The sequence below is a fragment of the Lampetra fluviatilis genome, chromosome 29 (genome assembly GCF_964198595.1).
Source record: "Lampetra fluviatilis chromosome 29, kcLamFluv1.1, whole genome shotgun sequence".
Classification (NCBI taxonomy): domain Eukaryota; kingdom Metazoa; phylum Chordata; class Hyperoartia; order Petromyzontiformes; family Petromyzontidae; genus Lampetra; species Lampetra fluviatilis.
In genome coordinates this window covers 2397064-2972811 of record NC_136303.1, presented here as the reverse complement: position 1 = coordinate 2972811, position 575748 = coordinate 2397064, and the positions used below count along the sequence as shown (strand labels likewise).

The 575748-nt window shown below is 46.1% G+C and overlaps 3 protein-coding genes, 1 long non-coding RNA gene and 1 pseudogene across 4 annotated transcripts; 3 read left to right on the top strand and 2 right to left on the bottom strand.

Moving 5' to 3' along the window:
* Nucleotides 1–11611: 11611 nt before the first annotated feature.
* On the bottom strand, nt 11612–16552 carry LOC144943049 (small ribosomal subunit protein eS25-like). Its single transcript, XM_078870216.1, has 4 exons — nt 16479–16552; nt 14955–15053; nt 13277–13457; nt 11612–12229 (listed from the first exon to the last, which is right to left on the bottom strand). Exons 1-4 carry the CDS (start codon nt 16479–16481, stop codon nt 12090–12092), a joined length of 423 nt encoding a protein of 140 aa, XP_078726342.1. The 5' UTR covers nt 16482–16552; the 3' UTR covers nt 11612–12089.
* Nucleotides 16553–51037: 34485 nt separating this feature from the next.
* On the top strand, nt 51038–67601 carry LOC144943048 (NF-kappa-B inhibitor zeta-like). Its single transcript, XM_078870215.1, has 13 exons — nt 51038–51140; nt 53326–53503; nt 56526–56620; nt 57706–57742; nt 58593–58672; nt 59326–59912; nt 60940–61045; nt 61850–61996; nt 62567–62630; nt 63462–63646; nt 64629–64742; nt 65592–65777; nt 66206–67601. Exons 2-13 carry the CDS (start codon nt 53350–53352, stop codon nt 66284–66286), a joined length of 1836 nt encoding a protein of 611 aa, XP_078726341.1. The 5' UTR covers nt 51038–51140; nt 53326–53349; the 3' UTR covers nt 66287–67601.
* A 123328-nt stretch (nt 67602–190929) lies between these two features.
* On the top strand, nt 190930–193969 carry LOC144943047 (uncharacterized). The gene is made up of 3 exons (XR_013639442.1): nt 190930–191050; nt 192103–192243; nt 193914–193969. It is a non-coding gene; the product is annotated as an uncharacterized LOC144943047 (long non-coding RNA).
* Nucleotides 193970–199653: 5684 nt separating this feature from the next.
* Nucleotides 199654–236256, top strand: LOC144942885 (uncharacterized; annotated as a pseudogene).
* Nucleotides 236257–243749: 7493 nt separating this feature from the next.
* On the bottom strand, nt 243750–452974 carry NCAM1 (neural cell adhesion molecule 1). Its single transcript, XM_078869992.1, is given in 22 exon segments — nt 243750–248295; nt 249131–249603; nt 249605–250046; nt 255356–255475; nt 256198–256426; nt 267701–267881; nt 277756–277880; nt 289589–289606; nt 293545–293664; nt 295906–296082; nt 297014–297110; nt 297440–297627; nt 298179–298329; nt 305440–305469; nt 305900–306048; nt 309643–309803; nt 314208–314325; nt 315547–315684; nt 316300–316443; nt 322793–322999; nt 326975–327052; nt 452536–452974. Coding segments are annotated over 22 exon segments (3543 nt in total). The 5' UTR covers nt 452591–452974; the 3' UTR covers nt 243750–248153.
* Nucleotides 452975–575748: the final 122774 nt, after the last annotated feature.

The following is a 575748-nucleotide window of genomic DNA, read 5'->3' as shown; positions in this document are numbered from 1 at the left end:
CGGTTAGCGCGCTGCGCTACGAACCTGGCCACCCAGGTTCGATTCCCACTCAAGGCCAACACCAGTTGCGCTTATTTGACCAGGTTCTGGGCCTCCCCTAGGTGGACTCAGCCTCAAATGAGTGCGATGTGTAAACATTGCTGGACACCCAACCCCCTCGTGTGCCGTTCCGGCCTTCATAGGTGCTCGCTATAACAGCACTTGCCCCCGACAGTCTGTAAAGGCTATACGTGCGACCTTTGTGTGTAGTATGTGGAAAATAGTGGGGGAGCGGTGGTGCAGTGGTTACCGCACTGTGTGCTACCAACGCTCTCGCTCACGGCCAACATCGGCGATGAAATATATCTGAACCGATCGCGAACCTGCGCTTGATCGACTGAGTACCTGGTGCGGTGTGTCAACAACCAAAGCAATCATCACTGGGGAGACAAAGGCGGCCGTACGTGGTGCTGGCCACCCAATCCTTCGTGTGTGCCCTCGCGGCCTTCATAGGTGCTGCTCGCTAACAGGACGTGTGCCCCCTTATACAGTGCGTTGAAGGCGATGTGTCGGATAGCAGATCGAATTTCTTGCGAGTGTGAGAGCCGCAACCATATGCTGGACGTTCTGTACCAGCACTGACGACAGCTGTTCCCACACCGGTGAGTCAAATGATAATGCCCATCGCTGGCTTTATTTTGGTGATTTTCGAAAAGTTTTTTGGTTTGGCCATGTTTGTTTGTTGTAGTACAGAGTTAGACTGATGGCCTTAATCTAAGTTGTATTGTGGTTGTTGTTGTTGTTCGACTTGCATCCCACTGGGATTTTTGCACACAGCGTTGGTGTGTAACGGTGCTTTTTCTGCAATATTTTGATGTCTTTTCTTGGATTTTCTGTTTGCACTCAGTCACATAGTCACTTTAAGATGTTTTTTGTTCATGTTTTTTTTTGTTGCAGTTGCACCCGATTCAAGAGCCGAATGGCTCACAGGGCTATACCTAATAAATGAACTTGAACTTGAACTGCTGAGCCGATTTGGAATTTGAACAAGACTTCTGTGCAGAATGTTGGCAAAGTTGCTGACGTGAGCGTGCAAAGGACGCTGGGTTTTCCTATTTAAATGTTATCAAAGGGTTTTCTTCTCTACTCCATGCAGTGCCGGATTAAGCTAGTGCCGGGCCTGTAGCGATATGTTATAAAGGGGCCCTGAATAAAAAAAAACGTAAATATTAAAACACAATTTTTTACTCGCATAGTAAAATAATTGTATTTGTTCATTTGCTATACAGCCAGATAATACGACAAATCGCTAACCTTAAACACCCGATAATTTATAAAAGTTTAAGGGGGTATAGTACTATAGTAATCGAGCAAGTGCAGAATCACTAAACAGGAATTGATAGCTTGAAAGCATTTAGCGCGTGGCCCTTGAAAGTACGGGGCCCGTAGCATATGTAGCTACTTTTGCTACTAGGAGAATCAGGCACTGACTCCATGTAATATCATCATCAACAACAAAGAACAACCAACTCCTGTTCCACATCCAGCGCATTGTCAACCCCACCACGCATGCAATCGCGTATTACGTAAGCGCTTAGAATTACTACTGATAGTGCTTCCGCGGATTTCCGCGGAGCGAGTGTAAACAATGACGCAATCGTTTCACGTCCGATTTGCAAGTGGCTACCAAGGGGGGTTGTTAACGCGTTGCTTCGGAGTGTGCAGGTAGGAACTTGGTTGGACAGCGCATTGGTGCAAGACAGACAGACAAATCATCCCTGGTGGGCAGTGTGGAACCTGTTGTTCCTACCTGTATTACCTACCACTACACATTATTAAGCTACCGGAATAAAACGTGGGCTTGTCTTTTCGTAGCGTTCGTTGCGTTTTAAACCCCCCCTCTACGAAATATTAATCGCGCGTTGTAAATCATGATCATAATATGATTGCCAATTATTTCGCGCAAGAGAGCCTCGCCAAAGTCTCTCTTAACTCGTTGTCACAGGTACCCGGGTTGCTGACACATTTGGGATGATTTGGCCACATCACACGAGTGAGTCGATGGCGTCGTATGGCAGTAACCTGAACCCGGAGCAAAACCCAGCACCGAGGTGGGTTTTTTTTAACCAGGTAAGGGCCCCAGTGTAGGTTAAGCTCATGAAATCTGAAAACCAACATTTTTTGATTATGAGTCTCTTGTCAGGTTGTGTTTGGTAGTTTTAACGCTATATCTAATTCTTAGGTATAGCTGTGTTACAGCGACGCGTTCACTGCATGTTGAAATTTTGAGAGCTAAAGCACAGTCTCGTGGCCGAAAGAATTCGCGTACAGTATTCCATGCTTCAACTGGATTCTACAGGTTGACACCGATAATTGTTGAAACATCATGCAAGAATCAGAATCAGATAAATCGGGTTTTTTTGGTGGCTTCTTTGGGCAGAATGTGACGCTCAAAAAGATAAAAATTAACCCGTAAAAACAAAGTTTTTCATGATAAATCCTTTATATGCGTGTTCAATGGGCCACAACCCAGCCCACATTGGTCTTTGAAACGTGCGGCTAGAGTCCTCTCGTCCTCTGGCTTGAGATGGCTGCCACCTATGGGTCAGATGATTGTCTGCCACCATTAAGCTATTGGTAATTAAATATAAAAAAAAAATCCTAAAAGGTGTAAAATTTTGGAAATTTATTTTCACGAAAATACATTGTCACGCAGAACGAGTCTGTGTGCAAAATGTCAGCTCGATTGGATCACGGGAAGTGGGTTAAAAAACGACCGAAAGATTTGCACGGTCGTAAGCAAGCAAGCAAGTGAACTTAATATAAAGGATTTAAAAAGCAGGCTCATCCAGAACGTTGCCAGTACATTTTCGCAACTCTAATAAACAATTAAACGTCGCATTTATATTCTCCCTTGTATATGAAGACAAATGTTCGCTCGGCGTGATTCCTATAATCTGGGAAGTGTATGTCTCCGTGTGTCCACTCAACCTCCAATGAGTACCTGGCGCGGTGTGTAAACATCGCCACTAGGGAGACAAAAGCGGTCGGGCGTGGTGCTGACCACCCACCCCCTCGTGTGCCGTTCAGGTCTTAATAGGTGCTCGCTAACAGCACTTGCCCCTACATCTTGCTAAGGCTATACGGGGCATCTTCGTCTCTGACCGTACGTGTGCCCCCTTACTGTCATCCGGGGCACATGCATCGTTGTGCGTCTTGTTATCCGGATAATTCGATGCACGTTTCCACGGATTTCTAGAAATATCGCTGACGACACAGCCTAGGGGTGTTGCGCTCTTGAGGATGACCCAGCAATTTCGGCTCCGCACCTGCTGCTTGAAGCAGCAGTGGGTGGAGAAGTGGGTGGAGAAGTGGGAAAAACATCGCGGTGGGGGGTGGGGGGGAGACTGCTCCCGTTCATTGGCGCTCCTCTCGCGCAAGAAGAAGACGAAGGGGGCGGTTGGAAGGTGTGACCAGGGCGTGTGTGGAAGGTGTGTGTCTGTGTGTGTGTGTGGGGGAGGTGTGTGTCTGTGTGTGTGGGAGGTGTGTGTCTGTGTGTGTGTGGGAGGTGTGACCAGGGTGTGTGTCTGTGTGTAAGGTGTGACCAGGGTGTGTGTGTGTGTAAGGTGTGACCAGGGTGTGTGTGTGTGGAAGGTGTGACCAGGGTGTGTGTCTGTGTGTGTGTGTGGAAAGTGTGACCAGGTGTGTGTGTGTGTGTGTGTGTGGAAGGTGTGACCAGGGTGTGTGTGTGTGTGGAAGGTGTGACCAGGGTGTGTGTCTGTGTGTGTGTGGGAGGTGTGACCGGGGTGTGTGTCTGTGTGTGTGTGTGTGGGAGGTGTGACCAGGGTGTGTGTCTGTGTGTGTGTGGAAGGTGTGACCAGGGTGTGTGTCTGTGTGTGTGTGGGAGGTGTGACCGGGGTGTGTGTCTGTGTGTGTGTGTGGGAGGTGTGACCAGGGTGTGTGTGTGTGTGGGAGGTGTGACCAGGGTGTGTGTCTGTGTGTGTGTGGAAGGTGTGACCAGGGTGTGTGTCTGTGTGTGTGGGAGGTGTGACCAGGGTGTGTGTGTGTGTGTGCCGCTTATAGTATTAAGTGGACAGCCCGCGGTGTCACGGCCTAGTCCAGTGCCGAATGAAGCTAGTGCAGGGCCTGTAGCATATGTCATAAAGGGGCCCTAAATAAAAAAAACATGTAAATATTAAAACACACATTTTTTTACTTGCATAGTAAAGTGATTTTATTTGTTCACTTGCTATACAGGCAGATAATACAACAAATCGATGACCGTAAACACCCAGTCGTTCATAACACGTTCCTTCGGAGTGGGCAGGTAGGAACTTGGTTGGACAGCGCATTCGTGCACGACAGACAGACAAATAATCCCTGGTGGGGAGTGTGGAACCTGTTGTTCCTACCTGTATGTATACAAGAGAACTTGACTTGAGGTAGCCAGGCAGACAGCCAGGTAGCCAGCTCCCTTAACTATCGGCCCCTCCCCCTTGCTTAAGCACCTCCCCTTACCCCCCCCCCCCCTCCCTTAGGCCCCTCCCCTGGCCACCCCCCCATATCCTCAGGCCCCTCCCCTGACCACCCCCTATATCCTTAGGCCCCTCCCCTGACCCCCCCCCTCCCTTAGGCCCCTCCTCTGATCCCCCCCCTCAGGCCCCTCTCCTGACGCCCCCCTTCCTTAGGCCCCTCCCCTGACCCTCCTCTGACCCTCCTCACTTAGGCACCTCCCCTCTCCGTACCCGGCCGTAGGTCTCCACCAATCAAAGAGCTGTTTGTAAGGTCTCCACCAATCAAAGAGCTGTGTGTATTATATATTTATTTATGCACGACAGACAGACAGTCAGACAGACAGACAGCTAAATAATCCCTGGTGGGCAGTGTGGAACATTGTTCCTCCCTGTAAAAGTTAAAGGCGGTATAGTACTATAGTAATAGAGCAAGTGCAGAATCACTGAACCGGAATTGATAGCTTGAAAGCATTTAGCGCGGGGCCCATGAAAGTGTGGGGCCCGTAGCTACTACAGATGTGGTAGCATCTACTACACATGTGGTATAGCATCTACTGCATATGTAGTAGCATCTACTACATATGTAGTAGATGCTACTACATGTAGCTACTTGTGCTACTAGGAGAATCCGGCACTGGCGTAGTGATTACATAACTATCAGCTTGGGAGGGGGGGGGGGCAATCGATCAGGTGGGGCCCCCGATATTTTGATTTGTCTCGCAAGGTCGCAACTATTGTCCTGTATCTCACGACTCCTCTTGCCCAGTCACGCCGTTCGCCATTTTCATGACATTTTTTATTTCAACCGCGTTTTAAAAAAGGGGCCGTCCATAAATGACGTCACGCACCTAGGGGGCAGGGGGTGTCAGACATTTGTGACGATGTGTGACGAGTGGGTGGGGGGGTGAGAAATGTGACGTCACATCAAAATGCGCTGGGCCTGGCCCTGAGTGAGCAAAAGCGTTCCTGTCACTCGATACAAATGAAGGAATGGTAAACCCACAAGAAAACACGAGCACAGCGAACAGTTTCTGTCAAAGGTAGTTCATAACTCGCCATTACTGCCGCAGGTCGCTGGTTCTTTCCACTCAACACACGAATCGGGGCGACCGCCCTGGACCCCGCGCTTTAGGGGGGGGTGGGGTGGGGTTGTCTCGCTTTCGACGTCACGCTGTCAGATGTAATACTCCTCCCCTGTTTCGTTTGAAGGCGTCTGTGAGACCCACACTGGGTTTTCCACAGGCTCCGTAATCCCCCCTATGGACGGCCCTGCTCAATTGCATGCAGTGACTGATTCACAGACAGGTAGTAAGAGTACTGCATGTCCAAATGCACACTGAAAAGTTATATTTGAACCGTCATCTGAGCCGGGCAATCGAATTCCTTATACACGTGCTAGACGAGACCGCTAGTGTACCCTTGCTCCTGGACTGCAGCTTCGCAGTGCTAATTCTATCTTTGGCACGAGATTGCTTTTAAGGGCTACCGCATTTCTGGGAGGCTCGATTGGCACACATCGTGAGCTGGGAGCTCCCCAACCGCTAACCTTTACACACCACGCCCACTCCGCCACTGGCCCCGCCCACTCCGCCACTGGCCCCGCCCGCTCCGCCACTGGCCCCGCCCACTCAGCGAGCGGATTCGCTCTCTTGATATTGACTCTGCCCACGATTCAGGTAGCCCCTCCCACAACTTACTTAGCCCCGCCTGTTCCTTGGGTAGCTCCACCCACTGCTCTGATCATGAATCGAGCACGTGTCCCATGGGACACGGGTTTAAAATGGGAGAGGTGGGGCTGGGTGGAGAGGGGAGGGTGGGGAGGGGCTGGGTGGGGTGGGGCTGGGTGGGGAGGGGCTGGTCATCCCGTGGTGCCCTTATAAAACTCAACGTTTAACCTACTCACGCCGGCTTCTGCCCGCCCTCAGAGTCGGCCATATTTACGGAATACACGCCGCCGTTGACCCTGGCCATTCACCGAGCAACCCAACGTTCCTACCAGCTCCCTCCGCAGGAATGTGTTATCCGGAAGGGAAAGCGTTCCAGACGATGGCCGCAGAAGCGCATCCGAAAGCGCGCGAGGCAGTGCCCGTCATTGTTCGATGGCTGTATGTCGATAGTTCAATGTTCATGTGCCAATTCATTGAGGGACTGCTGCTGTGCTGTGTGCTTGGTGTGCTACTGGATTGGTGTTGCTGCGCGCTCAGTATTATTCATGCATTACACTGGGTAACAGACTTTTTCTGGCATGAGGTATTTCAACGATTTTAAGGTAATTTTGGGGTGCCGATTCCAAATCTGGCATCAGTTTTTGTCTATCACGTCAGGTTTTTGAGATATCAAATATTGCATTTTCAATAAAAACTGCGGAAGAAAAATATTAAATAAATGTGGATATCCACATAAAATGATATTATAAACACACTATCTTAAAAATACAGCACCATATTTTAACACTAAATCGGTCACTGACTCGCAACAACTTGCAATCATAAGTGACAGAGTTAATTTCGGGTAAAATCAATGAAAATGCAGTATGCCGATAGCATAAAAATGAGATGTGATAGAGCAAATCTGAGATCAGATTTAGAATCAGCACCCTGAAATTAGTCTAAAACAGCTGCAAAAATCTAGGCCAGAAAAAATGTTTTTGCTGTTGACCAGTGATATTCATATTTAGTGACTTAACCATTTTCTAGATTTTGCACTCCAATCGTTTCGTGTGCATGTCGTGTTGTATTGTTCTCTGTTGTAACCTCGCTGAGCCAACCCATACCAGACCACCGCGAATCCAACGTGACCTCCCATCGCCCACGTTCGGATTCCTCCTCGAAAAGGCAGCTAGGACCTCGATTTAAAGATTCCCGATTCCGAATTTGCCCGAAACCGCTGACGCCGCTCGTGAAAGTGCGTGGCCGCGGTTTTTGCGGCGGGGTCGGCGAGCGGGCGCGGGCGGAGGGGTGAGCCACTGGACATGGAAGACGATTGACACCAGAGGTGGGACAAAGTCATTGTTATGCAAGTCCAAGTCGAGTCGCAAGTCATCAAATTCATGACTCGAGTCCAAGTCACATGACTCGAGTCCACACCTCTGATTGACACTCCCTCGACACGAACCCCGGTCAGGCGCATTCCTCCGGCCGCGTGCGCACGGTGTGTCCCGGCGTGAACTCGCGACACCAAACCCCCTACCCTCCTCCATCTCTCTCTCGCTCGCTGCAATTGCCTGCAGCTAGCCGACGGGAGCTTTCGATGTAGACGCGCCGACAAGAATGCCTCCTCGTAATAAAGGTTGTTGGGTTAGATCGCGTTAAGTATGAATGCGTTGTAACCCTCCAGCAACCGACACAGCCAATTAGGGGATTTGTCACGTGAACAAAACGCCAATTAGTTACTACTTCAGCCCACCGGTGTGTTGGAGAGTAAATCCACAACATTTACAATTTGAATAGAACGACGTTTCGCTGGCAACTACATCCAGCATCATTGGCTGTGTCGGGTGGTGGAGGGTTACGGCGCATTCATACTTACGCGATCTAACCCAAAAACCTTTCTTACTAATAAAATTTGGTCGCGAAAGCCGACGCGTTAAACTGAATGCCTCCTGTAGAATTTTTTCTCGCCACGTGAATATAAACGTTTTTTATCTCATCGGACACAGAGCCTGCTGTCTGCTGTTGTAACTCGCTTACCCGCCCTCCATACTGGGCATCTGTGAATTGGAGCTGCGTTTCTCGTCGGATTCCTCTTGCAGTGTACATAAAGATCCTGATTCTGAGAGTTGGTTGTTTTAGCAGCATTCGCTTAGCATGCAGGCACCAATCTAAAACGGGTGTCGATGTTCAGTGTCTCTTCAGCCAAGGTTGCTTCAACCAATAGTCGTGAACTGTGAAAAAGAGCTTTATAGCTCATCGGATTCCACCAGTGTAAATAAATATTTATATTCAGATTCTGAACTGTCAGACAGTCTGTAGGCAAAACACCCTCTCGGTTAAGGTCCGCAACGCAAGTCAATCATGAGCGTCGTTCAATGGCTATATGTAACAAACAAAAAAGTAAATTTTGCCTCATTAAAAAAATTGTGTTACATCGGCCACATCTGCGAGCGCATGGCGAGCATGTTGTCAATTACACGTCCAGGTTTAGGTTTGCGAGCTATGTGATGATAGCTTCACAAACAACGTGACACGTGCTGCCCAGTCCGCCGGAGAGCGGGTTGTGAATGCAGATGTACGGTCCATTGTTTGCTTGATCCACTGGTTGATTGATCAACTGCTTGATTCATTATTTGGTTGATCCATTGTTTAATTGATCCATAGTTTGCTTGATCTACTGTTTGTTTAATCCATCGTTTGATCAATTGCTTGGTTGATCCATTGTTTGTTTGATCCACTGTTGCTTAATTCATTGTTTGATCGATCCATTGTTTGATTGGGGTGGCCACTGTGGGTCTCCCACTCGTGTAGGAGGCATAGGCAGCGACTGGCCGCTGTTGTTGTTGTGTATCGATTTGTTTACTCAGTTCCCCTCTTGAACAAGTGACAGCAGGCAGCGAACGCTCATGTGTTGGTTCTAAAGTGAACGAAGCAATTCACCTGTTGTGCTCCTGCCGTTACGTACGTCACGCCGCTGTGTTTGTCTGCAGCAGCGCCCCGGCCGTGGCTGCAATTGGATGAACTCCATGCAGCGCTCATTGCGGCTGAAGGTCATTTTCAATGCGAAACAATCATGACATGACGATCGATTGCTCTTGTTCGTCAGTGGGATGAGTTGGTTATTCGGACATACACGCTTAGGAAGCATTTAGCCTCATACTGCTTGCTACTTGGCAATGTTGAGCGCCCCCGCTCATCAAAAAAAAACAGTCCCCACCCCCCTCCCCAGATGAGGCCTTGAAAATTGCAAGTTCATAGAACAAACATGACCCGAGTAAAAAAAGTATCACGCCGGCACACACACAGACAGGGTCACATTCACAGCAAACACAAAAAGTTACGCAAAAAAAAAAATCACGCTGCTGGGAACCACTCACTTGGTGCCCCCATTGGGAGGGGGGAAGGGGGGGTGTGGCGGGGGGGGAGCCACCGTGACCATTGAACTCGCAACGCGCACGCCTCTGTGATCGCTCAACGGGGTGGGCCAGGGGCTCGGGCGACGGGCGGCTCAGCAGCCGCTCGTGGCTTCTTGTCAAGGACTGCTTCGTGACGACAATCATTCGAGGACCGACGTCTCCGTATTCCCTACGTGCATCGTCACAGACGAACCACACAAACACCATGCTGACCTCGGCAAGCAGCATGCAGCGGCTTCTGACCGGCCATCGGACAAAGTCGGTCGCCGCACCGAGCGCTTCCAGATGCGCTTCTGCGGCCGTGTGACACGGATCACACGAATGCGCTGTCCAACCAAGTTCCTACCTGCCCACTCCGAAGGAACGTTTTATTTTACCGGATAAAGATCCACCGAGCTACTTGGGGAAAACATTTGTTAAGAAGTCTATTTTATTAAGTAGAACGCGTTGTCTAGATTTATTTAAAGCTGCGCATTTTGATGTGACACCACTTTTCACAACCCCCCCCCCTCCTTGTCACACATCGTCACAAATGTCTGACCCCCCCCAGGTGCAAAACGTAATTTATGGACGGCCCCTTGGTTCGTTTTCAGAAGCGACCTGGCCACAAACGATAGCTCAAGCGAAGTGGCTTCTCGCGTGGCGATGTACAGCAGCAGCAGCAGCCGAATACTTCTGAACGCGTGTTGTTGACTTTGAACGTATGGGGGGGGGGGGGGAAGACCCGGGCGATGATGGGGGAAGCAAGTACGCACGCAGTTGCTAGACCCAACGCAGACCTAGCTTTGTAGATTTACGTTAACCCCCGTTTAAGAAGATTTTTCGACCGTCAAAAAAAGAGGTCAACGTAATTTTACATTTTCTTCATGTCTGCGGCTCTGTCTTTTTTTTAGCACGCGCGTTCGTGTCAAAGGCAAATTAACTGCTGTGTGTTGCCAGACCACAATCTGCATGATCCGCTCTGCAAACACGATCCGAGACGGGGGTTTATGCAAAAAAAAAACGCCTCAAATACCTCGGCGGCAATAGAAGAGATATACAGGAGGTAGTGGGTTCGATCCCAACGCTGACGCCTGCGTGGATTTTGTTCTGGGTCCTCCGGGTTTTTTCCCCCCCCGCCACATTTCGCAACACGCATTTCGAGTATTTGGCTTCAATAAATGTCCGCTTAAGCCACTTCGTTGAGCCATCATTTGTGGCCAGGTCACTTATTTAAAAAGAGTTGTGTAGCCCAGTGGGCCTTACCTGGTAAATAAAAAGTTTGGTTTTTAAGTTTAACTGCGAGCAGACTTCTCCATGCAGCGTTATATGTCGAGACCACTCTGCACGATCAGTGTGGGTTTGTTGGAGACAATCAGCAGCGTGTATTAAATGCGAGGTTACAGATGCTTTTTTTGCGGAATTACCGATTGGAAACCCAACAGTGGACAGCAAGTGTCACCGGGTCTGTGGGGGCCTTGGTAATAAGAGTTAAGTTTATAAAAGCACCCTTACAACAATCTTTGTCAGGGCGATGGCACAGCAGTTTAATAACCTGTCCAGAGTTTGCTTGTCCTGAACCAATTGGCTGCTGAAATGATTCTCCCACAAGATCGTGCGTGGGAGCCCGATAAATGTGGTAAAATTAAAAAAGCCTTTCTTTCTCGACATTGTAAACGGACAGACACGAAATGAGACTTGGTTATTGTAATTTTTTAAAATTTCCTCTGCAACGCCGCTCATGATTATTTTGTGCATGGGAGTGGGTACCGTGGCTAGTCTAGGGGCACGTAACGAACCGTTTCCGCAGGAGATTCGCTGCGTCATCGCGACCGAAGGCGGCCAAGGATTAGCTTTACAATGTATTTCTTACATACATTTTTCATTTCGTTTCTATCATTTAGAGTTCTATTTGTTCACTATTTTTGAACAATCTCGCACTCAATTTCATGCAAGTATTCTACAGCAAGAATACATTTTATTTAATCGACACATTGATACATCTTTCTGGGGCAGGAAATCTCAAGAGGAAAACTGAACTACATGCGAAATGCATCGGCTTGGGCGAGTGGTTAATCGCTACACAACTGACAACAAATTGAGACAATAAAGGCCTCGGGGTGAGACAAATTTCCTAGGACACGTTCCTGGAAAACCCATAACAGGTGTAAAAGCCTGCTAGGTCGTAGGGAAAGGAATCCAGAATTTTATTTTTTTGTGGGTCGGTCCAACATTGAGATTACACATGACTAACTACTATAGCAGGGTCAGGTCTGGTTATAGGTAGGGTTCTGGATCGCCAGCGTATCTGGTTGGCTACATTGGTTAGGGCATGTCGAGTTCGCCAGTGTGGTTTGAGATTAGGGCGGGCAAGCTAGCACGGTTAGGAATGGGGCTGGGGGGGCGGGGCGTATCGAAGCAGGTCATAAGGGATGACTGTGGCTTGCAAGGAAGATCTTTGGGATATGGGGGGGGGGGGGCAACTTTGTGATCGAGTATGGAGAGGTCAGGGGGGGTGGGGGTGAGAGTGTTCCCATAGTGAGTCGATGTCACTTGCGCTGCTGCTGCTGTGACGGCTGCTGCTGCTGCTGCTTGCCCCCCGCGTCGCCACCGTCTGTTCCGTCGTCCGTGTGCGCCATGCGCGTGTACACGTGCTGGCCTCGCTCCCGCACCACCTTGCGGATCATACCTGGGGAGGAACCGCACGCGTTGGCAACATGACCCGCGCCCGTCAACCCCACGCATCACCCCCCCCCTCGACTCGCACCCGTCGATTATAGAGGCACGTGGTGCAAAGTTTCTAAGCGGTAGAGAGCATACTCTGAGTTTTTTCGGTAAAGTCACGTAGGTAAAAAAATGAAATTAAAATTAAGAAAAAATAAAATAATAAAAATCACGACGTTTTGGAGGCAACACAAGTCTCCGTCATCAGGTGGGACCGTCACAGCCAGATTTGCTGTAAGAGTATGAATCCTTGCAGTCACGAAAGCTTCAAATCTAGAATGGTAGAGAGCAGCTTACAATCTGACGCTCGTGAGTTCAAATCGTGGTTGTGGGGGTCGGACTCGGCCCATCAACCCTTCTCCCCCTCTCTGGAGGGCGATAAAATAACTACCACTTTGAGGGGACAGTCAACACTGGTTGTGCCATGTGTGGGGTAGACTCACTCCACCGCACCACAGGCATGCGTTCAACCTGACGTGCTACAATCAATTAGTCACATGTTGTACGCGATTGGTTCACAGGACCTATGGAGTAGTCTCCAATGGCAGTATGTACCACGGTGCTAAAAAACAACGGCCTCAAATCAAAGGAGCGCTTCCCAAATTCATTCCATTCCAACGCACCGCAAGGCTAGCAACCCCCATGCAGATCTATGACACACAAGAACGCACCTAGCCCCCCCCATACGCGGCGGCGGTGGCAGCAGTAACAACAGCCGACAACGCAGCAGCAGACGCAGCAGCAGCAACAGCCGACGCAGCAGCAGCAGCAGCAACAGCCGACGCAGCAGCCGACGCAGCAGCAACAGCCGACGCAGCAGCCGACGCAGCAGCAGCAACAGCCGACGCAGCAGCAGCAACAGCCGACGCAGCAGCAGCAACAGCCGACGCAGCAGCAGCAACAGCCGACGCAGCAGCAGCAACAGCCGACGCAGCAGCAGCAACAGCCGACGCAGCAGCAACAACAACCGACGCAGCAGCAACAACAACCGACGCAGCAGCAGACTCATCACCTTTGTCGCACAGGAGCTGCAGGGCTTCGCGCGCCAGCGACACACGCAGGTGCAGGCGCTCCGACACCACGGAGGGCGTGATGAGCCTGTAGTTCGGCACCTCCTTCTGGAGCTTGTCGAACGTGGCCGTGTCGAACAACACCATGTTTCGCAGCTTCTCGCGCGACACTTGCTTGGACCACTGCAGCAGAGTGCGTGGGCATGAGACCGCAATTGGAGTGGGGGGGGGGGTATGGGAGCAGTACACAGTCCAAGTTGTTTATCCCCCCCCCCTCCCCCCCATCATCCAATTCCAGCCAGTGTAATATCCCATCAATCCACGGTCGCAGCCTTCCAAGAGACGTTGCAGGCCTGTACCTTTACCACCCACGAAGTTGGAAGGCCTCCTAGAACATTTTTCCCAGCATGCAGAATTCGTTTTTTCGAGGGGGCAAACCCCGTATCCGTTTTCACCGTTCCTAACGTCAGCAGCAACTTGTAGATATTGCTCAACAAATGATGCCGACAATGATTGGCCAGATAGGTCGTATGGGTGATTGATCGACACGACGAAGAATTATTTTGTTGTCGTTGTTGATGGAGCAGACATTTGTCTGTACCTGCATTTTCAGCTGTCATTAAGAGTCCATATCGGTCAAACCATTATCAGTGCCCTACCTTGTTAGACCAATTCAGATATTAGTGGTCACCCAGTTCCCGTTCTACAAATCTCGACGTTCAGCCTAGAAAGTCCCATCACAGAGGAGAATCACAAAAAGACCAAACAAATGTGCCCGCATTGAAACGGCTGTACGCCGTATGGACCTGAAAACTAAATTTACCTGTACAAGTACACGGGGTAAAACCGTAAGGGTTCACAGGTATGCGAGTCTGTGAAGGCGGGGAGCATACAAGTGCAGTGCAACAAAATAGATTCCGCTGCGATGCCCATTACCCACGCCATACCTGTACCAATAAAAAACCTCCCACAGGCCGACGAGAATCTGAAGTTACCACTTGGTCACGTTACCATTACTCTGCGCGTCAAACGCGCCCTCAAAACCCACTTTACAGCTGCAGCAGCACGCAGCAGTCGCGTCCCCACGACCACTGGGGGACGCGAGACGGCTCCATGGGCCGATCGGGGCCTCTCCAGAGTTTCAAGTTCATTTATTTAAGTTTCAAGTTCATTTATTAGATATAGCCCTGTGAGCCATTCGGCTCTTGAATCGGGTGCAACCGCAACAAACAAAAACAAGAACATGAACAAAAAACATCTTAAAGTGAATATGTGACTAAGTGCAAACAGAAAACTCAAGAAAATACAGCAAACTATTGCAGAAAAAAACACCGTACACCAACGCTGTGTGCAAAAATCCCAGTGGGATGCAAGTCAAACAACAACAACAACCACAAGACAACTTAGATTAAGGCCATCAGTCCAACTCTGTACTACAAACACACATGGATAAACCAATACACTTTTCGAAATCACCAAAATAAAGCCATGAAAGCAATGAAACAATGATCATAGGAACCGTGACGGAATTTTCACAATAAATGGCATAAACAACATGTACTACCAAAACTTTGCAGCCATAGCTGGCTGCATGAGTCACTCCACAACAGCAGGAGGCGGGCCCCACGGCTCGCAAGCGCCTTTAGCGGTCAGAGCGTGCACCGCACTCCAATCTCGCACCTTTTTCTTGGCTTTTCCACCGGTTGTACCGGATTTTGGCTTCTTCTCTTTAACGGCAACCTTGCCCGCCGTGCCCTGCTTCTTTGTGTCTTTTGGAGGCTGCGAATGGATTCAGAGTTGGCCACAGGACACACCGCAAGGCAAAGCATGCGTTTACATCGAAACGGACCGAGATAGGGAGCAGCATCTCCGGGTACAGCGGGTGGCCAAACTGGCGTCTCCAGAGCCGCATGCGGCTCTATGGAAAGTGCACAACGCAGAACACACACACGGTCACAGTAGGAACGAATACCGATTGTTTTCCCGTGCCTTGCCGAAAACGGTCATTCTATTTACACACACACTTAGCCCTTTGCAGAACTCACGGGTACTTTTTTGGCTCTCGATCCGTTACAGGTTGGCCACCCATGATCTAGGAGGACATTCGTGGCCAGGACCAAGGTTCGCACAACCGCTGGCGATAAAAACACGTGGAGTTACTCACAGGCAGCCGAGTCGATTTTTAAAAGAGACACGGACCCAGCCCCTGGCCCGGCTTGCGGGTCTCTCAGACGGCAACGCATTATCATACGACACCGAAAACGTGGTGCGAACAGGTCTTGCAAGGTACCGGAGTGGATCCTTTCAACAAAACTATGCCCTACGTTAATAAAGAGACTCGGCATTCAACAGAGGAGGAATGGCAAAAACGACATTGACGAACGCGTGACTCTCTCTCGTCGTGGCGAGCAGCACATCACGACGTCTAGCTGCCGAACACGCATTGCTACTTCCGTTATACGAGCAGAGAATAGTAAATCCATCTGTAGCGCACCCCCCCCCCCCATTTACGTACACCGTGGACTCGATTTCTCAACGGGGAACAATAAACACAAATGCAAGTTGTGTTGTTGCGCATTCCTCGATTTAACTCCACAATCTCATGATGAGAAATGCGATTCAAAACTCAAACGGCGCTTTCGAAACAAACTCATCGTCGCCAGCATTCAGATCCACGATCAGCCCACTGTGGGATGACGATCTCCAGAAAGCCGCTGCCACCTCCCGCGACCTCGCGAGGTCAACGATCAACGTGGCCACACGCAGCAATACAACGCGAGATGGTCCAAGTCAGATTTACACCTACACGCGTTTTGCCTCGTTCCCCACTCATTAGTGCCATTAATTGTCTTGCTGTGGATTTCACACCCGATGATGATTGCTTGGGTTGCAGTCGAAACGTCGTGAGAATTTTTATTTTTTATATTTATATTATTTTATTATTTCCCTTCTACGCGACTTTACCGAAAGAACCAAGAATATGAATCCCTGCAGTCAGGAAAGCTTTAAATCAAAATATAACGCATCCAGGATGTTACGATCTTCCTAAAGCAGGAAATGACCGCTGGTGCGAAACGATTTGTACGTGTCCACGTTGGCACTCGCACGCACTGCAACGAGTCATTAGTGGCACCAACATCACGGGCTATTTGAACGTGCCAGGCAGTCGCGACGATAAGACTCGACAACACAACTGTATCGTACCATCACTGCAGAGAGAGGCGCTCAATGGGAGACCATGCAGCAGCCCAGCGGAGAGAATCGAGACGCATTCAGTGATGGGGGGGGGAAGCGAGCGATTTCCAGCTGCCATATATACACACACACGTGTAGGAGGTGTGTAACGACGCGTCGGCTCTTTGATTAACATAGATTAATTTGCCTAATAAGACATTCTAATCGAAGTGTTTTTTTGATAACCCCCCCCCCCCCAGTGATTGCAAATAAAATTAACAACGCTGCTGCAACGAGTCAGGAAAATAAACAAACATGGTAGAAAGAGTAAACAAAACTACGTGTTTTTTAAATTTATAAATCGAAGCCTTTAATAGTATTGTTATCCAGAATCGTGACAAATAAATTGAATCGTCGGTTGGATGATGAGGGTGGGGGGGTGTTAATCTGACACCCCGAAAAATCCATTAGACACCCACTTCATTGCCTGTCACGCAACCACATCAGCCCCCCAACCTCCGCGTGATGATTCGTTTCACCTGAAAACAATGTAAGGACACGCGATGTGCATTCCAATCGTTGCCGAGAGCACGTGCAAGCGATTAAGAATATTAATCGACGCGTGATTGCGTGTAAGTGGGGAGCGGTGGTGGAGCGGTTAGCGCTACGCTGCGCTACGAACCCGGGGTGACCCGAGTTCGATTCCCGCTCACGGCCAATAGCAGTGAAAGCGATTACACTGGTCAACAAAAAAAAAAACATTTTTTTCTGCCCTGGACTTTTGCAGCTGTTTTAGACTAATTTCAGGGTGCTGATTCCAAATCTGATCTCGGATTTGCTCTATCACATCTCATTTTATGCTATCGGCATACCCCTTTTTCATTGATTTTACCCAAATTAACTCTGTCACTTATGATTGCAAGTTGTTGCGCGTCAGTGACTGCTTTAGTGTTAAAATATGGTGCTGTATTATTAGGATAGTGTGTTTATAATATCATTTTATGTAGATATCCACATTTATTTAATATCTTTTGCAGTTTTTATTGAAAATGCAATATTTGATATCTCAAAAACCTGATGTGATAGTCAAAAAACTGATGTCAGATTTGGAATCAGCACCCCAAATTTACCTTAAAACCATTGGAATACCTTATGCCAGAAAAAGTGTGTTGACCAGTGTTATCTGAAGAATGTTGATACTGCTGCTGATACTGCTGCTGTTATGGAGTGACTCATGCAGCCAGCTATGGCTGCAAAGTTTGGTCGTACTTGTTATGTAGATCGTTTATTGTTACATTTGAATCACATATCCTATGTTCACTGTTACATTGTTTTTATAGCTTTATTTTTGTGATTTTGAAAACATTTTGGTTTAGCCATGTTTGTTTGTTGTAGTACAGAGTTAGCCTGATAATCTTAATCTAAATTGTCTTATGGTTCAATCTTAAATTTAGAACTTTCGTGACTGCAGGAATTATTATTTGGTTCTTTCGGTTAAGTCACGTCTAAAGATAAAATAATAAATTAAATTAAATAATAGAATGCAATCGAAACGTCGTATTCTATTATTTAATTTAATTTATTATTTTATCTTTAGACGTGACTTAACCGAAAGAACCAAATAATAATGTCTTATGCTTGTTATTGTTTGACTTTTCATCCCACTGGGATGTTTGCACACAACGTTGAAATGCGGTGTTTTTTTCTGGAAGACTTTGCTGTTTTTTCCTGGATCTTTTTGTTTGTGGCGGTTGCACCCGAGTCAAGAGCCGCATGGCTCACAGGGTTATACCTAATAAATGAAACTGAAATCTGAGCCGGTCCTGTACCTCCCGAAGGTCGACTCAGCCTGCAATGAGTACCTGGTGCGGTGTGTAAACATCGCCACTGGGGAGACAAAGGCGGCCGGGCGTGATGCTGACCACCCACCACCTCGTGTGCCGCGGCGTCCTTCATAAACGCTTGCTAACAGCACTTGCCCCAACAGTCTGTTAAGGCTCTACGGGTGATCTTTGTCTTTGATTGCATGCAATAGCTCGGCGGTTGGGGCGATGCACGCCTGTAATGAGCTAAGCATTGTGGGAGGCGAGGGTTGGCGGATCACTCATTGATGGTGCGCTCCCTACCCGTGGGAGTGCAGGAGGAGGAGAAGGGGGGGTGTCCATGCCTTGTCTCACCAGGAGAAGGCGATGCATCAAACCGCGTTCCACACGTGAACAATGAGAATAGGTATTCTTGGTTGGTTCGGTAAAGTCACGTAGAAGGGAAATAATAAAATAATAAAAATAAAACATAATAAAATTCTCACGACGTTTCGATTGCAACACAAGCAATCATCATCAAAAATTGTAAACCGAGGTCTTTTCACGTGTTTATGGTTGCTTTACATGATAGCGTGTCACCTGTTCTGTTCATGTAAACACTTTAAAATCAGCAAAAGGGTTATATAAATAACATATTATGAAACAAAAGGCATTTTTTAAAAAATGTATATATAAGTGCATAGTTTAGTCCTTATTCAGTGTCTACTCGGCGTTTATTGGCTTGTCTCTTGTATTCATTAAATGAAGCATCTCTTGTCACTGTCCAGCAATAGTCTGCAAGCATTGATGAGCTCCATTTGCCCTGAGAGCGTTTCTCCATTGTCGCAATGTCCTGGTGACATCGCTCGCCATGCTCGTCGGTGAAAAAAAAAATGTAGATGAGAATGCAAATTTTTTTTTATCTTTAGTGATACGTTGCAATTATTGTTCCGCCTGTTTTTGGGGATGGAGTTTCCCCCCCCCCACTCGCACGCCAGGAGGGGTTGGGGGTTCCTCCTCATGCTCCGGGTTTACACTTCACACGAGGAGCCACTTTATCGAGCTGATCATTTGTGTCGCTTCGGACAAAAAAAGAAGCCGATAACTCAGCGGGCTTTATCTGCACTCCTTTCGTATTTTTTATTTAGCATTTGTAACTTTCTGACCCGCTCCAACTGGACACCTGTGAAAAAAAATAGCTTCATAGCTCTAGATTTGAAGCTTTCGTGACTGCAAGGATTCATACTCTTAATTTTTTTCGGTAAAGTCACGTAGGTGAAAATGAAATTAAAATTAATAAAAGTAATAATAGAAAAAATGAATCACGACGTTTCGGAGGCAACACAAGTCTCCGTCATCAGGTGAGACCGTCACAGCCAGATTTGCTGTATCAAGTGTGTTGCCTCCGAAACGTCGTGATCTTTTAATTATTTTATTTCTATTATTACTTTTATTAATTTTAATTTCATTTTTACCTACGTGACTTTACCGAAAAAAACCTAACAGTATAGCTCCATAGCTCACCAGATTCCTCCAGTTCATCAGTCCGTGGACCTTCTGGACCAATATTTCACCGCCGCGAAACAAACCCCGAAACGAAACAGGTCACGGGACTCAGCGATTCACATCGTTGTTGAAAAGTCATCGTCATCCACTGCTGGATGAAGGCTGCCCCCCCCCATCCCCGTCGCACTTTCACGACCTCGCCACGCCACAGTCCACTTCACTCGGCCACGTGAACTGCACTTGTCCGCTCCACGTCTCCTGCGCTGGGAGCCGCGCGCAGTCTCTCTCCTGTCCGTGTCGTTCTTTGCTCGGCAGGGGGCAGGCGTGCATCGCCGAGACGAACGTTAATAAACGTGCACGACATTTGTATTCGTTGTGCGGAGCCACAGGCGTATACTCGTATTCTTAGGTTTTTTTCGGTAAAGTCAGGTAGGTAAAAAAATTAAATTAATAACAATAAAATAAAAATCACGACGTTTCGGAGGCAACACAAGCTTCCGTCTTCAGGTTTTTAATTTTAAATTTTTACCTACGTGACTTTACCGAAAAAACCTAAGAATATGAATCCTTGCAGTCACGAAAGCTTCAAATCTAGAACGTATACTCTTAGTTTTTTCGGTTAAAGTGACGTAGGTTAAATATTCTAACAGATAGGTGAAATTCCTCCCCATAGTGGGTATTAATTCTAGATTTGAAGCTTTCGTGACTGCAAAGATTCATACTTATAGTTTTTTCGGTAAAGTCACGTATGCCTATGAAGAGCACGTGGGCTTCTGAAATTTTGCTGCAATCGATATTATTCACAGCGGCGCGAATGATGAGTTTGAGTCACGGATGAAATTATCTGCGTTACATGACGCAAACAAAAGACATCAACATTTTCTTTAGATGTGAGACAAATATAATTTTGCTTCTAATATATTATATGCAAGTGCTCTATATTAATGTACGTGCACATATTCATATATTTCATTAATCCGGGGCATACCAATAATATCTGTGTCGTCGTGACACTCTAGTCGGGTGGTGGAAGGTTTGACGAGAATATTTTCGACGGAAAAACTCCCACGCAGTCCAACCCAACCCACAGCTCTGGATCGAGCATGGAGAGATGCGTTCTCGAGGTGTCACGAGCGAGGCAAAGGCGGGTTAGAGAACCAATTAAAGACGTCGCATTGACTGTTGTTTAGAAAACTACTTTGTACTTGGGCAGGATGTGTCGCTCCCAAGAATTATGGTCGAGACTAAAGTTCATTTTTTTTTTACCAGGTAAGGGCCCCCACTGAGCTATTTAGCTGTTTTTGAGAAGCCACCTGGCCATAAATGATAGCTCAACGAAGTGGCTTATCGTCGTGGAAATGCATCGCAGCCAAATCATCTAAACGCGCGATGTTGATTATAAATGTGGAAGGTAACAACCGGAGGACCCGGAGAAAAAACCAACACGACCGCGGTCAGAACATGCAAACTCCAAATACACAGCAGCAGGCATCGTCGGGGTAGGGATCGAACCCACGACCTCCTCTGTATACCAGGCGAGGTAGTTAACATCTCCTAGCCACCGTGATGATGAGAGAGACACGCAAACTCCAAATATACAGCAGGCATCGTCGGGGTAGGGATCGAACCCACGACCTCCTCTGTAGACCAGGCGAGGTAGTTAACATCTCCTAGCCACCCTGGCGCATCCAAACGAATGCCCAAGCCCGAGAGGAGAGTCGCACACGGAGATGGAGCGATGAAATCGGCTCACGCGGAGCAGCTACATCGATTGCCACATCACGAGGCCGTAGGAGACGGCTACGAATATCTGGAGGCCTTCATCCAGCAGCGGATACATCTTGACTGTCGACGACGATGATGATGATGATAATTGTTGTTTTACCGCGATTAGAATTTCTCACAATGAGATTGTTGGATTAAATGGAAGGTTCGGCGAAAAGAGAACTTGCGTTTCCCTCTGTCGCGTCCCGTTATGAACTCGAGCCAACGCTTTGTACGAATGTACGTTGAACTTCTTTCGCACCGTACGTAGCCAACCGTGCTAATCGGAGGTTGCGGGGGTATCTAAGGACAGCAAACTCGATACAGACAGCAGCTTTGTGGAAATGGTTTGCATTGCAGACGGATTTACGATTATATCCTCATAGTCCACGTGGTGGCAGCAACATTCTCAGGTGCAAAACTTCGATGTCTGCTGCTGCTCGCCACGACCAGAGGGCATCCGGAGAGCGAGAGTTCGTGTCGTTTTGCTGTTCCTCCTCCTAGTCCGTTGAAGGAGCGCAGACTCCAGCGGGTTATCCATATATAGAGGTGTTTTGGGTTAGATCGCGTAAATATGTAAATGTGTCGTTAAACCCGCCACCACCCGACACAGCCAATTAGTAAGGTTTGTCACGTAAACAGAACGTGGCCAATTCGTTACTAGTACAGCACACCGGTGTGTGGGAGAGTAAATCCACAACGTTTACAATTCCAGTGGTTTACTATGCAGTGCTGTCCATAGTTTCTGGATTTACTTTCGCGAATATGTATGGATGCATGTTGAACTTCTTTCGCACCGTACGTAGCCAACGACGCTAATCGGAGGTTGCGGGGTCGGGGAGAAGGGCAACAGGCGACACGCAAAAGAGCAGTTTAAAAGAAATGATCGCACCACTGTGAAAGATATCTGAAGCCTGCTATTGGGTGTTATAAAAAAACAACAACAACATGTACACGCACCTCGGAAGTCAAACTTGCTCTTCCCTTTTCTGATCACCCCCCTCAGTTTCAAGTATCAGAAAATGTCTGCTATGTCTTACTGTCAGTGCCGTATTCTCCAAGTAGTAAAAGTAGCCACTTATGCACTATGAGATCTCTTTTACCAGTGGCAAAATATAATAGTAGGTTTTTACCCTTTTAACTGGTACAAAACTGACACCTTTATCAGAGTTGCTTCTTTTTGTTTGCTTTTTTGACTACTTGTATTGTGGTCATTGCAAACATGATGGCTTGAATAAAGGTGTCAGTTTTGTACCAGTTAAAAGGGTAAAAACCTACTATTATAGCCACACATGCTTCGGGTCCGCACTTTCAAAGGGCCCGCACTTTCAAGGAGCCCGCGCTAAATGCTTTGAAGCTATGAATTCCGGTTCAGTGATTCTGCACTTGCTCTATTACTATAGTACTATACTGCCTTCAACTTTTATGAACAACCGGGTTGTTTAAGGTGAGCGATTTGTCGTATTATCTGGCTGTATAGCAAATGAAAAAATACAATTACTTTACTATGCAAGTTACAAATGTGTGTTTTAATATTTACGTGTTTTTTATTTTATTTAGGGCCCCTTTATAACATATCGCTACAGGCCCCGCACTAGCTTAATCTGGCACTGACTACGTGTGTTCTGACCCGGTAACGGACATCTCCCGCAGGTCGACTCAGCTATTAATGAATCCGAATGTTTATTTAGACTGCAGGCGGAATCCGATGAGCTATGAAGCTCTTTTTGGTTGCTCAAAGATACCCAGTAGAGGCGGGTCATAACGCAACAACAACAATCAGTTACAAAAAAAACACAACAGGAGTGCAAACTATAGCAAAGGTAAACAAATCACTTGAAACAATCCTAAAAATTAAACTACGTGCGTGCTGAGAGCGTCAACTCACGACACCAGAGAATTAAGGGGTGCGCTTGAATCCCCGATTGGGACCCAGGATGTTAGCAATGCTACTGGCTCAGTTGATCTCGAGAAACGTTAAGGGCACATTATTGGACTCTTTGACGTAAAACTTTCGTTACTGCAGGAATTCATATTCTACGGTTCTTTCGGTAAAGTCACAAAAAAATTATAAAAATGAAAATAAAGTGAATAAAATAAAATAATAAAATATCACGACGTTTAGATCGCAACACAAGCAATCGTCATCAGGAGATCACCAGATAATTGTATTGTTATAAATTGTTCTACCTACGTGACTTTACCGAATGAACCATAGAATATAATATTGGACTCCTTGACATCACAGTTGGTGTAGCGCTCAAAACTCCGGACAGATGGATTCAAGAATCCACGTGTCGTCACCGTCAATCGGCTGGCATCAACCGCGCACAAGCTCGGGGGCTATTGGGGGCGTGCATCACAAATCTCGACGTGATCCAGCAACTCCTGCCTTTGAAAGTTGTGGATCTCAGGCGCGTGCCAACCACACCCAGAAGACAATCATAGCGAGCTACATCACAAGAGACCGACTTATGGTTTTCGGGTGTTTTTTTAATATACAGTAAAGCAAATAACCAGTGGGACGATGACCTTTTATACCGAGGCTGGTAAGATATCAAAGCAGATAATTTGGTGGTTTACGGTAAACCCCCACACGCCCCAAAAGATCCTGAGTTCAATTCTAGGGCACGGAATGGATGATCGAGACGGATAATGGAGTGGGGGCTGACAGACGAGATTCGGATGGATTGCTACACCCGTGACACCGCGAATTGTCGACGGTTTGGGAGGGATTCATCTAACAGTGGATAGAGAGTGGGTGATAATGGGAGTTTTATGACATTTGCAGTCAAATAGTTTCCCCTCCCCCCGCCCCATGACGCTGATGTTACAACCACATGCGATCACGTAACATAACAATTTAAATCCATTTATACGTGTGTGTGTGTGTGAAAATATGTTTTAACACCTTAAACTATTTCTTTCATACTCAATGTGTACAACAACAACAACACAAAAGTGTAGACATGTCGGAGAGGGGTGGACAACGAGGCCATTCAAGAGCCCTGATATGAATCCGACAACTTTGACAGATTTCCTGCCCACGGCTAACATCAGCAGCGAGTGATGGATATCAGTGTCCGGGACACCACCTTTGCTCGTAATAGGCTACTCATATGTAAATTCTATAATATATATTTTTTTACTAACACAAAAAAAAAATCCCTTTTTTTTATTCTCAAAAGCCCCCATCCCCCTCTCTCACCACACTATAAAAGTGTGACCTCAAATAATTTTCTCACGTGCATACATATCTCTTGCCCGTTGAAATCTAACACTGTTGATGAACGAATGAACGCGGGGAGTTTGTGAGTTTTGTTGTTCAATCTTGTAGAGCTGCAGCCCGCTCGCAAACGACTGCGCAACTGAACTGGTTTGACCAGTTTTGAACGAGTTACGAGGCCAAGGCGCACGGCTGGAAGCAGTGAGAGGCTTGCCCGGAGACTTTAGCGCTCGTTCTGTCTTGCCAAGGCCCCTCCTGCAAGAGGTCGCAACCGGGTACCCGATACCCGTACCCGGCCGGGTAAATTCTATAATTCAACAAAAAACACAAACTACCCGGCCGGGTACGGGTAGACCGTGAGTCACTGGTGAGTCACCGTTTGTCACTCATTTCCCAACTTCTTGTCTCTTCTCACAATTCAAGTTCCTAGAATCAACCCACCCGCGCCTGCAACATGGCTTCATCCCAGAGGTCGCAATCAGGTACCCGATACCCGTATCCTAGCCGTACCCGGCCAGGTACGGGTACGGCCGGGTACGGGTACCCGTTTGCGACCCTGGTGCGGCCGGGTACGGGTAAGGAATCAAAACCCGTTTGCGACCTCTGCCTCCTGCCGATCCTCGTTCCCGATAACAGAGCTTCTTTGGCTGATGAACGCATTCCGAAATACAGTCTCCGTCCGCCCACACCTTCGTTTAACTAATTCATGCGCAAGTAAATAAAGGTTTGTGCGATGCCTCTTCTTGATGTGCCTTTTGATCGTCATGAACATTATCATCGGCCAGGGTCATTCCACTGCTGGATGAAGACCACCCGAGGCCGTTGCCGACCCTGAGACGTTAAATAATCTACACCAGGCAGTGGAACTCGAGCTGATTTAATCGCTCCATCTCCCCGGAGGATTTCCTCTCTCGATAAGCGATCGCAGTATAAATAATATAATATAACTGCATGGTGATGTGCGTACAGTAGGCATGTCTCTTGACATTTCTCCTTTGTACAATTAATTAACTGATAATTGCATCTCCTACGCCACTCTCGTAAGTGGTTGTGTAACTTGCGTCGCATTTGTGTCCACGTAGATCCCCTATAACAGCTTCTGTCGATTGTCTGTGGCAAGCGCTGTTAGCGAGTAGGACCCCTACGGAGGCTGGCACGGCACAAGGTGGGGGGTGCGTGACCAGCAATCACTCCCGGCCGCCTTTGTCTCCCTAAGAGGCGATGTTTACACACCGCACCAGATACTCTATTGAGGCTGAGTCGTACCTCGCGAAGGCACCTAGGGACCGGCGCAGATAACACTGGTCAACAAAAAAAAAACTTTTTTTTCTGGCCTGGACTTTTGCAGCTGTTTTAGACTAATTTCAGGGTGCTGATTACAAATCTGATCTCATATTTGCTCTATCACATCTCATTTTATGCTATCGGCATACCCCATTTTCATCGATTTTACCCGAAATTAACTCTGTCACTTATGATTGCAAGTTGTTGCGAGTCAGTGACTGCTTTAGTGTTTAAATATGGTGCTGTATTTTTTGGATAGTGTGTTTATAATATCATTTTATGTAGATATCCACATTTATTTAACATTTTTCTTCCGCAGTTTTTATTGAAAATGCAATATTTGATATCTCAAAAACCTGATGTGATGGACAAAAACTGATGCCAGATTTGGAATCAGCACCCCAAAATTACCTTACAACCGTTGGAATACCTTATGCCAGAAAAAGTGTGTTGACCAGTGTATAATCGTCGGTGGCCGTGACCGAGAATGGAACTCGGGGGCGACGGGTTCGTAGCGCAGCGCCCTCCAACCGCCGCTCCCCATTAGGCAGGCAGGCACGCAGGCCGTCAGCACCAGGTGAGAATTTCACAATGACGACGACGAGTAGCGAGGTATCGCTCTCTCGATCGCTCTGCTGTGGCTTCCTGTGGTCATGCAGGGAACCTGACCAGAGTTTCCGCCGAACCTTCCAAATTATCACGGTTGGCCACGTACGGTGCGAAAGAGGTTCAACGTGTGTCCGTACATAGGGCTCACACAAAGACCCATCGGCTCACACAGGGACCCATAGACTCGCACAGAGACCCATAGTTTGTTGCACTTTGCCCACACCTGCGATTCGCACGGTTGGCTACGTACGGTGCGAAAGAAGTTCAACTTGCGTACGTGGTGTCGCGGGAAGAAAAAATGCGGCGCTTGCTGTCTTGTCAACAAGAGCAGCAACCCATTTCAGAGGAAGATCACTTCATGTAAATCCCATTATATACATTGACCGGTTCTAGTTTTGCTACACACGACATATATAAGTGACGCGTTAAATAATGACGCTGTGCGTAGTGTATTTTCACAATTAATTATGAGAAACGAAGGTCGCTCTTGATCTCTCCAATCCCTTTTTTGAACATTGGAGCAGAATCTCGGATTGGGACTAAAAGACAAAGATCCCCCGTATAGCCTCGGGCTCTCCTGGTCACAAAAGCAAAGTTTGTGGGGAATAATAGCCATCTTCTGTACTTTTGAAGCATAAGCGATTACGAAATAACATTTACTAACCAGGAAGCTATTGGAACGTCCTTGCCAGGATGCCACGCACAGTGGATTCATGTTTAAACGATATCAATAATCGCAGCGTGCAATTATCCCTGCCAACCACACCTGTGCTTCGACGTGTGAGTGAAGGATAGAAGTTGGCATCGCAAACCATGCGTGCCTACGCGTGCCCTGGCCTGGAACAGATGTATGACACGCTTGCGAAACTTACGCACATTCTAAACTAAAAGTTTTTTTTTTCCAGGTAAAGCCCGCTGAGCTATACAGCGTGATAGCTCAACGAAGTGGCTTATCATGCGGAAAATTATAGCAGCCAAATAATCTAAACCCACGTTCATTCTAACTGTGGAGGGAAAAAAAACCTGAGGACATGGAAACATCCATGCGACCACCGCGTGGAGAGAGAGACACGCAAACTCCAAATATACAGCAGGCGTCAGGGTCGAGTCCTAACCCACGACCACCTGCATATCTGGGCGAGGAAGATAGCAATCTTGCCACAAACAAGCAGGCTCCGTGTTGCTGGTAGACCGAACTAGACACGTGACTGGTAGCCACAGCCGTAGTGAGAGATGAGATGTCTCGGATGCTGTGCGCTGAGCATTTTAAATGTTATCCGGGGTCGGAGATCCAGACGGAAGTGTATTTACGCGCTGTTCGCAACCTCTTACCCAGGATAAACTACCAGGTGGTAGACAAGTTAGATGGCTGACCATCTAACTCGAACCATAACCCAACCCGAACCCACTGACACCAGCACTGCCATAGTTGCAGGCCGCAGTGGCGAGATGTTAACTACCTCGCCTGGTATACAGGATAGTCGTGGGTTCGATCCCGACCCTGAACGCCTGGATAGTTGGACTTTCCATGTCTCTCCCTGTGGTCGCGTGGATTTTTCTCCGCGTCCTCCGGGTTTCCCCTCCACCTTTAAAGTATTTGGCTGCTATACATTTGGACATGATGAGCCACTTCATTGGGCGATCATCTGCTATCGTCGGGCAAGATGATGATTTGCTCTGTATGTGGACGTTTGTCCAGGGGAATGAGCGCCATGGGTAGCATCTGTTACGTAACAATTGGCACAATTTGATCATAATTGGGAATTTTAAAAAATGTATATAAAAAACAAAAAACTTTGCTATAGATGCCTGAGATAGGCACATGGCTCGACACGTCATTCTTGGTGGGGGTGTGCACAGTATGTGTGTTGAACTTCTTTCGCACCAGAGTGGGGAAACACTGCCAGTAGACCCAATATCCATTGTTGTTTTTTTCCATTAAAAAAATCCTGGCCAATAACACCCGCGCGCAATCAGCGTGACGAGGGCACAGATCTTGTGAATTACGTCCCAGACTCATTTTCTCACCATCCACTTCAAAGCTCACGAGATGGGCCTTCGTCTGTAACACGAACCAAAGCAACAACTCCCCAGCAGAATAAACAATGGGCGGGTGGGTTTGGCTGGTGGATGGGAAAACGTATTCCGTGGACTGCTTGAAAGAAATAGCAAACAAAAGAAACGGGTGAATTAAAGCGTCCGAAAATAACTAGCTCGATAGCGCGCAGCTTGGGAAATTTTGCAGGAACTAATGGTGGCAAGGATAAAACTCCCACCTGCAGGGTGGGGATTACATTCAGCAGGCGCCCTGGGTGAGTGGGGTTTGGGGGGGGGGGTCTTTGTTATTCTAACCGGGGCAGACCCCATCAAAGGGTTAGGGTCAGGCTTAGCGTGAGAGTGGACGGGGTAAGGGGAGTGGAGAGTGGGCGGGGGGGTCGTTGCTACGTCTCACAAACGCTAAGTGGCATCGCCGTGCTGACGTAGGGCAGTGGAAAAATTGAGACACACAGAGAGATGGACAGACACACGGAGACAGAGAGACACGGGGAGAGATGGACAGACACACGGAGACAGAGAGACACGGAGAGAGATGGACAGACACACGGAGACAGAGAGACACGGGGAGAGATGGACAGACACACGGAGACAGAGAGACACGGGGAGAGATGGACAGACACACGGAGACAGAGAGACGCGGAGAGAGATGGACAGACACACGGAGACAGGAAGACATGGAGAGAGATGGACAGAGAAGTAGATCTCAAGCTGCGGTGGCGAGATGTTAACTCCCTCGCCTCGTATACAGGAGGTCATGGGTTCGCTCCAAACCCTGACGACTGTATATTTGGAGTTTGCCTGTTTCTCTCCCCGTATTCGTGTGGAATTGTCTCTGGGGTCCTCCGGGTTTTCCCCTCCACATTTAGCAACACGCCTTTAGAGTATTTGGTGTAAATTTCCACGTGATAAGCCACTTCGTTGAGCTATCATTTGTGGCCAGGTCACTTCTGAAAAAGAGCTACACGACTCAGTGGGGCTTTAGTTGCTAAATATATAAAAGACGAATACTAGAGACATACACAGACGTACGGGGACATGACGAGAGATGGATATAGACGCCCAGACAGACACGCACACAGAAATAGACACAGAGAAACATCGATAGAGATATACACACGTAGACATGAAGACACAGGGAGGCAAGACACATACACAGCCATGGAGACAGACACAGGTAGACGCTCAGGGAGGGGGGGGGGAAGAGGCAAATCTTGATGCAATAAAAGCCAACGAGAGAGGACACAGACACAGATGGACAGAATTGGAGACGTGGAGAGACACGACATGAGACGAGACACAAGACGTGACGGCAGACACACAAGAGCAAATCACGGACACGCGGTAACATAGACAAGACACACACACAGGTACAGTGGCGTGTGCTCACGTAGAGGCGCTGGGTTGTTGACTTTATTTAGGGGTGGGGAACGTCCAGCCCGCGGGTCGTATAAGGCCCGCGAAATAATTTCCTCTGAACTTGCCAAGGCAACCGCAGGCGGGACTCGAAATTTAATAAATCTAGGAGCAAACCTGGAAAAGCAGTTGCGAGTAGCGACATCATCAATACCAGCTAACATCACACACGCCTCGCCAAAGAGAAGTAGTTTCAGCCCATCGCATTAGGGGTGAGTTATTTAAATGTTTGACCAAATATAACAGGCTAACTTTTTAAGTTGAAAATTGTGTATGGCCCCGCGAATGATGTTATACATATCCAAATGGCCCTTGGCAGAAAAAAATGTTCCCCACCTCTGACTGTACCGCAACGTTGGATCAGCGTTCGCGCACACACAGCCCTGGCGCACACACGCACGTGGTCACCGCCTTCTCGGGGTCGTGAAGACGCAGCCTCGAAAACCTTTGCCCGATGTCAATAAAGCCATGGTCGAGTAGCACCCAGTGCAGGATTATCGTAGTAACAAAATAAGCTACATATGTAGGTAGCTACGGGCCCCGCACTTTCAAGGGCACCGCGCTAAATGCTTTCAGGCTATCAATTCCGGTTCAGCGATTCTGTACTAGCTCTATTACGATAGTACTATACCGCCTTCAACTTTTATGAACGACTGGGTATTTAAGGTTATCGATTTGTCGTATTATCTAGCTGTATAGCAAATGAAAAAATACAATTACTCTACTATGCAAGTAAAACACATTTTGTTTTAATATTTCAGTTTTTTTTATTTAGAGCCCCTTTATAAAGGTAGGACCCATATGAAGGCCGGCACCACGCCCGGCCGAGTCGACCTAGGGGGGGCCCGCGAACCGTTTGAGATCATCATCACTGTCGGTGGTGCAGGCCCTGAGCTGGTTTGGTCACTGGTTAGTCTGGTCGCACACTGGAATACTCATGTCGCTTATGACAAGATGCACCCCCAGCTCTTCTGTTACATTGAAAACGAGTTTGGAACACGTTGCTGGGAAACGGAAAATTAGAGAGAGCTTTCACTTTTATGTAAGAATGAAATGGCAAGTTGAATGTGTGTTGTGATGTTTATATATACAGCATATCCTCTCGGATTTAAAGAATTTATGGCGAAATAATCACTTTAATAGGAGCATAACATTGAACAGTTAGAAATGTGAAATGAACCGTGGTCAGTCTCCTGAATTCGTTAACCGCACCTCTTTAGTATCGCTATCTCTTATTAGATGTCGTATTAAATGTCTTATTAGATTTCTTATTAGATGGCGTATTAGAGGTCTTATTAGAGGTCTTATTAGAGGTCTTATTAGATGTCTTATTAAATGTCTTATTAGAGGTCTTATTAGATCTCTTCTTAGAGGTCTTATTAGATGTCTTATTAGATCTCTTATTGGAGGTCTTATTAGAGGTCTTATTAAATGTCTTATTAGATCTCGCATTAGATGTCTTATTAGATGTCTTATTAGATGTCTTAAAATATGTCTTGTGAACGTCTTCTTCCACCGCTTCTATGCAGCGGGAGTGGGGGCCGCCCCACGAACTGCGATGTCAACGAGTCCAACAACGTGCCCTTTAGAGTTTGCAGAGGCAACCAGCCCACCCACCTCAATAAACACCCTGGGTTCAAATCCGGGTTTAAGTCGCACCCGTGCGTTCTCGTTTGTGCCACGTCGCCTTTGGACCGCACGGGCTCGCGCGCGAGACGACACTGGGAGGCTACGGGAGGGGGACTTTGAACAGCAAAGAGACCCCCAAACAATGGACAAGGGATGCGGGGGGGGGGGTCTGCCGACAATATACGTGGGGCTTTGTTGTTACCCCCAGGCTGTCTCGATAAGCATCGTCCCCACGGTGTAATGCTTTGGACACTGGACTGACAATCCGGCAGTTTAAACAATCACCTCCCTACCCCCCACCCCATCCACCCAGAAGTATACAGTAGGCACACCACAGTTAGTCCTACGAGTTAGTCCAACTGACTGCGGTGTCGCGTGTGATGGAGCAAATTGTGGGCACTCCCACCTCTTCCAAGACGTCTGGGGAGCGTGGCAAAGTCGGTTCAAATTTGTTTAATTTTTTGGCAAACAGGCGTGAGAGTCCACCGAGACTCCACGTTTATATTTCACGAGAAGGAAAGCTGAGGATTAGAGAGGCCAATCTTGACTTAAACCCCATTAGGCGAGTGGCTTTCAACACAACTTGGCACGGTGATCAAACATTCAGGGGGCCTCGTTGGCAGAGCAGGGGCGTTCGTGGGTGTCTCCACAACATTTTGGACGACAAAAAAAACCTTGGAATTTTCGAGTCCGTGTTTTTCTCCCTTCGACCAAGTGATGGAGATGCTGATGCTACTGATGATGATGATGCTGATGATGCTGATGATGCTGCTGCTGATGATGATGCTGCTGATGCTGCTGATGCTGATGATGCTGCTGCTGATGATGCTGACGGAATCTTTAAATATACCGCAGCAGGGCACCAACAGTGGACTCAGCACTGAGTCAGCGGAAAATAGTTGTGCAGATGTGTCGAAGTGCAGGGTTGAGCTTTGCGGATCCTGTCTGTAAACTACCCAGCAACAATAAAAAAGATGTATTTCACCAGGTAAGGTCCACTGAGCTATGTAGCTCTTCTTCAGAAGCGACGTGGCCACAAACGAAAGCTAAAAGAAGCGGCTTATCAATACGTGTGGAAATTTATCGCAGCCAAATACTCTAATCGCGTGACGTTTATTCTAAGTGCGGAGGGAAAACCCGTAGTACCCGCAGACAAATCCACGTAGACAAATCCACGCAGACAAATCCACGCAGACAAATCCACGCAGACAAATCCACGCAGACAAATCCACGCAGACAAATCCACGCAGACAAATCCACGCAGACAAATCCACGCAGACAAATCCACGCAGACAAATCCACGCAGACAAATCCACGTAGACAAATCCACGCAGACAAATCCACGCAGACAAATCCACGTAGACAAATCCACGCAGACAAATCCACGCAGACAAATCCACGCAGACAAATCCACGCAGACAAATCCACGCAGACAAATCCACGTAGACAAATCCACGTAGACAAATCCACGTAGACAAATCCACGCAGACAAATCCACGCAGACAAATCCACGCAGACAAATCCACGTAGACAAATCCACGCAGACAAATCCACGCAGACAAATCCACGCAGACAAATCCACGTAGACAAATCCACGCAGACAAATCCACATAGACAAATCCACGCAGACAAATCCACGCAGACAAATCCACGTAGACAAATCCACGCAGACAAATCCACGCAGACAAATCCACGCAGACAAATCCACGCAGACAAATCCACGCAGACAAATCCACGCAGACAAATCCACGTAGACAAATCCACGCAGACAAATCCACGCAGACAAATCCACGCAGACAAATCCACGCAGACAAATCCACGCAGACAAATCCACGCAGACAAATCCATGTAGACAAATCCACGCAGACAAATCCACGCAGACAAATCCACGTAGACAAATCCACGCAGACAAATCCACGTAGACAAATCCACGCAGACAAATCCACGTAGACAAATCCACGTAGACAAATCCACGCAGACAAATCCACGTAGACAAATCCACGCAGACAAATCCACGCAGACAAATCCACGCAGACAAATCCACGCAGACAAATCCACGCAGACAAATCCACGCAGACAAATCCACGTAGACAAATCCACGCAGACAAATCCACGCAGACAAATCCACGTAGACAAATCCACGCGACCACGTGGAGAGAGACACCGCAAACTCCAAATATACAGCAGCAGCAGGCGTCAGGGTCGCGATCGAACCCACGACCTCCTGCACACCAGGCGAGGTAGTCAACATCTCCTAGCCACCGTGATGATGATGAGAGAGAGAGACACGCAAACTCCAAATATACAGCAGCAGCAGGCGTCAGGGTCGGGATCGAACCCACGTCCTCCTGCACACCAGACGAGGAAGATCGCATATCATCAGATCAACACGATCCATTGTCATTTATATGACGACATTAACCCCTCTCTGGTCTTCGCACCTGATATGCCCACAGTAATGACATCACCTTAAACCCCCCTCCCCGCTATTTAAGACCGAAACAGGAGGACTGCTTTACTATTCCGGCTATGGCCTGATGAAGCTGGTTGTCATTACCAGCGAAGCGTCGTACTCGAATTGCAAATGTTGTGGGTTTAGTCTCCAAACACACCGGGTGTGTCTCAGGGGCCGTCCATAAATGACGTCACGCGATTTTGGACGATTTTTGACCCCCCCCCCCTCGTCACACGGCGTCACAAAAAGTCAGACCCCCCCTCAAATATGACGTCACAAAGCTCTGCCCCCCCCCCAAACCATATTTCCATTTTGAAAATAAAACATGCTTCAAATCGCTTTAAACTATTGTCATTGTAGTGAGTATTTAATGTGGCGCTGCACTCTGATGTTGTAGGAGAAAACATTTATTAAAACGTTCATTTAATTAAGTACAGCGTGTTGTCTATATTTATTTAAAGTTGCGCATTTTGCTGTGACGTCACAATTCTTAACCCCCCCCCCCGCCTCGTCACACATCGTCACAATTGTCTGACCCCCCCCTTCCCTAGGTGCGTGACGTCATTTATGGACGTAACTAATAGTTGTGTTTACGTGACAAACCTTACTCGCTGCGGATGTGTGTCGGGTGGTGGCGGGTTTAACGACACAGTGATATCGACGCGATCTAACCTCTCCCAGAATTTTTTATTTATTTATTAGAGATCCCCCCCCCCCTCCTCCCGCCATACCAGGAACCAGTGAGCGGTCAGAGAGCTCAGGCTTCCACGGTGCTGGAGCACCTCTGGGAGGACAGGCGTCGCGACGTTTCAAAAAACGAAACTGACCACATTCCGCAAGAACGCCAACTTCACGATACCACAGAGTACGCATTGCAATTTGAATAGCGAGCTGGTGATATGCAGGGCAATGCTCCCCACTTCTGAGTAGAGGGGGACATGGTGTTGTTTTGCAAGTCGGTGAATCTCTCTGCCGTGAAAACAACATATGGACTATTTCCCGGAACGTCGGACCATTGTATATTCACCGTGATTGTCATCCCACACAGAGATGTGTCGTTTTCTATTGGCTCACCTGGTCTACTGTGGAAATTCCACGTTCCTGTGACCGGGAAATAAAGGCTGATCCATAGGACAACATGACGAAATTGTGAGTCAAAGCTGGCCAGGATGTGAGCTCATCTTCGTCCGTGTGGCTCAGCAGACAATTCATCCCGTTTCTATATCTGTTAATCCACGTGAAATAATAATAACACAAAGTATTTACACACCCCATCCGCTGGTTACCTCTCAGTCAGCACACGTCTACAACAACTGGCGGATTCCCTGGCACAGCCTCCCATCCAGGTAGTAACCAGGCTCAAGTAGTAACCATCGTCATAGTCTGCTGAACGTCTGAGATCAGGCACAGTGATTTGATCATCATCATCAGTATTTGAAAGGCGCTACGAGAAAAAGCAAATCAACGCCCGGTGGCTCAGTGGATGGTGGTGAAAAGTATCAAAGTGTACAAAGAGAAAACCCCTCTTCTTGGTTCTTTCGGTAAAGTCACGTAGAAGGGAAGTAATAAAATAATAAAAATAAAACATAATAAAACAATTCTCACGACGTTTCGGCCACAACGCAAGCAGCCATCCTCAGGCGAAGAATGAAACACCCCAAGCTTGGAGCGTATATTTAAGCTGGGTTAGAGGGGGGGGAGGTGGGAAGAAGAGCGCCTAAACAAAATAATTTGCATATCAAGAGGAATTCAGCATATGGAAAATGCGTAGGAGGTGGGCGGGGGGGGTTCCAAATCAATACTATGCCCGTGCATTATGCAGGATTAGCAGCATCAAAGGGGGGGGGGAAGGGGGGGAGCATTAACAAAGGAAAGGAATGTTAATAGTATGTAGCTGTAGTTACTAAACAACCACGTAAAAAACTACAGTATAAACTGCATGACAAACTAAAGTATAAACTACATAGCATCATCAGTAAACTTACTATACTCTACAATAAGCTGAGTTACTAACAGTAAGTAATACATGAAAAATTCTACGTTGTAAAAAATTATATAATATGCTTCCATCTAAACTTTATTCTCTTACATCACACGCGTCTATACCGTACTATATACTTCCATAGGCAAAACCAACATTAAATTACATACTGTATTGCTATAAACCACCCTATACCTTATACATTTTTAATAAAACACTATGTATTATTCTACCCACCCTAATGTGTATCAAAATGGTTTATTACGTCCTTCCAGTGATTGCTAAGCCAGAATCCATCTTCTCGGTTAAAATTGTCTCTGTGTTTGTAAATGTGGATCGCCTCATGTACGAATCTCTCATGATAGCCAGATGGCTTGCAGAGAACCTCTGTCTTGGAGAAGTCAATGTCATGTGAGCCCACTGAGTTGTAACAGTGATCTGCCACGGCTGAGGTGTTTGTCCTACAGTGTTTCAGGTCAGCTTTATGTTCACGGATGCGGTCCGAGACATGTCGTTTGGTTTCCCCAATGTAACTGCTACCACAGAGGCAACTTAGTTTGTAGACACCAGGGTACTGTATGTCTGGAACCACATCTTTTACAGACGGTACCAGATCACGGATTTTATGTACTGTGTTGAATCGGACCTGGATCTTGTGTTTAATCAGGATTTTGGAGATCTTTTTTGTGACCCCAGCAATGTAGGGTAAGGTGATGGTCTTGAAAGGCTCCTCAACAGGATCTTTCTTGGTGGTTGGAGTGATGGCTTTGCGGATTGTGTAGTCGGAGTAACCATTAGCCTTAAGAGCTTGGCGTACGTGTTTGAGTTCACTGGAAATGTGTTCATGGTCGGAGATGCATTGGGCTCTATGATATAGAGTCTTGATGAGAGAATTCTTCTGGGATGGATGGTGGTGGGAATCCGGTTTTAGATAAGCATCCGTGTGGGTGGCTTTCCTGTAGACAGAGTGGCTCATTGAACCATCAGGTCTCCTTTTGATTAGGACATCCAAAAAGGGTAGCTTGCCATCATTTTCGACTTCCATGGTGAATCTGATGGCTGGGTGTATGGAATTGATATGGTCGAGAAATTGGTCTAGAGCAGGCCGGCCATGTGGCCAGATGACAAAAGTGTCGTCTACGTACCTCTTCCATAAGGTCGGGCGTAGAGTCGCAGTCTGGATGGCGTCCGTCTCAAATTTCTCCATGAAGATGTTGGCTACAACCGGAGATAAGGGGGAGCCCATTGGGGTGCCCTCAATTTGCTTGTAGAAGGTTCCATTCCAGGTGAAGTATGTATTGGTTAAGCAGTGTCTCACCAGGGGGGGTACCCCAGCATTCAGTCCTTGATGAACCAAGTCTTCAATGATTGCGATGGTGTCAGGCACAGGCACCTTGGTGAACAAGGAAACCACATCAAAACTGACAAGCAGGTCGTCTGGGGACAGGGCAATCCCCTTGATTGTTGATACCAGGTCAGTAGAGTTTAGTACTGCAGAGGTGGTTTTTCCAGTGAAAGGCCGTAGGATTTCGGACAAAAAACGAGCCAGTTTGTAAGTCGGGGAGTTGATAGTAGAGACAATGGGACGAAGAGGTGTATCTTCTTTATGTATCTTTGGCAAGCCGTACAATCTTGGTGGCCTGGCTGCAGAAGGTTTCAACGAGAACTGTTTGGTCTGATCAATTAATGCGGTTGAAGCAGAAATGATGTTGTTGGTTTTGGAGACGAGGCTGTTGGTGGGGTCTCTTTTTATTTTTGTATAGCTGCCATCGGTGAGTAGTTCTTGAATTTTGTTGTTGTATTCTATTTTGTCCATGATGACAGTGGCATTGCCTTTGTCGGCTGAGAGGATGACAATGTCATCCCTCTTTTTTAATTGAGCTAATTCAAAACGCTCATCTTTGCTGATGTTGCTAGCTGGCATCTTAGCGTTTTTGAGGGTTACAGAGATTTCCGATCTTGCTACGTCTGCAGCGATGTGACTCAAGCCCTTGAGAGCTACATCTACTCGAGCAATTATATCATTAACTGGTATGTGTCTAGGTGTGACTGCAAAGTTTAGTCCTTTAGCTAAAACGGATTTCAAACCTTCAGAAATAGGACTGTTACTGCGATTAATTACGACTTTGTTAACATCTAGCTTTTCAATGTGTGGGTCCGGTTTCTTGTTTGAGAGGCGGTTGAATTTGGAAATCAAGTTGTCCTTACATTTAGTCGACATAGCGGCAGCTGAAGAGGCAGTCATTTTTTCCACATGTTCCCAATCCGATGTGGACATTGTTGCACTCAAGGATAAGTGTGATTTGTAGAGTGTCTTGTCTAACTGATCTAGTTCGGTGCGCGTAAGTCTGATTTTCTCTGAGATAAGAGCTAAGCTAGTTCTAGACAGAATTCGTTTCGCATTAGAAGAAGTTACAGCAGCAGATGTTAGTGTAAATGCGTTCGGTATTACCTTAGAGTCGCGGCATCTCTTCAGAAAGGTGAGAGACTCGATTAGCTGAGCCTTCTTGTCCCGGAGCTTGTTGAAGGATCTCAAAGTTATGTGGAAACCCTCCCCGTAGAGGCGGTTAAATTTCGATTTAAAGCTTTCGTGACTGCAGGGATTCATCTTCTTGGTTCTTTCGGTAAAGTCACGTAGAAGGGAAGTAATAAAATAATAAAAATAAAACATAATAAAACAATTCTCACGACGTTTCGGCCACAACGCAAGCAGCCATCCTCAGGCGAAGAATGAAACACCCCAAGCTTGGAGCGTATATTTAAGCTGGGTTAGAGGGGGGGGAGGTGGGAAGAAGAGCGCCTAAACAAAATAATTTGCATATCAAGAGGAATTCAGCATATGGAAAATGCGTAGGAGGTGGGCGGGGGGGGGTTCCAAATCAATACTATGCCCGTGCATTATGCAGGATTAGCAGCATCAAAGGGGGGGGGGGGGAAGGGGGGGAGCATTAACAAAGGAAAGGAATGTTAATAGTATGTAGCTGTAGTTACTAAACAACCACGTAAAAAACTACAGTATAAACTGCATGACAAACTAAAGTATAAACTACATAGCATCATCAGTAAACTTACTATACTCTACAATAAGCTGAGTTACTAACAGTAAGTAATACATGAAAAATTCTACGTTGTAAAAAATTATATAATATGCTTCCATCTAAACTTTATTCTCTTACATCACACGCGTCTATACCGTACTATATACTTCCATAGGCAAAACCAACATTAAATTACATACTGTATTGCTATAAACCACCCTATACCTTATACATTTTTAATAAAACACTATGTATTATTCTACCCACCCTAATGTGTATCAAAATGGTTTATTACGTCCTTCCAGTGATTGCTAAGCCAGAATCCATCTTCTCGGTTAAAATTGTCTCTGTGTTTGTAAATGTGGATCGCCTCATGTACGAATCTCTCATGATAGCCAGATGGCTTGCAGAGAACCTCTGTCTTGGAGAAGTCAATGTCATGTGAGCCCACTGAGTTGTAACAGTGATCTGCCACGGCTGAGGTGTGATCCTTCAACAAGCTCCGGGACAAGAAGGCTCAGCTAATCGAGTCTCTCACCTTTCTGAAGAGATGCCGCGACTCTAAGGTAATACCGAACGCATTTACACTAACATCTGCTGCTGTAACTTCTTCTAATGCGAAACGAATTCTGTCTAGAACTAGCTTAGCTCTTATCTCAGAGAAAATCAGACTTACGCGCACCGAACTAGATCAGTTAGACAAGACACTCTACAAATCACACTTATCCTTGAGTGCAACAATGTCCACATCGGATTGGGAACATGTGGAAAAAATGACTGCCTCTTCAGCTGCCGCTATGTCGACTAAATGTAAGGACAACTTGATTTCCAAATTCAACCGCCTCTCAAACAAGAAACCGGACCCACACATTGAAAAGCTAGATGTTAACAAAGTCGTAATTAATCGCAGTAACAGTCCTATTTCTGAAGGTTTGAAATCCGTTTTAGCTAAAGGACTAAACTTTGCAGTCACACCTAGACACATACCAGTTAATGATATAATTGCTCGAGTAGATGTAGCTCTCAAGGGCTTGAGTCACATCGCTGCAGACGTAGCAAGATCGGAAATCTCTGTAACCCTCAAAAACGCTAAGATGCCAGCTAGCAACATCAGCAAAGATGAGCGTTTTGAATTAGCTCAATTAAAAAAGAGGGATGACATTGTCATCCTCTCAGCCGACAAAGGCAATGCCACTGTCATCATGGACAAAATAGAATACAACAACAAAATTCAAGAACTACTCACCGATGGCAGCTATACAAAAATAAAAAGAGACCCCACCAACAGCCTCGTCTCCAAAACCAACAACATCATTTCTGCTTCAACCGCATTAATTGATCAGACCAAACAGTTCTCGTTGAAACCTTCTGCAGCCAGGCCACCAAGATTGTACGGCTTGCCAAAGATACATAAAGAAGATACACCTCTTCGTCCCATTGTCTCTACTATCAACTCCCCGACTTACAAACTGGCTCGTTTTTTGTCCGAAATCCTACGGCCTTTCACTGGAAAAACCACCTCTGCAGTACTAAACTCTACTGACCTGGTATCAACAATCAAGGGGATTGCCCTGTCCCCAGACGACCTGCTTGTCAGTTTTGATGTGGTTTCCTTGTTCACCAAGGTGCCTGTGCCTGACACCATCGCAATCATTGAAGACTTGGTTCATCAAGGACTGAATGCTGGGGTACCCCCCCTGGTGAGACACTGCTTAACCAATACATACTTCACCTGGAATGGAACCTTCTACAAGCAAATTGAGGGCACCCCAATGGGCTCCCCCTTATCTCCGGTTGTAGCCAACATCTTCATGGAGAAATTTGAGACGGACGCCATCCAGACTGCGACTCTACGCCCGACCTTATGGAAGAGGTACGTAGACGACACTTTTGTCATCTGGCCACATGGCCGGCCTGCTCTAGACCAATTTCTCGACCATATCAATTCCATACACCCAGCCATCAGATTCACCATGGAAGTCGAAAATGATGGCAAGCTACCCTTTTTGGATGTCCTAATCAAAAGGAGACCTGATGGTTCAATGAGCCACTCTGTCTACAGGAAAGCCACCCACACGGATGCTTATCTAAAACCGGATTCCCACCACCATCCATCCCAGAAGAATTCTCTCATCAAGACTCTATATCATAGAGCCCAATGCATCTCCGACCATGAACACATTTCCAGTGAACTCAAACACGTACGCCAAGCTCTTAAGGCTAATGGTTACTCCGACTACACAATCCGCAAAGCCATCACTCCAACCACCAAGAAAGATCCTGTTGAGGAGCCTTTCAAGACCATCACCTTACCCTACATTGCTGGGGTCACAAAAAAGATCTCCAAAATCCTGATTAAACACAAGATCCAGGTCCGATTCAACACAGTACATAAAATCCGTGATCTGGTACCGTCTGTAAAAGATGTGGTTCCAGACATACAGTACCCTGGTGTCTACAAACTAAGTTGCCTCTGTGGTAGCAGTTACATTGGGGAAACCAAACGACATGTCTCGGACCGCATCCGTGAACATAAAGCTGACCTGAAACACTGTAGGACAAACACCTCAGCCGTGGCAGATCACTGTTACAACTCAGTGGGCTCACATGACATTGACTTCTCCAAGACAGAGGTTCTCTGCAAGCCATCTGGCTATCATGAGAGAGTCGTACATGAGGCGATCCACATTTACAAACACAGATACAATTTTAACCGAGAAGATGGATTCTGGCTTAGCAATCACTGGAAGGACGTAATAAACCATTTTGATACACATTAGGGTGGGTAGAATAATACATAGTGTTTTATTAAAAATGTATAAGGTATAGGGTGGTTTATAGCAATACAGTATGTAATTTAATGTTGGTTTTGCCTATGGAAGTATATAGTACGGTATAGACGCGTGTGATGTAAGAGAATAAAGTTTAGATGGAAGCATATTATATAATTTTTTACAACGTAGAATTTTTCATGTATTACTTACTGTTAGTAACTCAGCTTATTGTAGAGTATAGTAAGTTTACTGATGATGCTATGTAGTTTATACTTTAGTTTGTCATGCAGTTTATACTGTAGTTTTTTACGTGGTTGTTTAGTAACTACAGCTACATACTATTAACATTCCTTTCCTTTGTTAATGCTCCCCCCCTTCCCCCCCCCCCTTTGATGCTGCTAATCCTGCATAATGCACGGGCATAGTATTGATTTGGAACCCCCCCCGCCCACCTCCTACGCATTTTCCATATGCTGAATTCCTCTTGATATGCAAATTATTTTGTTTAGGCGCTCTTCTTCCCACCTCCCCCCCCTCTAACCCAGCTTAAATATACGCTCCAAGCTTGGGGTGTTTCATTCTTCGCCTGAGGATGGCTGCTTGCGTTGTGGCCGAAACGTCGTGAGAATTGTTTTATTATGTTTTATTTTTATTATTTTATTACTTCCCTTCTACGTGACTTTACCGAAAGAACCAAGAAGATGAATCCCTGCAGTCACGAAAGCTTTAAAGAGAAAACCCGCAAAGATTGCCTATTTTACCACAAGTATGTGTGCTTAATGCAGACTTGATGTCCTGCTCTAGGTGTCTGTTGGGTGTTTGAACATCTTAACTGCACCCGTGTTTATTGCCAGAAAAAAGGCCAAGCCGATCACCTCCTTTCGTCATTTTGATCCTGGCTATGCAAAAAAAAGGAGTCCCATAGATGGGAAACGCAATGAGTTGTCCGGAAAAGGATCGTGCCCGGACGCGCACGCGGTGTTAAAAAAAAATGGTCGATTTCACTTTGCCGGAGCGCCTCGCTTCAACCTCGTCGCGAGTGTCACGTTACGGAACGTGACACTTTCGATGCTCTGCCCACGCCGTGCTTAGGCAATGCAAAAACGACATCTTGTTTCCTAACCTGCAGGTCCCTCCAACCCCATCTAGCTAAGCCGTACGGTAGACTGTTGGGACGAGTACGTGTCAGCGAACACCTATTAAGGAGGTGGTGTGGCCCATACTACACAATGTCTACTCCAAATCAGACGTTCATCAAAGTTTTCCCCCGTATAGCCTTAACAGACTGTTGGGGCAAGTTCCGTTTGCCAACACCTGTGAAGGCCAACACTGCACACGAGGGAGTGGGTGGCCAGCACCACGCCCGGCCGCCTTTGTGACCTCCCCAGGAGGTAATGGCTACACACCGCACCAGGTATACTCATTTGAGGCTGAGTCGACCTACGGGAGACGCACTTCGGATAATCGTCACTTAGTGTTGGCCGTGGGCATAAATAGAACTCGGCTCGCCGAGTTTGTGTGCAAAATGCACAAACGCACTATTCACTCTTGTCGCTCTGAACGTATTCTTTTTGACTAATACAGGGAGTGCGTCAAAAAAATGTGAACACTTCCGAGAATTTTCAACAACACCGCGAGAAATGTGCCTTCTGGTTCTGGAGACCACCTGGAGAAGATTCCAGGCACGCGTTGACAACGATGGCGAACAAGTGGGAGACTATTTGACTTTATTGAAGCTATTAACATCACATTTGTTTTCATGTTATCCGTCCTTTTCCCAATTAAAAACGAAAGTCGCATATAAGTGTTACCATACTTTTGAAGCACGTTGTAATGCGTCCACTGTACCATCTATCACGATATAGCCACGTGCGTGCGTGGGCATAGTACGCGTGAGATGAAATGATAGGTGACGATTTTGAATGGCACATCCGGTAGGTGACGAAACACATCGCTGCAACATCTCCGCGCTCCCACAACTACTGAACGTAGACAGATTAAACACGACAGTGGCTTAACAGTGCTTGGCAGTCTGCACGCCACGGCCGCGCTAATAGATGGATTAAAACACCGGGGACAAAATATCGGAAGCATTTTGATGGGTGACCACCATCACCGGGGCTTGCCAGGTGTGCCGTGGGCGTTGGGCTTACAGGTGTGCGCCAGGATATGGCAACGCTGTCGCTCTCCTCGTGTGCGTGGTGGGGGTGCCTTTCCGGTTGTTCAGTTTCATGTCACACTAAACTACGAACTAAAACTAAACAAAGTTTTTTTTTATTTTAACCAGGTAAGGCCCACTGAGCTGGCTTATGCACGTGGACATTTATAGCAGAAACATATTCATTAACGCGTGGTGTTGATTCTAAATGTGGAGGGAAAAATAAAACCGGAGAAAAATCTACGCGACCACCACGGGGAGAGAGACTTGCAAACTCACAATATACAGCAGGTGTCAGGGTCGGGATCAGACCAACGACCTCCTGTATACCAGGCGAGGTAGTTAACATCTCATAGCCACCGTGATGATGACGAGAGAAAGACACCACAAACTCACAATATAGAGCAGGTATCAGGGTCGGGATCGGACCCACGACCTCATGTATGACAGGCGAGGTAGTTAACATCTCCTAGCCACCGTGATGATGACGAGAGAGAGACACCGCAAACTCCAAATATAAAGCTGGCACCAGGGTCTGGATCGAACCCACGACCTCCTGTATACCAAGCGAGGTAGTTAACATCTCCTAGCCACCGTGATGATGACGAGAGAGAGAGACACCGCAAACTCCAAATATAAAGCTGGTGCCAGGGTCTGGATCGAACCCACGACCTCCTGTATACCAGGCGAGGTAGTTAACATCTCCTAGCCACCGTGATGATGACGAGAGAGAGACACCGCAAACTCCAAATATAAAGCTGGTGCCAGGGTCTGGATCGAACCCACGACCTCCTGTATACCAGGCGAGGTAGTTAACATCTCCTACCCACTGTGATGATGACGAGAGAGAGAGACACCACAAACTCCAAATATAAAGCTGGTGCCAGGGTCTGGATCGAACCCACGACCTCCTGTATACCAGGCGAGGTAGTTAACATCTCCTAGCCACCGTGATGATGACGAGAGAGAGACACGCAAACTCAAAATATAAAGCTGGTGCCAGGGTCTGGATCGAACCCACGACCTCCTGTATACCAAGCGAGGTAGTTAACATCTCCTAGCCACCGTGATGATGACGAGAGAGAGAGACACCGCAAACTCCAAATATAAAGCTGGCACCAGGGTCTGGATCGAACCCACGACCTCCTGTATACCAAGCGAGGTAGTTAACATCTCCTAGCCACCGTGATGATGACGAGAGAGAGAGACACCGCAAACTCCAAATATAAAGCTGGTGCCAGGGTCTGGATCGAACCCACGACCTCCTGTATACCAGGCGAGGTAGTTAACATCTCCTAGCCACCGTGATGATGACGAGAGAGAGACACCGCAAACTCCAAATATAAAGCTGGTGCCAGGGTCTGGATCGAACCCACGACCTCCTGTATACCAGGCGAGGTAGTTAACATCTCCTAGCCACTGTGATGATGACGAGAGAGAGAGACACCGCAAACTCCAAATATAAAGCTGGTGCCAGGGTCTGGATCGAACCCACGACCTCCTGTATACCAGGCGAGGTAGTTAACATCTCCTAGCCACCGTGATGATGACGAGAGAGAGACACGCAAACTCAAAATATAAAGCTGGTGCCAGGGTCTGGATCGAACCCACGACCTCCTGTATACCAAGCGAGGTAGTTAACATCTCCTAGCCACCGTGATGATGACGAGAGAGAGAGACACCGCAAACTCCAAATATAAAGCTGGCACCAGGGTCTGGATCGAACCCACGACCTCCTGTATACCAAGCGAGGTAGTTAACATCTCCTAGCCACCGTGATGATGACGAGAGAGAGAGACACCGCAAACTCCAAATATAAAGCTGGTGCCAGGGTCTGGATCGAACCCACGACCTCCTGTATACCAGGCGAGGTAGTTAACATCTCCTAGCCACCGTGATGATGACGAGAGAGAGACACCGCAAACTCCAAATATAAAGCTGGTGCCAGGGTCTGGATCGAACCCACGACCTCCTGTATACCAGGCGAGGTAGTTAACATCTCCTAGCCACTGTGATGATGACGAGAGAGAGAGACACCGCAAACTCCAAATATAAAGCTGGTGCCAGGGTCTGGATCGAACCCACGACCTCCTGTATACCAGGCGAGGTAGTTAACATCTCCTAGCCACCGTGATGATGACGAGAGAGAGACACGCAAACTCAAAATATAAAGCTGGTGCCAGGGTCTGGATCGAACCCACGACCTCCTGTATACCAAGCGAGGTAGTTAACATCTCCTAGCCACCGTGATGATGACGAGATAGAGAGACACCGCAAACTCCAAATATAAAGCTGGCACCAGGGTCTGGATCGAACCCACGACCTCCTGTATACCAAGCGAGGTAGTTAACATCTCCTAGCCACCGTGATGATGACGAGAGAGAGAGACACCGCAAACTCCAAATATAAAGCTGGTGCCAGGGTCTGGATCGAACCCACGACCTCCTGTATACCAGGCGAGGTAGTTAACATCTCCTAGCCACCGTGATGATGACGAGAGAGAGACACCGCAAACTCCAAATATAAAGCTGGTGCCAGGGTCTGGATCGAACCCACGACCTCCTGTATACCAGGCGAGGTAGTTAACATCTCCTAGCCACTGTGATGATGACGAGAGAGAGATACACCGCAAACTCCAAATATAAAGCTGGTGCCAGGGTCTGGATCGAACCCACGACCTCCTGTATACCAGGCGAGGTAGTTAACATCTCCTAGCCACCGTGATGATGACGAGAGAGAGACACGCAAACTCAAAATATAAAGCTGGTGCCAGGGTCTGGATCGAACCCACGACCTCCTGTATACCAAGCGAGGTAGTTAACATCTCCTAGCCACCGTGATGATGACGAGAGAGAGAGACACCGCAAACTCCAAATATAAAGCTGGCACCAGGGTCTGGATCGAACCCACGACCTCCTGTATACCAAGCGAGGTAGTTAACATCTCCTAGCCACCGTGATGATGACGAGAGAGAGAGACACCGCAAACTCCAAATATAAAGCTGGTGCCAGGGTCTGGATCGAACCCACGACCTCCTGTATACCAGGCGAGGTAGTTAACATCTCCTAGCCACCGTGATGATGACGAGAGAGAGACACCGCAAACTCCAAATATAAAGCTGGTGCCAGGGTCTGGATCGAACCCACGACCTCCTGTATACCAGGCGAGGTAGTTAACATCTCCTAGCCACTGTGATGATGACGAGAGAGAGAGACACCGCAAACTCCAAATATAAAGCTGGTGCCAGGGTCTGGATCGAACCCACGACCTCCTGTATACCAGGCGAGGTAGTTAACATCTCCTAGCCACCGTGATGATGACGAGAGAGAGACACGCAAACTCAAAATATAAAGCTGGTGCCAGGGTCTGGATCGAACCCACGACCTCCTGCATACCAGGCGAAGAAGTTAACATCTCGCCACGGCGGCGTCCCTAGACCATAGACTTCACCATGCTGGTCAGCCTGGGTTGCGGGGAAGGAATAGAAGTTCAGTACAAGAATGTATTTTGCTGTACCGCCCTCTGCTGCTTACAGCGTAGCGCCGCAGCCTATGATACATTCTTTGGGTCTTTCGGTAAAGTCACAAAGTTCCGTGACTTTACCGAAAGACCCAAAGAATATGAATTCTTGCAGTCACGAAAGCTTTAAGCCACCTATAATACCTGTTATGCACGATGGTTCATAGCGCATTCAACACGCTGGCCACGTGTGTGGGTCGGTGAAAGGGAGCGGGGGGGGGGTAGCGTTTGGTGACGGTGGGGGCAGGCACGGTTCAGACCTCACTCACCCGACTAATGTTAGCCGTGGCAGGGGAAACGAATGTGGGTGGTGGTCCAGTTTTACTCCGCTGCGCAATGACCACTGTAGTTACCACGCTGCACGCAAGCCGGCCCCAATGACGAACGTAATCGCGTTTTTATTGCATCGATCATGCCCGTAGACCACTGCTCATGGTTATTATTATTTATATTTTCCATAACAACGGCCAAGCACGCAACGAGTCTTGCCCGTAACGATTGGGCGGTTTTTTTTGTTGTTGTCGTCAAATATTGTTTTCCTCGGAATCTATCAAAGGGGTGGCAACTATCGTCAACGTTCAGCTCCTCCATCCAACCCCCTTGGAGTCAGGGATCATTTAATCGAATACCGATGGGATGCGTCAAATAATGCGGTAACATTTTTTGTTTGCACGCGGCGAGGAGACAAGTCAAGGTGTTTGTTTGTTTGGCCCACGGGCGTCGGCAAACAGAATAACAAGCAGAGACTTTTTTTTATCGAATTCGGTACTACAACAACAACAAAGCACACCTCAATAAGTGCGGGATTATCCGATTAACAAAAGAAGCTACATATGTAGTAGCTACGGGCCCCGCACTTTCAAGGGCACCGCGCTAAATGCTTTCAAGTTATAAATTCCGTTTCAGTGATTCTGCACTTGCTCTATTACTATAGTACTATACTGCCTTCAACTTTTATGAACGACCGGATGTTTAAGGTTATCGATTTGTCGTCTTATCTGGCTGTATAGCAAATGAAAAAATACAATTACTTTACTATGCAAGTAAAAAATTAGTGTTTTAATATTTACGTGTAAAAAAAAAAATTACGGCCCCTTTATAACATATGCTACTGGCCCCTAACTAGCTTGATCCGGCACACACCTCAATACTTCAAGAGGCGCAATGCCACTACGGTGGTTGACACGAGACGGTGGTGGGTCCTTAATAAAATAGCGTGTACATGAAGCAGTGGTTCCTTGAAGAGCCACACGCGGCTCTGGAGCCAAAGGCATTAGGACCCCCGGTTTAACCAGATGCGAACTTAAGCGACGAGGATTATTTACTTTGCAAGGGGTGATCTGTAGAGCCATAACACGAGAAGGAGGGAGGGGTATTTTTTATTGTATTGTCCGGTCATATATTTCGTTCTGTTCTCCGCGTGGACGCCAATGATTATGTTCGTGTGAAGTATTATAGAGTTGTGAGTCATACTGCATGAGGATCCATAACTGCCAGACAAGCGTCGTCGCCTGTAAACACATAGCAGGTCGGCATCATTAGTTGAAGCAAGCCGGACACTGCTGATGAGACATCAAATGTCCAAACCGGGTCAGAGATTGCTGGTGTTAAAGCAATACTGCTGGGTAATAAACTATCGGAAGCGAGGCCGTGTGGCTGATGAGATGTGTAAAACACAACCTATTTTTTCGATGTGGAGAGAGAGAAATGAGGAGGTGTATCGTCTCCGTATTCATTTGTGACCCATCATGATTATTGATTTTTTTTGCGACGATTTCGCTATGCGTTCACTTTTAGAATGTTCCCTCTGATTACACTGGTCAACAACAACAAAAAACATTTTTTTCTGGCCTGGACTTTTGCAACTAATTTCAGGGTGCTGATACCAAATCTGATCTCAGATTTGCTCTATCACATCTCATTTTATGCTATCGGCATACCCCATTTTCATTGATTTTACCCGAAATTAACTGTCACTTATGATTGCAAGTTGTTGCGAGTCAGTGACTGCTTTAGTGTTAAAATATGGTGCTGTATTTTTAGGATAGTGTGTTTATAATATCATTTTATGTAGATATCCACATTTATTTAATATTTTTCTTCTGCAGTTTTTATTGAAAATGAAATATTTGATATCTCAAAAACCTGATGTGATGGACAAAAACTGATGCCAGATTTGGAATCAGCACCCCAAAATTACCTTAAACCCTATGAGACCTCCTTTACCAGTGGCAAAATATAGTACTGTAATAGGTTTTTACCCTTTCAACTGCCTTGTGTAAAGGTGTCAGTTTTTGTACCAGTTGAAAGGGTAAAAACCTATTACTACCTTAAACCCGTTGGAATACCTTATGCCAGAAAAAGTGTGTTGACCAGTGTTATTAATGATCATCGCCACTGGGAAGGACGCGACAACTCCCTCGTCTGGTACGCAGGCGGTCGTGGGTTCGATCCCGGACCCTTCAGATGATGCCTGTTGCATATTTGGAGTCCGCGTGTTTTCTGTCCCTCTCCCCGTGATGGTCGCGTGGATTGTTCTCCGGGTGCTTCCGGTTTTGCCTTCCTTCACATGACAAAAAAAAAACTTTAAACAATTAACGTTTTAAGATTATTTTGGCTGCTCCTCTAAATTCTCACGTACGATGACTGTCATAGCCCAATGCGGACGAGCTTCCATTGCACGTGATGAGGTCGCCTTTGAAAAAAAGAGAGAGCTAAACAGCTCAGTGGAGACGAGATTCGAAGCTTTCGTGACTGCAGGAATTACTCTTTGTTTTTTTTCTTCTCGGTTCTTTCGGTAAAGCAAATCCGTTTGGACATAATAATATTTTATTATGTTATATTTTTATTATTTTATTACTTCCCTTCTACGTGACTTTACCGTAAGAACCAAGAAGATGAATCCCTGCAGTCACGAAAGCTTTAAATCGAAATTATACTCTTTGGTTCTTTCGGTAAAGTCACGTATAGAAAATAAATTTAAAATTAAAAGCTCAGTGGACTTGACACGGTTGAAGTAAAGTACATCGTTTTGTTGTTGTTGTTTTCTTGTTCATGTTTTTATTTTTGTTTGTTGCGGTTGCACCCGATTCAAGAGCCGAATGGCTCACAGGGCTGTACCTAATAAATTAAACTGAACATACCACAGCCATCATCATTTATCAATCATCATCATCAGCAGCAGCAGCAACAGCCCGTCACTCCAAAGAACCGCCCCGCACCGGAGTAGACACCGCCCACACAACTTAAAGTGCACTCGCACGCACACGGCACGCCACAGTCGGCTGACTCTCACGCGCGCTCGCACGCAGCGACGAGAGGAGACGGAAGGGCCGCGGGGGGCGGAGAGAGAGAGAGAGACACTTGCGGAGTTGAGCGAAGGAGTCTTTGTGGGCGGGTGGAGGGTTTTGTGTGTGCGTCGGTCAGAGAGACGGTGGCCGCAACTGCCGTTGACATTTTTCTCATCGGAATATCTGGTGAGTATACAACAACACGGTGTGTGTGGTGTGTGTGTACTCGATTAGAAATGAGATGGTAAAGTGTGGAGCAGCACATCTGGCTGTGACGGTCCCACCTGATGACGGAGACTTGTGTTGCCTCCGAAACGTCGTGATTTTTATTCTCATTTTATTTTTATACATTTTTTATTTCATGTTTTACCTACGTGACTTTACCGAAAGAACTAAGAGTATAAAGTGTGGAGTTTTAGTTATTTTTTTACGCGTCAAAACGGATTTGCTCAGTTTGGGGTATGTAACGTGCCGAATGTCGCCTCTACGTTTTGTTTTTACAAGGATTACAATGCAAACATTTAAAATCACATGACGCTCTTTAAAGATTGTATGCTGTATATCATATAGTCTTAGAACATATTGTATGCAAACATTGGAGTCATTTCTAAGGGTTCGTATTAAATAAAAACTGGATTTGCTGTGACGGTGTTTGCAATATAGCGGTGAGGGTCTGTATTGTATAACGTGTGGTATATTACACTCCATATCCATTACTTCAGGGTGACAACTCTTTTGCACATGTATATTCCTGTATGCAGTGCTTTACTCGGGTACATGGATAACTATTATTTTGCAAATAATGTTGATGAAGGGGGGGGGGGGGGGGTGCAGGGGGAGCGGTGGGCGAAGTGGTTCGCGCATTGCCCGACGAGCCTGAGCCACCTAAGTTTGACTCCAGGCGACGGCTAACATTAGTGGCGCGTACTCCTCCGAGCTGGTTCGGCCGGGGTCCTTCCCACTCGCAACCCGCGATTGCCAAACAACCAGTGCCGGATTTTCCTAGTCGCAAAAGTAGCTACGAATGTAGTAGCTGCATGTGTAGTAGCTACTACATATGTAGTAGTATGTAGTAGCTACTACATAGCGACGGTCCCCGCACTTTCAAGGGCCCCATGCTAAATGGTTTCAAGCTATCAATTGCGGTTCAGTGATTCTGCACTTCCTCTATCTCTATAGTACTATACCGCCTTCAACTTTTACGAGCGACCGGGTGTTTAAGGTTAGCGATTTGTCGTATTATATGGCTGTATCCCAAATGAAAAAATACAATTACTTTACGATGCACGTAAAAAAATGTGTTTTAATATTTACGTGTTTTTTAATGGGATATGCTACAGACCCGCACTATCTTAATCCGGCACTGCATACAACCGCTATGGCGTGGCCATTATCGAACATTAGATTGAGAATAAACCGTAATCGAATTCGCTGCATTATAATTCGTATGGATTTGTTTACTATTGCCATGACACGCTTTAACTGAACAGTCCACCCGCTCGCTCTCTCTCTCTCTCTGCCCGGTAGGTTCGATCTTTTTCTCGAGGGTAAATAATACGCCGATAATACACCTTCACATATCTGCCCCTCCACGTAAAACCTAAAAAAAAATCCCACCAACTTTATTTCAAACATCCCCATCAGTCACAAGGCCCTTTGTGGGAGTGCCATCATTTCAGCGGGTATTGCTTCAACACGAGCGTCTCATGAGCAGAGAGGCTAGGCTCACTCGAACCCACGCTGGCGAACGGCGCGATGATTATTGGCAATTGGGGGGGGGGGACCCCCGTGTCTCTCTCTCGACTTTCATCTCCGTAGATGTTTAGGCTCGCATTGCCGCTGCTGCCTTTTGCTGCTCTGGAACCGTTTGTTGGCCCGTGCTGATTGTTACCGCGGTGGCTAGGAGATGTGAACTACCTCGCCTGGTATACAGGAGGTCGTGGGTCCGATCCCGACCCTGACGCGCTGTTGTTTAATTTGGAGTTTGCATGTTCTCACTCTCCCCCCTCCACATTTAGAATCAAACGTGCGTTTAGAGTGCCTGGTTGCTGCTGCTGCTGCTGATGTTGCTGCTATAACATTTCCACGCGAGACGCAACTTCGCTGAGCGATCATTTTGTGATCGCCAGATCGCTTCTGAACCTTTTGTTACCTATACAGCTGAGTGGGCCTTTAGCTGGTAATTCTAGATTTGAAGCTTTCGTGACTGCAAGGATTCATACTCTCAGTTTTTTTTTCGGTAAAGTCACGAAGGTAAAAAATAAAACAAAAATTATTCTATTATTAAAAATTGTATTGTTTACTTTAGCTGGTAAATTTAAAAAATATTCGACCCCTCCCCTCCCCCCCACGATATATATATCTACCGTAGAGTCTCCACGAACGAGGAGGGAAGATGCGCGACACACCGAGGAGTCCGGACGACTGCCACAGCCGTGACAGCGGCATGGGGCTGTCTCCTCGCGCCGGGACCCCCGCCTCGCCCTGCTACGGCCACGGTGGAGGACCCAGCTCCCCTCCCGAGAGCTCGTGCTCTGCTCGGCAGACCGGTGCGTTACAACACCCCCCCCCCACAATCCCCCCCCCCCCCCCTGGGGACCAGACAAAGATCCCCCCCCCCCTCCCCCCGTGTAGCCTTAACAGACTGTTGGGGCAAGTGCTGTTAGCGAGCAGCACCTACGAATTCTAGATTTGAAGCTTTCGTGACTGCAAGGATTCATACTCTTAGTTCTTTTGGTGAAGTCACGTAGGTAATAAATGAAATTAAAATAGTTTTATTTTTATTAATTTGAATCTCATTTTTTGACTACGTGACTTTACCGAAAGAACTAAGAGTAAGCACCTACGAAGGCCGGAACGGTACACGTGACCAGCGCCACGATGTTTACGCACCGCACTTGCACATATTGACCACTAAATATAGATTTTCTTGGTTTAGTAATAGGTTTTTACCATTTAAACTGGTACAAGTTGAAAGGGTAAAAACCTATTACTATATTTTGCACCCTGGTAAAGGAGGTCTCATGGTGTAAATTTTCTTGGTTCTTTCGGTCACGTAGAAGGGAATATTGTTTAATATATATTTTTATTATTTTTATTTTCCTTCTACGTGACTTTACCGAAAGAACAAAGAATATGAATCCCTGCAGTCACGAAAGCTTTAAATCACTAAATATATATTTTAAACGTGCCGTGAATACGAGCCGTCGGGCATAATGTTGCCGTGATATTGACGAACGCGTTTCGTTTTCTTGTTGTTAACGTGTTGCTTGTCGCACCAGTGCCAATGCAGCAACAGCACCACCGAATCATTTCTATATGACGAAACATTTACACAAAAAAGTAGATTTGAATGAGCGAAGCACTCTTTTTAGCCTTTATGCAAACACCACGCTGACGACGGCTCGGTGCCGACTCGCCACTTGAGTCTTGCGACAACACGGACACATTAAACATTCGGTAAGCGGTGAGAAGCAAACGTAGCCTCCAAGGGCAAATCTCAACGAGGTAGGCGAAGCGTGCGCGTTCGATGCGATTGGCTTTCATTTCGTAACGCAACGAGCAGAATAGGAAATTAACCCGTTGAAAAAATCGGCGACTCCCAGGAAAATTAACTTCTGTGTTTTTTTTTGTGCGCGTGCGTTAATTCGGCACTCGTAAGCGGGGCTTTCTGTGGTCAGTGAGTTTTCCTTGGCCTGCCCCGCTTCTCCAAAACATCGAGAGAATGGGGAGTTCACATTACGGACCCATCGACCCACGTCACTCGGATACCCACAATATATTTTTTTGTACATTTGCACAATCGTCAATTTTATAATGGGGCGCAGTGACCTCCGTTTGGATAATCGTACATCTGCTTCCTCGCTCGCGGTTAGCGCACGACTCCCAAAATAATGTAAAAAAAAATACGTGTTCCATAACTGGGATTCTATACAATGGGGGGAGGAGAGGGGGGGGGGTGATTCAGAGGGACGCAAGGGAAATGCGCACTATCATTGAGGACGTTTGTCGAGTTGCGTGAGGAAGGGACATTCTGGACGATGAGCCCTGCGTGAACAATTGCCATCGATGAGGTCGCACAAGTTGACACCAGCCGCCAGGAATCCCATTGATTTGTCTCGTCTGAGAAACATTTTGTCTTCAAAATCACCTATGCACGGTAAGTGGCATTTTTTTTAACGAGAGAAACTTTTCAGGCCAGTGCCCTTCAAGGTATGCAGTTAAAAAAAGAAACATCTTGTTTGCACTGATACGATATTTTAAATGTAGCCTCTCCACTGCGTCACAACTTATTTCTGCGTGCTCATTTTTAAAAGATTCGGCAAACGTTTTTGCTTATTGTGATATTTCTTTTAAAACATGTTACCTAATTTCTTTTGTAACTTTCATTATTTTAACGTTTTATATTTACAGTGTCTAAAGTGTTACATCTGCCATATTGTGCAGTATGAATCGGTCATGTTTGCTTTGTAAATGACATGTTACATTTAAGGAATCGACGGCATTTTACTCCCTTGGAAATGAGATGCAACTGAGGAGAGTGAATTTATATTTGAGAAACAATAATCCCATCCGCGATTCAATGGAACTTTCCAAACACCCTAAGGCCGGACCCTCATTATGATCGCTCTTATTTTAGGCATTCTGAGATAGGTGAAAGACGCAATTAAAATCATTATTATTTTAGAGAGGCAGAGTATACGAGCTGTACAAACAATGGGGAGTGGGGGGGGACTTGTGGGTCTTCCACGGTGGCTAGGAGATGTTAACTCCCTCGTCTGGTGCACAGGAGGTCGTGGGTTCCATCCCGACCCTGACGCCTGATGTATATTCCCAGTTTGCGTGTCTCTCTTTCTGTGGTTGTGTAGATTTTTTTTCTCCGGGCCCTCCGGTTTTTTCTCTCCACACTTATAAAACACGCGTTTAAAAAGCATTCGGCTGCTATAAATTACCACGTTATGATAAGCCACTTTCGTTGAGCAATAATCTTTGGCCGGGTCGCTTCTGAAAAACAACCACATAGCTGGGTGGCCCTAACTGATAAAATAAAATAAAAATCTCTTGACTCAGTGGGAGAAAGGCAGCTTGCTGTCTCTGCACGCCGAGTCTCCTACTTCACCCCTTGCCTATTGCCGATGGTTGTCGCTTTGCCGGTTTGCACGTTGTCACCTAACGCTTCGGTGGTTGTTAGCCGATGGTGGCGCAGCGGGTCCCGATTGCTTGCAGTGGCGTTTAGTGCCGCGCGGCACTACGAACCCGGCAGCCAGCCCGAATTCGATTCCCGCTCACGGCCGCCAAACGCCGGTGACGATTCATCTGAACCGGTCCTGGGCCTCCCTGCCACAGGCCGACTCAGCCTCAAACAGAGTGTCTGGTGTGGGGGTATAAACAATCCGTGGTGCCGACCACCCCTCCCCATCGTTGCACCGTGCCGGCCTTCACAGGTGCTCGCTACAGCCATTTGCCCCCAACAGCCTGTGAAAGCTCCAGCCGGGGGTGGATCTTTTTCTTTGGTTGTTGTTGTTGATGTTCAGGTCGTTGATGTTATTGTTGTTGTTACCGCCGCTGCAGGTGGTGAGAGCTCACGAGTCTACCAAGGCGTGCGCGTGCGCTGCACGGTCCGCACCCTGCTGGAGCGACAGAGGAACGGCCAAGTGACGGGCCAGGTGCGTCAAGCATCGCTCTTCCCACCCCCCCCCTCTCTCTATGTCTCGCTCGCTCTCGCTCTCTTATCGGAGGGAAACACTCTGCCCGCAGAGGGCCGCAGCCACAGCAGTGCGCCATATAAATAGGCCGAGCGTACGGAACGGAATGCACGCACGTGTTGGTGGTGGTGCGGCGTAGGCCGCCCCCCGTTTGCGCCGAATGCGGCGCTGAGCGGGTTTTTTTTCTTCTGCTTTCCCGGAAAAGTTGGCCGGGTTTACAAACAGCTGTGGAATTAGAATTGATAAAAAAAAGGGCGCACGCGCGTGATCGCCCACGCGCACGCACGCGCTTCGCAAAACGAGTATACCAGTTTATTTTATTGCAGTTGGAAATGTCTCGCACTTCCTGGCTAACCAGGGGGGAACTGTGTTCCGAACCGGTTTTAGCCGGTTCAGGTATCATTCACCACTGACCAGCTGTGTTGCAGTACGGTCGGGATAATTATTGTTGTTAAAGTGGCAGTGCCTGGGTGGACGTACGAACTGTTTCTAAAAACAAACCGGCTCGTTAAAGTAGTTTGTCACACTCAGCGGTGCTTTTGCATTTTACCGTGCGATCGATCTCACTGGTGCAGAAACGAGAAAACGAATGCATTTCAGAAGATCGCTAAAATAATAATAATTTACTTTGCATGCAACATGACATGAAGAAAGAAGGCATATTGCCATGGAAAGTTGGACTGATATGTTTGACACACATATATTCCAAGTTTCTCAAGTTTTGTATTGGAAAGCCAAGACTTACTTAGCATGCTCAATGTGACGAGAATACGTTTATTTGGGAACAGTACATAAAAAGTGCACTGTGAGAATGAAATACAATAATAATCGCCAGGAGACTTTTATTTTGGAGTTGCAATCGCTAACCAGTTTGGCTGGGTCAAAGATATGGGACACTATGCTGGGTAGGGATACGGTGAACGTTGGCTGCACAGTTGCCACACACACGGAACTCATTTTTTTTATCTGTTAAAAACAATGGAATACATTGTAAAATGTACGACCGTTGTCAATTTCATTTGTTGTTGTTGTTGTTGTTTTTGCAGACCCAGGTGCAAGGAAGCCTGAGCAATTGCATGGAAGGTACTGCCCGCACACTGGCCACTGGCTCACGCTGAAGTCGCACGCGGCACACACTTCGCTTGGCGACTGAACGGACACCGACCACCACCAGTTAGCCACGTCAATCGGAAATTCCTTTCGAGGGCAGGGCGTAGTTCAGATGTTTTTTTGTAGCTACGTTTTAGTTCTGGCTGTGTTCCATAGGACTTTGTATTGGTGAATGAATACAAAAAATAAGGCAAATTTGAAGCGCGTATTTCCAATGGCGCGGTGTGAAAATAATTACCACCCATCATTAGTATTATTCCTATTGTTGACGTTTGCTTACCCAGGAAAGCCTCACCGAGTCTGAAGACTTGCTTTCAGCACGGTCCTGCCAAGTTTGTTTTTGTTTCTTGCAGCAGTGGGCTGCGACGCTGCGACTTGCCATCCCAATGTCAGTAATTTGCAGGCGAACATCCAGCATCGGGATGCTTTGGCCAATACCGATGGTGTAGCGTGTGTGTTTAACGCAGAGCAGGGGGAGAGCACACAAACTCCACGCAGAAAGGCGCCCAGTCGGGAAGCGAACCTAGGTCCTTTTTGCTGTGAGGCACACGAGATTTACTGCTGCGCCACCCTGCCGCCATATTGCCGTTAATCCGTTAATTGTCATAAGTGGACGCTGCTTTAGTCACTGAAATATATATACGTAATGCAATGAAGTTTTGGCCAACGCTTTATCAGCAGTCGTACGTTTTTTCTTTCCTATCGGTGAATCAATCAGTCCAAACCCTGGTCTGCGTTGTTCGCGACTAATGTTCATTGCCTCTGTCTCCTCCCCGGCTCCCCACCACCTCTGCCCCCGCCCCCCCCCCCCCACGATGTGCAGACCAAAGATACATCCCCAACAAGCGCCGGAGTAGTGGCAACACGCCCGTGCCCTCCAAGCGAGTGTGTCCATCCCAGCCGGTGAGAACCCTTTGGCGGAGAGGCAGCGGGCAACTACACGCACCACACACTCTCCCGTTCCTGTCGCCACTTTAACAACGAACCCTGGGAATAATAGTTGGAACTCCAACTACCCCCAAGGACTGTGCCCAGTGGCGAGATGTTAACTACCTCGCCTGGTATACAGAAGGTCGCGGGTTTCGATCCAGACCCTGGCAACCAGGCTTATATTTGGAGTTTGCGTGTCTCTCTCTCGTCATCGTCACGGTGGCTAGGAGATGTTTACTACCTCGCCTGGTATGCAGGAGGTCGTGGGTCCGATCCCGACCCTGACGCCTGCTGCTGTATATTTGGAGTTTGCATGTTCTTCCCGTGGTCGTGTGGATTTTTCTCCGTGTCCTCCGGTTTTTCCCTCCACATTTAGAATCAACATCGCACGCTAAGAGTATGTGGCTGCTATCAATTTCCACGTAATGAGGAACTTCGTTGGGCAATCATTTGTGGTCAGGTTGCTGCTGAATAAAGAGCTACATAGCTCAGTGGGCCTAACCTGGGACAATATATAACGCGGCGTTACGACGTATCAGCGATTCAAAGTTACCTCTTGGTAGATCGCCCTGCATGCATTAAACGTGGCACACGTGTGTAACTCGCGGTGTCTTTCGCCCTCGCAGCCCAAACAAGAGTCGGACTCCGCCTTCGAGATGTCGGAGATGTTCCAGGAAAACTCCTCCGAGTACCAAAGCGACGACCTGCAGGAAATCCTCGATAACATCCTCGAGATAGAGGAGCGGGACATGTTCAAATCCTCTTCTCCCCAGCCGGAGATGGGGACGATCACCCACGACCCGATCAACACACCGGAGCTCTTCCTGCATTTGGAGGATTGCTGGCCGGACAAGAAGTTCACGCCGGCAGAGCCGAAGCCGCAAGAGTGGCCTTGTGCCGAGCTCGACATGGGGAAGGTTCCCAAGGCGGACAACAAATGGGTGTACATCTCCGATCGCCAGCCTCAGCAACAGCAGCAGCAGGCCGCCCCCTCCCCCCTGGGCGGCAGGCCGAGCGAGCAGCCGCGGCACCAACCTCCTGCTCTTCCTGCTCCTGCTGCTCCTCCCGCTCCTCATCTGGCACCCAACGTGAGCAGCACTTGCTCCCAGGGCGGCGGCTCGTCGTTCCTGGACAGGCAGATCCAGCAGATGGAGCAGAAGCTGGCGCACGTGACGACGCAGCAGCTGTGCCAGAAGGACGTGGACGGCGACACGTAAGGGCACGACGACGAGACACGGGTCGCTCGCACTTGCACGGCGGGGGTGTCGGTGCGGCCAAAGTGGAGCTTTACCGCAGAAATCAGAAGGTTTATTTATGCTGGAGGAATCCGATGAACCGTCAAGCTTCTTTTCCATGCCGAGAAGCGGCGTTAATTGCATCAGCTGTTTAGTCTCAGGCTAGTTGAGAGTGACAGTAGCCTGCGAAAAATGCAATCGAGTATTGGTCTGCGGATTGCATTTCGTCGTGAAACTTTGTAGATGCCGACTAAATTCAGAGCCACTTGGAAGGAAGTGACATCTTGTTGCGGACTTTTCCGTGGACTCTTTTGGCAGTGGGCTGGTAACTCGAGATAATACTGGTCGCCACCCCCGTCTTATTTAAAAAATTGCATGGCTTAAAGCCATTAGTGATACGATTTTTTCTCTCTCTCTCTCTTGCTTACACATTCACGTTTAAATGGCATGAAAATCCCGGCAGCGACTGTCATAAATGACGAAATTATACCTTGTCGGCGTCACGGTGGCAAACTCTCACATATGCCCTCTTAACATGAACTTGATACGTGAAAAAAAATCCCAGCTATCCTGGCCCAATACTAATACGAATAAAACTGAGCGGTAAAGAGTTGGCCTAATTGACTCAAATTGTGCATAGTCATCCTGCTCAAACGTGCACCGTCTTCATTTGTTTGCGTGCGTGTTGTTGTGTCCACGTATGTGTTTGGCTACGTGTTGGTATGCGCGCGCGTGTGTGCGTGCTGGCATGTGCGTGTGTGCGCGTGTGCTGGTGTGTGTGTGCTGGTATGTGCGTGTGTGCGCGTGTGCTGGTGTGTGTGTGTGTGTGCTGGTATGTGCGTGTGTGCGCGTGTGCTGGTGCGTGTGTGCGTGCTGGTATGTGCGTGTGTGCGCGTGTGCTGGTGCGTGTGTGCGTGCTGGCATGTGCGTGTGTGCGCGTGTGCTGGTGTGTGTATGTGTGCTGGTATGTGCGTGCGTGTGCGTGCGTGCGTGACCCCACTCTAGGTTGCTGCACATTGCGGTGGTTCACGGTCAGCGGGCGCTGGCGTTCGTGCTGGCACGGAAAATGGCGAGTCACGGGTACCTGGACGAACGGGAACACAATGGCCTGGTGAGATGCGCGAGTGGCCCGGAGGTTGGAGGTGGTGGCGGGGGTGGGGGGGTCGGCAAGGGGGTGGGTTCGCACCCTGCCTCGGGTGACTTCGACGATAAAATCGGTCACGCGGCGTCGGTGTTTGTCCCCGCGTCCGGGGTCATGAATTCGACTTCCTCGACGCCGCTCGGCGTTGCGCAACTCACCGGTCGGCCCGCCCACAAGATGCAGAAATGTAAATAGCGAAGGCGCCACCTCAACTGTTGAGGAAATGCAAATGAGTGCTCAAGGAAGTCTGTAAAGGCGACGCGTAGTTACGCAACGTGTCTCTGTCCCTGTGCAATAGCGCGCGTGTGTCTCTTTTGTCTCCCGCGTGTTTTCTTCTTTGAAGGTGTAACCCGCTTCCTCAGTAACCCCCAACTCAACACGCACGTCACACAAACTTGAAATGATAACAAAAAAAAACCCCAAAGGATGTCTGCAGTGAAAAATGAATGCTATCGTAACTTTCATAAAGATGATAAAAAAAAAAGAACCATGGAAACCACCCCGACGCTCGTTAGCGGGTGCCAGGTGACGGGTAGCAAACGGACGGCTTGGTGACACCTTCACGCGACAGTGGATTGACCACGGCTGACGATGAGGATTGTGAAAGTGCCAAATTTCGCCACGCGCAAAGTGTTTTCGGGTTCGTTGCAAAGAATAAAAACTACGCTAAAGGCGTTCACCAAAATCGTTTGAAAAAAAAATCACGATGCAATTTGTGTACCTTGAAAAACAGGGCGTGTGTTTTTTTTAACTCATTTTTTTTTTTTTACCCAGTCGGCATTGCACCTGGCGACCGTGACCAATCAGCCTCTGATCGTGGGTGACCTCATGAGGCTGGGCGCTGAGAACGGCACCACCGACCGTTGGGGCCGGTCCCTGATCCACGTCTGTGCCGAGGGTGGGTTCCTGCAGGTGCTGGAGGTGAGAAATCCTCAAACCAGTTTTTTAAAACCGATATGTAATTTGACTGGGTAAGGCCCCAGTGAGCTTCATAGCTTTCTTTCAGAAGCGACCTGCACACAAGTGATATCTCAACGAAGTGGCTCATCACAATTTACATCAATCAAATACTCTAAACGCGTGTTGATTTATAAATGTGGAGGGTAAAACCAGAGGACCCGGAGAAAAATCCACGCGACCATGGGGAGAACATGCAAACTTCAAACATAAAGACGTCAGGGTTTGGGATTGAACCCAGCGACCTCCTGCATAACGGTCGAGGCATTAAATATCTCGCTACCGTGGCGTCCTATCCTCAATCGGTATCACTTAATTTTTTTGGGATTATACTTGGTTACCCCGGAAAGCCTCACAGAGTTCTAAGACTGCTTATTCGGAGCGATGTTGCCGAGTGTGTTGTGCGAACACCGCGCGTTAAGCGCGGACCTACCGTGCAAGTTGTTTTTGGTTCCGATGCTATGTGAGAGAACGTCGGGGTGCGGGAGCAGGTGGTATAACGCGTTCGTGATGTTTCCGCCTCGGTGGATGCAGGTTCTGAAGAAGTGGTGCAAGCAGAGGGGAAAGGTCTTGGAGGTTGACGTTACGAATTTCGAAGGTAGGTTTCGTGTTCTCCACGCGGAGCCCTTTGAATACCTCACCACAGATTGCGAGTGTCTCGAGTCCAAACACAATCGCGATCTCTAGAGCTTTGTGTTAAACCACTGTTGATATCTTACAGATTTAAACGTATATATTTCTATCACTCTTTTGTTCCCTTTAATTAATCCCAATGGTTTTAAACATTTCAAAAACTTACTTGGCAGGTTTAATTACATTTTCTTGTAGTGACATCGCAGGCTTCAGTCATATTCACACATTCGCACGTCTGCACATGGCACGGTATACATTTGACGGTGTTTTTTTTAACGAAAGCCGACTGATGAATTGACAACGATTGGAGAGAGAGAGAGAGAGACGACGATGAGTTGACGATTGATGCAAATTGATGCACGAATTGAAGTGCGGTGCACTGGGACAATATTGGCAGCTCGCACGAGAGAGCCGTGTTATCCGGACAGTAGGCAAGGGCAGGAGGCCAATGAGAGAAGTCACAACGACAGAGGCCATCAAATCAGTCAGCAAGTGTGCCGATTAAGGCACGGAAGGTTCTCGAGTAATCAACGAAACTCTTCGCTTTTTAAGTTTTTCATTCCTGGGCCCTTGTCAATTACGAATGAACCCTGACGAATGAACCCTGACGAATGAACCCCAATGAATGAACCCGAAGGAATGAGCCCGAACGAATGAACCCTGACGAACCGACGTTGCTGCTGCCACCGTTGTTGCTGCGGCCGCCGATGATCAGGCGCCGTTGCGTTTTGCCTGCCATGGACGAGCGTGGAACTCTCTAACGGAGGACGCCTCTCCCCCTGCCCGCCCCCCTCAGGCCTCACGCCGCTGCACTGCGCGGTGATGGCGCACGGCCAGACGGCGCGGGAGCTGCAGGCGATGCTCGAACGCCCCCAGAATGCCTGTGGGGCGGCGGAGCTGGTGCGGCTGCAGCAGCGCAAGCAGCACCTCCTGGGAACCGTCGCCATGCTGCTGGGCATGGGGGCCTCGCTCCACGCTCAGGTGAGAGCCGTTTTTTTTTTATTAAAACCAAACTTTATTTTTTATTTTACCCACGCCTTCGATTAGTGCGTTTGGCTATGTATGGTGTATAAGAAGTCCAACATACGTACCATACACGTTCAAAATACATGTATTACCAGGTAAGACCTACTGAGAAAAATAGTTATATTCAGAAGTGACCTGAACACAAGCGATAGCCCAACAAAGCGGCTTATCATGTGGACATTTCTAGCAGCCAAATACTCTAAAATGTGTGATGTTAATTCGAAATGTGGATGTAAAAACCGGTGGACCTGGAGAAAAATCGATGCGACCATGGGGAGAGAGACACGCAAATTCCAAATATATAGGCATCAGGGTCGGGATCGAACGCACGACCTCCTGCATACCAGGCGAGGTAGTTAACATCTCGCCACCGCGGCACCATCCTGACCCGAGCTTCGATAAAATGAGTCGCGTTTCGTGGGGAGGTCAAGAGTGGGGGCTGCTCTATGGATAGCGTCTCATCAGCAGAGCCAGGCTTGCTTACACCAATGCTGGCGGCCTGCCACACGTCCGTGGGCAAGGACACTCTCTGTTGGATACGGCTCCTGGATCGACGCGAAGACACACTTAAGCGTTTGTGCTTTCGCTGAGTTGTCCCCACCTGAAGAAGGATGCTTGTGTTGCGCCCGAAACGTCGTGATTTTATTTATTTTAATTTTGTACCTCCGTGACTTTCCCGAAAAAACCAAAGAGCATATAATCCTTGCAGTCACGAAAACTTCAAATCTAGAATCGACGCAAAGCTACTTAAAAACAATGCATAATAATCATCAGCATCATTGCGGAGAATATAAGTAACAACAAAAATATTTGCTTGCATTCTCAGCTTTGTCTGTTTCACACGAATGCGCTTTGTTAAAAGGGGTGTGCAAAATGACAGCGATAAACTAATCCCGGGGATTGCTGCTGCTGCTGCTGCTGTTGTTGTTCGATGCAGGATGGAAAGAGTGGCAGGTCAGTGATTCACTTCGCTGTGCAGGACTCCAACCTCGAGCTGCTCGACTTCCTGCTCCGTCTCCCGACGTGCAGTCCACAGCTGATCAACATGAAGGTAAGATCTTCTTGGTTCTTTCGGTAAAGTCACGTAGAAGGAAAATAATAGAATAATAAAAATAAAACATAATAAAATAATTCTCACGACGCAAGCAGCCGTCTTCAGGTGGAGAACAGGTCTGTCGAGAAGGCAGAGTCTGAATGGCACGCCCCAGGCTTGGAGCGACTATTTATGCTGGGATGGAGGGGCGAAGAGCGCCTTGACAAAATAATTTGCATATCAAGAGGAATTTAGCATATTTATGGGAAATGCAGATATGCGATTAGTACTACTTGTGAAATGCGTAGGAGGTTTGGCAAGGGGTTTAAAGTCATTATGCCCGTGCATTATGCAGGATTAGCAGTAAGATCGTCGACACGACGACAGCAATAATCCGATGAGCTGCGAAGCTCTACAAGTCACTCCTTAGGAGGGGGTGGGTGGGGGCGTGAAGGGAGTGGTGGGGGGGCACTGCCGTGGGGAGCGGTGGTGCAGCGGTCGGCGCGCTGCGCTACGAACCCGGCGGCCCGAGTTCGGTTCCCGCTCACGGCCAACACCGGTGACGATTATCTGAACCGGTCGTGGGCCTCCCCAAGGTCGACCCAGCCTCAAATGAGTACCTGGAGCGGTGTGTAAACATCGCCACTGGGGAGACAAAGGCGGCAGGGCGTGGTGCTGGCCACCCACCCCCTCGTGTGCCGTGCCGGCCTTCATAGGCGCTACTCGCTAACAGCACTTGCCCCAACAGTCTGTTAAGGCTACACAGGGGATCTTTGTTCTATCGGCGGCGGCGGTGGTGGTGGTGGGTGGCACTGGCGTTGCTATTGTCATCACTTCACGTGGGGTTTGCCTGTGGACCGTTCGTAGGCTTACAACGGGAACACGGCGCTGCACGTGGCGGCCGGGATGGGCAACGGCGATGCCTGCGGTGGCGGCGAGCAGGAGAACGTGATCCTGTTGCTGATGCACTACGGCGCCGACCCGAGCGTGCGCAACCTGGAGAACGAGCAGCCGCTCCACCTGGTGTACCAGGGCAGCGCGGGCGCCGAATTGGTGAGCCCGACGACAGGCGCTGTCGTCATCGTGGTGAATGTCGTCATCCGATCAGCCGCGATCGGCCCAGTTGTCAGATAGATCGGTCGCCACCGTGATTGTGATGCTCACGGTCATCGTCGTTCGTGTCGTCGTCACATTCCTCGTCGCCGATGACCTGTCACCATCACTCGCGCCATGACCTTGATCACAATCGTCATCGATGCACATTTTTGTAAGTAACTTCACTGTCGTCAGTCGGGTTTGACTCACGATCTTAATCGTAACGTTGATTGATAATCATCGTACCGTAACGGCGCGCTCGTCAACACGTCCAGAATGAAAAACGTGAAACGCAACGCCGCCGTTGAACGCGCGTGTTTATCTTACGCCGCTTAACCCAGTGCCTCCCTTCCCCCCGCTGTTGTTTTTGTTGTTGTTCTCCGCAGGTGAAACAGATCCTAAGAGGGAGGGCTGGGGTGTCTCCACGAGCATGGGCCCCTGCTCAGGCCATCCTAGGCAGGCAGTGACTTTGGTTCGCATGGCGTCGCCCTGGTCAGAAAATCACTGTCATGTGACAGTCGGGTTTCCTTCAATGTTTTCAATTTAGCGACTTAAGGTGTCTGGGTTTGGCTCCTAGGCCGTCGAGCACGAAGGCTCGCAAACGCACCGTCTCTTAGGGCCTTCCAACGTCCGCGAACGTGAAATGCCAAAGCAAATAAACGCGACGTCTCCATTTTCTCCGAGATCCTAAAAAGCAAACGGCGATTAATTGGCATTTTCCAGCCAAATTTTTTGTTCGTCGGTTAAAAAAGCCGAGCATCGGCCACCACTAGCAACTCCTGACGGCAATTTATCTGCGTATTTATTTCCGCTAAAACAAACGGCGTGCACCGTAGATGCAAATTGGTCACGAGCAGTCAGCGGCTTATCACTGCTGCAAAAAATTGTCAACAATATGCCCTCTTTTAAACACCAATTTGGTTTTGGTTGTTGTCGCGTTATTTGTTTTTTGGCCGGGTGGAGGGTGGGGGTGTGGCAACCACTCCTAAAATGCCCCCCCCCCAACCCTACCCCAGTCCACGTTCGAGACTTGGAAGGTGCGATTTTGTCTGCGTGTGCGGGACGGTGCTTGCGAGCTGTCGTGGCCTGTGCCACAAGGAACTTTTCCCAGGGACTGTTGCGAAGTATTCATGGTTTCTATGAAACTCCACGTGTTGGTCGCGTTACGTGGCCACCTGTATAGTTATACGATGAGGCGCTCCCCCTTATATAACCACTTTCGTTTCTCTTACTGTCATTTTTACGCGTGATTTTTGTTGTCGTTGTTGCTAAAGCGTAGATCATGTCGGAGAAAGTTTCACTCATCTGGTAGGCGTGGGCATTGACTGCCCCTCGAGAGAGAGAGGCATTTAATGCTTTGTAGCGCAGAGCTTCATCGTTCTCCAAGCCTCCGCTCATTCATGACCAAGTGCGCAGGCGGGGACAGAATAAATCTCAATAGAGACCCGGTTAGAGGGGTTATTATGGTTAGTGCTCAGCAATTACGAATTATATTTTTCATGAAATGTTTTTATAACGTACAATCAGTTAGAAACCATTGACGTAATGGCTATTACATAGCTTAAAACGCCGCTATAATTAACCTCTATTCCACAGCACAGTCATTATTATAGTCCACGTTTGGCTGCCTATTGTAATAGCGATGAGAGGATTATGAGTGAGTTTGGTCAATGAGACAGACAATTTGTGTGGCTTATTTATTTTAATTATTTTGTTCTTACAGATGAGTTAAACTTGGCTCTGCAACAAAGTCAATACGTTTAGCATACATAATATTTAATATTTTCTAACCGTCGTGTTACATATACATATTTAAAACTATTTTTTCACCTTTGATTATAATTTATGACGCAACATTTGTGTGTTTTTATACATCCTGATTATTGTTTATGTTTACGAAGATTTTCAACGTCTATATAATTAAGGTTATGATTCTTTAACAATGATAAGAATAGGTAAGAAATTTAACATTTTGCTCTTTACTTTGAAGGTAGCATGTTTAAAGTTTAAGTAGGATTCTGATTTAGTTGCATCCGCAGTTGTTTCAAAGTCCACTGATATTATAATAAAACAAATTGTTATTCGTGTTTGACAAACCATGATCCTAGCACTGCTGGATAAAGGTCTCTCTCCGTACTCTCGGTCACTGGTGGTCGTTTGACCATACTTCACCACGCCGGTCGGTGCAGATTGCTGGAGGGCCGGGGGTTGGGGCCCCAGAATTGGTTCAGATACCATACACCACAGGATGTTATCCATGAGCGGGAATCTAACTTGGGTTGCCGGGTTCATGGGGCAGTGCGGGAAACCGTTTCACTGCGTCACCGCTAAATCCAAAATTATGTCATTCGAATAAATGTGTAACAGTGTGCTATCCCAGCGTACGAGTATTTTATGGGGTTTACTGTGTCGGGTACATAAATATATATATACGTGTAATGCGCGCGTAGTAGCCTGGTTTTCACGGTCGCGTGAATCATTTTAACGTCTTCAAATTAATAGCTGAAGGGGGATTTCTTTCGAGGGAATTTTGTACGTCTCCGATAGCGTAACACACGTTCTATAAATCGTGAAGGCAAAACTGTTCATCTCTATTCGAGAGAGAGAGAGATATATATTAATATAAATGTTCTGTATACGGGTAGTAATCATAATGTTTTTAAATTACTCTATCGTTATCGCTTCCTGTGTAGTCGTAAATGTGAAACGCATGCGTACGCGTCGCGTGGACGATGTAACTACGGTAACTATGAACTCAACTTTAATTTTACCAGCTAAAGCCCTCTGAGCTATGTAGCTCTTTTTCAGGAGTAAAGCTGGCCACAAATGACAGCTCAACGAAGTGGCTTATCGCGTGGAAATGTATCGCCGCCAAATAATAAAAAAACGCGTGCTTATAACTGTGGAGGGGAAAAACGGAGTCCCACACGACCACGGGGAGAACATGAAAACACCAATTATACAACAGACGTCAGGATCGGGATCGAACACACGACCTCCTGCATACAAGGCGAGGGAGATAACATCTTGTGGCCACCGCGGCGCCCCATATGTTGACAAGATGGGCACGTGGTTTCCGCTGAATCTCCGTCGTTCGATCGCCGCTACCATGCGACTCTCCCGGGCGTCGTTTTTTGTTGAGCTTCAACAATAAAAGCATCAGTTTTCACTTTCGGTCGGTCGTCGCGTTTGTGCGATGGATTATCTGACGACGTGTGACGATTCGGTGACGAGTCGACGGGTATAGTTTTCATTTCGATTGTGTTATCCTTCATGCATGCAAAAAAAAACTAATAAAAGACTTCACGTCGCTAAAGGCAACCCCGTGAGTTTCCGGCGTGAGCTTATTGTCCCCCATCGAGAGGGCTCGCGACGCGTGCCGACGTTGCGTGGATCGGTTTTTTACCCTTCTATCCGGCAACAAAACTGACACCTTTTTTACAAGGAGTCATGTTTGCATAGACCACAAAACCTGCAGTCATAATGCAAACAAAAAACATAACTCTGATCATGTGCACTGTCCTTGAAGTTGATTGGTCCACACCCGAGACAGCTTTCCTTAGAGCCTAGTCTCACATGGGTTGGACCAGATGATGCCAAAAGGCGTCATCTGGTCAGAGTTATGTGTTTTGTTTGCATTATGACTGCAGGTATTGTGGTCTATGCAAAACATGACTCCTTGTAAAAAAAAGGTGTCAGTTTTGCTGCCAGATAGAAGGGTAAAAAACCAATTTTCATATTTTTTACTGGCAAATTAGGTTCCAATGGTGTTGCGTGGATCCTTCACGTTTCCAAGTTTCAAGTTTCATTTATTAGGTATAGCCCTGTGAGCCATTCGGCTCTTGAATCGGGTGCAACCGCAACAAACAAAAAAACAAAAACATGAACAAGAAAACATCTTTAAGTGACTACGTGCAAACAGAAAATCCAAGAAAAGACAGCTAAATATTGCAGAAAAAGCACCGTACACCAACACTGCGTGCAAAAATCCCAGTGGGATGCAAGTCAAACAACAACAACAACCACAAGACAACTTAGATTAAGGCCATCAGTCTAACTCTGTACTACAACAAACAAACATGGCCAAACCGAAAAACTTTTCAAAAATCACCAAAATAAAGCCATAAAAGCAATGAAACAGTGATCATAGGAACTGTGACCAAATTTTCACAATAAACGACGTGAACAACATGTACTACCAAACTCTGCAGCCACGTAAGACAACGGGGCAGGCTTCCACGAGTTACGCTGGGCCAAGGCGGCTGCCCACGTCGAAACGAACTTCAGAAAGGAATCCACTGGAATTTTTCTTCTTGGTTCTTTCGGTAAAGTCACGTAGAATGGAAATAATAAAATAATAAAAATAAAACATAATAAAATAATTCTCACGATGTTTCGGCCACAACGCAAGCAGCCGTCCTCAGGTGAAGAACAGGTCTGTCGAGAAGACAGAGTCTTCTTCTCGAACAGGTCTGTCTTCCCGACAGACCTGTTCTTCACCCGAGGACGGCTGCTTGCGTTGTGGCCAAAACGTCGTGAGAATTATTTTATTATGTTTTATTAAGACATTCAGACGCTGTCTTTCCGACAGACCTGTTCTCCACCTGAGGACGGCTGCTTGCGTTGTGGCCGAAACGTCGTGAGAATTATTTTATTATGTTTTATTTTTATTATTTTATTATTTCCCTTCTACGTTACTTTACCGAAAGAACCAAGAAGATGAATCGCTGCAGTCACGAAAGCTTTAAATCGAAATTCCACTGGAATTTGTTCGGGCGATGCGGCTAAAGGGATGGGTGCTGACGGGCGTTGCGTGAGGTTTCCATTAAACTAAACTCTTCTTTTTTATTTCACCAGGTGAGGCCCACCGAGCGAGGTAGCTCTTTTTCAGAAGCGACTTGGCCACAAATGATAGCTCAACGAAGGTGGCTTATGTGAACACATCTAGCAGCCAAATGCTCTGAGCCGCATGTTCCTAGATGTGGACGGAAAATTTCGGAGGGCCTAGATAAAAATCCACACGACCACGGGGAGAGAAACACGCAAACTCCACATATACATTCGGCGTCAGGGTCGGGATCGGGATCGAACCCATGCCCTCCTGTATACGAGGCGAGGGAGTTCACATCTCGCCATCGTGGCTTATAAACGTAAGCGGTGCAATCGAAGAGGACGTGACCGTTACGAGCACAGATTCAACAGTTCCACAGACTCACGAAATGGCTCGCGTGACATTCACGTTGTTTTAACATTTCATAAATAATGCAATCATCGGGTTAATTAATGGAAATATTTGTATGAGTTAATAGCCTTCCAATTAAGATCTACGCGTTTTGTACTTCGTGAAATCTCAGGAGTAAAATTTATTTTGCGTAGCCCGGTGAGAACTCAAGGAAGCAGGGCATCGTCTGATGTGTCCCCGTAATTACAAAACTAATAGCCTACAAAATTAGGTGCAACCGTGGTTAGAAGAGAAATCAGTTTACCAAAAATCAACAACTGCATTACGTGACGGAAAATAATTCGAAAAGAGTGCACGAACAAAAGCGAACACGAACCTGTGTTGCCAGTAACAAACGTTGACTCGGACTATCGCTTTGGCAGAAGTTTGCCTCTGTCTGAGAGGATGTCTGATTTTCGACTGTACGTGCTGATTTCCTGAAATTATGATCAATTCCGCGTGATGCGGTGGTCACATTTGATTGAGATTTGTGCCGTTGTGTTCACGTGTGTTGCCCTTCCTCCGCACCTCCGATTAGCGCGGTTGGCTACGTACGGTGCGAAAGAAGTTCAACACGCGTACATTCATTCTTATTCACCTCGCCTGGTATACGGGGAGGTCGTGGGTTCGATCCCGATCCTGACGACTTTTGTATATCTGCATCATTCTCTCCCAATAGTCGCGTGGATTTTTCTCCGGATCCTCCGGTTTTTCCCTCCACACTTAGAGTCAACGTGCGTTTTGAGTGTTCGGCTGCTATGCATTTCCACGTCGCAATAAGCCACTTCGTTGAGCTATCATTTGTGGCCAGGTCACTTCTGAAAAAGAGCTAATAGCTCAGTGGACCTTATCTAGTTTAATAACAACGACAAAATCCCGGAGGTTGCTGGGTTTGTGTGGGAGGAAGAGAGAGAAAACTGTAATTTCCGTGTCCTCAGCACTGTGCATTTAACTTAATGTTGCAGTCACAACTAAGGTTCGATGCTAATATAATATTAATGTACAACTCATCTCATCGCGACCGCATCTCACCACACCGTGCAAGCCGAATGACGTACTCAATGTATGGAGGAGACTTACGTAGCCGACTTAAAAAAAAATCTGAAAATTTATAATCGTAGTTTGCACTTATTTTGCGCCTTTCACAATCCCTCTTGGTGCTTTAAGTAGAAAGAGGCTAAACTTGAACTCGAGCTTAGGAAGAGACAGCAGTGGTGACAGACGGAGAGAGAGCAGCAGTGGTGAAGGCGTGCCGACCTCCCATTGTTCGTGTTGTGTAACCCGACGAGCAGTGGCAGATGAAGCTAGTGCGGGCCTGTAGCATATGATGTTATAAAGGGGCCCTAAATAAAAAAAAATACACGTAAATATTAAAACACAACATTTTTTACTCGCACAGTAAAGCAATTGTATTTTTTTCATTTCCAATACAACCATATCATACGACAAATCGCGAACCTTAAACACCCAGTCGTTCAAAAAAGTTGAAGGCAGTATAGTACTATAGTACGCTCCAAGCTTGGTGGTGTTTCATTCTTCACCTGAGGACGGCTGCTTGCGTTGTGGCCGAAACGTCGTGAGAATTCTTTTAGTATGTTTATTTTTATTATTTTATTATTTCCCTTCTACGTGACTTTACCGAAAGAACCAAGAAGATGAGTACTATAGTAATAGAGCAAGTGCATAATCACTGCACCGGAATTGATAGCTTGAAAGCATTTAGCGCGGGGGCTCTTGAAAGTGGTATGGGTGTGTGTGTGAGAAATTTGCTCCATACGTAGCTACTACATACGTAGCTACTACATACGTAGCTACTACAGACGTCGCTACTTTGCTGCTAGAAGAATCCGGCACTGGCGACGAGAACTCCAGAGACCTGGACAAGAGTCTAATTCACAAGAGTGACTCGAGCCGACAACACGGCACCCCCCCGACCTCCCATGGCCGGCGTGGGGAAGCCTTCGTCCACAAGCGGATTCGCAAAGCGCTTCGCGTGATTACAATTGCAATGGACAAAGATTGCCCCGCGTAGCCTCAACAGACTGTTGGGTCAAGTGCAGTTCTCGAGTAGCGCACATGAAGGGCCGCACGGCACACGAGGCGGTTTGTGGCCAGCACCGCGCACCGCCGCCTTTGTATCCCCAGTGGCGATGTTTACGACACACCGCACCAGGTACTCATTCGAGGCTGAGTCGACCTAGGGGAAGCCCAGGAGCGGTTCAGATAATGGTCACCGGGTGTTGGCCGTGAGCGTGAGTCGAACTCGGGTCGCCGGGTTCGTAGCGAGATAGCTGCTACACTACCTCCCAAAACACACACACACACCCATATCACTGTATGTAAAAACGCTATGAAGAATGAATCACGGTTTGTGATGAACAAACTTGCATTGAGCATTTAAGGAACAGTTTTCGTGGGAAAGCAGGTTCAATGCGGCTCTGCCGCAAACATTCGTGTTTAAATGGCAGCGATCCCATTCTCGGTCACTCAAACTTGTGCTGACGTCCCCTTTGAAGTCGCATATCTGTACTTAAAATCTTGGACGAGGCATCTTGTTAACCGCATTTATTGGCACTATTTTTCAAACGCCACAAAGAGGCAATATTGGTGACTTCAAACCAGTCGTGTCCGACTGAGTTATAGGTCCCCCTGTAAATGTTTAACGGACTGTGGCTGCACCAGGCCGTGGGATATTAAAACGTCGTTTTATGGTGCGCTGTTTGACCAAGGGTGAGTTCTGGTGATGAGCGGCGAGAGGTGAGCGGTGGCTTACCAAGGCCTGGTTCAGGTGTCATTCGCTGTTAGTTGAGTGCAAGTTCATTTGAGTTTTTTCAGTAACACCTTGTTTTCGTCGGGGATGCGTTCCTGAACGGAGCGATGACGAATATCGAAACGTCAATCAAAGCGGTTTACAGGGCAGCAGCAGCAGTAGTAGTGGGTGGTGGTGGTGGTGAGTAATGCGCAGTTGAATTTTCTAATGTAGCAAATTTGGAACCCGGACGCCGTTACACACTGAGCCGCTGAGATGTTAACGCCCTTGCCTGGTTTCCAGGGGGTCGTGGGTTCCATCCTGACCCTGACGCCTGCTGTATAGTTGTTGTTGTTGTTCTTTGCATGATTCTCTCCCCGTGGTCGCGTGGATTCTTCTGCGGATTCTCCGTTTTTTTCTCCCTCCACGTTAAGAATCAACGCGCGTTTAGAGCATTTGGCTGCTATAAATGTCCACGTGATAATAATAAGAAGAATAAGCCACTTTCGTTGAGCTATCATTTGTGTGGCCAGGTCGCTTTCCGAAATAGTACGATACAGCTTAGTTAAGGCCTTACCTGGTAAACCGAATAAATCTATTGCCTCAATGTTGTTCTCTGTCTGTCTGTAGCAGCCCCTCCCCTCCGCCCACCGCCACCACCACCCGACTCAGGGTCTCACCAAGCCTCGGTCCTTCGAGACAGCTCCTGCCCGCACGGGCCAATTTGGGCAATGATTCAATGATCTCTGGCGCGCTTGTGGCACGGTTTCGGGAATCAAACTTTCTGTAACTGGCTCTTACACACGGTCGCGGTCACGCTGACTCAACGGTGCCCTTTCACGCGTCGGTTTAAACATTATTTTGTTGATCACTTTGAAATTTCGCCCCGATTTTTTTGTCCCGATCGTGCTATTGGCGTCACGTGGCCATGAGGGACCCATTCGAATCTCCCGCAGAGAGCGGCGCGCGTCACGCTGCGTTAGGGGACGTCCCACGGAAGCAGATGTCACAGAGCTACCGCCGAGTTTCGCTTGAAAGAGACCTCCTCTGGTCCACGGAGTTTGGGGGTGGGGCACACTCTCCCGCCCGTTTTGCCAACAAGATAATTGTTATTTTCACGACAATCGAACCGATATTCTGACGATCTTAGATTTTGAATTTCTGCCAAAATTAAGTGTAATCAACACTTTAATGAGAGTTTTTTTTTATATTTCGGTGCAGTCATTTGGCGTTATCTCCCTAAAACTCGAGGGACCCAGTCGTGCGAGCTCAGCACTCTGACTCTATGCTGATATCCCTGTCATGTTTAACAGTTGAAGACACAACGTTTGCACGGGTGTCACTGGTGGGTTTTTTTCCGCCAGATCAGTGGCACAGTTGGTTAGCGGTAATGAACTCTGAACTCAGCGACCGGAGGTTCATCGTGAACATGAGTGGCGAGTGATATGCGAATCATTTCTGGGGTTCCCTCTTGGCAAACCCTACCACTGCCCGAAGTATGTTCGAACAATCCCAATGGGGGTGGGGGGGGGCCTTCATCCAGAAGTGTACTGACAGAAGCCTCAACATTTGTATTGCTTGTTAATTCGGGTTGATGACAATAATGACGTTTGTCGACGAGGCCCCCAAAGGGTCACGTTGGTTCCTCGCTGACTGAGCACGTGAACGCATCGCTGTAGCAGACAGCTGTCTATAATTTTTTTAAGTAGGGGGAATTCATGGACGGAGACGTGGGTGCACTAAACCATTAAACAAACAGCGTTTCGTTGAGTGCCTGTGATAATCGTCGTGCTCGCAAACACGTGTCACCGTTTTTTGTTGTTGCAAGTTTGCAAGCTTGACACGATTCTCAACACGCGGTGTCATCACGACCACCGTCAGCCATGACCTATCCTTCTCCTGCTGGACGACAACGAAACCCTTTCAAGCCATCGCCATCTCCCTTGGACGGTCCCCGCGGTGCGCGCGATCCAACTATCTCGTGCGCAAGGGGCTGATTTCATCGCTCCATCTCTGCGGTGGACGTTCTCCGGACGTCCGCTCCATCTTCCCCTGCTATCGCCCATCATTACCCATCGTTCCCGCACCTCCGATTTCGCGCAAACTCCGATTAGCACGGTTAGCTACGTACGGCGCGAGCGAAGTTCAATATACCTTAATATCGACTTGCCCTGTGCAAGCCCCACTTGACCTTTCTTAACGCTTCGTACGTCCATCACTTGCTGCACATGCTCCCACCCATGACGTTTCTCTGTCCGTCTCTCAGTGTAATTCCACGCACGTGCCTCTCTCTCCCTGCTGAATTGCGCAATCATCAGATTTTGTAACATGGGACCTTTCTGTCTGGTCCTTTAACATCTTAACACCTGTTTCAGTGCCAGAAAGGGTAAAACCTATTGTCATATCGGGATCTCGTGTTCATTTTTTCTGTCAGTATCCATGTTTCTAATCCGTACGTCATCGCGAGCGTCGTTCCGGTTGACACGCTTGCGCCGCTGCGGTGTGACCGCACACATTCAGTGGGTCTTAGTCACAGCTTAATGCCCCTGACATGTGTTCACACGAATGCAATTTATCTTTCAAGGTGTGATTCAGAACTGGAGCCGCACCTATCGGTGGACGTGGATTATCAAATAATTGCCTTTCATAAGCACGTCACTGCGGTTTTGTTGGAATGCCCGTAACGCCTAAAGCTCCAGCCAAGGGAATGCAGCGGTGAACTCTGAGACACAAACACCGACACGGACAGAGGTGGCATGACCCACCGACCCGGTTCTGCATGGTGTTCCGTGCGGCAGCCTGGGAGCCACTTTCAGTGACGTCGGGCGCTCCAATGTGCCTCGGGGTCGGACCCGAAAAACGCGCGTTTGGATTGTTCGGATTGTTATTTGGCCGCTATGAATTCCCACGTGATAGTAAGCCAACAGCGAGCTTGGAAGGAGCCGAAAACCCAGCGGGGAGATGTCTGCGGCACAGCGGTGACCCTGGCCTCTACAACGATGCGACCGGTCGAGATTCCGTCTCCGTTTCTTTCCGCTCCCCACCACACCCAGCCATGTGTCCCCATTAACAATCCGATTTAAACTTGAATAATACTTTCGTAATGTTTTCCCGAAAAATATTTTGGGGGGTAAGGTGATGTTATTTTTTTTTTATTTTTTACAAATTGACAGGACATTGATTGATTTGATTGATAAAGCCCAGACCGGGTTGAGAGCATACCTTGCACTATCACATGCACCTGAGATGTCTTAGGGTGGTTTTGGGTCTGAATAGAGCACGTGTAAGGGCCCTCGTCGTGCGCCGTCACGCCGGCGATGCGCACGCTGTACTCGCTGGGCGTGTGCGACGCCAGCGACACGCGGCGGTCCAGCGTCCAGCGGTCCCCGCCCGCGTACAGGATGCTCGAGCGGTTAAGCCAGGCGACGCGAGTCACCCGCCCGTCGATCTGACACCTGCGGGGCAGGGAGGGGGAGATGCGGTGGGGCGGCGGGAGAGTGGACAGAGATTGTGTGAGCTCGAGGCCGGAGCAATGTTACGCCACGTGGGGTGGTCACTCGCACGGCGATGTGACACCTGCGGTAGAGCCAAGGGTAGCAATGTGAGTTCAAGGCTGGAGGAATGTCACGTGGGGTGGTCACTCGCACGGAGATCTGACACCGGCGGTAGAGCCAAGGGTAGCAATGTGAGTTCAAGGCTGGAGGAATGTCACGTGGGGTGGTCACACGCCCATCGATCTGACACCTGCGGGGCAGGGAGGGGGAGATGCGGTGGGGCGGCGGGAGAGTGGACAGAGATTGTGTGAGCTCGAGGCCGGAGCAATGTTACGCCACGTGGGGTGGGCACTCGCACGGAGATCTGACACCGGCGGTAGAGCCAAGGGTAGGAATGTGAGTTCAAGGCTGGAGGAAGGCCACGTGGGGTGGTCAGATCTGCCCAGTCGATCTGACACCGGCCGTAGAGCCAAGGGTAGGAATGTGAGCTCAAGGCTGGAGGAATGTCACTTGGGGGTGGTCAGATCTGCCCAGTCGATCTGACACCGGCCGTAGAGCCAAGGGTAGCAATGTGAGTTCAAGGCTGGAGGAATGTCACGTGGGGTGGTCAGATCTGCCCAGTCGATCTGACACCTCGACTAATACTCAACTTTTTTTTTTTTATCTTTGACCAGGTAAAGCCCACTGAGCTATGTAGCTCTTTTCAAAAGCGACCGGGCCACAAATGAGAGATCAACGAAGTGGATTTTTATCACGTGGAAATTTCTAACAGCAGCCAAATACTCTAAACGCGTGATGTTGATTCTAAATGTGGAGGGGAAAAACTCAGGACCCGGAGAGAAAAAAATCCACGCGACTACGGGGAGATAGATATGGAAACTCCAAATATACAGCAGGCGTCAGGGTCGGGATCGAATCCACGACCTCCCTCTCTTCAAACACAGAGTTAATAATTATTAGAGGAGACTGAGACGAAGTTAAGATATATATTTATTAAGCAAGACCAAAGTCAAACGTCTTACATTGCTGTTGTTGAACAGACGCTATTAATGTTTAACGGACGCCCTATATTGGTTTGTTGCACACAACAGCGATGTAGTAATACAAGACAGACATTCACGTTTAAACAATGCCGATGAGTTTATGCTCTCCCAGAAGAATGTCTTCTTTTCCTTCTTGCCGTATGTCTGCTGATGTAAACGCAGAGCAACAACTTACAAGTTCACATTCAGGTGGGCAAGCCCAGATAGCCCAGTCAGGAGCAAGCGGAGTGTTTCATCGCTGCGATGTCTCCGTCGTGTTTATGGATCGGGGCGTTGCGTCGTTACACGCTGTACGATTTTTTGCACACAGCGTTGGTGTGCGGTGTTTTTTCTGCAATATTTTGCAGTTTTTTCTTGGATTTTCTGTTTGCACTCAGTCACATATTCACTTTAAGATGTTTTTTGTTCGTGTTTTTGTTTGTTGCGGTTGCACCCGATTCAAGAATCGAATGGCTCACAGGGCTATACCTAATACATGAACTTGCACTTGAACGCTCTGTTCTGGATGACCACAATCGCACACCGCTGTAGAGTTTTTAAGTTTCCATTTGTGCATCGGGTATGGCTGATGGGACATTGTTCATATGGAGGGGGACAGATGTGTGAAGGCAGTGCTTAAGTATGATAAACATGACTGGCGTTCAGTTCCTCAGTGGGAAGTTCACATCATAATGTCGTGTTTCCCAGCCGTGTGGTGTTAAAGCGATGCGAAAGATTATTACTATTGCTCTGTTGGGAGTTGTCCATCGCTTGTTACTCACGGAAGTGGTAACTAATACACAATGTGACGTGCGGGAATCAGGTCATCATTTACGACCGGGCAACCGTGGCAACAGAGCTCAAAGGTCAGCTTTGAGGGCCTGGCATTTCACTCTCGCAACCTACCAAAGCCAAAGGTCCCCCGTGTAGCCTTTACAGACCGTTGGGACAAGTGCTGTTCGCGAACACCTATGAAGGCCGGCACAGCACACGAGGGGGTGGGTGGCCAGCACCACGCCCAGGATGCCTTTGTCTCTCACGTAGCGATGTTTACACACCGCACCGGTTACTCGTTTGAGGCTGACTAGACCTAAAGGAGGCCCAGGACCGTTTTAGATAATTATCACTGGTGTTGACCGTGAGCGGGAATCGAACTCGCCGGGTATTAGTGATGAAAACAAAACACGTAGTTAGAAATAAAATAAGTAATATTTTGAAAAGCACGCTTTAATGAAATGTACCGTACTCGTAATGGCAGAACTCCACGACTCCAGGAAGTGGCCCGAAACTTGCCATAACGTAAGGGGCTGTGGTCAGTTACAGCCAACGTCAGTTGAGCGTGGAAAATTAGACCCAAGCCGAAACATAACATATAAAAAAGAATGTTTAAAGATATATAATTTGCATTTTTTTATGATAGAATATGGTATTGTCATCAGTATGACATAAGTATATCAAGTTTGCAGTCGATACCACTTTGGGAAGTGGGTTAAAATTGAGTTACAAGATTTGAGGATTCAACAACAGACAAAGTGAGTTAATAAAAACCGTGTGAACAATTATAAAATAGAACAAATCACGACGTTTCGATCGCAACACAAGCGGTCGTCATCAGGCAAAGGGGATCTGCCTCTAAAGGCAAACTGTTTATAAGGGTTTGGAGATGGGCGTCGCCCAAGTGTAGAACAACAACGAAACACATTCCTGCGGAGGGAGCTGGTAGGAACGTTGGGTTGCTCGGTCAATGGCCAGGGTCAACGGCGGCGTGGTGTATTCCGCAAATATGCCTGACTGTGAGGGCGGGCACAAGCCGGTGTGAGTAGGTTTAACGTTGAGTTTTATAAGGGCACCACGGGGTGACCAGCCATTCCCCACCCAGCCACACCCCTCCCACCTTCCACCCAGCCCCACCCTCCCCACCCAGCCCCTCCCCACCCAGCCCTTTTCCACCCTCCTCTCCCCACCGAGCCCCACCCTCCCCATCCAGCCCCTCCCTGCACGACGGACACAATAATCCCCTGTGGGCTGATGTAACCAGGAGGTTCCTACCGGTATTAACCAATCACCAATCAGTTCACCAGCACAAGGTCACGTCAAGGTTTTGGTAGATTATTTATAGCCGGCTGCTGCAATTAAAACCTTCAGTTGTTCTGTAATGATTGCTGAAATACCCACTCAGTTACATATTCATTAAATCGTGTTGGTTAGTTCAAGTTCTGCCTTTCTTAAAAAAAATTTTGTTTTTCTGTCAGTTGAGTACATTCTAGATTTGAAGCTTTCGTGACTGCAAGGATTCATACTCTTAGGTTTGTTTTCGGTAAAGTCACGTAGTACATATCGCATAATTGGGGTGTATTGATGAAACGACCCATTCGCGTTGGCTCTAAAGCTAACGATAGGCACGTCGAACCACGTGAGTAAGAATTGATGCTTGTCAAATCGTACGTGACGATGTGCGTATACCCTTTGGTTCTTTCGGTAAAGTCACGTAGATAGAAAAAATAATAGATCACCACGTTTCGATCGTCATCAGGTGATGACGATTGCTTGCCCTGTGATCGAAACGTCGTGATCTATTATTTTTTCTACCTACGTGACTTTACCGAAAGAACCAAAGAGTATGGATTCCTGCAGTCACGAACGCTTCAAATCAAGATGTGTGTATGTTGAACTTCTTTCGCACCGTGCTATACGATGTGTGTAATGGGGTCCACGTGTCCCATGCAGTCACGAAACTCGGAGCAAAACCAAATGCGAGTTCTTCAATCCAATTGTGACCCTGAATCCCAACAGCGTATTGAATTGCTCCTCGGTTTATCTTTAATACATCATCATTAATCCACTGCTGGATGAAGGCCTCCCCAAGTCGCCACCACCTCCCACGATCTTGAGATGCAATAATCCATCCAGCATCTGCACACGGGCTCATTACATCATTCCATCTGCTCCGTGGACGTGTTCTCAGACGCGCTCCGTTCTTTGGCCGCCACTCGGTTATGATCCTTGACCTTCGTTGTTACCTCCTCGCCTGGTATGCAGATAATTAAATGGGCTGGGGACCACAAGACATCTGGACAACCCTGTAGAATCAACCCGGAGGTTGGCTAGGAGATGTTAACTACCTCGCCTGGTGTGCAGGAGGTCGCTGGTTCGATCCCGACCCTGACGCCTACTGCTGTATATTTGGAGTTTGCGTGTCTCTCTCCCCATGATCGCGTGGATTTTTCTCCGGGTCCTCCAGTTTTTCCCTTCACATTTAGAATCGACATCACGCGTTTAGAGTATTTGGCTGCTGCTATAGATGTCCACGTCATCAGTCACTTTGTTGAGCTATCATTTGTGACAGCCAAGTCGCTTCTGAAAAAGATCTGCATAGCTCAGTGGACCTTAGCTGGTAAAATAAAAACAGATCAGATAGATTCTAGCGACGTGTCCGACATGGACCCACTGCCTTTTGCAATACCGTAGCTTGTATGATGTCTTTAACCTCTACAGGTAAATAAAATCATCATAGTCATCATTATTCTCTGCCCACAATTGTTTTCCATATGATACTTAATAGTAGGCACAAAAGGTCTTGAGAATGTGGGGACAGAACCACCCATTGCAGTTGAATTTCATTATCACGAAGCGCATATTTTATTTTTTATAAATATGCAAATATGCTACAGCGATTATTTCATTTTTCCGGTAATAGCTCTGGCTGAAGCAGAATTAAAAAAATCAAAATCCAGCAAACACTTGCCGATTGCCCATTAGCGATAACGAAGCAAGGTTCGTCACTTTATCAAATGGCGCACGAGGCTAATGCACGTGATTACTAAATGCCACATTAAGTAAACATAACCGATATTGAAGTCAATGTTCGATTTCCTCGAAAATCAATTTTAAAAGAAATGTATCAACGATCTTAACTAGGGGTTTCAGAAATAAATAAATAAACAATGTGAATGGGCGTTACAGCAGCCCCAATGTGATTTATTTAACCACTCGCCACTGTAAAAGGTACACAAAAACACACAAAGGTTGCTCTTTGCCCGGCTTAAATGATCATAAATCCCTTGAGTGAAAAGCAGGTTCATTGCAAATCACTTGTCTTGTTATTTAAATGTCACCGAGGGGTGAGGAAAACTTGTGGCTTTAAGATTTTCCTCGGAAATGTTCTTGAAAAAAAAAGATCTTCGTTGGCCCGACTGACCTTCTTACAAACAAACAAAAATGAGTCGGCCTGTAACGAGCGTCTCTTTCCTACACTGGGAAGGTGACCTGACCGGACAGTTCAAAGGTCAGAGTCGTGAGCTGGCACCGCTGAGGTCCCTAGGGTTCAACTCCAACGTCCACCGCCTGTGACTAAACCCGGGGTGGTTGCTCTGAAAATGTCAGGCAGAAGAAGAACGGGCAGCTTCGCCGTACTTAGAAGGCGACAGTGGAAAGCACAGCCAGCCATGTCTACTGCGAGCATGATGCGAGCGCGAGGAATTGTGCTGGGCAGCCCTCCCATTTGTACGCCGTGGGGTCAAATCCGGCATCGTCCGAGAGCAACTGAAACTTCAACACGGCACGGCGTTTGTGTCGCGGGGGGTGCACCGGTAAGTGTAAAGTAGTAATACTATTAACAATTTATAACGCATGCAATGTTGCGTACCAAAGAGGCAATGCTGAGCCGTGGAGTTGGGAAAGCCGTCTCTTGTTGTGACCAATCAAAACAATTAGGATCTTATTATCATCAGAGCATGGGTTTCGTTTGCATGTTCACCACCAGTGCGTGTGGTTAACGGAGACAGGACTCCTTGAAAAAAAGATTCCCTTTTGGTGTTTTAACATCTTATTGCAAGAAAAGGGTAAAAGCTTTTGTTATATTTTGATACCGTACAAGAAAGCTCCCACACTGAGCTCAGTGTCGGATCGCGTCGCGCGGTTCTGGTGAGACTCGGCGGTTAAATGTCGAGCTGAAGGGATTTGCGCCTTTTAGATGGGGTTTGTTTGAACGAAGAAAATAAATTGGCCGTTACGGATGTGAATAGTGGGGACGGCGTTGCGGATGAGGACGTTATAGACGTCGAGAAGCAACGGTCTTGGGAGTTCCAAAAGACAAAGATCACCCGTGTAGCCTTAACACACTGCCGGGGCAAGTGCTGTTAGCAAGCACCTATGAAGGCCAGCACGGCACAAGAGGGGGTGGGTGGACAGCACCACGCCTAGCAACCTTTGTCCCCCTCGTGACAATGTTCCCACACTGTAGCATGTACTACTTTGAGGCTGAGTTGACTTAGGGGAGGCCCAGGACCGGTTCAGATAATCGTCACCGGTGTTGGCCGTGAGCGGGAATCGATCTCGGGTCGCCGGGTTCGCAGCTCAGCGCGCTAACCACTGCGCCACCGCTCCCCACAACGAACTCACAACCAACGCACAGCAAACACTACATACAAGTACAGTCGTGCCGACTGAAGGTTAATATAAAACATCATATAAATCTTGTGGGTTTACTCTCCAACACACAACCGGTGTGCTGAAGTAGCAACGAATTGGCAAGTTCTGTTTATGTGACAAACCTTACAAATTGGCCGCGTCGGGTGGTTCCGAGTTTAACGACGCATTTATACTTTTCGCGTTTCAACCCCAACCACCCCCACCTGCCTTTAATATGCAGGTCAATAATAATAACCGCAGATCACACAGCCCCAGAGGGAGTAAACCAGCACGCGCGCACGCACACACACGCACGCACACACACACACACGCATACACACTCACACACGCACACACACACACACAAGCACACACACGCGCACACGCACACACGCACGCTCGTACACACACACACGCACGCTCGCACACACACACACACGCACGCTCGCACACACACACACACGCACGCTTGCACACACACACACACGCACGCACGCACGCACACACACACGCACGCACGCGCACACACACACGCACACACACGCACATGCACACACACGCACATGCACGCACACACGCACGCACACGCACGCACACACGCGCACTCACACACGCACATGCACGAACACACACGCGCACACACGCACGCATACACACACGCACGCACACATACGCACACATACACACACGCACGCACACACGCACACGCACGCACACGCACGCACACACACGCATACACACACGCACGCACACACACGCGCACATATACACACCCACACACGCGCGCGCGCCCCAGCTGTGTGGCTCACAACCAAGGTGCTTGCGGGGGTTTGAATCGGTCCACGCCACGAATCGCGAGATGAAAGGGGGTTGTGAGGTAAGACGGAAAAATACAAACTGCGAGACTTTAACCCTGAAGGTCTCCCGCGGTGAGAACAGGCCCAGGTGGATGGCCAAAGAGAGAGAAAACAACTTTAAACTATTTTTTTGATAATAGGTGTTTTACCCTTCTATCTGGCAACAAAACTGACACCTTTTTTTTACAAGGAGTCATGTTTGCATAGACCACAATACCTGCAGCCATAATGCAAACAAAAAACATAACTCTGATAATGTATGCACTGTCCTTGAAGTTGATTGGTCCACACCCGAGACAGCTTTCCTTAGAGCCTAGTCTCACATGGTGTTGGACCAGATGACGCCAAAAGGCGCACAACTCAAAGGCAATGCACCATCAGAGTATGAGAGCTCGGGGTAAGCATTTACACCATTGGAACCTCATTTGCCAGATTTTGACTCCTTGTAAAAAAAAAAAGGTGTCAGTTTTGTTGCCAGATAGAAGGGTAAAAATCCAATTGTCATATTTTTTACTGGCAAATGAGGTTCCAATGGTGTAAATATTTGTTTTTGTATTTTGTCCAGTTAAGGTCCCACTGGAGCTAAGCAGCTATTTTTTGTGTTTTCAGAAGCGACCTGGACATCCCAAACGAAGTGGTCTTATCGTGTGGACATGTAGGGCAGGTAGCCAAACGCTCTAAACGCGTGGCGATGTTCATTCTAAACGTGGATGGAAAAACCGGAGGACCCGAAGAAAAATCCGCGCGATCACGGGGAGAGAGAGAGAGAGAGACACCGCAAACTCCAAATATACAGCAGCAGCAGGCGCCAGGGTGGGGATAGAACCCACGACCTCCTGCACACCGGGCGAGGGAGTTAACATCTCCTAGCCAAGGGGGGTCCAGATGTCTTGTGACCCCCACCCCATTTAACTATCTAAAACGTAATGTTTTTTCAAGGTAAAGTTTGTTTAAAAGATAAATTTACATGCAAATGATTTTTTTGAGTAAATGTATTTGGAGTCACAAGACGACCCTTTGCGTACACATATGCAGACACGTTTACACTGCTATCAGCTGATAGCTAGTTGAAATGCCCATCGTTAACAAAATGACGGAAAGGGCATGTAGGAAATTGCCTCCGCCTAATTAAAATGTAGTTAACATACAATGGTGGCACGATTTTTCTAAAAGTGCCGTCAAGTTAAAATGAAAACCTTTCTGTTAGTTTGACAAGCACACATTTGTATACGCATTGTGCATTTGCCAGTCACTAAAACAACGTAAACACACAGTACAATTATACACACAAGGATAATTATTTATACCGATAGATTAGCCTACAATGTTTCCCTCTCTTCACAACCCATTCTTTTCCCACACCCCTTCTGGGGGTGCATCATTTCAGCAGAATTAATGCAATAATATCACACGAGCAAACTCTGGACCATGACTCGGCAAACATTGCCTTATCAGCCGAGAGCCAGGCTCGCTTGAATCAGTGCCTGCGCACTGCCTTCATGCGATAAACAGGGACCCTCTATTTACGATCTGCGGCCCGAACTTCGATGCCGATTATGTTGTGTTCACAAGGTGCAGGCGAGTTGACACAAAGCGCATGCAACCATCATCGACTGTTGCCCGTTGTTGGAAAGAGCGTTCTAGTAGAAGGGAAATAATAAAAATAAAACATAATTAAATACAATTCTCACGACGTTTCCAGGTGGTGGTGTTCATTCAGACGCTGTCTTTCCGACAGCCCTGTTCTTCACCTGAAGATGGCTGTTTGCGTTGTGGCCGAAACGTCATGAGAATTGTATTTTATTATGTTTAATTTTTATTATTTTATTATTTCCCTTCTACGTAACTTTACCGTCAGAACCAAGAAGATGAATCCATGCAGTCACGAAAGCTTTACATCGAAATTTAACGTCCTGGTAGTTTTTTTTTATGTTGCCACAAGAGCACACAATGGAACCAACCGGCTTTAATTATAACCACGGGGTAAGCGGGGATGCAGTCAGAATCGGTGCCATTAAGTGGCCACGGTCTGCTGTCCTATAAGTCGATGTTTGCCCAGCTCTGATCCACCTCAACCCTCTCAATTAACAAGCCAAGAACGCAACACAATTTTGTGGCGATGTTATGGGGGTGGGGTGGAGGACAGATTTAAGATCTGCCAACATTCCACGCTGTTTATCTTGGGTGAAAAGAATTCCTCCGAAGCGTGGAGAGTTAAATAAGCGGAGAGAATGTGGGTGGATTAAAGTTTAAAGTGCATGCCTGGAGGACTTTGTTTTAATTGCTCGGCATCGCGTGGCGAATGAAGCTCACCTGCAAACTTGACAAACCAGAATGTTGACAAACCAAGCCGGCGTGTCAGCCCCCTCCCACAAGGCAAAGAGCCCCCGTATAGTATTAACAGACAGCTGGGGCAAGTGTCGTGAGAGGCAGCCACCAATATAATGGCCGGAAATGCACCGCGCGCAGGTGAGTTGGCCAGCGCATCCACGCCCGTCCGCCTTTGTCTCCCGACACACGCTGCACCAGGTAACTCATTCGAGGCTGAGTCGACCTAGAGGAGGCCCAGGACCGGTTCAGACGATCGTCACTGGCTGTTGGCCGTGAGCGGGAATCGAACTCGGGTCGCCGGGTTCGATTCTACCGCTCACCCAACAAAGATAAAGGCCCGCCGTATAGCCTCAAACGGACTTTTGGGGGCGAGTGCTGTGAGGGAGTAAGCTACACTCGAGGGTCGGCATGGCACACGAGGGGGGGAGGGGAGGGGGGTGGCGTGAGCAGCGACCACGCCCGACCGCCTTTGTCTCCCCAGTGGGCGATGTTTATTACACAACCGTGCCCAGGTTCTCAGTGGATGCCGAGTTGACCCACGCTCCCCTGAACACGCCTCATCATCATCACACACGCGCACACACCCTTTCCGCCGACTGCCCTTCTATGGTTTGCAAACTGATTTGCATATATCCGGCAAGCGTTGAACGCTCAGCCATTCGCCACGCGAGCCAGCAAAGGGCCACGTGCTCGGGCTGGGAAATTCCCAGCCGAGCAAACAGACTGGGGTCTGGCCAAGCCCAGAGCTAAAAAAAGAAAAGCCACACATACCGGGCCACACCTGAGAAAAATATTGCTTTAACTTAATGATTGTCAGAAAATAACAAGAAACCTATCATGGCTGGTGATGTTAATAATTATATAATCTCACCCCTCCCCCCACCAAAAAAAAACTTAAGTGTATCATTAAAGTAACAGGGGGGAAAATAAAATTATGTTATGAGCTCGGTGGGCCGAGTTTTATTCTGGGCTGTGGTCATCATGAGCGAAGTGTGATTTAACCATGGATAACGTCGGTGAAGTGTGATTTAAACTGGTTCCTACCTCGTGCTCTACCCCTCCCTTCACAAACCGTGATGAAGTATGGTCAAACAACCCCCCCCCCCATAGCAGAATCAGAATATTTATTTATTTGGCGTTTCCTTTTAATTGGCATGTTTATTACAATTTATTTGCCGGCGTTAAGAACAAGGATTGTCCAATGAGAGCCCTGGCAGCTAGCAGTGCACCATTGTGTGTCGGAATGAATCCGGAAAAGATGTCAGACAACTGTGTATGATGTCCCTTCGCATACACTTTTTAGAATTCTGACAGAGAGTGCGGAATGTCCACACGCTTTGCCTCAAGTGACCTCCTTTTGTATGTACGTAGTATGTTGAACTTCTTTCGCACCGTATGCAGCTAACCGTGCTAATCGGAGGACAGAAAACTAAACACAAAAAGCAGTTTTTAAGAAATACATTTTCAATTTAGTATAGTGGTGTAGTGTATCGTAGTGAAGTGTATCGTTGTGTATAATGTAGTGTGTATAATGTAGCGTATTGTAGTGTATAGTGTAGTGCATAGTATTGACGTGCATCGTTGTGGAAAGTGTAGGTTGTAGCATAGTGTAGTGTGTATAATGTAGTGTATAGTGTATTGTAGTGTATAGTGTAGGTTGTAGCATAGTGTAGCGTGTATAATGTAGTGTATAGTGTATTGTAGTGTATAGTGTAGTGTATCGTAGTGAAGTGTATTGTTGTGTATAGTGTAGTGTGTATAATGTAGTGTATTGTAGTGTATAGTGTAGTGTATAGTAGTGAAATGTATTGTTGTGTATAGTGTAGATTATAGCATAGTGTAGTGTGTATAATGTAGTGTATAATGTATTGTAGTGTATAGTGTAGTGTATAGTAGTGACGTGTATCGTTGTGTATAGTGTAGGTTGTAGCATAGTTTAGTGTGTATAATGTAGTGTATAGTGTATTGTAGTGTATAGTGTAGTGTATCGTAGTGAAGTGCATCGTTGTGTATAGGGTAGTGTGTATAATGTAGTGTATATTGTAGTGTATAGTGTAGTGTATAGTGTAGTGTATAGTGTAGTGTATTTTGAACTTCTGTCGCACCACACGTATAGACAACCGTGATAATCGGAGGTTCGGGGGTTGGACAATAATAAACTAAACACAAAAAGCAGTTCTCGAGATGGTTGAGAGCAAGACCTCTGGCCAGGCAAGACGAACGCCGACAGAGTAATCCTCCAATCGGAATGTTCAAGTGCGTCTCTCGCTCTTTAATGTTATTCTCCTGCGCCTCTGAATGCCCTTTTTTATAGGTCAATTGGTTGGTGGGCGTTTCCTACATGTTACGATGACTGCATTCGTCACCCCCCGTGGCTGTCGATCATGCAGAGCAACAACTTTGTAACGTTGAATTGAGGCGGTTGAGACAACTCACTGCGACAGAGTTAGCGAGGTGTGTGTCCCACGCGAAACCTCCGTGGCATTTGTTCATCAGCCATTCAGTCGTTATATGCGAATGTTATCCTGAACTATGCATGCCGTGTGAACCCATACGCTTTACCCCGTATTCTTGTACAAGGAAATAGCATTTTCAGGTCCATACGAGCGTGCAGCCGTTTCAATACGGGCAACATTTTGTTTGTCTGTTTGTTTTTGTCTTTCTCCCTTGTGGTGGGACTTTGTTGAACGTACGTTGACATTTCTAAGGACACGGGGGTGACAAATGAGGTCTGAATTGGTCTGTGATAAGGTAGGGCGCTGATAATGATGGATTGACAGGTATGACTATGCCTTTATGTGCAGTACGTTGAACTTATTTCGCACCGTACGTATCCCACCGTGATAATGGGAGGTGCGAAATTAGAAGTGGAGTATACCGAATGAAGTTGAAAATAGAATGTCCTCACTGCTGTGATGTTCTTTTTTACGCAGTTCATTCCTCACCACGTTGACACAATCGAATCTCAACGGTTGAGATTCCGGTTTAATGACGGCTGAACGAAATCCAGACACAAACACTGCCCTCGGTGGGCAGTGTGGACTCAACAATTTTGCACGGTATCAGCGCCGTGTATTATTTATTGTACGGTTTGATCAGTCAAAACAAACCAAATGGTAATAACACGTAACATTATGATCATAAAGAAGAAGGGCTTTACGCTGCCCTGCAATAACACAGCAGGTGTCAAGGTGTTTAAACACCAAATAGGCGAGACTATTGGCGAGGTATCGAGTCCACATTGACCACGAATCATCGTGGTAAAACATGCAAACAGACGCGTTTGGTGAACGTACGTATCGCCCTTGAAACTGATTGACCCAATACCAGAGACAGTCTCCTTTGTGGCTTTGTCTCGCCGGTGATGGCAAATATATTCAGCAGCTAAATGCCTCCGTCGCACTCTGCCTCGTCTGCTGGACTGGAGAGGGCTTTGGGAGAGTGTTTCTGGAGTTGTTTAAATTTATTTTCATACTCCGCCGTTGAAGGAACGCAGACGATACTGGTTCACTACGTGAACCCATGCGGTCCACTGATCATCTGTAAAAAAAATAGCTTGATAGCTCATCGGATTACACCAGTTAAAGTACATATTCTGATTCTGGCACCACGGTACGGGTAGCATGACCACAATCGCACGGGGCAACTGACACCGTGCCAATATTTGCTAACAGATTTCATTTCTGATTGCTCAGTAAAACAAAAACCACTCCTGAGGTGACTTCAGCAAATGGTACTGGAGGACATTGATCCAACATTTTAAGAGGCCATTGGACTAAGATGTTTTAGCTTGACACGTCGATTTTAAAATGTTCTATTTTTGTATGCAGATAAACGGATTGTTTGTATCTTGTTTATGGATCTCCACTGCTGGATGAAGGCCTCCCAAAGCTTTGTCGATCATGGGGGTTGTTTGACCATACTTCACCACACTGGTCAGAATGTGTCAGAAGAGATTGGGCCCAGGATCGGCTCGTATCTCACTCACCACCAGCCAGGAATTGAACTCAGCGGGCCGGATTCATTGCGCAATGCACTCAAACCATTGCACCACAGCTACGCCACGTGCATTATTTAACAATTTCTGGAAATGTTTTTTTCTCACAAACCAAGACATTGTATTTACGTAGTCATGCAATCACTGCGTAGGGGTGGATATAGCCCCCCCCCCTCATGATTCGATGAATGGTCGCTATTCAGATTAATGTTGCTCAATGTAGCCGCCCCTATCGTGCAGGGTCTCCCAAACTTCCGTCAACACGAGCCACCAAGACGCCACACGTCTTTCCGTCTTCACCAATTTACTCTCAATTCAGAAGGCAAACTAAGTGTGTTCTGCGCTGCACGCGCTCTGCAAAAGATGAAACGCTGCCTGCGTTTTGTGGAGCAGATTCACATCGAGACTGAGGTCTCGGTGGCGCGCGCGCGCGCGCGCGTGCACCACGTGCGAGCACCACGTGTTCCGCGTGAAGCAGTCACGGGCGCGTGCGCACCACGTGCGAGCACCACGTGTTCCGCGTGAAGCAGTCACGGGCGCGTGCGCACCACGTGTGAACACCACGTGTTCCGCGTGAAGCAGTCACGGGCGCGTGCGCACCACGTGTGAGCATCACGTGTTCCGCGTGATGCAGTCACGGGCGCGTGCGCACCACGTGTGAACACCACGTGTTCCGCGTGAAGCAGTCACGGGCGCGTGCGCACCACGTGTGAGCATCACGTGTTCCGCGTGATGCAGTCACGGGCGCGTGCGCACCACGTGTGAGCACCACGTGTTCCGCGTGATGCAGTCACGGGCGCGTGCGCATCACGTGTGAACACCACGTGTTCCGCGTGAAGCAGTCACGGGCGCGTGCGCACCACGTGTGAACACCACGTGTTCCGCGTGAAGCAGTCACGGGCGCGTGCGCACCACGTGTGAGCACCACGTGTTCCGCGTGATGCAGTCACGAACACAAACACACGAGAGAGTCAAACAGGTCACACAGGAATAGTGACATCCTTCATTCATTCATTTCTGACAGTTGAACGCTTAGAGAACCAATTAAATGCGTTCCCGTTCTAACAAGGCATGTCCTGTGGCGTGGCGTGTCTCTGAAGTGTCAGTTTGGTATTCTAGATGGTGACGTGCATGGCTTGAACTACTTTAACATAGTTGTGGTCATATCAATAGTCTGATTCAGAATATGTATTTATAGTGGAGGAATCCGATGAGCTATAAAGTTATTTTTCAAAGAGGTTCAGTCGGGGCGGGTCAGGAAGTTACCACAACAAACAATACAAAAACACGAAAGGAGTGCAAAGTATGGTACAGGTAAGCAAATCACGAGAAAAACTAAACTATTTTATGTTACCAGGTGAAGCCCACTGAGATTTTAGCTTATTTTTCAGAAGCCACCTGGCCACAAATAGCTCAACGAAGTGGCTTATCGTCTGGAGATTTACAGCAGCCAAATAATCTAAAGAATCTAAATCAATCAGATCGTTCGCTTGAGGGGCACAATACATGATACTATCGTAAGCAGTGTCGTTTTGGTTCCGATATTGTTTGTGATTCACAGCGAAAATAAATAAAGGCTGAAAGAAACACAAAGTTACTTGATGGGGTGAAAACAAACTGATCCCTAGCCAAACATCGTTGACAGACGTATAACAGACGTAGTTGGTATTCAAGTTAATGTTCTGGAAAGTAGACTTAAGTTTGCTGGTGATCGAGCGTTGACCCTGCAACAACAACCTTTTGATAAAAATAAATGATCCGTCATTATAGATGTATGTATTATATATTTTGTAATAATAATTGCTTTTAGATATTTATACCCCCCTTGTCCGTGGTGGTGCCCTATCACCCTGCACTTGAGTGACGTGTGGTGCACGTCCTGGTGGTGTTTTGCTCTTCATAGCAGAGGTCGCAAATGGGTTTTGATTCCTTACCCTTACCCGTACCCGGCCGCACCAGGGTCGCAAATGGGTACCCGTACCCGGCCGGGTACGGGTAGCCGTTCCCTACCCGTACCCTACCCTACCCGAAATGAGTGACAAACGGCTACTCACCAGTGAATCACGGCCTACCCGTACTCGTACCCGGCCGCACCAAGGTACCCGGCCGGGTACGGGTAGCCGGGTATCGGGTAGGGTACGGGTATCGGGTACCCGGTTGCGACCTCTGCTTCAAAGCTTGCACATCACCACAATTGCAATGCACACGGTGGTCCAAATGTGTTGTACCCCCCTCCCCACCAATTAATTGACCCCAAACATTTTTGTTCCTTTCCATATTTTATTTTCTGTTTTAAAATAAACCTTACTGAAAACAAGATTACGTTTTAAAGAATTAAATGGGAGGTGGGGTCACAAGACATCTGGACCACGTTGTCGAACCATCATGGAGGTTCGCCAGATGTTAACTACCTCGCCTGATATACGGGAGGTTGTGGGTTCGATCCCGACTCTGATGCCTGTATATATGGTCAACCCTGTACTGTAACCGCTGCCGTTGTCGGGCTGTTATCTGCGAGTCTCTACGTAACTCGATGGGTCTCTCTGTAAATTTGTGAGTCTCTTTGTAACTCTATGGATCTCTGTGAGTGTCTATGGTACTCTATGAGTTTCTATGTAACTCGATGGGTCTCTCTGTAAATTTGTGAGTCTCTTTGTAACTCTATGGATCTCTGTGAGTGTCTATGGTACTCTATGGGTCTCTATGTAACTCGATGGGTCTCTCTGTAAATCTGTGAGTCTCTTTGTAACTCTATGGATCTCTGTGAGTGTCTATGGTACTCTATGGGTCTCTATGTAACTCGATGGGTCTCTCTGTAAATCTGTGAGTCTATTTGTAACTCTATGGATCTCTGTGAGTGTCTATGGTACTCTATGGGTCTCTATGTAACTCGATGGGTCTCTCTGTAAATCTGAGTCTCTTTGTAACTCTACGGATCTCTATGAGTGTCTATGTTACTCTATGGGTCTCTACGTAACTCGATGGGTCTCTCTGTAAATTTGTGAGTCTCTATGTAACTCTATGGATCTCTGTGAGTGTCTACGTTATGGGGCCGTCCATAAATGACGTCACGCGATTTTGTACGGTTTTTTACCCCCCCCTCGTCACACGGCGTCACAAAAGTCAGACCCCCCCCCCTCAAATATGACGTCACAAAGCTCTGCCCCCTCCCCCCCCTAAAATAAATCATGCTTCAAATCGCTTTAAACTATTGTCATTGTAGTGCGTATTTAATGTGTCGCTGCACTGTGATGTTGTAGGAAAAAACGTTTATTAAAAAGTCTACTTAATTAAGTAGAACGTGTTGTCTATATTTATTTAAAGTTGCGCATTTTGATGTGACGTCACATGTCTCAACCCCCCCCTCGTCACACATCGTCACAAATGTCTGACCCCCCCGCTCCCACTAGGTGCGTGACGTCCTTTATGGACGGCCCCTATTCTATGCGTCTGTATATAACTATGGATCTCTCTGAGTCTCTACGTAACTCTATGGATCTCTATGAGTAACGTGTTACTCTATGAGTCTCTATGTAACTCTGGATCTCTATGAGTCTCTATGTAACTCTGAATCTCTATGAGTCTCTACATAACTCTATGGATCTCTATGAGTAACGTGTTACTCTATGAGTCTGTATGCAACTCTATGGATCTCTACGAGTCTCCGTGTAGCTGCAATTCCCCTGTAGATGTCGCAGCTGCCGACGGTCTCGGGCTGTGGGCGTCCCGGCAAACAGAGAACAGAGCAGCGGGGCTCAGCGGGGCTTCCTTTAGCGGCTAAACATCACGCCCGAGTCTGAAATGGTTAACTAAAGAACAACAAACATCGACCTTTGGATTGTGATCTTGAGTGTACAATGGATGTTTTAATAATAAAACAACACACACCTAATGCTCATGCTATTCCTTTGACTCGACGGTCACCTCGCTGATCTCGGCGAGGAAAAACCATCAATCGCGCAAACTACGATCATGATCGCAGCAGCAGCAGTAACAGCAGCAACAACAGCAGCAGCAGCAACAGCAGCAGCAGCAACAGCAACAGCAGCAGCAGCAGCAACAGCAACAGCAACAACAGCAGCAGCAGCAGCAGCAACAGCAGCAGCAGCAGCAACAGCAGCAGCAGCAACAGCAGCTTTGGGCTCAGCCATCGAACAAAGGCGGTGGTCACCGCATCGCGCGCTCTCAGATGGCCGTCTGGATGCCACTGGGAGCTATGCACTTAAAAATCATCGAGGTTGAACATTCATTTATTTAGAACTCCTTTGCATGTTCAGTTTGTTGTCCTTCCCCCCGAACCTCCGATTAGCACGGTTGGCTGCGTACGGTGCGAAAGAAGTTCAACATACGTACGCGAGGTTGCTTATGTAGCCCTGCATGAGCGATAACCACTGAGTCACCGCTCCACACGCAAAGTCAGTCACACAGGGCAGCGATAAGAATGGTACCTGATATCTTACATTACCTAACATCTTATCACATTCCCTTCTGGCAAGGTGCACTCTCACAGAGGCAATTGTGATCTATCGGTGTTTTAATGAGGCACCTGGCGTGGCAGGTTTCTGCAGTGTCGGTATGGGTACATGTTGTGTCGCAGTCCACGCGTGGGTTTGCGTTACACGGCCGTGCACCAAGGCCGTAGCCGTGGAGTCAACATGGGGGGGGGGGGGGGGGGTTGGAATCTTCCAGAGGGTCTAGGGGTCCCCCCCCCCCAGAAAAAAAAATCTAAATTTGAAAATAATTTCCTGCCTAAAATATAAAAAACTTCACTAACACACATGATGGACTTTTTATTAGTATTTTACAAGAATGTCTAATAGTGTATTGTATTACATTGCTCAGTTTTTTTTACCTTTTCTTGTTTCATTGTATGTAATGGCAGAGATTAGGGATTAATAAAGTACAACCATAACCACAATCATATAAACATAAATCTATTTTATAGCAATATATTGGGGGGAGGGACATTTTGAGCATATTTGAATATTGAGGGGGGGTGTCCCCCTAATAATTACAGCCTCGCTTTGCACGCTGTTGGCTGTACCAGTGTACCTAAAACAATCGTGCGTTTGAAATGAACCGTACACGCAAGAAAATAAATCAAATCTCAACACACTCCGTTCATAACACCGTGGCCTTAGAAGGAAAACTATGTAGTGGGTGACATTTCAGCCCGTGGCTCTTCTTCAGAGCTCATACATCAAATAGAGAATAGATGCAGCATCTCAGTGCAGCATTATAATTCACTGCCCTTTGTCAATACAGTACTGAAGGGCTTCCCATGTCGTCAGTGGTGGGGGTTGTTTGGCCATACTTCACCACGCTGGTCAGAGCAGCTAGGGAAGCGGGGGGGGGGTGATGTTAGCCAGGTTGTTGGGTTCAGAGTGTCACTTTGACTTCGCTCCACCAGATTAAATTATCTGCAGTCGTTTAAAAATGATGTGAATAATAATTTATTTTATCAGAATATGTTCAGATGTATCATCAATTTCACTAAGACCCCCGGAGTGACACAGTGGCACGATCACGTCAATAACGAGTTTAGTTATTTTTTTACGGGTTCTTAAAATGCCCAAAACCATGGATTTGGAATCTGATACTGGAACACAATGGCTAACTCCTCTCATGTAAATCAAAAAATAAATACGCAGACAATAGATCTGCTTATTTACACAACTCATCGTCTCTATGATCTTCTCGGAGTACATTTCAGCAGCGAGTGATTCATAAACAAGCAACCTCTGGACTGGTTTTGACGCACCGTGTCCTATCAGCAGTGTCTCTGGCTGATGAACCGCCACGAATCTTCTTTCTCTCCTTGAGACGACATGGAGTCGTATTGTTTAAATCATGTCAGGTGTGCACAGATTTGGCTTTCGGCACTTGTCAGAAGCAGGAATTTGACCAACCCCATGAAAAGCGATTTGAGTGATGACAATGTTTATCGGCAGATCGCAAATAACTCATTTTGTGTTTGCAGCTTTTACATCTTACATAAGCCATAAAGTTATCCTATAACTGGCTTGGACGCATAAAGTCTCCTTTTACATTTGACAATGCCTGCATTCATTCACGGCCCAATTTAAAGGGGGGTAGGGTGTTCCAAAAAAGAATGATAAACCATTCCTAAGGCAAACTATTTCACAAAATAACAATGGTCGATTCCGCCAATAAGGCGAGACCGGTTAGACAGCATTGCAGGCCAAATGCATCGTGCCACTTAGCCCGGCGATAACATCGCAATGAACAGCTGTCACTAGCATGATTTGCAGTTCTGTAGGTAAGCTATCCACTTACTTCAGACTGAATGGAGCCACGTTAAAAATAGTAACAGGGCAGCCTAAAGATTTCCAGAGATCAGATGTAACTTGCAATTTTTAAAAATGTTCGACCATAATATAAAGAAAATCGTTTCGTTAATGCTTTGCCATTTTTCTCCCTGCACGAATTGAGCGTTAAGTTAACACACGTTTGCAGTGAGAGATTGTTGTAGGTATGATTGCTTGACGACAGCATTTAGCTATGCGGAGGGATCTGTTTTTTTCTAACCTGAGCGCAGAATTCGTGTGAGAATTGAACTCCCATCAGGTCGTGTGGTCGATGAGATCGATGTGCTTATGTTTTGTGTGTGGTGAGACAAACATGGGAAGGAGGCGTAATGACGACTCAATGATCTTGATTTCTGTGGCGACTCTTTGCCATATGTGTGTAAACGTAGGCGTACTTTATTTTTATTTACTTTATCCCACGTTTAATACATTTTCTGAAAAAGAAAGAAAACTACGCTCGAAAATCCATAATAGATCGTGTAAATATATAAATGTGTCGTTAAACCCGCCACCACCCGACACAGCCAACTAGTAAGGGGTGTCACGTAAACAAAACATGCCAATTTGTTACTAGTTCAGCACACCGGTGTGTTGGAGAGTAAACTCACCACATTTACAATTCGAGTACGACGTTTCGCCAGTAACTACAACTAGCAGCATCAGGCGACAGCCATAGTTGTTGCGAATAGCCTACGTGTCAAAATGTTGACATGAACGCGCTTGACGTGTGTAAATAATAATAATGATGACTTAATGTTTATTGAGTTATTGAGCCATGCCGACCAGGGTTAAGCAAAGACAAAGTCACACTTGCCACCCAGGCAAGCTGAGAGCACAGACTTCGATATTTCGATATAACAATAACAAACATATTGATGTAAATAAGCGTGAGGGTATGGGTCTCTGTGCGAGTCTGTGGGTCTCTGTGTGAGTTTGTGGATCTCCGTGTGCGTGTGTGGGTTTCTGTGTGAGTCTGGATCTCTGTGTGCAGATCCATAGAGCATTTTTTTTTCACTGGAAAGGAAAAAAAACAAGAACCTTGATGTAGAAGTATAGCGTTTAATTTTCATATATATTTTGTAGATGTAATACATCAAGAGCCAAGACTGCACGTTGCTCGTGTATGTGTGCGTGTTTACCATGTACCGCACTGCACTTCAAACCCGGGGGACCCGAGTTCGTTTCCAGCTCATGGCAAATAGCAGTAACGATTATTTGAATTAGTCCTGGGCCTCCCCTAGGTCGACTCAGCCTCAAATGAGTAGCTGGTGCGGTGTGTAAACATCGCCACTGGGGAGGCAAAGGCGGCCGAGCGTGGTGCTGGCCACCCACCCCCTCGTGTGCCGCGCCGGCCTTCATAGGTGCTCGCTAACAGCACTTGCCCCAACAGTCTACTCAGGCTATACTGGGGATCTTTGCCATTGTTTCCCGCACCTCCGATTAGCACGGTTGGCTACGTACGTACGGACTAACAAAAACAAATCCAACATACACACGCAGGACACATACACACGCGTGTATTGTTTGCGTAAGTATGTAGGGGAGAGGAGGGGGTCCGTTGACGCAGTGGTTAAAGTGCGCTTACACCATCAACCTGGCTAGATTGCCGGCAATGGCACGCACATCAGTCGCCGAGAGATATCCTGCACCGGTCAATGGGCCCCTCCAAAGTGAACTCGTCTATAAAGTGATTTGCTGGCGCGCCAGCTTTGGGGAAGACAAAGGCGGCCCGGCTGTGGCGACCACACACGCTTGTCCCTTGCCCCGTCGGTCTGTTAAAGGCGATCCCCGTGGGGGACACTTGGTTCTTTCTGTATACAAATGCACATACAAGCGTTGGTCACATGACACTGTTCGCGAAGCATTTATTTTTTGCACGTTTTTTTGGAATAGTTACTGATTAGCAATAGAAACATAGAAGTTGAAATATACTCTTTGGTTTTTTCGGTCACGTAGGTAAAAAATAAAATTTAAATAAATAAAATCACGACGTTTCGGAGGCAACACAAGCTTCCATCTTTAGGTGGCACCGTCACAGCAAAATTACTGTATCACTTGAAAAATTACTGTATCACTTGAAAAATTACTGTATCACTTGATCACTTGTACCACTTGATACAGTAATTTTGCTGTGACCGTGCCACCTGAAGATAGAAGCTTGTGTTGCCTCCGAAACGTCGTGATTTAATTTATTTTAATTTTGTTTTTCCTCTACGTGACTTCACCAAAAAAACCAGAGTATGGACCCTTGCAGTCACGAAAACTTCAAATCTAGAATTAAGTTTAAATATGCAAACCATCGAATAATGACGATGGTCACTGCCATCGCGCGCTTTCTGATGCGCTGCTGCGGCCGTCTGGAACGATCTTCCTTCCGGTACAGCATTAGGAAGCCACTTGAGCGACGCACTTTTACATCAACATTGAAAAAGTCATTTCTTTAGAACCGCTTTGTGCGTTTGTTGTCCTTCCCCCGTACATCCGCACTAGCACGGTTGGCTATGTACCTTGCGAAATAAGTTAAACATACACAGGTGTACACAAAACGTCATGGAAACGCGAAACTTGCAATACGCATCATTGAACATTCACCAACGGGGTGGTGGGGAGGTGTCGGGTGTGGCGGGGTGATGATCCTCCGCTGCCGAAGGCGACGCAGTTGTTCGATGTTCCCATCGATCATATCGTTACTCAAGACAGAACTCTTCAACAGGGCCCACGACGTACGCCTATTGCGCACTCGCTCTCGATGACCTAGGTGATAAGAGTCGGCCGTTTATAAGTGTGCTAACTTACTTACTCATACTCTATGGTTCTTTCGGTAAAGTACGGATTCCTGCAGTCACGAAAGCTTCAAATCAAGATAACTTCTTTGTAGGGTTGAACATTTGTTGAAAGTGTGCTCACTGTTAACCATGCATTGCCCTTATGTAAGCCCCCCATTTAAACAACAACCGCTCAATCAGGCTGCCTGATTGAGAGCATGACGAATCTCAGAAAGTTTATTCATAAGAGACGACAATACTAATACTGGTAGGAACCTCCTGGTTATTACACCAGCCCACAGGGGATTATTGTGTCCGTCCGTCGTGCATCCAAAAATGGGAGGGGTGGGGCTGGGTGGAGAGGGGAGGGTGGGGAGGGGCTGGATGGAGAGGGGAGGGTGGGGAGGGGTAGAGTGGGGAGGGGAGGGTGGGGAGGGGCTGGGTGGGGCTGGGTGGGAGGTCGGAGGGGTGGGGCTGGGTGGGGGGTGGGAGGGGTGGGGCTGGGTGGGGAGGGGCTGGTCACCCCATAGTGCCCTTATACAACTCAACGTTTAACCTACTCACGCCGGCTTGTGCCCGCCCTCACAGTCGGCCATATTTGCGGAATACACCACGCCGCCGTTGACCCTGGCCATTGACCGAGCAACCCAACGTTCCTACCAGCTCCCTCCGCAGGAATATGTTGTCTACTGGTATCACTTACGCCGCAGCAGAGTTCTATATCCCAAGCTCTGCGGTCCTCCGTTCATAAAAAAAAAAACTTAATCGTACTTTCTTCAATAATAGTGTGGCCTGAAAATGATTTATAATAGGCGACGTTTCGTGCAACTGCTCTTCTTCATAGCACAGGGGACATTATTCATGTGCTCTGAGGAAGGGCCATTTCTAGAAACGTTGTTTATTTTCTGTTTTTCTATTTTGAGGCCACAGTGTTATTTACGAATGTATTGAGTTGTTTGTTAATTGTGCTTGTGCACCATTACCCAATGCAGGAGCATCACCAAATACACCTACAAACAACCCTAAACCTTTTATTTGACCAAGTAAGGCCCACTGACCTACGGAGCGACCTGGCCACAAATTATTGCTCAACGATGTGGCTTATCATCACGTGGACATTTATAGCAACCAAATACCAGAGGTGTGGACTCGAGTCATGCGACTTGGACTCGAGTCAGACTCGAGTCACGATTTTGATGACTTCAGACTCGACTTGGACTTGCCTCATCTTTGACTCGACTTGACTCGGGACTCGAGAGCAAAGACTTGAGACTTACTTGTGACTTGCATAACAATGACTTTGTCCCACCTCTGCCAAATACACTAATGCAAGTTTCTAAATGTGGAGGGAAAACAAACAAAGGACCCCGGAGAAAAATCCACACGACCGCGAGGAGTGAGACACACAAACTCCAAATAAACAGGCGTTGGGTCACGGTGGCCAAATAAATGTGGTCCTCTATATGGTACATGAAGGTGCTTTCGGGCAATGAATGGGTGTTGATGGTTTGCTGCCACAGAAATGTGAACGCCACAGTGATGCCTGCAAGTGTGCAAGCTGCACATCATTGAAAGCCTTCCCAAGGCCTGTCATCAACGCCAGCAAGTCATGAGGCCTACCCAATGGCATGACATGAATTTGAAAAATGAGAACAGCCGATGTTATGTCTGTCATCTGTAAAAAAAAAATCGTTTGCACCGTTTGTCCAAGCAACGATTCCACAATATGCAAGATAAGATAGCCATGCGTGATGTTCTCGGTTGTTTGAGATAGTTTGCACAAATTCAATGGGCGTGTTGACACCACAAAACACTTCTTGAAAATGCGCGCGTGGGTGCGTGCCGTACAAGTGCTGTTAGGTGTTTACACAAATATAGCATGATTGAATAACTGTCCTTGACTTTGAAGACCTTTATCTTCGTATGTAGCTATGCACATATATTTGTTTGGGAACTGGTTGGCTTTAGCCCATGACGCTATAAACCTGGCCCCTTGGGTTCTACTTCCGACCACGGCTATGATCAGTTCATAGTGAATGTTTATTTGTTTATTTTCCTGGTCCTCCGCTCGGTCGACTTAGCCTTAAAATAATAACCTTTTGCAGTGTGTAAACATCAGCATTCACAGAGACAAAGACAGTTGAGTCTGGGCTCGCGGCAACACCCGCTTAACAATAAGGGCATCACGAACAACATTATGTCCCGACAGTCTATTAAGCTGAAGAGATATTTATTTCGTGAATAAGAAAACCAAAACCACCAGAGTTCGATTCCAGCTCACGGCCAACATCAGTGACGAGTATCTGTATATGTTGAACTTGTCTCGCACCAGACTGGTCCTGGGCCTCCCCATGCTGCTGCTGCTGAAGCTCGCATCAGAATTGCATGTTGTGCAGAAAAAAAAAGTGCGTCTGCGTCCGTGTCTGATACAAGAGCGAAGAGCGTTAGCGTAGCGGCGCTACGAACCCGGCGAACCGAGTTCGATTCTCGCTCACGGCCAACGCCAGTCGCGAATATTTGAACGGCTCATGGGCTTCCTCTTAGGTCGACTCAGCCTCAATCGAGTACCTGGTGCGCTGTTTAAGCATCGCCACTGGGGAGACAAAGGCGGCCGGGCGTGGAGCTGTTCCCCTCGTGTGCCGTGCCGGCCTTCACAGGTTCCACTCGTGAATAGCACTCGCCCGAACGGTCTATTCAAGCAGTACGGGAGGTCTTTGCCGTCTTTGTCTTTGCTTATGATTACGGCGAGATCCTGGGAAGAAGAGCACGTAGATTAGGATAGTATCGCATTGATTCTTCGGATGAATCGGTCGGGACGTGGTCGGTTCGCTGGGAGCGATGGTGACTGGCGGTTGAGACGAATGGCTGCGATGGGCAGTAGCACAAGGAGGGATACCACTACGCTACTGAATACTCTCGTTGCGGATACGGAGAGTGCGCCTGTGTTGTTGCCCTGGAGATCGATGATCGATGTTCGGTCATGTCTCGCCGAACAGAGTGGGCCGCGTGAGGGTTTGCCTTTGATGTTATTTTATTATATATATATTTTATTATATTTTCATTATATTATTTTATTATGTTTTATTTTTATTATTTTATTACTTCCCTTCTACGTGACTTTACCGAAAGAACCAAGAAGATGAATCCCTGCAGTCACGAAAGCTTTAAATCGAAATTTATGCGTGAAGGGTGTTCGATAGGCAGCTCGGGGGAGGCCTTTATCCAGCAGTGGATGGATCATGGCTGGTGATGGACATCCTTAGTCATGTAGAACGTGCTACAAAGGCCATGTAATGTTTCCTTGTGTTTTGTTTGTACAAAAATAACTCTGATTTCTGCACGCGTGCTCGTAACAATATGTTGCGCATCGACTGCACGTTGTGCGGATTGTTCGCTGCATATTCCACACAAAAAACCCCTTTCGCAGTTGGGGTCCCCGTGGCTACCTAAGCACTCGATTCTAATAGGCAAGGTCTCGGCTAAACTGGGCGTCAACACTGGTGCCAGCGAAAAAAGAGATGAAATTAGGGTTAAGGGTGCACTTGAGGTCGCGGTTAAAATGTTCATGTGCTGTGCTCTGTCCGGCTGTGGCGGCTTTTAGCACGTGGCCTGCACCCCAGCACTGTGGGGGCGAGGGTTGTTGCGGTGGATCACACACAATAGCGACACCACGGTGGCAGGGAGATGTTAACTACCTCGCCTGGTATACAGGAGGTCGTGGGTTCGATCCCGACCTTGACGCCGGCTGTATATTTGGAGTTTGCATTTCTATCTCCTTGTGGTCGCGTGGATTTTTCTCCGGGTCCTCCGGTTTTCCACTCCACGTTTAGAAACAAGTGTTTGGGGTATTTCGATGTAATAAACTTCCACGCGATAAGCCACTTCGTTGGGTTATCATTTGTGGCCAGGTCGCTTCTGAAAAACAGCTATACAGCTCAGTGGGGTCTTACCTGGTCAAATAAAGAGTTTAGTTTTAGTTGTAACGTTGCAAAATACTCGTGCAGTCTCCCGGTTCCAGGTCCCCTGACTCATCAGGAGAAGGCAGTACAGCAAGTATGGACTCATACAGTAGCATCTGCTCCTTGTGTGTGGGATGGGAAAAAAATCTCAAACACGGTTCGTAAATCACACTTGGCTTAAAAGGAAAGTATATAAAATATAATCGGCGACATTTCCCCTCGAATGTTTATAATTTTATTGCGCGTTATGGACGGATGTGTTATATTTTTGTCGTTGTTATTTGTGCTTTTGTAGCACTGCCAACGCAGCAACATCACCAACTAAAATGTTTATGGGATAGAGCGTTGCCCCCTCGCACGCTTGGTTATTTTTTCCGACTGCTCCGGTTTCATCCCACGTGCATAAACCCTCATAATGTGGCTGAAAACATCTTAAAATAGAAACCCAATGTAGGCGGACGATCCTGAAAAATAGTCATTGGACTCGGTGTGATTCCTTGAGCAATTAATTAATAAATTAATCAATATTGCACCACCAATTAGGGCGGTTTTCTACGTACGGTGCGAAAGAAGTTAAATACATGCATGCATATACTCCCCAAGATCACCTGCCCGTCGCACTGACCAGCGTGGTGAAGTATGGTCCAGTGACCCGCACTGCGTGGGCAGAGGCCTTCAGCTTTTTTCTTTGAGCTGAATTGAAGCCTCGTGGCACTGAACTCCGCTTGCCCAAGGTGACCTCACAGGAACTGCCTGTGGCCGGCTGAGACCGGTGGTCATTGCCGAGACGATGCAGATTATCCGAAGAGTCGAGGCATGGGGGAGTCCTCATAAACCCAGGGGTCAACCTCTCAATGCTTCACTATAGTTCCACGGAGGGGCACAGGCGGAACCAGTTTCTTATCTGTGTTGATATTGGGGCTGCTGTTGGCAGATTATATTAACTGTGCTTATCCGTACAGAAAACTAAATAACTCAAGATACCAGCATGGCTATCCACGTGCTTGCTTAAGTTATTTGATTCACGTGTTGGTCTTCCCTGTTTCTCAGTGGAATTCCAAAGCGTGCGATGCTCCTACGTGCATCGTAAAAAAAAAATTCTGTTTGTCAGGTACGAGTTATCCAATAGAGTAAATCGAATCAAGAATATCCGTGTGTGTGTGTATTTGTAGAAAATCTCGGTGCATACTCTCAACTCTGCAGTGTTTTTTTTCCCCCTCAACGTATTAAACGTTTAATAAATATAATCGTGTCTGTTTAACACGTAGGCTTTCGCGACCAATATTGTTCATAATCAACGATTTTTGGGTTTAGATCGCGTTATAAATAACGCGATCTAAACCCAAAAATCGTTGATTATGAATAATCGTGTCTCTTGGTTTTAACGTACTAGTTTGTATACGGAGCACATTTTCACGTGTTGAAGTTGCTGCCGAAATAAAGTTTGAGTAGTTTTATTGTTGCCCGCGTTGCACCTATCGTACAATTTTTTTGTGAAAGCCAGAGAAAGAAAATCAACCGTACACATGTTTTTGGTTCATATCTACTGGTTAATCGAAAATAGCACGGTCATCTGCCAACAGATACCGGACACAAACGCTCCCGCTGTACCTTAGCAGACGCTGAGATAAGGTTCGGAGACGTGGCACGCGGTGTAAGGGTTGTAGGGCACAACAAAGAGGACAACCTTTCAGCGCTGCATGCCCTGGTTGCATCAGATTTTCGTCAGCTTTTTTCTCTTGCTACCATTCACTCTGCTCCCTCATGGTGACCTCACAGGCGCTGCCTGTGGGCCAGGAACGGGCCGGTTGAGACCGGTGGACTTTGCCGAGACGGCGCAGGTTTTCCGCAGAGTCTGGGCAAGAATGAGGCCTCAATGAGCCCACAGGTCAACAACCTCTCAATTCTTCACTACAGTTCTACGGAAGGACACGGCTGTGGAACCCATTTCTTATCTGTGTTGATAGAAAAAAGAATAGCCGTTATTGGTAGATTTTATTCACTGCGCTTATCCGTAAAAAAAACACAAACTGAAGATATTCGCATGGTAAATCTACGGATAAGCAACTCATAGCATGAGTAAATTGCTGCCACTTTAGGGTCATCCCTCATAGCCATATAACAACAAACATATACCGCGAATAAAAGGATGGATGTTTAACTCCACGGAGACCACTTCTGCGTGACTCATATCTACGCATAGACACGGATAATTGGGATTAAATTGGTTCGCCGCCTTTGTAGATGTAGTAGAGGAACACATGGAGCTACGGGATAGAGGCAAGCTAGAGACGTTACGTAGACTGTCAGTAAACTTTGTGGGCTTGGACAGGGAACGTTGCTGGAAGTGCGCGATGACTGTTGGTCGAGACTGGCGATGGAGTGGCAGCCAAAGAAAGTGACATTACGATCAATTATTGCCATCAAAATGGAAACATTATTTGTTGTCATTCCCCCACACCTCCGATCAGCACCGTTGGCTACGTATGGCGCGAAAGAAGTTCAACGTACATACAGACAACTCAGTAGAATGTTTTTTTTTCTTCCTGAAAACATACATTTACACAACCAATATGCAATTTTTGTGTGTGTGTGTTTAGTTTGCTGTCCTTCTCTGCCACCTCCGATCAGCACGGTTGGCTACGTACGGCGCAAAAGAAGTTCACAAATACATACATCATTAACATACTGTATACATATCATACAGTTCCCCTAAATCCAATGTCAACCCTGTTACTGAGAACTCCCGATGTAGAATAATGATCAACCCACCAGTAACGTGACCATATTATCAAGGTACAAGACACTGGAAAACACGTGCAGTCACAGCGTATGACATATAACATACGTACATTACATGTTTATTATACATGTCATATGTTTACGGACATTTTCAGTCTTTTTATGTAAAGCTCAGTTTGGGGTACATAGGATCCTTTCTCAGCTACGTTACATGATCAAAGGAACACACATGGAACACAATCGTTAACACGTGTGATTACTCTAGATTTGAAGTTTTCGTGACTGCAAGGAGCCATCCTCTTTGGTTCTTTCGGTAAAGGCACGTAGGTGAAAAAATAAAATAATTTTTATTTTATTTTAATAAAATTTCTTTTATTTTAATACAATAATTTTTATTTTATTTTTTCACCTACGTGACTTTACCGAAAGAACCGAAGAGAATGGATCCTTGCAGTCACGAAAACTTCAATAATTTTTATTTTATTTTTTCACCTACGTGACTTTACCGAAAGAACCAAAGAGTACGTGTGATTACTTTGATGCCTTTTGTCTTGTGTATAACAAATTATTTTAATTGTTTCTAAATTTATATTTTTAGGCCTTCGTCTGTGAGCCCTTGGACGAGTGTATCATGCTCTAAAGTGAGCCGAATATTTTTTTTTGAGTTAAGAAAAAATCTCATTTAAAACTAAATCGCATCACGAAGCAGACCCTGTTTTGTGCTACAACTCATGCTCCCATTCTTTCTACCACGTGGGAAATAAATACCAAACATAACTATCTTAAACTATGAACGCTTACATTTTTTTATTTTACCAGGTAAGGCCCTTGGAGCTGTATAGCTCTTTTTTGCAAAAGCGACCTGGCTATCACAAGTGACATCTCATCGAATGTGGCTTATCATGTGCACATTTATAGCAGCCAAATGCCCTAAATGCGTGATTTTGATTCTAAATGTGGAGGTAAACACAGGAGGACCCGGAGAATAATCCACACGACCACCAGCGATGACACGCAAACTCCAAATATACAGCGGGCGTCATGGTCGGGATCGAAACCCACGACCTCCTGTACACCAGGCGAGGTAGTTAACATTTCGCCACCGTGGCACCCTAGCTACGTGCACATCAGCATCGCTACCGCATGGCCAACTCTGGTAACGTGTCCACAGTGACAGCGGTTGTCTGGTGGTGGCAGCGTTATGCAAAGTGCTCTAACGGCAGAGAGGAATTATCCGCACGCTTCTCATCACGTCCGAATAATCAGCGATTTTCCACACCGTGAGTCACGAGTGTTGGATAATGATAAGCTCTGAATATGTATTTTTTGTTGTAAAAAAAAAGCCTTCCATGGAACTTCACACTCACGTGTATGATTTTTTTCTTATAGCTGCGTTGTGCACACTATTGTCATCCCATCCACCAGGCAACGAGGCACTGAAATGCAGCCGCACAAGGAAAGTGCTGAATATCTAATGCAGGTGGATACGTGACTTTAAAAAAACACACACACACTTTTATTAGGCATCGGGTGTAGATAACCTGTGATTGGAATTGCCTTGTCATTATGAATCAATGTGGGTGAACTTTTGCCACTGTGTTTGTATATTAACGTTGGTAATTCATTCATTCAACTTCTCTGATTTTCACATGTTTTTTTGTTGTTGGTACTTTCTTCTCGTAATCTTAGTGTGGCTGTTCCGTTGTTTTAAATTATTTCTGAATATTACTTGGTCTCGGTTTGTGAGAGCTTGGATGACTGCATCTTTTTCAACTGAGTTGAATGATTTTTCACTAACCTACAAAGGCTGAGCACAACGCTAATTTAAATGCTACTTATTTATGCTTTCACCAAAGTTCCGAACATTTGGACTGTAGAAACAAATGCGTGACAACGAACGGAGAAAATTCGAGCCATTTCAGATTCTAGATTTGACGTTTTGGTGACTGCAAGGATCTATACTCTTTGTTTTTTCGGTAAAGTCATGGAGGTAAAACATTATAAAAATGAAAACAACTAAATTCAATCACAATATAAATAAAAAAAGTAAAAAAAATTGTATTACCTACGTGACTTTACCGAAAAACTATTTGGTTATTTCGGTAAAGTCACGTATAAAGAGAAACTAATAAATTAAATACTAGCATACGACATTTCGATTGCAACACAAGCAATCATCATCAGGTATAAATGAAACAGAAACACAAATCTAGTATACTTAGAAATGTAATGTAATACAACAGAGAGTCGGATAACATAACAGTCAACACCCTACCTGGTTTACCGAAAAAACCAAAAACCATTTCAGATTGCTGGTGACCAGGTCGTTATTGTGTTCAATGGGAATGAAGTGCGGGAAATGTTACACGAGCTAGAAATGAAGAAGGCTGCGGAGTTTTTGAAGGCTGCTGATGAACGTGAGCAGAACAAAGGTCCCGTGCATCACGTTTGCTAAACAATTGGAAACTAGCCTTTAGCCCGTCCAAGGACGGGTGTTTTGAAGTCGATCTGAAACTTGCAAGCGGAAAGCAGACCGCGACCTGATATCCATTGCATCAATGCGTGTGCAATTTGTAAGGTCGCGGTGACACAGACCAGACCTATTTCATTTAAACGTTATAATCCCTTGTTCATCATGACGTACTTTTTACTTCGATGTCTCAACAGCGTTACGGAGATCGCGTGATGACGTCAGGGTTCTGCCTTTGTAGTGAGGGTTGTAAGTTGACGCAGAGGAGGGGGGAGGAGGCGCCTCGCCCCCCCATGTGGAGTGACGTCAGCCGCTAATTATTATTAATGGAGGGACGGGGGGGTGTCCATTTGGAAGACGTCATCTGGTCATAATTATTAATGAGGGGGGGTGCTACATGTGGAGTGACGTCATTCGCTCATGATTAATAATGAGGGGGGCTGGTCGATGTGGAGTGACGTCACGCGCGGGACACACAGACATTCTTGGCTCAGCATAGTAGTAAATATCAGAGGTGTGGACTCGAGTCATGTGACTTGGACTCGAGTCAGACTCGAGTCATGAATTTGATGACTTGCGACTCGACTTGGACTTGCATAACAATGACTTTGTCCCACCTATGAGATGTGGACTCGAGTCATGTGACTTGGACTCGAGTCAGACTCGAGTCATGAATTTGATGACTTGCGACTCGACTTGAACTTGCATAACAATGACTTTGTCCCACCTCCGACGAATATTTACTAAATATTCGTCGGAGGGACACACAACTTAAACAAAACAACAACAGCAGAGTGTGTGTGTACCTAGGGCAGCTATTGGTGGTGGAGTGGGATCAATGTGATAATAAAGAGGCGGGTGAGAGCGTGTTGGAGTGCTTCTGGAAAGCCAAGCTCAATAATCTACGATAAATATTGCTTTTGAATGGTCACAGCATGATTTAGATGGCAGGGGCGCGCTTCAATGATTGAGGAATGAGTGACAGCGATAGAGGGGGTAACTTAGGGATCACGACAGAATAGGGGAGGGAATGGAAGGAGTTGGAGGGGCGAGGGGAGGGAATAGGAATAGAATGGGGCAACGAAAAAACATATTTCAATGTGACTGAAGAACACAGTTTATAACCAGTGCACCACAACCCGCTGTGTTCGTACGGTTCAGAAAGACGGGCCAAGTGCGCACAATGTGGAACGGATGCTCGGGAAGAGCGCACAGAGGCGTGGAGATTAAGCCTGCTTGGAATTGCAACGAGAGAGGGCGAGAAAAAGAGGAACGCACGGAGAGCAGAACTCACGCGGCGCGGTGGTGGTGCACGCGTGCAGTCCAAGTCAGTCACATATTCAGTCACATAGTCACTTTGAGATGTTTTTTGTTCATGTTTTTGTTTTTTGTTTGTTGCGGTTGCACCCGATTCAAGAGCCGAATGGCTCACAGGGTTATACCTAATAAATTAACTTGAACGTTGTGGAGGCGAGGGTTGGTGGATGTTCTGTTCGTGTTTTTAAAAAGTTTCTTCTTCCAAGTCACGCGGCGTCCTTGCGTTCACAACTCGCGTTCATTCGATCTGTCCATTGTTGTCCGACAACGGCCCGCGATGTGCCATGGCGGAAGGGCCATTGCCCGAAACGTCGCCGAGTAAATAATTGTTTAAGGCAGAGGCGTTGCGTTGATCCGTCATCCTACTGTGCTTAGTGAACACGAATTACGTCTCATCGCTTACAAGCAACGGCCGTTTGTCGTAAATACACATTCGTCGGATACGTTATTAAAAAAAAGTAATTAAGATCATGTACACGAGTGACAAAAGTGGACACTTAATTTCGCCAGACCTGAAATTCACTTCTTCATCAGTCCGTCTTCCCCGTCTCGGTTTGAGGTTACACATTGACGAGCTATCGATCATTGGGCGTGCACAGCAGTAAAGGTTACTTTTAAAATAATGTGTTAGTCTAAAGTTCTTTGATATTCCTTCAAGAAAACTTCGTAAAAGCTCAATATATTTTGTTTTGCTCGGCACATGTACACGTGTGTGTGTGTGTGTTTAGAAAGCGAGAGTTCTCCCTTCGTCTGACTGAATACAAATGCTTAAACAATCCACGTCTAACACAACTGACTACGGTATATTAAACCACATGGGAGCATCAACACAATCCCCCAAAGGGATAGGACAATCCTTTAATTGCTTCTATCTTCACGTCACTGAACATCCACGAGTGACATTCTGGTATTGTGTAACTTCCTTAGTATTGCAGGCTGCGACACAGATGACATATGAACATAGGCAGTCTGGCAAAGTCGACTTGGGTTTGAAATACGTGGGTTGTGAAATCTCTGTAATATGCCAATCGTTTCACAAACGCATGTGTGAACACACATTCCGCTCACTGACATCACAAGTCGGAACAATGTGAACTGCTGATGAAACGTAACAATAATTAGAGCTCTTGAAGAAACAACAAGGCCACTTCGCTGATGAAACACAACGAGGACACTTCACTGATGAATCACAACGAGGATACTTCACTGATGAAACACAACGAGGCCACTTCGCTGATGAAACCCAACGAGGCCACTTCACTGATGAATCACAACGAGGACACTTCACTGATGAAACACAACGAGGCCACTTCACTGATGAAACAACGAGGACACTTCACTGATGAAACAGAACGAGGCCACTTCGCTGATGAAACACACCGAGGCCACTTCACTGATGAATCACAACGAGGACACTTCACCGATGAAACACACCGAGGCCACTTGTTATGAAAACGTTCAGCGGGCCCCACACATTCACGTCAGCAGAGCCACGCTAAGCGCCTGCCTCTGGCCACATCTCCCGGACTGCGCCCGTACAGATGTCAGAAGCTAAGCGAGGTTGAGCCGCAATAATATTGTATCTATGTTGAACTTCTTTCGCACCATACGTAGCCAACCGTGCTAATTGGAGGTGCGCGGGTAAGAACAACAAACTAAACACGAAGAGCGGTGCTTAGCCCCGTGCAGCCCTGTCTACACAGTGTTCTATGTGCCAGCGCAAACAGAGGGAAGTTCATTGTTGTACTGCACTTTATATGCGCGCTCTCTCTCTCTCTCTCTACGCTGTCCACCTTCACCAATCTTCCACTGGTCAGTGGTGGGGTGAAATAGGAGATGTTTGGTCAACCCCATGAATCGGTAATTCCTAATTTGTTTGTTTCAGATTCTATCGTGTCCGTATAATGTCAATCATTATTTAACTACAGTGTAAGCCTCCACCACGTAGCGTCAGAGCCAATCCAATTAAGTTGTCACATGGGAATATAAGCCTACAAATGGGGTCCATTAACTAAAATTGGCATTTTACTTACACGATCGAACCCAAAATAAACTAATTTTGAACGTATAGCATTGGTCGTTAAAGCCCTACGTAACACATTGTCCTGCGGAGGGAGCTGGTAGGAACGTTGGGTTGCTCGGTCAATGGCCAGCGTCAACGGCGGCGTGGTGTATTCCGCAAATATGGCCGACTGTGAGGGCGGGCACAAGCCGGCGTGAGTAGGTTAAACGTTGAGTTTTATAAGGGCACCACGGGGTGACCAACCCCTCCCCTCCCCACCCAGCCCCACCCCTCCCACCCAGCCCCACTCTCCACACCCAGCCCCTCCCCACCCTCCCCTCCTCACCCAGCCCCACCCCTCCCATTTTTGGATGCACGACGGACGGACACAATAATCTCCTGTAGGCTGGTGGAACCAGGTGGTTCCTACCAGTATAAACATTACATCAATTATTCAGTGTTTTCAATATTGGAGAGTAATGCTCGACACTTCTAGATTCCAACCTCGATTCCTGTGCTGCCATTTGTCGCAGGCCACTGCCCAAATCCCAAACCACAAGTTCACTTAGGCGGGTTGACACCGTGACTCAATCTCTGCGTACGATGCATATTTGAGTGGCACTTTGCGGATCGCACACTGAAATAAAAATTGTGCGTCTTCTGTGCCAACGAGTTCCCTCTCTCGCTTCCGTTGTTCAAAGCGTAACCTCCTGTGACCCCCTCCCGGCCTTTCGTATCCAGCACTTCCCTTCCTACAGTTGGAGACCCAAACGCCGTCCCGTCGGTTGAACACATCGAAGGCTTTCGCAACCAATACTTATCCATAATAAAGGGGTTTTAACACGTAGTAGGCTGTCACGACCAATATCATCCCTAATAAAAAAAATTATGGGTTAGTTCGCGTGAATATATAAATGCGTCGTTAAACCCGCCACAGCCAATTGGTTGTGTCGGGTGGTGGCGGGTTTGACGACACATTTATATATTTACGCGATCTAACCCAAAAAACCTCTATTACGGAAAGGGTTTTTTTCTTGTGTTAGATCACCCAAAAAAAACCCCCTACTTCCTTCCCTGGGACCTTGGGCAACTCGAGTTGAAATGGCGGTGACACATTAACGTCCCAGGGCTTTCCCTGATGCATTGCGTCGGCCAACGCGCACGAATGAGTCTGTCGTCAGTGAGATCCACACGGTGGCTTCCACGTGTTCGTTGGCATCATGGTGGCCGCCCGTCAGACACCCTCGCCCAGTCGGAAGAAGCGGTAATTTTGTCGGTATTTTTAAGTTTTGCCGACGATTGAATCAAGCCATCTTGTGAGTGCGCGCCACAGAATCAGAATCAGAATATTTATTGATATCGGAGGAATTCGATGAGCGACAAAGTTATTTTTACAATTTTATTTTAATATTTGTCCTGTAGGAGCGGGTCTTCTGCTTTGATAGATGACCACCATGCAGCGCAGATATTAGGCTACAGGTATTACGCAGGTATTGTCGGCTGTGGGGATACTCAGTGGTTTAACAAAGGGCTGTCCATGTTCGTCGATCCACTGCTAGACATCGCAAATGTCGTGGGTTTACTCTCCAAAACATAACTGGTTAGTGCTGTAGCAGTAACTGATTGGGTTTACTCTCCAACACACAACTGGTTAGTGCTGTAGTAGTAACTGATTGGGTTTACTCTCCAACAAACAACCGGTTAGTGCTGTAGTAGTAACTGATTGGGTTTACTCTCCAACAAACAACCGGTTAGTGCTGTAGTAGTAACTGATTGGGTTTACTCTCCAACAAACAACCGGTTAGTGCTGTAGTAGTAACTGATTGGGTTTACTCTCCAACAAACAACCGGTTAGTGCTGTAGTAGTAACTGATTGGGTTTACTCTCCAACAAACAACCGGTTAGTGCTGTAGTAGTAACTGATTGGGTTTACTCTCCAACACATAACTGGTTAGTGCTGTAGCAGTAACTGATTGGGTTTAGTCTCCGACACACTAATTGGCACCTCTTGTAGAACGTGACAATTCTTACTAATTGATTGTTGAGTGGTGGAGGGTTAACGGCACGTTTATACTTACGCGATATATCCCAAAACAACCTCTATTGTGGACCTAATTCGTATTCTTATCGATTATATCAATTGATACCGCGAAAGATTCCACAGGAGGGTATTTTTGGAATCTCATAATATGTATAATGTATCAAACCGTGGATTGGGATGAATGTTACATAACGCAAGGGCGAAGCATAATTTGCCACCGTAGATGTACGGTTCTTGACATGAAGAGCAGTGAGTGTAACGATGCACACGCTGCACCCACGACATTAGGCGGACTGGGTTCAATACCTGCCTATGATGAACACATCACATCACGCTGGCAACAGGCATCTGAGTCCAGAATCACTTCGGGGGCTTATTTGCATACACACACTGTGTATTACAACTAAATGTTTCGATAGGGAAAAACATTTCAAGCACGATATTAAAAAAAAAACCTAAAACGTCCACCTCAATTCACGCACGCAATTATAACTTATCACACGTAGGAGTAGAATGTCAAACTTGTGATGATTCATGGACGTTCCCCAAACGTTCAAGATGAATGATATTCACCATCTCTCGAAGCGCGGGTTCGGTCCGTGATGATTGCCATTGACAAGAAGGCCACGTGGCAGGGTGATAAAGGGCACAGTGACACAGGGACGTGACTCAAACGGACCGTGCAGTATTCCCGCACGGTCTACAGCAGTGACTATCACGGCTGAATATCGTTACCCCCCCCCCCCCCTTTCATTTTAGATCGAATTTTTTTATTTATTGGAAACTCATTTCTTTAGAACTGCTTTCTGTGCGTTCGTTTGTTGTCCTTCCCCCGCGCCACCGATTAGCACGGTCGGCTGCGTACGGTGCAAAAGAAGTTGAACTTACATACATACAACGTACATACATCATTATACTTGTTTACCCAAGAAAGCGACGGGTGAGATTCATTATTCTCTTTCAGGAGGGGGGTCTTGCAAAGCTTTCGCAACGGGTGGTGATGGTTGTAAAGTAGTTTCCAGTTGAGCAATTTTTCTCGTAAATGTTTTGTTTTATTTTTTAAAATTTTTACAATGTGGCAAATTTGTGACCGCGCCGTCGCCAAAGCGATGTCGTCCTCGTTTCTAGTGACGTCACAGGATCTTTAACGCACCGCCGTGAAGCGGATGGCACGAGGTACAGTTTTTCGGCAGCGTTAATCTGGGCGGCTGCTGGCATTCGAACCGCGTGTGCCGCGTGTACCCGCGTGTACCACGTGTCACGCGTTACCACGTGTCACGCGTTACCACGTGTACCCGCGTGTACCACGTGTTCCACGTGCACCCGCGTGTTCCACGCGTATCGCGTGTACCGCGTGTAACCGCATATTCCACATGTACCCGCGTGTACCACGTGTACCCGCGTGTACCACGTGTTCCACATGTACCCGCGTGTACCCGCGTGTACTGCGTGTAGCAATCGGTGACCGCGCCAGGGCTGGGCCGTGCCACCCACGGCCCCCTCGTGATTGGTCCGCACCAGAGACAGCTTTCTTTTGAGCCTCGTCTCAAACGGTGTTAGACCGGAGAACGCCTGGAGGAATCCGATGAGCTATGAAGTTCTTTTTTCACAGATGTCCAGCAATATGGGAGGGGGGGTGCGGGAACGATGAACATATATAAATAACTACTGGTGTATGCCGGGTCCAGGAATAGAACTCGAGTCATCATGAACCACTGCACCAGGGCTTCCGAGTAAATCAATAGCCGCATTTAAGAAAAAAAACAAGTCGAATAACGTGGCGTGACTTCTTATTTTTTGTCAGACTTTCAATATGATTCATCAGTTTCTTGGTTCTTTCGGTAAAGTCACGTAGAAGGGAAATAATAAAATAATAAAAATAAAACATAATAAATAATTCTCCGACAGACCTGTTCTTCACCTGAGGACGGCTGCTTGCGTTGTGGCCGAAACGTCGTGAGAATTATTTTATAATGTTTTATTTTTATGATTTTATTATTTCCCTTCTACGTAACTTTACCGAAAGAACCAAGAAGATGAATCCCTGCAGTCACGAAAGCGTTAAATCGAAAGATTAATCAGTTGTCATACCAGGCCCTATAGCAGTGCACCGATTGTTTCAGCTCGGTCCTTACTCTCACGATGCACGCTTTGTGTCGTGTGTACGACATTCGATCACAGTAATTTGGTACATTTTCAGTTCGTATATAGCTAATTAGTGAGACGAAATTCGCAGATCCTATTATGCGCCCATTATCCGTGTTTTTTATTCCACGAAAAAATGTGGATAAATAATATTTGAAAAATTTTCAGACAGGATGTCGAATTGCAATGCATTGTGGGGGGTGTGGGGAACCCTCCACACGGATAATAGGGGTTCTAGGGGCACACAAAAAACGGATCTTGAATTATAATTCGTGAGGGGAGATAATGATAACATGACTAACAGTGTTGGCAAAATATCCCAATGTACAAAAGTTACATTAAAAGTGCACAGTTGGGTCATCTTGAGAAGGTTTTGGGAGCCAGTGAGACCTTAAATCTAACAACAAGCCTACATACGAATAACAATCAGAAGCGACTTACGAAGCTGCGTTGCGACACTGTAGCTCAATCCTTGTGGCAAAAATAATAATAATTCTCACGGCCGTGGGAATCAAATCGAGGGGGAAGTGACCACGTTTCGTGGAATTTCACGACTTGGCTTTCCACCCCGAGGGGGTTGAGCAGAAGCCACATATCCGGTCTCGGAGAAATACAGCTGGCAGCTGAGGTGCACTCGTTCTCACAAGAGTCGAGGCCCTCCCTGCCGCTTCCCCCTAGGACAGGGGTTGGCAGCCTGTGGTTTAGGAGCCGCGTGCGGCTCTTTAAGGACTGCATTGCGGTTCTTGAAATGTTGAAGTTTTTTGTTTTTGTTTTACCGAATTCGAACAAAAATGCCACTTCCTGTTATTTTTGTTTTGCCGATCCCTGACCAAGGGAGCCCAGTTTTCCATGGGAGTCTAGTTTACCATGGAAGGGCAGTTCACCATGGAAGTCCAGTTCACAATGTAAGTGCAGTTCACCATGGGAGTCCAGCTTACCATGGGAGCCCAGTTTACCATGGGAGTCCAGTTTACCATGGAAGTCCAGTTTACCATGGGAGTCCAGTTCACCATGGAAGTCCAGCTTACCATGGGAGTCCAGTTTACCATGGGAGTCCAGTTTACCATGGGAGTCCAGTTTACCATCGAAGTCCAGTTTACCATGGGAATCCAGTTCACCATGGGAGTCAAGTTTACCATGGGAGTCCAGTTTACCATGGAAGGCCAGTTTACCATGGAAGGCCAGTTTACCATGGGAGTTCAGTTTACCATGGGAGTCCAGTTTACCATGTGCAGGAGTCGGCGACCTGTGGCTCTGGTGCCTCATGCGGCTCTTTAAGGACTGCTGCTTTCGTGACGTTAATTTAATAATGGACCGCCGTCTCGTGTTCACGTTGCATTGCGGCTCTTCTTGTTATTTTGGTTTGCCGGCCTCTGGCCCGAGGGAGATAAGGGTGTGCTACGGGAAATGTTTTTGGCCCAACTCGATGTGCTTTGTGGCAGTGTACGAGTAGCCACAGGGAGTTTGTGGACTTGACACCGAGCAAATCTCACGAGGCAGAGTGGCGTGCGACGATAAGGAGAAGTCGGATATTGCCATCACGATTTCTGTTAACACGTTTACGCGGTGGTCATTTACATAGCGGTGACCGAATGGAGACCTCACGAGCTCGATAACCAAGAATGAATGATGTGAATGCACTGAAAAAACAACATTATTGAGAATGTTTTACCGATTCATAATCGTAATCATAAAACGTGTTTTTTTTTCAGGAACAATGTTACCAAGCCGTAAAGTCTGTGCTTTTCAGTGGTGCCCTTAACTGGTAGTTTTTGATACGCTTGAAACCAACACAGATACGAATGCACCTAGCAATCACAATATTACATTCATGACAATTATTAGCAGAAATAATAAAAACATTGTTAGTGGGGATTTTTTCAGTTTTCAGGAACATTTTTGTTTTAACCTATTGCATGTATCAGTCTGATATGAACTCTTTAGCCACGTGTAGTGAACAGCCTGTCTCCTGAATAAACGAAACATTATATAGCTGTGGTGGCAATTAGAATACTGCAATAAAAAAAGAAACCCCACCACATTCGGTCACGCCAACCTTGCTAAAACTTGTCTCTCTGTGTTCGCACCGAATAACATAAATAAATCACGTTAACACTGGCTTGTAAATTGAGATCTATATGTGTATGCATGCAATGCCCTTTTTCAAACCACAAAGGCTGCAGAGAGATTAAGTGACTTATAATTGAAAATCGCAACATGTAATGTGGCTCCTGGGAAAGCTGGTACTTTATAAGGCATTTTCAGAGATTAACAGTTTTATATTACGATATGCACAGTTCTGCGTTTTTTTTTTAAATCGTTGAATATCAATTTTCACGTCAACTTTCAATTCGTAAACTTTCTTAAAATGTCTCTTTTTTCCAGGGTAACCTCATTGTTAAGTATGATCCCCAACTTCCCCCCCCCCCTCTCTCTCTCTTTAAAGGAGGGCCAATCGCCCGAAACGTCAGTCCACCTTAAGGCAGCGTTAACAACGAATGTGTTTTTTTTAGATTTAGCTTCTGCACACGCCGCCAATGCAAGCCTTACAGGTTGCCATCGCACCATCGGGGGCACAATGTTACGGAGCGCGCGTTATCCCGCCAATGGAGACAACGTGAACCCGTTCCCTGGGCCTCCACTCACGAACTCGCAACGTCCAGCGTGGTGGTCAAACGGCCCTCGCGATCGAACCGGCGTGGGGTGGAGGGGGGTGTTCATCCCCTAGTGGGATTTATAAAGGGCTGCGTATTGGTTCTAACGCCGTACATTGCGCAATGCGAGCGGTTATTTTGCAATGCGTACCGTTGGCAAAAACGAAATGTTGTGCGAAAATGTCCCAGGTTTAAGTACAATGCAGTACGGTAGTGCAACCGCGGGGAGCAAAGTCGTTGTCGTATTCATATGTCCTGCTACCACCAAGTCGTATGTTTATGCAGTATCAGGCACAGGGTGATGATGATGTGGCCAGCAATGGATAGACCATGGCACGTGTTGATATGGCACGTGGTCTGTAGCCTGAAGGAGTCGTCCACGGTGCACGGCTCCCGCAGGGGCCGACAGGCCAGGAGCGCGGTGTCCCAGGGTGTCGGTGTCCCAGGGTGTCGGTGTCCCAGGGTGTCGGTGTCCCAGGGTGTCTGTGTCACGCGCGGCAGTCATTCGAGTAGCCCCACTTCTGCATGTTGACTCCTGAGCTGCCGGTGGGTGAGTGTGTGAGTGAGTGTGTGGGTGAATGTGTGCGTCGGTGAGTGTGTGCATGGGTGAGTGTGTGGGTGGGTGAGTGTGTGGGTGTGTGCGTGGGTGAGTGTGTGCGTGGGTGAGTGTGTGCGTGGGTGAGTGCGTGGATGAGTGTGTGCGTGGGTGAGTGAGTGCGTCGGTGGGTGAGTGTGTGCGTGGGTGAGGGTGTGCGTGGGTGGGTGAGTTTGTGGGTGAGTGTTTGCGTGGGTGAGTATGTGCGTGGGTGTGTGTGCGTCGGTGGGTGAGTGCGTGGGTGAGTGAGTGTGTGGGAGGGTAAGTGTGTCGGTGGGTGAGTGTGTGCGTGGGTGAGTGTGTGCGTGGGTGAGTGTGTCGGTGGGAGCGGTAGTGTAGCGGTTAGCGTGCTGTGCTATGAACCTTGTAACCCGGGTTCGATTCCCGCTCACGGCCAACAACAGTGACGATTATCTGAACCGGTCCTGCGCTTCCCCTAGGTCGACTCAGCCTCAAATGAGTACCTGATGCCGTGTATAAACATCGCCACTGGGGAGACAAAGGCGGTCGGGCGTGGTGCTGCTCACCCCCTTGTGTACCGTTCCTGCCTTCAAAGGTGCTCGCTAACAGCACTTGCCCCTACAGTCTGTTAAGGCTATACAGGGGATCTTTGTTTGTATGTGTCTGGTTGAGTGAGTGCGTGGGTATGTGGATGAACGAGTGGAAGGGTGAGCGAGCGAGTGTGTGAGTTGATGGGTTGCTAGAGTAAGCCCCACTTCCGCATATCAACTTGTGACCTGCCGACTCGAGTTACAAGGTGATTTAATCTCATCCTGGTCGATCGATATTTTGCGCAATTGACAAGCTGTCCGTCAAGTGGTCAAGGCAAATATATAAATCGTGCCTCAATCCCACCCATCTACGCGTCGTGCATACCAAATCACAAATATAGATTCAGTATTCAGAGTAGCTTGAAGATTCATAGGGGGATTCGTTGAGACGTTAGCAAGGAAGGAATTTACAAACCATCAGTTTTGCCAGGCTTTAGAGGCAAAGGTTGGTCAATCAATTTGGAATTGACATTCCCAAATCCCAGATGGCATTCGAGCCAAGGGGCTGTGAGCCCATCCGTGCTGAGCTGTGTTAGCACCTCGTATTTGTGAAATTTCTCACGATTACGGTGAGCGTATGGGCCACACATCCCAATGCAGGACCCTCCTGCAAAAAAAAGACAAGTGTTGAGACTTAGCGAGGCTTTTCTGGGTAAATACTTTCCATTATCTGCAGCACTACGGGCATCGTAGTCGTGTTTGCACTCTTCTGCACTTGGGATTAAGCACTCGTATTGTCTAATCTAGGATTGAAGCTTTCGTGACTGCAGGAATTACTATACTCATTGGTTCTTTCGGTAAAGACACGTATGTAAAAATAAAATAAAATAATTTTTTTTAAATAAATCACGACGTTTCGAACGCACCACAAGCGTTCGTCCTCAGGTGAAATTGGTGTAAAAAAAACACAGCGAGGGAACACACAGAGGGACATCACACCACACACAGAGCACACAGAGAACGGCAAACTGCACGGAGGCAAATACAGCAAGAAGATAGGCGACGCGAACTCGGCAAAGCTTAGCAATATAATGCGATGCGACCCAGTCGGTTGTTGAGGCATGGATACGATAATCCGCGCATCGTGCACTGCGCTACAAACCCCGCAGCCCCGGGTTGAATTCCCGTCCACGGCGAATACAAGTTGGGGGACTGACACCTGAACCAAGCGTGGAACCTCCCCCTCGGTCGACCCAGCCTTAAATTGAGCACCCTTTCCATCCCTGTCAACCCCTTATAAGTGCCCTACATTATTACAGACCAATTCATACCTCATTGGTCATCCAGTGCCTCTTATAAATCTCAACGTTCATCCTACAAAGTCCCATCACCAGGGCGAAACACAAACAAGTCGATGTGAGAACAATGTTTGCCCGTATTGAAACGGCTGTACCCCGGCCGGGTAAGACCCTATGGGTTGACAGCCATGCGTTTAGGCGTGGCGCCCTGGCACAACATCGAATATCACATTGCGTGAACCTCGTGAATACAGAGGGGTTCCGAGATGATTGCATGGCTAAAACAAATCCCGCGACTATTATTAAAGCGTGTATATTATTTGCACGCTGACATGTTCGTCTCAGCGAGGCTTTCCCTGGGCAAACAAGCAAGCACTGTCCTCGTTATCATAGCGCGCGGCGAATTTCTGTGGCTTCGGCAAAACTGCACGCAGCTTAATAAAAACACGAACGGCCTCAGTGGTAGACGCGAGGCCGTTTTGTGTTACTTCTTTTTTGACACTCAGCATGGACACGCACATCAGGTGGGGACGTGGCGCTGTCACGGTGTGAGATGGCGGACACAGGTGATGGTGGTGGTTGGTGGTGGTGGTGGTTGGTGGTGGTGGTGGGGGTGGTGGGCGATGGTGGTGGGCGGTGGTGGTTGGTGGTGGTGGGCGGTGGTGGTTGGTGGTGGTGGTGGTGGGTGGTGCTGGGTGGTGGTGGTTGGTGGGGGTGGGGGGTGAGTGGTAGTGGTGGTGGGGGTGGGTGGTGAGTGGTAGTGGTGGTGGTGAGTGGTAGTGGTGGTGGTGAGTGGTAGTGGTGGTGGGTGGTGGTGAGTGGTAGTGGTGGTGGGGGTGGGTGGTGAGTGGTAGTGGTGGTGGTGAGTGGTAGTGGTGGTGGTGAGTGGTAGTGATGGTGATGGGTGGTTGGTGGGTGGTGGTGAGTGGTGGTGAGTGGTGGTGGTGAGTGGTGGTGGTGAGTGGTAGTGATGGTGATGGGTGGTTGGTGGGTGGTGGTGAGTGGTGGTGAGTGGTGGTGGTGAGTGGTAGTGGTGGTGGGTGGTGGTAGTGGGGTGGTGGTTGGTGGTGGGGGTGGTAGTGGTGAGTGGTGGGGGTGGGTGTGGGTGGTGGTGGTGGTGAGTGGTAGTGGTGGTGGGTGGTGGTGGGGGTGGTAGTGGTGAGTGGTGGGGGTGGGTGTGGGTGGTGGTGGTGGTGAGTGGTAGTGGTGGTGGGTGGTGGTGGGGGTGGTAGTAGTGGTGAGTGGTGGGGGTGGGTGTGGGTGGTGGTAGTGGTGAGTGGTGGTGGTGAGTGGTAGTGGTGGTGAGTGGTAGTGGTGGTGGGGGTGGGTGGTGAGTGGTAGTGGTGGTGGTGAGTGGTAGTGGTGGTGGTGAGTGGTAGTGATGGTGATGGGTGGCTGGTGGGTGGTGGTGAGTGGTGGTGAGTGGTGGTGGTGAGTGGTGGTGGTGAGTGGTAGTGATGGTGATGGGTGGTTGGTGGGTGGTGGTGAGTGGTGGTGAGTGGTGGTGGTGAGTGGTAGTGGTGGTGGGTGGTGGTAGTGGGGTGGTGGTTAGTGGTGGGGGTGGTAGTGGTGAGTGGTGGGGGTGGGTGTGGGTGGTGGTGGTGAGTGGTAGTGGTGGTGGGTGGTGGTGGGGGTGGTAGTGGTGAGTGGTGGGGGTGGGTGTGGGTGGTGGTGGTGGTGAGTGGTAGTGGTGGTGGGTGGTGGTAGTGGGGGTGGTGGTTGGTGGTGGGGGTGGTAGTGGTGAGTGGTGGGGGTGGGTGTGGGTGGTAGTGGTGGTGGGTGGTGGTGGTGGTGGTGAGTGGTGGTGAGTAGTAGTGGTGGTGATGGGTGGTTGGTGGGTGGTGGTGAGTGGTGGTGGTGGGTGGTGGGTGGGTGGGGGTGGGTGGTGAGTGGTAGTGGTGAGTGGTGGTGGTGGTGGGTGGTGGGTTTGGGTGGTGGTGGGTGGTGGGTGGGTGGGGAGGTGTGTGCAGCTGGAGGAGCGGGGAGAGGGGGAGGAGGAGGAAGAGGAAGAGGGCGAGGTGAGTGTGATGGAGGATTATTTTAGTTGCCATCAACTGTGCGCGCATGTTCAAACTCTCGCCAGGGGGTTTCCAGGAAGGAGCACGTGATCTCCAAGAGCGTGTACACACACACACGCGTGTACGTACACACACACACGCGTGTACACACACACACACGCGTGTACACACACACACACGCATGGCCACATCCCTCTTAACCCCAACTAAGCCCCTTCGCTCGCACCTGACTCCTACAACAACAATTGACCCACGCGATGGCAATGTTGGTGAACACATGTCAACGTAGTATACACAGGGACAATGTACACATACCGGATTTACAATACGATGTTTGTTTTTATTCATCATAAGGTGCCAGTGATTATTGCTGTATTCGCAAAATGGATAGGATGGATACAAACGCATGATGTCCCTTTCGAGAACTCGCTAGAAACGTACGCGCCCTTGGTAGTAAATACGCAGACAGCACGGTGGAGAAGCCTCTTCTATTTTACGACGCTACAAAGCAAAAAAGAAGAAAGGACAGCGAGCCAATCACAGCGAAAGCACGTCCGCTAAAGTGACCGGCGCAAACAATTCCGTTTCAGAAATCATAAACATCACGGAGACTTATTGCTTGTGTTGCAGTCGGAACGTCGTGAGAATTTTATTGTTTTATATTTTTATTGTTTTATTATTTCCCTTCGACGTGACTTTACCGAAATAAGCAAGAATATGAATCCCTGCAGTCACGAAAGCTTTAAATCAAAATCACGGAGACTATTCAAACTCCGACATTACGGGCAGCTTTGAGTTGAGCGCCAATGCAATTCCAGTGACGAAACGCACGGCTGGAGGACAAATGACGAATTATTAATTGTGACGGCCGATTGATTGAAAGCCACGCGTTGATTGGAAAACTCATTCACCCTGTGAGTTGTTCGATTGAAAACGAATTTCTTGATAAACTGATTTTTGTGTTGAGATTGTTTTCCTTCCTCGGCACTTCCGGTAGGCGCGGTTGACTACGTACGGCGCGAAAGAAGTTCAACATACACAACACTATACACTACAATGCACACGATACTACACACTACACTATTATACACACTAAAACGATACACTACAATACACACGGCACTATACACACTACACTATACACTACAATACACACTACACTATAATACACACGACACTATACACTACACTATTACACACACACTACACTATACACTACAATACACACGATACTATACACTACACTGCACACTACACAATACACACTACACTATACACTACAATACACACTACACTATAAACTACGCTGCACACGGCGACACACCACGCTACCATACATCACACCACGATACTACATTGAAAATGCATTTCTTTAGGAACCGCTCGTTTGTATTTAGTTCGCTGTCCTTACGACGCAACTCCCGCACCTCCGATTCGCGCGGTTGGCTACGTACGGTGCGAAAGAAGTTCAACGCACATAGCAGTGTCGTGCAGGGCCGGCAAACAGCGACCGCGTGCCTTTTGTCAACGGCATTCGATGCAGCCGGACAAGTCACTTCCTTGTAGAGTGTTCCCTGTCCCTGCTTATTAGTTCTGCCGGCGTCTTGGATACCTTTATGGTTCGCATTTTCTGCTTTCACAGCGCGCATTCACATCGCAACTGGTGTGTGTGTCTGGGGGGGGGGGGGCGGGGGTCTTTGCTGCGGTGTTTAATTTGCACGCTTGTGCCCCCCCCCCCCTCTTGTCGAGATACAATACCCCATATTTTAACACTAAAGCAGTCACTGACTCGCAACAACTTGCAATCATGAGTGACAGAGTTAATTTCGGGTAAAATCAATGAAAATGTGGTATGCCGATAGCATAAAAATGAGATGTGATGGAGCAAACCTGAGATCAGATTTGGAATCGGCACCCTGAAATGAGTCTAAAACAGCTGCAAAAGTCCAGACCAGAAAAAAAATGTGTTTTTTTGTTGACCAGTGTAATCGGAGGTGCGCCGAACCCAAGGCCGAGAGCTCCCCCTGTTGAAAGTACCGGCTCGTAAATACCTTCTAATAAAACGGTGATTTGTTCTTTAATCGTCAAGACAACCACGTGCAGATGTTTGCGCCAGCCGATGCCGTGTCTCAAGGTCTCAATTTCGAACGCCAATTGGAATTGGCGACGCACAAAACAAGTCCCGTCGAGGTTCTTGCACGGCAACGGGTCAATCCATGTGGGCCGTTTACTCTTGGCCGGGTGAGCAAATCCCACGAATAAATAATCACCGTTTACGCGTGCGTTCACGTGCCCAAGTAACGTCATTGACACGTGAGAGACACGAATCCGCTGCATCGCTGTTACGAACCCGCGGAGGCAAGCGCTCTTATCGGGGACCTATCAAACCTTTGAAGCCTGTTTAACACGTAGGCTTTCGCGACCAATATTCGTATTGAAAGGGTTTTTGTTGCGTTAGATTGTGTAAATGCAAATGTATTGTTAACCCACCACCACCACCCGACACAGCCAATTAGTAAATTTTGTCACGTGAACGAAACGTGCCAATTAGCTATTACTTGAGAATTGCTTCTGGCAATTCTCCTGATGAAGCTGGTTATGGTCACCAGGAGAAACGTCGTGCACAATCGTAAATGTCGTGGGTTCACTCGCCATCACCCCGATGCGCTCAAGTAATTGATAGCGACACCACCACCACCAGTAGGCCCGGGTCGCTTCGAGGTCAAAGCACTAAGCTCGCACCCGTTGCATTCAATTTGGCAAACGTTTCAGCTGTGGGAAATTAAAATTAATTGGTGCGACATGCGACAGACGTTACTCTCGGCTGCAGGGCGAGTGGGAAAGTGCTGCCCCCGCGAATCTGTGGACCAGAGGATCACTTGGAAAGACCTACGAAGTAGATCTGTGATATCTGCTTCCACGGACCATTCTCTCGCGCAAAAGGGTCGCACCGCTCCTGCGAGAGATCTCAGAATGAATGCTGTACTTCATCTCGTGATGTAATGTGAAGAGAAAAAAACACACGCAATTAGGATAAAACTGGGAGGGGGGGGGGGGCAAAACATGCAAACATAGTCCGTCCTCCTATAACGCGGTAGTTGCGTTCTTGTAGAACACCGCGTTATGGAACAATAGCGTTATAACAAATAATTATATAATGTAGGGGTAAAGCACAGTCTGCGTTAACGCGTGAGGTTCGTACGCAGGCCTAGCAAAGACAGAGAGGAGCCTGGGTAGCGTCTAGAAGCAGCATCCAGCAGCATCCCGATGCCCTGTGCGACGACGCCACCCCGAGGAAGCGGCACGACCGCGCGTGCCGACTTAACAATCGCTGTTACATCCAAAATTGCGTCGTGAAAACACGCGGCGTCACAGGGGAGCGCAGACTGCCCATATAACACCACCGAAGCTCGTCAACATTTCGTCACCGGGCGATGTCTCACGAATCACAGGAGACGCAGGCCCCTCACCCCCCCCCCGTGCCGCATCCAAGTTAATTGCCGCTGATGACGCACGGACCCACGTCGTTGTGACGCACGTGTGGTCGTTGGCAAACGCGAATTAGATGAAGCTAACCGCGCAATATTGAGGACGACATCGAGACGGGCCTCGGAGGCACCAATCCTTGGGCAATAAAAGCTCGCGAGCTCACGCAGCGGTGGTGTTTGTGGCGAGGTTTATTGCCGCTGCTGCTGCTGCTACAAAGAGGGTGTTCCACCTCAGAGGAAATTGGGTTCATGAAGGTGTTTTTCTTTTACCTTACTGACACTTTTATCAGTCGTATACGATGTCTCCTCTCGAAGGGCATATATATGTTGTTGGAGTTGCTGAACGGTAACGAATATTACGAGTAGAATTTGAAAAAATAACTTTTTGTTCACCACATTTTAACCGAGGTTTCATTTAAAACACATTATCATTGGGCTCTTCCCTGTTATAAATGCATGGTCTCTTAAATAATCAGTAGCTACTATTAGGTAACAATCCATATGCTTAATTTAAAAAGAAAACTGGTGGTCATGAAACATTTTAAAAGTGCAATTTTCATCATGCCCCCATGCTGTTAAGTGCAGTCTCTGGTCCACATTAGCTCTGTATCTCTGACCTGTGAAGACGCCTGACACATTGCTAATGGTATCTGTGTTTATTCTGACAAATGCGCTGCGTATTCTAAATTACCTGTGTATCACTGCCAACGCAGCATTACTCAACTAATCACTGGCTTGTGGCCCTGAGTATTTTTTCTTCTGGCCATCCTCACTGCCAAATTACCCCTCCCCCCTCTGACTCCGTCTCTGAAACAAACTCCATTCGCACCTTGACCAACGCGTGCTTTAATCTACAACGTTTAATCGGGAGGCATCTTGATCGGCAAGTCACGCCACGTGTAAATGTGCCTTGGGTTGGCGGTCACATTTTCAAGACTCTCTTTTGAAATCTGAATTGCATTGCTTTTTCTCTTTTGAGCGCAACGAACTGATCCACGGTTTCGTGGCGTCAGCTGGCGAGAGAGACGCTCCTGTAAAACGACACTCGTCTCGAAAGCTGTGCAGTCGTCACGCCATCCGTGATGCTGCTGGCATGGTGACGGTGACAACAGCCAGCTTTGTGGAAGCTGCACACAACCCAGGGAACACCGTGCCAACCAATGTAATGTAAATACAGTAACGCACAGCGGTGAAGAAACGCGCAATCAAAGAAGCAGCGTGGGCCGTGTTATAAAGAGGCCCAAAAACTCGTTGGTCGGGTCGCTTCTCTTGCGTGTCAAGACCGGTTTTCTTTGCCGGAACAATCCGTTCGGACCGAGATTATTTTTTTATACCTGCAACCGGATAGTGACCGGAGCCTTCACAGATTTAACAATAGTGACAAGGCGACCAGCTGCATCGTGTTGGCACCGGTTCCAAAGCATATGTTCGCTATTGCCACACATAAAGATAAATACAAAGATCCCCCGTATAGGCTTAACAGACTGTAGGGGCAAGTGCTGCTAGCGAGCACCTGTAGAGGCAGGCACGACACACGAGGGGGTGGGTGGCTAACACCACTCCCGGCCGCCTTTGTCTCCCTAGTGCCGATGTTTACACATCGGCACCAGGTACTCATTTGAGACTGAGTCGACATAGGGGAGGCCCAGGACCGGTTCAAATAATCGTCACTGGTGTTGGCCGTGAGCGGGAATCGAACCTCGGTCGTCAGGTTCGCAGCGCAGCGCGCTAACCGCTACACGGCCGCTCCCTACCACATGTATACACACACACATTTACAGTAAACCCTCTCTATCTACCAGGGTTACGTTCTTGAAAATGATCGTGAATGCAGAAACCTTGTTCCAATGGGAAAATAAAATGGGGCTACTTTCCAGGTACGAGTGAACATAGGAGATGGGAGGGGAGGGGGGAATGGTATATGTTGATTAACAATTACTACGATAAATAAATCATACATGTGGACATATAATCTGTCCCATCTGTACGGGATGAATTGTAGCCCCATTTGTGCGTGGTATTCCCCCGTGTACTCCGCTATGCAGATTGAGTAACAACTAATCGTTCTCATGATGCAGCTCTTTCTCATGTAAAATTCTAGTCAACGCTCAGCATAGGCCTGTATGCAATTGTAACTAAGTGTGTGAGTGATGTAGGTTTTAACGATGTTTTTGAATAATAACGACGTTTTATTATGACACAAATATAGTCGATGCTATGCAATAACTCGTGATCGCTGAAAACCTTTATTTCCATTCGGGCCCCCAAAAATTATGGCCAGGAGATGAACTGGTTTCACTCGCATGGTCAGTGCAAGATTCAACTTTGATTTAACCCTGCTGCTATACACTTAAAAATATACAATCCCCATCTGACGTCTTAACCACCTCGCCTGGTATGCAGGAGGTCGTTGGTTCGAAACCCGACCATGCACATTACAAAACAATCACTTTGCGTGCCAGACGTGAATGCCGACAACACTCACAGCAACTGCAGGAATGTCTCACAAGAGCCCCTTTGTCCAGTCAGCCCCCCCCCCGTATTGGGATATTTGATACGTGCTGTGTGCGAGTGGTGCGTGTGTGGGGGAGGAAACTAGAGCACCTGTATAACACCCCCCCCACACACCGATACAGAGGGGGTGACACTCAATGCATCATTATGAGACCTCCTTTGCCAGTAGCAAGATATAGCAATAGGTTTTTAACCTTTATCTGGCACCAAAACTGACACCTTTATACAAGGGATCATGTTTGAAATAACCACAACACAAGCATTCAAAATGCAAACAAAAAGAAACAACTCCGATAATGATATGCACTGTCCTTGAAATTGATTGGTCCACACCCGAGACGGCTTTTCTTAGAGCCTAGTCTCCACTGGTGTTGGACCAGATGACGCCAAAAGGCGTACAACTCAAGGCATCATCCACACCAGGGGTCGGTAAACCTGCAGCTCCGAAGCAGCATGTGGTGTCTCTTTGGTTGCCCCCTTGCGGGCAGCCGTTTTAAAAAACAAACAAACAAACCCGTAAATCTTAAAACATCATTTAACGTAAAGATGGTTGATTACATATGGGCAGGGAATGTGTTCACTATGGAATGTCTTGGTGGCAATAAAATGTACAGCAGTCAAACTGAATTGTTAAAGATTAGGCAGGGAGGAAAACGACGACATCATCACCGACTTTGAGTTAAAGCTTTCGTGACTGCAGGAATTCATACTCTTTGGGTCTTTCGATAAAGTCAACGAAAGACCCAAATAATATCACCTGCTTTGTTTATTTGAGTCAGAATTGTGTTTGTCATCTGCTGTATACATTTTAACACGAAGGCTTTCGCGACCAATATCATCCATAATACAGGTTTCTTTTGGGTTAGATCGCATACATATATAAATGTGTCGTTATACCCTCCACCACCCGATACAACCAATAGGTGAGGTTTGTCACGTAAACGAATTGGCACGTTCTGTTTACGTGACAACCCTTACTAATCGGCTGTGTTGGGTGGTGGCAGGTTTAACGACACATTTATATATTTACGCAATCTAACCCAAACAACCTGTACTATGCTGTATACATTCTATGTTTGTGTACAAGTAGCTGTTTGTGTGATGCAGCTCTGGAACGATGTTGGTCAAAGACGAAAAGCAACAACAGCAAACGGCTCCTCCTCCTCTTCTTCTTCGACAGATTCCCGATCCCCCTTTTGACCTCCACGTTCAACGCGTGGCCAGGATCCAGAGGCACCAAGGCGTTCGGACGGCAGCGTTGAACACACGCGGTGCTGCGTCGCCACCGCGTGTCCCAACATGTCAACTGCAGTGCTTCCGCAGAGCGTGGCATTAAATATGAATGGCCGTTTTTTTTTAATATAAATGGAAACACATTTTTTCAATAATCACCTTGCTAATATAACAATGGTAATGTTTGTGTGCGGACAAATTATAATTCTGTTCCTTGCTTCTTCCACTAAACTCATGTACGTAGAAAGTGTGTGTAAGTCGATGTGTGTGTGTGTCTGGAATTAAATATGAATGGCGTTGTTTTTATATAAATGTATTTTTTTTTTCAATAATCACCTTGCTAATATTACAATGGTAATGTTTGTGTGCGGACAAATTCTATTTCTGTTCCTTGCTTCGTCCACTAAACTCATGTACATATAAAGTGTGTGTAAGTCGATGTGTGTGTGTGCCTGTCTTTTTCGCCCGGGCAACGCCGGGTACTTACCGCTAGTATTCTATATACCGTGTGCTTAGTATGGTGCCGACAAGGTGCCATTTGTCGCATTTATAGTTGGGGGGGGGGGGGGGGGGAGGATAACATAAAAAGGCTTTCACCAGTCCACAACTGACCAGTGTGGTGAAGTATGGTCACACAATTTCAATGACTAAAGCGGTGTAAAGGATGCCTTCAAAATTGACGAACAATGAAGATGAGTTTCCAAATAATCGAACACGAAAGAGTGATCTTCTTGGTTCTTTCGGTAAAGTCACGTAGAAGGGAAATAATAAAATAATAAAAATAAAACATAATCAAATAATTATCACGACGTTTTGGCCACAACGCAAGCAGCCGTCCACAGGTGAAGAACAGATCTGTCGGAAAGACAGCGTCTTCAGACGTTATTTTATTATTTCCCTTCTACGTGACTTTACCGAAAAAACCAAGAAGATGAATCCCTGCAGTCACGAAAGCTTTAAATTGAAAACGAAAGAGTGATGTTGGCTTAATTTAATAATAATAATAATTTAAAAATAATAATGATGTTGGCGTCATGCGTTATATGCACTTTCAAATAATAGTGATTTCCTGGTTTATCTTTGGAAGCCTCACTGACGTCTCATGGCTCATTTTCAAGAGGGTCCTGCTACAATGAGATGTTTGGCTTCTTATGGAATGAACCTGGAGCACCAAGAATCCGACGCTCAAAGCTCCGTTTTGTTGCCAGAAAAAAGGGTAAAAACCTGTTATCAATAAGAATATTGTTTTTTTTAAATCGCTTAAGTGATTCCTGTCGAGTGATTTCTGGATCTAAAGAGACGATTTGTGGATCGAAAAACCCATTTTCACGTGAAGCCGCTCCTTGACGCTGATTGGCTTCCTTCCACATCACCATCATTTATCATTCATTTGTGTTACCCCGTTACAGAGCGTCCTGATGAAGCCCACTTAATTCTCCTATCATTAAAAATGAAACACGTCCCACATATCGCAGATTAACATAAAATACCAAAGCATTAATGGGAAGCAGCCGTCCACTTTTGGAAGGTGTAATTGGAAAGTCTATATATGACCTCGCATGCAATAGCTGTACTGGATATCTGCATAACCACATGGTAGTCAAGTGGCAAGTGTGTTAAAATTTTAAAACGCAGCAAAATAATAACCACAAAGATTTAATAGCTGGGGTATTTGCAATCTCCAACAATTATTCGTGGTGGAGTGAATAGCATTGCTTCTGACTGCCTTGGTTTGAATCTCAAACTGAATATTTTATTACCAATTAAATTATTAAATCCGTAACTACAGACGTAATTATGACATTCCTTCAACGCTACAAACGTTGAACTGCAATTATCCAGTGATGTTACGTAATTATGTCATTACTCATTTATACAGATCGGTTATGTGATAATTTCTCGGTAGCTGAGTGGGGAAAGTGTGGGGAAATCAAGCTAAGGGGTTCTCGGTTCAAATCCAACATCCTTTATTTTTTACTAAATTATAATCATGAATACAAAGTCAGCTCCAATGATTAAAAAAAAATATTGTTATTTTATTTTTATATATATAAAAAAAAATATTTCCTAATATTAAAATAAAATAACACGAGTATTTTATTTTATATAAAAAACTAACACATCTGAAACAATCATGTTAAGAAAACGACGATGATTTAATAACCAGAACTCTCATCCCACCCACCAAGCCCTCGTGGCGTAGCGGATACCATGGCTGCCACCTGAGCTAGTAACCCGGGTTCGAATTCCTGAGAGTATTTTTTGCGAATTTAATGTTCACTTCAGCCACGTGGGCGCGCACTGCAATCACGACACCGCACGCAGCCCCACGTCCCTGTGTCAGGAACACGGTGGCTCAAAGCGATGAGATGCAACCCTGGAGTTTTGAGATGAGCGGTTCAAATCCCTGGTAAAGACCCGCCCTGGAATACTGCGGGGACACACACACACAATGGAAACTATCTATGTTTGGTCGTGTATGGTCAAATGCGTGCAGGTGATGGATATGAATGAACAGTATCTGTTGTGCATTGGCAGTTGGCTGTGGACCAGCTGTGAAGGGACACCTGAAGGAGAGAGAAGACATTAATTTTGTAGACATTTTTTTAACTCGGGGGCGCTGTACTACCACTAGGGGGCGCTGTTCTATTTAAGATACCGATTGGAAGTGCATTTTTTTTGCAGATAAGCTCATGAAACTAATTTTGATGCCTTAATTAGGAAGGTGGCACTGATTTGCTGGAATTTGGCATCAAACTGCTGCTTTCATTATCCAAACTAGCTTTTTTTACGAGCAAAAACCACTAAAACACGATTTACCTTTTTAAAATACGGTTGCAATTTTACCAAAGCAAATAAATCTAGCTGTTCAAATCGTTGAAACCCATGAAAACAGTTAAGATTGGTGAAGTATGGTCAAATAACGCGGACTGCCAAAATCCCTTGTACAGCAGTGGCTTAACAAAAGGACCGCCTATGTATGAACAAACATCAGTGCAATGGTTCCAACGTCGTGGAACATCACCATTCCATCCACAACCATGACGTTACTGCTACATTTGTTTGCGGCAAAATACTGTCCATTGTTTACACAGGTAGGAACAACAGTTCCTCACTGCCCACCAGGGATTGTGTCGTGCATAGCACCTCCCGGATTGGTTGAAGTGCGTCACGTGCCCGCGAGCTTTCCGTCGTGCACGAATGCGCTGTCCAACCAAGTTCCTACCTGCCCACTCCGAAAGGAACGTGTTCAGGGGTAAAATGGGCGTGTGTAAAATGCAACACGTTACTCTAAATGTGTAATCTCATGAACATTTTCAGCGAGTAAAACCAGTCGAGCAAACATTAAGAGACCAATCTCCAGAGGTGGGACAAAGTCATTGTTATGCAAGTCCAAGTCGAGTCGCAAGTCATCAAATTCATGACTCGAGTCTGACTCGAGTCCAAGTCACATGACTCGAGTCCACATCTCATAGGTGGGACAAAGTCATTGTTATGCAAGTCCAAGTCGAGTCGCAAGTCATCAAATTCATGACTCGAGTCTGACTCGAGTCCAAGTCACATGACTCGAGTCCACACCTCTGCCAATCTCCCCCATCTCTCCCCTCTCACCTCGCTCTAATTCTCTCCCCATGCACTCCCCCCTCTCCCCTCTCACCTCGCTCCAACTCTCTCCCCATGCGCTCCCCCCTCTCCCCTCTCACCTCGCTCCAACTCTCTCCCCGTGTGCTCCCTACTCTCCCCTCTCACCTCGCTCCAACTCTCTCCCCATGCGCTCCCCCCTCTCCCCTCTCACCTCGCTCCAACTCTCTCCCCATGCGCTCCCCCCTCTCCCCTCTCACCTCGCTCCAACTCTCTCCCCATGCGCTCCCCCCTCTCCCCTCTCACCTCGCTCCAACTCTCTCCCCGTGTGCTCCCTACTCTCCCCTCTCACCTCGCTCCAACTCTCTCCCCGTGTGCTCCCTACTCTCCCCTCTCACCTCGCTCCAACTCTCTCCCCATGCGCTCCCCCCTCTCCCCTCTCACCTCGCTCCACTCCTCTCCCAATAATATTCGCTTCAACCACCGGGTCCTGCTCGAGCCGTGGCCCTGGTCCACTTCTTCCTGTTCTGCTGCCGCCTCTGTCTGGAACTTCTACCACTCCATGGCCGTTCCTGTAAAAAACCCATCAAGTCCTTCCCCTCCCATTGTCTTGCCTCTGACTCTCACCTGCTTGTCCTGTATTCCCGTACCCCGCTCCTATTGCGGTCATATCGAGTGCCGAGAAAAAAGAACATTGTGAACCCCAATGATAATTATGGAAATCCCATAGCATTGCTGCAAGCGCGTCTCGCAGCGAGACTATGGTCATAAACATACAAGCCGATCTACAAAATCATGGCTGCAGCAGAAGAAGAAGAAATTCCGCGTTTTACAATGGCCGAGTCAAAGCCCCGGACCTAAACCCGATAGAAATGTTGTGGCAGGACCTTGAAGCGAGCTGTGTCCGTGCAAGGAGTTCTGCAAGGAGAAATGGGAACAACATTCCTCGAATCCGATGCGAGAGACTGACCAACGGGGGTACAGGAAACGCTTCGTCGCAGTTTGTAGCTGCTCAACGGGGTTGTCACCAATTACTGAATCTATAGGTTCGCATACTTTTTGCACACGTGGTCATTGAATGTAGAATCATTTGAAGATGAACACATGTTGAAATAGTGTCATGTGTTCGTGTCATTTGTTTAATCAAATTATATCTATCTAATATTATTGGGACATTTTAGTATTGAAAATGTAAAATATGTGAAAATGCTAAAGGGGATCACAAACTTTGCCTCGGCACCGTTTGCTCCCAGGATAATCACGCCGCACTGCTGTTCATACACCGCGACTTGAGATGCAGTCATCAACACTCGGCGAACGCTCTGGGAATGCGCAATGTGGGCTAGGCTGAGTAATTTCACTTCGAGTGTCGCCCTCTCGCGGTACGAGAGACGCAATCCCCATGAGTATCGAGGATTCGGTTGAATGCCTGAACCTTTTGCAAAGTGCCACGCTCTCGGCATGTGTCTGCCTGCCACAACCCCCCCCTGTATCGCCTGACTCTGGAATAAAACTCCGGCTTCGATCACCTAAGTCACCCTGAGTCCGTTCATTGCTCTCACGAGGTTGTTTTGTTTTACTTGCTACAGACGCCACACTCATCGGTGTTGGAAATCTATCACCAACGCAAGGTGCTGCGTGACTATCAACGGGACGTTAAAGACCATGGAACATTGGCACCGACACATCCAGACGATCCAAAAATATCGAGCGACTCTGATGTGAGATTACCAGCAAAAGCCACGCCGAGTCACTCGCTTTCGGGAGGGACCTGCTACACTGGGTTGTTATTTCAAGACGCCTTTTTTCGGCCAATGAGTGACGATGTTCATTCTACAAGCGGGTGGAATCGGAGAAAACCCGCGCGCGCACGAGGGGACAACACTCCATCCCCGCACCGATGGAAGCAGATGGCGATTGGTCAATTTGCTGCACTGCCTTCGAGCGTGCTTGGTTATCAGTTTCGCCACATTTGTGTGATCCACGAACTCTCGCCCCCACATTGTTGGATTACAGGCCAAGGTGCATCGCCAACCGTAACACCCACAACGAAACAACCCCCATGTCACCATACCTCGAAGGCTTAGCAGGAGTTTTCAGCCCTGGATATTGCTTGGATGTGCCACCGCGATCGAGGCTGCTTGCATGTGATGAGCAGCACAGGCTAACGTAGAAACATCAATCGTGCGCACATTGTAGGTCGATGCTATATACCCAGGAACACCGAGTCTAGATTCAGGTACCCTTGAAGCGTAATGCACTTCCAATGGACACGTAGCGAACATCAATTGCCTTCGAAGACTTGAAGGGGTTACCATCTTGCCTGAATCAATATCAAACCTGCGCGCCGAGCTTCACACCACCCTTACTCTCCCATTCATGTACACCCCGATGAGCACGGTTGGCTACGTACGGTGCAAAAGAAGTTCAACATACAAAGCGCCACACAACGTGGAACCAACACGAGACCTCAGCCTCAGGTCGGTGGCAACTCACCATGGAGACTGCTCCAGGTGCGGGTTCACGACTCCAGGTTCAGGGCCACGGCTCCAGGTTCAGGGTGCCTCGGGTTCAGGCGCAGGACCACGTCTAGGGTTCAGGTGCAGGGTGTATAAGGTTCAGGTGCAGGGTGTCTAGACTATACACGTTTTATTTTACCAAATAATGTCCACTGAGCTTTGTAAGCTCTTTTACAGAAGCCACCTGGCCACCAATGATAGCTTAACGAGGTGGCTTATCATCATCACGTGGAAATTTATAGCAGCCAAATACTCTAAACGCGTGGTGATGTTGATTCTAAATGTGGAGCGAAAAACCTGGAGGACCCGGAGGAAGATCCAAGCTACCACCACAGCAGGCTTCAGGGTCGGGATAAAACCCACGACTTCCTGCACAGCAGGCGAGGAATTCAAGAAGCATGTAACGTCTCATCTTTTACAACTTTGAAAAAAGTGCTGTTTGTTGTCATTGACATGCTGGGCCTTTTAGGCCTGTGCTCAGCAAACTGTAAAACGAAACAACATATCATCAGTTTCGATTTAAAGCTTTCGTGACTGCAGGGATTCATCTTCTTGGTTCTTTCGGTAAAGTCACGCAGAAGGGAAGTAATAAAATAATAAAAATAAAACATAATAAAATAAAATTATTTTATTATGTTTTATTAATATAATTATTTTATTATGTGTTATTTTTATTATTTTATTACTTCCCTTCTACGTGACTTTACCGAAAGAACCAAGAAGAACATATCATCAGGTGCTGCTGCTGCTGACTGTGCTTGCCGTGGTTTTAGAACTCATTCCACTGATGTCCAAGAGGGGGCAGCAGAGCCCAAGGTTTCTGCTATCACTGTCATCTCCAAGTGGACGACCCAACGAAACGCAAAAAGCGGTTCTCGAGAAATGAGTTTTCAATCAAAGTTGAAAGGTTGCACAGCTCCAGTGGCTTCCTAATATCGGAAGGGAAGAGCATTCCAGACGGCCGCAGAAGCGCATCTGAAAGCGCCACGCGATGTGTTGGCCGTCGTCTTTGTTCGGCGGTCAGCCCAACGCTGCTGAGAGGATTACCGGAGTGTGCGTGGTGGTTTATACTCCTTGACGAGATCAGCAAGGGGTCGTGATTAATTCGTGGCAAGAACTTTGTGTGTAACGAGCGCGACCTTACAGCGTATTCGTTCGGCAACTGCAAGTCAACGCAACTGAATGGACACGGTGGAATCTTCCAGTGCCCGTCACGACACGTGCCAGAGAATGTTGTACACAACGCAGTTTGCTAATGTTTTTTTTTGCCAGACGTCCTGCAGAGTAGTGAGTTGCAATAATCATCGAGCATCGTCGACGCTACGCTACACGCCACCGTGTTGGCCACGTCACGACTCATTAGTGGCCGAATGTGTCGCAGAGGCCATGATGTCTTGTGGTTGTTGTTGTTGTTGTTTGACTTGCATCCCACTGGGATTTTTGCACACAGCGTTGGTGTACGGTGTTTTTTCTGCAATATTTTGCTGTCTTTTCTTGGATTTTCTGTTTGCACTTAGTCACATATTCACTTTAAGATGTTTTTTGTTCGTGTTTTTGTTTTTTGTTTGTTGCGGTTGCACCCGATTCAAAAGCCGAATGGCTCACAGGGCTATACCTAATCAATGAACTTGAACTTGAAATGAACATTCCCAGGTTCTGGCTATATTTTGATCAAACGACCTATTCCTGGTCGAGCGTGATGCGAGGCTCTTTAGATACGAGTAGAAAACAGAATCCTGGAGTCTGCAACTACCACACCAGATCCTCCCACAACTGTTTTTTATTTTGCCTGAGCCAGAGTGCCAACCAGCAAGCATTTCGTTCGACGGGAACCACACACGGGCACTGCCGGCGTGCAATCTTCAAGGTTAGCGAGGCTCTCCACGCCTAACTTTGACCTCAATGCAGTCTACAAGTGTGTCTCATCGGCATATTGATGGAACTTGATTCCGTGCGACGATATGGCATCGGCCATCGGAGAGACGTTTGTTTGAAATTCGGAAGGCCCTGAGGACGGTGGTGCGCCAACTCGGCACTGCATCGACGATGACTGTTCCATCACCCAGCTTGGTGAACTGTGATGGACCACGTAGGCTACGACTCAATCCACACCGAACCTTAACTTTAGCTGCCCCAATCAGTACTGTATCTCACGGTCGACGGTAGCACGCCGGTCATTTTTTCTCCTGTAGAGGTCATCGGTGATGTTAAGCGGGGCCGTCTGAGTGCTGTTGCGGCTGTTGTCACGCCGATTGCAACGGGTTGAAACTGCCCGTCCCAGCGATGTGGGGAAGTAACCGCTTCGGACAAACGCGCGAGATGACCTTTGAAATCCTGCTCAGGTTTGAGATTGGCCGATAGTTTTCGGCGTCACTGTGACTCAAGGTAAACTTTTTTATTTATTCAGGAGCGGTGTTAGCGGTGCCATTCCGGGAAAGAGCCCACGGCGGCACGAAATATTTGCCAGGTAGACAATCAGCTGGGCGAGTACGTCCCAAGCAGGATGTGCAGAGAGAGGGAGCAGATTAAACGAAGGTGACCGATTTTATTATTTCCATTCTACGTGACTTTACCGAAAGAACCAAGATGACGTGGGATATTCCTTAACATTTCATCAGCCAGAGACATCGACATTACCGATGCAGAGATGATTTTTTTGTCCATCCCCAACCCAGGAAAGTCGCGGTGGCACCGAGATGAAATGTAACCAGGACCACACCTTGCCCGCATTGTTCGAGAACTCTTGTTCAAACAATTGGCTTAAGAGATCTGAATGGAGATATCCAGAAAGAAAACAATACGACTACCTTCATCACGTTACCGTGTAAACGGACACGCAAGCATATTTTGAAAAATACTGTACTCTTGAAAGTAGATTTATTTTCATCTTGTTGGTGAGATATTGAAAATGAATATATCTAACATAGTTGTGTTTCACTCTGCAATAATAATATCTACGTAGTGATAATTTGATGTTACTTTTGAAGGGGTACTTTTTTACACGTTTTGGCCTATTTCTTTTCGTTCCTGAATGTAATTAACATCAATACTTTATTCAGATGCGATATCTGAAATCACAATTTTAATTTAACCAAGCACACAATCACATCACAGTGCCTCAAAGGGCACCCACACTACATTTCAAAGCTTGAGTAATGATATTCAAAACATGCATAGAACATACATATACAGCATTAACACATTTTCATAGCGGTATTTTAATTGCACCGCGAGAAAGCTATTCTTGAAACAAACTCCCAGTTACTCGATTATGTGTTTTTTTAAATGTTATGCTTGTTAAACCAGGGAAGCCTCGGTGACAGATCACACAGTTGAGATTGCGATCGAAAGTTATCCAAGGGGGGGCCTTGATGTATCTGTTTTTATTGAGGACACCACTGCATGTGTGGGGGTTGGTGTGGGATGGGGGGCTGGTGGCAGAGGGGCCCTGATCGCGTTGGTCCTGGGGAGGCAGAGTTTAGTTCATGGCACGCATATTCTTAGCGACAGGCACTACGCAAGTTTAATTTTTATTAACACGTGCAGAAATTAGGTTTTGAACCCCTGCCTCAGATGATTATTATGTGATTCAAGGGTAAAACGTTTAATTTCTACTCATTAATAATCGATGTACACACACGCATTAATGTATTTTGAACTTCTTTCGCACAGTACGTAGCCAACCGTGCTAATCGGTGGAGCGGCATGTGCAATGGTAGTAATTCGATTTTTTTCCCCTTTAAAAAAATATCTATATTGCGTTCCGGACCATTACCCCTCCGTGAGTAGGGGAGGGAGGCAGTGAACCCAATCGCCCTTCCTTCCCCTTACCCCGCTTAGCGCCTGACCTTAGGCTCGTCGTCCGTGGAATCTCTGTACCCCTATCGCTCGTGCTTTCTAATAGGCTATTGAAAAAAAAAAACCTTGACATAAAAAAAAATATATCTTTGTTTACAAAAAAAAACCGTCTAAGTGTACCGAATATATGACATTTATATATGATTTATGTTTTATTTTGCCAGGTTAGGTCCACTGAGCTATATATATTTTTTTGCAGAAGCCACCTGGTTATCACAAATGAAAGCTCAACGAAGTTGCCTTGTCATTGCGTGGAAATTTAAAGCGGCCAAACACCTCTGTGTGTGTGTGCACCAGCTGTGGAGCGGTAGTCTCGTGGTTAGCGCTACGAACGCAGCCAGCCGAGTTCCATTCCCGCTCACGGCCAACACCAGTGACGATTATTTGAAGCGGTCCTGGGCCTCCCCTAGGTCGACTCAGCCTCAAAAATGAGTACCTGGTGCGGTGTGTAAACGTCACCACTGGGGAGGCAAAGGCGGCCGGGCGTGGTGCTGGCCACCCACCCCCTCGTGTGCCGTGCCAGCCTTCATAGATGCTCGCTAACAGCACTTGTCCCAACCGTCTGTTAAGGCTATACGGGGGATCTTTGTCTTTGACACCAGCTGTATTCTTGGCATATCAAACGCTTACCGTGCCCTCACCCTACAGTCTCCACCTTCCAATGACTGTTGCTGTTCTAACTGGAGGAATTCTGCGGTACATTGTATTGTACATGTTTAATAAACTGCAAGCTTAACCTAAATTGTACCAAAAAAAACTACGCGTTGACATTGTTCACCTTACGCACACCCAGTAAATATACAAAGTTGAGCTAAACTTGAAGTTGGGCCAATTTCGCATGTTAACCTGGGCAGATGTTTACTGGGGACTGTTGTTGCATGTTAAACTTCTTTCGCACCGTGCTAATCGGAGGTGCGTTGTTAATCCCTTCCACGAGCCCACCATGCTCTCCCACAACTTCCAGATTTTGAGGGGCATCCCCCCCCCCCTCTGTCGCTCATGTTCCCAGGATAATAATTCTAAAGCCCAGCATGCAAGCGTTGTCCTTCCACCGTACCTCCGATTAGCACAGTTGGCTACGTAAGGTGCAACATAAGTTCAAGACACGTACAAACAAGTGCATTTTTTAAACGACACTGGACAGTATGCATATTTAAAATATTTGTGTCACTTGTGTGACAACTATTGACCAAAGATACGGGGGGGGGGGGGGGTCCTTGCCACACCTTGTCACGTGATCATCCCGTGACTGCAATGTAGGTTGTGGGAGTGTCACCTGTATACTGTCAGACACGGGCGAGGCCGCGATGTGCTTGTCATTATATTTCAACGCATTCACAAATTAAGAACCTTTCAAAATACCGAATGCTCACATTTTTATGGTTTTCTTTCCGATGGTTGAATATCAGACGGTCATTTAGGGGCATTCGTAGACGCAATGGCGTGCGGGGCGGGGGGGGTACAGCTTATAGTTTAACATGTCTAGGTGTCATGATCATTAAACACATTCCGACACAGACACATAATGCTCCATCTGTGGAATCTAATTTTTTTTCATTGACATTTTTTTCGAGGCTTGATACGATGCTGCGAAAAATATTCGGATTTTCGTTTTTTTTAAGTACAGATTTACCACTCGCAAATGCACAGCTGGGTAGTAACCACAAACGTGAAACGATAACTCTGCCACGAGAACAAAAAACAACATGTTGACGGTGGCACACCCTGCCACGTGACAGCTTCAACACAGTCCGTCACACCGAGGGCTGGAGGTCTGCCTCTGACGTGTCTTGTGCGCACGTGACCAGCGGTGTGCTTCGTTGGTGAATGGACATTTTATTTTTGAGGTTATTTACCAAGGCGCACACCAACCACCAGCACCGCCCTCCTTATTCCTGTATTTGATGATCACCACCACCATCCCCTGGGTATTTGTGAGTATTTTGGGCTCTCATTTTGAGATTTAGCTCACTGACAAGAGGGCACTGGACCATCATTGTTATTAGCATCATTTTCATCATCACTGTTATCATCATTACCATCATTTCCGTCGTCATCATTACTGTTCTAATCATCGCTGACATCATGACTACAAATCATCATGAACCCGAAGAGTGTCCTTCATCAACAGATCACAGAGTGATATCGAGTCGAGATGGAACCAAATCAACAAAATCAACAAAATCGGTTATGTTGTGGGTAGGTCAACTCTTGGGATGGATCTTGCACGCAACTAATCATCCAGATCCAGCGTAATGGAATTCTTACACCAAGACAACGACAAAACCCCCCGTATAGCCTTCATATACTGTCGCAGCAAGTGATGTTAGCGAGCACCTATGAAGGCCGGAACAGTACACGAGGGGGTGGGTGGCCAACATCACCACGCCCGACCGCCTTTGTCTCCCCATTAACGATGTTTGCACACCACGTACTCATTTGAGGCTGAGCCGATCTAGGGGAGACCCAGGATCGGTTTAGACAATCGTCACTGGTGTTGGCCGTGAGCGGGGAATCGAACCCGGGTGGCTGTGTTCATAGCGCAGTGTAGCGCTAACCGCGACACCACCGCTCCTCAGACACAGATGCACTTTAGGGGTGTGGGGGGCTCTATCATGAATCGGGGACAGTTACACACTCAGCGATTCTACTGCGAGCTTCATCAGCAGCAGCATGGACACAAGCCGATAATCACTCATGCTGGCGTCTTTTGTTGCTGTAGTATAATTTCACTCTTAACAATTACAAAAAAACTAGATTTTTGACAGTTTAACACGGAGTAGGCTATCGCTACCAATATCATCCACAATACAGGGTTTTGGTTAGATCGCGTAAATAAATAAATACATGTGCCGTTAAACCTGGCTACCGCCTGATGAAGCTAGTTGTAATTACGAGCGAAACGTTGTACTCAGATTGTAAATGCTGTGCCTTGGCTCTCCAACATACCGGTTAGTGCTGTACTAGTGACGAATTAGCACGTTCTGTTTGCGTGACAACTATTACTAATTGGCTGTGTCGAGTGGTGGCGGGTTGAACGACGCATTTATATATTTACAGCGATCTAACCCAAAACAAAACCTCTACCGTGGGTGGTGAGGGTTGGGTGGGGGTGGTGGGGTGGGGTGGGGGTGATGGGTGGTGATGGGGGTGATGGGTGGTGGTAGGGGTGATGGGTGGTGGTTGGTGCGGGTGATGGGTGGTGGTGGGGTGGGGTGGTTTTGGGGGTAGTGGGGGTGGGGAATGGTGGGATTGTAATTTGAGCAAAATTCCACACGCGCGGCAATTTTCACGAATAAATCCTCGCGCAAATGTACCCGCTGGCGAATGTTCACAGCGGGAACCTTTGGGGAAAATAAGGAGCCACGCGAGCGACATCTTGGCCGCGTGTTTGCTTTTCGGCAGCTGCGCTCGTCGGAGGTGGAAACGGAGGGGGAGCAGGGGAGGAGGGGAGGGGAAGGGGATAAGGGGGTAACCGATCAGACACAAGAGGGGGGGGGGTGCCCCCCCCCCCCCCCGCGACCCACAGACGCGTGGGCGAAGGGCCAAGCGCTCAAAATCACCTCGACAAAAAGCCACGCGACTCGCTCGCTCGCTCTCTTCGCAGAGGAGAGGAGTGGCACTCTTGAGACCCCCCATCCCACCCCCTCTCAAACGCCGCCGCTACTCGGTGGGGTGCATCGAAGCGGGCCCTCTGTCCACCGAGTCGAGAGACGCCCGATTTTGTGGAGAATCCACTGGCAAACCACCAAAAAAGCCCCCATCACTAATAAGCACCCAGCTGAAGCGGAAGAGAAATGTGCCGATTGTTATTCTCATCATCGATGTCACGAGTGTGTGTCTGTGTCTCTGTCTGGGCGTTGGGAGCGGTGGCGTAGCGGTTAGCGCGCTCCGCCGTGAACCCGGTGAACCGAGTTCGATTCGCGTTCACGGCCAATACCAGTTCTGGGCGTCCCCTAAGACGACTCGGTCTCAAATGAGTACCTGGTGCAGTCTTAAAAAAATATCGCCATTGGGGAGACAAAGGCGGCCGTGCGTGGTGCTGGCCACTCACCCCCTCGTGTGCCGTTCCGGCCTTCATTGGTGCTCGCTAACAGCACTTGCCCCAAAAGTATGAAAGGCTATACGGGGCATCTTTGTCTTTGTCCACGGAGCTGCTTCTCGACCACACCACCAATTTCAAAGAAGCGGGAGTCATTTGAAAAGTGTGCGATGCGTATTTTATGCAAACGAGGGATACATTTCAACAAGACACAATTATTAAGTGCGACAATTCCACTTTACCCTCATTTGCAGCAGCGAGGTGCAGTCCCCGTTTTATAATCATACGACAGCGATACATTTGTCGTGTTCTGCTTCGCAACTGCGTTTCACGTGTCTCTAGAACTTACGCCGTGTTATTCTGCTACAATTAATTTTGCGTTAGTATAAGAACACAAACATTGATCTTTTTGCATTGTTGTACATTTAATGAACACCATTCATCAAATCACGGCGAGGTCAATGAATTCGATGAAGTAATTTTTTATGGTTGCACGACTTACCTCGGGTAAATTCAGACGCTACTTGGAGTGACAGCAGAAGGAAGGAGTGGAGTGGTGGCCCAGTGGTTGGCGCACCGCGCTATAAAACCTGGCGAGCTGAGTGAGATGCCCAGCCGTGGGTAACATCAGTGGCACCTTCGGCTCTCCCACTTCATTAGCCCCACTCACTGGACGTGGCACGGTGAAGTGCGGTCAAAAAGTGCGATGGAAATGACCAAAAAATTGGAAAACCTTTGAAAATGCTTAACAACAAAAATACGATAAGCAGACAACACATTCCTGCGGAGGGAGCTGGTAGGAACGTTGGGTTGCCCGGTCAATGGCCAGGGTCAACGGCGGCGTGGTGTATTCCGCAAATATGGCCGACTGTGAGGGCGGGCACAAGCCGGCGTGAGTAGGTTACACGTTGAGTTTTATAAGGGCACCACGGGGTGACCAGCCCCTCCCCACCCAGCCCCACCCCTCCCACCCTGCCCCTCCCCACCCTTTCCACCCATCCCCTCCCCACCCTCCCCATCCAGCCCCTTCCCACCCTCCCCTCCCCACCCAGCCCCTCCCTGCACGACGGACGGACACAATAATCCCCTGTGGGCTGGTGTAACCAGGAGGTTCTTACCAGTATTATGTATCCACCTATCCTTCCCTCCGCGTAAAAAAAAAATACTCTTGTTACAAAAACCATCAGCCACGTTGTCCTCCTGGGAGCATTGTTTGAAGACGAGAAATCTTTGGACTGGTTTCGACACACAGCGGTCTCATCGACAGAGTCAGGCTTGCCTGCCGGCGCACTCCCTATCTCGAGGACCCGCCCTGTCTTACAAGACCGTGGGCAGTTGGCGGCAGTTCGAGGACATCGCAGTTCCACGGGCACCGATGGAGATCCACAGAGTTGCGCAATAGACCAACAGAGTTACAGAGAGGCTCATAGAGATCCGTGGCGTTACGAAGACGCTCATAGACCACAGCTTAAGATCGTCGGCAATTACGGGGCACTGCAGGGTGGGAATGCGCAAACTTAATAGAGCAAAAACACTAGTTATTTGCAGGACACATGCCACAACTTACTGTAAAGAGGACAACAATGAGGAGTGCAAATTGGGGAAAAAAAACTATCAAAATATCATGTCACAGACGTCACTTTAAATGAAACGTATACCCAGCCTCGGACATAATGGAGCTTATATATATAGCATTCGCAATTGTGGCTTGGGTAGGCACACATACAGTATTGTGGCGTGTCTTAAATGGCAAGTGTTAATATTTAGATTAACAAAGCGGACAAACTCGATGAAACATTTTTTTTGTGCTGTAACTGCTTAGAGACAACTCATTCAGACGCTGTCTTCCCGACAGACCTGTTCTTCACCTGAGGACGGCTGCTTGCGTTGTGGCCGAAACGTCGTGAGAATTTTTTTATTATGTTTTATTTTGGTTATTTTATAATTTCCCTTCTACGTGACTTTACCGACAGAACTAAGAAGATGAATCCCTGCAGTCACGAAAGCTTTAAATCGAAATTTGCTTAGAGACAAGTTTAAAACAGCGCATATATATAAAAATGCAGTATCAATTATGAAATTGAGGATATTGTCTCTTAAAATTATGTATTTGTGCTACAATGCAAACAGTACTTTCATTATTTACTTGAGTTTCATTATGATATACAGGGTAAATAAATGATTTATGGTGCTATATCGGGTCCTGGCACGGTTTCAAATCCTGACGAGAAAGTTGATCGCATTAGCTTGATGATTCACCCACCTAATGGTAAAGTATGCATATTCTTTGGGTCTTTCGGTAAGGTCACGTAGATAGGATAAAAAAAAATAACAAAAAAATCTACGACGTTTCGATCGCAACACAAGCAATCGTTATCAGGAACAAGTAAACCCGTCAAAACAAAGTTTTTCACTCTAAATCCTTTATATGCGTGGCGGCTAGAGTCCTCTCGTCCTCTGGCTTGAGATGGCTGCCACCTATGGGTCAGATGATTGTCTGCCAGTATTAAGCAATTGGTAATTAAATATTTAATTTGTTTTCCCTAAACAGTGTAAAATTTTGGAAATTATTTTTCACGAAAATTAATTGTCACACACAACGAGTCTGTGTGGAAAATGTCAGCTCGATTGGATCACGGGAAGTGGGTTAAAAAACGAGCGAAAAATTTGCACGGTCCTAAGCAAGCAAGCGAACTTAATATAAAGGATTTTAAAAAATTAAGCCGTAAAAACAAAGTTTTTCACTTTAAATCATTTATATGCGTGGAGGCTAGAGTCCTCTCGTCCTCTGGCTTGAGATGGCTGCCACCTATGGGTCAGATGATTGTCTGCCACCATTAAGCAATTGGTAATTAAATATTTATTTATTTTTCCCTAAACAGTGTAAAATTTTGGAATTTTTTTTCCACGAAAATTAATTGTCACGCACAACGAGTCTGTGTGCAAAATGTCAGCTCGATTGGATCACGGGAAATGGGTTAAAAAACGACCGAAAGATTTGCACGGTCGTAAGCAAGCAAGTAAGCACGCAAGCACGCAAGCAAGCAAGCAAGCGAACTTAATATAAAGGATTTAAAAAGGAGCTTAGCCTCTAAAGGTAACTGTTTATAAAGTTGATAAAGGTTGCCTTTGGAGGCTAACCCACTTTTCCTAATGACGATCGCTTGTGTTGCGATCGAAACGTCGTAGATTTGTTTGTTATTTTCATTGAACCTATAAACGTGACTTTACCTAAAGACCCAAAGAATAAGATGAGGTTTCATTTTAGAAAACGGCAATGGAGAAATCAGACCATTACATCATTCATAACAATAATGACCCCATCAACCGTTTGTCTATCCACTGCTAGACGAAGGCTTCAATAGATTAGTGGGGGTTGCTGAAAGACAGAGGTGGGGCGGGAGAGGCGTTCACATATCACCCGTGGCCATGCCCAGGGAATCAAACAAGTCGTCCTTGCGTATGAGACCATCCCGGTCCATTGAGTTTCTCATCCGCCTTAGAGGGCAATAGTGGCCTAGCCATGGTGGCCACCACTCCCCGGCGTGTATCGATTGTTCATCGACGCATCAAATCAAAGGCAACGCAACGTTCGACGACGACGACGACACGCGCGAATCCGTGGCGTCGGTGCATTTATCCACGTGGAAATGTCTCCTAACGGCCACGGAACACGCACCAAAAAAAACAAAACAACAACAAAAACCCCGGTGAGGTCGTGGTATCGCGCCGAAAACTTCGCACGGTGTCGCTACGATGAGTTGGCTGGGTCTCTCTCGGCACCGGCAGAATTTGCGCCGGCGGGGTTGGAAGCGATGTTGCTCCAACCGGTTCCACGAGTGCTGAGGCTGCGTTTGCCGAGGGTGCGGACTGTCGTGGTATGTGGACAAAACCGAGACAGCTGAAGTCAATTCGGAGGCATCGTGTGGGTGCACGTAATGGATGTTGACACGCATCGATGTGAATAGCTTTGTATTGGCGATACACGTGTTGTTGGATCGCGCGTGGCAGGAGATATTATCTTCTCTCGTTACCCTATGAAACTAAACTATTGGTTTTTTTTATTACACCAGCTGCAGCAATTATTTTCACAAACGACCCGGGCCATGAAGGATAGCCCAACGAAGTGGCTTATCATGTGGAAATGTATAGCAGCCAAATACTCTCAAAGCGTGTTGATTCTTAGTGTGGAGGAAAAAAAATCCACGCGACCCAGTAGGGGGGGGGAGAGAAAGAGAGACGCACAAACTCCAAATACACAGCAGGCATCGTCAGGGTCGGGATCGGACCTACGACCTCCTGTATACCCGGCGAGGTAGTTAACATCTCCTAGCCAACGTGATGATGATGAGAGAGAGAGACATGCAAACTTCAAATACACAGCAGGCTTCGTCAGGGTCGGGATCGAAACCACGACCTCCTGTATACCCGGCGAGGAAGTTAACATCTCCTAGACAACGTGATGATGATGATGAGAGAGAGAGAGAGACGCGCAAACTCCAAATATACATCAGGCGTCAGGGTCGGGATAGGACCCACGACCTCCTGTATACCAGGCGAGGTAGTAAACATCTCCTCGCCACCGTAAAATCTTGTGTGTAATTAGTTTACGTGCTTCCTGCAACCACGAGATATGATATATGCGCCACGATGTAAACAAAGAGTGGTCTAAAAAGAAACATCGCGAACAAGAATCATGGTAATTTGTGCAACTGTAAGGGGAGTGAATTTGCACTGGCCTACAAGATGGTCTACAGCAGAAGTTACATAACAACGATTCCTCACTACCCACAGCAGTACGCCTGTCCAATTTAACTCATGTACAAATACAGTCCTTGCGCACCACTTCACGTTGCTGATGATTGTTCAACAAATGTCGCCCCTGACACGGACAGTGCCGATGCGAAGTGAAGGAGTGATTGGACCAGCGCGTGCCCAGGAATGAGTGCGGTGGATTCTGGCCTCGCAGGTTAGCCGTCATCCAGCAGTAGAGACATCTGATGATGATAAATTAACTGTGTTGCGCGGATGGGTGGTATGGAATAGTTGGGTTGATGATAGAGTATGGATGAGGCAGATCCATCTCAAGCCAATTTTTTTTGTAATTCACTTCATTTCGGATTGTTTCTGATCACAGAAAACTGAAAACTTAACAAAGTGCTTCTTGAAGCCTGAGAGAAACCGAATAAAAATGTTAAGTAATGCTCACGATCATAGAATATCCATCTTTTCCTGGCACTAAATGGTGATTTGATTCGCAAATGAAGTCCTCATATGCGGCCAACGCGTGTCTCATTTTCATGCTCTCATGATGATGTTACCAATTCTTGTTCTTACTTATGCAGGGTTACATTGTTACAATTATCCATGCTTACGAAGCACACCGAGAAAATTGCCATTGACATTGTTGTCAAATTGCTATCGACTTTCTATTACACTACATGAAGGATGGAATCCTTTGAGGATTGATCAAATGCAATTCAATGGATTTTAATTTGTATGTTTTTGTACGATGATTATTGCTATAACGGAGGCGGGGGCACTGCTATCACCTGACCACCTCCACACAGCCCAGCGAATTGGAGAATTACAGCAAAGCGGAATCTAGATATGATCTACCAACGCTGGATTTTCCAGGTGGTCCGTGGATTACAGGCGGTTAATCGAGTTATAGTTGAATGCTGCGTCGTTGTTTTTCTTCTTCAACCAATCCAAGGAGGAGGAGGCAGCAGCTGAGGGCCGTGCGGATTCCCAAGGGACACCCGCCAGGACTCTCGCACGGACGTCACGTGATGCTCGTTTAATGTTTTTATTTTGATGAACCGTCTATTCGCGAGGAAGGGTGTAAAGCCGCGACTCCGATCGCCACGGTTGGCAACGTACTGTTTACGGGGCAGATTTTCATTCCATATTCACCAATACCGCATTTCGTAGTCGGGGTCTAACAACGCATTTGTTCATCAATTCATAATTATTCTTGTTGATAATATTAAACTGTTGATAATATGTCTAATTGGTTATATTTACAGTATGCGTATAAATATATATCCATTTGTCATTCCAACAGCATTCAGTCCCTCTACCCAACTGATTGAATAAGAGCTCTAATGTGACTACTTTATCTTTCATCACGAGTTTAAGAATTGATATTTATGAATGATTTGATACGCAACAACTTTTGCTGTTGTAATCCCCATTCGCTTTCATAAGTACCGACAGTCAATATTACACGAACAAATCAAGATAAAGGAAGGCGTGTGGACAGACGGCATTGACAAAACAGTTCAAAACTTTAAGAATTTACGTGACGTCTTCTACCGTGTACTTTAACAGCAAAGGTGAAGTGGCATTGTTGAACTCTGCATCACTGTAAAGTTTTTCGGGTCATGATGGATTCGCCAAAGTGCTGCGTTTTACAGTCAATAAAAGCTCCGGCGATAAAGAAACCCCCTTTTTATTTTTGGCGTCAAAAACGAGGCTAGAAGCATTGCAATGATAAAAGGTGATCTATTTCTCGAGAACAAGGCCACTGAGTGTCACAACTTTATTTTTTTTCACGTTGGGATGTTTGGCCAATTCCATGTCCGGGAGTCTATTGCACTTCTCGACGGCGAACCGAAGTACCTGGATAAAGCCCACTCACAGATCCACACAGATGGGTTCACGAACCGACGTGCTGCACTGCTATAGCCTGGCCACCTCCACACAGCCCGGCCGCTTTGAGAGCTGCAACAAAGCGGCATCTATATATGATCCACCAACGCTGGATGTACAGGTGGTTGGTGGATTACAGGTGTTTAAACAGTTGCAGTTGAATGCTACGTTGTTGGGGTTTCCCCCCCCCCAACCAAATCAAGGAGGAGGCAGCAGCAGACGGCTGCGTGGATTCGCAAGTGACACCTCAAAGACGTTCGCACGGAAGGGGCGTTAGTTTGGTGGGTTTTATTTATTTTTTGGGGCGGGTGGCTGTTCACTTCACGGTCAGGGGAAGGAATACGGCCCGAACGAGCAGAGCGGAGATTCGGAGTCAACTGAGACGAGGCTGCGAATGGGGCCGTCCGTAAATGACGTCACGCGATTTTGGATGATTTTTGACACCCCCCCTCCTCGTCACACGGCGTCACAAAAAGTCAGACCCCCCCCCCCCTCAAATTTGGCGTCACAAAGCTCTGCCACCCCCCCCCAAAAAAATGTAAACATGTTTCAAATCGTTTTAAACTATTGCCATTGTAGTGCGTACTTAATGTGGCGCTGCACTCTGATGTTGTAGGAGAAAACATTTATTAAAAAGTCTATTTAATTAAGTAGAACGTGTTGTCTATATTTATTTAAAGTTGCGCATTTTGATGTGACGTCACATTTCTCAAATACTTCCCCCCCCCTCGTCACACATCGTCACAAACGTCTGACCCCCCCCCTCCCCCAGGTGCGTGACGTCATTTATGGACGGTGCCCAATCTGATCGGATCATGCCAACAGATGTAGCCCTCCAATGACATGTGACTGAGGATAGCCCCAGGTCGTGTTTGCTGTTTATTTATATCTACGGGTTATACACACACACACACACAAGGATACCATTGAAACCTTGTAGGATTGAAAGACAGCTGCTGATACGTGAGCACATATTATGAGCTGCGATGCTACGCGAGGAGCGATGCGATCAGCACCACACCTGGTCGCCTTTGTCTCCACACTGCAGATGTTGGCATTGATATATAAGATTAAACAATGTATGCAATGCTGGTGAATATGCGAAACCAGTGGTCGAATTAGGCGAATGTATGCTAATATCGCATACACCAAACAAGTATGCACTTTAAATAAAGTTTACTCGTGTTTTTGAGAGGGGGAAACGGCTACGATCGTGGACTGCAGGACGACTATTTTCATTTTGGGCCTTCTAATTTCCATTTCGACCACTGGTCTATACGCAGCACAAACTTTGTAAGCTTTTAGAACGAATGGTACTCATCACCCGTTGACAAATGAAGGTTTAGCCAAACCACAAACCATTATTTGAATTTACAGGAAGACCTTCCACATGCGAGTCAGTCACTCTAACCACACAGCACACAGCCTGGCTCTTCCTATGTTGAACTTCTTTCGCACCGTACGTAGCCAACCGTGCGGGGGAAGGACAACACAGTAAAAACAACACTCGGTTCGACAGAAATTAGTTTTCCATCGAGATGATTTAACGGTGCATAGCTCCAAGTGGCTTTCTAATACCGGTAGGAAGAGCGTTCCAGACGGTCAGATAAGCGCACCTGAAAGCGTGCGACGCAGTGACAAATCGTAGTTCGATGGCTGGATGGCATAATCTTCAATAGGAGGTGAGAGCCCACCCCTGTGCCGTGCTAGGATAGGCGACTGCACTGCAGTACACGCATACACAAGGTGCTGTAGGCTCCGGGCTTACATGGTGGGCAGCAGTGGTTGAATATTCTCGATTCAAAGCCTGTTCCAGAAAAGGCGAACACGAGAACAACATTTCACACATCGGAGTGAAGGAAATAAAATAGGGTCTTGAAACAAGTCACTGGGTGTCTCAAGGGTCAGAGATCATTGAACCAGCGCCCATGAGATCCAGTGAGTTTCACAAAGAAATAACAACCCAATTACGTTCGGTCTTTCACTTCATTTTGTGAAATTTCAAATCTTTTTTTTTACAATATTTTTGGGTTTGAAGCTTTCGTGACTGCAAGGATTCATATTCTTAGGTTTTTTCGGTAAAGTCACGTAGGTAACAAAATCAAAATTAATAAAAGTAAAATAATTTTTTTTAATTAATTAAAAAAAAATTTACCTACGTCACTTTACCGAAAAAAACCTAAGAATATAATATTTTTGGGTTTGACTGCCAAGCAGTGAGAGCATTTTGCCTGGGGTAGTGGGACTTGTGGTGAGAGAGTGCAGAGCATTCGAGTGCGGATTTTTTTTTAAGTCAACGGGAGGGGATCTCGGGTGCAGTCATGGGAAATGACGACCCATTCTCGACTACGAGAATGGGTCGGTTACTGATAGCATAAACATAGAATTGAAGTGTGACTTTAGTTTAAAAATCAATGCAAATGCCCATTTTAGTGTGTAAGTAAATACAACGGAAAATGGCAGTCATCGGCATGTTTGAGAACTAAAAGTTCGTTTGCAAAACATTCAATAAAAATAACTCGAAAAAACCTGACTTCATACAAGTGACACAATAAATAAGCAGATACATATACTTCCTTCACATATCTGTCCCTCCACGTAAAACATACAATATTTTTTTTACACATCCCATCAGCTGCACGGCCTTCCGGAAGAGCATTATTACAGAAACATTGGTTCAACGCAAACAAACCCCGGACCAGTTTTGACACTCAATGTTCTATGAGCAGAGTAATGCTTGAACCAATGCTTGTGACCTTCCAAATGTTTATAATAAGAAAGGGCCCTCTCTCTTACAGATATGGATCCGAGTTCAAAGCAAAACGAAATAATATAATACACAACACAAAATACATCACACATTATTATTTAAATTATTACTTCGTGTTACGCGCAATTACTTTGTTGAGCGTAGTCTCTCAGTGTAAAGCAAGGAAAATTATAATATCAGAAAATAACGAATACGCATATTTGTAATGAGCGTAGGTTTTATTTTTTGCACGGGGGGCATGGGAAACCAGAAAGTGGGAAGGAAGCAAGAACCGGCACCAACGATAGCCCAAGGCCTGTGGTCCTACATTGGGATGTTTGACCAACTCAATGGGCGAGTGTATTTACATTGCAGGAGCTGGTTTGGATTCGGCAATTTTAGGATTATACCAACCCCGTGGACTTGACGCATCGCATCTGCCAGGCCACTGAGGAGTGGCCTCCAATTTCACAAGAGGCCGTAAAATTGCTTCAGATCTCGAGGCAAAGGTGAGTTGGGGAGAAACGGTGGATGTTGGTTTTTGCTCTCAGTGTGTGCTCATAATACGACGGCTCCTAAAGATCCAAGACCTCGGGGTTAAGCCTTGGTCTTCATATTGACCCAAGGTGGAAAAGAGTCGTGACTGAATCGTTGAACTTTAGAATACGAATGCACTCCTCGAAGTGCCAATGACGTAAGCCAACCTTCATTTTAGTGCTTGGATATATTAGGTTTTGGTTTAAATGCTTTAAGTGGTCAGATGTTACCTGCGTCATTCATATCCGGAGAGGTTTCACCACTTCGATTGCACAAGTAAAAACAAAAGCCTTTAAAGCTTCACAATAAAAAGCTGTAAAATTATCGTCTTATGTTACTTGGATCGTTGTAATATCCATGAATTGTTGTTGCCTATACCCAGCAGGCAACCCAGTGCTATTTGTTTAATGGGCCTCATACGTATGTATGTTGAATTTCTTTCACACTGTACGTAGCCAACCGTGCTAATCGGATATGCGGGGGAGATTAAGAAAGGCTAATTGCCTGAAACGTTACCCGTTGTGTACTTTTTTCCTATTACGACACTGTCATTGACGAATGTGTTGAGTTTTTTTTATTAGGGGGTTCATCTAATCGTCGGCTACTATTTATTCGTAACACCTGTTCGCAGGTTTATCACGTCGGAGGCTTTCGCGACCAATATCATCCATAATCAAGTTTGGTTTAGATCGCGTAAATATAAATGCGTCGTGGAACCCACCACCACTCGACACAGACGATTAGCAAGGTTTGTCACGTAAACAAAACGTGCTAATGAGTTGCTACCAGAGGTGGGACAAAGTCATTGTTATGCAAGTCCAAGTCGAGTCGCAAGTCATCAAATTCATGACTCGAGTCTGACTCGAGTCCAAGTCACATGACTCGAGTCCACATCTCATAGGTGGGACAAAGTCATTGTTATGCAAGTCCAAGTCGAGTCGCAAGTCATCAAATTCATGACTCGAGTCTGACTCGAGTCCAAGTCACATGACTCGAGTCCACACCTCTGGTTGCTACATGTTGTGAGTTTACTCGCCAACAGACCTGCGTGCTCAAGCAGTATCGGAGATTAGCGCAGTTTTGTCACGTGATGTGTGTCATAAGGAGTAGGGATGGCAGTTCTTGTTTCGGGATCAATAACACTGGTCAACAAAACAAAAACATTTTTTTCTGGCCTGGACTTTTGCAGCTGTTTTAGACTAATTTCAGGGTGCTGATTCCAAATCTGATCTCAGATTTGCTTTATCACATCTCATTTTTATGCTATCGGCATACCCCATTTTCATTGATTTTACCCAAAATTAACTCTGTCACTTATGATTGCAAGTTGTTGCGAGTCAGTGACTGCTTTAGTGTTAAAATATGGTGCTGTATTTTTAGGATAGTGTGTTTATAATATCATTTTATGTAGATATCCACATTTATTTAAGATTTTTCTTCTGCAGTTTTTATTCAAAATGCAATATTTGATATCTCAAAAACCTGATGTGATAGACAAAAACTGATGCCAGATTTGGAATCAGCACCCCTAAATTACCTTAACACAGTTAGAATACCTTATGCCAGAAAAAGCGTGTTGACCAGTGTAATTATTGATGATTATAATAATCTGAAAATACATTTATTTCCAATCTGGTAAATGTACTCTTATCGCTACACCTCACACGATCCGCTCAAAATCCGATTATCACAATGATTCTTCATTATCCAAGCGTGATTTGAAGCTTTCGTGACTGCAGGAATCCATACGCTTTGGTTCTTTAGGTAAAGTCACGTGGGTATAAAATAAAATATATCACAACGTTTCAGGCGCAACACAAGCGTCCGCTTTCCCACCTGATGACGGATGCTTGTGATGCATACGTGACTTTACCGAAAGCACAAAATAGTATTATCCAAGCAGTTGTATGATTAAGGGGTCACTCTTGCAAATGAGACGTTATACTGGTCCCGTGAGTTCTCACCTGGTTAAATAAAATACACTTTAAGGGGAGTAAATGACTATTCGTTTCCCCAGGTGTTTGTTTTCTCGAGGAAATTAAAACATTTTCCCATCAGCAAATATTTATTTATTTATATTCCTGGGTTATGGCGAGTGGTAAAGTTTAGGTGCTATAATAAAAACTAAATATTTTGGTTCGGACAAGGTCCCAAGAAAAAATAGCATGAAAAAAGTCTAACTATACGAGAAGCAAACTGCACAGCCGTTTTACAAACAAGTTTGGAAATGTATCTCAGCATTCAAAGTTTAAGTTACAAATGCACGTATTTTTAGTTATATGCTACGAATATTACTTTGTTAACGACAAAATAATGGGGTAGAAATATGTCGAAGGGGAAGCGATATTCCAAAAGTTTGGTTCCTGGAGGGGGAGGGGGATACATTAACATTTTTGTGAGAAAAATAATTATCTTACACGAGTTGTGGTGGCAATTTTTTATCTAAGCATCCACACCTTTGTGCGGATAAAAGTAGTGACGGAAACATGAATCCTATTACCCGAGATGATTCACAGGTAGGTTGGAGTAGTTGCGGTCGTGGTTTGCGCAATGCACTCCACACCCGGCGTCTTGAGTTTGATTCGTTGCCACAGCGGGTGACGTTTGGTATCTGAAATGGTTCTTGACCTTCCCCGTGACCAACCCACCGTGACCAGCAAGGTGAAGTATGGTCAAACAGCCTCCACGACAGACATGGCGTGGGGAGACCAATACCCACATCATCTGTGGAGCCCAGAGGTCACAAACGGGTTTTGATTCCTTACCCGTACCCATACCCGGCCACACAAGGGTCGCAAACGGGTACCCGTACCCGGCTGTACCCATACTCTACCCGTACCCAGCCGGGTACGGGTAGGGTACGGGTATCGGGTACCTGATTGCGACCTCTGGGATGAAGCCATGTTGCAGGCGCGGGTGGGTTGATTATAGGAACTTGAATTGTGAGAAGAGACAAGACGTTGGGAAATGAGTGACAAACAGTTACTCACCAGTGACTCACGTTCTACCCGTACCCGTACCCGGCCGCACCAGGGTCGCAAACGGGTACCCGTACCCGGCCGGGTACGAGTAGCCGGGTATCGGGTAAGGTACGGGTATCGGGTACCCGGTTGCGACCTCTGGCGGAGCCAGGATTGGGTTCCTCAGCCACCTCAAGAGCCACCACTAAAGCTCGTGGACGTCATCCGCGAACCCCGAGGGACTGCCGACCACGGCAACGGGGAGGCCTTCTTCATTCAGCAGTGGGTTGACAAAGGGGCCGTTCAGAATCTCCCAAAAGTGATCTTTCCGAAGTGCTCCGTTCGTAACATGTCACGTGCACCTCTTCGCGGATAAAAGTAGCTCAGAAGTGTGCACGTTCACGCGATAATTATCGATTGCGCCGGAGACTTACCGCGTGAGCAAAATAGGCAATTTGCGAAAATAAGAGGGACATATAGCAAGAACGTACTTTTTGGTTCTTTCGGTAAAGTCACGAAGTTAGAAATAAATTAAAATAAAACAAATCACGACGTTTCGATCGCAATACAAGCGGTCGACCTCAGGCAAAGGAGTCAGCTTCTAAAGGCAAACTGTGTATAAGGGATTGGGAGTAACCCAAGTGTATCAACAACAACACCAGAATGCACGGGCGGTGCACGATTGCCAATGCAGCAACAATGTCAATGAAGCAACAATGCCAAACGCTGGGGATGCGGGGGGAAATTAACTCGGAGAAATAGACTAGTTCCCGGCAAATATGATGGAACAATTCTGGATTTGAAGCTTTCGTGACTGCAAGGATTCATACTCTTAGTTTTTTCGGTAAAGTCACGTAGGTAAAAAATGAAATTAAAATTAATAAAAGTAATAATAGAAATACAATAATAAAAATCACGTCCAACTTCAAACAGAATCTGTTTGAAGTTGGACGTGATTTTTTATTATTTTATTTCTACTATTACTTTTATTAATTTTTATTTCATTTTTTTACCTACGTGACTTTACCGAAAAAACGAAGAGTATGATGGAACAACCATAAACAGCTAAGGTTTAACCTGGTTAAACGTGTTCCTCTCACTCCACAACTACCCCTCCCCCCCCGCACCCCAAACATCAAATTAGAGTTCTTCCATCTGTGCATGAACACAAGTCGAGGCAACCCAACGGTGCATACCCAACTCAGTTATCGCATGTGTATGTGGATCCCAAAAAGTGTTCTTTTCACCCACACAAATTCTCGCCCATTGTCCCCCATGGTCATTGGCAAGGGCCACACGTGGTTGGTTTGAGTGACATCTTCGGAGCAACGTCGTGGGTGGGAATCGTTAGCAGCACGTCAGGGTCGCAGCTGCAGAATGCCAATGGTGCTGCAAATACTTTAATTCGTTTTCCTCGATGGGGCCAAGTGCTGGAGTTTGGTTTTGAGTGACGACACGTCAGATGATGTTTGTTTTTAAAAGTAGTCCACGGTTACAACTTTTGTTTGTTTGTTTGTTTAAAGCGTACTTGTTCTGAGATCGTTAGGTTTCTTGAGTGTATCGAGTTGGCGTCTGTTCGGGCTTAATCCGTAATGAATGCGTGTGCGGAGCTTTGAGTTTTGTCCGCAAATATGTGCACGGACTCGTCTATTTTTGTTTTAAAAAATGTAACTTAATTTTTTTTTACTATTTACATTTTTAAAATTAAAAATTGTATTGTGGTGTTTTGCTCTTATTATTTTGAACGTATTATTTTTATTTTTTATTATTTTCTTTTTAAATAATTGTCTTGTATCTTTCTATCTACGCGACTTTACCGAAAGAACCAAGAATATGGACTCCTCTACTTACGAACATTCGACTTACGAACTTTCAAACCTAACTCGTTCGTAAGTAGAGGAGCCCCTGTATGTTAAACTTTTTTCCGCACCGTACGTAACCAACCGTGCTAATCGGAGGTGTGGGGTTTAAGGGCAACAAGCTCCGTGTAAGGTTGTTTTTTTTCTGGGGCTCCTGTTTCTTCTCACACACGAAACATTAATTCGTGAAGGTGGACAAACGTCCCATTGTGAGAATCCTCACGAAAAAAATATTTGAAGGCTTTTCAGGGTCAATAATTGAAATTTAGGTCAATTTTACTTTCAAGAAAATCTGATTTTTTTTTTGTATCTTGCGTTTTGTGTCGTTAGATTGGGGGATTTCCTCTCATTGCATTTGTCAGTGCTCATGGTTTTGTTGGGTCTCACACCGTTGCTGTTCGTTTTAAGTACCACACAGTATGGGAAAAAATCGTCTGCTTTAAGTCAATATGAAAATATTACTCACTACACTACACGCGTTAGCCTTGCTCCAATTCACACGTTCGAACCGTTGTATTTGAAATGACAGATGTAACCTCGTAATTGCCACGACAAAGAGAATCAGTCTTTCTTTGAAATACCGAATGGCGTATCAGGGCAGCATTAACGCACTGCGTTTGTCGACTTCTTTCAACTCCCGTGACCCAAACAATACGCAATTACACAACGGTGGAATAGTTCGCCTTGTAAATCCATCACGATCTGACACCACCACAAGCACAAATGTCATTGGCATGCATCATTATAACATCCTAAACTTGTCTGACAAGAAACAGCGCCTATGGGCTAGACATTGATGGTGTGAGATAAAAAAAAATAACAACTCATTTACAGTCCATAAGAGTTTTTTTTGGGTTAGATCGCGAAAATATATAAATGTGTCGTTACACCCTCCACCACCCGACACAGCCAATTAGTAAGGTTTAATCTAGATTTGAAGTTTTCGTGGATGCAGGGATCCATACTCTTAGGTTCTTTCGGTAAAGTCACGTAGGTATAAAATAAAGTAAATTAAATCACGACGTTTCGATTGCAACACAATCAATCATTATCAGGTTGGAAAACCACAGCAAGAAAATGTATTTTTTTCACACTTCAGCAAAAAAATTATTGCTGTGGTCTTCCCACCTGCTTGTGTTGCAATCGAAACGTCGTGATTTAATTTATTTTATTTTATACCTACGTGACTTTAACGAAATAACCAAATAGTATGTTAGTAGGGTTTGCCACGTAAACAGAACATGCCAATTTGTTACGAGTGTAGGGAATCTGCGAGCCATCCTCACGCACTCGCACCACGTAGACGTGAAATCTCCGCACTCAGCAGAGCACACACCAATCACACGCAGGGGTAATACGCTAGACGGGGGTCAAGGGTTAAAGGGCACTGACGTCACAAGGACTCGGCGTGCCAGACGAGGATGTGTATTGGGAACGAGGGCGGAGACGGAGGGTATAAAAGGGTTTCTCATTTACTTGATACAGCAAGCGTGGCTGTGACGGTTCCAACTGAAGACGGAAGCTTGTGTTGCCTCCGAAACGTCGTGATTTTTATTTTATTTTTATTTTACTTTTATTAATTTACATTTTTTACCTACGTGACTTTACCGAAAAAACCCAAGAATATGGTATAAAAGGGGCTGCGAGACGCGTGTTCGGGGTTGGTATTAGGAACGAGTGTGGCTGTGGGTTGAATAATAAACAAGTTCCTAAACAGTCTCCGACTCCTCTTCACTAGTACAGCACACCACCGCAACATTTGCAAGTGAAAAAAAAAAGTAAGCCTGGCATTCTAGATTTGAAGCATTCTAGATTTGAACCTTGATACAGCAAATCTAGCTGTGGCGGTCCCACCTGATGACGGATACTTGTGTTGCCTCCGAAACGTCGTGATTTTTATTTTATTCAATTTCTATTATCACTTTTATTAATTTTAATTTTATTTTTTACCTACGTGACTTTACCGACAAACCTAAGAGTATAAGCCTGGCATGCAATTGCATGTAACTGATGAGTGTTATTGAACACTGACCAGATCATTGCCCGCGCAGTAACGAAGAACTACGAACTCTGAAAATCAACGAATGGGAGGGCATTGAAACAATCCACCGCGTGTGCACAGAAGCCGGCTCGCTCACCTGGACACAGACTCATACGTTCTTATTCGTCCAGCCATTCGCAGGAATAAGTCGGCTATCGTTCAGCAACCTCACCCACGCCAGACACACATTCATCATCGTCATCATGAGGCGCGAACCCCTTTAGGCGTAGCGGTCCTCACGAGACTCCTCCAGGAGACCTGACCCTACGCTCGCCTCGCCACGCTGGTCAAAATCAGCCTCCCATCTTCCTCTATCCCTCCCCCCTCTGCCCTTTCGTGATCTCCACGTGTGTCCTCTGTCACGGTCACTCATTCCCTCGGCCCTAGCACCATCCCTTGCCGTCTCAAAACACTCGAGTTTCTTGTTACCGTTTTTCACTCTGCTATGAAGCGCCTTGAGCTAAAGTGCTTGATTATATCATAACATCTCATCCGTGGCCTGCCCTGCTGTCATTTCCAATCCCGTGGTGGGGCCTCGATGGACGCGCGCGGGGAGAACTGCCGAGGGCGTCCGTCCGGACATCATGTCCGAAGAGCCGAAGTCTTCTGGCTCTGACCGTGTCAGACACCGATGGGCACCCCATGTGAAGGGGCACTGTGGTGGCTATGAGATGTCAACTACCTCGCCTGGTATGCAGGAGGCCGTGGGTTCAATCCCGACCCCGAGCCTGCTGCTGTATATTTGCAGTTTGCATCTCTTTCTTTCCCCGTAGTCGTGTGGATTTTTCTCCGGGTCCTCCGGTTTTTCCCCCTCCAAATTGAGAATCAACGTGCGCTTAGATAATCGTCCTGTTATACATTTCCACATAAGCCATTTCGTTATCATTTGTGGCCCGGTCGATTCTGCAAAAAAGAGCTATATAACTCAGTGGGCATTAACCTCGCCATATAAAAAAACATTATTTAGTTTATAGTTCAGTTTAGACCTCGGCATAGACACATGTTTGAAGGATTTCACGTTTCTCAATGGGGACTCAGTTTGATGTTAACTCGCTCAACAGGCTCGCTGAGATCAGGTGTATTTACTATTAATAGCCATGTTTATTCAGACTACAGTTCTGAGCTCATCCTGCATGCACAAATACAAACTGTTGTGACAACTCTGGGCAGCTGGCACGTGGCTGATCAGACTGCATGTAAATATGTGCGTGGATTAGAGTTGTGTTGGCTTTCAGGAACAGATGGCACACCCACTAAGTCATAAACAGCTGATATTGGTCGCGGACTCAACATGCTAACCGAACACGACTTGCATCTTCGACTTCGCAATGGTTTGCAACGCGCACCATGTTGTAGACGCACCCTAAAACAAGATTCTCACGAACAATCCGTTTTGATGTCCGGAGTCCCCGTCACCGCCGCAACTCAGAGACTTTCGTCAATATGTGGATTCGCACGGAGCTTTCCTTGAAGCCACATCCCAGCAGCACACAGCAATTCCCATCAACGGGGGGGGAGGGGGGGTTGGAGTCTGTTCAGTGGATGACGTTAAACCTGGGCTGTCGTCACGTGTCTGGTTATTGTACGTAAAAAAAGTGGATAATTATTGGCAAGGCAAATAAGCCAAAATTGTCGAGTCAAAGGCAAACGCGTTTAAATGACTCCTCGTTCATTGAAATTGGTGGAGTGGTCGAGGAGGAGTGCTCCTGACACACACACACACACGCGTATTAGTTGCTTAGGGTACAGGGTGATCCACTTAACGATCCTCCACTGACTTCTCATGCCCCTCTTGCTGTCGTCTCAACTGGCGAGAGAATGCCGTGAAAGCGACGTGGCGTCTTCTCTTACAGAGGAACAGAGGAGGAGGAGTGGCCGACGGTGACTGCACACCACACCAGGCATCTCATTTAAGGCCGAGTCGAACTAGGGGAAGCTCAGGACCGGTTCGTTTCATCATCGCTGTTATAATTATTGGTCGAATTTCTGGTTAGGCAGGTTCGTCGCGCGGCGCGCTAACCACCGCGCCACCACTCTCTCGATTCCAGGAGGAATGTGGACAACCTCGCCGCAGAGTATTGGCAAATTGCATCGTAAATTCTGTGACACCGATTCGACTACAACCATGCAGAAAGGCGGAACAAAAAAAAACCTCTAAGAACTCATGTAGAATGTCTTGCGTGTGCAAGATACTGTGCTTAACGGCCTTGATTAACGAATAGATGTAATTGTATGATTTTCTCGTGGATTTTCTACTGGTGGGGGCGGGGTGGGTTATCTGTAATTGCCTTCTCACACCATTCGATGTCGGGCACGTGGGGAAAGATGAATGTAAATTTTGTAAGACCTCACAATCTGCCACGGTTGGCTAGTCTCGGAATCTCCTGCACTGCACCCCCCGTGAGGGCAGCGGGCTTACGATAAACAAATGAGAGGATGTTAGATATTATCCTTGAGTTTTATAATTTAAAAAATAAAAAGTGTACAGATGAGGAAAAAAAGAAGATAATAAAGGCTCGCATTTCCCACGTCTATGTTTTTCCCGTGTTGTGTTTTAAATAATTCAACTGCGATTCGCGTCGCCTGCCAAACGATTGTTCGAATGCCCACGAGTGCGTTACCCACAATGCCCCCTCACCCACCGCTCCCCCGTGGCCCGCGGATTGCAAAATACAAACGCAGTGCATTGTTTGTGAGACGGCATGCGTATGATGCGCGCGTTAATTTATGCCATCGTCTGCAACGGATATTGCTTTTAAAACAAACATAATTGCTGCAAACGAATGCCATTGAAAGCAAAAAAAAATTATATATATTTTGGAAATACTAAAGAGGTTTATTGTCGATGACGAGATCTAATTATGCTTGACCGAAATCAATATGCATGAATAACAACACAACATTGGCGTGAATGAGCAGTGATAGGATCATGCTGCCTCGTGGAAAAACCCCAACGACACCACTCCCACCACGCGAACACTTTCTACTGCCTACCAAATCATGCGTCTTCCTGCATAGCAGAGACAATGATCTCCAAGAGATGTTAACGACCTCACCTGGTGAACAGGAGGGCGTGGGTTCGATCCCGACCCTGACGCCTGCCTGCTGTGTATTTTGAGTGTGCGTGTTTCTCTCACATGGTCGTGTGGATTTTTCTCCGGGTTCTCCGGTTTGTCCCTCTACATTTAGAATCACGCCTTTTAGAGTATTTGGCTGCTTTACATTTTCCACCTGATAAGCCGCTTCGTTGAAACAGAGCGATATAGCTTAGTGGTCCCAGTAAAAAAAATAGTTTCGTATTAGTCATAGTTTTACCATCCCGCGATCTGGTTTTAGGTCTTCACTTTGATTGCAGGACTCATGGAGTCTATTAAAATGCGTGCATCATACACACATCCCACCCAGCGCAACCCTTATTGCCGAGTCCAACACTTATCTACCCTTTTCTCCTCTGGACTTCAACATTTCTTATTCTGTGTTACCACAAAGTTCACTCTCAGTCAGCTGTTCTCAAAAGTCAACAACTCTTTTCTTGTCCCGAACTGCTCAGGGTTCAGCTCAGTGATCCATGATGCGTATTAACACCGAACTACACACACACTCTTCGTTGCGCAATAACACGTATCTCTTGTCTCCCGAAGTGGTCTCCATAGTCCAATCATCAATCACCTGGGCCTGCTAAAGCATTGGCACCTGTTGACCTCATTCCTCACAGTCCCCACAGCGTTATGGACAATTTGCGCAAGTTGCACAAAGTCCTCAACCTCCCACTCCTCCCTCGGAGAGGAGTTGCGAACCGATGAAAGGAATCTAACGTTTTCATTTTCTCCTCCCTCTTTCAGGATGGCGTTGGCAAAAAAAAAAACAGCTGCAGGTTTAATGTAGGTTTAATATCGGTGGGTATTCCCACGGCAGCCCCAGTAGATGAGTGGAGTCCGCTTGTTCCACGGGAATATGGACGTTGCACTTCTTTCGCACCGTACATGGAGCCAACCGTGCTGATGATATGCGTGTCGTGTTGGGGGGCAGTCGTCAGTGACGTGCTCCCGGTGGTTTCCACCTCACCGCATTCACAGTTTGGAGAGTCACGTGTGTCGTCTGTGTGTTTGAACACAGTCGAGAGCATTCCACTGTGATGTCCAACTGGAAGTGATGTGCTTTTAGAGAATGGGTGTTTGGGCTGCGGCCGAAAGCCAGTGTTTCCGTAAATAACGGCAAACAATGATCTTGAAGTTTCACAATGCGCGCAGAAAATTTTAACAACACGTCTTGTTTATTTTGCTGCTCTTGGTTATATTTCGTTTTTTTGTAAATGATTCTATTTTTGTTCTCGCCCCATGCTTGACACATACAATTGCCACCAACCTGTTGCATAATGGCAAACTGGCAAAGTTTGCTTACATTGTGAGTCAAATTGACTCATTGCAATTCGAGTGAAACAAGAAGCCGTAGTCCGCAGTGCACCCCCACATCTTATCGGCGACCTCCCCCAGGTTTGACTTGAAAAAGAGCGTCCAGACTCTTGCATGTAAATTAATGTGACCAAATCCTCTGCCGTGTTTTGAAGACAGACCCATACCCAAACGTCTCATTACTTATATATATTACAATTTTAAAGGCTTGACGAATGTGTAAAGTTTTGTTTCGCTTACATTCCCTTTAAAAAAGTGTGAGCTTGGAGGTGTGATACATCATTTGTCAATGACATACGCATCGGCCATCAATCATGTCCCTTCCCCAACAAGAAGATGTAGCCCCGCACTTTCTCGGCGACCTTCCCCCAGGTTTGACTTGAAAACGAGCCTCCCGCGTTTGACTTCTTCCCGCGCGAGAGAAGCCCTCGCTACCGCGTTCGCTCGGTACGATGCCAGCCACAGCCGCACGGCTCGACGGGGTCGACCGCGTGGACCTGCACCAGAGGTCGCAACCGGGTACCCGATACCCGTACCCTACGCGATACCCGGCTACCCGTACCGGGCCGGGTACGGGTACCCGTTTGCGACCCTGGTGCGGCCGGGTACGGGTAGGCCGTGAGTCACTGGTGAGTCACCGTTTGTCACTCATTTCCCAACGTCTTGTCTCTTCTCACAATTCAAGTTCCTAGAATCAACCCACCCGCGCCTGCAACATGGCTTCATCCCAGAGGTCGCAATCGGGTACCCTACCCGATACCCGGCCGGGTACGGGTAGCCGGGTATCGGGTAGGGTACGGGTACGATTGCGACCCTGGTGCGGCCGGGTACGGGTATGGAATCAAAACCCGTTTGCGACCTCTGACCTGCACGCAGATCGTTCAATAGCAGCATCCACATTGGAAACCGGGCTGGAGGTGGCGGGGGGTAATACAACTACAAACTAAACGAAAGTATATATTTTTTTAAACCAGGTAAGGCCCACTGAGCTATATAGCTCTTTTTTCAGAAGCGACCTGGCTGTCAAAAATGATAGTCCCACGAAGTGTAGCAGCCAAGAACTCTAAAACGCGTGCTGTTGATGCTAAACGTGGAGGGAAAACCCGGTGGACCCGGAGAAAAATCCACACGACCACGGGGAGAGAGAGAGAGAGACACCGCAAACTACAAATATACAGCAGCAGGCGTCAAGGTCGGGATGAGACCCACGACCTCCTGTGTACCAGGCGAGGTAGTTAACATCTCCATCTCCTGCTTGTTTACACAATCGGTGTCGCGTGCACACTGCGAATCAATATGGGCAGTTGCGTTGCTCTTCCACTGTACCTTTAAATGTATATATCAAATAGCTGCGTAAATAGAACTGTGAATGGTAGCGTGCGTGTGGTCTCGCGTCTGTGTCGTCAGTGTGTAATCATCGCCACTAGGGAGACAAAGGCGGCCGGGCGTGGTGTTGCCCCCAGCTCGTATACGGTTCCAGCCTTCTTAGGGGCTCGCTAACAACATAACTTTCCCCCATCAGCCTTGTTAAGGCTATACAGGGGGATCGTTGTCGTCACAAGTGTGCCGTGCCAGGCTGCATAGGTGCTCGCTAACAGCACTTGCCCCCAACAGCCTGTTGATGCTACACGGGGCGATCGCTTTCTATGTGGTCACCGTCATCATCACGTGGTGCTTCGCTCGTGGCTTACCTGACTTTGTCGGTGGGGGGGGTATTGACAGATTGACTCATCGATTATCATCGATTCTTTTGTTGGCCCGGTGACTCAGAAGGCGGAGTGCTGAGCCGGCGTCCGCTGGAGATCACGGATTCGAATCGACGCCGGCGCCGGTAAATAAACCCGAGTTCTCAAGGGTATTGAGCAGAGGTCGCAACCGGGTACCCGATACCCGTACCCTACCCGATACCCGGCTACCCCGTACTCGGCCGGGTACGGGTACTCGTTTGCGACCTTGGTTCGGCCGGGTACGGGTACGGGTAGATCGTGAGTCACTGGTGAGTCACCGTTTGTCACTCATTTCCCAACGTCTTGTCTCTTCTCACAATACCCTATCCGTACCCGGTTGGGTACGGGTAGGGTACGGGTACGGCCGGGTACGGGTACGGGCACCCGTTTACGACCCTGGTGCGGCCGGGTACGAGTACGGGTAAGGAATCAAAACCCGTTTGCGACCTCTGGTATTGAGTAGTTGGTCTCGAGCCGGTTACCCATGGCCGCAAGTGAACAAACAAAACAAAAACAACGGGCAAGATATTAAATTTAGTTTTCTGTACTTAGTTTGGCTAAATTACAGCTCTGTGAATGGGAAATAATTGGTTTGATTGCTATGCGATGAACTTTGCGCTCAATGACAGCGGGTGTGAAAAATGGTGACGTTATTGTGTGGAGCAGAGGGTCCTTGACGAGACCTCGAATGCAGCTTGCTGATACCCGCTTCTGTGGGTCGTTATCCAACACGAAGCCTTGTACTACTCGGCAAGGGACATGGATGCATGATTCTCACACGGCGATAACAAACTTTGTAAAGAGACAAAAAAAAAACTCCGTAGATAATTCCAATGACCGTAAAGGCACAGAAGTGTGCGTGCCAGAGTGCCGTTTGAGAATATTGCTTCCCAGCAGACACGGGTGGGGGTCGAAGACGCCTTTTCAAATTCGACTTCAGAGTCTGCGTCTGTGATTAAATAACAGCGCGACACATCAGAACAACAATGTTTTTTTTGCTTACGAAGGCTAAAGCCTTTTTTCTCGTTCTGTTAAAATGTGATGCTCACGTAATAGAGGGTTTTTGGGTTAGAGCGCGAAAATGGGATGCTCACAGTTGTGACCGATTCACGGTTCAAATCGAGCAGCCATCGCGACTATCCGCACATCCGATTAGCGCGGTTGGCTACGTACGGTGCGAAAGAAGTTCAACGTACATACGTACGTACTGTGCGTGTAATAACCATAAAGATTCGTTTTTTGGGGGGTTAGATTGCGTAAATATAAATGTGTCGTTTAACCCGGCACGGCACACGAGTGGGTGGGTGGCCAGAACCACGCCCTGCCAGCCTTTGTCCCCCCAGTGGTGATGATTACACACCGCACCACGTAACTCATTTGATGCTGAGTCGACCTAGGGGTGGCCCAAGACCGGTCCAAATAATCGTCACCGGTGTTGGTGGCCGTGAACGGGAATCGAACTCGTGTCGCCGGTTTGCTGTCGCAGTGAGCTTAACCAGTGCAACACCGCTCCCCGCGCGCGCACACACACACACACAAAGATAAAGATCCCCCACAACGCCTTACAGAAGGTAGGGGCAAGTGCTGTTCGCGAGTAACACCTATGAAGGCCGGCACGCCGCACGAGGGGGTGGGTGGCCAGAACCACGCCCTGTCGCCTTTGTCTCCCCAGTGGCGACGTTTGACATCACCGCACCAGGCACTCATTTGTAGCTGAGTCGACCTAGGGGAGGCCCAGGACCAGTTCAGATAATCGTCACCGGTGTTGGTGGCCGTGGGCAGGAATCGAACTCGGGTAACCGGCTTCCCAGCTCACTGCGCTTAACCACTGCAACACCGCTCCCCCCCGCGCGCGCGCACACACAAAACAGAGACACACAGGCGCACAAACATACACAAAGACCCCCCGTATAGCCTTAACAGGCAGTAGGGGCAAGTGCTGTTTGCGAGCACCTATGAAGGCCGGAACGGTACATGAGGGGGTGGGTGGCCAGCACCACGCCCGACCGCCTTTGTCTCCCCAGTGGCGATGTTTACACACCGCACCAAGTAACTCATTTGAGGCTGAGTCGACCTAGGCGAGGCCAAGCACGGGTTCACATCAATCGTCAACGGTGTTGGCCGTGAGCGGGAATCTAACCCGGGTCGCCGGATTCATAGCGCAGCGTAGCGCTAGCCGCTACACTACCGCTCCCCACACAAAAGACACACACACACCCACCGACCCTAACTCCCCCCCTCCGCTATTTTGCCAAAAGCATCTGGCAACGGTGGGCAGGCGGTCGGTCATGTGACTGGGGTGAGGCTAGGTAGAGGTGTCGGTGGTTGTACAGGTAAAGCAAACATTCTTATGTACCCAGCCAACATCCTACACAATTGCAGGACTCAAGCCAGGGCGTCATATCTCACGGCAGCGCCCCCAAGGAACAATTTCGCAAGCTTCCCCGGTGATAGATATAAGACGTTGGGACTGTTGAGGAACGATCAAGACGAGGGAGGAATAAAAAAAAAACCTTGGAAAGGTTTCAGCGCTGGACGCTGACATCGAGTCTCGAGGCAATAGAGCAGAGAGGCATTGTTGTCTTTGAAGGAGAACGTTGCATTAGAAATCACTTTAGTGAAAGCAATATTTTTTTTAAAAAGTAGCTCGTATATTTAGGTATATTATTTAATCGATGTATAGTTTGACAGCAATGGCATTTGTGACTCGTGTCGCGAAATGCGTGTGTATTTTTGTGACAATCGTTCTTGGAGCAAGTGAAGTTGCGTCAGGTAAGCGACGTTCGTTTTTCTATACAACGACTTTACACGTTTAACAAAAATAAGGACGTGAACTTGTCTGATCTACCTGTTAAGTGTGCTTTGTTAACTGTGCAAACAATTGGTGGACATACTCATGCTACACACTACGACAAGCAGATGTTTATTTGTCGACTGAATGTAGTTGTTTTAGGGCTGTATTTCTCCTAAACGTATTTCAAACATTCTCTGAACAAGGGATACAGCAGAGCTGATTTAAGAATATAGCCGTGCCACAAAAGTAAATTCAAGTGAGCACGATAAAATGTTGATGGGTGATTATGATGACGACAAAGATGACGATTTGTGACGATGATTAACCATTGTTTGTTGCTGATGATGCTGATGATACAAGGTTGAGAAGTGAGTTCAAATGAACACAACCGCCAGCTCTATCAATCCACTTTTGGATGAAAGCATTGGATTGTTTGACTGTACTTCACTCTGGGAGAGGGCCAGTCCAGATATCGGCGATCAGTCACTACTTATATTAATCACCGCCGGGAATCGAACTCGGGTCGCTGGGTTCAAAGCCTGGTGCTCTCAGCGCTTCAACAACGCCTCTCGTCTCTTTAGAGTATAAAAGCACACACGTGTGCTTTTAATTATCCACCGCTCCGTCCCCTTTAGCAGCGACGAGCTCTCGTTATTTAAAATCCGAATTATAGTAACGCGCGCGCATTTAACATCGTTGCTTTTAAATAATAGATTGGATAACATGACAGACATTGATCCGAATGGGTGTATGGTGCGCGTAGAGGTGTCATTGTCTTATCGGGGATTCCCAACCTCTCCCCCACCTCTGTTGAGGGTTCAATATCGATGTGCATGCACATCCGTCGGCTGTCGTTTGTGATGAGCGGGAATACTAAACAACCGGACTGCTGCACTGTGTTCACGAATGCTTTGTTTTTGCAAAGACATTCTGCGAATTGGGCGAGAGGCTGTCAAACACGAGCTGAAAATACTCTACAGTTGTATTTTTCCCCTCGATACGCGGTTGCATTTAGACGCTAAATACATCCAATTTGTGTTTGCTCATTTGATGTCGTTTCACTGACTATTTAATGTAAAAAATAAACATAATTATTTGCTGCTCTCTGAGCATTACGGGTAATTAACTACGAGTAATAAATTGCACTAAATAGTGTGGGTGCATAGACCGCAATACCTGCAGTCATAATACAAACAAAAGAACATAACTCTGATAATGTGCACTGTCCTTCAAGTTGATTGATCCACACCCGAGACAGCTTTCCTTAGAGCCTAGTCTCATATGGGTTGGACCAGATGACGCCAAAAGGCGCACAACTCAAAGACAATGCACCATCAGAGTATGAGAGCTCGAGGCAAGCATCTACACTATGGGAACCTCATTTGCCAGTAAAAAAGATGATAATTGGTTCTTTACCCTTCTATCTGGCAACAAAACTGACACCTTTTTACAAGGAGTCATGTTTGCATAGACCGCAATACCTGCAGTCATAATACAAACAAAAGAACATAACTCTGATAATAAACATGACTCCTTGTAAAAAGGTGTCAGTTTTGTTGCCAGATAGAAGGGTAAAGAACCAATTATCATAGTGTGGGTGATTGTTTTCTTTTGCTATTTTTCCATAAATGTATTTTTAAAACACTGCAATAACAAGGACTATATCAGTGGCACTATCTGACAATAGCCGTGCCATAAAACACATTTAAATAAGCGTGATAAGATGATGATAACTATGATTATGGATGATGATGATAACAGTGATTTATTGCAACATTAATTGATGGTTATGATGCAAAAAATTATAATATATAATTCATAATTTCAAGGGTTACAAACATCCAGCAATGTATGTATATAGACCCGGTGAAGCTATCGAAAGTAAACAAATAACATGAGCAATTTTTACGAACAAAACCCACAACAAATGAACATATAATAATTAGGACAGTATAGTCACAAATGCTCACTGCTGGAAAGATTGCCTCGGAGAACAATATTCAGTATGTGTGTGTGTCGTGCCCAATTATCCACACTATGGGGGCCTTTAAGCTTGGCTAATGCAAACGGTAATTATGTCTTTAAAATTTAAATGATGAGAAAACCCACCAAAACCCACCGTAATAAAATTATAGTGGAAACTGAAAACGCACAAGTGTCAAACACGAGACACAGACATGTTGTGAAAAGTACACGGCTGTTTGTGCATATGCAAATACAACAAGCAGCAGTTCTTCGAATTAGTTTAGTTGCGTTTGCGAAAAAGTGCATTTAATTTTTTTGCATAATGCACAATGGGCCAGGTGATTTTTGTGTCTTGTTTGATACAGATGCTTTCCAGCCTGCACCATGAATCTGCTCTGATGGGTCTCTCTTTTAATTTACGGATTGGATAAACCTCGAGACGTACTGCATGGGAGGTTCGGTATAAGTTACGTAGATGATGAGTACTGTTGATCCACCGGTGATGAAACTGGGTTCTCAAGTGTAGTGAGGGTGATGGTCTCAGGCAAGGCACCAATGAGTTCACAAACAAGTACCACATACATATTGTAGATTTGTTAATTGGGATAAATCCCAGCTCTGATATTAAAATTCCAGTTTTTACTGCCTTTTATCAGGGACTAGCGGGAAGCATTGCCCGGGCCAAAAAAATATTTTAATAATACTCTTAAAAATCTAACAGCTGTGCATACCGACTGTGGTGGTACCTGCTATCACTACAGTAGTGCATGCTGACTCTATAGCAGTATTTATGGACTTTATAGCACAAAGAACTCATCTGACAGAGTGGCGTGGTGAGGCCTAGTCCCGTGCAGAGCCTCCGGCCTCGCTTAGATTGTCCAGCCGGCCGAGGTGGCACCTTGGCAGGCTGGGCTGCTACCCCTGACCCCCTCCTTCCAGCCACGACCTCCCCGGCCGCTCCGCAGTAATATCTACAGCTTAAAGTGGTAGCATCTACCGACTGTATAGTAGTAACTGCACGCATCGGGGTGGGGGGGACATCACACAGTGAAAAATTTACCTGAGCGTTTAGTTTATTTTCATAGCATTTTTAACGCGAAAGAAAAAGTCCCCCTCACTCCCACCGAAGGCGGCCCATCGACTTGGCATGGGCCGCCCCCCGCCACCAAAGGCGTGTGAGGTGGTATGGTCGTGCATGCGTCATAAATAAAGAAATAAAGGGAAAGCACGCAAAAATTGCACTAAATCGGTAATTAAACTAATTTAAAGTTGACGGATGTGAAAAAGGAAAAGCGCTTGCTCACCGCGGGGCTTACGGTATGGTAGCTGGCTATTTTTTCTTCACATAAACCCCACCGTTGGAGAGCCAAAGTGCTTAAACTCACACAAACCCACACACAAACCATTTTTGACTTATATATATAGAGAGAAGATCTCAGACGCAGTTCTGCAATATGGTCTTACGTGGGCCATTCCCGAACACGGGGTGATGTAGTTGCTCTGGTAGAGTTCCGAAATGATCCTTCCTCTCACATGACCCTGATACCAGTGGCACAATTGGAAAATAATTCGGGCAAAGGAATTAAATTATTTCTTTATAACATCCAAAACTCAGCAGCAGCAAGCTGGCTAACTCCCGTGGCTTGTTGGTCTTCCTACCCTGACAACTTGGAGGATTTCCTGGCAAAAGGCTTGACAACTGACGTAGGCTACATATCAAGATAGTTATCTCATAGCATCTGCCCACAAAGATCGCCACATTCTAAGGTTGATAACACATTACTTGTTTTCATCTGCGTAAGCTCCCCATAATCTGAACGCGAGACTACGACTACTACTACTACAGTACTGCACTTTCTAGGCGATGACATTTTGTGGGTTATCCAGTTTTAGTTTTCAGGGAGACTCTCTCATCTGTCTCTGTATATAACATCTCATACTGCCGCTTGTATGTTAGTACGTTCAACTGTTTTCGCACCGTTCGCAGCATGTGTGGGGTGGGTGGACAACAAACTAAACGCAAAAAAATTAACCCGTTTTTTCACTATAAATCCTTTATATGCGTGGCGGCTAGAGTCCTATCGTCCTCTGGCTTGAGATGGCTGCCACCTATGGGTCAGATGATTGCCTGCCACCATTAAGCAATTGGTAATTAAATATAAAAAAAAATCCTAAAAAGTGTAAAGTTATGGAAAAACATTTTCACGAAAATAAATTGTCACGCACCACGAGTCTGTGTGCAAAATGTCAGCTCGATTGGATCACGGGAAGTGGGTTAAAAACGACCGAAAGATTTGCACGGTCGTAAGCGTGCAAGCAAGTGAACTTAATATAAAGGATTTAAGAAAGCAGTCTTGTCCGCTGGCTGGCTGATACCCTCGATGTAAAAACGTCCGATTCCAACCTTCTGAACTCGCACCGTCTCCCCACAGCGGCGAGCATGCGACCCCTGCGCGGCTACCACCTGTGCCGTGGCGAGGTGCTGGTGAACCGCTCGGTCATGGTGAGCTACACGGAGTCTTTCGCCAAGCTGTCCCTGTGCCAAAACGGCTGGCTGGCGCACGTGTGCTACAAGACGGGCTACCGCGTCGCCTACCGGCCCGTCGTCCGCACGCAGCTCGAGAACGACACCGTTTGCTGCGTGGGCTACGAAAGGAGCGGCTCATACTGTGTGCTCCGTGAGTTCCACGGAAACCGCCCCAACCCCACCATCACCAGCCCTGTTGTTGTTGTTAAAACTGCCCAGGTGATGGGTGCCCAGACATGGCTCCTACTGTGTGCTCCCGTGAGTTACACGGCACCTTCACCACCACCAGCCCCAACTTCACCAGCCCCCCATGGGATTGTATTATTGCTGCTGTTGTTGTTAATACTGCCCAGGCAGAGGTCGCAATCGGGTACCCGATACCCGTACCCTACCCGGCTACCCGTACCCGGCTGGGTACGGGTACCCGTTTGCGACCCTGGTGCGGCCGGGTACGGGTACGGGTAGGCCGCGAGTCACTGGTGAGTAACCGTTTGTCACTAATTTCCCAACGTCTTGTCTCTTCTCACAATTCAAGTTCCTAGAATCAACCCACCCGCGCCTGCAACATGGCTTCATCCCAGAGGTCGCAATCGGCTACCCGTACCCGTACCCGATACCCGGCCGGGTACGGGTAGCCGGGTATCGGGTATGGTACGGGTACCCGTTTGCGACCCTGGTGCGGCCGGGTACGGGTACGGGTAAGGAATCAAAACCCGTTTGCGACCTCTGTGCCCAGGTGAGAGGGCCCAGTGTTAGCCCAGCGATACATGCATATTAAAATGCTCGCGTCAACAGTCAACGTGTCTTCCTGTTCATACATACATACGTGCGTGCGTGCATATATTTCTGCGTAATTTGAAACAGGCCACATACATACAAAGGTATTCATTGGTGCCCTCACAGTCAGTGGTGGAAATTTCACATTGTCGTGGCAAGGACACGTTTCTCCAGTTTCTGCCACAGCATGACAACACTGTTGACACGGACACATGTATGTGTGTATTAAATAAAGCACACACGTATTTTGTGTGCATGTGTGTAACCATATATATTTATGTTAAAACCAAGAGCAATAGAGCAGTGCTCAACCCTGGCGGTGCCCCTGACCCGGTGGTGAAAATTCCACGTGAATATGGCAAGGACCAGATCCTCCACAGCACGATAGCACTTGTTGATCTTCTATAAGGAGCTACCAAACAATAGGCTGAGATCGCGTGATGAAACAGCACATCTCCGTGGAAATATTTACACGACTGATCCATACACCCCCTGCAACGCCCCCAACTATTTTGCTCCCATAAATTAATGCCTTTTAATACCTGAATATTTGCCAGCACGTATTGTATCGCAGCCCACCCAATTAAAACTATTTTCGGTGGTGCACTCTCAAAGTGAACACGTAAGATCAAATTTAAATGTGGGGGGGGGGGGAGAGGCTCTGAACGCAGTGAGCCTTTGAACAGCAATGTAACCAGATGCTTGTGTGTCTCCAGAGTTATGATTACCTGACACCTGGCCACATTTATCAAAGCGCATCAGACACACACACCGCACACACCACACACACCGCACACACCACACACACCGCACACACCACACACACCGCACACACCACACACACCGCACACACCACACACACCACACACACCGCACACACCACACACACCGCACACACCGCACACACCGCACACACCACACACACCGCACACACCACACACACCGCACACACCACACACACCACACACACCACACACACCGCACACACCACACACACCGCACACACCACACACACCACACACACCGCGCAATCCTTCCCCTTCCATAGATACAGATAACACCGTACAGCCTCTATCGACTGTTGGGGCAAGTGCTGTCATCCACCACCGATGAAGGCACCTCCGATTGGCACGGCTGGCTACGTGCGGTGGGAAATAAGTAGAGCAAGAATACACATATGAGGCCACTGTGGAGCACAAAGCACGTCCCGCAAGACGCCCAGCCCTCCTTTGTCTCTCCCGTTGGGTGAAGTTTGCACACTGAACCACGTGCTCATTGAAGACCCGAGTCAACCTCGGGGTGGCACAACACCGGTTCAGATATTACTCTCCGTTACGCCACTCACACTACCCACACACCCCACACTCACACTACCCACACACCCCACACTCACACTACCCACACACCCCACACTCACACTACCCACACACCCCACACTCACACTACCCACACACCCCACACTCACACTACCCACACACCCCACACTCACACTACCCACACACCCCACACTCACACTACCCACACACCCCACACTCACACTACCCACACACCCCACACTCACACTACCCACACACCCCACACTCACGCTACCCAAACACCCCACACTCACACTACCCACACACCCCACACTCACACTACCCACACACCCCACACTCACGCTACCCACACATCCCACACTCACACTACCCACACACCCCACACTCACACTACCCACACACCCCACACTCACACTACCCACACACCCCACACTCACACTACCCACACACCCCACACTCACACTACCCACACACCCCACACTCACACTACCCACACACCCCACACTCACACTACCCACACACCCCACACTCACACTACCCACACACCCCACACTCACGCTACCCACACACCCCACACTCACGCTACCCAAACACCCCACACTCACGCTACCCACACACCCCACACTCACACTACCCACACACCCCACACTCACGCTACCCACACACCCCACACTCACGCTACCCACACACCCCACACTCACACTACCCACACACCCCACACTCACACTACCCACACACCCCACACTCACACTACCCACACACCCCACACTCACACTACCCACACACCCCACACTCACGCTACCCACACACCCCACACTCACGCTACCCACACACCCCACACTCACGCTACCCACACGCCCCACACTCACACTACCCACACACCCCACACTCACGCTACCCACACGCCCCACACTCACACTACCCACACACCCCACACTCACACTACCCACACACCCCACACTCACGCTACCCACACACCCCACACTCACACTACCCACACACCCCACACTCACACTACCCACACACCCCACACTCACACTACCCACACACCCCACACTCACACTACCCACACACCCCACACTCACACTACCCACACACCCCACACTCACGCTACCCACACACCCCACACTCACACTACCCACACACCCCACACTCACGCTACCCACACACAGCTACCCACACACATTCCACGTTCAGGTTTAGACAATGCAGAAATGCTTGCTCACAGCCCCACTATCTTCACACGCAAACAAGCAAAACGAACCACGAGCGCCATCGGAGTTGTGTTACGCACCTCGAAGCGGTGCTAATTTTATCGCCCCTTGTAGGGCTGACGTGATGAGACATGTTGTAGATGGGGGGGGGGGGCACGCAACGTGGTGTTAGCGAACTCGTGAACGCAGCCGAGCGAGATCTGGGGGGTGGCGAGCTAGCTCCGGACGTGTTCATTCCCACGCCCCCGGCGAGTGGAACCGGGGACCCCCTAAGGGGGGCGCCTGGGAAAACCGCCCCCCCCCCCAACTGACTGTGGCACGCGTTCCTTCCGCCCCGGCAGCGCTCAACGAGTCGAGCGTGTTCACGTCGAAGGCGGGCGGCTGCCCGGCTTCGCCGCCCGGCGGCTCCACGGCGCCCTGCGCCGGGGACGGGGACTGCGGCAACGCCACCAAGTGCTGCCCCGACGCGGGCGGAGGTGGCGGCCAGCGCACGTGCGCCCCGCCGGTCCCACAAGGTGAGGAGGTCGTTGGTCGTCGTCGGCAGCGGTTGCGGGTGGCCCGTCGAGAGCTGCGGTGATCGTACGCACAAACACACGCACGCGCAAACGCACAAACGCACGCACGCACAAACACACGCACGTACAAACGCACAAACGCACGCACGTACAAACACACGCACGTGCCCAAACGCACAAACGCACGCACGCACGTACAAACACACGCACGTGCCCAAACGCACAAACGCACGCACGTACAAACACACGCACGTACAAACGCACAAACGCACGCACGTACAAACACACGCACGTGCCCAAACGCACTAACACGTACGCACAAACACAAACACACGCGCGCGCAAACGCACAAACGCACGCGCAAACACACACACACAGCACAAACACACGCACACACGCACGTGCCCACACGCACGCACAAACACGCACGCACAAACACGCACGCGCAAACACACGCGCATCTGAGTTTAATTACAGGTATCGCATTGTGAAACGCCGTCGTTGCTCCCATTGTTGTTGTTGCCCGTGTTGCCAGAGCCGTCGTCCTCGACGTGTCGGCTGGCCATGTCGTACGCACATCTCGACATCTCCTTTGTCGCCACTCTTATTCCATCGTTGTCACCATCATTATGATCGTCATTGACCGTACTACGCGGAATGTACATGCATGGTCAATTTCGTGCTCGACATCGTTGTCATCATAATCAGCAGCAGCAGCAGCATCATCATTTCCTGGCACCATCGCCCAGATCCATGTCCAGTCCCTCCCTTGATCGTCATTAATGTCATCGTTATCGTCAACCATGACACGTATGTATAATTAATTGACTCTTATCGTCGTCGTAGTCACGTGACTATCACAACATACATGCGTTCCAGTGCCATTTCTGCGATGATGCCACCGGTAGCTCTCAGCACAAATATGCCCGTCGCGAAGTCCCCCCCCCTCCCCCACGCGTTTGACCTCTAAGTGTCATTGTCCTTCATTCTCAGCTAACACGGGCTACTACGACATCGAGCTTACTACCACGATAGAATACTCGGCAGACCTCCTCGATCCTCACTCGGCCAGCTTCCTGGAAGCCGCTCGTCTCGTCCACTCGATGGTGAGTTCTCGCCACGGGCCATGACAGGCCCCCCTTTCCCGGTGAAACGGCAGCCGCAACGATTGGCCCGTGTACATATGGAAGCTATAGCTTCCATATGTATGTGCGTATGTTGAATTACTTCAGGATGATCGAATTATCCCAACAGTACCTCCCCAAAATCGACACAGGTACGAATTAAACCAAAATTAAACTATTTATTATTTTACCAGGTAAGACCAACTGACCTATACAGACCTTTTTTTCAGAAGCGACCTGGCCACAAACGATAACTTAATGAAGGGGCTTATCACGTGGAAATTTATAGCAGGAAAAAACCGGGGAAAAAATCCACCCGACCATGGAGAGATAGAACATATACAGCAGGCGTCGGGGGTCGGGATCGAACCCATGACCTCCCGCAAGCCAGGCGAGGGAGTTAACATCTTCGCCAACACGGCGCCCCGAATAGTTGCTCTGGAACGCTGCCGAGTCTTCCCCGAGCGAGCGTGGAGGGTGGCCCACGGGGCGTGCGCTGACGGGGTTCGTGCGTGCGGGCTCCACCTGGGCTGGCGCTGGGCGCGTGCGCGGCGAGCAGGTGTCGGGCTTGCTGGAGAGCTGGAACGCGACGGGGATCTACGTGACCGCCTTCGCGCCCTGCACGCTGGGCTTCTGGCGGAGCACCGAGGCCAAGCTGAGGGTCGCCTTCAGCCCACCGAGGACCGACCGCATGGCGCTCGGCATGAAGTTGCAAAAGCTGCCCTTCACGGCCCCCAGAGTGATGTTCGCAAGAGTCACAGGTGCGTGGATTTTTTGCTTTATCTATGCATGTTGAGCTTCTGTCGCACTCTGCGTGGCCAACCGTGCTAATCGGAGGTGCGACAAACTAACTGAAACGCAAAAAGCGTTTTGTAAGAAGTGAGTTTTTAACGTCGACTTAAAAGTGCATGGCGCTCCAGAGGCTTCCCAATGTCGGAAGGAAGAGTGCTGGCGCACGGCAGAAAGTTACGAAGCTCAAATTTGCTCAAGTTGATCCGGTCCCAGGTCAACTTCGACAAAGCCCTCGTAGACTTCAAGATCCTCCGTGGACTTGTCCCCCCTGCCAAACGCTTCCCGCTCATCTCACCGTTCCCCTTCTGTGTGCTCTCCATTCGTTGGGAAAACAATAATAATGAAAATAATTTTGTCAAAAGGCCCCAGTCAAACATTTGTTCAAGATGTTAACTACCTCGCCTGGTATGCAGGAGGCCGTGGGTACGATCTCTGATGCCTGCGTATTTGGAGTTTGCATGTTTTGCCCATGGCCGCGTGGATTTTCTCTCCGGGTCCTCTGGTGTTTTCCCTCCACATTTAGAATAATCACGCGTTTAGAGCAGCGGTCCCCAACCTTTTTGGCACCAGGGACCAGTTTCGCGGAAGACAATTTTTTCACGGACCGGGTGGGGGGGTTCATCATTGGGTCTTTCCCCCTTTTCAAAGAAGCTTTCCAGCGACGTTTGTTTTTTACTCATTGTGGCTACTAGGGGTTAGAGCTTGTGGGCTCACCAACACTGTGACTGAGACAAGTGCGCAGTGCGGGAAAGAGGTGCGGACGGAAGTGGTAAATAAAATAATGGGGGTGGGTTCCACGTGCGGACTCACCGCTCACCTCCTGCTGTGCGGCCCGGTTCCTAACAGGCCACGGACCGGTACCAGTTCATAACAGGCCTGGGGGTTGGGGACCCCTGATTGAGAGTATTTGGCTGCAATTCATTTCCACGTGATAAGCCGCTTCGTTGAGTTATCATTTGTGGCCAGGTCGCTTCTGAAAAAAGAGCTGTATAGCTCTATAAACCCTACCTTGGTAAAATAAGAAATGATTACAAAAAATGTGTCTGGAACTCCCTCCTCCATCAATTGGTAATATAGTAATTACGGCGGGAGACCACTTGACGGGTAGCACACTTTTATTAACACCCACTTAGCCACAATAACACGTGTAGCCAACTACAGCCTACGCTACGCGTTCCACCAGGCTACACACACACGGGCTCTCCAGCCCCGTAGCTTCCAGGGGAACTCACAGACCCACCCCGGCTGGGGTATGGGTCCCGACCACTGAGTCCCACAGCCGGCCCTCACAAGGACGTCCGGCCCCGGGTCCCACGGTCTCGCCTCTGAACCACACAGGGTCCCGGCCCTTACAAGGACAGCGGGGCTAGGGGTCTCAGGGCCCTATCTCTTCCTCCTCCGTCTTCTGTCTTCACTGGTTACCAACTCCCCGAGTGCTGCTGCACATTGCCCTAAATAGTCCTCCGCTCCAGGGGGCGGGGCCTATGCGGACCGCGATGTGGACATCTGCCTGCGGACCGCGATGTAGCCACACCCGACGTGCTCTCACACGATCCCCCCCCATGCCAGCGCGTACCGCCACTACAAATGCATTCAGACCACTCCCCGCCTTGTAGAAGTCCAGACTCAAATTTATTTCGTTTCTCCTTTGCCTATGATTGTATATTCTTCTTTAAAAAGGGCGTGTGTGTGTATATATATAATGTGCTCACGAAAAGCACTTGCCTCAGCAGCCTGTTAAGGCTACACAAGGGATCTTTGTTGCCGTCTTATATGTGCCTCCTTGCTTCAAGAGATGCACAACCCTCTGTTTTTACAAGATGTGATTGCATTTAGATGCACAATTAGTCAACATCGTATCACGCACTGCATTTGTCCTAAACTGAATGTAAATACTACAAAGTTACGGACATTTTATCTTGTTTGAGGCTCGTCGTACGTGGAATTATGTTGTCTTTGCACATTACACCTTGAAGCAATTGCCATTAATGCTGGCCTTCACCAACTTGTTTTCCTCCTTATCAAGAGATTCCTACCGAACACTCGTTAATGCAACCGGCCGTATGCCGTGCGACAAAGCGGTAGGCACCCTTTGAGTCTTAGATTGTTGAGACTCCATGAAGCTTTGCTAAATCAATCCAAAGGAGTTACCGTGATGATCGCAGTCCAGTCAAGACCTCGGTCCAGTCGAGGCACTGCTTTACCCTCGATGCTTTTGCCCAGGATGACGCAAACAGTCATACGTCGTCAGAATGTTCAATTTCAAATCAAAGGTTAACGCAGCATGGCAACAGTCACTGCCGTTGCACATGAAACTTGAATGATTTCGTGCTCATTTCCAGCGGCCAGAGCCTTAATATTAAGAAAACATGATGCTCACATTCGCGATGGAGTCCTGGCCACAGTGGTTAGCGCACCGAGCTATGAATCTGCCCCCCTCCACATCCGAGTTCGATTCCTGGCCATGGCTGACATCAGTGGTGAGCGATATCCGAACTGGGGCCGCCCCCCTTCTCCAAGCCACGCTGACCTGCGTGGTGAAGTATGGTCAAATAGACCCCCCCATAATTGACACGGCATGGGGAGGCAGTCAACCAACAGTGGCTTGACAAAGGGCTGGCGCCTTCAGATATTGTGACAGTGCCTAGTGAGTATAAAATGAAATTTTAATGGTCACAATATGTCTCAAGGTGACCTTAAGAGAGACATCTGTGTATGGCGGAAACTCTGACCTTTTTTTTGCGACACTTTAATGAGTATGTTGTGAAGCCAGGGTGACATTATACAGTCCTGCCAGTGGCAATTACCCATCTTACGGTGCCATTATTGACAAGTAGACACGAATGACACCGGCGTTATGTGTTTGAACTTAACCTGGCCGAGCTAATTAACTTGCAGAGGGCAAACTTGTAAACTTCTTATTCCAAAACCTAGCGCGAGCCCACTGATGCTGAGTATCTCTTTACGCGATTGGACTTACTTGGCAACCACTCGACAACTAAGCCATATTTTTGCAATGTAACCAAAATAAAAGTACTCATTTTTTTTTAACAACCCATTAACTTTGAAATGAGCACCACTGGGGCCAGATGTTAACTACCTCGCCTGTATACGGGAGGCCGTGGGCTCGATCCCGACCCTAATGCCCGTATTTTTAGAGTTTGCATGTCTCTCTCCCCGTGGTCGCGTGAATTTTTCTCCGGGTCCTCCGGTTTTTCTCTCCACATTTAGAATCAACACACGTTTAGAGTATTTGGTTGCTGTACTCTTACACGTGATACGCCACTTCGTTGACCTATCATTTGTGGCTAGGGTCGCTTGTGAAAAAGAGCTACACAGCTCAGTGGGTCTTATCTGCCGAAATAAAACAAAGTTTAGTTTGAGTTCAAATAACGAATTGCTGTCCCATCGTGCTGTGGACGATCGATGGATGCCAATGTGTCGTTTGAAGTGGGTGAACACGAGCGAGGCGTTTCTTGCTGAGTTTGTGCAGTCGGGGGCTTTGTTCCATGCGACTTTGGGGGGGCTGCATTTTGCAGAAGCACGTGGTCACCGTACATTTCCAGTCGAGGTTCCCTGCGCCGGCGGGAATCGCCACGAGCAGGAATCGCCACCGTCGGCAGAGCGTCACATCTCAGACGCTATCGTTTCTGGTGATCGGCGATAGGCGCGCATAGCTCTGACAAATATCGCGGGAGGTACCGCGCAGAGTTGACACTTCTTTAATGACATTTACGTGCGTGCGTGGTGTTTTCTCTCTCTCCATTAGACGTCAATGAATGTAACGCGCCTGAGCTCAATGCCTGCCAGAGCGGGACAAATTGTGTCAACAGAATAGGAACCTACGAGTGCAAAGGTGAGATTGCATCACCGCCGGTTCGGATTATTTTTCTCTCTCCCCTCTCTCCCCTCCATCCTGACATTAAAACACTAACCCACAAAACTCCTGCCACGACGCCGGCGGCGTCGCACGAGCGCCAGTGAACAATTGTCTTCTCTCCGCGCGCCCCTCGGGAATCCAGGCAACCCGGTTGTTGCACCCATCACCTCCGAGCCGCATTCGAGCGGATCGCCACCTTGGAACAGCAGCAGCAGCAGCCCGTCACCTTCAGCGCCCTACCCTCCACCCACAACACCGTGTGGTATGCGCACCGGCACACGCTCTGCACACACCCTCGCATTACTCATAGATGCTACGGGGTGAGGAATGTGCAATTCACAGTGGCAGCCTGCATGTAACATTTGTATATTTACTTTAGCAGTGGCACGTATTTATCGGGTGTGTAGGCGGTGCAACTGCACCGTGGCTCACAGGCCAGGCTGTCATTCCTTGCACGAGGGCCCATGCCAATCAAGTTACGCCACCGTTGTTGTGGATACTTCAGCTAGAAACCGGCCAGGTAGCACGGCCATAGAGCGCGTGGCTTGCTCGGCCCTGCATTCCTTCTGGGTTCATAAAACGAGCACCAATTGGCGAAGAAGTCAACGTATGATAGACACGCTCCTCCGCAGGAATGTGGACTCTTGTCAGATGGCTCAGGATTGTAAGCGGGAGGTGAGCTCCGCCCCACGATTGTTTGAGCCAGAAACCCCCTTTGACTCTCAATTGTTGAACCTTAGCTGAGCATTAATTGGCCTTGACTTAAGGCTTTCGTGACTGCAGGAATTCATTCTAGATTTGAAGCTTTCGTGACTGCAAGGATTCATACTCTTAGTTCTTTCGGTAAAGTCATGAAATTTAAATTAATAAATTGTTTTATTTTTATTAATTTTAATTTAATTTTTTACCTACGTGACTTTACCGAAAGAACTAAGAGTATGCAGGAATTCCTATTGTCCTGATGACGACCGCTTGTGTTGCGATCGAAACGTCGTGATATTGTTATTATTTTTATCATTTTTTTATTTTTTCTATCTACGTGGCTTTACCGAAAGACCCAAAGAATATTAATTGGCCTGATTTTTTTTTCAAGACAAAGCAGCCGAGTGGGAAAGAGGAATGGCTGCCATGGCACGAGCACTTCTGAGGATATTGCTTGTCCCTGTACATGCCTTTGCCCATCCACTGCTGGATGAGGACTTCCCCATGCCACATGGGTCATGGGGATTCTAGGGTCCTATTCTTTCAACTTGGTTTAGTGCTGGTTAGAATACAAGCACGGAACAACGATGGAGTTGTCTGCACTGTGCTGCTCACCGTGTCGCCCCGCAGCCTATAACAACCCGTTGTGCACGATGGTTCCCCGTCCAGGCAATCTCCAGGCTCAAACCTGCTTAGCTTCTGATATTCGATGGGATTCGGGGGCATTGTGGATGACTTGGCGATTTTTACCCCGAGATAATTGAATGCAGGTGCTCTCAACAACGGCCGTCAGGAGATACCCAGAGACAGAAGATGATTTGCGGGCACTAGACGCCTCGTACTTTAAAGCGGCACGCTGTTAAACTTAAAGTTTGGCCTCCCAACTCCTCTCACGACTTCACTTCTGCCGCACTCGTGAAACCCTCTGCGCTGCCAAAGCCATCTCTCACAAGGCGATATTTCTCACAAAGACAGCGAGGGGTTGCCATACTGTTGCCTGTTCTCGACTGTATATAAAAGCTTCGGACAGGTTCAATAAACAGATGTGCAACTCGCATTTCACGAAGTTTTCTTGCGCTGATAAAAAAAAAACAAATTTAGAAGACGGGTAGGGAAAATAACTTACGACGCAGCCTGTCCTTGGATGTTTTGGCATCAATTGATTGTAGCCTGAGATTTAGAGAGCCACAGTTCACAAATAGGGAAATGGAACAGAGGAATCGCAAGGTATAAAAGCTCGCGATAAAGCACAGAGAAAGTTGGACGTTGTAAGTTATGCGAGAGAGGCGTTTGCACCGTGCGTTCCTTCACCGGAACAAACTTCTCCCCCCACGTTACACAGTCACCTTCGCTCACCAGTTTCCGCTCCTCACTCAAAACTCACTTACTTTCCCGAGCTCACCCCATGACCCCTTAATCTCCCGCTCATCACATGGCTTTCACTCATTAACTCCATTCATTCACTCATTCAATTAATTCGTCATCATTTTCTGTCATCAATTTTGCATCATCACAGATTCGCCCCCCCCCCATTGCTTCCTCTCATCTATTTCTTTCACGTCATCTCCACCGTCACATTCATATGTACTGTTCTTAATTGTCTGTAAAGCGGCTCAGTTAAGGCGTTGTATAAACGATGTCAAGATAAGAGGATAATGTACGCGCGTGTTGAATGTGCACTCGAAGCAGGGTCAGCTGAAATCGGCACTCGTCAGGGAAATCTTTGCGAGACGACTGCCTATTATTACACTAGGAGAGGCCCAGCGCTCCACTTTCCCACGTGCAGAGGTTCATCGCGTGGCAGTCAAGCCAAACGTTTAATTCGGAGAGCGGCAATTTGGCAAATTGAGAGGAAACTAAACTTAAAAAGGCGATTTAAAGCTTTCGTGACTGCAGGGATTCATCTTCTTGGTTCTTTCAGTAAAGTCACGTAGAAGGAAAATAATAAAATAATAAAAATAATAAAATAATTATCACGACGTTTCGGCCACAACGCAAGCAGCCGTCTTGCGTTGTGGCCGAAACGTCGTGAGAATTATTTTATTATGTTTTATTTTTATTATTTTATTATTTTCCTTCTACGTGACTTTACCGAAAGAACCAAGAAGATTAATAAGGCGAGTTTATTTGTGCAGTCGTCGGCGAGCAGGTATACCGATGAGGGTCAGGTGCCATGTGGGTGTTGACGTCACACAGGGTGAGCCGTCCACCCGTATCCGTGCGGCGAGTTTCACCCATCGCGCCGTTGCTCTGCCCACACCCGTCTCGGCACACCAGGGCCGGATCCTCTGGCGCCGCCGTACGCCGTCATCACCAGCTTGAACGCCGTGAGCTTCGGACTGAGCTGGGACGCGGGATGGACGCAGCAGCAGCGGCTGCAGCTCCAGCAGAGCTACGAGCTGAGTTTGTCGGCGCCTCAGAGCCAGGGCCTGGAGCCCATCACGCTGTACAGCCAGGAACCGCGCTACAACTTCACGGGGTTGCGGCCGGGCGTCGTCTACTCCGTGGCCATCACTAGCAGAAGCTGTGGCAAGAACAGCAGCGCCCTCGTCCAGAGGGTCAAGACCGGTAGGCTGCTACCTTCTCTTGCTTTGTAGCTACACAATTTCACGAGCAGCATGAACGGGCGGGCATGTGTCTCGCTTTGAACTGCGTAAAAAATATATATATTTATTGCGTTGTTCCTTTTTTAAAAAGAAAAATGTTAATTCGATTAAATTCTGAATGTCTTCCATTGATGAATTAATTTGATCGTTTCCAGATTAAATAACAAAAAAGTAGTACCTTAAGCTATTCAAATTAATTCCACAATTAACGTGCCATTCATTTTACCACTTAATTATATCATTCCATTGTTGTTACATTAATTCATTAATAGTTAATTCACGTAACTAACAAATTAAATCATTCACTGCCATATAACAAAAACATATTAATTTAACTAATGAATGTCGTCATTCACTGGTATATAACAAACAAGGCTACAGTGCTTTTAGGCCTATCTTCATAGCACGTGAAGAATGTGCCATGAAGAAGATGGGCCCATTTCCCTAAACGTCGCCTATGATATACATATATGTGTTTTCCTTGTTACTGAAAAATGTGTTGAGTTGTTTTGTTATTTATTCTTGTGCACCCACTGCCAACGCAGCGGCAGCATCATCAAATCATAATTTGTGAACACTTTCTAATGAATAATTTTCTTTATTTTGAACCGAGTTCTCAGCATCATCAAATTTAGTACTAATATGCACCAAGAATGTCTGTGTGTCCCGCGCGTGACGTCACTCCATGTCGGCCAGCCCCCCTGATTAATAATCATGAAGAGGTGACGTCTTCCAAATGGACACCTCCCCCCCCATGAATAATAATTAAAGGGTGACGTCACTCCACATGGGGGGGCGAGGCGCCTCCTCCCCCCTCCTCGGCGTCAACTCACAACCCTCACTACGAAGGCAGAACCCTCACGTCACGCGATCTCCGTACCGCTATTGAGACATAGAAGTAAAAAGGTCGTCATGATGAACAAGGGATTATAACCTTTAAATGAAATAAGTCTGTGTCACCGCAGCCTTACAAATTGCACACGAATTGATGCAATGAATATATCGCGTCGCGGGCTGCTTTTCGCTTGCAAGTTTCATATTTACTGAAATACACCCGTCCTTGGACGGGCAAAATTTGCTAGTAGATAATATAATTTGTGAACACTTTCTTACGGATCAACAGACTCTCAGGAACTCGTGGGCTCGGTCCGAGTCATCAACCGAAACTTCACAGATGCCATGGCAAACACGAGCAGCGAAGAATTCGCCAACTTCTCAAGAGAACTTATCGCAGAGGTGAAACGCAGATAGATTTTTTATTTGATTTGCCATCAGCCCCACGCACCTCAATTCCTCGCTTCAAATCTCACGGTGCATCATGTTCTGTTGATTTTTTTCAAATTAAACTTAAACATACAATTCAGGTTTGCCAACGCGCGCAACTTACAAAAGCACGTTGCGCATTTTTTATTAAGGATCTAATCTTTTTCTACATACTTCCGAGTCAATTTAAACTGTAAAAAAAGGTACGTGAGCATTGTGCATTAAAGTTAAATTAGTGAGAGAAATCAAGGAAAAGAAGGAATGCGTAATATTTGTATGTTGAGCAAGACAACAGCCGCACCTTAACAACTCTTAGAACCTCCGAGTTCAATCAGTCTACACAACAAAGGCTCATTCCTAACAGCGTGCTTCAGCCTCACCGAACCTCACAATAATAATATCCAGGGCCTACCTTGGCTCCTCCCACCCTCAACCAGTATATATAAAAGGACTGTTTCCTTGGAATTTCTCTTTACTTGATACAGCTATCGTGCTGTGACGGTTCCACCTGAAGACGGAAGCTTGTGTTGCCTCTGAAACGTCGTGATTTTTATTTTGTTTTTATTTTACTTTTATTAATTAAATTTTTTTACCTACGTGACTTTACCGAAACAACCTAAGAATATGAATCCTTGCAGTCACGAAAGCTTCAAATCTAGAAAGACAATGAGACTCAAACGAGGCTTTTCTACATTGACGACAACAACTTGTGACAGGAAAGTCACACAATTAGCTCGGAGCAACCGATTCCTGCTGCGTATTTTTTTTTGTCACGCCCGCTGAGGTGGATGTCTCGCACAGTTCACGAACATTTTTTTTTGAACACCGCACATCAGAGCCGTGCCAGTGCAAGCTCGCCACAGGATGCTCCGAGTTATTTTTCTACTGCGGGATTTTAGCCGTGCCGCCGACATTACACGCAGATGCAACGCATGACGACATACGGGCTGTCATTGTGAAAATAATTGCGTTTAAAAAGTATATCTAAGGGTAATTCATGGATAAACTCTGTGGTTTGACAGATACACAAAACTAAATTCACTACCACCATCCTAGGTAGGATGAAAAAAGTTAGTTCATCCAGCTTCGTCTAAGACCGTGGTATTTAATGAGCATTTCTCATTTATCAACAAGTGTTGCAATTTATCAGTTGGTTAACACGCTATTCCCAAGTAATTAAACGCCACTTTATGGTTATGCTAATGACTACCACATCGTTAAAGTGCCTTAATTGTGCGTCCAAAATTAAACTGCACTGCTACTGTCTGAAAAAGCCACCGAAGCAAAACTGGATTTTATTTGATTTGCATTCACTTTATTTTTTTACTATTCTTTTCTCTCCACGTGACTTTACCGAAAGAATCAAACAATATGGACGAGCACATTTCTCACGCTCAAACCGTGCCCCCCGTCATTTCACCTCAACCCCCGGCGCCTGTGCGTTGCGCGTAGATTCTGGCGGGCCTTCCGCCCAACGTAGCGGCCCTGGTGGCCAACGGCTTGCTGACCATCAAGGTCAAGGAGCTGAACAGGGGCAGCATCGTGGCGGTCATCGACCTGCTGCTGGGCGGCAGCCTCACGGGCCTCACGTTCGACCAGGTGCTGCTCGCTCTGAGACAGGCGCTCGTAAACGGCACGGGGCTGCAGTTCGACTTGGCAGGCTTCAACATCACCGGTGAGCGGCGAGCGTGGCGGGCGGTGCCACAGAGGCGTGCACGTTCCGGGGAAATCACTCGGGCGACCCGGGTCGGTCACGCGAGAGAAAGCAACGTTGGAGTACCACTCGGAGGAACCACAATTCATTATTTAAAACGATGCAACGATAATATGAATTTAACACGTAGGCTTTCGCGACCAATATTATTCATAATATAGGTTTTTTGGTCAGATCGCGTTATTTATAAATGTTTAGATGTCACTTTCCACCGCTCAACAATTGAAACCGCGCGTGACGGGAATTGCAGCAGGGTGCTAATCACTGTGCCACACATTCCACCCTCACACCTGTGGTGGATGTATGTACAAAAACATCCAACCAAACGAAAAAATTGTGCGCCATACTGACTGCTGAGACAAATGCTGTTAACCAAATGCCTACGTATGGTTTGGGCCGACACAAGGAGCAGGTTTGGCTGTGGCCAACTCCTTAGTTTTCACATCGCTTATGCTCACACACTGCATCAGCCACTCATTTGTGGCTGAGTCAACCTCATGGAACGCCTGGTACAAAATTGAATCGCACTAGCCGCCAACATTAGCCATGGCTGGGTAATCAACTCAAGTCGTTGGGTTAGTAGTGCAGTGCGCAGGCAACTGCACTAATACTCTTCACGCATAAAGATCCTCTGTATAGCTTAAACAGAATATTGGGGCAAGTGCTGTTAGCCAGTAGTACCTATGAAGGCCAGCACTGCACACGAGGGGGTGGGTGGCCAGCACCACGCCTGACCGCCTTTAGCTTCTCAGCGGCGATGTTTACACACTGCACCAGGCACTGATTTGAGGCTGAGTCGACCTAAGGGAGGCCCACGACCGGTTGAGATAATTGTCACCGGTGTTGGCCGTGAGTGGCAATCGAACTCGGCTGGCCAGGTTCGCAGCACAGCGCAGCGCGCCGATCGCTACACCACCGCTCCCCACTACACACACATACATGTGTGCGCGTGCACAGTCGTGCATCACCGCTGCAAGTAACGACGGGCACCCGTGCTTGCGTGCCCTCCCCAGACACCAATGAGTGCGCCAACTCAACCCTCAACGACTGCGCGGAGAACGCCACGTGCGCCAACACCCTGGGCTCCTACAACTGCACCTGCAATGCGGGCTTCACAGACCCCGGCTCCATCGTCGCCGGACGCACCTGCCTGGGTGAGTGCCACCGTGGGCACGGACCGCACCAGGCAACGTTTGCTCCCCCCCCACCTCCTCCTCCTCCTCTGCCCTGACATTCATTTCCAAGTCAAAAGTCTGCGCTATGCTACTCATGAGAATTTAGGGACGGAGGAGGCGACTCGGCCGTTTCGCCCGCGACCCACGGTGGGAATTCCACGTTTCTCTGGCACGGGGCGGTGGGAGTTGGTGGGGTTTATCTCCAGAGGATGCCGCTGCTGTTGCATGGCCCAGAGTTGTGCTCATTTTCTTCACCCCCTGGGGGCCATGATGAGCTGAGCCCACTGCCACTTAATTTGGTGAGGAAGGAGCGAAGGAAGTTCGTCCAGCCTCACAGTCACATCCGCCACGTGATGACCGATGGAAGGGCACGCGAAGAGGCTCAATTCGGGGATTTTATACCGCTGAGAAATACAGTATTTTTGACTTGTGATGAACATTTAATTTATTAATGAACGCAGGGCACGTGTGAGAGTGTAGCATGCCGTCGTGTGTGGATGGACATCACCCGAAGACATCTCGGAAGCAGTTGTGCTATATTCGTTCACTATGGACGGTTTGATTCTGACTACAGATGGTCAACAATATCACTCGGATATTAACCAAACAGTGCCATCTGCCGAAAAGAGGACATTAAAGCCAGTGCAAATATTTGAAACGCATAGGTCAACTTGCATGCCGGTGTAAAAGTCGATTCCCGTACGATTAAAACTCGTTCGAAACCGAATAACAGTAACGACGAGAGTACGGGCAACACCTTTCCCTGTAAATAATAAATAACTAAATTTGAGGCTTCCCTTCGAAGGAGACGAAGAACCGCAGCAGAGGGGTGCTGCTGCCAATCACCTGACTCGAGACCGAATTACCCTGAACACAACAAATCTTTAGAATCCTCACAGAGGGAGGGTTGAGATCGGTCAGCAATTGGATTGGAGGTGTCGAAGGCTCCGCCAGAGGGTTTCCTGGGAGATTGCAGCACAGCATTGTGGTTGCAATCCATCTAAATAAAAAACTAACACTATTAAAGTATTTTTTTTATTTTACCAGGTAAGGCCCCACTAGGCTACGTAGCTGTTTATCAGAAGGGACCTGGCCTTCACAAATGATGGCTCTATGAAGCGGAAGTGGCTGATCATCACCAAATACTCGAAACGTGTGACGTCGATTTGAAAAAGTGTTTGGGGGAAAAACCGGAGGACCCAGTAGAAAAATCCAAGCTACTACGGAGAGAGAGAGAGACAACGCAAACTCCAAATATACAGCGTCAGGCGGCAGGGTCGGGGTCGAACCCACGACCTCCTGCATACCAGGCGAGGTAGTTAACATCTCCTAGCCACCATAGCGCCCCTGTGCACAGCTTTGAGTGGCAAGCCCCCCCCCCCCCGTGTGTCTGTGGTGAGTCTCTCCCCCCCCCCCCCCGGTTTTTCTCCCCTCGAAGCCAAACGCTCACCAAGCGGCAATTGGCCCAAAAACATCCCAATGTTGCAGGAATCTCTTGGAATAAAAACACATTATGAGTCTTCATGCTTATTGCGGATTTCCAATACACGGAGTGCATTGTGATAAATGTGATGACAGTAATACTAAGTGAAGAGAATTACGATTCTCAGCCATTGACTTGAAACATCTCGTTCTCCTTGCCCCGTCAGCGAACACAAACACCCAGCCCAGCTCTACTGTGGCACCAGGAGGCAGCACAACCCAGCCCAACGTCACCGCAGCAGCTTCTGGTATCAACTCAACAGTGCCCGGTGCCACAACTCAGCCCAACGTCACCGCAGCAGATTCCCGTATGAACTCAACAGTGCCCGGTGCCACAACCCAGCCCAACAATGTCACCACACCCGTTTCCAGCGTCAACTCAACAGTGCCCGGTGCCACAACCCAGCCCAACAATGTCACCACACCAGCTTCCAGTGTCAACTCAACAGTGCCCAGTGCCACAACCCAGCCCAACAATGTCACCACACCAGTTTCCGGTGTGAACTCAACAGTGCCCGGTGCCACAACCCAGCCCAACAATGTCACCACACCCGTTTCCAGCGTCAACTCAACAGTGCCCGGTGCCACAACCCAGCCCAACAATGTCACCACACCAGCTTCCAGTGTCAACTCAACAGTGCCCGGTGCCACAACCCAGCCCAACAATGTCACCACACCAGTTTCCGGTGTGAACTCAACAGTGCCCGGTGCCACAACCCAGCCCAACAATGTCACCACATCAGTTTCCGGTGTGAACTCAACAGTGCCTGGTGCCACAACCCAGCCCAACAATGTCACCACACCAGTTTCCGGCGTCAACTCAACAGTGCCCGGTGCCACAACCCAGCCCAACAATGTCACCACACCAGCTTCCGGCGTCAACTCAACAGTGCCCGGTGCCACAACCCAGCCCAACAATGTCACCACACCAGCTTCCGGCGTCAACTCAACAGTGCCTGGTGCCACAACCCAGCCCAACAATGTCACCACACCAGCTTCCGGCGTGAACTCAACAGTGCCCGGTGCCACAACCCAGCCCAACAACAACGTCACCACACCAGCTTCTGGTGTGAACTCAACAGTGCCCGGTGCCACAACCCAGCCCAACAATGTCACCACACCAGCTTCCGGCGTCAACTCAACAGTGCCCGGTGCCACAACCCAGCTCAACAACAACGTCACCACACCAGCTTCCGGTGTGAACTCAACAGTGCCCGGTGCCACAACCCAGCCCAACAACAACGTCACCACACCAGCTTCCGGTGTGAACTCAACAGTGCCCAGTGCCACAACCCAGCCCAACAACGCCACCACAGCAGCTGTTGGCAGTAACTCAACAGTGCCCGGTGCCACAACCCAGCCTAACAACAACGCTACCACCACCACTGCCACACAAGCTGCTGGCGGTAACAACACAACAGTGCCCGCTACCACAACCATAGCCAATGCCACCAACACCACCACCACCGCACCAGCTTCTGCCAGCAACGCGTCGTTGACCGCCGTGCCACATCCGCAGTCGACTCTGCCCACGGCGTTTCCGGCGTCGGCGTTAACGGTGACGTGCGACGGCTCGTACCTGTACGTGCGGATGCCGAAGGCAAAGCTCGCCCTGTGGGGGGTGCAGCAGTCGGACGTCTACCTGGGCTTTCGGAGCTGCGGTGCGCAGCAGGGAGCGACGTCCGACTCGCTCGAGTTCAAATCGGCGTGGAGCGACTGCGGGATGAAAGTCAGCAGCGTGAGTGTCGGTGCCATCGCCGTCATCGCCGTCGTCGCCGTCGTCACGATTCGTCGTAATCGTCGAGTTCGTCGCCGCAATCGGCGATGTCATCGTCGTGATTAGAATTTCGTCGTCGCACAAATACACGGCAAAAAAAAATGTTCATCGGTGCATCATCGTCGTCGTCACAGTCCATGTCGCAAATTCTGGGTGTCCAGAGAGGAATCGTTAATTTTTTAAATAATTCATAGGCAATCGTTTACTACACACCCACACACGTGGTAGTTTCCCTTGGGGCACGACGGTGGAGAGATGTCAACTCCCTCGCCTGGTGTGCAGCAGGTCGTGGGTGCAATCCCGACCCTGACGCCCGCTGTATATTTGGAGTTTGCGTGTCCGTCTCCCCGTGGTCACGTGGATTTTTCTCCGGATCCTCCGGTTTTCCCCCTCCACATTTAGAATCACCGTCACGCGTCTAGTAGAGTATTTGGCTGCTAAAATGTCCACGTGAGAAGCCACTTCGTTGAGCTATCATTTGTGACGGCCAGGTCGCTTCTGAAAAAGAGCTACACAGCTCAGGGGGCCTTTACCTGGTAGAATACAAAGTTTAGTTGACTTTTAAACCTCCGCGTGTGTCTGCTACGGTGGTGGCGACGCACAGAGTCGAGATATGATGGTCCCCGTGTGGTTGCCTTTGTCGTGCGATAAAGCATTATTTTTCGTAAAAAAAATGTATTGATCCAACCACGGGTAGGGGGGGGGTGTACAACTTCCACGACAGGTGAGTGAGTGGAGCATAGTGGGATAGACGGCTCGGACAGACAACTTGCAGCTCAGCACACGGCAGATGCCTGCGCAGCGCGAATCACGACCTCCTCTCGATACCAAGATCCAGGATGGTCACGTCTATGCGCCGCTTCTCGGTGGCAGCCCCAACATTCTGGAACGATATCCCTCTGCACATTCGCAGCATCACCTCAATCGCCTCCTTCAAGAGACACTTAAAAACTCACCTCTACAATCACGCTTTCGAGCGACTCTGAGCTTGGCTCCACGCCTCTGAGTTGCGGCCACTACGTCTGCAAATTTGCGCGCGTTACAAATTGAACTATTATTATTATTATTGTATGTAGGACCGTAGCGTTATGTGGTACGTGGTGCGTCAAATCCCTTTTCTTCAGGGAAGGAAGGGGGTGGAAAGAGGGGGGGGGAGAGTCAGTCGCATTTCAAGTTCAGTCAAGTAAACTCAGGTTATCTGGAGTCGCATTCACGAGGGGGCCCCAGATCTGTGTGAACTCCCCTTTCCTATTCGTCAGTTTCAGACTGAAACTACTAGGGGCGAATAGGCACACACAAAGCATGTTAAGGTGGAGTTTTTTTGGACCACACTGCTGCGTTGGCAGTAGTGCACAAGCATCATTCACAGGAAAAAAAAACGAAATCAACACGTTCGTCAGTACCACTGCGGCCTTAAAAAGGACCAAAAGAAAAATAACACAGGCAATCTTTTGGGCAATGTGAGAACTCAAGAGACCAGGAGATGACACACAACAATGTAGAGCAACGAAGCAACGAGAAATCGGTAAACAACCAATTGTGTCGCATGAGATATCAACATTTTAACTTCACCGCTGTCTAATTATATACATGTGCTGCATAAAGTACGACAGATTCATTGACACCCCATATATCTGCACTCAATTACCATTATCATTGTTTATATGCACATTCTTTGCCGTTACTATCAAAGACATCATAATTAATGCCATATTATGGCCATCATCTTACGTCAACATCATCATCTTTGTTTTGTAATTCAAGTAAGTAACCTCGTGGAACATTGGGAAGGGGGGTAGAATGCACAGACACCAAAACAAATCTAACTTCAATTCTGTTTGAAATAATGTCAAATTCTTGAAGTGCAATCATGTTTTACGTAATTGCGTGGCTGTGATTAATGCGACGCGTAATCAAAGTAAAACATTTTTTGTACATATAATTGAGAAGTCGTTGCCATGAACACAAACTTTCATCACCTATTAAGACATTACCCTAACCACAAGCCGGTAATTAGCGAACATTAACACCACGTCATTTGTTTTCTTTGCAACAAAAAAAGAATACACAACTGCTCCTTACAGGCTGATTATAATATAATAACCACGGAACATCTGCGCAAACAAAAACGCATTGCATTCTTTCCTTCCCGAATGACACAAATTGTGCCCGATCGTTTGAAATGTTTCGCGTGTCCTTTGTCGCGAGCGGTGCATAGGACAGGTCACGCGTTGCAAAATAAATTTCAGTAGATTTTTTTTTAAGTACCCTGTGAGCTTAGCAGCTTTTAAGTCGGGTTTCACTAATAAAAAAAAACCACACCGTTTTCCACGACAAACATAACACATCAGAGAAATATACATTAATTATACAACAACAACAACAAAAATTCGTATACGCATTGGGGCAACGAGTGCCGAATAACCGCGAGACAAAAATAATAATGGATTTTTCGCGACGCGGGTCTATATTTGGACCAGAATGCAACGGCGATTAATTCCGCACATTCTCATTTGACAGTTGTTACGGGCGCTCACTCACTGAACGTACGCGTGAACGCACGCACGCACGCGCACGCACACACCGCCTGCATCAACTGCCGTTCAACCATCCACCCCCCTTCGTTTTGTTTTCATTTCGCTAAAATCGTATTCGATTTTCTTCCCAAGTTAGAAAATTGTTTTGAGGACACAGATGCACAGCAGGAGGTAGGAAAACAGTGCAGACTCATGTTTTTGTTGTTGTTGTTGTGGTAAATGAGGAATTAGAACGTTTAAGATGGACTCGATATTTATAGCTTTTCCATTTATCTTTTTAAATTTGAATTAATGCCATTTATTTGCATAAAGGTTGTTAAGATAAAAAAAACTACGGTACAGATACTAATTTGATACTGTATTCCAAAACTGCTCGCAACATGACTGAAAACGTAGATTACCTGAATAGTTTTTTTCAAATAAATGCACTTGGAACACGGCGAATACATTTTAAAGTCAAAATATGCTACACAGTTGGAAATCCATCCAATTACAGGCAGTTCTTCACATAAACCACGTAATTTTACACGGAAGTGACTGCTGAAGAGAAGCGATACGATTGCGATAATGTGGAAAGTTACGCAAATTCTATGAACATATATTGGGGAAATTTCGACTCGAAATAAGTTAAGGTTTTTTTTCCTACTTAACCCTTATACTGTATCCGATGACATATGTGTGCGGTTTAATCGCAATGTCAATTGGGAATCGGGAAAAAAAAAACTAAATTAACTTTATCGGTAATGAGGATCCCACAGAGCCGTGCGGGGAAGGGCGTGTCGCACAGTTTTGCGCCAACTATCCTAGAGAGAGTGGCGGTCGTGTCGCGACAGTTCTCCGCGGCGAGCACAACACATTTAAAAACAACGGCGCTACGCCTCTCCAAAATGAAATTAAAGCCGAAACCGCCCGCGCGTTCCGAGATTCAGCGGCGAACCCTGCGACTTGCAGACGTTTCTGAACGGCAAAGCCTTCGAAACGGACAAGCAGGAGACACCGAGACATTGGCGGCCTTTCCCGCCCCTCCCTCGAGCAGCTTTTGCCGCCTTCTCAGAGCGTCAACTTCTTCCCCCACCCCCCGCAAAAACCCGACAACCATGGCCGCGTGCGTTTTTCCTCCGCAGAACATCACGCACACGCTGCTGATGAACGCGCTGAAGAGCGGCGCCGCCGTGGGGGATCCCTCCCTGCTCTCCATCGCCGTGTTCTGCGCGCTCAGCAACAACGTGAACACCTCCACGGGCTTCCCGGCCTCGGGGTAAGGAGTACCACGTGTGCGCCCCCCCCCCCCCCCCCAAAAAAAAAAACCGCATAACCATCCGCACGTCCGGCGCGGCGCACGATTCACTTTGGTGATCTTCCGTCGCGGCTGAGGGCCTCGGCTGTCACCCCTCCCCCCCCCATCCTTCTCCTTCGTTTCCACGAATGGCCCCCCTTATTTTTCCCTTCGGCTCGATTACCCGCCGCACACAAATGTCAAATGTCTATTATACCCCCTGCGTGAAACGCGTCCCACCCAGATCGTTCTTTTTTTTTGGGTACGAAAACCCCCGCGAAGCCGAGTTCGACTCCCGGTTCCGTCAACGGCGAGCGATGTCTGTGCCAAGTCGCTTCCATTCACCATATCCCGTCCCCACACTGACCACCGTGGTGCAGTGCGGTGAAACGATCCAACCCCCATGACCAACACGGCTTAGAGAGATGCTCATCCAGCAGCGGATTCACTCTACATAAGTATGCTGAACTTCTTTCGCACCATGCATAGCCAACCTTGCTCACCGGAGGTGGAGTAGTTTTGGTATTAGTTATTTTAGTTTAATATTCATCCTCTCTGCTCAAGTGCAGATCCCTGGCTCAAGCTCCCTGCAATCCCATCCCCTCCCACTCCCCCTCTTCACCCCACACAACATCCACTCGGGTTCCTGATCCATGCCCAGGGTAAGGACAGCCAAGCCGGTATCTCCTTGCCTTCCTCGCCAGCGTCTTTTCAATGACAACACGAGGCATAGTTTAACGCCGTACCTAGGGCAAGTGTTTTTTGGTCAAAACGGTTCAACGTCCGGCCAACTTGATTTCGGCCAAGTAGTAAGGCAGTCACAATGCAGCCGGTCGACCAATGCATCCTGCACCTCCGATTCCCCGCAACTCCAGTTAGCACGGTTGGCTACGTACGGTGCGAAAGAAGTTCAACATACATCATCATTATTATCATCATCATCATCATCACGATTCTTGGGCAAATAGCCCATTTAGGTGTCCACTGCACATTTCATCATTTGTCTCCAATTTCTTCTGTCTTGTGGCAATATGCTCAATTAGTGCACATCTATCTGGCGCATGCATATCCTCTTAACGACCACCCCTGTCAACGACTAATCGCTTAACGACGGGCCTCCATAGAGCCCAATGTGTTAGCTTAGCAACCATTACCCTGTTAATGACGGGCTTACGAAGGGCAGGCGACCGCCAATTTCAGCCAATCGGTGAACTCCAAAGTGGTATGACCAGGCCTCGGCCAATCAGCGACATCCATTAGTGAGCGTTAGGGCATTGTTTACATTCAGTGTCTGCTGTGCTTTCAAGTGGAAACATCTACTCGCTTAACGACCAAGTCGCTTAACGACCGGTTTCATGGAACCAATTCCCGTCGTTAAGAGGGGTTCTACAGTACATCTCCAGCAGTGGACCAACGCGTGAATGGATCTCCCACTCCCAAGATACCTGCCTGGGCGATTCTAACGAGAGGCCTTCTTCTCCTGTGTACTCCACCGAATGCATGTCTCACCCCGATGCCTCTTTCCCACATTATCCCCCACAAACCACACAACCCACCCATCCCACAAGGGGCTTCGTCATCAACGACACGGTGTACGGCACGGGCTGGTACTCCGTGTCGCTGCAGATGTGGCAGAACGACAGCTCCGTGTCCACCGCGCCCGTCCTGGGCACCAATGACAAGCTGGTCATCAAAGTGAACATCGCGTCCGCCAACCCGAACATCACGGCCGTGATGCAGACGTGCTGGGCCACGCCGGGGCCCAGCCGGACGGACGCTCAGCAAACGGAACTCATCGCCAGCAAGTGAGAGGGCACCTCTGATTAGCGCGGTTGGCTACGTACGGTGCGGAATAAGTTCAACGTACGTACGTACGTACGACACGCGTACCACCGACCGCAGAGAGCGGAACGAGCAGCGAAGAGCAATGGGGGGCAGCTCTCTCTCTCTCATCATCATCATCACGGTGGCTAGGAGATGTTAACTACCTTGCCTGGTATACAGGAGGTTGTGGGTTTGGTCCCGACTCTGACGCCTGCTGTATATGTGAAGTTTTCATGTTCTCCCCGTGGTCGTGTGGATTTTTCTCTGGGTCCTCAAGTTTTTCCCTCCACATTTAGAATCAACATCACGCGTTCAGAGTATTTGATTGTTATAAATATCCACGTGATAAGCCACTTCGGTGGGCTACCATTCGTGGCCAGGTCACTTCTGAAAAAGAGTTACAAAGCTCAGTGGGCCTTACCTGGTAAAATGTAAATTGTTTAGTTTTTATATAACACCCGGTACGAAATAAGCTCAACGCTGTTTAGCTTCTGTGATCGGATGAGATTTAGGGCAATGATAGGTGGGCGATTGTTGGTGACGTGACATACATTCATTGATAGAGGTTTTTTGGATTAGATCGCGTAAATATATAAATGTGCCGTTAAACCCGCCACCACCCGACACAGCCAATTAGTGAGGTTTGTCACGAAAACAGAACATGTAATTCGTTACTAGTACAGCAACACCGGTGTGTTGGAGAGCAAAGCCACAACAATTACAATCTGAATACAACATTTTGTCAGCAATTACAATTAGCTTCATCAAGCGACAGCCTAATTTGTGGAGAAATACATACCCAAACAACTCAACAATTGCATTAACAAACTTGTCATATTGCGTGTCACTCACCACGTGTGCCGACACAGATTCCGTATCAGATGGCTAGACTGCTGCCGAACCTTTTTGACTCAGCAGCTCCTCCTCTTGCTTCGTATGCCGTGTTCCAGATGCGCAACCACAAACACGGACCTCAAGATCATCGAGAGCGGCACGTCCAGCACAGCTAGCTTCGAACTCACCTTGTACAAATACGTCACCTACGCGATGACCTACATCCACTGCAGCATCGGCATCTGCTTGACGACCGTCCAGAATTGCAAGCCCGTAAGTCACCGTTTTTAACAACGCTTTGCATTTATCATCAACTGGGAGGGGTCTCCTCACCGGGTTCCAGAATGGCTGCAGACACTACGCTGCGATGTTTGCGTATACCTTGAGCTTCTTTCGCACAGTACGTAGCCAACCGCGCGCATCAGAGGTGCGGTGAAGGGCCAACGAACTAGACACAAAAAGCGGTTCTAAAGGAAATGAGTTTGTCAATATAGACGATATTAAAAATGCGTAACTCCAATGGCTTCCTAATATCGGAAGGAAGAGCATTTCAGACGGCGGCAGAGGTGCACCTGAAAGCGTGCGATGCGGTGACCGTCTTCATTCGATGGTTAGTTAAAAGCCGCTGCTGCTGCTGCGAAGATGACCGGAGTTCGCGTGATGGTTTATGCTCCTTGATGAGATTAGCAAGGATTTGTGGTTCATTTGTGGCAAGCACTTTGTGCGTGATGAGTGCAACCTCATAATGTATTCGTTCGCAAACCAGAAGCCACTGCAGCTCAGCGAGCACCGGGCGGATCTTGCGGTACCCCGTCACGACGCGTGCCCAAGAATGTTGTACACGCCGCAGCTCGGATTTTTTGTTTTGTTTTGCCAGACGTCCCGTAGAGTAGCGAGTTGCAATAATCGAGCCTTGTGCATACCACTGGGCCCACATCACCGCCCAGAGGAGATTGGTAAACGTGAAGAGAAGCTCCGCGGAAAGTCGCGTTGACCGCAGTTTCGGTCAAGCACTGCTCTGACGGTGTCACGGAGGGGATGACGATGGCTGTTGTTCAGTGCAGACGGTTCCAACCCTTTCCCAACCCCCACCATACGGCAGGATACAACGGAGGTGAGAAGAGACGGTGTCTTTTTTTCAAGTTGGCCAGAAGTTAAGCATTCCAGTGACGATCCCCGCCCGTTGGCACGAGAGGGAGGCATCGGGGTTCTGTTCAGAATAAGGAAGCGGAGAGCTTGTGGCCTATGGCTCAGTTCAGCAACTCTGCCACTTGGCAGAGCTGGATATTTCTAACGCCGGGAACCACCAGATGACCGTTATTTATTCATTCGTGGAATAAATGCTGTATGTGGCGTTGCTGTGAAATAGTTTTTCTTTTGCATGCAGCTTCAAATGTATTCGTGAGCAGGATTCCACAATCCCTACTGTTTCTCACATGCTTTATTTATTTTCTCTTTATTCATGTGAGCAATGTTCTTCCTAGGGTTGCCAACCGAGATGCCATGGATTATTTTGCTCATTTTCCTCCGGCATAGTTTCCACGGTATGGCTATAAAAATGCGAGGCAAGACGGGATACAGGACAACCTTGGATGCTGTGAGAATGAAGGAAAATACAATTAACATAAATTATGCCCCGAGATTTAGTGTCGAGACTGCTGCTTATGTTCTGCCATTGCTGGGCCACCGATAGCACTCGAATACCGCGGACAAAAAAATATTATCTCTTAAAAATGCTGCATATAACGAAGCGTCGTAAAACAAGTGAGTGAGCGCTACCGGAACGTGCAATTGAATTTACCAAAAAGATGCGACATCGTTACACGCAGCCCGCCCACAGCACGCGCTATTAATAAAAGAGGAAAGTAGATGTCACAATAATGAGGTGGTTTTAACACGGCGAGGTCAAGCTTCCCATATCACTACATCAAATATTATCTCTATCGATTCCACATTCTAAGGGCCATCACCAAAGAAATTGGTGATGGGCCTCTACATGGTGAGAATTGCGGCGAATCACGTTCTGGTTCATGGATCAAACGTGGCTTTTGTCAATATGTCGTTCGTGCGCACAATAACAAAACGTCACGTGCACACACAAACTAACGCGCGCAAACACTGCTGCTCACACGCTTCGCACATTTATTCACTCTCTCATACACCCTCGCACATCCAGGCACACGCTTCAGAGGTCACCAGTTAAAGGGCTCTCAGAGACTGTTGTAGAGCCAAGCACTGCGAGTTGCCTATGAAGGCTGACACGGTGCACAACGGAGAGGCGTGTTCAGCAACGCACCTTGCCACCTTCGTCTCACCCAGGGTTGTTAGTGTACACACTGTACCAGGTACTCGTGCCAGGCTGAGCAGACCAAGAGTACACCCCAGGATAGGTTCAGGTACCACTGGCTAATGACGTTAGCAGTGACCAAGAATTGAATTCAGAGTGCCAGGTTTGCTGTTACACACAGACACAAAAAAACAAAGACAAAGATCCCCCATATAGCCTTAACAAACTGTAGGGGCAAGTTCTGTTAGTGAGCACCTATGAAGGCACGGAATGGTACACGAGGGGGTGGGTGGCTAGCACCACGCACGACCGCCTTTGCTTCCCCAGTGGCAATGTTTACACATCACACCAGGGACTCATTTGAGGCCAAGTTGACCTAAGGGAGGCCCAGGACCGGTTCAGAAAATCGTCACTGGTGTTGGCCGTCAGTCAGCGGGAATCGAACCCGATTCGTCAGGTTCATAGCGCAACACGCTAATCGCTACACTACCGCTCCCCACAGACACACACGCACAGAAAAAGACAAAAGTCCCCCGTATAGACTCGTAGAACGCTTGGGACGTGTGTGACGACTCTGACGACGAAGTATCAAGAGCCAATTTTATTGGGCCGCAGCCACAATAAAGGAACCTAGGCCTCGTGCTTGTCTCCAGCTTGCGACTTCCTCCGAACGTCCCCCACTCATCGTGCTCTCCCCTTTTTTATTCCTCAGCCCCTTTTCTCGAACCTTCTTGTTCTTACACTATGGGAACCTCATTTGCCAGTAAAAATATGATAATTGGTTTTTTACCCTTCTATCTGGCAACAAAACTGACACCTTTTTACAAGGAGTCATGTTTGCATAGACCGCAATACCTGCAGTCATAATGCAAACAAAAGACATAACTCTGATAATGTGTGCACTGTCCTTGAAGTTGATTGGTCCACACCCGAGACAGCTTTCCTTAGAGCCTAGTCTCACATGGGTTGGACCAGATGACGCCAAAAGGCGCACAACTCAAAGACAATGCACCATCAGAGTATTAAGTTGAACACGTAGGCTTTCGCGACCAATATCATCCATAAAAGTCTTTAGGCAATCTCTGTCCTTCCCCTCTCACGGATACTCTCTCAGTTTTCCGATGGATCTCGTTCAAACCTTAGTCCTCCAATCCCTTTTAATGTTTTCCTCCTGACCAATCACTGTGGAGGCCTCTTTCTACCCATCGGAGACCTTTGTTTATATTCAAATAGGTCATTACACAGGCAAATAGCACACACAGCGTTTGTGGCAGGCTGGCTGCAATTTGTATCTATGTATGTTGAACTTCTTTCACTGTGTATGTAGCCAAACGGGCTAATCAAATGTGTGCGGAAGGACAACAAACTAAACACTAAAAGCAGTCCTAAAGAAATGAGTTTTCAATCTAGATTTAAAAGTGCGTAGCTCCAGTGGTTTCCTAATATGGGAAGGAAGAGCGTTCCAGACGGCCGCAGAAGCACATCTGAGAGCGAGCGATGCAGTGACCGTCTTTGTTTAATGGCCAGCGAAAAGCTGCGAGGATGACCAGAGTTTGCGTGCTGGTTTATACTCCGTGACGAGATCAACAAGGTGTTCAAGTTCAAGTTCATTTATTAGGTATAGCCCTGTGAGCCATTCGGCTCTTGAATCGGGTGCAACCGCATTTGTGGCTAGCACGCCTGTAATCAGTGTGACCTTATCATGAATTCACTCAGCAACCGGAATTCGAGGCCACGTGAAGTGTCGAAGGCTCACTGGTAGGAGGTCATGGGACAGTACCACGTGGTATGAGTTACTGAGATGAACGGCAGACACACATACCCATGTGAGCACACACACACACACTGCACAGGATTATTTCTGAAAACCAAGACGCGTTACGCAAACTGGTTATTGTTTAGACAACCCACATAATTGAGACTACACCATGATGGCTGCTTGCGCAATTGGTGCATTGTTTGGTTAGATGCTTTGCAAGCTCCCCTCTAGGGGAAACGAGCAAACAGCAGGCGTTCATGGGTGAAGGTAATGGACTAAAAAAAAAGTCAATCGCGTTACCTGCCAGATCAACACGGTGGGTGCTATATCAGAACAGCTTCGGTTGAAGCCCGACTTACTTTTGATTTAAAGCTTTCGTAACTGCAGGGATTTATATTATTGGTTCTTTCGGTAAAGTCACGTAGAAGGGAAATCATGAAATAATATAAATATAAAACAATAACAATTCTCACGACGTTTCGACTGCAACACAAGCAATCATCATCAGGTGTGAAATCTTGCTGTGGATTTTTATTGTTTGATATTAATATTATTTTATTATTTCCCTTCTACTTGACTTTACCGAAAGAACCAAGAATATGAATCCCGACTTACTTGTCATCTTTCCGCACCTACTTTCTGCCACCTGCCCCCCCACCCACCCAGGTATGCAGTGGAAGTTCCAGGTCGTCGTACATCAGGTCCGAGCGAGAATCATCGCCCAACGACAACATCATCGATATGGGGCCCATTTACTTTAAGGCCGCCACGACCTCCGGTAAGAATTTATCAAGCACACGTTCCGTGCGTGTGTGCTCTCACTTGCGTCAAAGTCAGACGTCGGTCTCGCTAAATCCTGGCGTCTTGAAGATTGAATTGAACAGAGCCCCGTGTTCTGTGACCCAGAAAGTCACGGCGCAGAGTCATATCTGCCTCCACGAGCATCGATTTTTAAGTGGAAATGTTTTAATTTGTTTTGTAGCTGTGAACACGGAAGGTACCCTTTTCAGGAGCTGTCATGGGTATATCTTGTCCCACTTTATCCTTTTATTTTCCCCTCCCCCCCCTGATTAACCCCCGCCCCTAACCCATCTCAGCCCATTCTCTAAAGAAATCAGAATATTTATTCATACTGAAGGAATCCGATGAGCTATTAAGCTCTTTTCACAGATGTCCAGTAGGGGGCTGGTCAGAAAGTTGCAACAACAAAAGATACAAAAACACGATCGGAGTGCAAATTATAGGAAAGGTAAACAAAATAACAAAACAAAATTTATTTTTTATTTAGCGACCGCTCAACACTATTTCCCCACGTATTGTGGCTTAGGCCCCGCATTAAATCGATTTATAAATGAGAGGAAATGCATCTGACGGCACGAGATAGAGCGCCCTCTGATGGTTTGGCAGAAGAGGTTCACCGAGGAGACGATCAGAAAGCTTCTCGTGGCGTCAACATCCTCCCCCTTTGCTTGTCCTGAAGCTCAGAGTGGCCCCATCTGATGTCAGGAGGGAGGGGGCCTTTCTTGAATTTGTAGTTACATTTAATTTGTAACATGCTACTCGTCCAATTAAAAAGGTGTACAAAAAAAAGCAAGCATGTGTACCAAAGGCCGTAATTATAATAGAAATTGGGGGGGACACATCCTCCCAATAATCAAATATGCTCATAATGTCCCCCCCAATATATTGCTATGAAAATATATATTTTTTTAATTGCGATGCTTTGTAAATAAAAATAACAATTTGCTAAACCTTGGCTACAATATCTGGACTCGTCTTCATATAACAATGCATAGATTTATGTTTATATGATTGTGGTTATAGTTGTACTTTATGAATCACTGATATCTGCCATTATATACAATGAAACAAGAAAAGGTAAAAAATAAAAAAAACAGAGCAATGTAATAAAATACACTATTAGACATTAATGTAAAAAATATATGAAAAGGCCATGCCATGTGTTCGTGATATTAAAAAAATATTTTAGGCAGGAAATTAGTTTTCAAAATTTTTTTTTTTTCTGGGGGGGAACCCCAGACTCCTTGAAGATTTGGTCCCCCCCAATGTTGACTCCATGGCTACGGCCTTGATGTGTACTTACTTGTTTGCTGTATTCATTGGGTAGGTAGGGCGGTATCAGGGTGGTCCTCGGATCCTCTTCGCTCGCCAAAATTCGACGTCGGCAAATATTTCGTGAGAGTGTCCGTTCGGCAACTGGTGGAGCAATGCATCTGTTGCAGAATTTCCGGCACGAGTGGATATCACAGAAATTCGTCAGTGCTCCCCTCCCAAGTGACCTTTTTATCTGCACGTTAGAGGGCACTGCACTTTCCCCCCGATGCTTCGCTGCAGTGAAATGCCGCGTAGTAGTCGTAGTAAAAGTTATATTTTTAAGAACTGGAATTCTTCGAAATTAAGTGAAAAAAATCTAAAAAAATGTGTTGTGCGGTCATTGGTGACTGGGCTGAAACCAATACGATATCACGTAACCCGGTTTAACCATGGGTGGCTTAAACCCACGTTTAAACCCAGGGCCTCAGGTTCTGGCTTAGTGCTCCCATCCTGGTGCCACAAGACCATCTCGAGAATTTGGTTAAATTTTACTTCGTACTGCATGGAGCGGTGGCACGGTGGTTAGTGCATTTCTCCGTGATGAGCAACATTTCAGAATCAGAATATGTGTTATGCCGGAGGAATCCGATGAGCTATGAAAGCTCTTTTTCACACACGTCCAGTACTGAGTTGGTACCGAGTCGATACCGGGCACCCCACCTTCAGGGACCTGTGTTGACCGGCGTGGTGAAGTATGGTTAAACAACCCCCATAACTGACACAATGGAGACATTCATCCATTTATTGAAAAAGAGCTGAAAATCACTTTTTTTTTTCACGTGGACAATGCATGTATTACAAACACAGGGCTTCGTTTCTCACTATATATTTCCTGGGTCGCTGGTAGACCGGTAATAACCATGTGAACGGTAGCCACAGCCATAGCGAAAAGTATACTCGATGTGGTGTGCCGGATGTGAAAATATTTTCGTCCAACGAGGCCGATATTACGCCCCGTGAAAAAAAATATGGAAGTGTTCAATTAACCGAGCGATCGTGCCCTTGTCCACCGCCCTTCCCGCGCGGCGACAGAGCCGACGACAGGGACCGAGATCACCCCATGGCGCATCGCCACGATCGTTCTGGGCGTGCTGCTTGGCGCCGCGCTGCTCATTCTGTTGGCCATTGCTGCCTACCGCGCCGGCTCTCGCATGCACACGGCTCGCTACGGCATCGAAGAGCGCAACAATCCGGCCCGCGCCTCCGCCAACGCCATCACCAACAGGAACTACAGGGTGCTGTGACCCCCCCCCCCCCCCGCCTATTGACCCCACCGGCAGTCCGGAGGTCACCGGTGCCGTCGATGACGCCCTGCAGTGCCACCCTGCCGTGCCATCGATGACCCCGGGGACATCGCGTGAACGTCAACAGCGTAAAGCGGGACTTGCCAACAAGCTTCGCTTTCGAGTGTAAAAGAAATGTCAAACGTGGTACCGATGCAATGACAAAGATGACCCCGATTAGCCTTACAGACTGTTGGGGGTGAGCATTGTTGGTGAGCAACTAATAAGGCCCAGGGTCACATGTAGTTTGGAAAACACCATGCCATGCTGCCTTGGGTCTCCCCAGTAGCTGTGCTCCTCCAGAAGCTCGTTCACTTAAGGTCAAGTTAACATAATGGAGGCCCAGGACCTGTTCACATATCAATTTGTCATCAATGCGCATGACTTGGAATTGAACTAGGGTTGCCAGGAAAGTAGCATGGTGTAACTGCACCACCATTCATTTCCCCACGCCACAACGACATTCACACACATCACAGAATAAAAAAAACCCACTGTAAATATATACTGACACACAAAGACAAAGATCCAGACATAGCCATAAAAGACTTTCGTTAGTGAATAGCATGGGGCACACGATGAGGTGGGAGGCCAGCACCACTCCCGGCTACCTTTGTCTCCCTTGTGGCAATGTTTTACACACCACACCAGGTACTCATTTGAGGCCGAGTCGACCTAGGGGAGGCCCAGGACCAGTTCATGTAATCAGCACTGGTGTTGGTCGTGAACGGGAATCAAATTCGGGTCGCCGGGATCGTAGCACAACATGCTGACCACTATACCACTCCTCACCACACTATATCGAAGATCCCCCGTGTAGCCTTAACAGACTGTTGGGGCAAGTGTTGCTAGTCAGCACCTTACACTATATACGTATACACACTAACACACACATACCAAAAATAATGTAGAAAATTAAAAAACACGCATACATGTTAAATAAACTACATTATATTTCGAACCCCCCCCCCACACCTTCCACATCTATGTAAACCAGCAGCATTTTCTTAAATAAGCACTCCTGACTACTGTTGCCATCCTTGGACTCATAAGCAGTTTCGGCTTGTGCACGAATGTGGAAGGCCAATGGACTAAAATGAATTTTATTTTGACGTGGAGAAAAAAATATGGGGAAGGGGATGTATTTATTTAATACTCACAATTTGTATGGGAGACCTCCAGTCCTCTGTTTACTTTGTACACGTTTTAAATGCTTATTGGAATGTCTAGTGGCTCCTTTTTTTATATTTGTAAAAAGAAAATAAGAATATCGGGAGAGGAAAAACGCAATGTCCAAATAACTCAGGGGCCTTCGTTGGCTTTGGGATTGGCAGTGATGGCAAGGTTGATGAAGTAATTCTATAGCTCTGCTGCAATTATTTATTTACAGAACATTCTCAGTCCATCTTAAAACTAAAATAGCATTGAAGTATGTTTCATATCTGCCTCTCAGTGAAATCCCACCACACATTAAACACATTTTTAAAAACATAATTCGAAGCATGTAGCTGTTATACCCCCTCCCCCACACCCCCCCCCCCCCCCGTTTCACTTTTATCTTATTGACACACTCAAGAATATTTAAAGCTTCCGTCCATCTTCCTCGCTGGCTCTCATGGGCGCTGTGCGAGTTACTTGTTTTTTTATGAAGTAACTTCTGGGAAGTAAATGTCCCTCTGCGAAAAAAAAAAAGCCAAAAATGAATGTCTCGACGATTGTGAAATTATTCAGGAAATTGGAAAAGGTCAAAAATCCTTTCCCTGCTATCGACTCCCTGACAGATTCAAGTCGAGACTCTTAGACCTTCCTTTTAAATCCTTTATATTAAGTTCGCTTGCTTGCTTGCTTGCGTGCTTGCTTGCTTTCTTACGACCGTGCAAATCTTTCGGTCGTTTTTTAACCCACTTCCCGTGATCCAATTGAGCTGACATTTTCCACACAGACTCGTTGTGCGTGACAATTAATTTTCGTGAATTTTTTTCCCCAAAATTTTACACTGTTTAGAGAATTTTTTTAAAATATTTAATTACCAATTGCTTAATGCTGGCAGACAATCATCTGACAAATAGATGGCAGCCATCTCAAGCCAGAGGACGAGAGGACTCTAGCCGCCACGCATATAAAGGATTTATTGTGAAAAACTGTTTTTACGGGTTAATTTTTCTCCTCCGCCTTGCCTGGCTGTCTCTTCTCATTTAAAAGAACTATGCACCTTCATTATTTTATTATTTCCCTTCCACGTGACTTTACCGAAAGAACCAAGAATACGAATCCCTGCAGTCACGAAAGCTTTAAATCGAAAGTCATCATCAGCTTTGATCCAACTCCTCCAGGCTGCCGCGACAATTGCCGTGGCTCCGACACGCAAGTTCACCTCGTCGGGTCCATCTCAGTGGTGGTCATCTTCTTGCGCGTTTTCTCCTTTAGCTGCCCACTCCATCATCACGTCGCCACCACCGGCCAAACATCCTCCTGTGCGACATGCCCCTTTTCATGCCCACTTGCTTCTTCCTTACCAGTCAGGACGATGTCTCTGGTTTTTTTTTCTTTCTGAACGATGCGTTGCCGTTTCTGTCTCGCAGTGCCATTCCAAATGTGCACTCCTTCAGGCTTCTTTGAACAATGTTCTTTTTTTTGTGTTCTCGTCCATTTATTACCCAGCATCCGTGTTTTCAATTCAGGTTATATATATATATATACCAATGATTATGTCACACTGTTTTGTGAAGAATCTTGATATGCGGTTGGTTCTAGTTTTATTATAAATACAAAACGGTGTTGTTTTGCATGTACGTTCTTAAATCTTCGTAACGAAAAAAGGAATCAAAATCCTTATTTTACTACAATGTTAAATTCACGTCAAGCGCGGATAAACGAACGTGGTGGTGGATAAAGTAATTGTGGATGCAGAATTTTCAAGAACCAAAAGCATCGGGACCGTATTGTCTGAGTTTACAAATACATTATTAGCATTAGCCTCACACGAAAAAAAAACTCCCGGGGTCACAAAATGGGCCCATCCATTACGGTTGTTTGGGGATTTCCAAATGCAGGTGGCGCTCCGCAGATATAACCAGATCGAAGGAATTAATTGTCGCGCGAGGATTTAAATTAGGGCCCACACCTGGCACTGAGAGCTTGCAAGTCCCACGGCAGATCCATCTGTTCCACCTCCGCGATTCCTCGGCGTCTCTTTATGTTAACGATGAGACATTGCATGCTGGCATTCACTTGTCAGTTAACCTTGCATCAAAGAATATGTAGCAAAATATGACATTTAACTCGAAGTTGGCTCTTCTTTGAAAGAAAGAAAGGGCAAGGATTTCACTTGTGACTTTCAGTGTGCGGCCAATGTGAACTTTTTTAAAATTATTTGCCTGAATTTTTTGTTGCCAGGTACAAGCCAAATTTTCTGCGGAAGCAAAACTGTAAAACACATTCCTGCGGAGGGAGCTGGTAGGAACGTTGGGTTGCTCGGTCAATGGCCAGGGTCAACGGTGGCGTGGTGTATTCCGAAAATATGGCCGACTGTGAGGGCGGGCACAAGCCGGCGTGAGTAGGTTAAACGTTGAGTTTTATAAGGGCACCACGGGGTGACCAGCCCCTCCCCACCCAGCCTCAACCCTCCCACCCCCCACCCCCACCCTCCCCACCCAGCCCTTCCCCACCTTCCCCACCCAGCCCCTCCCCACCCTCCCCACCTAGCCCCACTCTCCCCACCCAGCCCCTCCCCACCCCACCCAGCCCCTCGTTGCACGACGGACACAATAATCCCCTGTGGGCTGGTGTAACCAGGAGGTTCCTACTAGTATAAATTGGTATGTGCACGGAAGATCACGCAGAATGGCTCATTTGAGACATTATGCAGCTCAAGTCGAACCCTTAAAATAGAAAATGTATTACAATAAATAAAGCCAAAAATCTTAGCCGTACTCTAATCATCTCTCTCGTATTCACCGATGAAAATGTTAAGGAGGAAAACAAGCCTTATTGTTAGTGGGGCCATTTCAAATGACCTAGAAAGTTGTACAATGACCTTAAGTACTCATCACAGTGAAAGCAAATGCTAAGCAAATGTAATCACATAAGCATGCTTATGTTTGGAAAACAACTCCGTACGGTCGACAAGATAATTACATTCCCAGAAACATTCATTTGTCATAATGGACTGCCATGTCAACGGAATGGCCAAATTTGCCCAGAATTGTAAACAATCCTACAATTTTGCTCATTTGAACACGAGCTATTAATGATACGAGATGTGTCCATGTAATGGGTTTGAAACAATAGCGATTTATTTGCAGGTTGTGTATAAAACCAAGATGGAATTTTCACTCATTCTGTAATTTAATGAAAATGAGACTTTAATTGGCAAACTAACAAAAGGTCCCCCGTCTATTCAAGTAACTTCTGTCTCGATTTTGGTGAGTGCATCGCCTTAAATGTGTCAAAAATGTGTCAAAGTGTACTATTGCATATGACGGTTGTGTAAACAAAGCCAAACAATAAAATCTGGGTGAAAAAGTGGACAAACCACGAAATGGACTGGCACCTGAATACACGTCTGGCATGCGCGTTTAAGGTGTGAACCCAGTAGCTCCCTCAGGTCCTCCGGCACTGGTCTCTTGGTTGTTCCGAAGGCCAGGACTCAAACACTTCTGGGGAGGGCAGCCTTCAGCTGCTGTGGTCCTCGTCTTTGGAACGGTCTGCACGAGGATCTGAGGGCATTAGAATCGGTGAATGTTTTCAAACGACATCTTAAAACGTAACCTTTATAGATTGGCTTATAATTAGGTTGCCCTGATTGTGTGATTATTATGGTTTTTTTTATTATACTATAAGCTCATTATGTGTGTCATTTTTTTAACGTATCATTCTTTTTGTTGTTTACATTGTGTCAGTCCCTTCATTTAGTCCTGTAAAGCACTTTGCATTGCATTCTTTGCATGAATTGTGCTATATAAGTCAAGTTTGATTTGAAAAGTCACATTCAGGGCCAACTCCATACTTATCCAACACATTAAATCGGGTCTCATATGTACGTACACAACAATATGTTTTGCCTTGGAACAGGTTTTGATGTGAGTTTGTTATACCGGGAATTAAGAAGGCTTGTGTCTTAATGGGCGCAAATTGTTTTCAAATCAAGAGTGAAATTGACGTGTATCATTTAGAGAAAGACTTCATTAAAACTAATGAGGGGAAGTTTCAGCAGCTTAGAGAAAATATGTCATCAATTCCCACGGCGTAACCCCATTGACTTTATGCACTTAAAAAATAAACACAGTGAAACTCCAGGAGTATAAGCTCGTTAGTTCAATTACTATATTGTTGAATTATACTATCATATTAAAAGCATGCTTGTGTGGCAGTAAAGATTGAGATATCATCATCGCTGCAGTTGAGTGTCTTTTTTTGTAAATACGGTTAAAATCCATAAGAGGTTTTTTGGGTTAGATCATGTAAATATATAAATGTGTCGTTAAAACCAGCCACCACCCGACACAGCCAACTAGTAAGGGTTGTCACGTAAACAGAACGTGCCAATTCGTCACTAGTACAGCACACCGGTGTGTTGGAAAGCCAAGCCACAACACTTACAATCTGAGTACGACGTTTCGCCAGTAATTACAACTAGCTTCATCAGGCGACAGCCAGATTCGTGGAGAAGTCCACCTGTTTCGTTCCTTATAAAGGCGTAGATGTGGTGACCACGCTCTTGCGCAAAGTGGGTGGGGATTACCGAGTCAACGTAAACTCTTAGACATTCGTAGATTTGTCAGAGAGCCTTTCCTTAAAAAAGTTACTTTCCATGCTGGATATACAGCGTTTAATTAGCGTTCTCCAACAAAAGTTGAGGTCATCATTTTTTTCTTATTTGACACACACGCTTGCGCAAATGGCAGCAGCTTCCATCACAGTCAGAACGCCGTCGTCGCAAGATCCGTGGATAACCTTGGTTCGTGGACAGACTTTTACCAATGTGTGCGCGCCATTGTCCGTCTCGCATTGACGCAATGGAAGTAGGCGTTAAGGCATTCGTTATTTTCGTCCGTCTGTAAGAGGGAGTTAGGGGTAGGTTAAGTCACAATTACTTGTGGAGACGAACGGTGCTTTAATGAGCACAAATCTTACCGTGCCAGTTGTGTTGCTATTAGGGACGCTTTCCTCGATAGACAACCGGAGAACATTTTAAAAAACGGTTGGTCAAAACTTTGCAAAAAAAATCCCCCAGTTGATTAAATTGGCCTCTTAGCCCATTGAGATGATATTACCACGCCATGGCTGCTGATGATGATGGAGTGACTTGGGTCTACAGCGGTCACGCCTAGAATCCCATGCCTGGGGAGGCACGGGCACCTGGGCAGGGAACCAGATGAGTCGGGCCTGGTCCCATGGGCACTGGGCCTCATCTTGGTTTATGTTCAATTTTTAAAACATAAACGAGAGGTCGTGACACGTTGCTCACCTCTTCTGATGTTATTTAGGGAAATGAGGCCGCGTGCCCCTGGGGCCAGACTTGCCTCGCCTGGTTTCCCTGCCCAGACTACTATGCATCTGTGGGTAAGGGAATCTCGGCATCACCAGGATAAGCCAAAGTCACTCCTCATCAGCCATGATTTATCCACTTCTGGATGGTCAAACTTACATCTTATGCTGGCACATATACTCCCTGCGTTCCTCTTGCCGTGTCTCAATGTTATTTGCAGCATGAAAGTCCAAGCCTGGTAGTAGACCACGGAGCTGCTTTAGAGATTCGATTATGAGACTCCACATGTTTAAATTAAGAAAACCATATAACATGTTTAAATTAAGAAAACCATATAACAATTGAAAACGGTATTCCATCTCATATCTAAAACTCAATGATCCAGAAATTAAAAGACGTCTAGACCACAACAAACCATTCACCCCAGAGTGAGTGTGGCAATTTCTAACCTTAAGTCTGCATCTCAAAGCTCTGATTGTGGGTTTATAGTTGCCCACAAGGTCTGAACTCAACGTATTCATCTCCATATATATAAAAGGCAAAGTTGTGAATATGCGTGTCTGTTCAAAATGTTTAGCGTACTTCCCGACATGCAACAAACTGGAAATTTGCAGATTTGAAGCTTTCGTGACTGCAAGGAATCATCTTCTTAGGTTTTTTCGGTAAAGTCACGTAGAAAGTAAAATAAAATAAAAACAAAAATCACGACGTTTCGGAGGCAACACAAGTCTCCGTCATCAGGTGGGACCGTCACAGCCAGATTAGCTCAACCCAATTAGTCTCTATGGTTAAGGACATGGTACTATCTTCTGATGACATCCTCGTCAGCTTTGATGTAGTATCTTTGTTTACCAAAGTCCCAGTACCGGACACCCTAACAATAATTGAATTCTGATGCACCTGCGCTGGTTAGGCATTGCCTCACCAACACCTATTTTACCTGGAATGGCACCTTCTACAAACAGAATGAGGGTACCCCTATGGGCTCCCCTTTGTCACCAGTTATAGCCAACATATTCATGGAAAAGTTTGAATCAGACGCCATCCAGACATCCACCCTGCGTCCTTCCCTGTGGAAGAGATATGTGGATGACACTTTCGTCATCTGGCCACATGGCCTCCCAGCATTGAACCACTTCTTGGACCACATCAATTCTAGACACCCATCCATCAGATTCACCATGGAAGTGGAGAAAGACGGTAAACTACCATTCTTGGATATTCTGTTTGAGAGGAGTCCTGACGGTTCCTTGGGACATTCTGTCTACAGAAAAGCCACCCACACAGACTCCTACTTGAAACCGGATTCCCACCACCACCCATCTCAAAAGAACTCTCTCATCAAAACGCTATACCACAGAGCACATGGCATTTCTGACAAACACCACCTGACCGGTGAATTAAGACATGTACATCGGGCCCTCAGGATGAACGGATACTCTGACCGTACTATCCGCCAAGCTGTCTCTCCCACCACACAGAAACAGCCACATGAAACTCCGACCAAAACCATCACGTTACCATACATAGCTGGCGTGACCAAAAAGATCTCCAAAATTCTAAACAAACATAAGATCCAAGTCCGATTCAGTACAGTGCATAAAATCCGTGATCTGATTCCATCTGTGAAGGATGTCGTTCCTGACTTACAGTATCCTGGAGTCTACAAATTGAGTTGCATTTGTGGTGATTGCTACATTGGAGAAACGAAACGTCATGTTTCTGATCGTGTCCGCGAGCACAAGTCAGATCTGAAACACGGCAGAACTGATTCTTCTGCCGTGGCCGATCATTGCTACAACTCGGTGGGCTCTCATGAAATTGTCTTTTCCGAGACCAAGGTTCTATGCAAACCTCCCGGCTACCATCAAAGGTTTGTACACGAAGCCATACAAATATACAAACACAGACATAATTTCAACCGTGATGATGGGTACAAACTTAGTAATCATTGGAAAGATGTTATCAACCACGCAAAAAAGACTTAATCACAAATTTTTTGGACCATCTTATCTGACAGGCACTATTTTACTGTACTTTACCGAGTGTTAACATCCCCAGTTATTTTAACAGTACTCTCTTCATTGTTCAGCCAGCATTGGTATAAACATGGGCATTTTCGTTATTTTGTCTATCATGTGTATCAGACCCCCACCTCCCCCTCTCTCTCCATTGTGTTGGCGTGTGCAGTAATTGGCCGCTTGCGCACAAGCGCTTCCACGTCCGTCGCCCACCCTTTTGGCCTCGCCCCCCCCCCGCCCCCCACTCCCTCCCGATACGTTCCATTCATTGGCTACCATAGTCTGATGAGCTCCCCCTAAGTTTGTACCCATCATCATTTTCGTTCTTTTGTCTATCATGTGTATTAGACCTCCCCTCCTCCTCTCTGCCCATTGTGTTGGCGGGTGCAGTGGCTGGCCGCTTGCGCACAATCGCTCCATTGTGTTGGAGTGTGCAGTAATTGGCCGCTTGCGCACAAGCGCTTCCACGTCCATCGCCCACCCTTTTGGCCTCGCCCCCCCTCCCTCCCGATACGTTCCTTTCATTGGCTACCATAGTCTGATGAGCTCCCCCCTCCCTCTCCCTCCCCCCTCAACTCGCTTTTAAGGGATTACATCTTGAATCATTGCCTCACTTGATACAGCTAATCTGGCTGTGACGGTCCCACCTGATGACGGAGACTTGTGTTGCCTCCGAAACGTCGTGATTTTTGTTTTTATTTTATTTTACTTTCTACGTGACTTTACCGAAAAAACCTAAGAAGATGGAAATTTGCATGTGGGCAATTTCCAGACTGTACACCATTTAAAAAGTATTAAAATACACTTTTGCTTTTTTGGGGGGGGGGAGCTCAATAATGCATATATTTTTTGCACGGCAAGTGAGCTGTGACGTCAAATCTGTCATGTGACCCGCGCATGTGGCAGCGTAACGCATTGTAGTGTAGCGGTTAGAGCGCTGGGCTACGAACCTGGTGACCCGAGTTCGATTCCCGCTCAGGGCCACCACCGGTGACGATTATTTGAACCGGTCCTGGGCCTCCCCTAGGTCGACTCAGCCTCAACCAATTAACTGGTATGGTGTGTGAACATCGCCACTGGGGAAGCCGGGGTAGTACAGTTAGGCATTCATGAAATCAACTGTCGTTGTCAGCCACCATTTCTCCAGCACTCGATGAAGGACTCTCAAAGTCATTGTCATCCCGCTGTCCCATGACGCAACCATCCGGCTATCTCCTGCACGTGAGCTGACCTCACTGGGACCCATCTGCTGTGGTGGGCATCCTGGGGGTGAATTCCATCCTTCGGCTGCCATTGTTGTCAAGACTTTTGGCCCACCATCTCTTCCCACGATGCGCCTTTCCCAAGCCCAGTTACATTTCGTTACAGTCAATATGTGAGCGCTAATTTGCTTTCGTTCTCCAATCCATGTGTTCCTCTCACCGTGTTCTCATTTTACTTCCCAGCAGGAGTCTCTTTCCATGCTTCTTTGCTCACTGTTAAGCTTTTGTTCCATTTTCCCCATCATACAATGGACGTGTTTATCAATGGACGCATTTATTAATGTTCATGTTTATTATCCATATACCGCAACAGGCAATGCTCACTTCCTGAAAACCTCTTTAGGCTCGTGGATATAATGCTTGTTAACAATAAATAAACAGTAGGCACACAATTGAGAGGCCACATCTTTTTTGTGATTAACACATTTTAATTGTTATTCAAAAACCCATTGTTTGCAATATGTACATGGCACCTTAAACTATCCTCACATTAAATAACGGCACCTTTTTTCACAGTGTTCTATACTTGACCCATTCTCGCCCGCAATTGCTGTGCAATTAAAAAAGGGGGCATTGCATGTGCAGCCATTCCAGATATTTAAAACAGCACGCATGAGCCTAATTAGCTTGCACAGAGCATACCAAGCGCATGAAGAGCACTTAGCGCGAAACTGCTTCATCTGTCGTTGAACAACCGCGCTCTTTGCTCATTCACGTGCCGGTCTTTCCATTTTAAGGGTGCCTGCCGCGTGCGGGCCGTCATGCAGACACATTTTTGTTAAGTTTCACGACGAAGATTTTAGTTGCCTTACAACCGACATTTTTTTTGTTTTTGCACGATTTATCATCCGAAGACTAAAACAAAAAAGCTAGAGGAAAACATTTGAATGTTTCGATTTGTTTAGAAAAACTAACACTAAACCCCAGTCCACAGCTATGCTTTTTTCAAGAGCCATTTGTCCAGTTTTGTATCCAAACTGTACCTGAAGCAAAGATATCTACAAAGCAAGGCCAACCGGGACGAGAGAGGCGACGTTTATAGTGAAAATGCCAAAGCTCGCGGCTATGAGCCGGCAATTTCCCGAGGATTAAAAAGCAGACTAAATGTCAAACCTTTGAGTACGGCGTCTGTAACACCGGTCTGACAAGAGTGTGGGGAACATCATGAGGCTGCTGCTACTGCTGGGCAAGAAGATACTCGCGAGAGGGTGGTGTTGGATGGCAGCGCAGACACTCTGACACCAGTTGTAGAGAGGTTTCCACGGACGTACTCCGAGACGGAGGTAAGTTAAGGGCTTTCGCCAGGGTTTATTAAAGCTGTTACAATATTACACAGCAGGGTACACAACTCCCAGGGGCTAGGGGTCCTACTCTGAGTCCGGGTCCCTGCCGGCTAGCTCCGGTCTCTCTCTCTCTCGTGTCGGATCGTGGACTCTGCCGACTCCACCGAGCGGAGAGAGAAGCACTTCTACGGCTACCACCGGCTTCTCCCCAGACTCAACTCTTCGATCCCTCTCTCTACCCACTGGTTCCCTCTTCACCCTGCTTACTCTACCCGTTCCCACAGTGACCCCGCTTACGTCACGGGGTATCCCTTAAGTACCCTAGGAGACATGACGTCATCGCACTGAACGGCACACCTGACGTCACGTCTCCATTTTACTCCTCTACATTTGCGTGTGGGACGTGCGTGGCGATCGCATTGCTGGGGAGTCTGTTGTCGCTTCTGGTGCCATCCTGGGCATAGGACCTCCTGGCACAGCTGGCAACAACCACCACGATGATGAGACGCTGGGATGGGCACAGACCGTGGGATCAGCCCGGACGGAGGATCGGGAGGACTGAACTCAGAGGGTTGCCTCTGTGCCCGGAGGTGTCTCCACTTTTATGTAAGCTCGGCGTCACGCAAACTTGCTCTACATTGGGCTTATATAATGAATGTCATGTAAAGTTTCCTCTTCCGCGAACTTATGCGGAAGAGAACGTTTTTGGAAAAAAATTCATGCATTTTTCATGGCTTATGTAACGCTGTGCAACGTGCGTTTGTTTTATGATATAATTAGCGGAACGGAAGGCAGCTTACATAACAATGGCAATTTTTCACATTGCAAACAATTACTTGTGCCCTTTCTTGAAGTATACACATTTTTGTGCTATTAACCCTTTCGTCAATTTGGGGGAGTTTTTTCCATACAGCGAGCCCCGAATCGGGACCCAGCTTTACACTACGGGACTGTTCGTAACGGATCGTCTTTTCGGGAGTGAGCATTGCTCCCCATTACCAACGGACATACAGAGTGCGCAGCCATCCCAGATATTTGAAGGATTTGATCAACCATTTCGGGTCTTAATTGATCGTGTTAACGCTTACGGTGACTTTGAGACCGCATTCCATTTTCTTTACCCCTCTCCTCTTTTCCGAACAAAGATGGACTCGTCCATCTGGCCAACAGCCAAATCGCTGTCCGTGGTGCTGACGTTAAGAAAACCCGCAACTTTTTTCAAATTTTCTTGCTGTGGATTTCACACCTGATGATGATTGCGAGTGTTGCAGTCGAAACGTCGTGAGAATTTGTATTGTGTTATATTTTTATTATTTTATTATTTCCCTTCTACGTGACTTTACCGAAAGAACCAAGAATATATGCAGTGAACGCATAAGCGCTTTCAGCCTCGTTTGGAGAGACTTAATAGCAAATAAAAAAAAAACACGGGCGGTTTTCTTTTTTCAATGGGACCCAGAGGAAAGAGAGATTATGATGTTGTCATTAACTATGGAGGTAAATATACGGAAGAGGGTATAGGTGGGGTTAGGGTGGTCGATGATAAATCAGATTAAATGGGAATTGATCATTGTTTTTTTACTCTTTTATCTGGCGCCAGATAAAAGGGTTAAAACAATTATCATATTTTGCTACTGGCAAAGGAGGTTCCAATGGTGTAAATGCTTAGCCCTGAGCTCTCATACTCTGATGGTGCTTTGTCTTTGAGTTGTGCGCCTTTTGGCGTCATTTAGTCCAACACCATGTGAGACTAGGCTCTAAGAAAAGCTGTCTCGGGTATGGACCAATCAATATCAAGGACAATGCATACATTATCAGAGTTGTGTTTTTTGTTTGCATTCCGACCGCAGGTATTGTGGTCAATGCAAACATGAATTCTTGTAAAAAAAGGTGTAAGTTTTGTTGACAGATAAAATGGTAAAAAAACAATTATCATATTTTGCTACTGGCAAAGAAGGTTCCAATGGTGTAAATGGAAATTATGGACTTACCGAGACACAATGTCACCAGCGCTGCACGCACGCACACACAAATGCTTATATATATGCACACACATTAAAGTACATATGAGAATAACTGTAGAAATAAAAAAATAATTCTACGATACTTTTTTGCGCTTTAAAGTGCAGTTGCTTCAATCGTTTAATGCTATCTACAATAATAAAGCAAATCTGCATCTAAGGCATTAGAGAACTTTAAGCAAGTGGTTGAAATTCCACATTTCTATGGTGGGGAGCAGCTTTTTTTCTTTCTAAATACAGAAACTGATTCGTCCCGCAAAGTGGTGGCCAATTTTACGAATCCTGGGGCAATATTGATTGACGGTGATTGATGATGACAAAGGTGATTGATGGTGGCGGCGGGAGTGGCCCAAGTTAAATCTTTTATTTATGACCAGCTGAGAGTCCGTTTCGGGGCAGACTTGTGCGAAGAAAGGCAAATGCATGATGATAATGAATGATGATGGATAGTGAGGATGATGATGACAAAGATTAAACTGTGGGAAAGAATTACACCCACGGTTTCACAACTTAGGGTCAGCCGTGCAGTCCTCTACTATCTGAGCTGCATCACATTCAACGTTAACGTTACACGTGTACAGGGCCAAACAAATATCTTCGCAAATCTTCATTCAATCCCGATCTTCAACCGCAAAACATTGCTGCCATCTCCATTGTCGACATCGGGGCAAATCGCCAAGGTCATGTGTCTTGACTTTGTTGTATGTAGTAGCAACCGTGCTAATCGGACGTGCAATGGAAGGACAACAAACTAACACAAAAGGAAGTTGGAAAAAAATTAGCTTCAAATCTAAATGCATCGCTCCAGTGGCTTCCTAATATCGGAAGGAAGAACGTTCCAGACGGCCGCAGACGCGCATCTGAAGGCGCGCGATGCGGTAACCGTCGTCTTTGTTCGATGGCCAGCCAAAATCCGCCGCTGCGAGGATGACTGGAATGTCGTGCGATTGTTTACGTCCCTTGACGAGATCAGCAAGGTATTGCGGTTCATTTGCGGCGAGCACTTTGCGGTGAATATCTCGGACAAAGCTGGGAATCCGGCCCCGGCGAAACCGTTTCGCGTTTACCACCAACAGGTGGTAGAATGCCGGCGCTCACGATCGCCCACCTCCTCCTGGCGCCTCCGTCCCTCGGGGAGACGCGAGCGGCCCAGTCGGCGGGCCTGCGTCGCGGGGGTCACTACCGGCCCCCCAACTGCGAGGCTCGACACGGCAACGGCCGTCGTGGTCCCCACTCGGGCTCACGTGACCGCGTGCGCGTGCTGCTGCGACGCCTGCACTGCGTGCTGCAGAGCCAGCAGCTCGAGTAGGCAGACGACGTCGTGCAGCAGGTGGCACCGGGGGAATAAATAAATAAATAAACAGCCCATCCCACCCCCTGCCGCTTGGAGCACCGAGCAGGTGGTGAGATGTTAACTAGCTCGCCTGGTCTGCAGGAGGCCATGGGTTCGATCCAGACCCTGGCGATGCCTGCTGTATATTTGGAGTTTGCGTCTCGCTCTCCCTGTGGTCACATGGATTTTTCTCCGGGTCCTCTGTTTTTTCCCCTACAAATTTTTGAAACATGCTATAAATTTGCACGTGATAACCCACTTAATTTGTGGCCAGGTCGCTTCTGAAAAGGCGCTATATTTCTCAGTGGGCCTTAGCTGTTAAATGTAAAAAAACTTTTCTCGTAATATGTCCGTTTCCACGATTTCGGATGCACATTTTTAAATGCTTTTTTTGAAAGACCTGGATAAACGTGTCGCGTAATCATAAAGTAGATCATGGCTTGTATATGTCGTTTGATGGAGAAGAGTCTTTTGAGATTCAAATAATATGCCCACAGTTGTTGACAAGTGAGAAATACTCATAAAATACCACGTCATCGTCAGGACTCAGACGAACACACTTATGTTTTTAATCCACGCTAGGATAGTGGTGGTGCATTGACTTATGTGTACACCGGACCACTGACTTATTGCATAAACAAGCCATGCTTTAAACAAGGCATGCTTTCTACTTTAAAACAACGCCCTATTTGGACTGTGAGGTCACCTACTTATTAAATACGCCTATCCAGTGACTCTTGAGCAGTGTTGGTGGATTTCATAGAAAGATTAGGCATGTAAGGATACATTCATTCATCCATCCATTAAAATCAATTGATGAGCTCATTATACAAGCATGGGACTGCGCTTGGAAGAATGGCTCGTCTACGATTTTTGTGAAAATTATCTACAAATTATGCCCTATCGTTGCATGAAACTTAAATGGAGTGAACAAACGAGAGAAAATGAGTAATAATACAGGCGAGATGATATAAATAATACGAAGAAACGGTGCTAGAATTGAATTGTGACCCCGAATCACGAGTCTATTGAATCCCTGGGAGAGATCAAATGTAGTATTAGGCTAAGTAGACACATTCTAGTATGAGCTCAGCCGAGTGTACCTCGGAGATCAGTGGCATTCGCGACGGTGGGGAGGTTGACAGTCCCTTTGCGGAAATGATCAAGAAACTGATCTTCACCATGAAGACATGCCAACATTTTCACAAGTGACCGAGGGCCTATAAAAAGTAATGTCACTCTTGATATACGGCATTCCAGCGGCGTAATACTCGCACCAAATATGACCGATGGAAGAAGATTTCCCAGCGGTTACAATTTTTAGTGACGAGTGCATTGCGACCACGAATTGCGACACTGGGGAGGTGAATCTCAACATCAATAGTGGAGTTTGAGCCATTAAGTGTCCGACTCTAACCGGCAATGAGGTGGGTGCTTGTATTGGCTAGTAGAGCGCAAGTAGGTTTTTTTGATGGACTAATTGTATCGTGGCATATTTGTAAAATGCCGGTTTTCTATGGGCACTGACGTTTCCTCGGAAGCGTTCATTACACAAAACAAGTATTCTAGATTTGAAGCTTTCGTGACTGCAAGGATTCATATTCTTAGGTTTTTTCGGTAAAGTCACGTAGGTGAAACATTAAAATTAATAAAAGTAAAATAAAATAAAAAATCACGACGTTTCGGAAGCAACACAAGCTTCCGTCTTCATTTACTTGATACAGCTGTCGGGCTGTGACGGTTCCACCTGAAGACGGAAGCTTGTGTTGCTTCCGAAACGTCGTGATTTTTATTTTATTTTACTTTTATTAATTTTAATGTTTTACCTACGTGACTTTACCGAAAAAACCTAAGAATATGACAAAACAAGTATTGCTTACCTGCGACATTGTCAGTCAAAGCGATTGAGTCTTGTTTGTCGAGACACAATTGAGTAAAGGGTCACTCTAAAATGAAATGAAACGGGGACCGATGGAATATTCTGATGATGAGCCACGTATGAGCTCCGACCTTTGACTCGGGTAAAAAAAAAACATCCCACTGAAGATTTTCACCGTGGAAATACCAAAACTTTTCTTCTCATTTCTCACATTTTTGTTACTTGGACAGATTTGAAATGTTCGAAAAATGAATAAAATCACGGAACGTTTAAAAATTAAACGGTATCTTTTTGGGCAAGTTTAATTGCATTTTCCAGTGCAAGACAAAAAAAACCACCGTCTTCACATACGAAACCAGTGTGGGCCTTTTTTTTCAAAAGGAGCATTGAAATTCAGCGAGGCTCTCCTAGCTAAACGGTGAAATCAGAGAAACCCACAGAGCGTTTTTCTCTTTATACACAAAAAAACAACGTTTTTCATTTTCGCCATCCATGTCCCGATTGTGCCATCAGTATTCGACTCCGAATCGTGCCATTCCGTAACTCATTGAAGCCAGAGCCGCACATCAGAGTAGGTAACGACCCCAATGTGACAATCAGCCTTTGTGCCTGACATCCTTCAATGGTCCAAGTCGATACTTTTTGAATTCTTTTGGAGGTCCATTTAAAGAGCATCAGTCAAGGCAACAGCGTTGGACGACCTCGGTTGGGAGATTGGATTCGGGTCTCCAAATATCTCATGCGTGCCACTTGCTCAGCGGGGGATACGCAAATGACATTACACAGAATTAAAGGCATTGAAGGTCAGTCGTAAATGTAAAAATGTGGCCTAAGTCTAACACTTTAAGATGTAAAAAAAATGTTTCGCGAACACTTTGGGGATAACACAACTGTTAAACAGACACTGTCAATATAATGTGCTTAACAAATTATTAATGAAACATTTTTTATTTACAGAAAGTGCCGAGAAGGCGTGTTTTTTGGGGTCAAAGGAATAGGTCACGTGCATCAAGGCAAAGTTGGTTCTTTTAGTTTGTGCTCTTCTAATGAAATGGAAACATTTTAAAAGGAGATTCCGTCATCACAGCCCCCACTCATCGAAAACCTCTCCACTTAGCCATGACGCATGTACGTACGTATGTTGAACTTCTTTTTGCACCGTACGTAGCCATCGTAGGTGCGATGGTAGAAGCCCATGAACAAATTATTTTACAACATTTTTGTCAATCTGCTGCGAGATGAAGGCCTCCCAGCTTCCTTTTTTACGGGGGTTGTTTGACCACACCTCACCACGCTGGTCAGTGCAGGTTTGGTGGAGAGGTCAGGACCAGTTCAGTGGTCACTCCCCTCTTGTGTTGGCCATGGCCAGGAATCCGACTTGAGTCACTGGGTTAAAAGTCCGGTGTGTCAAACACTGCGTGACTCTCAATTGACGCATACTTGGGCAAAGCTTTTTTATTGGCCCAATTGTGTTGGGCAGATGTGTTTCTCACTTTGTCAAGGTCTTCTTGCGTCCAAATATTCATAAAAAAAGGTTTACCAAGTCTCAAAATTTGTTTCCTAGGAGTGTTGTGCATTGGGATAATTGGACAATTTCCTTTTAAGCAGGATTTTGCTTTGTCTGGGAGGAAACAAGAGCGTACGTTGATCGTCTTTCACACGGTACGTAGCCCACCGTACTAATCGGAGGTGCAGAAAAACACACACACAGAGGGAGTAACACCTTATAAATGCCAACACAGAAGCATTCACAGGCATATTTGGGTACTGCCATATTCTCGCCACTTTACAGCCCAGTGGGTTTTGGGAGCGTGACAAGTTCCCAGTATCCACGAAGCCTGGTCTTAAAAAGCTCTGGATTACAGACTTGTGCCACCTTGCTTGGCTATTCATGAGTGTCTTCAAGGAGATTGTGAAGATCCCGATGTCATTGACATTGTGAGTTTTATTCAAAGTGGTGAACTCGGGAAGGGAATAATTAGTTTTGGTCTCCAGCAGCCGACTCCAATTCCTATCATCCTGTTTCCCACGTTGCTTCTTTCCAAGTCCCACAATTAAATTATGAATATAAAGTCTCATCTCATTTTCATGCGATGGTTCTACAACTACGCACAGCAGAACATATATGCAGCTTGTATTTCCACATACATTCAAGGCTACCTACCGAGGAGTAAAATACAGGCAGATTAAAAAAAACATTGGGTCAAACAGTGGGTAGGGTGGCTGAGAGGTTCAGAGCACTCGGCAAGCACCTGGGTTTGAATCCAGATTTCAGCCACCGCGATTAAACCAGATTCTCAAGTGTACAGGGTTGATGATCTCACCTGGATTATAAAAATACGCACAAATAAACCCAGCATGTTAAAATTATATTTTTCGCTAAATTTGGCTTACTCTTGTTGTGAATGTAATGTTTTGCTTTTGTGCAATTAATTCTCTTTGCATGCCATCTCAAAGGATGTGCCGCTAGTATTTGTAATAAAGACGCCTACTGAAACACTGCGATGACCCTAAGGAGTAGTTCTGTGCCGTCATCTTTCAGGGTTATTTTCCAACACGGGATGATGTACTACGAGTTGCAAGAGCTGCGGATAGAAACTTCTCAGTCTTGAAGCATTATGTCACGAACACAATTAGATCATAATTAAGTCCCCATCCTGCAATGAATGGGCAGGTCCCATCATGCTTTGAACGTAATCACACGTTTCCACAGCCCGGTACAGCCATACAACATTGTGCAACCGCTTACAGGCTCATACGCAGTATAATAAAACAATGCAGATCAGTGTCGTACCGTGGTTCGCATGCATTTATGTTGAACTTCTTTCGCACCCGTACGTAGCCAATCGTGCTAATCGGGAGGTGCGAGGGAAGGACAACAAACTAAACACCCACAAAAAAAACAATTCTCGGGAAATGGAAGGGGCCCATTCAGACCCTTGGGTCCCAGGTGTAGTTGCTGCTACGCACCAACGAACGATCACTCCCCGCCACTGACGCATAATTGCCTGGCCAACGGATCGTGCCGAGGGTATTACGCGGTCTTGTGTGACCAATCGCACAATTTACACCCAACACGTTTTTATTTTTTAAAATGCTGTTGATGATAATGGTGATTATTGCCGTTGTTGTTATGATTAGGTTACACTACGAGAGTTATTTTGGAGGTGTGGCTGCGCTTACGCCAGGGCAGTACATGATAATTAATGGCTTCCCCAGCAATCACTGGGGCCATGGTGTTGACGATGAGATTGCCAAAAGGTGAAGTTCCGATCCTTGCCGTACACGTCTGCGTCTCGTCCGTACATCTTCACCGGTTCGTAACTAAGCTTTGCGTGCTCGGTCCCTTGTGTGCTGTAGTTTTGGTCTCGCATAAAAGGGCGTGAGAGGAAGAACATTTGCCGACAACACAAGGGCTTGAGGGCACACAACACTTCTCCTTAATTCCCATCGTTTCCCCAAAAGAGTCTTAACACCCTCTGTTGTGATTATGATTGTGTTTGGCCAATTCCATTAATGGGTTTAGTTTAAACACGTAGGCGTTTGCCATGTGGGTGGTTTGGCATGTGGGATAACAGCAGAGTGTCGAGTAAAAATAAAGACTCGTGCATTCCAGAGGATAACAATCAAAGCTCCGCAAGAGATAAATTCAATCCATTGCTGCGTTTCTATATCCGAGCCACCCCATAGTCTAAGCCAATAGCGCCTGGATATTCCCTGACGGTCTCCGATCCAAGCACTTACCAGGAGTAAATCTGCTAAGTTTCCAAGCTCTGACAAGATGAAGCACATTCATTGCGATTTGGTCAGAGGACAAATGCTAAAATACTCGCGCTCCACCTTGCATCAGCCGAAGAGTAGATCTAACCGAATTGTATTCATAGAGCGCAGCGGGCATTCGCTCAACGTGCTTGTGCATAGCTCACGGAACGACGACAGAATGGAATTATGCATATTCTTAGGTTTTTTCGGTAAGATCACGTAGGTAAAAATATTAAAATTAATAAAAGTAATAATAAAAATAAAATCACGACGTTTCGGAGGCAACACAAGCTTCCGTCTTCAGGTGGAACCGTCACAGCACGATAGCTGTATCAAGTAAGATACATTCCAAGGAAACAGTCCTTGTATATATACTGGTTGAGGGTGGAAGGAGCCAAGGTAGGCCCTGTGTTGCCACCGAAACGTCGTGATTTTTATTTTATTTTTACTTTACTTTTATTAATTTTAATTTTTTACCTACGTGACTTTACCGAAAAAACCTAAGAATAAGAATCATTGCAGTCACGAAAGCTTCAAATCTGGAATTATGCAGTAAAGTCACGTAGGTAAAAAATTCAAATAAATTAAATCACGACGTTTCGGGCCCAACACAAGCGTCCTTCTTCAGGTGGGGACAACTTAGCAAAAGCAGACTGCTCGGGGTACGCAACGCTACATCCCAGCCCACACCCCGCCCCCCCCCCCCCACATTCACCATGCTCCCCTTCCCCCATCCCCCCGCGACTATATAATTACTCGTCACAGCCACATGAGACACACTTAAGCGGTGTGCTCTCGCTAAATTGTCCCCACCTGAAGTGTTGCGCCGAAACGTTGTGATTTAATTTATTTAAATGTTTTACCCACGTGACTTTACCGAAAAAAACAAACAGTATGAATCCTTGCAGTCACGAAAACTTCAAATCTCGAATGTAATTATGCAGTTGACAGGTGCATGCTAACCGCGGCGCGCTGCGCTACGAGTGACGATTATCCGAACCGGTCCTGGGCCTTCCCTAGGTCGACTCGGCCTCAAATTAGTAACTGGAGCGGTGCGTAAAAGCATCGTCACTAGGGAGACAAAGGCGGACCGGGCGTGGTGCCGGCCACCCACCCTCTCGTGTGTCGTTCTGGCCGTCATAGGGTGCTCGCTAAAAGCACTTGCCCCAACAGTCTGTTCATGCTATACGGGGGATCTTTGTCTTTGAGGAATGAGTGGCAGCTATCGTGGGGCACTTTGAGAACACGAAAGGGAAGCAGTGGAGGGATGTGTGAAGGGAAGAGAATGATAACCAAATAATTATAGATTAAATAGCTAAAGTGCTTGTTGTTTTTTTTAATGCGCTGCGCCACGAGTCCAGATTGGCTAAGTTTGATCTCTCTTTTTTTTTCTCGGGGATAACAGCAATGGGCGGACACAAAGACACCTTTCTTCTTGCGAGGCACATTCGTCACCACTGCACCAACAATGCTGGCCCATGTCAGGTACTAGAGGCGGAGAATTATTTAAAGCAGCTGCGTCTTCCTTTAAAGAATATGAGATTAATTCCTCGATTGGAGGGATTTCATTGTTTTGTTTAAATCGTCACCACTGCACCAAACAGTTGCCCATCGTTTATAATCCGACAGTTCGCTTTTGCCTCTTTGAACGTCTCCAGTGATTTCATCTGGTGCGGAAGCTTTATCTTACGGCGCAGGGCAAGCTCACGTCTCCTTTTGAATGCACCACAGGAGTTAAAATATGTGGATTCACCCGGACAAATGTGTCATGGAGCCCTTCTCGCCCTGTGAGCAACTCATTCGGCGAGTCGAACATCTGTCGTCCAAACATGAATTCAACCCGTTCGCGAACGCGCGTTGGACATTGAACGTGAACGCGTCCCTGTCGAAAACAAGAGCACACGGAATGAATGCAACTCTACCCCGTCGCCTCCGATCAGCCACGGTTGGCTACGTACGGTGCGGCGAAGTTCGACGTTCAACGGCGCACTGCTTATTGTTGTCGACAGCAAAACGCACGCAACAGCAACCACAAACAAACCCAGCAGCGGCATCGCTGCAGGACACGGAGCGAGGGCATATGCATCAATCGCCCGCCCGCTTCGGCGGGACGCGACAGCAGAACGCGCGCGCGGTCCGTCGACAGCGCGCGGAGGACGAGAACCGGGCTCGGTGAGGAGGTCGTTCATCAACAGCGCCTCTCGTCAAAGACAAAGATCGCCCACCACCTCTCCCCCCCAACCCAGCACTCCCACCCTTCTCTCCCTCGCTCCCTCCCATCCTTCCCACTCTTACCTCCCTCCCACCCCTCCCACCCCCTCCCACTCCCTCCCACCACCTCCCACCCCTCCAACCCCCTCCCACCCCCTCCCACCCCCTCCCACCCATCCTTCCCACTCTTCCCTCCCACCCCGTCCCACCCCTCCACCCCTCCCACCCCCTCCCTCCCACCTTCTCCCACCCCTCCCTTCTTTCCCTCCCTCCCCTCCCTTCCACCCCCTCCCCCCCTTCCCTTCCACCCCCTACCCCCACCCCTCCCACCCCTCCCTCCCTCCCATCTCTAACTCCCTCCCACCCCTGCCACCCCTCGCTCCCCCGCCACACGTAGCCTGAACTGACTGTTGGGGCAAGTGCTCTCTCTCTCTCTCGCCTTGACAACGACTCGGAGCAACTCGTTGGAGCACTCGCCACGCTGTGCACTGATGCACGCACCGTCAGCATTTCCTGCATAAGGGGCCGTCCGTAAATGACGTCACGCGATTTTGAACGATTTTTGACCCCCCCCCTCCCCCCCTCGTCACACGGCGTCACAAAAAGTCAGAACCCCTCAAATATGACGTCACAAAGCTCTGCCCCCCCCCCCCCCAAAAAAAAATAAAACATGCTTCAAATCGCTTTAAACTACTGTCATTGTAGTGCGTATTTAATGTGGCGCTGCACTCCGATGTTGTAGGAGAAAACATTTCTTAAAACGTATATTTAATTAAGTAGAACGTGTTGTCTATATTTATTTAAAGTTGCGCATTTTGATGTGACGTCACATTTCTCCCCCCCCCCTCGTCACGCATCGTCACAAATGTCTGACCCCGCCCCCCTAGGTGCGTGACGTCATTTATGGGCGACCCCTAATACTTGTTCCACGTTTCCCGTGTGCTCTTGCTACACGTGTTTGGCTTTTTTGTTGTTGTTGTTGTTGGAACGATGGGGTTCGTTCTCGTCATTTACAGCTCGGACTTATTCTTCCAGACGTTCTCTCTTCACCCTCAGTCGTTCTCTCATTACCTAGCCACAGCAATCCCTTCGTAATGAAGGAGTGGATGGCTTCGTTTGACGTCACAGAAGTTGTGTTTTGCTCGTCCCCCCTCCCCCGAGCTATGACGATGAATTGGATGACGTCGGCAACATTGAATGACGTCGCTGAGCGATAAACAATCGTGAACAATTTCGATGCATTTTTTTTATAAAGAAAAAAAATGCCATTTAATTAGCGAGGAGAGCCTCATGAAACTTTTTTAATGAGTGTTGTTGTTTTGCATGCGAGAGTAGCCTGAGACGACTAGAGATTGTGATAATTAACGGAGTAATTGGCTGAAAGCAATTGTTCTTCTCACAATACATTAATTTAATTAAGCATGTAACAACCGAGTGTTTACTATTTACGCAATTACATTCCAGAACTCTATAACTGACAATGAAACGGTAAAATTCCAGACGATGAAGTACAAATGGAATTGGAACTCCGAATCGTGAGACTGTAATTCAAATAATTCCAGGCGCTACGAATAATTACTCGCCTAGGAGAAAACTCACAAAGACAAAGATCCCCCATGTAGCCTCAACAGACTGTTGGGGCAAGTGCTGTTAGCGAGTAGCACCTATAAATGCCGGCACGGCACACGAGGGGATGGGTAGCCAGAACCACGCCCGGCCGCCTTTGTCTCCCCACTGGCGATGATTACACACCGCAACCAGCTACTCATTTGCGGCCGAGTCGACTTAGGGGAGTCCCAGGTCCGGTTCAGATAATCGGCCACTGATGTTGGCCGTGAGCAGGAATCGAACTCGGGTCACCGGGTTCGTAGCGCAGCGTAGCGCTAACCGCTGCGCCACCGCTCCCCACGGAGAACCCACGCACAGAAGGAGATCGTGATCACACGCAAAGTTCCGCACGGACAGGTTCATGATCTCACTTGCTGTGCAGTGCTGATTTCTCCTCCACAGTGGGATTTAGAGAGATTCACAAATCTAAATTAATCGATAAGGGGTCGTCCATAAATGACGTCACGCGATTTTGGACGATTTTTGACCCCCCCCCCTTCGTCACACGGCGTCACAAAAAGTCAGACCCCCCCTCAAATATGACGTCACAAAGCTCTGCCCCCCCCAAAAAATATATAAAACATGCTTCAAATCGCTTTAAGGTATTGTCATTGTAGTGCGTATTTAATGTGGCGCCGCACTCTGATGTTGGAGAAAACATTTATTAAAAGTAAATTTAATTAAGTAGAACGTGTTGTCTACATTTATTTAAAGTTGCGCATTTTGATGTGACGTCGCGTTTCTCCCCCCCCCCACCATCGTCACACATCGTCACAAATGTCTGACCCCTCCCCCCCAGGTGCGTGACGTCATTTATAAACGGCCCCTAAACCCTTCCTCCACAAGGCACTTGAACACAGCCGTGTACCACCACGGCGACTGCTTCGAGCTTCTCCGATTCTCCAACTCTGGGGTTTCACCACCTGGAAATTCAGTCTCGGCCTGCACGCAAAACACTGCCCCCGAGAACAGGAGTGGCCGAACAGACTCACGTATGACCGCCCCTCCCCCTGCCCCTCCTGACTAAACAATGCGCATGGCTCGGTAATCCTTTGCTGGCAAACTAGACACCACAGTCTTCTTGACCCGTGATGTCACGCCGATGCACTTGTCCAGCTTTCCCGAGCGATTCAGGGGAACAGAACCTGCAGACGACGGCTTGGATCGTGCGTGGTATCGAGTCCGGTCCAAGAAGCGCTTGGCGGTCTACACCTGCATCGCGGTGGACCCCCCCCCCCCCGTCCCCTCATCCCTGCCCATCCCAGCTCCCCTGCCCATCCCAGCTCCCCTGCCCACAATGAAACACCATCTCACTGGGACAAATACAGACAAAACGCTTGGAAGGGGGGGGGGGTTTGCCCCCGTCTCGTCGAATCGCCAATGGCAATCGTGATCACCGAGGATGGACTCTCATCTCGTCACCTGCAGCTCGTAAATTGACCAAAAACATCGCTTCACCAGCTCTCGCCTTCCTAACCCCTCAACTCCCAGACACGATGTCCGCATCATCGCGAGGAGCAGAAACAATGCGGCCGTGTAGGGGCGGGGGGGGGGTGCCACCCTTATATTGTTAGGACCGTACATATTTCAGATTTGTGGCAAAGTTTTTGACTCTTGAAGAGCCACTTATTTTCCAGGATGCGGGACTCTAAAGTCAATGAAAATAAAAACGACGTTCACGCACCAAAGTGTTCGACTTTAAAACGTGGCATCCTTAAATTATGGAGGTGTCTGGATCAAATGTAACACTCAATATCTCGTGATCAACAAGAAAGACTTCCATTCTATCTGTACGCCGAGGGATTCAGCCAGTTAACAACTTCGTTTCTGCAGCAGAAACACGTTGTTTTAAGTTTGATTATCTGGGAGCTTTTTGCTACAAGCATTCTTGCCATTCAACAAATCACATAACCGTAATAATTGTTACCTTTTGTACTCAAAGTTTGAACAAAATGTTGAGTACGGTCTGCGGCCGTCTGGATCCCTCTACCTTCCGATATTAGGAAGCCGCTTGAAAACTAATTTATTTATAACAGATTTTTCCGTTTAGTTTGTTGCCTTTCCCCCACACATCCTATAAGCACGGTTGGTGAAGTACGGTGCTAAAGAAGGTCAACATACATACTACATACGAACACAATATTCGGGCCCTGATCGACATTGAACATTTGATCATAGATTTTGCAGAAATAAAACACATCTTTGTCCATACGAGGTTTTTGGGTTAAACCCGCCGCCACCCGGCACAGACAATTAATAAGGTTTGACACGCAAACAAACCATGCCAATTCGTTACTAGTACAGCACACCGGTGTGTTGGAGAGTAAACCCACAACATTTCTAATTAGAGTACCATGTTTCGCCAATAATTACAACTAGCATCAGGCAACAAATGAAAGCCTATGTGTGAAACTATCTTTGACCGAAGTATTTCAACAATGTTGGACCGAATATAATAGTGCTATTCATAATGTATAACTTTACTCCGAGCTGCTAGCTCTAGTAGATGATGTACAAATATTAAAAATTAAATTCCATCTGTACTCACAGGTTCAGCAGCGGAGATCAAACATTTGAGAGAATGCGTTGAACGAACTTGAGTACACGAGTGAAGATAATTCACCTGAAGCATGCTATGCAGCTCAACAAACCACCGCGTACATCACCATAAATGATATTCTTAAGTCGTGTTTAACAACAAAGTCTTTGGGCGCAACATTGTTGATCACCGGGATACACATAAACTGAACAATCAGGAATAGATTCAACAGGGGAAATATAAAAAAACCTGCTTGTTTGGCTCAACCATAAATTAGCGCACCTCAGCAAACTCGTTGTAAATGTACCCCCCCCCCCCCCAATTTATCGCCAGACGTGGTAGAACAACGAGTTGTTTGTGGCGTGGCACGTGGCTTTGCCAGGGCTCCTCGTGCATTGTGTACGCATAGCAGCTTGGGACTGGACGATTTTGGCCGCGTTCGAGACCAGGAAAGCCAGTCTGGCTGTGGCACTCGTGGTTATCATCTGCGCGCGAACACCCTAGGGGCCTTGGGGCTGTAAGGCGCTTGCTAAAACAATTGCATGTACGGAATTAGCATGCAATCCCACTGCCGAGGGTAAATTAAAGCTTGGAGCCAATTAGGAATCATTTGCATCACGGTGTGATTGTGTGTGTGTGTGTACGTATTGTTTCCAGAGGGGTCCGCTTGCGAAAAGTAAACATAGGCGGTGGTTTACCATTCACAACAGCGCAACGCGATGGTGGAAATTCCACATTTCTAGGGCAGTGGTGGTCGGGAACAAACTGCTGTTGAGTTCCAACAAAGTGCTGCGCATTTTGTTTTACTCCAGGGAGGTATATGAATGGTTGTCACTGGTACAATCGTGACGATTTCCGAATGGGATCGTGAGGTTATACATCCAAAAAAAAATAGTGCAGCATCTTGCAGGCGAGGTTGACGCTCGGGCGACTCGGCCATTCGTATGCAGGATATCACGTACGCCTAGCTGCAGGGCAATTGAGGTGTCTGTCAGGGCCAGTACAGCAAGCAGGTTGTTGACAGACAGTAATGTGTGTGTGGTGTTTAGGGAACGGTTGCTTATCGATGAATGCGCTGTAATTTCCTTCAACGGAACTTCTGAAAACAGGATTTGTCTAAACATGTCAATCAGGACCCTCTTTAATAATAATCCTTTAAACTGAAGAGATGTCAGTAATTAGCTTTTATTATAATTTTTCACAGGCATTCGCGTATGACGCATTTCATCATCGCAACATTAATAATTCAACATTCCAAGCGCTCTCCCATGAGACACGGTGTCAGGATCTCGGAGTCTGGGAACATTTTTAAAGATCTTAAAACTTCATGATAAAGGTTTTTGGGTTAGATCGCGTAAGTTTAAATGTGTCGAAACCCTCCACCACCCGACACGGCCAATCAGTAAGGGATTTGTCACGTAAAGAAAACGCCAAATAGTTACTACTTCAGCCCACCGGTGTGTTGAAGATTGAATCCACAAAATTTACAATCTTTCACTCGTTCCACTCTTAGCTAATTCAGAAAATGCCTTTCTGCGTTGATTTTATCATGTAGCCTTTTCTCATTGGTAGCTTCATGAATTACAGTAATGCCTCTTGTGTCTTGTACAGCGCTTTGAGATTCTTGATGAATTGCGCTTCATAGATGTGTCATTAGAATTATTTACAGTATTTTGTCAATCCGCTGGTAGATGGGATGCCCCTTCCCAAGCCTTTATACAAATAAATGTAACATGAAATGCACCCATGTGACTTGCCTTTCAATGTTTGCAATTATCCTCAATTCGTCTCTATATTGGATGTAATTATGCACTGCACACATCCCTCCTGTTTGGAGACGTGGGCTGTGGAGATGAGAGCGGTGGAGTCGTCGAGCTCACTGACATAGGTTAATTGCAACTTTTTTTTTTTGCGTCTTGGGCTCAAACGCTCAGCAAGATTGGGGGCGAGCAGAAATCCATGGCTCAGCCCCCCAGTCTCTCGGGAGACAAGTGAAACGTTCGACAGGTGTTTGTTTAATTGAAATTCTTGTCGGCACTTTCTCCCCTCTCTCACTCTCTTCGACACAGCGTGTGCAACACGAGCCGGGTGTATGGGGACGAATGAGAGACGTGCCTTTGGTGACTGAACAACTCTGAACGCCCACCTATCTCATCAGTTATCACAAGCTAAGCCGGGGTTTAGCATGGTCAGTACTCGACTGGGAGAGTGCCTGGGCCTTCTAAAGTGTTGCGTTGTAGATTGTGGATGAGAATTGTTCGGTAGGTCGTAGTACAGCAATGGATTATTCTATCCGTGTGTCTCTCCGGTTTCCTTCCACACATCCAAAGGATTCGCGAATGGAAGTGGCGAAACATTCCAACGCAGGACCAGAATAAAATCGTGAAGCCATCATTATTATTACTCCTATATCATTTAAGCTATATTCTTAGGTTTTTTCGGTAAAGTCACGTAGGTAAAACATTAAAATTAATAAAAGTAAAATAAAATAAAAATCACGAATTTTCGGAGGCAACACAAGCTTCCGTCTTCAGGTGGAACCATCACAGCCACGACAGCTGTATCAAGTAAATGAGAGATTGCAAGAGCTACCACTCCGTATATATATAATGGTTGGAGAGGGGGGAAGGGCCAAGTACGGCACACTTTTTATTAATATGGTAAGGTGAGGCTTAAGAAGGTGAGCCTTTGTTATGGAGAGGTACGGTTTGTGACTAAACCTGGCCTACATAACAATAGTGTGAAAAAAGAAGAAACAACTAAACATGGTAAAACAAGCCTGGCTGTCTATCAATAATCTGTAATAGTTGTCTGTCAAATATTAATTTTAATGTTTTACCTACGTGACTTTACCGAAAAAACATAAGAATATGAATCCTTGCAGTCACGAAAGCTTCAAATCTAGAATCATTTAAGCTCTTTGCAGGTGGGGTTGGTGGCTCACACAATATATCATTGCGATGTCCAACATATTTGGTCTCAGAGATGACAGTATAGCAAGGGGGTTTGCGACCCACTACAATTGTAAATGTTTGTCTGCAAATTAATTGGAAAAAAACAATATTAATCGTGAATAAAATATCATACGTGAAACCATCGAATCCGATGCTCTTTCAAATGCTGGGCCGACCAGGCCGCTCTTAGTTGTCTTGCGTGCGTGGTCAAAATTCCACATTCATGCGGCAGAGATGTTCACCCAGGTGTGTGGTTGTGACGGATTTTTTGTGCCGTCTGCCCAGTTGATTGCTTTGCGTTGACATTGTTATGAGGGCGCTTTGCGAGGTGTATTGTGTTGTTCGTGTCGATGGGGGCCTCGGCATTTAAATCTAAAAGCATTTCTTAAATAACATTAAGTATTTGAATTGTACAAATACGAATGTGCTGAGTAGAACCTAGGGTGTCACGGTGGTGATATGTTAACTACCTCGCCTGGAATATATATCGTGGGTTCGATCCCGACCCTGACACCTGTTTCTATTTGAAATTTGCATGTTCTCCCCGTGGTCGTGTGCATTTTTCTCTGGGTCCTCATCCCGGTTTTCCCTCCACATTTAGAAACATGCGTTTTGAGCATTTGGCTTCAATAAATGTCCACTTAAACCACTTTGTTGAGCCATCATTTCTGTCCAGGTCACTTATTTAAAAATAATTGTATAGCCCAGTGGGCCTTACCTGCGAAATAAAAAGTTTGTTTTTTAGCTTAAACTGCGAGAAGGCTTCTTCCATGCAGTGTCATAAGGTGAGACCACTCTGCATGATCCGTGTGGGTTTCTTGGAGACACTCAGGATCAATATCACTCGCCACTCATGTGAGCCGGGTCCTCCAGTTGTTCCCTCCACATTTGGAATCAACATGCGTTTACAGTATTTGGCTGCTATACATTTCAACATGACAAGCCGCTTCGTTGAGCAATCATTTATGATAACAAAAAAATAACCGTACAGTTCAGTGGGCTTTACCTGGTAAAATAAAATGTTTTAGGTTTTAATAGGTAACGGACATGATAGAGGCATGTACAAATAAAAACAAACATGCTGCAGAATTCCTCATTGCGTTCAGATTTATTCAAACATGTTAGTTTTTTTTCCTCGTATTTATTTTATTTTTTGTTTCAACCTGTTTTTCTTCTTCACGGTGGCAATATATGCTACTTGATAACGGTGACCTACACACACACACTGCACTCGATGAAGAGGGGTTGTTGTAGTTGTTGGTGTCCCGAATGAATTTTTCAAACGTATTTACAGAAGAACGCAACAAGGTGCGGATGACAACGCGGGCGTTGCCTGGTGGTTGAGTGAGTGACTGGGTAGGTGATGGGTGGTTGTGAATGGACGAGTGGTTGAGTGAGTGAGTGACTGGGTAGGTGAGTGGGTGGTTGTGAATGGACGAGTGGTTGAGTGAGTGAGTGACTGGGTAGGTGAGTGGGTGGTTGTGAATGGACGAGTGGTTGAGTGAGTGGCTGGGTAGGTGAGTGGGTGCTTGTGAATGGACGAGTGGTTGAGTGGCTGGGTAGGTGAGTGGGTGCTTGTGAATGGACGAGTGGTTGAGCGAGTGGCTGGGTAGGTGAGTGGGTGGTTGTGAATGGACGAGTGGTTGAGTGAGAGAGTGGGTAGGTGAGTGGGTGGTTGTGAATGGACGAGTGGTTGAGTAAGTGAGTGGGTAGGTGAGTGGGTGGTTGTGAATGGACGAGTGTTTGAGTGAGTGAGTGGGTAGGTGAGTGGGTGGTTGTGAATGGACGAGTGGTTGAGTGAGTGAGTGGGTAGGTGAGTGGGTGGTTGTGAATGGACGAGTGGTTGAGTGAGAGAGTTGGTAGGTGAGTGGTTGAGTGAGTGAGTGGGTAGGTGAGTGGGTGGTTGTGAATGGACGAGTGGTTGAGTGAGAAAGTGGGTAGGTGAGTGGGTGGTTGTGAATGGACGAGTGGTTGAGTGAGTGAGTGAGTGGGTAGGTGAGTGGGTGGTTGTGAATGGACGAGTGTTTGAGTGAGTGGGTAGGTGAGTGGGTGGTTGTGAATGGACGAGTGGTTGAGTGAGAGAGTGGGTAGGTGAGTGGGTGGTTGTGAATGGACGAGTGGTTGAGTAAGTGAGTGGGTAGGTGAGTGGGTGGTTGTGAATGGACGAGTGTTTGAGTGAGTGAGTGGGTAGGTGAGTGGGTGGTTGTGAATGGACGAGTGGTTGAGTAAGTGAGTGGGTAGGTGAGTGGGTGGTTGTGAATGGACGAGTGTTTGAGTGAGTGAGTGGGTAGGTGAGTGGGTGGTTGTGAATGGACGAGTGTTTGAGTGAGTGAGTGGGTAGGTGAGTGGGTGGTTGTGAATGAACGAGTGGTTGAGTGAGTGAGTGGGTAGGTGAGTGGGTGGTTGTGAATGGACGAGTGGTTGAGTGAGAGAGTGGGTAGGTGAGTGGGTGGTTGTGAATGGACGAGTGGTTGAGTGAGTGAGTGGGTAGGTGAGTGGGTGGTTGTGAATGGACGAGTGTTTGAGTGAGTGGGTAGGTGAGTGGGTGGTTGTGAATGGACGAGTGGTTGAGTGAGTGAGTGGGTAGGTGAGTGGGTGGTTGTGAATGGACGAGTGGTTGAGTGAGAGAGTGGGTAGGTGAGTGGGTGGTTGTGAATGGACGAGTGGTTGAGTGAGTGAGTGGGTAGGTGAGTGGGTGGTTGTGAATGGACGAGTGTTTGATTGAGTGAGTGGGTAGGTGAGTGGGTGGTTGTGAATGGACGAGTGGTTGAGCGAGTGGCTGGGTAGGTGAGTGGGTGGTTGTGAATGGACGAGTGGTTGAGCGAGTGGCTGGGTAGGTGAGTGGGTGGTTGTGAATGGACGAGTGGTTGAGTGAGTGACTGGGTAGGTGAGTGGGTGCTTGTGAATGGACGAGTGGTTGAGTGAGTGGCTGGGTAGGTGAGTGGGTGCTTGTGAATGGACGAGAGGTTGAGTGAGTGGCTGGGTAGGTAAGTGGGTGGTTGTGAATGGACGAGTGGTTGAGCGAGTGGCTGGGTAGGTGAGTGGGTGGTTGTGAATGGACGAGTGGTTGAGCGAGTGAGTGGGTAGGTGAGTGGGTGGTTGTGGGTGGATGGGCGAGTGGGTCGGTGGGTGAGTGAGTGAGCGAGCGGGCGTTTTGGATGGTGGACGAGCTGATGAATGGGTACAATTTTGAGGTTGGCCGTTTGCATCCGGCAAAATCACATGCACAGAAGAAACACAACTATAAACTCAATCTGTTGACACGACATCTGAACAACAGAGACGGCTGCAGCTTTGTTATTTTTCTAATTTTTTTTTTACAGAACGCGTTCATGGGGCAAGCCTCTCCATTTTCTGAACATCGTTTTCACTTCCCCTTGGTATTTACGGTATCCCCAACCCCCCCCCCGCCCCCCTCAAAATATGAAACCACAAGACGAATATTTGAACCCAGGAAAAAAAGGCAGATTAGAAGGAACAGGAACCACGATCTTAACAAACCCTGTCTTTGCAACAAGCGCATAGGCATATCAATTGACAATCAGTGTGCTACTGCTGTTGCTCATCTTACAAGTAAAATGAAGTAATATTTGTGCCCATTGTCTTACTGCCATCAGCATCACAGCATTACTAACTGCACGCCACCCTGGGCAGGTACACGACACGTGGTGAGTAAGCGGTAAGTGGAGGAAGGTTCATCCCTTTTTTTGAAATCGCACAAGCTAAGATATGTTTGTTTCATTACCGAATACAAATACGCTACTCTATATGCCATTAACTTTGACAAACACAGCCCTGTTTTGACAGCGCCGTCTGGCTCGTTAGCTCCACGCAGCCTGTTTGCTCTGAGTCCAAAATAAGCGGTGACCTCAATGACACAGCGCTGTGGTTTCAGAGACAGCCAGGCGCCTTCTTACATTTGTATTTAATTCTAATTCAGTTTTTAGGCAATTGCCAGCTACGTCACGCCGACACGACAACGAAGAACAGAATTCGCGATCCTTTTCCCAAGCGCTTTCACATTAACTGTCCCAATTTGAGTGTTTCCGTTAAACACGTAGGCTTTCGAGACCGATATCATCCATGGTAGAGGTTTTTTTGGGGGGTTAGGTCGCGTAAATCGCGATCCAACTCAAAAAAACCTCCACGATGGTTGAGTGTTTCCATCCGACGGATAAAAAGAATCGTCCACCCTTTGACAAAAATGTTTTACTTTTTCAGCGAACCAAATGCGCCAGTGGGTTTTCGAGCAAAGCAGCCTGCCTTCCTTGGAAGGCAGCGTCTTGGACACCGACGCTGCCCTTTCAGAGCCGAAATAAAAAAATGAGAGTAGAAGGGTGAAAAGGTTGAAGGTTTTTTTTTTTTAACCACACACAGGAGACCGGATTGTTTTCCGCTTTAAAAACTGCCGTGAACGATGCCTTCGCCCATTCTCTCCGCACACGGTCGTAGGCACGGGCAATTGCCAAAAACACACATCCGCACAGTATTCATTCTTCAGATTGCAAGACGGTGCTTGTAAATTAATGGAAATGGGGATAATGTCTAGGGCAGTGTTGTTCACTGATTCTCAGAGGGGGTGGGGGGCGGGGTCACTTTCGCCGATAAGGCATCATCAGTAGTGTGAGAGCCGCCACACATTTTTAAACCACTGTTGGGTTTGACAGTGGCACGATGATGATGGGGGGTGTTGTCACCGTTTGTGTTTTGTGTCGATGGCAGCAAATCAGGGACCGCCAGTGGCCTGCCAGGCCTTGCAATGAAGAACAGCGCTCTATGGCGTCAAAGGTGTTTTGAGCCAAGCTTTTCCAGCAAAAAAAACAATTCCCTGCGAGTGTGAGCCAAGCGGACGGCGCATGAACGTGGCGACCGGGGGCGACGATTTTGTTTGTTTGTTTATAAACGTCCAGGCGAACATCGACGGCGTTCAAATGACAACGCATTCAAATTACGCGGTGTGTTTTATTACTTCTATCATTACTGATGCACGCAGAAACAAACACATTTATATTAACATCATCCGGCGGCCTCGGCTCTATCGGCGAGAAGTGAACGAGTCGGGAGCCCACTGTCTGGCAAGATCATCCTCACCGCATTTACGAATGTGTTGCGCTCGCTAAGAGAAAAAAGCAACACGTGGCATTGTTGTTGTTCTTGCAAACAATGAGATCGGGTCCGTGCCGGCAGTTGGGCGTTACTCAAAGTTACAATATGCACACTCGTCTATAATACACAGGTCAGCGTAACTGGTTTATTCTGCATTTGAATGCAGATCGTGTCTGGTTTTAATTTGTCTCGCCTCCTCCTCCTCCAAACCCCCTAGATGTAAAACGACAAAGCCAGCAAAACGCAGAACTTGGTCGTAACACGGACACCTTAACCCAGTATCGAGCGACGTCACCGGCACACGTGAACTAATTACACAGGGATTAGATTGCTAAACTACCGTATGTTTAAAAATAATAATAAGAGAGAGAAAACGTAAACTACTTACTTTCGCAACACCTTTTGCAATTATTAATATTACAAAACCTTCACTTGCACTTAAAAATCAAGGATAGTATACCGGACTGCCTTGAGGGGGTGGGGGGGGGTAGAATGAATTCGCACATGGCACCTGTGTTATTTTCTATGGCTTAGCAACCGGTAGGTGGAGTGGTCGTTTCGCTGCACAATAAACTCAGCAAACCGAAGTTCGATTTCCAGCCACGGCCAACTTCGGTGGCGAGTTCTACCTGGACCGGTCGCTGCCCCCAACCCCTGCACCAACGAGCGTGGTGAGAGGTATGTTAAAATAACTGCCATCAGTTTAACACGTGGCAAGGCTTTCGCGACCAATATTATTCATCATTAAGGTTCTTGGGTTGGATCGCGAAAGTATAAATGCGTCGAAATCTTCCCACACCCGATACAGCCAATTAGTAATGGATTTGTCACGTACACAAAGCGCCCAATTAGTTACTACTTCAGCTCACCGGTGTGTTGGAGAGTAAATCCACAACATTTACATTTGCCATTCGTTCTACTTTTAGCTAAGTATTAAGTCCAATTATATTGTTAAGCCGGTTCTAATCACGTGGGAGGTAAGCAATATACAACACATAAATGTTTAAATAAGTTACACCGATTTACTCATTTTCTGTAATAGATTAATAACCACTGGTTGGTTGCGAGGACAATTAACCAGCATTTTCACACTTAGACATGTCAGATTCAACTGTCCAGGGTCTGCCACATGTGGATATGTGAATATATTAAAATGGGTACTGCAGTTTCTCACTCATTAAACCAATCCACATTTGAATCTGAATCTCAAGCAAAGGCCATTCCAAGGTCATGGAATACAACCCGCATTTGAGAAATATACGTAATAAAATGTGGCACAATATAACATGTATACTCTTGGGACAGCAAGGCGTGGTGGACTTGGCCGAGCGGTAGTGTGTTGCCTTCCGCTTGTTGCAGATGTTTGTGGTTCAAATTCAGAAGGCAGTCCCCTGGTTATATCTGCAGGTCTATTAACCGTGACATTATGCTGCCATCTGATTCAATAGTGGACGTTAAATATCCCGTGGCATCGTTTGGACGTCATTTTTTGACGACGCCTATGATCCACATTTTTGCAAATGACTCAATTGGGATTAACACGCAGCAAACACTGCCCCCCCCCCCACCTCCCACCACCGCGAAGCTACTGCAGACTATGTCTGTGAAACAGCACCAACCTTTGTGACCATCATGTAAACTCCAGTCATCCTCGCAGCGGCTCTTAGCTAGCCATCGAATTAGGACGGTCAACGCATTGCGCGCTTTTGGACACACTTCTGCGGCCGTCTGGAACGCTCTTCCTTTCGCTATTAGGAAGCCACTGGAGCTATGCACTTTTAATTCCAGATTGAAAACTAATTTCTTTAAAACTGCTTTTTGTGTTAACCTTGTTATCCTTCCCCCGCACCTCAGATTAGCACGTTTGGCTACTTCCGGTGCGAAATAAGTTCAATATACATACATACATGTGACAGTCCTGCACTATGAATTCCAAATGTACTCTGTTATTATTTTTGACACAATGAAGTGCGTCTTATTTCTACGAGTCTTGTATGTATCCTTGATATTAAGTTAACAACCCGACATTGCGATCCTTGGATAATCTATGAGCTAACACTACGCAAGGGTAAGGCTCTATACCACTAGCCTGCATTCTAAACCTCAGCATACTTTCAAGCATACAGCACGCGCGCGCACACACATTTCACAATAATACAACGTTTGTTTTTTTTCCCAGCCAATGGAAGCTACTTAAGGTCTGTTGCACTAAGGAGATTTGCAGTTTTATACAATTTTCAGTTGTAATTTAGATAGGCGTTTGAATAATTGATTTTATTTTTTCCTTCCCGATTTCAAACCTTCCCAAACAAATTTAGCGGGATTATACAATCAAGCACTATTGCCATGCGACTGAAAAATTGGGCAGTGATAGCACTCTGCTAATAATGATGGCTTTGTTGTTTTGATTCATAACGAGAACATTTTTTATAAATCACTCATAAATATTGCATCATTACGTGCATTCCGATTGTTTAATTGGAATATATGTTGGATTAAAAAGTAAAACAGGCACCAGACCTCAAGCAACGCCGTATGTATGTCTTAAAATATACATATAGACAAAAACACTGTGAAATAAACATTTGTTTGAATAACGCAAACCTTACAAAATCCTGGCACGTACACGCACGTTGCTAAACAAAAAAAACTTCAGGCCATGCAGTATGAAATTATCCTTTTAGAAATAGAAAGTACTTTTGTATTAAAAAATAAAAATTAAGAAAGAAGAACATTCGAAGCTACCATAAATTGTAAAAACAAAAAAAAACAAGATGATGAAAATGTTTTTGTACATATAAGTACAAAAGCACGTCAACACTTGCTTAAATATTTTCGTTTTTCGATTTTCCTCTCCGGGAATCAAAACAAAAGCAATGGCTGGCACACACGCTACACAATACGTGACTTTATGTCTTTATGTATTCGTTTTTTTAGGTCAGGGTACGTGTGTGTGTGTCTGTGTGTTTGCATGTTTCTAATTATAAGTACATACTCTGTACGCAGACATGTACGCGCAATCATTGAGAGATGGCACTGTTTCGAGTTGTAAGCCTGGGTTGGAAATGAACGCAAAAAACAATATATAAAATACAAATGCAACATTTAAAAACGCGACTACCGTCGCTGTTGCTCTTATCAAAAACCCTCAAAAATATGCCAGTTTTTAAGTGGAATCTTTTTAACATTTATTTTTTTGTTTTAGTTTTTTTTTGTAAGCAACTATTGGCTAAAAAAATGTGTCGAAGATGGGGGTGGCGACCTCCTCTTAAAAACAATTAAGAACGGAATAACCGGCTTTGTTTTTCTCACTCACAAGCCCGATTTGGAACTGATAGTAGCAATTCTCACACTGGAATGTTTTTGTAAAAAAGAATATATTGACGTCTTAAAAGTATGCCGTACTAACTATTCTCTAAGTAACTTTTAATGTGAAATGGTTGTTTTTTTTTACTTTGGATTTTCTTGTTAGAAATAAATGTAAAATCCACTAAATAGCATTGACATCTTGTTAAAATGAAATTCCACGTAAAGCAGTCTGAATGAATGTTTAAGACATCAACATTTCCATGAAAATTACGGCTACACTGCTCGTATTTTTTGTTTTAAAATGACAGCTCGAGAACATGCCAATAATTACACTCAAAACGAATCTTGGGAAGTAAATTATCATTTCGCATACGAAAAAATAATTATAATGACCATGGAATGTGTTATCATTAAAATGGTATTTTTTTACGCTGTTATCTCATAAACGCAATTGGAATATTATTTTGTACAGTGAGATGACTAACAACTTCAGGTGTTATACTGAAAAAAAATTACTTCCCGAAAAAATTTGCTAAAACGACTTTAATCGTAAAAAAATAAGAAAAAATGTTGTCACGTAACCACAGGCTAAAAGTGAGCCAGCTCCCATCATGCCGCTGGATTTTGTAATTTGGAGCTACTATGGACTCCTTGCAGTACAGAATTGTGGGGAAATGTTTGGGATACCTAGGAGTTTTTTTTGTTGCGCAAGGAAGGATGGGTGGGTTAGGTGATGATGAATCTCACAAATTGCGTGCACAACACAGAACGCCTTTGAAATTAACCAAAAATCGTTTTGGGTCAGGAAATTTGCTTCGGGGTGGGGCGGGGGGGGCGGTTAGGAGCGAGGCGACTAAGTGGACGGGGATGGGAGTGGAGGGGGGGCGCGGGATGACGGGAGGAGTTTGACGGAGTGGTGGCGGCAGTGGAAATCCCATCATGCCTTGCTCTCGTTCTGGTTGGCCACGGGCTGGGTGGCCTCGTTGGGGACCGTCTTGAGCTCCACGTCGTCGGCTTTTACTTCGGGTGCCGGGGGCGCCGTCACGGTTTCAGACGGCTCCTCCTTTGCCGGAGATTTCCTGCATTCATCGCAGAAATTCCACGACAAGAAGAACAATGACAATGACCACACGCGACAACCACGAGTTAACATTTGTTTGCAATCGCAAGGGCGTGTTTGTTTGCGAGCAATGGCAATTGAAACCCTAATGTGCATTACTCGTGTGTTTGCTCCATTACAAAGTGCAACCCTTCAGTTTAATGCGGCACTCTGTCTAGTTCGTGTGAAAGGCCTGACGAGAGTAGTAAACCGTATATAAATGACTGTATGTAATAAAATTAATGTAAAAAGGAGCTACAAATGAGCATGCACATGCTTTAAAATATGGAAAACAGCATTGTGATGGTGATGATGATGATGGTGATGACAAAAGGCACATTTTTCACGCACGAAAACTTAATCTTTCTCATTTGGTTTAGGTCTGGCTTTCAATCCTCATTTGTTTTCCACGTACTAATAAACTCACAAACTCTGTGCAGAAGAGAGAAAAGAAGATCATGCTCAGAAAATCAAACCGCACGAAGAAAAAAACAACAACTTCACTACGTGAGCGGCGTTCGACGATCGACCGAACGTCATTGGGGCCCATGGTGATCTACAACAACGAGCAAAGCTCACGAATCAACAGAAATAAATCAAAGAAATAAATCGACAAAAAATAAATCAAGAAAATAAAATAACGGCGTCGCCGCACGACCGGACACGGAGGTTCCAAGCACCTCCATCGACCACACGCAACACAAAGTGAAATCAAAACGGCACGACAGCCACATCACGACACGGAGAGCGGAGACAACGGCACGGACACGAAAGCACGGCACGGACACGAAGCAGGAAATCGAGCGCTGGCGTACGTTTCCCCAGCTGCCGCGAGCGCCGCGAAAACGTCTCTAGCCAAGTCGAGTTCCCCGAGTCCGTCCACCGGCCCGTCCCTGTCGCCGCCGCCTCCGGCCCCCGCCGCCGAAGATTTTCCGCCCGATGGCTCCTGGGCCTTGACGTCCTTTTTCGGTCCTGCGTTCGCCTCCGCCGGCTTCTCCGGCTTCGGCGCTTGACCGGCGGCAGCAGCTGCAGCGGCGGCCGCTGCGGCCACGGGAGGCTTCACGGGGCTGGCCACGGCATTGGTGCCACCGGCGCTGTGATTCACGACGGGGGACGCAGCAGGAGGGGCGGTCGTGGCTGCGCCGTCTTTCTTCGGCGTGTCTGCTTTCTTTTCCGACGACGGAGCGGCTTGCGCAGGAGTCGCTCCCCCTGCCGCCGCTGCCGCCACCGCCGCCGTCGGGCTTGCCGCGCCGGCCAGAGCGGCCCCGGGCGGCCGCGGAGCCGAGCGGGGACTTTGGACTCGGCGTCGCCGCCGTGACAACGGGAGAGCCGGAGCTCGGCGCTCGGGGATGACCCTTCGGCTTCTCCTGCTCCGGAGCGGCGCCCGTCGTGGGAGACGTGACGGCGGCTGTGGCGGCGGCGTTCTTGCCACCGGGCGACGCCGCGCTCGTCTTGACGGACGACGGGTCGCCCGGTTTTGGTTCGGAGGACGAGGCCGCCGCGGTCGCCGCGGCGACGGTCGGGCTCGCCGGGGCGTTGGTTTTGATCTTCGCCAGCGAGGCGGCGGAGGCGGTGGAGACCTTCTCGGCCGATGCCGTGGGAGCGATCTCGCTGGCGGGGCTGCTGCCCGCAGTGACGTACGCCTCGGAGTTGGTGGTGGTGGTGGCGGTGCCGGCGTTACCGGAAGGGATGGGGTCTGCGATCACTGTCACCGCGGTGTCCGCGTTGCGCCTGCGCCATTTGTTTGGTCGCAGCGAACGAAGGCGTCCGCCGGAACGAGCGGGCAGCAGGAAGAGAGGAGGAGGTGGAAGGAGGAGAAAGAGAGATACGTGTACACATTGCGCACGTGGGCACACGAGGAAGGAGGAGTGCCGGTTTGCACGCGCTCTCGGACCCGATCATGGTGTGTGGGTTCAGAACGGGCACTTGAATGAAGGGTTGTTCAGACACACGGTGGATGGAAATCACGTGAAATATTTTTGACGAAAAACAGCCGACAGATGTGTAAAACCAGAAGGACAGACATTTTACGTCACAAAAGCACAACAATTTGTCGCGAAGCCCACATATACACTTGAACACAGTGATACACCAAATAAAAAAGACCATGAATACACAAAAAATGAATGTACAACACAAATGTAATATGGTTTCTGACAAGTGATTAATGGCATGCACTGCACAGTGTTGAAACGAAATGTTCCAGCGCAGCACCACGAGCTGCTTTTTCTTTCATTGTCTAGGAAATAAATCGTGAAATATAGCCAAAGCAAACTATAAACAAGCTCATAAAGCATTAGCCTAAAATTTATCGCTGAATTATTAAAATTCCACAATTATAAATCAATCTTTTTGTGGACCCAGTGCAATGAATTCACTTAATTTGACATTTAATTAGATGCGACAGTGATAGTGGAACATTTCTTAATTAATTAATCGGCTGTTTTCAGCCATACATCTGAATCACTATCTACACAACCCTGAGTCAAGAACTCTGAAAGTCGCCAGTGCCTTCGGGCGCTCCGACGTTTGCTGCTCCAGCGACTTTTAGCGATCCACTCTCCACGTGACGCTCCGGGTTCAATCCCGAGCAACACTCGTAGGGAATTACCAAAAGCATGCCGTCTAAAAAAAGACGTGGATGATAAAGACCATAAATTTCGATTTAATGCTTTCGTGACTACAGGGATTCATCTTCTTGGTTCTTTCGGTAAAGTCACGTAGAATGGAAATATTAAAATAATAAAAATAAAGCATAATAAAATAATTCTCACGACGTTTCGGCCACAACGCAAGCAGCCGTCCTCAGGTGAAGAACAGGTCTGTCGAGAAGACAGAGTCATTCAGACTGAGAATTATTTTATTTTATTTTTATTATTTTATTATTTCCATTCTACGTGACTTTACCGAAAGAACCAAGAAGATGATAAAGACCACATTGCCATTGGCATATATCGCTTGTCGTTTTCACAACAGCGCAAATTACAAACGCGAACGTTTCCTTCAACTTACAAGAGAAAGTTCTGTCCTGGTGGATATTGACCTGGTTGAAATGAAGGGTTATTGCTTGTACGCGCCACTGGTTACAGCATGATGTAATATCATTATTATGTGCGCATAAAAATTTCAATTGCTGGTGGTTTTGCTTTGTCCGTTCGGTTTTGCCGAGTCTATTGTGGTATTTTTAATCTATCTTGTCTATTAAACTGCAGCCCTTATTGATTTTTAAGGCCGTTGCATTCTGAAAGTGTCTACTGTGTTTATTTTCTGACATTACGATTTCATTACCATTTAACAACTACGCACGACTAAACTTTTTTAGAATTCAATAGGATGAGCATGCATAACATATTAAAAACTTGGCATTACTGCATGTGATACACAACATGTTTCACTGTGTTGTTATTTTCAAGGGCATTTAACTCATCTGAAACTACTCCGAATCATTAAACCGCGTAAAAATGAAAAGTTGTAAAGAATATAATTCGTGTTATTTTCATTAAAAAGTAAAGAACGCATTTTTCACTCTGGACTAAGACGTGCCGTGTTTAACCACGGAAAATAACAAATGTGCGATGATTTTGCCAAATGCAAACAACTCACGAACACTAACAAAGTGCGCATGCAGATCCTGTTGTCTGCACGATATATTTAAAACGTAACAATGGGCACAGGAGTCAGCTAACACACAGTGCACATTTATTTAGAACACTATATATATATCTCACGTAACAAATGTGTTTTAATTTTCCCCTATCTATTTAATGCGAAAATAAATGAGCCCTCGCGAACGTGAACTAACGTTTCAGCGCTTATAATCTGCGCGCCGTATTAGTTGCCCTTGTTATCGTATCATTGAAAGGTAAATTAGATGCAAATCACCATGAGATATGTCAACGTCCGACTGCATCACTGCAATTTAGCCCAATTAAACACATTTGTTTTGTTTTCCACAAAGCTTTTGAAGCTGTGAAGCCGGTGTCCACCTCCTCATCAAATATCTGTGCAGCTGAAGACGTTTGTAGTTCTAGATTTGAAGCTTTCGTGACTGCAAGGATTCATTCTTTTTTCGGTAAAATCACGTAGGTAAAAAATTAAATTAAATAAATTAAAACAACTAAAAATTTAGTTTTTTCATTTATTTTATTAACTAAAAATGTAGTTGTTTTCATTTATTTGATTTGATTTTTTTACCTACGTTTGTAGTTCACAGCAGCCCGCATCATTATACCCATGAGCATTATGAGAAAGTTAGCATGGCGCACGGATTGGCTATTTACTTGTTAAATGTTAACATTTGTTTGAAATCCTAAACGCATATTCTTAGGTTTTTTCGGTAAAGTCACGTAGGTAAAACATTAAAATTAATGAAAGTAAAATAAAACAAAATAAAAATAAAAATCACGACGTTTCGGAGGCAACACAAGTCTCCGTCATCAGGTGGGACCGTCACAGCCGAATTAGCTGCATCAAGACTTGTGTTGCCTCCGAAACGTCGTGATTTTTATTTTTATTTTGTTTTATTTTACTTTCATTAATTTTAATGTTTTACCTACGTGACTTTACCGAAAAAAACCTAAGAATATGAATCATTGCAGTCACGAAAGCTTCAAATCTAGAATCCTAAACGCATTTTTCTTTTTGATTGTCGTGTGAATGGCATGACGATCACATCAGCCACGAGGAAACAGTTGCACTTAAGTGAAGAGAAATCCAGATATAACCAAGGGTTTAGGGGTGGAGGTTCAACGTAACGAGGACATTATGACATTAAACACAGTGTGCAGGCGTGTGGAACATCGGTGCCATATGCAATGGGACATTAAACGCAAGCAAAACAAACTAAATTATGTGGGCAATTTAATTTAATTTGGTAAGAGCATGATCTGAGAAAATGCTATGTTAGCGAGAGAGCGAGAGAGAAAACCACACATTCACTTGTCTTTAAAAAGTAATTATTTGCAACAGCTTCGTTGACTTTTTTTTAAAGGACATCACAGATTTGGTTAAAACAAGTAACCCTTTCTTTTGGGAGAAAGTATTTGGTTTTGTTTGTTAAAGAGCACATCAACAGTTTCCAGGAATGACATCTGCAGGTGTCGCGATTGTGTGACGATGGTGATGGTGGTGATAACGAACTGACACATGGCAAAATAAAAAGATAAAATGCAATTAGCCTTCATGAGACAAATTTCCGGACACTCAGCATAATATGAAGTGTGACATTGGCTTCATAAGAGAATGATTTCATATTGAATGTTTTGCGTGCGCTTCCCTGATATAGCCTTAACAGATTGTTGGGGCAAGTGCCGTTAGCTCCACACACACGCACCACACCGTACAGACATATCTGTGGTCTAATTGCTCTCAGAGCTACATCCAAATTGGTTTCCGTAAAATGTCACTTTAAGTGCACTTTGCGCACCCCGTTCTGTCGCCAATGTGAAGAAAAATTTCCAGTGTGGAATTGTCAACACACGATAAAAAAAAAACACGTTTCCCATCTGGCAACATGCGCTAGAAGACGGTGGTGACATTTAAATAAAAAAAAAATAGTTTCTACAGCCGAGTGTTTTGCTTGGTTTAATAGTGCCGCTAAGCTTGGTGATTTAATTGTTACATTTTATGTTTTTGCATAAAAAAACACCTCACCGTCATATACTTTATCGTATTAAATGCATAATGACGTTAGCCATTAATTGCCAGGGATCATAAACAAATCTCTTGGTCCAAAAAAACCCGGCTTGGTTCGAAGGTTATTTAAGTGAACGTGATAGCCGTGTTCAAGATTCCAGCTCCATATAACAATAAGTCGATGGCAGTATTAATAACTACGATGCTAATTTGTAACGAGCACAATTTCCACTTGCCCGAAGGCAGCGACCCTGAGGCACGGACGAGCCCACCTCAGAGGTACGCTCAGTAAAAGTCAACTAAAAAGATTGTTTTTTTGAGAAGGCGCTTAAATGTCGGTAAAGGATCAGCACGTGGATGGGGTATGGCGTTCCAAGGTGGAAGGGCCGACAACGTGGGATGAGCTCTAACTGCTGTATTTTATTCAAACAGTTAGATCCTTTAACAAACAAAAAATTCCCCTCACCACCCCCCCCCCCATTTTTTTTTATTCCAAATGTGTTATTGGCATCGTGCCATAGGGGTGAAGAACATTTCAATTCGGATCTCTGCAGCTAGCGGTGCATCACCTTGTGTCAGCAGGGCACGCGAGATGCCACCGGAACTACTTTGTGAAGTCAACCGCGTCGATGTGTTCATCGACACCAATCGTCGTCTTTCTAACAGAACACTTATTTACCTACACTAAGGGGGTACACCTTACATTTTCCTGCAAGAGATAATTTGGCCCAAGTCAATCAGACGTCTCGTACATTGATTTCGGTCAAATTAAGTGGCCAGACTCACACCTTCAAACCCCCTCTACGACGAGAGCCTGCGTTAATAGCCACATGCGGTTGAGACCCAGATCCTAACCCAGATTTCTCAGCGGCGTCTGTATGCAGAACTTTTTTCGCAACGCACGTAGTCAACCGTGCTAATTGGAGATGCGGGGGAAGGACAACAAACGACTCAGCGGCGTGACCTACAAGGCACCAGTCGCTCCTCCTGGACGTTGTGAACCTCAACACCGTGAGCTTTAGTTGTGGCTCTGGCTTGGCTCAAGCTCGTGCAGCTCAGTTGCCTTTGGCTCAGGCCCTCAGCCTCACGGGAAATCTTTTATTTGACATCAGTTTGTTGTCTTTCTCCCCCCCCACCCCGCACCTCCGATTAGCACTGTTGACTACGTACGGCGCGAAAGAAGTTCAACACACATACGTACAAACATACGTACGTCCCGAGCATGACTCGGGAGCATTTTCAGAGGCGGCTCAAGTTGAGCACGGCTTTTGGGTTTGCTCGCTTGAGCCCGAGCCAAGCCGGAGCCAAGCCGGAGCCGAACAGTGTTACAGCGCAAGGACAGAGACAGCAGAGGCAGCGAGCGGTGACGGTTGCGGTTTACAACGACGCGACCGACAGCGACGTACTCGGGCTGCGTCAGCGGCGTGGTCTCGGTGGGCTCGCTCGCCGGGCCGCCATCCTCGTGGTTGGCCGTCGCCTCCTCCTCCGTCTTCACCTCCACGATGGGCTCCTTCGATTCCTCCTTCCTGCCTCGGACAAACGGCAACGAGCGACGGCGTCTCAGTGGCGCCGGCGAACGGACCGCGAGCGGCGGAGAGGAAAAACAAACCGTTACGACCGGACGCGCCGCACGCACGCGATGGCCGTGTTGGAGCGGCGAACGTCTGTCGATATTTACATTTTCAGTCCGGCCTCTGTCCATCTATACGAAGACAATTATATTCAGTGGGCAGCTGGCGTGGTCTGCACCACGCCCGGTCGTCTTTGCCTCTCCCATGGTGATGTTCACACACCATGCCAAGTACTCGCTTCAAGGTGATTTGACCTACGGATGGGTGGTAGTTTGCAGCGCAGTGCTGCGCTATACATTACCCACTGCTGCCCATTTTTGCCCATTTACACACAACCAAAGACAAAGATCCCCCGTATAGCCTTCACAGACTGTTGGGACAAGTGCTGTTAGTGAGCACCTTTGAAGGACGGACACACGAGGGGGTGGGTGGCCAGCACCACGCCCAGCCGCCTTTGTCTCCCCAGTGGTGATGTTTACACACCGCACCAGGTACTAATTTGAGGCCGAGTTGACCTAGGGGAGGCCCAGGACCGGTTCAGATATTCGTCACTGGTGTTGACCGTGAGCAAGAATCGAACCCGTGTCGCCGAGTTCCTCGCGCGGCGCGCTAGCCGCTGCACCACCACTCCCCCCAAATATATACAGACAAACACAGCCACAGAGACGTATACTCACGAGTAGGAAGCCTTGCCCTGCTCCGGGTCGGCTGCCCCCTTCCCAGAAGGCCCAGCCTTGCCGCACAAGCTGACCGTGATGCACATGAGGAGGCCGCACTTCTTCAGGAAGTAGCAGGTGACATCGATGGCCACGAGCAAGATGAGGAAGATGACAATGACGATGCCGATGATGGCGCCCGTGCCCATCCCGCCGGCGGCCCGGAGGATGCCTGAGTCGCCGTCATCGCCTGTCCCGGAAGCGGAGGGGGGAGCGGCACACGGGCGAGGGTGAGGCGGGTGAGGAGGGCGAGGGTTCTCATCGTGGCTCCAGGGCGAGGGCACTGCCAAGCCAAAAGGAGCGCACCGCTGAGGTGTACGCCGTGAAGGCTTTGACCCACGTGAATGTCGCGGCAGGTTTTAATGAGCCCAATGTTGCCGGTGCCAACTGCCAAAAATAAAGTATGGGCTTGGTTTTCGACGTGCAGTGGTTTTCGTGTAAATTCGATTCACCCTCCACCCCAAAAAAGACTAAACTGTTCCAAAAGGCTATGATGGTGAGCATTTTAAATTTCCAACTTTGGAACGCAACGGACCCGGGACTGGTAGCAGTAGCTTTGTAACTCAGTGAAGTTTAAAGTTTGTTGCACATTTGCCAAAATGTTTACAGAAATCTATATAAAATTAGCCCATAAACAAATACGGTAAATTGCAGTTTACCCTTTTTGTAACCTGAATTCGCTGCTTCGCCCCATATTGGAGTAATAACTTCTGAAACAACAATGTTACACGTCACGTACACTCGTACAGCTTTGAAAATTTATATTTTTAATTCCACAGCAACTTGCAGTGAGCCACTGCTAATTTACCAAGTTAGCTGCAGTGCACTCTATGCATTTAAACAAAACGGGGAAAAAAAAAACCCACGTAGCTCAGACAGCATTCAGAATGCGACACTAACGCTGCGACGTGCGCTTTCTTACGGCAGCGTGCGCAGCGATGGTCAGAGTCACCTGTGACCTGGGCCAGTTGTTCATCATGGTTGGGTACGTAAGGTTCGAAACAAGTTCAACATGAATACAAAATGTTTTAATGTATTTATGTTGAATTTCTTTCGCACAGTACGTAGCCGACAAAGGTAATCGGTGGTGCGAGGGAAGGGCAAGAAACACAAAAAGGCAATTCTCAAGAAATGAGTTTTCAATGGAACGGGCACACAAGCTCCCACTATGCAGGCTTCTCGTTATTAAATTCTCAGCCGCACCCGACAATCTCACCCGCCCGTTGCCCCTCACACCCCGAGAGCTAAGGCAGTTTGCTATCCTGTCTCCGTCGTACCTTGCCTGTCAAACCCACACACCCTCCACCAACCCCTCCCCGTCCACCAAAACCCTTGCATATCCACCCGCCGCTTCCTCCTCGAAGCCCTCCAGCAACAGCATAAACTTCACATTTATATATCAAAACGAGGACAAACGCCACTCGTGATAGATTGCACACTCGGGATGAGATTCGTTTCTCTCCGTGGCACTCGGGATCCTCCGAGAGGGCGAGGTGGAAGCAGGCGCGCACACACGGTGCGGCTGGAAAATTAAGTTGTGTATCCGGGGCGCTGCATCGCTACCGATAATAAGGCAGATTGAGTGCCGCTTCGAAAACGTAGTTCAGCTACCTCCGTTAGGCGCCGATCACTTAGAGGAACGGGATCCCTCCCTCAAACCCTCCCTCCTCCCCCCCAAGTTAAACCCCTTCCGCTAACCGTGCTAGTTTAATTCATTTTCGCCTCTCTAACTCGTCCCCAGCAACATTTATCAGCTCTTGTCAGATCAACCTAACAAACAAAATTAACCATGGAAGCATGCGGAAACTGTTTTTTTTTTTTACAATCATGACTAATAGATGAGAGAAGAGAAAATGTACGAGCATTTTGCCTTGCCAACGGGAGGCCAAGCTGTTTCGTGAAATGCAGCTTCCATTTTTGCAGCAGAGGCAAGTTTGTTTTTGGTTAGCTTTCTTCCTTACACGCTTAATTTAAAATGTAAATCATTCAACTATTCATAATATACGTTTTTGGGTTAGATCGCGTTATTTATAAATGTGTCGTAACCCTCCACCACCCGACACGGCCAATCAGTAAAAAAAGTGTCACGCTGACAAAAGACAAATAGTTCACTACTTTAGCCCACCGGTGTGTTGAAGAGTGAATCCACAACATTTACAATTTTTGAGTACGACGTTTCGCTGGTAACTACATCCAGCATCATCGGGAAATTTGCCCGATGGTGCTGGATGGTCGCGAAAGCCTACGTGTTAATTAAACTATTACTATTGACTATTTTTACCAGGTAAGGCCCAACTGAGCTATACAGCTATTTTTCAGAAGCGACCTGGCCACAAATGATATCTCAACGAAGTGGCTTATCATGTGGAAATGTCTAGCAGCCAAATACTCTAAACGTGTGATGCTGATTCTAAATTTGGAGGGGAACCGGAGGAGCCCGAGAAAAATCCACGCAACCACAGGGAGAGAGACACGCAAACTCAAACTATACAGGGGTCAGGGTTGGGATCGAATCCAGAACCTCCTGCATACCAGGCGAGGGAGTTAACATCTCGCCACCGTGGCGCGCTTGAACAGGGCTCGCGTGTAGAAATAATAATCACATGCCAAAGTGGAATAAAGTGTGTGAGAGCACATTTTACAAATACACCGAAATGGCGGAGTTTATGACACACTGGGAGGACCTAAGTGGCAGCCAAACAGACTTCTGTGCAGCAGAGTGCTATCAACATGAACTGCAGCGTGCTGGTAATCCCCCGTTAAATGGCCTTCCTATCTCATTCAATTAAAACTCGCTTGTGGAAATTTTTAACTCCCAGCAAAATCATGGCCAAAATGTGTAAGTTTGAGTGACACGTTATGTGTGCGCGCGCGGGGTGATAAATGTGGAAAAATGAGATACACAGGCCACGTACTCTTGTGCAAACGCCATTAATTTTGAATATGTAACCTTAATATCTCATCCCGGGGAAAATAATTAAACGCAAGGGCAAATAGTGTTAGCCATACATTTGACAGCACTCTTAAGACTTATGCAAATAGTCACTAATGGCATTCAAATTGCATGGAATTTTTTTTAAACTTGCAACGGCTTCATCATCGTCATAATCATCATCATCATCATAAAAAAATCACACTCGGCAAAGACACATCTATAAGGTCCGCTCGTGTTTTTTGTCTTTGTTTCACCGAGGCAGCTGTAAAATGGGAACCTACAAATGCAAAGCAGAAAAGACGACGTGTGATTGTTCGTTGGTGTTTTTGTTTTTGTTTATTGAGCACAGAATGGAAGATACCAAATGCATATGCCCCACACAGCAGATCTCACTTATTATATTTATACTCTCAATATATATAAACACACCAATAGCAGGGAACTGCCGTCGATCTAAAACCTCTCAGTGCAGGCATGATTGACTTGCAATTAGGGCTCTCTCAGGCTTGAACCAAAGAAGGGAAAAAACCTAAAAAGTTACCGTATTTGGTGTGCAAATTCTACTCAACTGAACACTGCCAACTTTTTTTTACGAGTCCAATATCCTTGATAAAAGTGATCCTCGTTCTCTCGTCACTGTACTAATACTATCTTGAGCATAGGTATCCATTACCGTCACGTTCCTTGAATTCTTTCGTACGCAAGGCAAATGTTGACACGGCATGACAAACCGTTTCAAATTACGTTTTCATGATGCAAAATGATGCCTTTCACATTGAACGTTAGTGCGCGGCCATAATCAAGGCAGTTTGAATCTGGATTCTTGCGAATGACCCGCTGGCAAAAAAAATGGAGCAGTGGACATCCATTCAAACACGTGCTAAGCGATAGACCAATATTAGCAGCGTTGAAACTTACTGTCACAATCAGGGAAAACGGATGTGATCTTAAGCGACATTGAATGATCACTGGAGGCGTGGACTGGAACCTGTTGTTTGGCAGCAGGACTTCATATTCCTAATATACAAATGGTCCTCGGGTGCATAGCATCAACACCTACCAGAGCGGTACTCACAAAAGAAAACAAGCCTAAGAATCCATATTCTTAGGTTTTTTTTCGGTAAAGACCTAAGAATCCAGCTTCAAAACCTTTGTTGCCTTCATTCATTCTTCCATCTGCATGCACTAACAATGCTCGCCAAGTGTCCACAAAAGCCCGGTTCCATTACTGTGACTACCGAATAAACAAAACGTGGTCATTCACTTCTCTTTCTAGACCAAGCACGGTGAATCGATGACAACGCAGCATGTCGTCAATTTTTTCACACCGGAAATGAGTGCCAAAGAAGCGTGCGCGCGTGCACGTAGGATGGTTGAAGACGTAAAGTTGTGGATACAAAATAAAATCAAGGTCGCCTTTATGAGACACTGCCCAACGACGTTTGAGCGAACGGGCCTAGCGCCGCGTTTTCGTTAACTGCAAAGCATTCGGTCCGTTTACTTTTCCTCAGGATACCGATGGGTGGCCACAATTATTTTTGACGATCACAATCCATTTCTCTGTGCAATGCTGCCCTTCAATACATTTTTTTCGTTTGAAGCCTTTTGTCAATTAACACTGCCGGATGGAGGTGTCCCCATGCTGCAATTGGCCATGAGGATTTTTTTTTAACAAACTTAAACATTGCTGTTCAGTGCGGGGGGGGGGGGGGTTATGAAGATGGGAGCCAAAGGACTGGTCCACAGATTTTACTTGCCGCTGACGTTAGCCACCGCTGGGAATGGGGGGCGAGTCCTTTGCTAATTTTGCCACATCGCCACTCTGTCCAGTTCAGCAAATGCTCAATAGTACGGGGAAAGGGGCTTGTGAGCAAAAACATGAAGTTGCAGAGTAAAAATAGGACATCGCCTGTTTATGTTCAAAGACGTTATCCCTACTATTAGGCCGGAAAAGCATTACAAAGTGTGGATATTGCAAAGTCATTTGAATTCGTATTATTGTTTTGAGGGTGGGGGCAGTTTAACCATGTATCTACAGCAAAGAATATTTATGTTAAGAAAAAAACATCTCTCACAGCATACTCTTATTTACACTCCTATGTTACTTGATAACAATGACGTTAATAATAATATAATCTATCGGGCGTATGAATAGGATTACATTTGACACATTGAATTTTTCTGGTGTTGAAAGGGGGGGATGTAAATGAAAATAACGAGGATGTGGGTCTGAGCACGTGACAATTACTGCGTAGGAGCATTGTTATCTTTGTTAGAGAGAGAGAGAACAATGCCACTCAATAACCAACTCCCACACAATCATGCAACCATGCATGATGCACCGCTCATCAAATTGGTCATTTAGCCTGCAAAGGGCTGTATCGGAACGTCACACAAGAGCTCAGGATACACAACACGAGAGCACTTTCGGGCGAACGGTGTGTCCCCTCTTACACAGCTAATATCTGAGGTCAAGTGGAGCCACACACGCAGCGACATCTCTTTTAATCATTATCGATAAATACATACGGTGTATTCTGAATATTACATTGTTCATATGTCTACTTTATGGATTTCGTGTCCATTGGAGCATAAGACAGAGAAATAAGATGTAAGAGATAATGAAAATATTTCCAGTGTATTATTTATTTTTTACTTGGCCGCACGCAATAATCAGCATAGGACCGGTATTACAGTATCACACTGTGCTGCGTAGTTGCCAAACGTAATACCAGACCGCTGCTCAGGGTCATAAGCAAGCCAAAACTTGTGAATCAATTGATCGCTATATATTAAAGGTGAAAATACACAAATATTATGCACAGTTTTCAGCACGTGCGGTGGACATCACTGAAATATCACCAAGATGGACATGCAGTGAAGATTACAAGTACACGCTCATGTTTAAAATCAAGGGGAAGTAAAGTGGTAATACATGACTGCATACAAAGACAATCGAACAATGTGTAAGTAATTTTTTTTTTTGAAGTATGTGAATTGGGTTAGAGAAGAAAACAATTCCGCATCATGAGCAATACTTTTGGGTAAAATGTAAAAACCGGACTCTTATTTGCACGCTTGGAAACGCAGTGGTGTCCGTCACCGTGTGTTTTGACGCGACAAAACCATCAGCACCACCACCACCACCAGCGTGACCGGGGGGGGGGTGGGGGTGGGGGGTAGCGACATCTTGCAGAGTGAACACAGCACTGGCACGTGCGCACTTGGCTGCCGTGAAAAACTCTCTCCGGCCCAAAAAAAAAAAAATGTACCACCAAACCCTCCATTTTTATCAAAAGATCGCCGCGTTTTACCCAAAGACGTCGCCGGGACAGAGGAAGGCTTGGCACACCTAGCCTTGGTGGCTACAACAGACACAGACAGACCAACAGACGGACAGACCTCACGGAAAGGAGATAGGGATGAGATGGCGCATGCGCAACAGCTAGCCATTCTGCAGCGTCGTTAGGTGAAGGGGTCAGGGGGTCAGGGGTTAAAGACTGGAGGAGCGGTAAAACTTCTCACCGGGGAGGTGGGGGGGGGGCAAAACAAATTTAGCTGGGCAGAACTTTTTGCAGCAAAACAGAAAAAGGCGCCCCATGACAAAATGTGCGCAATTAGAATTGCGCAATGGGCGCAGATGCCGCAGTGTGAATTATTGTGCATGTAACCGAGGATCAGGGAATGCATACATTTAACGTTACATTGTATGTTAGTTGGCAGTCAACTGGCGTTGCATGCACTGAGAGCCCAATTAATTTGATAGAGCAACCTTCGAATTTATTTATGCATTTGTTTACCATTCTGGAATCCCAATGTTCACACTGACGTGTTTACGAGGCAGATGCCGAGGTAAAGGGCCCTTGAAAGTCCAACGTCGTTCGAACTCACATGGCGTCACCGCTCGAGACATCTGCCCAGATTTATTGGCCGAAAAATTACAAATGCCGCGAAAAAATCCCGCCACATGTCGGGAAATTAAGTTAAAACGTAGCCTGTGGAAATTCAAAAATCCATTTTCAAACTATTGAATAGTCATCATTATTATGTTACAATTCATTGGCGGTGAAGTGTATTAATTTGCATTCAAACTCAAAATATTCCACGTGGAATTTTACACTGTGTAATTATCATTACTGCTACTATCTAATGCAGAGAATGGTATATCTATTAAATACAAATCTTTATTAATAACGAGAACAGTAATAGCAACAACAAAAAAACTGAAATATTAATTACGACCATAGCAAAAACATTATAAAGAAAGTGACATCGTTGCTAGGTGTTGATGATGATTTTTTGTTGTTGTCCCTGGCTAGGCAGCGGTAAGCATGGCAGTGAAGGCAGCCATCAGCAAAGTGAGCAAAACTGCCGGCTGAATCGGAGCGAACGAGCCTGGCATGTCTGCATTCGTGGTGCAATTCATTCGTCGCCATGCCGCGAGTGTGAACGTGACAGCCGCATGCGTGTTGCGCGCGTGCGCGTTGTGCGCGAGTTCAACAAAAAGAGAAACGCAAACGGGAGGGGGGGGGGAGATGGGGTGAGGTGGGATGAATCAAATGCCACGTGCGCAGCATGTCCGTTTGGCGGGGTTGTTGCGACCGCCGCCAGAGTTGTTGCCGTGTTAATGGGATGGGTAGTGTTAGGCAAAACGGAGATTGCAGAGAAGCGGTCAACGGGGATTGGTCGAGGGGAAAGGGAACGAGAGAGAGAGAGAGAGGGGGGGAAAAATAAAACGAGAAAAAGAGAAAAGGAAAAACAGAAATATTGTAAGTAAATGCTTTAAATGAAAAAATAGACAGTTGAATTTGCACAGAGAACACACTATGAAAACAAATGGATATTTCAGGGAGACAAAATGCATTTGTAAAGATGTATTTTTTTTTTAAAGAGAGAAGGTTAAAACATTTAATAAGGCACGGATCTAAATATAAAATGCAAGTGTGCCAAACATTCCAAAAGCCTTATGGCGGCCAGGAGGACGGATGGGGAGGGGGGGAACAAAAAAATGTAGCTACCTGTTCACGTTTCTTTCGCGATAACGCAGTGGGCAAGGACGGCTGGGCTTGGATCCCAACAGAGGTCGCAACCGGGTACCCGATACCCGTACCCTACCCGATACCCGGCTACCCGTACCCGGCCGGGTACGGGTACGGGTAGCCGTTTGCGACCCTGGTGCGGCCGGGTACGGGTACCGGTAGGCCGTGATTCACTGGTGAGTAACTGTTCGTCACTCATTTCAGTACCCGGCCGGGTACGGGTACCCATTTGCGACCCTGGTGCGGCCGGGTACTGGTACGGGTAAGGAATCAAAACCCGTTTGCGACCTCTGGATCCCAATCATCAAACGGTTCAATCGATCCACGCCTAACCACTCACTCCGCTTGGGAGCGACTAAACGTGCTCGTGATCAGGAGGTCGAGAGCACGTTTGCCGCACGAGATCGGACGAACGCAAACGGCCAATGATGCCGCCGGCTCGCAGCGTACGCGGCGATCGGACGACGCCGAGAGAATTGCGTCCTCCTCCTCCTCCCGAAGGACGTGTTTCCCCAATTGGACTCACGGATTAGAATAGAAGCTGTTGGGTAACCCACCATTATGCCCCACCGCAAGCCATCACGCGCATCTCAATTTTTTGATCTACTGCCGAGGGAGGCGTAAACAACGGTGGATGAAGAGGCTTGTCTGCCGGTTTCAAACGCACCACCTTGGCCAAGAATCTAACCCAGTGCCGAGGGAGCTAACAACATCTACGGTATTCCAACAGTACAAACGATTAAATGTTGGTACGTGTATGTACACATGCACGTAAATACATGAATCTGTAAATACATGTATATGTAAATTCACGATTGTGTAAATATGTGAAAGGTTCATATACAGAGCCATGAGAGCACAATACACATTGTTGTGTGTATGCATATAATCACATGTGCGCATGTGATTATGCATGCATGATGTGTTTGTGGTGTGCGAGGGTGGTATTATAGTTCACAGACAGAATAGCAATCAAGATTGTTGTTTTTTTAATTCGTCGTCTAATTTTAGACTGTAGCCCAACACGTAAAAAAGGACATACAGATAGATAAAAATATATATTTTGATATATTTAATTTAAAAAGTGCACAACATAAAGGCCGTGCAAGTTATCATTTTGTTCACGATTTTCTGATTGTTACCACCATATACGACCATATGCATGTGTATATGCATGCGTGTTGTATATATGTATGCCTATTTGTATCTACCTATGTGTATGTATGTGCGTACATAATAAACACATACATTCGAATGCGTTCGTATAAGCACTGCAAGCAATACACTTTAACGAAACCGTGTCCGAAGCACACATACAGCGGACGTGTACAAATTCTGGAAAACCATTTCTTTTTTATTTTCTCCGTCACTGATTAGAGATTGCAATCGCAGGGTGCAGGTGCCATGGTGGAGCTCCAGATGGCGCGACCATCACCCACCGTCACCCACGGCACGAGTGTCCAAATTTTGCACGACAGATGTGGCCCCAGCAGACACTTGGACCCCATGTTCCGGCATAATCAGCTGCCTAATCAGCATTGGAAAGGCAGCACGGGGAGACCGGCTGTTCTAAGTATACACGGGAAACCTTGTTTATCCGCTCGTCAATTATCCACTCATGCAAGGTAGGGTGGGCGGGGGAATCGATAGGTGTGATGCGCTGGGTAATTCTGATTACGTACAGGCTCATTGTTATTCATGTTGTGTTTTTTTTTCAACGTAATTGGCCACGTGACGCAGTGGTTGGAACAAGCGGCTTCACTATCTGGAAGGTTGCGAGTTCCCAATCCCAGTCTAGGATTTTCAGCTCTGGGGGGGGGAGGGGTTGATAATGTGCGTGCCACTTTGTGGGAAATCTATAGCGGTTGTACTATGGGTAGGCTTACCCGTGCCATGGGAATGTGGAATTTCCACCGTTGACTTAGGGCTGTAAAGGGCAGATGAGCATTGCCCCTATACTCAAATGAGTGCAATTTCACCAATTTTACTCCAATGAGTTCCATATCGCCAACGTTATAAACGATATTAACATTTCTCAACGTTATATACAAATCTAATATATGATTTCGACTTAGGGGTCAGGGCGCTGAGACAGGTCCTGTGAGAACCTGGTTTCAAATTCTGGTTTCAGCCACCTGTGATTAAACTGGGTTTTCAGTTGTTGCTAGTTAATAGTTTCAGCCCGGTAACCAATCACTGCACAATAATTACAAAAACCTCTTTGATCAAATTACGATTTGGATCAATTCCATCTCTGTGAATTTTCCAAGTATATAATTGTTTTGACTTCCATACAACCAACATTTTTCAGTACCAGGGTATGCAGGAAAGTGTGACCTCCTGGTGCATGAAGGGATGTCAAGACATAGTTCTGTTACATCTCCTTCTGCAGGCCATTCTCTAACACACCGGGTGGTGATGCCAATGGAGTCTTTGTCTCATACCATTATGCCAATAGCACGTTCGGAATAACATTTGGAAAAAAAGACCACAGAAATTAAATGTACATTCATGTTATTGATTTCTCAAAATGTATTTTTGAGTCTGCTTGCATGCATATTCAGTTAATAATGATGAGTTGTGTCTCATTACCATTCCTTTGAGCTATCTTATTAAACGTGGTCATCATTATTTCCACAATCATGTGACTGTGCTTGTGCAGTTATTGTTTAATGCATTAGCAGGCAGAGGGGACATTGTGTTTAATTAATTGCCTGCAGAAATTGCATTTCAGAACATGCCTGGATTATAAGTGTGAATAAACAAGGTTTCGTAGCACGCAAAGACCCGCCCCCACCAAACCCACCCCCCGGTATAGCCTAAATATACTTTTGGGACAAGTAATGTTAGCGAGCACCTAAGAAGACCCATGCCCGGCACTATCACACACGCACACACATAGGCGCATGCACGCACAGCACATGCGCGCACAGTGCATGCGTCTATACGCGTCTTTTCAATGCAGGTAAAATAAATTGGCTGTGTAGCTTTTTGTCTCCTTATTTAAACAGTTTGCCGATCTTCATTTGATTTTAAGTGCCACAGCGCACATTGAAATATACCAATCATTAGAACACATCGTTTTGTGAAAGAAAAGAAAAATCCCGAAACATTTGTTCAATTGGTAATGCCGAGGATTTCAACATGCATAATGACGGCAATTTAAACCTATGAAACAAAAGCAAAAGTACTTGTGATGATTGATTTGCTTTTCACATTGAATGGAGATTGGGTCCAATTTACAGCGGGGAAAAGCAGGTCGGAAAACACGGCCAGGCTACACGCGCCCACCAAGAAGCGCGTTGACGCTAACACTCGGCGTGGGAACATTAACGTGCGGTCGTCTCATTGGTACAACCTCAACATCTGTGCGCCATGGCAATGCGCAACTTCCACTATCGAGCCGCGAATGCACGCACGCTCGAGCCCATCGCCCCCTTCTCGGCGGACGATGGTCTGACTTGCCCGTCACGCCACGCGCGGCCCGTACCTGCGTTGGCGGTTGGCTTGGGTTGGGTGGTGAACCGGTGCTCTGCCGGGTCGGAGTCGCCCTCCTTGTTGATGGCCCTGACGTGCACCTCGTACTCCGTGTTCCACTTGAGCGACGACAGCATGGCGTGCTTGCTGGTGGACGGGGCCCGCTGCTCCAGCCATTCGGCGCTGCCGTCCACCTGCGAGAACCGGCGGCCGTCACTCCGGAACGTTAACCCTGACCGGATGTTATCTCCCTCGCCTGGTATGCGGGAGGTCGTCGGTTCGACCCCGACTCTGATGCCCGCCGTGTATTTGGAGTTTGCGTGACCGACGCTCAGAGAGTGGAGCTCATCGCCGACAAGAGAGAGGGCACTTCTGATTGGCGCGGTTGGCTATGTACGATGCGAAAGAAGTTCAAGATATATACGTACAGCGCGTGCACTACCAACTGGCGAGCAGAACGAGCAGCGCAGAGTAATGGCGGCGCCAATGGTGGCAAGATGTTAACTACCTCACCTGGTGTACAGGAGGTCGTGGGTTCGATCCCGACCCTGACGCCTGCCGTATATTTGTAGTTTGCGTGCCTTTCTCCCCGTGGTTGCATGGATTTTTATCCGAGTCCTCAGGTTTTTCCCTCCTCATTTCGAATCAATGTGCGTCGAGAGTATTTGGCTGCGATACATTTCCACATCATAAGCCACTTCGTTGAGCTATCATTTGTGGCCAGGTCGTTTCTGACAAAGAGCTACATAGCTCAGTGGACCTTACCTGATAAAATTTAAAAAAAATTGAGTTTAGTTTAATATGACGAAATGGGAGATCTTTGTCTTTTTTTTGTATGCACATGCGAGGAGAGTAGGCATATTGCTTATTCCACCGACTGGATTCTGGTTATCTTGGATCAATTCCACATCATCCATACCATTGGCTTCCCCTAAGTCAACTCGGCCTCGTGCAGTGAATGAACATTCGCAATGGAGAGACGGGCGACCGAGCATGCTGCTGAGCGCGGGCGATTTCGTTGCCGCCTGATGCGTCAGCTTTAATGTGCTTCCTATCAGCAATGGGACAATTTTTGGGGTTTTAATCTGATAGGATGACTCCGTGTCCATCGTTAAAATAAGTGAGACGCAGGGGTGGCCAAGCAGTTCATCTGCTGGACATCTGTGAAAAACATCTTCGTAGCTCATGGGAGTCGTCTGGCCTAAATAATGAGTTCTGAGCCTGCACAACTGAGACCATGGGTTCGAATCTAAGGTTACAGCCGCCCGTGATTGTGCCACTTGGTGGTGGTGAAGTCACATGGTGCTTTGTGCCAGTTCACGAGAAGTGCCAAAGGCTCATTGGCAGTAGGTCATGAAACAGACCCAAGCGCCCTGAGAATGATACATTTCAATTATTATTGTTGTATGGATAAATGACTGAAATCAATGGTAGATGTGTAGTGGTGGTATTGACGTGCGCCGACTGTGACAGTGATGGATCACGGGGCGGCGCGGGGTGCGGGGTTGGGCACGCGTTGTGGGCGTGGTGTGGACGCGCGCGCCGGGAGGGACAGATGACGGGGCGGCGCGGCGTGAGTGGTGAGGCACGATGAGATGTGGGAAAAGAGGATCGTAGCCAGCGGCCGGCGATTGGTCGAATAAGTGGGTGCTCGCAGCGACGTCCGCAGGTGGGGTATAAAGGGGGACGCGCGAGAGCACTCGGGGAGAGTTACCCAGTTGAAGACCCGAAGACGGAGCTGAAGACCTAGTGAAGCCGAGTAGCTCAGTGGCGTTAGTCGCCGAGTAGCTAAGTGGATGTTGGTCATCCGAGTAGCTCAGTGGCGTTAGTCGCCGAGTAGCTAAGTGGATGTTGGTCATCCGAGTAGCTCAGTGGGCGTTAGTCGCCAAGTAGCTAAGTGGGTGTTTGTCACCCGAGTACTAAGTGGATGTTGGTCATCCGAGTAGCTCAGTGGCGTTAGTCGCCAAGTAGCTAAGAGGATGTTGGTCATCCGAGTAGCTCAGTGGGCGTTAGTCGCCAAGTAGCTAAGTGGGTGTTTGTCACCCGAGTACTAAGTGGATGTTGGTCATCCGAGTAGCTCAGTGGGCGTTAGTCGCCAAGTAGCTAAGTGGGTGTTTGTCACCCGAGTACTAAGTGGATGTGGGTCATCCGAGTAGCTCAGTGGGCGTTAGTCGCCAAGTAGCTAAGTGGGTGTTTGTCACCCGAGATACTAAGTAGGTGTTAGTCACCTGTAACCAAGTTTGATAAAATAAAGAGTGTGTTACCCGTGAAGTCGTCTCCCGCCGAGTTACTACATTACAACTGGCGTCAGAAGTGAACCTGTCTTCAAGAAGTATGGACACAAGGAAGACTACCCGTACCCACGAGCGGGGTCGGGACGACGACGGCGTACCGGGGACACCAACCTCGGGAGGAGAGGACGAGGAGTGGCCGCCGATGCAGCAACTCGGGGTGATGGCCGACGCTCTGCTTGCCTCCGACACCAGCCTCCAAGACGCACACTCCCGGTTGGCGGAGTTGCTGCTCGCCGCCGCTGCAATCTTGGCCGAGATCTCCGTTCCAGCGGGCGAGAAAACGGCTGCGGGGTTGGAGGAAGGAGCGAGGCTGGCGGGATCCCGCCAAAAGGCGCTTCGCGCCAAAAGTCTGGAAGTTCCCGCCGGTTTTGAGGGGCCGCCATTGATTGGCGGGAAAGACGGACGCCACGTGGCCGGACACCTCCGCGCAGCGCAGCCCACGTCATCAGCGCGCGCCGGAGCCCTCCATTTTGCGCCTGACAACCGAGCCGACATTTTAGACAACTACAGCGGAGCGCGGGAAAATCTCTCCGACGTCGACGACGATCGGGTCCTCCAGCAAAGATTGCCCGCGCTGTCGGCGTTCAAGGCGGATGGGGGCGACTGGGGAGCCTTCCAACGAAGGTTCCTCGCTCATCAGGAGATGTCGGGGTGGTCCGACACCACTGCCCTGCGTGCGTTGCCAGCGATGCTTGACGACGACGCGCTTGCAGCCTTCACATCTGCTGCAAGGTCGTCCCGCTCTACGCTCCGGGCCGCACTACACCTGATGGCGAAGGTGTTCGGGCCGCCCTCCACGTGTCGCCACCAGTTCTACGATCGGCGGAAGGTGGCTGGGGAAACGACGCTAGCCTACCGCACGGCACTACTCGCCTTGGCGGACGCAGCTTTTCCCCGCATGGATAAGGAGGGGAAGGACGCCATGGTGTCGGAGCAGCTGCTGGTGTTGGCCCACGAGTTGGGGGTCCCCATCAACGTGGCAGACGAGATGGAGATCTGCTCCCTGGCGATCGCCACGAGCATTCACGCGTACGAGGTCCTCAAACGCAAGCCGGGGGTCGTCTGCAAATGGCCGGGGAACGCGGCACTGGCCGCCACGATCGCCGAACCTCAGCCAGCTGCGGTGCAGGAGCAGGCCTTCGCTGCATCGCGTCCCGGGGAGTGGAGAACGGGAGGTCGTTCGCCCACACGTTCGCCCCGCAAGCTGGAGCAACCGAAACCTACGACGTCCGTCGTCTGCTACAACTGCGGCCTTCGGGGTCACGTCGCAGCCGGGTGCCGGGCCCCGCGTCAGCGCGCCGCAGGACCACGTCGGGACGACGACCAGGGCCACAAGTCATCCCAACAAAACCCGGCAAGTCGCGGCACCTCACACGTTCGGTCCACAAACACGGCACATTCGGGTCGCCGCTTCGCGGTGGGGGGTTCGCGGCCGGGTGCCGGGGGTTCAATTCGGCGAGGGGGGTCCGTACGCGGCCCGCAAGCAGTCGAGTGGTCCGAATTGGCCCACAGGATCGTGGCTGCGTCGGCCGGGTCGTCCGTGGTAACGGGGTTCATTGACGGGGTTGAGGTCCGGGTGCTTGTTGACACGGGTGCGTCGGCCACCATCATCTCGGACCTTATTTATAACATTCTTCCCGTCCAAAGTAGACCCCTTCTGCCAGTAGACGTGCCATTTTATGCGGCGAATGGGGGATCCCTGGGGATCATCGGCCAGATTCGGGCGACTATTTGCATTGGGGACATTAAATTAGCGGGCCCTATTTTTGTATCATCATCGCTGGCCGTTCCCTGTTTGCTAGGTACGGACTTTTTGTCAAAAATGCCCATCAAAATTCTTATTGATCATGCCTGCATAGAGCTTCCGTCAGGTCGGCGGGTTGCCTTCTTGTCGAGCCCTATCAAAGTGCGCACGGTTTGTGCGACGGTGCAGGCGCTGGCGACTCACACTGTACGGGTACCCCCGGGATCGCAAATGTTAGTACCCCTTCGGTTCAGGAAGCCACTCGAGGTGGGTGCGGAGGCACAGGGGGTGCTGTTGGGGCCGTCAAACAGAGCCAGTAAGGGCCTCGACTTAGCGGTTGCTCAAACCGTGGTGAGAGGGGACAGTGAGCCGTTCGTAATGGTCCTGAATACGGGGTCGCGGCCGGCCGTAATTGCGCAGGGAACGGTGCTGGCTCACGCCGCGCCGCTGCCCGTTGAGGAACGGCTCGTGGCTCAAGCAGATTTTACTGTCGAGTCGCATCCTCAAAGTGATGAGGGGACTGAGTGGTTGGACTCGCTGTGTGCGGGTTCTGCTAACTTGTCCGGGGTGCAATTGGGAGCATTGAGGGGTTTGCTCATCGAGTTTGCTGACGTGTTCAGCAAACATAAGTACGATATCGGCTGCACTGACCTGTTGCGCCACCACATAGCTACAGGGGACGCGGCCCCTATTCGTCAGAATCCCTTCCGGCTCAGCCCGGCCGAGAAGGAACATGTGCAATCGGCGGTTAATGATATGTTGGCGGCCGATATCATTTCGCCCTCTTCTAGTCCGTGGGGTGCTCCTATTGTCCTAATAAAGAAACAGGACGGGTCCTTGCGGTTTTGTGTCGATTTCCGCCGCTTAAACAAAATCTCGATGGCGGATGCGTATCTGCTCCCCAGGATGGATGAGTCGCTGGATGCCTTGGCGGGAGCGCAGTTTTTTTCCACACTCGATCTGCTTTCTGGATTTTGGCAATTGCCACTCGATAACGAGTCTAAACCTAAAACTGCTTTCCGGACACCTGGGGGCCTTTTTGAATTCAACCGTTTGCCCATGGGCTTACATTCCGCTCCCGCCACGTTCCAGAGACTCATGGAATTGGTTTTGTCGGGCCTCCAATGGGATACCTGTTTGATTTATCTTGACGATATTATCGTCTTTAGTCGGACTTTCGAGGAGCACCTCCAGCGACTGAGAGCGGTGTTCCTCAGGATGCGTTCCGCTAAGCTTAAATTTAAACCGGCTAAATGTTTTCTGCTTCGGGAATCGGTCAGGTATTTGGGCCATATCGTGAGTCGTTCAGGGATCTCGACGGACCCTGCTAAGACGCATTGCGTCAGCTCATGGCCAACGCCAACCTCGGTCACGGAGGTTCGTAGTTTCATTGGTTTTGCCTCCTATTACCGTCGTTTTGTCAAGCAATTTGCCACCATAGCCAAGCCCCTGCACGCTTTGACGGCTAAGGGTGTGAGGTTTCACTGGGGGGCAGAGGAGGAGGATGCGTTCTGCTCCCTCCGTGACGCTTTGGTGCAGGCTCCCCCCTTGTGTTACCCCGATTTCACACAACCGTTTTTGCTTGACACGGACGCCAGCAATACGGGTATCGGGGGGGTGCTCTCACAGTTGGTCGGGGGGGTTGAACGGGTGGTCGCCTACGGTAGTAGGGTTCTTTCCCCCGCAGAACAACGCTATTGCGTAACTCGTCGTGAATTGTTAGCCATTGTGTTTTTTACACAGCAATTCAGGCCGTATCTTTACGGCCGTCATTTTACGGTCCGGACGGACCATGCGGCTCTACAATACGCTATGCGCGTGGCGCAGCCATCGGGCCAATTGTCCCGATGGTTGGAGGTCCTTCAAGACTACCAATTCACGACGATTTACCACAAGGGGTTGCGGCACTCAAACGCGGACGCCTTGTCGCGGTTGCCGCCGTGCACGGACTGCACATGTTTGTTGGGATCAGCGCGGTGCAAACCCCCGGTCGCCGGCACCCCGGGAGTTGCGCTCGCCGCCACTGACACCCCGGGAGAGGACGCCCCCACGGGGAGGGATTCGCTGTTGTCGTTGCCCCTCATTGAGTGGGGCCGCCTCCAGATGTCCGACAGCTCCCTACTTACGCTGCGTCGGAAAGTTGGCGCTCCCGAACAAGGGGAGGCGCGGGTCGGTTCCTGGGTGTGCAGACAGGGCCTGTTGATGAGGTGGGACAACATGTCCCGGCGTCACGTGCTCGTTGTGCCTGTTGCTATGCGGGGTAGGGTTGTTCTGGCAGCTCATGAACGGCTCATGCATCTGGGTTTTCACAAAACGCTCGCCCTAATCCAGCGAGACTATTATTGGCCGGGGATGGGTAACGACGTGGCGAATATTCTTAAGGGATGCGTAGGGTGCGCCAAAAGGAAACCGCCACCATTGGCAGCTAATCCACCGCTGCAATCCATTCAGGTTTCGCGTATAAACGAATTGGTAGCGTTGGACATCTTGGGGCCCTTTCCGGTTACACCAAGGGGAAATAGGTTCCTGCTGGTTGGCGTGGAATACTTCACCCGATGGCCTATGGCATGGCCGCTCGCCAACCAGTCGGCTGCGGCGGTGGCGGACGCCTTTGTCCAGGGTTATGTGTTGGACAAGGGCGCCCCCGAACGCTTGCTGACGGATCAAGGGAAGAATTTTTCGAGCGTTTTGTTGCGCGAGGTGTGCGACCTGTTGGGTACAAAGAAAGTGCGTACTTCCCCCTACCACCCGCAGACTGACGGGATGGTTGAGCGTCTGAACAGGACGATTACGTCTATGTTGTGCCAACAGGTCTGCGACGATCAGGTTGATTGGGACTTACAGGTGCCGGGGGTACTCGCGGCCTATCGAATGGCCCCTCATGCGGCGACGGGGTTTTCCCCATTTTTTCTTATGTATGGGCGGGAGGCCGATCCGGCCATGGACGTCCAACTGGGGATTTCCCAGCCACGTGCAAAATCTAAATTGGCAGACCACATCAAATTTAATATCGCCAAATTGACTGAAGCGCGGGAGGCGGCAAGGTTGAATTCGCGGTCGCGGCAAATTGCAAACGAGAAATTGCATGAGCGGAGGGTGCATACGCATGATTGGAAACCAGGCGATAAGGCCTGGCTGCATTGTCCACATGCACCGTTGGCTACGTCCCCCAAGTTGTTGAGACCTTGGAGGGGACCGGTGGAAATTGTGCGGGTTGCACGACCCCAGAGTATACAGATTAAATGGGGGAAACGCCGTTGGTATGTGCACCCCTCCCGACTGAAGCCCTATGCGGCACCGTGTGACCCCGTTCTGTGCCGTGACGACCGGGCGTGTGATGTGACCGTCGACTCGGGGAGGGAGGTGTCGCAGGCTGCTCCTCACGTGTCTCCACCTGACCCACCCCCAGGTGCCTCGGGCTTGACGGCTGCTGACCCTCGAGAGCCTGAACCCCGGGGCACGCACGAGTCCTCGATGCCTGGCCGATGTCTTCCTGAACCGCCGGCACCACCGGACGTTCAACCGCGTCTGGTGCCGTACGACGGACCGGCAAGGCGGACTCGGGCTAGGTCTCAACAATTTTCATGAAGACGTTTTTTGCTCTACACCGAGCTCGCCCGGTGTTCCCCTCTGTCGGGGTAATGTCCCGTTGTAGGGACGCTCGGAAGAAAAGGGGACACTGCACGAGTCGAAAGAAAAAAAAAAAAAATTTCCATTTTTTTGCATACACATTGCTATTGTCACTCGCCGGTTTGTATATATTGTTCTATTGTCGCGGTGGCATTGGTTGAGGGTTGCGGATGGTGGTGTTCGCGTCGTGTTGTGTTGTTAGCTTAGTTGTTGTTCTTGTTGTTGTGTTGTGTTACGGGGCACACAGGGAGGGTTTGTATATTTTTGTAGCAGCCGGGGCGGCTGCGAGCTATGTGGTAGGGGGTGATGTAGTGGTGGTATTGACGTGCGCCGACTGTGACAGTGATGGATCACGGGGCGGCGCGGGGTGCGGGGTTGGGCACGCGTTGTGGGCGTGGTGTGGACGCGCGCGCCGGGAGGGACAGATGACGGGGCGGCGCGGCGTGAGTGGTGAGGCACGATGAGATGTGGGAAAAGAGGATCGTAGCCAGCGGCCGGCGATTGGTCGAATAAGTGGGTGCTCGCAGCGACGTCCGCAGGTGGGGTATAAAGGGGGACGCGCGAGAGCACTCGGGGAGAGTTACCCAGTTGAAGACCCGAAGACGGAGCTGAAGACCTAGTGAAGCCGAGTAGCTCAGTGGCGTTAGTCGCCGAGTAGCTAAGTGGATGTTGGTCATCCGAGTAGCTCAGTGGGCGTTAGTCGCCAAGTAGCTAAGTGGGTGTTTGTCACCCGAGTACTAAGTGGATGTTGGTCATCCGAGTAGCTCAGTGGCGTTAGTCGCCAAGTAGCTAAGAGGATGTTGGTCATCCGAGTAGCTCAGTGGGCGTTAGTCGCCAAGTAGCTAAGTGGGTGTTTGTCACCCGAGTACTAAGTGGATGTTGGTCATCCGAGTAGCTCAGTGGGCGTTAGTCGCCAAGTAGCTAAGTGGGTGTTTGTCACCCGAGTACTAAGTGGATGTGGGTCATCCGAGTAGCTCAGTGGGCGTTAGTCGCCAAGTAGCTAAGTGGGTGTTTGTCACCCGAGATACTAAGTAGGTGTTAGTCACCTGTAACCAAGTTTGATAAAATAAAGAGTGTGTTACCCGTGAAGTCGTCTCCCGCCGAGTTACTACATTACAGATGCACTAACTGCCACTCCTTGCTGTGCTTTAGCTGCCTGGTGATCTGCTCATTAAACTATATTTTATTTATTTTACCAGGTAAGGCCCACTGACCTATATAGCTCTTTTTCAGATGCGACCTGGCCACAAGTGATAGCCCAATGAAGTGGCTTATCATGTGGCAATGTTTCACAGCCAAATACTCTAAACGTGTGATGTTGATTCTAAATGTGGATGGAAACACCGGAGGACCCGGAGAAAAATTCACGTGACCACGGGAAATACATCCAAACTCCAAATAAAAGGCATCGTCAGGGTCGGGATCGAACCCACAACCTCCTGTATACCAGGCAAAGTAGTGAACATCTCTCCACCGTAGCGCTCATATGTCCTCCTTTAGTGCTTGAGGGAGACTGCCTACAACTGCCCAGTATCATCTATTATTAGCCTTCTGCACAGTGGGTGATCTTGACATCACCATTGCCAGTTGTTAACAGGTCCACACATGCGATACACGCACATATACATGTGCCCCAACACAAAGCTCTCCCTACAGCCTTAACAAGCTGCTAGGGCAAATGCTGCTCACAAGTACCTGTGAAGGCTGGCACAAAGCAGTAGGGGGGTGAGTGGCCAGCACCATGCCTGGCCACCTTTGTCTCCCCAGTATTGACGTTTTCACACCGCACTAAGCACACATTTTAGGCTGAGTCGACCTAGGAGATGCCCTGGACTAGTTAAGAACGTGCGTAGCTGACGTTGGCCGGGCGGGAGAATCGAACTCCACTCGCTGGGCTCGTAATTCAGTGCGCTAGCCACTACACTGCCGCTCCCCACACATCTAACTACAGTAAAACCTTGGATTGCGAGTAACTTGGTCTGCGAGTGTTTTGCAAGACGAGTAAATTTTTTAAAATAAATATTAATTTGATAAACGAGCGAGGTCTTGCAATACGAGCAGTACGTGCACGCTTTGTCTGCCGAGCGTCACGTGATCACAACTGATATACGAATTCTATATTTGAAGCTTTCGTGACTGCAAGGATTCATACTCTTAGGTTTTTTCGGTAAAGTCATGTAGGTAAAAAAATATATATATAAAAATAAGAATTTTATTTCTATTATTATTTTTATTTCAATTAATATTTATATTATTTTTATGATTTATTTTTACCTACGTCACTTTGATATACGAGTGCTTTGGATTACAAACACGTTTTCCGGAACGAATTATGCTCGCAATCCAAGGTGTCACTGTATATGTATATATACACACACACACATACATGTGTATACATACCGGCCGATGTTTGACCAGGTAGTGCTGGATGGGGGAGCCCCCGTCATCCTGCGACACCCAGGAAATGACGTAAGAATTCCCGGTCGAGCCGACACTCCCGTGCACCTTGGGCGGGCTCGGCTCTCCTGCAGACGGCAGAGCAGGATAGACACACGTCATACGATACACGCGCGCATGTCTGTATGTCTGTCAGCGCTAGCGCGAGTGCATCATTTGCATGTACTGTGGATATCACAGCAATAAGAATCTTCTTGGTTCTTTTGGTAAAGTCACGTAGAATGGAAATAATTCAGACTGTCTTCTCGACAGACCTGTTCTCCACCTGAGGACGGCTGCTTGCGTTGTGGCCGAAACGTCGTGAGAATTATTGTTTTATTTTTATTATTTTATTATTTCCATTCTACGTGACTTTACCAAAAGAACCAAGAAGATGAATCCCTGCAGTCACGAAAGCTTTAAATAGCAATAAGAATGTTGTATATGAGGGGTGGTTTATTCAGATAAAAAATCGGTTATCATGGCTGCAGTTTGGAGGTTAGCACAATCAACTGCTCATTGAAGCAGTGGACAACTGCGATAAGGTTGACTTCAAACGTTCCGTGACCAAATCGTCCTCAATGTGCCTGCTCGTGTCTTGGAAGATAGGCAATGTTGGGCTTAGTTTTGTACTGGGATGTGCTGAGTGTCAATCATCTCGTGTACCTGGGTTTTCTCTGGGCACTCCCAATTTTTCTGCCCACCCAGTAAACACTCACGAAAAAACTGGCCAAAAGATATTAATGCAGGAATTTCCTGAATCTAAACAGTCTTGAGACTCAAGTGAAGCTTTCTTGCTTAAAGACATGGCGGGATTAAAATAATCCTCACGTTAAGTTTTGAGCAACTTTTCAAACTGTACAAAAACACATGTTTAATCCACACCTCATATCTGCGTGTCAATTTATTTGTAAGTATGCACACATTTAGAAGGATCAAAAAGTAAGAGTTAGTTGTTAATGTGAAACTTGCTTCACGTTTGGATCAACATAAAAATCACCCTGGCAAAAAAAAAGTGAATCATCCACGGCTCCATTGCAAAGCTGTTGTCACCATCTCACGCGTACCTAATGAGCAATAGCCGCGGTATGACCCATTTTTTTTTTGCTAGATTAAGCCGTAGCGGTATCAAAAACAGACTGTCCCAGAACATTCCGGGCATCAAGGATTCTCAAGATCCAATACCCGTGCAAAATTCCATTTTAAAACGTTTGCCAATGTTTGTGCTAGCAACTCACATTTAATGTTTGAGGGTAATGCTTGTATAAGATGCTGATTGGTAAACTGAAAATATGAATTGAATGGTGCTGGGTAATGGAGCTGGAAAAACGCAACACTGTTATTTAGAAAATTTCTTTACAATTTAATGAAAAAATTTAGCAATAATAACTCAACATAATGGAACCCATCAACTGGGAATATCCACAAATTATCACCGCTATTGTAGTTTAATTAAACAAGGCTTGGCATATTATTAAACTGCCGTGCATCAAACGTTAAGCTAAAAATTAAAACCATAAGTATCTCTTTTATTATATATACACACTTTATTTTAAAGCAAGGCGCCATCCAGGGGAAATGTGCAATCCAGAAAGGGTTGGAAAATTCCACGGTAAAATGTTTGGGAGTGCCGAGAGATTGGCATAGAAGAATCATCAGCAAAGGCAGAATTCATTGAGAGAATGAGGCTGCAACGCGACTCAAAACTATGGCAGGGAGTATTGAGGGTTGGGTGTTTTTTTTCATTGGCGAGAAGGCGGGGATATCGTGTGTTATACTTCTAATATCTAAGGACACTTCAAAGCGTATGGTGAGTGGAAAGAAAGGTCATTAGTTAAAACCAATGATATTAAATTTGTTTTTGTTTAAAGAGTCATTCTGGAAAAGATCAAAAGAGACTCAAAGTGTGCTCAGAACAGACCCTCGTCTACAAAGCAACGTGCAAAAAACATTATTTGCTTCATTTAATTAAGAATAGTGGCTAAACTCATCCTAAGGGTGAATAATAACAATGTAACATTTTTGTATTTTTAAACAAAAATTCCTTTCAACGGGCAATATTCAATGCACGAGGATTCAAGAATGTGGTGGTAGAAAATATTAAATTCAAGTCAACGAAATTATAGTTAATTCATTTGTCCTATATATATAAAAACAAGACAATACTTGTGGAAATAACGGAATTATTTTTCATTAAAAGCAATTTATATTAAAGCAATTTAACATGGAGTTTTGCATAGTAAAGCCATGTAGCATCTTGGGAATGTATTTAAATGCTAAGCTGTATTGCAATATACTATATAATCTTAATATTATGCAAATTATATAAACCTGCCCTCAATGAAACATCAAAGAAAAAAACAGCTTAAGATATAAAAGTATAGTTTAACAGGCATATACAAATATTAAACATAACCGCGCACATGAAAAAAAACCATTTAAAATTAGGTTTTAAATGCGTAAAAATATATAGGCGAGTATTTAATTCATTGACGTCTTTATTTTTTCTATTTTTTTTTACCTCCTGTTTAGCAGCGATGCAGACACCAGGACATCACCATCACCATGACAACGCAAACCATGTGATGGGTCACATGATCACATGATGATTGGTGGTGGTAGGAGGAGGAGGAGGGGGTTGATTTGGTATATTTTGGAGGTTTGGAACGGCGCATGGGAACAACAAAAAACACAAAAAAGCAAAGAAACATCAAGCTGGAATGAACAAAGGGTTAACTAACACACACTGGCACGCACACGCAGGGTACCACAACACGCAGAGAATGATTAACTTGGCAGAATGCATTGAAAACACGTCTGTCTAGCCGTTTCGTGTAGCGTCTTTGAGGCGTCGTCGCATTTAAATTGCTCAAAATATATATTTTTTAATATAACACCCAAAATGGACAAACGAGATGCTCCATCTCAAGGGATTTTCGGCGTAAAATATTTTGCAATAAACAAAAAAATAATGCTGGCATTAGTGCTGCTTTATAAATCATGCCACGCTTTGAATAGACAATGAGCATTCTGCCTCCGCCACCTGAATCTATTTACCTCGAAATCTACCGGTCCATCCTCAGAGATTATTAATGCCGTTCCATCTTCCTCCAGCGGAATCCATTAAATTATCCTTATTAAACGCATTTCAACAACGCGAACAACTGTCAATTCGCAGCAAACTCGTTTTTTTATTCTGTTAGAGCACAACATATTTGAGTTTGCAAAAAATATATATATGTAGCAAACAAGCCTTGGCCGAGGAACTGTGTTAACAATAACGCTGCACCCGCTGAAGACAAACGGAGGGAGCAGATGCCATGGGCGTCTGACAAGATCGTTAATATGCAGGTCTTGCCGTGCGGGGCTTTTTCCCTGAAGGACGCAACTGCTGTGTTTATGCAACTGTAACTGAAGGATAACGGGAAATTTCAAGTTTGTTGATCTCAATTGTTGCCTTGCTGAAAGGAAGGGGGCACAGCGTGCATTGATTTTAAACGACGATTTGCTGCGGGTTGGGACCTCTGGCTCTATGCACAATTCTAGTGGTTACAGGAGGGCAGTTCTAATCCGCCCATACTGGACATGTGTGAAAAAGAGCTTCACGGATCATCGGATTCCTCCAGTCTGAGTAAGGATCCTGATAAAGGTTCTGAGAGGTGAGGCGGGAACAAAGGGCGGAACGCACACTACGTTTTGCAGACTGCCAAGTTAGGTTTTCTCCGGGTGTAGCATTTAAAAAATTATATTTAACACGAACAGTATGCATACGTAAGAAATAAATCTATTTCATACATTGATGCAAGCGGCAGCCAAGCATAAAATGTATTATATTCCATAACTTGTCATTAAAAATAACACATTATGCACATCCTGTAAATGAACAGCACACACACAACGCAACGCGACAAATTCATTTATATATTTTTTTGTTACATCCCACGACTGGTCCACGGTTTGACATAGTGCGGTGCACGCGTGTTACACAGAGCGGACGCTGGAGGCCCCTGCGATGCTGACCGGCGCGCACGCAGCTGCACCTTCACTGCATCCCGGACGAAGCTGCATTGCAGCGCTTGCCTGATGAAACCCAAGAATACGCGCGTGTGCCACCCATCCCCGAATCCAAACGGAACACGAGCAGCCAAACTCCATTCAAGCTTGATTTGAAGCTTTCGTGACTGCAGGAATCCATACTCTTTGGTTCTTCCAGTAAAGTCACGTAGGTAGAAAATTAATAGATCACGACGTTTCGATCGCAACACAAGACAGTCGCTTGAAAACGGTCGCTTGTGTTGCGATCGAAACGTCGTCATCTATTAATTTTCTATCTACGTGACTTTACCGAAAGAACCAAAGAGTATATTCATTCAAGCTGTCACACGGCCGGTGGGGGAGGGGGGGGACGCTTTGCGCACTCCATCTAAAACTGGCAAGAAGCAACGTGCACCCCGGTTGAATCCAAACAAACGCAAAACGGTGCAAAAAACAACAACCCAGCAGCACACGCGCACAGACACTGAATAGACCCGCCGAAGCCTTGCGCGGCAGCATTATTCAGAAAGCCGGGGCGACATCAATGTCATCCGTGGAGCAGCCCAAGCCTGGAGACGCCAATTTTCGACTGCATGGCCGCACACTGTCAAACAAGCTGGCCCAATCCCACGCCTTTGGGTGATTGCCCACGCTCGCAAAGGAGGCATAGCGATCAGCCATACGCAGCTGTGCTTCTGAGGCCGTCTGGAACGCTGTCCCTTCCTGATAGTAGGAAGCCATTGGAGCTATGCACTTTTAAATCATCTCGGTTGAAAACTAATTTCTCACAAACTGCTTTTTGTGTTGAGTTTGTTGTCCTTCCCCCGGCACCTACGATTAGCACGGTTGGCTACGTACGGCGCGAAAGAAGTTCAACATATGTACGTGCGTGCGTACGTTCACACATGGTGTCTGTGTAGCAACAGAGGACGCACGCGGCAGCAGCGCGCTGCCGATGGCCACGCGGAGAGGCCGGTCGAAGTCACCGATCGTTCATTAACTGGACCCCCGCAGCCAGTCACCGGCTCGAATGATGCAAACCACTTTGCGGAGATGTGGGATGATGATGACGATGTCACATGGGCTCACAAGTTAATTCGCCAATGTCCCAAACAGAATTCCCAGCAGGGCCACATATATACCGTATAAACCTGCTCAATTGAGCGTGGAGCGGTACTCATTTCCCCATTCTCATTCCTGAGCCGTGGGTGGAAATTCCATGTTTCTATGGCATGGGTGGGGCGAGTGAATCTTTTCACGGGACAACCATTGTTGATTTCCCCAGAGAGCGGGGTTCATTTTATTGACTTGCAGAGACGACGAAAGGGCCGAGATGACCCACAGCTGGGGGACTTGCAACTCACGAACCTTCCGGATGCAAGCCCGCACGAATTATAATGCGTATGAAGCAACAACAATGGCAACAACAAAAGCGATGGGACTTTTGAAACTCGAAAGAGGCAGTCTGCGAGCCATCCCTGAAGGTGGCCACACCTTGTCAAAGGAGCTCATGCGAGCGCCGAGGGGTGCACACACGCACGCAACGTGCCAGCCACGTGCAAGCGCCCGACACCTCGCACTTACTGGACTGTATTGGACCTTTAACCGACGAGGCTGCAAACACGGGGGAGGAAGTCACATGATACTTGGTTTAGTTTTTTTATACAGAAAAAAATAATGGCAGCGGGTCCAGTATTGTTGAGAGAACCATGCCATGCATTACACGCTTAAAGTTAGTGTGTTGATAAATGGCGGCTCAGTGAAGGTTATGAAGATTAAACAAAACGCAAATATTTTTTTAGATCTTATATGAATATAGCGCTGCCTTAAAGAATTTCAGACGCGTGATGAACGTCCAATATATATAAGCCCATCACCGCAGCGTAAGGCAAGCAAGCTCTTGGAATGCATGGTGCATGCATTTGAAAGGGAAGTTCCCTCACACGGCCTCAAACATATATTTTTTAAATATCCCCCCTCCCCCCCCTCGTTTACAAGCAGAGATGGCGGCAAATCAGCCAAGTGCGATTTTTTTTTAGCATTAATGCCGACCCAAGTGGGCTAAGCGCATTGCCCTGTGGGCGATCCGCCACCTTTGTGTGGAGGCACAAAATAAAAGGGCACTCGGGCAACGGGGGCAAGATTGACACATATTGTGGAGCTGACAGCCCAGGCTATGAAAGAGCTGCGGATAATAAAAAAAAAATTGGCAGAATTTGTCACGCAGAGTTTAAGTGGCAGGCACTTTTGGGTCAACATTAATTCGTCACCCCGCAATGTCAGATAACATTCGTTGCAATTACGCGACACCGTCTCAATTTCGGTAAGCAACACATTAGGGTTAGTCATTGCGTAGATTACTTTAGATGCTGAGAAATTTGAAGTATTAATGAATTTGAGGCTCAATAACCTTTTCAAGTTGGCATGCGTGACCACTAATATCAAAATAATTGTGATAGAGCTAGGCAGCAATCGTTCCAAGAACTATTAGTCATTTTATCATTGTTCATTTTTAATCGAGATTCATGCCAGTGGTTAATATATTTAAATTATATTTTTCCAAAATTCATTATCCCTTTGACGCTATATATCATAATCCGAATCTCCAAAAGCAAGCGTTGCTTGATGATGCTGTATTAATCGTCTGCAAAGGATTTGTGCCTTAGCAGAAATCACGTTAGCTTTGTATATGCGCTTTGGAGATTGCATAAAAGAGAGATATTCGCAGAGAAGAATTGCTGCCGCTGCGAATTACACCAAAAGGTCATTAAACTGAAATTACCGTCTTCCCAAATCAGGCAGAATAAGTTGAGCAGTGCTGATGTGAAGAAACGCAAAGCTGAAATTATTTTAATTTAACGAACGGCGTGTTTTTAATTAGCATTTCGAGTTCCAGTTGGTCAATTATTTCAGCGTGCGCCCTATACATGCCAATGTTGATTGGTCGCATGCCTTCACTTTTTAAGCTAACGTCAGCTGTGCTTTTGCAGAAACACAGCCTGATAGTGCAGCTTTTTTTTTTTACAGTTCTACTCGAGCAGTTCCACAGCCTCTGCAAATTTTATTTCACGAAAAAATGAGAAAGAAGCTCAAGCACACAGCGCAATGCATTAAAGCATCACTTACACACAGCCTCTGCCGTAACGGCTTCTGCCGGAAGAGGACCTGACCCCAGCAACTCCGAGACGGTGACATCAAAGACGCTCCCCGCGGAAGCCGGCGTCGTCGTCGCCATCGTCGCCGCATGCTCCGGCGCAGGAACGGCCTGCAGGTTTTGGTTTGGCGGTGCGGCGCTCGCTGGCACGATGACCTCGGCGACCGGCACGAGCGTGGTTTGCGGGACGGACTCCGCAAGAGAGTCGCGGAACGGGACGAGCCCGCCGACAAAAGTGCTTCTCTCCGTCGCCCTCTCCGTCGCCCTCTCCGTCGCGGGCTCCGTGACGTACCCGGCTACGGCGCTGGCCGAAAGCTCGGACCGGGTGGCATCGTCGGTGCCAGGAGGAGCGGCGGATGTCACCGTGTAATCGAGGACCTCAACGGCCGCGGCGACGGCGGTGGACGGAGACGGGGCCCTGGAACTCGGAGACGACTCCGAGTGCGTGGAGTGGCCGAGCGGCGGCGCCTCCGTCGTGACGTCGAGGGAGGGGGCGGCGGTGGCGGTGTTGCCAGACGCTTCCGTGGAAGCCGAGAGCTCCGTCGTGCCGCTGAACCGAGGGGGCGGCCCTGTGAGATCCGTCAATGTGGGCGCAGTGGCCGTGGTTCTGGCTGAACCATCTCCCACGCCATGGGTAGTCGCCTCCTCGGAAGGCGTCACGGAAGCAAAAGCAAGGCCGTCCGGCACGGTCGCCGTGCGCTCCGTGGACGGGGATGGTGGTGAGGATGCTGTTGGCTCGGCAGATGAAGAATATTCAGCCATGGTTCCTTCAATTCCCACGGTGTGCTCAGGGGCACTTGGAGATGTCGCGGGGATTGCTTCAGTCACACTTGAGAGGGTCACAGCTTCTTGCGCTGTGGTTTCTTGTGTTATGGCTTCTTGTGTTGTGGCTTCTTCTTGCGTTGTGGCTTCTTCTTGCATTGTGGCTGCTTCTTGCGTTGTGGCTTCTTCTTGCATTGTGGCTGCTTCTTGCGTTGTGGCAGTGGGAGGCACCGACACAACCGCTAGCTCAGCGGTCGAGGGAAACGGGCCTCCCTGTGCCGTGGGAGACTCCGGTGAGGTTTGCGGCGCTGCGTCCGCGGTGACGCCACCGGAGGCCTCGTCACCACCCCGCGTTGGCGACGGGAATCCGTCACTTGTGACGTCATGTGACTGGGGCACCGTGGAATCATCGGTGGCGTCGAGGTCACCCGTGGTTGGATGGGTACTTGGACTATTGACTACAGTTGTTAAAAAGCAAACAAATATCGGCTGATTACAAATTAAAAAGTATCAATTAAATAATGAGAAGTTATTTTTTTTCTCCCCGACCTGCCCCCCTCCCTCCCCATCCAAATGACATTTTTTTAAGAATGCGTAATGCACTTAATGTAGATACGTCTGTGGTATAAAGTGGCAGTGTGAGCAGATCCTGTTGAAAAAGGACTTACGCGGTGCTCCGGTTTGAACCTCCCCGGCGCTGCGGATGGCACGTTTGAGCTGGAAGCCACTGGCGACGTCTTTGCCAGGCCCAACGAGACTACTCAGAAAAGGCTTCGATGCTTCCTTCCAGCCGTCGGACACAACTGCTGCCGAGGCTCTTGGCCAAGCTTGGCCGCGCACAAACCTCTCCAAGATCACGACGACCTCTTGAAAGCGATCGACTGAAGGGAGCGCGGCTGTATCCACTTGAGAAAGAAAATTGTCAAGTAAATGAATTGAAGAGTCCATAATTCAAACAAGCGGGTTTTGTTTCAAGTTTCTCTAGGCTTAGCGGGGTGTGTGATCAATGGCGCATGCTCTGCCACACCGATAGCTCACGGAGCGCACATCTCTCCCCAGTAGCCGGGCAGCAAAGAGGGCATGCGAGCGTGGAAGAACCCTTTCGTCGAAATGCTGTGGTCCATTGTGAGAAGGTCTGCGAGCAGCTTCAAATTATTATAAAAAAAGTGTTTTTGTTTTATTTCACTCTTTGCGCGATGCTTGATTTCAAGGCGTTCCCCCTCTGGCTTTTTGCTTCACACAAAAGCGAAGCGAGCGCATGTTAGGATGCGTTGTTTTCATTGCAAAAACAAGCAGCGGAAGAGGAATGGCTTGATGCTGCATACTTTTGAGAAAAATATTTTGAGCAAAGCTAAAGTTTGCCAAGATTGTAGTGAAGAAGACTTCTTTAATAGGTGCCATATATAAATAAAACACAGTTTTCATGAATATTGTAAATTCTGCTAAACTGAAATGCCACAACTCTAGCTTTAAATTACGTATTGTTAGCCATGTGCACATGAAAGAAATGTTGAATAAAAACCGTATATTTTTGGGGGTTTCTTCCAAATCCTAGTTCGTACGCACAATCAAGTGCCGTGCAGCAAAAACAGAGAATCGATGTTTACACAAACAATTTAGCAATGCTCCACTGCCAGTGGTGCACAATAAAAAAAAAATATCCGTCAATTATAAATGTGAACTACTTTTAGTGTTTAATGTGTTGCCCTTCCCCTGCACTTCCGATTAGCATGGTTGGCTACGTACGGTGCGAAAAGAGTTCAACATGTGTACGTCTTAGAAGTGTAAAAAAAAGTTTGACGTTTCAGGAAAAGGCCCTTTTTTAAATTGCATAAACAACAGAGGCCAGGCAGACCCGAGTGGATGATAATAGTTGGAGACTGCAATTGCTTACACCACGAGGCCTGATAAGAATTACGCTTTCAGAAAACGAAATGTGTCTGATGTAAGTTTCACGTGAATATTAAAAGTTCAACTGTCGCGGCAGCGGACATTTTGTGAACACCAGATGACGCTGGGATGTCATCTCCAGCAAATCGTTGTACAATACAAATTGTCAACGCTTTGCTAGCCTTTTAAACATTTCCACAGATTTGATGATAAAGCGATACATCAAATGGCATATTATCCCATCACGTGACAAACTTGATTTTATTTTTTGGGTGGTGGAGGGTTACATGGCGAAAACATTACCCCTATACCTCCAAGATCTAACCAAACAGAAACTAAATACGAATCATATTGTTGTTTGTCGTATGACAGTCATACCAATGTTTGCATTCTCAACAGTTGGTATTAATCCAAATGATGTGAATAATCAAACGATGTGTTTGTGTGTTCATGCCCAGTTATTGGTGACCAGGCTGAGATCATAAACTCACAGAACCTGGTTTAATCACAGCTACATGAACCTCGATTTTTTTTCGAGGAGCCTGAACCCACCCGACCTAAAACATGATTTAAAAAAAAAGTGTATTTCATATTTGTTTCATTTCATACGTTAAATGTTTGCATTAAAAAGATGAATCAACTCTTCATGGTCACAGACGTGTAAAAACTCATGATCACACCACACATGAAAGCAAAGCTGGGTGGGCGGTGGTTAGGCACAGAAAGTGGGAGGTGGAATGATGAGTGCGTACGCACAAAGCCCGCTGCTTGGTTTGTTAAGCCTCTTGAGAATCAAAACGACCATGATTGCCAATGCGAGGCACATCATTGCCTGCAGTTGCACCCAACAGATGCTTGCAAAAACACGGGGACCGTTCCGCGCCCGCGAGCTGCGCTCACACAAAGTCGCCGCTTAAAAAACACAAAAACGCTCAACCGCACGGCACACAATCAATTGGCATTGCACGTTCTGCCCAGAGCAAGCGTTCCTGGGCAAGCGTTCCTGCCTAAATGAATGAAAAGTTCCCTAGCAATTCAATCCTACGGTGATTTAGACGCAAGAATTGATTATCCCCGATCTCGTATGTACATTAGTTGCCGTCCGTGCCCTAATTGCAAATGTTATAAAATAATTTCAATACGTGAAACAAAACAAGACGGTAATTTTTACACACGCAATTTGACGCATGTATCGTGACCCTTGAGAATGATGAGTCGATGTATTGTTACACCTCTAATAAACGTGTTTATGGGAATATATGAGGCACGTGTTCATATAGATTACGTAGCGGCGTAATGGTTAGCATGCTGTGCTACCATCCCAGGGATTCCAGGCTCAATTTGTGGCTGTGATGCACACCACTTGTAAAGCAGGGTGTCTGAAGCTGTTGTCGGCTTCATCTAGGTCAACTCAGCCAAAAATGTATTTCCCAATGCCACGCAATAAATACATTGGCATTGAGGAAACGGGAGGTGGCTGGGTGTGGCACTGGGGCCACGCTAATCATCCACGTGCCACACTGGCTTTAACAGGCGCTTGCTGAAAGGAACTCACCCAGCAATTTTATTGGCTAAAAAACCGGGGGATCACTGGGGATCATTGTTGTATAGATCATTCCATAAAACGTTTCACAATGTGGAAATCTTCCTCCCACACGCATGCAGGTAACCGTGTAATGACCACGCTCAGTAGCCAACGTCAGCCACAAGACACGATGGGGGGGGGGGGAAGAAAAAAGATCAACTCTTGCAAAGCCCAAGGCTCAGGGAGGAATGAGACCAAAAGCTTCACCTGTTCAAGCCTGATGCAGAGAGATGGAACTAGGCGGTCGTATAATTCAAGAGGCTGCTACCAGAGCTAAGCGCAATGATCCGTGGTGTTGTGTTTAAGACGCACAATGCTACTGCTTAACGCTTGTGCGCCTATGGCATAAAGCGACACACAAGGCTACTTACTGAAACGGTATGAAGACACTAGATTACAAGTCGGGAGACAGAATGGGGTGGGGGCAGAGAGAAGGACAGAGGGACGGAGGGAGAGGGAGGGATGGGAAATGAATAATTATCAGAACAAAAATCATACAGACAAAGTTATAAAGTGTTGGCAGAGGCGGCGTTTATGTTTTGCTTGTCATTGCCAAAATCGCTCTGGCTCACTGTCACCGTGTATTCTCCCTGCAAAGGGATCGTTTTTTCAAACTCTTTTTGCTCACGTAAAAAGAAGTATTTTGGCATAACATGCCAGCGACGATGTTTTTGCGAAATTTGAAAACGAAGGATGCACCCCCCACCCACCCCGGCCCCACACCGTGGTGGTTCACGGGGGTGGGTGTCGAGTGCACCACCACCACCGGTCAGTGCGCGCCGGTGAAAGTGGGGAGCACAGACGCGCGAGAACAGTTGTTACGGGACACCAATGTGTTTTGATGCGTTGCTCTCAATTGCCCACCACGTGGCCACACAGCCTATATCGCCCGATACAGCGATACCTCCCTACCGATTTAAAGCATTCAGACTCTGTCTCCTCGACAGACCTGTTCTCCACCTGAGGACGGCTGCTTGCGTTGTGGCCGAAACGTCGTGAGAATTATTTTATTATGTTTTATTATTTCCATTCTATGTGACTTTACCGAAAGAACCAAGAAGATGACCTCCCTACCGGTTTACGTCGGGGGGGGATGCGTTCCTTAAAGGCGCGATGATGAATATCGAGATGAAGTCAAACGAAGCGACTTACAGGGTAGTAGTAGAAGTAGTGGGTGGTGGTGGTGGTGGTGGCGAAGGCTGAGAGGCGACGGATAATGAGAAAGGGACGGATGGCGCCGCTGGCGACGTGAGCGAGTGGGGTTGAGCGACGCGGAACGGGGCGTGGTAGTGATAATAATGAAGTGACGACGCGTTCTTGCGGAACGGCGCTAAAAGGGTGCAGACGTAAATCGGGGTGCCGCCGTACCCTGTACGACGCATTGCGGTAGCCAATCCCAAGCGCTGTGTGGGCTCAACCCTGCTTAGGTTTCGAGATGTTGGGTGAAACCGAGCGATTTGCACATTCGTGGCGAATTGGTCATTGGGTTGTTACTAAATCATTATTAATTATCATCGTAAGATATTAATACGCTGCTGGATGAAGGCCACCCCGCATGCCGTGTCTGCCATGGGGATATTTTGACCATACTTCACCATGCCGGTCAATGTGTTTTGGTGAAAGCGGCGAAGGGGAGGGGGTGGGGTTGGACTGGTTCAGATATCAGTCGCCACCAACGTGAGCTTGGAATCGAACTCAGGTCACCGGGCTGCAACACAGTAAACTAACCGTCACAGCATGCTTGCTGTATCAAGTAAATGGCTCATTTACTTGATACAGCTATCGTGCTGTGACGGTTCCACCTGAAGACGGAAGCTTGTGTTGCCTCCGAAACGTCGTGATTTTTATTTTTATTTTATACATTTTTATTTTTTACCTACGTGACTTTACCGAAAAAACCCAAGAATATGAATCCTTGCAGTCACGAAAGCTTCAAATCTAGAAGTAAACTAACCATTCCACCACTGCTCCACTCCCCAAGGTGACAGTGACGATGACAACAATGCGCTCTCTGTAGATGCCCGCGTGGCATTTTTTTTGCACACTTCCTTACAAGTACCGTATTCTGAATTGAGCACTTTTTGCAGCCGTTTAAATTTATTATTATTTTTTCTTGTTTGAATTGACTATCAAGATGAGTGCTCACGAATGCTTAATGAGGAAGCAATCAAGAGCATAAATTTCTCGCAACAATGACTGGATGAGCTTGGAGCTCCAAAGGTAATTAAATATGATGGGTCTGAGTCCCAACGCCATAGAGATTGCTATTCATTCATTATTAAGGCTACGTAAGGAACACTGCATCTTCTGAAACCCTCCCTCTCTCTCTCTCTTAGATTAATCGTGATAATATTGCACGTGCATTTGCATACAAATGCAAAGGTCTTCTTGTAAGTAGGCGTTAGAGACCGTTGCATTTTGCGTTGTATTCTCATAGACAATTGTTTCTGTTCAGTCAGGTGTTGTTAAAATGTGTTATTTCAGATTATAATAATGCCATTTGTTGGTGCCTTTTCTAATTTTGAACGATTTCAGCACAGCACACAAGGAGAGAAGTGTCTTGCAATGTAAGGCCACGGCATCTTGAAATGAAAGTGCATTGGAGCAAAGTGTACTTTTTAGGAAATACTTTGTGGCTAGGGTATTCAACTATTTAATGGCATAACGCTTAGGTCACGTGACCACTTGGGATGGCGAACCACTCTGCTGCACCGTTAAGCTCAACATAAAAAAAAACACTCAACACTGGAATCGGACAAATATGCCAATGCAAGAAATTCCTGAACATAAAAAGATTCCTGAATCACAGGTTTTCCTGAATAAACAAATGGCAAGATTCGAATTTAAAGCTAATATCATGAATCGACGTGCAATTAACTGTCATGTACTGATGATGTAACCCTTCCATCTCACACATTTGAGGTAGTGCGGTGATTCATGGTCACGATTCAATCAGGAATGATTTTTTGTCTCGGGTTGAGTCTCGTTTGGATCACTGATCATGTATACTGTCACATTCATCTATGAATCGTTACGTGCATAGCAGCTAACGTACGTAACGTGTGTTCATCAGCATCATGGTCACCATTTCCTATTCACTGCTGGATGAAGGCCACTCAACCCGTCCACCATCATTTGCGGTGATGCAATGCCAGAACCGAGCTCACTCCTGCACATAGCATCATCTCTCCATCACCACACCACAGAGGTCACCGCACCACAGAGGTCACCGCACCAGAGGTCACCGCACCACAGAGGTCACCGCACCACAGAGGTCACCACAGAGGTCACCGCATCACAGAGGTCACCACAGAGGTCACCGCACCACAGAGGTCACCGCACCACAGAGGTCACCACACCACAGAGGTCACCACAAAGGTCACCGCACCACAGAGGTCACCACAGAGGACACTGCACCACAGAGGTCACCGCACCACAGAGGCCACCGCACTACAGAGGTCACCACACCACAGAGGTCACCACAGAGGTCACCACACCACAAAGGTCGCCGCACCACATATGCCACAATGGCCCCCGAAAAGACATAATCATACACTTATTATTAATATTATTATTATTAATAATAGTATTGTTATGGTATTATAATTATTAATGGTATTATTATGGTAGTAGTATTAATAGTGTTATTAATAATTATTGTTCCGATGATAAAAGCAAGGACCGACCTAATCCAAGGCACCACTCATTGTGAAGAATACGTAGATACCAAATGGTATAATTAATAATAATACCATTTGGGGCCTTGGATTAAAACGGTCCTTGCTTTTATCATCGGCACAATCTTTGTCATGCACAGAGATGTAGATTAAACGTGCACTCTATATAATCAGCACAAATAATATCACTTCAGGCTGTGTTTCACCCATTCCTCTACGAAACAAAATTCCTACTTCTTAAACAACACTGCACACTCATACGGACAGCTGTAATCACCAGTAATAAACGATAATCACTCTAAACATAATGAAGTGAATAATTAGCCAAAAAAACATTTGAATCATATTTTGAATGGTGACGCATGAAAAATAAATTAACCTCATGATAGTAAAAAAAAATACCCACAAAAGCTTAATTAAATTTTGCTACGTAAGAAACTGAGACATTCGTCACAGACAGTGACAGTCCCTTGAACGATTTCAGTCTGATACGCCGTAGAACCCAAGCGATAGCAGCTGTGTCGCACATTCACAAAATTATTTTTTGCCAGTGGCTGCCCCATCAGACAAGTGTCACGCGAAGCAGGATTCACTGGCAGAACGTCCTCTGGTGTCGCGTGAAGTGAGCAAGGCCCGGAGGCCGGACTTACGGATGGGTTCCGTGTAGAACAAGGTTGGCTTGGTGAACGGACCGTCCCCGACGCCGTTACGGGCTGACACCTCCGCCATGTAGTGGGTGTTTGGCTCTAGGTTGGTCACCTTCACTGTGTCTGCTCCCCACGCGTCAGCACACACACGTACGCACCCACGCACAGACGGACAAAATTAATTGAAAACTCAGCGGTACAGGCATATTAGGCAGGCGTATGAAGTCAGAAGGAGAGGTAGAGACCGAGTGACCATGTGTGAAAAATAGCTTCCTAGCTCATCGGATTCCTCCAGAATAAATAAAGTCTGAGTGATGCCGCAAAACTGCGGCTTATCTTTTTCTCAATAACCTTTCATTGGACCGATTGAAACATTGTGGGTATTAATTCATGGGAATGACACGACTCGGGCAATTTTTATTCTTTACACAATCTCCCATTACTTGTTGCACACTGCTTTATGTTGTGGTCAGGCCCGGCTCACACAACAGTGGACAGGCGCAGCTCCCAAGGTGATGTCCGTCCTCTATACCGTAGCGTGCATCCCGAAGCCCAAACGCGCCCCAATCCCCTCTGCCTTTCCGTACTCGCGCAGATTGCGTATCGACGGACGTGCGTGCACCGAATTCCGAGCATCCGTTCGATTCGTCAGTCACACGACTGCAAAGCGCCAACGCATTATGCCGTGCAAACGGGGAGGGGAGATTGAAAAGTTCAAGATTCAATCTTATTTAGGAGCCCCATTAAGAGTGTTTAAGTTTGCTGTCCTTCCCCCGCACCTCCGATGAGCACGGTCGGCTATGTACGGTGTGAAAGAAGTTCAGCATCTACACATGAATTAGCCTTATTAGGAAAAATATATATATTTAACTGTTCACGGTAAGTATGTTCAAATAAACTGGTAGCAGCTATACATATTCTTCCTGCAGTGCGGAATATATCTTGCATGATCCCCCCTCCCCCTTTTTACAATGAGTTTGGTTCAATGCCGGCTGCGCTATTAGTTCCAGATAATTGTAAAAGAATGGCAAGTCACTCCGAATGATTGCGGAGTGGCCGGGGAGGTGGGGGGGGGGGTGAAAACTGTGGTCTCCTACGTGAACCGACATCACAGCCGCGCAAAAAAAGAGAGGCAGGGGTATTTCTAAGATGGCCACAAACGGTGTGTGCCGCGTCGTTCAACCGCGTCGTGTTGCTTGCGCTTGTGGGCGGAGGGAAACGTCGAACCGCTTGAAATTCGAAGGCGATGCCAGTTTCGCGATATGCGTCTCTCTCTCTCGCTCTCTCGCGGAAGTGTTTATTTGCGTGGTGCAACGGTTTGAACGGGTTTAAAAATGGGTGCAAGTTGGCAAAAAGGTGATGAGGAAGTGATAAGAGATGTCCTGAAATGACTGCATGAAGAATTGATGGCAATCAGATGTCAAGGCAGTCCAACACCGTTATGACAAAAAGGTACATTTAGCAGAGAATATCTCGAATATAGGGTCGGTTTCATTTACTTGACCGGACACTATTTTAAACTGAAAGTGCAGGCAAACTATGAACCACGATCAAATCGGCACATTATTTACAATATAAATACATAGCTAAGATGTCGTGGTAAAGACCCACCACCTGCCCGATCAATACTTCCCTAAAGTTTAACTATTTCTGACTTTGGTGATATTATCCAACATTCTGAGATAAAACAACAGTTAGATACTTTAAAACTCATACATAATTCCATTATAGATCTAACGACTTGTGTGCATTTATTGCAACATTTATACGCTGAATCGTGATTTATAATTCAGATATGAATGTTTATATATTAAAGAAGTAATCTACAAACAAAACACTTTCATAGTTCCAAACTGATTTAAAATTCAATTCGAAATTTAATGGCTTATGGATGATTATTTTTGCAATTAAAAATATAGATAAAAAAAAAAATCGGTTACATTAATTACACAAATTACACATCGTGCAGGAATTAATAATTCCAAAATTATTTTTCGTAAACAATTAAAAATTTAACAGGAGCACAAGATAATTAGCGTCACTGCCAACGGGGATCTGCAAATGTGAAACGGACAAACGGGTAGAACGAGCGAATGTATGTACGTATGTTGAACTTCTTTCACACCGTACGTAGACATCCGTGATAATTGGACGTGTGGGGGAAGAACAACAAACTAAACACAAAAAGCAGTTCTCAATAAATGAGTGTTTAATCGAGATGATTATTTGAAAGTGCATAGCTCCAGTGGCTTCCTAATATCGGAAGGAAGAGCGCTCCAGACGGCCGCAGAAGCGTGCCAGAAAGCGCGTGACTCGGCGACCGTCAAACTGAACGAGCGAGCGAGCAAATGAGCGGCGACCCACTTTCGCTGCCGCCAAAGTAGTAGCTGGTCCACTCGCTCAGGCCATTGGCGGGACGCACGCGCACTGTGTACGTCAGGATGGGCACGCCGCCCGTGTAATCGGGCTCCTCCAGGGTGATCTCCGCTGACGTGGAGTACACCGCCGTGGCCTTCACCGACTGCGGGGCCGACGGCAGGGCTGTTGCGCGGGGCGGGGGGAGCGACACGCGCGGGAAAATGGGAAACGACGTCAAGGCTCGGCGAGAGGGTGCCAAGTGCAGCTTCGGTGCGATCGACGGGTGAGGAAGGAGGAAGGGGGTTGGCTCCCGTGTTACAATTCACGCAGTTATGTTGTGCAGAAAAAATGAGAATACGTTTTTTCCCTTTCTAGAAGTAAAACAAGTTTTAAGATGGTCAAACACCAAATAAAAACAGGACGTAAAAGGTAACGTTCTCGATTCAAATCGCGATCAGCAATCATGACAATTCATTGATTCGCTGGGGGAGTGAACGGTTAGACAGAAAAAAACACAAAACGATGTCAACCGGTATTGGCCGAACACCCCAATTCCTCCCAAATATTACATGTAAATTACTCAATCGGGATAACACGCAGCAACATCGTCACCTACTCCAACATAAACTCCTGAAAGGGTCTCAGTGAGAGGCATTTCTGGGTAAACACACACGATCATGCTAATACGGTGAATCCTCATGCAGGCTGGTTAAAGGCACGCAAGGGAGTGAATCTCAGTTGCAGATGCACGGGCACACACACGGGCAAAGATAAAGACTAAGATCCCCCGTATAGCCTTAACAGACTGTAGGGGCAAGTGCTGTTAGCGAGCACCTATGAAGGCCGGAACGGTACACGAACGAGGGGGTGGGTGGCCAGCACCACGCCCGACCGCCTTTGTCTCCCCAGTGGCGATGTTTACACACCGCACCAGGTACTCATTTAAGGCTGGGTCGATCTAGGAGAGGCCCAGGACCGGTTCAGATAATCGTCACTGGTGTTAGCCTTGAGCTGGAATCGATCCCGGGTCGCCAGGTTCATAGCGCAGCGCGCTAACCGCTACACTACCGCTCCCCACACACAAGCACACGCACGGGCACACGCACAAACACACCTGCTTCCACCAGAACAAACTCCTTGGACTCGCTCGCAATGTTGTTGACGGCGACGCAGTTGTAGCTTCCAAAGTCAGACTGCGACTCCGGTGTAATCTGTAATGAACCGCACACACGATGGACAGTGGCTCATGAGATGCGTCATTTAAAAAAAAAACTTCGTTCAAATAATTCCATCAGCGGTGCTCCTTGCGACAGCGTCCATTCAGAGCTCTTTTAGTAAAGCCTCTTGTTGGAGAACAAAGTCCACAGAAGGAGACATCGCAGAACTACCTCCAACATGTGTGGCCAGCATCACGCCCGCCCGTCTTCGTCTCTCCAACGCTGATGTTTTCACGCGGAGCACAAGGCACTTACAAATACTCGCTCGCTCGCACCACGCGCAGCCGCCGGTGCCTGCCAGCGCCACGGAGCCCCTCGCTCACCTCGAGCACGCTGAAGCCGGGGAAGCTGTGCACGATCACGTTGGTGAGGTTGGCGCTGGGGATCGGCTGCCCGTCGCGACTCCAGCTCACGGCCGCCTTCGGGTTGGCGAGCACCTCGCACGTCACGTTCACCGCGTTGTTCGGCCAGCTGTGGTAAGTCACCTTCTCTCCGGCGAACTTGGGCCCATCTGTGCGCGCGCACGTACCCGCGACCGATTGCAGCCGTGACTGTAACTAAGGTCCGTGCTGTATAAACACCTGTGCCGTCTATGGACGCGCGTGAAATAGAGCCGAACGGCTCATCGGGCCCTTCCTGCTGAAATAAATAAAATCGAAATCATAAATTCACATGCCGCCAACGTCAATATCCGCGCCATTCGCCACTAAGTGACGGTGACGTCACCCACGGCACCTGTGCCAGGCCAGCTGCACTTTGAGGCCACGTGAAGTATTGGAGGCTCGTTGACAGGAGGTGACGGGACAGGCACAGGTGCCATGGGTTGACTTGATCGAGACGACTGGCAGATGCACCACCTGTGCCCCCAACTGTGCAAACTCGCTGCATTTTAGCCGCCCGGTGGTCCGCTCGTTGTTGTTGAGAGCGTCGCTCCTCCGCCCCCCCGTTGTTGCCGGAGGGCGACTGCCTCCAAGCGACCGGTAGCGTCCTTCACGGGCCTCATTCTCCATGCTCACGCGCGAACATACACACGCACGTACGCGCAAGAGGCGCACGGCTTACATGCCACGTCGAGGTGCATGGCGGCCGACGCCTGGCCCACGTTGTTGTTGGCGATGCACATGTACTCGCCGGCGTCCGTGTACTGCACGTCGCGCAGGGTCAGCGAGGACACCTTGGCGTAGGAGCGCACCTCAATGCGGCCCTCCAGCGTCTACGCACAAAAGGGGGAGAATAAAAACCGAACAAAAAAAACGAGCGGGGAGAGACGAAGGAAAGATGAGAGGCGTCGCATTCGGAGGAGCGTTTGCTGGGGTCGGGTAAATCGGTTACGCGCGGCCTTTGTATGAAATAAAATAGTTTTTCGTAAATTCGGAAATGATTCTGCAATTTTAAGTCGAGCGTCGGAAAGTTTCTCTCTTTAAAAATACCGAATTTTGCGCAGCTTAAATGATGAAAACGGTTTTCCTTTTGCGACTGCAGGCCTTAAAAATGTTGGACGCAGTTTGGCGATGGCTCTGGTTGCGATGAAAGCGAGTGACGAACATCCGGCAGGAAAAGTCATTTGGGCAAGAGTTATTTCACTAAAAAGTGTCAGCGTCCTTTCAAATGTCAGCGGAGCCAAAGTTCAACGCACTCGCCGTGAGAGAGGAAGCAGAGCCGAGTATTGAAACCGAAATCAAAATCATTGCTCTTCATTCGTCGTCAAGGTGAGTGAAACTAATGTCAATTTTAGTTGGCAAAAAAAATTACGTACGACTCCGTCAATTTCACGTCAAAACCTACACCATTGATTGAATGAACTAAAAAGCTGAACTGCTCTTTGGAGAGGAATGTTCTTTGTTAAACGCTGACAATGACTGTATGCCTATAATTGGCAACATGAAAATATATTATAGATAGCCCAGCTACATAAGTGTTGGCCATTCAAACCACACTCAATCTGTATAACTGTAAGGCAATCAAAAAATGAAAGCAAAGGTAGGACTATAAAAGAACCCATCATTCATAGGAACATTTTAAAGAAACAATAAACACAACACCTACAAAAAAAAAATCATAACCCACAGCAAATATCAGAAGGTATATTATAGATGTCATCATAAGCTATTTTGATTCAGGAAAATATTTCCTTTCTAAATGCGTTAAAGTCTCTTTAAAGCTTTCCTGACTGCAGGGATTCATCTTCTTGGTTCTTTCGGTAAAGTCACGTAGAAGGGAAGTAATAAAATAATAAAAATAAAACATAATAAAATAATTCTCACGACGTTTCGGCCACAACGCAAGCAGCCGTCCTCGACAGACCTGTTCTTCACCTGAGGGCAGCTGCTTGTGTTGTGGCCGAAACGTCGTGAGAATTATTTTATTATGTTTTATTTTTATTATTTTATTACTTCCCTTCTACGTGACTTTACCGAAAGAACCAAGAAGATGCGTTAAAGTCATCAAACATCACATCTCCCATTTGCCTCGCATTTCTTAACGTCTCATAGTCGCGTAGGCGGCCAGAGTCATTACGAAGAAATAAAATCGTGAAACGTGATCAGGATGCCCTCATGGCCACAGAGAAATAGTAACCGTGACGAAAGACAGCACTTTGTCGATCCATGGAAATGTCAGTCACGGGATTTTGTCACAAACTTGAGCACTCTGGTCAGTGCAGGTTCCCAAAGAGGGGGGCTACTGGTGGAGGCGAAATTGAGCAGAGTGGAGGGGGGCCCCAGGATCCGTTCAAGTCACCCTCCTCACCAATTGTAGCGGTGGCCGTGACTGATATCGGTCCGCGTGATTATAACTCACATTATGGAGCCAATTTATTCCTTCTTTGCCGAAGCAAACTTTTTTCGAGCGGCTTAATAGAGAAATGCACTTCTGTGAAAAATATCATCTGAGAGGTGACATTTCACAGATGGCTTATTCCTGTCACAAGTGGCACAAGGTATATATATAAACTATATATATATAGAATCCATACGTTGTTTTACTTCGCACTAATTTTTCATGGATTTCTTTTTTAATGAACCCACTCGGTATGCCCTGACATTGTCAGGAACAGGTTTTTTTTCTTCGTCTTCCTCTTCTCCTTCTCGCTGCGCTTTGCCACCACAAGCCCCCAGAGTTTTCTGGCACGGCACTCAAAATCTCGAGGCGAGCGAGCAAAAGCGCTCGGCGATTCGCGAATCGCTTGCTCGCGTCAACACAAGGACGGGTTGGGGGGGGTGAGGGGGTGGGTTGCAGGGTTGTCCGGGTTGCACAGGGCCCGCCCGCCCGCCCACAAGACAAAAGCAGTGGGGGGGGGGGGGGCGGCACGCAGAGAGAATGACAATGATCACCCGAGCGGGGTGGGAGGGGGCCACAGCTGAGATCTCAGAAAGCACTCAATTCCCTTCGCAGATATATACATGGATAAAGCGGTCATCAGACTCAAAGGCAAACACGTTTTTTCTGTTGCTACCAAAGACGGTCACTGCCATTGCGCGCTTTTCAGACGCACTTCTGCGGCGGCCGTCTGGAACGCTCTTCTCCTTCCAATGTTAGGACGCCACTGGAAGCCGTGCACTTTAAAATCACCTAGAATGATAACGAATTCCTCGAAGCACTAACACACACTGCTTTTTGTGTTTAGTATGTTATCTTTCACCGGCACCTCCGGTTAGCACGGTTGGCTATGTACGGAGCAAAATAAGTTCAACATACATGCATTATTTAATGTGTATATATGTATATCTTAATTATAATAATACAAATGTGTCTATTTGCCATGGTCGAAAGATTTGAGAGCATAGGAAACAGGTTAATTGGAATCGACTTGCTCCCACTGCGTACATTATTCCTGCACGAGCGATGCGCGTGTATGCATGTGGCCGTGGGGTTAGTGTGGGTGCGACGGCTTAATTACTCACGACTTATGTGGAACATGCACGCGGAGTTCATTATTTGTGTATTTTATGAGCGGTGAGACAACAAAGAAACGTGCATCGTATGTGGAAATTCACTGCGGGTTCAGCCATTTATGTGTGCGTTATTAATGGTGATGGAAATAATTTGCGAGAAGGCCCTCCAACTGAGCTGCAACATATTAGTCCCTGGTGTAACAGAACAATATTCAAATTGTTTGTGCAGAAATTCTGATGGAAAAGCCCAGTTTTTTTTTTACAAAAGTGAACATCATTCATGGTATAAAAATTGTGCGATGACTGCAGCGTTAAAATAATAATATGCCATCCTAAAAATTTGTAATCGACGCAAAATAATCCATAATACCATTTAAAATCGTAGGCTTTCTTGTGAATAGTTTCCAGAGAGTTGGGTGGCATTAGATAAGTTACGTAGCACTCAGTGCTAAGTTGAAAATCATTTACTTCGTGACCAAGCTTAACGACATTATCTGTGGTTGATAAGGAAAACAGTTCTAAGATGCACCCATAATTGCAGAAGGATTGATGTCATACTGCAATTATGAACTGTACAATCACGCTCAACACACATATATAATGTGTGTTATGTATGTTATATATGCTCTCAACACATATATATAATGTGTGAATGCACAGATTATATGTGTGTTGTGATACCCCGTTATGCACACAATGGGGTATCTAATATGCTATGGGTATATATTTTTATGTAAACGTGATCGTGACAATTATATTTTGCCTCTTGCATCTAGAACCCCGGGAGAAGCTTTTGTCAACGGCGCATTTAACTGAGGAGAGCTGACATCAGGAGACCCATCCCCTCGCACGGCACACAACTGCCACCGTGAAACTGTCAAAGTGCGCGCTTCCGAAAAACGCCTTTAAGGAAAACCAACTTTGCCTCCCGTGGAAGTGCTCGTGCCCCCGCGGCTTGTTCGATTTCTTTCAACAACCGGTCATCCGCTCGTCGCGCCCCGCTCGTAACTCGCGAAAGGCGCATCGCACGAGCACCGAGGCGAGGAAATTAGTGCTTCCTCAGATTCCCACGGCTCCCCACGGTCAGCACAAGTGAGAGGGAGAAGTCACACGAAGCAGGCGTGCTGGCATGCAGGCGGGTGTGTGCACGTGGACGGATGGTCGGCAGGTACAAGTGCTGCGAGTGTGTGTATATATATACGTTCCACGAGCTCTTGAGTGCAGAGGTGAGGTTTATCACTTCAAAACTAAACTGTGATACTATTTTGTTTGAACCAGGCAAGGGGCCACTAAGCTACGTAGTTCTTTTTCAGAAGCGACCTGGCTCCCACAAATGACAGCTCAACGCAGTTGCTTATCATCACGTGGACACTTATTGCAGACAAATACTCTAAACGCGTGTCGATTCTTGAGGACCCGGAGAAAGATCCATGCGACCATGGTGAGAACACGCAAACGCCAAATATACAGCAGACGTCAGGGTAGGGATGGAACCCACGACGTCCTGTATACCAGGCAAGGTAGTTAACATCTCACCACGCGATGGCCACTCAGGTCTGACTTGACTGGCCGTAGTGGTGGCAAGGCGCCAACGTGCCCGCCACCTCGGCTCGGACGAACTTTGGAACGCTAAGTCGACGCCAGGTGAACCGGCCAGCCAATGAGGGTTTAGGGTGGCCTGCTAAGGCAACGGCCATCTGAAGCGGTCGTCCGCACACGCGCCACGTGACATGACCACGTGACACGCGCCACGTGACACGACCACGTGACCGAATTGTTGAGTTCCACTGTGGCAGCGTCGACTCATTGCACGCAGCGACATCCACCCAATGTGAAAATCCAGCGTGGTGCCAGCCCGTCCTGCGCATGCAACGATTCTCTTTTCTAATCTGCAATGCTGAATGGAACTGCATTGTACGAGTGACCTGAAGCCTATATTTTGTAATTTGCCCTCAACCACCTGTTCACCTGTGATCTCATCAAGTTCACCGATAGGTTAAATGCTAGCAGCCTGTATGAGATATGTTATATGGAAACATGTATGCTGCCCTTCAGCATCATCTAGGTCACAGGTCATAAGTCAAACATATCTCAGGATTAATTCCATAGGTCCCTGGCTCCTTCCGGACAGAATGAACTCTGACTCAACACCGTGTGATGAAAATGTACTTGGGTCCTGTGACTCACAGATAAATGATGCTATGCACGCTTGCAACCGCTGAGTGAATTATTATTACACGTAAAATAACATCCCAGCTTAAAACTTCACATCCAAACGCTATAGATTTATACACCAACAATGTGTACAGTCGTAGCTTCTTAAAAGTTACCAAGTTATGTGTACGTAAAAAATAAATAGACCTTTGTCAGTCCACTGCTGGATGAAGGCCTCCTCCGCATCATCGGTCATCAGAGTTGTTTGACTATACTTCACCACGCTGGTCAGTGTGGGTTGGTGAAGGGGGGGGGTCGACCAGGATGGTTCAGATATCGATTTAAAGCTTTCGTGACTGCAGGGATTCATCTTCTTGGCTCTTTCGGTAAAGTCACGTAGAAGGAAAATAATAAAATAATAAAAATAAAACATAATAAAATAATTTTCACGACGTTTCGGCCACAACGCAAGCAGCCGTCTTCAGGTGGAGAACAGGTCTGTCGACAGAATTATTTTATTATGTTTTATTTGTATTATTATTATTTTCCTTCTACGTGACTTTACCGAAAGAACCAAGAAGATGGTTTAGATACTCGCCACTGATGTTAACCATGGCTGAGAATTGAGCTCAGATCGCTGGGTTTATTGCGTAGCATGCTAACAGCGCGGTACACCATCACTCCACCCCCAACGTGCATTTGTGTATGTTCTGAAATTTTTACAAATTCAAAATCATGCCCAGTAATCGCTCTCCGGTCAAAGTGCAGTCAAAATGAAGGCCTTTCACTGAAAAGTCGAGCAATTGATTTTACCCTCTGGGTAACAGCTTCACTTTTCTTCTTTCCATACAAAGATGTATTTTGTATTATTCTGCGTTGTGTGTGTGAATGTTTGTTGCACTTACGTTGTCCCATACACTTACGTCGACGTTAAAATTCGAGTTAAAAAAAAATCTAACGCCTGTCAGGTGGCTTCAAAGGCAGAGCGAGCGGCTCGCTAATCGGAAGGTTACGAGTTCCCGTCCTGGTTGGGGCGGCGGGATAACCCAGCCTATCATCCCTCTGGGGTCGATCAAATAGGTACCAGCTTGTGGAAAATACAACATTGGTTGTCACATTGGGATAGGTTAACCCCTCGGCATAGGAACGTGGGATGAGCACCGTCTCTCAGGGCTGTGAGCGTTGGATGAGCACCGTCTCAATGTTCATTCGAGCAGGAAACCGCTTTGGACTTTGCCTCTAAATTACCCAACGTTCCGTGACATACGATACGAGCCAGCGCGTGCACATCGTCTTGCCGCAAGACCACGTTTGAAGCCAATTTGTACTAACAATGCATTGCATCGTTCTGTGCAGAATAGGGCTCCTCCCTCTACGGAAAGGCAGCCCTCTCCATTCAAGTGCAAGCTTGAGTCGTCAAGAGTACGAACACGTCTGACGACGAGCGTAAGCATGGCCAGCTGCATCGTGGAGAGATGAAGGTTGGAGTTTTGGGAATTAAGCACTGGACCGAAAGCCGCATTTTTTGCCCTACGTGAAAAATGTTAAACTATTTGTCATCTAATGTAAGAGACGAGAGCCCAATATGTGGGCACTGTTTGGAAGTTACAAGGAAATTCTCGATGTGAAACCTCACACTTCCACTTGCTATTGTAGCAAATACGTCAAAAAAGTGTTGCTCGTCAACCATTCGTGTTGCCTCCTGGTCTCTACAGCGACCGCTTGCTACTGACAAGTGTGAAGAAAAGACCTTTGGAGGGCTCTGTCCACGGGAGGCCGTCTTTCACCACGGGGCGTCAAATCACACTCCGGAATGTTACACCTCGCGGCAGCAAAATTTGCCAATATATACCGCTGGTGACAAATATCCACAACAAAAGACAATTTTTAATTAACCCTGCTGTTAATTCAACATAGTGCAACACCATCAGCATCATCGTCATTATCACCGTCGCCGTCATAACAACTACAGACACGGTGACTGATTAATAACAAGTTTCTGTTAGTAACGCATCTACTGGCCCATCTACCATGCGGTTATTTAGCGAACACAATATGCAAAATAATAAAAATACGCATATTAGGATGCTTTAGGTTGACCAGAAGCTGGTTAGTTGCTTTCTACGCTACTCGAGGCTAAGTGCTAGCCAAAACGTCTCGCACGCGGACTTTGTGGTGAGTCGTGTTAATTGGAAATGGGGGTGAGTTGGGGGTCGGGGGATGGTGATGGTGAGTCTCAGGAAAGGCACAGACGGTAGATGCCACAGGGAGTATACCTGTCTGGTGATTGGACGAGTCCAAGATGCCTATGTAAGGAGACAGGGAGTGGTTATACAGAGGGGAACAACCGAGAGAGAGAGAGAAAAAAAGAAACACGCTGCCAAATATCTTATTTTTTTTACATTGTAGGTTTTTATGTTCTTCATTGTTAACAACCGCAGAGCCCGGCAGTCGGGCGTGTCTCATTACACGGCTTTAGAGTGGAGCGTTAGGTGCCGATTGTCATGCAAACCGTATCCAGCAAGCACGTAACTGGCACAGTTCACACGTTAGTTATTGTCCAGGATTATCACACACAGCCCGTGTTACCCATCGTTACCAGCTCCTAACGCTCATGTGTTGAGCATTATGCAAGGCGAGACTGAGAAACGGTCTTCTCCAATATTCATTTTCTCACAGCTAACCGGGCGACCGCAAAACCGCGAATGAACTTTGACCTCTGGAACCCTCTCTCACCTGCTGCCCCTGGCGGAACACGTGCTGGTCGCTGACCCTCCTCCAGGTGATGGTGGGCAGGGGCTCCCCCTCGGACTCGCATGTCAGCACAATCTGCTCCTCCAGCTCCGACGTCGTCTTGTTCTCCAGGTAGGTGATCTCCGGTTTAACTGCGCCGCAAAAGAGGGGGGGGGAGACGCGACGGTTCACAGCTCACTGCCTCCGCCAGGTCACTGAAACCGGTGAGCCTGTCCCGAGTCACGGTGGCTAGGAGACGTTAACTGCCTCACCTGGTATACGGGGGTCGTGGATTTGAACCTGACCCTGACGCCTGCTGCTGTATATATGGAGTTTGCGTGTCTCTCTCTCATCATCACCACGGTGGCTAGGAGACGTTAACTGCCTCACCTGGTATACGGGGGTCGTGGGTTCGAACCCGACCCTGATGCCTGCTGCTGTATATTTGGAGTTTGCGTGTCTCTCTCTCATCATCACCACGGTGGCTAGGAGACGTTAACTGCCTCACCTGGTATACGGGGGTCGTGGGTTCGAACCCGACCCTGATGCCTGCTGCTGTATATTTGGAGTTTGCATGTCTCTCTCTCATCATCACCACGGTGGCTAGGAGACGTTAACTGCCTCACCTGGTATACGGGGGTCGTGGGTTCGAACTCGACCCTGATGCCTGCTGCTGTATATTTTGAGTTTGCGTGTCTCTCTCTCATCATCACCACGGTGGCTAGGAGACGTTAACTGCCTCACCTGGTATACGGGGGTCGTGGGTTCGAACCCGACCCTGATGCCTGCTGCTGTATATTTTGAGTTTGCGGTGTCTCTCTCCCCGTGGACGCGTGGATTTTCTCCGGGGCCCTGCGTTTATTTTCCCTCCACAATTTGAATCAACGTGCGTTGGTTGGAGAATTTGGCTGCTATAAATTTCCACGCGATGAATAAGCCACTTTCCTGAGCTATCATTTGTGATGGCCAGGTCGCTTCTGAAAAAAAAGGGAGCTACATAGCTCAGTGGGCGTTACCTGGTCAAATCAAAATCGTCGAATAGTTTGATCCACGCGACGTGTGCCGCACGCCCGGCACGAAATTTGATCCGCTCCCCCCATCCCCGCCAACGCGACGGCGAGCGAGCGCGCACGCGTGTGACAAGGCCGCCGCATTTTTCTTTATTGTCGCCAGTTTAATCGCGTGCCCGACGTTTTTTTTTTTTACAAAACGGATGATTGAACGGCTGGATAAATGAACTGGCACGGGTCCCAATACATTTTCCATATTTCAGTTAATTACACCACATTATGCCCTTTCACATCTGGCCAATTACATGTCCATTGAACTACTTCTTCCTCACCCCCCCCCTCAGCTCACTTCAGTTCCCCGAACATTTAAAAAACAGACAACACCCAGCGCAACAAGACAAGATTCATTTAGCATTAAACGAGCCTCAGAACAATTCCCCAATCGCTCCTCGCGCGCCTCAGCCTTCGGTTAAACAATACGGAGCTGGAACTGTGACACAAATTACACCGGTTATCTGCCCCCCCAAAAAAAACCTCCAAACAAATTTTAATTGCTTCATTTCAGCCTGCCACTTCCTGCGCACGCGTACAATAAAACCCGCGCCGGTGATGAATCACCAAACAGATTATGCCAAGAAACGAGCGGTAAATCATCAGTCACAGTTAAGAGGACTTTCGCTCTCGCACCTTAAACTATTTTAGCTCACTTAACACAGAGCAAGCGCTTTATCATTGGTAGGGCGGAGGAGCGGGTAATGGCCGTGGACGATAATACAACAATAGGCACGACTGTGGCAACAGTCCTGAAGCTATATTTATAATTAACGAACAATAGCACTTTGCAGTCCTCAGTGACAATCTCCTGGGCTCAGCCTTGCTCATGCCGCCACTTTCCCCGTATCACTTTTTTTTCTCCACGGCAGCCCACGGGGAAACCACCTGAGGGGCCACCCTTGTTCTTGAAGTAATTCTCAACAAAGTCAGCTTAATAATTACGACAATCGCAGTAATATCACGGGCGATTCCCATGTGGAGAACTCCAATTAAAATCGGAGCTCGCAAAAAAAAACGTACAAGTAAACAACAGTGTTGTTTTTCTTTCTCTACGCTATAAAGCATCTCTTTTCCAATGTAAAAGGTAGAATATGTCATTGCAGTGAGCAGCTGCGATCGTAGACTTTAAACCGGGCAGACACCCATCACGAAACAGGTTCTCAACCAGGTCACTGCATCTCACACTTTAAGGTGTGCTTCTGCGGCCGTCTGGAATGCTCTTCCTTCCGCTATTACGAAGCCACTAGAGCTGTGCACTTTTAAATCTAGATTGAAAACTCATTTCTTTACTCTTTGGTTCTTTCGGTAAAGTCACGTAAGTAAAAAAAAATAGAAATAACTAAATTAAATCACGACATTTCGGAAGCAACACAAGCTTCCGTCATCAGGTGGGACAACCACAGCAAGAAACAACATTTCTTACACCCTGCTTTTTGCGTTTAGCTTGTTGTCCTTCCCCCGTTACCTCTGATTACCACGGATTAATTGCTTGACCATTTCAATATAAGTGCTTCTGATAATTGCCTCTCACCGCATCTCGAATCGACCTTGTTTAAATTTACTGGTTTGTATCTTTCGTGACTGCAGGAATTCATATTCTTCGGGTCTTTCGGTAAAGGCTCGTAGATAGAAAAAAATAATAACAAAAAAAAATGAAAATGAAGTGAATGAAAAAAAAAATGTCACGACGATTGCTTGTGTTGCGATCGAAACGTTGTGATATTTTTTTTCTTTTTCGTGCACCTTATTTTCATTTTTATTTTTTTATTGTTATGATTAGGTCTATCTACATGACTTTACCGAAAGACCCAACGAATTACTGGTTTGTGTTAATCCCTTCTGCTGCATAAATATTTTAACTGAAATCGTATCGAATTGAAGAGTTTTATTCACATCATTTTGATGTTGCCATTGAGCCTTTCGGAACTGTTCTACCATTGCTTGGTTATTGTTGCCACTTATTTTGTATGTACGTTTGTTGCTTCCTTGTCACCTATGTCTCCTTTTATTTTTAATTCAATTCATGAATCAAAATATTTCTTCTGGAAAATCCCTTGAGACGGAACATCTCGGTGTGAAACTGAATGTCCAGCATGTTGGCTGACACACACAATGAAAATACGTAATGACTTGTATACATGAATGTTAAATGTAAAACGTACACCGTTTGCATTTATACAATGAATATCATACCCACTCCGAACACACAAATACGTTTACAAGAATAACAACTGCCATATCCATCACCTTGCATTAAATAATAAAATTGTACCAAATAATGTAGATTTTCTGTAGCCAATGCTACGACCCCTACGTTTTTCGGTTAGGCCACATCGTAATTCTATGCCAAATTTCGTATCATTAATGACATGGATTTTAGTATAAAACCACCACGTGACTTAACCCTACAAACAACGATGGGATCAGTGCCCATAGCCGGTTCATATTTTCAAATAAAGACTTTGCTTGAAAGATTTCGGTCCCTTTTAATTTTACTACACAGTTGCTGGGCACAGGCCCCAAAATTGTCAAGCAGGCCAGCAACAAACAAGCAGGAGGGAGGGAGGCGGAGTGAGGAGGAAGGGGGAGGTGGGAGGAGGGGGAGCGGGGAGGAGGGAGGAGGAGGAGGGAGGAGGTGGGGGGAGGAGGGTGGAGGAGAGAGGAGGGAGGGAGGCCACTCACCAAACACCTTCAGGGTCACCTCAGCGTCCTGCTCTCCGACCTTGTTCTCGGCGCTGCACAGGTACTCCCCGTCGTCCCCCTTGGCCACGTTCTTCACCACCAGCTCGCTGCCGTTGGCTCTCAGCGCATACTTCTCAGACACTTCCAGCACCTCGCCATTGCTGCTCCCACCCACCCCCCCCCCAAAATGGTAAATGATTAATCATGTCGATCGATCAGTACGTCAATCAACATGCCACACGTCCGATTATCACGGTCGGCTACGTACGGTGCGAAAGAAGTTCAGCACACGTACATACGTACAATCAAGGCGTCTGTTCATAGGCAATCAAGAGACGGCTCATTGCACCGCTGTTGTAGCATCGAAGACGCACGCTGGATGAACACACAAGCACGCACATTTACACACCCTCAAGCATGAGTACACTTTTTGGCTAGCAATCGAACATAGACGGTCGCTGCATCGAACGGGCGTTCAGGTGCGCTTCTGCGGCCGTCTGGAACACTCTTCCTTTTCAATATTAGGAAGCCACTAGAGCTGTGCACTTTTAAATCATCCAGATTGGGGGGAGACAAAAGTGACTGGTAGGCATGTGATGAATCGCCCCCTTGAGATTTGATGAATTGTCACGATTCAGGGTGGCTATTTAATTTGAGAATATATTTGTTTCTCATTGTGTTGCACGTCGAGCCTCTAGGGTGCTACAGGATTCACATCGACTAATTAAATACAACATGTATGGACGGCTCATAAAGTGTTCTCCTACGCACGATTCAATGCGTGCATTGTGAGCGTAAGAACCGATTTTTATTATTATTAATTAACCAATGCATCAGTGATTGTGTAGCAGAAGTTCGGTGTGGTGCAAGCCACCCCATCATCTCATGCAGGCACCATTTCAGCCTTTATAGGTACTCACTAACCACATTTCCCCCAACAGTCTATTGGGTTACAAGAATGATCTTTGCGTGTGTGTGTGCGTGAGCGGTAGTGTAGCGGTCAGCGCGCTGCACTACGAACCCGGCGCCCCGAGTTCGATTCCCGCTAACGGCCAACACCAGTGACGATTATCAGAACCGGTCCTGGGCCTCCCCTAGGTCGACTGAGCCGCAAATGAGTACCTGGCGTGGTGTGTAAATACATCGCCACTTTGAAGACAAAGGCGGCCGGGCGTGGTGTTGGCCACCCACCCCCTCGTGTGCCGTGCCAGGCCTTCATAGGTGCTCGCAAACAGCACTTGCCCCAACAGTCTGTTCAGGCTACACGGGGGATCTTCGTCCTTGTATTTGCACACACACGCTGGCAGCTTGGCTCCTTAATATTAAACGTGTATACACAGACACAAGTCTGCAGACCATGCTGTCTCGGCTAAACCAGACGACAGATGTCCATCCCTCTCATGGGAGCTCTTCCCAAAACATAAAGTATGAGTATTCACAGGGACGGATGGGTAAAGCAAACAGCAGTTGTGCGATAAACAAGGCACTGAACAAAGGACGGCCTTGCACAGAGAGGGCTCCCTGATCGCGACGCTCGGGTGCCATAAGATTGTCCGGCGGACTTTACTTTTTAACCCAGATGCTTGGCCCACGTGCGTGCATCTCGATTAAACGGGCAACAGAACAAATAAACGCATTTGAACTAAGTGGTTTCTCCAGAGCTTGTCAACTCCCATTCCGAGGAAGCCCTCAAGCTTGCCAAGACAATTAGGCTGAGAGAATTAAAATAAATTACGTTAACCGCCAGTTGTGTTTTTGTGGCCCCCCGCGAGGGTGTATTGTAAAGCATTGCTCGGTGAACGAGGACTGCGTAGTTTTGATAGAATTCCCAACGACGCTAGACCCCCGTGCTCCACGGGAGAAGTTGATAGGGAGGAATCTGTTTCGAATGTCTGACAATAGACTTTTCCACTTAACTGACGAACATCATTCGGCCAATGAGGACATTTATTCGTTTTTTTTTACCAAAGACAATATATATATCCGGACGCATTGAGCTCAATTGAGTGTATTTATGCTGTTTGAATTTACACGATTCCTAGCCTGCAATCAGGAGTTGATCCTTGGAATGGAATGGTGCCATTGTGCGTTGAGCAACATTGTGGAATCGTGATACAACACCAAAAGCACAATCAGGATACAATTAAGGAAACATAATGATGATCTATTATTTTTCGTCCCATCGCTTCTCAGCTCTGAACACTCTGCCCAATCCATGAGTGGAACTCACAACACCTCCCGGTAATTTGTGTTCACTGCGGTGGTGACTACGTCCGCCAGTAACCCGGAACTTTGGAGGTGAGGGTTGTGTGTATCACGCAAATGCTGTAAAACTCCCATCCTGTGGGTGTTCGAGGTGCCATACCCTTGGCTTTCCAGGAGAAGATGGTACAGAGAAGATTGACTCATCTCCAATCTGTTCCCACTCTATCACCCTTCCCTTGGCTCCAGCCAGTGGGACCCCTCCCCCACACACCCCTCCCCCCCCCCCAATGGGCTTTGTACCCCCCCCCCCGCATCCCCCACTGCCCCCCCCTCCGCCCAGCGAGCTGTGGTCCCCCCCCCCCTACTGATGGTCAGCGCTGGGCATCAATTACGGAGGGGATGCGCCAATCAGATCGAGCGCTGGTCGGTGTGTGCCATGAGCTCTAGCCAATGAGAAGGCTGGGAAACGACAGATTGACGACACTTTTTTCTATCACGTGATAAAAATGTTGATTATTACTGCACAATTTGACGCACGTATCGCGAGCGTAAACCAAATAAAAAAATCGATGGCAAGACCCGTGCCTCGTTTAGGGGGTTGGAACGAGAGGTTGCCGTCATTGGCATGAGGGCGTACAGTTGGGGCAGTTGGGAACATTAGCAGCAGAGGACAGGGAGAGTTGAGAGGCAGACGAGTTTTATTTTTTTTTCGTTTTGTAAATGGCGCAGAGATTAAGTGCTCCATTGAACCAAGATCGCTTAACTTTTTTTCTTGGAGTTAGACTGCAGAGTATGGACTCCGGTGAGCAAGTGCATTAAGTGCCACGCTGGAAATAGTAGGCATTGAAAAGCAGACAGAATTAAACGGTAGCTTTTGTCACCGTTCCCAGACGGATCTTTGTGGAGTCACAACATCGAACAAACGAAGGAAGGCAAAACATGCACAGTGGTCTATGCAAATAATCCATTAGCAATACCCGCCATTCGCCACTAAGTGACGATGACATCACCATGGTGACCGTACAACAAAGATCTCCCATATAGCCTTAACAGACTTTCGGGGCAAGTGCTGTTAGCGAGCACCTATGAAGGCTAGAACGGTACACGAGGGGGTGGGTGGCCAGCATCACGCCCGACCGCCTTTGTCTCCCTAGTGGCAATGTTTACACACCGCACCAGGTACTCATTTGAGGCTGAGTCGACCTAGGGGAGGCCCAGGACCGGTTCAGATAATCGTCACTGATGTTGGCTGTGAGCGGGAATCGAACCCATGTCGCCGGGTTCATAACGCAGCGCGCTAACCGCTACACTACCGCTCCCCACACACACACACAAGCAATGCAAGCACGCTCACATGTACAAAACGACAACGATTTTCCCATTCACTGATACGGACGGTTGGAGGAGGTGTCAACAGGGAGTGTGAATTCATAATAGAGTTTTTTTTTTAGATTATATCACGTGAATATAAATGTGTTGTTAAACCCGTCACCACCCGACACAACCAATTGGTAAGGTTTGTCACTTAAACAAAACATGCCAATCAGTTACCAGCTCAGCACATCGGTTGTGTGTTGGAGTGTAAACCCACGTCAACATTTCCAATTCGACTGCCGTGACGTTTCGCCGGTAATTAAGGAGTATGAATTCGGTCCAGCATGGCACACATGGGGTGGTGAGGCTAGCACCGTGCCAAACTGCCTTTGTCTCCTCAGTGATGATGTTCATAACACTACATACCAGGTAACCAGATTGACTCATAGGGCACTCCGTAGGGAAAGGTTAAGATATTAGTTGCCACTGATCTTAGCCAAGACTGGGAATCGAGCTCAGGTCGCTGGGTTCGTAGCGTAGTTCACGAACCACGACACCACAGAGCCCCAAGGTATTAGGAACGCGTTCCAGATTGACATGTTTAATATTAAAAAATCTGAGGCTAAATTTCAGATTTTAGGATTTTAATTTCTGAAATTACAATGACATTCATTGTTTATTCACCAAATTTGGTCCATTTATTATGACAAAACTCAAAAGATAAATCTTTGAATATTTATTTTTCAAAGTAAAAAACATTTGAATGATTTAAGCAAAAAGTGACATCACATAACGTCAAAACGACATCATGTGACGACACTTTTGTTGCGGGAAAAGCACTGAAATGATGCCGTGGAAATTACATTCACTTCCTGTGAGGCCCCATTTCCGGATCATCCAAAATTTCACATCCAAACCAATTTTTATTTTCTTCTTCGGTTCAAACCCAAACTCAGGGAAACACATCCACACCACAGATACAAACACACCGACACAAGCAGAGACACGCAGAGACACGCACGCACAGAGACACGCGTAACACACACCGGGTCCAGGTGATGATGGGTTCGGGGAATCCGTCGGCTGTGCAAACCAGGCGGGCATTCTCTCCGCGGTCCGCCGTGGCGTTCACGGCGTTCTGCCGCACGCGCACCGTCGGGGCCACTGCGACGGGGATAACGACGACGAGGGGACAGTTGTACGAGGGGGGCATCAACATCAGCGACAGCAACAGCAGCAGCAGCTTGCAACAGCAGCGGCAGCACCAGCAATAATGACAAGGTACAGCGATACCCCGATTTGTTTCCCCCACTTTCACGTCGTCGCTTTAGTAAAACCGCAGCCTGATTCGCGTCGCCTCGACCCCACAAGCTTACGTCGCTGACGGAGCCGTACATCTTTTCTAGGTTGTCCGTCACCTCTCAGCCTTCGCGTCCACTACCACCACCACCAGCACCAGCTTGTCTACTACCTTGTAAGTCGCTTCGATTGCCGTCGTTTCGACATTCGTCACTGCGTCTTTAAGAAACGCATCGCCCCGAGGTAAACCGGGGGTGTTGCTGTAGCTGCATTGGCATCTGCCAGTCACCTCGGTCAGCGAAACGATAACACCTGGGGTCTGTTCCATGACCTCCTTAGACACGTCACGTGGCTCAAAGGGCACCTAGCCTGGCACAAATGCTGTGATGACTTCTCACTTAGCGGCTAATGAAGGCTGTTGTTGTCATCCATTAAAAACAATATTTTTTGTTCTTAGGGTATTTCGGTAAAGCCACGTAGATAGTGGCTTTACCGAAAGACCCTAAGACTTTGAATTCCTGCAGTCACGAACGCTTTAAGTCAAGATTTAATAATATCTACTTTTCCTTTTCCCCTGAAGCAAGACTCACCGTTCGATTCTGTTTCATGAGATGCGGTTGCATTTAGATTAAACGTAAATTTACACTATGAGATCTCTTTTACCAGTGGCAAAATATAGTAGTAGGTTTTTACCCTTTTAAACTGCTACAAAAATAAAGGTGTCAGTTTTGTACCAGTTTAAAAGGGTAAAAACCTACTACTAAACGTAAATTGTTTCGATTTAAAGCTTTCGTGACTGCAGGGATTCATCTTCTTGGTTCTTTCGGTAAAGTCACGTAGAAGGGAAGTAATAAAATAATAAAAATAAAACATAATAAAATAATTCTCACGACGTTTCGACCACAACGCAAGCAGCCATCCTCAGGTGCTTGCGTTGTGGCCGAAACGTCGTGAGAATTATTTTATTATGTTTATTTTATTATTTCCATTCTACGTGACTTTACCGAAAGAACCAAGAAGACGTAAATTGTTGTTGCAGGAAATAGAATCCCAAGCTGCCCCCCTTCTCCTCTCGCCGGCGCTCACCGTTGACGAGCACGCGGATATCGCGGTAGTCGATTTCGCCTCGCGCCAGGATGCGCCCCTCGCAGCGGTAGACTCCTTCGTCGCTCTTGCGGATGCCGCGGATTTGAAGGTAGTTGTTGGAGAGCAGCGAGAAGCGGGCTGAGCAACGCACGCACACACCGCGGCCCCCCCCCCGGGGTCAGAGGGCGATTCACACACGGCGAGATGTTGACCACCTCGCCCGGTATATAGGAGGTCGTGGGTTCGATCCCGACGCTGACAATGCTTGTACATTTGGAGTTTGAATGTTCTCCCTGTGGTTGCGTGGATTTTTCTCCAGATCCTCCGAGTTTTTCCCTCTGCATTTAGAATCAACATCGCGCGTTTGGAGAGTATTTGGCCGCTATAAATTCCCACGTGATAAGCCACTTCGGTGGGCTAACATTTGTGGTCAGGTCACCGAGTATCGAGACTCTGTATTGGGAGGGTCCTTGCCTTGGTTTCTGCACGAGGGAGAGATGTTGCTACTGTGTCATCCCAAACCAAATAATTTACAGGAACATTTTCAGCATTGAGATGTTTGGGAAGGAATCTAAAAACCCAAAGGAAACCCAAACAGAACCACGGGGAGAACATTCGAAATCAACGCAGAAAGTGACCCGAGTCAGGATTCAAACCCAGGGATTTTTTGCTCCGTAGGACAAGTGTTACTACCACTGCACCACTCTGGCAGCCACGATGATGGGGCATGGGTGCGTGCCGCGTGCCGCTCACCGTCCTTCTTCATCATGACGTTGCGCTCGTTGAATTTCCACATGACGGCGGGCTCAGGAGAGCTGATCACATGACATTCGACGATGGCGTCATCTCCCTCCTTGAACTCCTGTGGCGAGCGAGCCTCCTTGAAGGTCACCCTCTCTGTGAGCGCATGCACAAAGACAAAGATCCCACCCCCCCGTAAAGCCTCAGCAGACTTTTTGTGGCAAGTGCTGTCAGCGAGTAGCACCTACGAAGGCCAGCACAGCACACGATAGGGGTGTGTATGCAGTACCACGCTCGGCTGCTTTTGTCTCCTCAGTGGTGACATCTACACACCGCACCAAGCACTTATTTGAGACCTAGGGGAGGCCCCGAACCGGTTCAAATAATCATTACTGGCGTTAGCCATAAGCGGGAATCGAACACGAGTCGCCGGGTTCGTAGGGCATCATGCTGACTGCTTCATGCACACACACAAACAGCGACGCACAAGCGTGCATTATTCACTGTCTGAGCCAGCGCAGACCCAATGGAAAAAAAAAATATCTAAAAAAAAAACTATGATTTTCCACCCCTCATGGAAACCTTTAACACCGTGGGGACAGGTGCCGTTGGTGAGAGCCTATTTAAGGCAGCACGGAGCGTGAGGGTATGGTGTGGTCATCACGTCAGCTCAGGCTGCCTTTGCCTCCCAAAGTTCTGGGTGCACGACGTTCACAGACTGCCCTGAGGTGCCGATTCGAATATCGCTCATCACTCGTGGAGGCTGTCAAGGGAGATCACAGCAGGTTACTGGGTTCATGACACAGCGCACTAACCCTTTGCGTTACCGCACCCTGTACAAAGACAAACACAAAGATCCCCCGTAGAGCCTTAACAGACTGTTGGGGCAAGTGCTGTTAGCGAGCACTTATGAAGGCCGGCACGGCACACGAGGGGTGGTTGGCCAGCACCACGCCCGGCCGCCTTTGTCTCCCTAGTGCCAATGTTTACACACCGCTCCAGGTACTCATTTGAGGCTGTCGACCTAGGGGAGGCCCAAGACCGGTTCAAATAATCGTCACTGATTTTGGCCGTGCACGGGTCGCCAGATTCGTAGTGCAGTGCGCTGACCGTTACACAATCACTCCCCACACACAACAACAACAACAACCGCCATTCGCCACTAAGTGGCGGTGACATCACCACGACGCTTGTGCCAGGCTATATGGCATGTTGAGGCCACGTGAAGTGTCGATCGCCTGCTGGCACGAGGTCACGGGACAGACCCAGGTGCCACGGGTCGGCTGACTGAAATGAGTGGCTGATGCACCACCTGTGCCCCCTACTGTGCCAACTTGCTGTGCGTTAGCCACCCGGCGCTCCGCTCGTTGTTGTGAGTGTCGCTCCTCCGCCCTCTGTTGTTATTGGATTGCGACTGCTTCCAACTGCCCAGTAGCATCCTTCACGAGCCTCCTCCACAGAGGCCGATCTCCATCTCTAACCTATGCCAAGCCAGTTTAGCCCCCTTGATCTGGCCAAACAAAAGCTGTTTAGGCATGCGGTGGCTGGGCATGCAGGCTACATGACCCAGCCAACTCAGCCTTGCCTGCCGGAGGTGCTCACCGATGGGACTTTGCCAGATATTTCAAGGATTTGTGAGCTCCTCACACAATCCAGCCTGGCTAAACCCAGGATGGATCGTAGGCAGGCCAGCCGAAATGTTTCTAACTGGCTAAGATGTTCCATTAGGGGGGTCCACGTTCCGCAAGCGTAGAGAAGGGAGGGATTGACTGTTGCTGAAAAGACCTGAAGCTTCGTGTGGAGCGACAGACCAGGTAGCTTCCACACAGCGTTATGCAGCTGATGAAAAATATTGCCGCTCGACTGATTCGGAGTGAGACCTCTGCTGTCAAACCGGAGCCGGTCATGAGCACACTGCCCAGGTATGGGACACTCTCCACTCTCCCCACACACACACAAAGACACACGTACACACACACAGACACACGTACAGATTTACGAGTACACCAAGGTGCTCTTCCTATAAGTGGACGACAGTTGCGGCACTGTTTCACACTTCTCTCTAGACCACGGATAACAAGCGCAAAAGAACTGCTGAAATATTAATGCTAAATTAATAATTTCAGCATCATTAAATTTTTATAATTCAGATATCTTTAGGGCCATGGGTCGTCTGTGAATTGGCAGCATTGTTTTCCATCAGCCAACGTTGGGAATGACTGATGTAGTTTGCGGTCATCATCATCATCATCACTGCTATATCCATCAATTGCTTAACGTCTTCTGAACCAGGAATAAATCACAATTTGTGTTTAGCCTTCATACAATAATTCGTTTTCTTTGACCACCTCTTCATCTGTTTTCCCTTCTTTCTTCGCTGCCTTGCCATGTATAGTTCTGTGTATCAACCACCTTCACCTCCTTACAGAAATGCCTTCTGCAAAGGTTTACTCTTCATTAACGTGGGCAATAAGACTGGCATTGTGGATTCCTATTTGTTTTTCAAACGCATAACTTTCTCCCAGTCCCTTCTTGCTATGTAATGAAGCATGGCATCTATTAATTAATGACGTCAGGGTCCTTTTGCAAAAGGGAGTTGTGATCTCAGAGGACTCTCATCATGTTGTCTATTAAAGAAAATATACCAACGTATAAAACTAGCAGCTTCACCAACCTTCACCATCTACCTACTCACATACCCAAAACCCTACCTAACCCATGTATCCACATCCCTACCCTCCCTCCCTACCTACAAAACACTCTTAACATTCTTGTGTCCTCACCTATGTCTACTTACCTGTCCACCTAAATTCCCGACCTATATACATACTGGTTTATAAATATACCCACCTCTCTACAAACATACCGACCTACCCACATTTATATAAATATACGTATGTAAAACAACTACATACATATCTTAACCATTTACAAACCTACACACCTAGAAATGTAAAAAAACATGTATACTCGAGGTTAACTCAGCCTTATGCACATTACAATTCAAGGACATAAAAAATAACAGTCCTCACATTAGTGGCCATCATAAACATTTATGAACACGAAAATGATATGCGACTCCCATTTTGACAACCGCTTGGAGCAACTTCCGAGGGGGTATTGCAAACTTCACCTCTGACCTCGAAACCCCCAATGCCGGGCTCCCTGGCTCAAAAATGTGGCCTTCAAAACAAAACAACAAAACATCTCGAGATTTGCCAAATTGTTCGGGAGATATTGTCAGCGCAGGGAGAAGGCAACGGTTAGGTCTCCGTCGCACTCTGACCTTGCCCCCGCAGATGGGGGGGAAAGCAATCCCACGCGATATATTTGTGGCCACGGACGATGCCGAGCATTCGGTCGAGATTGGTGGTGGAAGCCATTTTTTTTTTCTCTTTAAAAACGAGGATGATTTTTAGACACGCGGCCGCGATGAGCGGGTTTCCCCGCCCAGAACATCGGCCGGCACCGGGGCAGAAGGGGAAACAATCAAAGCACATCGCCACTTCCTTGTCTACGCTCGGCTGTTTCTCTTGCACTCCCGATTGCAAAGTTTCAGACTTACTGGACACAGTTCTCAGCTGTTAGTGAATGACTTCATTCATAGACAGGCAAAGTGATGAGCTAGACACTGAAAGGGAAAGGGGGCGGCCTGGCCATTGAGTATTTGGTTGCTTTATATTTCAACGTGAGAAGCCACTTCGCCGAGCGATCAATTGTGGCCAGGTGACTTCTAAAAAAAGAGCTATATCGCTCAGTGGGCCTTACCTGGTTACATTAAATCGTGTAATCGTTTATAGTTGCATTGCCTGCTCACACCACTGCCGGCGGAGAAGGCCTTCAAACGAGAAGAAGCTCGAGAAAGCCCCTCTCTCACAGCAGGTGACTTTGGTCTACTCTTCCACGCTGACAAGACATCTCGTAGCAGCTAGGAGCACCCCACACTGAACCCCCAGCACGCCTGATTGAGTCGCGGTGCGGTACCGATTAGAGCTATTTTGGTAGACAGAGGAGGTGAGGCTGGTTGAAGGGGCCCGGGAGATTTGTGAGTTTTGCCCATTGGTGGACATATGTACGGGGCGCTTAATATCGTTTGTGAGGAGAATTCATTGACTTCCAAGGGCGTGTGAGTAGTTTTTGTCCATCCTATCTATTTTCCACCCCGCTTTAATTCACTTCATTGACATTCACATGAAAGAGTGAATTTAAAACCACGAATGTCCAATGTGAGAGACTTCTTCCTTGTTTGCTTCTTACATGAAGAGTCCACTGCTTAAAATGTTTTTTTTTTTCCGGCTATGAATCAGTGTGTGTCACTGATTATGATTGCAATGCACCACTCTAATGTACCATTTTCACTGCATTTCCCCAATGTTTTCATTCAAGAGTAAATCAATAAAATGAAGGCGGTACACTACCGGCATACGATAGTTCATGGCCATTGATTCTTCCACCGAATGATTCACCGAAATATTAAAAGTGACCTATCGGCATCAGTTTCCAAACAATTCAAGAAGTAAAAATTAGAAATAATCTTGGAGATCAAATAATAATAATAATATTCGTACAGTTCTGCGACTTACGCGAACCAAATTGTTAATATCTATTTCAGAATCGAAATAGCGAGAGCAAATGACTCGCACCGCGATGGCCCAGTTTCATTTATTCAAAGTAATTACGCACGATGAGACATCTCTCATGCGGGCGAAGCAGCAGTGGTGTTCATGTCACTGTAAATTGATCCAGGGGCCACGGATGTTCAATTGTGTCTTGCGAGACGTTACCGCTCGTCGCTAGAAAACAATAACAAAACCACGCATAATCATGCTCAAGGTAGCACACTGCTGTATTATTTAATATGGTAAGTACACCGCCCTCCCCCCCCCTGTATAGTCTTCATAGACTGTTGAGGCAAGTGCTGTTAGTGAGCACCTATTAAGACCAGCACAGCGTACGGAGGAGGGAATGGAGGGAAGTGGTGGTGGTGTAAGCAACACCACGCTCATCCGCCTTCATCTCCCCAGCACTGGTGAAAGTGTCCAGTTGGGGGGGGAGGGCGTGCCCCCCCCCCCCCCCTGCAAACTCGGCCCATGCATCACCGCTGATGGCTGAAACTCAAACTCAATTTGACAGGTTCTCAGCGTCAGCCTCTGCGCTAACCGCTGCGCTGAACACTGCACCAATGGAAAGCGCTCCGAGCAGATAGATTAATTCCTGCGGGCACCAGGTTGGCGGTGGCCCCTGAGCACGGGTTGAAGGTTCTCCTTGGGGTCGGGGTGTTTGTGAACACAGGCCAAAAGAGGGTGGTAAATTTCACCTTAGGCTACATATTATTATCGTGATTCGTGTTATGCTTTTTGAACCAGGAATGTCTCACTGAATCTCAACACTATTGTTCAGGACATTCCTGAATACATTTTCAAAGTAGGAAGGCCACTGATGTGATTTCCAATAGAGTAATTCTCCAGATAATATTCCAGGAAGGCCTCGCCCAGTCTCACGACCCATTTTAGCAGGGTATTGCCATCGCAGTGGGGGGGGGGGTGGTTTGCTATTTAATCATGACACCCGCAGGCACACAATGGCCCACTCTCGCGATAACGATGTCATGGGATGTTATGGACATCTGTGAAAAAGAGCTTCACAGCTCATCGGATTCCTCCTGCAGTATAAATAAGGATTCCGATTTAACGTCCACTGCGAAGCAGACGGCGCATGGAACATTTACCGTTCACACACACCACAGAATTAAGCTGTGCCATTTGATTGAGGGGCTGTGTGTTATCTTGGTGTGGTTTTGTTGGTTGTGTTGCCTTGCCCAAGCTGGATAAAGCAGATATATATAATTGATGTATTTATGAGTCATTGATTCATATTTAGAGACTTGATTACCTTTGTCTCCATGTCACACTACTGTCATGTTTTTTTGTATCATTTGCCGTTATAACCTAACTGATCTGCCCACACCTCCATACCGAACATCTGTAAAAAATATCTTTACAGCTAATCGGATTCCTCCTCCTCCTCCAGCAATCTAAATCAAGATTCTGATTCTTCTGAAACCAGAGGCTGCGGCTGCCGGATTTGAACCGCGAAACAACGCAGAACAACCACCAAACAACCGCGGAACAACCACAGAACAACCGCAGAACAACTGTGGAACAACCACAAAACAACCGCAAAACAACCACAAAACAACCGCAGAACAACCGTGGAACAACCACGGAACAACCACAAAACAACCGCAGAACAACCACAAAACAACCGCAGAACAACCGTGGAACAACCACGGAACAACTACAAAACAACCGCAGAACAACCACAAAACAACCGCAGAACAACCACAAAACAACCGCAGAACAACCACAAAACAACCGCAGAACAACCACAAAACAACCGCAGAACAACCGTGGAACAACCACGGAACAACTACAAAACAACCACAAACAACCATGGTGGGACACGCGCCGGCGGCGAACACCCGCGGGGGGCGGCGCTCACTCACGGTAGATGCTGACGATCACGGTGCCCTCGCCGGTGGTGCCGTCGGTGGCGGAGGCGACGCACTTGTAGACGCCGGCGTCGTCGACGGTCACGCGGTAGATGGTGAGCGCCACCTCGTTTTCCTGCCTCGACACCGACACGCGGTCGCTGCTCTCGATGGCCACGCCGCGCGGGTCGAACCACGCGATGCTCGCGACGTCACCGCTCACTGCCGGTGGCGGGGAGAAGGGTGGGAGAGAGACGGACGGGGGGTTGGGCGGGGAGGCGCGGAGATTAGAGACGGGGGTTCTTCCTCTTCTTCTTGTTGTCGTGCGGCTGATGCAGATGCAGAGCAGCGACTACGAATTCACATTCAGGCGGTCGAGCCAGACAACCGCGTCAGGAGCAGCGGAGGATTATCGATGCACGGTGTGCAAGGAGGGAGACGGAGGTGCGCGCTGAAAGAAAGGATGGACAGGCGGGCATGCAGGTGTGTACGCAGAGTCAGCTGGGCAGCCGGGAAAAAGCAATATAGATGGACAGACAAGCAGAGAGAGGTGGAGGGAGAGATGAACAGGCGGTAGATAAGGCAGTCAAACAGGCAGGCAGGAAGACCAACAGCAAGACAAATAAGTAGACAGACAGGCGGGCATACAGGTAGGTAACAGACAAATGAAGAGATGGACAGATGGTTGAACACAGGGGTAGGTAATGTAGTCAAACAGATGGGTGTACGTACAGGCAGAAATGTCTGTGAAACGAGTAAGCACGAAGATGTTTGCCTGACTACATTGCCAGTGTATTTTGTCTTGTACTGCCGTGGAATTTAAAGTGGGCATAGTTGCTGTTTTGTTGTGGACAATTAACAAGCCATTGGAATGGATATGTAGAACTTGGCATTGCATTTACTGTAAAAAAAAAAACATGGAAAATACATTATATTGAGTCAGTCTGTTAGCGATACTTCGCATCCAATTTGATCATTACAATGTGACGAAGGCCCCGCTTAAGGAAAATAAAAAATGGCTTCTCTTCATCGCTGACCCAGGGGCAGCAGCGATTACGAGGCACCGCGCTCCGACTGGCACGCGTGTGCGCAATTAGCGCCGGGGCCTACGCCTCGCGCCGCGCGGTTTAAGCGGCACACTTACACACCTTCGCGAGATGAGCGCGCTTCTCAAGAACAATGCCGCATAATCGCCGACGCGCACACGCAAGAGTCAAGCAGCGCCTGCAACAGTTTAACCTCTCGTATGTCACGCACTGTCAAAGTCAAGCGCAGGGGGCATCTGAATCGGTTAAATCTAAGTGGCCCGTGTTTATATCGAAACGGACACTAAATAACAACGTCTAAGTGAGTTTCCATTACATATGATGGCCCACTTAAACCTGAAATAATGCGCTCGCAAACACACACTAAATCTTTGGAGGGGGCCATTACTGTTCGTGCTAAGCAACGTCCAAATTCATAGTCAGATAAACCAAGGTCGAATGTGCAGCGGTGAGACGTGTTGCCAAATTTAATGGGCTCTGCGGCTCGCACTCAATCTGGAGCCGTAGATATGCTCCTCTTCTGTCATTGCCAAGGCCATGGCAGAGGAAATTAGGTTTGGTTAATGCGTCGGTTCGTGCATACTGCGGATGAGCCCAACGTGAGCATATCCATTCCCACTGAAGAATCATTAATGGGACGGACCAATCGCAACACAGCGAGGGCATAGAGGGCCAGGTGACCTTTCATGTTCTGATGGAAATAAAAAATATTTTTAAATTGCTTCTACCAAAATTAGTTCTAAGCACATTTTAAATAGCCTTGATGTTTGGTTTGTCTATAAATAGTGATAACGACCTTGAAATAAATTGTGCAGACCTTCTTTTGTACTGACTGCATGCATGCCACAATTATTTTAGTCTGAATTTATCTAGGAAAGGCCCAATCCAGGTTCAGGTATGAATTGCCACTGGTACTTGTGCATGGCCACAAATTATAACTAGGCCTCTAGGTTTGTGCTGTGGTGTGCTGGCCGCCACAGCATCACTGCCCACACGTACAAACGCACAAAGACAAAGCTATCCCTTGTAGCCTTAACAGATTGTTGGGGAAAGTGCTGTTAGCGAGCACCTATCAAGGCCGGTACGGGACACGAGGGGATGGGTGGCCAACACCACGCCCGGCCGCCTTTATCTCCCTAGTGACGATATTTACAGACGGCACCAGGTACTCATTTGAGGCTAAGTCGACCTAGGGGAGGCCCAGGACCGGTTCAGATATTCATCACTGGTGTTGGCCATCAGCGGGAATTGAACTCGGGTCACCGGGTTCATAGCGTAGTGCACTGACTGTGACACAACCGCTCCCCACAAACGCACATTACGCACACACGCACACACGAACTGCCATTAGTCATTCCCTACGAATCCGTTTCACTTAACAAGTTTCCATATTTTCCAACAGTGGTATTTTGCTAAATGAAAACATTTTTGAAATCTTATAAATCTGATATTGGCAACAAGCCAGACTTAATAAGGTAATAAAATATTTTTTATGTGCAGGGCTTGTACTGTGTATAAATTACACTAATACATTCAAAGAAACTTTAACAAGAAGAGAGTAAACCAGTTTTTTTGTTTTTGCTTAAGCCAGACACCTTCGTTAAGCTTCCCCAAACTCCTTACCAGGTTTCCTTAATGTCCCTTTCAGCAACATATTCATCGCACATTACTTTCAGTACATATAAGACAATTCAATGGCCATAAAAAAAGCCACGGGACGCTATTTTTCACAGCTAGTGGCGGTCGCCTTTTTCCCTTGAAGGCTGGCTGCCAATCAGTCAGATGATTTAAGCACCGCGTCGGAACGTAGTGGTCACTGCGGAGACTTTTTGATTTATAGCCGAATGTGTATTAATGATGAGAGGAACGCTGCACACACCAACCGTCTCCCCCCCTGCCACCCCCCCCATGGCCTTATTAAAGACTCTTGAAGTCAAATGACAAGCAGAGGTTAGGGTCCTATTTAATTACACCCTCCATCACATTCAGCAGGCTTCAAGGCCCCATGTTGAGAAGATAAATACACGAAATGACTTTTCTGCGCATTATTATCGCCATCATCATCATCACCACCACCACCACCACCGTCATTGCGATTCCTCTCAAGCTGTCTTAGGAAATGTCCATTTGGAGCAATACAAATTCAAGGTCACTACTCTTTAGTTTAGTTCATATTTTGGGTGCGCAACGTGAGAAAACAGTTGTGGTGCAGTTGGTGCAACGAACGTGGCAACCTGGGTTTGATACCCAGCTATGGTTCGCATCAATGTACATTAATAGGAAATTCGTAATGCTTCATTCCAGTATGCTCAGTGGCAGTGAATTCAAATGCAAGTACGTGGATGTACGTGTGTGTACCTCACAAAAACGTATGTTTGTGAGTGTACTTGAGGGGAGCGGTAGTGTAGTGGTTAGCGCATCGCGCTACAAACCCGGCGACTCGAGTTTGATTCCCGCTCACGACCAACACCAGTGACGATTATCTGAACCAGTCCTGGGCCTCCCTTAGGCCGACTCAGCCTAACATGAGTACCTGGTGCAGTGTGTAAACATCGCCATTGGGGAGACAAAGGTGGCCGGGCGTGGTGCTGGCCACCCACCCCCTCGTGTGTCATTCCGGTCTTCAAAGGTACTCGCTAAAAGCACTTGCCCCAACAGTCTGGTCAGGCTATAAGGGGAATCTTTGTCTTTGTACTTGCACACATTTCTTTGTGAAGCCACATCTACTATCAAACTGGAGGACCCTTTAGTCGACTGGAATACTGATACTCATAAAACTGCTATCACAATTATACTAAACATTTTCAACACGTCCCTTCTATAATCACATTATTATTTTTTTGCATTTTGCTTTGAATAATTCAAGCACGAGTGAGTTAAACATAACCTGCTGATATTAAGTTTCCAGAATCTGCTGGTGTCTGAATGTAATCATCATGGTAAAATCCAGGGCAATATAGCGAAGAGCTCCCTACAAAGGTATATTCATGCTCGAGATTTCAATTGCACCGTTTCAAATGTCCACGGATTTGTGCCACGTGCAAAAAAATTGACGGCGTTCATTCCACCGATATGGGATTTTTCGGGCTTGGCACTGCTACCAGCTACACAGTCGGTGGTCAAGGTTCAGGAATGCAACCCCGTGACTTACCGGTGCACATGAAAAACTTGGAGTCGGCAACACTGATCTCTCCCACCGAGGGCGAGATGACCACGGAGAGAGGAGCACCTGTGATGGTAAGAGCGGACGAGGGAAGGGATCGGGGAGGCGTTCATTGAGGGGGAGATGGCAAAAATAGAGAAGGGTCGGGGAGGATACAAGAGAGAAAGTATTGAGTGTCACGGATCATACAGATCACGTAAATATCATCACAAACACAACGAAACAAATTAACTCGAAATTGCAGGGTGAGCCTGATGGTCTGAGAGTAATTGTTTTATTATGCAACTTCATGCACGCTTTAGTCATTGCGAGGGATATATATATTTTTTTGCATGCTAATTGGTTGCAAATTTTTCATGACATCTGGAAAAGTGTAACTTTAGCTCAAGGCAAACGTTTGCATAAAACAAACAATGGAGGCAATGCAGGGGAAAATAATCCATTAACGGTCAATTACATAACAGTATTAAAAAAAGCTTTTTTTTACGTCACGAGTATAAAGCGATCTCCAGATGCGCAATAACTTGACTCAATTGCCTATCATTCAACCAGGAGACAGCCCGATGGGATATGTTAACTTTCGACGTTTACAAGGATCAAGTTCTGCGGGCACAATTAGTTTGCATTGTTACGTAATATCTTTCGTCCACATTTAATCCCGACTGCGCTATCCGTATCGTGCCTTCAGCCGGTGCATCATCGGTCATGTTTGCAAAGAACAGCCTCTGGATAAATACATTTCACACACAACATGGGAGCGGTGTGTGCTTTCTCATGCATCCTGCTACAGAGAAAAATGCTCATCAAAAGGGCATTAAAATCGATGCTAAATTTTCTAATTGGCGGGGGGAGGAAAAACATATTACGTCATGAGTCACGATCGGACTGAGTATGTCAACCCTTGTTGTTAAGAATCGCATTTCACCACAAGTGGCTGAAACGCAGGATCGAGCCAAGAATCTCATCAGCATCGCCAGCTCGTTGCTCTGACCCTGATCCACCTGACCAACCGCACACAAGAGGTGGCCGCTTTCCTAACAATCACCTTGCTTGCATTTTGAAACTTTAAGTAACGTTTGCTGTGCCAGAGCACGGCGTGGCCGACATTCACAAACGCTCCCTGTGAGTTCCTCAGAGAAATGAACGAGTGATCGGTGACTTGTGAGCCATGCAGGTGCATTTGCTTTAATCTGAAGGCTATCTTGAGCAACTTTAGCATAGCTGTTGATGGCAATCAGCACCGCTAGCGGTTTTGCCACAATTTATTTTCTTTTAGTAAAAAAAAAATTGTTGTTCAAATCTGGACACACGTGACTTCTGGTCCCCCGAGTGAGCAACCGGGGATGGCGATTTCCAATCAGTTCACAGACAGAGGTCACACGACTATCCTGGGTTGTAAGTTCTATTGACAAGCCATTCTTCATCAAGCACAAGTTTAAACACACGTTGTTTTCGTTGGCACGACAGAACTCCAATCACTCTGTGCAACCGCCCTCACCAAGTTGCCACAGCTGTTCGTGGTAAAATGTTGTTTTCCGGTGATGAATTTTTCCATAAAATGTCCCCCTAATGTGTTACGGCCTAGAGGCTGCAAAACTGGAGAACGTGATTTAGCAGCGTTGGCAGGTGACGGACTCTTCTGACCGTGGCTGGTAACTGGTGCGTGCTGCTGTTTATGTGTGCGCGGTGTCCACGCGTCATAAAGCACCAGGGTTGAGCGCGCTTGCAGGACCCCCATCGTTCACGGGACCCTGGTAAACGTCACTAAAAGTGCCTTAGAGCCGCTGCTCTTGCACACAAACATGAGTGCGTTTAAATGCATCTTTAACGACCGTTATTTACTCGCAACCACTCGACTATTTCGGCAAAGACTTTTGTTTTTACTGCTGTGGTTTGATGCTCTTTGAAATTACATAAAAAGGGGTGTAATTAAATGAAATTTAACTAAGGTTTCTTTATAAAATATTGGGCATTGCAAAGTATACCGATCTTTAGCCAGCTGTCAATTATGTTTTTTTTTACAGATCATCCTGGACGAGCAGTGGCATTGGTCCTTTCTTCTGAAGTTATTTGCACTTGAATACAGCGCTAAACGCAACCTTTAGACAACAGAATATCTTACACTGTTCACATATCTTTACGGGGCATGCGACGGCCGCATAATCAATGAGCATTGTGGTTTGAAATGTATATGTGGCTTTTTGTTTTATCTTCCTTTATTTTTATGACAGGGATGGGTAACTCCACGTCATGTGGGATTGGACATGCAATGTTTCCCTTCCCTGCTGCAACCTGCAAACTTATCTGAATTTTCAGCCTCAAATACAATTTCACAGGCCGTGTTGGCAGAGACACAAACTGAAAATGCAATGGCACGACTGTCATCGTTAGCTTACACTGTACATTGAACTTCTTTTGCACCGTACATAGCCAATCGTGCTAATCGGAGGCGCGGTATCGATAACAAGCAGAATTCTCTATCAAATGCCCAACATAACCAAAAAAATCTGCTTTTCTTGTTTTGATCCCAGGTCTCTCTAGTAAAATGTATATTTTCAATGGTGAATGAGGCCTTGTCATCCGAACACCTCACTGTACTTAATAGAATGTAATGTAAAGCAGTGAGGTGCATTGATAAAACTAGCACTCGCCAATTCACTCTCGGTCTCTTGCTCACCGGCGGACAGTTGCCTCCTTATTATAATTATGTTTCGTTTAATATGTCCTCATTCATGCAAACTGCATCTCACTATCGCTGAGGAACCACAGCCAAGCTGGATGGTAGCAACCAGGGCGGTGAGAGCCGCCGCCGCCAATGACGTTTTGCTGCCAATTACAGCGTCTACTCAAATCGTAAATGCCTCGGCTTTGCTCTTGAACACACCGGTGGTGCTGGAGTCTTAACGCATTGGCACATCTTGTTCAAGCGATAAACCATGATAATTGGTTGCTTGTCGGGTGGAGGTGGGCGTACGACACACTCATATTCACGCGATCTAACCCACATTTTTTTAAATCATGAATAATATTTGTCACGTAAGCCTACGTGTTGAATCAAGGGAAATGTACAACTGACATTCTGGGCATTGGGCCTTTTGAACAAAGGAAGAGACGATAATAGAGATGGATTGTAATAGTTAATGAAACATTTGTAAGAAATTGTTTGTTACCTATAACGATTCGTTTGTTTAATGTTTTCTGTTTCCTAATGTGCTAATTGCCCTCTACACACACACTGCTGTTTATACAAATGTTACCATCTGTCCAAGACCACATTGTCATTGTTCATGCAGCTACAATACATTTCTGAATATGGTATATAAAAAAAACACATGTACAAGGTTGCATGGATCAGATAGAGTAACGTTTATTTATTTATATATCAGATTGCCATAATTGTTCAAATTAATTCCGGAACATGTCTGAATGAACCAGCTTAGTCTCACAGTCAGTGACAAAATATGTAATTTCAGCAGAAAACTTGCAATCCCAGTCTCTGGAATTTAAATTTCAAGCTACAGATCATTAAAAATAAAACACTGGCTTTTTGTGCCTTATGAGAGTCAAGGCTAATGTATAAAAGCATCTGGCAGTCGCCAAAAGTAGCAGGACATTTTATTATTATTATTATTTGTTCCTGAATAAATTTAGTTTTGAATAAGAAGTTACAAAAGCCTCCTCTTAAACCAACTACAAGGATTATTAATGGAGCAACTCTACCAACATGTAAAACATCAAACGTTGGACAAAACAGCATGGGTTGTGAAGTGCCTGCCCAATATTTCCATTCCTGACACGTGGTCCATCGTTCGCCCAAATCGACATGGGGCAATTCTAACAAACTCTATCTCATATGCTTGGTTCTTGAATCCCTGCAGTCACGAAAGCTTTAAATCGAAATTCCATCTCGTTGGCCTAATGTGCTTTAAAAAAGGAAATTAAAGACAGGCCGTCGTGTAAATTGTGGCCATGCAAACCCAAACTACAGACCAGATAGTAAACCACCGTTGTCTCTGCTCCTTCACAGGAGGCAAAGCAGATCTATGCGAACTCTCGCCTAAAACACCCTTGTGGCGAAAAGGCCTCCACGTTGGCAATTATAGCTCCTGACCATATTGCCATCGTACGCAGGAAGAGAATAGCCATTGGCCTGCTCGATAAAAAAAACACTGCAAATCCATTCCCATGTAACACTGCAAAAACCTGGTCTAACGAGTTGTGAAACGCCGCTCTGACATTCGGTATAATCCCCACGAGATACACAATTTTACACCACAGGCAAAGCCACGTCTGATGAGCAAAATTTGAGCAGATCAGTCTGCATAATGCGACTTCAATGAAATTTGACATTCCACTTTCATTGCTTAATCTCATTTTACATTTGCAAGGCCCGTCCACGAGACATGATCTCATTGTTCCCAGAAACGTGTCTCGGCACGTCGCCTCAGCACCACGGGCTGCCGTAGACACACACGGAAACGTTATACTGGGGAAAAAAAGAATTCCCTGGCTGCCAGTTATTTATTTAAAGTTCGTTTCCGTAAAAATCTGAAACGAATGTGGAGCTGCCTCCCGTTGAATGGCATGTAAGAAACGCCTCTGCTGAACTGTTAACTCTGCAAAAACCGTGTCCCAGTTATATCCAGTGCCAAAACATGCTTTCCGCACATGTGTTTCTCTTTAATGCGGACAAAGAGTTTTATTTCCATATTTCGAGCTACCCCCACCCACCACTTCCTTTGTGTCGCACATGCGTATTTGACAGCCAAGCATGAAGAGCAACGCACGGCTACAGTGCCTAATAGGGCACTCGCCATTGAGTTAGGTTACGGATAATTGATCAGAAGTCCAGACGTTGTACAATATCCCGAGTAATTTCCAAACAGAAATATTACGCAGCGTTGTGAACTGTAGTGGAGATGGTAACCTCGATGTGACAACAACATTGGTGGGGAGTGACCCTTGCACACTTTACTGGTACCCGCAACCTAAATTTGAAAAAAAAAACGAAAAAATTAAAATTTTAACACGTCTTTTTTTTCTGGTGGAGGCTAGAGATCACAATGAATGATGCAAAAAAAAGATATGTGGGACTACCAGCAATGCCCTACCAGCAATGCCCTGGTGGAGCATTGTGGGTAATAAAGAACAATAAGGTAGAGTAAATGAGCATGAAACTATCACAAGAGACAAAGAAAATATGCAAACAAACTGAAATAAAATCAAGTTACAGCCATTTTGCAAATCCACAAGCGGATAAAGACTGCCCTATGCCACGTTGGTCATGCAATTGTGTAACTAAAAACATGGTACGGAAACTATCAAAAAAAGCATTCAAAATGACAAATATCATTTAACTTCCTTACGCGTTGGATTGTGTGCAATTTTCGAAATTTGCGTGAACCTGACACAATGTGTTCGTCGGTGATAAAATTGTAATACGATTCTGCAAGGCTGCTCGTTGTGGCTGCAGGACACGGGATTGCACGAGACATTTGTTTTATAAATAAACGTGCAAGAGGCGTTCGCTTGACTCGGCACAGTGAGTGAACGCGCGAGCACCTCCGAGGTTGTGCTTCCAAGCCCAGACAAGCGAAAAAATCAACACTGGGCCCACAGTCCTGGAGGATTTGCATGTGCAGCATTAATTATGATTTACGCGGTCGCAGAGACAAAGACCCTACACGTATAGTCTTCCCGCACCTACGATTAGCGCGGTTGGCTACGTGTGGTGCGAAAGAAGTTCAACATACACAGAGTGATGGGGCAAGCGCCGTTAGCGAGCACCTATCATGGCCCACGTAGTGCACAAAGTGGCTGGGGTGAACGTCACCACCCCCAGCCGCCTTTGTCTCCCCAGTGCTGACGACGAAACATTGCACCCGGTACTCATTTACTGCTGAGTAGACCCAGGGGAAACCGAGATCAGGTTTGGATATCGCTCGCCACTGATGCCAGCCGTGGCCAGGAATTTAAATTATCTAGGCAACCTTTTGGCCAGTATCACAATTATGAATTAAAAGAATAGCCTCTACCCTTCCCGGTAATAAAACAGGCGTCAAGATGTTCAAACACCAACTCAAAACATTTCGCAAGACATCGAGTCTGTGTTAACCACACGCACTTGTGGCAAAACGTGCAAACAAACACGCTCTGATGATTCCATATTTGAAGTTTTCGTGACTGCACGGATGCATACTCTTTTTTTCTTCCCGGTAAAAATCACGTAGGTAAAAAATGTAAATAAATTAACCCACGACGTTTCGGAAGCAACACAAGCCCCCGTCATCAGGTGTAACTGCTCCAGTGAAATTGCTGTAGCAAACGTCGTGAGTTAATTTCTTTTCTTTTCTTACCTACGTGACTTTACCGGAAAAAAAAAACAAAGAGTATGCTCTGATGATGTAAGCATTGCATTTGACACGATACTGACCTACACCAGCCACAGGCTTCTGGCCTTGTCCCACCAGTGTTGGACCAGAGAACGCCAAACGGCGAACAGTACAAAGTCAATGCAAGTATCAAGGTGTGAATTGCTCGAGTTGAGCAGTTGTATCTATGCCAGCACTTTTCGCCTTTTGGCGTTCTCTGGTCTACCACTGACGAGACAAAGGGATTGAACTTCGTCCCCTGGGGTTCCCGAATGAAATGCGCTAACCACCCTGCCACCGCCCTCTCCGGCATGAACACACATCGCGGTTCAGGCTGGCATAGCCTCCGACGGGATGGTAATGCCAGTAGCATACCCACCGGACTGTGTCTTTATCGTGTTCGTGTTTACACTCCACGCCGTAAGCTCAATCAGAGCTGAGCCAACCAACGGAAGGATCTACAACAGGGGCCATACAAAATTATCAACTTAAAAATTAGCCTGTTATATTTGGTCAAACATTTAATTAACTCACCCCTAATGTGATGGCTGGAACTGCTTCTCTTTGGCGAGGCGTGTGATGTTAGCTGGTATTGATGATGTTGCTACTCGCAACTGCTTTTCCAGGTTTGCTCCTAGATTTATTAAACTTCGAGTCCCGCCTGCGCTTGCCTTGGCAGGGCCAGACCAAATGATTTCGCGGGCCTCATACAGCCCGTGGGCCGGACGTTCCCCACCCCTGATCTACAACGAGGGTCAGGCACAACATTCCCACTGTTGTGATCATATCCAGCAATAGCACTCCGGTGTTACTGGGTCTGGCTACTGCCCTCCACGCAAATACGCACACAAGGGCAAGATTCCCTTGTTCATGCTTCCAGCTTGTCAAGACAAGTTCTCTCTGACAGTGCATGTTCAGGCTGGTCATTCAAATGAAGATGTGTATTCGTGGCGTGGCCAGTTCAACACATACACAAGTCACTTCTCCACGTCCATTTCTGATACGGTACTATCAATTACTAATTTGAGGCTATGCTGACCCAATGGCAACTCAGGCTTGGTTGTAAATTCGACGCAAGCTATATTGACTTTCTGATCACCGTCGCGTTAGCGTGAGATTGATTTGCGATGGATGTCCACGAGCTGCTCTTGCGTTTCAACTCCAAAGTCCCTGCGCTCTGCCCTGGCAAACACTTCGACCACATTCACCATTTGCCGGAGACTCTGCATAGTCAGTGGATGCCACAACACTTCCTCAAGCAGCAAATCAATAGTCGGGGTAGGGCCCAGTATCTTCGTAGAATAATCATTGTAAACGTGCCCTCTAAGTGATACAGAATCAGCAAGGAGCATAAACCGTCACGCGAACTCCGGTCATCCTCGCAGCAGCTTTTGGCGAGCCCATCGAACAAAGATGCGCTCCTGCAGCCATCTAGGATGCTCTTCCTTACGAAATTGGGAAGCCACTGGAGCTATGTACTTTTAAATGTAGGTTACAAACGAACCTCTTTGGGACTGCTTGTTGTGTTTAGTTTGTTGTCCTTCCAGCGCACACTTCCGATTAGAACGTCTGGCTACGAGCAGTGCGAAAGACGTTCAACATATAGTAATAGGTTTTTACCCTTTCAACTGGTACAAAAACTGACACCTTTATACAAGGGATCATGTTTGCATTAGCACTCCGGTGTTACTGGATTTGGCTACTGCAGAAACTCAGAGTTGTTTATTTTTGTTTGCCTTTTGACTTTGTGTTGTGGTTATTGCAAACATGATGCCTTGTATAAAGGTGTCAGTTCTTGTACCAGTTGAAAGGGTAAAAACCTATTACTATATTTTGCCACTGGTAAAGGAGGTCTCATAACGTTCAACATACATACAGCAGGTGGTGCAATCTTTCTCCCTTCAGACTCCAGATCTGAAGTGTGCTCTGAGACATGGCTGGATTAGATATGTGTAGCGTTGATGATGATGATGGGCTGAGTCGACCCCGAATGGGATTTACAATTCTACGAGCCCAAGTGCCGGTACCGTCCGTGGCCTGTTAGGAACCGGGCCGCACAGCAGGAGATGAGCAGTGAGTCCACGCGTGGCCCGCCCCCATTGTTTTATTTACCGCTTCCATCCGTGCCTCTTTCCCGCACTGCGCACTTGTCTCAGTCGCAGCCTTGGTAAGCCCACAAGCTCTAACCCTTAGTAGCCAAAATGAGTAAAAAACAAACGTCGCTGGAGAGCTTCTTTGAAAAGGGGGAAAGACCCAATGATGAATCCCCCCCCCCCCAGTCCGTGAAAAATGTCTTCCACGAAGCCGGTCCCTGGTGCCAAAAACGTTGGGGACCGCTGCCCTATCACAATCTTGACAATTTGTTTTAATCAATACAGGCGTCCCTCGCATAGCGCGCGATACGCGTTCCTGAGAAACTGTGCATAAGTCAAATCGCGCTGCATGGAGTCGATTTCCCCATAGACATTGTGCATGTGATATGTTACGGTTCTTTTTTGTTCACAAATTTAAATTTTTAAGACCCCCCCCCCGGCATTTTCTCCGCACACATCCGTTTCGCTGCGACGTGGAATTTGATGTGTACATGAGGTCACAAGGCCCGCCGCATGCCCCCGACCCGTGCACAAATCAAACACGTGCCAGCCCGTGTGGGTTTTTATGTGCATTGCTTGTGAAAACGACTGCCGGGTGCACAGCAAGCAGATGCCCCCGCGTGTAAGAATCGTCTAACGGAGCCACGTGGTGGGCTATTAAAAGTGAGCTAAGTCCCATGAAAAAAATCCAACGCGTCGACTCCAGAAGCATTATTTGATTATTTGAAACGCATCGTCGGTAAAAATGCACGTGTGTGTGTGTGCGTGCAGCACTGGACGGAAACAGTGCAAATGTAATTACCCCCAGGATAAAAAAAAAAGCAATTGGGAGCTGATAATAAAACATTTCCATTTCTCCGATTCCACTGCCCCCCCCCCTCTCGTCTTCCCAGCACCACTCCCCAAAATAAGTGAACATAATTTGGTTGTTACTTGCATTTAAAAGCCAGAGGACTGGACTTTTAAAGCGAGGTGGCTGTGAGAGGTTCAACGCGAAGGCTGTTAAACGAGACATTACCAATAGATTCATCCATTTAATAGATAATTTTTTTTGTCGTGGGCCACAGCGTCAACCTTGGTGTTTTTTCAATCCCAATTATCATCGTTAACATAGTCCGCACGCGCGCGACGACTGGCTTCCATTCATTATGCACCGTGCTCTCGAGTTTAGCCAAAATGCATGGATGTATTTAAAAGGGGTTCAGCGCAAAAAAAGAAACACTGTTTGGTTTGATATTGAAAACATCCGTGAAGTAATTACTACACCAGCAGCGCATAGGGGGGGGGGGGGGCGGGAGGTATTATACAGAGAGCGTTATCTATATATATAAAATCGCAAATCTGTCTGTCTGTGTGTGTGTCTGTGTGTCGCCGGACCATACGCACTTTCATTGGACGGCGGTTGCCCCTGGCAACGGGTAGCGACGCATTCGCTGCCGGGTGGACGCCATTTTTAATTCCCGTTAAAAATATGCGCACGCATTAACACGCGACTCTGAGGTAAATTCATCAAACTTTCACGTCCTCTTCACTCCCCTCCCACCCCAATGTGTGCAATTACTATTATAGGGTCGGTAGATAATAAAATTATAGCGATTACACACTATTATTGTAGCGCGGGGGGGGGGGGGGTGGAACGGCACCCGTACCCAGCCTCAGCCGGGTGGCCAATTTAGGCGAGGCCGGAGGCTCTGCACGGTACTAGGCCTCGACACCCCACCACCCTACAGCGGATCGGCGCGCCTCACTAAAACCCTACAACAGATCGGCGCGCCTTACACAAAACCTACAACGGAAGCGTAACGCATTGTAGTGTCGTGGTTAGCGCGCCGCGCTACGAACCCGGCGACCCGAGTTCCATTCCCGCTCACGGCCACCACCGGTGACGATTATTTGAACCGGTCCTGGGCCTCCCCTAGGTCGACTCAGCCTCAAAACGAGTAACTGGTGTGGCGTATGAACATCGCCACTGGGGAGACAAAGGTGGCCGGGCGTGGTGGATCCAAGTCCCGGGCGAAGCCGGGTAGTACAGCTAGTTAAAGATAAGCATGACTGCTTCTGCCTTTTATTCGTTACTTCCATGCAAGGGGGTGAACCGCTTCAAGCGAACCCTAAATGTGTTAAGAGTTTAATTTCTTAACCGCTGCAGGAGTAGGTTAAATGTGTCAAGTGTAATTGCCCTGGCAATGTTTTACCCGTGCCAATGTACGTGTTGCAAGATTGTTAACCTGCATTAAGCCTCGACTTCCCCCGTGCCGTCCTTGGGAGTGAATCCACGCGGCGCTCTTGTGCGCGCTCAAATTATTCGCCAGTTGTAACACTGCAAGCAGCAGACTCGCTTAAATAGAAACGCTCGACACGACTGCTCGTGTGATGTGAAGTCACCCAGCCCTTACGAATCACCTGAAATATTTACTGGTCTCACCATGCCCCAGGCACTGTGCGCGCATGGTGAACTTCTTTCGCACCGTACGTAGCCAACCGCGCAAATCGGAGGTGCGAGGGAAGGCCTACGAACTGAAAACACAAAGCTCAATGTTGTTTCGTCAGCACGTGAACACTGCAGCTCGTTTGGCAAATGTCAGATTTGTTATATTTAATTACTCCTCGTTCCACTCCTTTCTCTTACTGTCCAAAGCGTGCGCTGTTTAATTGTGTAAGCTCGGTGTAGTGTGACCATGCAATCATTATGCGTTTGAGCCTGTCAATTCTAACTATTTCAAAAGTTTGTTCTAGTTATGTTCATTTTATGTAAGAACAACACAGGCGTACACTAATGTTGGTACATAGTGTTTTTGTGGATTCTATGCACATTAACTCTTTGGCAGTATTGCACTGCATGTGCAAAAAGGACAACCAGTCAACACTGCTGTTGATTAACTGTGAATAACCAAACCAATAATAGCTACTGCTTATTCTCAGATTAACATGATCCATTGTAAATTCATGCGACTACACTCACCGCCCTCTGATCCTGCACACCTGATTGGCTCACAGCGATGACATCACGTCTTGACAATTCTGTCCAATCGCCTGACGAAGCCTGGTTGTTGTAAACGCCAGCGAAACGTCATGGTCCTCCTCGAACGGTGAACGGTGTGGGTTTACTCTACAACACACCGGTGTGCTGAAGTCGTCATTAATTGGCACGATTTTGTTCACGTGACAAACCTAACTAATTGGCTGTGTCAGGTGGTTGTGGGTTTCACGTCACATTCATACTCATGCCATCTAACCCAACTAAAATGTTATATTATGCAGTTAACACGAATTAGTTCTACATTAGAACAAGCATATTTGTGGCTTTGCCTTCTGTCGTGCTATTTTAGTTGGAATTTAAGGACAAAAAATACCCCCTTTTCTCTTCCACGTTTGACATACCACCGATGCGGCACAAGTCGGCTACAAACCTCGCAGAGGAGAACACTCCAAATGTCACTGTCTCATGGGGACGTGTACACGGCATGACGGCCGATGGTCAAACAACTACTCCCTGATTCATATACTTTCAGGGGCAATTGTTCCATTGCATCGTTTGACAACAACCGCCGTTCGCCACTAAGTGGCGGTGACATCGTCACGGTGGCCTGCGCCGGGCTAGGTGCTACCTTGAGACCACACGGAGTGTCGGAGGTTCCCTGGCAGGTCACGGAACAGACCCAGGTGCCATTTGACACACCCTACGTGTGTCATGTGAACGAATGTTAATATCTCAATAGGGATGCATCGTGGAATTAACAACTGTCCTCATCAGATGGGCAGTTAAAGGAGAAACTGAAATGTATTGTGAAATGTATCCACAATATAATTTGTTAGGGTTGTTCAAGACCGTAGTTTTCTATACTCGGTATAGCAAAGTATTTAGTCAGACGTAACAAGGGCATTTAGTACCGCACATCTCTCGTTTTCACTATTTTTGTTATTGTATATTCCAATTAATCTATATCTACTTGGATTTCTTATAAGCGAGCAGCGTACCACTTTGTGTGGGAGAAGGGCTAGACAATTACATGACTGAATGATGAATTAAGTCCAATCAAAATGCATCTTTATCCACGCTACGGGAACACATGTTTCAAAATCAGAAGTTTATTTCCCACCATTCGAGCTAAGCTCTTTTTTTTCAAGGGGCGAATCAGCCGGCAGACAACATCGAAACATTCCAAAGTGCGTAAGAGTTTTATATAATCAAATTATCGCTTTGTTTAAGAGCACGGCAGTGAGAAACTGTGTCCAAGCGAGTTTTAACACTATTATCTGTCCAGTTATTGGTGAGACCTTGACATTATCTATACTTGAGGAGGCTGCTTTAATGACGGATGGATCGCCCCAATCCGAACCCAGGAAGCCCAGTGGCGTCGACTCGGTGCTGTGATATAATGACATCACATTAGTCCTCCACTAAGCGGGACGAGCTGCATCGTTTTTTTATGATTGTTTTAGTTAACGCAGTATAAGTGCTCTATATAGTTTTGTTAGAAATATGCATAAAAGGACATCAATTGGCGTTTTTGTTTAACTTTTACTCGGTCTCCATTGGGCGGGAAAAAAACATGTTTCCGTCAGATTGAAAAAATAAAATTAAACATTAAAACGTTTTATTTATACGCTTTTATTGTGGTAAGCACGGAAAGCCTGGCACAACGTGCCCGATGGTTGCTGGGGAGGGGGACAATGTTACTTGTTTAACTGTGAAAGTTCATAGGAGCAATGTGCTTGCTAGGATTGAGACCATTTTTTTTCTCCTGGGATGTGACAATTCAATTCCAACTTCCACCTGCACATATCACACAGGGCGCTACGAACTGGACCTTAAAGACCTCGCAATTTCGGAAAATATATATAGAGAGCAGGCCATGACGCGGATTCCTGAAAGAGGGCAACTTGGCTGAGCTTCGTGAATGTGTCAAGGCTGGCTGTGTCGTGGGATTAAAATACTATAATTTATATCGTGATATTATACCCCGCAGAACTAACAACACGTCGTTCCAAGAATAACGAAATGAACTGCGCTGCAGTCTGATGTGAAAGTCGTACGAAACATTTTCATGAGCGCGCGTGCCTTTGTGGATATTGCACCTTTTGTCGGCCATTTTTAAATGCGAGGATTTTTTGTTGTTGTGGTGCACAATGTGGACGGAGCTTGCTGCACGCATCGTCCACATTCACGTGTTGTTATTGCTTTCGTTGGCCACGGGGAAACCCGGCTTCGTTTGAATCCGGACCCCGTGTAATGAAACCGGGTCGTGCGGTAGACCGCCAGGGCCAGATAAATGAAATATACACACCCACACATACGCACGAACGGTGGTTTCCATGGCAACTGTTGCCAGGGGACCCCCAGCCTCCAGCCAATTTCCTATGCTACGAAAAAATATATATGTACGGTAAAGTCAACCAACATTATTTAATATACGCGTGACATTCACGTATTATTTTTTTTACTAAATTTAAAATATTTAATAAAATTATGCAAAATCCGATGCAATCTGCAGAAATTGCCCTCGTATTTGTGTTAATGTTGCATGCATTGTATGTACGATTGCAAGCGATTTTTCGGTAATTTTCATTATTTATTGAACAACTGCAGAATATTTTAATGCATCACAAATGATGGCTGTTATATTATTATTTTTGTTCATTTTAACAGAGGCACCGCTTCGTGGAACATTGACAGCGTACAATTTTGCCAGCTTGTCAAAATGACGGAATACCTTTTTAATATTCCCATTGTGCAGTCTGCCTCATTTTACAACAAAAAAAAATTATCAAGAAGATGATTATTCATTGCCTTGATGAAAATCCTTTACGTTTGAAAATAGTGGCCAACAATTCTGCGGATGAAAAAGACCTGCAATTCACTTCTTTTCACACAAGGCTCTCGCTGCCCTGCCAGATTTATCAATATTTGAAGACTTGTTATGGCTGCCTTGTGCAGGGAATTTGCATTTTAAATATGATGTGACCCATAAAACAATGCCTCGTCATCTTTAATGTTCAAAAATAAACTGGCTTTAACTTTTATGTATACAGACAAAAACTAAACAATGTTGTTCGTGTTTGGAGAGATATAAGCACCACATATGTTGCACTAACACCACCCACCATCCAGATTTAAATCGGGAAACCTCGAAATTTAATTAGAATTTTTATTAGATATTCAGCTGGATGACATATACTGAACCCGCAGATTCATTATTAATGAAGGTACACCTATTACTTTAAATCATGTCCTCATTACGCCAATCTCTTTGATTTTTAAGAACTTTGGAGCCAATGGTAAGTAAAAAGGGCATTGCTTTTTCTCAATTTTGCCTAAGAGGGATTAACACTGACAGGAGTTTCACAAAGATACCACAATCAACTTGAATACCTTTAAATGCCAGTTTGTGTGAGGCTCGTCACTGGCGGTGCTATCTACAAAATAATATAAAAGGACTGTCTCTGCATTTTCTGCTATCTTCCAAAGCCTCGCAGCGATCTTAGCCCTTATTATGCAGCCCGGCACACACTGGCCGTGCTGCAATATCGACAGCTAGTTTGATACACTTGCCTTTCATTTCCTAAGCAAAAAAAAAACCGAAAAATATATATCTTAATCATTAAATATAAAGGCAGATGGTCTCAGCTTGATCTAGATTACAGGGTATATAAATGTACGAGATTTATATATATAAAATTGTGCATGATGACATTTCATATTTTTGTTAAAAGCAAAGTGAATATAGGCCACTATTTACAACATTAAACAAAGAAAGATATATATTGTCAATGTCACTTATCTACCCATAATGCTAACACCGACGAATATTTTTTTTGTTGTGATGAAAATGCCTGGACTGTTGGGCTGAAAACCTTCCAATTGTTTCCCTTCTTATCATCTCAATTGTAGGTGGGAAGCATTCGAGGCCGGAGCAAAAAAAAAACGTGGCCGCCCCACGCGTTATTCAGCGGAGGCATAATGAGTAAAAACACATCCAGTGGAGCACACTCAAAAGCGTTTTACATTTTTTATGATACATTCTGATAAAGGATCTCTCATCCACAAGCACAATTACAAGGCAGGAGAGAAATTTACTTGAAGGCAACACATCTGTTGGTGGAAAAAAAATCGATATTTCTTAAACACTTTAGCTTAATCATTACCGTTGTAGGTTGGCACGGGCAATAATAGAGACAATTGCTTAATAACAAACACCCAACACAACAGTGAATCTCTGATTAAATAGGAAATAAATATGTCTAAGCTTGGCTCCACATAATTACTACTATAATGAGCCAAGAATGTCCGTGTGTAACGCGTGTGACGTCACTCCACATGCCGCACCCCCGTCATGAATATTCATGAGCTGGTGGATTTTTACTCATGCAGGAATAAAAAACGAATTCGCTTTAAGTTTGACGTTTCTTTATTGAAAGTGAATCTAATAAATAATTCTACACAGCAACAAAGTGGATTTGGTGTCTTTATTTATTTCTTCAGCACTTGAGACAAAAGGTAAGTCTAATTTATGCTTCTATATTATGGTAAAATAGACATTTCTTGGTGATTTTCCAGATATTGTATCGAATTCCAATTTATTTCAACCCCAGCGACCGAAAGCAGAAGAGAATAAAGTATCAGAGCAGTGAATTTGAACAAGTTGAACGTCAGTTATATACAGTGCTACAGTGACATGAAGTGAGGTGTTTTATGACTTCGTTTTGTGCCAGATTCACTGCCATTAATACAGTGCTACAGTGAAATGCAGTGAAGTGTTTGATGACATACTTTGGTGCAAGATTCACTGCCATTAAATTTACACAAGATACAATTATACTCTGCTCACTTTTTTAGTAAATATTACAGCTTCCGTCCTAGGATGGGCAAACAAGCTAGTAATGTATATTAAAAAAACGTTTAGTCTTCTGGTCACTGGCCTTTCCAGACCAACATTATCCAGCAGCATTGTTTTAAGCAAGCAAACTTTGGACCAGTCGTTTCAACCTTCAGGATCTCATCAGCAGTCAAGCTTCTGAAATACTGCGGGGTTCCAAGATGCGATTGTCAAGAGTAAGAGTATATGATCTGCTGACAAGACTCATGCAACTTGAAGCCAGTCCGTGCTTCACCACATACTGCTGAATAACATTGCTCTGCAAAGCCTTTCGCATGAAATACCTCAACATTTAATTACGTGGAGAGAGAAATTGAGGTAAATGCATGCGTTTAGATATCCACAATGCTCTTCAACAACACAGTGCATTTGATTATTATTGCATTCAATTCAGGAATGATGCAATCCTACTGACAACCAAATGATGTTACGTTGTAGCCTTGTCATTTTTGTTGAAACCTTTTATCTTCACAGATTGAGGCTACTGTTGAAGTTCTCTTCATAATACGTTGGTAATATGCATAATTTCTGACCGTTGCTATTACTATAACAACATAATGTTGCTATTACTATAACAACATAATGTTGCTATTACTATAACAACATAATGTTGCTATTTTTTTTTACTCTCATGCCACTTACGTGGACAAACAATGCCAAATATTTTAACATAAAGGAAATCAATATTGAAATAACGACCCGGTGAAAGTACTATCATAACTCTGACAGTAGTTCTGCAGTTGTACATTAATCGCGACTACAAAATAAATGAATGCCGACAAGTTCATGACATGATGGGTTTGAGTATCCATACCGCGCAGCAGCCAGTAGAGGCAGTGTCACAACACTTTTTGAACCGCCTAGAATTAATCAAATCTGTAAACAATGTACAGGTACACGGAACGCCATCATAACAGAATAACAGTGCAGGCCAGACCAAAAAAACCCATACGTTTCCAAATAACACACACATGTGTACATTGCATTTGGCCTTTGCGCATTATGCAAAAAAACCATCAGCAGTTCATGAAGAAAACACCACCTTAGGGTTGCGTATTTAAAAGGAGAGAAGGGTGAGAGCCGCATTGCCTTGGTGGCATCGATTTCTTCCCGTTCAATAAAATTACAGGGGTTTTGAAATGAGCTCTGGGCCTGTGGTCCCACCTACACCAATGCAATCAGTACTTTCAAGTTGGCCTGAGAAGTGGGATGCGATTGTTGGTTGATGAATGATCCATAAATGCATTAATTAGACTCACTATAACTTTAAAGTGAAGATTAGGTAATTTAGACCTTAGAATTGTCCCCCCCTCCTCCTCAACTTCATTATAATCATGCTATCGGCATCACGTCAAGAGATGAAGAAAATGTCCATTTGGAACTCTGCAGTGAACAGTGAACGACACACCTTGTCATCGAACGAGACTGACCATGTCACTTCAACAGACCTCTTTGTGCTTGCTGGGGACACACATTGTATAGTCCCTGCAAAGTTCATTCACCACATGTCAATCAAATGTAACCATTTTCTAATTTTGACCAATGGAATGTGGTTTAAATGAAGGGGCATTGCAGGTTTAGTATGACCGGCCTGAGACCATCAACTCAGAGCTGGGTATCTCTATTTCAAAGACGTAGATCCACGCCTGTATAACCTTCAGCAGACTGTTTGGGCAAGTGCTGTTCGCGAGAACATATGAAGGCCGACAGGGCACACGAGGGGGTGGGTGGCCAGCACCAAGCCTGGCCGCTTTTGTCTCCCCAGTGGCGATGTTTACATGCCACACCAGGTACTCATTTAAGGCTGATTTGACCTAGGGGAGACCCATTACTGGTTAAGATATTCGTTACTGATATTTCTTCGAAGCCGGAATCGAACTCGTAGTGCAGTGCACTGACCACTACAATGCTGCACTTGATTTCAAACACACACACACACATATACACTCATAGACCGCTGGAAAATGTGGTGTTAGAAAACAAACTATGGCCCACGCAGCACTTTAAGGTTATTAAGCGGCCAGCATCAGTGGCATTTGGCATCACCAACACCAGCCACTGATCTAATGCCAAGTAAACAAATGGGTGGTATTTTCACTTAACGTCTAGCTAAAACACAACACGGCTTTGGCAAACCTTGACGCACGCCAGACACAAACAAAAGAGCCATCACCTGCCTGCGAGCGCAAAAAGGGGTTCGAGAATATTCCTTCCACCGCACCCTCAAGACACATCTATTTTGAGTTCCCTTTTAATTGCCAGCCATTCACATCAGCCCCCACGACGATGATTTACTAAATAACCGTCGGCCACACGCTGTGCAAACCTCGCGGAGTCACTGCGAGAACATTCAGCGGTTGCGTTCAAGCAGGGTGACGATTCACCCCTGTGAGCAGGTGGTACGTCCTCAGCAGGTGGCGGCTGTGGCGCTTGCTTGAGTGCACCGCACGCCAATCAAACACGCGGGGGGGGGGGGTCCAGATTGTCACGAGTTGTCCTCCGGATTGTCGGGACAATTACTATTTGGATCTGATTGGCAATTAATTAAATTATACAATGTCAACATAATCACCGACCTATTGTGTGCACCACCCCCACCCCTCCCCACATTTAATCCATAGCAGTCGTCCAGAGCTTTGCCAAGTATTGGGGAGCGTGAGGAGCCAAGATGTTTTGGGTGCAATTCGAGTCTCAGAGGAGCACGAGTTGAACATTGCATGACAAAGTGTTGGGCCAAAGGTTATTTTGACCGTAGAGGCCAATCACTACGATAACCACAGGAACACAGCAGCCTCCCCGCTTGCCTTATGCTGTTTACAACCTCGGATGCTAGAAACTCATGCAACAGGCGGGGAAAATAGAAAGCAGTCTCGTGCGGTGGTTTTTAAAATGCCAATCACACCGTTTCATCAGAAATGTCCAGGGCCTGGCTCGCTTTGAGGTCGGGATGCTCACCGTGGAACCAATTTTACACCAGTTCCAGTGGTTATATTCGTACCACACCCATCCAATATTGTTTGCAGGTTTGCAGGAAATTACCAATGTGCACTCGTCTGTTGTGCGGCGGAAGTAGAAGAATCTGTGATTTCAATTGCAAAAGTTGACAAGTTTGCACTGGGGCATTCGTCAATGTTACACGTTTGAAAACGACAGTCGACTGAACAATGATAATTGTCCAGGTCTCAATTTCCAAATTTATCGTGAATCTCAACGGCCTGTGAATTGGCTTAAATGAAGAAAGCCATAACCGTCTAGCATTATAAATGTAACATTTATTTTAAAAAGTGCCCGTGATCATTCATTTATACGCCTATAAATTATAGTATAACCATAAAAATGAATTTTACTCTAAAACTGTTTAAAGTAACGGTACATATGCAATACAATTCGAATTTATAAAGTGTCTAAATATGCAGCCATATCTCAAGATGCTTTTAATAATAATGGGACCATTCGCATTGATGTGACATGGAAGCGAGCAAGTGCAGTGTGTGCGTCTGCCAGTATGCAAAGTCGTTTCTTTTTTCTTAAATTTACCTGAAATGATTTTCTCGCACACTGAGTACTGCTTTAATGCATTTAACTGTAGCCAATCTAAATTATCCTGCAACCTTCCGTGAAGCAAAATTCTTTCTGCAGTGAAGACACCTCCCCGAGTCTTAATTACAGCAACATAATCAATAAGGCCGATGAAACTAATTATTTAATGCAGGGTTTTTGCCTCACTGTTGCCTAAAAAGTGACGGTAGGTGCACGCTTGCTTGGTGGGGAAATCGTGCACTTCTGACACCAAGCGTATGACAATAGCTTGCGAAAAAACTTCGGCACAACACTGCACCATCTGAGCTACATAAATGCTTTACTTATATGCATTATTGCCCTATCAGGTTTATGTTGTTTCAGCAGGATGAGAACTCAAGAGACCAGGATAGCCTCGTTCACACGAGTCACCCTGGGGTATTAGCTTGCCAGTATGGGGCAATGATTGCTGAATACGGGATATATATATGTTTACAAAATCCCAGTCGCGTAACCTGCAGGTAATTTGCCAATGTTTTGGCTAATTGTGACCGATATAAGGAGTAGTGCGGTGGTGGTATAGATGCCGAGGGTGGAACTAACACAACAACTACATCGTTCTACACATCTGCGGACAGCTCGAATACTGCCGTGCGTGATTTGGTTCCGGCTCAGTGCCTTCAATTTCCGGCAGATTTTTTTTGTTCACCTCCCTTTCCCAATCGCACACCCACGCAGAGACCATCACGGAGGCAATTCCATTCCAGAGAATAACTCTGGGTTATCACGGGCGCCCCCCTGTCCCTCCAGCTAACGACGGGCAACGCAAATTGTGTTGACGGAAAGGCAAGGAGGAGGGTGTATATAACACTGCGAACGCGCGCACCAAGCTTTGTAAGCACGCGGGCAAATGGAACGGAGGAATTTGGCGCATGCCACAGCTGCCCGAGCGCGATGCATTGTGTCATTACTGTGGCGCGGCGTTTTCAACAGTTGGTGTAAATGTCACCATTTCCACCCCTTTTTCCTGATGTTAAACTGACTGCTGTTCCTCTGGCGTCGTTCTCACGAGACGAAGGATACAGTCAGAAATCTCGCCGGGCAGCAGATAATGGCTGCGGAAGATATTTTTTTTAACAGGGCTTCTGAAAAATCCTGTTGTTGGAAGCCTTTGTGATCCTTCACGCAGCAGAGGTTTGCACATTCCCACACTGCTACGAGACCGTCTATGACAGCCAAATAGAGTAGAAAGAAACCTAAAATAAAGGGTGTTTTTTATACATTCGTGTGCAGGCTGAAACCCATAAACTCAATAGATTTGAAATCCTAGTTTAATCACAGCCAGATGCCCAGACTCGAACGCAACCGTATCATCTCAGTTCTCTAACCTCAGCCACCGCAAACGGCTGCCGTTTATTTCCAGGAAATATTTTCCAATTCATTTTTTAGGTTCTTCTTAGGGTGCAAAACGTTAGTTTGTTCATTTCCAAAGCTTGATTTTTGAGGACTCTTGGGTAAATCAGGTAATCCCCAACCACTCTGTACCCCAGGCGATCAATGGTTGCCATTAGATGGGCCTGAAATCTGTGACTCAGATCGAGGGGCCAAAATAAAACATTACCTTAGCTGCACGTGGTGGCAAGGCACGAGAAATCCAATTACGAGGTGGGCCCAAAATAGCAACACCTGATATAGGCACACATCAGGCGCCATTATACATGGACGGACATTAAATTAGCAGCGGATATATTAAGTGAGGACATTCATAACACACACACACATTTCGATGCCTACGCGCCATATGTGGCCTTTGTTAAATAACTATTTGGTGTTTATTTTAGGCGATGTGTTGCAAAAATGCAGTACATGACGAAATATTGTACTCTCTTCAGCTCATTGCTAAAAAGAACGGCCAAATGCAGGGGCTGTAAGAAGGTGACCACAAAGTGTATTGCTTTCGAATGGCAGATTATTTGACGAGTCAAGGAAACTGCTTTGGAAGAGAAGAGTATATTAAAAAGGGTATTTGAGGCGGCGATGCTATCACTACTGCCGTATGAATCAGAGTGCTCGACCCTAACAAAGCAGTTCAAAAAGCAGTTAAACTTAACAAAAACGTTTTATCTGACCAGGTAAGGCCCACTGAGCTAAATAGTTATTTTTTCAGAAGTGACCTGGCCACATATGATAGCTCAAACAAGCTGCTTGTCGCGTGGAAAGTTTCTAGCAGCCAAATACTTTGAACGCATGTTTCTAAGCATGGAGAGAAGTTAAAAAGTTTCAAAGTTTCATTCATTAGGTATAGCCCTGTGAGCCATTCGGCTCTTGAATCGGGTGCAACAAAAAACCGGCGGACCAGGAAAAAAACCCACGTGGCCACGGGGAGAACATGCAAACTCCAAATATACAGCAGGCATTGTCAGGGTCGGGATCGGGATCGAACCCACGACCTCCTGCATACCAGGCGAGGGAGTTAACATCTCGCCACAGCGGCACCCAAGACCAGACGGTGGGACACTGTGAGGGCAGATTTTGAAGGCTGCGAGGCTTCTGTGTAGCAGCTGCGAGATCTGGCGGAGGGTAGAGAGCGCTGACAATTAGGTGTGGTGGCATCGACCGCCTTTGGCCACAGAAACACCTTGACCTGGGGACGTCCGACGGAGATTGTGAAGGTTGGAGGCGGCTTGTGGTGGCCTCGACCATTACACGACGGATGACGTGGAGCAAAGAAGAACAAATGTTGTTACACGGCAGGCTGGTGAGATACGTACATGATCCCATTTCATCGCCGTGTCTAAAACGCTCGCATTGATCGGGCAATTCTGAGACAGCGGAATTGCCCAAATACACACGACCATAAACAGACACCGCTCTGTGAACAGTGCTTGCTTACAGCTAGACCCACCCCCATCACAGGAATGTGGAATTTCCAGCGCCGCCTCAAGAATGGTAATAGGAAATGCACGAGCACTAGCACGCAGTGATTTTGAACAGGAAAACTTTGTTGTAGCGGACAGCGCATTTACCATATATACGCAGGGCTTCACCACAAACAGTGTTCAAACTTCCCGAAACGCACTCTTGTGACTAAGATTACCGTGGGGGAGAAAAAGCAAAGAATTACGCTTTAAATTCAGGCTATTTCAATGAAACAAAGTTAATACGTTGGTAATAAAACATCACAGTATGCCCATCGGAGTAAATATAAGTAACTCCTACGCGAGTCTTCCCCCAGCGTGGACCCCGACAAAAACGCCGATCCAACGGTGCGAGGAAGAGCGAGGGGGCGGTAGGGGGGGGGAGAAACCATCCCCAGATGGACGATGCGACCGGCCACCACAGCGCCATAAAACGATGAAATTCAATATCTCAGGGCACGTCTGGACAGCGCACAATAAAGCCAGCGTCAATTTATCGTCAATAAAAACCTCGTTAGAGGCCGGGCATAAAAATCGATGCGGCGTCAAAACCTCAGCACGGCCGCACATAAATCGTCGCGGTTATTATTTTCCTCTTTACAATTTTTTTTCTTTTCCAGCGAGCTTGGAACCGACCGTGGCATTCCTAAACGAGTGTCGCCTCAAGTGCATTCGCTTACACGCAACGTTTGTAACACGTGTCACCTGTCCCTCGACGAATTAGCCAGCACCTCGGGTCAGTGGCTTCCAAAGCGTCGGCAAATCTTGGAGGCGCAACACGACGCGTCGAAGTGTGAAAAAATAAAAATAGCTTTAACCCTTGCTGGCAATAACACAGTTGATAAGATGTTCAAACACCTTTTGCAAGGAATCAAATCAGCATTAACCACACGTACCTGTGGCGAACAGGCAAATAAAACATGCTCTGATAATAATATGCATTTTCTTTGAAACTGATTGGCCTACGCCTGCTTTGAAACTCAAGCTGCCATGCTCACGGTGACTGCTTTGACATTGCCCGTGTGAGAGATGATCGCTACACCGAGAGACACGCGGATCAGAGGACGAATACAACGGAGGGATTCCACATTGATAAGGAACGCAGGTTTCGCTTAAGAAGGAATGATGGCCGACGGTGGAGACTGGTGAGGGAACGGAAGCAAAATTATCGAGCGCGCCCTAAAACGATGATCAACCCTGGACATGGGAGCAATGAGCTCATGCGCAGGAGCGAAATTGAACCGTTGTTGAATCGGAAGACCGTCAGAAATGGCATCGATGTGTGGATGCTTTCACCCAGCGGCGGATAGATCGCGGAAGATGATTGCGTCACAAATTATCCGTTTACTTCTAAACCAAAGTGGACGACATCAAAGCGGAGCACGTTGAAAAAGCTCAAAGAAGTCGCTTGGATCGCTCTTGACAATGCCTGCGACCACTACCCCCCCCATCTCCCCCACCATCCCCAAGACATTTCTGGTTTCATTTTTACGATGCCTCGTGAGAGAGCGAGGGTAGTGAGGGAGCACCTCCACCTTGGTTTTAAGGGTCACCCGAAGGACCGGGACAAACCCCCCCCATCACCTCATTCCCTGCGTCAGACGCGTGCTGCTGTAATCTGTGCTGGATCCCCGTCGTTAGGCAACGGGATGCTGCTGCCGGATTACCGCTCGAGGTAATGGCCGGTGCTTAGCAACGGGCCCCGACAGAGCCATCTTCCTTGGCTCCACTGCCGTCGAAGACGCGAGCCAAAGCGAGTCGAGTATGCGGGAAAGAGACAATGGGCACCAGTGTGGAGTACAATGATACAATGCCCCCCCCACCTCCCCCCCGGGCAAAAAATGGAATGTGTACTCAGTGGACAAGGCTCTGTCCTGCAGAGTGCAACAGCGCAGAGATGTCTTCATTGCGCTTTCCCCATGAGCACATTCTCTTTGCACGCTTGCTCTATGAATGCCCGCGGTAGGGCAGGGAGAAGATTCCCAGAAATGTAAAATGTAAGACGAGGTGGTGGGTGGGTGGGGGGGGGCTGGGAGAAGAGAAGGCCATATTCTTAGATTTTTTCGGTAAAGTCACGTAGGTAAAAAATTTAAATTAATAAAAGTAAAATAAAAATAAAATAAAAATCACGACGTTTCGGAGGCAACACAAGCTTCCGTCTGATACAGCTATCGTGATTTATTTTTATTTTTTATTTTACTTTTATTAATTTAAATTTTTTACCTACGTGACTTTACCGAAAGAACCTAAGAATATGAATCCTTACAGGCACGAAAGCTTCAAATCTAGAAAGAGAAGGCCAACCATTTTTTCTGCTTGTAATTGCGTATTTTCAGGAATGTTATGAGAATTATTATTCTGAAATTATCATGGGAATTATTATTATTATTATGGGAATAAATTATTATTCTGAAATTATTATGGGAATTATTACGGGAAATAGGATGCGAATTACCATCATGGGATTTATTTCAGCAATGTTATGGGAATTATTATTCTACGGAAAAGATCCAGTAGCACGTCATGAAGAAAGGTTTTCTATTGATTGAAAAAAAAAACTTCACGTCGGATGGATTTATTGCAACGTGCTACAGTTTACTCTGATGTTCAGTCTGCAACATTTTATCATACACGCTGAGAGAAATCAACGAAGGAATGCCCGAATAATTTTGAAAGTATAGCCTACCATCATATAATTTCATCCTGACACACTAATCTAATTCTGAAGTAATCTAAAGGTACAATTAAAACACAGATCTTAAAATCCTACAAATGTGTGGCAAGTAGTTTTAAATTGTATTACATTTTTTACTCATTTAGGTTATTTGAGTCCTTTAATTCTCGACAATTCAGTATTTGAATCGCTCAGTTTGCTGTGGCAAATATGTGATTACCCACATGGCATGTCCTTGAATATTTCTGTGAATGTTGATTAAATGCAGGATCTGAAAAAAATACTATGAAACTAGGCTCTATTAAATAAAACTTTTTTTTTTAAATGCTGTCATAAATGGACAGCAAAGTTAATGTGTTAAAAACTAACAAGCATTGTCGAAAAGAGTGAAAAGTGATGAGCTTTAAGGTGAACATTTGCATGAGTTGTTAATAATGTTCACACAATATTGTGTGCCAGAAATAAAACAAGTTCCCTCCTCAGGAGGCTCAGCATGACCCATTACCTACTGAAATTGTTATTTTCACCAAACAATGCATTATTAAAGGATGCATGTCTATTAATTTGTATATGTATTTTAAATACTACGTAGATTTTTACACGCATATGTAAACCGATTCTCATGTTGTCAACAAAAAATGGGCGAAACGCATAAATGTGTAAGAATAATGCAAACAGCAGAGCATGAATAGCTCTTGTCAAGTAGTTGCATCCACGTGACCCTTTTGGCAGTATCAAAATATTGAACGATGCCTTTCTGGCATGATGTCCAGAGTCTGCATATGATGTTCAAGTCTGCATTAACCATCTATCTATTTAAAAAAAAATGTTTCACACATTTGTGTAGTGTGCGTCATTAACCTTTTCTCATTTCGATGACGTATGTGTAAGTCATCAGTTTTTCTTCAGATCCCGTTCTGATTATGTAAAAAATTGTATCACCTTATCGGTACGTATTCAGGTCAGAAGACGTACTGAGGCTCCCACAAGGCCATGCGAGAGGGCATATGGCACAGTTTGCCACCAGCTATCATATGAGTGTGGTCGTTTCGCTACGGTTCCCTGCGATCATTTCAACGTCTTTAAAAACAACGACGCAACGCCTCTCTAAATAAAAATGCACGCTGAACCGCTTGTGCGTTCAGAGATTCAGCTGTTGACAGGACCCACCCTGCAACTCGCAGACGTCTGAGAACGGGAAAGGGTTAACAACCACAACAATGGGACAAAAAAAACTGCAAAGAGCTACAGAGAAGCGTGGAGAGAGAAATGCTTGCAATTACCTTGAGAGACAGAATAGGGGAACGCATTGGTCAGACAACGTTGCCAGGCTAGTGGCATAATTCAAACTGTAAAGGCGAGGAATGATGACCGTTGGTCAAGAGTAAAGATGGAGCAGCTGCTACCAAAGAGATGGGAATGCGTCTGATAGAGTCGACACACACACACAGAAGATTGAGCAAATTCAATCAGCTTGTGTGCGGGCGCTAGGTGGATTCTTAACATTGTAGGATCGTGAGAGACGGAGGTGGAATTGGGGGAGGAAGGCTTTCATCCTGCAGAAGATTGACCATGGCTGATGATGATAGAAGATGAAGATAAATCTGTAGAATGGGCATGAATGCCGACCTCAGTTCGCTGTGGCCCTTTCACAAACAGTGTCTGTAAACTCTTGATGGAAGCGTGTTTTTTTTTTTGCAATCGAGTTATTTTGTGGATGCAATTTGTCTGTGCTACCGGAACAGAAAGGGTTTTCAACAACCATCGTGGCGTCTCTCATCTTCACGGGCTGAGAAGTCTCCGCGATTCGGTGGCAAAACTCAATTTCAGATAACTTTCCCGAAGTGAGCCCCCAAATACCTTTGTAAACCAGGTCTCACGCGAGTGAAACTATTGCTAAGCTCGCTATATCGCGGAAGAATTCACCGACTTGGGGGAAACTTATCTCCAAAGTTTTGCGACCGCAAACGCATTGTATCCAAAGACAAAGAAAATCCCCGCCATGAGAAATAATAAGTGTGATGCTTCTGAACAGCGGCGTGGATGTCTCATGCTGATGTTCGGAATGTGTTTGTGCTTCATGTCCATAACTGTGACAATTTGCAACGGCAAGTGTGAGATTGGTACAAATTGCCTGAAATTGTGACGTTATTTAACACGTCGGCTTTAACACGACTAATATCATCCATGATAGAGGTTTATTGGGTTAGATCGCGTAAATATATAAATTTGTCGTTAAAACCTACCACCACACGACGAAGGGGGGGGTGGCGGGGAAGGGGGGGTGGGGGGAAGGAGGGGGTGGGAGGTATGGCTACATTTCGGCGTGATGTCGGTGCAGTATGGGTTGTTAAACCCGCCACCACCACCCGACACAGCCAACTAGCGAGGGTTGTCACGTAAACAGAACGTGCCGATTCGTCACTTGCACAGCACACCGGTGTGTTGGAGAGCCAAGCCACAACATTTACAATCTGAGTGCTCCTGTTCTGTTCGTGTGACAACCCTTACTAGATGGCTGTGTCGGGTGGTGGCAGGTTTCAACGACACATTTATATATTTAAGCGATCTAAGCCAAAAAGCCTCTATTATGGATGTTACGTTATTCCTGAGACTACTGAGCCCAATTAGAGGAATATTTCCCCCAAGAGGAGGGGCACAAGTTTGTCTGTCTGGCATTGATCATACACATATGCAGCTGTGATGTGTGGTGTGAGCTCCAATCGCTAGGTGACAAGGTGCCTGTAAGAGGCAGGATAGCAAGAAAGTTACTGCTTTCATCTGTGGAGAGTTTTCAATGTCATTCACTCGATCATCTAGTTTTCCACAGCTTCAAGATGTATTCATTAAGCTGCTGTTTGGCAAAACAGTCCAAGGCAGAACCAATGAGAAGGCCAATCTTGAGACACAGTGAGACTTTCAGGATTATGCTAATATATAATTACATTATTATATCATTTCACATGAGTGATAATCATTACAAGGCAAGTGATAATTTATCCCTCGAAATATTTAGTTCATTGTCATTATTCAGGGGCCACAATTCGTTTCAAGAATATATTTATTTATTTACCAGGAATTGAAATGGGCCAGAAAGACCCAGAATGCTGTGGTGGAAGTGAAAGTCTATATGTCATCTACATATATATAAATCACAACTGTCCATGTGGCCGTCCATAAATGACGTCACGCACCTAGGGGGGGGGGGGGGGCGGTCAGACATTTGTGACGATGTGTGACGAGGGGGGAGGGGGGTTTGAGAAATGTGACGTCACATCAAAATGCGCAACTTTAAATAAATATAGACAACACGTTCTACTTAATTAAATAGACTTTTTAATACATGTTTTCTCCTACATCATCAGAGTGCAGTGCCACATTAAATACGCACTACAATGGCAATAGTTTAAAGCGATTTGAAGCATTTTTTTTGGGGGGGGGCAGAGCTTTGTGACGTCATATTTGAGGGGGGGTCTGACTTTTTGTGACGCCGTGTGACGAAGAGGGGGGGGGGTCAAAAATCGTCCAAAATCGCGTGACGTCATTTATGGACGGCCCCCATCCGTCACACTCTGCATCCCTCGAGCGGTAAGTGCGAGGAAAACAGATACAATTTAGTTAAAGGTCTACAAATACATATGTAACATACATATAACATCGCTTTACTATTTGAAATGAATGCGTTGCAACAGGCAACTTTTTAAAAAATATATTTAATAGTCAATGTTCGAGTCCACTGCCCACCCCCCTTGCACACAGGTTCAGTTGGTACAGTCCAGATCTGGCAGCGGATGTGGGGAAGGGGCATTTATGAGTTCTCCCAGTAATTTGTTCACAATTTATAACATCGTGGTGAATACGGGGCACCTCGAGTGGCTCAAGGGATTACACAAACCAATTGCATGCAAGATATACCGATAGAAAATCATTTGAGTTTAATATGCAGAATCTGGTTCTTGTATCATGATCATAATTATGTTTTTTTTTTAAACCAATCTTATTCTCTCTGATGTTTATAGAGAACAATAATGAGATGTTCAAGTTGAGGTTGGCTAACCACTGAATTGCGTCATCATCCTGAACATCCCTCCATCGGATTACATTTTAACCAACCAATCAATCAATGCATGACTGAGGTGAGTTGAAGTGATGAGCCCAGGACACAAAGGACAACGGTGGAATGAATGTGGGGAGGGCTCAGGAAAGCAATTAGTGGCGAAAGAGGACCAGAATGTGGACCCCACACAGGGAGGGTAAAATGGCAGGAATAACAAAAATCGATGCATCACTGCATCATTAATTCATTACATGCTAATGCGTATGCAGTGCCGGTATGATCGTCATGACATATTCCAATTTTGCTCTATCTGAGCACAAGTGTTGTTCGCCTTGGGAATTCCCGGGGGGTACGTTATTTGTGAGAACAAAACGATGTGACCCCCTTAGCGCCGAATACTGAATCAAAACAGGGTAGGGACGGCGGGTGGCAGTGGCAGGAGCAGCAGCAGCATCTGGAAGATGAATCAATAATTCAGCGACGACCTGACTGGAGTTCAGGAACAAAAAAACACGTCCCTAATTGCCCAATTTTATCCAGCTTCGGGAAAATGCGGCCGCAATGTTTAATCAGCGCCATAGAATCTCATTAATGGCTAAGAGATTGGGAACTATGAGCAAGGGCCTAAGGTGGCGTTTGGATTTTGGTGGGCATTCAGGAAAAAAATGGGTGCGAGAGAGAGATGGAAGATACATGTGCTTTCATTTGTTACTGTGTACGGATGGGACTGGGGAAAATGTGTGAATGTAACGAATACAATCTTTAATAGCCAGCCTTATTACGGCTGGCTATTAAAGATAACAAAAAAGTCCACTAATGCGCACACATCTCGGAAGTTTTAGGATAGTAATGTTTAATAGCAAGGAATTGGCACCTCAATTGCAAATGGCTGTATTCAAATGGCCTCTTGATATATGTTTTGTTGATATGGAACTGCAGGTCCATTTTTAATCAAAATTTTTTCCTAAAAAACCCGCGCTAAAATCGCATACTGAGCGTTAAATATAATCGAAAAACGTACAATGTAATATTCAGCATTTGTAATTCACTGATGAATAAAGCCCTCCTCCATTGCCGTGAGGGTTTTGGGGCCATCGCCTACCACGCCAGCGAGTGCGGGTTGGTGAATTTGGAAGCCCTGGACCGGTTTGGATATCGTTCATTGCCACTGATGTTGGTCGTGACCAGGAATAGAACTCAGGCCACTGGGTTTATAGTGCGGAACGCAAACCACTGAGCCACCACTGTACCCGTCCTTCGCGTACTATTTACCGTGTCGGTGATGTGTTGAACGAGTCGAGAGCCCAGGGGATAGAAAATCGGGGGTGGGGGGGCGGTGATTAACATGTAAATGATTATTGTTAGGGAAACATTTTCGTTTTTGTAACAATTTACAAACATCTTTGCTTTGTAATTGATACTCATTACACATTAATTAATGACTATTCATTACAAAACAAAAAGGTATTTTTTTTATTGGTGAATGGAACAAATTACGATCTGGGTCGTGGAGTGGAACCCATTTCCTGCGCACGCTACGCTTGGCCACCTTGCTTCCGTCCGCTCGCCTACAGCGCCTTTGATGAGGCCTGCTGTCATTTTGAACTTCACCGTTCACCGACGCAGCCCACAACCAAATCACCCGGAATGTGACACATCTCATCAGGATCTCAGAAGCGTGCTTAGGTGGCTGTGGGTTTCGTGCCGTGTTTCGGGCCAGCAGAAGGGTAGTGCGGCAAAATCTATTCATCTTCTTGGTTCTTTCGGTAAAGTCACGTAGAATGGAAATAATAAAATAATAAAAAATAAAACATAATTAAATAATTCTCACGACGTTTCGGCCACAACGCAAGCAGCCGTCCTCGTTGTGGCCGAAACGTCGTGAGAATTATTTTATAATGTTTTACTTTTATTATTTTATTATTTCCCTTCTACGTGACTTTACCGAAAAAACCAAGAAGACGAATCCCTGCAGTTACGAAAGCTTTAAATCGAAAAGAAAAATCTATTGTTGTTCTCTACTTCTATGCCCCCATGCTACTACCCCCACTGCCTTTACAACCCAACGCTGACCCGCGTGGTGATGATTGGTCGACCTGCACGATGTTGAGAAGCCCACACGCAGCAGTGGATTTCACAAAAGGGACTCTTATTCACGAATGCCGTTCATCGGTCTTCAGGAGCCAGTTGGCCTTCTTACGATGGGTCACAGTTACAGCGCTGCAAGAACGTCGCTTGGGGCATCAAGCGGGGAGAAAGCTACCGGTGGAGACGAGAAACGCTCTCGTGCATTGTAATGCGGCGGAGTCGATTTTGACACGCACACGTGATCCCGGTTTGGGTCTCTAGCACGGCAGCTGGCGCAGATTTCACCACGAGTCGCGAGGCTCGCTGCCGCCCGACGACACGCGTGTTACACACGTGCGTTGCACGCTAACGAACCCCGTCCAGTCAGGTGCACGGGGGGACCCCCCAATTCCCCATTTAATTACCGCTGCAATGCATGGGCAGCATCCAACAATGGGCATTTGTACAACAAGCGTTCGAATTATTATTTTACTTTTTTTTTTATTAACAGTTCATGCCCCAGTAACCAGGGGCCCCCTGGTCACCTCGCGAATCTGTCGTTAATGCAAAACAAGGTTTTTCTTTCTGTTTCTGTTTTTTTTGCCTGATTCCTAAATGAGCTACTGTTTTTTTCTTCCTGGTTCTTTCGGTAAAGTCACGTAGAATGGAAATAATAAAATAATAAAAATAAAACATAATAAAATGCATTTATTATGTTTAATTTTTATTATTTTAAAAAATAAAACATAATAAAATAATTTTATAATGTTTAATTTATTTTATTTTATTATTTCCATTCTACGTGACTTTACCGAAAGAACCAAGAAGATGAATCCCTGCAGTCACGAAAACTTTAAATCAATAAGAGCTACTGTTTTGTTCAAGGCTCGGTCCAATTTTAATTTTCCAACAGTATTTAGCAAAACTATGTTTTTTTTTGTTTACCTGGACGTGTGTGGAGTAATATACAATGATCAATGAGTAGCCGTGCATTATGCATACGTTTAGCACACTACAAATCCTGCCTGTCGCTTGTTTCTAGCGATTTCCAGTGCCAGACAACATTTGTTGACCCAAAATATTGAATCCCTCAGGAACAAATCATCAATTCTCCACGCTGCCCCCCTCTCCCCCGAGGAACTGTTTGGAAATATGTGGGATATTGGTGTCCCAGCTTCTAAATATATTTGTATTCATTTTGTGACACAAATTCATCTTTCATCGCAAAGGGGTCTGTCTATATTAAAGCATTTTTGTTGTTGAAATTCCCCGAGCCTTTTAGACACCGTGAAAAACTGGGTTTTGCAGCACCCAGGCAAATATGGCACCCCCCTTGGCCACAGCTCATTCAAAATAAATGTGAAAAAATTCCCCCGTGGTGAAGTTCTACATTGACATGTGACAACTTCCCCTTGTAGTTTAAAGCAATTTAAACCGCATACTTTTGACGATCAAAGGGTTTGTTTAATACTCGCTGTTTACATATTTGAATCTGTGGCTGTCTGCTGGTTTATTTTTATTTTTCTGTGATCACGCAGTGGACAGTAGGCAGTGTTCAGGTAGACTGAAAACTCATTAGAGTTTGAAAACCCATTTATTTACAACTGCTTTTGGTCTTTAGTTTGTTGTTTTTCCCCTGCACCTCCGATGCGCACGGGTGCAAGCTCAAACATACGTTCGTTTGTGACAAATGTGTTGAAGTGAGAAGCAGTTTTCTGCTTTTGACTGGCAATTGCTTTTTTTTTTCTTCCAACCAAACTTTTTGAAACAAGCATCTCCCGCGGAGCGTCTGTTTATCTTACAACTTGGAAAGCAACCGAAGGCGTCGCATTAGCGTTGCAGCACACAGCTGCAGCACAGTGAGCTCTTCGGACGCCCACAGCTAAAAAGTTTTAATTACCCTCACATTTCATGTTCATTACGCGGCAATGTCGGTGCAATTAAGTAACCCCGAGTCCTCAAACCGTTCATCAGCAACACTTTAAAGGAGATTGATTTTAATAATTGCAATTGTGTCCCTGTAATATGAAATTAATGCTGCAGACCGCAGCAAGAAGATGCAACAAATGGGCGCTAATTAAATCACTTCAAACTCTTTTGAACTCTCATTTAATGAAATGGTGACCATAAATCTGGTTAAAAAAAAGCTTTCTTAAAACGTTTTCCAGAGATGCAGATCTCACCGTGTGAATAAAAATCAAGCAATGGAAACAACAAGAAGCCCTCCTCCGATGGACTGCGGCACGGCAAGCGTGCGAATTGCTTCGATACATTACAGCCCAGTTGTCAGGTCACTGTGGGATGAAGGCCCTCCCACTCACACCGTGTCAGTCGCAGGGAGTGCTTGACCTTCAGCACGCCGGTCAGTGTGGGTGGATCGGTGATACCACGTGCCACGCAATGTCTGATGTGGCTCGGATTCGAACTCGGATCGCCGGGTCACGAGTGCAGCGCTTGCCGCCGTGTGCTCGTGAATGATCCCCGTCAACCCAGCGCTGGAAGAGGGCCTGACCATATTTCCCATCGCGGGTGAGTGCGGATTACCGATGACGGCAAGCATAGTGCAGTTACATCGCATTTTTGTTGCACTGCTTGCCATCTGCTGCCCACAAACGTAGCCCCAAAGCAGCCTTTAAATCCTGCTTTTACACACAGTGGTCACCCACCTAGGGAATCTCCAGGCTCAACCCTACTTATACACTGTGAAATGCTTACCATGTGCACATTTTAATGAGGGCAGTTGTGAATTCGAGTTGAGTTTTGTTTTTTTACGGACTGCGCTATGCGTGCTCAAATATGCAATACAGTAAGTAGTCACTGCTGTTGTTGCTGAATAAGCGCGTGTATCGGCCGCACGTGCCTGAGACATGGAAAATTGTGCGGGACCCGTGTGTGCCCGTTATTTTTTGCGTGTTTTTTTTTCTGGGCTTATTTACGTCACGCAGTGAAACGTCCAGCAGGCGATGCATTGGGCGCGTTTACGCCCGATCGTCTCAGCGGACGCCGCCGAAGACGAAGCAAGACAAATGCAGGCCGATTTATGGCAAGGCGCAAGTATGCAGTGCAGTGCAAACGCTCAATCACACCGGACGTTATTCCTTCCGAGCGCACCAACTGCACATCGCAGATGTTTGCCCCCCCCACCCACCTTGCACCCACTTTTCGTTCGTACGCCGATCGTCGTCAAACGTTATTCACGGAGCTACAGAAGCGATGCCTGCGCTGTAAATCCACGAGCAATTGGCCTACTTTGGTGATTGGCGCGATGGCCTCTGCGCAGTGTTAAGGGAATGCAATAACCGAATGCGCTGCCATTGCAAAAAGCGATTGCGTCAGCGTGTTATCACTGCCACGCCGTTCAACGCTCCGGTTCTGGCGACGTGTTCATGCGGATGAGACGTGCGCGATTTAAACGGCGCAGTCCTTTGACTACGCGGCTCCAAGCTTGGTGCAGAAAATAAAAGAAAGCAAGTCAGCACAATGAGACAACAAAGTTACATGCTGATGCTGAGCTAGTTGGAATGTACGTAACATTTTAACTATGTCTCTTTCCCAATGTTGTTCCAATTGAGCTATTGCTTGTTATGTCACGAGATGGAATAATGACCCTGGGTGAGAGAACAGCCCCGTCGAAGAAGATATGATGGAACTGCTACTGAAATCACTGCAAGTGACTTTTTAAATACACTCAGTAGGTGGCACACTCCCATATGCCCGCTACACACAGACATGTTTTTATGGCATCGTAGTCTGAGATATATATTATTCTCGGAGCTGGAATTTATCCCAATTAAGTGAAATCCTAATTCATTTTGGGGGGTGGTGGTGCGGGTTTGGTGTGCAAGCATTAGTGACCAAAGCGTGGACCGTTAACTCGCTACAATTGAGAACCTGGCGGCTGAAACTGAATTCCAACTTCGGCAGCTTCCGCCTCCACCCTCTGACCGCTCAGCCACCACACAGAGGGCACATTTTAATGTTTCCAAGTTCATCTCCACTCGCAAAGCCGCGACGGGAGAGGTCACACAGGTTACCACGAGTGCTAGTGGAGCTCTAAAGAAGAGGGCTCTGCCAAACACATAGCCTTTCGCTCTTAGCACGTGACCTTTCACTTCAACGGATGACTTTACACCTTGGCGTGTGACCTTACGCCCTGGCATTTGTCTCCATAAGTGGGACGAAAAAAAGTGCACTGTAACAAGCAGAAAAAGTACACGAAACATCCAATTAAGAGTGGCAGCTTCCTGCACCTCCCAAAGGAAAAGAAAAGAACTTGCCCACACTTAGCGGGCGAGGTCTTGGCTCAGGCCACGGCCCCTGTTGAGAAAATGTTGCCACCTGCCCAGTGTTGGCACGGGGACGATGGGATAGCCATCGGCCGTCACCAGTGAGCATCCGTGCACACATGCAGCATTTTGAGAATCCACAGAAGCTCGACAGCTGTTGGCGATGCTAAAGTATTAACACAAATTTAATTTAAGTCTTTGTTCTTGACTCCAGACACGATTTTTCTTGGGCTTTTTGGAATCGCGTATAGTTCACTCGAGGTATAACAACGCACACGTTTATTAATGGCTATTCTTAGGCCCACAATACCTACATTGAATAGTGTGTGTGTGTGTGTAAGAATCGATGTATTTTAAATAATACGTGTTGTATGTAATAGGGTCATATGACCTCCTCCAGGCACTACAAGTTGTTACATTCACAGCAATTTTTTTTTATAATAAATTCTTGAATAGAACCGTGACCCGACATCTTGACAATTCATTGACTCTAAGTGGGGGGGGGGGGAAGTGGAATCTTTACACCCAAAGTGTTTGTCATTGTTTGTCTTTGACCATTTGTGAAAACAAGTCAAGCTATTGTATACCTCATTCAAACCCCTTTTGGTGACATCGTCATCACGCAAAAAACGAATGGCAGATCTGGGACGCGAAGCTGGGCCGAGCCTGCAGTGCTTGGATCGGTGACTCCAAGTGTGAGCAGTAGAGGGTGGTGAAGCTAAATTAATTGTTGTGCTGTACTTCTATGCTTCCACACCTATGCTTTCTGCCTCCATCAACAGCCCGGTGGAGACGGATCAAATAACCCCCATGACTCACAGCGGCGTGGGGAATCCCTCATTCGGAAGTGGATTTATTGACTATATATGTACATATGCAAAACTAAAAACTAAAGCTATTTTTCATTTAAGCAGGTAAGGCCCACTGAGCTATATTGCTCTTTTTCAGAAGCGACCTGGCCACAAATGATAACTCAACAAAGTGGCGTATTACATATAAATGTAGAGCAGTTAAATACTCTAATCGCATGTTTATTCTAAATGTGGAGGGAAAACCCGGAAGACCCAGAGAAAAATCCACGCGACCATGGCGATAACATGCAAACTCCAAATATATATTAAAAAAGAATCGCTTGATCCTGGAAAATTAGGACTTTCTCGATAACAAAAAAAACTGGCACCCAACAGGAAATGTGACCTCACTTCCTGTCATCGCGTCCCGCTTAATCCCCTGCTCCACAGCCTCTTCTGTAAAGCTTCCCCGATCAACCTACCACTCACAACCTGCCCTGCTTGCAACACATCACACACCCTTGGTCCAAACATGTAATCCGGACCCTGTGCCCGAGTCCTTGGTTTTCACGGCTACAAATAAAGTACAAACATAACAGAAATGGTCAAACGTGGGCAAAGTCGGATTCTATCTGACATGCTCCTTCCATCATTCTTGGGTAACCAAACAAAAAGTATTGTGGTTATAAAAAGCGAGCGGCCAAAAGCCTCAATCCCTAATAAATATTTTAAAATGAAAACAAAATAACACCCGTATAAGGGAGAGGCTAAATACGATTTTCGTCTAGATCAGAGTTGTGTACACGATAACAATGCAGCAGGAAGATGGCTTGGGATGACTGTCGGAAATTGCACAGCATAATAAAAGTAGACCTCGCAGAAAGAAAACAATGCATTTTCGTTGAACGAGAGAAAAGTCAAACATCATGTTCACACACCAACGGGTTTACAGCAATCATATATTGACAAAACACTGTTTCTTGATGTAACTTTGTGTGTGATGCATTCACAAAGCTTGCTATTCACAGACATATCCATATAAACAAAAAACTAAATATTGTCACAACAACAGACACGTCAAAATAACAATGTGAGAGTTCGGTGGAAGCAATTTTATATTTTGGACTTTTGACATGTTTCCTGTTGTCTATGTGTTTTGACTAAACTTTAACACAAAGTCTGGCCCCTGCCTGGCATAAAGCGTTATTTAACGCTGGCATGAAGCATACTTTAAAGCTTTAAACTTTGTACTCTTTGATCACCGCCAATCATTGAGACCTGCTCAAATTCCATTGTGTTTTTATATACTTGTACAATGAGATCCATAGTCTGGAGAAGAAAAAATCTCTGGTAAAAAATATAAAATAATGTTGTGGACATAAAGAAGATAGCCTATTAAAGCAGAGCTCTCGGTGCCATTCAGTGACACGTGTCTCGCTTGCGTTGGCTGCTCAAAGCCACCCCGACAAACGGTGCCCGTAAACGGTTAGCGTACATTACACTGCGTAACTTTTTTCTGTTCCTGGGTAGTAAGTGTTATTTCGTAATTGCTTATGCCTCAAAAGTATAGTGAATGGCTATTATTCCCAACAAACTTTGCTTTTGTGACCAGGGCAGTGATATTTTGAAATTGACATATTTTCAATGAGAAAACGGGCAAATTTGTGTCTTTTCGTTCACATAAAGTCAGAAAAAACAACATATGAATAATAATTAACATGTATTTATACTAAAGTAATACAAAATTACTACAAAAGATTTAGACACCAAGGCGCACTACCACAGGCGGGACTGGCCACAGCGGACCGAGTTCTCTGTGGGGAGGAACAACGTCAAGTGGGAGCCACTGGTGGACCCCCGGAAGGTGCTGATGCCACCACTGCACATCGAATTGGGCCTTATGAAACCATTTGTCAGAGCTGTAGATAAGGAGTCGGCAGCCTTCAAGTCTTCTTCCCAAGCTGTCTGAGGCAAAGGTCAAAGCCAGTGACTTCGTCGGACCACACATAAAGAAGATCCTGGAGTGCAATAAATTCCCCAAGAAGCTCACTAGTAAGGAGAAGCGGCTTGGAACAGCTTTGTCGCAGTGGTTCGTGGCTTCCTGGGCAATCACAAGGTCGAAAACTATGTGGAACTGGTTGAGACTCGAGTGAAGAACTACGGCACAATGCGCTGTAGGATGTCCCTCAAAGTCCATGTCCTTGATGCTCATCTTGATAAATTCAAGGAGAACATGGGAGTGTACTCGGAGGAGCAAGGCGGTGCTTCCACCAGTATATACTGGATTTTAAACGCCACTTCCAAGGACAGTATAACGAGAACATGATGGGAGACTACATTTTGGGGCTGATTCGTGAAAGTGATTTACAGTATAATTGTAAAACTCGAAAAACTACTAACTTCTAAATCTTTTGTAGTCATTTTTGTATCACTTCAGCATAAATACTTGTTAATTTGGATTCATGTTGTTTTTTTCTGACTTTAGGTGAACAAGACGACACAAATCCGCCCCTTTTCTAATGGAAAATAAGTAAATTTCAAAAGATCACTGTCCTGATTTAAAGCTTTCGTGATTGCATGGATTCATCTTCTTGGTTCTTTCGGTAAAGTCACGTAGAAGGGAAGTAATAAAATAATAAAAATAAAACATAATAAAATTTCGATTTAAAGCTTTCGTGACTGCAGGGATTCATCTTCTTGGTTCTTTCGGTAAAGTCACGTAGAAGGGAAGTAACAAAATAATAAAAATAAAACATAATAAAATTTTGATTTAAAGCTTTCGTGACTGCAGGGATTCATCTTCTTGGTTCTTTCGGTAAAGTCACGTAGAAGGGAAATAATAAAATAAAATAAGCGTCTGAAGACGCTGTCTCTCCGACAGACCTGGTCTTCACCTGAGGATGGCTGCTTGCGTTGTGGCCGAAACATCGTGAGAATGATTTTATTATGTTTTATTTTTATTATTTTATTACTTCCCTTCTACGTGACTTTACCGAAAGAACTAAGAAGATCACTGTCCTGGTCACAAAGCCAACGTTTGTGAGGAATAATAGCCATTTTCTATACTTTTTAGGCATAATCAATTACGAAATAACACTTACTACCCACGAACAAAAATTGCGTTACATATTGTTATCACAGTAGAGAGGCAGTGCAACTCGGAGGCGTGGGGTGGTGGGGGGGGGGCAAATCGAAAACGAGCGATAATTATCTGCCGGATGTTTTTCATAAGCACACCAGAAAAAAGAAAAAGCTCCTTTTACCACCCCCTTGATGGTGGCATTGTGTGGTCGGCTGGTAGGGAGGGAACGGAAGTGGCAGGCGTGAGGGGGGAGGGAGCGATGGCATTTATTAGCGGGTGGTGGTGGGAGGTGGTGGATGGGGAGCCACAGAGGGGCATACATAATGAACATAATTTACAACAAAAGGGGGCCAAACACCACAGCTTTGCAATGGGTCCGCCCGGGACTACAGATGATTGAAATGCATTTTTTATGTTTGCAGAAAGCATGGGTTTGATAGATGTATCCACGGCCGCCTATGCAAGAGGATTTAAATGGGAGACTTAGATCTCAGGATGACCAATTCGACGTTATTTTAAAGCACGTTCCTATAAATCTATGTTCACGTACCGCCGGTAGTCAATCCACTGCTGGATGAGGGCCTCTGCCGTGCACTGTGGACCATGCTGGATTTTTGACCATACTTCACCAGTTGTTGATGGGGGGGGCAGGGACTTATTTAAATGTCACACCACTGATGCGAGCTCTTGATGGCTGTGGGATGTATAGATGTGGGGGCATATAAGTACACTACAACAACGATGAACTGCACCTGCACCTGCCCTCTGCTGTCTACACTGTGCGTACGTTAAGGTTCTCAAAACTTTTGGAGAAGTGTGAAATGCGATTCTGTGTGTTAAGGTCTTACCAAAAGGCCGCGAAACACGTGCAGCATATTTTAATGCATTATTAATGTAACAGTGCTGTGATGAAGTCGGTGAATTCTCACCGAGGCTCGGGACCTTTAAAGGATGCATGCAAATCGGTGCAAACTTTGCACGCAACCAACTCACACATTTAATTGTGAAGGTTCCGCAGTCGATCTACTGCTGGATGAAAACCTCCCAAGTGCCATGTTGATCATGAAGGTGAGTTGACCCTACTTCGGCAGGTGAGTCGGTGAAGATTGGTGAACGGGACACGGTGGTGGTGGTGCTCAGTACCGGTTCAAATGTCGCTCATCATCAATGTACGTTATAACCATGGCCCAGAATAAAACTGATGTCACCAGGTTTCCCGGTTTCGACGCACAGTACATGAAGCAAAATGCAAACACTCCATCTGTCTTGCCTTACAGATAAAAATCATTTTTGTACATCCGTGTGTGTGTATTGGCTGTAAGGATCAGAGACCCAATCAAGTCTTGGGCCTCCCCTAGCTCCACCCAACCTCAAATGAGTTGCTGGCCACCCACCCCCTCGTGTACCTCAATAGGTGCTCGCGAATGGCACTTGCCCCAAAAGTCTGTTACAGGCTATACGGGCATTCTTTGCCTTTTGGTTTGCTCATCCAAAGCCCATCCAGTGGAGCACTCCAAACCTCTGCCATTCGTCAATCGCAGCATGTGCTCCTCTGCTGGTGCAACATCACGGGGAATTACACAACACCATGCTGCCAATTTGTATTTCCTCAAACTGTAATGGGTAAGAATGCGGGAAGCCTAAAGTTCATTTGCTCAGAAAATATCTAATTAAAGAGGTCTTAACTTCAACTGAAATACCAACAGCATGTGCCAATGATAATACTAATGCTGTGATGACAGCGATGTACTCTTCTTTTGTGGAAATTGAGTTCGTTAAATATTCGCGAACACATTTAAATGGCATTTCCATAACTGAAATTGTGGTTTAAGCTTAGGCTCGCTTTAGGTATTATAAGTTCAGATGAATCCTGACAAAATGATGATGGCTAATTTGAAAATGTACTGCGATTTGCATAATGAATATCTTTTCAGAGACGACGTGGAAAGTGCAGTGACTGTACCTGCCACTCCATCCCATCCACGATCCCTGCAATTTAGGGCCACGATTCGATTAAAAAATATATTCTTCTTCTGTTTAAATAGCAGTGCCACGAGTTGCTGGCATTAGTCATGTTAATCCATTACATACAAAATACACAATAAAAAAAAACAAGATTCTTACACTGGTGATTCTATGCATGGTTCACGAGCGTAAGAGTCCATGAATAAGTGCATTACGACTACACAACACTAAAAGTCCAAACATATGAGAAATACAATGGTTAAAAAAAATATTGTTCTTCCAAGTGCTTTGATATGTATATAAATGACATTACATATAAATCACACATAACCAAAGGTGCATGTACACAGTGATGCGTTCCTGAATGCTTGAAGAGTAAAAACACGGTTTTCATTTCAAAATAACAGTGAAAGACACATCCATTTTTATTTCTCCGAGGTTTTTTTTTGGTCACTGACAATGCAATTTGTCAAGGAGCCACGCTTGGGAGCACAGGCCACAGACACACTGGCAGCCATTTCCAGGCATGTATCATGACAAAATACCAGCTGGAGCAAAATACGAGCAAAACAGGCCCATTGCCTGAAACGTTGCCGATTATAGATTTTTTTAAAGGTATTGTTAGTGGCGAATATGTGGTCGCCTTTTTCTTAATTATTTACGCCATAAATGCCGTTCTGTTGGAAGTCTACAGTCATCCAGGGTGTCGATAAATATATAATCCTTCAAAAGAGAATTATAACTTCATGGTAGTTTGAGCTGGGCAACCTACACAGCGTTTGGAGATTTGAGAAATTGGCCGCAGGATCTCACCGACTACGCGGCTGTTTATCGCTTCGAAGCTGCTGCCGATTTACTGTCGAAGATAACTTTGAAGATTTTTTGTGATGATAAAAAAAAACCTTAAGAACATAAAAGATAATGTTACCAACATTTCGTGTCAGTAATATTATTGAATTAAATACTCCCAAATTTAAGGATTGAAACAGGACTTCTCCACAATTATGGCTATCCACCTGATGATGCTCGTTGTAATTATTGGCAAAACGTCGTACTCAGATTGTAAATGTTGTGGAATTGCTCTCCAACACACCGGTGTGCCGTACTAGTGAAAAACCTTACTAATTGGCTGTGTTGGGTGGTGGTGGGTTTAACGACACATGTATACTTACGCGATCGAACCCGAAAAAAAACACCTGTGTTACGGATGATATTGGTCGCCAAAACCGACATGTTAAACTGACATTTCGAAAACTGCTTTATTCCTAAGAGCTTACGAAGCGTGATCAGAATGTATTTATCATGTGCTGGACCCATACCGGTGCATAGCAACTAGTGTTCAGACTCACACAATTGACGTTTCAACCGTGCAGTTTTAAAATCCAATTTATGGACACCGTTTGTGTTACACGTCTGGGCAGGCCGAATGGTTTTTGAGTGAACAATGTGCGCTACATCACAAGGTGGCGTCACACACAATGCCTGTCTTCATAGGAATACAACAAAAAATTGTATTCAGAATTTGAGAAAAAAATTCCGCCTGATCGCTCTATGCACCCGGGTACAATAGGCAGTGACATTCAAAAGTGGATGTACTTCACTGCAAAAACATCTTCGCTTGATTATGCATGAGGTGATCATCAAAGGCTGCTTTAATTGGACATTGATTCCCATGCACACAGATTAACGGGCCGCTGTGTTTAGTTGTGACATGGGAAAAGTGCAGTGTTAATAAAGGGAAGCTGAAAGTAATGACATGATTGGAGATAGTGGTGAATAACAATAGCAATCTTGTGAACAATCTGTCCCACAATCTTGTTAAAATTATGTATTATTATTATGGTGCTGCATCCTCGCATTTGAAAAAGTTTGGCCCGAGGAACAATTACATTTTTTTGTTTAAAATACAGCATTACAATTGTAAGTTTAATTAAAATTTCCACATACAACCTCTTGCAAGAATAGAAAAATGAATGTACCCCAATTGCCGTGGAATTAATGCAATAAGTTACAGCCCTTTTTGTTGAATGGATTAAAGAGATAAGTATATTCTGTAGAGGTGCCCAGGTGGCGTATAGATCAGAGTGCTGAGTTGGCATCGTTGAGATCTTCCAATTGAATCTGGGTTTCAGCGCCCCATGATTAAAATGCCTTCTCAAGTGTTGTGGGTTGGTAGTCGAAGCCTGATCACCAATGGTGTCCGTGTAAAAAAAAGAAAATTCATATGAATGCGTGAAAGTACAATACATTGGGGAAAGAAGAGCAATGATGCAACAAAAATGAATAAGAATGCATAATATTGAAACTATTGCCAAATACGATACGTTGACCATTTCCACGGGCCTTTAATGTAATATTAAATAATGCTAGTGTAGATTAACTATGTTGCTTGTGAAAAACATACACACTCACCTTTCCCATGTCTAAATCAATGTAACGTACAGTAATCGAATCTGTACATGACGAGAAAACGCTTCATAACAGAATAACAGTACAGGCCGGAAACAAATATACCGTAATTTTCCAACAAACACAGTTCCAACACAATTCCCGAAGAACTACACTGCCTACCTACAAGTATGCATTTTTTGCTAACGTTCATCGCGAAGGGTTTGTGTGTTTGTGTGTACATGTGTACAAAGTATCTTCTTGGTTCTTTCGGTAAAGTCACGTAGAAGGGAAATTATAAGGTCTGTCGGAAAGACAGCGTCTGAAATTCAGACGCTGTCTTTCCGACAGACCTGTTCTTCACCTGAGGACGGCTGCTTGCGTTGTGGCCGAAACGTCGTGAGAATTATTTTATTATGTTTTATTTTTATTATTTTATTATTTCCCTTCTACGTGACTTTACCGAAAGAACCAAGAAGATGAATCCCTGCAGTCACGAAAGCTTTAAATCGAAATTGTACAAAGTATATTTGCACAAAAAGAATCGAACATTCCGAACGATTCCTTCGGACAAAAATAAATATCCCTCAGTGTGCTTGCACCTCACGGCATTCACGCGGCCTTAAAGATGCCGTGCTCGCTTGCGGACGTCAAAACAACGGGAGAAGATTCTCGAGTCAGATTCGGAGGAGATGCGTGGCAATTCATGAATATAAATCATAAACCTCGTGCTTTGCCAGCGCCTGGCAGAAGTGCTGGTTGGAGACCAATTATTTCTGGTGCTTCATCGCGCACATAATTGTGACAGACGCGCTAACTAGGACAGCAGCAATTCTGTGCGCTAACACTTCATAACGCGTAACACGCGACGATAATGAAAGTTAGAAAAAAAATTTTGAACGTGAACGATGTTATTTCATGATACCATGGTCTGATCGCAAAGCATTGGATCGCTTAATGCTGCATAATCATAATGCAACGTGGTAATTTTGCATGCTATGAATATAACAAAAAGAGGGTTTACTTTTTATATAATTATTTAGTTACATTTAATGTTCATTTTGACTACAGTCAATTATTGTGAAATGTTTAATCCCAAAATACTTAGGCATTATTACATGCAACTATGTTAAGAAAAAATGTATACCATGAATATGTATTCAAATCCTTTCACAGAAAAATATATGCAAGTTAAGTAAAATTTACCTTCATTTATATTCTGAATATTAATGCATAACTCAGATGTCAGTTGGGCAATATGATTTCCCTGGCCTCAGCCATGACCCAGGGAGATTCTTTGGTTCAATCGAGATGGCAGAGCCAAATGTTCATCAGCAATTGTCACAGGATATTGTCACCACAAATGGGATTAATCATCACACCATTACCTGTTGTAAAGTATTTTATTATAAACTAGCTTTACTACCCGCCTCCGCCCCGGACTTGGATTCTTGTATTGGATTGATACACGGCCTACGCAATGGGTGGGGACGGGGATGTGTGACGTCAGCAGGCACACTGCGTGACGTCAGCAGGCACACTGCGTGATGCTGCCGCATGAGCGTGACATCATAGATGTTACGTCACCGCTCACTTCACGTGCAATATATTATAGCCATTACTGCGCCCCCCCCCCCCACAAAAAATACAAAAGTATATTTTTATACTTTTTGCATTGTGTACAGTCTGGAAACTACCCACATGCCAAATTTAAAGTTTGTAGCATGTTGGGATGTATGCTAAACATTTCAAACAGACAAACATTCACAAATTTCCCTTTTATATATATAGACATTATGTAGTTGCCCAAAACTGGAAAAATCTTATTTGGTAACCGGACTAGCAACATCCAGTGGTCACGTGACTACCCAAGATCACGTGCTCCAATCCAGACCAACCAACTAGAGTGGACTCTGTAACTCTATCCCATTATCCATAATGAGTTACCATTTTCACTCAAAGTTGCCATGTGTTGTCTGCAGGCAACAATTACCCTAAAATAGTGTACCATGGCATTCAGAGTTACTGCACCCCTCGCTTGCTACCGTGTTACATCAGGAGACTGGTGGTGTACAAGGAGGATTTATACGAAACAAGAGAGCAGGTAGTGACTAAAATTAACGATTCATAAAATAAAATATATGAACAGACATGAAGTCCATTTCCCCATAGATATTTTTGATTCATCAATAGCAATATTTTCCAGGAGCATTTTTTTTAAGCAGGCAAAGGGTCCAGACTTGTTTTGACCTTCGGGGCATCCTCAGCAGAGTCAAATCTGTCAAACACCTGCCGTTGCATCGAGAGATGTTACAGCAAAAGTGGATTGTGCAAAAAAAAGTGCGTGGCTCATTCAGCGCAACAGCAGCAAAACCACGATGAGTGTCACGTGGGTTGGTGGAGCATGACAGCGAACCAACACGAGCGTCAAGACAATGCAGTGACTCTCCGACCGGTGGGTTTCAAGCACACAAGTGCCCATAGCAGCTACATTGCAGATCTTAATCCTTTCCCGTTTCGAGACATCTGCAAGTTGCTGGGTGGGTCCCATTCACCACTGAATCTCGGAAGCGCGCAACCGGTTGGCGTGAATTATACTTAGAGAGGCGTAGCGCCCGCTGATTTTGAAGACATTGTACTCACCGCAGAGAACCGTAGCGACACGATGGCATCCTACGATAGCTGGCACCAAACTGTGCCGCACGCCCCCTCCCTACATGGCCGTTTAATTCCGATTCCGTTCCGATGACATCCGCTAAACGTGTACGTCATCGGAACAGGAAAGGGTTCATCACCGCCGCTGCCGCCGTGTCCCTTTAACACAGCGGGGAGGGGCGATTCATTCGAGTTGGCCATTTACACGGCTGCCACAAGTCCGCCACTGCCGCCACCACCGCCACCGCCGCCGCCACCACCGCCGCAATAGAACGATGACACGTTTGCCAAGGAAGGCATTTTTGCTTAATCCAACTTGACATTGTGTTTGGTCGCCTGCAGGCGCACAGAGCACAGCTGCCCTCCCCCTCTGGACGTAACACAAAGCTATTTCTGTCCCTTAAATGGACTTGCGCTGTAGATGTGCAAAGCTGATAAAATTACGGTAATAATTTACGTTTATATGGGGGGAGTGTATCGCGTATCCTGTACTTCACGGCGCACCGTGTATGATAGACGGTTTATAATCTGCATCGAAATTCACGATGTCCCGCGGATTATAAGAGCAATTTGTCACACAATTCCATGAATACGTGCAAAATTAGTGGATTGCAGGCAAAGCGAGGCACGTGATTACCAACTAATTAATCCACAATAAATAGGCGGATTGTGAAGTCGTATATATTTTTTCAAAGACCCAAATGATGTGAATCTGCCATATGCGTCTATGTAAAATCATTTTTTTCCACTTTCTTCAACATGATTTATTCCATTGTTGAGTTGAATATGCCAGTAAGATGATTGGTGAGTGGTTCGGGGAGTACTGAGCTGGAAAAACTGAGATCCTAGGTTCAGGTCCAGGTTTGCTTCATCTGTAATGATACAAAGTTTTCAAGCAAAGCAACTAGATGGTCATAGGCAAGTACCCAACGATTGATATATTTGGTTTGCGAAATTTGAAAAATTGTACAGCATAGCTTGTGAATAGGTGCACCAACGTGTGCTTAAAAATACTCAACATTAAGCGACACCAAAATGAGATCGGTGAGCTAATCGTTTAAGGACTTTGTCTAACCACACTGCAATATTAAAGTGCTCTCTATGAGAGTTTTGGCACAATTGGAATTTGAGATTGGGGAGAAAAAAAACCAATGTTGGTAGGCTTTTACATCAGAGGGTTACTTCTGCCATCATAACGAACATCAAACAACAAGTAGGCTCAACATTACTTTACAACGTGCCAACACGTCAAATGGAATATACCACGTGCGATCACACATGAGAGATAAATACATTGAGGTATAGACACAACAAAAGGGGGAAAACACAACAACACCAAACAATTGTTGACATTGCCATCATTATGTTAAAGTTAATTAGTACTAAGTAAGAGCTGTTTTTTTAGATATAAAAATTATTCCACCTGTTCCCAAATGGCAGCATAAATAATAAAAGCAACAGAAGAAACCTACATTGTAGTTGATGCTTTTGCTCAATTATTAATTGTTTTTGTTATATTACTTCCCTATTATTTTATATTACTGAAGCCATCTAAAGAGCTGCACAAAAATACCACTGCTAAATATTGAAGCTTCTGGCACCAATGCACCGCGAGGTTTGCCAACGGAGTGGTGGAAGGGGTCATCATCTCATCTTACATCGATATAGCGCTTATACCCAAGGCGCTTTGCAAGGGTTGTGAGTGGTACAATTAGTGTAGCTAAAAGTGATACGGCGAATAGGGACGGGGTACAGGGAAGGGCGGTTTCGTGGGTACCGGAATGACGGTGGGTGCCTAGAGATGGAGGGAAGGGGATGATGGGCCAGGGAGAACAGGGGGAGGGGCTAAGACTTAATTCTAGATTTGAAGCTATCGTGACTGCAAGGATTCATACTCTTAGGTTTTTTTTCGGTAAAGTCACGTACGTGAAAATAACTAATAAATAATAAAAATAATAGAAATAAAATAATAAATCACGACGTTTCGGAGGCAACACAAGTCTCCGTCATCAGGTGGGACCGTCACAGCGAATATTTGCCGAATATTTGAACTGGCCCAGGGCCAGTTCAAATATTCGCCACTGATATTGGTCACGAGCGGGAATTGAACTCCGGTGGCCAGGTTCGTAATGCAGTGGGGCTAACCACTACACTACCGCACCCCTACCCACCGCTCAATATACAAAGATCCCCTGTGTAGCCTTAACAGACTGTTGGGGCAAGTGCTGTTAGCGAGCAACTATGAAGGCCAGAATGCCCCAGCCGCCTTTGTCTCCCTAGTGGCGATGCTCACACATCGCACCAGATACTAATTTGAGGCTGAATCCACCTAGGGGAGGCCCAGGACTGGTTCAGATAATCGTCACCGGTGTTGGCCGTGAGCGGGAATCGAACTCGGGTCGCCAGGTTCGTAGCGCAGTGTAGCGCTAACCGCCGCACCACCGCTCCCCACCGCCCAATATGACCACACGCACGCACGCAGGCAGCCTTCGTAGGTGCATGCACGCACACACAAGCTTACAAATGCAATGACCAACCCACGTATCACTGTTGAGCCAAAGGACGCGAACGAGCACCTACTGAGACAATAACGATAAGGGAGAACACAATGTAGTATGGTCAGCACCTTACATTTCCGATCTCTGAAATGATGCACTCCCTGAAGGCCATTTGGGTCGATGTGTTGTGCAAGGCACACTTTTATTTTTATTTACGCGGAGCGACATTTAAATGAAGGCGCTACATTGTCTGCTTCGCACTTTATATTCTTCCCAACGATGCAAATTATAACGTTGTGATGTACCGATGCTTGGCTTCCTGCTGCAAACCGGGACCTACTTTTTAGGCTAAGCCCAGCAGGATCAGGAATATTTGTATGAGAATTGTTCACGGGCCAAGATTTGAATCCAGGTCAAAGCAAATACTGCCATTCAAAGGCTCTCCATGGTGCACACGTAGCCAACCGAACTATTGGGGCGAGCACTGTCAGGGAGCACCTATTAAGGCCAGTAAGTGGCACGAGGAGGAACGCGTTGCTGGCCCCATGCTTGGCTACATTTGTGTTCCCAGTCCTTGTGTTTACACACTGCAGCAGACACTCATTTAAAGCCGAGTCAACCCACGGAAGGCCGCAGGGCAGGTTCAGACAACTTGCCACTGATGTCAGCCGTGGGCACGCACACCCGATCCAGCGCGCCAGGATATTTCACGCACAGGCAAACACGCCGTTTGTAAAACAGTAGCATGTTGTGTTTTTTTCTTCCATTCCCTTCCCCTTAGCCACCACGGGTAAACAAAAACATAAACGCACAGTGCCTATGACAGGCATGCTGCGAGCGGTTCCACAGCTCGCAGCTGTCGGCACATTGGTGAAAGGACGTCTAACACCCATCACTACGGACTCATTAGAGGGGTGGAGCGTGAGAAGAATTGCAATGAGTAGGTACAACAGCAGCACTGAGCGGAGACTTTACTCCCGAGCCACCGGCTTCAAAATACTCCGAGCATTTATTTCATTACGGTGGGATTCTAACCCGCTTTTCACCATGACACATGGCACTTGTTTTAAAATAGCCGCCTCGCGAAATTAAACCGGTGTACGACACGCGCAAAGGGTGAACTAAATAAAGATGAATGTGTCCAAGCGCATGTTAGGCTCATAGTGAAATGTCTAATGGATATCTAATATAGAGAGAGCTGAATGTGAGTGACTTACCAAATTACAGGAAACCTCATGATGCTCCGTAAGTGCTGGAAATGTTAAATATAAGCACACATGTAGTTCATGCTCGCAATTAGATGTATCCGCGAAAAAAAAACTAAACGTCAGAATTGTGTCCACCCAAACGTCAGGTCCAAATGCGAATTAGTTTGTTTCTCTCATCGGGCAGGGTTATCCTCGACGTCTACACTGCTTCAAGCCCCGTGCTGAACACTCACAAATATACGATCCCCACCATCGGTGAACCAAGTAATTCGCCTCCGGTGGAGTACGACGCTAAAGCCAATAAAAAGTGGACAATGCCCGCTGACAGGTACTACTCCGACACTGAACAAGTGATTTCAATTCAATACAAAAAAATGCAACTATGAGTCCGTCCTTACTTTTATATGGCCTGTTCTAAAAGCCTGCACGCTTATGACACAGTGCAGATTCATGCTTAGTAATGTGTACACGTGATGACAACTACGATTCGCAAACAAACCTGCTGTGAACAACTTCGGTGTGTTAAACTCGAGATGCGTGACGATGCATCGAGTGGTAACTTGAACGTACTGAAGATTCCCGGTTGCAGAAATCGATTATTATTTTTTCAATTCCGGGAGCTGTGAGATGAGCTCGTGCGCAGATGGACTGTTGCATCGCGAGATGGCGAGGGATGATAAACAACCAGGGGAGGCATTCATCCACCAGTGGATAGATCACATCTGCTGCTCCCGATGATTTATTATATATAGGTCACACGAACCCTGCAGCTACTACATTCACGACAATATATATACAGTATTGTCAATTATTGAATTGTGTCAATTCATCAAATTGCCTGTGAGGGCCCGGGAGGGTGAATCATTACCCCCCGACCCACGCCCCCCCCCCAAATTTCATTGAGTCGGCTAGTTTGCTTTTCTCAGGTCTGCCCGTGGAAAATAACGTTAACTTCAAAGAGTGAATCATGTCTTGCATTGTCAGCAGTTGCCACATTCGTAACACCTAATGTGGAAATCTTGGTTCAGATCTCTTGCGTGCATCTGCTGCTTAAAGAGAGAGCTGGCTTACATTGGGATAGAGGCTCGCGGAACGATAAACATGCCACCCCAAGATCTTGGTTTTTATCCGGAATGGCAGTACCGGTAGATATATGCGCATCTCTCAGTGCATTTTTGCTAAATGTAGTCTTAAAGCATGCCATTTCTAACGTATTAAGCCAGCAGAATCGACGAATTGGTATCCACCGCTTTGCACTTGGCGTCTCTAGAGGCTGACGCATCAGTGTAAATGTCAGACTGTTTTCTCTCACGAGCGCATGGTTACGTGCTTGCTTTATTTGTGTCCAACGTTTATTTTTACTCAAATCCAAACTCATGCACCGCCGTGGTTGTCAAGTGAGGAACAAATCACAATAATGGACAAAAATAAATTGCAGTATAAACATTTCCCAGGAAAAAGAAAATACATTAGTCATGAAATATACAGGCATATGTAGGGGAAAAAATACAAAAGGGAAGACAGACGCTTATGTAATTAACCCCGAGTGTCAGTGGACTAATTCGGCTACAATGCGGTAGAAATATGTATTTATGGGTTTCCCAGATAACGTGGAATGTTCAGCATATTTTTGATACTACACAACCCTTCTAGGCCGAGCACAGAGCAGACGGCAGGCAGGCAGTCACGCAGACGGACAAATACAGACAGACGGGGAAGTGTGAGCCGAAATGGATTTCTCATAATTTTCCGTGAAGGCCCCAAAAGTGACCCGCAACAGGTGTGGACTCTGCTGGGATATTTCGTGCCCACTGAGAGGTTTAGAGGCAGGAGAGCGGGGGAAATGAGTGGCAACTGCGGTGGCTCGGGGTGTGGGAAAGGACACGGGGTCAGGATCCCCCCCCACGGCATGCAGGAATGCATGACTGACCCAGAGCCCGGACCAAACAAAGGGCCCCATCAACCGCTAATGTCTCTGGGTAAAACGTGCACACCTTCGTGCACACACTAACTGGCACTGACACTGCGCTGTTGGTGCGATTCAATGGTGTTTCATGATGCGCAAAGTTACGAAGAGTGACAACGATGGGCGGACAAAGGGAATTTGGCTGTGCGTATAAACACAAAAAATTGGTGCAAATTTGTACAAGTTATCGTGAGCGGTTTGTTCGTTCGATGATGACAACCCATAAAATCGGTGCACACATTCTCTTATAGTTTTTTTTTCTGTAGAATAGATTAATTAAAAATAAAAATAAAATGTAATGGTTGGATTATCATACATACTCTCGTTTCACAATATCCAACATCATTTTGACCACCCAACCCATCGTAGAATTGATGTTTCCGGGGGCAGGGGCGATTTTATGCGGTTCTAGATGGGATACAAGTACTCCGACACATTACCACTTACAAAACATGCTAATTAAACCACTTTTAAGGTAATTAAGGGGGGGGGGGAAGCAGTTTAGTATAATCTCCATCTTCATTATTGTCACTCAATGGACACTCAACGTGAACCACCAACTTGAGTTTTACATAAGGTTTTGTACGTGGTTTGTGCCGCAATAATTGCAGCAAACTTATTGCTCAATTAATTTTATGGAAATTTGAAGCACACTTATACAGCTGGAATGTATGGATCGGTCGATTAAAATTGTGCAATAATAATTCAACAAATTTACAGCCCTTTGTCAATATACCACAGTATGAAGGTCTTCGCTGCACTGTCAGTCCTGCTGGGTGCTGTTTGACCATACTTCGCCATCACGCTGTTCAGTGCTGCTTGGTCAAGGTCAGGTCGGGTGAGCAGCAACTGGTTCAAGATATCACTCGCCACCGATGTTGCCCATCTCGTACCCTGGGTCGCCGGTTGCGTAACGTAGCATAGCGTGATAACCACCGCTCCCCCTCCCGTGGTGCACTTTTGTAATTGCGTGTTTGTTGTGCTCGAGCCTTCGGGGCAAGTTTTATAGATGCATTCACGCAAGCAAGGTCCGTGTTGTTCAGCAGAATCGCGTCTCTTGGCCGTAGGGGCTGTGAGCGCTGTGTAAAACTGGCGTTCGTCCGCAGATCAATTAACACACTGCGCCGCCACCGCCGCTCAATACTACATCGCGGGGCAAGAGTGTACACAGAAATATCCCGCTCCCGTTGAAGATTCTTTTTGCTATGCGCTCTGCCACTTTCACGTGAGTAATTTCCAGAAGATTCGAAATAGTGAGCCGATAAGTGCTACAATCTTGGGACAACTTTGACAATTGGCATGTGCAGAGCATATGTAAAATACCTGCATACATATGGAAGTTATCAGATATGCTATATGTATGTGTGTATGTGTATGGGTTATATATGTAATTGGGAGCAGTTGTGTAGCGGTTAGCACGCTGCACTCCGAATCTGGTGGGCCAAGTTCGATTCCTGCTCACGGCCAACACCAGTGATGATTATCTGAACTGGTCTTGGGCATCTCCTAGGCCGACTCAGCTTCAAATGAGTGCTTGATGCGGTGTGTAAACTTCGGCACTGGGGAGATAAAAGCGGTCAGCATGGTGCTGGCCACCCACCCCCTCGTGTGCCGTGCCGGCCTTCATAGGTGCTCGCTAACAGCACTTGCCCTAACAGTCTGTTAAGGCTACACGGGGGATCTCAGTTGGTTAACTCAAAACATGTTGGGTCTGTCCCGTGACCTCCTGCCAAAGAGCATTCAACACTTCACAAGGCCTCAAGTGCACTTAGCCTGCCACAAGCACCATGGTGACGTCACTGCAATTTAGTGACAAATATCCAATTGTCTTATTTGCATGAGTGAGACATTCGTAGATATTGCGATGCACAGCAAAGAAAACTGAGTTAAATATAAAATGTGTTCTTTCGTCTGTAATCACGTGTGCATTGTCACATAACTGGACTTTTCATTTGCGAAAAATGTCGCCTGTGTGTGTATTATTCATTGATCAGTCTGGTGACAGGTTATGTAAGAAGCCCAGAATTGGGGTTTTCTACAGAAGAAATGAGGCGTAGTGAATCGTGACGGCAGATGCCCGAGATCCAATAATTTCGAGGCAAGGGTGTGTGGATCGTGTAAATTTGTGAAGCTCCAAAATGCGCATGGCGCTGCAAGTTACTGATGAGATGGCATTACAGCAAAAAAAAGGGCTCATGGACCCATCTTTGTGGAGCTTTTGAGCGTTATCCCTTTATGCGCGAGATCTTTCTCAGGGTCGTCCGGCTGCCTCGCAAACGTGAGACGCTCCTCGAAAATTAAATTGGACGGACATCGCAATGCAAGTCTCAAGACTCGGTTATAAATGACACTTGGCTTTAAGGGACTGGATTGTGAATTTTCACAGACAGGGTCCAGGAGAGTACATGTGAGCAGCATACATCGAAAAGGCAAATATCCTTCTTCGAACCTGATATACTGTTGTAGATTAAGTTGTGAGCAGCAATTGAAACGAATACAAGCAGTACATCTCTACATATATGAGCCGATCAGTCCACACACGTTTGTCCCCGGGCAAGCAGTGGTGCAGTGCCTAGTGCAGTACGCTATGAACCTAGCCACCAAAGTTCGATTTCTGGCGATGGCTAACACCAATGGCAAGTGATATCTGAATCAATCCTGGCTCCCCTTCTCTCACCAGCGTGGGGCAGCATGCTTAAATTATCCCCGTAAGTGACAAGGTGAAGGAGTGTTCCTTCATCCAGCAGTGGGTTTACAAGGGGATATTAATTATGAGAATTGTTGAATTATGTACGAGCCTATTGCGATATGCTGGAGATGTTAATCCCGCTGCTTCCAATCGTCCTGTTAAAGTATACGCTATTTGAATTGATCCGAGCAAGAGAGATGAGGTCAACATTTTTCAATCAATACTTGCATTACAAGCATATTTATCGATTACAAAAACACTATAAAAAGAGTAATTTGTTTTATAAAAAAAAAACATTTAAGAATTGCGAACGGATATATTTTGTTAAGTTTCTCAAGGCTTGCCCCTTGCATAATTAATTCCATTAGGTTCATTGTTTATAATTCACACTTAATATTCTCGCTCTATGCACACGTAGCATTCTAGATATATTCACGTGGAATTTTCTAGACCCAAAGACACAGGTTGGCATTACAGCTTGAATGCTGAGGTTATATTTTCTTCCAGCTTCCAGATAGTTGTATATGGAAGAAAGTAGGCGTGCCGTTGCCCATAGGAGCGTCTTTGCCCATGTTATAATGAACTGTTTCGTATATATCGCCCAGTTTACCAAGAACGCATTCTTGAGCGCAATAGGAGGGTAAGCCTTCTGATTTATACATTTGGTAACAGTAGAGTTCTGTAGTAAAGCATATAGACACACATTGTCCTTAATATAGTGCTTTGCATTTCATCTTCTTTTGAAGTTCATGATGGTGATGATAATAGTAGTGTTCTTCATATCTCTAGGAAAGCCTCACGGAGCATCAACGTATGTATGTTGAGCTTATTTCGTACCGTACATAACCATCAAGACTTTTTCTTCGGAGGGCCTGCTACGTTGAGATGTTAAGTCAAACAATGTTTGCATGTGGGAGGAAACCAGAATAGATGGGAGGAAACCCGCGTGTACATTCGGGGATGACGTCCCAAGTTTTGAACCGAGAGATTCGATCCACAGACACAATAAAATTGAGTCGATGTGAGTACTTCGCTGATTGATTGCCTTCCTGCCATTTCCTAGTCACCTTGCAGCCCTTCCAAGCCACTTGCCTACCTACAGCACCTGGCTTGCACCGGTGGTGACTCCCCATGCAAAGATTCAACCAAGACTCAAACTGGCATTCGCTTCTGAAATCTGAGACTGGGATGCATTTACCACACGAAGAGGGTGCAAACAATCGACTCACAAAACAGCACATTTCCACGCCGCGCTAATTAGCTTTCGCAAATCAGCTCAGCAGTCAGGATTGAACAACGTGTCAAAGGAATGCCGTGGAAGCGAATGGCCGACAAATGTGAATGGGTCCAAAAAAATGCGAGTGTGAAATTCCCCGTTCGAAACACCCAGGGCATGAACCCTCCGTCCCACGCCCACACGAATGCCTACTTCGACACGAGCGTTGCTCGTCACGTCTCAAAACTTGGCAGTGTGACTATGGGTCACATAGTAAACCGCTGTAGTCTGTGCCGCTCAAATTGGAGGAGGAACAGCAAAACTACACTAACCGTCGTCCCAGAAGCCCTCTTCGTGGCTAGCAAGCCTCGACATTGGCATATTACAATACGCAAGATGAGAATAGATCCTCCCTGCTGCACTATTGCATTTGCACGGAATACACGGCCGGAGGCGAGGGTGGGGTGATGAAGGCGTAACGTCAGGACGCACGAACCCAGATCAACGCTGTTTGTATGCTGAACTTCTTTGGCACCGTACATCGCCAACCGTGCTAATCAGAGGTGCGGTGGATGGCGGGTGATGTCATCACGCGGACGTGCGCGTCGACGTCACTGCCGCTCGCTTGCGCGCCGTCCAGCCAGGCAGACAGGAATCCAGGCAGGAATCCAACCAGAAAACGTCTGTATTTTATAACATATTGTGAGTAAAAGTTTGACTATGATAATATGGCATGACAGCGTATCACGCGCATTTGTGTGGGATCCATGGCCGAAGTGAAGGCTTGGTGGGGTGGGGGGTGGGGCGGTGGGGGCGTGACGTCAGCGCGCAGGAACCCAGCTCAACGCTCAGAGATGCTGGTGATGCCATCCCAAAGATGTGTGCTGTGGTGTTAACATCGTGCACTTGGGCTTGCGCCAGCCAGGCAGGCAGGAATAGAACCAGGAATCCAGCCAAAAAACTTTTTGTTCGAACGTGGTATGATAAAGGGCAAGAGTAGCTTTATGTTTTCTGGAAGCGTACATTTTTATCCATCCAGTAATAGATTTCCCCCCCAAAAAATTCGACTAAACGGCACTTGTTGTAGTAGAAGTGCATTTCATAAATGGTAAGTGATGTCCCTAAAATATAACAATGCATTATTTAGGAAAGCATAATTTTAATGTTGAAATGAAAGTCACAGTATATAAAAATACAATTGACTGTACAACTCTTTCTAAAGTTTCTATGGTGGGATTAAATGAGAATACAGGCGTTTGCTCTAAAACAAGGAATCAACACCACATCCTTTTCAGATGTCCATGGCCTCAAGCATTGCCGGATGATTCTAGTAGCAAATGTAGCGATAGTAGCTACGGGCCCTGCACTTTCAAGGGCCCCGCACTAAATGCTTTCAAGCTATCAATTCCGGTTCAGTGATTCTGCACTTGCTCTATTACTACAGTACTATACTGCCTTCAACTTTTATGAACGACTGCATGTTTAAGGTTAGCTATTTGTTGTATTATCTGGCTGTATAGCAAGTGAATAAATACAATAACTCTAATATGCAAGTTACAAATTTGTGTTTTAATATGTATCTGTTTTTGTTATTTTAGGGCCCCTTTATAACATATCCTACAGGCCCTGCACTAGCTTAATCCGGTACTGGCCTCAAGTCCAATCTACCACTGCTGATTTTTCCCAACGTAACATCTGCGGCAGCACCTCAGTCCAACCCCCTCCAAACCCTTTCATGTTTCCCCGTGCACTAAAACCAGCGGAGAAAGTCAGCCCCCCCCCCCAAAGCTTGTGACCAGTCCAGTCATCAGGAGAGGCCCACAATGGCCTACCAGCGACTGCTGGTGCTGTCAGGGGGGGGTCGTCACGGTTTATCAGCCACAGCTGTCGCTTCCCCCTTCTGCGAACGCTATTTCACGTGAGGCTGTGTCGCAAGGTCACCTGCGCGCTTGACCGAAGGACGTGTTGTAATTTAAGATATGCACGGAGGCACGGAGCGTGATGCGTGTGGGAGCGGGAAGAAATGTTGGCTCGGGGTGGGGGGGGAGAGGCTTCGGTCGAGTGAAGCCCGACCATTTCCCTCGCGCAATCTGCAATGCGCCGAAAACAATGAAGGCAAAAAAAAATGAGGCTCTGCGGCACCGTGTACACCGCTCGGCAAGGCAAAAAAGAGCCGATAATTCAACACGCGTCACCGACATTTGCAGTCCGGGGCGGTGGATATTGACGGGAGTGGATCGCCGCACAACGAAGAGCTAGCTCCTGACTTCTGTTGCCTTTCACGTGGACAGAGTGCACCAGATAACGGTCGGATCGCAGCCGCATTCACTGAGAGTACATGGCAGGGGACGGGTGGAGTGAGGAGAATGGGAAGGGTAGGCAATGGTTTATTGTGCGACACGGTTAAAGGCTTGCTTGGATGGGAATGAAATTCCAATTTCAGAAAACGCACAGAGGAAAGCACTGAAGTCGAACGATTGCAAGCAATTTTGTAATCTCTTTGGCTATTGCGCAGAGAGATCTGAATGCAAGGCGCACTGCCATACTCTCATTACTTGTAGTGACATTTTGTAAAGGGTCCTCTTGCAGAATTTCTCCAAGAAAAAAAGAAACTCTTTAGTCTCCTCAATAGCAGCTCACGTAAGCTAAGTGAGCCGCCGAAATCCCCACGGTAATAAACTGCCGTGCAGCGGTACATGTCTGTGTTTCGGTTGAGTTAATGCATTTTTTTTTGCAGACCATTAAATAATTAAAATGCCGCTCTGGAATTATTAGACTTTTTTTTAAACAAACAATAATAGCGTAATCTGTTACATCTCGATTTAAAGCTTTCATGACTGCAGGGATTCTTATTCTTGGTTCTTTCGGTAAAGTCACGTAGAAGGGAAATAATAAAATAATAAAAATAAAACATAATAAAATAAAATTCTCACGACGTTTCGGCCACAACGCAAGCAGCCGTCCATTAGGACGCTGTCTTTCCGACAGCTCTGTTCTTCACCTGAGGACGGCTGCTTGCGTTGTGACCGAAACGTCGTGATAATTACATTTTATTATGTTTTATTTTCATTATTGTATTATTTCCCTTCTACGTGACTTTACCGAAAAAACTAAGATTTTAACGTCATCTGTTGTTGTTGTTTTTTCAGGACATCTTCAATGCACTGCTTATTTGTTGGGAAGATTCCATTTGGAATATTTTCACAATTCACTACTAATGTACTCCAGCGTTATTTCCTCGGTGCTGGAGGAATTCACAAAACTCAAACATGTGACGAAAATTCTAGACAACAGACAGGTCAGCAACCTTCTGCATGGTCATCTACTCGTGGCCTCAGCCATTTAAGTTCACCGTCACATGTGGTAATGTCTGGATGAGCACAGTAAGAAGTGCTCAACCCACATTCAGCAAAAAAGTGGCGAGTCCAATTGATGGCCAGGGATCTACTCCACCTATCATCATCTATGGATGGGAACAACAGCTGTTCTATCGAGAGACTGAGCCCATCACTGAAACATACAATTTCCAGCACTGTCTCGGTGCCGATTGCGGTGAGCGATGCAGATTTACTCGTTTGAGACAATTTTTTCTTGACGAATTAATTAGAAGTGATGCTCGTTTTGTGAAGGCCGTGCCGCCTATGCGAAGTCACACTGTCCCACGGTCACGCAGTCACGCACGGCCCCCTTTCATCGAGTCTCATTTTCATTTAGCCCACGGTGGGCCAACGGCACTTTGTCCCACCAGTGCTCCAGCAAAAACAGAGGCCTCGGGTGGACGGTGACGGCCACCCGATATTAGTTGGAAAACTGATCAAGCAGTGGCGGCTGGCGGCTCAAATGCTGGCGAGATGGTGCCGAGACTGGCATGGGAAGGCAGAGGCCGGGTGTTGAGGATGGCACCTTACCCCCAGGCGCCACGAGACAGACTCGCTCGTTCAGCACGAATGCACAGCGAGAGTCATGTTTGCATTGACCACAATACCTGCAGTCGGAATGCAAGCAAAAAACACAACTCTGATAATGTATGCATCTGAGACAGCTTTCCTTAGAGCCTAGTCTCACATGGTGTTGGACCAATCAATTTCAAGGACAGTGCATACGTTATCAGAGTTGTGTTTTTTGTTTGCATTCCGACTGCAGGTATTGTGGTCAATGCAAACATGACTCCTTGTAAAAAAAGGTGTCAGTTTTGTTGCCAGATAAAAGGGTAAAAAATCAATTATCATATTTTGCTACTGGCAAAGGAGGTTCCAATGGTACACAGCGAGAGGTTTTTTTTTGCACGCTCACAATTCAGTCCACTCGGCGCGTTAAGACACAGGTCGATGGTGATAACAACTCCAGACTATTTCAGAGCTCGGATAATTCAGTGTTGAATCCAACTTGCTTTTTTTTTTATTAAATGCCGCATGACAGCCCACGTTTGAAACAATATCTCATTTGGCAGGAAGACCTGGATGGCTATGCAGGGGCTGAATCCCAGGAGGATGAAAAAGATGTGCGTTTGGCATGTGCAGAAAACAGGCTGCTTTTTTTCCAAATGAATTAAACAGCAGTGGCCCAAGTAACGCTTTGCTATTTCATTTATAAACAGGTTAAGATGATTATAGGATCAAGATCATTGTAAATTGCGTGTCCATGTACAATAATGTACTGGGACAAATGAGACGAGACAATTAAGATGGTGGACATGACCTATCCAAAACAAAACAAAATATATGGAAGAGATGGACAATACAATCCAGACAGATGATACAAATGAAAGGCACAACGAACTGAGACAGAAAAACAACACAAATAAGATGATTCAAATGAAAGGCGAAAAAAACTGAGACGGTATATTAGAGAGTATAAAGAAGACACACGAAGACAAAGACACACACACACAATAATCGATTCTTGAATCTGATCGCGGGGTTGAGACGGGGCAATTCTCTGGGAAAGCTGCATGGGTCAATGGTTACAACGATGGACCATCATGCCGTGGCTTGAGAGCAGAACATTTTAATGTGCTCTCGCGGCGCCGAATGGCAATCGGACTACGAGCTTAGGGCAGTAAACTTTGCGATGCAGTCCAATAGTCAAGCCATTTAGTCACCACTGGGCGTACGCATGCCTGTAGCGTTTGATAGAAAAACACAGCAGCAGCAGCGCTCATAAGAATGCTGATAACGTTGACCGACCGTGGAGGTACGTTCCTCATAAAGTGGACAGCCACATAAAATCCGTTCGCCTGACGCGCCTTCGCATCCAAATAAAAGATTCTGCAAACGCCACTTTGCGAAATTACTCGCGACTGCCCTCCCCACATCTCCCCTCGCCTCCCCCCCACCCATCCTACATCCCCCAAACTCCGCTCTGCGCGATTGAACGTTTTACACCGCAGACAACGGAGAGTAGCGAACCGTCGCCAGCCACGAACATGTGCACCGGGAGCCAACTTGACGCTAACGCATCGAGGCGGCGGTGGTTTTTGGGGGAAATGGCATATGCATTAGTGTGCGCAATGCGGCGACGGACATTAACTCTCTCGAATGGCTTCACGGCTCTTAGCACCGGCGGTTCCCCTTAAAAACCAGGAATTGCGCTCGCACTCTGTGCCGTGGGGGTAGGCGGCTTCGCACCTCCGATTGCCCGAGAAGCATATCACTGTTCAGCCTTAACCGAGCGTACAGTTCTGTCATACTACACCGTCTAAATATTTGCAATTATTGTGCATTTCTTCAAATAATTACTGTAGTATTGGCCACATAAATTTGCGCAATAAGCAGTTTTAGCATTTTGTTAATTTTTTCCCCCTATATATGAAGCAAATAACTAGATTCGTAGAGAGTAGAACACAGGAAACATCATGGGGACCGTACAAACAGTGAGATAAAATATATACAGTGGGTACAATTTGCACCCATTCCATCTCAAAGATACCATGTCCTATCATTTAGCTTTGCTCAAGGGATATATAACATATCCACTGTGTGCTAATTCTCACGAGGCAATCACTCTTTACTAATATCGGTTGTACAGACGTCGCAAAATTGATCATTTTTTTCATACGCAATAATTGAGAGAACGATCGAGCGTACCAATGCAACGATGCGGTGTCTTAATCAATCAAGAACTGCTTCCAGGTCTGAGGTTTCTTCCAGGAATGCGATCACATTTCTGCTTTCCTGATAAGTGAGGAGCTTCGAGAACCCATTATCAAGCGAAGCGCGTCTGTCCTCCGGTGATGACGCCCCGTCTGGCGACATCAGTGGACAGAATAGGGCCCGTGACACGATTCCAAACAGTTGGCTATTGTGCGCCAGAGCCATTACCAACATTTGTTAACGCAATCTTCGGCAATTACTGCATTTTTCTTCCCAGCGCGGGGACAAAAGGGGCCTCATTTAAAATCCAGCTCGGCGCAGCTCAATGAAAATACGAGCGGTAAAACTTTCAGAAATGGCACAGAGCTAACACCATCACTATACATGTATTTATTTCAGTCAAGCGATGTGAAAATGTTGGCATTTTTTTTTTTAGCAAATAGTCATTGGATATTCCAAGGGAAGCAACAATATGGATTTTGTTGTGCGTGGGCTATGTTCGCAAAGTAGGCTTTTACGGTTTAATAAATAATAACTTTCATCTGCGCCGCTTGAACGTTCCTACAAGAGAAGCCGTTGTTTTCCATCTCGATGCTTTCACACATTTTAACCCATTTTGAGTTGAAAGCCTCAGCTTTGTGGGGGGGGGGGGGGGTGAGAACTACAATACTTGCTCCGATTTATTTTTCATAAACGCCTGCAAGACAAGGTCATAGGGTTGGACAGTGTGATCTTGCCAAGAGACAGAATGTGATTCAGGCACAGCACCTGGTCTTGCCAATCCAGCCTGACCTGGCTCTACGAAGCATTTTACACGGACACTCGGCTCTAAAGCACGCGTATGAAATGTTTATAAGGCCCTGTTAACGTTCAAATGGTGAAAGGGAATTAATTCGACGAGGGGTGATGCAATGATTTGTTGCAATTCAGGATCGTTTACATCGCGGAAAAAGTAGCGGCCTCTAGTGGCAGGAGTCATCACCCGAACCGATTTCATACAACATAACATCACCACCATCTCACCCTTAATCGCAAGTGTTGTGGGGCACAATTTATGCCAATGAACATCGATTATCTCTCTCTCTCTCCACAGCATGCAGCGTGCATGATGTCAAGGGGACCGATTTCTTGTGCATGAATGTGTTACGAGCTTAATAATTAATAATAATTGGAATCTTCTTGGTTCTTTCGGTATAGTCACGTAGAAGGAAAATAATAATAAAATAATAAAAATAAAACATGAAAAATATATATTTTATTATGTTATATTATTATATTATTACTATATTATTATAATATTATTTTATTATGTTTTATTATGTTTTATTTTTTTATTATTTTCCTTCTACGTGACTTTACCGAAAGAACCAAGAAGATGAATCCCTGCAGTCACGAAAGCTTTAAATCGAAAAATAACAGGAATAATTTACGAATCGGTGCATTGTTACACCCCGAGGTCAGCTCCAGGTCTCGGAACAAATACACACGATGAAAACAATGTGACAGCGATGAACCCATTTCCATTGAAATGAGAGAGAAAAATATTCACGTGCAAAGTATCCACAGCTGTGTAGGTCTCGTTTTAATTAAAGTGAGCTGTGTTTATTTTCCTGTGGTAAATTAAATCTTAAGCCCTTAAACTGATTAAAAAAAAAATGCTCGCAGTTCTAAGTTACACGTCGAAAAAAAAATGGCCTTAGCCAAATCCTTAGTCGTTAATTGCCAATATTTTAATGACAGATAAATAAAACCACAAAATTAGCACAGCAGCGCAATTATAGCAGCCATGGCGAATATAGTTCCTGTATTTGATATAATGATACAATTTTCACGGAAAAATAACTTCAGTTGCTGTTAAAATTATTTGGTCTATTATCACGTGATTTTAATGACTTAATCAGAGAGCCGTTCACGCAAAACCAAACTGAATAATGTGACCACAACGTTATAAAAAGCCGGCCCAAGTCCTCATTGTCTTGTCACAAGTGGCCCCAGCCCGCTGTTTGATTACCGCTTGATTGCATTGTTGCAATTAAGAGTGTTGCAACAGATAGATTCCTTCCTGATTGTTCTATGATGCTGAAGAGATTACAGATAAATAAATCACTGCCTTCCAGATGGGGGAGACTGCTTACCTCTGGCTCACAGACAGCACAACTGCAGCTTGCTAAAACACCAGACCCCCCCCTCCAACCTCAAATCCTTCCTCCTCCCCTTCTAAAGAGCTTAAGCAAACCCTCTGGAGGGAGTTATCAGAACCTAAATCTGGAGCGTCTGTTTGCTTTTTCTTGTCAGTGTGGTTGATTCTCGCTGCTATCACTTTACTACCGACTTGACAGAAAGCATGTGTCTTCGCCCGCTCTGCATGTTGGCTATTCATCCAGTGGCGAAGAGCAAGCGGGATCCCCCTATTGCTTGTTGTTGTTGTTGTTGCAGTTAATAGTTCAGTGGAAAGGCGTCTTCCATTGAGCGGTAGTGCTCCGAACCAAGATGCGTCTGGGTCTTTTGGTGGCGACGCGCTTTTGACGGATATGCACGGTGTCCATGTGAATCATGGAAGATGCGCTTCCTTGTGCCATTGCGTACTGGCAACACCGCGTGCCAAGGGGGATTTACATTTTGATGGATGCTTATAGCCGAGTGTAATATCCCAGAGAACATTCTTATGGAAGCTTTTGGAATGAAGCGCCCGGTTGCCATCGTTGACATGCAAAGCGCGGCACCGTTCACATCAATCGATAGCTCCGAGTTCATGTTAACAAGCCACTGACCCTGATCTCCTTGATTAAAGTGCTCTAACTAATTTCGTCTTCGTATGCTGGGAGCGAATTTGCAAGAAGAAGAAGAAGTTAAAACGTTCGGGTGTGACGGGTGCTGCGTAGGTCACCGATGCGGCATTTCACGGGGAAAACGTCACAATTCGAATGTTGACGAACACCTCACGTCTCTCTCTCTCTTGATAGGCCGCGTGTCACAAACACCATGGAGGACACGCGGAGGTATAGGGATGAAGGGCATGCGATGATAAAGCCTTCACACTGCCGTGTGTGGGTGTGCGAGTGTATTCGCTGGTGGGGAGCGGTAGTGTGGCGGTTAGTGAGCTGCGCTATGAACCTGGCGACCCGAATTCGATTTCCGCTCATGGCGGCCTCAAATTAGTTCCTTGTTCAATGTGTAAAGATTGCCACTTGGGAGACAAAGGCGGCCGGGCGTGGTGCTGGCTACCCACCCCCTTGTGTGCCTTTCCGTCCTTCATAGACGTTCGCTAACAGCACTTGCCCCTATAGTCCGTGGAGGCTATACAGGGGATCTTTGTCTTTTTGTTCGTATCATCCTATATCAAAATGCTGTCTAAATATAATTATTTATCTGTGCCCCACGTAGTGTACATTTCACAGGAACGACGTTCCAATGTTCATCGCGCGTAGGTCATGTTTTAACAGCGGTGTGAGGGCTGATGGTTAGCATATGTGCACGTGCTAGGAAAACACTGAAGAGTTACCCGTTTACGAACGCATTACGAATTTTCTTGCGAGCTTCATGGCGAATAGCATCAACACTGCTGATGAAACCAAAGAGATAGAAACTGATCCAGAGCTTGCTTGTTTCTAAATTACTGAACATCTGTGAAAAATAGCTTGATGACCTCATCGGACACCTCCGGTATAAATCAAGATTGTGAAATTAATATTTATCTCGAAAGCACAAGTGCTCATGCACCCAACATTCTTTTTGTATCTGGATAAGTCGACCGAAGTGTGTGTGTGTGTGTTTTTTTTCCATTTAAAGTTTACTTATCACATGAATCGCCTCCTGAGATATATACGACACGAGGCATGGCGATGTGCGGTTGCTATTTGTACTGTCGTATTAGGGCAAGTCTTTCCGCTGATGTTTCTTTTTTGAGCGACTGAAATAAACACCGACGACGCAGAACATTCGGAACTCTGCAACTGACATTTTAATGCTGCATTCAAACGTACTCCCATCACCCGGATAGCTCCCACCAAATGTAAAAATATGTCTGGAGCATTCGCCAGAGGGTTTTGGCTACGCATGCCTGCAATTCCAGCACTGAGGGGGCGAGGGTTGGTGGATCAGACTAACAAATGTTGCAAAACTCCCTTCCCATGGGTGTCGAGGTGCCATACCCTGGCCCGTGAGAAGACATCACAGCAAAATGTGGACACCACCTGCTCCCATCCGTGTGGTTATAGAGTGTTGCTCCCTCACATGCATCGGTTTTCATTGTGTGCTTCGGATGTATGAAGACTCATGGATTGGTTGATCGCACCATAACATATATAGAGGACCGCAGAGCTTGGGCAAGTGTTGGTGCCGGCCCAATGCCGGGCTTGCCTTACTGCTCGCCTGTGGTTTCTGACGCCTTCGAGTGATTCTCTCTGTCTGAGAGTGAGTGAATATTGTGTGGCACGTTACAATAAAAAAAAAATTCTCGTAGTTATTATTATTAGGATTTACATGGGGTCCTTGTAAATAAACTTTAAAAAAAAGTACTCTCAAAAGCCCAAGTTATTAGACTTATACACTTTTTATGTTTGTGCAAAATGCTGTTTATGCCGCATGGAACATGATTTGTGTTTTATTTGTTTTAATTGTTTTTCCAACGTCTTGTTTATGTAGAAGAAATCGTCCCATCTGCACGGCCATGGGAAGTTATATTTTAATCTGAGAGCAAACAGAGCCTTGTTTTTCTTACGATACCCAGAGAGATTTTTCTTTTGCACAAGGGTCAAAGCTTTTCAGCTGCCCTGGCTTCTTCGATCCAAAATAAAGGCAGGTGTCGGTACGAGTCCAACTCCAGCGTGCTCCCTGCTCGCTCACCACAACTCTCCTCCACATCTCTCCAAACTACGCACATTGATGATAACGAAATACCCATCGAAGGCCCCACAGTGGCGTCTCTCTTTCTGCTCAGGCAGCACATTGAGGAGCTTCGCAACCCATTTCTGCAATCGCGCGTAATCCGTCCGCACAATTCCCTCCCGCCCAACCTCCCCCGCGACGCCACAGTTCCCAATCATTGACGAATCAGAGCTCGCACTCACCTGATTGTGAGATCGACGTGCGGGAGCCAGTTCCGTCCGACGGGAGGCAGCGGACGCAAGGCGACGCGGAGCGAGGAGAGGGCCGCGCGCCGGTGAAGGTTTCGACAGGAGTGTGCGTAGGAGCCAGGCCAGGGGAAGGGGGGAGAGAGAGAGAGAGCAACAGCGAGGGCAACAAATTAGACGCGCGCACTAAAATTCAATAACCCATTTATGTCTAGTTAAGGATGAATTAGCAAACTATAGAACGCTTGCTCCGATAAGACAGTGTAACGGTGCTGGCAAAAAAGCTGCCATCAAACATGCCACAGAAGAGATCATTGTTGAGCTCATGTTTTCTTGTGCCCTGAAACCAATTTGGCGGCTGTGAATTTGCGGTGTATTTCAAAAGCCGCACAACATTACGAAGCACATTCGATGTCATCATCATCATCGCCATCACTCAGCTACGTTCTATCCACTGTTGGATGAAGGCCTCCCCACATTGGCCACCATCACTGGGGGTGTCTCAATACCGCGTCCCATGTTTGCTCCTGAGCTGATCTCATCACACTCCATCACCGTGGTGATCACCCTCGCAAGCATGTTCCCCGACTTTGGCTGCAATTCTGTCACCAGTCCAATCCATCTTCCAGTGATCCATAATAGAGGTTTTTTTGGGTTAGATCGCGTAAATATATAAATGTGTCGTTAAAACCCGCCACCACCCGACACAGCCAACTAGTAAGGGTTGTCACGTAAACAGAACGTGCCAATTCCGGGTGCTGTACTAGTGACGAATTGGCATGTTCTATTTATGTTACTAGTTGGCTGTGTCGGGTGGTGGCGGGTTTTAATTTATATATTTACGCGATCTAACCCAAAAAAAATCCTCTATTGTGGATGATATTGGTCGCGAAAGCCTACGTGTTAAACCTTCCAGTGATGCGTCCCTGTCCCAAGTCCATGTCAATCACAGCCAGCATGGTGGTCTGCTGTCCCCGCACACAAACCTTGCAGATTCAGGGTCTCCTGCCCGAACACCTGGCACCAGCTACAGAGTCTGAGCCAGTTTTGAAATAGCCTCAAAACAATATTGTTCGGAATAGCCTACTATGCGTGATCAGCGCGTATTGATGATGGACTGGACACGTAAGAGTCCGTGAGAACAAATGTTCAGACTTGCTAAAATCTCCCAAGTGTGTCTGTTCCCTGATCCACATGCTCCTCCTTGAATCTCTCGGCACAATTTCCAATTATGCATCTCTCCATGATTCTGCGCACAATTTTCACCTTTTGTTCCTTGGTAATTGCCAGAGTCCAGGTTTCAGGCGCGTGCCACGGCACGTAAAACGGGCGGATTGCAAGCATAGGCGCATTTGCTTCGTTTCTTTTCATCAAATCATCAAATGTAAGATGTCTAAAGGCACTCAATCCCGCTCTGGCTCATATTTATTCCAGTTCACCTTTCAACGATTACCCGAAGATAAACGTAGCCGGATGTTGTATATCCAGTTGTGTCCCTCCACAAATTACTTTTGCTATTGTGCAGTGAACCTGTTGGACGTGCATTTTGGTCGGGAACATTTTATATTTCTATCCCCACTTTACAGCCTTCAATTTGAAGCTGTCGATTTCCGTCGGTTATAATAATGATCATGTCGTCAGCAAGACTATTTTGATCCTTTATCTTTAAGCCTTCATTTCTCCAGTGCAACGTTTCGCTAAATATATTCTCGTTTGACTGCGAACATGTGGATACAAATTTAATATTGACGTGTCCAAATAACATGTTTCCTTGTCAAATGACAATTATTCCTCTTCTCATATTTACAATTATATTTCTTTAACAAACAAAAAATGCCCTGCCCAGAAAAACCTACGGTTTGAAATCAATTCTTAATTTTCAGCAATTACTGCCTCGTCATTGGCTACTCGTGTTCAGGTGATTGTATTCCCTCCTATTTGCAGTTGCGACGATTTTTGCTTCATCGATGTAGCTGATATAACAATAACATAATGAAATAATATATCGTCATGGATAGAGTGTACAATACAGAGAACCTTTGAAAGGCATGGATTTATTTGCAAATTAACACCATAAGGGCAGAACTATTTCTGCACTTATTAAATCCAACAACACAGCAGGCACACGACAGACAATTTTATGCAATTAGACTGCAGCAAACAATTACTTAATGGATAAGCTATTAACAAATGTATCGCGTGGGTGCTACGCATTGTGCATGCGTGCATTCCTGCTGACAGAGCCCTTTATGAAGAGCACAGATGGTCACTGACGCCGATGGGTGATCAATCAATATACTTTATCTATCCTCGTGAGAGCCCATTTTGCGAGGCGATGGTTGGTGGCTCACGCCTGTAATCCAGCACCGTGGAGGCGAGGGCCGGCGGATCTCTCGCAAGTATAGCGAATCTCCCTCGCTGTGAGCGCGCAATATGCTGGGCTTGCCAGGAGAATGCGGAACGGCAGTGGTCACTGATACCGCTCCTTACTCTACGGCAGTGGTTCTTCTTAAGCTGGAGTGCACGCACCCACTGGGGGTACGAGACACGGCCAGAGATTATACATCTTTATTTTACGATTGAGAACCAAAGGAGTGCAAGGCTGCAGTAAATGTTAAGAAGCACTGCTCTACGGCATAGAGTGTTCCCCCTCGCATGCATGAGTTTCCTCCCACACGTATGAACACTCGTTAATTTAGCTGAAAACATCTTAGTAAGTAGGAACTCCAGAGCTCGGGCAATCTTTAGAGCCGGCTTCACGCCTGGCTGCTGCCTTCCACATTGTCCGTGCTTCCTGGGTGATTGTGAGATGCAACTTGCACGAACGGAGCGATATAAAGCTAAACATGAAATAAAATTGGCCACGACACAGAGGCATTGGGTCTCTGTGTGTCTATGTTGTGTCTCTCTCTCTGTGTCTCTGTGTTGTCTCTCTCTGCTTGTGTGTCTGTCTGTGTGTCTTCGTGTCTGTGTTTTGTCTCTCTCTCAAATGTAGTTCTACCTGATGACGATTGCTTGTGTTGCAATCGAAACGTCGTATTCTATTACTTAATTTATTTTCTTTCTACGTGGCTTTACCGAAAGCACCAACGAGTAATTCCTGCAGTCACGAAAGCTTCAAATCAAGTATGAAATATAATCATTGTTATTAGGATCCTCGTCGAAATGTAGATCCGTTACATATCGGCAATATAAATGAACAGAAGTAGTCTATGCATGCGTTTGTTGGCAATTTACAATAGCTGTGATGAATACATGGGATTGTAGATTCTAGCACTTGAACGCAGTGGTGATGAATTGGTGCAGGCTTGGATAATTATTTTCGTGTGATTTGCTTACCCTTTGCTCTACTTTGCACTCCTATCGTGTATTTGTATTGTTTTGTTGTTGTAACGTTCTGAACCCAGTGCCCCTACTGGACATCTGTGAAAAGGAGCTTCATCGCTGTACATTTCCTCCAGTATATTGTCAATATTCTGATGCTTGCAATTACAGCACACATTAAGATGCACAAAGGGGAACATGTATCTTCGAAAACAAGTGAAGGTTAATTATATGATTCAACCTATTTAGATAAGTGGGCTTTGTGGAGAAACACATGCCTAGAAGAGACTACGATTACTGCTACTATGACGTTTGTTTACTCAGGGATCCCTCTAATGGCTCGTTTTTGGGAGGGTCCTGTCAGGTTTTCACAGGAGCATGACTGATCAACAAGAATAATAATGATGATGACGACGACGATGATGGAAGAGACAGCCCTAGGGAAATCAACATCTCCGAGGGTAGCACCCAACGCGGAGATGGAGTGCTGAAACAGGCTCGTGAGGTTGATGCTAGGTGGATCGTGACATCGCAGGATTTCGACGGACGGTGCCCTGCGTGGGGATCGCCTTCAGCCAGCAGTGGATCGAACGTGGCTGATGATGATGCTACTGCATTACAAAGGTGGCATAGGGGTTGTCATGTCTGCATTGCTAAACCTCGGTGCCTGCATTCATACGTTGCCCATGTTGCCAAAAATTCGACGGCACACGGGAACGTTTCGACGCAATGTCCGCCAGGTATTGTTAGCATTCGTTGTATATTTGGCCTATAACAGCTCCCGCTGTTACCGCTGTTACAGGCCTGTTCGTCAGCTCAACAAAGCAATTAATCAATGCCGACCGAAGAACAAAAACATTGTCCAAGCCTAACAAAGCCTGGCTAAAAGTATCACCGAAGAACATCCGTCCGCGATGGCGTAAACGTGAGGCGCCACGGCGTAAGAACGATCAATGCGTAAGAACGGTCAACGCGTAAGAACGGTCAACGCGTAAGAACGGTCAACGCGACCAATGCGAACGCCACAGTCTCGCGGACTCGCTCCATCAAAAGGGCCGTCATTGAAACGTGAACCACCAGAGTCGCTGCAGCCGCCGTCATGGTGCTGTGCATTTAAATTGGCAAGCGCAGAGAATTAAGGCTTCTTCATTCTGAATTGTTACCGAGAGTGGCATCTTCCCCGAGCTCATTATACACCATACCCCCAGGTGAATGTGCTGCTACGTCTCACGTTAGGGGACCTAACGGAACGCATTTGTGTTCAAAGACATCTCATTTGTATTCCTCCCTCCTTTGTGCGAGTTACCTAAATACCCGCTTGGTAATTTTTTTTTTACTCTTACCAGTCGATATATTAAATAAGTCTGCCCAACGTATGAATAATTGATGCGCCCAGTCCGTTGCTGCCGAGCCCACTGCTTCCGGAGAAATTGGACCAACTGAAACATGAATACCAGCGACGTTTAAAGATTTTGGCGCGATCCAACGTCAAACTCCTCAGAAAAATCTTGGGTTCTCAGTCGAATGTGCTTCAATTTTAGAGCCGTGGATCCCAACACGCAAACCTCCAACTGGAACAGCCAGTGTGTGTGTGTGGGGGTGAGGTTAGAGGTAAGGTGTATGCCTATACGAATGAAATATCATTGATTGAGATCTGTAGATCAAGGATCATCTGGCATTTCAAAAGAGATGAACTCATCAACTACTCTAAAAAAAATCTATTCAAGTGTTCGTAATTATGTTTTCGAACCACAAAAGTTGTAACACTATACGTCTGTTGCTGTTAAATGCTCTATGATCGGCTTTACTGAATAATAAACATCGTTTAACAATTAGTAATGTTTGGCCAACTACTAACTTACTCCAGGTACTCATTTGTGGTTAAGTGAAAGTGGATTAGTCCACATATAAAAAAACACAACAACGTTTACATGAGCCCGAGTGACAATTGCAGAAAGGCATTTTAGAGATAAATTGTTGTATCTAACACAATTGATCAAGTGCCAAAAAATGACACCCCAACAGACACAAAGGAATGGTGTTATTAAAGATAAATGAAATTTAAATATTCACAAATGTGGCCCAAATAAAATATATTTTTCCTGGGAATTATCAACAAAATAGACTGATCATGTGGAATTGACACTCACACACAGTGTCAATCCAGGATAATTATAATTAAAAACAATTCCCAGTGTGCAAAAATATTTAAATGAGATAAAAAAGCCTCTTTCAAAGTGGGCAGCAATATGAGCTGCTACTCCACAGGAACAATTCGTACACTTAATTTCACGGTAGAATGGCGAATAGATAATGCAAATTACATTTCATTTTGGTGAAAGCTCCATCCCACCAAAGCATGCCAATCCGTACTGCACAGCAAACGTGTCCTTCTCAACGCAACATTTTTTGTTTATGAAGGAATTAACGGACATTGGGAAATTCCAAACAAAAAACGAATGTTACGAAAAAAAATTGTAGCTCATGATGCCTGTGTGGAAGACTGACGTTTAACATTTTTACATTGGCTATTCCAATTGCTGCTCCATTTGATGTGTGAGGGTAAAGGGTCTACGCCTCTAAAACATTTAACATTTTATAGAGAAACCAAGATTCATGAAAAATTTTTTGACAGTTGGATGGAGCCGCGTATCTTTTGCTCCATAAAAGCGTATTTTATGCAAATTTGTGAGGTTTTCGGTGGAATGCATTTTGACAGCGTTGAAATGATTGCCCAAATGCACGCCTCTCTCCCATCTTGACACCGAAGTCGACTTGGTGAGTGTGTATCGGTTAATGAGTCCACGCTCATTTACAGCCATTTGTCAATCTGCTTGTGGATAATGGCCTCCCCGTTCCATGTCAGTCACAGGTGTTACGATTTTAACTAATCTTAACTTTTTTTCTTACCAGGTAAGGCCCACTGAGCTATATAGCAGCTCTTAGCAGCCAAATACTCAAAAAGCACGATGATTCTAAATGTGGAGGGAACAACCGGTGGACACGGAGAAAAAAATTCCACACGACCACGTGGACAGAGAGCCTGCAAACTCCAAATATCCAGGCTGTCAGGGTCGGGATCGAACCCGCAACCTTCTGTGCACCGAGCGAGCGAGTTAGCATCTCGTCGCAGTCGTTACTCGAGCTTGCCCAGCCATGCCGGGCAGTGCACGTGAGTGATGTGGAGGCCAGAACCAGTGCTGATATCACTTGCCACTGATGATAGCCGTGACTGGGAATTGAACTCGGATCACTGGAGTCATAGCGCAGTGCGTTAGCTACCATGACACTGCCCCCCCCCCACCATCCTGAGTATATAATCCAACAAGGTATGTAAACTGTTATTTAAAAATACATAACAATAACAATAAAGAAAATAATCAGCAGCTGCAGCAGCCATGATCTATCCACTGTTGGATGAAGGCCTCCCCTCCCCCCCTTACCATCAGCATCCCTCATGGCCCTGCAATGCCACGATCGATCTGGCTCCTGCTCACGATCTCATCGCATCGCTCTGTGTCGCAGGCGGCCATCGACGTTGGCCGCCATTACGTCACCCGTGCTCGTCTATCAAACATCGTCCCTCTCCAAGCGAAACGTTCTGCCCAAGCCAACGTACGATTTGCGAGCAACTTGATGTCTCTTAATTCGTGTTTGTTTGTCGATACACGCACACGCCCGATTCTCCGTCTCTCTGTGAGACATTGCGACATCGTATTTGTTTAATTCATCTAATTGAATGGCCTGTAGAATGTAAGCTGGATTCAAGGATATATATTTCCCTCACACAAAACTAAATAATTCCTCATTTTAAATGTTTTATTTTCATAATAACTTCGTATGAATTCTATAAATGTTTAATTCGTTGCCAGTCTGCCTGCTTTACGATGTTTTCCAAGGTCCTTAGGCTTTCCCGTCAAGTACAATTAACTGAATTACAGATATGCATTGAATTCCCACTGCTATACAATGATTGCATTTGTTATGCTTGATTACGGCTTTCATGAACATTTCATATGCAGTACATGCAGACAGATGTGACTGAGCGAGGGACTGATGGAAATTCTAATTGTAGGAGTTCTAATCAAGGGATCGAAGAGCTTCAATAATGGCAGAACAAAATACAGTATCTTATTCTACACAATAGATAAAATATAAAAACCGAAAGTACGACACAAACTCAATATCGCTTTGTCACGCTAAACACTTTGAACATCATGTTTGAACCAAGCAAATACTTCTTGTACAGTGGGTCAATAAAGCCGATGGAAAGTGGACAAATGCATGCGACCGGTAAAAAAAAAACATCTATAGTATACAACAATAAAATAATAATGTAACAATTGCAGCCACCTGCCCACCCATGGATTGGTGAAGGCGGTAGGCACCCAAACACAGCTCTCCCCTTGCTCAGTGCGGTAGTAGTTTGTAGTAGATGCGTTCCAAAAACAATTTGCACACAAAACGAAACCGCACGAGACGACTGCCTGCGAAGTAGCGTACGGAGTACACGCACAGTACGCATGCACAGTACACATGCACAGTACACATTCACAGTACGCATGCACAGTACGCACACAGTACACACAATGTTACGTCCAACCGCACAACCGCATATGAGTGAATTAAAACCGGTACGTAACGAATTTTAGGTAGAAAGAGGTTAGCTGCACGTACGCGAAATCGCACAAACCGAACCCGCAGAGAGCGAGGGAAACGTGTACTGTACCACTTGCCACTGATGGAATCCGTGGTGATTATTCAAACTCAGGTTTCAGATTCAGTAATGTGCCAAGCACTGCACCACCCATCTTCCCCGGTATAAACAGCAAAAACTAAAGCGCACAAAGCAAAGAAATTCATCAATAATGTTGAGCTGAATTGCTGATAATCAATACAGTGGGACTGAAATGTTTTTGAGAAAGAATGTAAATGCCCTTTTCTCCATAACATCAGACCAGAATAGCACTTAATTAAATTGTGTGCTGTGAGTTCTATATGCTTTGGCTTTGAACAACAAGCAACACGATCAATATATAATTTTATTTGGCCAAGAGGAAATTTAATCTCAGCCCCACCACTGTGCCTCCTCGCTTGTTCCCTGTCAATCTCACGAATGTGCTTCATCAGGAAGATTGCGAGTTATACCTGAAGACCATCATTACATTAGCAACAGCAGGGGCGGGAGAACAGTGAATGATTCTCTTCACTTTCATCTCCAACGATCCGCCGCCATTGGCATTGCTAACCTCTGTATTATAAATTGCTACCTCTACACAATAGTATACATATTTCTTGCTCAGGATGAATACATCGATGCCTTTAGACAGAGGCTTATCATGGTATTGGGTTGGGTCTTACAATAAACGTAATCCTTGGGCTATACAATGTAATGTTGTTTGTGCAGGTAATTCAATCGGTTTATTGAAATTCGGAGGTAAATTACGAAGCAGCAGAAATGGCCCTTTCAACCCCCCCCCCCCCTGGAAAGCTGCATGAATTCCACGCACTGAGAAAAAATAAAGCAAAATGTAGGTCAGGCAGGGGTTTGACGCTTCTCCCAAAAGCGAAGGCTTTTGACGATGTGTTCTTCCGGACGGATACTGCTGCAGGCAGCTTGCTCGAAACTACGTGGGAGGTCCGCCTGCTACGTTTTCTGGAGTAAAAGAAAGTGCTAGAAAATGCTTTGGGCCACAACAAAGAGGACCAGGGGACGGCAGCAGCCATGCTTCCCGCAAGCAGCCACTCACGCGCTATGCCCACATCACAAATGGGACAATTGTGCAGGGTTTCGATTTAAAGCTTTCGTGACTGCAGGGATTCATCTTCTTGGTTCTTTCGGTAAAGTCACGTAGAAGGGAAGTAATAAAATAATAAAAATAAAACAAAATAAAATAATTATCACGACGTTTCGGCCACAACGCAAGCAGCTGTCCTCAGGTGAAGAACAGGTCTGTCGGGGAGACAGCGTCGTGGCCGAAACGTCGTGATAATTATTTTAAAATGTTTTATTTTTATTATTTTATTACTTCCCTTATACGTGACTTTACCGAAAGAACCAAGAAGATGAATTGTCAGGGTGATCTAAAATAATTATAAATAAAAGCTTGCGTAACCCGCTTTGCACTAGACAGCTAGAATTCCCCCAATAACGGATTTCTTCAAATCCATATCTGAAAGTATATACTCTGTATATATATCTACACGTATTACAACCGATCTAGACTATTTATAAACGAGCAACTCTTATAAGCTAAGGTCAACAGAGCTCAAGCAAGCTTCTATTTGGGTTGGCATGGCACAACACAAGGCCTGGCCCGCCCATGTTGAAAAACCACGCCTGATCATGATTTTGGGCTGGGTTGACCTTGAGGAAGCACATGGCCACCCTGAGATACCAATGCCTCCTGGTGACGTGCCCATCCCAAGAATAGAATCCACGCCGCCGGGATCATCGCGCAGGGCAAAAAATTGCAGTACCTCCGCCGATACTTATATAAACACAAGCGTACGTGCACAAAGACAAAGATCCCCCGAATAGCCTTAATGGGCTGTTGGGGCAAGTGCTGAAAGCGAGCAGCACCTATTAAGGCTGGAACGGTACACGAGGGGAGGGGTGGCCAGCACCACGCCCGACCGCCTTTATCTCCCCAATGTCAATGTTTACACGCTGCACCAGGTACTCATTTGAGGCTGAGTCGACCTAGGGGAAGCCCAGGACTGGTTCAGATAACCGTCACTGGTGTTGGCTGTGAGCGGTAATCGAACTCGGGTCGCCGGGTTCGTAGCGCAGCGCGATAACCGCTACACCACCGCACCCCACTCGGTGTGCATACACAACAACAACCGCACCACGGCGCCTGTGCCAGGCTAGGTGCACGTTACGGCCACGTAAAATATCGAACGCCCGCTGGCAGGAGGTCACGGGACAGACCCAGCAGGTGCCCTGGGTTGCATGACTGAGATGACTGGCCGATGCACCACCTGTGCCCCCTACTGTGCCGACTTGCTGTGCTTTAACACGCATACCTGTCAACCCATACGTTTGACCCGAATTCTTGGGCAGGGAAATTGAGTTTTCAGGTCCATACGGCGTACAGCCGTTTCAACACGGGCAACACAATAATGTTGTCTATTTGTTTGTGTTTCTCCATTGTGATGGGACTTTGTAGGATGAACGTTGAGATGTTAAAGGGGCACGGGGTGACCAATACGGTCTGAATTGGTGTGTCGTAAGGTAGGGCACTGGTAAGGGGTTGACAGGTACGCACACCTGATCGGTATCAATGTGTGGATGTTCCTTTACAGTGTCCTAAGCTGCTGTGCCTTGGGGGCACCGTTAATTGTGAACAGAGGCGGGAGCAGAGCAGGCAAGAAAGGGCCTCCTCTAACCTGGACGCCCCACCGAATGTTCTGGCTCGCTCACCACGCGTGCACACATCAAAACGCCGATGTCCCTGCTGCTCTAGTGTTACTTTTATTCTTATTATTAGCGGGGTTATTTTATTACTATGAATTGATCATCAAACACCGTGCAATATATTTCAGTTTCATTTCATTGATTAGGTATAGCCCTGTGAGCCATGTGCGGCTCTTGACTCGAGTGCAACAGCAACAAACAAAAACACGAGCAAGAAACGTCTTAAAAGTGACTACGCGCAAACAGAAAAATCCAGGAAAAAACAGCAAAGTCTTCCAGAAAAAAACACCGTGTTTGTACTGTACGTTAGTTTATCGCTACAACGATAACGTGGCGACAGCGTAGATTGTAGGTTTCGGGGAGGGGGGGGTTCCTATTTGATTGTGAAAACCAACTAACTAACCTCATGCAGATTTGAATGTGTGTGTGTGCGTGCATATGCTGTGCTATGGGGAGCTGTGGTGCAGCGGTTAGCGCGCTGCGCTACAAACCTGGCGACCCGGGTTCGATTCCCGCTCACGGCAAACACCGGCGACGATTTTCTGAACCGGTCCTGGGCCTCCCCTAGGTCGGCTCAGCCTCAAATGAGTACCTGGTGCGATGTGTAAACATCGCCACTAGGGACACAAAGGCGGCCGGGCGTGGTGTTGGCCACCCACCCCCTCGTGTGCCGTGCTGGCCTTCATAGGTGCTCGCTAACAGCACTTGCCCCAACAGTCTGTTAAGGCTATACGGGGGATCTTCCTCTTTGCATATGCTGTGCACATTTGTCAACAGACTTGTGGAGCTGATCCTCGGAGGGGGCTCCGGATTAAATGGCTCAGCAGTTGCCAAAAACACCCCCTGAACTGCTGCGTCTGCAATCCTACTTAACATCGGACTTAATTTCCTGAGTGCACCTGATCGCCCACGCACACAGAACGGTTAACCGTCAACAAACCGGAGCTATTGAACGCCTTCCAACCAACTCCCATGGTGAGCATACAAGTCAATATGTACTGCTGCAGATAATTTTGGGCAACAAGTCTTACGGTATATTTTGTTTCTAGTCCATCGTCATATGGGCCATCCAGATCGATGTTTCCTAACAGTATTAGTTTACACAGACAAAATGCTGCGCATAAACAACTATTATGAAATAACAATAATAGGCTTTTTCCCCTTTTTTCTGGCAACAAAACTGAAACCTTTTTACAAGGAATCATGCGTGCATTAACCACAATGCTTGTGGTCAAAATGCAAACAAAAAATACACTCTGATAATATATGCATTGTCCTTGAAACTGATTGGTCCACACCAGAGACCGCTTTCTTTGAGGACGCCAAAAGGCCTTTTGGCGTCTTCTGGTCTAGCACCAAATGAGACGAGGCTCAAAAGAAAGCAGTCTCTGGTGTGGACCAATCAGTTTCAAAGACAATGCATATATTATCAGAGTGTGTTTTTTGTTTGCATTTTGACCACAAGTATTGTGGTTAATGCACACATGATTCCTTGTAAAGGGGTTTCAGTTTTGTTGCCAGAAAAAGGAGAAAACCCCGATTATTATATTTTGGTACTGGCAAAGGAGGTCTAATGATGTAGAAACTATTATGAACAACAAACCTTTGAAAGGGGCCACATAGTGTAATGGGCTAATCGTGTTGCATTTGTGGCCCGGTCGCTTCGAAAAGAGAAGTTAATACCTCAGTGGGCTTTGTCTGGGAGGATGGGGATGGTTTATTTGGTTCTCTCGGTAAAGTCACGTAGGTATAAAAAGTCACGTAGGTATTTTATACCAAAGAGTATGGATTCCTGCAGTCACGAAAGCTTCAAATCCAGATTTATGGTGTATTTGTTTGTGTTTGGGTGATTTTTATTTTTCGATTTAAAGCTTTCGTGACTGCAGGGATTCATCTTCTTGGTTCTTTCGGTAAAGACACGTAGAAGGGAAATAATAAAATAATGAAATAAAACATAATAAACTTCAGACGCTGTCTTTCCGACAGACCTGTTCTTCACCTGAGGACGGCTGCTTGCGTTGTGGCCGAAACGTCGTGAGAATTATTTTATTATGTTTTATTTTTATTATTTTATTATTTCCCTTCTACGTGACTTTACCGAAAGAACCAAGAAGATACTGCAGAGATGTCCAGCCACTGCCAGGCCAGAAAGCTCACCCTCAGATGTAACGTTCAACTTAAATAAAATTTCACGTCTATCTGCAGACAAGTTAAGGGAATTAATTATTTAATCCAATCTAACATGGGTGGTTTTAACATGATCATATGATCAGAGGGAGAATAAAGCATGTCCACTTAATTAATTGAAATATACATGGAGGTAAATCTATATTTTAGAGGACAAACAACGACGCGAGCAAGCTGCATTCACAACAGTTTTTTTCCATCTACCATTGCCCATATATATCAATCATATCTTAGAATAAATGAATCAATGTTAAATATGGTTCAATTACAGTGAAACAAGATTTGATTCAGTGGAAGCCGATGCAGTCATCTCATAGAAGCTGTCACAAACCAATGACTAAGTCGTCTTCCTCTTGTCGTACGGCTGCTGATTTCGACGCAGAGTGACAACTCCACGTCCGATTGGTCAAGCCCAGATAAGCGCGTTAGGAGCAGCAGAGTGCATCGCTGCGATGTCTACTTTGTATCTGTGGATTGGGCGTTGCATCGTTCTATGTTGTACGCAAGCATATTTGGCTATGTATGATGCGAAAGAAGTTCAACATCCATACACTGTATGCTGTGTTCTGGATGACCACAGTCGCACGCTGGAGAGTTGTCAGTTTTCAATTTGTGCATCAGGTATCTGCATCTGCCATCGATGCGGTGACCGATTATTGATCTCCCGGTCTACAGAGCAGCAGCACAAGGACTAAGTAAACATTTCGAATTTTCTAAATTGCTCATAGAGATGGAACAACTGCATTGAGATTGCATGAAGAAAGCAACGTAATTTAAATCAGAAGATAACTAAGGCAAGGAGATGCTGTCTTGCCAGGGCTATTAATGGCAACACTAGAAGATATATTTTATTTTAAATCGGATTGTAGAAATAAAGCACAAGCATTTACGGAGAAGCTAACATCTCAGATATGCTCAGAGTATAGTTATTGCAGCAATTGAACAACAGGAAGCAAATTTCGATTTAAAGCTTTCGTGACTGCAGGGATTCATATTCTTGGTTCTTTCGGTAAAGTCACGTAGAAGGGAAATATTTATTATTATTTTATTATTTCCCTTCTACGTGACTTTAACAAGAAGCTACCGAAAACCTTAAACACAAAGACTGAAAAGGTTGGGATGAAGTTTTGACAAAGGTCGTGTACAACCATTTTGAAGACAAACAAATATCGATATTAATTGTTGAAGAGACATAATGGTAAAACACAGAAGAATATGTATACCAAGGGCAACTACTGAAGGAGAGTCAGGATTAAAATGTTTGTGGAATGTTTATGGAAAACAAATTTGATAATGGCAAACGAAAACGCCAATATCCCTGAAGGTAATTTTCATTCAATGCATTTTATTCGCTATGACATTTGGATTATAAGCTCGGACACTGACACAAAGATGAATGGATCAAACGTTGAAAAGTGTGGAAGAACCCAAAAAAAGCATGGAGAGATGCATGCTTGGAATTACATTTTGAGATGGAAAGAAGACGGCATAGATGGATTGGTGAACAAAACCTGTAGCAGACATCGTTTTGTCTGTCAAAGAATGAAAGTGCGCCCCTGAATAGAACACATTGCTAGAACGGCTGATAGCTGATAGGAGTGCCTGGTGACGGAACAGCAGCCAATGGGAGAGACGCATGCCGTAAAACACGACCACCATGGCGATAGAACGATGAGATATGTCCACGTGCAGAGAGTATGGATCGTATTGCTGCATTACAGACCATGTTGAATGGCAATAATATGGGGGGAAGTCTTATCCAGCAGCGGAGAGATAATGGGTGCTGCTGATGATATAAAGTATTATGCAAACTGTGGTCAGAATGTTTTAACTTATTTATATTCTACACTCTGCCAGCAGCCGTTCCAATAGAATTCTCAATTTTGAGATTCCAGAGATGTATTTATGGTAGCGTGCATTGTAACTCGAGCTAAAACGGCGGCTATGCAATGAGAGTCAATGATACAGATATTTGAATACCACATTGCGGAATTGTTTAAACTCATTAAATTACTTTGGTAAAAAGTTGTCACGGTGGCGAGATGTTAACTGCCTTGCCTGGAATACAGGAGGTCGTGGGTTCAATCGCGACCCTGACGCCTGCTGTATATTCGGAGTTTGCATGTCTCTCTCCCCGTGGTCACGTGGATTTTTGTCCGGGTCCTCCGATTTTCCCCTCCACATTTTAGAATCGACAAGCGTTTAGAGTATTCGGGAGCTGTACATTTCCACGTGATAAGCCACTTCGTTCAGCTATAATTTGTGGCCAGGTCGCTTCTGAAAAAGAGCCGTATCGGCCCAGTGGGCCTGACCTGGTAACATCATAGCTAAGTTTACTTTATTATGATCCTTTGATGCATTGCTTTAGGCTATTTTTTCGTCTACACATCTTAGTTAGTACATTATGCAATATGGTGTTTTGTATTATAGCAATGACAATTATAATTGAATGTTGTTAAACATTTTTTTACAAAAGTTTGCTGCTGTGGTGCAACGTTTACTGCACTGCGCCTTAGAATGAACAATTTACTATACCATTGACCCGGCGACACATCAGCGGCGATTGAAATGTATGGGACGCCTTCATCCAGAAGTGGATTGACAAGCCGCAGTAAATAATTATGAATAGTAGCATTTTTACATATGACAGTATATGCAACATACATACAGAGAGTAGTCCTTTAATTCTTGTGAGATTCATGGCATCACGTGACAACGCATAGACAAACCCACGCGCGTTCAACAGAAGCAACGTGATCAACACCATTGGAACCTCATTTGCCAGAAGAAAAAATATTTTTTACCCTTTTATCTGGCAACAAAACTGACACCTTTTTGGTCCAACACCATGTGAGACTAGGCTCTAAGGAAAGCTGTCTCGGGTGTGGACCAATCAACTTCAAAGACAGTGCATACATTATCAGAGTTATGTTTTTTGTTTGCATTACAACTGCAGGTAGTGTGGTCTATGCAAACATGACTCCTTGTAAAAAAAAGGTGTCAGTTTTGTTGTCAGATAAAAGGGTAAAATACCAATTATCAACGTGATCAAGCTACGACGATGCAAACACTGCCTAGACAATAATCGGAACGTGACAATTGGAGAACACCACCGGAATTCATGCGGCCGCGGCTTTCGCGCACGCCATGCCACGTGGTGCGCGCTCATGGCGCACCGAACTTTTGGAAGTTTGAGTTGAATTTGACCGACGCGAGTGATGTATATTGAACAAAAAAAATAAAAACGGCAGGAGATTGCGGTCATGTCGCGGATCCTGCCATAGTTGAGATAACAAGCGTGAAGCGGGTTCCTTTTTTTTCCCTCTCGCTCTCTCTCTCTAAGGCGCCAGAATACGAATGACATCACCCCACTGCCGCTTTGAACAGCAGAGGTTAAGGCTGGATGGGTGGGGGGGTCTGGGCGACTTTTGTGAGCCATGCTTCGCATGCTAATCCAGCTCTCTCTCTCTCTCCACAGCCGGCTGCATGAGAGAATGACAAAAAGGCCGAATGAAAGGCTGAGACGAATGAATGAATGAAAGAGAATAGAAGAATAATGATAACATAAAAGAATGAGAGCGGAGGGGGAGGGGGAAATGGAAGCGTTAATGCAAGTCACAAAATATAATACAAAATAATAACGAAGGAATGAAAGAAATAGAGTGAACGAGCCCATTACTGCAATTTCCTTACGGTAATCTGCACATATAAAACAGGAGCGTGCAGCAATCCATGCATGTGGGTGCCACTAATGTGTGTGTGTGTCCCCGCGCGCGTGTTCCCAGTGCTTCCCACTCCACAGTCAGCCCACGGGGTGACAGGCACAGCCCATCAGCCTCGTGGTTTCGCATCCCCTCGCAAAGTCCACAAACAAACAAACAAAAAACCACGCTCCTAAAAACGCACGGACACATTCGCCAGCACGCAGGACATTATTGCCAAAAAACAGAGTTTACAAACTCTCGTTTGAAGTTCTGTGAATGGTGCCTGGTCGTGCCTTTGTCTGCCCATGAGCAATGATGATGGGTGGAGCGGCGGTGACGCTTTGGGTCTCACGGAAAGAAACGCCTCGGTTTTATTCCTGATCATGGCGACTTTCTCTGTCAGATTCTGTACATTCTTTATCTGTTCCGTGTGGGCTTCTTCCAGGGTAACTGGTATTGGCCAAACATCGCAATGCAAAGTATTACTTGAAAACATTACTCAATTGGAATTACAGGGAAAGACTAGACAGGAAACCCTTAAAATGAGTCACGGTTCTCGCTGAGTCGTTCCTGAGTCGACGCCATCTTCAGCAATTGTTTCTTGCTGTGGTTGTCCCACCTGATGACGGACGCTTGTGTTGCGCCCGAAACGTCGTGATTTATTATTTTATTTCTGTTATTATTTCTATCATTAAATTTTTTTATTATTATTTTTATTATTTTTTTTAAAATAAAACATAATAAAATACAATTCTCACGACGTTTCGGCCACAACGCAAGCAGCTGTCCTCAGGTGAATAACAGGTCTGTCGGAACGTAGACGCTGGCTTTCCGACAGACCTGTTCTTCACCTGAGGACGGCTGCTTGCGTTGTGGCCGAAACGTCGTGAGAATTATTTTATTATGTTTCATTTTTATTATTTTATTATTTCCCTTCTACGTGACTTTACCGAAAAAACCTAAGAGTATGAATCCTTGCAGTCACGAAAGCTTCTAATCTATAAAGAACAAATAAAGAGTAGTGGCTGATGACGTACCGCTACACTGTAGCGTCAGATGCTCATCTAGGGTTGAAATGAGGACCCACTTCCAGGCCCCTGAGGGTGTTGCACTCATCTTCACTGTCTACACAGCCACGGTGGCGAGATGTTAACTATCTCGCCCGGTATACAGGAGGTCGTGGGTTCAATCCCGACCCTGATGCTTTCTGTATATTTGGAGTTTGCATGTTCACCCCATGGTCAAGTTGATTTTTCAACGGGTCCTCCAGATCTTCCCTCAACATTTAGAATCAACACGTGCCTAGGCTGCTATGAATCTCCACGCGATAAGCCACTTCGTTGAGCTTTCATTTTTTGGTTAGGGCGCTTTTGAAAAAAAAACATTTAAAGACGTAAAAACAGAATCGAATGCATGCTAAAATTCGATTTAAAGCTTTCGTGACTGCAGGGATTCATCTTCTTGGTTCTTTCGGTAAAGTCACGTAGAAGGGAAATAATAAAATAATAAAAATGAAACATAATAAAATACAATTCTCACGACTTTTCGGCCACAACGCAAGCAGCCGTCCTCAGGTGAAGAACAGGTCTGTCGGAAAGCCAGCGTCTACGTTCCGACAGACCTGTTATTCACCTGAGGACAGCTGCTTGCGTTGTGGCCGAAACGTCGTGAGAATTGTATTTTATTATGTTTTATTTTTATTATTTTATTGTTTCCCTTCTACATGACTTTACCGAAAGAGCCAAGAAGATGAATGCATGCTAATTTACTTTTTGAATGAAAAGGAGCCACAAAAGCTGCAGAACTTGCGTAAACCTCTCGAGTCACCACATTTGTCTTTATTTCGCTCTCGAGCTGCTAAAACGGCCACTTAGCTTCACACTTTACGTGGTGGCATCCAATTATTTAGTATTTACGAGAACGTGTGTGTGTGTGTGCGTTTGCATATTTAGGCTACGATCCAGAGGATTTGCTGTAGACAAAAGCAGCGCTAATTTAAATAGACCTTCACCGCTAATGGAACTTTTTGCGAGATCGAATTGCGTTGCGTTAACTTCTGCTCGCCCGCTACTTTGAGTGGCGTACAGGGAATGGCCCATGGGAGACCTCTTGGCATGTAATATCCCTCACGATGCCAGCATTGCTATCTGGCTAGAGCCAATGAATATGGATTTTTTTTATTATATATTATATTTTTTGGAGCGAGCCAATTAATATATGGCAGAACCCTATATTTTTTCCTGGGCTGATGCCACCCCTAAACGTGTGAGCCGGGGAACTACTTCTCCAGACTGGTCAGTCTGGGTTTGTGAAGATGGGATGGGGGGGGGGGCAGCTCACAAAATCTCTGGCCATTGATGTTAGCAGTGGCCAGAACTTCAACTGAGATTATTCATAGGTTAATGGCATGTTTACATAAGCACTTCACCACTGCTCCATATCACGTAATTAATTATGCCGATTGTTGTTATAAGTGGGATGGGAAGTGCCGTGTAGCTGAATTTGCAAATTAATTATCCTGACAGTTGTGATTATTTGCTACTTTATATCCAATAAACCACGCAATTCAGTGTGCATTGTCGGTTACTTGCCGAAGTCTAGCACTGTAATTCTTTTGAAACAGAAATAAGAGTCCCATGATGAAGCTCAGCTTGATTAATATACAAAATGGTCACGCAACACACGCTTTAAAATGAAATTAAAATAAATAAAAAATAAAATAATTATTTTAAGAATTAAAACAATCATTATTTTATTTTTATTATTTTTAATTACATTTTGTACCTACGTGTGACTTTACCGAAAAAACTAAGAGTATGAATCCTTGCAGTCACGAAAGCTTCAAATCTAGAATTAACACGCTTTAAAATTCTCAGAATTTGGCAAAATGTCAAAGGCCACAATCCTCTGCTGTGCGAGACGACCGTTCGAGGGGAGGGCGCTCTGTGCCTCATTGCACCGCGGGAGTGCATCGGGTTACAGTCGCCACCACCGCGCCGCACCCAATCTCTCAAGCAACGAGCTCCGCCGACGTTACATAAACGACGTTATCTAAACGACGTTATATAAACGTCGCGCAACTTTGGACGGGGGTGGGTGCAGGGCGGGTTGAGAGAGAGACGCCCGATAAAGCACCGCCACCTCCCCCCTACATCTCCCCTTCTTCCCCCCCCCTCATCCCCGCACGGGGGGGATCATCGCATCCATTCATCACCCGCGGTGTTTGCCGTTCGGCAGGCGGGAATGCTGCCCTGGCATGCGATGTGCCAACTCGGTGGCCGGAGGGGACGACCCGAACTACCGCCACCATCACCACCACCCCTCGTGAAATTCAAGAGCGCGTGGAGGGGGGGGTTAGGTGAAACCGCATCGCTACCTGCGGTTCAGCCCTCCCAAAAATGGGTGCAATTCTCCTGCAAGTAAAGATCAGCGCGAGCATTCATCAGAACTGTCGCTCTGCTTTTTGAGCCCCGGGGGTGGGGGTGGGGTCTCTGTGACCTCGTTCGATGGGTGGCTGTGCAGCAACAGAAATTGGTTGCGGAGGTATTCATTATTGCATTCCGCAAGAGTACGGTTTTAGTTCTCAAACTCCGTGAGAGTATGGTATTCATTCTCAACTTAGAGAGAGTACGGTAATAATTCTCAGCTCCGAGAGAGTATGGTACTAATTCTCAACGTGATGCCGTGCGACTGTGTCTGAGAGGCATGTAGCTGCGGTAATGATTGAGGACGTAGTTCGTTTCTCGACACACCACCATAATCCCAATTAACTTGCTTCCACCATTGGAACCTCATTTGCCAGAAGAAAAAATATGATAATAGTTTTTTTACCCTTTGATCTGGCAACAAAACTGACACCTTTTTTTACAAGCAGTCATGTTTGCATAGACCACAATACCTGCAGTCATAATGCGTTCAAAAAACATAACTCTGATAATGTATGCACTGTCCTTGAAGTTGATTGGTCCACACCCGAGACAGCTTTTATTAGAGCCTAGTCTCACATGGTGTTGGACCAGGTGACGCCAAAAGCTGCCTCGGGTGTGGACCAATCAACTTGAAGGACAGTGCAAACATTATCAGAGTTATGTTTTTTGTTTGCATTATGACTGCAGGTATTGTGGTCTATGCAAACATGACTCCTTGTAAAAAAGGTGTCAGTTTTGTTGCCAGATAAAAGGGTAAAAAACTATTATCACAGCTTGCTTCCATTTTGAGAAAACTATAATGCTCTTCGCAGGAACGTTGCGGTTTTCCTCGACTGCTCGTGTAAAGGTGGACTGTTCAATTCATGGATTTGCAACGTGTCGTTACGTGCTTGCTATGTATTTGGCAATTAATCACCCTGTGGATGCCCTTGCAAACGAGAGATTTTTCGTTTCAATGGATTTTCTACGTGATGTATTTTCATAATTGATAAATGTGGACAACAACATTGGAAAAAAATGCCTTTTCCAACGTCGGCCTGGCACTGCAGATGCAACCAACTATCCAAGGCTATAACAACTTCAGAGATTGCACGCAATTGGCACGAGGCATGCAACGTGTTTGATGGCCATTGCACGGTGCGGCGACGGCCACACTTGAGCCCGACGTTTAACCGTAAACGTCGTCCGCCTTCAGCTTCGCACGCGTCGATCAGCTCCGCGTTGTCCCGTCGCCGCTCTGACTCGCGTGTGACCCGGGGAGCAGGCCTTGCGAGAGACACACGGTGGCCTCGGCCGGGTTCTCACCCGGTGGGTGCCACGTGTACGATCGCGATGTTGAACGCACGCACACATCTCCTTAACAACTCATAAGAGTCAAAGCCGATATCTGGAGCTCGCACGAAATTTCTTTTTTCGGGGGGTGGGGGTGATTTGGTTTTGCTTTAAAACAACAACAACAATCCGAGGCTATTGCGGGCGAGCTGTGGGTGTTTGGTACCGATAACCGCTCGGATAAATAGCGGGCCTCTGTCGTTAAGCCAGCGGATTGTGTGCGGAGGCGGTCTCCATGAAGGGCAAACTCGAGGTGAAGAGGAGATGGTCACCGTGATCTTGCCGACACTTGGCGCGGTGGCGGTGGGGTTTTGCGGGAGGGAGGAGGGGGGGAGGTTGTAGTTTTATATTCAGTCGCTGTGCCTGCGGAAATGTTTTTCCAGAAAGAAGAAAACAAAACTCTAGACAAACAACTTTGATATCAGGTGCTGTTTGTTGCCAGTCGCGAGATGTTTTGTGACTTTTGGAACCGCTGTGCTCAGCAACTGTGTGCAAAAAGAAGCAAACTAAAGATAGCGATGCATAACAACAAAGGCTGGAAAACATGACGAGTTCCAGACATCTCGCGCGATGAGCCGGACGAAAGGTCTTCCCAGAACGTCTGCGTGTTTACTCCTTCTGCCGGTTGCCGCTAACTTTAATCTAATTTACATTTACAGAGCGCCTCCACCACTCTGGACATTGTATCTTAATTGTTTTCTACTTCCACCCCCCCCCATCAATGTTTTCCTGGCATCGGAAAGACTGGGATCCAAATTATATCCGAGTGTGCAGCTCCTCGGCTGCCAGCAGACTGACACACAGGGGCCAGGAACAGCCCTCGGCAGACACACAGAAGGACCTTCTCATTCATTGCATCTCTCTTCGCTGGCCCTGTAGAGAGCGCTGTTCAGCCTAACAACTAAAATGTTCTTTTTAAGTCCCTCATTTTTGGACACGTTGAACACCAGGCGGGTGTAACAAGCGTCCGATTGATCAATTTGAGTTCAATCTCATGCTCAAGATGCACACACCGACTCGTGCGTGTTAAAATGTATACATTGTTGTTATTATACATCGCGATGGATGTCGAAGGCTTGGGAGAGGCCTACATCTAGCAGTGCATACATCACAACTGATCATCATAATACTTTGCGTGCAAATGGTTTTACGTGCAGGCTGCCCGAGTTGCGTTATCTCGTGCGTCTAAGTGGACTATTTAAAATGTTTTTTTTTTGTAGGATTCAGATTTTTTTGTGTGTGTGGTCTTTTTGTTGTTGTCAAGGTTTCACTGACCAATGGAACACTCTTCGGGCTTGTCTACCCAGACATTGGCCGTTACGTCCACCACAATAAAATACAAATCGATTCATGAGTTCTGTCAAGATTGTCACACTGTAATTCATTAAAACCGTGTGTTCATGGCCAGCGACGTAGCTATTGAGTGTGCAGGCAGGTGCAACTGCACCATGGCCAAAGCGCCAGGCTCCGAATAAAGTGGGGCGGGTGGTTGTGGATTGGACAGGGGGGCCCCCATTTTATTCATTGCACCAGGGCCCACGACAAACACAGAACACCGCGGGGGTGGGGGGGAGTGAATCATTTCACAGGCCTAATTTTCAGCACTAGGGGACAGCTGAGTCAAGCACAAACAAAAACCCCAATACCAAGGGGGAGATGTTTGTGCAGCCATCAGTGACTGAGTCAGAGCCAAATTCGCGGCGCTCAAAAGCCTTATTACCTCCAAGGTCAATCGGGAGCTTGAACTCGGGGATCTCGGAGATTCTGGCTCAGTGCCTTGACATGGGCATCAGCCTCCCTTGAGCTGCCCTGCCAGCACCTGGCCACCTGCGGGCATTGTACGCCCAACACATTCATCAATAACAGTGCCATGAAAGGAAAGTGCACACGTTGTGGGCAAATGTGCTACGAAGCAGGGGCATTGTCCCAAACGTTGCCTGCTAAATACGTTTCCTTTACAGGCAGTGTTATTGGCGAATGTATGGAGTTTTGTGTTACGGTATTTGTGTTCGTGCACAACTGCCAGGGCAGTATCTCCAAACAGCTGGCGAGCGGTGGCACGTTCGCCGCTTCTTGCAAAAAGGTCCTTGGTTTGGTTGAAATCCAGCGGCCGCCCTGATTATCACTGTGGGTGTAACGACCACGGTAACACAGCATTGTGCCTCACCGTGGACGTGAAAGATCCCGTGACATCATTCGCAAGAGTACGCCCACTGCGTGCCAAGTGTCAGGGTCCAAATTTGCCAAAATCGAGACAACTCAATTGGGATTAACACCCAGCAGCAGCAGCAGCAGTCATCACCCCCCCGACTGGCAGACAAATGGCCCCATGTCTCTGTTGCAAATGACCGACTCGTCCTGGCTTGTCACGTTCTCACCTGGTCACACAAAATAAAATCGAAACGTAATTCTGCTCCCCTTTGCCTCACCGTTGGACAGAGGGGGGGGCGGCGGGGGGCAGGGTGGCATTGGGGGTTGACGAGAGTCGAGAGCAAACGCGGCCAAGGATCGGAGGGGCTCGGAGCGTAGCGGGTCGAGGGTATCGTGTGCACGGCTCGGCATGCGCGCGCGTGCCTCCGTAACCTTCGCGGGACACTCGCGCGCCACGATGTTTCCCGTGTCATTTCGGGACGGCCGAACACAAATCCATCGCCCGGCGTCGGGGAAATTCGCCGGCGCGCGCAGGAGTTGGCGCAGAAGCATGCCCTCGGCGCAATGCCGTTAATGAAAGCTGCGTGGAAAAATAATATTGTAAAACGCGTGCAGTTAATATCATTCAGCACGCTGCCAATGATTGCAACCTAGACATACAGAGATCGTTTGAACAAGTACAGAAGGGAATGGCTGTTTACTATCCAGATTTATAACGTATGATGACCGATATTGGCAAGCAGCCAAACACTATTGACCGATGTGTCCGTTTCATTAAATACATCCCCACCTCAATGTACCTACCCTGTCCTTCCAGTTGTATTTCATCCCGGTTATAAAAAGTGACAGAATGTTGTAATCAAGAAGTTTCACGACTAAATTGGCTCATCAAATTGGGGAGGCTATTAAAGGCGTAATTCTCCCGGGTTTATGGGGGCACCACTTCATCATCGTAATCAGGACAACAGGCAAAAAACAATCAATTAAACGAATACTTCAAACGCGTACGCACCCATTCCTAAAAAAAAATTCCAACCCGGTACTTCGCAATTACCATAACCATAACAATAAAAAATTATTATTACAAGCCGTGCAACCTCATGAATGTTGGATGTCAGATTGTGAAAACGTTCCAGGAGAGATGAATGTTAAAACAGCTGGAGCAACGGTATTCTTTCGCGATTGTGAGTAGGGCAGCAGATGTTTTAAGATGCAATTACGTTTGAAAGGCTATTACTTTCAAGGTTGGAAAATATTTTATTAGCGGAGATTTTGCACAATGCTTCGGTTGTAGAGTACGGTACACATTCGAAGCGCAGTCAAGCACAAGGTCAAGCTCCATATGCTCAACCACACAAAAGATCTCTCGTGTTGCCTTTAGCAGGCTGTTGGGGCAAGCGCTGTTAGCGAGCACCTATGAAGGCCACAGCACAGCACACGAGCGGCTAGGTGGCCAGCACCTTGCCCGGCCGCCTTTGTCTCCCCAGTGCCGATAATTGCACACTGCACCAGTTTCTCATTTAAGGCTGAGTAAAACCTAGGGGAGGCCCGTAATTGGTACAGATATTCACCACTGCTATTGGTTGTGAGTGGGAATCTGACTCGGGTCACTGGTTTCATAGCCCAGTGCGTTAACCACTACACTACCGCTCCCCATACATTCAACTTCAGACACACACACACAGGCACGCCATCGTACGAGCACAAGTGCAAACACACGTGCCTACTGAACAGTGCAACACGGAATATATTATTATGAGGACGCGCAGAGAGCAACCCAGATGTACACACGTAGTCTTTAACATGAAACGTACAAATGTACTTGCTAATGCAATCGCATGCACGTCTATGCATATGCTCATGCTCACACACACACGCAAGCCCACATGCTCACTTGCTGAAATGCACCGCTGACATGATCGGTAGCTCGAGCATACATTAAGCACCTGTGCAAACCTTCAAACACTGCTGTCCAAACAATGACCCATGGCAAAGAAGCGGCCGTCGCCAGGCCCATAGAATGTCTTGGAATCCGTGTCTGGGCTCTACCCCAAAAATGTAACAACTCGGCGGTCGTGAGATCATCTTGTGCTTTAAGTAACTCACTAAAGATGACAATTTGAAAATAACGTGACTTTGATATCGAAATACGCAATTATCTCTATATCTGTGGGTGTGTGCAATGGTTACTGTGCTGTGAACCCGGCCACCCGAGTTAGATTCCTGGCCACAGACAACATCAGTGGGTGCAGAGTGATAGCTAAGCCAGTTAGCCCTATGACCCATAGGGAAGTCCTTCACCCAGCTTCAGATTGATGACAGGCTTTGAATTGAAATTCTGATTATTACTCAAAACGATTACAGAGTTAATGATTACTTGGAGCGATTTCGTTTTGATTCAATCCTGCACAACCATCACGGTGTGGGTGATTTGGGAAGTCTCTGAATGAAAATTGTCATCCCTAAGTCCAAGAAAGTTGTTTGTTGTTAGACGCGTGCATTTGTAATGACTCTGTTTCGCTGAAATAGTCTGCATTGAGGTGCGAATACCTAGAAGCTAGACTTCAACTACCCCATTTCCAACCCCATTAGTTACACTTTATTTCAAATGTGCATATACGGAACTGCAATTCCCATGCGGTCCTGCTGGGACGAGAATGCACGAGATCACGTTCTTTGTAATTGCGGTAATAGCCAAACAAAAAAAATAAAACCCCATTACGGTCCTTTAAAGTACTGCGAGATGCTGATACAAACATGACATCAATATGTTTACAGGCCTTTGCTCGTCTGCTGTTGCATGAAGTCCTCTTCCACACAATCTTGGTGCATGGTGATTGCGTGATCATTCTTCACCACGCCGGTCAGTACGGGTAGGTGAATGTGCTCCGGACAGGAGCAGTTCAGATATCACTGTCACTGATAATGAGATGTTCACCAGGAACTAAACTCACGAAAGCTAGGTTCACAGAGCAATGGCTAACCACTGAGCAGATAAGATAAGAGGACATACGTTACTATTTGATGCTTCAAACAACAAACAAGCGCCGACTACAAAGAAAAGTATAATGATTCTCTTTTATCATTGGAGCACTCCATTAAAAGAAGTCCACTCGGCATTATTTTCTCACCAATTATTGAAATAAAACTAAATTGATTGACATGAAAGTGCTGAAATGTGTTATTGGGAGTTTAACCTTCATTGCATCAACTCTAAGAAACAAATCCTACTCATTTGTTATCATATAGACACATAGAATGCACTGAAACTGGTTGATGTCCGTATAATGGATTCAAACAACAGAATCACAAGCAGGTTTTGCAATTGAAAGCTCATGAATGGCCGAAAGATAATTAAAATGCTGTCGTAAATGCTGTTTTTAAATACACTCTGCAATTGGAAGGGGTTAAGTTAATACCAATGATGAATTTTAAAAAAAGGTGTATTCCCTCTCCAAGTTGAATGATATCCGCGCACAAGGAGTTTAGCTGCGGACATCAGGAACAAAGTAGCTGCAACAACTCCCTCCCCAATCTGAAATCAACCTTGAACCACAAGGAAACGGAGCGGCAATTAAGCGGGCGAGCTTATCTTGCCGCCCAGGTTGCAATTTCGATGGCTTTCCCAGACAGTTTGGGGTGCTATCAAGTCACTCGACCAAGTTGTTTTGCTACTTCTCGACATCCAATTGAGTTAGGGGTTGGAATGCCTGAACACATTAGACGCATTCAATCTCTAACCTCACAGCAACCTCCATCGAATTTGCCGTTGTATTTCTTTGTTGTTTTGTGCAAGAAATGCCATCAAAGCCACTCACACTCAACGATGCACAGAAGCACCCTAAGTGCCCCCCCCCTCCTTTGGCTTAGCGCCACAAAATTCTCGGTCATTGTCGGCACGATTACGCAACAACGTATTATATTCCTTGCAATTGATGCTGGCTATTTGGATCGCCAATTCCTACCAATGCCATTGGGTTGAGTCGGCAACTGGCTCTGTACAGAAAAACGGGGTCACGTGTGTACATATACGCACCTAAGTTTTACAACGCACTCACGTACGGTTACTGTATACTGAATCTAGAATTTTCGGCAATGATAAATCTTGAAGTGTTGTTTTGTCCGCTGTGGATTCCCCCCCCCCCCCCCAAATTTTTTTTGTGTTATCTCCTGCGCCTCACCAAACAGAATATTTTTTTTCCGGGGGAAGGCTGAGAAACAAGAAAGGCAAAGGATGGGGAAGCAATATTCATGGGGAAAATGTACACGCAGAAAGTCGCGGATTATTAATGGGCAGTTCTGCTCAACTGGAGATGCCGAGCAACTTAAAAGGGAAGAAATAGACGATACCGACCCGTCAGCCGTCTCAGCCACATGTCCTAAGCCTAAACTTTACGATGGGATTATCAAAATAATGACCACATGGTCTGTACTTAAACCAAGGCATTTGAGAACCTGCAGGGAGTTTATTTTGTTGTTGCTGCTGTGAAGATTAAAGGTAAAACTAAATAGTGCACAAGTCCTCGTGACACTGTAAGATTACCTTGACTGTCTTCATTGCTGGCATATAAATTGGGGGATTGCACGGTTTTTTTTCCTGTAAACCAATCAAATCGGGAAACAATGGAGTGAGTTTTCCTTCTACATTTGCGTGCAGAAACTGAGCATCAGAAGCCAGTGAAGTGTAATACTCGAGTAGTAACAACGATAATAATACTACTACACAGCCTTTTCTCAATCCCCTGCTAGACAAAGCCTCACCCCCCCCCCATGCCTTTTGGTCATTAAGATTGTTTGACCATATTTCACCAAGGCCGCTCAATGTGCATTCATGCATGTGGGGGGTGGAGAGGAGTGTGATCAATTTACTTAAAATGGTAAAGATATAGGTCTGGTTGTATAAAAGAGATTTGGCTGTTGCTAGGCAAAAAAAAAATGACAGGTTTCACGATTTTGTTTTACGAGTAATCTGAACTGTAGATAGACCCCAAAAGTGGGTGAAAATTACGGGTCGTGGAAGATGTTGACCCACATAAATCAACAAGGGGTTATGAGTCAATCAAAAACAAGGGAGAAACTGCCCAACCAAGGATGAGCGAGGAGGGGGGCGAGGCCATTTCGTGTTGGAGGGGAGGAATATCCCAAGACGGCATAACACCCAGGACCAATTCTAACATCGCTCACGACTACCGCTAGCCATGGACGGGAATCAACATCGGGTAGGATCAAGCAGGAAGGGCCCTTGGAGCCTGATGACGATCGCATGGATTGTGGGGACAGGGTTTTGTTGATCCTGAAACTCTGAAATGGGTCGTTTCTGTGTCACTGTGCGCATGTGCTGATCGCGAAAGAATATAGCAGAATGTGAGTGCTGCACCACATGCAAGCAGCTCTGTGGGCAGTGGCCACAAGAATGTGAATTTTGAAGGGGTATTCTGTGAAGGGGTTTATATGAATTATGCTGGGTCGTCGCCCATCTGCACCGACCAGCGTGGTGAAGCAATGGTCAAAGAAATATGGCCAAGACACTGTGGGGACGGGCTCATCTAGCAGTGGATTGAACACGTATGTGTGTATGTTGACCTTCCTTTCGCACTGCACAAAGCCAACCGTGCGAAACGGAGGTGCGGGGAAGGACAACAAACCTTAATACTAAAAGCAGTTCTAATAAAATGAGCTTTCAATCTAGATGATTTAAAAGGGCATAGCTCCAGTGGCGTCCAAATATCGGAAGGAAGAGCGTTCCAGACGGCTGTAGAAGCACAGCTGAAATCACTGGAAACCATCTTTGTTCAATGGCTGAACATTAAAAGGTTCTGTACATTAGTATTATACGTAATGTTGAATAATACTCCCAGGAAATGTTGGAAAGTTTCTATTGGCATGTGTGACAAAGCATATTAAAAGACTCTGGCTAAAAGAAAGGATGCAGGGCTTTGAGGGATTTACAGGAGTTTTTTTGCCAACACTCACAGACATTTTGGAACCATTTTTCTCCTGCAAATTCAGCACAGTTATGACTCTGTATTAACCTCCGAACACGCGTGATAGGAAGGTAACTGTAACTCAGCAGGTGACAGGCACGCTTGCACTTTGAGTTCGTCGACTTGAGTTCAATCGCCGGCTACGGCTGGCGAGTGATAGCTGAACCAAGCTCTGGACCCACCATCACAAACCCGCACCGAAGAGCACGATGAAAGTATAGTGGTCAAACAACGCCGACAAATTACACAGGTGAGCCCTTCATCCAGTAATGGGATTAAATGAGATGCTGAGAACTTAGAATATGATAAGGATATAATACTCTTAGGTTCTTTGGGTAAAGTCACATAGGTAAAAAATAAAATTAAAAGTTAATAAAAGTAATGGAAATAAAATAAAATTGTATTTCCATTATTACTTTTATTAAATTAACTTCATCAGTACCGAGGCTGCTACAAAGCCATAATAATGGAAATAAAATAAAATTGTATTTCCATTATTACTTTTATTAACTTTTAATTTTATTTTTTACCTACGTGACTTTACCGAAAGAACCTAAGAGTATGAATCCTTGCAGTCACGAAAGCTTCAAATCTAGAATTAAGGATATAATAACCGGAGATTCGGTGAGGGTGTGCGTGGTCACCGCATCGCGCGCTTTCAGACGCACTTCTGTGGCCATCTGACAAGCTCTTCCTTCTGACATTAGTACACCACTGGAGCTATCCACTTGTAAATCAAGATTGAAAACTCATTTCTTAAGGTTGTTATGTTTAGTTTGTGGTCCTTCCCCCGCCACCTCCGATTATCACGGTTGGCTACGTATGGTGCAAAAGAAGTTGAACATACGTACAATGTGCCCATGTGAAAATAGCTTCAAGACACTCAACAGAAAGTGACAAAACCAAGTGAAGCTTGACCAATGCCTCGTCCCTTTGTTATGCCAATGAACCAGATGGCCCCGTGAGGATTACAAAAGGCCTTGGCGTACAATACCAGGCGAGCCCGACTTTAACCAGGGCATATTTTAAAAGCAGCCCGAGATAACGCAATGAGCTTCCCTTATTTTTTCACGTTACGATGCTGCAACCTAAGGGTGAACATCTCCATGATTTTTAAATCTCCCTACAATTTTCCGGGGGGGAAATATAAGTAAGTGCACGAGTCCCTTTTAATGCACAGACAACGAGTCCACAGGCGACACAAATGAACCGCACAAGAGCAACCATTCCGATGATATACGTGTACGTAAAATAAATTAACTTCATCGGTACCGAGGCTGCTACAAAGCCATGCGCGGGAGGGCATGTGGCACAGTTTGGCGGCCAGCTATCATAGAGCGCTGTCGTGTCACCACAGGTCTCTGCGGTGAGTAACAATGTCTTTAAAAAGAAGGGCTATGCTTCTCTACATTAAATTATCACTGACCAGCTTGCGCGTTCCGAGATTCAGTGGTGAACGGGACCCCGCCTGAAACTTGCAAATGTCTCGGTACAGGCACTTCTTTGGCCATCTGGAACGCTCTTGCTTCCGTTATTAGGAAGCCATTGGAGCTATGCACTTATAAATAATTTATATAGAACACCGATTTCTTTAAAACTCCTTTGTGTGTTGAGTTTTTTGTTCTTCCCCCGCACCTCCAATTAGCACGGTTGGCGTCGTATGGTGCGATAGAAGTTCAACAAACGTACACGTGCTTACACAAAATGCACACCCATGTTATAATTTACCTACCAAAGTCTTGTTGAGTCTCAAAAGCTTTGCTAGGGATTTCTGCTTGGAATCTTTGGCCAATTTCTCATTTTACATCGTGAATACATGGGTAAGCATGGTCCAACACCAAAATGTCAGACAAGATGAGATATAACGTACTATACTGCACTTCCTCCTACAAGCACTTAATTGTCCTGCAGGTAAGTATTTAATGCAGACGAAATCTCCGTCTCTGCGTGATCTGCCTACTCCACCTCTACATTTCTGGATTTGGAGGCATACATGAAAGATACCAGAGCCTGCAATGTGGTGAAACATGTATAAATATCGTGCGTGCACCGATATAATACTTTCCGAGGCATAAACACCAATGATTGTTTTACGCTTAAAAAAAAACTATCCAGAAAATCCATTTCGCCAAGTGAAAAAAAAAATCCAGCTTTTGAAAAATTACAACCATAGCAAGCACTTTGATCTAAAAAAAATACACGTACCCTGCTTTCGCCCTTCCCAGAGGCCAGCCCTATTCTAATGCCCTGTGTGTGACAAATGAGGCTTTTGCTAAAACAGCAATAGGTTGGGGAAAGATGAGATGGGTGGGCAGTCGAGCAAATGGAAAGGGGGTTGAGGGGGAGGAGAAGGCCGGGGGGGGGGGGTGATGGGGGAAGTGGTGGGGGTAGTGTATAAGCTGTGGAAATAGAAAAATGTTTTACATCTCGGTAGCATGAAGGAGATGTAAATGAGCGGTTTTTTTGTTGAAAAAAAAGAATCTGAAGCAAGGCTTCCGAGTATCTGGGGGATACTTTTTTTCATGCCAGACTTGAATTATTATGCCTTGCACACTGGCAAATAAATATACAGTACGGTGTATATAATATACATCCAGATGGTATGGGACATCTGCATTAAACACCAGAAAGTCATACGAGTGAATTGGATTTCACATGACCCGGCACAATGGAAAATCATTAACGGCTCCCCATAATGTTTTGTCCGTCTCGATTTCGGTAATGGATGCATTTTGTGGATTTACAATGGCAGTCCATTTCACAAATTCTGGTCTCATGCCATCATTAGGAATTAGGGTGGTATAAAAAAAAATGTAATTAACGCTCATTAAATTAACTCATTTGCAATTAATAATAGCCATCTGGAGAGTATAATGCATATACAATATAGTAAGTGTGTCAGTGTGTGTGTTTTTGTGTGTGTGTGAAGAGGCTCATTAAGGATGCTACAATGCAGTTGGATGGACCCGACCTTCAGAAACAATGGGAGAGTGAAAGAGTGAATTCTCACAACACTGGGGCAAAACCAAAACACGGCAAAACCTGCAGAGTCGCCAGGGCAAGCGGTGGAATCTGCAAATAAACTCCAGGACATTAACTCACAAAACCTGGGTGTCTATCTCGACCTCTCATACGCGAGCTTTGGGGCCGTCCATAAATGACGTCACGCGATTTTGGACGATTTTTGACCCCCCCCCCCTCGTCACACGGCGTCACAAAAAGTCAGGCCCCCTCTCAAATATGACGTCACAAAGCTCTGCCCCCCCCCAAAAAAAAATAAAACATGCTTCAAATCGCTTTAAACTATGGTCATTGTTGTGCGTATTTAATGTGGTGCTGCACTCTGATGTTGTAGGAGTGTTGTTATAACAATTAGTGTTGTTGTAACAATTCTATATTTATTTAAAGTTGTGCATTTTGATGTGACGTCACATTTCTCACCCCCCCCCCCCACGTCACACATCGTCACAAATGTCTGACCATTTATGGATGGCCCCTTTTGACGCTTCACGTTGGCACAAAATGTACTTGGCCTGGCACAAGCGATGTGCCGACGTCAACGTCACATCGTGGCGAAGGGCGGCCGTTGTTGTCATCGTGCGCGAAGAGCAGTGGTGATGTGGTGAGCGCAACACTCTTTACTTCCATAATGCGGATTTTTCGCGTTCTGGCCATGTTCAAACCTGGCCTGGGCCTCATTTTATATGACTTGGCCTAAAATAAGCAACTGGAAGCTTGCCAGCGTTCATATTTGGGGGATGCAAAAGTGGCCTGGCATAATACCAGCCAGCAATTTGATAGGTGTGTCCTAACCATTAGGCAGGCATCAACGCAGACCATAACTGATTCACACGCTCACGATACTTGCATGCAAGTGGCAATCGCGTATTTATGATGCATGTAAATGCATGCGACAATTACACTGAGGCTAACAGAGCGAACTGGTCACAAATTATAGCTGAACGAAGTGGCTTATCACGTGGAAATTTATATCATCCAAATACTCGAAACACACGTTTGTAAGTGTGGAGGGAAAAACGGGAACACCTGAAGAAAAATCTATGCAACCACAGGGCGAACACGCAAGCTCCAAATATGCAGCAGGCGTCAGGTTCGGGATCGAACCCACGACCTCCTGTATACCAGGCGAGGTAGTTAACATCTCGCCACCGTGGCAACCATTGTATACCTGGGTGAGACCATCAGCTCACTAACACTTGAGAACCTGGTTGAATTACCAGCGACTGAATCGTGGATCTAAATCCAGGATGTCAGTCGTGCTGGCTTGGCACTTTGAAATCGGAGCCATCTGGCCACCTCAATTGTGTTGGATGCTCATTTATGGTGTTTCCCGTCATTGAAATAGCATTCCGTGATCATAAAAGAAAAATTGTCCGTAACAAGAAGTCTTGTCGCTGAATTGCGTTCCAACAAAACATGTATTTTTTTGGAATGCCGTGCTTCTAATTGGTTCATAATAATAACGTGAAAATAAGGAAATGACACACAAGTTGTTGTGAGTAACCAGAATGTGCAGATCTCAGCGGAGGGTGAAGATGGCTGAAACTTGGGTCACTTCTTTCTGTCGGTAATATTTCCCGAATGGCCCTGCAAAGTGGCAGCCATGTGAAATGGCAGCATATTTGAGGGCATTTGAATCTGAAATGATGAAGCAGTGGTGGAGCGCTTAGCGCTACCGTGCTACGAAACGAGGAATCCCAAATGTAATTCCAAGCCACTGCTAACGCATCAATGGTTTTGTGATATACAGCGTGCTTCAAAAAAATGTTAACACTTCCAAGAATTTGCAACAATACCACAAGAAATGTGTCTCCGGGCTTTGGGGACCACCTGGAGAAGATTCCAGGCACGTGTTGACAATAATGGCGAACAAGTGGAGACTCTTTGACTTTTTTTTACTATTAACATTACATTTGTTATCATGTTAAAGTGTATTATCCGTAGTCCAAAATAAGTGTTACCATCTTTTTTTGAAGCACTCTGTATAATGAGCCGGTTTTCAGGCCCAATCTTCACCGACCCTTCACCACTGGCCAGTATGCTGACGTACAGTCAAACAACCTCACTTGATACAGTAATCTTGCTGTGACGGTGCCACCGAAAAAACAAAAGAGTATGAAACTTGTCACACCATGACCGCCATGGTGTGACAAGGCCTTCATCCACAGTAAAGGATTGGAAGAAAAAAAATTGCTATCAGTTACAACAATCGCTCGCATTAAGATTTCAGAGAAAGGTATTTTGCATTCGTTGTTCTTTACACAAAGTCATCCTTTTCCTCAGAAAAAAAACAAATGTGACAATTAGTCCAGCTTGGAGAATAGTTTTTGTCGAGCCAATAATGTTGCCGAGTCACTGCAGGTCACACGTCGAAGCTAAGAACATGTCACTGGACGCGCAATTTTATCGGGCGCTTGAGGAAAAGCTGTCAAGCCAAAGGTACAGGGGGCATTTTGTGAAAATGTTGTTCTGGTGCTTCAGTTATTGCTGCCTCGAGCAATTGCTTTGGTCACCGTGGTTACAGTCGATGTCTGACAGTGGGAGACAATTCCTGAAAAATATTTCAGTCATGGGATTAACTGCTGAAAAAAAAGTGGTATGGCTGCACGGTCAATTGTTTCAAAGCGATCGTGTGTGAAATAAAATAGCACAAAAAATATATTTTCATGCATTTTACTATTATTTATATGCGTACTAAAATGCCAACAATACATTTTAGAGAAACTCGCAAATAAATGATATACAAGTACATTTCCTTGTCAGTCGAATAAGTTTGATGTGTAATCTCGACCTTTTCTCATTTGACTTTGTAACTTAATTCTCGTGACGCGTTGAAGCGCATGCAGCCAGACGGACACGCGATAGCCTCATCTGATTTTAGTGCGGTCCAAGGTTAAAAACGTCAGGGGGAGATGACGTGAAAAAGATGGCAGACCTCCATTATAATTTTTGATTGTATGCATCAGCCAACGGTAATGTCCATTCATTAACCATTGCCGGCATGACTTCGCTCTTAGAATAAAAAAAAATGTCAGTCACGCTCACCTCTCGGACCGAACGCAGGGATGCAGGAATGTGACCTCATTGCTCATGACACAGCTGCTTGTGCCTCGGAAGAAGACCTCGCACAATTCACAATTCACAACTCCCTGGAGCGCGGGGAGAAAAGTAAAACGGACAAAGGCGGCGGAAGGACGTTTGCGTTGCTCTCTGGCGAAGACTCTGAAAAAGGGGGTTGCTGTATTATGTTGCATTTCTATTGCTTGTGTTATCGTCAGTCTACTGACATGGCGACTGTCTGTTGAATGGTGTACCCCCCTCAACCAGTGTGTTGAATGGTAACCCCCACACGCTCCCCCAGTAGGTTGGTGTGCTGGGTTCCCCAGCTGCGTGTTACTAGCTTACGATGAAATGAAGCAACGGAGATAGATGTTTGTAGAGCGGATGCGAGATAAATAAAAAAAAACGAAATTGCTTTAAAATGTCCAAAAAACAACCTGAAAATATTGGGCAGCTTCATGACTGTGCAGGAACACCCGAGCTTGTTGGGCAAAAAAATAAAAATCCTCATACTATAAATTTGGGTATGGTCTATGCACCGATGTAACAATGGAAGAAAATGATTGCTCAAACATGTCTTGCCATAGAAATAACTTTTGATTGAAGATTTATTTCGGTGTTTTTCATCCGACATTGTCTATCCGTCGGTCAGATGAAAGCCTCCTCGACGCCCACGGGGTCTTGCGATGCCACAATCCGTCTCGTTCTTGAACGTGAAACTGATCTCATCACTCCATGTCCACGGCGTGGTCATCCTCTAGGGCGCCTTCTCTTATTTGGCTGCCATTCAATCGACGGTCTTCGTGCCACCGGCCATCACGTCTGATAGAGATGCGTCCAGTCTGAGCTCGCTTGCTTTCCTTCCAGGTCAAAGTTACCGCTCTGGTTTGTGTTTTGTACGTCTCATCTCGGGCGTGCCACTCTACACGAAGCGCTTTTCCGATTTTCTTTCCTTTTTTTCTTTTGCCAGGATCCATAATTATGACCTGCACGTTATATCCGGCAGTGCGCACCGACTGAGAACGCTCACACCGTTGCTATTTTGGTTGTCACATTTAGTTTTTTTTAAAATAAAATCACTCCACACTGCTCTTGTTCGCCTCTTTATTTTATATATTTTTAAATGCAATTTTGTTTGTTATTTTGGCATGGCCTTTTCATACTTTTGTTCGTGTCAGACGTGCTCCATTTAAGCGTAGAGCACCAATTTTGCTGTGACTCGTCACATCCACCATCGAACCGATTGGAATGCGACATTTAAAACGTGTCCACAACAACGAGTGGCTGCTACGCGACACGCCAAGTGCAAGCAGCGACCCACGCACTCATGTGCAATTTTAAAACAAGTAAAAATAAATTGCAGTGCACTGTGCAGGCATAATCAGGCAACAATGAAGAACTTTTAATCACAGAGAGTTACAACCACTCAATTTCTGTGATAGCTTAATACACATTCATCTTCATGAGACCATACTGTCTATTTGTTTTATTGCCGGTATAATTCCCAAGCAACTACATCATCTGGCTCTGTGTTTTATATTCTATCCTGTTCAAATGAAATGAACACACGAGTTCTAAATATGGCGGATATAATAAATACGTGGTTTTTATAATTCAATAAAGTGCCTATATTTTTTTGCGTAGCTCAAACAAACCGCTTCATCCAGAGAGATGTATTCATTACAAATACAGCACAGCTGCGCTTCGAGTGATGGAAGTTTGACGCATCACAGAGAGATCCACGCACACACACAAAATGTATCCACGGTGTGTGTGCGTGTGTGCGTGCCTCGCAAGGTTGCACACTCTCGCGTCCGTCCGTTCGTTCGTGTTTCAATACAGCTGCTGTCAGAATGAATGCGCTCAATCTCGACGGTGACTGCTACGTGGGATAGTGGGGGGGGGGGGCCTTCAAATGAAATGCCTCATGCAGAGCAGCAACGGCGATGGGAAGGAAGGGGTGGAGTGGCGGCACATCGGTTGGAGCACCGCCGCTCTCTAAAGTCCGCGAAAAACCCTCCGTTCGATTCCCGACCACGGAAAATGCACGCTGGCGGTGGTTGCAACTGTTTTTTTGCATTTCGCACAGCCGAACAGTTAACCACCGATGATGCGTGAGCACGCACGCAAAATGTCAATTTTAAAGCACGTCCTTTTATGCTATCAAATAGCTCAGTCGTCTTCACATCACAAGCGAGTACTGTAGTTCAAAGATGTTATATTTATTGATTCTATGCACTTCTGTAATATGGGGGTGGGGGGGGGGGGGCTTTGAACTTATATTTTTAAAACCAGCAGGTCTTGTCAGTTTTAGTTATTTGATTTTAAGGGCTTTCCAGCTGTGACAGTTTTGGGGAAAATGGTCCAACATTATTGCAGTGATTAATTCAATTAAGGCACGAATGCGTGAATGAAACTCCGAGGCTCTGCCAAGCGGGAGCAATTTTACTCTGCATGATAAGCCACGCAGATATTCCGACGAAGTTGAAGTAAAAGCCGTGTACTTAAATTTTTAGCATCTATTTTCAAGGTCCTCTCTTTTTACGAATTCAGCAAAATGTAACTTTATATACGTTAAGAAACCATCCAGCATATTCACAACTTTTTTTGGTGAATTCATAGCTGTTCAGAGCCCTTTGTCAATTCAGTGCTGTACGAAGGAATCCGCATGCTGCATTGGTAACGTGGGGGGCGGGGGTTGTTTGACCATACTTCACCATGCTGGTGAGTGCAGGTAGGTGAAGTAGATGCGTCGTGAGGGAACTCACCACTGATGTGGGCTGTGGCCAGGGATCAAACTCAGGCCGTCGGGTTTCTAGAACAAGTGTGCTCATCATCATCACCACTGGACAAGATCCACTCTGCTTCTGAACAGACAATTTGAGTGGATAACAAATAGAAAATTATATCTTTAATCTGCTGCTATTAATCCACACGAAATAAGATCATCACTGTGCTACCACCGCTCCATCCGAGTTAAACTAAAAAGGACATATGTAAACTACGCTACGCATAATACGTTGAATAGGTCGTCCATTATTCGCCCCAAATCAACGCGTGCCACGCGATCGCACGGAGTCACTCATGAAAATAAAAAAAATCACAATACGCCAGTCGCAAAACCTAAAGCCGCAACAACGAAGCAATACAATTTGGTGGATATCCAGAGCTACTGGAAAACTATGTGCGTGCGTGCGTGCATGGAGGTTGTCTGGTCGATGGAGTGACAGCGGGGGAACAACACTTCACTTTGAGGTGCCAGCGCTCTCGGTGAACACAACAAAGACAAAAAAACACCACTCACTCTCCCTCCAGAGCGACTATGAAACGCAACTTTTTACAGGTAGGAACAATATGTTCCACACTGCCCACCAGGGATTTTTTGTCTGTCTGTCGTGCATAAATATATATATTATATAAACAGCTCTTTGATTGGTGGAGACCTACTGCCGGGTACGGAGAGGGGAAGGTGCCTAAGAGAGGAGGGTCAGAGGAGGGGCCTAAGGAAGGGGGGAGTCAGGAGAGGGGCCTAAGGGAGGGGGGTCAGAGGAGGGGCCTAAGAATATGGGAGGTCAGGGGAGGGGCCTAAGCAAGGGGGAAGGGCCGATAGTTAAAGGGGCTGGCTACCTGGCTGGCTGCCTTGCTACCTCAAGTCAAGTTCTCTTGTTATACAGGTAGGAACAACAGGTTCCATACTGCCCACCAGGGATTATTTGTCTGTCAGTGGTGCATATTTGTCTGTCGTGCACGAATGCGCTGCCCAACCAAGTTCCTACCTGCCCACTCCGAAGGAACGTGTTTTTCTTCAACAATTATTTTCTGAAGCAGCAGACATGTCGGCGTGTATTTGTTGCAGTATTTTATTTTGCGAGAACTGATAACATCCACAAGGTTGACCCCCCCCCCCACTGCTAAAAAAAAAATGTGTTACCTCTCGCCCGTGTTTGCCACTGACCAAGTGACGAATAATAGCGCGAAACTCTTGAGTGTCGAAGATGAAGTTAAAGTTTAGTACCTTCTGTCCAGGGACAAATACGATGCTAAGCTAATTATCAAATACGAAGTTCAAATTTAGAACTTCTGCCAAACAATATTGTTGACTACATTGCACACTGTGCTCTGATCTTTCCAAGAATTTCCAGAACAATATCTGGATCTTGCCAGGGCCACCCCATTCACCAGCCCATGCCAACCGACATGATGAAAAATGGTCAAAACAACTGCCACAACCAATAGGGCGTGAGGAGGCCGTCGCCAAACAATGGATTCACAAAGAGCTGCACAACCTAATCACCGTCCTGGTCATACACTTCCATTTGCTTTTGGCAACATTCAACATTGTTCAAGGCTACAGCAGTCATAATATAAACGGTCTTCATTTACCGAAGGGAGTGTCTATACTATTGCATTGAAGAATGTGGCCAATCCCATTGTGAAATTTTTTGCGTGTGGGTGGAAACTAAAATACTGCACCACGGCGGAGCCCGTGTAGACCCGAGGATAACGTTTAAGATAACAATACAGTGAGGAACCTAACAATGCAATGCTGTATTATGCCACCTATTGACCACTTCACGACCCAAGCACACACGGTCTTCCTTGGCGGTCTCCCATCCCAGTGCTAACGATGCTGAAACCTTGTTAGCTTTCCATAATAGGATGAGTTCAGCATGTTCACAGCGATTTGGTTGTAGTTTGAAATGTAATGCTGCTCTACATATTAGTTGGAACTGAGAGTTTGACAGTGTTATCAATGGCAATGGCACTGCTGTATAACAAATGTCGATAATCTTTTCTGTATCAGATGTGCTCTGACATAATTAAGATGCACAGGATTCACATTTCACGAAGAAAATCATATATTTCCGAAATCGTTGAACATTTTGTTAGTCCACTGAAGCAGTAACAATTTAATTAAATATAAAGTAGCCTCTTACTTCTGCTTAATTTACAACCCACGAAGGCTCGAGAAGGTCATAATTCCTATCCAATATCTCTTGCCTGGTTTGAGTGAAATATTTAGAATGCAGCGTCTGGTAGCGTGGATGATGGAAAGGCATCAATTTCACAGGGTGTATGTCACAATACAATCGTTATTAATTTCAACCCTTCTGTCAATCTGCTCCTGGATGCGTAGTGTTCACAGGACAATCCGTTATTGTGTCACCATTTTAATCATTGCCACATATTAACACTGCCCAAGTCGGTATGGGCAGGACACGTTGCTAGGAGCGATAAAGGCTGATGGGGGGGAAACTGCTGACGAGATTTTTCGATTTAAAGCTTTCGTGACTGCAGGTATTCATCTTCTCTTGATATGCAAATTCATTTGTCAAGGCGCCCAGCTTATATATATGCTCCAAGCTCGTGTGCTGTTTCATTCAGACGCTGTCGCCTCGACGGACCTGGTTTTCACCTGAGGACGGCTGCTTGCGTTGTGGCCGAAACGTCGTGAGAATAATTTTATTATGTTTTATTTTTATTATTTTATTACTTCCCTTCTACGTGACTTTACCGAAAGAACCAAGAAGATGGTGACGAGATGGCAGCCAGGGAAAACGTCACGCCTAAGAGGATAGTCACCGAAGAGAAGCGATGAGATTAGTTGATGTGCGGCGGTGTGCTGGACTGTTGCATCATGTACGTACGCATGCTGAACATCGTTCGCACCGTACGTAGCCAAGCACGCTAATCGTAGGTGTGGAGGAAGGATAACAAACTAAAACACGAAAATCAGTCCTTTAAGAAAATTAGTTTTCAATCGAGATATAAAAGTGCATAGCTCCAGTGGCTTTCTAATATTGGAAGAAAGAGCGTTCCAGACGGGCCGCAGAAGCGCATCCAGTGATTGGTGACGATGTGAGGAAGCCTTCATCCAGCAGTGGATGGAACATGGCCGGTGATGAGCATAATGCTGATCCACGGGTAAGCATGTCGATTATCAGGAGATAATATCACAGGTGGACATGGATAATCGGATCTGCCAGTAGTTCACCATATGTCGATGGGGATCAGAGGGGGTTTCGCTCTATTAACGTACAGACCACGACTAATGCGCAACAACATTTCCCAACGTGTAACAAAAATATAGAAAAGCACACGGTGAAAAACTCGCCAGGAGCTTGAGAAGGCCCTCAATTCCCATAGATATGTTCGAGCTGTCAGATAACGTGTCTCCTGTATAACAACATCATTCCATGATGATCCATTTTCATAGGAAACAATATGAATTTTTTTATATTTAGGGAAAGGAAAAAAACTGTTTCTTTCAATTGTTCGACTAAATGATTCGTGTAAAACCGGGTGATTGTGGTCTACTTAGCAAAACGTCACAATGTATAATCCACTTCACGTCGGTCCCGAAGTTTATTTTTGAATCAAAAACCAAATATTTATGTATCTTGGAGAAATCTGATGAGCTGTGAAGCTCTTTTTTTACAGATGTCCAGGAGGGGTGGGTCAGAAGGTTACAACAAAAACACAACGCAAAAAACGATAGGAGTGAAAACGTATGGGAAATGCAAGCAAATCACTGAAACAAATAAACACGTATACATTCTAATTGCATAAGTACACCAATTCTCAAGCTTGGGCAAGGCAGCAAAACAACAGCAAGTACGGTCCCAGACCACACCAAGACAACACACTGCTCCTCAATAAAACTGGACATTTCATTCATAGACAGCTGAGTTCAAACTCTATTGGCTCGCATAGAACGAGATAGCGGAGAACAGATCTATAGCTAGTAAATCTCTACAGATGTCCACGACAAGAAGTGAGATAAGTGAATACCTTTTAGGAGTTGTTACACAATTTCTTTCATGCTCTATTGGGTAAAAAAAAGCCATTTTTCCACTTAAGCCTGCTCGTCATTTATTAGAGACAAATTGTCAACTCTTGAACTTCAGTTGGAAAAAAATCCTCTCAGCCTGCTTTTTCGCCTTTGTAAGAATGTTCTTTTTTTCTTCTTCCATAAGCTGTTGCTTCTATACTTACTCAATTTCTACCGTCGAATGTTGCACAATGGCTAGCTTGCTCTGAGCTTGGACAATGCGCCATCGTTTGCGAAGCGCGCCAAGCGGGGATACAACGTTTGACCTCGGGATAGTATGTTTCCCATTTTGTTCAATAGCTTATGTAGCTGCAGCGGCAGAAGACAACTAATGCGGGCAGCAGGGGGGGGGGCGGTCAATGCAGCATTAATAACCACGCACGGCATATTGTGAGCGCGACACATTAAGACACTTTGTTAATGTGGGCAGATAAAAGCTGGCCATTTTCATTCATGAAATACTGCAATGGTATGCGTGTAAAAGTACAGAATTAGCATTAACACATAGGCTGTCGCGACGAAATATTATTCACAATAAAGGTTGTTGGGTTAGATCGCATAAGTAGAAACGTGTCGTAACCCTCCACCACCCAACATAGCCAGTAAGGTTTGTCACGTAAACAAAACGTGATCTAACCCAAAAACCTTTATTATGAAGACTTGGTAATGTTATCTCTGGTCCCTTACAGGAAAGTAAATTGCATTATGTAATTAACAGTGGATAGACTCATAATAAATAAATATATTTGCACATTTTTATTTTTCCTACTTTTTTATCATTTGTAAGCTGTACCATTTATTACATAATCATATAATGCAGATTTTAATGGAATATTTTGTTCATTTCGAGATTCACTCTAATTTCATTGCCCTATATTTCTGCTTGAAAATGACTGATAATTACAACTGCGAATTATTATCAATGTCATGATAGAATGTGAATAAGCATTTAAATGGTAAAAAAAAAATCCAGTAATAAATCACTATGAATGTACCCAATCCATGTACTGCTAAACAGATACTTAAGAACTACTATTCCCACACTCTTGATTATAATAATGCTAACTTATGACTCAGCCAAGGTAAATTAGCAGGAGGGAATGAATCATTATTTGATATATTTTTTAGTAATCTTTTCTTGGAAATTAATGCCAATCAGCTTGACAGGCAAACAGACAAATGACCTTTCAGGCCTCCCACTGTCATCACTGCCTGCACAATTATCTAAAAGCAGGGCAGTGGATGTCTCACAATGTCCAGGTAGGCAAGGGTCGACAACGTATTTGGTACAAACGCTGTTTTCTAAAGAGTTGATTGTTTTATTCCAACATCACATTCAGCGATGCTGCAATGCATCACCATCATTATTATAAGATTACTTTATAGTCGACTCTATGATGTCATTCGCACGTGGAAGCCACTGTGTGCCTATGCCACATATGAAATGAAGAACAGGAACATTACATGCAAATATATATTTTTCAGCTTTCACAACGACACGTGTCAATGATATTTAAACGGTTCTTCATCATCAGCCATGGTCCCATTCATAATACATTTTTGGGTCAGGTCACCTAATAATTTTTGCCAAATCTGTGTCAAGAAGACCTTCCACCACCCAACATAGCCAAATAAAATATTTAATTGTCATGCGCACAAGTGTTGAATACTGCCCACCCTCACTCAACAATGAAGAGCAATTCTCTCAACCAAATTTAGCAATTAGATACGACGGTTCGCATGAAACGACGCCAATCATCTTCTTCAGAAAAAAAATCCATGAAGTCAGAATAAAATCTACTGCCTGGATCTTGTCCAAGAGACGCGTGGCGTAGTTGCAAGTGAAAGGTAATTATTTTCATTGAATTGATCTTAAACTGATGGGTGAACTGGAGCTCTAACAACTGGCGCGTTCAAGGCGTGCGCTGTAAACGTGACAATCTGTGCGGCTGTGTCGGGTGGTGGAGATTCTTACGACACACATTGGGCCTCATCGTCTATGTGGCCAAACCCAAATATATGTTGTGAATCACAATGTATGAGCTACGTTGTTAAGGAGTCAGCCGCAGTCTCTCCATACTGATTGAAGGCCTTCCTATGCCGAGTAACTGGAGCCACTCGATTCCTTTCCCAGGAATCGCAGCACTGGGAATGTATTTAGCAAAGAGCAAACGCTGGAATGAGAGTGGCCTGCTGAAGAGACACCTCTGGTGCCTCAACTGTTGCTGCTTTCGCATCATCAGCAGCTTTAGCCATGATCTATCCACTGCTGAATGAAGCCCTCAGGACGTTGTCGCCATCAATCGTGATCCTGAGATGCCACAATCCGTCTCACTCATGCAGAGGAGCTGATCTCATCGCTCCAAGCTCTACGTCGGTTGTCCTCTGGGCTTCTCTCTCCTTTGGCTGCCAGTCCGTCATCAGTATTGTCCATGAGCAACCATCACTTCTCGCTATAATGCCACCATTAGCAATCAGATGTTCCCGATTGGAATTTTGTTGTTGATGAGTGTAATTTCAAGTGGGCATCCTGAATTTTCCGACTTTTGTTATTTTTGTAATGATAAAGCTAGCGGTGTGCATGGGATAAAATCTCATATTTTTCCATGCACAATGGTTTTTTTCATTATCAAATTCAGCCCTCAACAATTATTCCATCTCACTCTTGCTAGCCTTTTTTTTATTTGGTCATTTCGATCTTGATCTGCCTTCTGAATAACTTGCTCTTGGTACACATACACATCTGCTCTTTCCTACGGTGCCCCTCCAACAGAATACGAGGTTTCTAAGCAACCTCGTTTGAAATATATACATTTATGCAAAGCTTTTCTTTCCCCAACCGACATGTTAATTAACACTGCCCTACCCCCCCTCCAACACAGAAGGGGGCAAACACACGGCTCCATCAGCCAACAATTGCTCTTTTCTCCTTGGAATAAAACAACCCTCCAAATCGTGGATATCAAAGCGCATCGGCACCGCACTCAACAAATGCGCCATCAAATGGTTCCACGGTGAGGAAATTGTTTAATCGCAACGCTTGTTCATTTTACCCATACCACCGTCGTGAGAATGAGGTAACAAAGTGTGACTACAACACCTCACTCTAGAAATACGAGAAGCAGTCTTCCACCACCAACCGCCTTGCCCCTCGCTACATAACCCGCACCTCCTTCACCAGCATCCCCAATGAGGTGAAATATGGCGGTGAACGTGGTTGCCCCAAGCACAGGTCAGTAAGACAAGCGTTTCATCCTAACCATCGCCTAACGTGCGAGATGAAAAATAACATTGTGTATGACGTGCGGAAGCTTTTTATGTGTTACGTTGTCGTTGATCGCAAAACGCCTATAAACGACTCGGGACAAAACAATTATTGGAGATTTTCAACAATCTTCTCATTTTTCGATTTAAAGCTTTCGTGACGGCAGGGATTCATCTTCTTGGTTCTTTCGGTAAAGTCACGTAGAATGGAAATAATAAAGTAATAAAAATAATTATTTTATTATATAATATTTCATTATTATTTTATTACTTTTTATTTTTATTATTTCCATTCTACGTGACTTTACCGAAAGAACCAAGAAGATGAATCTTTTCATTTTCAGGAGTCACGTGTAGTCCGTCCTATATGTTTGTTTGTGTTTTCGCTCCCCTATTAAAATGGAAACCTTTCTGCCAGGTCCCGTTAAGGAGAGACACTGGAATTCCACAGTGGATTCTCCAAGGACAGCAGCACATCTTTGACGGTTGAACAGCAGTGAAACGAGAGACTCACAAGATTTGCTCCCAACATCTTATTCAATGGGCTTGTTTTATCCACACACCACCCTGCAATCTCTGCGTACATAAAGTAGTGATTGCTGCAATGTATCTCCAACAATACTTTTATACACTTAAAGCAATTGCACGGCAACATTAAATACAGCGACTTTGTTAGGGTTTGTAGTTATCATTGACTGGTCTGAGACACACTCACTACACATAAAACCTAAATTCTCTCTTGAGTGATAACCCCAGGAATTAAAATGCGCTGGCTTAGTGCTGTGATGTCAGATGCAGCTCTACAAAAAAAAACACAGGCCCATCTCGAACTCCACGGCGTAAACAATCCTAATTTGTGTACGCGAGCAATCACATAGGCTAGCAAGCCCAAATTGTTAGCGTTTTGTCATTATGATGTGAGCGATATTGAAAGATGAAACAAACTGATTATTGTTTAAACTGAAGGGACACATTGAACTGAAGGTGAATTTAATCTCAAGCCATGCAAATCGTTTTTTTGCAGGTCTGACTAAGAGAGACCGAGGTCTGTGTGGCATCTCTCAAGTTGATGGATCTTGATCTTGTTTGTGTCAGGAACATTCCCCTGTGGGCCTGGTCAGCCGTTATTGCCCCAACACTTTGACCTCTGCATGCAAACAACTCCCACGCGCAGACACAAGCCTACAGGCACACACGTGCGCACACACACGCGCACACACCTTCGTCCATATGAGCACGTGAATGCCAAGACGTTGACAAATATCTCACTTTTCTGTGTTATATACTTTTGGGGCAAGTGCTTTAATGGCCAAACCATATGAAAGGCCGACACAACACACAATTACGGCGTAACTGAACACGCTTAATGTATACAGGAAGACCTCAATGAGCCTCACAAATACTCATTTCCAGGAAGATCCCCTATTGGGATTTTTGGTTAATTACAATCATGTTTTTCATGCGACAGGAAACTGTGGAGTACCTGGGGAAAAAATCACCACACACACACACACTTGAGGCTCTGCACAGATTGGCTCAGTAATCCACTGTTCTGCTGCTGTCTCCGAACTCACGATGAGATGGGGTTTATTCAGGGCGTATCTGGGTCACCGTGAATGCGAGTGGTGTGGCCCAATGTTGCTTTTTTTTGCGCCATGCTCATGCTGATTTTTCCGGCCCGGAAGTCGTTTTAAGCCGTGTTAATGCAAGGGAGGAGACAAGCCAAGTCCACGTAAGGATAGAAACCCAACGCGCCACGCCAGAGGTCGCAAACAGGTTTTCATTCCTTACCCGTACCCGGCCGCACCAGGGTCGAAAACGGGTACCCGTACCCTACCCGATACCCGGCTACCCGTATCCGGCTGGGTATCGGGTAGGGTACGGGTACCTGATTGCGACCTCTGGGATGAAGTCATGTTGCAGGCGCGGGTGGGTTGATTCTAGGAACTTGAATTGTCAGAAGAGACAAGACGTTGGGAAATGAGTGACAAACGGTTACTCACCAGTGACTCACGGCCTACCCGTACCCGGCCGCACCAGGGTCGCAAACGGGTACCCGTACCCGGCTGGGTACGGGTAGCCGGGTATCGGGTAGGGTACGGGTATCGGGTACCCGGTTGCGACCTCTGCGCCACGCCAAGCCATGAATCGAGCTCGCCTCCCAAGAACCGTATCGAGTGCGAACGAACCACGGAGTCTGTATACGGCGGTTCGTAAGCATGTTGAACTTCTTTCGCACCGTACATAGCCAACCGTGATAATCGGAGATGCACAAAAATCCACGCGACCACGGGCAGAGAGGACATGCAACCTCCAAATATACGGCGTGCGTCCGGGTTGGGACCGCATCCCCCTACCTCCTGCATCTCAGGCGAGACAGTTAACGTTTCACCACGGTGGCACCCCTCAAACGCACACATGGTACGCAATGCGCGTTCACGATCGGGCCCAGCCCTGCGCATGGACGCAATCGGTGCGAGCGAGGGAGCGAGCGAGCGCGCCATCTGAGAGGACACTGCCCACCGCCCATGCCGCCCCTGTTCTGTACCATGGTCACGTGAACACAGGGACCCTCTTTCAGACGAGTGCTGCCCCTTCTTCCACCCACGCCCATTCACACAAACACAGCCACAACCCCCACCCCCTATAAACTGTTTCGAGCAAGTGCCGTCAGCAAGCTCCTATTAAAGCCTGCACGGCACTCGAGTTGGGTGTTGTGGCCAGCCCCATGCCCGGCCACCATCGTTTCGTGAGTGCCGAATTTGTCTCTACGCACACCAATGCAAGCCATGTGAAGAGAATGAAACTTAGGTCTCTAGGTTCATGTCACAGTGCGCAAATCATTGTGCAATCACTCCACCCACACACATACAGAGACAAAGATCGCCCCCTATAGCCTTGAACAGAATGTTGGGGCAACTGCTGTTAGCTAGCATCTATGACGGCCAACACAGCACACAACGAGGTGGGTGACTAGCACCACGCCCGGATGCCTTTGTTTTCCTCATGCTGTTTATTTAGACACTGCACCCGGCTGGGTCGATCTAGGGGAGGCCCAAGACCACTGCACTAACACCAGACACATACCCACAAATACGCGCACACACAGATGCGACTACAACGGACTTTCGTGTAAAATCCTTATGCTGGACGGCAATCAATTTCCCGCCCGCCTGGAGGCCACACCAGCCATCTGCTTTGTCTGCCATGCCCCTTCGAGCACTTTGGTCCATGCCCAAGCTTCCATATGCCTCCTCCATCTGGGCACCGATAATGGGCTCACTTTCGACGAAACCCAGACACCCAGAGCATCAGGGAGGCATCTTCGGAGATAATCTCGCCGTTAATCTGCGACGGACGAAACCCTAAACTAGGCATCGGCAAGGCTGCGGTCGGTAAACAACGAGGGTGGCACCAGGAATGTGCCCGACCCTCTGGGGGTCGAGCACGCTATCTCGAATGGGAAATCCTAGCGGTTGATCAATACTTGCTCTGTTGCCAAAAAAAGAGAGAGTCAACGGCGACCTTGCTCTAATAGAGCATCTATTATAGGGCAGGAATTCCGACGAGGTCGAGTCAAACGCGTGGCTCGGATCCAAGACACGAAACAGGGCCCAGGGCCATCCTTGCTAGGCCGCTGTTGGCTGTTCCCCCGTGGACATGCGCTCGACGACTTTCACAGATAGCAGATAAATAAAAGAGGAAGGGGGGGGTCAACCTCGGTACATCTTTGGGTGAACGAACATGTTGTGACTTGTGCAGTGTTTTTGTTTCCCCCCCCCCCTACTCCCCATCGACAAAATCGCGCCGTAAAGTGGCAGCAAAACTAAAAAATAAAATCGGATTTAGCAAACAACAAAAATTGGTTTGCTCATTTAACACTAAATTCTCACTGTATGTAAAGAAGACTTCGCCAATATATGTACAGTACAAGTACGTTTGTCAATCCATTGACGGATGAGAGCCTCCCCACACTGTGCGGGTTGTGCGGGTTATTTGAACATACTTCACCAAATCTGCCAGTGTGGGTTTGGTGAAGGCAGCCGCATTGACATAGCAGCATGGAAGTACAATAGAAGGGATGATGCTGCACTGTCCACTGTGTAGCCCTACAGCCTATAACATCTGTCATGTATGGTGGTCGCCCATCCATGCACCGAGTAGGCTCATCCCTGCTTCGCTTCCATAACCTTACGGAGGTCGGACACATTTTTTGGTGATATGATCAGAAGCCAACGTTGCCACATTTGTGTAGAAATTAAACGTTGGCACTCTCGATAAATTATACTTGCTGAACATCTACAGCGTTATCCTACGCTATAATTATAGTTGTGACTCAGTGCATGCAAATACATCTCTGTGGATGGGAAAATTAGCAAGGATGCGGATGCATTCAGCTTCACTTTTACATTTGCAGACTGCACTCTAGGATGCTCTTAGCCACCACTTTAAATAATTCGCAAGGAAATTTATGCGCTCAACGTCAATTGCTCAAGAAGACTTGGCAGACGTCATGACACCGAGATACGGCCTCAGAAGACAGCTACTTTGTTTTCACGGGCAGCGTTAAGACATTATGTTCATAAATTAGCGGGTGTGTCGGATGCAGTTTGCTCAAGTCCCCGCTTGACCCGGAGTCATCCAAAATACGCCCCCGCACAGACGCTGAAAACATTACATCTGAACCCTGTGTCCATGCCACAAATACCTCACGCGGGCAGCTGCAGCAGCTGCAGCCTTTAGGGCTCAAATATTTCATGGCCTGCGGTAGCAGTAGAATTTGCCGGAGGGGGAAAAAAACCGAATAAGGTTTAAGTCATGGTCCAGGTTTGACAGCCCGTCGCAGGAGATTCACGGTCGCTTCCCACCCAATGCTCAAGTAGCCACACCACTCGCCCCCCCTTCTAGCATCTCATTCCCAAGGGAACAACGAGCTAAGCCTGTAACAGGGTCAGTCTCTGCGTGATTAACGCAGCTGCATACGGCAGCAGCGCAGACGCACGCTTGGCTCATCCGCACTGGGGCGGTGGCGGGGGGAGGCGTGCCTGGGGCAGCAGACGGGGCAGCGCTGCCCCCCACCTCCCCTCCCCCCACTTTACTGCCGTGCCCCCCCCCGCCCCCTTAAGCTGAGCGGCGCAACACACTCGGTAGGCCCCTTCGTCGACTTCTCGTCCATCGAAATAAAGTGCCACCAATAGCTCCCTCGCGAGTGCGCCATACCCCCCCCCCACGGTTTAATAAATCCCTGGATATGCCACCGACCCGCAACGTCGACTCTCCCGCCCGCATGCGTAACCCAGAGACACATCTGGCCGCTTCCGCGGAGAGAGATGCCATTAATGAGTGACAGCGACAGCCCTTGGGAGGGCTCCCCTTACAGCGCCATGACCCACACACACACACGCACCCTCTCCTCCGACAGACCGGCTCCCTCCCAAAAGCCTCCCTCCCCTCCCTCCCTACCGCCACCACCCGTCCAGCCGTCTTTGTCTGCCTTGACGAACGGCCAGAGTCGGCTCGCTCATCCATCTATGATGTGCGCCCGTGTCAATAATGGACGCCGCTGTCACCACCATTAGTAACGTGGGCGCCCCCTGACAGCCATATCTGTTGCTCCCATATTTATTGTTTCTGCCGCACTAATGGTCCATCTGCTATTTCACGTTCGACCAAATTTCTTTCTTTCAATCTGCAATCAGATTTACTGCGCGTGCCACGCGTCGCCAGTTTATTAATAAGCGCGCACGTTTTTGCCGATGCGCGTCCTTAAAATAAACAAGATGGGGCTCTGTGAATGTCGGGGATTTTTTTTATTTTATTTGTTCTTCTCCTCCTCCTCCTTCTTCGTCTTTGCACGGAGAGGCAGCCTTCGTCTAGCCGTGCCCGCCAGGCAATCGAGCGGCCTTTGATTTGCCACCCGCACTCGCTGCGAAGCTCACGGGGACTCGTTCAGCCCCGATTCTCAGAATAGTCCGCAAGCTTCATTTTACATCGCAATAAGCGCGGGCGGGGCTCGCAACCACTCTCCGTACGCGTGCCCCGACTCATATGAGGCTCGCTCGCAGATTATAAAGGCCATGTTAAAGTCGACAGGTGTAAACTCAGTTGGGTTTATCTGATTTCTGCTGTCGTGCCTATCAGCAGGAGGAATTTGCGTCGATCGGCGTCCTTTATTTCACCTCCTCGGAACTCATTGGGATTCGTGATCTCCCTGGGCAAGGTGCACTCGCGTAAGATTTGTTTTGATACCACTTTATTTAGTCGTGGTCGGTTTTTAATCTGCGACTGGGCCTACAATACAATGATCCACGCTGTCGAATCATCTTACGAAAATATGTAATAACCACTTTACAGCAGGTGGCATACTTTGACAAGGCACCTCGTATTTAACTTGGTAACTGAACACATATAACATTAAAGACTCCACACAAACCTGGCATGCTTGCAAGCACACGGACCGCAGAGTCATCCAGCTGTCAAGACATGGTCCAAATATGGCAAATAGACGATCTCATTGCGACATAACGAAGCAGGCATTGTCATTGACTGTGCTCCATTTTACAAAAATACCAATGCCTTCTGCTCCGCTGACTCGCATTCTAAATTCTGGTGACAAGCTCTAATTGGATCTAATAGCCTTTATAGACACCGGGATACCAAGTTGCATTATTTGGCCATGCGCGCGAACACGCACGCACACAAGGCCAGCCAAAAACCCGCCCCTAATTAGTGCTTCAAATGTAAACTTGGGAGTTGTACAAGTTAGATGTTTGTCTCATTAAACAAAAATAATAAACAGTAGATACAAGCTGAGGCCTCCAATTAGCATGGCTGGCTACGTACGGTGCGAAAGAAGTTCAACATACATACGTATATTTAGTTTACTTTTGTGTACAGTACTAGCTACACAGGGTCAATACAGTGTAACAGCAAGGCCGTAATTATTTAATTTTCACGTCAACTGTCACAAATACTTATAAATATTTCAGCATCAATAGAGCATCATTGATCACGCACACCCACACATTTTAAGTGGCGAATCTGATGCAAGTTTAATGAAGTGTTCTAGCCCTTTCACACGCACTCCATTGTGGATGTGTCTTGATTTTAATAGGCATTTTTTTCTGTCCCTGATGCCTTTTACTCGCTCGCTTTTAGTAAAGGAACAATTATAACTGGATTTACCGTATTTATTATTCTGCTTGCAATTAATGAAACAGTGGTATTGCGATTGAGCAAATATTTATTCTGGAAACAAAATGGCATATTATGAAACTGTTAATTGTCAGGAATTTGCAAGTGAGCAGGAAAAAGTCATTCGATTCAGATTTGTTTCATCAATTTCAATTCCTAAAAAAAAGGTTCCTTTTAAAGATTAATTGGCCTCTCAAAGGCACGTTGGAAAACCCACAAACACTTCTATGGAAACATGCCAATAGGCTCAGAGCAAAAGTGCACGAATAAAAGTCAAACATTTTTGTTGTAGGGATGCTAATATATTGCGACGCTTAGTCATTTCTGACTGACAATTTTAAAATGTTAATCAAGGATTACAAAAAAAATCCTGACCCATGATAGTTCGAGTCTTGAATTGTAAGAAAAAAATTGTAATGTTTAACTCTGGATTTTTTGACAAATTAATGCACAAGGAAAGCTGACACCACCCTTGCATAGTACAAGCAAGTAAAAAGCCCATTATATACCCTCAGCCTGTACCTCTCTTATGAATAACAGATGTTTCATTTTTTTCCTCGCAAAAAAATAACTCACGCACACAGCTTCACGTGCGGTACAATGACATTTACAGTGTAAAATGTTATACACGTATTTAAATGTTGAATTGGGTGGCATGTACTAAGTCTTGCTCTGACTGGTACTAACGCAAGTATCACCATAGAACCCTTCAATGACTCACTGGCGACGCATGTGCATGTCTTGTTCCTCTCGTGTGTCAAGCACTTCCCAACCCCCACACCTATTTTGTATTCCTGCCATCCCACTTTTATAGCCATAAACCACAGCCACTGCTCTCCCTTCCCCCTCCACCCACCTCGTTCCTGACCCCACCTCTCCCCTTTCTGCTCATGCCCACGCCGCCTTCACTCCCCACCCATCCACCCACCCCCAATGCCCCCCTCCCCCGCCTCCACAATTTGACTCACCGCACCCAACCCCCACAAGTGATATAGACCGCCCGCCGCCGCCGCCCCCCCCCCATCTGAACAATAACAGCCCGATGAGGCAAAAGCCCCCTGATCTGGCTTTGTCACTGCCAGCTCCTTCCACGCGGTGAGGTTGTTGTTAGGTGTGCGGTGCCGCTCGCCACGCAGGAGGGAGAGGCACGCTCACACGTTGAAACTCACTCCACGTGCATGCCAAATTGATGTACGTCGCCGTGCGTTGAATTTCTTTCGCACCGTACGTGGCCAACTGTGCCAAGTCGGAGGTGTGCGGTGAGTGGGGGCGGTAACAATACGGAACGCACGATGCAGAAACCCGCAGAGTGTCGCTGCTATCTTGAAGACAAATCTTGAGACTCGTTATGTTTTTAACCCACCACCGGTTTAGCCAGAATGATGCGATGATGTTTGTCTCTGTGATACTATTTTTATACGGTTTGTTTTTTTCCTCTGCACCGCACGTCATTTTTGTTTCATGTTCCTGCAGCAGTGCCTCAATATCTATTTCAAAAGGTGGGCGCAGCAATGTGATCATGAATACCGGTGTCAGTGATAGGATCTCGTCGAGGCGAGAATGGAAAGCAGAAGACACGTGCATCTTCATTTCGTGAGACGGAAAAAAAAATCAGAAAAAAAATCAGAAAAAAAATCCACTTTTTTAAATATATAAAGGGCAATGCTTAACCATTTTCTTTAAAGCTTCCTCAAAACAAGCTTTTACGAGTTTGTTTTTTCTTCTCTTACCCATTAGCTCAATGGGGGTGTATAAATCGTTACTGTTGATAGCACGCTGAGTTAATTGCTTATAAACTACCCTCCCCCCCCTTTACATTCGAGACGGAAGAACTTAACAAAGTCGTGGCTGGAAGATGACAATGGGTGACACACACATTGTTATTATAATTATCGAGTTGAAGCTGTGCAAAAAAAAAAAATTAAACCACGTTGTTGCATTTTGCTTTTTTGCTATTAAATACAGCGATCAACAAAAAGGTTGGCGAGCGAGACTTTGCACTGCCTGCCCACGTGACGGGCGCGCGAACGATGGACGTTCTTTGGCAAAGCCCCTGATTTGGGAAGGCGTCTCCATCCGCTAGACGCGTTCGTTCATTGTTTTCCCGTCGCTGTTTCAAACATATAAATAAATAACGGCACAACCGTAACCCACCCACCACAATCTCCCACCACTCACTCCTCTTTTCCCGCCTTCCTCACCCCCCTCTCTTCTTCACGCTTCACACACACGCAGAGAGCGCGAGAGAGAGAGCGCGCGCGCAAGCAAGCAAATGTTTTCTTTTTAACAGGGGGTATCGAATGTGTTTACCGGACACAAGCAGACGCAGTATTTAAAACGTTTGAGGTTTACAATAGTCATCAACGCTACTGCTGCTGTTGCCCGTTTAACTAGTAACATAAGATATATATTTTAAAGGATATCCAGTGTATCCACCTTGGTACTAGCTAGCAATGCTCATTTGAAACGATCCCATTTTAATTAAACACCAGCGTAGCGATGACAAACGCAAGCGCGTCCTCAAATGAACGGCAACGAATTTGCTACAAAGACACGGGACCGTTGCACGCGCCCTGCGATGCACGGGCCAAGGAGTGGTAGCGGAATAAACGTGGGTGAGTGTAACGTAGAACATCTTGTGCGAAGCTGTTGACTGTTATCCCCTCGAAACACACGGGGCTCATTTGTCTCTCCCTCCCCCGCCGCCCTGTGAAGCCGAACGATAATTATTGGAAATTGGCCAAACACCTCAAACATTTAGTGGAGCCACACATCCTCCTCCCCCCCCCCCAAAAAAAAAAGAGTCTTGAAGCTTTCCCCGGGTAAAAGGCACTGTTATCATCATCACCATCACCGCCACCACCGCTACAAAAGCCTGCAATCAAGAGGTTGCAGATCTTCAATTAAAGGCGAGAGTCCACGTGTCGACAAAATCCAATAAGTCGTCTCGTTGCTCTTCTCGAGACTCACACACACACATGCGCGTGTGCGCAGACTGCACGAGTGTGTGTCTCAGTCGTCGCGCAGTTTTGTAAGGAAGGGCGTTTAAATAAAATTATTTCATTGCGGCTGTTATCACCGTCACTGTGTGCCGTTGCAGGCTCGCTTCTTGGGCGGATTGATTTCATCAAGACAACTGATGTAGCTTGGATGGGAGTCCAACCCCTTTCCGCCACGACCCCCGCCAAATACCCTGTTCTAACCCCCAGCCACCCCTACAGAAAAAAATGACAGCACATCGTACGCATGCACAACCAAAGACAAAGATCCCCCGTATAGCCTGCTACTCGCAAGCACCTATGAAGAACACCACGACAACCAGAGAGGGTGGGGTGGCCAGCAGCACACCCGACCGCCTTTGTCTTTCCAGTGGTGATGTTTACACATCGCACCCGAAAGTCATTTGAGGCTGAGTCTACCTAGGGGAGGACCAGGACCGGTTCAGATAATCGTCACTGGGTGTTGGCCGTGAGCGGGAATCGAACCCGGGTCGCCAGGTCCGTAGCGCAGCGCGCTAACCGCTACACTACCGCTCCCCACACATTCACACACACACACATTCACACACAATTACGCAATCCCTCCCACCCCATGTTCGTGCTGTAAGCAAGCACATATTAAGGTCCAGCACTGATTGGCCATAACCACGCCTCGCCGCCTTTGTCTCCCCCCAGTGCTGATGTGTACACCGCACTGAGTACTAATTTAAGGCTGAGTCGATCTAGAGAACTCCCAGGGCTTGGTAGCCGTGGCCGAGGAATTGAACTCAGTTTGCCGGGGTTTGTAGCGCAGTGCGCTAACCACGGCGCCACCTCTCCCCACAATTACCCATTCACCCAGACACGCACTTAAAATAACACACTGCACAGACGATAAGAAAAAGATCCCCCGTATAGCCTGAGCAGCCGTTTTGGGGCAAGTGCTGTAAGCGTGCACGTATTAAGGTCAGGTGATCCCGCCCGGCCACCTTTGTCTCCCTAGTGGCGATGTTTACGCACCGTACCAGATGCTAATTAGAGGCGGAGTCGACCAAGGGGAGGCCCAGGACAGATGACCGGTTCACTAGTGTTACTGGTCGTGAGCGGGAATACGAACTCGCTTCGCCGGGTTCGTAGCGCAGCGCGCTAACCACTGCGCTACCGCTCCCCCACAATAATACACAGACACACACGCGCGCGCGCATACGATTGCGCGCGCACACAAAGACAATAACATTCGGGCCTCACACACACTAACACACAAAGACAAAGATCCCCCGTATAGCCTTAAATGGGCTGTTGGGGCAAGTGCTGTTAGCGAGCACCTATTATATAGGCCAGCACGGCACACGAGGGGGTGGGTGGCCAACACCACACCCGGCCGCCTTTGTCTCCCCAGTGGCGATGTTTACTACACACCGCACCAGGTACTCATTTGAGGCTGAGTCGACCTAAGGGAGGCCCAGGACGGTTGCAGATAATCGTCACTGCTGTAGGTGTGCCGTGAGCGGGAATCTAACTCGGAGTCTCCGGGTTCGTAACGCAGCGCGCTAACCGCTACACCACCGCTCCCCACACACGCGCACAGACGCGCACACGCGCATAAACACACGGACGCACACGAACACACGCGCACTGAGATTCACACCCGCGCGCTATAGCGTCCGTACCACACAAAAAATAAAAAGGCGGTCCCGCTAACAATGCAATGCTCATTTTAACAACGCGTTTTATACGGCGCGTTCATTCCACTTAAACTATTATTTCGTTTTTTTTTTTGTTTTTATTAAGAAGCATAATATAAGAGACCATTTACCCGACGCGGTAATTTGATCTCGCGTGTGCATAAGTGCAAATGTGAAATTTTCAAATCGCGTTTATTGACGTTCGCGCTCTCATTATTACCATACAGATATGCATGGCTTCTATTAACACACGCACGCTAAGCCAGCGGGCTCGCTAGGTACACCCAAGTCCTACTTTGCATGCCATAATCCTTTGTGCACCCAGCGTCCATCTGTCCAGATTAAATCTGGTCCGACGAGGCTTTTGACAATACGCGGCCCGCGCGATATATTCTTACGCACGCTCAATACGAACGCCAGCGATGATGATTAAAACTTGTGCATTTTGATGGGCATGTGTTGCGTTATACATCTACGTTACATGTATATAAACAGCCGTACCTTGTGCGCCGTAAATCAAGAGACCAACCATGGAGAGGATTCGGAACCCCTCCATTTCTGCAGCGGTGGTGGATGTGGAAGATTCCCTTCTTGTCCTCAGCGCTCTTATCTTTGCACGCTGCGGCTGCTGCTGTTATGATTAACACGCACAGACGTGAGTGTGTATAAGCTAGACGCCGTGTGTGTGTGTTTCGGTTGTTTGATTTTTTTTTTGACTATGTACGTTTAAATGCGCAATCGTTGTGTTATTAATTAAAGCCGCGAAGAAACGAGGCGGGAATGAACGAGCAGACGTATCTATCCCAGGAACCGGTGGAACCTTGCACTCATCCACTCGGCAGGGCGCGATGTGAGGTTGATGCGAACAGCGCACGGAGCGGCGTGCAGAACGAAGCAATGCGCATGTGCTGAGAGACCCCCTCTTCCACTTTCCAAATCCACACGTACGCACGCACGCACACACTCCTCCCTCCCTCCCCCTCCTACCCCCTCCTACCCCCCCTACATCAACCTCCCCTTCTCATCCCCCCTCCATCGCCTGCCTCCCGACATCCCTGAGCAACCCACACTCATCATTCCCTCCCTCCCTCCCTGCCCCTCCCGCCCTTTCTCTCGCTCTTTCTCTCTCCCCGTCTGCTACCCTGCATCGACGACGCCAGGACCTTCCCGTCCTCCTTAAGATCATCCCTCCATCCTGAGCAATCATCACCAACCCCCACCCAACCAGCCCTGGCTCTCCCTTCCCCCACTCTTCCTCCACCGCTATACAGTCAATCCCCACTCCACACAGCCATCCTCATCATCCCCACCCCACACTCCACATCTACTCACGAACAAAATCACCTTTTGCGTTCCCCACCCCCCTCCTACCCGAGACACCCCCACCCCTGCCCCCCCCAACCCCCCCCCCTCGAATATAGCTGGGTGAAAGTAGTTCCGTCATTGTGGATGCAGGAATACGCTAGCACCGCTTTACGTAACCCATCACCTCCTTGTTCCATTGTCCCAACTCCCCTAGACCTCCCACCGCCCCATCACTCCTCTTCTCCCGATCCAGACCAACCCCACCCCCTCCACCGAGCACCCGCCCCCCTCTTTCCATCCCTCCCCCAGTATTACACAGGCAATGCACTGCTGCTCCTGATGACACTGGACAAAAGCATTGCGCAGACCAATTCTTAAATCCAGAACCGGATTGGAATGCATAGAGGATTATTCGGAGATAAAGCAGCCCATTCATATGTATATACAGTACACTATATATATTTTCCAAAGTGTGTGTGTGTGGTGTACACACCTCATAGCCGTAATAGAGGTTTTTCATAGCCAGTTTGTGGAGTGCATGGGGTGTATATGCGTGCGGCCCTTTGTCAATCCACGTAATGGTGTTTTTGTTGTTGTTTGTTATTCATCTTCATGAATCAGTGTTGACACCAGCGATGCGCATGACACCACGAACAGGAGGGATTTGTATAAAGTGCGGCCATGGAGGTCGTTTCATTCTCGGGACTGGGTCAGATTGGACGTGCCACTCGTGTTAGCAATGGCTGCCTATCAAGCTAAATTGTGAGATTTCTCGTCTAATATTCATTATGCTATTCACCGTGCTACCACTCCACGCGTGTCTATAGGCTGATATAATATTACAGTGTTCTGTCCGGAATATATATATATGTTTACATATATGGTTATTGTATACCTCTGCGGTGCATGTGTAAGTGCATGCTTAGCATAACCATGTTTTTACATGTAAAGCAATATATTGTGTTGTTGGAAATTTGGCCATTTGTGCAATTTGGTGAAAGATCTCCAGCGTATGTATGCAATTTTGTCAAAATGAAATCCAATTTGGATTTATACACACACGAAATATTAAGGAAAATAAGCCAAGCCATACACTGGTGGTGGGCGTGGTTATACAGTGGATCAAGCACTGCAATGTATTCCCCGCCTCGCCTGATACGCATCTGAACCGGTCCTGACCCCTGCATCCCTTCACTAAACGATACTGAACCAGCTTGTTGAAGTATGGCGAAACAACTCCCATGGCCGACACGTTGTGGGGAGGTCTTCAGGCAGCAGTGGCTTGACAAAATGCTGTAAATGATTAATAATTTCCAAGTCAACATTGAGTGGGAGCCTTATATAACTACAGGGTAACAATTGAGATGGATATTCAAACTGTGCATCAAATTATTAAGTCACCATAATTAATATAAATAATTAAAATCATGATATTGTTGTGTAAATATGCACATGGGAGTGCACCTGATTTTCCCAGGCAGTCTTCCACCCGAGTACTGACCATTGGTGGTGAGCTGTTATCGCCCTCACCTGGTACGCAGGAGGTCGTGGGTTCGATCCTGATATTTGGAGTGTGCATGTTCTCTCCCAGTGGGTGCGTGCGTTTTTCGCCTGGTCCTCTGGTTTTGCCCTTCACGTTTAGAGACGTGCATTAGGTTTATGTATGCTACTATAACAACAACAAAATCCCACGCGATAATCCACTTTGATGAGCTATAATGTGTGACCAGGTCAATATGTTATCGCTCAATGGACTTTACCCGGTGAATACACGTTTAGTTTAGGTTCGACATTGCTCAGCTTCCGAGATCTGACAATATGAGGCCCATGTGAGCTGCTATCGGTGCACGTGTTAAGGCAGCGTGGTATAGCATACACCTGGTTTTGTTGTTCACATCATCCAACTATTCTAATGCTGTTCATCTCCCAAAGGATGCATTCTCAGGGCGAGTACAGTGAGAACCATGGAAACTGTAAAGGCCTCTGCCACTTGACGCTGTGGGCATTGAGGCAATGGAGCCGTGAGGTCACCCCAATTAGCAATGCACAACACAGCACACGTCGCGATATAACCGGCATGGCTTAACCTCGCAAGGTTGACCATTTCCCCAAAATACGATTGTTGAAACTCAGAAGCATCAGAATCAGAAGTGTATTTATTACCCGAGTGAATCCCATTGAGCTTTAAAGTTATTTTCAAGGAAAATTCGGCCGGCAGGCGAAACTCGTTAAACTAAAACAATTCTTATTTTACCAGGTAAGGCTCACTGAGCTATATAGCTTTATTTCAGAAGCGACCTGGCCACAAGTGAGAGCTCAACGAAGTGGCTTATCATCATGTGGAAGTTTATAACAGCCAAATCACTCTAAACGCACATTGATCGTAATGTGGAGGGATAAACAGGAGGAGCCAGAGAAAAATCCACGCGACCACGCGGAGAGAGACACGCAGACTCCAAATATACAGCAGGCATCAGGGTCGGAATCGAACCCACGTTCTCCTATATACCAGGCGAGGTAAATAGCCACTGATTACTTTGAGGGGAGGGGGGTATCCATGTGGGAACCCATGTCCACACCCTCAAAATAACTACATTGGCCTTGGAGGTCAGGTGTCGACTGTGCAACTGCTGGAGGAGCGGGCAGAAGGGAAATAGTGCCAACGTGCGATGACATTAAAGGTACTCATCTTCTTGGTTCTTTCGGTAAAGTCACGTAGAATGGAAATAATAAAATAATAAAAATAAAACATCATAAAATAATTCTCACGACGTTTCGGCCACAACGCAAGCAGCCGTCCTCAGGTGAAGAACAGGTCTGTCAGAAAGACAGCGTCTGAATGAATATTATTTCCATTCTACGTGACTTTACCGAAATAACCAAGAAGATGAATCCCTGCAGTCACGAAAGCTTTAAATCGAAAATTAAAGGTACTGTCAATGGGAACCTTTTCAACTTAAATGTGAGTCTCGCAAGCCACTCCAAGTAATTGGCAGCCACTGCTATTGAAGAGTGGGGCACGCTTCTTGTAGTTCCCATTGGGTCTGTGAACAGTGGCGCAGCGTGGGTTGACATTGGCCCTGGTGTGAGGAATGAAATGGGACCCCATGTCCAATATCCCTTGGATCCCAGTGCAAGCTGCACCGCCTGCATGTTCGATAGCTACGTCACTGGTTGGTACCATATGAGCACTCGTGCCTCTTCTCCAGGCATCATTGGATTGTACTGCCAACGCAGCAAGTCTCTTCAAGTGTCAAGTGTCCTCGGCGCGTTCCCATTGCGCGGTTGCATTTATTTTTATTTTCCATTCGCTCGTTCACCAATTCGTTGCGTTAAGCCTGAAATTGCGTCTCTGGCAGGATGACAACGTGGTAATTGCGAGGCGAACTGCACTTCACCTCATCGTCGCCGATGTCACTGAGCAAATGTTTGTCGCTCTCGTGGCGTTTGTTTGTGTCGGTGAACCGTGAGACATCGTCGCTTGTAATGAATTTAAACGCGGGGTAATTATTCAGCGGGACCTCACAAACAAAACAAAAAAGTCATTTTGAAACATTCACGTGCATACTCTTAGTTTTTTCGGTAAAGTCACGTAGGTAAAAAATGAACTTAAAATTAATAAAAAAACAATACAAAAATAATAAAATTCACGACGTTTCAGAGGCAACACAAGTCTCCGTCATCAGGTGGGACCGTCACAGCCAGATTTGCTGCATCAAGTGAGGCAGGGATTCCAAGATGCAAGTTCTTAAATACAAGTTAAGGGGGAGTGTATTTAAGAACTTGCATCTTGGAATCCCTGCCTCAGTTGATACAGCAAATCTGGCTGTGACGGTCCCACCTGATGACGGAGACTTGTTTGCCTCCAAAACGTCGTGATTTTTATTATTATTTTATTTTTATTAATTTTAATTTCATTTTTTACCTACGTGACTTTACCGAAAAAACTAAGATTATGAATCCTTGCAGTAACGAAAGCTTCAAATCTAGAATCCACATGCATTTGTCTGAGCGCTTGGTGGCTGTGCGCGGATGCCTTGATCGCTTTCCAATACTCTTTCTGACTTCATGGAATAACTGCTTTACGGACAGAACACCTGGGAAATGCTCGTGACAGTGAAGAGTTCCTTTAGCACAAAATGCGTGCACACAGCTCTCGCCTATACAGCAATATTTTCCACCCAACCGAATAGTTTTTCTGTTATAATCTATATTATCTTTGTCTCTCGTGGGCATGCCCGTACCCTTTCTCTCTCTTTCCGCACCACGGATGCACGGCTGAAGCTGACCGATGGCTGAGGCTCGATTTTCAGCGTACATGAGGCTACCCTTGCACCGGAAAAAGTGTTACATTTCACACCTTCCCACTCACCTTCCCCTAAACCCTCCAACCTGACACCTCCTCCCCCTGACCCGTTTCCACACATCTTCTTCACTGGGCTCCTGGTAAGTGGGACAAAAGTGTGAAAACTTGCACCCTTTCCAACACAATAAAGTTTGCCCACAAGCATATGTTTACTCTGGCTCGATAGACCAAGAGGTAAATGATTAAACTGTTTGTGTTAATGGTTCTAATTATCCATGCTTTCAATATATCACCTTCTGTTCCATATCTTCACGTTAAAAAAGCGTTTAGGCTATAGGCCTGACTTTGGCAGGCTTACATTGTTATCCAGCTACATGTGTTCAAGCATGCAAAGTCTGGAACTGGATTCACCCTTTCATGTCTCATCAGGAGAGTCAGGCATGCCAAACAAATGCTTCTGTCATTGGTCAATCCCCCCTGTCTCCACCACCGGTCATCAGTGAAATTTGTTTTCTTTAAATCTTACCGTGGACTGCAGTGGAGCATTATGGGTAAAATAAAACAAATACCCGTTCCATATCTCTAAAGTAAAAAAGAAAATGCTTCTATGTATTTTGTCCAGTGTATTATATGTATATAAATGCTTGATTAGTTTTACAGGTATTAATTGTATAATGGAAATTTATTTTATGCATCCCAGTTGTGAAAGCATGCCGTAGGTTTTCTCCTGGGGAGAGAGGTGGGTATAATGATTAGTTCCCTGAATATTGAATTTAAACCGAGTATTGTTTGAGAGCTATGCGTTTTAAAAAATCTGTATTTTCTTTGAGGGGAATGATCAACTAGTAGGGCACCGTGTGCTACATTTAAACTGCAGGAATCCACAGACCCCTCCACAGCAAAATAATACTTTTCCACCCCACATTGTCAGCCTCCCTTATATAAAGTTATCCACCTGCATTTATGCAGTGAAGTTGTCGGAAATTATGTATGCAGAATCCCTTAAGCAATGCACTCTCTTAATATATTCAAAGAAGTTACTCAATTTCCCAGGGCAAAAGACAATAACCCAGAGAATTACGTGTGTGCACGGCATGTATAAGGGCCACATGTGGTGTATCGGCCAGTCAACTCAGTCAGTCGATCTATGGCACCCGCTGGGTCTGTCCCGTCACCTCCTGCCAGAGAATTGCGTGTGTTCACGGCTTATATAAGGGGCACAGGTGGTACATTGGCTAGACATCTCAGTCAGTCGACCCACGACACCTGCTAGGTCTGTCCCGTGACCTCTTGCCAGCGGGCGTTCGACACTTCACCTGGCATTAACGTGCACATAGCCTTGCACAAGCGCCGTGGTGACGTCACCGACACTGAGTGGCGAACGGTGGTTGTTTTGATACCTAGCTATGCAAAATTGTAATCGAGGCGTACACGTGTAGTGTAATAGCGCCGGTTGGTGGACAGCAGCGGCAGCTGCGGTGGACAGACAGTGCACACGCCGGCGAGAAATTGCACGGTGTGTGGGCAGGGCGGAAGAACACGGACAAGGGTCACGGAGAACCCCGTCTGGAGGCCCCTGGAACCTGCTGGCGGGTTCGAGAAGGGAGGCGCGGTCAGGGTGGAGCCAGGCCGCGCTGGGAGCATAAAAGGAGCTGAGAGTGGGGGGCACGGGGCTGCCGGTGCTGGGAGTGGACTCGTCTAATCGTCGCTGTCGTCTCGTCGCCAACGTCGCTCAACGTCTCCGCTAGATATTGCGCTACGAAGGATAGTAGTTGGCTAACTCAGTCAGCGCCGTCAGTGTTAGACGGCTAGTGTTGTGTACAGGCTGGGCTGAGCTACTGTGGAGAGTGTGCGGACGAGACCGTGAAAGTTGTGAATAAAGAAAGTGCCTCCTAGAAACTCTGTCTCGGAATCGTTGACACTACACATGTAGGAAAATATGCGTGCGTCTGCCAACGCGCCAACACAGCGTTTGCACATTCGCGGGCCCATTTCACCCGGAAGGCGATGTTTGTATGGCTATACTGTGCCGTAATTTCCCCCCTCGTTTAAATGAAGGCTTGCAACGTCGTGTCAGACCGTCAGCTGTCTGTGCATGCAGATAGCTTTAAGTCTAAGGAGGCTACGCACACAATTGCTGTGGAATTAAATATACAGATGTCAATATTGAGGACTGTAATGCAGTCTTATATTAAATATGAGATGTCAAAGTAAAATCGTGAAATAAAATGTTCAAGTGAAAATCAATGTCAAATTGTGGATGTACCCCCTTTGCACGAGAACAAATTGGTCACAAGTGAGCACGGAATATTACTAAATAATTAAAGCAATTTGCAGCTCTTTGTCAATCAACTGCTGGATGAGGGTTGTTTGACCATACTTCACCTTGCCGGTCAGTACTGGTTGGTGAACGCATACCTGTCAACGTATTCTTGTACAGGGAAAATTTTGTTTTCAGGTCCATACGGCATACAACCGTTTCAATACGGGCACACAAAAAGAAAAAAAATGTTGTCTATTTCGATGCGAAACCACAGCAAAAAAATAAAAAATAAATTGCTGTGGTTTTCACACCTGATGATGATTACTTGCGTTGCAATAGAAAAGTCGTGATAATTTTATTTTGTATATTTTTATTATTTTATTGTTTCCCTTCTACGTGACTGTACCGAAAGAACCAACAATATGAATCCCTGCAGTCACGAAAGCTTTAAATCAAAATTGTTGTCTATTTGTTCGTGTTTCTACCTTGTGATGTGACTTTGTCGGATGAACGTTGAGATGAATAAGGGGCAATAAGGTCTGAATTGGTCTGTAATAAGACAGGGCGCTGGTAAGGGGGTTGCCAGGTATGTGAAAGGGAGATCCCGGGACTCGCCACTGATATTAGCTATGGTCAAGAATGAAGCTCACACCATAGGAATCATAATACAGTATGCTAGCCCTATTATAATGTTAATAATAATAATAATACAACCACAGTTAAGAAGCAAGGGATGTAATAAAGAGACTGGAAGGAAATCTAAAAGTGCACAAAGCATATTGTGAGTTACCTTAAAATACTTAATTTGGAGCTTTCGTGACTGCAGGAATTACTCTTTGGTTCTTTCGGTAAAGTCACGTAGAAAGAGAAATGTATTATTTTACCTTAAACTATCGAGAGCAGCTGAAGAGCACAAAACAAATGTCATTAAGAAATAACGATCGCAGTGACTGATGAAAAAAGTAAGATGCATTGAATGTTGAAAAAATATATAGTATTAATGCAGGGCTCTATTTAAAGAGCTTGAAATTTCCTGGACGGCTCCCCACCGTGGAAAGTGTCTAGATTTTGCCTCTGGACGGTTTGGGACAGCACACATCAGTCGAAGGGATGACAGCCAGCGGATGAGACCCGTGATAGAATGGCAACCAAAGGAGGGAATTCGTTGCCAGAGAGGATGAGACCTCGAACCGGTTCGCGTGCAGTAGCGACACTCATCGTCGGTTCACGAGATCGCGTGACATCGTTGTGATGAATTGGGGAGGACTTCAAACGGCACAGGAGTGATCATGTGGCTGACGATGACGACGATGATACTTGTGTCAGCGGCAGTATGGGTGAGGAGACGGATACATTCGGGCAGGATGTGGACCTGTCTGGCACACGCAGGTGATCGTGATACGTGCCATTGGGTTTTGTGTGTATTGATGATCAATGCTGAGGACATATTCCATCGCTTTCATTTCCCCTCCTTCCCCTCCCGCCCTCACCCCCACCGTTGTACTCATAAAGAATAATGACACTGGCACAAACTGATGGTTGTTTGTTGTTATTCATCGTTTGGAGAGAAAAAAATAGTTGCCCAAACAAAAAGTACATTTTTTTTATTAACCTATTATTTTATGCATTGAGTTCACTGAAGCAGAAAGTTGATCTTGCGTAACAATATTACTCCGTTGGCTAATCCGTTACGAACATTGATGGAATATTTTGTGAGCAATGTCAACTTTTGCCCACAGGCAAAAGCCCATCATTGTCTACAAACGACCGCCTGTGTGTGTGTGGTGTTAAGCCTCTTCAAGGATGGGTAGTCTGAGCATTTGTAGCGTGGGCGAGGTGGGTGGTGGGGGAGGTTGGGGTTTGGGCATGTGGGCAGATAAGGGAGGGTGGATATGCCCTCGAGGGAAAAGGTTCACTCCACAATTAATGCCTAGCACTTATGGTGGTCTGCCCGCCCTAACCTGGCTAGGGACTGCTTTGGCTGTTTTAGCCACCCACCCACCCCCCTACCCTCACCTCTCTCCCCGTATCCTGTTCTCGGGACAATTCACCGCACTCGTTATGACGTGCAACAAAATAGGCCTCTCTGGCCATAGCTTGAAAGCAATGTAACATGAAGAGGCTTTCTCCGGCAGTTGCACGCTTGCACTGCAAGACGACACTCGCATGTACAGGGGGAATTAAACAATCTTGGATTATGGAGACTGGGTTAAGCCAGCTGGCCGAGGTTGCATAATCTAACTGCGTGAAATAGAGGGGGGGGGGGGATAAATAAATAAATAACCGCTCTTATGAAAGGATTACTTAATAATACGGTCAGATCGATTGGTAAAATTGTCTTTACGAATTAACAATGCCTCAGTGTTAATATAATAGGACAGGCCTGGGACATTAACAGTAGAAGTGATATTTTTATAAAGGGAGGGCAGCGGATTAATTGAATGTTCGTGCAATTAATTATCAGCTGGTGCAGTTCATCGCTAGAGTCTCGCCTTTGACGTGGTAATGCCAGCGCCACAGACATTCTCACGCGATACCTACAATATTTCTATACTCTTTGATTCTTTGGGTAAAGCCACGAAAGAACCAAAGAGTATGGATTCCTGCAGTCACGAAAGCTTCAAATCAAGATGCAATATTTCTCTTTCATTTCTCGTTTCTGATCGATTATATTATTCGGCCGAAAATTAAACATGACGGTATTCTTAGGTTTTTTTGGTAAAGTCACGTAGGTAAAACATCAAAATTAATAAAAAATAAAATAAAACAAAAATCACGACGTTTCGGAGGCAACACAAGTCTCCGTCATCAGGTGGGACCGTCACAGCCGGATTAGCTGCATCAAGTGATGCAGCTAATCCGGCTGTGTTGCCTCCGAAACGTCGTGATTTTTGTTTTATTTTATTTTTATTAATTTTGATGTTTTACCTACGTGACTTTACCGAAAAAACCTAAGAATATGAATCCTTGCAGTCACGAAAGCTTCAAATCTAGAATTAAACATGACGGGTAGGTAACGTTTGGCTCAGGGTCCAGAAAAATGTGTAGACATTTAACGACGAACAGTCATTCGAAGGATCGTCGTGATTTTGTTAACGATTTTAAAAATTCAAGAAGAAAGTATGCTTTATCGCCTTTTCCATCTCGTTCACACGGCTTTGTTTTCGCCATTAGTCCAGAAATGCTACGTTTGCGTATCATCTGCAAAACGTGTAAACAATAAATTTTCGTACGTAGGCACGATTCGATGCGTGCATCTTGAGCGAAAGAGTCTAATCGCGATCAGCGAACGGATGTTAAACAATTACAAAAAACTTCACGGATCGGTAACGAACTTTGCCACCCTCTTGGTAAGCTCCCCGGGTGAGGGCGAGGGACGGTGGCGGTACCGATGGCAGACGGAGAGGTGACGGCATTTCTCGATCGCTATTAACGAGAGGGAAAAAAAAATAGTGCATTTAAAGAGTCGTTTTTTTGTTGTTGTTGTTGCTAAAATGTCAGGCACATCAAGGCCCCATTCGTCCCCGTCGCCTTCGACGCCGCTCAAGCTCGCGCGTGCAGAGCAAAGTGCAATGTAGGCGCCGTTGGTTAACCCCATCTCACGTGGACGTGCTCGCAATGCGATGGAGCATTTGCTGCACCCCCCTTCGACGATACAGACTTTAATACACATTTCGCGCGACGCTATTTCATTGACACGAGCTTCGAGCTCGAGGAGGGGGCAGAGGTCACGCAAAGGACAAGGGGACAGCGCCCGGAGAAATAATTAAAGAAGGGCGCTGGCAAGGAAGGCGCCAAAAACGGGATTGGGAATTGGGGGTGGGGGACCTCAAAGGGATACAGATTGGCGGGAAAGTGAAGGAGAGGAGAGAGGTTTTATAAGGAGGTGTGAGACAAAGGCTCCGGGGGCTGAAAGGCTGAACGTCGACCAACAGTATCGGCGCCCTAGCGGTGTCCGTGTCGGTGTTTTGACCGGAACTTCCTCGACCAGGATGACTCGTGTGGACTCCCTTTCATTAGCCATGAGCAGACATTGTATACGCGTGTTCGTGTGTTGAACTTTTTTTTTCGCACCGTGCGTAACCAACCTTGGGGTGCGGGGGGGGGGGATGGGAAGGGCCAAAAACTACGTGCACAAAAGCGGTTCAGAAGAAATGAGTTTTCCGTCTAGTTTTCAAAATCACAGCATTGAATGCACCGGCGTCCACCACATTACGGTGAAGTGGAAAGCCAGCAACGTTGGCACTTGTTGCCACATCTCACACCACGTGGAGGTGGTTCGGGCTGTATTGTACTCATCTCTGTCGAAGCGACGCAGCCTGCCCAAGCCACTTACTGTTCCCAACAGTCAACACGATGTCTACAATGTGTTGCAAAGTGAATTCAGCACCACAATAGAAACAGACCGACGTGCCCAAGCAGGAAATCGTTCAATCGTCGCATATTACCCACTACGGACATTTTCGATCGGATTTTTTTTTTACACTGATAAAGAAAATGAAACGGAAGCTGAAACGTACACAAACAAGCATGGTAGATTTTAATGCATTGGAATTACACTGATAATTTAAGTTGTATTTACTAGGTAAGGCCCACTCAGCTATATCACTCTTTTTTCAGAAGCAACTAGGCCACTGATGATAGCTCAACGAAGTGGCTTATCACGTGGAAACGTATATGCAGCCGAATACTATGAATGCAAGTTGATTTTAAATGTGGAGGACAAAAAGTGGAAGACTTGGAGAAACAATCCATGAGACCACATGGAGAGAACACGACAACTTCACATATACAGGCATCAGGGTCGGGATCGAACCCACGACCTCCGGCATACCAGGCATATGAACAATACGCTTGCCACTAATGGGGTTAAGAGATCAATTCCTGCATGTTTCCCCAGTAAATAATAAATACGAGAAACAAAGAACCTGTAATGGCCACCAAAGTAGGCGATTGTGGGCCTTCTTTAAAGCCTGAGAATTACCTCAAACTAAAGTTTAGTAATAATTCTCACGTTGTAAGGTCAATTGATTGAAGGTAAACTCAAATAACACTCCATTAAAGTAAGGGCAGCAGAGTTTTTTTTATTTTGGAGAACAAATGTTAATTTGAAAGAAAAAAAAACGCTAAATCTGAAGCACCTTTAAAGAATCGTAACAAAGTTGGCCCTATGAACAGTTGGATAATTGGGCAGCACACCGTTTATCAAAGTCACCTTTAATTGGCTGTCTTGTACTGTTTATTGATGCTCTATGTTAATATGGGAATTCTTTGCGATTTTTTTTCATTTAAGTCAATATGATTAATTGGGTTAAGGACATTTAAAGGCCACACACATGTTTAATAAAATGAAATAACATTTCGAGTGTAGCCTACATAATAATGCCATGGTGTTTCCACGTAATACTGCCATTACCATGTCTTGCACGAAAGATGGTGCATACTGCGTGGCCAATAGCATGTAATTTCACATCATATTTTCACATTCTACTTTGAGGTCTAATCTTTAAAAGGAATCTAACTACATACCTGATTGAGTGTACTTTGTAAAAAAAGCACGAACAAAATATGACGCCTAAACACGGAACGCATACGGAGTGCATCCACATACCTAACAAATTAAACTACCTCTGGTACACATGCACACTCACGTACAAAATAGCGATTAAAAGGTAGGGAGCAGTGACATTTCGTAATCTGCACTCGTGTGACCAATAACGGCCCCGCAAAAAAAACTGATGCCATGTAGTATTTTATGTAATTGGCCCTGAAAGGAATAATGGGGACCTTCAGGGGGAAAAAATGAAAGCTTAAGTGAAGGATAGTTTGGGCTCCCGAGAAACAAAAGATCCAAATTTAGTGGTGGAGGGGCTGACGCATGGCAGATGTTCGCCCATTGATCGCGATGCCACTGTGGCTCTGCTATTGCTATCGATTAGCTCTTGCGGGTAATTGCACGACTTAAAATGTCACCCTGCCTTGTTGCACACCGGCGAAACCCATTGGTTTTCGGAAAATACACCTCCCCTATACATTCCAGTTTAACGCTGGTCCACTATTGAAAATGTTCAGACTTCCGTTGAAGTATATTGCAGTTATGGCAACAAAATGTCACGGGCAACTATACAGAATTGAAATCAAATTTATAAGTCTGAGTCCATGCTTAATAAAAATACCATTTTCAAAACGTATTGCTTGCTCCTCTTACACACATTCACACAAAAAAAGATATCCATGTCATGTTTAGCTTCATAGACTGGCCGGAGTAAGTTTGTTTAGCTCTAAAAACCAGCATGGGTACCAAATCCACTCAGACTTGTGCGTCATGCAAGCCATTAGCAGCCTCTGCTAAGAACTGTCTGAGGGCCCTCTTGTCCCAGGTCACCATCAAACAAATTTGCACAAATGTGACCAGCCTGACAGGCTATGGCACAATGCACAAGCGAGAGATGGAGCAGTGGCACTGCGGTTAGGGCACTGTGCTACGAAAACCAGTGGCCTAGTGCCCAGCCATTGCTAATGTAAGTGGGGAGTGGCGTCTGAATTATTTAAACTATTGCTGAAACTTTCATTTTACCAGGTAAAGCCCACTGAGCTGTACAACTCTTTTTTCAGAAGCGACCTGGCCACAGTTGATAGCTCAACCAAGTGGCTTGTCATCTTGTGGACATTTATCGCAGCCAAATACTCTCAACTCATGTTGCCAAATGTTGAGGGGAAAACCGGAGGACCCGGAGAAAAATCCACGTCACCACAGGGAGAACATGCAAACTCCAAATATACAGTAGGTGTCAGGGTCAAGATCGAACCCACGACCTCCTGCGTGCCAGGCGAGGGAGTTAACATCTCAAAGCCACCGTGGCGCCACAACTGATCACGTGTCCCACACCCTTCGCCAAGCTGCGCCGAGCAGCATTGTGGGGTTCGTTCAGATTGTGCCCACCATCAAAGTATGCATCCAGCAGTGGAACAACAATGGGCTGCACTGGTATGGCCACTGCTGATGCGTGTACAAATGGACAACTCGTTTAAGGCTGAATTGATCTAGGGGAGACACAAAACATGAAAATCTTGAATCATTTTGTTGCTGAGTCGGTCGTCAATAACTCTAAAATTTATACGCGCAGAAATGTTTTAGCGTTTTACAGCTTTGGTCCTCCAAAATGTATATATTTTTGATCAGAGAACTTGTACACAGCACGGCGTACACATTCCACACAGCCATACCTCGAGAACCATGCACAGGGATGCCCATTTTTTTAACATATTTACGGAAAAAACGGGCACATTTATAGCCAGTGTGTGAATCCACTGCTGGATGAGGACCTTCCATACCTCACCACACTGGTCAGTCAGTGTGGGTTGATGAAGCAAGGGAAGCAATAGACGGAGATGAGTGAGGGTAGTGCGGTACAACAATGGATTTGCTTCACTACCCTCTGCTGACAACGTAGCCCGGCAGCTGCCAGCAGCAGCATGGTCAGTGTTCAGCAAAGCAACTCGATCCAGGCGCAACCATCGCCTTGCTTAAAAAAATTGGGCGCGCGCTCTGAGCGATATTACAGCCCCAATCAAAATAAGACACAAAGATCCTGCATGTCAAGATCTAAATGATACACACACACACACTATCAATATGCAAATATGGAATTTTAAAATCTAAATATCATTTATTTTGGGTACAAAAGCGCCCGCGCTAAATGGGATGGACAAAACATGCCCCATAGATAGAACGATGAATGCACAGCAGGCGTGCTAAGGGCTAATGATGGTGTCCTATAGACAAAGGACACCCAAGGGAGGATGATTTAGAATTACAGCACAGCGGTGCCTCCCTATACCCTCTCTCCCCCCGACTGTCTCGCCACTCTAATATCTGTGGGTTTGGGGTCGAATCATTAATTAAGGGGGTGTGTATTGGTGGGTAAGTGTGGCTAGCTGGTGACGGTGGTGGTGGTGGTGAAGGAGGAGGAGGAGGTTGGTTGGGGCTGTGGGGTAGTTGCAATGGTAATTTAATCTTCTTGGTTCTTTCGGTAAAGTCACGTAGAAGGAAAATAATAAAATAAAATAAAACATAATAAAATAATTCTCACGACGTTTCGGTCACAACGCAAGCAGCCGTCTTCAGGTGGAGAACAGGTCTGTCTTCTCGACAGACCTGTTCTCCACCTGAAGACGGCTGCTTGCGTTTCTCCACCTGAAGACGGCTGCTTGCGTTGTGGCCGAAACGTCGTGAGAATTATTTTATGATGTTTTATTTTTATTATTTTATTATTTTCCTTCTACGTGACTTTAGCGAAAGAACCAAGAAGATGAGGAGGTTGGTTGGGGCTGTGGGGTAGTTGCAATGGTAATTTAATCTTTAAAGGTTTGGAGGAAGTGGCCACTGAGTTCCTGTTTATGCTTCTCATCTCATCCCCGTGGGTTTTTCTTTTTTAAACTGCCATCACAACACGAGTAAAGTCACACGCACTGTCAACACAAACAAACGCCCCCCCCCCCTAACCACACGGCACTACACACGCCCTTCCAGTTTCTTGTTTTGCAAGGGCGTGTTTGAATAATAAAGTCTTCAAACAGCCCCTTGCATTTAAGTGTCCAAAGCAGCCATTAATCAAGGCTTTCTTTCATGTGCAGTACAATTTGAGTGGGGTGGTGGGGAAATAATATTGTGTTTGTTTTTCATATGCGTAAACAAAGTCGGAGCATTTTAGCAAATTGAGAAGAGACTGACACCGACTTCACTGAGAGTGGGTGGTCTGAGATACAGACCGAAGTTCTGCATCGAAAGGAGCCGTAGAGCAACGTAACATCGACCTCAAATTATCTGCAACATCAACGTGACGATCCTGCATAAGGCGGATCTACAAAGGAGTCATTAGTGCAGCCGTAGCTTCTTGCGTTGTACTTTTAGCCATGGTTTAGACACCCCCAACCCCCAAAACTGTTTTTTTTGCGCGGGAATGCAAATTCTGTTTTATTTATTTAACATTTGCATCGCCAATTTAACTCGCGTGATTTTGTTAACACACGTGATTGTGTATCCAGGCAAATTGGTTGTGTTTGAACCGACCGTTCGGAGTTTGGCGGAGAGCAGTGGCACAGCGGCTGACGCGCACTGAACTATGATCCCGGTCACCCAAGTTGCATTCCTGGCTGAGGCTAATAAAATTCTATCCAGATTACATCTGGACCACTGCTGGTCTCTCTTTGCCAATCTTCAATAGCCGTATTAATGACGCATGATTAAACAAACCTTTCACAAGGAACACATCTTCGGGAGACCTTTATCCAGCATCGGATTGTGCAAAAGGCTGTGAAGAACCGAGTGGTGGTGGTGGATACACTGCACGTGGCTGCCTGTAACCCGGCACTGTGCAGGCAGCGGCGACGGTTGGAGGGTCACTGCACGAATGTTGTGAACTCCCTTCACCGTGGGCATCAAGTTTCCATACCCTGGCTCACTCGTAGAGACTTTTTGACTTTTAAACAACTTTTATTGCCGCCAGCAGCAAAAGCACTGGAGGCGATTTCGATATGAAATACACAAAGTCACCAGCAAACAAATGAAAATAAACGCTACAAATCCACGCGGTGTGGCGCTAAATGCGCCGCGCACAACACAAAATAAAGCCACGTGGTGGTGGTGGTCATCGCGCACACCACACGCCACGGTGACGAGCGAGCGCTTCAGAAGGTGAACACGAGGGTGCCGTGCACGCTGGTACAGAGAGGGGCTTTTCCGGCTCCCCAGAGTTCGAAGAAGACGTGCACATCACCGACATGTGTGTGGTACATGGCGTGCTCCAGCCGGAGCCGCGCCTTGAGCAGGCCCCTTAACACTGAAAGCACAGAGCAGCCGTCAGTGTCACCTTCCAGCATATTTTGTCTCGTTCTGTACACCGCCATCTTCGCCTGAGCACAGGCGAAGTTGGCGAGGTCATGGCGCTTGTTAGCCAGGTAAGGCACCCCATATACGAAGCTGCTGTTGTAGAAGGGTACCCCCAGTTTCCTCAAGATGCCCCCCAAAAGGCGGAACATTTGTTTGAGCCGCTGGCAGTGTAAGTACTGGTGGGACAGATCCTCCCTGGCACCGCAGGAAATGCACAAGTCTGATACCCCTGGCGATAGTCGGCTGAGCCACACGGCCGATGGCAACGTGCAGTGTGCCAACCTCCACTGGAGGTCACCGCAGCGTTTGGCTACGGGAGACTTGTACATTTGTTTCCACTGAGGGGCGGCCGCAATGAGGGGAGAGAAATGGTCTCTCGTTTTGTGTCCGGTAGGTCGGCCAGGTCCCGGGAATGCAGCGCCTTGACGCAGCACGTGTAGAGCGCCTTGACACAGCACGTGTAGAGCGCCTTGACACAGCCACGTGTAGAGCGCCTTGACACAGCCACGTGTAGAGCGCCTTGACACAGCACGTGTAGAGCGCCTTGACACAGCACGTGTAGAGCGCCTTGACACAGCCACGTGTAGAGCGCCATGACACAGCACGTGTAGAGCGCCTTGACACAGCACGTGTAGAGCGCCTTGACACAGCACGTGTAGAGCGCCTTGACACAGCCACATGTAGAGCGCCTTGACGCAGCACGTGTAGAGCGCCTTGACACAGCACGTGTAGAGCGCCTTGACACAGCACGTGTAGAGCGCTGTGTTTGGGGCACTCTTAAGGGGCACGTTCCTGCAGGCTCGGAGCTTCAGTAGCTTGCCGGAGTCGCTGTGGCCGGGGGGCTGCGCGCAGGAGAAGCACAACTCCGGGAAAGAGGAGAGGAGAGGGGGGGAGGGCCGCCACCATCCCCCGGTGCCTTCAGCTTCAGGCGCAGCTCCTTCATGGCGCGGGGCACGTCTCGTAGCAGCTTCTCCCCAGCGAGCATGGAGCGGAGCCCCGCGGTGTTGGCGATCTCAGCTCGTTAGAGAGCACTACAGCAAGTGAACTAATCGCTGTTTCATCTTCTTGGTTCTTTCGGTAAAGTCACGTAGAAGGGAAATAATAAAATAATAAAAATAAAACATAATAAAATAATTCTCACGACGTTTCGGCCACAACGCAAGCAGCCGTCTTCAGGTGAAGATGGATCCCTGCAGTTACGAAAGCTTTAAATCGAAATTTAATCGCTGTTTGTTCCATCTGTAAGGGGATAGAGCGTCTTCTCCAGGTGCTCCAGTTTCATAGTAACCGTTCATTTACAGCGCTTCTTTAACATGGAAATGTTAACATGGAAATGTAAAAAAAAAACGTTCGGATAGCTACCGACTTAGCGAATCATTAAATAACACATCTTTTTAAATGCATGCCTATACAGGCCAACATACTTCAACAGAGATTACCGTTGGTACGGCTATTCTACTACACACAATGTACAGGAAGGACAAGATCAAAGGGCTCGCATAATGCATAATGTACGTTGACTCATTAATCCCCCCCCACTTTGCACAAGAGCGCAGAAGCGTGGTCACCACATCTACGCCTCTATATAAGAAACGAAACAGGAGGACTTCTCCACAAATCTGGCTGTCGCCTGATGAAGCTAATTACTGGCGAAACGTGGTACTCAGTTTGTAAATGTTGTGGCTTGGCTCTCCAACACACAACCGGTGTGCTGTACTAGTGACGAATTGGCACGTTCTGTTTACGTGACAACCCTTACTAGTTGGCTGTGTCGGATGGTGGCGGGTTTTGACGACACATTTATATATTTACGCGATCTAAACCAAAAAACTCAATTATGGCTGATATTGGTCGCGAAAGCCTAAGTGTTAAACTAATTAATATGGTGGGTTTAAACCGTGTGCATTCTCCAAAGATACATATGTATCCCAGGGAAAATGCAATTTTTGTAAATCATTCCAGAATCCATGTATATGCATTCTATTTTTACTTCCTTGTTTTTTTATAACAGCATAATCAGGCAAACAGAGTGAGACGGGCCAGAAACATCATTGAGATAGCGTCATAGAAGGAGTGCAAATGAACACAAAGCAAGAACTTGCAATTCATAATGCGCCCATAACTTAACAAATGTGTCAGCGTAGAAGTGCAAAGGAGGGACAATCGATCGAGACGCACAATCAGCCGTCGCCAGAACAGCGTGCGAGCCTCAGCCGTGCAGATGGCCAGAGGAAGCAAATTCCAGACAGTGGGAGCAGCAGCAGAGAAGAGTCAACCTCCCATTGGGCGATGGTTGATTGAGGGTTTTGACAGAAGGCCTTGAGTTTGGGACAACCGAGCTCGCGAACATTGCGTATGAATACGAAGGCGAATAAGCTGTTGAATAATGAGTGATTTACATTAATTAAAATTATTTGCACATAGTCATCTAAAATATGTGTGTATTTTAGGCCCGAGTTTGAGCATTTAGTTGGGGCAGCAACATTTCCTGTCGGCTAATTGCGAGAGACTACCTTGGCATTAGGACGCGTTAAGTCTGGCTCTGTAAGTTCTGAACATTTTAAAAAAAAAATTGGGATTTGAATAAAAGGTGGTGTGAGTAAATTCATTTGGCTTTGTGAGGATATGGTTCATTTATTTAATGACTCGCTGACCCTTCCTATTCTATCTCAATAATATGATCTTACATAAATATCCAACGCAACCACTTGCTGTCTTCACAGCTATTTAATGAAGGCAAACATTTACCCCGGTAAATTATTTAAAGAAAACATGATTAACATTTGTTGTAATACTTCAACTTTTACAAATCGCAGGCCTTCAAAGGTGTAACTTAATAAGAATTAAAAACATGTAATTCCCTCTCCATATTAAACTCTTTAGGATTTGTGTTGCTGTTCCAATTCTGCATAGCTAGTAAACAAGCAATAATAGCATTCATTATAATGAACACTCTTGAGTGCTTTTTCTATAAATTAGTTAAAACAAAAGGCATTCGAATCATTACAGGCTACTAGTGTTTTTGTCATAATTACATATTTCTAATTGGTAAAATTAAACCTCATAATGACGTGTCCCGCCAAAGCGCACTTAAAGTCACGGTTCTTGTCTCTGGTCCAAGTGTTCCTTTTTCTAGCTCTTCAGTACAACTCCCAGAATGCATCTCCCCTTGAATCTGTTCATGCTTTTCAGCGTTTGTTTCATGTTCTGTGTCAGTATCTCTACCGCGATGCAACAGGAGAATACAGTATCCTTGGAAAAACAGGCTCGCCTTCATTTACATCGCATTTATTTGGAAACGTTCTCTCACTAAATAACGCGCGTTAACCTTGAACCGCGCCGTACATTTACGCCCCATGCAATTCCCCTTTAAAGCCCGAGGGAGTCCCACCACGGACTTGACCTTGACCTGAAAATGCATTGAGATTTTTTTTTTTATATAAACAAGTCGATTTGTTAAATTGTCTTGCAAAACATCAGTGCACTGTCGTGTAATTTTGCTAATGGACCCCGTCCCAAGCGTCCCCTGTGCTCCATACATCACGAGAAAACCCGAAGCGCGGTTTTTGTAATTATTGAGGTCGCTAGCCGATAAATCACAAAGTTTTGCATTTTTTATCAGCGCTTCTATACGTGCCCGTAGCCATTTTCGAATGTATTTCTCCCGTTACTTTGTTACTTAATCTGTGTGATTGCTTTGTGCACGATCGCCGATTCCCACGTTTTATAACAATTCAAACTCATTGCATTAATGATCATAATCAGAATGAGGATCTTTATTCAGAACGCAGGGGGAATCTGATGAGCTATGAAGCTCTTTTTGCACAGCTGTCCAGTATGGGGCGGGTCAGTGAGGTTACAGAAGCAAACACAAAAAACGATAGGAGTGCAAAAATATATAAAATGGTAAGCACGTCACTAAATATGAATACACCACGCATGCATGAATGACATAAGTCCGATTTATCAAGCTTGGGAAAGGCAGCAAAAACAACAGCAGCAGCAACAATTACAGAGCACAGCAAGATAACAACACACAGTCGTCGTCCCTCAATAACACGGCACAGTAACATTGAACAGTTAAAGCTGCCTGATATCACAAACACAGATATTAGGCTGACGCTTTGGCTAATAGCCCTTCTTCAGAGCAAAGAATAAGTTGGAGATCACTCTGGAGATAAGAAAATATAATAATTTGACAAGTGAACAGATTTTAATTGACATATGACGATTTTTTGCGAGTAAAATAAGCAAACCTTATGAGGTTAAACCAAACACAATCATACATAACCCTTCCTTGGAAGGAAAGTCAACATATTTGTATAATATAAATCGCATTCATAGCAAAATTAAAACACGTAAATGCAACATTGCAAAGTGAGAAAAACTTCTTAAAAGGACATGGTCCCATGTTATGCCACCCTCAGCAACAGCTGGCCTTTGTAAATCCACTGCTGGATGAAGGCATCCTCATGTCTTCTTGACCTACGCTGGTCAGTGTTCATTGGTTAGGGTGGAAACCCAAGGCTCGTTCATGTATCGGTCGCCCCCTTATGTTAGTCATGGCCAGGACTCAATCTCAGGTGACAGTGTTCATGGTGCAGTGGACTCAGCACCCTCATCCCAGATCTCTCGCCTACTTCAGCAGTTTCTTTCTTGCCGTGGTTGTCCCCACCTGATGACGGTTGCTTGTGTTGCGATCGAAACGTCGTGATCTATTATTTTTCTACCTACGTAACTTTACCGAAAGAACCAAAGAGTATGGATTGCTGCAGTCGTGAAAGCTTCAAATCAAGATTATCTAAGGTGGTGAGGAGTTGAAGTGAATGAAATAAATGTTGTAAGTGGAATTAAAAAAATATTGTTAAAAGTACATTACAAAAGGTCACGTGCTAATTTACATTATAAGGTGCGTTTAACGCGCTGTGAGCACTGATGGCAATTGTAACAAATTGACCAGTGTACGTGAAGAGAATTAAATTTAATTATTAATGGTAATGGATATTATTATGCACCCACTGTTTAAATTCTAAACCAATTTGGTTCAAAGTGGCTCTGTGCTAATAAACATTCCAATATCATTTTACTTTTTTGTATCAACTACAGGAGTTTATGCATAACAATGACAAGAGGAATTTTGCATTATTTTCTTTTTGTCCTGGTAGAAAATCTCATTATAAGCACTGACATAATTACATTTCAAAATTGTAATGGAATTGACTGATTTATTTGTTGAACAAATAAAGGGCATTTTTTTTCTTTCGCACATCAGAGTGCATCCCATGTGAAAATGAGCACATTCCATGGACGTCATTCCGTTGCAGGCAAAAATTCTGTGATATTAATAGCGTGTGACAACTTTGTAAATTACATGCACGGATGTATATCGCAAATGCAAATGGCGAAAAAAAAACTCGAGGCTAGTCTCTGTGATAGAAAAATGAAAAGTTTTTTTTTTCTGTACATGAAACCGTTTTATCAATTGTTATTTTTTATATTAGCTGCCACAATATCATCAACATCTATGATAATTTATCAGCTCTTCGTCAAGTCAATGCTGGATGAAGGTTTCCCCACATTTCAATTTGTTTCCAAGCACTATTTATTGTTGATCCTGTTTGCACTAAATTATGGCATCGGTTTTGTGAAAATAACTTGAGTTTTTGCTCCGGTTTGTTTGCACATTCCCACCATGCAATGTCCTGGAACTGTCGCCACTTCCGACGGTCTTGGGCTGCGATTGCCCTTGCAAAAAGAGCTGCTTGAGCCTTACAAGCTGATGATGTCCGAGTCAAAGTGTCCGTTGTGGAGATTTGACCACCCTTCACCACGCTGCTCAGTGCGGTTTGTTGACTCACACATAGACCCATAGGCTCACACAGAGACCCATAGGCTCACACAGAGACCGATGGACTCACACAAAGACCCATAGGCTCACACAGAGACCTGTAAGCTCACACAGAGACCGATAGACTCACACAGAGACCCATAGACTCACACAGAGATCCATAGGTTCACACATAGACCAATAGACTCACACAGAGACTCATAGACTCACACAATGACCCATAGACTGACACAGAGACTCATAAACTCACAAGGTGACCCATAGACTCGCACATATGCCCATAGTTTGTTGTCCTTCCCCAGAACTAGCTTAAATATACCTCGCCGCTGATGTTCTCCATGACAGAGAGTAAAATCCAGGTCACGGGATTTATATGGCAGTGCGCCAACCACTGCCCCACCACTCCACCCCAAAATATCAATGTCGGTTATTAAAGCAGAATAGTGATTGCAAGTGCTGAAATGTGTGGATTCATTACGACAATTTCAAAGGTTTAAACAGGTGGTGTATTCAATGCACTGTGTTAAACTGTGAATCGGGAGAATGCATCCATTCAGACTTGTTGCCGAGCAGATTGATGCAAGTGAAGAAGACAACATACTTCGAGTCTTCTCGACGGTCACGCTCCGCATCATGCATGCGGCATCATGAAGTGTGCCTCTGCCATGGGATACTGAAAATTCCGTGGGCAGCGAAAAAAGAGGAAAATATGGGCGTCCTTCAGGGGCTTCGGGTGGAGAAAGAGATTTTTCGTTTCACCGGCAGTTTGACACCTGACTGTGATTGAAGGTGTGGCCGAAGGCAAACGACGTGTAGGTCATCCAAGATAGGCGACACGGTTGGACCTAGTGATACCGTGGCCGACTGTCGGGATGTGTCTCCAGCTCAAGCGCAGCAGAAGCGACCAGAGGGAGTGCACATCGCAAAGTGGATACCCGAGCCTCCGTCGTTGAGACAACGGCGGGAGAGACAAGTGAAGTTAACATCTGTTACAGATTACATAACGGTTATTGCCTCTGTAAGAGGCGCCATGGCAGAGGTCGCAACCGGGTACCCGATACCCGTACCCTACCCGATACCCGGCTACCCGTACCCGGCCGGGTACGGGTACCCATTTGCGACCTTGGTGCGGCTGGGTACGGGTACGGGTAGATGCACGTGACTCAACCCAACCAATGAGTGAGAAGGCCGTGAGTCACTGGTGAGTCACCTTTTGTCACTTATTTCCCAACGTCTTGTCTCTTCTCACAATTCAAGTTCCTAGAATCAACCCACCCGGGCCTGCAACATGGCTTCATCCCAGAGGTCGCAATCAGGTACCCGATACCCGTACCCTACCTTTCCCCGGCCGGGTACGGGTAGGGTACGGGTACGGCCGGGTACGGGTACGGGTACCCGTTTGCGACCCTGGTGCAGCCGGGTACGGGTACTGGTAAGGAATCAAAACCCGTTTGCGACCTCTGCGCCATGGTGGCGAGATGTTAACTACCTCACCTGATATACAGAAGGCTGTGGATTCGATCCCGACACCGACACCTGTATATTTTGAGTTTGCATGTTCTTCTTCTCAGGTTTTTTCGAAAAAACCTGAGAAGATGATTCCTTGCAGTCACGAAAGCTTCAAATCTTTGCATGTTCTCCCCATGGTCGCGTGGATATTGATTTGGGTCCAAAGGGTTTCTTCCCTCCACATTTAGAAACATAAGTATTTGGCTGCTGGACATTTCTACATGATAAGCCACTTCGTTGAGCTATCATTTGTGGCCAGGTCACTTCTGAAAACGATCTGTACATGCCTCAGTGGGCCTTACTTGGTCGAATAAAAATAGTTTTAGTTTAGTCTAAGTACAGATTCCCTCTTAGCTCATCATAAGACGGATCATTATGTTCTAATGTTATGGCCCAATTAGCCTCACGCAATAACATAAACAATTCGATGTGTAAACGGCTCACATTTTTTGGTATAAATTAGACTTATATTATTGTGGTACCACTTGAGTTCATAATGCTTACCCAAATGAACTCTAAGCTGTTGATTCATAGAAAAACCGGAACTTTTAATTCCCTGGGAAGTTTTATGGAATTCTCAATTTAATGCAGATGAGCATAAAGTCGTAAATCAAGTAAACTTCATGAAAACGTATTTAGAACGTCTGCAAAAATTCGTTAATTAAATAAATCATTAAACAATTACATTTCTAGTTTTTGAATGCTACAGCAGCATTAATGCACAAAATAAAATAAACCAGTGTTTAATTCAACTTACAAAAACAATCAGGCGTTTTCTTCAGTAGGTACGTTTTTGATACCTCATATCTGGCATTAAGAGAATGTGAAAACAACTCATTTCTGAATGATTAGATATTACATTGCCAGAAGTTTCATTCGCAGACGGACTCACGGGACGTGAGTTTAATTGTTTGTAATGTTTAACATACAAGTTATTCCCGCATGAACAAATGCCAGGCGCAGACAAAAATTACTGCCCTTTATAAACACACCACATGGCACATGGACCCTCCCACGCAGCATATGCTTTTCCCCAGACTTGTCCTCCCAAAACAAATAGGCCTCCCACACACACACACTCATCTCCCCCTCTATGTTTTACAACTTGAAGCACTGCACCACAAATAAACACAACAACAGAAAAAAACCCCAGGCCACACACGCACACTCCAACCCATTACCTACATACATACACACAGAAACAAAGAGCCCTCTGACAGCTTTAACGGGTGCTGGGGTGAGTGATCCCACAGCAAGCTCCTATTGAGACAGACACGGCCTACGAGGGAGTGGTGTGTGGGCACCACCTTGCACCCTCGTCGTCTCTGCCTCCCCAGCACTGATATTTTTTTACACACTACACGCTCATTTAAGGCCGAGTCGATCTAGGGCAGGCCCACAACAGGTTGTGATACCGCTCACCCCTGATGCCAGCCATGGCTGAGACTCAAATGAAGGTCACCGGGATGGCGCTCGAAACAAACACCCTCCCTCCCCCACCCCACCCCACCAAAGACAAAGATCCCCCGTATAGCCTTAACGGACTGTTGGGGCAAGGGCTGTTAGCGAGCACCGATTAATTTTCCGGCACGGTACCACGCGAGGGGGTGGGTGGCCAGCGCCAAACCCCGCCACCTTTGTCTTCCCGGTTGCGATGTTATTACACACCGCACCGGGTACGCCTTTGCGTATGAGTCGACCTAGGGGAGGGCCTAGGACCAGTTCAGATCACCGTCACTGGTGTTGGCCATGTGCGGGATTCGAACTCGGATCGCCAGTTTTGTATCTCGGCACACTAACCGCTACACCCCCCCCCCGCCTCCTCCCCCCACACATTCACTCACTCACGCACACTGCGCATGCAGAGATTACCTGTGACTAAATCACCTGGGATATTCTCTCAACACTCTCCCCCCAGCAGCAGCAACCCCCGATCTTGTCAGATGTCAGCAGCTAAGCCAAGATGAGAATGGATGATGCCTGGATGGGTGTCCACCACGCACAGCAGATGGCAGTGAAGAGGAATTGACATGTTGTGCTGTACTTCCATGCTTCCACGTCTACGCTGCCCACCTTCACCAACCCCCTCTTACCAGCGTGTATAATCAAATAATCCCTGCAACGAGTCCAGGTGTGGGATGGCCCTCATCCAGCAGTGGATTTACAAAACGACTGCGCGTGTACATGCTTTTATTAAACATCAATGTGGACGTAAAAAAATGCAGTGGCATTTGCAAACAAAAAGTCCAATAAATGACCTTTGGAGAAGACTTATAAAAGCCCTACATATACCACTCTGTGTGCATGTTGACAATGTGCAGCGGTGAAGGTGGATTCCTAGTCACGTCTGTGATCGGGCACGGGTTTGATAGCCCAATACAGGTGCCTATTTAGTAGGTAACCGAATAAAACGTGGTCAAAATGTATTTCACGAAGGGAGGCTGCACCTATAAAGTAAATCCGTTTGCTGTTCCATTTCATTTGCCCGAAGCGTGCGAGGAAACTTCGGCCGGCTCACATTGGGCAAATGTATGGATCTGGTTAGCGGTAGGTCCAACCGTCCATTTGCTTTTAGGCAGCCCGGCAAGTTAAATTGGACTGGAATGAAGGGTAGAGTAGCATAATGCAGTCTATTAACCCCACGTGGCTAAAATGCCAACCAATCTTGTTTCTCCTATCTCCTCCGGTGCCGGCTTAGCGTGAACCAGGGGCATGTGTTTGCGGTGAGGTTAATAACAAAAAGGTCAGCCCTGTGCGCAGCAAACCCACCACTGCTGGAGGAGGACAAGCATTCTTTTCAAGCGGAAATTAAACACACGCAAATAAACAAGGGACTTCATTAGTAGAGGTGCACAAATGTGCATACATACATTTTAAATATATATGTATATCGTGAAGAACATTATTGACACTAGCTAATAACAGAAAAAATATTAAAAAGGCTATCATTTCAGGTAATAGCCCTTCGTGGAGCAGTGTTGCTCCCTTTTTCTCTCTTCTTAGTCGGCGAGCCAGAGCAGGGATTTGGTGCCATGTAAGCTCGCGAAATTTTCGTCGTACCAAATGAATTACGTGGCTAATAACGGTGATTATTTGATGGAATTCTAATTTTAAAAATAAATGATTATCACATAATTTGCTGTCGTTGGCAACTCATTCGCTGGTACTGACAGGTGAAATAACTGATCTGGACTCGTGGAATATCTAAGGATGATAAGGCAATACCAGTGATGAATATGGTGTTGGTTTATTTACTTATTGTTTGTGATTTTCAAGGGAAGGACAGCTTAATGTTCTACAAGAATAAATTAAAAGGTAGGATGACCCCCCAAACGTCTTCCCCGCCAGCAAAAATATATCAATTTGCTTAATGCAGTTTCCAGTTCTCATTCTTTTGGTTGTCAGAGAGCAATGTTGGATGAATTATAGCGTTGCTATTAATGCACGAAAAAAAACAAATGACATGTTGTTCAGACGTCATATCTGCAGCCAAAACGTTTTAACCAAGGGTAAGGGTGCTCTATTGCATTGAAATGTCCATTAGGGAAAATATGTCTGTCAATTACTTAAACTAAAATAAATAAAAATCTTCGTTTTTTAAATAAGACATATTGTTGTGCAGAGGCATAATGCTCGACAGCACCATTTAATGAGTCATTTACTCTCCTTTAAACGGTGCTTTTGTAATTTAACATTGCTTTTTGTATTCATAGGTCCCCATCATTATGATGGATTGCCAAAAATAATCTTCACGAACTCGCAGTGACCAGCGTGGTGAAGTATGGTCAACCAACCATCGTGCCTCCGCACTGTGTGATGAGACCTTCATCCAGCGGTGGATTGACAAAGAGCTAGAACATGATGACTGGTGTGTTCTGTATAACATAACAGGAAAATTGGCAATTGTGACGACGAGAATAAAACAACCGACGTTTGTGGACCAAAATGCCAGATGTGACACCAGCTGATGAGGTTATCGGCAAAAGGTTGGATAACTCTGGTGAAAAGCCCTGACCTTACGTGACATTGCAGAGCGAGCGTGCCAGGCTGCTCAGAGATGGTGGCGCCCACGAAGACGGGAATGTTGCACCCCACACCAAATCCCAAGCCATCAGCTCTGGCGTCGGGATTAAGACGCAGATAAGAAGAATGTAATTACGCAGTACTTATGACCGCGGCTTTGACCGGGATGACTTGCGTGATGGCGAAATGTTAACTACCTCCCCCGGTATACAAGAGGTTGTGGGTTCGACTCCGGCTCTGACGCCTGCTGTATATTTGGAGTTTGCGTGTCTCTCTCTCTCTCTCTTTCTCCGTGGTCGCGTGGATTTTATCGTGACCGGGTCCTCAGGGTTTTCCCCTTCATATTTAGAATCAACATGCATGTATTTGGCTGTTTTGCATTAGCACGCGATAAGCCAACTTCGTCGAGAGGTCATTTGTGATGGCCAGGCTACTTCTGAAAAAGTGCTACGATGTAGCTCAGTGGGTCTTACCTGGTAAAACTATGAAAAGTTTAATAGTTTCGTTTAGTTACAGTACTGAACTGTGTGGCTGTAGCTGCCAGGCCGGGATAATTCTCCAGAGTCCAACAAAACAGTTGCAGGGGGAAATTGCTGTTGGTGCGACAATTATTTACAAAAAAAACAACAACCTTGTTTTTAAAACAAGCAACACCAAAAAATGTACATCTCGCATTTCCAGTTCCCTATTACCATCGAAAATAAACTTGCGTGAGCCGATGCGGTGCTGAGATAACGGCTCCCGTGCACAATTAATGCGAGCCCCCTCCGCCCCCCCGTCAGTATTGTTTATGTCTTTTTAAGCGGGTATTATTTTTTCGCTTTCGTCAATTATCGTGAGCCAGGTCACTCTTTCGGGTCAACGGCCCTTCTTTGTAGCACATGTGTTATGTACCCAAAACATCGCCCATTACATACGTTTCCTTTTAAAAAGACAGTTAAATTGAAGAATGTGTTGTTTCTACGTTTTTTATGTCCTTTACACCACTGCTAATGCAGCAGCATCACCAAAAACAATGTGCTTAACCTTGCAAATGAGACTTTTTCTGGTGTCGCGAGTTCTCACTTGGTTACACAAAATAAACTCGAAACTTGAACGGTTATTCTCCATTTGCTGGGTGAAAGCGTTCCCAAGCGCCAACGCCTCTGTTGCCGTGCGCATGTGATCCATCTTACTCCCACATGTCCCTGCAATGTCACTCCACATCATTTCTCCTTCGGTCACACCCTCGAGCGTGTTCCCTTATCTTAGCTGCTGTGCTATCAGAAGTCTTGCCAGACCACTGATAGTCTTGCCAGACTACTCGTAGTTCCTTTAACAGACACGTCCTGTCCACAGACGTGTTTGGGGTTGTTTGTTGGTTTGCTTAATTCGTAATGAGTGTGACGTTTCTGATTTCCTTTTGTTACTTTATTCAATGGCATCCTCGGCATCCAAGAATTGCCTCAGGCTCCGAGCCGAACTAAGGAACCGTAAAAAGTCAACCGATTCAATGTACAGTGAAATTCAACAAGATAAGTGAAACAATGCGAAACGACAACATTCTATAGAGAATATGGTTTCATGCATCTTGAACCCCTATTGGTGGTGTAAAGCTTCGAGTAAATCCCAAATGTCATTTTTTTATCTTGCTTGTTAAATGCGATTTTTTTCAACATTTTTCATAGATGCTGTATGGATTCGTACAGCATCTATGATTCATACAGCGTCTGTCTCAAGACACTGTGAAGAAATATGTATTGGCTCAAGGGAACTCTTTATATATTGAGTATACAATATGACAGTGAAAATGTTTGGGAACATGGTCCCAGAGTCACATGTGAGATTTTACCGGTAGGAACCTCCTTGTTCCACCAGCCCACAGGGGATTATTGTGTCCGTCCGTTGTGCATCCAAAAATGGGAGGGGTGGGGCTGGGTGGAGAGGGGAGGGTGGGGAGGGGCTGAGTGGGGAGGAAGGGGCTGGGTGGGGAGGGGAGGGTGGGGAGGAGCTGGGTGCGGAGTGTGGGGATGGGCTGGGTGGAGAGGGTGGGGTGGGGCTGGGTGGGGGGTGGGAGGGGTGGGGCTGGGTGGGAAGGGTGGGGCTGGGTGGGGAGGGGCTGGTCATCCCGTGGTGCTCTTATAAAACTCAACGTTTAACCAACTCACGCCGGCTTGTGCCCGCCCTCACAGTCGGGCATATTTGCGGAATACACCACGCCGCCGTTGACCCTGGCCATTGACCGAGCAACCCAACGTTCTTACCAGCTCCCTCCGCAAGGATGTGTTTATTTCAACGTTTAAACTCGTGAATGAATGGGGGTCACTATGTTAAAATATAAATACGCTACACGTTATTTAATAGCTCCAAGTTTCTGCATCAATTCCATATTGGTGTTTTGGACTTCATTTTATTGAACGTTCAATCAATGCACTACTCCTACTTGATGTGACATGGTTCAGAAACACGGGCACTGATTAATTACAGAAAGCTGAAGATAACAAGCAAGTTAAAGATGCAAGCTGGGAATGATACTAAGAGACAGACAGAAGAACACACGCCGCAGTATTACAGAACATATCCAGGTTAATGACGTAATTTAAACGATTAAATGGATTTGTGTTTTTTGTTTAACCTGCACATCTGGCGCATTCTGTTCCGCTGCTGCCCATTCCTCCGTACGTGATCACTTTAATATCGTTGTTGATCTGCGCTCATGCACCACGGTTCTCCCTCGCAAACTAGCTTGGCAACTGCCTAAATGGGGTCCTTTCGTGGAGCAAATAGACACTGCTCGATTGCTCATGCAGGGCGAGTCACGAGAATAGCTAAACAATTGCAGCCAGGGGAGTGAAAACGAACCCATGAAAACGACCACAGTGGATACCGAGCGTTGCGATCGGCCCACGTGCAGGCGTGAGATGGCGATAACGCGGCGAGGGCTTCGTTCGGGCGGTGTATAGATCATGGCGGCTGCTGGTGCCGATTAAGCAGCGGTAGTTGGGGGCACTTCCACAGCCCCTCCAGCAAGCCACTCTCTCTCATTCCAGAGTTCGCTCTTCGTCGGATAAAAAAAAATCGCAGTGCTGCGATTCCTGGAATAAATGTAACCCAGGGGCTTCACTGACTCTGCAGCCCTCTCATGCGCTGGCTTAACGACAAGCCCCTGGTGCTCTCGCATCAAAAATGTTCAGCCAGGGAAGCGAACGTGCCCGTCCACAGAGGGGCTGGAGCAAGGAAATCAGTAACGGTGCAGGTTGGGGGTGCCTCCGGTGGCCGGATGTTAACTACTTCGCCTGCTATACAGGGTCCTTCTGTTTTTCTCTCCACACTTAGAAACATGCGTTTAGAGTATTTGGCTGATCTACATGATAAGCCACTTCGTTGAGCTATGTGGCCAATTCGCTTTCGAATAAGAGCTATACAGCTCAGTGGGCCTTACTGGGTAGCATAAAATAAAATGTTTTGTTTGGTTGAGTTCGTTTAGGTGCTGCGTGGATTTTTTTTACATCGCTGGTTGAAGACCTGCAGTGGATTGACCATGGCAGTGGATTGACCAACGTTGTACCAATACATTTCTGGCTCGTGCCTCCATCAGCCAGCCCAGTAACCGTTCTGTCAGTCCCAATCTTCCTTGCAAATTCCATCGCGGTGTTTGCTCAGTGCCATCCCATTTGAGGTGACGCATGTGCATGCTTTGCTAGGAGCAAACTGATGTAAACACTGAAGACTCCGTATGCTTGTTTAGTGACTTATCTGCAGTGTCTTTTTTCATTTGTAACGTAAGGATAAATATCGTAAGTAATGTTTCAGTCAATGTTTAATTTCCATTGCATTATATCACTTTAAACTGGAAAATACTGAAACCTGTCATCACATTCTTAAGATAGGTTAATTATTTTAAAAAAACGTTCTAAAATTGACCTTTCCCACTGATGTAAATAGAACCGAACAATAATAATTTGAATGCACGTCTTCGCTTTTAGTGATGCTATAAAAGCCAACCATATGTGCTGCACACACAAAATAAAGTAGAATATATATTAACAATGAAGACCTCCTTCTGATGAAACCCACAGCCAATCCTTCGTTCCATGCGAGGTTGCTCCTCCTCGGCTACAACTACCGAATGTCTGGAATTCTCTGCAATTTTAAAACTATAAAATACGTAGAAAGATATACATTTTTTTTTATTTTACCACGTAAGGCCCACTGAGCTATATGGTTATGTTTCCGAAGCGACCTAGCAACAAATCATAGCCCAAATTGAAATGGCTTATCATGCGGAAAAGTACAGCAGCCAAATACGCTAAACGCATGTTTCTAAATGTGGAGAGAAACCCCGGAGGGCCAGGAGAAAAGTCCACGCGACCACGGGGAGAGAGACACGCAAACTCCAACTGTACAGGCGTCAGGGTCGGGATCTTACCCACGCTCTCTGTATAGCAGGCGAGGTAGTTAACATCTCTCCACCACGGCGCCCTCAGTGCTGTGCAGAGACTCTGCTCTTGTTCAAGTCAACACTGAATATTCTTTGGTTTCCATGTGCGTACGGCTGATGAAACATATTCACTTGTCCTGCGATGATTCTGGAGATGTTCCATTCGGGTGCTATATACAGTTTATTTTAAAATATTTAATTGTATGAAATTGAACATAATAAACACTTACAAAAATAGAAACACCAATTGGGCAGATAGAGAAAGGTGTGACCCACTTGCGTGTACTTGTCTCAGACACCCGCAAACACCGAGAACATTTTCACGTCATAGTTGTATCACTAATTGTGGCCACACGTATGACCTGAATATTCGAAGACGCCGCTCTTCAATTGTGGCGTTTGGTAAGATCCTTAATGTGGTCAATTATTTGCCCTCTTTACTTTGCTTCATTAACATTCGTATTCATACCAAGTCTCTTCCTGTATGCACAGTCTAGTGTTGAAATAATATGCAATCACGGGTATTAGACCGTGCAGAAATTCTCCACGACAAAACACGCTCTAACCTTCAACGTGCAGTTTTGCAATTTTGCTGCATCTCCAGCAGTCAAACGAGTCGGCGAGGTGCGGTAATTTTATTGTCACGTGTAACCGTACCACTTTTCTCAAATGTTGTCATAAAGCGTACTTACTTTTGACTAATACACAATTTCTTTGCCACAGTGTGCGTTAAACGGCTACATTTCCACGTAACGTCTCAGAGAGGGCGGAGATCTGCGGGCGTAGAGAGTGAATGCCGAATGAGGCCAACAATTATAAGGTCTAAACTCACCATGTGGTGCGTTCGTTGGACAAAAATAAATTTTGAATATAGTACCGCATAAAACACATCAAATTTGTGTCAATTCACGCACGTCAGTGGTAATGAAAAAATAAAAATAAAATGTTTCTGTAACCTTGGCTCCCAAAGGTCTTCACAGCTGTCAATATAAAATAATGATTATATGGGGTTTTTTCCTATTAGAGCGGGAGAGTGGAAAAATAATGCTTGAAAAACGGACATCATAAAATAATTGTGTTAGTTTTTTTACGTTTCGCAACGAAAGTTGACAGCATTAAGGCATTAGCTCTTTCCGTCCGTTTGTCCATCTGTCTGTAGGGGAGGGTAATGGACACTCATTTAAAGAGGATCTAATGTGTATTAACAGGAAACTATTTATATGCCAATTAATGTAATTATCATTAGGCTCCATGGTGTAAAGTCTCCAATGCTTATTAGCGCAATCTATCTGAACTCCCTGTTTGTGCCATAAAGAAGGGACATTGCTCTGAAACATCGCTTTTTTTTTAAAACAGTGTTAATGACGAATGTGTTGACTTTTTTTTGTAAATATAATTACAATTTTATATTATTGGTTCTTTCGGTAAAGTCACGCAGAAAGGAAATAATAACATCATCAAAATAATATTATTTAATAAAATAATAATACCATTTTTTTATTATTTCCCTTCTATGTGACTTTACCAAAAGAACCAAGAATATGAATCCCTGACAGTGACGAAAGCTACAATGTTTACATTAAGCCGCGTTGTTGTTGTTGTGAGTGACTTACACAATTGAAAACGGGCCAAATTGATCAAATACGTTCTACCCAAAACATTGCAATTAAAATTGAGCACGATTAAAAATGATTGACCTTAACACGGCATGCCGCATCCGTCTCGATTACGTCCGTGCGTAACACGTTATCGCGTGACATCATCAAGCGTGGCTCGGCAGATAACGTCACTCAGCAGCAGCATCATCATCATCATCTATGATCAATCCGCTGCTGGATGAAGACCTCCCAAAGCTGTCGCTGTCCCCCCACGGCTGATTCCATCACTCCATCTGCACAGCGGATGTCCTCTGGGCCACAGGGAACCCATTCTTGGCTTCCACTTCATTATTCTCGCCCATCGGTCACCATTCCTTCTCGCTATGGATCCTGCCAAAGTCAACGATATTTTCTGCACATACGTTTTTTTTTGTACGTACGCTTCTTTACCAAGGAAGACCTCCCTGCATCTTGCGGCTTATTTTTAGGAGGATCCTGCCAAGTTTTACTGGACATCTGTGAAAAACAGAGCTTGAAAGCTCATCAGATTCCTCCAGTATACATACATATTCTGGTTCTGAAGTTTTCATAGGATGGGGTAACGTTGTTATGCGCAATCTCAATTGATTAATAGCATTGGGGATGTTTGGCCAGTTACATGTTATGTTTGTTTCATTTAAAGCGATGGGAGGATACCAAAGAACCCTAAGGAAACCTCATGAAGCACAGTGGGGAGAACACACAAACTCCACACAGAGATCCATACTTTTTGGGGTTTTTTATCTAGTTGTTTTCATTTTAATTTATTTTATTTTTTACCTACGTGACTTTACCGAAAAGCCCCCAAAAAGTATGGATCCTTGCAGTCACAAATCTAGAATCCACACAGATAGGCGCCCAAGTCAGCAATAGAACACAGGCCCCCCTTCTCGTTGTGAGGCACGAGTGTTACCAGCGGGTTACCCTGCCGCCATACTTATTGTGCTCAACAGTCAAACTTAAACATCTATAATCCATTCTTTCCTTTTTCTGTCGCTCAGAGTCATTCCAAGTGTGCACCTCCCCATGGCATACTTTCCCTCTCTTGTTCCACGGTCCATCTTTCTGATCCGTGTCATTATGGCAGCAAATACACATTCACGTAAAACCACGCGGTACTCTAGGGGACGAACGCGCATTGTACAGCGTTCCAGAAACCCATGCCCACGTTTTATTGTTTCTTGATGTTTCTTTGTGTCCTTACAGCAACCTCATTTGCAGAAACATTGCGAGCAAGAGCGGCGATGAAAAGCGCAGACAATTCAGCAAATGTTAGAGAGACAATAACAACGTTTTTTTTTTATCTTGGAGTGCTGTGACTCCGTTTTATTTTTAGACAAGTGCAGCTTATGCAATGGTCCTTTAACAACAACAACACTCAGAACTCTTGGTATCAGCGTTCACCCAGGAGAGAAGCCTTAACCGAAACTTACGAATCAGCAGCTTAATGTGAAGCTAAGGCAATCAATAACGGCCATCAAGCCAGTGGCTAGCACAAAATGCAGCGGGTCTCCCCCGGGGATGACGAGCAGCAGATTAAGCTGTACACACCACCCACCACAACCACCAGCAGCAGCAGCAGCAACCACGCCGGCACGGCACCACTCATCCCCTTCCCCTCCAGCTCGTAATCTAGCCGCTCCCCAAAACCGTTGATAAATCCAGCACTGCAATTTCCCGCGAGTGAACTGCAAGCGAAAGGATGTAACCACGTAAAGAAAACACCGCACATCCTTATTAATAATAACAATCCTACTACGTGTTAATTCTAGATTTGAAGCTTTCGTGACTGCAAGGATTCATACTCTTAGTTTTTTAGGTAAAGTCACGTAGGTAAAACAATGAAATTAAAATTAATAAAAGTAATAATAGAAAAAAAATAAAAAAAAATCACGACGTTTCGGAGGCAACACAAGTCTCCGAAACGTCGTTATTTATTATTATTTTATTTCTATTATTACTTTTATTAATTTAAATTTAAATTTTTACCTACGTGACTTTACCGAAAAAACTAAGAGTATACTACTACGTGTATTTCAGAAATGGGTGAATCCAATGCTGGATGACAGACTCCACACAATGTGCTGATCGTAGGGATTGTTGGACAATACTTCACCAAACTGGTCAGTGCCGGTTGGTGAAACCGGTGAGGCCAAAAGCAGCCAAGATATATTCTGTCACTGACGTCAACCATGGCCTGAAAGTGAACTCGGGTCGCCGGCTTCGAAGTGCAGCGCGCTAACCATTGTACCACAGCTCCTGCCGTGTTTTTAGTTTCATGTACAGGGTTAACAATACTGAAAACATATCAGTGCAGGAATGACTTCATTGTAGAGCGGTATTTACCGGGGGTGAAAGAATATACATAGGGGAATAACAGGAGCAAATACGTGGCCTTGTTTGTGAATAGGATGTGAAGTTGGCGGGGCTGTGTCTTGTTTGAATGTCCTCGTTTGTTTGCAAGGGTCGATGGTGACCTAATTGCTTGGGATGATGTCACAAGTCCAGTAGGCACTTTGCAGGACAAAAAGGACACTTTAATAATTTCAATGATGGAAACCTATGCAAAGTCACCAGGTCAATGTACACTAATCAATGGTGCCATTTCTTAATTTGTTTATACATTTTTGATTTTAGCTCGGCAGTAGGGGTTTCATTGCTTGGTAGTGGCTGTATATGGGATTTGATCATTGTATGTAAGTAATGTGCAGCATTGTAGGATGCTATGAGCGTTAATGCCGCTATATAAAATAAAAACAAATATGATTCAATACGTGTTGATTCATTTTCATTTCCATTCCTCCACTTATAGTTTTCACCTGTTCATGCCATTTATTTCGTTCAATCTATGCCACGAAGCTATGGCAAAACTTCTAGGGTTGATATTCGTCTCAGGCCCAATTTGATGTGCAGTGGTGGCATCAGAACCTTCCAGGGGTCCACCAATGGCTCCCACTTGACGTTGTTACTCCCCACAGAGAACTCGGTCCGCTGTAGCCAATCCCACCTGTGGTAGTGCGCCTTGGTGTCCCTGCTGTCCCAAAGGCAAAAATAGCAGTGAAACTTGGTAAAACCGCCTTGGAGACCCAGCAGGAATGCCACCATTTTGAAGTCTCTGATGACTTCCCAGCCGTACTCATCATACTTCAAGGCATCCAGCCAGGTCCTGATGCTGTTGTAATCCTCTTTGAGGTTCACCGAGTGAGGCAAGGGGAAGAGACGGGTACTTGTTACTATTATGGAGCAACACGGCTTTGAAGCTCCTGGATGAGCTGTCAATGAAGAGACGCCACTCATTCCGATAACAGGCGATTCCGGTTGCCTCGAACAGACTGGTCACGTTGTGGCAGAAGCAGAGCCCATCTTGACGGGTGAAGAAGCTTCACAAAGGTTGGTGACGCTTCCTCTGATCTGCGACTTGCACACCTTCATCCAACAAGTTCCACTGCTTGAGCCTAGACGTCAAAATCCCGGCATTGGACTTGGTGAGACCAACATCCCTGATAAAGTCGTTGAGGTCTTTTTGGTTGGGGTATTATGGGTTTCTCTCCTTAGCTCCACCTCTGAAATTGTCATCTGGATCTACTACGTCTTCCTCGCACTCTGACTTGCTGCTCTCTTCTAAAGACGGCTGCTTTTTCTCCAGAGGAGTGGGTACGGGCAGCTCATGGCAGTATGGCACCGGGGTGATGGATGAAGGAAGGTCCGGATACGTGATAGCAGGTGCATTCTTGTCAGTACGACTTTTGGAAGGGTCCACCATGCAGAAGTAGCAGTTGCTTGAGTGGTTAGTGGGTTCCCACCAAATTATTGGGATAGCGAACTTCCCAGGGTTTGTCTTGATCCCTGACAGGCATGCCGAAATATGCCTTGTAGGCCACACACATCTTAGCAGATGCTTCCACAGAGTACTTTATCGCTCTTGTCTTGATAAATTGGCCACAGACATAGCAAAATGCGTCTGCCAGATGCTTGCAGCCTTTTGATGCCATCTCAGAAAAATGCAGATATGTATCCACTTAGGCAGTTGGAACTAAACTGAACTGGTGGGCTTAAGGCCCCTGTATTTATACTACTATTTATATTACTGGAAAGTTTTAGAATGCTCCAGAAGTTACTCCAAGTTTACTCAGCACTGAATCTATCTGGAATGTTCTGGAAAATACGCACATTTCAAAATATCAGTCATGGTCACAAAAGCAAAGTTTGTGGGGAATAATAGCCATTTTCTGTACTTTTGAGGCATTAGCAATTAGGAAATTGCTGTGAAACTGGTAACCTACGTCCAAATCCCGGTCACGGATAGCATCAATGGTGAGTGATATCTAAAGCGGTCCTGAGCCCCATCTTCGTCAAACTACACTGACCAATATATAACTACATATGGTGAAGTATGGTCAAACGACTCCCATAATTGACCTGTGTGAGAAGGCCTTTATCCAGCAGTTCATTGGCCAAAGGTCTGTCAATAAATAACTACGTATATAACACTACACTGGACTGTCTCCACACTGGAAAATACAACATTTGAATATATATTATTGTCAGAAGGCTGGTCTTGCTCAAATGTGTACGCCTCAAATGTCATTTTGAACGTAGGCGGTCCTGATGGAAGACTGGCCCAAAAACAGGACTACACAGCAGTTCGAAAAAAATGCTCGCACTTTCCACACAGACAATATTAATGCGCTCCTCATTCACGTCCAAGCGTGCACGACAGCCCTGCTCTTTGTAAAGCAGCACAGACATGAATACTGAGCTGCTGCTGAACATTCGATTTGCACCGGAATTGGTGTGGTTTGCAAATATGCTCTCCAATGGGTCCCGGTGGGAGATGAGCTTCAGGAAATCCATCATGATGCATTTGGTAATGTTTAAAATTTTATTTGATATTTATTGTCACGAAAGTAAAATGTAGATAGCTTTATGTATATTAAATCAGTCTTGTCAGTATAGTATACAGTAAATACTGTCATGCTACAATTTAGATTCATACACAATGTTCAATCCTTTGTCAATCCAAAGTTGGATCAAAGCCTTCCAGTGGCGTGATGCTCTTGGTGTTGCTTAACCATACTTCACCACGTTGGTCAGTGCGGGTTTGTGAAGGGAGCCATCGGGAATGCAGGTTTGGTGGAAAACCAAGACAAGGGCTGGATGGCCATTGAACAGAACACCGCCACCTCAATGATTATCTACCTTGACACGTACGGGGGAGGGGGGGCAGAAGTAATCCTCTGTATGAGTTATCATCGACATTATGGGGTAGTCCACCAGGCGAGGCAGGCCTGGCCTAGGTACACTAGGCCTGCCTTCCTTGCCTCGATTGCCTTTGCTAAACATGACCGTGAACCCAAATGCACGTAATAATTTTGGTTGTATTCACTACTTTGCAATAAACTTCAAACGATACGTTCAATTGTATGTTTTTTTAGCTCATGTCAGGGGGCAGGGGGGGCTAGCACACGAAATTCTGGTGGTGAAAACCACCGAAAATGTAAAGAAAACTTCACAATAAGGAATTATAATAATCCCCATAATAAAAAGTGATGGTTTATTCCCCTGCATTTCATCTCGGCGACATTCCCCGTTTGCACCTGTGATAAAACATTTGCAGCCACTTATCACGGTGGCATTATAAAGTGGCACACTTCAACAGCACTTGATATAGCACTGAAGTGATTTTTTTTTAAACGGGAAAAATGTTCCTGGTTGCAGCGTGCCCTTTAATCTGTCCAAATGGAGCTCAGATTGCTGCGGTGTCCATTGCAGAGCTAAGAGGTAAAACAATCTCACGCGAGGATTTCCTTTTTTGCAAGATTAAATTTAATAAAAGTCTTCTTAAACCCAGGTTACGTACTAACCAGAATGAAATGTGTGCTTGTAATGGAGATTTTTTTTTGAGGGCATGGGATATATTTTTATTTAAAGCTTTCGTGACTGCAGGGATTAATATTCTTGGTTCTCTCGGTGAAGTCACGTAGAAGGGAAATAATAAAATAATACAAATAATACAAATATTAAACAATACAATTTTTATTGTTCACTTTATTGTTTTATTTTTTTATTATTTCCCTTCTACGTGACTTTACCGAAAGAACCAAGGGCATGGGATATGTTCATAATGTATATACAGTTCTGTAATAATAATGCCCTTTGTCAGGAGGGTCCTGTGACGTTGCGTTGTTGAGCCAAAATCGTTTGCGAGTATTTGGCTTCAATAATAAAGGGGTTTTTTTTGGTTTAGATTGCGGAAATATTTTTGGGTTAGATCTTGTAATTTTTTTCATGTTATATATGTACGCGATCTAACCCCGAAAGAAACCTCTTCTGGATGATATTGGTAGCGAAAGCCTACGTGTTAAACAGAATTTGGCTTTTTGCGGGAGGGAAAACAACGAAGAACATGGAGAGTCTAAAGAAGTAATACATTACATGAGCTCCTTTACTGTCAACAACGAAAACAAGAAATGTAAAAGTTCACGTGGGAAGTCGTATTTCTGGATTTTCCCAAAATAAGGTTGGGCACATCCAAATAAAAAAACAACCTTAAAGGAAAATCACCAACACAACTTGGGACTCATCATCCAGCAACAATACAAGGCACTTACAATATGACTAGTGAAAATGTTAAATACATTTGTGCGTGCACAAAGGCTCTCTGTTGGGTATTTTGATAAATTCCAGGCATGGACAGTTCTCTCTGGCATCATCTCTTTGCATGTCTGCTCAAAGCATATCATTACTCTCTCTTTTTCCTCTTTGTCTCTCTTTGTGGCTCTTGCACGACACCAATTTCCATTGTGTCTGGGCCCTACCCTTCCCGTAGCGTTCATGTACCCTGCCGGGCGCCACACAGGAATAGAGAAGGCGCCTCGATCAGACACCACCTGATGACCTCCCATGGGCTCTCACTCCACGGAGCCAATAAATAAGAGGAAAGAGCCAATAAATGTGAGCTGACATAGAATTACCACAGCAGGCAAGCACGAGGCCACAGCAGACACTGACAATTGAATGTGTCACAGACCATGGCTCAAAAAGAAAAAAAGCTATGTTTATAGTAAAGTAATGGACAAAAGCGTCACAATGGATTTTACACCCTTATACACTAACATATTGACTGAAGCACACTATCGGTTGCCGTAGAATATATAAAACGCATTCAAGATTCTGAAAGCGGGAGTTGTTCAGGTGTTGGTTCATGTTTGGGCACTGAATCGGCATTGCTGATATTCTTGGTTGGAATCCAGGCAGCTACCGACGATTAAACCAGGTTGTCAAGTGAGGGAAATTAATGGTGAATTGATGGTCTGAGTCTGATCACCAAGTGAATTGATGGCCTGAGAATGATCACTGATTTATATGAATTCCAGCTATCAGATTAAAATATCAACTTGACTGTCATGCAATGAAAATTTCCCCGCAGCAGGGAATGTGTGTGGGTTCAATTTGTGTGCGGATTAAAACGTTCACTTGAAGGGATCTAAGAAATAGTTCCGTGATATATTTTTCCACGGGTTTTTTTTTTACATACATGAGGCAATGCATTGCTCCGTGTTGTATACAAATGGGTACTTCATGTTCTGTCGGAGGTATATCCAAATGGATGCTTAATCTCATGGCATGACAGTGCTCACGTCATTGGAATAATAATAGGGGAAATAGAAAACATTATTTTGTACCCTTCATGATGCTTGTATTGCTGCATGAAGTCAAAATTGGCCATGGCGCTATTTTGCTTGTATTACAATCTAAACATTTTTATATTAATACGTTTTATGATTACGCCCCGTTTTGTTATTCTACCGGATGAAGGCCCCCCCCCACCTGCTGCTGCGGTGGCTGTGGAGATGTATTTGACCATACTTCCCCACGCTGGTCAGTGCAGGCTGGTGAAGGGCAGTGGCCCTTGACGGGTTCGTATATCACTCACCACTGGTGTTTGCCACGGCCATAAAATCTAATTCAGGATGCCGAGTTCATAGCTCAGTTCACTGACAGCTGCACCATCGCTTCCATCAACATTGAGTGTACACACGTGTCATACTACGTTGGAAAAAAAGTTTTCGCTGGCTGGCTTGGCTTGGCTTGACGCGGGTGGGTAAGTGCGCGTGATGGCCACTCACTCCCTCTTGTGCCGTGCCGGCCCTTAAAGGTGCTCGCTAACAGCACTTGACCCTACAGTCTGGGAGGGCTATACGGGGGGATCTTTGTCTTTGTAATGACTTCACCTGCACCCCACAGCATTGAGCCGGCATCGTGTTGACGTCACGTCTCTCGCCCTCCACCCCTGCCGTGTATCCGACGCAGAAGCGTGGGCAGTGCTAGTTTGTACAATTTATGTTTTTGCTGTGTGCACTTTGTAAGTGCCGATTTTTCGTCTTCTTCTTCCAGATATTGATACTAGAAATTTCAACATATCAAGTGACCAATAATTGCATATTAGAAGAGCGGCAAGCCGTTATTAATGTAATGTCCTCTGAAGGTTTAAAAACAAGTGAAATTCACGGCAGAACGAAACTGCAAAGTGGTGAAAACTGTATGACTCATCGCCATGTTTACAAATTAAATCACAATGACATGGTTTACGGATTTAATACAAGTCTCGGTTCCGAGTGAAATACATTCATGCACATGATGACCTGCAATATACATTCAGAAAATTCAATTTCTGGGATTTTGATGAGTAGACATGAGGGCAAATCCATTTCTATTGAAATGGGGCAGGGGAGGGGGGGGGGTTGAGAGAGGAATGTGCCATCCTCTTTGTTCTTTGCCATTCTCCCCCTTCCTCATATCACCACCCCGCATCTAAACAATGCATCACAGGTGTGTTGTGGATTATTAAATGTAGTGTAAAGTGCTCGTTGTAAGGTGCTCATTGTGCACTGAATAGCGATGCACTGATGGCTGTAGTGAATTCTCTGCGCTCTTTACTTGTCCAATCGACCCTGTGTGATCACCCCCCCCCTCTCCCCCCTCCCTTGCCTTCCGTGCCCCCCACGAAACAAATCTTTCAGGTCGACCACGGCCAATTGTTGCCGATCAATGCGAGACAGGGAAACAAGATGGAGCCTCCTAGAACAGATGTACACCGCCGACGATGAATTCATCAAGGTTTTTTTTTTTGTGACGTTTATACAGACCGTGCAATGAGCACTATGGAATAACATGCCCGTAGTGAGAGAGAAAGAGAGAAAGAAAGACGGTCAAATCGTGTATTTTATGAGGCCCCTCCTAAATGTGCTATGCCTTTCATCCGTCTTGCGTGATCTCCACAATGCAATGACCTTGATATGAGCGCCAAGACGACCAGAATGCAATGTCTACATTACACACAAACAATGACGAAGATCCCTTGCAATAGTGTTTTGGCCTGTTGGGGGAAAGCGATGTTAGCTAGCACCGAATAAGGATTGTGGTGTGGCACGCGAGTGTTGTAACCAGCATCACACCAGCAGTCTTTGTTGGGCCGCTCCGGATTTTGTAAACGTGCTGCAAATACAACATTGAAGGCTGGGTCAAGGTCAAGTTCATTTATTAGGTATAGCCCTGTGAGCCATTCGGCTCTTGAATCGGATGCAACCGCAACAAACAAAAAACAAAAACATGAACAAAAAAACATCTTAAAGTGAATATGTGACTGAGTGCAAACAAAAAATCCAAGAAAAGACTGCAAAATATTGCAGAAAAAACACCGTACACCAACGCTGTGTGCAAAAATCCCAGTGGGATGCAAATCAAACAACCAACAACAACCACAAGACAACTTAGATTAAGGCCATCAGTCTAACGCTGTACTACAACAAACAAACATGGCTAAACCAATACACTTTTCAACCTAGGGGAGGCCTAATACAAGTCCTGATATCCCCGCTGATGTTAGCAGTGGTTGGGAATCAAACTTCGGTTGCCAGATTCCTAGCACGGTGTACGAACCACTGCGCTACTGCTCTCTACACCACACAACAACAGCCGCCATTCGTCAATAAGTGACGGTGACGTCACCACACCGCATGTGCCAGGCTATGTGCACGTTAAGGCCACGTGAAGTGTCGAACGTCCGCTGGCAGGAGTTCACGGGACAGACCCAGGTATCATGGATTGCCTGACAGAGTGCCTGGCTGATACATCATCTGTACCCCCTACTGTGCCAACTTGCTGTGCTTTAGCCACTCAGCGCTCCGCTCGTTGTTGTGAGCGTCGCTCCTCTACCCTCCGCTGTTGCTGGAGGGCGACTGCCTCCAACTGCCCGGTAGCGTCCTTCACGAGCCTCCTCCACACATACGCAAACACGTGGTATACACTATAACCATGACATTTCTCACGGGAATAGCAATGTAATAGAAATAAATACACCTTTCGAACAATTGTATGCTGTGAACTGCATACGAACCGGCATGGTGGAACGTGTCATTAAGGCAGCGATTTGGAGGGAAGTGGATTTATGGATTCGTGAAACCATTGAGATGTGCGGTGGCCGGGTGTTATTAGCACAATGGATTCATGAACCTATCGGTGCGGACCACTGAGTGTCCTCTCTCGAGTGCATTGGCTGTGTTTACCCATTTCCTCCAGCATTAAACAAGCTCTCTAAAACAAAATTGGCATAAAAAATCTGACTTTGCGAGGGTTTTTCCTGGACAAAATAAATAGCATTTTTTATTATAATCAATTACTTGTGTCTACTCCAGCTACGACTGCAGAGAAGTCAACTTGGCAGCCTATTTCGAGTCCCGATACAGGACGGAGTACAGGAGTGCCCGGAGAAAAAGCCGCACCCACAATGGGTGAGGAGCGCATGAACTCCGCACAGACAGATCGCACCCCATCTTATTGCACTCGTCCCCCCGTGAGTGGGTATCTCATTCACGTGCAGGCTGATACGTTCCAAACGCGATGGCTCCACCCCGGTGAAATGCTCCTTTCCTGGCAATTGCCTCGTGCATCATTGGGTCCTGAATTTTGTCTCCCTTCTTGTGTGTCTCAAATAAAAAAAAAATCTGGACCCTGTGACGTGAGTTAGGATTGTCACCCCCCCACCCTCAGGGTGGGTTTGCTTTCCATTTACGACTCAGGTTGGGATTTAATATAAATGGTAAGTTTGATTCCCGCCTCTTGAAGTGGCCTTAAAGCGTGTGATTTCATAATAAAACAAGATATTGCACTCCAGATAAAAGGGGAAATAAAAGTCACGGTCTCTGGAGACAGCTCAGGGAAAGCGCTTCTTTTCTTAGATCTCCGAGTGAAATAATTTCATTGATCATTACTACAGCCCCAGCTGTACTATTTTATACACTGTATAAACACAGTATAATATAGTATTGGTGTGGAGCGGTGATGCAGTGGTTATAACTACACAATAAAAACCTGGTGCCAAGAATCTAGATTTGAAGTTGTTTTCGTGACTGCAGGGATCCGTACTCTTTGGTTCTTTCGGTAAAGTCACGTGGGTAGAAAATAAAATAAATTAAATCACGACGTTTCGGGCGCAACACAAGCGTCTGTCATCAGGTGAGACAACCACCTGATGACGGACTCTTGTGTTGCGCCCGAAACCTGGTGCCAAGGGTTTGAATTCCCCATCCTTGGCTCGCATCAGCAGCAGGGAGTGGTGTTTGAACCGGTTTCGAGCTTCACACCTTCACCAAGCCACACTTAGCAGCTAATGGTGAAGTATGGTTTAACAACTTCCATGGGGAGGCCTTCGTCAGTGAATTGACAAAGGGCTGTAAGTTATTATTATCGAATAATTAAGTATACACGGATACTACGGCATTGTTTCTTAACTCTTGCGCTCACGGCCAAAAGTGGTCAAGCTTTCCGTGATTTTTATCTAAATGGCCCCATGCAGCGCGCAAGGGCTTAATTGGCATATGGATAGAGACCGCTGGTAATTACGAGAATGGCGATTCTGTGTGGGTGAATGGAGAAATGTGACTCGCTGGCTCTCCACACAGGTCGTGTTGAGAACAGCACAGTGACACGCACTGTGTGTGTGGCTCACCGTGCCTGTACTTTGCACCCCTATCGTGTCGTCGTTGTGTTTGCTCGCGCGTTAGCTGTTGTAGCTTCCTTACTCGCCCCCTGCTGAACATGTGAGATCAAGAGCTTTGCGGCTCATCGGATTCCTCCACCGGTCTAAATGCAGATTCGGATTCCGATGTGGACTTGTGTCAGAAATAAAATGCCCCGTAGCCTGTGCCAGTTTGCAGACTGGCAAACTGGCACAGGCCACGGCTCAAACTCACCGAAGCACGGCATTGCCAACACACCCGGTGGGCTGTCGTAGTCACTCATTGGCGCGTCGTTTACGTGACAAATCTTTACTGGCTGTGTCGGGTGGTGAAGGGCTACGACACATTTATACTTCCGCAATCTGACCTAAAAACCTTTATTATGAATAATATTGGTCGCGAAAGCCTGCGTGCTAAACTGAGCGTAGGCGAAGTTTGACTTCTGTATTTGGGGGGGCAGGGGTTGGCTTTGTCCCTCACATTAGGAATCGCGGATGCATATAATTGACTAATTTATTTGTAATCTTAATTGTAAACTACTGAAAATAAATCAATAAAGGTTTGTCCCCTCTCCCCCCAAACTCCGCCCATGCTGTGCAGGATAACATCACATCCAATGCAATGGCCAAGCGATGTCATTATTCATGAGCTCGGAATAAGACGCGAGCACAAGTACGGCGAGTTCGGAGATGGTAAACAAGTGGGTGATTCATTATTGCTGGAGTAAGCAGAGATAATCGCTGTAGATTTTAATGTTGAAATTTACTGGAAAACAGAATTAAAACACGGCGCTACTAATACACGAAGCCATGCATCACTGAGTGTGGCGGCATTGGCAGGCGCATATCTGAGACGTCTACACTTAGGCACAATCAGTCTCAGTGATAGATGCTGAAAGTGGTTGCGAGAACGATGATTAATTTCGTTTTTTAAATAATGCATTGTGAATAAATGATTGATGAGAGTGTAGCCAAGAAATTACCCGCATTGCTTACGCGAGCGGCTGGTCACGTGGTGGAGGTTTTTGGTTGTTGTTAATATTCATGCTGCAACGAGGGCAGTGTCATATTTCTAGGATTATTAGATATATTCTTTGGCCAATTATGCAACGTACACGTAGTGTGATCGGAGGCTCCAGTTCGCTGGAGGCCAGGCATGAATGAGTGCAAGACACTGTGAGCGGAGCAACAGCACAGCAATAGGGAGACTGCCGGGCATGTTGAGGATTTACAGTCCTGACTATGAGCTTACTCCCCCCCCCCCCCCGCATAAAACACTTGTCAGGGCGATCTACAGTAATGTGTGAGGAAACCTCGCACATTATGAAGGGATTCTATATTATTTATGAATTCGCCTGAGCGTGGCATAGAAAGTCACATTTTTGCCATCTGGCTTCTGCTTTTGCTAAGTACAGATTCTACAATTAATTGGACATTCCATTTTTAATCCACTTTACGTAAAGCTGAGGTGAAATTTTTTATTGATTAATTTTTTTGAGGTCGTATGGGTATTTAAATTAGGGTAAAATTACGTTTTTTTACGCCTTTTTGTATTTGCGAATCATGTTCGAATTTAGAATTTGTGATATGATCCTGATATAAATTATATTAAAATGTATCGACAACCCTTTACTGATCCTGCCGGATGAAGGTCTCCCCATGCTGTGTTGGCCATGGGAGTTGTGTGGCCATACTTCACCACGCTGGTCAGTGTGGGTTGTCAAGTGGGTGCCCAACACCGACTCGACTATCACTCGCCACTGTTGTTAGCCGTGGCTGGGAATCGAACTCAGGTCACTGGATTCGAGAGCACAGTGTGCTAAACACTGCATCAACATTTATATTTTTTACATTTTTACGCCGGTTTTTTTTTTAAGTAATATTTTCTATCAGTGCATGAATTATAAGTATGTTACAATATGCTGATTTATCAATGCAGATCGATTATTTTTATATATGGTGCGAAAGAAGTTCAACATATATACATTCATGTGCGCAAACACAAGTCATTTACAATATTAAGCATGTTTTATGCAAATTCAACGCTTACGTTAGATGTAGGTTCATGGCATGAACTAATATATGTACATGAGACAAACCAAGTGAAAGACACCCTAAAATATCAATTTTGAAATTGAATTACAACCTCGGTACGTGACAATTCATCGAATCACTGGCAGTCTAAATCCTCACGTGCCTTACACGAACATACATTTCACTCCGTTTTTACACATTAATTGTTCCATCCTGCTCCCGTGCCTTTGTATATATCCCTACATTCACTCAGGTCTCCTTTTGACAAATAAACTCTTTTCTCAATGATCTCAGCCATACATAAAGGACACGAATGAAGGAACAGCAACTGGCACATTGCAGCCAATTCTTTTGATTGAGTCTATAATGTCCACATGTCAGCTGATAATGTATTGGTAATTGTGCCGCATGAATATCGCGGAAAAATCAGACCATTAGCCCTGAGCGCAATGACTCAGCGGTGAGCAAATTGATCAGCAAAGCTATTCAGCCAGGGTAGGGGGCATTGGAAATATACAAATATACAAACACAGACATAATTTCAACCGTGATGATGGTTACAAACTGAGTAATCATTGGAAAGATGTGATTAACCATGCAAAAAAGATTTAACTACACTTATTTGGACCATCTTATTTGACAGACAACTACTACAGGTTATTTATAGAGAGCCAGGCTTGTTTTACCATGTTTAGTTGTTTCTTTTTTCACACTATTGTTATGTAGGCCAGGCTTAGTCACAAACCGTACCTCTCCATAACAAAGGCTCAGCATCTTAAGCCTCACCTTACCATATTAATAAAAAGTGTGCCGTACTTGGCCCTTCCCCCTCTCCAACCATTATATATACGGAGTGGTAGCTCTTGTAATCTCTCATTTACTTGATACAGCTGTCGTGGCTGTGACGGTTCCACCTGAAGACGGAAGCTTGTGTTGCCTCCGAAACGTCGTGATTTTTATTTCATTTTACTTTTATTAATTGTAATGTTTTACCTACGTGACTTTACCGAAAAAACCTAAGAATATGAATCCTTGCAGTCACGAAAGCTTCAAATCTAGAATTAGGCATTGGAAATGTTTATGAGTCAAGTGAACTTGACCAATATGCTGGCACTGATGCATGGGGACTCGTGTCTTGAGAAATGTACTGCAGCTAGACTATCTTGAAGGGACCCAAGTGGACGTGCAAGCCAGGGTAGAGATTCCCCTTCGAGTAAAAGGGTCAGCGTGTCTGACTCGGAGCCGCCAAGTGTTCCGACGGCAGAGCTACTCAGCTGACGTTTGTTGGACCAAACGTCTATCCCCATTATACGCGTCAATCCCCATTATATATAGTGTACACACACAAACACCGCGTACATGTACAGATTTAAAATCAATTCGCAGGTCGCTGTGATTTTAATATTGCTTTGAATATGAAGGGCAGAGGGCCAAATGTAATTTACAAGTGAATCAGATTTATATATGGCCCATGAATGCACGAGCATGTTTGTGTGTGTGTGTGCGTACGTGTGCCTATACTGTATTTACGTCTTCAATCACCTGCCCTATTGAATATTTATTTTATCCACTTCTTGTGAATGTCAATGTGTTTATGTCTTTTGGCAATAGAGTGCTGTAATTCTGAAGCTATAAGCACCTAAACAGAAAGGTGGATCTTATTTGGGTCTTTCGGTAAAGTCACCCAAATAACATGAATTCCTGCAGTCACGAAAGCTTTAACTCAAGAAGGGTGGATATGTCAGTTTGACCTTCTATCTTCAACAAGGTTATCGCCTGATTGAAAGTAAGGGAATGAGAATTATGATTGTTTGCTAATGAAAGGGAGTGTTTCTGTGGGGTCTTTTTTAAGTTACTTGAGTTTTGTGGTTTGGGTAAGCATTTCCCAGAAACACTAGCGAGTACAAGTTCCAGACAATGTTGTTGACAACATTTAATGTCAGATTACATTTCACAGATAGGCTTTTGCGACCGATATTGTGGTTCATTGGCCCAATTGTTAAATGCTGCGTCGATCACTCCCCAACACTCACCGCTGGTGCTGCCGAAGGAGTCGTAAATTGGCGCGTTAGTTCCCGTGACAACTTAATGGGTGGAGGAGGACTTTCGACACACCTTCTACGTTCTGTTTTCTGACTCAAAGATCAATTGTGAATCGTTATATTCAACATTAACCGTTTCCGCCCCCACAGACCGTATTTCAGCGACATGTTTGGTGACTTACATCTGCCAATCCGATGTCAAAATGCAGGCCAGCCCGTGAAGCTAACTCAGCCCAGACAATTCTGGCTCCAGAATGAAATGTCGGCCGACTTGTCTCTTGAGCTGACCACAAGCATAGAAACAAAGGCGGAGGGGCAGGAGAACCGCCTTACAAAGCCAAAGGCAAGAGCACAAATCGGCATGTTAAATAAACCCTTAAACTCGAATGAAAATAATGAGCAGAGGTTAAAAAAAAACGTAAGCTAAGATGTAGCACACTCTTTGTTTCTCTCTCTCTAAATAATGTCTTGTTGTGTACATGTACACACAAATGTAAATACTATATATGCATCAGTGTGTGTGTGTATATGTGCTGTGTGGACACTCCCTGGCCTATCACTCCATTCAAAGCTTTGGGTCTTCTCGGCTGCAGTTGTACCCTCCCTTCTCTATGCTTGCGAAAAGTGGAGCTCCTTAAATAAACATCTGCACCAGTTGTAAACATTCAGGCAGGCCTGTTTATAATCCGACCTCTGTTTAACCAGAGTGTTTTGTGTGAGGAGCTCACAAATCATTGCAATATGTGGACACAGTCCCATCAGTGAGCTCCTCCGGCAGGTGAGGCTGCATTGGCTGGGTCACGTCGCCCACATGCCCAGCCACTGCATGCCCAAGCAGCTTCTGTCTAGTTCAGGGGTCGGCAACCTACGGCTCCGGAGCCGCATGCGGCTCTTTACGGGCTGCTTCTTGACAATATGTACGTATGTACAGTATGTACTCAGATGCATTGCGGCTCTTGAAATACTGAATTTTGTACCGAATTGGAAAGAAATGGCTCTTTTTGTTATTTTGGTTGCCGACCCCTGGTCTAGTCGAATAGAGAGGCCTAACCAGGAGCGCCACGGGCTAGAAAATAAATGGACTGATGTGGTGGTGCAGAAGGACGTTGATGCTGATGACTGGTACCAGCAGTTTAAGGATCGGCCTCTGTGGAGGAGGCTCATGAAGGATGCTGCTCGGCAGTTTGGAGGCAGTAGCAATGGAGGGCAGAGGAGTGACGCTCACAACAATGAGAGGAGTGCCGGGCAGCTAAAACGCATCAAGTTGGCACAGTGGGGACTAAAGGTGATTCATGTGCCTTTCATGTCAGTCAACCCATGGCACCTGGGTCTATTCCGTGACCTTCTGCCAGCAGTGAGCGTTCGACACTCCACGTGGTCGCCTCAAGGTGCACTTAGCTTGGCACTAGCGCCGTGGTGACGTCTCCACCACTTCGCGGTGAACGTCGGTTGTTCTTGTTGTTTATATTATGGGCTAAACTTTAGACTAGAGAAACGATGGGTGTGTGAAGTACACGTGGGCATGCAGCTGCGGGGACTTCCTGATGACTAGTATCAGCGGTATCAGCATTGTCCCCTGGGGGGGGGGGGGCTCGTGAAGGACGCTATCCAAACAATGGAGGGCGGTGGAGCAACATTCACAGCAACTAGCAGAGCGACGGGCAGCTAATATGCAGCAAGGTGGTGCGGTAGATTGCGCAAGGTGGTGCATCTGCCAACAATATCTGTTAACCAATGACACCTGCCCTACCACGTGACCTCCTGCCAGGGAGCTTTTGATACTTCACGTGACCTCAAATGGCACCTATCCTGACAAAAGTGCCGGGGTGATGTCCCCGCTCACATGAATGCGAAAAATGACTGTTGTTATTGGCCTGTCAATATTGTACCTTGCCCTCTGCCAACATATCTTGTCGTTTAATCAAATTATCCTTGAAAATGAGACGTGCCTGAGTGGAGTCTTCTCGTATGGCTGTAAATACAGGTTATGCTGATGAACGTATGTGGGCACTTTTGCATGGTTGGTGAAAAATCACCTAACTCTAAAAGGGTAAATCATAACAAAGGCGTATGCTGTGTTGGTGTAAGTAATGTAAGTGTGTGTGTGTACATGTGGGGAGCGGTAGTGTAGCATTTAGTGCACTGTGCTACAAACCGGATGACCTGAGCCACTCCTAGGTCGACTCAGCCTCAATTGAGAACCAAGTGTGATGTGCAAACATCACCGCAAAGGAGACGAAGGGTCTATTTAGGCTTCAGGGGGAATCTTTGTCTTTGTGTGTCTACACTCTTGAATGCACACATACACATGTGTATACACATATACACGTGTGTACACACATACAAAGAAATGAGCATCTGATGCTTTGCATCAACATCAGCATTGGGGAGACAAAGGTGGCTGGGTATGGTGCTGGCCACCCACGCCCTCGTGTGCCGTGCCAGCTTTAATAGGTGCTCGCTAACAGCACTTGCCCCAACGGTCGATTACGAGCTATATGGGGGGAGGGGGGTATTTGTCTGTATTTTTGTTGGTCAGTTGGGACTCTAAGTGTGGTGTAGAGTGTTGGGGATCACTGAAGCGTGATTGCAGTCCTCTTGTCCGTGCCTCATTGTGTCATCCCGGCGAACCGAAAAGATGAGAACTCACAATCTATTGGACGCAAATGCACACACTCACCGCTTTGCGACAGCAGTAATATCCGAGCCAACTGGCCACTTCAGCCAGCCTTCACGTAAGCGGCGCATATTGAATACGGAAGACATCACAACGACTTTTCAGAAGGCAACTTCGGTACTGACAACGTGTGTTGTCCGTCCATGATATATTCCTCGACGTCGGAGAAATCATGAGAGATGCAATGTCCAGAATATCATTAGCAATCAACAACGCCAGATTTGAAATTCATCCTTTCATAGTTTTCCGTGAGATACAAACTCCATGATCGCAACAGCGTTCTTTTCCGCTTTTTATCACAATGTGAACTTTGCATAAAATGCTTTTATCTCAATTAAAATGCAGTTAAAGCAAATGAGTGTATTATACAAGACCGCTTGTGTTGTGATCGAAACGTCGTGGTTTTTTTTGCTTTTATTATTTTCAATTTATTATTTAAATTTGTATTTAATTGCATTATTTTTATTTTCTATCTACATTACTTGACCGAAAGAACCAACACTATGAGTGTATACATATGTAATGGTTGGTGCAGGCATTTCCTAAATGAATATTTGATCTGTGTGCAATCGGGAGCTTTTGAACATTTATTTAAAAACATATGTTATTATTTGTTGTTACTTAATAACTTTATTCTGCGTTCCTTACTCACGTATTAATATTCCCCACTCTGCATTAACGTTTGTCACCAGTGATGAAAATGATGCCATGCAAAACAGTTTCCATCTGCTGCCTTCTACAGTAAAGTTTGCATAATGGCTTTAAGAGAAGTCTAATGGGGTTCTTTTGAAACGGTAAAATTATGGTAACATATTTTGTTGAACTACTCCATTTGAGATCAACTTACCCTAAAGGGAATTTACCAACTCTTGCCAATAACAATGCTTCACACCAATGCATATTTGTAAGGTATTTAAGGCTGCATTAGCAACATTAATTAATGTCATATGGCACACAATTACGTAACACTCTTGCTTGTGTGTTTGCCTGTAGAGAATTTAATGTCAAGTGACAATAATGAACAAACACGCACTGACCAGCGTGGTGAAGTATGATCAAACAACTCTCATGACGAACGTGGCATCATGAGGCCTTCACCCAGCAGTAGATTTACAAAGAGCTGCATGTTATTAACATTATTATTGATGACAATGGGAAGGACATTTGTTTCACCATAGTTAGTATACCTATACAGTCATTTTATAGAATATATATTCCTGAGCAGTCTCCTATTCTAGTACAGTACTATACAGAACAAATTATTCACTGTGTTACAGAAAAAAGTGTTCCTGGGTAGTAAGTGTTATTTCCTAATTGCTTATGCCTCATAAGTACAGAAAATGGCTATTACTCCCCACAAACTTTGCTTTTGTGACCAGGACAGTGATATTTAGAAATGTACCTATTTTCAATGAGAAAACGTGGTGTGCATTTGTGCCTTTCGTTCACGTAAAGTCCTGGTCACAAAAGCAAAGTTTGTGGGGAATAATATCAATTTTCTATACTTTTTAGGCATAAGCAATAAAAATATAACACAGTACCCAGGAACAAAAAATTGTGTTACATAATATAATTATTTGCTGATGCTGCTGCTGAATTGGCAGTGGTGCACAAGAACAAATAAACACCCATCCATAAACAACACTGCCTTAAACATATATTTAAAAAAAACATGTTTTCCTTTCAAAGCAGTGTCATTAAATGAATAATTTTGAGAACTCAATTCATAAACGGGCTCAACTCCTGCTTATGTTTCGATACCTAGACCCGACTATGGGAGTTCAAGATGAAAATATCTTCGGGCCGCTATGAACAAAATCGACCACTGTTAATTTCCCCTTACCGAGGAGTGTATTACTGGTGGCACTCGTGGCGTGCACACAAGATGGATGAGCGGCCGATCCAACCCTGACTGGCTTTGGATTTCACGGTCTCGCAAACGAGAGCTCCTGCTGCCAACAACATAGTCGTATTGTTTTGACCTTGTGCACACACTGCCTACGTTAAATCTGTGCACTGCTTGAAGATTACTTTTCACGGTCATCTTCCAATTGTGTTACCCAGTGTTGCCACGAGCTTTTAGGATTGTTTCTTACGGAATGCAAATGGTATGCAAGTGCACCAACACCGCGTTGGAAAGCAGCCCTGGAAGATGATATCATAGTAGAATTATCTTGAAAATAACTTTCACCGGATTGAGAAAGAAAAACATATGCAGGGCACATGTTTTATATGACAATGCAAATATCTTTTGATTTAAAGCTTTCGTGACTGCAGGGATTCATATTCTTGGTTCTTTTGGTAAAGTCACGTAGAAGGAAAATTAAAAATTATAAACCAATTATTTTATTAATTTCCTTCTACGTGACTTTACCGAAAGAACCAAGAATAAAAATGCAAAGATCCTTCGCCGCATGCCAACTTAACCAACATTTTCAATTCTCAGAACAAGACGCAAGACACGTTTTGTGAAAAGTCTAAATGAATATATATATTGTGTGCAGACCTTGGTGACCAGGCTAAGAGCAACGAGTTTCCTACACTTGAGAACCCACGTTTAATCACAGTGGAAACCCAGATTCAAGCGTGTGATCTGAGTGGTGGCAAGCTCAGTGCTCTGACTCCCAGAGCCACCCCAGCCCAGTTCCAGCCTCAGGAATTTTAATGCATTTTAGATCCAACGGTACCCGGCAGTGTGCTGGTATCAGTGTGTTATTGTATGAGGGTGAAAGGTCAGTCGGAAGCCTTTGTTCATTGCTTTTCCAGTAACTGCTTTGGCATCTGGAAAATTCAGATTCATTCGTCGTCCCCATATATCTGGGGACCGCTGTATTAGGCGGCCACGGCTTGTTTCCGTAACCACATTTGTACAAAATCAATGCCTCTGGCCTGTGGGAAACAGTCTGCGAGCTATTGTCATTGGGAGAGCAGCGGTGGCGTACACGGAGACCGGCGAAAAGGGGAAGACCACAAAAGTGGGAACTAAATCTTGACTTAAAGCTTTCGTGACTGCAGGAATTCATATTCTTTGGGACTTTCGGTAATCTCACGTAGATAGGTTCAAAAAAAATTACACATTGTTTGAACCTATTTACGTGAAAAAAAATGTTTTCGTGACTTTACCGAAAGACCCACAGGAGTGGAAACGACTCCACTTTAAGAGGCCCTGCGACTGCCAATGCAGAGGGCACACGAGAGGCACGGAGATTGACTGGACACGTCACGGAGCCGCAGATACGCCAAGACGAAATCAGAGGTGTTTCCACAAAGCCTGCGCTCTTACCCATCCCCCAGCCACTCGCTGAACTCTGCCCACCGTTTTGCCGCCATCCCCTTCCCCCATAACCGCTGATTATTCTGCTGGACGAGAAGACGGGCGGACAATTCTGCATGGCGCCACACAAGTGCGAGCTTGGTGCTTGCGAAATGAGATCCGAGTTGTTAAAGACAACACCGTTCCGCGCTCGCTGTTTACTCAAAAGCACGACGACGCGATACACTTGTTTGCACCACTCTCAAAAGACCGAACGCCATGAATCAAACCAACGTTCTGCGAGTCTTAACAATGTTTCAGCAACGTATCCCGAATAGTTTTCTCCCGATTCTATTGCGCGGTTGCAGGACACCGAGTCTTGTTGAAAGTGTTCATGCCCTGCATTGCGGTACATATATAGCCACCGGTATAACTTGCCTAAAACATATATTAAGTTTTGACTTCATTAATTTAGCAATCAAAGGTGTTGTGAACCTTTCACTGGCATTTAAACGTCCCCCCCCCCTCCACGCTCCGAGCCGCTGTTTACTTGAAAAATCAATTGTGGCAAAACGTTGGCAAAAGCGCCTCGTTGTTATTTTTAAATCCTTTATATTAAGTTCGCTAGCTTGCTTAGGACCGTGCAAATCTTTCGGTCGTTTTTTAACCCACTTCCCGTGATCCAATCGAGCTGACATTTTCCACACAGACTCGTTGTGCGTGACAATTAATGTTCGTGAAAATTTGTTTCCAAAATTTGACACTTATTAGGACAAAAATATAATATTTAATTACCAATTGCTTAATGCTGCCATGCAATCATCTGACCAATAGTTGGCAGCCATCTCAAGCCAGAGGACAAGAGGACTCTAGCCGCCACGCATATAAAGGATTTATAGTGAAAAACTTTGTTTTTACGGGTTATACTTGTTTTTACTTACGAGACTCCGCCGAGGGGGGTGGGTTTGTTGGGGGGACTTAGCAAATGTCACGCGTGGAATATTGAGCGCACCTGCCGAGCGCTGCCTCGGTGACAGAAGAATTAAACATCGCCAGTCGAGCAGGATCGGGGCCGCGAAGGAACAGAGACGCTACGAGAGGCGGCGGGTTGGTGGGGGGGGGCTACGTCATGCTTTACTGAAGCTCTTCGTCAAAAGCCTTGCAGATTCTTTTTTTTTTCGGGGGTAAACGGTGGGTTGTTTTGTTCGCTCTTCAAGGTCTCCCACTGCCTCCCACTCCACGTGCCCTCTTTAAACGGGGCCACAGTCCCCCCACCCCCACACCTCACCCGCCCTCCGCCCACAAACCCAGTGGGCCTCCCAGTTTGAAGGGCCATTGAATAAAAAGGCATCGCACACAATCACAGCAGTGAGAGGGCCCCTGGCCCCTGGTGGGCACACATCTCATGGGGGAAGTTCAACGAAGCATTCCGGGTCTGCGTTCAAGCGCCCCCCACCCCCCTATTGCCTTTTAAATGCCGGCTGTCGTACTGCGACTTGCATGCTCTCCATTTACCAACTCGGTTTTTCGGGAGGAAAGTGTTAACATGCTGTTGACCGTGACACTAATCGAGGCGGGAGGTTAATTAATGGCTGCGTCCCATTTCAGATCCGCAATGTTTATCCGGACCAATAATGTACAATGCACAATGTTTAATAATGTACAATGTTTAACCAGACCAATCATGGACAATTTAAAGAGGCGGGGGGGGGTGATGGAATAAAAAAACAACACCTCGTGCCAATGAAATGTGCTAATGAATTATATACGATGAATTCAAAGTCACTCGCATCATAATATTTAGATACTTTGCAATGACAGTTACTGGGACGGATAGGTCCGTATGCAAAAGAAGCAACAAAATGCTGCAATTGTTGACGTTTTATTTATACTTTTATCACAAACAGCAGACAAGAGGGTCCACTTTACAGAGCACTCGATATTCGTATTATTATTACACCCTGTGGGTTGAAAGGTTTTGTTCAAAAGGGGACTTGCTTAGGCTTAGACCTGAGCCAGTGCACGCTGCGTTGCGGATAGACCCCATAGAAGCCCAGCCATCACTTAGGTCCCATTGTTCCCAGCCTAATCCGTGACTAATGCGGGTTTTCAAACGACGCTTGTGAGAGTTACTGTCTGTTGAAGATTTCACTGGGGAGCGAGCGTGGTTAGGGGTGTGCAGTTTCAGGGGTAGAGACAATTCAGAGGTAAGAAGGGGGGGGGGGGGTTACGGGGTTGTGGGTGAAACGTAAAATAAAGATTTGGCTTTCGAAACGCGGTGGTGGGGGGATGGGGGTTAAGATCCTGATTTCGGAGGCAAAGCAGAGACAGACGACTTGCAGGCACATTGCAGCTATTTCTGGTAATCTCGCACGGCGACATTCAAATAGATTACTATTGCAACAGCTGAATTTGTTAGCTTCCCAAAACAACCACCCACTCAGCCACCCCACCAACGTATCAGCGCACACACACACACCTAATATTTTATACAGCAGCTGTTTCCCAAATACTTCCAAGAGCAAGCAAGGGGAAGTGGAATGATCGAGTGGATTCGGGATGAAAGCGCATGCAGATCGTTGCGAATGGTGATGCAACCCCCATTACATGCAGAATTTGGCATTATAAACGTCAAGACGTTTTGGACGAGTGCACAGAGACTCGACAGCGTTAATCTGTGCGATAGAGGCACCGTTTCAAAATACTGTACGCAGTACGGCCGTACACCCTTGTGTGTGTGTGACTGTGTGTGTGACGATGTGTGTGTTGGGGAGCGGTGGTGTAGCGGTTAGTGCGCTGCGCTACGAATCTGGCGACCCGGGTTCGATTCTCGCTCACGGCCAACACCAGTGACGATTATCTGAACCGGTCCTGGGCCTCCCCTAGGTCGACTCAGCCTCAAATGAGTACCTGGGGCGATGTGTAAACATCGCCACTAGGGAGACAAAGGCGGCCGGGCGTGGTGTTGGCCACCCACCCCTCGTGTGCCGTGCCGGCCTTTATAGGTGCTCGCTAACAGCACTTGCCCCTACAGTCTGTTAAGGGTTTATGGGGGATCTTTGATCTTTGACGATGTGTGTGTTGGGGAGCGGTGGTGTAGCGGTTAGTGCATCGCGCTACGAATCTGGCGACCCGGGTTCGATTCTCGCTCACGGCCAACACCAGTGACGATTATCTGAATCGGTCCAGGGCCTCCCCTAGGTTGACTCAGCCTCAAATGAGTACCTGGTGCGATGTGTAAACATCGCCGCGGCCACCCATCGCCTCGTGTGCCGTTCCGGCCTTTGTAGGGTCTCGCTAACAGCACTTGCCCCAACAGTATGTTAAGGCTACACGGGGAATCTTTGTCTTTGTGTAGACAATTTCAGTGTTGTATGTATAGCCAAAGATCCCCCGTGTAGCCTTAACCTACTGTTTGGGGGCAAGTGCTGCTATGGAGTATCACCCCATGGCCCATGAAGGGGGAGTGTGGTGGGCGTGCCAGCCGCACCGCGCTTGTGACGTCCGCGGACAAGCCAGCCAATGGCCACACGTTACTCTCTCGACGGCGCGTGTCTGAAACGCGATAGGTAGGCCTCGGTAAGGTAACTTATCCTCTTTACCGGGTAAAGGTGTCGACATGCCGAGAGGTAAGATAAAGGGTAAGGTAAATAAAAGCTCCGTGGTGCAGTCCGTGGAATCATCGAGAGTATTCTATATTAATAAAGCGCTCTACCTAGCATTTACCTGTTATAAACCTTTTTCATGTGTAGTACCTCATTAATTACCCTGTAATCGGGTAATTTGTATGGGGTAAGGGTAAAGGTTGGGTAAGGGTAGGCTCGTTGCTTTGGAACTTTTACCTCTTACCTTACCTTGCCAAAGTGTAAAAGTATCCTTGGTGCTTTCGGTAAAGTCACGTAGAAGGGAAATAATAAAATAATATTAATATTCTTTTATTATTTCCCTTCTACGTGGCTTCACCAAGAATATGAATCCCTGCAGTCACGAAAGCTTTAAATCAAAAGTGTAAAAGGTAAGGGTAGAGTGATTGTATTGTGGTAAGGTAAAATGTAGGGTAAATGTAGGCACGTTGCTTTTACCTTTTACCTAGGCGCAGGTATTCAGCATAACTTAAGAATGTGCGACCGACCGCTATTTCAAGGAGCGGGCATGCCGGGCAAGTTCCAAAGCGTGGGAAATTGCACAAAGACGCACACAGTGGCGCAAAAAAAAGATGTTTTGTGTCTGTGCGTGGTGCCGTAACTAAGGCGATCTGTCTGCAAAATGGAGGTTGAGGTGGGGGCGACAGGGACAGACGTTGCGTAATCAAATCCGCTGGGTCCCCCATCACAACCAATGGGGGCTTTGTGTTGCGATCAAAAAAACGCAACAAATATCAACCGGCAGACGAGGAGTTCGGTCAACTGCCAAGCGGCCAGAGGCAGTGCTGTCAACCCCATATCAGTGCCCTATCTTACTACAGACCAATTCAGACCTTATTGGTCACTCCTTGTCCCTTATGAATCTCGACGTTCATCCTACAAAGTCCCATCGCAAGGGAGAAACGCAAACAAATAGGTACACAAAATGTGCCCGTATTGAAACGGCTGTACGCCGTCTGGACCTGAAAACGAAATTTCCCTGGACTAGAATACGGGGTAAACCGTATGGGTTTACAGCTATGCTACACCTTTGTATCTCTATGTATCTCTCTGTATCTCTCTGTATCTCGATGGGTAAACGGTATGGGTTGACACGGTTAGGTAGACGTCACCCTAACCCCAGCCCGCAGCTCATGTGCGGCCCCTGGCTTGTTCCCAACTGGGAGGGAAATTGGTCCCCCGTGTCGATGGACAACTCCTGCCGCCCTCTGAACCACCCCACCCCCTCCCAGAGATCAAATCTGACGAGAAACTCTCGGGCAGCGTTCGTCCGCTTTGCCTTCTCCCAGTGGTGTAGTAACGACATTTTCAGCTCATGGAGGGGGGGGGGGCAATATTTGATTTGTCTCGCACGGTCGCACCGAGGCTATTCTCTATCTCGGCTTCTTCTTCTTTTTCTTCCACGCGTATGTCCCACCACTCACGTGGGGTCCGCTGTCCTTGCCAACCCTCTCCACGCTGCCCTTTCCTGAGTCATCTCTCTTTCCGCTCCTCGGGCCTCCACGTCCGATCGCACCACATCACCCCAGCTCTTTTTCTGCCTTCTCCTCTTCTTGCGCTAATCACGTCATCGTTATGCTGACGGTCTCGAACATTTAACGCTGTTTGTGGAGCTCCTTCTTCACTGTTGGAAGCAAATCTCGTGGCGGTTTTCAAAGGGGGCCCACAACTCGTGCCAGGGGTGGGCGGTTCAAGGCACTACCTGCCTGCCCCCGTGCTCGTGACACGATTGCCCTCTCTCCCCATCACTTAATGATGCCGTCAAAGGCAGACACCAAACAACTTACATGCGGTGGCACTAAGTAATTTTTTGTTCAAATCGTTTGTCAGTCCACTGCTGGATGAAAGCCTTCCCGAGGCTGTTGTTTTAGCCACGGGGGTTGTTTGACCACGCTTCATTAGGGCGGTCAATGCGGGGTGGCCCAGCACCGGATCGTATATCACGTATCACTCGCCACTGATGTTCGCGACCGCCCGGAATCGAAAATCAGGTTGCTGGCTTCACCATGCAGTCTGCTAACCACTTTGCCACCGCTCTACCACAATGTATTTGCGTGCCTGCACGAATGTAACACGACGGCTAAACTTGGTTTAATCTGAAATGCGTACAGTATTGTATACTACCGAATTTCCATTAAAACATTTTTACGTTGGAATTAGGCATTTATTTTAATATAATTTTAAAAATGAACATGATGCACCATAATATATACATCCTTTCAAAAACCATCCACTACTCCTTATACATTAGTTAAATAAATTTATTTAGGATGCGGTGAATATGTTTGAAGCCATGATAAGCTATGAGTGGCAGATTCCTCCCAATCACAGACAGCTATAAATGGTTCACGTACAAACGTGAAATGTACTGTGGCATTAAAGGGCATCTTGAGGTATGGCAATGATATGCGGAAGCCTTCAGTAGATACATAATATCCGATGATGATCGTGATGATAATCAGGATCACACTGTACAAGCAATGAGTAAATCTCAAGACACACAACAACACAACAGAAGTTGCAGCAGTTCTATCTCGGTGAAGTTGAGCTACTCAGAGTACATCAAAACGATATGATTTTAATAAGCTGAGCTATTCATAATGTTTTATTGCAGAACTAAATATAATCATTCGCGTAATTTGTGTCAGAGTATCAAAAACTAAATAAATAAGCAATGTGTCTCCTTTATATATCCGCCTATTTAGGTGAAGTGATGGTTATATGAAGGAGACTGCTTATTTATTTCGTTAATGTGCAATGGTAAAGCTGGTATATTTATTGTTTGTAACTTTCTAGCCGTGAGCCAAGAGTGTGCATTCTACATTCCATGACAGGGAAGCCAGACTCTCCATGGGATAGCCATTCATGGCTTCTCAAAATTCCGCAATGAAATGCAGTCACACTGTAGTTCAGCGTAGTGCAGTGGTAAAACTCGTGCCTCGCAATCAGAAACGTCTGGGTTCGCTTCCTGACTTAAGTGAATTTCTGTGTGGAGTTTGTATGTGCTCTCCTCCTCTTCTGTATGCGTTTCCTCTGGGTTCTTCAGTTTCTTCCCATAGCTAACTCCCACCCCATGAAATGTAACTGGCATTGGCCAAACATCCGAATGCTGAAATAGTTTCTGCATAATGACTCGATAGAGATTACGCAGAGTAACATAATGGCAACAAACAAATAAACTTGGCAGGAACCCCCCAGAAAAATAGTAGAGACTCAGTGAGGCTTCTTCTCGGTAGTGAATCATAAATTAATATAATAATAACTTGGATAAACGTGGGTGCAATAATTTGTAAAAGCCATATCTATTCGAAAGAGATAAATCGCACAGTGTTCATCGAATGCTCTGGTAATTAATTACAAACATACCCTCATGTTTATAGGTGCTGCGGTAGAAATTAAAAGCTATGTTGCACATTTCCATTCCAATAAGATTAAATATTTTCATCTGCTATACTCTCATGAACGTTTCTATGTTTTATTAACTCATTACTCAAACACAATTAATTTGTTTACTCAGTGAACGTATATGAAAAGTAAACATATATACACATCTCACTGTTAGTGAATCACTTTGCTTTTCTGTATCTTACTCTTATACAGTTTTATGTTGTTGTTGATGTAACTTACTGACCCACCCCTACTGGACATCTTTGATATAGAGCTGCAAAGCTAAAACTTGATTTGAAGCTTTCGTGACTGCAGGAATGACTCTGGTTCTTTCGGTAAAGTCACGTAGCAATAAAACAAATTTAATAATAGAATACGACGTTTCGATTGCAACACAAGCAACCGTCATCAGGTGGAACTAAATTTGAGAGAGACACAAAACACAGACACGGAGACACACAGACAGACACACAAGCAGAGAGAGACAACACAGAGACACACAGAGAGAGACACACAAAATAGACACACAGAGACCCAATGCCTCTGTGTCGAGGCGTTAACTAGAGAGAGAGGTGGGTCTGCTGGAGCAGCTGCTGGAACAGATAAATTAGCATGTCAATGAAAGACCCAACAAGACTGGTACATCTTAGAGAAAGTTGTGTGGAAATCCACCCCGACGCGACCGAGGGAGAGAAAGAGCGAATGGACCTATGAGAGCCTGGTAACTTTTAGAGAGAGAAATAGGCATCGATTTAAAGCTTTCGTGACTGCAGGGATTCATCTTCTTGGTTCTTTCGGTAAAGTCACGTAGAAGGGAAGTAATACAATAATAAAAATATTATGTTTTATTTTTATTATTTTATTACTTCCCTTCTACGTGACTTTACCGAAAGAACCAAGAAGAGAAATAGGCAGTTTGAGAAAACAAAATATTGCAATTTTTTGGGAAATGTAATGCAATGCAACACAGAAAGTCGGCTAACACACAGTTAACGCATAGCCTGGTTGATATGGAGATCGTAATCAACCAGACTATGCGTTAACTGTGTGTTAGCCGACTCTTTGTATTGCCAGGCATTACATTTACAAATACATTTCTAAGTTTGTTTTCTCAAACTGCCTATTTCTCTCTCTAAAAGTTACTAGGTCCATTCGCTCTTTCTCTCCCTCGGTCGCTTCGGGGTGGATTTCCACGCAACTCTCTCTAAAATGTACCAGTCTTGTTGGGTCTTTCATTGAACACATTCCTGCGGAGGGAGCTGGTAGGAACGTTGGGTTGCTCGGTCAATGGCCAGGGTCAACGGCGGCGTGGTGTATTCCGCAAATATGCCCGACTGTGAGGGCGGGCACAAGCCGGCGTGAGTAGGTTAAACGTTGAGTTTTATAAGGGCACCACGGGGTGACCAGCCCCTCCCCACCCTGTCCCACCTCTCCCACCCCCCACCCAGCCCCTCCCCACTATCCCCACCCAGCCCCTCCCCACCCTCCCCACCCAGCCCCTCCCCACCCTCCCCTCCCCAGCCAGCCCCTCCCCACCCTCCCCTCCCCACCCAGCCCCTCCCTGCACGACGGACGGACGGACACAATAATCCCCTGTGGGCTAATGTAACCAGGAGGTTCCTACCAGTACATGCTCATTTATCTGCTCTAGCAGCTGCCCCAGCAGACCCACCTCTCTCTCTGTCCCCCCTCTCTCTCTATTTAAGGCCTCGACACAGAGGCATTTGGTCTCTGTGTGTCTATGTTGTGTCTCTCTCTGTGTCTCTCTGTGTTGTCTCTCTCTGCGTGTGTGTCTGTCTGTGTGTCTCCGTGCCTGTGTTTTGTCTCTCTCTCAAATTTAGTTCTACCTGATGACGGTTGCTTGTGTTGCAATCGAAACGTCGTATTCTAGTATTTAATTTAATTTCTTTCTACGTGACTTTACCGAAAGAACCAAAGAGATTCAAAGCTCATCCGATTCCTCCTGCTGCCTAAATATAGATTGATTCCGATAGAGCAGTGGTTGTTATACTTTACATCAGCCTGCACCCCTTTGGTTCTCAATAGTTAAAAAAAGTTATACCGTTAATAAATACAGAGGGTTTGATGAAACAAAGTAGTCGTATGATAATTGGTTATTTACCCTTTTATCTGGCAACAAAACTGACACCTTTATTTTACAAGGAGTCATGTTTGCATAGACCACAATACCTGCAGTCATAATGTAAACAAAAAACATAACTCTGATAATGTATGCACTGTCCTTGAAGTTGATTTGTCCACACCCGAGACAGCTGTCCTTAGAGCCTAGTCTCACATGGTGTTGGACCAGATGACGCCAAAAGGCGCACAACTCAAAGACAATGCACCATCAGAGTATGAGAGCTCGGGGTAAGCGTTTACACCATTGGAACCTCATTTGCCAGTAAAAAATATGATAATTGGTTTTTTACCCTTTTATCTGGCAACAAAACTGACACCTTTATTTTTTACAAGGAGTCATGTTTCTTTTTCATTATGACTGCAGGTATTGTGGTCTATGCAAACATGACTCCTTGTAAAAAAAAGTGTCAATTTTGTTGCCAGATAAAAGGGTAAAAAAACAATTATCATATTTTTTACTGGCAAATGAGGTTCCAATGGTATAATGTAGTCGTACTTATGTGCCCGTGCTTAATTTGTGTTTTTGATGATTTACCTGCAAAAAAAAATCTGGAATGTCTCGCACCCCCAGAAAGGGCATCTCGCACCCCCAGGGGGTGCGTGCACCCCAGGTTAAGAAGAACCACTGCGGGAGAGGGAGTTTCTAAAAGTCATGCAAGACTCACATACTTTCTAACAATGGATACGTTGTGCAACTTTGTTAACTTTGTGAACACCCTCTGCTGTATTTCTCTGGTCACATATCACCATAGATTTTTTTTTTCAGTGCATGTGGTTTTCATTATAGATTCCGTGAAATGTTGCAGATGATTGTTTTCTGCAACCTGGGGCAGAGCACGTGTTGAAGACTCCGGGTCTACTTTGGTGCTTTATTGTTCGGATTAAATTACTCCAGTCCGTGTACTTGAGATTCCAGGCCAACGGTTACTCTCTGCAATAGGACTAGCATTAGGTCACGTGTGCAGCTTTCAGCTATGGCACCAGCTATTGTAATTCTAAACGTATCCAATCTGCTGTGTTGTATGTCTCGAAGGGAGGGTGCAAAGGCCGTTTTGAACGGTTTCATGTTTTGCTCAAATTGCCCGTTTTATAATGACGCTATGTATGGAGCTGTCTAAGAGCACCTTTAATGACTACGCTTCTAGCCAAAACTGCCTTTGCCTATTCCTACCCTAGGTGTGCATATTAAAACGGAGCGATTCTGCACATTAAAATACTTAATGGGTGATATCGCTCTAAAATGTTTCATTACATTTCCCAGTTTTATTCCTTTATCCTTCATTCTGTTTAATATTTTCTCTAGAATTGTCTTTCATATGGAGATCACGATAACGGCGCCTCTAATGCCCCCCATCCTAACCGAACGCTTAGGAGAATACTGAGCACATACTGGCACACGTAAGTGCACACCTATTGAATCAATAACTTCTGAGCACAACAAAGAGAATTTTTTTTTTAAATCAAATCTGTCCGTTACCCCATCGTGTATTCTGTGTAAGAGCCACTCATTTCAAAAGAATGAGTCGGTAAGCTGAGCCATTTTCACTGCCGCAAGTCACCGGGTATTGAATTTTCACCTTCTTCCATTCGACAGCCATTATTGGCTGCAGACTCTTTTCTGCCACGTATTGATAGCCACTTGTACGTGGCAATTAGCATTCTTTTCCATTCATAGCTTTCCAGGAATTTGTTGCAAATACAATAACCTGCGTCCGTTGCCAATTCCAAAAGCTCACACAAGCTCCTGTGGCATTCCAAGCTTTGGTGAAAAATGCTAACACCGTATGACTGTTTTATTAAGTATTCTAAAATTGTGAACATATGTCGAAAGGATTGTCTGAAATGTGCCCCCCCCTCCCCCCATTCATGGTACGACCACTTTGTATACATGTGCATTCTTAGGATACTAAGCATACACATGTGCATATATGTGAAAATATACAGAGCATTGCCGAGCTGTGCAACGCACAGTTAAGAAAACCTATTTAGTATTACAATTTAGAACGATTATACTGATCAGAACATGCAGTCAAGTTCAAATCATTAACGTATTGCTGACAATGAAAATTTGACAGCAGGCAATATTATTTTATCAACACTTCATGTGTATCACTGAGCGATACACTTAAAATTAGACAGCATATTAGTAACATGTTATCAAACATAACTGCATTATTTAAGCATACCATGTGTGGCATACTTTGTTTCCTTTTAAACATTTTGGAACGTTAAATACAAATTTTTTTATGCAGGTCATTTTACTATTTTATTTTATAAATTTTAATTTAATTTTTTACCTACGTGACTTTTACCGAAACAACTAAGAGTATATAAAGGTCATGGATGTTGAGCGTGAATTCAAAAACAACAACGGCAATGCGTTCATAAAGGCTTATTGATGTATAGTCTCTTGCGAGAGCATCAGGGGCTTGTTGCTAAGCCGGCACACGAGAAGGATGCTGAATCACTGGAGGCACGTGATTCCTTTCCCGGGGATCGCAGCACTGAGAATTTATTTCGCGAAAGGCGAATTCTGGAATGAGGGTGGCCCTGCTGGAGAGGCATTGGAGGCGCCCCAACTATCGCTGCTTAAACATAACCAGCAGTAGCCATGATCTACCCACTGCTGTATGAAGCCCTCGCCACGTCGTCATCATCAATCTTGGTCCTGCGATGCCACAATCAGTCTCACTCTTGCACATGCACCAGAGGTCGCAAACGAGTTTTGATTCCTTACCCGTGCCCGTACCCGGTCGCACCAAGGTCGCAAACGGGTACCCGTACCCGGCCGGGTACCCGTTCCCTACCCGTACCCTACCCGAAATGAGTGACAAACGGTTACTCACCAGTGACTCACGGCCTACCCGTACCCGGCCGCACCAGGGTCGCAACGGGTACCCGTACCCGTACCTGGCCGGGTACGGGTAGCCGGGTATCGGGTAGGGTAAGGGTATCGGGTACCCGGTTGCGACCTCTGACATGCACTGATTCCCGTCGCTCCGTATCCGTGGTGGTCATGCTTTTTGGCGTGTTCACTCCTTTGGCTGCCATTCTCTTCTTAGTCTCGTCCATCAGCCACTTACTATTCTTAACAGTCAATGTGATGTCTCCAATGTTTGTTTGTTCTCCGACCCATGTGCTCCTCTGGCTCTCAGAGTAGTTCCCAGCATGCATCTCTCCATGCCTTACGTACTTTTCATATTTGTATCCATTTCCCTTGTAAGTACCCATAATGCCGATCTGTACGTTATAGCAGGGAAATACACTCACTGAAAATGTATATATTTTTAGGCACATTGGTATTTTGCTTTTCATAATTTAAATTCAGCTTTCTAAAACGCCCCAACCATCTTTCAATCACCCATTTATTTCATAAATGTATCCTGGTCCACATTGAATACTTGCTTTAAATATGCATAAGAGAAAAAGATCATTATAAATGCTTTGTGTTTGTTCAGCTCATGCTCCTCCAACAATTGTTCGCTTTCGTTCATCAAACTTAATTTATGAGACATTTGCTCTCTTCGAATTTATGTTTAGCCAACACTGCAGCCTTCTTTGTTTAGTTCTTCAATCAAACTGGACGAACTTTTTGTTTTTACCAGCAGCATGTTTTAATGAGTTTAAGAAGGCACATGCTGTGTGATTAAACATGATGAGATATTTACAATGTAGGACATTAATAGCATGGCAACCCGATTGGGATTACAGGACTATCCATATGTTGCCACCACTCGCAGTGAATGTGCAAATGAGAGGTTTGCATATTAAGCCAAACATTTCCAAATACAGTTTGCTTACATAACCCTGCTTACAATGGCCATGTCGTCGGGAAACGTGAGTTTCCGTTTACATTATATTGACATTTATGCCTTTATTTTTCGAACACAATATTCAGAAAATATGGGATGTCATTGTGAAGAGCATTGACCTGACTTCTCTTCTGGTGCGTGTTGTGTTCCATCATGTAATCACAGTGTAGCCGTTCCATGAAATGTGACGTCCCAAAATTCAAAAGCTAAAAGTTCCAAGTTTATGCAAATGAATGCAAACTGTCTTTAACGGGGGGGGCGGCGGGGGGGAGATCAGCACAGTGTATCTGATAGTGATGGAGAGATTAATCTATCTCCCCCCACCACCCTCACAACTCCTGTCTGACAATTACATGAATTGTTGGCATTTCATTAAATAATTAATGAAAAAGTCAATATATAATATGCACCATTTTGGGCAATGCCTCATCTGCATAGTCCCTATATGATTGAATTATTTATAGTTTTTTTAATCAATGTGGTGAATGTGCTGGCTACCAGTGGCTGCAGGAGCCACCTTTAACCCACGATACAAAATATATACTAATAAAAAAACTATCACCTCTTACATATAGAAGATGATGAATGCACGTATAATGAAATTAAGAATCTATAGTAATCGATGAGATCGATACATTATTAATCTTAGCGACCGCTTACAGTCTGTACATTAATATATGTTATTCCCACGTTGGAGAAAGATGAATGGGGATTGTTCTGTAATTATGCATTCAAGAGCAGGTGCAAGTGAGGTGCATTTGTTTCCACGAACATTCAAAACTTAGCACTGCAGTGCCATCACTTAACCAAAGTTGGCCACTTTCTGGGCAGCAATTGCATTGACTTTGTTTTAATATAATCGCATTAGGATTGAACTTCAATCTGAGCATTTGTTACTCAGCACTGAGAAAACACGTATGTACCCCCCCCCCTCCCCGTTGTAAGGGGGTTAGGCGATCACTCGAAGGTTTTAAACGTGGACGCGGTCCAGAAATTGCCCCCAACCATGCATGACATGATTTATAAGGGTTTCTGGATTTAAATAAAATTGTACGCAAATAATATTTCTCGACCATAAAGGTCCAACCGGTCGGCGTATGTTTGCTTTTTTCAGTTCACCGATTTTTTTTAAGTGTAGCTAAAGCCTTTGTCTTTAACTGTATGATAATATAAGCTATGAAACCACCCTCTCTCGGTGGTTCTCTTCTCGACCTCTTGGGGCGGTGACACGGACTGGCGGGGGGAGCACTTTTTGCCGCCCGTTGCAGAGGTGATCAGTTCAAGTCATCGGCCACCCTGGTTAATACTACGGGTGCATCCACGATACATATTGTTCGCAGTCTGCTTTACATGCCCGATGTTCCCGTAATGCCGCTCAAAAGCAGCAAGCCGTGCGAGCCGGCGTCACTGTCCAAACGTGGAAAAAAAAAAGTGTAATGCAGGGGGATTTAAGTGCCAATTAAATAAAAAAAAACTACTTAAATTCTTCCTCACCTCCCTACCTCCCCAACCACCCCCCCCCCATGATTATTTGTACACCTTGAATCCATCGTGGTCTCTAAGCAGTACCTCCTTCTTTTCATCGCTTTCATTCCTAACTAGACGATGACCATTCACCTGCAAGGGTGAGCATTTTCACTGCAACTCGCCCCTTTATTACACAAGGTCCCAAGAAAAGGTCAGATCAAGAGTAATAACAATACCCTTTAATTACCCTGGAAAAACCTCACTGACGTTCCAAGACTGCTTTTCAAAAGGGTCCTGCAATGGGATGTTTGGCCAATTCCAAGAATGAGTCTTTAGCCTGTGGGAGAAAACCTGGGTACCAGAATAAAACCAACATACAATGAGGGGATAACCCTCAAACCTCTGCACAGATGGATTTTTTTTCATGTTGCATACTACCAACTCCTGGTAACCTCATAGCTCAAGCTAGTCACACGTGACATTCCCAGGCAGTCTCCAATCCAGGTACTGTCGGGATAAACCCTGCTTAGCTTCTGATAGCCGAAGAGATCCAACGCATTCAGGATAATTAGGTGATTTAGCAAATCACTTAGCGTCGCTTAGGCTTAAATGAGCACTGAGCACGACTCATCTCTTTGAGTGGCCTAGCAGTGGTTGAAATTCGATCGATCTATGGCATGAGCCAGCCTCTGTTGGACACTCATTGCTGGCCTCCTACCAAGCGAGCAGTACTTATATTCCTAATCTTGGAAGGGTCATGGATGAGGCTGAGTATAATATTGGCTGGAACTTGAATTGTGGATCCCACAACCGGCAGCACGGAATAAGGTGTGGAATGCTAGAGTGCAACCTCGTGTCCGTGAGCGTGAATTCTACGGGCGAGGCAACTTGCCATGAAGTAAGCCCCGAGTCAAGATTGTGAAGTCGTCCTACAGTCAGCTGTTATGGTAGAATCAGCGCCGCTGATATACTCTCTAGAAGGAAGCACTTTGGGCATGCAGATTGTGCCAGCTGCGAACTGGTAGCAGCTGCTACGCATCAAGTGGCAGTCGCCAGGCAAACAGACGATGATTAAGGTGTTAATTCTAGATTTGAAGCTTTCGTGACTGCAAGGATTCATACTCTTAGTTCTTTCGGTAAAGTCACGTGGGTAAAAAATGAAATTAAAATTAATAAAAATAAAACAATAAAAATCACGACGTTTCGGAGGCAACACAAGCTTCCGTCTTCAGGTGAAACCGTCACAGCAAAATATATAATATATATATAATATATTATATAATATATATATAGTGGTTAAGGGGGGAGGAGCCAGGAAGGGCAGTGGGGGAGGAGGAGTTGTTGCCTCCGAAACGTCGTGATTTTTATTGTTTTATTTTTATTAATTTTAATTTAATTTTTTACCTACGTGACTTTACCGAAAGAACTAAGATTAAGGTGTTGCAAAGAAGATGCATTTTTGCATTGGGCATGGTCAGTGAGACAGCGAATGCAAGTGGAGTGAAGTGGATTCTCCCACGGGGTCACTGCGTGTGAAAATAGGAGCACTCAAAGCATTACAGCAGGCGCTTATAAATCCCCACGTGGTTTTTGAGTGTGGGCAAAGGGTGAAGCGAATTTGACTTTTTAATCCAAAAGACATTGGATTTATATTCGAACCTACATGTGATCACCTCTCAAGATACTTTGTAAAGCACTGGAGCTTGTTCAAAGCAGGGAGCAAGGTTAATGTAGACGGTGTATATACCGAGTAATCCATTTTTTGTTGTCCTTCCCCCGCACTTCCGATTGGCTACGTACGGTGTGAAAGAAGTTCAACATACATACATCAGAATAAGTAACTTTATGTAGACTGCAGGGGGAATCCGATGAGCAATGAAGCTCTGTTTCACGGATGTCCAGTATGGGCAGTGTCAGCGAGTCACAACAGCAAACAATACGGACAACCGATAAGAGTGTAAAATAGAGGCACAGGTAAACAAGTCACTACATAAGAATACATAAAAAAATGCATTCAATTACATAAGTCCGATTTATTAAGCTTGGACAAGGCAGCAAAAACAAGGAGAAAACAGACGCAGGCCACACCAAGATAACACACCACAGCAGTAGACCCTCAATACAATGGCACATTGACATTGAACTTTCGATATGTACACGTGTAGTGTAATAGCGCTGGCTGGTGGACAGCAGCGGCAGCTGTGGTGGACACACGGCACACACGCCGGCGAGGAAGTGCACGGTGTGTGGGCAGGCTGGAAGAACTAGGGCAAGGGCAGAGGTCGCAAACGGGTTTTGATTCCTTACCCGTACCCGGCCGCACCAGGGTCGCAAACGGGTACCCGTACCCGTACCCGGCCGCACCAGGGTCGCAAACGGGTACCCGTACCCGTATCCGGCCTGGTACGGGTAGCCGGGTATCGGGTAGGGTACGGGTATCGGGTACCTGGTTGCGACCTCTGGGCAAGGGTCACGGAGGACCCCGTCTGGAGGCCCCTGGAACCTGCTGGCGGGTTCGAGAAGGGAGGCGTGGACAGGGCGGAGCCAGGCCACGCTGGGAGCATGAAAGGAGCCGAGAGCGGAGGGCTCGAGGCTGCCGCTGCTTGGATTGAATTCGTCTCGTCGTTGCTGTTGTCTCGTCGCCGTCATCGCTATTGTCTTCGCTCGACATTGCACTGTCAGATAGTAGTTGGCTGTCTCAGTCAGGGCCATCAGTGTTAGACGGCTCGTGTTGTATATAGGCGAGGCTAAGCGACTGTAGAGAGTGGGTGGACGAGACCGTGAAAGCTGCTAAATAAAAGGTGCCGCCTACAAACCTCGTCTCCGAATCACTGACACTATACTTGTACAGCACACCGGTGTGTTGGAGAGTAAACCCACAGTATTTAAAATTCAAGTACCTTGATGTGTTGCCAGTTATTATAACCGACATTATCAGGCGACAGCCAGAACTGTGGAGACATCCTCCTCCTGTTTCGGTCTTAAATAGAGAGGTAGTTGTGACGTCGTCACTTGTTAGCCAATCAGGTGCGAGGACCGGGGGGGTGGCGGGGGTTGATCTGTTCATATAAATTACAATGGATATGTAGACAATTTGAAAATAACATTCTCTCCGTACTTTTCGTGTAGACGGGAAGAAAGAAGCTGTATGAGTTTTGCAATGCGGCAGAGACCGCAACGCCATGGCAGTGCAGAAACGTTGAAGAGTACCGGAAATACCCCTGACATTGTCCCTCACACCAAGCTTACGCGGGGGATTCCAGAGAACCGCTCCACGGAAGATTTAACGTTTCTGGTGGGAATAACTGCTTTTGGTGTCCCAGTAGCCATCACAGGATGGAAGAGCGAATGCCTCTTAAACGACTGCAGATTTGAGTTCGAAACTGTCCACTGTGTGAGCCCTCCGCCTCCCCGCATGCAAGAGACAGATTTATGGTGGTGCTCAGTGGAGGGGGTGTTTATGGGGAAGTGGCTTGGGCACTCTTCCATTTATTTTTTCCATGTGCAGGACTTTCAAACTATCTCAGTGTGAAGAGGCAAGTATAAAACAATTACGATTGTGGACAATGTTTTAGAAAATGGATTCTCAATCTCTGGTTTGTATATATCTCCCCAAGGAACCATTGCTTCATTGTTCACAAATACCATATTCTACATTGAAATTCACCTTAAGTATCAAAATTATGGCGTGCTCTGGTCAACCACTGTTGAGACAAGGCCATAAAGAAGGTTATCTCTGTAGGCCAATCAGTTTGAAAGACAATGCATATAGTATCAGTGCATGTTTGCATGTTTTGCCACAAGTATGTATGGTTTATGCAGACCTGAAGCCTTACAAAAGGTATATATTTGGTGTTTTAACATCTTAACACCTGCTTTATTGCCCGAAAGATAAATGCTTTTACATGGTGTGTGAATGCTTATGAGAGAACACTCATCCACTTTACCGTCATTTAGCAGATAGCGAGCTTTGGGCACAAGGCGCATGTTGGGGCCTGCAAAGCTATGGTCCTGTCCGTGTGTTTGTGATATTCAGGGGCGAACGTGCCAAATACTATCAGCATTAACTCTGCAGGCTGACAATTCTCCAATGGTGAGCTCTGGAAGTTAATGAGCACTGGCCAATTGCACTTGCGGGCATCAACTGAACGACCTTTTGTCCGTGACCCCTCTCAGGTCATCGCGAACGCGAAGGCCCAATAAAAATGTATCTGCAAGTTACCGACCAATAGGTCGCACGGTACAACTGGGCCGAAAAGGTTTTTTTTGTTACGTGGGGGAGGCCAGTTGAAAAGTAAAAATTACGGCGCAGGTAAAAGGGTTAACTTGAGGGTTATTTATGGCGTGGCTTCAGGGGTCAGCACGTTATGGGATATGGCCATGGGCCAGTGGCACTGGGGCAGCACCAGCCCATTGCTTTGGAGAAAGGCAATAAGGGTCAACCACACAGCTCTTAAACGCACGTCCGCCTTTTTTCCAGCCTCAGCATTTTCGAAAAACCATTGCAATTTTTCAAAAGCAGAGAGAGAGAGACAGAGAGGAAAAAAATAACTTTGGTTTTTTAGCAGCATGGCAGTAAATTGCACTCACTAAGTTTGAAGATCCGAGGGGCTGAGTTCGATCCAAGGAGGATGTTTTTTTTTTATTTTTGGTTCTTTCGATGAAGTCACGTAAATAGAAAAATAATAATAATAATAAAGTGAATAAAAAAATAAAAAATAAAAAATGAAATAAAAAAATAAACTACAACCAAAAACAAGGGAGAACCCATTGGGGTGCCTTCAGTTTGTTTGTAGAATGTTCCATTCCAGGTGAAGTATGTATTGGTGAGGCAGTGTCTCACCAGGGCCGGTACATCAGCATTCAATCCTTGTTGGACCAAATCTTCAATGATTGCAATGGTATCAGGCACAGAAACTCTGGTGAACAAAGAAACTACATCGAAACTAATGAGCAAATCACCTGGGGACAGTGAGATGTCCTTAATTGACGATACCAGGTGAGCTGAGTTAAGTACATATGAGGTGGTCTTACCAGTGAATGGGTGCAAGGTCTCAGACAGATATCGGGCCAGTTTGTAGGTGGGTGAGCCAATGGTGGAGACGATGGGACGAAGGGGTGTACCTCCTTTATGCATTTTTGGTAAGCCATATAATCTGGGTGGTCTAGCAGCAGAAGGTTTGAAGGAAAATCGTTTGGTCTGTTCAATTAATGAAGCTGAATCAGTGATGATACTGTTCGTTTTTGTAACAAGGCTGTTGGTGGAATCTCTTTAATTTTTTGTGTAGCTACCATCAATAAGGAGGTCCTGAATTGTGTTACACCTGCCATGTCTGGTTCGAATACTATGTAAAGTAGTTCTCATTACTTGTGGGAGAGCGAGCCTTCTCCTGGTCGGATGGTTGAATGAACTTACGTTGCTCTTGGGATCTGTCATGTAATGAAATGTCTCAAAGCACAGATCCTGCAATCTGAAGCTGTCCCTGTGAGGCAAAAGATGACTCAGCACGTGGTTTGGTGATGGGCATTAGTCTGCCAATGTGGGATGATGATTGCTATACGAGTAATTTATGGGTAATGTCGAAATGTTATTGCCAATCTTGAGATTGACATTGTACGTGTTGTGGGGGTGGGGGGTAACCAGGAGAACCTAGACAAAGCCCATGCAGAACAGGGGGAGAACATACAAACTTCATACAGAAAGGCACCCGAGTTGGGAATCTAACTCAGGCCTTCTGGCTGTGAGGCACAAACAGTGCCCATTAAAGAGAGATGGGGGAATAAACCGCGGACTTCATTGTCAGGCTTTCCTGGCTTTGTGACAACGATTAATTTTAGCTTTTGCTCCATACCACCGGAATGTACCCGGCTAGCCCAGAACACTGGAGTAAAAAATCGACCACTTTGCCTGCCCCAAGATTTTTTGTTACAAAAACTTAAGGAAGATGTTATCGGGCCTGGAGGCTCTCCCAACCTGGGTTGTGGCAAAGCTCGTCGTCTATGTCACCGTGGGGTAACAGGAGCCGAGTATCGAGACACCGACGGAGACGGTAACCTCCTGCTACTGATGTGGTGGACCAGCGATTGATTTCTCACGGGATATTTTTTTTTGTCACGCGGTGCTTTTGAGATATGGAGTAGTTGGGCAGCAAGGGTGTCTGATCTCATGTTTGGCCTCGGCTTAATAATAATAATACACGTTATTTATAACGCACACGGGATTTCGTGCGGCGGGTTGCTTTGCACCGGCGGGTTTTGCGACACCACGTTGATGGACCAGGGCCTTCAGCAGCTCGGGTGGGCAAAGTTCAGCTGCTCCACCGAATGCTCTCTCCATCAATCCTGTCGCACCATGTTCAATGACTTGAGCATTGCTGTTCCCTCGTCCGGACCGTTGCTGCGCTGGTTACCACTGTCAAGCGTCTCACTCCGCTCGGTCCGGCCAGGTGTGTAGACCTTCTTGTGACCTCTTGGGACACAGTCTAATAGCGGGAGACTGAAGCCCGGATTCGAACTCATCTCAATGATGCTTGGCTCAGCTTTTCCAACGGTCTGAGCCACCCAGTCATCGCTATTGATCGAGTTGATTCTGAGTCAAAATCCTTGCTTCTAGATTTGAAGCTTTCGTGACTGCAAGGATTCATATTCTTAGGTTTTTTTCGGTAAAGTCACGTAGGTAAAAAAATAAAATTAATAAAACTAAAATAAAATAAAAATAAAATAAAATCACGACGTTTCGGAGGCAACACAATTTTTGATGTGTACACTGTCTGGTCTGTGATTAATGTGATAAGCGTCATTGTAATTTTAGCCAGGAAGTGCCAGATATATTATTTGGATAAAGCAAAGCAAAATCATGATGGCGTTAAGAGGATTAAGTGGACCGTGATTCCACATGTTTTTTTGCTGTGGTATGTCACGTGTGCTTTGGCGGTAAGAGGTGGTGTTTGTGCAAGCGACAAGGTCAATGCGAAACAACACAAAATAGTTTCACTGTTCACGCTTTGCTTGTTCTGCAACTGGCCATTAATGCAACTTGACGCAGCGTATTTGTTGCTCTGCATTAATTACTTAACATAAACAAGTTACAATCAAAATCTTTCATTATTACCAATTGCCTGATCATGCGGCATTTTGTTCAACAACACCCGAACCATTGAAAGTACGGGCTTTTATGAAGATGCATGGTCAATGAAATATGCACGTGCACAATCGTTAATATCATTGAAACATTAAAGCGAATGCATTATTTAATGCGTCCGTGGTGCAATTGGTTTTGTCCAGCGTGAGCCACGAGTCATGTTTACTGCCCTCCCACCGTTTGCACCCCCAAAGGGGGGCTCCCGGAAGTTTTAACCGACTGACCAGGCCAGAAGCAATGATTGTGAGCTTTGCTCCTTCGGTGCACGGGATAGACGCCGCCCTATGAGCCTCTGCCATAGCAACCGAGGATATTTAAAGAGCGATCTTGCCGTAACACGCCCGGCGCCGCACATTTATGCGTTTTCCTTTTGTCCAACCAGTCCACCTCCCAAACTCAATTTAACACGTAGGCTTTCGCGACCAATATTATTCATAATATAGGTTTTTGGGTCAGATCGCGTTATTTATAAATGTGTCGTAACCCTCCACCACCCGACACGGCCAAACAGTAAAACAAAATGTGTCACGTTTTTCAAAGGACAACATAATTCACTTTTTTAGCCCACCGGTGTGCTGAAGAGAGAATCAACAGCATTATAAATTTGATTACGACGTTTCGATGATAATTACAATCACCTTCATCGGGCAAGAATGGTGAAGCTGTCCTGTTGCTTCCTCTCTTAAATAGAGCAGCATCAGGGTGACGTCATCATTTAATTCAATTCAATCTGATGCAGTGATTCAAGGCAAAGAGAGGGAGGGTATTGTAATTATATAGATTGGTAATCATTCAATTGTTATTCATTGGTATTTGTTTCCCTTATAAGGAATTGTAATTGTATTTATTTAATAATACGCTTCCAGGCCGCACTAAGCCTGCAGCTGTCAGAGGGATTGAAGTTATTTCTGTTTCTCTCAATTTCAATGGATTCTCTAATTAGTCTTGGCCAGTAATAATTAGTTTTACACAACACTTCAACGTTATCAAAATCAGTTGAGTGTCCTTGTTGACAAGCATGCTCTGCCACTGCCGACAGTTGTGTTTGAGATAATTTAATGTTTCTTTGGTGTTCTTTTAATCTTACGCTGATGTTACGTCCCGTCTGTTCAATATACCTCCCAAACTCTAGCCCCAAACCCACACCAACCACACTGGCATTGGCCACCAAATAATAGAGTGACTGAAATGCTGGATTATGCCACCTTTCCGCGTAATATCATCACACATCACATGAATAATAAATCAAACGTCGCACACGTAACGGCAGACACAATTCCCGTGGCGTGAGTATTCACATCTGACTGAACACGTGCATCCAGGTAGGCAGAGTGATGATGAATTGATTGATTGAAAATGGATTCTTACGCTCACGATACGTGCATTGCATTGTGCGTGCGAGAATCATTACGTACGATTTGTACAAATTACACGTAAGTGATATGTGTCAGTGTTACGTTTAGGTTAACGGAGCGAACAAACCTGTGAATAGCAGATGGCATGAACGAGAAACGACAAAATCGAGATGGTAAAAACAAGGCACCACAGGTACATTGATTCTTGAATCGAATCGCAATCCCCGAATCATGACAATCTATCATATTGCTGGGGGAATCAATGATTACATGTCAGAATGTGTGCAAGACCAAGTGTGTGCCATGTTGATGCACAGAACCTGCACGTGTGGGGCTGTGAGAAGCCGTGTGTGTGAGTGTGTGAAGCCAGCAGTCTCCTTTGGCCACGAGGGGGAAATAAATATATAAATGTGGCCATCTCACAGCCTCAGACCCAGTGGGTGGGTGAGCAGAGTGAAAGTCAGGATTTAGAACGTTAAAGTTTTAACGAGGGGGTTGGGAGGGTGAGCATGTGGCGATGAAGTGGCTTCCAAAAAAATATTTTACGGAGAATATTATTTTTTTGCCTATGTCCAACCACGGATCACGTAATGGTTCCGTGATATACCTAATGGGTTCTATGTGTGCAAGTGGATTACGGGTTTTGTTTGTATCTCACCGAGCATCACTGCGATAGTCATACTGCAAGAACGGAATAAGGAAGCGGCAAACCAATGGGGAGTCATTGAACTCCTTTTTAATAGCGCTTGCGGCTGGTACTAAGATACCGATCATTGGGCCTGCAGTGGTTGCTGGCAAGCTACCCAGGCCCTAAAATTCTGACCTCATAACCGTCGCTGCCAGTACATCACCCACACAGCCTAATTTCCTGTTTCTGATTTATCAGGTGTACTGTGACGTATTGCAAAAATAAAACCGGTGTAAATTATAACCATTGCACCGCATTGGAAATGAAAACTGTTCGTCTTATAAGAAATATGCTAAGGTGTAGTTTCAGAGAGAGAAAATATACAGATGGCAGTTCCTTTCTAAAATAGCCAACTGTGAATATGTAATGTGCACGATATGCTGGGTGTCAATAAGCTATCAAACTCATTTCCATCTATATTGTGTACAGCGGGGGGGCTATTGTTGTCTGATACTTTCGTAATTGTAAATTTAGTGTGCAACTGAAATGCTGAAATATTTGTCCCTCACCTGCCTCCCACTCTCCCGCCTGCCTCACCAATATCTGCTTTCCAATTTGATTTTCTCAAAGTCACTTTGCAGTTTGCGAACGGGGAAAAGTTTAGAAGAAGAAAAACCTTCCGGCACAATGTCTGTGTCGTGACCATTTAAGATGATCTTTGGCCGATCTCCCATCGAATGTTTTACTATAAAAAGACAATAATAATTTGCTTTATTTTTTAAACTTATCACCTGCTGATGTGTGACACAACTAAAAATAATAATGACAAATGAGCAGAGACAGTTTGCGTTGCTTCCATGGCTCTGCCAGGGGGCATTAGCATGCGCGTACCGTGCACGGATGCTCAATCCCAGTGGGGGGAATTGCATAATATCACCGTCATCAGCTATTTACCGTTTGTCTAAACCCCCCCCCCCACCATTTGGAGAGGAGCGTGCTTCGTTTGAATTTGCATTACATCGCGGTACGAGAATGGGAGGCGTAACGTAACATCACAGGCATCGTATGTACGCCGTCGGAGGAGAGACCGCAACGTTTAATAGTTTCGCACGCTGGGATCATCGTTTTTTTATTTTAACTACGAGGGGTCTCGTTGGGTTAGCAATGCCGAGGTGTTAAATGGTAGGCCGGGACATTTGAATGTCCAGGTTCGACTCACGAAAAGCATTCCCTTCTGACACGCGTTCAGTGTTCGCGTTCGCACGGTTTCTTTTTGGTGTGCGACCCATTAGGCTAATAGTGCAGCGTTAGCATATCTTGGCGTTTAATTTGCACAATTCACAACTAAATTAACTTATACCTCCGATTCCATGTACGTATTGTCAGCGTAACAGCCGGCTTCATTGATTGATTCAATAACGGTCAAATTATTTTTTGACAAATCAAAAGGAAATGTTCACACGTTTAACTGCATTTATTGGGAGACATGTGAGGGTAGGTTTTACTCTAGGAAAGCGTTAACTCTTATGGTAAAAAAAAAATAACATGCGAATAGATGCCACTCATGTATACAGCACCATAATAAGATTTTCGAGGTAGCTTTGCCGATGTTAACATGCACTCTTTTTACATGTACACCGTCGAGAGAAGGGATTACATTACATGCTCGAACATTTCAATTTGTGTTGTATTGATTTGTCTATTTAAACATATGTAGCCCATAAGTAACACTTATAGCTGGCTCATAAAGGCCAGGTATACCTAAGTGTCAGTGTATGTGTGTGTCGTGAGGAGCAGTGGTGCAGTGGGTTAGCACACTACATGAAGGACCAAGCGACCTGGGTCTGGATTGTGGCATGTAACATCCAAATCTTTCCTGGGCCTTTCCGTAGATTGACTCAGCCGTATATTAGAACCTGGTGCATTGCGTAAACATTAGCACGGGAGGGACATTCGTGGTGAGGTATGGTGCTAACCACACTTAACGCCAACATTAATAGGTGCCCACTAACAACGCTTGCCCTAAAAAGCCATAAGGGAAAAGGGGACATCTCTTTGTTTTATATGTACTGTGTGTGTGTGTGCATTATGTAGTGGGGAGCGATAGTGCAGCGGTTAGCGCGCTGCGCTATGAACCCGGCGACACGAGTTCGATTCCCGCTCACGGCCAACACCAGTGACGATTATCTGAACCGGTCCCGGGCCTCCCCTAGGTCGACTCAGCCTCAAATGAGTACCTGGTGCGGTGTGTAAACATCGCCACTGGGGAGACAAAGGCGGTCGGGCGTGGTGCTGGCCACCCACCCCCTCGTGTACCGTTCCGGCCTTCATAGGTGCTCGCTAACAGCACTTGCCCCTACAGTCTGTTAAGGCTATATGGGGGGTCTTAATTTTGGAGCTTTCGTGACTGCAGGAATTATTCTTTGGTTCTTTCGGTTAAGTCACGTCTAAAGATAAAATAATAAATTAAAATAATAGCATATTACGACGTTTCGATTGCAACACAAGCAATCATCATCAGGCATAAAAGAAATAGCAACAAAAATCTAACTAGAAAACTATAGACAGACATACAAGCAGACAGACATCACAAGGGCACACAGAGAGAGGACACATATCGGCACAAAGAAGAATATATGGGGGATCTTTATCTTTATGTGTGGGGAGCGGTAGTTGCAGCGGTTAGAGCACCGTGCAATACACCCGGTACCCTAATTCGAATCCCACTCGGTGATGAGTATCTGAACCGGTCTTGGCCTGCCCTGGGTCGACTCAGCTTTAAATCAGTGCCTGGTGTGGTGTGTAAACATAATAACTGGAGAGACACATGCAGCCGGGCATGGTGCTGGTCACCCAACCCAGCATGTGCCATGCTGGCATTCATAGGTGCTGCTCACTAACAGCACCTGCCCCAACAGTCTGTTAAGGCCATACTGGGGGATCTTTGTCTTTGACTGCATACGCGTGGGTACGACTCTCTCCGGAGCCGATTACGAACCCCGCAGACGCACGCGCGCACAATTGGCAGGAGCCAGAACGACTGAAGGCGTCACACCGCTCTTCGAGCGCAGCGCCATTTATAATTCAGCATCGTGCTCAACGCGACGACCGCTCGGCCTGCAAACGCAGCTCCGCGCAGCGCATCGCGAACGAGCGGTCGGGTGCGCGTCTTCATGAGCGTCCAGGTGACTTGTCGTGCATTCCCTGGTACTCGCTACGAAGGCGGTTATCCAGAATTCGATTTCCGCTCACGGTCAACATCGGTGACGATTATCTGAACCGTGTCTTCGGCCTCCCCCGAGGGGCGACTCAGCCTCCAATGTGTACCTGGTTGCATCACTACTGGGGAGACAAAGGCGGTCGGGCATGGTGCTGGCCACCCACCCCCTCGTGCACCGTTTCAGCCTTCATAGGTGCTCACTAACAGCACTTGCGCCTACAGTCTTGTTAAAGGCCATACGGGGGATCTTTGTGTTCGTCCTCCGTCCCCGATATTTTTGACGTAGTTCGGTGTCATTTGCTCACTGAGAGCCAGCTGCGGGGGCAGTACATTTAATATACCGCCACCACGACGCGAGGCTTTGGCACACAATAAAAGGCATTTCAAAAGAACCACACTGGGATTTTTTTCTTGCAGCAAAATTCGAAACGTCTCCAGCAACGACGTGTTTAAAAAGATAAATACATATTATTTAGTGGCTCATATTCACGAGTTAATAGTGCTCCAACAACGGTGTACTCTGCCTCCAGGCATTGGGTTTTACGTTTAAAACAACACGCACCATTGAGTACAAAAAGCACTCGGCCCTTAAGCATTACGCGAAAACCGTCGGCAGTTCCTGAAGCGTTGCATTGTGGTCCTCTTGTCGTAGGTCATCATCAAAATAAATTTGAGCAAATATGACCGTCTGACAGACATCCGCAAGGCAGAGAGTCACCTATAAGTGGCAGCTAAAATAATTCTCATTTTCCATTCTTATCCATGAATGAGAACCCCTGCGGCCGCCGCCAGAATAGTTCTGCCAGAAGATCTCAATTCATCATGTTATTTGGGCCTTTGGGGTGCTGCAATGGTAGAGTGGTTAGCGCACTGTGCGATGAACTCGGCGAACACGGGCAACATCAGTGGCAAACGGTATCTGAATCAGTCCTGCATGGGGAAGGCATTTGTCCAGAAGTGGATTGGCATTGGGATGTTTATTATTCCTTTTAATATCCAAACGTTTGCATGGGTAAGAGAAGTAACCTTGCAAGCGGTGACATGTCTATCCGTGCTTTACTGTATAGACAAACGGAGTAATTTATACGAACACAAATAATAGGATCTACCCCAACTATACCCAGAGTCTTTTTACTACGCTTCAATCATAATTTTTATTGCTGAAATATTTGCCCTAACCCAGCCAAGGCTCACTGTAGACCCACACTTACTGATGGATACAGAGAGACAGACACGGAGAGAAGGCGACTAAGACCACAAACACTGCTCTCCCAGGGCGTTATGCATATTAAGAGCTGGCTGTACCTCACTTAGCCTCATCAGTCTATCCGCAGGGTCCTACTCGAAATGTTTTGTCAGTTTCATTGTCGAGTATTTGTGCCTGCGGGTGGTAACTGAGGCTCCTGGAGAAAACCAATGTATGCAAATGCACAACACTCAAACTCTGCAGTGATTGGTGGAAGAAGAATAAGAACCCCACTAGCTGCACTGTCTCTTGCAGGCATCTCATTGCTCAGCAGGCGAGTTTATAGTGCACGGGCAGAAAGTCAGCGAACTAAAGAAAACAGATAGATCACAAAACTATTTTGGAGAGCAAGAAACGTGAATAGACATTGATTACGCTTTACAGCATTCACTTGTCTTTGGAAGTATTTAATTAGCAGTATAGAAGCTGATGGGTGGCTGCCAGAAAAAAAAATATTTGAATATTTGTAAACAGTGCATTTGGTCTCCACGTATTTGGCATATCTTTATTATATTTGGTTTCCCATTGGGCAAGTCCCTAATAGCAACATAACTCCATACTGCAGGTTCGTTCGTATTAGATCATCTTTATGGGGTGACGGACGGATGAACAGAGCTAATGCATAAACATTTTCACCCTCGGCTGGAAGGAGTAAAAAAAAACAAGTGTAAACCACCGTGTACGAAGGACCTGGCTATGCTACATTGCGTAATAATAAACACTGAACTGATGCTGTGTGACATTGTGGGGCCAATGTGCACTGCCAACGCTTCCGCAGAACCATGGGTGGAAAAAACCCGATTTTCCAGCGGCAGGCATCGGGTTTTTTCTTTTTAATACAATTAAACCCGATTTCGTGGAATTAAAACCTGGTTTAATGAATACGAAACTCTGATCCAAGGCTTAGGCTGCTTCCTCGTCGGTGCTGCTATCGTACTCGGGGCCGTCGGGCACGGGGTAGTCGTAGAATGCGGCGGGCAGGTTGGTCGTGATGAACACGAGCTTCTCCACAATCGTGGGCGCCAGTGAGTTCCTTCACTTGGAATGGATGAAGCCCATCGTTGAGAAGTTGGCGAAGTGCGGTTCTGCAATTAGAACCAATTAAACCGTATTTCTTCCAATCTCAGATGATCGGATTTAATATAAAAAGACAATTAAACCCGATTTTAAAAAACCCGACTGTGCCAACTCTTGCGCAGAACACATCTCTGGCCAAATCTCCCCCTCTCTGAAGCAACATGAAAGTAAGCGGGGCTTGGAATGACGCCCGGTGGTCGAGACTCACGATCGAGTGGCAGCCAAAGGAGGGATACACCACCGAGAAGTTATCCACCGTTTGCCTGTACGTACGTATATGTCGAACTTCTTTCGCGCCATACCCAGCCAACCGTGCTCATCGGAGGTGCGGGGAAAGGACAACAAACTAATCAACAAAAAGCAGTTCTAAAGCAATGAGTTTTCCATCTAGGTGATTTAAAAGTACATAGCTCCAGTGGTTGATTAATATTGGCAGGAAGAGCGATCCAGACGGCCACAGAAGCACACCCGAAAGCACCCAATTCTGCGCCTGTCTTTAAAAATAATGGAGTGAAGAGATTGTCCAGTGTGCAGGAGGTAGATGGATATTGTTTTTTTCCATTAGGGATGGCAACAATATTTGGGGAGGTCTTTGTCCATCAGTGGATAGAACATGGCTGATAATGATAATGAAGATGATTCTGAAACCCTTTGCTAATGAGCTAAGTCTGTTCATTGCACATATTTGAGCCATTTTACTTTGTTTATGAATGCCACAACAATTGAATAGTTTGTTTTATCCTTCAACAAAACAGCTAAAACAATGTTGATCACATTTATGAAGTTGCTGCTTTGGTGAAGTACAGTACATAAAATAGCAGGTTGAAATGAAAAACAATAACAGGATTTTTTTGTCATGTCACTGGGATAAAAGAAAGACTTTGATATTTCAGCCAAGTCCCCATCAAGAAGTGTCAATGTTTACAGACAGAATATAAAAGTTGCACGTAGCATGCATTCAAACGCATTTGTAATGACAATCGAGCCTGCATGCGGTGTGAGTGGACTAGGGGCCACGGGAGGTAATGACAGGGGAGTCAGCCTACAGTACAAATGCACTAGTGGCCATGGGAGGTAATGACAGGGGAATCAGCCTGCAGTGTGAATGGACTAGTGGCCACGGGAGGTAATGAAAGCAGGGGTATCAGCTGTGAGTGCGAAGGGACTGGTGGCTATGGGAATGTTCGAGAAGGGAGTGTGGTCAGGTGACGGAAGAGAACCGTAGAATCTGCCAGAGGAGCGAGCGTCCAGAGTCAGCGAGAATGATCGAGAAGGGGGGCGTAGCCTCGTGTCGGTATAAAAGGGGGAGACGCGCGGGAGACTCGGGGCTGTTGCAGTGGGGGTCTCCGCCTGATGTCAAGTGGACGTGTCTTCAATAAAGTGCCATCTCAAGGGAAGTGTGTCAAGTCGTCATTACACATTCATGGAATGTTAAAATGCTGTTGACCTCATTGCACCTCAGTGAGGAGTCAAATATCTGACACCAGCACCCATGAATGAAGTTTACCCACCAAGACCATCGACTGCAATCTTTCCTCAAAGAACGCCGGAGTCGGCTCACATGTTCAAATCCTGCCTCTCTCCACTTGCCAGTACTAAAACCCCCTTTTGTTATTATTTTTAATGAACATCGTATTCGACATAACCGTGACCCCTTTACCCGGCCGTCCAAATGAAGCTGGCCAGAAAAAGTCTGGCACTCATTGAGATTCAGTGCACTGGGAGATTACAGAGACACCAGGACGTCAGTACCGATAACGTTTAAAGTCACTCCACAGGCATAGGGAGTCCTGTCTACATTAGGTGGTGTGCTTGATAACATTACTGTTAATGGCCTGCAGTCACCCTGCCTTAAAGCAATACATTTGTCCCAATGCGCTCACCAGAAATCGCATACTTTCTGTTGTATAAAACTGTCTCTGTAAATGAAAGCATGCCATCTACGATAGAGTTTATGCTTTTGGCGCGGTGCTGGGAGAGGGGTGTGTTTAATGGTTTTACTGAAAGGAACGTTGATGCGGTTGAATTTCATTATTATATATCCTCCATCCGTGCCTTACTTTCAATTTCCTGAACGGCACTGTATAAGCTTTACATTACTGGCTTCTGTATGGACGTGCACTGATAAGTGAACGAAGCTGGCCCGTAATGAAATGTGTGCATGCAGCGAAGAAAAAATAATTTGAAAAACAATATTTAACATTTTTTGAGCAGAAATGGTGAGGAATTTCACCCGTCAGTGTGATTTATTAAATGTCACCTGATTGTATTTGGACTTTTAACTCTTGTTGGGTTAAAAAAAAGCCGAACGCACGATGGGTTATGTATACCGCGGGTGTTCATTATGTGAGCCCATGAAGGGGTTAATCATGATTTACTAATATCCTCAAGAACATTATTCTCAAGAATATTTGTGAATCGTATTAGGTCGAACATAGATGGCTTGGGAATGGGTGAAAAAGGAGGCGAGAGAGAGAGAAGATGCAATGAGAGGGGCTGTGAAGATGCCACCAGTGCAGGGCAGAAGGACGAGAGCGGAGACCGAGGGTGAGGTATGTGGATGAATGAGAGATGAGGACATTGGTTATTACTGGAAAATAGGAAAAAGCGTGGAGAGAAAGAGAGAGAAAGAGAAAAATAATGTCAGCAGCTGCCCGGGTGCAATAATGAGACTTGTGGCACAAAATAAGATGACTAAGGAGGATATGAAGGGTTTAATCAACGACACTACTTGAAAAAAAAAACCTAATGGAACCAGCATTCTGCTGGCAGCCCTCTTCCTACTGATTGGTGGCACAGCGATGACCTCTCGTATGAGCACTTAAGCTATTCTCATCATGCAGGCAATTTTAACTTGGACCAGAGCCCCTTTCCTTGACCCTGATTGTGCATTCATACCTGCATGTGCCCCGGCCAATTCTAGCGCGATCGTGCCGGCCGTGACAATCTCTCCAAACTGGCTGCGTTACACTCTCCGCTGACTCATAAAGCCTTAACGCTCATATCCAATACAGTCTTTTTATGTGTTGCACTCCCTTTTTATACATATATATTACTATTTTATAGGTTCTGCTGTGCTCGGGACATACTCCAAGCGGTGACGAAATTCGTATTTTATAAAATGGTATGCAAATTTTACACGTTAACGAATGGGTCATTATGTAATTGGGGAAGGAGCCGTGGGAGGATGGAAAGCAGCAGCAGCAGCAGCATCCAGGGCTATGAACACGGTGACCCGAGTTTGATTCTTGGCCATGGTTAACATCAGTGGTGAGTGATATCTGAGCCAGTCTTGAGCAGTCCACCCAATCCATTTCACTAACCCACACTGACCGGCACGGCGAGGTGTGGCAACCACCATGATCAAAAAGGTTGTGGCGAGGCCTTCATCCGGCAGTATAATTTAAAAGGCCTGTGCGTTTACAACGATTCATTATTTATATAGATGCATTTCCAGTGATCTGCTCATTCGTATTACGGTACCTGTTTTTTGTAAATTAGTCAGATAAATCGCGAGCAAAAAGCTGCCATTTAACCACGAGCATACGTCCCCACTGGGCATGCTATGCCTGGGCCATGTTCTTGAGACACATCGCGCAAGCCTATATTGCATTCGATGGAAAATAGTCACCGCATTTGGATCAATGTTTTAATTGAACGATGCTAATTTAAGCCGAGGCACGGCCGTCGTGATTTCCAGTAGAAAAAAAACAGAAACGAAAAAACGTATGACATTGATCCAGCGTGCAGTTTATAAAGCCAGTGGTCGGCCGCCTCTGGTTGTTAGGCACTGCGAGTCTGATGGACACGAATTCATTACCCAGGTCACCTCATAACAAAATAAATAGTTTTGGTTGCACGAAGATGACATTTTATCCTATGACAATAACCTTTGCTCCGCTCGGCAATAAAATACCATTGAAGACGACAGCTATCTCGTAATCTTTGTTGAGCATGTTTTTGCTGGAATTAATACGTGTGACTATTCACTCTTTCCATCCGTCATTTCACAATCCGTCGCGCTGTTTCCTTGACTTAATCATTGGGAACATAAAACATAGACTCGCGATTATATATGCGGCGTACAGTACATCGCACGGTATACGGCTGACAAATATTTGGAGAGAGAAAAAAATCAATCAGTTCCATACACATTCCAGTAATTGTGCGTACTCACACGCGGAATTTGTCAATGCAGTAATTTTCCACACAACGGAAAAATAAATAACACTTCAAATAATAAGAACAATTGTCAATGGATATACCAGTATGAAATGAGCACAGGCTTGTGACCAGGGCATGTGAAAGGGGCTGGTATGGTTTGGCAGGATGAGGGTTAGCCATGAAGTTAAGGTGTGCATTGAAAGTCAAGTCAAAAATATCATCATGCTGAGACATGTTAACGAGAGCTCATCTTCATAGCCCTTCATGAGCGGTAACATTTACATATTGCTATGGCAGGGTCTAATTGGGCACTCATTTAAACTATACAGCAGGGACAGTGGCCTGTGTAAATTCAACCTATGTTTGGAAGAACGAGCCTGAAAGTGCACACCCACTCCATCTGGATTGAGCTATAACGAATTAGATTAGAAGAGAAGGAATTAAAGAAGATGAGAAGAATAAGCAGACCAGGTAATGCCATCAACATTGACGGACAATGCCCACGGGAGCTGAGGTTTTAATAGGCGCTTGGAAAAATTATGGAAAAACTTTTCGGGGAAGGGCACTGATGTATGTCATGTGTCCGTGGCCTAATGAAGCTGAAACAAGTGGTAACTTGGGACTCGTTTGTCCCGCGGTCTCTTTTAATTAGAGCTTCCACACTTAAAGGCGCCAGATGCACAAGTTGTTTCATTTAGACTTTGTTACCAGCGTTATTTTTGTTGAGCCTCAGATATTCTTGGTGGCGGGGGGGGGGCAGTGGTGTGGCAATTTAGAGCACTGCGCTATGAATATCATGCCCTGAGTTCGCTTAAATTTCGATTTAAAGCTTTCGTGACTACAGGGATTCATCTTCTTGGTTCTTTCGGTAAAGTCACGTAGAAGGGAAGTAATAAAATAATAAAGTAAAACATAATAAAATAATATAATAATAGTATAATAATATAATTATTTTATTATGTTTTATTTTTATTATTAAAAAATAATCAAAATAAAACATAATAAAATAATATAATAACAATATAATAATATAATTATTTTATTATGTTTTATTTGTATTATTTTATTAAAACATAATAAAATAATTATATTATTATACTATTATTATATTATTTTATTATGTTTTATTTTTATTATTTTATTACTTCCCTTCTACGTGACTTTACTGAGTTCGATTCCCAACCGCAATTGATATCTGAATGGGACCTGGACTCCCTTTACCAACCTACACTTACCAGTGTGGTCAAGCAACCTTTATGACTAATACATGTAGGCAGGCCTTCATTTAGCCGTGAGTTTAGAAAGGATTGAACATTATTATTATAAACATTTAATGTGAGATAAATTTAGATGACTAATTGATGCTGCTTAATTATTTGTAGTTATAAAGTTCAATGTTTTGGTTTAATTAAATATATCACTAAGAGTAAACAAAAACCTTGCCATTGTAGTCCAAATGACATTAACTTTTAGAGAGAATATAATTGAATCAGGGGTGAGTGTTTTGAAGAAAAATTAAAATCCATTTAAGTTCATGCCGACACAAATTTGAAAGCGCCAATTTGCGTGATGAATTGAGGCTGGTTTTAAATGTTCTGCAATGATGATTGATGGGTTGAGGAGGGTGGAGGAGGGCGTACAACACACGTGGTACTCACGTGACCCACCTCAAACATCAATTATGAATCAGACTGCAATGTAATAAAATCGATAAGTTAATCGAATAGCAAACCTCAATTGTGAAAATCTATTGAATTGCGGTGGAAGGGAGGGGGCGGGGAATCAGGGATACGCATAGAAAATAGCCTACAAAAAGTGTTTGCGCGTTCCAATACTAATGCAATTATCGCGTACCAGAAGGCAGGAGAACTAAAACCATGCAAAAACAATTACGGCATGAACCATATTAAATAGACCTCACTTTAATCAACGAGTAAACATTAATTAACGCCTCCAATTAGTCGTCTTATTTGTTCTGTACCGCGATTGTAGATGGGCAAAGAACTGAATGTGCATTTTCTTTTCTTGGTTCTTTCGGTAAAGTCACGTAGAATGGGAATAATAAAATAATAAAAATAAAACATAATAAAATAATATATTAGCATATTATTTTATGATATCAAAATAGTTTATTTTATTTCATGATGTTTTATTTTTATTATTTTATTATTTCCATTATACGTGACTTTACCGAAACAACCAAGAAGATGAATCCCTGCAGTCACGAAAGCTTTAAATCGGAAATTGAATGTGCATTGCTTACCAAAAATTGTGCATAATATGCTGCTGTGGAAAGTGCCGTGATAATGCCGTTTCCTTGAACAGCCGATTTGAGTCGACTTGCGTGCACTCAACATGCCCAGATGAATTCCCCAGAACTCGAGTCGAAGGACACATCGAGTTGTTCGAAGAAATAAATACGCGGCATCTGCACGACTTTTTTTTTTAGATTCCCCAGTTTATTATGAAGCGAGTTCGGAAGTTCTTTCCGAGAAATCCTTCCCGTTGTAAGACCCCCCCCCCCCCCGAAACTAATGGGCGTAAGTAAAAGGTCACAACCGCATTGCTCGCATACTTAAACGTTAAATATGAATGCGCCCACCGCCTACAAAGTTTCCGATTGACACACTTGGTTGACGCGCTGCTGCTGCTGCAGCAGCTCATCTTCAGAAGTATGGAATTTAGGTCAGCCCGCGATGCAAAACTAAACCCCGAGAATTCGGGCGTCAAAATCCTGAAAATACACCAGAGGCAACTCGAGTTGAACAAAATCAAAGAAATGCGTTGCCGAGGGGGCAACTCATGACAGTTCTATACTTGAGTTATGCGGTTCTCAAACAACGCAGCATCGCCAACAGTGAGCGCCTCTTAGTGGCAGCAAGGTTCACGAAGGGTGCGGGTGTGTGAACACGGCAATTGATGCCCGGAGGCCTTTTTGTCACGCGCTCGACCGATGGCCGATGCACATTTTAAAGGGCCTTTTGTCCACATTGTCAAAAGAGACAGAGAGGGGCAGGTTCTGATCCACGCTGGAGCTGCTCATGGCCGGTCAGTGATCCTTCGAGCACATTGCGCCAAACCGTCGTGCCACCGGCTTTCAATAAAACTAAACTAAAACGTTATTTAATTTTAGCAGGTAAGGCCCACTGAGATAAACAGCTCTTTTTCCAGAAGCGACCTGGCCACCAATGATAGCCCAACGAAGTGGCTTATCATGTGGACATTTAAAGCAGTCAAATACTCTAAACGCGTGTTTCTTTATGTGGAGGGGGAAAACCCGGAGGACCCGGAGAAAATTCCGCGGGACTACAGGGAGAGCGACATGCAAATACATCGGCGTCCGGTTCGTGATCAAACTCGCGACCTCCTGTATACCAGGCGAGGTAGGTAACATTTCGCCACCGTGGCGTCCAGTTGGTACAATACAGCACCACCAATGACACAATGCAGTACCTACTGCCGAAGACCCTCCTATAGCAATGCAGACTGTTGGGTTAAATGTTGTTAGTGAGCACCTATGAAGGTCGGCGCAGATCACAAGGGTCTGGCGTGGCCAGCGCCAATGCCAAGCTACATTTGTCTCCCCGGTATTTATGTTTGCACATCGAAGCAGCTACTCATTTACGGTTGAGTCTACCCAATCAAAGCCCAGGACCAGTTCAAATATCACTTGCAACTGATGTCCTCAAATCAGATTGATAGATGGCAGGGCAAGCAAGGTTAGTGAGCTGCTGTTAAGGCCAAGGATTGTGCGGAAAGCATCAGACCGGACCACCTTTGTCTCCTCAGAGCTGATGTTTACACACGCATTCAGGTGCCAACTTAAGGCCGAGTCAACCTAGAGGAGGCCCAGGACAGGTTCACATGCCACTTTCACGTTGATGTTATCCACGATCAGGAGTTGAACCCATGGCCGCTGTAATCAACATTCCATCGCCACTGCCGACAAGATTGACAGACGGACATGTACACACGCGCATGAATGTCAAAACAGTGTAAGTGCCACAAGGTGGCTTTTAATGTACCACACTCTGACAAGGTATAATTAGCCTTGTACACTCACAAGTGTTTACATTTGTACCCCGAAGACATCTGCAATGGAAAGTGGCCATGTGATACGTGCATTTCATTCGTATCGATGGGCTTTCTCTCTGCCGCTTGGGAAGACGGTGGCTCAGCATGGTAATGCCGTGGAATCGTGTCCGCTTGCAATGCGTTTGAATGTATTCTGTGTTTGATACCCGCTATGAACGTTCATGCGTTTAAATTAAGGCGTATGAGCCCAAATTGAAAAGTTAAATTGAGTTGATTTTCAATGATACACCCGAGAACGTTAGAGACGTCCCTGTCATCGGCAAATTAAAACATTTGAGAATAGAACAAAGTTGATTTTCGGTAGAAATTTAAGCTTGAATATAAAATGTCTAGTTCAGGAGGCAATGGGAATTTTAACCAATACTTGCCAACAATTTTTTATCGCAAGGAAATAATAATTATCAAGTGCATGTCGCTACTGCACATGGTGGTCCCCAATTAACTCTCGAAAAACGTCATATTATTTTTTAAAGTAAGGTTAATTTAAAACAGAAATAAATATACAAAGAAGCCAACGATGCCAGGGGGACAATTAATTGGGCAGTTTCAAGACATCTGGACCACCATGTACACAAAAAACACAATCACAGGAATGGATGGACACTGCACTGATGGTGGGGTTGGGGGAAGAAAATCGTAAGCTATCAACAACAACAATTATGGTCAGGAGAGAGAGACTGGTGAAAAATGGCAATGGCGAACAACACAACTCCGTGAAATAATGAGGAAAAGAATAATACTCGAAATCGGTAAACACAACGCCACATTGACTGAAGATGTCATAATAAACAATGTGAGCGCGAATTCAGCGGAAAGGACATTTGACGATCGGTAAATTCCAAACGGTGGCTCTTTGCGAGCTGGAAGGAACAAATAAGCGCGATCGGAGAGAGGAATATTAAGAGTACCGTCGTAGAGAGTTTGGCTTTACAACAACTGTATTATCAGTATGGAAGAATTGTGTCAGGATTAATTGTACAATCATGATAAAAGACTTTTCACAGAGCGAGCATGCCTTTAATTGTCTTGGAAATTGGAAAAGCGCGTGTGTTTGTTGTTGTTGTTGTGGGGAGCGGTGGTGAAGCGGTTAGCACGCTGTGCCAGGAACCCAGTGACCCGAGTTCGATTCCCGCTCACGGCCAACACCAGTGGCGATTGTATGAACCTGTCCTGGGCTTCCTCCCCTAGGTCGACTCAGCCTCAATTCAATACCTGGTGCGATGTGTAAACATCGCCACTCGGGAGACACAGGCGACCGGGCTTGGTGCTGGCCACCCACCCACTCGGGTGCCGTTCCGGCCTTCATAGGTGCTCGCTAACAGCACTTGCCTCTACAGTCTGTTAAGGCTATAGGTGTCTTTGTCTTTGTTGTTGTTGCTACCAGTGCTCAAACTACATTTGATTTTGTATACTCCTGGAAACTCATCTCATTCGTCTGCACGAGTAAGCACCCCCCCCCTCCTCTTTCTGCTTGTAACCGTGGGATGTGACGTTGTCATGGGAAGTCAACGGCGGCTCTTGATTCCACTTCGCGTGAACAACGTAGAGGGGGGCTGGGGGGCACTTTGAATGTCCACGAGCAGATGGGGCGCTTTGCGCTGTGGCCGCAATCAGACCACGCGCACCAAACGCGTGGGACTATGGCGGACACCAGCGAAGCCTCAAAGTTGAGTCCGTTGTGATTCGCACCCTTCTTCTGAGTCGGCGGATATTGCAAGCGGTCGTTAGATTGCATTATAAAGGTGGGGGTGGGCAAAGAACACGCGCTTAATTTAAACAGGTCGGGCAGGGTTCTGCATTTCGATTCGTTGCCAATTCATTTAATGAGCCTTCACCGTGTGCTAATAAACTTGAGTCACAGAGAAAGAAAAAAACACCCAGCACACACGTTGAGGGATAATCCTCGAAACTACCGCACAGATAGATGAACGAATCGAGTGCTGTACTGCAATCTCCTGGCCACCTTGCAGGTCAAGCTAATATAACAGTCTCTCATCAAAGTACTCGGGCAATGACGCGACTTCACTCATCTGCCGCGATGAGACGGGGTCGATCATTCCACAGGGTCATTTGCAAAAGTAGCTCAATTATCCGTATCTAACGGAAACATGCTCGCTCTTTAGAAAGAATAGCTTATTACGATGAGCATTACACGGCTCAAGAACTATTTTGGGAATGCACAACATATCATCGTACTCGAATTGTGAATGTGCTGAAGTAGTAACTAATTGGCGTGTTCTGTTTACGTGACAGACCGTACTAATTGGCTGCGTCGGGTGGTGGCGGGTTTAACGACACGTTTATATTTACGCGATCTAACCCCCAAAAAAAACTTAGATTGTGCACAATATATATCGAGCACAATTTCTGCGACCACGGCAACTGCTGATTATTTCACTGAGAGCACGTGGCGCGTGTAATGGTAACGACACGTGGGGAGGAGGCCATACACCAACGAGTGCCGTTCGGAGACACAAGGACCGCAATGCCTTCGTGAAAGGTCCGCTTTGCAACAAACAACAACAACAAACACTCCTTTTGTGAAATTGCCAGCGAGATAGCAACCACAGGAATATGCAAACTTTGGGTGATTCTAACACGTTGCCTTTCGCGACCAATATTATCCATAATAGAGGGTTTTTTTGCGGGTGAGATTGCGAAAATATAAATGATTAATTAAATCCGCCACCACTAGAACCAGCCAATTAATAAAGTTTGTTACGTCAACGAAACAAATGCCAATTAGTTACTAGTTCAGCACACCGGTGTCTTGGAGAGTAAACCCACAACAATTAAAATTCGAGTAGCGTGACGTTTCGCCGGTAATTAAAACACACAGTTGTGTGGAGAAATCCTCCCGTTTCGCTCCTGACTGATTATAATTATTTGTAGATAATTATTTGAAGATTAGCGTTTGGAAAAATAACTGTGCCCCACCACCACCACCACCACCCCGTCACCCACCCACCCCCATTCGCCCCCCCCCCACCCTGCTCCCCCCACTGCTTGAGAGTGATGACGGCTCGCGGAGCCCCGGTGGTGCTAAAAACTCCACGGGATAGTACCGTCGCTCATTTCGCGGGATTCAACAGAAGAACCCGGGCCGTGCAGACGCCACCGAGGGAGGCAGACCCGCCGATGGCGTGACCCGACAAACATGAGCAGCGCTTGGGAACGGTGTTAAAATAGCTACGCCTATAGATTGGTGGATGGGGGAGGGTGGGAGAACTGCGAGAAGGGCTGCGTGCAGAACGAGAGCGAGAGAGAGCGAGAGAGAGTGAGCGAGAGAGTGAGCGAGAGGTGGGGGTTTTACATAAAGCTAAGTTTAAAAAAATACGAAATCATGAACGAAGCAAAGTGCCGAATACACCGAGCATCTTCTTGTTTCCACTGATCGTTAAAAGAAAGAGAGCGAAGGGGGGGGGGAGAGAGCGAAGGGGGGGGGAGAGAGCGAAGGGGGGGGGGAGAGCGAAGGGGGGGGGGAGAGAGCGAAGGGGGGGGGAGAGAGCGAAGGGGGGGGGGAGAGCGAAGGGGGGGGGGGGGGGAGAGAGCGAAGGGGGGGGGAGAGAGCGAAGGGGGGGGGGAGAGCGAAGGGGGGGGGGAGAGAGCGAAGGGGGGGGGAGCGAAGGGGGGGGAGAGAGCGAAGGGGGGGGGGCGAAGGGGGGGGGGAGCGAAGGAGGGGGGGGTCGTCCGTTTTGGCACACGCACTGCTAGTGATGGTGGTGGTTGTGGACGCGTGCAAATTCCGTTGAGGCTATTTCGAGAGCGCGCGCGCGCGACCCCGTTGGTTGTGCTCTGGCAACCGCTGACCAGATGCCATCGGTTTTTCAGTTTCAGTTTCATTTATTTGGTATAGCCTCGTGAGCCATTCGGCTCTTGAATCGGGTGCAACCGCAACAAACAAAAAACATGAACAAGAAACATTTTAAACTGACTACTCTCAGACCCGGTTGTTGCCGGGTCCGAGAGGGTCTCTAACGTCCGATGATCTCGATGGTGCAATTTTGTTTCGCATTCAGTGGCCGTTAAGTTTGATTTAACCACGTTTACTTGCTGAGTGTGTTTTACACAAGTGGACCGTGGTTTCAGAAGAGGCTTACTTTTGATTTGGTTTTCATGAATTTGCGTGCAGCTTTTAATGATTGAAACATTGTCCCTTTGCAAAAAAAAAATGATGATTGGGGAATAAGCACGTCATCATTATCATCAGTCATACTCAAGGAACCGCTAGTTAAGGCTTCCTGGAGCAATGTGACAATACACTGAGCAGCTACGCACGACCTAATTGTATTACTCCATCCCCTCGTGGACATCCAGCCGGGGCCATTCCATTCCTTGGCTGCTGCTGTTTTGTTAGAATTGTGTATTTAAACTGCGTTATGTCCAGGCTAGCTCCCTCAGGTCTACAAGGTACACAAATGTCGTTGCCATATAAAGGCAGTGTCCCATTAAAGAACCTCTTTTGAATAAACAAAAGGCCTTAAACAAATTGCAAAATATTATTTTCAAGATCGGTAATTGTATTTGTATCCCATTCCATTCCATGAAACACTGCTTATTTAAACGCTACTGCTTCGAAAGCTGTATACGGGTCTTAATGGTAGATGGTTTAAGTGGTGAAAGTTTGTGGTCTCAATAGCAGGCCGGCCTAAAAATCTTAGTAGTAGATAATGGTAGATACTGGTGGGTTTTAATTTAGCATAGTTTGTGGTCATGGTAGCGGTTGGGCTTGTGGGAAGCGCTTGGGCTTGTGGGTAGCGGCTGAGCTTGTGGGAAGTGGTCGTTTGTAGGTCAGCGTGCTGCCCTACAAACCCGGCGACTCGGGTTTAATTCCAACTCACGGCCAAGTCCTTGTGCCTTCATAGGTGCTCGCGAACAGCACTTTTCCCTGCAGTCTGTTAAAGCTATGAGGGGAATCTTTGTCTTTGGTAATAGATCAATAGTGAAGTTACAGTACAATGAGTGCAAGGCTCACTACTATACATCACTTAACCCTCACACTTTGGGATTGGGGGGGGGGGCAGTGTGCGAGGGGGGAGAAGGAGGCAGGGCCGATTTTAGTTTTTGGGCTTAGTTTAGTCACTCGTAAAGCCCCGAGAGGCAACCATAAATCACTGCACAAGCGCCAATGAAATGCAAAAGAGTTGGGCGGCAAGAACCCTCTGAAACAATTCCAGTGTGAAGCAATGGGTGATTAACATAAAAAAAGGTTTCCACCAACTTTCTCCCAACAACAATGGGCAAGCTCTGGCAAGGCTATAAACACAGGTAAAACATTGTTAAGTCGTTAAGGGTTTACAGTGCTATATATGTATATTATTTACTTGTAGCGGGAAGACGTGCATTTGCCCAGAGATGTCATATAAATGCCACGATACAAATACGGCTAGGTTTGGGAATGTTTGTTACGCTGAATAACGAGCTGAGGAAAAACATTATTTACGTAAATTTGCAAGAAAATATTAACCTTATTACTTGAGGTAATATAACTGATTGTATAAATGAGTTACACTCTACAATCCACATTCTAAGCAATGTTTTTCGTTTTTGTATATTTGTTATTTATATTTGTTTATTTTCTCTAGTTTTATAAACATTATGCTATCATTGTCATGATACAAGCATTACATTCAGATCTCTCGAAGTAAATTACAACCCTTCGGGTTGGAAGATCATCCACGGAAGTTCATATCTAAGAGCTGTCTCTAAAATACTTCAAGTTACCAAGTAATGTTTGTCACGTGACAGACACACCAACATTTTAAAATCTCAAAAGTAAGAATGTCGTCCAGTTCAGTGCAATATAAAAACACATGTATTACGAGGCTTGTTTGTGTGTGGTCATTGGTGGCTGGGCCGAGACCATCAACTCATTCCACTTGAGAATCCGGTTTAATCACAGACAGCTGCCTGGATTTGAACCCAGGATGTCAGCGACGTTGACTCAGAGCGATGACCTTTTAGTCACCTGGCCACCTCTCGTTTGAGAATTGTATCTTTCCAAGCAATCCAAATGTGATGCTCTCCTGAGAACAGGAACGTTTGAATACATTCGAATAGACCCTCTGTGCTGTATCGATAATTATATACACATCTCTCACAAAGTGTCTCTGCGAAATATACAATGCCGATAGTAATATACGCAAAATGTGTTCTCAACAGCATAAGCGGAACATGGATTCCCAGTATTTTGAGCACATCAAGATGACAGCACCAATCTTGCATAAAGTCCATTCACAGCCAATGCTATAATAAATAAAATAAAAACATGGGGCAGTATTCGTCTGAACCGGTAGCGGAAAATTCCACAATCCTATGGAAATAGCCGGCATCACCGGTGCCACATCCGTCATTGTTTTAAGAACACACGTGAGAATTATCATTAATGCCAGGTGCAGTTAATTGAGGTGATGGCAGGCGCCGGCAGCAAGCTGCTGTGTGCGTCTGGCATGGATGAGGCACGTGCGGCGTGGGTAATGAGCAAAGGCACGGAGTGCGAGGGGCAATGAGAAAATGCGTCCACCGAGTCGAATATTTTTTTCTAGTTTATTTTTTTTACCACCACCTTGGAGGACGTTCCCGACGCTTGCCGCCCCCGTCGGTCCGAGGGACGCAGCTCATTAGACACGGGAGGTGTTGCCTCCAATTAGTCTCGTGGAGGAGATAACGCTGCCGCTGACACTGACGCAGGCTGGCCGCAGATAATCCCAGGCACCGTGTTCTTTCACCTCCCACGCTAACCGGTCAGCGATGGACATCTTGATTTGTACACATTTGCATTCATTTCGGAATGCTGTTGTTTCTTCATTGCAGGGTTTGTCTGTTACCCAATAGCGAGTGTTCGGTAACTGTTTATATGCTAGCTTAAAAACTGGTCAACATAATTTAGTTAAACGTTTAATTAATTATATTCAGGCCCCATGGTGATGGTGTAAAATGCAATCTCCAAATATTAACACACTCCTGCGGAGGGAGCTGGTAGGAACGTTGGGTTGCTCGGCCAATAGCCAGTCAACGGCGGCGTGGTGTATTCCGCAAATATGCCTGTGAGGGCGGGCACAATCCGGCGTGAGTAGGTTGAATGTTGAGTTTTATAAGGGCACCACGGGGTGACCAGCCCCCTCTTCACCCAGCCCCACCCCTCCCACCCCCCACCCAGCCCCCCTCCCCACCCAGCCCCTCCCCACCCTCCCCACCCAGCCCCTCCCAACCCAGCCCCACCCAGCCCCACCCTCCCCACCTCACCCAGCCCCTCCCTCCCCACCCAGCCCCTCCCTCCCCACCCAGCCCCTGCCTGCACGACGGACAGACACAAAAATCCCCTGTGGGCTGGTGTAACCAGGAAGTTCCTACCAGTATTATCCACTCTATCTCTCTGTTTATGTACTATGAGAAAGGGCCAATGCCTGAAACGTTGCCTAATTTTTCCCTTCAAGGCGACACACAGACGCATTGCTATTGACCGATGTGCTCAACTTGTTTTGTACATATCCATGATGAGTGGGCTGCATTAGTGTGCTCATTTATAAGCAACGAGGTTGGTTAACCTATTCTAACAAACTCATCAAAGAGAAAAAGTGTGCGCTGCCTGGAAACACGAGTGCAGTAGAACCCCTCTTAATGGCGGTAATTGGTTCCAAGAAACCGGTCGTTAAGTGATTTGGTCGTTAAGCGAATATAGAAAATACATGTTAAAGGCTTCATTCGATCCGATAGCGTCGAATGTAAACAATGCCCCAAAGTCATCTTCTTGGTTCTTTTGGTAAAGTCACGTAGAAGGGAAATAATAAAAGAATAAAAAATACATTAATTAATTTTTTTTTACTTTATTATTTCCCTCCTAATAAAAATGAAACATAATAAAAAAATTACTTATTTTTATTATTGTATTATTTCTCTTCTACGTGACTTTACCGAAAGAACCAAGAAGATGAATCCCTACAGTCACGAAAGATTTCAATCGAAAAATGCCCCAAAGCTCATGAATGGCCGTCGCTGATTGGCCGATGCCTGGTCAGACCACTTTGAAGGTCGCCGATTGGCCGAAATTGACGGTCGCGTGCTCGTCATAAGCCCGTCGTGAACAGGGGGAATGGTCAGTAAGCGAACACGTTGGGCTCTATGGGGGCCCGTCGTTAAGCGATTAGTCGTTCACGGGCGTGGTCGTTAAGAGGGATTCTACCGTAATATTTCCGAACAAGGTGATTTATGGTGATGCCATGATTAGGATGCTCGCCTCAACATTGCCTTTTGCCCTCTAGAAATCACATTGGGTGTGGATCATTTCTCTTAATGAGTTGGGACAACGTGCATTCATCTTTACCGAAGTGCGTGGGAAGTCCGACGCCTATTTTAGGAGGGATTTGAATGAGGGATCTTTGGTCTTTTATGGTTGTAGCGCTTCTGTGTGTAAGAGGAAACCTCAGAGTGGCTGCAGAAGCTGTCAAGCATTGTGCTCGTAAGTTAATAGACATTCAGAGCAAAATACACTTTTTTTTAATGCACAATATTTTGTTGTATACATTTCGTTAGTTACGTTTTCGGACGCATGTTGCATATCTAAAAAATTAACCCGTAAAAAAAAGTTTTTCACTATAAATCCTTTATATGCGTGGCGGCTAGAGTCCTCTCGTCATCTGGCTTGAGATGGCTGCCATCTATGGGTCAGATGATTTCCTGCCACCATTAAGCAATTGGTAATTAAATATTTAAAAAAAAATTCCTAAAAAGTGTAAAGTTATGGAAAAAAAATTTCACGAAAATAAATTGTCACGCACAACGAGTCTGTGTGCAAAATGTCAGCTCGATTGGATCACGGGAAGTGGGTTAATAAACGACCGAAATATTTGCACGGTCGTAAGCGCGCAAGCAAGCAAGCAAGTGAACTTAATATAAAGGATTTAAAAATAAACATTCTGCCATTCCTGTCAGGTCATACGTGTCCTCAATTTCTAAGCCTATGGTTGGATTATATCAGGGTTTGGCATTTTTATTCCATGATCAATATACTTACAGTATCCACTTGTATCTTAAATGGATCAGACACTAATCAAAGAAAACATTGTCATGGATAAAAAACGTAAAGTGAGGCCACTCGTTTTGAATGAACTCATGTATTCATCACCATCATAAGCCATCCTCTCTATCCACTGCAGAATGAACACCTACCCATGACCCCGTCACTGTATTCATGACCGACACACATTAAATCAAATATTATTGATTTTAAAAACAATATATGAAGTGTTTAGTGTACAGAGGCTTAAACAAAATAATGTTTCTGTGCAAGCATATAGATTCCAAATCACAAGGATTATGCCTGATCTTGTTAGACCTCAGGAGCTAAGCAGGGTTGAGCTTAGATAGTGTAAAGGTGGGTAATAACCATGAATAAAACAACGACATTATGTTACTGCGCGACTACATTGTGCACAATACATAAAGATAATCATTGTTGAACTGTACTTCTATGCTACAACATCCGTGCTCCCCGCCTTCACCAACATACAGGACATCAGTGAAAAACAGCTTTCGTAGCTCATCGGATTCCCTCTGAATTAACGTATATTCAGATTTTGTTAACATTTGGTAAATTATCGCCCATGAACCCAGGCAGCATGGCAATCACACCCAGCGGCAGCAGATGAGTTAATATCAATCTTTCATGTGCAGTACATACAAATCACATTCAATATTCCTGGATTTATTTTTCTTTACAATAAGAAGAAAAAAATCGTAAATGTTACGTCATTAGAGACTGAATAAGGCTGCCTGTACTGCATTCGCAATTTTTTTTATTCAAATTAACAAGCGGGTGCTGTCTGGAACACATTTTACAGCATGTCTCCCGAGGCTTGCCGGGGCCATGAATTGAGAGAGCAGAAACGAAGCCGTAACAACAACCACCACCAGCCACCAGCCACCACCACCACCACCAGCCACCACCACCACCACCAGCCACCACCACCACCAGCCACCACCACCACCAGCCACCACCACCACCGGTCTCCCTGCTCTGCCAAGTCAATTTCCACAGCTCACAGGCTCAGCGGCCTAACGCGTCCATGCAATTACCGACACGCACAATGCAATGCAGCCCCAAAAACAAGCTTCAACGAGGATACCCGCTTGTGCATAAAATATGCAATGTGTTAGCCCATTTTCGAATCGCATTTACAACTTTCTTGTCTTGGGTTTGATTCTTTGATGGTTATTTGAGCTGGAGCCGAGCTCCAACTGGTCCTATGAGTCCACTGGGCATATAAAATGTCTCTTGGCCGCGATATAAAGTGAATGGACGCTGGGAAACTTACAAAAGCTGGGCAAAACATCAGAATATGCGAGATTTTGGCTGGCACAGTGCCCTGCTCACTCGTTTGCTCTGTGCATTGGTGATTTGAAAATGAAGAGGAACATCCAAGACGCCTCAAGGGCTTCAGCCGCAGACCGTGAGCATTGCCTCCAAATGGTCAGCAGCCTTTGGATTTTAGACTCCGCGTAGAATGTTGTCAAATCAACATTTTGTATAAATAAACGAGTATAACATCATGAAATGACAAAAAAAAAAGTAATGTTTTTGTTTTACCTCCCAGGAATTGCTCGAACTTGTCTCATGCATCGGTTTAAGAAACTTCCCAAAAATGTCACGACCTACTATTGCCAGCAATGTCTTGGTAAGCTCTTACGGTTTACAACATAGCTTCTAACATTTTTAAAACCGTTACTTGAGCTTTGATGTTAACATGTAACAACTTTCACACATTTTTCTTGAATAACATGACGCTAACACTGTTTTTGCATACACCAATCATAGATCTAGCCGCATGCGAATAAGTTCACAGTTTATATTCCTTGATTTCCCGCTTACTCGAGGCAATTTTCTCGACGAAAAAAATAAAAGAGTGTTACGGCTATTTCTTGATGTTCTCTTTAAAGAAACACAAAACATGCGAATTGTGCGTAAAAGGCAGGGTTATAGATAATGTCCTCTTAAAGTCAACTATGATGATAGTTGGGAGTCTCCCATCTCAGACCCACCCTTCTCGGCCCACGCCACCAGCCACTCGCCTGTAAACCAACCGCGAGACGCATTCAATAAGGATGATGGCAGTGTTGGGAGATACGCGCTTGTGGACTGACCCAGCAAGAATTCTCGGTAATCCGGGTGCAGCGATCGTCCAAGCCACTCATGCCCATCTCACCCACAGCTGGTGGTCATTAGTTGAATCAGCTGATCAGTGGCTCAGCACTAATGTCATCCATTTCCATATCACTTTCACAGTGTGACCTGCCAGACAGCCCGATGGTTTCGCAGATGGCAGAATCCCGGAGGGGTAGATCAAGTGTCCTACGCAAGATGCTATATCTGAGAGTGAATATAACGCGCTCCCAAAATCGCCTCTCCGTCCTCATTGCATTACAATGTCTGACTAGGTCATCATAATGATTGGAATTGTATTTGCGTGGTACATCTAAGGATTTATTCAATTAAAATGGTTTCTATCGACACATTTAACGTCTCCACCGAGAACAGGAAAGTGGACGGGACACGCCCCGCCGTTGTGATGACGAGGGACTTGCATGGACGTGCAGATTCTGTGTTTTGACCAAAACGCGGAGGAGGAGGAAAGTGAAGTTTTAAAAAAGCAAGCAATATTTCCGCCGCGAACGTTTGCTCGTCGCTACATCCGTCCACTTACAGGCAGCGGCTCGAGACCGGCATTACACGAGAAGGTCTTTGAGCTCTGCCAGCACGTCCTCCCGAGTCCTCGATCGAACCATTGGCGTGCCGATCCGCGAAATATATTGCGCGCGCTGCGAACTGCGTATGCTGTGTACGATTTTACATGCGCTGAAAAAATTGGCACGGCTCGCAGCACGAAGAGGGCTGCGTGTGGCTTTCCACTCAACTGAGCGTGGGCGATGACGATAGGGCCCTGAACCATTGGTGCAAACTCTACGCACCTATGGCAAGGGGATGGGCGCGTTTTTTTCTACTGAACAACCAAAGGTTGACTTCGACCACAGAGTGGTGCTAATGTTGTCATGTTTGGCTGCTGCTATAGATTTTCAACATGATAAGCCACTGTGTTTTTGTAAGTGTAAAATACTTGCACGCGCACATTGCACTCATTATTGTCTGCGGTGAGCACGAGCAGAGAGAAGCCTGGCACTCCACATAAGCGGGTGGGTTACTGGTCCGCGCAAGATATTTCATCGGATGCAAATCCTCATGTAAAAAAAAAAATCTGCAATCATGAACTATGCACATAAAGGCTATTTCACCTTCCCTTTGTTCCCAGCGGTTGGGTTACAAATGCCCAAGCGATTGGCGTACCAAGGCGCAGGAGGCCCTCCTACGCTCTCTATCCTCAGGGCAGGTTCTCGGATTTAATTCTCTGCACCCTGTCCCACCGCCTGCTCTCCTTTTCATCTCGACACATGCCTCCGTTTTTTTCGCGTTGGCAAGCTGCAGCAGCAGCGCTACTAACCATCGTACCTCAAACCCCTCTCCCCGCCACCCCCCCCATTGACAATATGCCCAATCCAGATTATTTTATCTTCTACAAATTGTTCCATTCAAGACTTTTGTCTTGCTTTGGAAGACACACAGCCCATAAAACAAATGCTGCCATCGTGATGATGATTATGATGGGTGGGGTGAGGGTTGGGGCTGGCGTCTTTTGCACTTTGGCAAATTTGCGTGAGATTAATAAAAAAAAACGTTGCTGTTATACGCCACGCTGGCTTTGTTGAGACAGGCCAGGTCTGGGCAGACGGTGGCCTGCTCACTCAGCACAGTTTGTTCACTCCTAGTGTGTAGTGTGCCCACACTTGCTCAGCGAATCGCACAGAGAGCACACCTAGAACGCCTCTTTTGTTTAGTAACGGATAATGGGAATTGGAAAGGAGCCTCTTAATATTGAAACACCACCATGGAGAAGGCGGGTTGTTGTTGTTGAAATATATGCTAAATTAATGAGTTGCGCTACAATTCTGGTAAATAATGGTACGCTTAAAATTTATCTTGCATAAAACACGCGCATGCAGTCTAGCATTCTCTCTTGTGGGCAAGCCAGTCACCTTATCAGCACAGAGGAATTTGTCTGGCTGTGCTGTGGAAAACAATATGAACTGTTCATTGATTTTCTGTCCATTGCCTTAGCAGGTATACTACTGCACAGAGTGAGACAAAGCTCCCCTGTAGTCGACCTAGGGGAGGCCCACGACCGGTTGAGATAACTGTCATTGGTGTTGACCATGAGTGGGAATCAAACTCGGCCGTCGCCGGGTTTGTAGGGCAGCACGCTACCCGTTCGCGACTGCGACAACAAACAAAGATGCCCCCTATAGCCTTTACAGACTGTTGGGGCAAGTGCTGTTAGCGAGCACCTATAAAGGCCGGTACGGCACACGAGGGGGTGAGTGGCTGGCACCACGTCCGGCTGCCTTTGTCTCCCCAAGTGGCGATACTTACACATAGCACCAGATATTAATTTGAGGCTGAGTCGACCTAGGGGACGTCCAGGACCGGTTCAGATAATTGTCACTGGTATTGGCCGTGAGCGGGAATCGAACTCAAGTCGCCGGGTTCATAGCGCAGCACGCTAACCGCTACACTCCCGCTCCCCACTATTCGCACGCGCACACGATACAAGAATCTGTAAAAGTATCTAACTATATATGTGTGGTGGTTCAGCAGATTTGCAGTCAGTTTCTTCACCGCTAAGCCAGTTTATAATATATTGATGGTGTGAATTCCACAGCCTCTGATAAATGACGTGGAATGTCACCAATGTGGGTGGAATGAGTGGGCCGCTGCATGGGTCAAAGTTTGTCCAAAATCCCCAATCTCGACAGTTCGTCCCAAAAATCGGTCTATACCTACGGGACGTCTCCTGCCACCTGGGACTCGGGGTAGGCGGAGAGAGGCAGCATTCTACAAGTTATATATCAGTTCAACGCGTAGGCTTTCGCGGCATAATATTATTCATAATAAAGGTTTTTTGGTTAGATCGCGTAAGTATGAATGCAGTGTGGAAACCTTCCACCACCTGACACAGCCAACCAGTAAGGGATTTGTCACGTAAACAAAACGCCAACTAGTTACTAGTTCAGCCCAGCGGTGTGTTTATAACGAAGCGATATGTCACTCGAGGAGCAGCTAATAACACACGAGCGTACGCGTGCGTGTGTGTGGGCACGGGTCGCGCGTTTGGTTCTGACTAACGCACAGACAAAAAATTAACCCGTAAAAACAAAGTTTTCACTATAAATCCTTTATATGCGTGGCGGCTAGAGTCCTCTCGTCCTCTGGCTTGAGATGGCTGCCACCTATGGGTCAGATGATTGCCTGCCACCATTAAGCAATTGGTAATTAAATAAAAAATTACATTTTCCTAAAAAGTGTAAAATTTTGGGAAAAAATTTTCACGAAAATAAATTGTCACGCAGAACGAGTCTGTGTGCAAAATGTCAGCTCGATTGGATCACGGGAAGTGGGTTAAAAAACGACCACAAGATTTGCACGGTCGTAAGCGCGCAAGCAAGTTAACTTAATATAAAGGATTTAAAAAGGGGCCATCCATTTAGTACGTACGCATGGAGGGGGGGTTAACCCAAATGCGTACGCTTGCGTATGGGGGGGGGTCTACTGACAATGTACGCATAGGAAACGGGGGTGGGGGCGGTGAAGGCTCGATAATAATTTGTCTACATTGGCCTTCAAATGAGTTAGTCCGGCGGTGGACTATCTGTTTGCTTAAACACGTGATTATTATTAATCCTTGATCGTTTCTGCGTGGATTAAATATCGGCCGTTCTATAGGATTCTAGGGAAGGGGGGGGGGGTCAAGCGAACGTACACAGGTGGAGAGGGAGGGGGGGAGGGGTCAAGTTTCGACAGATTGTTTTGCGTAGCTACTCAATGGATGGCCCCTTGCACGGCATGGGAGGAGGACCTTTTGCATTTTTCTGCATGCACTGATTCGTTTCCTCTTCACGCGCAACAGCAGTGGTGATGAGTATCTGCAAGTTGGATCGGACACAGGGCTGGCTTATTACTATACATTGCTCGCCCCCCCCGCCCCGTCGGAGTTTCTCGTGGGTAAAGGGAGTGTGGGACGCAGCGTCTGTGTTTTTTAAAATCCTTTATATTTAGTTCGCTTGCTTGCTTAGGACCGTGCAAATCTTTCGGTCGTTTTTTAACCCACTTCCCGTGAGCCAATCGAGCTGATATTTTCCACACAGACTCGTTGTGCGTGACAATTAATGTTCGTGAAAACATTTTTCCAAAATTTTACACTTTTTAGGACAAAAATATTATATTTAATTACAAATTGCTTAATGGTGCAATGCAATCATCTGACCCATAGGTGGCAGCCATCTCAAGCCAGAGGACGAGAGGACTAGCCGCCACGCATATAAAGGATTTATAGTGAAAAACTTTGTTTTTACGGGTTATACTTATTAGTTTCTGTCTGTTCCCTGCGTCTTGACCCTGTCGTACAGCTGTACAACACGGGCTCTCGACTCGGTTGCCCGCCGCTAAGGCCGGCATGGGTCGGATCTCTCCTCCTTTGACCCACCCACCCACAACTTGGTTGATTCTACTTATGAACACTCGGTACGACGTTGTTAACGTTGCAGCTACCGGTGAGAAACATTGCTGGGAAACGGACAATGCTCACACTGCCCCGGTGCTCTGCGTCAGCCTTAATAGGTGCTCTCTAACAAAGCTCTTGTCCAAATAATCTACGAGATTAATTCGTGGGATGATATATATCTTGTGGGCTGTCGTGCAATCGTTGGCAAACTGCCCTATGAACCAAGTACCTGGGTTAGATTCCTGGCCATGGATGGCATGAGTAGAAAGTGGAATCTGAACCCATTGAGGGCTGCCTACAGGTCAACTCAGCGTTAAATAAGTATTTTTCACGGTCTGTAACCATTAGCCCTAAAGAGACGAAGGTGGATGCACATGCATGGCGCAAAGCGCGCCACCAACTTGTAAGTACGCTCGCCTTAATAGGTGCTCGCTAACATGTCCCCATCGGTATACAAGGCTACGAGGCAACGGTGCATTTGTTGGTCTTTCTGTGCGCGCGCGTGCGCGTGTATATGCGTGTTTATGTGTAAACATGTAACCAGAAGGTCCCTCGTCAGCAGGGTGTTAATCCAGCAGCTGTGCCGTGCGTGGGGGCCACGTGGGCTGTCGGAGCGCGTGGCACGATACGGACACGGCTGTCTTGGCTCCGTGCAAAATGTCGCTCCGTAAAACGAAAACGCCAAGCAGCACGTGATGTCCCTCCCCAATTAGGGAAGCAGCATTGCAGCTACCGAAGCATCCCCGATGCTCATGTGGCCGTGTTACAATTTTAATTTCATCAAGAGAGTTATCCTATAACCAAATAAGGTCCAATTTAATGGCTAGGTAACATTACACCACGTGACTTTACCGAAATAACCAAGAAGAAGAACATTACACCACTTAAAAAAAAAGATTAATGAGCAAACGAATAAACCAAATGCATAATGCATCATAGTAATGTAGGCATATACATTTACTTCCGTTTATACCAAGAATCATTTACCGACAACATTCGTCCGAATAATAATGTGTCTATTGCCTGAGGGTGGTGGTACAGTGATTTGTGCGATGCACTATGAACTCAAAAACCTAAGTGTGATTCCTGGCTGTGACTAACGTCAATGACAAGTGAGGATATCTGAACCGATCCTGGACTCGTCAATCACCAGCCCCCACTGACCAGTGTGGTGAAGTATGGTCAAACTATCACCATGACCAACACAGCATGGGCAACATCTTACCAAGCATATAATTGGCAAAGGGATGGACGATTTTTGACATTGATTCATATCAGTTTAACACGTAGACTTCCGCGACCAATATTATTGATTCATGCTATTTATAAACTCTACAAAAATATAATGAAACGTTTTAATGCAGCGTTTTTAAGCTGTTAATAACTCCATTGCTTTTTTGCAAGTTTCCCATGGCCGTATCATCTAACATCAGTAGCATCAAGTATGAATGGCAATGGAAAATATTTGACTTGAAATTTGAACACCGCAAGTCTCACTGCTCAGTGTGACTTACTGCTCCGCTCCAAGATGTCAAGCCAATAAACGCAACGTCACTGATATTTAAGGTCGTCTTATGATGCTGCATGTGCAATTCGTCTTGTTGGAGAGTGTAGTGAATCACGTATTTCCTTGCATGCCAATTTTTCTTTCTAATTTTGGACATTTTTTTAAATGTGCGAGTGGGAACTGCTTCATGACCAGATTCACATGCAACTGTCTATTGGACTATAATCAGCAACAACTGCTGTGTTTAAAGTCACTTTGCTTGCAAAAGGCAACGTCTCCCTGGAACTAGAGTCTGCGGCAGCTGTTATTAACAAGGTTCAGCTTTAAATAAAAAAAATTTTGAGAAGAAAATGCGCCCCCTGATGTCATTTCATGAAACATGAATGCAATGCTGGGCCAAAACGAATGTGTATCCAAACCATTACATTCACGAGCCCATAATGTATGTCCGCTTTTTCCTAGTATGATGCTATATTTGGGATGTTATACTCTCCACCCACTCAATGCAATGCCAGCAGCACAATCCTTGCCAAAAAAAGTTGTACGCTACAAAATGGAATTGAATTGCCACCTTTCTGTGTTTAGAAATTAAGGTTGCATGCAGAAGAAAGGCCGAATCGATTGTGTTTGATGCATTGGTTCTTTATGTATCACTATGTTTTCAAAACAAGTCGAGAAGCTAAGCCAAGCCCCGCATTATTGTTAAAGACGAATGGGCACGCATCCACTTCTTTCTGTTTCAGAGGAAACCCATGCACCATATTTCAGCTTGAACGTGAAAAGAAAGTGCAAACATTTTTCAAGTGTAAACTTAAACTGTATAGGTCAATATTCATTGTTTGGCTGGCTGCATTTGGAAGTCCTCACGGTTGCCGTGACAGATATCCAAAATAAATACAAAATTATTTCAGTAGACAAATTCCACAGTGGCAGCTGCAATTCTTGGCACGTTTACAAATTAAATTGTCAGGAATTTATAGTCAACAAACAATGGCTGGTCCTCCAAGCAATATCTATGCCCAACGAAATCAAAACTTACTCAAGAATTCTCGAGCAATTCCAAACTAGAGCTGAGAAAGGGATGGATTTTACAAGCCTGGAGAAATAAGAGGCAGGAGTGATTAATTACTCGGCCTGGCAATTCAGTGCTTATGGGACTTACTGCTTGCGGGCACAACTCAAATAATGGCTTTTTGTTGTAGTGGCATTTATATTTTGTCTTGTGTTTCCCACTTTGCTGTAACTGTGTGTTTGTTTTGGTCACGTTTGTAAATCATTTGTTAATTGGAGTATGTATTTATATAATAATATTGACGTTTACTTTGTTAATTTCTTTCAATTATTTTTTTGCTCATGAATACCGAAGTAGTATTTTTTTTACAATGCAATTTTTGTTTTTTTAAACAGGTCTCCCTTGAAATGGAGATTCATTTCCTCAATGGGTTCCCCACATGGTTATAAATAAAAGCATTGGTTTCTCACCCAGTTATAAAGGCATGGATGGGGTCTCACCTGCTTTCAAATAAATCATATCAATTTTTCCACATCGACAAGGAGTAAGTTTGTAGCCATCTACTCCACCCCCGCAATGATCCACCGTGTCACAATTCAATTAAAGATGTGGCAGTTTGTTTGTCTCATTATCACTGCAGCGTTTGCATATCATTTGCATAAAATGTATCACCCGTGTTGGAATCGATGTTAACCAATGAACAGCTGCACCTTTACATGCCGAGTGTATGACAAATATGAAAACGAACAATAAGTTATCGTCCTTTGTCAATCTACTGCTGGATGAAGGCCTTCACACACCATGTCAGTCATGGTGGTTAATTGACCGTACTTCGCCACGCTTACAGGGGACAAAATGTAAGGTACATTGTGAACATTCTCATTTGTATTCTTTTTTGGCCTGGTGCGATAGACGATAACCAGAGGTGTGGACTCGAGTCATGTGACTTGGACTCGAGTCAGACTCGAGTCATGAATTTGATGACTTGCGACTCGACTTGGACTTGCATAACAATGACTTTGTCCCACCTATGAGATGTGGACTCGAGTCATGTGACTTGGACTCGAGTCAGACTCGAGTCATGAATTTGATGACTTGCGACTCGACTTGGACTTGCATAACAATGACTTTGTCCCACCTCTGACGATAACATAGCAATATATATTTTCTCCCTTGAACGTGTACCTCCTCTGGACCACTTCCCATAGTAAATAGTATACTGTATAATGTTTTGCAAATACAAAGTCAAATCGCCCAATTTAAGGAGACCAGTCGATATTCTGCTGTAAATGTTCATTTCGTGGCAAGTTATGAAGTCCACAACACACAAACTGCAGTGCGTATTTAACTACTCATATTATATTTCGATTTAAAGCTTTCGTGACTGCAGGGATTCATCTTCTTGGTTCTTTCGGTAAAGTCACGTAGAAAGGAAGTAACGTCGTGAGAATTATTTTATTATGTTTTATTTTTATTATTGTATTACTTCCCTTCTACGTGACTATACTCATATTATGTATCTGTATGTGCTCGCAATTACATACGTACATACACACACACACAAATAGCTGCTCAGTGAGTGTTGGTAAAGGGTAGGGTGCCATGACTAGTTCAGGTATCACTCGCCACTGGTGTTAGCTATGGCAGGAAATCAGACGGCTGGATACGTGGTGCGGTACGTGAATCACTGTGCCACCCACCACTCGACCGTTCCACCTGGTAAATACCAGCTGAGTATTTTGTCTACGCTTGTGGGACCCTCATGGCATCAAATTAACCCGCGTGCTTCTTCAAATGAGAAAATATATGGGTTTGCAAATGCTTCGGACACCTGGCTCCGGCGCTGTCCAGATATATTGAGCAAAATGTCAACCGTGGCTTGTGTATTTCTTCCTTAGTCTCATTAATATTCCTTCGTGCTTTAGTCAACTGTCAATAAACCAGTTACACATCGGAGCTGACGTGCCAGTGCTAGATGGCTGCCTTTATTTGGTCGGGCAAGAAATACAAAAACAGTGTGCCCGAGTCCACGCACGGTGTGTACCGCCACCCAACCAAATTAGGTGTCGCGTTTTTAATAAACCCCCGCGTACGATGCCGCCGTCCCTGCTGTGGATATGTGCGTCAGTATCAAGCGATGGCAGCCGAAACGCCCGCGAACATTCTGATGCGGTGTCGCTGACCGCTGATCCTTCGCTAACAGATGCCACTCCGCAAATGAGAATTTCACGGATAGATTCACGAGCGCCAGCCGTCAGAGCAAACAGACATTTGTGCTGCTGTGCGTTGCTGTGTGTTATGGCTGTAACAAAAAAAATATTTGGCAATTATTCAATTTGCATGAGAATTGCACTTAAGCACATTGTGTTTTGTGTTCTAATGTGTTATATTTGGGGAGCGGTAGTGTTGCGGTGAGCGCGTTGTGCTACGAATCCGGCGACCCGAGTTCTCAGTTCAATTCCTGCTCACGGCCAACACCGGTGATGATAATCTGAACTGGTCCTCCTCTAGGTCGACTCAGTCTCAAATGAGTACTTACTGTGGTGAGTAAATATCGGTACTGGTGAGACAAAGGTGGTCACGTGTGGTGCTGGCCACTCGCCCGCTCATGTGCGGTGCTGGCCTTCATAGGTGCTCACTAACAGCACTTGCCCCAAAACTATTTTAAGGTTATAAGGGGTATCTTCAGCTTATATCATGGCCTGAAATACCGATATTTACTCACCACAGGACAGGTAGCTCGAAGGAAATGGTGACCGGTGATCAAGAATAACAACAGAGCGGCAGCGAAGGGAGGGAATAAGCCCAAGAGGATGTACACGGCAGATATGGAGCAATAATATCAGCTCGTGTGCAGGTGGTAGGCAGATTGTAATATAGCAGGAATGTGGAGAATGGAGATGGCTTGCTATGCTCAATCAAATCTATTAATAACGAGACAAACCAATTATAACAGAATAATGTCGCAGGCTGGAAAACCATACGTTTCCAACAACAGACAGACTTATGTAACGAAAACACAGCCTTTGTGCATGTGCAAAAAAACATCAGCTGCCAGTCACAATTGCTCACAATTATTTTGATAGTGGCCTAAGACGAAAGGATGCACTTCTTCCGGAAATGTTGCGGGTTTTGCACAGTGCACGAAAGCTGAGCTTTATATTTTTTACCAATTTCTGTGTGTTATCGATTGCTATGCCCAGGACATATTATGTCCATCCAGCAGTGGATTGGTCGTGGCTGATGATGAAGACGTACTGTAAATCATTGCACACTGGGCAAATTTATTATAGATTATAATGGACAAAATATCAGATATCTTGTGGATATCTTGTGGATAACTTGAGGTCTAATGATGATCTTGAGGAAAGTTTGATTATTACACTGGTCAACAAAATAAAAACATTTTTTTCTGGCCTGGACTTTTGCAGCTGTTTTAGACTAATTTCAGGGTGCTGATTCCAAATCTTTTCTCAGATTTGCTCTATCACATCTTATTTTATGCTATCGGCATACCCCATTTTCATTGATTTTACCCGAAATTAACTCTGTCACTTATGATTGCAAGTTGTTGCGAGTCAGTGATTGCTTTAGTGTTAAAATATGGTGCTGTATTTTTAGGATAGTGTGTTTATAATATCATTTTATGTAGATATCCACATTTATTTAATATTTTTCTTCTGCAGTTTTTATTGAAAATGCAATATTTGATATCTCAAAAACCTGATGTGATAGACAAAAACTGATGCCAGATTTGGAATCAGCACCCCAAAATTACCTTAAGACAGTTGGAATACTTTATGCCAGAAAAAGTGTGTTGACCAGTGTTATTTTAGTTCTGGTCGTATGAACTATACAATGTAACGTGCATTCTCCTGCCTTGAATGTGTAAGTCCTGTGGGCCACTTGCCAGAGTAATGGTATAAGGTAGGCTATAATTGTTTACAAATAAAAAGTCAATACACTCAACGTAAACAGACCAGAATATATTCTGCTGTGATCGTTCTTTTCGCAGCTATTTATAAACTCCACAGCACGCAAACTAAATGATGAACCAACTGCGGTACATTTTGAACTATCCACATTACTTTTATGTGTATGTACGAACCTGCAATTACATAACATATAAATATGAACATACATGTACCAAAATATTGATGATCCGTTTGAGGTTCTGATAAAAAAAAACAATCTCTTACACGGATAAGTTGTAGAAAATATCATGCAGATAAATTTCGATTTAAAGCTTTCGTGACTGCAGGGATTCATCTTCTTGGTTCTTTCGGTAAAGTCACGTAGAAGGGAAATAATAAAATAATAAAAACAAAACGTAATAAAATAAATAATATATTATTTTATTATTTTATTACGTTTTGTTTTTATTATTTTATTACTTTTATTACGTTTTGTTTTTATTATTTTATTACTTCCCTTCTACGTGACTTTACCGAAAGAACCAAGAAGATCATGCAGATACACAACAAAAATGAGTACAAACAATGCTGCAAATAATATTAGTGGCATGATTAAAAAAAAAAACTTTTAATGCGAAGTGACACACACATCTAATACCGTTGTATCACCTCGGCCCGACCCCATCGCTCTTGCACCACGAGTGTCGTGGACGATAACAAGAGCGTCGAGATTGCTTCGTCAGCCGCGTTCCTCCCAGAGGCACCGTGGGCTCGCGTTCTGGGATTGCCAAGGCTACCCCGACTGGGCTGAGCCAGATCCATCCCAGTGGGCTACATGGCTCAACATTTTCACAATGGCAACCCCTCTGAAACTGGTTGTAAAGAACGACAGGGCCAATGTGGTATCAGACAGATATTCAGTCACTGGCGACTTTTTCTTTGCTCAACTTCGTGGACGTGTTCTTGGTTCTTTCGGTAAAGTCACGTAGAAGGGAAGTAATAAAATAAAATAAATAAAACAATAAAATAATTCTCACGACGTTTTGGCCACAACGCCTCACCTGAGGACGGCTGCTTGCGTTGTGGCCGAAACGTCGTGAGAATTATTTTATTATGTTTTATTTTTTTTATTATTTTATTACTTCCCTTCTACGTGACTTTACCGAAAGAACCAAGAAGATGAATCTCTGCAGTCACGAAAGCTTTAAATCGAAATTCGTGGCCGTGTTTTTTTTTTGTCAAAAAATCAAAATAACACACTTCGGAAAATTACAAAACTACATATCTATTCTGGAATGTTGCAACATTATTCAAGGATATTGTACTCTTACTGTTTATGTGCTATCTGAGAACCTCAGCAACATTTATTCAGATATGGCTAACAATTTGTCTAAAACAAATGTTAAAAAAGCATATTATTATTGATCACCAAAAACATTTCAGCTAAATCCCTCCATATTGATATATCCTTTGATAGTAATCCTTTGACTCCATTCAATACGATGAAAAGCTTGGGTATTATGGATCCAGAATTATGTTCAGATATTCAAATGAGCTCTTTTATAAAAGCCCCATTTTATTGTTTTAAAAACATTGCCACATTGAGATACAATCAATCTGATAAAGATGCTGAGATGTTGGTTTATACTGGTAGGAACGAAGTGGACCAGACCACCAATAGATTAATGTGTCCGTCCGTCCGTCCGTCCGTCCGTCCGCGTTTGTCCGTCCGTCCGTCCGCGTTTGTCCGTCCGTCCGTCCGTCCGCGTTTGTCCGTCCGTCCGTCCGTCCGCGTTTGTCCGTCCGTCCGTGTATCAACATCGCCCCCTACTGCAAACACTTGGCATGACCATGTCCGACAAGATGGCCGCCCGCTCCCCCTGCGATATGTGAATTAAACAAGATGGCCGTCGCTTCCGGCGCATCACGGCAAAACTTTAAACTTCGCTTCAAAATTACTTTACTGAAACGCAGCACGTTTATTTAAAAAATTACGTTACTGAAACGCTGCACGCTTTTTCAACACAGAGACAAGAAACATTTATTAACACAGAGACGAGATACATTTAATCGCCTTATTTGTGCACGAAAAGCACGGCACGAGGCCTAGTGCGGCAGGCTTCGTGAGGCCTAGTGCGGCAGGCTTATTAACACAGAGATGAAACGCAGCACGTTTATTTAAAAAAAATTACTTTACTGAAACGCAGCACGTTTTTTTAACACAGAGACAAGAAACATTTATTAACACAGACGAGATACATTTAATCGCCTTATTTGTGCACGAAAAGCACGGCACGAGGCCTAGTGTGGCAGGCTTCGTGAGGCCTAGTGCGGCAGGCTTATTAACACAGAGATGAAACGCAGCACGTTTATTTAAAAACAATTATTTTACTGAAACGCAGCACGTTTTTATAACACAGAGACAAGAAACATTTATTAACACAGAGACGAGATACATTTAATCGCCTTATTTGTGCACGAAAAGCACGGCACGAGGCCTAGTGCGGCAGGCTTCGTGAGGCCCAGTGCGGCAGGCTTATTAACACAGAGATGAAACGCAGCACGTTTATTAAAAAAAAATTACTTTACTGAAACGCAGCACGTTTTTTTTAACACAGAGACAAGAAACATTTATTAACACAGACGAGATACATTTAATCGCCTTATTTGTGCACGAAAAGCACGGCACGAGGCCTAGTGCGGCAGGCTTCGTGAGGCCTAGTGCGGCAGGCTTATTAACACAGAGATGAAACGCAGCACGTTTATTTAAAAACAATTATTTTACTGAAACGCAGCACGTTTTTATAACACAGAGACAAGAAACATTTATTAACACAGAGACGAGATACATTTAATCGCCTTATTTGTGCACGAAAAGCACGGCACGAGGCCTAGTGCGGCAGGCTTCGTGAGGCCTAGTGCGGCAGGCTTATTAACACAGAGATGAAACGCAGCACGTTTATTTAAAAACAATTATTTTACTGAAACGCATCACGTTTTTTTAACACAGAGACAAGAAACAATTATTAACACAGAGACGAGATACATTTAATCGCCTTATTTGTGCACGAAAAGCACGGCACGAGGCCTAGTGCGGCAGGCTTCGTGAGGCCTAGTGCAGCAGGCTTATTAACACAGAGATGAAACGCAGCACGTTTATTGTTGTTGTTGTGCATATTGGCAGTGGTACCTGACTCGGCTGAATCTGCAGCCCGGCAGCGGCAGAGCAGAGGCAGCGAGAGGCCTCGTCGCTGCTGCTATTCACTCGCTTATAGTTCTACCGTGTTCACTACATCTGTCGTGTTCACTACATCTGCTGTGTTCACTACATCTCTGCCGTGTTCACTATCATCTCTACATCTCTGTCGTGTTCACTATCATCTCTACATCTCTGTCGTGTTCACTACATCTCTGTCGTGTTCACTATCATCTCTACATCTCTGTCGTGTTCACTATATCTCTGTCGTGTTCACTATCATCTCTACATCTCTGTCGTGTTCACTACATCTCTGCCGTGTTCACCACATCGCTGTCGTGTTCACCACATCTCTGCCGTGTTCACCACATCTCTGCCGTGTTCACTACATCTCTGCCGTGTTCACTACATCTGCTGTGTTCACTACATCTCTGCCGTGTTCACTATCATCTCTACATCTCTGTCGTGTTCACTATATCTCTGTCATGTTCACTATTATCTCTACATCTCTGTCGTGTTCACTACATCTCTGCCGTGTTCACCACATCTCTGCCGTGTTCACCACATCTCTGCCGTGTTCACCACATCTCTGCCGTGTTCACCACATCTCTGTCGTGTTCACTACATCGTATTCACACGCAAGTATTTCTACTTGTGCTGCAATCTTTGATTATTTAGCTGCTGGCTGCATGTTTGGTGGCGATGCTACCGTTATAGCAGCACCAACTGCGGTTGGTTCTGGGTCCATGGAAACGACGCTTTTCACTGCGAGTTTGTAAAGGGTTCCAGCAGCAAATGCGGTCTCTGTTTCAGCAAGCATCTTTTCAACGTGGGCGTCCAGACAACCATTGGGGTCTTCAAAGTCGTGGTTCTTTTCGGTATCCATGTCGTGCGCGCGAATAAAAACTCGAAGTGCCAAACAAACACTGCTCAATGTAGTACTGTTATATGAATATGCCAAACGCCCGTTTATTCAACTCTATGTAGACGACATAAAATGCACCAAGGTGCCGTTTATTCCCTCTATTTTATTTAACCTTTATACTAGTAAATGCATTCGAGTTTCCCCATCTAAGGTCAATTAATCTCAGATGTGATCGTTTGGAAATGAAAGACTACGAGTCTTTAAATCTCACAGCGTTTCTTGTCAAAACAAACACTTTTAATTAACGTTACACTAGAATACAGTAATTTTTTCTTTAACTCCTCTATACCCGGTCGATATCCCTGTACCGGTACTAAGTATTATTCCTACCAGCCCACCCCGCAGGGTCCTGTTACTTTTATTCATTTTCAATTAGATGACTGTGATGTTTTGTTTGCTGGCCTTTCCTACTGTTAATTATATCAGCTCCACCTGCTTCAACATACCGCAGCCACAGTGCTTCCTCGCACATTACTCTGGTTATTTCATCACAATCCTGGCCTCCTGTAGAATTAGTAAATTACTCATAAGGCCCTTCATGGTCTTGGGTATTCATATTTAGAGAACCTCTTGCCATCAGTGAAAACTGGAAGTTTCATATTAGAAGTTGCGATCGAGGACATTTAGTTGTTGTGCTCCCCTATTTCTGGAACATGCCAATGGGTATTCCAACACGCATCAGGGATGCTGGGAAATTAAATATTTTTTATGAAAAAAAAATCAAGGGTAGAATCGTAGAGTTTGTTTAAGCTTTTTGGTAGTTGTGTAGGGCTGTTACAGAGAGCCCGTTATGCATGGCAGCCTATGGTAAACAAGCACAGTGGGCGGGGCTACGTCAGTGCACGGGCAGGTGCCCTCTACGACGTCCGCGCTTCGGACGTTACGATCCCCCGGGGCCCCACCCCTCAGGGAGGGGGGTGTATAAAAGGGGAATGTATCGGGAGGCTCGGGAGTGATGTTTAGCTAAAGAAGAGGAGGAGGAAGACGTCTGAGATAGAGCCCTGGACTCCCCCTGGTACGCCGTCCTTATCAGGACCGCGCAGGCTCGAGCCAGTGGCGTGGTACCAGAGCCAGAGCCAGTGCTGGTCTGGACTCTGGGTACCGGGCCCGACTGACCAGTGTCGGGCCAAGATAGCCTCCCCTAGCCCATTAGTGGAGGACTCAGAGGCAGGCTAAGGTTAGCCTAGAGGTGTGTCCTCAGATAGACGGGTGAGGGGGCCGATACCCCCTCAATTGTGTATGTCACAAAGTTGGTATTCAAATAAACAAGTGTGCCTCCAACTCCGGTGTCAACGAGTCGTAAGCGTTACTACAGTTGTATTGATTGGACAGTGGACGTTTTAAGTGCCCTCAGTTGCGCCGTATGAGAAAAGCCGTCGATTTCTCACCAGCACACGGCGCGGCCGACTGAAAGCAGTCCTTGGTACGTTTGTCCACATGACGACTTTATTAATTGGCTGTGTCGCGTGAAGGATAGTTTATGACACATTTTAGTTACGCAATGCGACCCAGAATTAAATATGAATTCGTATCACTGCTTTTAGATCTGCCTGTCTATATTTAATTTCAAAGGTATTAAATCATCACTATGTACGCTTGCAAATGTTTAAAAAAAATAACATCAACAAAGTTGCTTGAGCCAAAAAAAAAACTCTCACACTAAATACTGTATATGCATTGAATGCCCAAGACAACCTATATTTACAACATAAAAGCAACGAAGTGCAGTCGTTGCACTGTGCATTTTAAAGGGGACTCGAATGAGCATTGAAAAATATATGCATCTGCAGTGGCAATCTCTATCCAGTGGTGTAAATTCCACATTCCTATGGTGCAGAGCAGTATCTTCTTAGGAGAACCAACCGCTGACTTCGTACTATGTGGTAAGCTTCACCCATGCAGCACTCATTATTTACCAACCCAGAGAGAGAATGTGGACTGAGTTGACATTGGCGGGGTTATTAAAGATTCGATCTCATGAATGAAATCCCTGCTTTTGAACCAAATGAGCTGTACTCCACCTCTCATTGCAGGGCAGGACTCCTGTCTACACACATATTGCATGTGATTATGTGCACCCCATGCTCTAATAAATGCAAGACAGGAAGTCGCTGATTGTTTTGTACGCCCGCAGTTTCTTCAGGGGACAAAGTACACAGTCGGCTCTGTAAATCCTCGTTTAACAATCATCGCAGAATATGCAGGGAGCTCCACTCAATATTGGCTCACTGCAATTTCATTTAACTCCCTCGGATATCTCTGATCAAAAGGGCCGAGGTTTGCCAGCAAATATAATTGCAATAACAGCGGTGAACGAGCAGTGATTCCAATGGACGCATTTATCCTCCTGTGCATTATACGCCCCTAAAAAGAGAACGGGAAAGAGACTACTCCCACCCAGAGCGAAGCACTGCTGGATGAGACGTGACGGACCTGATGGTGACAGCAGACTGCCCCATTCTTTTTTTTAAGCAGCCAGTGTCTGTGGGGCAGATTGTGCTAAACGAAGCGGAAGCAAAAAAATCAGCTCCGCACTGGGATAACAAAGCCAAAATATCCCAAATGTATTCAGGCCCGTTAGCTAGCTCCGATTGAAGCCGGCATGGTTGTGGCGCACCAGGACTGACCACTCCGCCATTTTGTTTCTGCTGTGTAAACACTGCAGCAAGTGCCCTTTTGTTTGTGTTGTTGTTGTTGTTTTAGAATTAATAAGCTCAGGACACACAACAACAACAACCGCCATTCACCACGTGGTGGTGACGTCACCACGATGCTTGTGCCAGGCTATGTGCATGTTGAGGCCATGTGAAGTGTCGATCGCTCGCTGGCAGGAGGTCACGGGGCAGACCCAGGTGCCACGGGTCGACTGACTGAGATGACTGGCTGATGCACCACCTGTGCTCCCTACTGTGCCAACTTGCTGTGCTTTAGTCGCCCGGCACTCCACTC

Bases quoted from the DNA above. Each gene is read 5' to 3' on its own strand.
- LOC144943049 (XM_078870216.1), bottom strand. The intron at 13,458-14,954 runs GTGCGAGATTGG...ACTCTGCTGCAG, and splicing joins GTGGAAAAGCCAAGAAAAAG to TGGTCCAAGCAAGTGTCGCG. The intron at 12,230-13,276 runs GTGATGAGTCTG...GTTCCTCCCCAG, and splicing joins GCAGCTCCTGTGCGACAAAG to GTATGATCCGCAAGGTGGTG.
- LOC144943048 (XM_078870215.1), top strand. From the start codon at position 53,350: ATGCGCGACACACCGAGGAGTCCGGACGACTGCCACAGCCGTGACAGC. The intron at 53,504-56,525 runs GTGCGTTACAAC...CCGCCGCTGCAG, and splicing joins GTGCTCTGCTCGGCAGACCG to GTGGTGAGAGCTCACGAGTC. The intron at 64,743-65,591 runs GTAAGATCTTCT...GACCGTTCGTAG, and splicing joins CACAGCTGATCAACATGAAG to GCTTACAACGGGAACACGGC.